The 564205-nt window shown below is 43.6% G+C and overlaps 55 protein-coding genes and 1 non-coding gene across 95 annotated transcripts; 29 read left to right on the forward strand and 27 right to left on the reverse strand.

The window, feature by feature from the left end:
* Positions 1-42231: 42231 nt before the first annotated feature.
* On the forward strand, positions 42232-158533 carry dpy (fibrillin-like protein dumpy). Its single transcript, XM_070277335.1, is given in 81 exon segments — positions 42232-42735; positions 59215-59273; positions 62560-62794; positions 62877-62978; positions 63065-63181; positions 69321-69830; positions 70063-70304; positions 70306-70332; positions 70334-70415; positions 70977-78257; positions 78822-79130; positions 79195-81003; positions 81062-81154; positions 84613-85410; positions 102808-102951; positions 103010-103087; positions 103205-103828; positions 104137-104358; positions 104476-104658; positions 104922-105407; positions 106611-109037; positions 109118-109741; positions 109805-110122; positions 110437-110760; positions 110942-111259; positions 111321-111653; positions 111720-112046; positions 112125-112442; positions 112837-113154; positions 113230-113553; positions 113692-114321; positions 114387-114725; positions 114788-115096; positions 115465-117462; positions 117528-120710; positions 122305-122631; positions 122692-123009; positions 123067-123408; positions 123469-123765; positions 123826-124836; positions 124892-125209; positions 125267-125602; positions 125666-126280; positions 126336-126980; positions 127038-127349; positions 127412-127744; positions 127810-128118; positions 128179-128444; positions 128446-128610; positions 128612-129131; positions 129193-129504; positions 129565-129909; positions 129972-130271; positions 130337-131287; positions 131396-132106; positions 132167-132481; positions 132544-132849; positions 132906-133550; positions 133611-133922; positions 133983-134321; positions 134386-135648; positions 135711-136025; positions 136089-137687; positions 137751-138065; positions 138126-138773; positions 138837-139799; positions 139887-141872; positions 141948-142253; positions 142323-144173; positions 144282-144655; positions 144814-145837; positions 145898-146554; positions 147154-147813; positions 147880-148809; positions 148934-150622; positions 150912-151112; positions 151179-151373; positions 151432-152427; positions 152490-155717; positions 155781-156206; positions 156270-158533. Coding segments are annotated over 80 exon segments (56004 nt in total). The 5' UTR covers positions 42232-42735; positions 59215-59219; the 3' UTR covers positions 156512-158533.
* A 519-nt stretch (positions 158534-159052) lies between these two features.
* On the forward strand, positions 159053-170044 carry ine (solute carrier family 6 member inebriated). 2 transcript variants are annotated; one of them, XM_070276694.1, is made up of 10 exons: positions 159053-159253; positions 162885-163772; positions 164296-164587; positions 166053-166231; positions 166997-167131; positions 168071-168200; positions 168257-168349; positions 168414-169365; positions 169435-169611; positions 169671-170044. In XM_070276694.1, the coding sequence occupies exons 2-10, from the start codon at positions 163145-163147 to the stop codon at positions 169926-169928; spliced, it is 2844 nt and encodes a 947-aa protein (XP_070132795.1). In that variant the 5' UTR covers positions 159053-159253; positions 162885-163144; the 3' UTR covers positions 169929-170044. The 2 variants fall into 2 exon arrangements, with proteins under 2 accessions (XP_070132795.1, XP_070132794.1); XM_070276693.1 differs by lacking the exons at positions 159053-159253; positions 162885-163772; positions 164296-164587 and adding an exon at positions 164987-165262.
* An 18-nt stretch (positions 170045-170062) lies between these two features.
* FIG4 (polyphosphoinositide phosphatase FIG4) lies at positions 170063-173041 on the reverse strand. The gene is made up of 3 exons (XM_017239464.3): positions 172772-173041; positions 171091-172714; positions 170063-171031 (listed from the first exon to the last, which is right to left on the reverse strand). Exons 1-3 carry the CDS (start codon positions 172850-172852, stop codon positions 170160-170162), a joined length of 2577 nt encoding a protein of 858 aa, XP_017094953.1. The 5' UTR covers positions 172853-173041; the 3' UTR covers positions 170063-170159.
* Positions 173042-173458: 417 nt separating this feature from the next.
* LOC108123958 (zinc finger protein Paris-like) lies at positions 173459-175312 on the reverse strand. Of its 2 annotated transcripts, none has more exons than XM_070276698.1 (3): positions 174540-175312; positions 174307-174423; positions 173459-174254 (listed from the first exon to the last, which is right to left on the reverse strand). In XM_070276698.1, exon 1 carries the CDS (start codon positions 175253-175255, stop codon positions 174599-174601), a length of 657 nt encoding a protein of 218 aa, XP_070132799.1. In that variant the 5' UTR covers positions 175256-175312; the 3' UTR covers positions 173459-174254; positions 174307-174423; positions 174540-174598. The 2 variants fall into 2 exon arrangements, with proteins under 2 accessions (XP_070132799.1, XP_017094887.2); XM_017239398.3 differs by having other exon boundaries at positions 174307-174438.
* A 189-nt stretch (positions 175313-175501) lies between these two features.
* Positions 175502-176961, reverse strand: LOC108124008 (zinc finger protein Paris-like). Its single transcript, XM_017239487.3, has 2 exons — positions 176858-176961; positions 175502-176791 (listed from the first exon to the last, which is right to left on the reverse strand). The coding sequence occupies exons 1-2, from the start codon at positions 176860-176862 to the stop codon at positions 175579-175581; spliced, it is 1218 nt and encodes a 405-aa protein (XP_017094976.2). The 5' UTR covers positions 176863-176961; the 3' UTR covers positions 175502-175578.
* Positions 176962-177332: 371 nt separating this feature from the next.
* Positions 177333-179199, reverse strand: LOC108124007 (uncharacterized). Its single transcript, XM_017239486.3, has 3 exons — positions 178610-179199; positions 178383-178551; positions 177333-178324 (listed from the first exon to the last, which is right to left on the reverse strand). Exons 1-3 carry the CDS (start codon positions 178981-178983, stop codon positions 177593-177595), a joined length of 1275 nt encoding a protein of 424 aa, XP_017094975.2. The 5' UTR covers positions 178984-179199; the 3' UTR covers positions 177333-177592.
* A 2156-nt stretch (positions 179200-181355) lies between these two features.
* LOC108124011 (uncharacterized) lies at positions 181356-182550 on the forward strand. Its single transcript, XM_017239490.3, has 2 exons — positions 181356-181716; positions 181778-182550. Exons 1-2 carry the CDS (start codon positions 181389-181391, stop codon positions 182524-182526), a joined length of 1077 nt encoding a protein of 358 aa, XP_017094979.2. The 5' UTR covers positions 181356-181388; the 3' UTR covers positions 182527-182550.
* Positions 182531-184748, reverse strand: LOC108124009 (uncharacterized). Its single transcript, XM_017239488.3, has 3 exons — positions 184533-184748; positions 184129-184315; positions 182531-184069 (listed from the first exon to the last, which is right to left on the reverse strand). The coding sequence occupies exons 2-3, from the start codon at positions 184282-184284 to the stop codon at positions 182759-182761; spliced, it is 1467 nt and encodes a 488-aa protein (XP_017094977.2). The 5' UTR covers positions 184285-184315; positions 184533-184748; the 3' UTR covers positions 182531-182758.
* A 104-nt stretch (positions 184749-184852) lies between these two features.
* mRpL27 (mitochondrial ribosomal protein L27) lies at positions 184853-185541 on the forward strand. Its single transcript, XM_017239491.3, has 3 exons — positions 184853-185013; positions 185064-185227; positions 185292-185541. Exons 1-3 carry the CDS (start codon positions 184950-184952, stop codon positions 185493-185495), a joined length of 432 nt encoding a protein of 143 aa, XP_017094980.1. The 5' UTR covers positions 184853-184949; the 3' UTR covers positions 185496-185541.
* Positions 185542-185786: 245 nt separating this feature from the next.
* On the forward strand, positions 185787-187006 carry RpL27A (ribosomal protein L27A). The gene is made up of 4 exons (XM_017239484.3): positions 185787-185926; positions 186199-186516; positions 186716-186850; positions 186916-187006. The coding sequence occupies exons 1-3, from the start codon at positions 185924-185926 to the stop codon at positions 186842-186844; spliced, it is 450 nt and encodes a 149-aa protein (XP_017094973.1). The 5' UTR covers positions 185787-185923; the 3' UTR covers positions 186845-186850; positions 186916-187006.
* Positions 187007-187218: 212 nt separating this feature from the next.
* On the forward strand, positions 187219-188812 carry Gs1l (pseudouridine 5'-phosphatase-like Gs1l). Of its 5 annotated transcripts, none has more exons than XM_017239480.3 (4): positions 187219-187329; positions 187516-187620; positions 187676-187894; positions 188279-188812. In XM_017239480.3, the coding sequence occupies exons 2-4, from the start codon at positions 187557-187559 to the stop codon at positions 188689-188691; spliced, it is 696 nt and encodes a 231-aa protein (XP_017094969.2). In that variant the 5' UTR covers positions 187219-187329; positions 187516-187556; the 3' UTR covers positions 188692-188812. The 5 variants fall into 5 exon arrangements, with proteins under 5 accessions (XP_017094969.2, XP_017094970.1, XP_017094971.2 ...); XM_017239481.3 differs by lacking the exon at positions 187676-187894 and adding an exon at positions 187932-188150; XM_017239482.3 differs by having other exon boundaries at positions 187219-187294.
* Positions 188811-189392, reverse strand: ND-B8 (NADH dehydrogenase (ubiquinone) B8 subunit). Its single transcript, XM_017239485.3, has 3 exons — positions 189199-189392; positions 189031-189137; positions 188811-188963 (listed from the first exon to the last, which is right to left on the reverse strand). The coding sequence occupies exons 1-3, from the start codon at positions 189294-189296 to the stop codon at positions 188881-188883; spliced, it is 288 nt and encodes a 95-aa protein (XP_017094974.2). The 5' UTR covers positions 189297-189392; the 3' UTR covers positions 188811-188880.
* Positions 189393-190162: 770 nt separating this feature from the next.
* Secp43 (tRNA Selenocysteine associated protein) lies at positions 190163-191479 on the forward strand. Its single transcript, XM_017239394.3, has 2 exons — positions 190163-190359; positions 190421-191479. The coding sequence occupies exons 1-2, from the start codon at positions 190324-190326 to the stop codon at positions 191402-191404; spliced, it is 1020 nt and encodes a 339-aa protein (XP_017094883.2). The 5' UTR covers positions 190163-190323; the 3' UTR covers positions 191405-191479.
* A 117-nt stretch (positions 191480-191596) lies between these two features.
* Positions 191597-195384, forward strand: LOC108124013 (PHD finger protein 14). The gene is made up of 2 exons (XM_017239492.3): positions 191597-193878; positions 194422-195384. The coding sequence occupies exons 1-2, from the start codon at positions 191688-191690 to the stop codon at positions 195207-195209; spliced, it is 2979 nt and encodes a 992-aa protein (XP_017094981.2). The 5' UTR covers positions 191597-191687; the 3' UTR covers positions 195210-195384.
* Positions 195385-195942: 558 nt separating this feature from the next.
* MFS18 (major facilitator superfamily transporter 18) lies at positions 195943-197872 on the forward strand. The gene is made up of 3 exons (XM_017239388.3): positions 195943-196236; positions 196299-196686; positions 196744-197872. Exons 1-3 carry the CDS (start codon positions 196169-196171, stop codon positions 197605-197607), a joined length of 1320 nt encoding a protein of 439 aa, XP_017094877.2. The 5' UTR covers positions 195943-196168; the 3' UTR covers positions 197608-197872.
* An 873-nt stretch (positions 197873-198745) lies between these two features.
* Elp3 (elongator complex protein 3) lies at positions 198746-202821 on the reverse strand. Its single transcript, XM_017239476.3, is given in 9 exon segments — positions 198746-199289; positions 199355-199435; positions 199491-200281; positions 200334-201406; positions 201463-201719; positions 201721-202257; positions 202259-202330; positions 202389-202630; positions 202694-202821. Coding segments are annotated over 6 exon segments (1650 nt in total). The 5' UTR covers positions 202716-202821; the 3' UTR covers positions 198746-199289; positions 199355-199435; positions 199491-200281; positions 200334-200886.
* Positions 202822-202838: 17 nt separating this feature from the next.
* On the forward strand, positions 202839-204993 carry morgue (modifier of rpr and grim, ubiquitously expressed). The gene is given in 6 exon segments (XM_017239478.3): positions 202839-203066; positions 203133-203309; positions 203312-203367; positions 203369-203647; positions 203649-203859; positions 203861-204993. Coding segments are annotated over 6 exon segments (1437 nt in total). The 5' UTR covers positions 202839-202922; the 3' UTR covers positions 204431-204993.
* Positions 204470-204965, reverse strand: LOC108124002 (protein FAM32A-like). Its single transcript, XM_017239479.3, has one exon. It carries the CDS (start codon positions 204963-204965, stop codon positions 204618-204620), a length of 348 nt encoding a protein of 115 aa, XP_017094968.1. The 3' UTR covers positions 204470-204617.
* Positions 204994-205604: 611 nt separating the features above from the next.
* On the forward strand, positions 205605-206078 carry LOC108123960 (uncharacterized). The gene is made up of 2 exons (XM_017239400.3): positions 205605-205864; positions 205931-206078. The coding sequence occupies exons 1-2, from the start codon at positions 205653-205655 to the stop codon at positions 206031-206033; spliced, it is 315 nt and encodes a 104-aa protein (XP_017094889.3). The 5' UTR covers positions 205605-205652; the 3' UTR covers positions 206034-206078.
* Positions 206079-206220: 142 nt separating this feature from the next.
* LOC108123989 (uncharacterized) lies at positions 206221-242809 on the forward strand. 2 transcript variants are annotated; one of them, XR_011441893.1, is made up of 6 exons: positions 206221-206483; positions 206549-206977; positions 207042-207355; positions 207420-208101; positions 209895-210227; positions 210429-210443. XR_011441893.1 is itself a non-coding variant. In XM_017239455.3 (4 exons), the coding sequence occupies exons 2-4, from the start codon at positions 239958-239960 to the stop codon at positions 242807-242809; spliced, it is 2739 nt and encodes a 912-aa protein (XP_017094944.3). In that variant the 5' UTR covers positions 210105-210227; positions 239941-239957. The 2 variants fall into 2 exon arrangements, 1 of the variants encoding a protein (XP_017094944.3); XM_017239455.3 differs by lacking the exons at positions 206221-206483; positions 206549-206977; positions 207042-207355; positions 207420-208101; positions 210429-210443 and adding exons at positions 239941-240831; positions 240891-241210; positions 241265-242809 and having other exon boundaries at positions 210105-210227.
* On the reverse strand, positions 214225-214816 carry LOC122321465 (uncharacterized). Its single transcript, XM_043211415.2, has 3 exons — positions 214677-214816; positions 214476-214608; positions 214225-214413 (listed from the first exon to the last, which is right to left on the reverse strand). Exons 1-3 carry the CDS (start codon positions 214774-214776, stop codon positions 214311-214313), a joined length of 336 nt encoding a protein of 111 aa, XP_043067350.2. The 5' UTR covers positions 214777-214816; the 3' UTR covers positions 214225-214310.
* On the reverse strand, positions 214819-215664 carry LOC108123941 (uncharacterized). Its single transcript, XM_070276939.1, has 3 exons — positions 215643-215664; positions 214994-215117; positions 214819-214937 (listed from the first exon to the last, which is right to left on the reverse strand). Exons 1-3 carry the CDS (start codon positions 215662-215664, stop codon positions 214835-214837), a joined length of 249 nt encoding a protein of 82 aa, XP_070133040.1. The 3' UTR covers positions 214819-214834.
* TRNAW-CCA (transfer RNA tryptophan (anticodon CCA)) lies at positions 231577-231648 on the forward strand. The gene has a single exon. It is a non-coding gene; the product is annotated as a tRNA-Trp (tRNA).
* A 36-nt stretch (positions 242810-242845) lies between the features above and the next one.
* Positions 242846-245950, forward strand: LOC138925695 (uncharacterized). Its single transcript, XM_070276699.1, has one exon. The coding sequence runs from the start codon at positions 242846-242848 to the stop codon at positions 243311-243313; it is 468 nt and encodes a 155-aa protein (XP_070132800.1). The 3' UTR covers positions 243314-245950.
* Positions 245721-246424, reverse strand: Dim1 (thioredoxin-like protein Dim1). Its single transcript, XM_017239458.3, has 2 exons — positions 246246-246424; positions 245721-246158 (listed from the first exon to the last, which is right to left on the reverse strand). The coding sequence occupies exons 1-2, from the start codon at positions 246321-246323 to the stop codon at positions 245808-245810; spliced, it is 429 nt and encodes a 142-aa protein (XP_017094947.1). The 5' UTR covers positions 246324-246424; the 3' UTR covers positions 245721-245807.
* Positions 246425-246572: 148 nt separating this feature from the next.
* On the reverse strand, positions 246573-248750 carry LOC108123956 (uncharacterized). Its single transcript, XM_043211414.2, has 3 exons — positions 248449-248750; positions 247983-248386; positions 246573-247863 (listed from the first exon to the last, which is right to left on the reverse strand). Exons 1-3 carry the CDS (start codon positions 248622-248624, stop codon positions 246590-246592), a joined length of 1854 nt encoding a protein of 617 aa, XP_043067349.2. The 5' UTR covers positions 248625-248750; the 3' UTR covers positions 246573-246589.
* Positions 248751-249810: 1060 nt separating this feature from the next.
* Positions 249811-255776, reverse strand: l(2)k05819 (transmembrane protein 94-like protein l(2)k05819). Of its 5 annotated transcripts, XM_017239471.3 has the most exons (10): positions 255499-255776; positions 254806-255442; positions 254037-254748; positions 253810-253972; positions 253067-253163; positions 252208-253003; positions 250907-252051; positions 250682-250847; positions 250375-250624; positions 249811-250314 (listed from the first exon to the last, which is right to left on the reverse strand). In XM_017239471.3, exons 1-10 carry the CDS (start codon positions 255630-255632, stop codon positions 250242-250244), a joined length of 4173 nt encoding a protein of 1390 aa, XP_017094960.2. In that variant the 5' UTR covers positions 255633-255776; the 3' UTR covers positions 249811-250241. The 5 variants fall into 5 exon arrangements, with proteins under 5 accessions (XP_017094960.2, XP_017094959.2, XP_017094957.2 ...); XM_017239470.3 differs by having other exon boundaries at positions 250907-253003; positions 253855-253972; positions 254806-255439; positions 255499-255775; XM_017239468.3 differs by having other exon boundaries at positions 250907-253003; positions 254806-255439; positions 255499-255775.
* Positions 255777-256017: 241 nt separating this feature from the next.
* LOC108123942 (GTP-binding nuclear protein Ran-like) lies at positions 256018-256920 on the forward strand. Its single transcript, XM_017239352.3, has one exon. The coding sequence runs from the start codon at positions 256137-256139 to the stop codon at positions 256785-256787; it is 651 nt and encodes a 216-aa protein (XP_017094841.2). The 5' UTR covers positions 256018-256136; the 3' UTR covers positions 256788-256920.
* An 87-nt stretch (positions 256921-257007) lies between these two features.
* Positions 257008-258572, reverse strand: LOC108123963 (E3 ubiquitin-protein ligase rnf8-B-like). Its single transcript, XM_017239404.3, has 2 exons — positions 258374-258572; positions 257008-258266 (listed from the first exon to the last, which is right to left on the reverse strand). Exon 2 carries the CDS (start codon positions 258230-258232, stop codon positions 257102-257104), a length of 1131 nt encoding a protein of 376 aa, XP_017094893.3. The 5' UTR covers positions 258233-258266; positions 258374-258572; the 3' UTR covers positions 257008-257101.
* Positions 258573-258675: 103 nt separating this feature from the next.
* LOC122321472 (uncharacterized) lies at positions 258676-266734 on the forward strand. 2 transcript variants are annotated; one of them, XR_011441892.1, is made up of 3 exons: positions 258676-265228; positions 265280-265392; positions 266724-266734. XR_011441892.1 is itself a non-coding variant. In XM_070276691.1 (2 exons), exon 2 carries the CDS (start codon positions 259407-259409, stop codon positions 265101-265103), a length of 5697 nt encoding a protein of 1898 aa, XP_070132792.1. In that variant the 5' UTR covers positions 258676-258829; positions 258881-259406; the 3' UTR covers positions 265104-265285. The 2 variants fall into 2 exon arrangements, 1 of the variants encoding a protein (XP_070132792.1); XM_070276691.1 differs by lacking the exon at positions 266724-266734 and having other exon boundaries at positions 258676-258829; positions 258881-265285.
* LOC108123987 (protein YIPF6) lies at positions 266730-267897 on the forward strand. Its single transcript, XM_017239449.3, has 5 exons — positions 266730-266882; positions 266939-267158; positions 267227-267398; positions 267469-267626; positions 267687-267897. Exons 1-5 carry the CDS (start codon positions 266865-266867, stop codon positions 267797-267799), a joined length of 681 nt encoding a protein of 226 aa, XP_017094938.2. The 5' UTR covers positions 266730-266864; the 3' UTR covers positions 267800-267897.
* On the reverse strand, positions 267867-272399 carry Tps1 (Trehalose-6-phosphate synthase 1). Its single transcript, XM_017239446.3, has 5 exons — positions 271864-272399; positions 269973-270513; positions 268984-269876; positions 268294-268915; positions 267867-268223 (listed from the first exon to the last, which is right to left on the reverse strand). Exons 1-5 carry the CDS (start codon positions 271995-271997, stop codon positions 267984-267986), a joined length of 2430 nt encoding a protein of 809 aa, XP_017094935.1. The 5' UTR covers positions 271998-272399; the 3' UTR covers positions 267867-267983.
* Positions 272400-273342: 943 nt separating this feature from the next.
* On the forward strand, positions 273343-274411 carry Psf2 (DNA replication complex GINS protein PSF2-like protein). The gene is made up of 3 exons (XM_017239448.3): positions 273343-273524; positions 273633-273921; positions 273983-274411. The coding sequence occupies exons 2-3, from the start codon at positions 273677-273679 to the stop codon at positions 274347-274349; spliced, it is 612 nt and encodes a 203-aa protein (XP_017094937.1). The 5' UTR covers positions 273343-273524; positions 273633-273676; the 3' UTR covers positions 274350-274411.
* Positions 274412-274526: 115 nt separating this feature from the next.
* Positions 274527-278751, forward strand: Vps53 (vacuolar protein sorting 53). Its single transcript, XM_017239473.3, is given in 5 exon segments — positions 274527-274715; positions 274781-275287; positions 275345-276522; positions 276582-277868; positions 277933-278751. Coding segments are annotated over 4 exon segments (2697 nt in total). The 5' UTR covers positions 274527-274607; the 3' UTR covers positions 277486-277868; positions 277933-278751.
* A 5200-nt stretch (positions 278752-283951) lies between these two features.
* On the reverse strand, positions 283952-292402 carry LOC108123995 (TNF receptor-associated factor 4). Its single transcript, XM_017239466.3, has 2 exons — positions 291858-292402; positions 283952-285757 (listed from the first exon to the last, which is right to left on the reverse strand). The coding sequence occupies exons 1-2, from the start codon at positions 292125-292127 to the stop codon at positions 284564-284566; spliced, it is 1464 nt and encodes a 487-aa protein (XP_017094955.2). The 5' UTR covers positions 292128-292402; the 3' UTR covers positions 283952-284563.
* Positions 292403-311377: 18975 nt separating this feature from the next.
* Positions 311378-312297, reverse strand: LOC108123964 (cytochrome b5 domain-containing protein 1). Its single transcript, XM_017239406.3, has 3 exons — positions 312050-312297; positions 311631-311996; positions 311378-311581 (listed from the first exon to the last, which is right to left on the reverse strand). Exons 1-3 carry the CDS (start codon positions 312194-312196, stop codon positions 311447-311449), a joined length of 648 nt encoding a protein of 215 aa, XP_017094895.2. The 5' UTR covers positions 312197-312297; the 3' UTR covers positions 311378-311446.
* A 12756-nt stretch (positions 312298-325053) lies between these two features.
* On the reverse strand, positions 325054-364635 carry IA-2 (tyrosine phosphatase IA-2). 2 transcript variants are annotated; one of them, XM_017239413.3, is made up of 11 exons: positions 364479-364635; positions 350070-350543; positions 336250-336303; positions 334725-334782; positions 333161-334645; positions 333003-333086; positions 328184-328793; positions 327903-328124; positions 327638-327835; positions 327414-327580; positions 325054-327346 (listed from the first exon to the last, which is right to left on the reverse strand). In XM_017239413.3, exons 2-11 carry the CDS (start codon positions 350527-350529, stop codon positions 326836-326838), a joined length of 3849 nt encoding a protein of 1282 aa, XP_017094902.2. In that variant the 5' UTR covers positions 350530-350543; positions 364479-364635; the 3' UTR covers positions 325054-326835. The 2 variants fall into 2 exon arrangements, with proteins under 2 accessions (XP_017094902.2, XP_017094899.2); XM_017239410.3 differs by lacking the exon at positions 364479-364635 and adding an exon at positions 360572-360931.
* gNacalpha (germinal nascent polypeptide-associated complex alpha subunit) lies at positions 354141-355343 on the forward strand. The gene is made up of 2 exons (XM_017239414.3): positions 354141-354540; positions 354600-355343. Exons 1-2 carry the CDS (start codon positions 354292-354294, stop codon positions 355215-355217), a joined length of 867 nt encoding a protein of 288 aa, XP_017094903.2. The 5' UTR covers positions 354141-354291; the 3' UTR covers positions 355218-355343.
* Positions 364636-368750: 4115 nt separating the features above from the next.
* S (EGF receptor activation regulator Star) lies at positions 368751-393053 on the reverse strand. 2 transcript variants are annotated; one of them, XM_017239415.3, is made up of 5 exons: positions 392406-393052; positions 376522-377475; positions 370048-370538; positions 369819-369983; positions 368751-369753 (listed from the first exon to the last, which is right to left on the reverse strand). In XM_017239415.3, exons 2-5 carry the CDS (start codon positions 377405-377407, stop codon positions 369526-369528), a joined length of 1770 nt encoding a protein of 589 aa, XP_017094904.2. In that variant the 5' UTR covers positions 377408-377475; positions 392406-393052; the 3' UTR covers positions 368751-369525. The 2 variants fall into 2 exon arrangements, with proteins under 2 accessions (XP_017094904.2, XP_070133847.1); XM_070277746.1 differs by lacking the exons at positions 368751-369753; positions 369819-369983 and having other exon boundaries at positions 370336-370536; positions 392406-393053.
* A 556-nt stretch (positions 393054-393609) lies between these two features.
* Dap160 (dynamin associated protein 160) lies at positions 393610-401932 on the forward strand. Of its 3 annotated transcripts, none has more exons than XM_017239450.3 (11): positions 393610-393743; positions 393998-394440; positions 394547-394951; positions 395010-395449; positions 395511-395784; positions 395846-395993; positions 396047-397204; positions 398089-398334; positions 398428-398701; positions 398765-398938; positions 401582-401930. In XM_017239450.3, exons 2-11 carry the CDS (start codon positions 394277-394279, stop codon positions 401875-401877), a joined length of 3579 nt encoding a protein of 1192 aa, XP_017094939.2. In that variant the 5' UTR covers positions 393610-393743; positions 393998-394276; the 3' UTR covers positions 401878-401930. The 3 variants fall into 3 exon arrangements, with proteins under 3 accessions (XP_017094939.2, XP_017094941.2, XP_017094943.2); XM_017239454.3 differs by lacking the exon at positions 401582-401930 and adding an exon at positions 399398-400675 and having other exon boundaries at positions 393611-393743; XM_017239452.3 differs by lacking the exon at positions 398089-398334 and having other exon boundaries at positions 401582-401932.
* Positions 401933-405427: 3495 nt separating this feature from the next.
* Positions 405428-430273, reverse strand: Nhe2 (Na[+]/H[+] hydrogen exchanger 2). 17 transcript variants are annotated; one of them, XM_017239424.3, is made up of 21 exons: positions 429823-430273; positions 423979-424497; positions 422426-422663; positions 420775-421038; positions 419146-419345; positions 418951-419071; positions 418757-418895; positions 418479-418696; positions 418123-418415; positions 417939-418064; positions 417458-417645; positions 416843-416981; positions 416328-416342; positions 415249-415305; positions 415050-415136; positions 414906-414987; positions 414057-414179; positions 411288-411500; positions 410375-410738; positions 409482-409748; positions 405428-407799 (listed from the first exon to the last, which is right to left on the reverse strand). In XM_017239424.3, exons 2-21 carry the CDS (start codon positions 424387-424389, stop codon positions 407313-407315), a joined length of 4032 nt encoding a protein of 1343 aa, XP_017094913.3. In that variant the 5' UTR covers positions 424390-424497; positions 429823-430273; the 3' UTR covers positions 405428-407312. The 17 variants fall into 17 exon arrangements, 16 of the variants coding, with proteins under 16 accessions (XP_017094913.3, XP_070133882.1, XP_070133881.1 ...); XM_070277781.1 differs by having other exon boundaries at positions 417488-417645; positions 429823-430272; XM_070277780.1 differs by having other exon boundaries at positions 414057-414149; positions 429823-430272.
* Positions 430274-432746: 2473 nt separating this feature from the next.
* On the reverse strand, positions 432747-433434 carry LOC122321488 (uncharacterized). Its single transcript, XM_043211499.2, has one exon. It carries the CDS (start codon positions 433386-433388, stop codon positions 433260-433262), a length of 129 nt encoding a protein of 42 aa, XP_043067434.1. The 5' UTR covers positions 433389-433434; the 3' UTR covers positions 432747-433259.
* Positions 433435-433840: 406 nt separating this feature from the next.
* LOC108123951 (malectin-A) lies at positions 433841-435467 on the reverse strand. The gene has a single exon (XM_017239390.3). The coding sequence runs from the start codon at positions 435294-435296 to the stop codon at positions 434244-434246; it is 1053 nt and encodes a 350-aa protein (XP_017094879.3). The 5' UTR covers positions 435297-435467; the 3' UTR covers positions 433841-434243.
* Positions 435468-435756: 289 nt separating this feature from the next.
* On the forward strand, positions 435757-442540 carry l(2)05287 (WD repeat-containing protein l(2)05287). The gene is made up of 7 exons (XM_017239436.3): positions 435757-436012; positions 436071-436460; positions 436524-437178; positions 437241-437419; positions 437473-438650; positions 438715-439082; positions 442069-442540. Exons 1-7 carry the CDS (start codon positions 435927-435929, stop codon positions 442453-442455), a joined length of 3243 nt encoding a protein of 1080 aa, XP_017094925.2. The 5' UTR covers positions 435757-435926; the 3' UTR covers positions 442456-442540.
* LOC108123980 (uncharacterized) lies at positions 439088-440894 on the reverse strand. The gene is made up of 2 exons (XM_017239442.3): positions 440542-440894; positions 439088-439460 (listed from the first exon to the last, which is right to left on the reverse strand). The coding sequence occupies exons 1-2, from the start codon at positions 440629-440631 to the stop codon at positions 439317-439319; spliced, it is 234 nt and encodes a 77-aa protein (XP_017094931.2). The 5' UTR covers positions 440632-440894; the 3' UTR covers positions 439088-439316.
* Positions 442541-442635: 95 nt separating the features above from the next.
* Positions 442636-443226, reverse strand: LOC108123979 (uncharacterized). Its single transcript, XM_043211412.2, has 2 exons — positions 442970-443226; positions 442636-442792 (listed from the first exon to the last, which is right to left on the reverse strand). Exons 1-2 carry the CDS (start codon positions 443147-443149, stop codon positions 442700-442702), a joined length of 273 nt encoding a protein of 90 aa, XP_043067347.1. The 5' UTR covers positions 443150-443226; the 3' UTR covers positions 442636-442699.
* Positions 443227-447005: 3779 nt separating this feature from the next.
* Positions 447006-448491, reverse strand: LOC108123978 (uncharacterized). Its single transcript, XM_017239438.3, has one exon. The coding sequence runs from the start codon at positions 448450-448452 to the stop codon at positions 447178-447180; it is 1275 nt and encodes a 424-aa protein (XP_017094927.3). The 5' UTR covers positions 448453-448491; the 3' UTR covers positions 447006-447177.
* Positions 448492-448932: 441 nt separating this feature from the next.
* On the forward strand, positions 448933-450971 carry ppk13 (pickpocket 13). The gene is made up of 7 exons (XM_043211453.2): positions 448933-449326; positions 449382-449508; positions 449565-449849; positions 449907-449994; positions 450135-450220; positions 450277-450755; positions 450820-450971. Exons 1-7 carry the CDS (start codon positions 449164-449166, stop codon positions 450969-450971), a joined length of 1380 nt encoding a protein of 459 aa, XP_043067388.1. The 5' UTR covers positions 448933-449163.
* A 4115-nt stretch (positions 450972-455086) lies between these two features.
* Positions 455087-457216, forward strand: LOC122321477 (uncharacterized). Its single transcript, XM_043211454.2, has 3 exons — positions 455087-455425; positions 456056-456188; positions 456240-457216. Exons 1-3 carry the CDS (start codon positions 455276-455278, stop codon positions 457127-457129), a joined length of 1173 nt encoding a protein of 390 aa, XP_043067389.1. The 5' UTR covers positions 455087-455275; the 3' UTR covers positions 457130-457216.
* Positions 457217-458705: 1489 nt separating this feature from the next.
* On the forward strand, positions 458706-460837 carry LOC108123977 (uncharacterized). The gene is made up of 3 exons (XM_017239437.3): positions 458706-459046; positions 459677-459809; positions 459861-460837. The coding sequence occupies exons 1-3, from the start codon at positions 458897-458899 to the stop codon at positions 460748-460750; spliced, it is 1173 nt and encodes a 390-aa protein (XP_017094926.3). The 5' UTR covers positions 458706-458896; the 3' UTR covers positions 460751-460837.
* A 246-nt stretch (positions 460838-461083) lies between these two features.
* LOC108123962 (uncharacterized) lies at positions 461084-462532 on the forward strand. Its single transcript, XM_017239403.3, has 3 exons — positions 461084-461478; positions 461533-461807; positions 461869-462532. Exons 1-3 carry the CDS (start codon positions 461127-461129, stop codon positions 462520-462522), a joined length of 1281 nt encoding a protein of 426 aa, XP_017094892.2. The 5' UTR covers positions 461084-461126; the 3' UTR covers positions 462523-462532.
* Positions 462533-462849: 317 nt separating this feature from the next.
* Positions 462850-464214, forward strand: LOC108124015 (uncharacterized). Its single transcript, XM_017239494.2, has 3 exons — positions 462850-463165; positions 463222-463490; positions 463549-464214. The coding sequence occupies exons 1-3, from the start codon at positions 462850-462852 to the stop codon at positions 464212-464214; spliced, it is 1251 nt and encodes a 416-aa protein (XP_017094983.2).
* Positions 464215-464228: 14 nt separating this feature from the next.
* On the reverse strand, positions 464229-470469 carry tadr (torn and diminished rhabdomeres). Its single transcript, XM_017239493.3, has 9 exons — positions 470097-470469; positions 467993-468138; positions 467701-467895; positions 467335-467426; positions 467122-467259; positions 466386-466540; positions 465350-466016; positions 465186-465284; positions 464229-465103 (listed from the first exon to the last, which is right to left on the reverse strand). The coding sequence occupies exons 1-9, from the start codon at positions 470108-470110 to the stop codon at positions 464534-464536; spliced, it is 2076 nt and encodes a 691-aa protein (XP_017094982.2). The 5' UTR covers positions 470111-470469; the 3' UTR covers positions 464229-464533.
* Positions 470470-475257: 4788 nt separating this feature from the next.
* LOC108123983 (estradiol 17-beta-dehydrogenase 11) lies at positions 475258-487297 on the forward strand. Its single transcript, XM_017239445.3, has 8 exons — positions 475258-475865; positions 482438-482591; positions 482664-482788; positions 485128-485238; positions 485302-485427; positions 485484-485605; positions 485669-485785; positions 486473-487297. Exons 1-8 carry the CDS (start codon positions 475653-475655, stop codon positions 486696-486698), a joined length of 1194 nt encoding a protein of 397 aa, XP_017094934.2. The 5' UTR covers positions 475258-475652; the 3' UTR covers positions 486699-487297.
* On the reverse strand, positions 486943-492019 carry Itgbn (Integrin betanu subunit). Of its 2 annotated transcripts, none has more exons than XM_070277753.1 (6): positions 491998-492019; positions 490751-490827; positions 490500-490692; positions 488807-489557; positions 488552-488747; positions 486943-488496 (listed from the first exon to the last, which is right to left on the reverse strand). In XM_070277753.1, exons 1-6 carry the CDS (start codon positions 492002-492004, stop codon positions 487396-487398), a joined length of 2325 nt encoding a protein of 774 aa, XP_070133854.1. In that variant the 5' UTR covers positions 492005-492019; the 3' UTR covers positions 486943-487395. The 2 variants fall into 2 exon arrangements, with proteins under 2 accessions (XP_070133854.1, XP_017094933.3); XM_017239444.3 differs by lacking the exon at positions 491998-492019 and adding an exon at positions 490899-491099.
* A 284-nt stretch (positions 492020-492303) lies between these two features.
* Positions 492304-559034, forward strand: LOC108123967 (uncharacterized). 7 transcript variants are annotated; one of them, XR_011442221.1, is made up of 3 exons: positions 492334-492437; positions 537341-537447; positions 555545-555674. XR_011442221.1 is itself a non-coding variant. In XM_070277754.1 (3 exons), exon 3 carries the CDS (start codon positions 557293-557295, stop codon positions 557995-557997), a length of 705 nt encoding a protein of 234 aa, XP_070133855.1. In that variant the 5' UTR covers positions 493266-493420; positions 537341-537447; positions 557232-557292; the 3' UTR covers positions 557998-559034. The 7 variants fall into 7 exon arrangements, 4 of the variants coding, with proteins under 4 accessions (XP_017094898.2, XP_043067412.1, XP_070133855.1 ...); XM_070277754.1 differs by lacking the exons at positions 492334-492437; positions 555545-555674 and adding exons at positions 493266-493420; positions 557232-559034; XR_011442219.1 differs by lacking the exons at positions 492334-492437; positions 555545-555674 and adding exons at positions 557232-558473; positions 558675-559034.
* Positions 559035-564205: the final 5171 nt, after the last annotated feature.

The raw sequence follows: 564205 nt of genomic DNA on the forward strand, positions 1-564205 counted from the left end.
GGGCCTTATGCTTACATATTGCCGTTGTCCGTTAGACGTTCTCGCCAAATCGGTCTAACTGCCGCCTACTCCCGGACTCAGGAGTTCAGGACTGGCTAGGCTTCGCCCATGGCTAGTCTTTTCAATTGCAAATTTAATTCAATCATTGACTATAATTTGGCGCACTCGAAGCAGTGGAAGGCAGGAATGGGTACTGCAGTCTGTAGTCTGCAGACTGCAGTCTGAAGTGCACATTTAACAGTTAAATGTTGCTGCGGCGTTTGCATTTAACACGCGCAAATTGCTGCTGCAACAACTTGCAGCAAGGTAAAGGTAAGGGAAAGACTCCGAGACACAGCCACCATTAGAAATTCTAATTTTCGCAACAACAACAGCAGCAACACTGCAATCAAGGCCACTGAAAAAAATATATAAGATTTTTGACAGGAAGGACTTTAAATAAAGAGTTTGTTCCCATATTTGTTTATGATACAAATTTTTTAAAAACTTGAAAGCAGATCTTTTTAAATCAAATATCCAATTTGTTCAATAAACGCCTTTTTTATTTGTGCAGCTTGGAGAGTCACCCGCAATCGAATAAGCGGATGCCAGGCCAGGATTGCAGCCAAAGAAGATGCAGATGAAGGTGGCAAATATGTAAGTCACGTTGCCCATTCCGAGTTGTTTTGGGTCGGGCTTTGTTTGGTGTTGCCATTGACAACAGCTTTGCAACAGCGGCAGAAGCAGCAGCAGAAACAGCAGAGGCTGCAGCGGCAATAGCAACAGCCGATGCAATGTTGTATGTTGCAGATGCCGCCGTAAACAATTGCGATAAAAAAGCGTGCGAATTTCTCACGAACATTTCGAGTATAGACCAAGGCGAATACCCAGCTTTCGAGCCTTATAACCCAGCCACCTATATTGCCATGGCCAATGCCAAAGACAGAGACTCGTCTCCAATTCGCCGGAGCGCATGTTCTGGGGACGGCGGTATTTGTGCTTTGATTGCCCAAATCCAACATCTACAAGCAACTAGCAACCAGCAACATCCAGGCTTTTGGCTTCAACAAGTTTGCCTTAAGTGGGCTGTGGGTCAAGCCATGGCCGGCATTTTTGTGTGGCACTAATGATTTTGGCATGGTACAATTGATTGATTGCTTGATTGAGTGCATTGAACCATGAACCTGGGACTCCGGTTAAAGGTCAATTGGTTTGTCAGCGGCTCTTGAGGCTCCACTAGTTCTGTGACAACTTTTCGATTATATGCTTTCATAACAAACATAACAAACACAAAATAGCAACATCAGCAGCCACGGAAAACAAAATCAGCAGCAGGGCCATCTGTAGAAGAAGGGAACTCACGTCTAGAAAATTGTCCAACAGTTGGGTTTATTATTTCGATTGCAGAATCCACACACACATCTGTTCAAAAACATACATATACAGGGAGAGATTCCTTGGCACGTAGCAGCACTTTGGTTCCGTCTGCAGCAACTTGCAACTTGCAACATGCAGCATCTTCCCAGTGCAGCACCACTTCTAATGATCCCAGCGAGGTCGTTCAGCCACAGATCTGCAACTTTTTGTTGTTGCTGATGCAGACAGAGACTGAGTCTCCTGACTGCCTGCAATTCTTCTCTGGTTTTCTTTTTGTTTCTTTCCTTTTCTCTGTGGGGCTTTTTTTTGTTGTTGTTTTGGTTTTTGTTTTTGTTTTTGCCCCCATGCCTACCTTGCCTTGTCCATGCTTATTTTCTATTACTGCTTTTTCCACTTAAGGCCATTGCACTTTTTACGTGCATGCCATGGAGGGCCATTGCCGTTGCTGTTGTTGCTATTGCTGTTGATGTTGCAGTTGCTGCTGCAGACGATGCTGCCGCTGCCTCAGCTGCTGGCTGTACGTGCAAAGGTTGTGAAAATGCTGAGACTGAAGCTGTGTGTGGAAAAGCTGGCAACAAATTTTGCGTCATGCTTGGAAAAAATGAAATGGAGCGAAAAAATGCTCAGCCGGACAAAGTCATAGCCAAAGTCGATGGCAAAGCCTCCATGTTGCAGCTACTGCTGCTGCTGCTGCTACTAAGCCAGGGAAATATGGGACTTTTTAGGTTCGTTGACTTTGAACATTGTATTGGCATTGTTCTTCTCACTTTATTATTTGCTTTGCTGCAACAATTCGCGTGCAGTAGCCGCCACACGGCAGCCAGAACAAACAGAGGAAGGCTCGCCGCGGCAAACAAAGCGCATATAATTCATAGCAGCCAGCAGAAGAGCCAAAAGCTGTAGAAAAAGGCAGCAGAAGGTAGCAAACTGCATTCAAAAGACTGACCCTTTCATTAGACGCAGACTCTGGGCAAACTTTATGCATCCTGCGCGTTGATTTCCATTTAAACGACAGCGTTAGAGAAACAGAAGCAGCATGGCAACGTGCCACCAGAGAAAACAAAAAGCAAGCCAAACTGGCTTCCCTGATGCTATCCACTCCGTGTCGGTCGAAACGAACGAAAAGCGAAAGAACCCATTAAAATAGCTTCAACTGTAGCAAATGCAACTCCCCGACTGGGTGCAACGCTGTAGGTTGTTGTCACATGAAATGGCCACTTTGATTTGCTGTGGCGACCCGGCGAACACGACCGTTGACAACTCTGACCACCAAGTCAGAAAAAAGGAGCGACCAGAAAGGGCCATGAGCATCTCATCTGTTATCTTTTATATCTATTACTTGTATCTACTTAGAAAGGCTTTATTATTTTCAAGGCCAAAGTGTATTAAAAACTTAAGTTTTATAAGATCCCTGTTCATAAGTACCTAAGTACATATTTTAAATAGTAATATCTTCGTGAAGTATGAGTAAGTTATGGTAAAAAATTATGCACAAAACCCAGAAGCCTTTCCCATAGCCAATCGATGCAGCCCGAGCCCCACAGACGAACCAGAACTAGGACGCAGTTCCGAACAGGGCACGTAATGTGGTCACTTGGTTCGTGCTGGGGCGCTGGAAAGAAAGCAGATTCGGTTATGAATAGCTGCCACTTGCATTACGGCGTCTGCGTGCAGCAATTAGTGGCAAATTGCATGGGAAAATTCTATCGGTGGGGTAAAAAATATGCAAACTTGTGCGCGGGCGAGCCGCAAGGCCTTCCAAATCAAAAGACTTAAGACACGAACTTGCTCGTTGGCCAACGCATTGGTTGAATTCTTAACAGTAAACTGTAGCTCCCTCCACTTGTTGGCCAGTTAGTCAGTGGAGAATTTCAATAACGAATCACTATGATTACCATTTAGGTGGGCCAACTTTTGACTTGAAAATTGCAAGAAGGAAGATGCTCAAATGGAAGTGATCAACTATGAAATTTCCTATAAAAATAATCAAAAGTTTAAAGAATATTCTGAAAATAAATAGTAGAGTTAAATTAAATTGCAGTTAAAAATATTGTAAAATTGTCTGTAAAGTTATTCTTATTTGTGGAAACATGGCTGGAACCCATATACCCATTAGTCCGCAAGAGGTACATAGTGGCCTTTTTCAACGGTGGGCGACTAGTTTACTTCCTTGTTTTTTCGACTTTGCGACCGAAAAACAAAAAAAAAATTGAAACCTTAACCTTAAACTTGCAATCAGGGTGCCTCCTCAGCACCGCGCCTGTTGAATTTGTAAATTTGTTGAAAATCACAAGAGCAGAGGGCGACGGGATGGTCAAACAAGAGTTGCATGCATGCAGCGCATTTGACGTAATGGCCTTAAACAAAAACAACAGCAGTAAGAGCAGGAACAACAACAAAATGAAAACAACAATTGAGCTAAAGTTCATTACTCCACTTAAGGAAGCTTTGGCCACAGCTGTACAAAGTTGAACATCTCCCTATTCCGACACGAATGCAGAGGTCGCTGAGCCATCATCATCACATCTTCCCTTCTTTTCTTCGCGTTTCTAAGGCCAGTTGCCTTGGCTTTTTGATTTTTTTCATTCCTAGGAAGTGGCTGGGATGGATGGATGGATGGATGTGGCTAGCTGGTTGACTGAAGTGGGCGGTCAAGGAAGTTGTCGGTTTTCGTAAATACTAAACATTTGCCAATATGCTAAACGGGTTTTTTTCTTTATTTTTTCGGGTTGCCCATGGGGCGAGTCCAAGTCTGAGTCCGATTCCGTGCTCTTCTATTTCTATAGTTGGCCTTAAGGTTAAGGGGAAATCATTTTGAAGGAAGATGTTCATCGGATGCTGATTCCAAGGCTGTGGTGTGGCTTGGTAGTGGCAACCTGTGCACATAAATTGCCATGCCAGCGGCCCCCGTAATTGGTCAGGGGGGCTTTTGGGCAATTGTTATGAACATGTCAAAGTTAACGACTTTGACTGTCAGCTGGTCAAAGTGTTAAGTGGCCGGGCACAACGAGGTGTTGCTCTCCCTCGTGGTGGAAAGTGGCTGCCATCTGTTGGGCCGCATCTTTGCGGCCAGTTTGTGGGGGCCTTTTGTAAATAACAATTTATCTTCTTAATAGCATTAAATTGCAACTTCAAAAGCATATGGGCACGACGTAGATGGGCATTAGAATAATGCAAGACTTTGATATGCCCTACGGGCTGTTCCACTTAATAGCTGCATGGGCAGAAGTCTGGATAATTGAAAGCTTTGATGTCCTGAATTTAGCTAGAAAGTTGATTGAATCGTTCCACACGCTTGAAGGTTATAGTACCCATTGGATTTAATATATGGATAATCAAGCTAAGATTTGGATCTAAGCCAATTTAAAATTTTAGCATACAATTTTATCTCGCGGATCTCCAAAGAGAACAAAGTCTAATAATCGTCATATTTCCTTTTCTGAGATCAAGTCCATGTTGAAAATGCATATACCCTTTTTGAGAAAAATCAATGCAGTTTTATGTTGTTAATGTGATCCATACATCTTAATAGACAAAAACGTGCAGCCATTTAATTAATGCAAATGCCGATCGGGCCAACTAACCTTAGACATGTACTTAAGGAGTAAAACCAGTCGATGCTGATATTTGGCGCCTGGCACTGGTATTTAAATGGCATTACAATACATAATTCATTGTTTGATTTGTGATTAGAACCCAAAGATGCTTATGACAATGGCGTCATCTCGCAAACGTGACGTTTTTTTTCCCCCGCCAGAGTGCTCAATTAAATAAAATACGTAAAGCCACGCAAACGGACAAAAAGTTGTCACAGTTTGGCTTGTGTCGGGCGCGTCTGCCCGCCCCTCAATTTCCATGTGTGTGGAACGAAACGGAACGGGGCGTGCTAGGGGGCGGACTGCTGCATCATGTTCTTGCCCCATGCCTCGTTCGAAAGCTCCATGCCGATTCTGAAGTGTGCAAAACTTTCAAACACCTCTTGCTATTAATAGCAGCAAATATTATTAATGACTGGCCAGCCGCCAACTGTTCACAATCCATCTGCACTGCACTGTGGAAGCTGAGCTCAAAATTATTCGAATTGGTGGAAGTAGTTTATTAAACATAAACATTCTGCTTATTTGGACTCGAGGAGTAAAGTAAGATATTGTATAAGACAAGCCACTAACTTCAAAAAAAAAGGTTTAGTTCTATGAATATATCCTGTTATCTTATATAAAAATAGCATTATCCTATTATCCTATCCTATACTTATATTTATAAAAAGTAATAATAATAATAAAATTTTGTTTACTATTTTCTACTCTTTTCCCACCGTACCTTGGATCAATTGAAATGCAAACTAGACACTAGGTCCAACTGGTAGCAGCAGGTGCAATTGCAATTGAAATTGCAGCAGTTGGGAGCAGGCCATGTGTGCACATTGCACCATGAGCTCATCAGTGGCACGCACTAGCTGGAGAAACGACCTTGACGAGGGAGTTGAGGTGCGGGAAGGGGTACTAAATGACACGCGTCCCCAGCATCAGATCGGCATATTAAATTGCAATTAACAGATAATTACATGTAAGTATTATTGGTCAGACACCGTATAGAATCGCTCACTAAAGCCTATGCTGCCGACGATGATGATGATGGCGTTGATGGAAGGCCATTGTGGCAAATTGAACCTCTGATTTTTTCACATTTTCCCCAAGCCCAAGTACCCCCAAATGCATTCGACTCAGTGCTCAAGGCATCGACTGGTGGGGCACATGTCGAATTGATTTGTTGCGGCTTTCCTCTGGCTGGCACTCAATGAGCTGTGACAGGGAAAACCTTTTCAACTCAACCGATCTGTGCAACATTCGTCTACATATGTAAGATTCAAATCAGCGATGCAAATCAAATTCTCAATTCACCAAATCTGTCTAAGGGTTCTCGCTAATATGTATTGCCAATATATGAGTTTCAGCCATAGGATTTTCAATAAATATAATCGGTGTGTCAAAACTATTTTTAGCTTCTTCAAATTATCTTTATTATTGTGACTATGCACATTTAATAGTCACGGCTTGGCAACTCAACTGCTCTAGTTACACTTGCATTAAAATGCCCTGAAAATGTTTTCGCTTTTTTTTTTAAAGTAATCATTATAAAACTACACCTCCACTAACATGCAACGTTAATTTAGAAATTGTCGCGTGCAGTTTAAATACCCAGTGACTAAAAAACAGTAGATTGAAAATTTGAACTAGTAATTTGAGGAAAATAAGTATTTAATCTAGCAAATAATTAGGCGTTTGCTATACTTTAGGCACTATTTTATTATTGAATTTTATTTAAAAGTACGAATTTCAAAAGAAAACTAGGTACCCAACAGTGCATTAAATTTCTTTTTAATTTTTTTCCTGAGTTTGTCAGAGCAAAAAGTTAAAAATTATCTCCGCTAAATTATCATTACCTGTCTATTGCTGTTGTTCTTGCTTTCGTTTGTCGGGTCCCATCTGATAGACTTGATTCTCCCAGATCTAGGCTTTTCCATTGTTTATGCCCCGACACTTTTCTCGTAACATCTCAGCACCTTCGTTAGTCTGCCCCAACGGTGCTTTCTGTTGCACTTCAGTGAGTTTAGATAAATATTTTTTTTATGACAGGAAATATATGCAGTGAGCCTAGCGCTCTTATGTCGGGAGAGGTCTCTAAAAGTCCCATGACTTATGCACTGGCGAAGATTTATTTCCAATAAAAGTATTTATAACGTTTTTATGGCTGCCTCACTGCAGGCATCAATCAAACAACAAAGGTAAATACGGCACAAATCACCAAGCATAATAAAAAGTGCAAACAATTAAAAAAAAAAAAGTACAGAGACATGGTCAAGAGCGAATTTCATGCACTGTTGGCCCAAGGCCTTGAAAAAATGTTTCGCAAATAATATGTTGTTTTTGGCAAATTAGCAAATGCAAATAATAGACAATAATAAAAATATGTCATTGATATCCGTCTAGAAGGTATAATGAGGTAAAACCCCTTTGGTGAATTTTATTAAAAATTTCTTAAATACATGCATGAATAGGATTTTCAAAGTTTACATAAATCAATATTTACATAGATGGTTAACGATAATTTTTCCAGCTTTAAGCCTTTGCCCATTCTAGCTGGTTTAATATTCCCCAAATTTGGTTAACTCCAAGGTTTTGTGATTATATTTGTCAATTTGCTTGGCGAACACATGTTGAAAAAGGTCTCCTCCGCCATTGATGGGGTTTTCAATATTTATGCAAAATAAATCGCATTCGCTGTGGTTTAAAAAGGCATTTAATTTTCATTTACCCATGTTAGCTTATACTTACGAGTGATGGCATTTTTAATTAGACACTCAGCGTTAGCATCGATGCATCTGGTGGGGTCTGATTGCGAGCTTAGCATAATCATCTAGCACTGGGACCTGGCTGGACGCCCAAGACCCCCTCACTGGGCAGAAGGCTAGCCGGTCGCCCGGGTGCTGTGTCTCTCTCCCCGCTTCATTAGCATCGACTTTTGCTTTATGAAATAGCACTCACATAAAATTGATTGCCGCCAACAAAAGTGACACAACTCTAGGCAATATACGATGGCAAAGTAAAGATACATATGGCCAGATATTTAATTAACGTATTAAATTATCGTATATATATTATTCTTTCCTGTCATAGGCCGGACTTATCGACAGCTGCACAGCAGGAATAGAAATCAGATGGTGATCTCATGGTATTTATCCTTAAAAAGTAAATAGAGGTTTTAAGAAGCCGACAGTTAATCAACGATTTAATCCACCTCCGGCCTAAAGTTCATTGTGCTCAATCGAAAAGAAAATTTTTGGCTATCCGAAAATCACGTGCTGATTGTCTGGGTTGCGTAATTGAAATGGCATAAACCTATATGTAGAGTCAACTGACTGATAGGTTGATTGACGGAACTGTGCTACACGATCCGATCAGCTAAGTCCACGCCCATGTCCGAGTGAAACAAAGCTGAGATCACTTGTAAAAGCTCATGTTGAAATAGCAGCTGAGCAAACTCGCTAAACGGTTGTATGTGAGCTGAATATTGAGTCCCCAAAAGTCGGTAGCGGACACTTTTACGATGATTTAATGATCCGGCACCGGGACATGGGCTTTGGAGTGGAATGGGGACCCGCCGATCCCGCCCGCCTGCCACTCCGACGCGTAACACGGGCAGGCGAGCCGTCTAGAAGTGGCACAGTTTCTCTTCCCCGGGGCACAAATCCAATCAAATCTAACTGGAGTGCTAAAGTGCCCTAGACAAACAAACAACATTATTTTGCTCTCCGATTTGGGCGATCAAATCCCCTCACGATAATCGAGAGACCAATTCAAAATGCCTCCATTGATGGCTTGTGGTTCTTCAAGTATTTCTTTCTCTTAACGGATGTGTACACTTTCATTGGGTATATTGGTTTTTAAACCTTTATACGGCTAACATAAAAAGGTTTGAAGTTCATGGACTTTATACTGCTCTTTTGAATATATAAAAGTATTTGTAATGATATTTTGTAAGGCAGTGTATTTAAATCTTCGACTTTTAGACCAAAGCTATATATCCCTTTTTTCCCATTTTGGCACTTGGCTTTTGGCTTATGAATAATGATTCATAACTGTGGCCTTTTCTCGGCACCGCTCCCTGTTGGTCGGCTGTTCGATTCTTGAATTCAATGTACATGTCGTTGCTATCTTGTTCTTACAAATCGCGTGCTGATCGGGCACTTGCTGGCCCCCTTCCCAGAGCACTCCCCACTCCTCGCCTAGCCATCAATCTGCCCCACCCGGCACCCCCTACGACTTTGTTCCTGCTTCTCCCTGTGTTTGACAAGAGCGCTACACACGATTTTAATGATTCCCTGCGGTCTGTGGCTGTAGCTCCAATAAGAATTATGACTTTTTCAATGTGATTTCATTAATTTTGTATGCTTGATTCCCCTCCCCAGTCCTGTCCTTCTGCGTAGACTGTAGAATCTCCGCTGTTGGTGTTGATGGCGACTTTTACTGGGGAGCCCCCTCTGGCCATCGGGTTTTGTTTTCTAATTTTGGCTTAGCCGAGATTGTAAGCGTGTGCCAGTTCCTTGAACTCACGCCAACAGCAGGGCAACTTAATTAACTTTCAATCACCGGTAGAGTTCTTAAAAATAGTACTTCAACGCTCTCTACTCAAGAGTATGTTGCATAATGAAAAGAGTTATTTTTTTGGTAGCAAACAAATACCTCCAGGCATAGGAGAGTGATAAAATATTTATTAATAAAAATAGATTTTTCGGTTAAGGAAGAAAACTATTAACCAAAATAAAGAAAATGTATTTGGATTTATTTTCTATTTTTGTTTTTTAGAAACTAATTGATCCTATTCATCGAATATATGCTTGATCCAGTTTGGATTTGTGCCAGATTTGGTACGTTAACTGCTGCTTCTGTTCACACAAATTCCAGTTTAATCCGCGAGGTCTTTCTGAGTGGCATTTGAATGCGGAGACAGTGACTGCCAAACTGTGCCGCCGATTATGCCGGTGATCTCATTGTTGGCCAAAAGAAGCAGGCGTGCAGAATTCCGCCGGTGATACAACTTCTTCTGCTTCTTTTCCGATGTCTGACTTCCCCTTAAAGGAAATACACAGATTTGTGATTCGCTTTGTTTGGCCTGCTGGCTTCGCTTTGTTCTAATTGCGCTTGACTGATTTTAATAGCCGACTGGTGTTCGACTCCGGGTATAGGTTATTAATCAAAAAGGTAACTTGAGAACCTTCCCCTTTATTGTATTATAATTGCCTGGAATCACGGCCATGTTTGGTATGATGTCACCCCGACCACTATCCAGCCGGGTAATTTGTCACTCATCTAGAAACAAGCAAATCAATGCCAATGACCACAATCCGTCTAAACACCTACTCTTTTGCGGCGTCTTCCTAAGCGGCCATCTTCAGGCCCATCTCCATTTCTATTGCGGGCCATAGGGACTCGCTCCGGTTGATGCCACGTCCATAAACTGTGCGCTTGTTTGTTGGTTTTTAATTGGCAGCGCCATAATCTATCATTAATTTTGCCATAAATTGTTTCCATCAATGCGAGGGCTGCCGATCCGGTTGCCCAGCCTTGCGCGATCGTTTTATTTATTTTTATTTTTCTATAAAGCGTTCTTTTTATCTGCGTTTGCAAGATTTATGCGCGCGGCTATAAAATAATATGCTGCCATGGCAACGCCGGTTGCAGACGATTCTCAGACAGGCTGAGAGGTGGCATAGTGCGAGGGCTGGGGGTCCAAAGGGTCCTACCAGCGAAGGGGAGGGTGTGGATAAGGCAAGGTGCTCCTCGGTCGCATCCTTTGGGCCAATGCCAACTATTTAGCCAGCTAAAAATAGCGCCCGGCACAGCACACACATACCGCAGCAATTGCAATCACTCAGTTTGTTGCTTAAGTCTTTTGTTTTATTTCTGTTTGCATTTTTCAGTGTCAGTCCTCAGCGGTGGCTGCCGTCTAGGAATAGGGCAATCGGCTGGGGATCGCCTCCTCGCTGAAAGTGAGTTATGCAGTCAGCAGTTCATAGAAAATATCTCCCAGGTCTGTGTTTCTTTTTAGAGATCAACCAGAAAGCCTAAATGCGCGACGAGCGTATATATATTTCATTGCAATGTTTGGTATTCAACTAAATGATATAAGATGAGGATTTCTTTGAGAGTGTATTGCTTAAAAAATGCACCAAAGAATTCTATATCATAGCCCTTAACAATGAAAGCTGTGATTGATGCCAGTTATTGGGATGCAGCTCCATACCTTAGCTTTCACTGGCACGCCTGGCCATCAAACGCGGAAGACCGGCAGTCTGCCAGGGATTTCAATAACACAACGCCAATGGGCTAAATGGGGTATTGGGTATTCATGACGAAGTTGGTCGGTTTGGAAGGCTCAGTACCGCCTGCACCACAGAGGCCGGATAGTGAACCACCAACGGTCGGACCATTCACATACACATTTTGTAATAAAATTAATGACACGTCATTACCTTAATATTGTTGTTACAATGTGAGCCTGAGCCGCAAGTACCCTGGCACTCACATCGTGCTCACATCGTGTAACTTGGACTTGGACTTGGCCAGCTTGGTAACTGGTAAGTGGCAACTGGCCAACTGGACTTGGCCCTCGTGGTGGTGGAGCTATAGAGTGAACCGTTACGACCATGACGACGAGACCCGATCCAGAGCTCGAGGGTGAAAAAATTTCTTCATTCTTTTGGGCCAGCACCCGTCATTAGTTCTAAAGCATTTAGCGTTTAAATTGATAAACAACATTTACATGCAAATTGCGGTAATTTAACGATAACATCTCTTCGAGTGGCCAAGAAGGGAGCACAAACTGCGCCAGAAACGGTTCTCAGGCCTGCTAATGAGCCTGCACTTATAGCCCCTGCCACTGCCATGGGGGTACATAATGGTAATTGAATATTAAACCAAAATCCGGAAGGGGAGAGCTCTTCACTTCAATCGCACCTCGATCTGAGCTTGACAAATTTGCGGGTCACTGAGCTTTCGGCGGGGGGAATCTTTTTGTAGGATTGTGGGATTTATGCGAGGATGGCACGCCATGTTGTCGCTCTGATGTGGCATCTTAAATGCCAATAGTCGCTCCTCATTGATGCCCCGGAATTCGTGTAATTGCCCTAGACCGAAGCCGAAGACGAAGCGGCTGGAATCCGCCTTTGTGACAGCCAGATAAACGTTAATTGATGGTGCGTGATGTGTGAGCAGAGCACCGACGCTGTGTACCTTTGCAGCCAAGATTTCAGATGCTTTCAGTCGGGCCGAAACGAGCTGGCCAAAAGCCCTTCGGCCCTCGCCCACTCATTCACTTCGCAGCAGGCTTTGGACTGGAGAAAGAATATCTCCCCGGGGCACTTCCTGGTTGCACTCTCCAAACAAAATTGCACAATTGCAATGCGCATTTACTTATGCAAATTGTGCATGAATATATCCCGGGACGATGAGCAAAATATTAAAATATTTTTATGACTTAATAAAACATTTTTTATTAAATTCGAGCAGCCAGCGAACGCCGTTCATTTCGAATGCAAATTGCATGCAGCCAGTCCGGCTCTGTGTGTGGAAAGCCATAGCCCGCGGAATCTGACTTGGGTTTAGAATTTGAAATATCTTTGAATTGCAACTGCCAATCGTGCATGAAGTCAGACTTTAAGCCGAAGATGCAGCTACACCTTTATTTGAAGCCACTGCCCCCTTTTGGCAGCCCACTGTCTGACCGGCAGGAGAAGCAAAAGTAAATGTTTAAAACATAGTGCCGTGCACTTTTCTCTCAAGGCAAGCGTATAATTTAAATTTAAAAATGAAATAATAAAAGTAAAGTGGTTAAAGATGAGGCATTTAAGTTAGGGGAATCTCCTTTATTTTGTGGGTCTTAAAATATTACTTACTATACCTGCTGATCAGCTCATATATCATATCAAAGACGGATGCACAGTGGTTGCTCCCATAGGCCAAAAATAAAAAAATTGATAACGACAAAAATAATCGAAAAGTAAACAAATCGCCTCTAAAATGACCAAGCTTCTTCATGACAAACCAGATTTGTCTAAAAATCTAACTGGATTTTCTAAAAAATGATTTGAAGATGCTCATTTGTAAAGCGCGGCTGCGCGCATCACGAATATTTCACAACTATGCCGCACTTTGAAGTGGTCAGATCATTATTTACGTGTTCAAATTCAAATTATTTGTAATGGATTTTGAAGTTGAAGGTATTTTCTATAAAATGAGATATAATTTGATATATTTATAATAATTATTGTTATTATTATATTACTATGAACTAATGCATGTCTTTTTCCTATATTTTGAACGTATTTTTCATGTTTAGCTGAAGTTTTAGTAGTGATCCCACAAAATTCTACAATTCGTTTATATACCAATGTGTTTGTTGGTCTCCAAGGGTAACAAATGTGCAAAAATTTTTTGCCAAAATTTGCCTATGTGTCTAATATCGTAAAAATACTAACACCATCTTAACATGAAAGTTGGGTAATTTCCGTTTTTTCAGATATATGGCAGCTATAGGATATAGTCGGCTGATCCTTATGAAATTTGGCATGTTGAATTATTTTCCCAAAAAGAGCATTCGTACCAAATCAGAATTCTCTAGCTTTAAAAACACCGAAGTTATATCATTTCCGATCAATCAGTTATATGTCAGCTATAAGATATAGTCGACTGATCCTTATGAAATTTGGTAGGTCGTGTTATTTTGTCAAATATAGCATTCTTACAAAAATTGAACTCTCTAACTGTAAAAACACCCAAGTTATAGCATTTTCGATCAATCAGTTATATGGCAGCTATATGATATAGTTGCCCGATCTGGCTGATTTTAATATATTATTTTAGAACAAAATTTTAGAAATATAAATATTTTGTGCCAAGTTTCCAGTCCCTACCTCAACTAGAAGTATTTTTGGCCGCTCTCTTCATACAAGCCGGACCACTGTGGGATGTAGCCCCAAGGCCGAGATTTTAATTTCCTCAAAGAACCCTTCCTGCAAAACCCACATGCCTTGAAAATTTAAAAATTCACGATGCCGGCTACATAAATTCAGAACGATTTGCTGCCTGCTGCTGCTTTCATTTCAACAGGAAGAGTGCTCCAGAATCGAATCCCCCAGATTTGGAGTCAATCTGCGGTGATCCTGCTGAGCGATTCGATGATGCTGGGTAGGCAGAACATAAATCTCGATCTGGAGGAGTCCAAATCAGACATGTGCGTGTGACGGAGCCACCAAGAAGAAATCGATGACCACTGGGTTGCGTTGCGTGTTAGTAGTTTGAAGCTAGAAGCTCCTATCCCAGCACCCCTGGTTTATAAGGCGTGGCATCCGCCAATGCAGACGCGAGAATTTCAGCGGGTTTCATGGCATTTCCGTCTAATTAGAAGAAATGCCAAAGATGCCCGATTGGCGCCTAAGTGTTTGTGACCAAATCGAGCAGGTTGATCTGATTATGGACCGACGATCAAATCGAATCGAATTGAAACGATTTGCTGTTTGCTGTTCTAATGCAATCTGCCCGAGTTGGGCATTGTAAACCAGATCCAACAATTTGTTTCCATTCGGCCATAAATGGACTGGCTGTAGCTGTAACGGTAACAGTTTATCTGACCAAGCCAACTGTGATTTTCATTTCAATTGAGTTATCTTCCCGACGACTAATTTGCGGTTGGCGTTAATGAACAAAGGCGACTTCAGCCGAGAATTCGCCATCTGGCCACCCACTCGCCCATAAACAAGTTGCCCTGACACTGGCAGCAAGGCTTTTTATTTTTGGCCATGACTGCAACATCTGGCTAATATATATGTAACGGCTAACTGTACACGAAGCGACAATATATCTATGTCTCGAAGAAGCTTCGAGATCAATTGAGGATGCGAATTTTAAGTACCTACTTTAAAACTCAATCTTAATGGACATTAAATACATGCTTCAGTTACAATCTAAGCTCATCAATATTGGCTTGATATCTCACCTATATCTTCGGGAAATCATCATTAGATTCCATGCAGAATTATACACATCAAAGCCATTTTCAAATTCTCCACACTGAGTCTCGGGTTTCAAGCCAAGCCAAAAGTTCATTATACCCATCAAGTCCTAAGGATATGGGGTGCCGAGACAGCCGCCGGCAGAAACTGTTGTTTATTTACTGGGTTCGGATCGGATCGAGAGGTTGGAGGAGGATCTGGAGTCCGGACCATGTGCAGGCAGATAAAATCATTGACGACTTGCAGCCGCCGCGTATCCGTATCACGATCGCCCAGCAATGCATTCCCAGTATGAATCTTACAGAGAAAATAAAATAGCATATTGAATAGAAGTCTGTGCGAAACCTACAAAACTTAATGGCTCATAAACCTTTCTATCTTTAAAATTAAACTTCTGGAAGCTATCACTATAAAAAGTGTTAAGATAGGTGTTTAGTGTTTTGATTAGTTTAAACAATTGTTTTCTCTGCAGTTCAGTGCACTTGTCTTTCTCTCCAGCTCAGCTGCGGGATGTGCTCTGAGATGTGGTGGTGGCCTGTCCACACATTGTACTAATTATGTGGCTGGGGAGGAATCTAGCGGTTCTGCTGTAATCTTTATAGTTGGCAAGCGTTTCCGTGGGCGCTGCTCTAGTCGGATAGAGTTTTATTTTGGCTGCCGCAAGAAACGCAGCTGCGTGATCCTCGAGGAGGAACATAAGGAGGCAAGAGATCATCGGGAGAAGCCGGGACTGGAACGGCCATAAATTAGAAGTATGTCATTTGGTTGCTACCGCAGGAGAAAGATCCAGAATCGGCATTCGGCTATAATTTCATGCCCAACTCGGGGGAAGCTGGCGACCCACTCCTTGGATATCCAATTTCGTAATAAAGCATAACGAATTATATGCACTCGACTTGCTTTATTTCAACTGACTTGCTGGCGCACTGGTTGCCGTTGTTGCCACTGCTGTGGATGCTGGTGGTGCTTCTCTTTTCGTTGCTGTTTGGCCAGTTAACGGTTTTGGCTGGTTGCCTCTTTGGGATTTCAGCCAAGCCGGCCAGAAATTGCATGCTGCAAACCATTTTTTTTTTCGTTTGCATTTTATCCATTTTTGAAGCGAGCAACAGCCCAAGAACTCTCATCGAATATGCGATTTATGCGGCAATTTGTAAACGAAAATGGCTCTTGCCAAGAATTATTATTGTCCATCATGAAAGGGGAGAGCTAAGGAGCTAAGCCGCTAAAAGGCAAAACAGGGCTGCGGGAAAATGTTCAAGTCAAGAGGCTCTTAGCGGCATTTAGCAAATATTACGAATTTATACCCATTGCATACCATAAAGAAAAAACAATTTTTCCATTTTACGCTGCATACTGAACCGCTTCCTCAATTTTGGTTTCTACAAAGCGGTTACCCCATCGATTTGTAAGATTTCCTTGGTCAAGACCAAAGTATTGCAATAGCTATAAATGGTTAAGAAAATATCCCAAGGAGAATTGATTAATAAATGGGCACAGGTTATGCCAAAACGGATCTCCCACAGAAAGTTTAAAGAATGTGAGTCTGCTTTTAGATGCACCATTTACCATTTAAAATGGATTTAAAAGTGAAATCTGTAACACGCTTTTTAAAAAGATATTTTTACGAGTCTGAGTTATTTGTAAAATAAATGAAATATTTCCACTTTACACAGCCTCAAACGTACCGAAACGAGTGAATAGGCTTTTTAATTCGCCATGAAATTTCTTTACCTAATTTCACGGCACCGGGCATCCTGCTGGCCGCCGTTTCTGGTCAAAACTACTTAGCCCGGCTGCCAAAGCAAACATAACTTAGATTTCACAACAGAAACGGCAGCAGCAACAGCCAAACAGATCCTCAGGGCCGAGAATAGTCGTGTGCCGCTGTCTTGAGGGCTCAAGCGGCAAAAAACGCATAAAATTCGCAAAATGGGAAGCCTTGAACTTGACCCGCCACCACAATAACAATAACGCAGCCGTACAGAGGCTGGTCTAAGGGGGGTCGACTGAAACAGAAACGAAATCGAAGCACTAGACTGACATTGACGCCCTGGACCGTGGTCTGGGGTTTGAGGTCTGTGAGCAGCCCAGTCGGCCGTGTAAGAGGTTCAAGTTGAAGACCAAAGAGCGCAGCTCGAAATGTTATTACATGCGGGAGGGGTCGTTCAGAGGGAAAAGATCACAATAAAAAGAAGCAACGAAAAATATGAAAAAAAAAAAAATATACAAGAAAAATTAAACCTTTTGACACAAGCGACGCTTGGACGAGCAGCGAAGACGATGCGGTTGATGATGACGGGATGGTGGGTTGTGGATGCTGCCAATTACTTGTTGTAAGCCATCAACATCAAGCGATTTGGCCAGGTAGAAGCCACCAGGTCCGCTCGCTGGTCGGCGGCGGTGGTGGTGTTGGTGTTGGTGTTGGTGGTGTTGATAGCCATCTTCTTCAGCTTAATTTAGCATGTCTGCGCGGCTCAACACTTTTCGCAGACAGTCAGCTCCAATCGCAGCCCATTGCCCATTGCCCATTACTATTCCTCAGCTAGACTTGGACCAACACCATGTGCAAGTTCCATTCCCGTCGACGGACGTGCCCATTTGGCAACTTGATAATCTCTTTCTTAAGCGCTGCGGCCAGCGCCAATCACTCAGGATCCAGGTTAAGGGAACCCTACTACTCCACACTATATTCCACACAATATTCCACTCTATTCCAGCCAGCCCATTCCTCATCATCAAACGTGAGCGCTGTGTTCCTCTTTTCTGTAATTGTCTTAAATCAATCACAGAAAAGTGTTATTATGACAGCGTTATTAATCGTGACAGCGCACTCTGCAAATTGCCCGGGACCATTGGAACCATTGGGACCTCGAACTTCGTTCCGGCGGTCCGATTGGTCCCATCAGTACAATCGGCCCGGCCGGTCAGTCACAAACAAAAGACACTCCATACAGTCGATTCCATACCATAGCGCCTAATGATTTGAACTTGGACCGACATTAGTGCATAATGCAGGGCCTGGAGTCCCTCCTCTCGATTCGCCTACTTGAAACCCACCTCCATGTGCCGCAGCCCACGCGGCGAATGCCATTAAATGCAAATTATTTTCATTTCTGTGCCAATTGCTGTGCTACTTTTCAGCTTTCATCCCAGCCATGTCTCGGCTTTCCACACGCCGTTCCCAGTTCTATTTTTTTGTTCTCCTCGCCGGGCTAGTACTACTTACTCCGAGCCGTTCCTGTTCGTGCGCATCATCAAAAGCAAATCATCAGCCAAAATAGAAATGCCATTCCACGTACACACCGCTACCTCCAGCCAAAAGAAATTTCATCGCAGTTTTATTGATTTTTCATGTTGTACAATTGCCCAGACAAAGGTACATTGGTTTGAAGTTTGTGAAAATTTTAGGAATTTATACAAGAGGTTAAGGCTTTTAGTGATATTTCGAAATAGACTATCTGAAGAGAATTTATTCGAAAACATCTTGCATTTATCGTAAAACCCATTTTATCCCCTTTCTTAAAATCAATTTCTCTAGCTCCACTGTACCTTTTGAACAGAGCGTCCATCATAATTGCGGTGCTGGTCGTTCTGTGCATCTGATTAGAATTACCAGAGCCAGCAGAGAGAACTGGCTAAGAAATGTGATTGCGGCTGGCAGGAAATTGAGGTCAGTGTTATGCCTTTGTTTCTCCGGCATATTTTTGCAATTTGTGTTAAATTGGTATAGCAACCGAACGAACCCCATTGGCTTTGTCGAGATGGGCTTAGGAGTTAAGGTTAGCCGGACACTCAACCCGAATCGGTGGTGTTCATTGACACTTACCACTTGACTGGCTGATCAAACAACAAACGGGGCTCATTAGAAATGGCCTTTGCCAGAGGAGTGCTTTTAACACATTTTTTTTCTTGTTGTTTTTCTTTGGCTGCCGAGCGTGCGAGCCTGAAAAATGTATGAGGGCGTGGCAGATGAGGCAAGACAGGCGCTTAAACCATGATTTGCACCACTCAGCAGCCACAAAATTGACAGCAAAAATATTTTCTTACTGCCAAGTGAATAGTGCCGAGAGTGTTTTTCAACTTCAAAGCCAAAGCCAGAACCAGGTCCAAGTCCAGACCAGAAGCCGGCGGTTCCTTCTACGCCCGTTGATTTATTATTTGCGTGTGTTATTTAGCTCACACACACGCACGCCCCTGCCGTAGATCATGCCACATCCAGGCCCCTGGCATCGCCCTCAAGGCGAGGCACAAACATTCCAGTTGACAGTTCATTTGCCTATGTGATTTGCTGGCTGGAGTCTGGGATCCTCGAGGAGGAAAAAGAAAGGCTCGCATAAGCAATTTATGACTGGCACTGGGGCCTGCCACTGGCAACTGCAACTGCCACTACATTGCTGTAACTTGCTTTTCTAATTAGCATTTACAAATGGCTGCTGTTTGGAGAGCCCTTCGGTGCCTTTTGGTGGCTCATTAGGGGCTCGAGTGCTGACAGCAGGCAAGTGAAGTTACTAATTTGTCACTGAATGGTATTTGGAGAGCCAGAGGCTAGGCCAAAAGTTTTAATGTCGTCCGATCGATGTATTTATGGTAACAGGGGTACTTCAAGACAGTTACAAGTATTGAATAAAATCGGAAAAATGTTGTTCTCAAAACAGATTTATATAATTTGAGGCAGATTTGTTTGGAATCGATCCACAAATCATTTAAGGTATTCCGCTTGAGAATCGGATGGATATTGACAAAGATATGCCCTTCGCAGTGGGCTATAGTGGGCCTCACATGCATATTTCGTATTTTCGAAGGATACCCCACAAAATTTGACAAAAAATCTAATAAATAATTTGTCTCCAGGTTGTGATGCAGATTTGTTCGAAATCGATCCACAAATCATTTAAGGTATTCCGCTTGAGAATCGGATGGATATTGACAAAGATATGCCCTTCGCAGTGGGCTATAGTGGGCCTCACACCCATTTTTCGCATTTTTGAAGGATACCCCACAAAATTTGACAAAAAATTTAAAAAAATAATTTGTTTCCAGTTTTTGATGCAGATTTGTTTAAAATCGATCCACAAATCATTTAAGGTATTCCGCTTGAGAATCGGATGGATATTGACAAAGATATGCCCTTCGCAGTGGGCTATAGTGGGCCTCACACCCATTTTTCGCATTTTTGAAGGATACCCCACAAAATTTGACAAAAAATCTAAAAAATAATTTGTTTCCAGGTTTTGATGCAGATTTGTTCAAAATCGATCCACAAATCATTTAAGGTATTCCGCTTGAGAATCGGATGGATATTGACAAAGATATGCCCTTCGCAGTGGGCTATAGTGGGCCTCACACCCATTTTTCGCAATTTTGAAGGATACCCCACAAAATTTGACAAAAAATCCAAAAAATAATTTGTTTCCAGGTTTGGATGCAGATTTGTTCAAAATCGATCCACAAATCATTTAAGGTATTCCGCTTGAGAATCGGATGGATATTGACAAAGATATGCCCTTCGCAGTGGGCTATAGTGGGCCTCACACCCATTTTTCGCAATTTTGAAGGATACCCCACAAAATTTGACAAAAAATCCAAAAAATAATTTGTTTCCAGGTTTGGATGCAGATATGTTCAAAATCGATCCACAAATCATTTAAGGTATTCCGCTTGAGAATCGGATGGATATTGACAAAGATATGCCCTTCGCAGTGGGCTATAGTGGGCCTCACACCCATTTTTCGCAATTTTGAAGGATACCCCACAAAATTTGACAAAAAATCTAAAAAATAATTTGTTTCCAGGTTTGGATGCAGATTTGTTCAAAATCGATCCACAAATCATTTAAGGTATCCCGCTTGAGAATCGGATGGATATTGACAAAGATATGCCCTTCGCAGCGAGCCATAGTGGGCCTCACATCCATTTTTCGCATTTTTGAAGGATACCCCACAAAATTTGACAAAAAATCTAAAAAATAATTTGTTTCCAGGTTTTGATGCAGATTTGTTCAAAATCGATCCACAAATCATTTAAGGTATTCCGCTTGAGAATCGGATGGATATTGACAAAGATATGCCTTTCGCAGTGGGCTATAGTGGGCCTCACACCCATTTTTCGCATTTTTGAAGGATACCCCACAAAATTTGACGAAAAATCTAAAAAAAAATTTGTTTCCAGGTTTTGATGCAGATTTGTTCAAAATCGATCCACAAATCATTTAAGGTATTCCGCTTGAGAATCGGATGGATATTGACAAAGATATGCCCTTCGCAGTGGGCTATAGTGGGCCTCACACCCATTTTTCGCAATTTTGAAGGATACCCCACAAAATTTGACAAAAAATTTAAAAAATAATTTGTTTCCAGGTTTTGATGCAGATTTCTTCAAAATCGATCCACAAATCATTTAAGGTATTCCGCTTGAGAATCGGATGAATATTATCAAAGATATGCCCAACAAAATTTGACGAAAAATAATTTTTTGCCAGATTTTGATACAGATTTGTTCAAGATACTTGGTTAAGATGGAGCCATCGCTTTTGGCCATATGTGTCCTTTCTATGGTTTCCCTGAGATTTTTAAGAAGTCTCAATAGAAAAATGCACAAAAAATCAAAAATTTTTATGGACAACAAGAACCAAAGCCCTTTATTGGTTACTAATCGAATAATCTTCGCGACAAAGTACTTAAATGGAAAACTTTGACTGCCTTAGGGCCAAAGCTGAGACATAAGCTGTAAATTAACCAATCACTTAACATTCAAATGTCAGTCCAGAGCACAGGTGTGCCCAGGACCTTTTACAAGGAGGGGTGTGGGATGTAGGATCCCACCGCTGTCATCCGTGGCGACTCAGAGTCGTCTGCCTAATCAGCATCTTGAAAACAGAGCTTTGAGCTAGGAGTGGCTCCACCCCCTTCCATCGCAATCTTGTGTGTGCTTACAATTTTTAATGGGTTTCGGATCGGTTCGCTGTGCTCCGGCTTGACTTGGCAAAGAATTCACTTGCCTCTTTGGCAATCGTCCAAAACTGAGACGACACTTAAATAGTCAAATGACCGATGAGCAGCCTCCGCCGGCGAAAAAGAAGCACAAGCTCTAACTGGTTTCTTAAGCTCCGCTTCTTGGCTGGATCAGCAAATCTATGGTTTTCATTCATTTAATATTCGGTCATGAATTTGCAGTTATGTGTGAACGAGCAGTTGCCCGGAGACGTACCCGCCGATTGGTAATTGGTTGGCTGCACTTGGATTGATCTGCCATCCCGAGACGAAAGTGTGTCAATGGCTTAATTGGCTGTCTCTGGTGGGTGTTCGATCAATCATTTTGCAGAGCTACCGTTAGTTTGGTCACAATTAACCTGACACAACGGATAAGAGAACCACAGCTGTACCATAGGTGATCCAAAAAAATGTCCGAAAATTACAAGCTAGAAAGATTTGAGACTTAAGGCCAAAAAAATTTAGTCGGGCTATGATGTAGTACTTTTATATTAAAAAGCGCAAAGAAAGTTGATCAGAAACTTACCTTTAACGAATACTTACAATTCTAGTTAAATTCAATGTTGATTGAACTACTAAAGAAATACACAACTTATTCTTTCAAGTGTAGTCAGGAATCAGAGCCATCATCAATCTGTCTGTCTCTTTGTTTAGACCAGAGTGCAATTCCGGCCGTAGGCCTTGTGGCAGCAGCTTAGCCAGTGCAAACCCTTCATTAAAGCTACTTAAACTGCGGCTACCTAGGAAGGGATTTTAAGACAAAAACGACGACGATGAGGACGACGATTCGTCTTTAATTGGCAGCCGACATGCAACAGTTTCATTTTTCAATGTTAACTGTAAAAACAAACACGTTATCCACTGGCCGTTGTAAAACAAATCAATTTGGCATTCGAAAGGACCACACTGGCAACTGGGATACTGAACTGCTTGGATAGTCGAACCTGGGATTTTACCTGGAATTCAATTAAGCCGCCCCAAATGGATCCTGGGTCGCAGTGGTGCGTGAATGGAACCTGCCTCCCAGTTCTGGCACTGCCACGAACCGATCTCAGTGTAACTGCAGACCCATAATTAAAAAATTTTAGCTCTGGTTGAAATTAATTTTGAATATAGTATATGCCTCTTCTGATGCTGGCACTTGACTTGGACATGAACGCTTTTGAAGACGAGCCGCCGCGCAAATTGCCTAGCCGAGGAGGCATCAACTTCCCTAGCCATGGGAACTGATGTGGATGTGGATGTAGAGAGGGGAGAACCTGGTACAGTGCCAGCATCACAGGTCCGCAGATGAGATGAGTTGGTCTGACGCGCGGATTAAGTTGAGCATTCAAATTGAAACTGACATCTTGGCCAAGGCCTCTTGCCACACTGCCGCATCCACTTCACACCGCCAGTCGCTTGTCAACGCACCTCGCACCGCTCTCGTCAACGGAGCGGCCAGGTCCTGCCACTTGGATGGTCGTAAAGAAGGAAAAGAATTCCCGTCCATAACCCTGGAAATTAGTTACATTGTCTGGGCTAATAAAAATAGTGCCAAAGTCATAAAAGCTCACGCAGCAGCGATCGCTTGCTTTTAGGGCCGAGATCTTTAATTCCATTCGTCGGGCTCGTCCTGTCTGCCCAACTGCAATGCCAAATCCATAATTAAATGCACATAAAAAAACCAGAGGAGCCCCGGTGGTTGGGAAATACACTCCTGCCCAAAATTATACGACACCTTTAAATTTTTTGTTTCGGCGCTCGTAGCAGAATGCGAAATCGAAAACGATCAAAACTAAGTATGAGGGATGATAGCACAATGTTTTGTGCACAAAATGAGATATTTTTGACTTTTTTTGCATATCCCGTTTTCGAGTAACGATAAAAAAAGGACACACGCTTCAATTTTAGCTACGTTGCACGTGTATCAAAATTATACGACACATTTAGATTTTTGCTGTTGACGCGAAAGATTTGGTGCCAATTTTTTTTTTTTAAAGTTCTGCTAAGTATTTAATTAGTTTTTAATAAAATGCCGCATGGTTGCTTATTAAGAGAAGAAGAAAAGGGGCGAACAAGAGCTTACAACGATGCCGGATTCAATATTACCAAAATATCGCGGATTATGGGTCAAACACGCTGTGTTATCACTTAATTTTTAAACGGCGCGGATGGACATGGTCTTAAACGTAGCTCCGACAGAAAACCCAAGCTTTCCGATCGTGTTAAACGAAGCATATTGAAAAAAGTAAGCAATTCTTTTCTATCATGCGCCTCAATTGCAGCGTCTTGCAGTCTTCCCGTACCTCGGATGACTATCTGGCGAACTTTGCAAGCCACGGAATTTGTTGTAAGGGGAGTTTTAAAAAAGGCTCCATTCCTAAAGCCCCAACACAAAGAAGCACGCCTTCAGTTTGCTGAAAAAAATTTGGAAACCAACTGGGCCTCGGTATGGAATTTCAACTCCATTTTGTTTATACGAATTTAATCAATATTTCTCACTTAGATAATTTTTTCTGATGAGAAAAAATATAATCTTGATGGCCCAGATGGGTTTCGTCATTATTGGCTAGATTTGCGTAAGGATCCCCTCATGTTTTCAAGACGCAATTTCGGAGGTGGATCCGCAATGGTTTGGGAAGCCTTTCATGCGTCTGGAACGCTTACTCTGTGCTTTACGAGCTCTCGCATGAATAGCACAGACTACAAAAAAGTAGTAGAGGATCGTCTTCTGCCATTTTGAACCAAAATGAGGAAAGAAAATATGTTTTTATGCAGGATAATGCATCAATCCATAAAAGCAAAGAAACCCAACGATTTTTAAACGAGCATTCCGTGAAGGTTTTGGATTGGCCAGCTTGCTCTCCGGACCTTAATGCTATAGAGAACCTATGGGGTATTCTAGCCAGACGAGTTTACGCCAACAACACTAAATTTGACACCGTCAATAGTCTTAAACAGGAAATTTTGGCACAATGGGCCCTCCTAGACCAAAATATGCTAAAAACATTAATAAAAACAATGACTAAAAGAATGTTTGAGGTTAGAAAAGCTCAAGGAGGTGTTATTAACTATTAATCTTTCATAAATAATCACAAATAAAATAAAATATTCATTGTATCTATAAATATTGAAATGTGTCGTATAATTTTGATACACGTGCAGCGTAGCTAAAATTGAAGCGTGTGTCCTTTTTTTATCGTTACTCGAAAACGGGAGATGCAAAAAAAGTCAAAAATATTTCATTTTGTGCATTAAACATTGTGCTATCATCCCTCATACTTAGTTTTGATCGTTTTCGATTTCGCATTCTGCTACGAGCGCCGAAACAAAAAATTTAAAGGTGTCGTATAATTTTGGGCAGGAGTGTATTAGCAAACGGCGCTAATTCAATTAGACAAAGGCACTCAGCAGGCGCAAATGAGAGTCAAGTGTTGTTTGTTGTTTTGTGGCTTCTGTTTGGTTCTGTGTTTGTGTTTGCATTTGACTTATTGCCACAAACGGCTGCATGGAGGTGTAGGAAGTGGTCCGTCGGTTATGCAACCAGGTCAACAGTGGCACGATTTACCAAGCTCTGCCTATGATGAGCACCTTGCCCAAACGCCCAAGCAATTCATCAACCCACTATGCATAAGAGCTTTGAAAATAATTGCTCACGTCTTGGGAAGTGAGTTAGTGCCTTGCCCTACATTAAAAAATGTGTTGCTTTGGACTTCAACCAGAATTTACTATTCCCATGAAACGTCCAAAACTGATGCAAAAATTACCTTTTTCCTACATTGAGCCGATTATCTTCTTTTTTGGCCGACAGGTTCGTTTTGTCTAAACCAAAATCTCATCATTCAATTTTTATTTAAGATGATTGCTGACCTCATAGTCTGATGGTAGACTATGCAGAGGAGTTTTTAATATATGAAACATATAAGAAAAACCCATTAAATGGTATATATGTACCATAATTCAATCTTGCTGTAACAAATTCACCAATCGATTACAATAGGTGTGTCAAGGAGCAAATTATTTTTGTATTTCTTTGCCTTTTTTATAGTTTCCCCACCTCGCATTAATCATGCAATGACAAATCAAAGATTCCAAATTATTTATATTTGGTGATCACCCGTTGTTAGTACTTGAAACTCATTAAAAGTTCTCCATAAAATAGAAATATATGATAAATATTCTGGCCTGAGTCATGCATTGCAACCAAAACCGCAACAAGATAACTAACTGCAGTTTCTTTCACTTGACTTTTTTTTGTGCAATGTCTAATGCAATCTAATGATCTGTCAGTCAAGTGTGATGTCATTGCATCGATTGAGAAAATACCGCGAATGAAATTGAATGCCACAGTCCAAAATTTGCCACAGCCACGGTCCGTAAGCAGATGCTTATTTATGTTGGATGCCTGTTAGTCGAGATGGCGGCAGTTCAGAGACGGTAGATGGACACCCACGTAGGCGTTGATTTTAAGCTGATTTCAAAGCCAGACAAATGTGCGGCTTAGCGTAAGAACAGATTTTTGCACGCCCAGCGACTTAAACCGAAATTCAATATCATATGTATTCTTTTTTCTTTTCCACCATGTTCAAACATTTTTTCGTTGATTTTTTCGTTTGCCGATTTTCTGTTGCGTCAGCGCGCACAAGTCAAGTTCGTTGCCTAAGTCTTTCGTTTCGGCTCAACCAAACTCACCTCAAGAGCGCGAGAGGTAAGGCCGCTCTCTGCTGGCCATCTCTCGCTTGCCAATTGGAATTGTCAAAACAATGACGTCACAGCCGTAAACAACACTCGAAAAACCAAAACAAACCGATGCCGGCCACGTGATTCCATCGAAGAAAACCCGTTTCTGGGGAGAGCCGCTTGGAAGCCACTGGAATCGTTTGTTTACATGGGAGAGTCTGAACCACTTCTGAACCACGTGCTTTGGAGGCCGCCTCTGCAATTTGTGCATTTGGTCAAGTTCAAGTGTGGTGGCAGCGCCGGTGGTGGTGAATTTCTTACGCCGGTTTAGGCCAAAATCTCCCGAGGTTTATAATCTCGGCTTTGATACGCGCGCGCCTCAGTCTGGCTGCTAACTTCAACGGGATCTGATCGTCTTAGTGCTCTGCTGTGGATCTGTAAGTGGGGGACCCATCGCCCATCGGCTGTCTCGCTCTGGCCCGCTTACGTTGTCGCCGTTCGTTGACCGTCGCTTACGTCATTACGTTATTGCCACTTTGGGGGTTTGTTGGGGCAGTGCCTGGCCAACTTGCCGCATTCCGAGTCGTGCTTAATAACCAGCCAAGTCGTCTGCGCGCATCGTCGCAAAAAAAATTAAAACGCGAAGATATTAAAAGGAAAATCTCGTCGAGCCAGAAATTGATTCCTCGAGTGCGCGTCTCACTTAAAGCTTTAATTACAATAATTAAATAGTGAAATAGCAATCAAGAGCACTTAAGGATTTTTAACAAATAAAATAATTAATAATCGGTGCAAAAGTGTTTTTGAACAAATGTAAAAGTTGTTGAAAGCTTTTACCCATAATTTGGACAAATAATTAGAAGTGACATGTTAATTAATCATCTAAAAATAAATTGAACCTAATAAAATTTATCGAGTGAACTAATGGTCTATTTATAATTTTGATATATAATTTTGAGAATATTTCAGATATTCTTATTCAAATTGAGACGTTTTTCTTTAATAACCAACAAAAGTTCCAGGAATAAATAAGAAACAATGAAGTGAAATTAAACGATTTTCTACAAATTTTATTCAAAAGTTAAAGCGTTTCATTAAAACTAAATATATTAAAAATAGTGTCTTTCAAAAAATTAAATTAAGGAACCCAGTTCACAATTAGTTTTACTTATTTCCTTTATTAAGTTTTAAGCTAACTCAAACTATTCGCAATTAAGTGAAATACCTTTAAAATGGCTAAATGCATAATAAACTTCGGAAAAATCATTTAAGTCTACATTTTGTCGCTACCTATATACAATTAGCCAAATTGGCAGCAATAAAACAAAAGTGCAACAACAAGAGAACATGCAAAACCTGCAATATCAAAAGACAACGCCAACGCAATCAAAAACCAACAACTCTATAAAAGAAACGAAAACAAAATAAAAACGCGAGCCAGATGGAGGCAGACATAGCACGAGCCTTTTGGCATGAGCCTCCGAGTCTCCTCTGAGTCAGCTTTTGTGCTACGATCTTGCAGGGGCTCGAGCTCTGACATGGGTTGTTCTTTCGGTTCCCTGCCACCTTGGAATAGGCAAAATTAACTAAATTACAACATCAACGGCAAAGGCAGCAGCAGCACCAGCAACAGCAACAGCAACAGCAGCCAAAACGAAGCTGCAGCAAATTTGTTGCGCATGCAAATTTATGTGTAAGTGAACAGCACAGAAAAAATACAGAATAAAGGGGCACTTTGCTCTTGGCCAGGCCCAACAAATAATTGTGTTTAAATAAAGCTGAACACTGTTTTTGTTGCTGTTGCTGCTGATGTTGCAGTTGCTGCTGCCTACAACAATATCGCGAAGTGGACAGTGGTCGGATCTTGGATATCGGTTCTCTCGGCATTAAGCCATATCCGGTTCGCTAGGCCTGTCTAAATTTAGCGCTTAATGATGCTGCTGTTGCGCTGATTTGCCTCAAGACGCCTATGCATTGCACTTCAATGCAAACAGATCAGCGCAATTCGGACGGAGTTCTGGCACTTGGCAATAACTCATCACAATTGGCAAATTAAACGCCAACACAACAAATGATCGGCAACGGGCGAGTGCAATTTGTATCTGCATTTGGGCCTTTTTCTGGGATGCCCTACTCTGGTCTACTCTGTTCGCATGATAAATGTTCGCCTCTCGTTTATTTATGGCCACTCCAATTGAGTGCAATTGATTTTTGCCTGCGTTGGCGTTCGGGTTGCTGTTGCCGTTGCATAACCATTTCCAACTCATCCTATTTGCAGATCTCTAAGAGACATAGAGCGAGAAGTAGAGAAAACTGCCTTAAAGCAATATTCATGATACTCGTACTTGGAATTTAAGTGTGTGTTTTTCCGTGAGTGCCTTGTGCACTCCGAGTACAAAGAATCAAGAATTCATAACCGTGAAGTGAAAAATAATAAAGCAAGTAATAGATAATCGAAAAAAATACAGAAAATCACCCATCTCAAGTGAGCCAACAACTTTTGTTTTGCGGAGAAATGAGTAACAACAAATTATTGGTAAGTAAAGTACAAATTAAAAACTAGCCTGCTCATTAGGCAAAAATTAACCACAAAACCCGTTTAAAATACCTTGAAATACCCCTACAATGATTGCCAATTTATTAATGAATTTTCAATTTATAAAATGTAGTTTTGATTGTGGTGTTGATCAGTTTTGTGGTTTCTAGTCAATAAATAAACCAAGTATTTTGACACAATTATAATGGCTTGTTGTTAGAATCACCTAATTTGTGGTCTGTATATTGAATCCCGAATTAAAAGAATATTCTTTCAGACTTAAATTATAAGTTAGCCAGCAACTCTTTTGGAATCTGATCTCATTGATTAGCAAACTCATTTATTTAATTACTGAAGCGCTTATTTTCAATCAAGATGTATTCAAGTTTGTTCATTATATTGGGTTGCTCATCAGCTGTGCTGGAGTCTATCAATTGTTAGTTAGTTTCACATGTTTCTTAGAGCTTTGCGTATTTGTTTGTTGTAGCTTTTTCTGTTCATTGATGTGAGACGGTAATGTCTGCCGCCCCTCGAAGGTCACACGGTAACTGCAAAATACTTGAGGGCGGCAAATGAGATATAAATTTGTAGTTACTTGTTGTTTTTTGTCTGCGCCATTATTAATTATTTATTTTCGTCGAGACAATTATTTTTGTTGAGTGGCGAAAAAACCTCCGCAGGTCAAGTCTATCAAAGTTCCGCGATTGGTTTGCGAACAGAAATAAATTTTAATTTATTTTGGTCATGACTGGCTTTTGTTTATTATTTAGTTTGATTTAACATAAGATATTCCAAGGCGTGTTAATATTTGCAAAAGCTGGTTTTTCGACAGCTTTATCTTTTGTTTAGACTTTTCTACTTATTTTTAAAAGTTATTTCACAGACATTTATCTTGGCCGGCAGCTATGCGGAACACGTTTCCATTTGGTTTTTGGGAGATTTTTTCAAAGGTTTATCGAAATTTTGCAACGTAGGGAATTGCAAACAAATGTTTGCCGTGATGCCTGAATGGCTATAGCCTTGAATATAAATCAGAAAATATGAAAACCAAATCTCGCACACAACTGCAACGTACTTATCGGGGCTGAGCACGAAGGTTCGGCCTAATATTAAGTAATTTTATTATAGGAGGCCTTAAAAATAAGTGTATTAAAATAAATTGCAGCGGCTGCCAACTAATTGAATTTAACTCAGCCTCCGCCTAGGTCACGAAGGAAGAGAGACATCATTTCCAACACCTCGGCTGGGCTGGGACCATTTCAGGGCCCCCGATATATACCCACATATCCTACATACACACTTATATATATATTGTAAAGTCCGCTGAACATAATCATTAAGCGCAATTTACCTACAAAGTCGCATGCCGCCAACATGGCCCGTGCAAAATGATTATTACCATACGCCCCGGCAGCAGCTACATCAGCACAACCTCGGGCAACCAAGGGGCATCTCGGTATCGCGGCAATGCATCGTATTGGTTCAGCATGGGGCACGGAATCAGAGTCGCAGTTGCAGTCGCAGTCGGAATCGGGATCGGGGCAACGGGCCACCAGGCAAGCGCAACGAAAGACTCCAGGCACGAACTTGACGTGCTCAAATCCAAAGTGTGGCAAATCAGCTGGCATAAACCAACAGACAGCGAGACAGTCGGAGGGACTGGCAGACTTGCATGCTCGCCAATAACTAAACAAATAAATGCTTAACTTCACCGTAAACTGGGGGAGAAAAAATACACAAAATAAAATACAAATCGTGCGACTTACATGGAGACAAGTCAAGTGAAAGCTGTTGGAATTTTTGGTCCGGCATGGGCTGGGCTCTTTACGAAACCGTCTATACGCCTGTTTTTTTGTTTACTTCTTCTCACCGTCAACAGTTTTCGGTTTTCTTGAGCACATAACAGGCAACTGTCAATAAATAATCAAAATAAACCCGAACCGCAACTTAAAATCATTTGCTAATTGACTATTTTTGGTAACTTGCCGCTTGTAAAAATATTTCGAAGGAAGTCCAGGCGTTTCCAAGCCAAACACAGCGCGTCTCTTAAGCATTTCACGCATTTGTGAAATGGCTTTGTTGAAAAAAATAAGCCAACAAGTGATGCAATCATTTGGCTAAGTGCCCAGCCCAAAATGCAATTGATATGAGAGCAACAGTTTTTCAAAAAATGAGGTTAAAATGGAAGTTTTATAGCTTACCTTACAAAACTACCGCAACAAATGGCTAGGGCTCCTTTTATCTTAATGATATTCATCCCCTCTGATTAGTAGCGCGAAAACAAATTAAAGTAATCCTCCAGAGAAATAAAACTACCTGTAATAAAAATTTAATGGTCTAAGGACATTCTGTATAATTCTGGACTAGCCCACCATTAAAACTTTGTCGTAGGCCGTATAAATTTTACAGCCCAATTGCCTTTTTCAAGAGCAAGGTTCTTTAGGTATTTGAGTTAACTGCCTTACGCAGATCGCCTTTCTCACAGGAATTTTTATGTCACCCTAAGTGTTTCGAGCTCGAGCGACATGAGATCATCAAATTTATTCAGTACGCATCGTCGCAATCGGATCTTAACTGCTCCAAGTGAGCCCATTCACGATTCCGAGACATATGTAAAATACCAAATCCTATTAAAAGCTTTCGATAAGTTGTCGAACACAAAGCAAATAAACGTGTCTATATACCTTGTGTGTTTTTTTGGTTAATGGAAAATGAATGACAGCTCACCCCAGCAACCTTCTTTCTAAGCTCTTTTTTTGCGTGTCTTTGAACTTTCGCATTTGGTCCGAACAGCGAAATTCGTGCAATTCATTATGGCCAGCCGAGAAACAGAAGAGAAATACTATTGACAGTAATTGCGTTTAATAACACAAACGATTTACAGTTATGTGTGAGAGAGCCCAGAATGCCGAAAGGGCAAATGGGTAATAAGCATTAATCATCGGCTGGCCAAAGCAAACTATTAAAGCGGCTTAAACGAGCCCCGACTAGACCAGAACAGAAGAGCCTGTATCGATACTGTCGTTGCCAGCTAACTTATGCAACAATTAAGTTTTATGCTTTCCATAAATATCCAAGCAGGTAGTCGCCCCACTATCCCGGGGATCCCTTGCACCCCCATTTGTATCTCATCGCATCGATTAAACTAATTAAATTGTCATAAAGTTTAATGCTGCCTCTGTGCCAAAGGAAAGTTCGTTGCCTAAGTCTTTGGTTTGTGGTTTAGCGTCGACTTTGAATTCTCGTGGCAGGGAGATCTGGGCGTAATTAAGGTCACAGCAAATGTGATTAATTCTTCAAACAGCTCCTCTTAACCTGTTCGCATTTATTTAATTGTCTTGGCAGATGCGTCAGTAACCTGGTCAGCTGTTTTGTTGTTTTTAGTTAGTTCACTTCTAACATCTGAGCGAACACTCTCGATTTAAGCTACCACTCAAGGCAAACAACTTTGGGGGTCTGTCCCCCACGTATGTATGTACATATGTGCATTGATTTCATTTATTTCTTATATGTAAATGTTTGTTTTTGGCCAAAACCAGTTTGGCATTTGGCCAGTTACTCTACGGCGCTGTGGTTCTGACATTTCCAAACGGAACAAAGCCTTCATTGGCACCGTTTTAATTACGATCATTTTTAACAGTATACAGTATATATAGAATTTATTATAGCCACCCACTCGAAAGCTGAATTGTAACTGTATCTTTTTTTGCATTGAATATGAAATAAAAATAACCATAAATAATAATAATTGGTGGGTATTTCGGTTTTTCACTTAGTAATTCCTTTAAAAGCTTTTAGTTTTCTATTTGGTTGAGTTTTTAGAAAGGGTTTGAAATGTGTAAAGATTATATGACCGATTTAATAAAATAAAAGATTCTAAAGATTTCTTGAATTTACCAATTTGCCTTTAACCATAAAGTTCCAGACCTTTTCCAAAAAGAAATCGATATTACTAGAGTTTTTATGGGAAAGTCTTGTTTGGCGCAATCTTGATTTTGAAAGTCATAAAAATATGGCCAGAACTTTATAGATTTTTCTAGCAGATGCCAATAAAATGCAGCGACCAAACTGAGATTGGCCCGGCTAACCAAAACCAAGACAATCCAAATATGACGCCCACGTCAACAGGCCGCAATGCGTTGGCTTAAAAGCAAAAATGTATAAAAATCCGGTACTGCGATTTTTATGGAGACATCAGCTGAGAAGCTGAGGAGCCGAGGACTCATGGAATCATGGGATGGGAACTTACCATAAGCACACCATTATCATGATGATTAAAACTTATTATTGGCCGTGTATTACTATTATTAGTAGACAGCCAGTCAGGGCGGGTACACGCACGCCGAGCTGAGCTGCGTTGAGCCTGTGGGATCGGAATCGGGATCGGTCTCCTTCTCATTCTCCTGGAAATCCTTTCATAATTCCCATCCTCCCCCAGAGACTCGCCGCCCTGTATGCATATTTTTAAAACAGGCAGCGCGCGATTGCGGCCCCAACATGTTATTAATACGTAGAAACAAATAAGCAAAAACAATAAGAGTGCCGAGTGGCGAGTGCCGGGTTCGGCAAATACTTGGCAAAAAACGCGTTACAATTCTGCGGGCAGTTTTAGCTACACCCTGCCTCTGCCCCTGCCAGTTACAGGGGCTGTAGTGCTGTGGGGGAATGGTCTCAGCCGCACATTCACCTGGAGCTGAGGCTGGGTCTGGGGCTGGAACTGGGCACGACGTTCAGCTTTGGCCATTGTTTGCTGCAGTTTTACCTTGATGGTCGTTCACTTCTCAGCCGACTTTACCGCCTCAAATGCAGGCGAAAAAAAGTGGTTATCTTTCCATATTTGGATTTTTTTTAAATTATGACACGCGTCCATTAAGAACTAGTTTGAGAATAAAAATTAATATAATAATAAAATAACAGAACTTTGCAAAACCCTCAATGAGTACTTTTAGGCCACCCATATCATATTGCAAAATAAACCCTATTTTGATACCCTTTCTAATTTTTTGTTTTGTGCGAATATTAAAATAATATTTTTTTGTTGTGGACGTGAGACGCAAACTGTGGCTTGCAACAACTTTTACTACTAACACATGTGTAGGGGAGATATCGCGTTGACTTTCAGCGCGCCATCAAAAAAAATATGAGCGCAGTGAGAGAAGCAATGCCGAAGCTGCGGCACTAAAAATCGCTCAATAATATGTACACTGGCCATAGCAATTGAGCCAACTAGTTGGCTGTTGGCCTGGGACCAACTCCGCCCGTCTCCGACCAGCTACGTCCTCGTCCCCCATTCCCACCCATCCACAGTACTCCCCCTCCTGTATCTGATAAATAGAGTGGTTCACAAAATGCTGCCGCTGTTGTGCCTGCCGTCCTGGGCCATTTGATTGTTGCTGCTGTTGTTGTTATTGTTTGTTGTACTGGCCGGGCCAAGCCTGTTTTTGTTGCTGTTTGCTGTTGTTGGCAATGTTTGCCAATAATTTTTTGCCCCGGCATTGCTTATCACGATTTGTGGCCATATTATTTCAGTACTTTTTTTTTCGTTACCTACCTTCTCGGTTTCGATCGACGTCGTCGTCATCGTGTTCGATTCAGGCGGCCCTGCATTTTTAACGCATACTTTGTAATTGTTGCCGCTGTTGTCTGGGCACGGGTTGACCTTTTTTGCGGATCCATTTGCATACGCACACTCACCCAACTGGGCAACAACACCGAGCCCCGGCTGACTGAGGAAGCCCGTAGACCAAATCAAGTTCGTTGGACACCGCAGTTCATTGGCCCATTGCAAAGGATTGCCGCTGGCTGCCTGTCTAATTACAAAATGAGCTTTTCTACGCCTTTTCTAGTTGCCTTTCTGCTGCCGCGACGGCTCTTCTTTCAGCGGATCCATTCAGTGCTCATAATTACCAGCAAATGAATGTTATAACCATAAAAATTAACTTTGCCCGACGCTCAAGTTATGCTTCAGTTAAATTCCTTTTTGTTTCTAAGCAAAGGCTAGAAAAAAAGAAAAGAACTTGGTCTGATGATAGAAGCCAAGATACCCAAGGTAGTCATTAAAATAGACATGGCAAAGAATGGGCATGGGGATCAAGGGACTTAAAAATATTTTATTGGTTCATACTATTGAAATGTAATATACAATTCATCTTTAAATATATGTACATATGTGAATAGAATATTTTATCTAAGATCTTTTATGGTTAAAAGTCCCCCATACCCTCTTCTCAATTGTTTTTTAAAAAAAGTTCCTACTCTCGTTTTGACCTTTTGTCTCTTGGCCAGCTCTGCTTGGCTGCCAGTTCCAAGTTCTAATTATTTACACGCTCTGCGCATGCATATCAGTTACCAGTTTTTCGTTGCCAGTTTCAGTTTTTCCCAAAAGCAACTAGCTGCTTGCCCTCGAGGCAAGTGTTTGAAATGTTGTACAGTTTAGTGGCGTCTAACGCTTCGCTGGAGATGCTTTGCTTACCGGCACAAAATCTAGCCCCGAGGAGGGCAATGCTACGGGGTGGAAGGGGGCAAGCAGGGCGTAGTTAGTGCATTAGTTACATAATTCGTTTACCGTTTCTTTAGCCGTTTGATTAATTGGTAAAGAGCCAAGAATGCTGCATGTTGTATTCGTCTCTATCGTTCTCTCTGGTAATTGTGCACTCGTCTGTAAATTTATTCAAGTTCGTTGCCTAAGTCATTTGTTCTCTAACTGTTCTGTAAGCGGTACAGCGCCTAGGATGGAGTGGCAACGTTATGTTAATACTTGGAAAATATGTTTATTGGGAAAAATATTAGTATTCGAAAATATACATTTCATACAAGTTCGTCGCTTAAGTCTTTCGATTGGTTTGGCAATAAGGAAGTGCAGCAAGTTCAGGTAGCAATTATAATACATGATCTACATAATCGCCAACGTGCATACCCGAGATACCAAAACAAAGTGGGCATTTATATTCTAATTATGCTGGCTCTTCCATCGAAAGTCACGCTACATATTTCTCACTCGAGGCTTGTTAGGGTCTCAGTAGCAGCCAGTAACAGCAGCAACAACCAGCTACAACAATAAAATGCTGATTAGGCATTTTTTTCAACTGGGAATAAAGAGCGGAAAGAATCACAAACAAATTCTAACCGAATTTCTATTGGCATGCAGCTAATGTCCAGGGGTAGAGAACTGAACTGAAACCGGCAGTGTCATGCCTTAAGTTGCTACCAGACAACAAACACGATCATCACCCTGCCCCGATCACACGATGATCATCATGATGAGGTTGATGATACCCCGAGGAGCAAGTGTTGTATCTATGCCAGCAAAACGGCCAATTTTCCATGGCCATCCTCTAGCCATCCAGTCAGCCAGCCAAGTGCCAAAAGCAACAACACTTTAGGAGGCCCTCTTTGTTTTGTTTGTTGGCCGCTGCCCGCTGCCTGTTGCCTGTTTGGTTCTGGTTCTTCCTCTTCTCACATCCTTTGTTTGCCGCGATTTGTGAGTGTGTGTGCGTTTTCTTCAAAAGGAATTTCCATAACCGCTAGCATTCCCAGAGAGTGTATCTGTGTGTATGGCTCTCTAATGGCCAAAACACAACATGTATCTCTCTAGACTCCTCTTCTTTCAATGCCTTTTGCTTTCCGTACGTAACGAAAATGAGCGCAAACAACAAATGCAAAGGGGGGGAAGAAAAGTGGTGGCAGTGGCAGGAAAATGGAAACAGGTTTTTCCTGGCTCTCACATAGTTAACCCGTAAGGAAGGTGCGTGCAGGAAAAATCGGTGGTCGTGTGGAAAATGCTGAAAGAGTTCTTCGGTGACATCGGGGATTAACTTACGCATTTTTCAATTATCTCATAGGCAGCAACACCCGGTTGCTGTTGCAGTTTCAGTTGCAGTTGCAGTGGCAGTGGCATACCTGGCCTAGCCATGTGCTATGTAGGTTGGTGTGGCAAGCAACGGTACTCCGCCTGGCGGCGATTTTTTCGGCCCCAGTCGAAACCCAGGCAATTTTTAAAAGCTGGCAAGATGGCAGCGCCAACAAGCTCAACAGGCTCATCACTTAGCCATCTAATGTCTAACTGCGCTGTCAGACCAACTTGTTTACGCTTGAAGCTGGCGGCAGTCCGCACTAACCACTAGAGGTAGTATCAACTAGGGTATATGCCACAAATACGAAAGATTTGTGGGAAATGTTTTGGTTAATATTGACCAGCCAAGTGGGACAAGGTGTGGTTCCAAAATTAAGGAGTCAAAAAGAGGGGAAAAATTGCTAAAATACCTTTTAAAATATATGCAAAAGTCTAGTGAGAGTATTCAATGTTCTACTCTCTAGAAAAACCCAAGTTTGAGTTGCATTTTTAGCTTTTTGCATTCTATTTAAGCCAAATGTCGCCGCGGCCGCGTTGGCGTCAAACTACCGTAGTGGCTTTTTGGTTTTTGGGTCAGCCGCTCTGAGCCGCCTTAGCACGCGCTTCGCATCGCATAACGTCATCACGGCTTATACTTATGCAACGCAGGGGCAACATAAATCATATTACAGGGGGCGAAGGGGGCGCGAATAGACGCATATATACGAGCGCCTTGGCCCGGGCAATTACAGTGGTACTTATGCAAGTTCGCCTGCCACCACCCCCTCAGATTTTTGCCAGTTGTTTCCACAAATGAAGTAAAGCCGCTTAAAAAGCCAACTGCAACAATAATTTTAGCGACGCGAAAACATAAAACAAGCCAACAAATAACATAAACATTAAACTGTGACTGTGACCGACTCTGCGACTGTTACTGCGTCTCCGTGATGCGTACGTGGCGTCTATGGGCGCAACGTGACTTTGAGCCTTTTGGCCAAAAAGCCCACAGCCAACAGCCAAAACTGAAAGACCTTTATATCTCACCAAAGTGATCTCGGCTAAAATATAAAACGTGAGCAGCCACTTAAATTGAGCGAAGCCAATTCGCTGCACATTTTGCATTTTCAAGTCAAATACCCTATAAACTTTTTAAATTATTATAAGCCAGAAAAAAATGGAAATTTCTTCTCAGAACCCCAATGTGCTGGAACCTGTTGGAAGAACAGTGAATTCATTAATTATCTCCCACTGGCAGATTCCACCAAGTGGCCTACTTCTTTGTCTTCTAGTCTTTCACTTATCCCCCACGAGAACATGAATCAATTAATAAAACCACTGCTCAAAACATGTTAGATCCGAGATCAGATGTTAATAACCATAAATTGCATCGACTGGGAATAAAATAGTGTTCAATTCAATTGGACAACTTGATTTCAATTTGCAACAATTTGTCAACTGTACAGAATAAACGTGTGACTCATGGCAGCAGCAAGAATATAAAAAAAAAACAAGTTGGCTATGGATTTTTATGCGAATATTTATATCTATATTTTTTACTATAAAAATCTGCCATGACGCATTTTGTGACCTCATTTTTTTGAATTTATATAAATAATTTTTTATTCAAATTATTTTTTCACAAGTACAGATCCGTTTAAGTTTTCAAAGACCGTCAGTGCTTGCCTAATCCCACGAAAACCGACTCCAAGCTGTTCCATTTTTCGGAGATATAATTAATTTATTTTCAATATCAACTCAATTTATCAGTCGACTTGACAAATACAATAACAATAACAAATTAGCCCCTCGGATTCTCCCATTTATACGCCGAGTATCTCTCCACTTCTCAACCTTTCTCAGCGGGTAGCACAGTTGGGAGACTCGCCACCGACTGTTATACGGCCAAAAAGATTTTCAAATGCCAGGTCGGCGGCAACAATTAAACGAAACTAGTTTTGCTTGGCGAAAAGGTTTGTCTTGCTTGTTAGACCGCTAGAGAGCGAGAGATAGAGAAGAGCATTCGGGCCGGATCAGCTCAGTCGGCTCAGCTGTTGGCCAACTAACTTGGCCAGGGCGAATGCAGTCAAGAGAGTCGATCTATCGAGAGTCTCCAAGTCAGTCTGCCGGCACACCGCGCTGTGTGCACCTCGCTCAATAGTTTTATCCGCCGATCGGTCGCGTTTAGTTTGTGGTTAAGGTGTGCAATCCCCTTTGTCCCCCTCGAGTTACATATTTGTGCAATGTTCCAACATTTGAACAGCTGAGTGTGGGGGCGGCGAAAACTGTGCCGGCAAAGTTCGAAAAAAAACCCATCTAGATGAATAAATAAACGTTAAAGTTTTCTGTGGAATTAGCAGCAATTGCTACTGCTATTTGCTTAATTCGTTGACGCCATGCAATTTTTTCATCGCGAAAACTGAAACAGAAATTAGAAGTTACGCAATGCTTGAACTATTTCCAGCGTTTGCGAATCTATTTTTTTTTTTCATTTTCCCTACAATTATATTTGTGCGAATTTTTTGTTTTTGGCACAAATGACTTTGAACTGAGCTAATAATTTGGTGTGTTTTGGGCTTTGACACAGTTTTGTGAGCTATCACGAGACAATCGGCCACGACTGAGTTGTTTTCTGGCTCGTCAGGTGCAAAGTGCAACAGAAAGACTTAGGCAACAAACTTTCGCCCACTTGAAATCAAAAATGTAAATAAAAACTAGTGCAATAAAAAGCTTTAAACAACCATAAACACTTACATCATACATAGCAGCAACCTGTTGCATGTCTCTTGCAATGGCACACTTTTTGAACAGCAACAACCACAATAGCGATCGCAGCAAAGTTGCATTTAATTAATCACAAAATGCGCTTCGCCTTTTGAGCTTTTCTTCTTAAAGTTTATGAATGAATGAATGAGTGAGCGAGTGAACGAGCTAGTGAGTGAGTGACTTATGAATAAGCCCACGTATCTGATCGCCAATGAATGTGGGCGCCCCTGGCTCTGGTTGCCCTTGGTCCACCTGCTGTTGGATGCGTGCAACTTTTGTCATCCTGCTTGCAGCTTCGGCAAACAACATAAATTATCAAGTTGCTGCTTCTGTTGCTTCTCGCCCGAACCATATAAAAATATGACTTATTAATAAAAACAGACAAGACCAGCGGCTGCGAAACCAAAAACAACAACATCAGCAAGTATAGGCAACTTAATAAAGCCACAACCATCGGACAGGGCCTGGCGCCTCCGAGCAGCAACAGCAACAACAAATGGGTAGTGGCGATCCCTAGATCAAGTCGCAGTCGAATCAGCCTGCCCCATCATAAATACTGATGTTTTGTTGATTTTTCATTAAATGTGTTAAATATGCCAAGTGTATAAACGACGCGTGTGGGTTCTTCGTCGTCTCTCTCTCCTTTGATCGGATATTTTTGTTGCCGCCGCCGCATAAAATTAGCTACCACTTGTTGCAGAGTTGCAGCTGTTGCAGTATTGCTTGTTTAAGCAATTGAGGAATGCCTATCGAATGCTCGGGTAACCCCACTCTAACTTCAAGTGTGTTTAGGAAAAACATAGAAAAAATGTTCCCCTTAAGAGCCGAACATGAACTTCAAACACCAGTGTTGGTAGTTAATTTCGGAATATTTTTAGGCCTCTTGTTTCTTGTTTTTGTTTGACAGGTCAAAGTTTTCTTTTGTTTTGTAGTTTCTAATAGATTTTCATTATCATTTGTCTGAGGCAGACAAGATGTTGATTAAATGAAAGCGATTAATCACTCAAATACGGAAAATAAAATTTATCTCTAGGCTTATTGGAAGTGAACTCCTTAAATCTGACACAAAACCCATTTACTCATTATTCTCCATTTTTTATGTTCCTCAACTTTTATTACCTTGTTATACTCTTTACGCTTTTTGTTTACCAAAAATTTAAGTTTTCCAATAACTTTTTTAGTACACTTTTCGGACTCCTTCTACTTGCCACATGTGGCAGAATCGTCAGGCTTCGAATTCTTTTCTGAAACCGATCCTCCTTTTCGCGTTTGCCATTCCCAACGCGTGCATTTTTAATTATGCTTGTTAATTTTCGTTGTTTTTATATTTTAGTGCCAGGTTTTTGCTTTTGGCCCACCTTTAGTATGTGGCACACGTTTTGCCTTTATGTTTCTTCATACTTCATTTGCTGCATGAAATAATTGCGGGGCGTAGAAATTAATGTGTAAGCAAGGCGTTCCCAAAAGGAAACCAACACAAAAAATGGTTACCGTAAGATGGGAGAACTTCTTTTCGTGTTCTCCCCATTACATGCGGAAATTACTTCATTGCAATAAAGATCTCTTAGTGGATAAAGAGCCCTGCCTCGTTTCAGATTTCCCATTGGAACGGGACTGGGACTCTATAACTGCAAGGTCAGCTGGGAACGCCGAAAAGTTTTCATGCGTTCGGGGCGAGTTCGTTGCCTAAGTCTTTCGTTTCGGTGGGGTTGTAAGCTCTTAAATACCAAAGTTTAAGCTGGTTAATTAGCATAAGCAAGCCAGCCAAGCAAATCGTGTGAGTCAAGCACTATATATGGTCGGTTCAGTACACCCACATACTCGATTCAGTTCCGTGCCGAGCGAAAGTTCACAAAACTCTTTGCCGAAACACAAAGTTGTATAAAATGTTTCACCAAAGAAAAGAAACGCCCACAGCGGGGGGTGTGCGGGGTGTGTGAGTGTGTGTGAGACTGTGGGTGTTGTGGGCGTGTAATGTGCGCCTGACACCAAAACAGTTAAATGTGGAAATACAAGAAATTCAAGTGAATATCAAGCGCAGAAATTACGTCAATCAAAAGTCAAAGCAAACCTGGCAACTTGGAAGCCAGCAAAATATCAAAGCTGGCCACAAATCGTATAAGTTATATATGTATATACTTATATATAGTTTGTTGCTTTTCTGCAAAGGCGTCTTGGTTATAACAAAAAAAATAAATAAAATAATAATAATAAAAGAAGAAAAAAAGAGAGGGAAAAATTATTGCTGGAGCGGTCCAAACCAAAAATGGACCAGCAGAGCAGAGCGCCGAGCAGAGCAGTTTTAGCGACTTTTGCCGAGCAAAGTGTGGGCAGCAAAGTTGCCTAACAGCCAACACACTCACTCACTGACACTCATACTGGCACACTGAAGCTCACCTGGAGCCAGGTTTGAAGTCTCCACACGGGGCTCGCGATCGTCGGATTTAGCTCCGCACATTCAGTTCGTTTTCAGCGCGCGTGCGGTGCGGTTCTCTCCCAGTGGATCTCATCAGTGGATGATTTAATATTGGACATTAACCTGGTCGATTCCAATTGGAAGCCAGCCACCGGTGACGGAGCGACTGATTTCAGATAAATCTTTGCGAAGATCATTGCCTTATTTGTTTATTTGTGGGGTCTCGCGTCTCCCGTCTCCTGACTCCTGTCTAATTGCAGTGAAAGTTTGCCAGGCCTTGGTTAATTTCATCTACAATTTTACCTTGTGAAAATTCCGAAAAACCAAACGCGCGCAAAGCCATCAAAAGTGTTCAAAAGAAAAGCGTTAAATATTGTTAAATACAACAATAAGAAAAAATATTCCAGTGTCTGTGTCTGTTGCCGCAGTTTCGCAGAGTGTGTGTGTGTGTGCCAGCGTCTATATCTCTGTGTTTTTTGACGGCAAATCGCTTTTGGCAGCTGCCTTGGCAGCAGCCATCTAAGAAACAAAGTCTTTTTTGCTGGCGTCGCTCTTCGTTGGCAGCTGTTGGCAGTATGAACTGATTTTGGCCGAAAGTGGATGAATAAAATGGTGAGCAGCAATTTTTTAGCTTCTACAAAGTGCAAATTTTAAGTGGTATATAAAACATTTTATTTTTGTGATAATTTAGAGGAGTTTTGGTCTAAAAAAGATTATTTGATATTATACCAATTAGAAGTGGCTAGCCAAAGTCTACAATCAAAGCTTAACCATAAATCAAGTCTATATCCGGTTTAATAAAATTATACTCAAGCACTTAGCTTAAAGAAAACATTTCAAATTTGTAGTACATAAAAAAATAATTATGCAACTTAATGACGAATTGGCTTTTTATAGCTTCTCTTTTCTCTGGCTTACTTAATTAGAAAACTAATTCCCATGAAATTTTCTTCATTTAATAAATGGGGGAACGATCACTGATCACTAAGCGTAAAAACCGTTGACTTACAAAATTTACATGACAAATTTCCCGTTTGTTTCTTTCCACCCAAATGCCGACAAAAGCCTAAAAAACAGCAACTGTTAATGCGGCAAAAAAATAATAATAACAAACAACGAAACAAAAAGAAACATTCACTTTCATTCGTGCAAAAATCCCAGGCCAAAGTCATTGTGGGTTTTGATGAGTTGAGAGATGAAGAAGATGAATACGCAGATGGAAACGGGTCCGAAGACGCCTTGTCACCGAGCTCTTCGGTCAGGGACTCTTCGCTAATGCTGTTTATTTTCTCTGCATCTCATTTTGAAACTAACGAAACCGAACGCAAATAGAAAATATGACAAATAATGCCCGCAAATGCTCGCTTGACACACTTTTTGGTGGGTGCCAGAGAAAGAGTTAATGTCAAGCCATCACAAGTGGTCTGCCACAACACATTTCTTGTATTATTGTAAGCTTTTTTTGGGGATTTGCCAGGTACAAGGTAATTTTTTGGCCAAATCCGTGTATCTACACCAGATTTTGGCTCATTGATGAAGCTATGCGATGTCTTGTTGTATCTTTTTTGTTGGTCAAATGCCATTAAAAAAAAGCCAAAACAAGTGAAGCTACCGGCGCCGTCTCATTTGTCAGCCAGTTTCGGTTTGAAATAGCTGCCAGTCGTTTGTATGCCATTGTCTTGGCCCCATCGTGGGTTGAGGTATTGTACTTCAGAAATGGGTTGTTTTTCCCCTCCAGTTCGTGGCTCATCTCATTTTATCCATTCCATCTCACTGACTGACTGACAGACTACTTTTGTTTTGTTTGGTTTTCTATGCTGATGCGTTTGCCGCATGTTTACCGCCTGCGAAGAAAAAGGTGCAAAACTTTCACTTTATATATGATTGTTTTGCGTGCGAGCTGCTGCGTCCACAGCTGCGTTTGTCTGCCAGGAGAAATTACAATAATGATGCCTATAAATTATGAACCAAAGCGCTTGACTCACTCTGCGTGGGCGAAAGAAATTGCCGCAACTAAGGGAGCCAAAGGACCCAAAATAAAGTGAATGGTTTGCATCAGATTCTTCAACAATGATTACTGTACTGTGATATGAAATGGCAAATCTTTCACTTTTCTAAATCCAAATATCCATATGAAAAAACTTAGAAAGGGATCCATAGATAGAAATCTTAGTTCTTTGCAACATTTTTTGTTCAAAAATCAAAAGACTTAGGAAACAAACTCTTCTTAACGGACACTGTGAGTTTCTTTAATAGTTTCCCAGTTCTTTGCGAAATTTGTATTCAAAAATCAAAAGACTCAAGAAACAAACTTTTCTTAAAATACAATAAGAGCTTTTCTGAAGCAAATCTAAAGACTCAAAAACTCAAAAACTTTAATTAATCCAGTCTTTAACATTTAGTGACCCAAACGAATGGCTTTTAGCTTTAAATTGCAGTGCGGAACAAAAGACTGCGGACACAAACTTGACATTAGCCAATGAAACATTTATTGAATGCAAATAAAACTTCAGCTTCATCCATTGCCTAATGGGCAGTGAAACTCGTGGGAATGAGATTTTGCTACTTTCGTGCAGTCAGTGAAATCAGCGAATTGATTCCGTCGATTTTTGTGTAATTCGTAAGTCATGCTGTGCGTCTTCAGTTCCATCCACCCTGCAGACAGATTTATTAGTATGTCCAAATTGCGGAGACTGGTCGCCATTTGAATGCTCTTTTAAAGCTCAGATCAGTGACTCAGTACCCACGGCGACTAGTTTCCAGCCCCCCACACAGTCTGTTGAACCACAAGCCAATCGCTCAAGGTCTTTTCCCAGCCACCAACGGCGCAAACGGTGCAAAAAGCAAAGATCCAAAGCCACAAAATTCTAATTAATTTTGCGCTCGCGAAACTTTTTGCATTGATCTCTTCTGACTCGGCCGTCGATCCAAAAACAGTCAAAATGTGTGGGCATGCAGATGAATATGAATGGCTAAACTGAGCCGAAGAAGACGAAACCGAAACTGAACTCTGTGCGTCAGTGCCAGCCCGTGCCCGTCGTCTAACATCATTAGTTGTGAATGCTGGTGGAGGCCTTTTTGAGCTTCGTGGGTGTATTCGGCCTACACATCATGACACAATCGCTCCACCAAGGCCCGACCATGTGGTCCACGGATCTTCAGACTGTGCACTTGCCATGCGTTTTCGATTTCGTTGTCGATTTCATGATGGGCAGTCCCACTTTCACCAGAACTTGGTTTCGTTTTCATTGCCTTATACGAGAGTACTTCTTTGGGATGACCCAAAAAATATCGAGGCATCTCGCTGAAAAAACCAAAAACCCGAAAAAACACAAACCGAAAGGAAATAAGAAATAAAGCGAAAGTAAAACAGCGACCAGTTTTTTTGGAGTTTTTAGTTTTTTTGTTGCTGCAGGGCTGCTGCAGCTCGGATTCGCAGTAACTCAAAATGATGTCATGCTGTGAGTTGCCAAAAAAAAACAGAAAGAAACCAAACCAGACTTTAGTTTTTTGCTGTAGTTTTTGGCAGACCCAAATTTTGGGCTGTATCTGTATCAATAAAATGGCTTCATGCCAAGCAGAGCACATGCAACAAATGCAAAAGTAACCGGACGACTTGGGCCCAGCCCAGTTGAGTTCACATTCAGTTCAACTTTCAGCAACAGCTTCCACGCCAACACTCCGCAAAAACGGTGGAAAAATCAGACAGTCCGCTGTGTAGTTGTCGTCGTGGTTTATTCCGTTCAAGACCCTGATCGCTGCATATAACTAGCCGTAATGCCGTTTATTTATTTCATTTTAAAATCCCTGTCAACGGGCCCAGCTTCAGTTGCAATGTGCCGTTGCCTTAGCCTCGAGTTAAGCCTTTAAATTTATGACTCATATTAGTTGCAGCCGCCGCCGCCGCCAACGACGGCGACGTAAAAGCCGGCAACAACATTGCCTCGAAAAAAACCAACACGGAAACTTTTTAAACTGCAATTTGCAACAATTTTTACCGCAACTGTAAGCGGGCTTAGCCAAAAAAAAAGGCACCAAGAAGGCAAAGCAGCTGGAGTGCAACGAAGTTTTATTACACTAACCGTATGCGCCAGGGAAATGGGATTCGGCTTTACTCTTTACTTGATTAACAGAAAACAAGCTAACAAACCACATAAAAGTTATGTAATGTGGGGCTATAAAGATAAATTACTGATAAAAAGAGCTTTATTTTAATTTTGTGGTACTCACTATATTAAAATCACCACCCACAGGTATTTTATACACTTTAATAGAAATTTATGAGGCCATCAAAATCCAGTGTTAGCTCATCACCTTGACCATACAGGGAAGCAAGTCAAACATACAAGCTGGCACTTTGGAAAGTCTTGAGCTCGAGGCACCTTGTTCAACCACTTATCTTGAATAAATGGCAAACAAGCTTCTAGAATTCCCGAAATAATCCAGCACTTATTAGACGAAAGCAAAAAAGAGTATCCAGAACTCAAGTTGCCACAAAAACCAGCAGCTTGATCTCAAGTTGTGCGGCCAATTAACGGAATGTCTGCTTCGATATCGCTACCGTAATTTAACTTTCAAATGCAGAAAACCCGTTGCAGAAAGGCCGTCGTTGCCGGTAACTATATATCCCATATCCCCATAACCCATGTACCCATATCAGGGCACTCTAAGCCGCCTGTTGTTGCAGCCTGGCTGGTAGTCTGGCTCTGTGGGTCTTTTGTTTGCGCCCTGTCACTTGGGCAATCGGCCTGGCTAATAACTTCATTTAAATTAATCTCCTGCCCCACTTGGAGGACGGCAAGGAGAGCACAATTTAAAATTCAATTAGCGCAGCGTTTGAAGCTGCGACCGCAGGCGAGCACATAACCATAAACATTTCCCTGTCTCCAAGAGCTTCACAGCTTCATAGCTCCACAGATCCAGAGCTGTGCCACTCGACTCTGGTGCATTGCTGCATCCTGTCATTGTCATAGTGCCAGCTCATATCCTGTGGATGCGAGTGCCGGCAGTAAATTGCAAAAACCGCACATGCTAATCAACATGGGCAACCGCAATTATTAAATTACATTTGCGTGGCCTAATCGAAGTGGCAAGGGGTCTGGTCAAGTGCTCTGGTCAGTAGCCAGCACCCAGTAGGCAGTGGCCAGTGGTCAGTGGTCCCTGGTAAATGATATAGCCAGTAGTAGCCAACAGTAGCTTCTGCTAATTTAGATTCACCGACAGTACGTTCTTGACAAAAAGAGGCGGAACTATCGGTATTTGATTTGTCGACGGAATGAGGAGGCTGAAATGGGGCTGGATGATGGTCGGTCCGTAAAGGAAACATTAACCAAGTGTGGACAATTTTCAGTCACCAAGGTAACCATCAGATTCAGGAAGAGAAAGGAGACAGTGGCATCACCCAACCCAAATTCGTAAATGCAAGACATCTGGCTCTTTCTGTCCCGGAACTTTCCGGTAATTTCCATCACAGCCTCTCCCCAATTTCACCATTAATTATCCATCGACTGGGTCGAGCGGCTCTACAAAAAGCTGTCTGTTATGGCCAAAAGCATTGGGCCATGACTCAACTTCTCGAAGGTCGACAACTGGCGCAATCTCGCGCTTTGGCGACACCTCGGATATGCTCACACCGACAGGGAACATATTTGGCTTTGATCGTGCGTGGGCTTTACATCTCAGTTGTTGGCTTGATTAAAATGTAGTGGGGCCAACGCCAATTGGCTTATTACCCATGAGCTGGGCTAAGACAGCCAGCCGGAGCCAAAGCTGTAGCCCGAGCCGCATAAAATGTGATTCTAACAAGCGAGTTGGCAACAAACATTGTGCTCTGATCGAGCAGAGGCGTTGCCGCTGACCGTGGGCGATGGGTGATGGGGACATGGGAGGCCTTCAGAGCCCGACTACTCAGTCCCACACACAAAGAGCTTTAGTAATTAAAAGCTGAGCTCTTTTCACACTCAAATGGTGCGTTGATTGATATTCAGAGCTAATTGCCAAAGGCTTGGCCCGGCTTCTAGTGGGCCTCCTCGAGGCACTTCCTTAATGGCCGCTTACACCAAATGTCAAGTTCAAGTGTGGCGGCCCTTGGCCAAAACAATGTACAACGTACAATGAGGCATTTGATTGATGTGTGCCCCTCATGATGGTCATAATCTGTCGGGGGGATGATGCGGATGATGATGGAGGTGCGTCAGCAAGAAATCCAGCCAGATGCCAAGTTAATGTCTAGAAGCCTCGGAGGTAGTTCTTTGACTTTTACGCTATTCCAGGCAATAGAAGAGGATTAGGACCGTGGAAAGTACGTGACAAAGGCGGCGGAATCGGCTGACGCGACTGGCATTCCTTCAAGCAAGTTCGTTGCCTGAGTCTTTCGTTTGGCCGACTGCAGCTAATTGGTGAGCAAAACAGCGAACAAGAGCAATAATGTACCGCAGACAACAAATAACAACGTGTAATGAACGCAGCTTACAGTTTTTTTTGCCTAGTGCTGGTCTTCTCTGTGATTTTTTCCTCTTCCTCCCCTGGTTTATTTTTCCCCATTCCGATCGTACATGAATGAAAACTAAAGTAAATTGGCCCCCAGTCGTCGTCGTTTCGGCGGGACATGAACATCAAGGTGGTCGTGGCCGCTGTCGACTTCAGACAAAATGCAACCGCAAAACAACAAAAAATAATAATAAAAGGAAAAAATATATATATAGTATAAATGCAGCTATATGTATACAGACAATAAATTGTTAAATAGCCCCAGATCCCAGTACCCAGATCCCAGATCCCAGAGACGCAGGGCACGGCTTAAAAATTTATGCCATTTTAAAGCGAGAAATGAAACACGCCCCAAGTGCATTACAATAAATTATAGAAATATGAGCGTGGCAACAAAAAATGCTGAAACATTACATACTCTTGCAACGAAAACGGAAACCGGGGATTGAGAGCTGGGAATTGAGTATCCCCTTTTGGGTTATGATTTCCACCATCTCTATTATAAAGCAATTAATGCCCCGTCCGGCGTCATTTTGCTTATTTTAATAATTCATAAAAGCAGAAAAATGAGCGCATAATTAGGACACCCGGGTGGCCCGGGACTTCTCCGGAATCCGGACGTCCCTCTAGTCGGCCCCTGGTCGCCGCATGGGCATGACTTTGGACAGGGCTCATTAAAATCAACCTGCTAAAAATAGCAGCAAACATTTGTGGCTGTGTCCTGCGCCATCCTCACATATTTTCATATTAATTATCCGAGAGGCCACTTGTACGGCTGTCTAGCAGTGTGCAACCTGCTCGAGTCCACTCCACTCGAATCCCTTTCCATTCCAGAGCCACTCGACGCCACTCCAGGACCGCTCTAAGTATTCTCCAGGGGCAGATGCAAAGCACTGCCGATATGGCTTGTCCCTCTGCAGATTTCGCCGATTGCCCGCCATTGACTTTTAGCGATAATTAACACCTAGGTACTAAACCAAATTGCAACCGCATCCAGATGCGACAAAAAATGGGCAAATAGCAAAAAGGGCAGCCCATGCCAGGCAATCCCTTCTGCTGGCAGATGCTTTTTTATGCTTGCCTCCTTACATTTATTTTATTGCTGGATGGCAAACTGGAAGTTTGCTTATTGATTTGCATTTTTACAAGACTCCTTGTTCGCGGCGCTGTTGTCGCTTTTTATGTCTAGATTTAGTTATTTTTGTATATTTAAATCGCTTGTAGTTGGGATGTTTCAAGGTTCGCCTTGTAACTAGCCACTGGATCAGAAGTACAGCAGGGCGATAATTTAAACAGGAATTCTGGGCTCAGGATTAGCTAGAAATATCGCTTTCGAGTAGAGTCATAAATAAAAGGGAGAAAATAAATCAAGATGAGGAGGGACAAGGTGTCAGAAGAAAAGGCAGTCAAGCTTTTTTCTTAGGAGGGAATATCAATATTTGTTGGGGAAAACCAAACTAAATATTTTAACGAGCTGCAATCTCTGACCATTACATTTAATATTGTTAAAATTATTTTTCTTGAGCCACTTTTGCACTTATCAACCGTTTTTAGCACAATAAACTCAATCGAAGCCACCACAAGAGTCTGCAAAAATTGCAGGAAAAAAAGAGCATAGTCACATGCCAAATTTGGCTAAATTGGCAACGCTGAATGGCAGCTACCGACCTGTCCGGCCATTTACAATTACCATCGACCATCCTCGGCCGTCGGCTCATCCATCGTAGCATTCCGATTTCGATTCCCATTCCAGTCACATAATCGCAGTGCGAACTGCCCACATCTCCGCCTGACTCATGCTGGGCCATTGTGGTGGGGACTTTGGCCCTTTTGGCCACAAATTCTTCTTTCTGCGTTCTGCGTTGAATTCAATCAATGCATCAAATCCCATTGCCATTGCCCATTGCCCATTGCCCATCGACCATCGCCCACGCGTCCCTTGACAAACCAAATAAAAGAGGCTTCAAGCCGAGTGGAAATTGCCAATGGACATGGGCTTTCGAGTTGCAGGAACTGGCGGGCGAATCATAAAATTATGCAGAGCACATACCGCACTCGCACACACATGGAGCTATTATACAATAGGCGAACACACCGCAGTCACAACCACACGTCGAGAGCCAAAGCCAAAGCGGCAATTGCATAAAACTCTTTTTACGATGCGTGGTTGTCGTCTTTGTCAGTTGTTGGTTGGCCCGAAGAAACCCAAAGAGACCATCCACCTTCGATGGCGACGCCGGGTCCGGGCACGTACGCAATGCCAGCGGCAACTAATGCCCAAGTATATACTGTGGTTATGGTTGTTGGAATGCACTGCGAGAAAATTAAGAAAGGTTTAAAACAATTAAACGGCTTATTCTATTCTTCAATTAAATAAGTCTCCCCAATTGAAATTAAATTTTTTCAAGTGTATTGTTTCTTTTGTTGTTTATTAAAGTGCGCGACTGCGCGTTATGTTTTCCCCTCTTTTGTTGTTGCTTTGGGGCGCATTCGCAATTTACAACACAAATAAACATGGCCAAGAAGTGGCAGAAGCAACAGAAGAAGTGGCAAGACACCAACACCGGCCAAGGTTTACTTCCGCCGGATAGCTACGTAAAAGTCATATAAATTAGAATTGTAAGAAACCCAACTGTGGAGTGGAGTTTGGAAAAACCAGCTTTACGCACCATCATTTTGGGGTTCTTGAATTTACAATCCCCAGCCCAGGGTATCTGTTTATTTCCGTTAGTCACAGCCAGGCCTTTTATGATTGATTGTATTTTATACAGTATATCCCAGACAGGGCCTAATCACCACTAGAAGGGAGTTGATAACCCTACATAGTCGCATGGAGCTGTTAGTCTAATCAGCGGAGCGAACGAAAGGTCACCAGAAACAGACACTTGTAATTAGTGTTGACTGGGCCGTCCCTCCTGCATTGAATTAAATCAACTGCAATTTACCTTTCTAATGGCCAGATCCATTTATGGCCGCACGCGGACTGGGGACTGTACTCCCCAGATCGTGTGTGTCCATTTATGTCAAACTCCTCCTCCTCCAGGTTTTGGCCAGACTCTTTCACCCGGCGTAGGCGAAAATTGTGCAGTTTGGAAAGCCGTCGAAGGCGCCACAGGCTCTGTCGATTGGAGGTCAGGTCTGCATGCCACACAAAAAACACAAAACCTCGACACATGTGGGCCGAGGTTTCCTCAGTACCTCAGTACACTCCAAGAAAGTGTGTCAGCACCTGGAATCAGTGCAGTGCAGTGTACATATTTGAAAAGTGTAATTGGAAATAGGAATAAATTACAGATTATCTGAATGGTTTTATGGTGTACCATTTTTGTAATACCTGCTTCGGCCATTAATGTAGTGCAATAAGTGTTTGATTGTTGCAATTTCAACTTCAGGTGATTGCATTATAAAATTTGGCAATAAAATTTGATTACGAAAGTAGGGAGCCTGGATTTGTTTTGAACCCAAACGTATTTGCAAAGGCATTAAATTTAATAGGACATAATAGCGTACCGTATTTGAAGAAATTGATTGCAAGAATGCACCACAAACGTCTCACGCTTGACCTTCGAAAACGATTTTTTTAAGGACCCTGTGTTCCACTCTTTTTTAGCCCACATTTCCCTCAGTGTGGGCAACAATTTATCGCAGGCTGGACATTTACGAGGCTCAGCTTAGACACATTGTGCTGCAAATTGAAGCCACAGTCCAGATCTCAGCCTCTGTGGCCTGCCTTTTCAATTAAAAACTTGAAATAAATTGCGACCACAGCGGCGTAAATAAATATTGACATTTATGTTTAGCGAGGGCCCCGGAGATTGCTTTGCCAATAATGTTGCACAGAAAGCCGAGGCCACAGCTTAAGTCATGACACACTATAAAAAGCCTAATTAACACCTCTCTGCCCCCGCTCCCGGCTGCGCCCAGGTAAGCCATTGAAAATGCATTAAAAGGGCCGGTCGGACGGTCGGCGGGACAGCCAGGGCTGGCAACACATATCGGTGGGTTAGTCAACTACTCGAACACTAGCTGCGGCTAATTTCTGGGTTAAATATGGGAAAACGAAAACAACAGCGTCATGGCCGGGGCAATGAAAGCGAAATTTCAGTGCCCCAACCAGAAACCTCCAACCGAAAGGGGAAAAATAAAAAACATGCGTCGCCTGGAGTCGACATTCTTTTTAACAAGTTGCCCGCAGAGGCCAGAAAAGGGCCTGGAAGCTATAGCTGAAGTTGGAGCCAGTCAAAGTCAAGTTAAATACGCCCGCCGTGTGTCTGCGACTTCGACTTGGAGTCGGACTTGGACTTGGTCTTCGTCTTGGTCTTGGGGTTGGACTGGACTAGACTGGGCTGGGATGGGCTGGGCTTTTTGGCATGTCCGCTGGGTAAGAGCCTGGCCAAGAGACCAACCAGCAGGGCCAAGAAATATCAGAAGATCAAAGGCATTTTAACAGCCAGCGCAGCCAGCAACGCAAACAATCAACACGGCCCAAAGAGACGCGATGGTCAGGAGATGGTTTACCTGGAGGAGGTGGAGGGAATGCAGCTGGTTCGTCGCCGGCTTAAGGCCCAAAACCTGTGCACTTAGTTGGAGGACACGTACAGGATAAATTAGCAAATATTTGTTTTTTTTTGTTGTTGCTTTCGATACGTTTCGTATTGCAGATGTACCCTGGCTGGTTTGCGGATTTTATTTCTTATTTAAGCAAAAATTGCATTTAAATTGTCTGGGCTTCGTGCTTGTTGGCAAAAGGTCGAAAATGTAACCTTGACATTTTCCAGCCGATCCGTGCCGGCCATTTCTCTGGCCCTCTTTGTATTCAGCAAATGAAGTCCGCCAATGAGGCCATCGATAATGTCTCAATTATGTCAAAGCGACACCACCAGCTTCCCCCTTTTTAAGTGCCATCTCTTAACAAATCGAAGCGTATCGACTCGATCTCATTGGGTGCATAAACAAAACAGGCACCCGGGCAACACACACCATAAACAAGGGTCTAAAAAGTTGAAAAAAAAAATTAAGTTAAATAAAAGACAATACATCAGGCCCGTGCGTAGTGGCCAGAGCTACTACAAATAAGTCGGCGTCTCCAGTTCAGTTCCCCCATTGTGTTGGCACTATCCAATAAAGAGATTTAGTAGCTCGTACCTGGTGGCGATTCAGCCTCCTGCTGCTGCCTCTGCCTCATGCAGGCTCTGCAGCCCCAGCAGCCTCCTTCTGTTACAATGAATTCCTCCTGGCCAAGTACATGTCCTTCTGAGCGGTCAATGCTTCCCTCTGGCCGCCTGATTTGCATGCTTAACCTTTAAGCTCGTGCGGCATATTAATCTTATCAGAAACTTGTCAACAGTCAGCTATAGTCAATCCGATCGAGTCGCTTCCCTGCTGACAAGAAATATACATTGTTCTCTGAAATATCTTGTAATGTCTCACTACCAATGTCGCATATAAATTAACACACAGTTCCATTCTGCGGTTGAAACTTTCAAGCTTAAAGGACATCTGTTGAATCCACAAAGGTATTTATGGATTATTTTTTTATGGATTCAATAGAAAGGCAAAAGGGGCACGATAATCTTCCTCAGACCTTTCAAAAATACCTTTAAAAAGAGACCTTGAAGCAAAAATCCACAAAAGCCAACACTTCCAAGAACGATACAATCCCAGATGAATTCCTTAGACCCCTCTAATGACTTCCTGCATCGGCTATTGTGGGTCTCTCACCCATAAACCCAAATATGCCGGCGCACCAAAAGCTGTCCCCTTTGCCAATGATTAATGTGCCGATCCTTGTCCAAGAATTATGTATTTGGGTTAATGTTACACCGCAACAGCCGAGCAATAGCAGCAACGCTTGCATTGCTTTAATTTTGTTTTAACACAAAAATTGCCAAGTACCAGTATTTATTTGATGTGCGCAATCCAAACGACCGAAGCCCCGAACATGGACTGCAATTTCCTTCCGTCGTTGAGCTGCGCATCTTGATCGCCGGGTTCTCAGGCCGTGGCCAGAAAACTGGTATGCCATAGTCAGAGTCAGAGTCAGAGCCAGAGCCGATGCCAATGCTGCTGGCTATTTCAAAATCTAACTGTTAACTGGAAAAGTTGAACGTACTAGCAGCATGCAACATGCAACGGCTGCACCCACGGCAGCACTAAAATCAGCAGCAATTCAACACAGAGAAAATAAACGAGGTTTTTTTAGATGAAAATCACAAAATATTCTAGAATGTTTTTTGAAATATTTTTATGAAAACTTCTAAGTTTAAAGACACCATCTTCAGAAAATGGTATTTAGTAACTTTAAGACCAAATTTCAATCGATTTTCTTGGCAGTGCAACAACTGCAATAGCGATCGGCCAGCGAAACGAGTTGAAAGCCGTTTTCCCTGTTTGCCAGCCAACTCTTGAAAGTGGTTTTGTTGTCTAACTGCGTTAGTTTCTGCTTTAAATTGTGCGCCCAAGCAGCTCCAGCTCCAGGTCCAGCTTAAACTCCAGTTCCAACTCCAGCTCCAGCGGGGCTTAATGGCTTTAACTGCAACTTCGGCTTTAGATCCAACTTCTTTTGCGGGTTCTCAGGCGGCGCGGGATAAATGTCATAGCGGCGGATGCGACGAGCGCATTTATCATTAATCAAAGACCCATCCAAGACCTCCGATATGCGGAAACTACTATCGTGTAGCTGTACACCAGATAGCTGTACGACCACCACCACCTGGTGGTCGATCATTTCCGCTGCCGAGTTCCTTTATTTTGACACTGGGCCAGCAACGGCAATTACTTCGGACTCCGATTGCTCTTGTCCCGGCAGCCCCTTCCCGGCTGCCCTGATTTATGAGTTTTTAATGAGCGGCAACTTTACACGAATTGTTAACAAGTGGAGACGCGTCGGCTGAAGCTGCTCAAGTGAAGTGATGCGACTATATAGGTATAGGAATACCAGTATATATATAAATACAACAAGTAGATCGAGCAATCGCACCTTGACATTCGCGTCGTGCGAATTGTCAGACCAGATGAAGATGCACCAATGATACGGTCAATGGGTCCCGGAATGTGGCAATACCCTAACTTCGACACAAATGTGCAATATCATTGAGGACGCACTTTGAAAAATAAACTCGAAAGTTTAAATACTTTTGAGATCCGTGGCTTAGCCTTTGAAATTAAGATAAAATATCTCTTTTCAAGAGCATTCCATTGTCTGCCTTTAAAAATACTTTATTTTCTGGTTTATGTTGTCGCTGGTGATTGATTATGCATTTTCATGCGAACTGGTTGCTGCAGTTTGGTGGCATGCGGGCAGGTGAATAGTGGTATGGTATCTGTGGAGTGCAGCCCAGGGTGACCCGCCCCTTTTCCTCCTGCCCGCAGCTTCTTGTTGGAGACAGGCCGGCGGCATTGTCTGCCAGGCGCGAAGTTATAAGCATATAACATACAACTCACTGGGAAAAAGAAAGAAAAACTCTAGAAAAAAAGATTAAAATATTCTTGTGTTGCAAAAGACACAACCTTTAATATTTTATCGCTGTGTAGTTAATGCTGTCAGTGACCTTCACATCGAGCCGCTGGAAAACCTGCAATTAGAAAAAACGTTAAGCCCCAAGATCAGAGCACAGATTCCTCACACAGGTTTCGTTTTGCAGGCGCCCCAAGATTTATGCCGCAAAATAAAAAAGGGTTAAGCAGCCTCCGAGAACGCACCTTCTTTCCAGCGACAGTTTGACATTGAAAAAGTATAATTAATTGATGGGGACCCACCAGCAGGTGGAGGCGTGGCCAGGGGCAGATTAAATCGATTATGTGAGATTTATGACACAAAATACTTGTGTATAAAAACTAAAAATGGGGCGCCGCCTGCAATTTAAGAATCAATCAAATACCAATTACCGTTCGCGACATTCAAAGCTAAATTACACTCGAAATACACAAGTAAATACGAAAAATTCCCAACTACTGTCGAGTGCATCGATGACGCGTCCGCATCCGGTCGCATACCTGTACTTTTTTTTGGGTGTGTTCTGTGGAGATTCCACCACCCCTCCCATTCCTCAGATCAGATGATGCACAAAATGTTTGTTTAGCGAGAAACACATCTTTCAAGCTATCAGCATTTATTTTTAATAAAGATGCCATCATTAATTTTACGTATATATTTGCCTTTGTGGAGAGTATTTTTCGGGCGATAGGGGCAAAAATGTGTCACTCGCTTCTTTGACTTTGATTTAGTGGCTAGACAGGTTAGGACCAGATGAGATCATCCCCAGAGACAGGGGGCAGCAACAACGACAGTGACGTTGATGGCGGCGATAGCGTTGACAGCATCACGGCAACAACATCAGCCGCTGTGATCGGGCCAAAAGGAAGAGCCAGTTTTTCGATTCAACGTCTTTTCGGCCTTAACCACCGACAAGCGGCTTAGACTGTGCTTGAAGTGGCCGGCGGCTGTTTTGGCCTTCATTCAAAAATTATTTGACATTGTACAAATATTTTGATAAGATCTGTGGGATTGAGTGCGTATATCTTATGGCCACTGTTCCGTTAGTTAAAAAATAAGCTTAAAGGTTAGAGAATTAAAAGAAATTTTAACAGAAATCTTTTTTTAATATTTTCAATGCTGCCACTCTGCAGTCATTAGTACATTTACCAACACTGTGAACTTCCGCCAATTAGCGATTTCCGCCATTTTGAATTATTACCCACCACTAGCTGTCAAATTAAAAAGAAAGTCATTAGAAACGTGGCAGATAATTCCTATTGAACTTTATTTCCTGATAGTTCGAGAATTCAAAATACGTGCAAAATATGAAGAATCCCAGTTTGGGTTCACCTCCGCAGAATTGCCTTGAAAGTTTCGGGCATTTCGTGATTTCCAATCGAAGAAAAATCAGCAACCGAGGGAAACAAGAAACCGCACTTGCCACATTTATCACGCACATATATCAGCTTGTCAGCCAAAGGGAGCCAAGGAAGTCCCAGAGAAAGAACCAACCAAATTACGCTCATTTTGTGGCCACATAAATTTATCAGCCAGGCATCGGGCATCACTGCATATTTCCTGTAGCCACAATACACAATAAAAAGCCTACGCCGAAGTCGAAGCTTTGGGAGCTGTGGAATCGAGGAAACCAGGGGCCAACTTTAATTAAGTGATCATGAACATGGGCAAACACAAATCGCCAACGGCCGCTGGCCAAGCTGCCTCGGATCTGGGAAAAGGCCAAAACAAGATTAGACGCTGGTCTGCAGCACTTCAAATGTCGTTAGAACGAAGCAAATCTATGGCCTCGGCCAATTCTTTTTATGGCCAGGTTAGCCAGCGCAAACAAGACTCTGTTCCAATCCTTGGTGCCTACTGCTGTAATCTCAGCCAGACTTCCTTCTTCTGCACAGCGCATGTAATTTGGCTCAGAGTGTGTATTTTATTTAAGCGTTTATTAGCTGATAAACCGAAATAGATAAATCGTGGTCCAAAAGGGAAACCAAACTCGCCAACCCAACTGACCATATACCTTGGCTTACCTTTAGCCCGTTGAGAGTTTTATGGCCAGCCGGCGGCGCTGTTTTTCCAGTTCACTCTCCTGGTTTACAGATAGATAATGGCAAATATTTTTTTACACACGTTAAAACATTCACGCCAGGTTAAGAAAGTTGTTTGTTCACGCCCCATCCGCCACTGCTACAGCTAGACCTCATTAGGATGACTTGAACGGGCAGTTTCTATACCTTAGCTTTATGAATTGTATTCGTAGGATCTTAGAATATATAATACTTATGTAGATTCAAGATGCTTATATTTTTGCTAGAAAATCACGCTTCTCAGAGACTTCCGTCTTAAACAATCTTATGTAATAGTTATGAGAAAGCGTACACCACCTTCCATATAAAGATGCTATCGCAGTTCGCACAAAATTATATCATTTTCCCAAAAACCCCGGGCGAGGCACAGTTTTCAGTCATTCTACCAATTAACACAATGTCCAGTGCCTGTTTTTTTTCATTTTTCTCGTTAGTCGGGCCAAAGTCTGATGAAAATGAGTCGCCGGCGTCTGAAAACTAAAAACTGAAAGTGGAAAATGAATGCGTGAGAAAATCGCCAACAGGTAGCTAACAATGAATATTGCGAGCATTAAAAATTTCTGCCTCGTCTAAAGGTGTTTGGGTATTATATTTTTATGCCGGTACCGTTGTTGGGACATTTATATTTATAATTTTTCAGGGAAAGGCAAAGGAAGCGATAAGCCTGGGACCTGGGGGGACTCATGTTTGCGCATAAATTTCAAGTGTCATTTACCCGACTTGGCGCATTTGTCTTTTGTTTCTGCTTTATTGTTATTTTTTGGCACCTGTTCGAGATGACCAGGCCAATTGTAGTTTTTTTCCTGTTTCGTTTGTTTGTGCGTGCCCAACATTTTAAAGTTAATTATTTTTATTTGTTTTGCGGTGAGAAGAGAGCGCCGAAAGCCTAAGCCGAAAAGAGTCTTTGCCATAAGTGGTTATTCCCTGGCGGCCTTAATGGTATTTATTTTTTTTTTCTTAGCTTAACGTGCTTTTAATTGATTTCCAACAGTTTTTAATGTAATATTTCTCTTTTTTTCTTTTCAGCAAAAATGAAAATATTTTTGCCACTAGTCACGTGGATAGTGCTACTACTCTCGAGTGCAGTAAGTATTTCCAAATCCCACTTACATATCATAAAGCTAATTAGTGTTAAGTTGAGGCGGTAAAGTTGAATATCGATGCGATTAGATCAGAGTCTGACATCAACGGTTAGCGCAGGGGTCATAATTAATTTATGGGTTCTCGAAAGGAGCAAACAAAGAGCCGAGGAAAAGAAATATATGATTATATTTACGATCTGCCACCTCATTATGAAACAAATTTCCGAACAAATACACGGGGATTCGAAGTGAAAGAACCCCAGTGAAGCAGCGGTGAACAAACAAAAGTCCATTTGAAAAAGAAACAATACGTAGAATCCGAATCCGACTCCGACTCTGTAGAGAGGGAACAAATTATAACGATGGAACCCTTGATGACCTAACGGGACCTGTTCGGAGAAAGACTCCACCTCTCATGCAAATGAGCCATAAAACGAAATTACTGCAAAATGACTTGGATATAGGCAAATCATATTTATTAAAACTAACAGCTAGCTGTGAAATCTTCCGGAGGGTTCTGCTGGATGCTAAGCAAATAATTTGGCCAAGTGGAGAGCCAACAATGAGAAGACGGATAGTAATGATAGGGCTAGCGGAAGAGCAGAATCACCACGGTCATCGACTGACCGACCGGCCGGGGAACCAAACCAAACCAAATCCGAACGAAGCCAATCGATGGAAGAAAGCCAGGAAAACGTAATGAATAAAAATAGCCGCATTAGCTGTAAAAACGCTTTGATAGTCATCGATTTATGCAGTTGGAGAGGCGGTGGTGCGAGGTACCCAGGGGTGTCTGGTGTGAATGAGGGAACTCCGGCTCCGGCTACCAGGGCGGCAGGTTTGAGAAATTGGCCAGAAGAATTCTCTAAGCCGAAAGTCGTCGAGTTCAATGACTTGTGCGACTTTAGCCCGCTTGTGGTTTTCTTTGCGACACTCTGTCAATGGACCTTACCTCTTGATGTTCTTTTATGGATTTGCTTTCTTTTGTGCTTTGGGACTTGATTTATGCGAGTCTCTCATAATTCATTTGATTAGCTAGATATGATTATAATTAATTGTGAACTCGGTGGTTATACCTGCCTGTTATTTTTTTTGCCAATCAAATGGATCTGACTAATGGATGGTTGGTTTTTTCAAAGCATGGTTAGTGGAAGAAGGTGAATGTAGATTCTTTTATTTCAAAGAATATTTGTTAGTGAGCTGGTTTTAGTTTCTTTTACTTTTGAATTAGAGACTGTAGAGGGCACAATAAAAGCTACTTTTATAGAAGTGTGGGGTTCATACACTCCCCATTTGGTAGCTTCTATTCTCCTGAGGACTGGAAACAGTACTGATATGCAATAACAGAAAATCTCTGCTCATCAGGAGGGAGTTAATGCCCATTGACAGTTATAACGGATATGCACTTGAGCACTCGAACACTTGAACGGTGACGTGCAACGTCGTCATCTGTCTTCCGTTGTCACTGAGCCTGTTAACAAGCTTGACTACGAAAAATTGCACTGTGCTGGTGCATTGTAGTCGCTGGCACAACGCTCAATGTCATGGGAGCTTTCAGCAGCCCAGTCGCATCATCATCATCATTATCATCCTCGTCATGATTCCGCAGTGGCATCCAGTATCAGCATCAGCATCCACATCCACATCGGTTGCGCACATCTTTGCTCGCACACCTTTAATTGTTGCATTTGCTGTTGTTCAAGTTGTTGGCTTTGTGCCTCAGTTGAGTGCATGTGCCGTCTCCCCTGCCTGACTGTCAATTGATAAAAGTCGCAGAGTCGGCGGAATCTATTGTTTAGCAAGGCCGTTAGCGTTGCATGGCGTGAAGTGATCGCAAACCACACACACACACATAAGCCACAAAAAAAAAGCAATTGAAAACCCAGGGAGCAGCCCAGAACTTGAGGGGCCACATGCGGGTGCTTCTCCGCCAGAAACTCCTCCACCAGCAGCAGCAGCAACCCGATAAGAATCTGCCTAAAACAATTCGCGGCTAAACTTGAACTTGACAGCCAGTGTCTCATGTTCACACCTTCGGCAGCAGGGTCGCAAAGCAATTTAAGTTGCTTTTTTATGGATGGCCTCCCCGGTGCTCATTAGGCCCAATGCTCCTCAAAACAAAAGAAGAGAAAATTGGTCTTAGTCTTGGAGGAAACTGGGAAAATTTAGCGAGATCTTTGTTGGAGGCGAGCTGTAATTGAAAAAGAACTGGCAGTAATTGAGTCAGTGAACTGAGCAAAAGAAAAACACGATTATATCAAGAAATATATAGACCCTTAACCAGAAACTATTAAGCACCTAAACTATTACATTATTTTCTTGATTAAAAAATGATTCAGCTTGTTTAACAAATATTTAAGCCTTTACCAAATCTGATCTAACCACTTAATAACTATATTTGAGCGTAGGAAGTGGAATTCAACAAGCTATACAAAAATAGAAGTACAATCGTACATGTACAACACCAGCAATGCGACAAATACATTTCAGTTTGGAGGAAACTAGTTTTAATTCATTTTTGTTAGAGCACGAAAAGGTCTTAAGTGACAAACTTGTTTCCCAGTCAGCCATCTAACAACAATCTGGAAAAAAAAACACCCGATCTGAGCTGCCAGCCAGACGGCAAAGTTTTGGCCAAGAAAATATGGCAAGCGGCAAACAACTTTTGTTTTGCTAAAAGTAAAGTCAGCCAAGTGTAACAATTAAGTGGCGGCTCAGCAACACAAACACACACTGTGTTAGTGTGTTTCCATATAAAAGAATATACATATCTGTACCTTTACGATCGGGTCGTGCCCATATGGACCACATTGGGTTGAGAAATCTGAAGAAGAGCTGCCGGTGCTACGCCTGCTAACTTTGCTGTATCTAATTTGAATTTAAATTAGTTTAGCGAAACCAGCTTGGGCCCCTAATATACTCATCGGAATGAGGTTGCAGCGAAGGTTGGCATTAGAGCAGGGCTTAGGCCTATTAATAGATGTGTTTAAAACTGGAGACATTCAAGGAAATGGGTCATTATTCTTCAGTTAAAACTTTAGTGTTTGTAGTATTGCTGGAAAAACAAATGACAATCTTTATGAAATAATGAGTAACCTTTTGGGAACCCTACAAATTTATGGCCTCTAAAACATGTTAGTTCCAACACAAAGTTGCATCTTATTAGCATTTAGTTAGGCATACAAAAAGGGGTCAAAGCTGGGGGGCAACTGCCACTTAGTACCCTGAACAACTTCCTCATTTTTGTGCGTGCAATTAACTAATCCAATTCTATTGTCTATCTCTGCAGGTACATTCACAATTTTCACAACTACGGCAACCATTCAAAAGGTCCGCTAACTTAAGAGGGAACAGTCGGTTTCGGGGTGAGGTCTTCTACCTGAACCTCGAGGATGGCTACTTTGGCTGCCAAGTCAACGAGTCCACCGACTATTTGCAGCTGTACGAACTATCGAAACTATGCGACGGCACCCAGGACTGTTATCTGGGTTCCGATGAGCTGAGCAAAGAGCTCAAATGCACAAGTAAGTCCCACCAGTCCGTCCTATCTATATGAGATCTCGTGAAAGCTTAATGGCTAATAATGTTCTTGAATTTCGCCAATAGATGACTGTGATAAGGATGGCACCCAGTGCACTCATGGCGCGTGTTTGAATGGCGTCTGCCATTGCAATGACGGCTACGGCGGCTGCAATTGCGTGGACAAAGGTGAGTATTTAATGGCGGTGTCTCGCCTTGCATAACTGTTAGTGCCCGTGGTGCTGAAACACCTCCATTTCATCTCCTCTCCGCAGACGAGAACGAATGCAAACAGCGGCCGTGCGATGTGTTTGCCCATTGCACAAACACACTGGGCAGCTTTACGTGTACCTGCTTTCCGGGCTATCGCGGCAATGGCTTCCACTGTGAAGGTAAGTCCGACACTGACAAAAAAACTCTATTAAAAAAACCATCATCCAAGCAGCAACCTTAGTCGCAGAATCAGCTTTGCTGGTTTCTTTTGTATTAGTTAACATAATGACTGGTCAGCCAGCCAGCCAAGCAACCAACCGGCTACATAGTACAAATGATTGTAGTTGCCGTTTTGTACTTCCGTCAACGTTACTTCTTGGCCCAGACTTGGGCCTTTTTGTAGCTTCGCCAGCTAACGGTTTGTGCCATTCCCAGCCAAGTCGTCTCAAGTGCCCAGCCTCCAAACGCTGAAAATGTAACAAAAGACGCGCCAGACAATAATATGAAAGCTTTCTCAGGTTCAGAATAGAGTTATACTTATCTGCGAGGTAATAATAATGACCGTGTAGCGATTACACTCGAGTGCTTTTTCTTGCCACGGCTGGAGCGGATTAGAGAGAGAGCCATAGGCGGTGAATCTAATTCCAGGTTCTGACCAAACGAATTCCGAAATATCTCAATCAGTTTCCGCCGATCTGCTACAGTTTCGATCCTGGGGTCGGTGCCATTTGCTCGTTAGCCTAAGTGCCGCACAGCAGGCGTCCAAAAAGAAAAAGCTAGAAGATGGAGTTCTGGGCTGTTAGTTGTTAGTTCTTGGTTCTGGATTATGGCGCACCTGTTCCACTCCACATACGAATCCGAGACGGAATACTAGGAGATGACAGTGAGAAACCGGCTGCCATAATTGGACGGCGGCTAATGTTACGTAATAAAAACACATTATGGCATCACAAAAACCAAAGAAGAACGAATCGAAAACAAGAACAACAGTGAGAGCCGCCAGAGTAATAACTAGGAAAGTGTACGCGAAGAGGTAGCCCCCTACTTTTCCCCAGACCTCAGACCCAACGCAAGTAGTGCGAGGTACTATTTTCTTTATAGATGATGATGATGATCATGGCGGTTGTTGGAGTGGAGGAATAGGAACAATAAAAAGCCACAGCATTTGTGGCAATGCTCTGGAGCCATGCAACACATCTCCGTGGCTGTCTGTTAGACGGAGAATCAGTGTCATGTAATCTGACCCCGAACATGGACACGCCAGAACTTTCAACACTCTGTCTGTAGTCCGTAGTCCGGAGGAATAGAGATTGAGACGCCCCACCTTTAACCAGATCTGATGCAATGCGATAACGAGCGCAAATTTCACAGACACTCTGACATTACCCCACTAAGTATGAAGACGTTGGCAAGATTCTAGATTACATGTGACGACCACTGATGTGGAGGAGAGTTTCCATTCCATCCAGTCCATGCCATCCTATCCCATCCAGCGGAAGGCATGCATAAATTCTGAGCAACGATGTGTAACGCCAGCATCGCATTTCACATTATTCGCATTATCTAATTCTTTTCTATAGAACGCCTTTTTTCGCATATTATTCACGTGGCATCGGGGACAGGGCCCTTCCAGAACCCCACAATTGTCTGTAATCATCTGAATTAGTTTTAAATGTGCTGGGAACTTTCGAGTCGTAGCTGTCTGCACATGTGCGTGGAATATTTGAATCTTCATCAGGGGCACGCACCTGATTTTCCCAGGTATGCCCAGTCAAGTGCCTTTAAACAGACAATTAAAATGTGATGTTTTAGGCGACCTACTGGTAGCACCTACTAGCATATCTGAATAAAGGTGAACTTATGGTGTAGTCATGATTTACCTAATAGACTTGTCTAGGAGTAGATTATTCTATTTCTGGTATATGAGATCTATGCCACCCATAATTAACTTTGAATATGAGTCTGGGATATTGATTTCCGCAGCTGTCGTGCATAAGATTTTCAAGTGTCCCCTTGGCGTTATGTAAATCCAGTTTCTGCATCAAGTTCACCCAATAAACTTTGCAACAAATCACACTCCAATCGCCTGCCTGCTCTTGGCCTGACAAACCTACTCTCCACCGGCGGCTTAGAGACACATTTTGCGTATTTATATCTGTGTTGGACGGCACAGGTACAAGTTCCAGTGTCTACCTGTTTTCCTGTTTGGCATTTGGCGATTTTCCCTCCTTGCTTGCACCATGTTGCAGGTCTAGCTAACGGTTTGTGGTTTGTGGCAACACCTGTTTTAGACTCTGTGGCGCATTATTTCATGTTCATAACTCAAACGCGTTCGATGGCTTCGTTAACGCATCGCAAAAGTCCAGTTATGCAATGACTATTGAAAAATGAAATACCCACACGCACATACTTTCCAATAACTATATATATAGGTATATATAGCTATAGATCCAATGCGATCCTTCTAATGCATTTGTCTTGCAGTCTGGGCAATAAATGGAGTGAGCGTCTCAACTTGAGTGCTGAAATTTATTTCCACAGCAACCACTATGTATGTTTGTTTGTCAGACTGGTCCGCTCCAGCTTTTGGCCAGGCACGTTCACCAGTTCACTGGCTGAACGGCAGCAGGCGGCGGCTGGTGCTCCCTTTCGTTTCGCTAACTGGGCCAGATCATTAAAACGGATAAAGCCGATTGTGCCCACGTAGCAGCAACGCCGTCACAGTCTCGCGTTCGGCCTGGCTTTCGGTTTGGGTTTCGAGGCGGTAGCGTTGTCGGCGCTTAATGCCGCCTGTCCTCAAAAGCCGCAAACGGCACTGCCTCCATCTCCCGTAACAGCTCCATTCCCATTCCTGCTCTCAAGCCACCTCGACAAAAAAATAAACCAAAAACCAAACCGACACCAACTTCAATCTGGTCGTCTTGGGCCGGACGACGCACCAGTTGGAGATCAACGTCACTTGATAAGGTGTTACCATGTTTTCGATTCGTTTTCGGGATACTCTACTATAGGGTATGTAAGCTTTTAAGCTCAGAGATCTGAGACTGAATGGAAAAGATACAATATACTTCCCAGACCGTAAAACTTTAAAGACATTAAGAATGAGATCAAATAAAATGAAGCTCCGCCTCTACCTTAGCTATAAGGCTCCTTTATTTTTACCCTCCTTGCTGAGCAATTTTTTTGCCAGGTACTTTGCACTTTTTGCATATCAAAATGGCAGCAATTAATTCTCGTGTCGAAGTCGCCGCTGATAAGGCAAGAAAATGGCTTAAAGCGTCGGCATTGACACGCCTAATTATACGCGCGTGTGTTGCCACATTTACGCACAAATGAGGGGCGGCTTCGCTGAGAAAAGCCACCCATGGCTTTAGATTTGACTTTGGATACGGCCAGGTCGTGGCCCGGATCCGGCTGACATCACTTGCCGGCCGCCCGGCCTTGATCTTAGAGCACACCGTATGCATGCTAGCCATGTTAGTTGCCGCCTAATTGCGTAACAAATTGTTAAATAATTTTGGTATCTTTATTACTAGTTTTCTTTTTTTTGGTTGATGTATATTTTTGCTCGAGTTCAAGTTCACCTGTTAGCCAGACTCAGTTGTTAGACATTCAAGTTTATTATTATTTATTTAAGCTCCTAATCATCGCCCAGCAGTGGAGCATGAAAGTCATGTCCGCTCGTAAATTGTATCTCTTCTATATGGGATGCAGGCGAAATCGTGGCACGAATGTCATAATTCAAACTGTTGTGGCAAACAAACGTAAATGCATCATATGAAGCCATTGCTAATTAGCTCAACAATTACACAATTTATTAGATAGACGCCAGCCAGACCAGACTAGTTGGTCGTCCGATCATATATTTAGATTAGTTTTGAGCCTTTCAAGTTCACTCGCTGATTTTACAATAGTCTGATTGATAATTATTTTTAATTGGAACAAAGCTGCACCGGAGCTGTTCCACAGTGCAGTGGTTTGTTTCGCAAATGTGTGAAGGAAGTTTATTATAATTTATGTTAAAGGTAATTTCCAAGCAGACAGGAAACGTGAAATCCATCAGGCAAAACAGAAATTAAGCTATTCTCTATAAACCTTTTCTAAGCATTTTCCTTTCTGCATTCGTGCTGGTGTGTGTGGTTTTTTTTTTTAATGACCAGATCACCGCCTTTTAAAATGCCACTTGGAACAAGTCTCGGTTGGACGTTAGCATTTCAGAGAGAAGAACAGGAAATCCCAGAAGTCGACCCTGCTTAAGGCAGCCAACTAGAATTATGTCAGCATCATTTCAGGCAATCATTCGGCTTAATCACATCGAGTCACGCATATTTGATTGCTTTTAAAGCGGTCAAATGCGATGGAGAACAGACTAAAGGGTGGCTACTGAAAAAAAGCCAGAGATTTGCCGAAATAGAAGTACGATTTGCAGATGGAAAGCTGACTTCTAGGCGGCTGACTCGGACTAACAGACTGAAAGAATATCATTCCTGGCAGGAGATGCAACGGGCGTGCTAAGTTCATTAGACAGTCTTTGGTCAATGGCCCGGGACGATCGTCCGGGCCTGGGCCGGGTCTGTCATCTTGCAGTCGGATTGCATAAAGTAATTAAACTGACATTGAAACTTAGAAGAACACAGAACGCTTCCTGCTTCTGAAAAGAGTCTCCTGGGCCTCCTCGGCCTGGCCCGGCTTTTGGCATGAGAGCGAGTCGTGGACGAGGATGATGACATTGAGTAATCAGAGTTTGCAATTTTCACAAACAACGTGGCGATGCCATGGCAAACATGGAATGCTGTCATATCAGTTGGCTGGCTAACAGAGCAAATACCAGTTTCGGCCCCTCGCCACTCCGGAGTGATGATCCTCTTAATTTATAAGCTAAAAACTAGTAATTATAACTGAACGTCCAACAGCCGACTCGTTCTGCTCGTAATTATAAGGCACTCACTCCTGCCGCCGCCTCTGTCCCTTGCCAGATCCTTGTCTTTGGCTTTTGCCAACTTTTGTACTTATGTCATATTAGCTATAAATGTACAACTCTTCCCTGGACATTGGCCCAATGATTAATGGGCCCCGATTGCGCCGGAGCGGCTGCCCATGCCTGCCCTCCGTTTTCTCAACCCAATCCATTTCAACCCAACCCAACCCATCCCATCCCATCCCGTCCAGCTGAGTTGCCGCTCCATTGGCTCTGACCGGCTGGCAATATTGAATTCTCAATGTGCTGCGCGCTATTGGAGCAGAAAGCCTTGTGATCGAGCTCCTCCTTCCGCCTGGGTTAAGCCGCGGATTTAGATCCAGAGACAACATATCATCTGGTCTAAGCAAAAAGGTTAGAACCTGTAAGAAAGGCCTCAAACATTATTCAAATCTCGAATCCAACCCAAACTAAACTACTTACAAAATTCCAAATGGAAATGGTTTCCCCATTAACATTGGCTGACCACATAGCCAATTGGTATGCAAAGCGTATGCAACTGGTGCATCCTGTGCTGTGACATTGCAACCAGTGGCTGCCACACCGCTGCAATGACACTGAAATGTCATGCGTAACATGCAAATCTCGGATGCATCCATTGCAACTGCGGCAGCACGATTGCAACTTCAACTTTTAAGTGCGATTGCAAAGCGAGCAAAGCGCATTCAAGCGGCAAAATGCGTAGAGCTCTAGAATGAGGTTGAGATGGGATCCTATCTGCGGATTGCCCCCCACAGAAATACACTGATAGAATGAAAATATTATTTTTCAAAAATCTGAATTTTCAATGCACTTTTTAGCGTTTATTTTAATTAATTCGAAGCCTATTCAAAAACGGAATATCTTTTGTAAATCAGCTTTCCATTCTCCTTCGATCTGTATCAAAATAATACATTTATCGAACAAATAAAAATTTAGCTATTTTTTGCCAAAAATCATGATGTACCCCTTGGAAAAATTTCGAAAAATGCTTCAAAAATTTGATGACCAGTTTTTGACTGAAAAAGATTCTACTCTGTGTTCTAAGATCGGGAAGGTATATCATATCAGGATCTGAGAAGTATTAGCCGAATAATACCTATTTAATCTTTCAGAAAATCGAAGGTATTGATACTGACACTAAGAAACTGAATTTAAGATATTGTCTTAAAAAGTTTTGAGTTTTAAACAGAATGTAAAATTTTATTAAGAAAATTCAAAAGCTTAGTAAACTTTATTTCTTCAAGTGCCGACTTCAAGGCGGAGATGAATATGCTGCGTTTGGATTTTAATTACTTGTCATTTGTTGCGTGGCACGTTCGATTAATCAAAACCCCCCTACCCGCTCTCCTTTTCCACAGACGTTGACGAATGCCAAGATCCCGCGATAGCAGCGCGATGCGTGGAGAACGCCGAGTGCTGTAACCTGCCGGCGCACTTCCTCTGCAAGTGCAAGGACGGCTACGAGGGCGACGGCGAGGTACTCTGCACGGATGTGGACGAGTGCCGGAATCCGCAGAACTGCGGCCCCAACGCCCTCTGCACCAACACGCCGGGCAATTACACGTGCTCCTGTCCAGATGGATTCGTTGGAAACAATCCTTATCGGGAGGGCTGTGTGGATGTGGACGAGTGCTCGTATCCGAATGTCTGCGGACCCGGTGCCATATGTACGAATCTCGAGGGCAGTTATCGCTGCGACTGCCCGCCGGGATACGACGGCGATGGACGATCGGAGTCCGGTTGCGTGGACCAGGACGAGTGCGCCCGGACGCCCTGCGGCCGGAACGCAGACTGTTTGAATATGGACGGAAGCTTCCGATGCCTGTGTCCGGATGGATACAGCGGTGATCCCATGGTGGGATGCGAGGGTGAGTCTTCTATTGCTTTTTCACTGAACATTTTTATAGAATTTTTGATTACATCATCGTTACATTTTGGTTGTTTTTTTTGCACTTGTTTTTACTGAATTTGAAATTGGCGGCACCAAAACCAAATACCAACCAACACCAAACACACACACATTCAAATTACTCGAACATTAATGCACCGCAACATGCAACATGCAACATTAATACAAAACTTAATGCCTAACGCCGGCAGATGTCGATGAATGCGCCACTAACAATCCATGCGGTTTGGGTGCTCAATGCGTGAACATGGGCGGTAGCTTCCAGTGTCGCTGTCCCCTCGGCTTTGTTTTGGAACACGATCCCCATGCGGATCAACTGCCCCAGGAGCAGCCGCTGGCAGGCTACGGGCCGGGGGCAACAGATATCGCGCCCATACAGAAGACGACGGGCGCCGGGCTGGCCTGCCTGGACATTGATGAGTGCAACCAGCCAGGACGGTGTGGCCAAGTGCGGCACCAACTGCCAAGTGCATCAACTTCCCCGGCTCGTACCGCTGCCTCTGTCCCAGCGGATTCCAAGCATAGGGCTATTTGCATTGCGAGAGTTAGTATTCCTGCCTGCTTTTTGCCAAGATTATGAGCTTTAAATTCAGAGGTTTTTCAATATATTTGTTTTTGATTTAAAGTAATCTGGATTTTGTAAAGCCTAAAACTGCCTGAATTTAAAGCTCTTAATCACGTATTTCCTGTAGGGCTGCTATCCTTTGGTTTCGATCAAAAGGACCTGCCAGCCTTGATGGAAGAACTGTCTTCTCTGCTTTCCAATACCCGCTATTCTCCAGCTGTTTTTTGCAAGCTTTGAGCTCGGTTTTTTTGCTTCTCTGGCAGTTGCATGCTTTTCAAACAGCTTCCTTTGATATCCTGTAGTCCCTTTTCCTATACTCTGCCTATATTCTGCCCTATATGTTTCCGTATCTTTATGCTCCACCTCGATCCCGCTCCCCCACTTCACGCTATGATCCCTCGCCTTCCATCCAATACGTATTTTGTCTTGCATACTAATTAATATAATTATAATATATATTTAACTCACCCCCCCCGATACCCGCGTATGCAAACGCGTTGCCCCTTCTCCACCGAAATCCCCGTCCCTGCACCACCGTAGACATCAACGAGTGTCAGGATAATCCGTGCGGGGAGAACGCTATCTGCACGGACACAATCGGCAGCTTCGTGTGCACCTGCAAGCCGGACTACACCGGAGATCCGTTCCGCGGATGTGTGGACATCGACGAGTGTACGGCGTTGGATAAGCCGTGTGGACAGCATGCGGTGTGCGAGAACGCTGTACCCGGCTACAACTGCAAGTGCCCGCAAGGATACGACGGGAAACCCGATCCCAAGGTGGCCTGCGAGCAGGTGGACGTGAATATCCTGTGCAGCAGCAACTTCGACTGCACCAACAACGCCGAGTGTATTGAGAACCAGTGCTTCTGTTTGGACGGCTTCGAGCCCATCGGAGCCAGTTGTGTGGACATCGATGAGTGTCGCACCAACCCCAACGTTTGTGGTCCCCATGCCCAGTGCCTGAACACTCCCGGATCCTATCGCTGTGACTGTGAGGCTGGATATGTGGGCAGTCCGCCGAGGATGCCCTGCAAGCAGCCTTGCGAGGATGTGCGGTGTGGAGCCCACGCCTATTGCAAACCGGATCAGAACGAGGCCTACTGTGTCTGCGAAGAGGGATGGACCTACAACCCAAGCGATGTCTCGGCGGGATGTGTGGACATCGACGAGTGCGATGTGATGCACGGACCCTTCGGCAGCTGTGGCCACAATGCCACCTGCACCAACAGCCCCGGCGGCTACACTTGTGCCTGTCCCCCTGGATACTCTGGAGACCCGCACTCCAAGTGCGTGGATGTGGACGAATGCAGAGCGGGATCCAGCAAGTGCGGACTGGGAGCCGAGTGCGTGAATGTGCAGGGTGGAGGATACACCTGCCGTTGCCCAGAGAACACTATCGCCGATCCAGATCCAAGTGTGCGATGTGTGCCCATCGTGAGTTGCTCGTCCAGCTCTGATTGTCCCGGCAATGCCATCTGCGATGAAACCAAGCGCTGCCTCTGCCCAGAACCGAACATTGGAAACGATTGCCGGCATCCTTGCGAGGCCCAGGATTGTGGAGCCCATGCTCAGTGCATGCTGGCCAACGGACAGGCTCAGTGCCTGTGTGCTCCTGGGTACACTGGAAACGCCGCTCTGCCCGGAGGATGCAACGACATCGACGAGTGCCGTGCTAATCCCTGTGCCGAAAAGGCTATTTGCTCGAATACCGCCGGTGGCTACCTGTGCCAGTGTCCCGGAGGCTCCAGTGGAGATCCCTATCGGGAAGGATGCATCACCTCCAAAACGGTTGGCTGCTCCGACGCGAACCCCTGTGCTGCCGGCGAGAGTTGTGTCCAGGATTCGTACACTGGCAATAGTGTATGCATCTGTCGTCAGGGCTACGAGCGGAATCCGCAGAACGGTCAGTGCCAGGATCTAGATGAGTGCTCCCTGCAAAGAGGAAAGCCTGCCTGCGGCCTGAATGCTCTCTGCAAGAATTTGCCGGGAAGCTACGAGTGCCGTTGCCCGCAGGGTCACACCGGAAATCCCTTCGTCATGTGTGAGATCTGCACCACGCCGGAGTGCCAGTGCCAGCCCCCGTACAAGCTCCTGGGCAACAGTTGCGTCCTGGCCGGATGCTCCGGCGGACAGGCATGCCCCAGTGGAGCCGAATGCATTTCGATTGCCGGCGGTGTGAGCTACTGCGCCTGCCCGAAGGGCTACCAAACCCAGCCGGATGGATCCTGTGCCGATGTAGACGAATGCGAGGAGCGCGGAGCGAATATATGTGCGTTCGGAGCTCAGTGCGTCAACCAGCCCGGTGGCTACACTTGCCACTGTCCGGAGGGCTACCAGGGAGATCCCTACAACGGGCTGTGTGCCCTCGACCAGAGGAAATGTGCCGCCGACAAGGAGTGCGGCAGCAATGAGAAGTGCATCCAACCCGGAGAGTGCGTGTGCCCGCCACCGTACTTCCTTGATCCCCAGGATAACAACAAATGTAAGAGCCCCTGTGAACGCTTCCCTTGCGGCATCAATGCCAAGTGCACGCCCTCAGATCCGCCTCAGTGCATGTGCGAGGCTGGATTCAAGGGCGATCCCCTGCTGGGCTGCACGGACGAGGATGAGTGCGCCCACCTGCCCTGCGCCTATGGAGCCTACTGCGTGAACAAGAAGGGCGGCTACCAGTGCGTCTGTCCCAAGGGCTTCACCGGCGATCCGTACAAGAGTGGCTGCATCTTGGAGTCCGGAACTCCGAAGAGCAAGTGCCTCAGCAACGATGACTGTGCCAGCAATCTGGCCTGTCTGGAAGGCAGCTGCGTCAGTCCCTGCATTAGCCTCCTTTGTGGATCCAATGCCTACTGTGAAACGGAGCAGCATGCTGGATGGTGTCGCTGCCGCGTTGGATTTGTCAAAAATGGAGACGGTGACTGTGTGTCCCAGTGCCAGGACGTGATCTGCGGCGAGGGAGCGCTCTGCATCCCCACCAGTGAAGGACCAACCTGCAAGTGTCCCCAGGGTCAGCTGGGCAACCCGTTCCCCGGTGGAAGCTGCAGCACGGATCAGTGCTCGGCCTCCAGGCCGTGCGGTGAACGGCAGATCTGCATCAACGGCAGGTGCAAGGAACGATGCGAAGGCGTGGTCTGTGGTATTGGAGCCACCTGCGATAGGAACAACGGAAAGTGCGTCTGCGAACCGAACTTTGTGGGTAACCCAGACTTGCTCTGCATGCCTCCCATTGAGCAGGCCAAGTGCTCACCCGGATGTGGAGAGAACGCCCATTGCGAATACGGACTTGGACAGAGCCGGTGTGCCTGCAACCCGGGAACTTTTGGCAATCCCTACGAAGGATGTGGCGCCACCAGCAAGAACGTCTGCCAACCAAACAGCTGCGGAACCAATGCCGAATGTAGGGCCATCGACAACCACATTGCCTGTCTGTGTCCTCAAGGATTCAGTGGCAATCCCTACATTGGATGCCAGGACGTGGACGAGTGCGCCAACAAGCCATGCGGTCTGAATGCCGCCTGCCTAAACACGGCCGGAGGATTCGAGTGTCTCTGTCTGTCCGGTCACGCCGGAAACCCGTACAGCAGCTGCCAACCCATCGAGAGCAAGTTTTGCCAGGATGCCAACAAGTGCCAATGCAACGAGCGAGTCGAGTGTCCGGATGGCTACAGCTGTCAGAAGGGCCAGTGCAAGAACCTCTGCTCCCAGGCAGCTTGTGGTCCCCGTGCCATTTGCGATGCCGGCAAGTGCATCTGCCCCATGGGCTACATTGGAGACCCCCACGATCTCATCCAGGGATGCAGCGTGCGCGGCCAGTGCAGCAACGACGCCGACTGCCAGCACACGGAGATCTGCTTCCAGCTGGGCAAGGGTCTGCGCAAGTGCGTCGATGCCTGCTCCAAGATTCAGTGTGGACCCAATGCTCTGTGCGTGGCCGATGGTCACCGATCCTCGTGCATCTGCTCCGATGGATTCTTTGGTAACCCGAGCAACCTACAAGTGGGCTGCCAGCCTGAGCGAAAGGTGCCTGAAGTGGACCACACATGCAAGTCCGACAAGGACTGCGAGCGAGGATTTGGTTGCCAAATGAATCCCCAGGGAACCCGGGAGTGCGTAAACCTCTGCAACAATGTAGTCTGCGGGCCTAACGAACTCTGCAAGATCAACAAGAAGGGTCTGGCCAACTGCAACTGTGCCGAGAGCTATGCCTGGAACCCATTGATCTCCGCCTGCGAGAAGCCTTCTCTGCCAGACTGTACCAGCGATGCTAACTGCCCGGATGCCTCCGCCTGTCGTCCTGATGTCCTGGGCGTGCTGAAGTGCGTCGCCATCTGCGATGCCTTCACCTGCCCGGCCAACTCAGTTTGCGTGGCCCGCCAACATCAAGGACGTTGTGATTGCCTCCATGGATTCGTGGGCAATCCCAATGATAGGAATGGATGCCAACCGGTTCAGAAACACCAGTGCCGCAGCAATGCCGAGTGCCAGGAGTCGGAAGCCTGCATCAAGGACGAGGCCAGCCAAACCCTGGGATGCCGACCGGCCTGCGATGCGGTCAAGTGCGGACCCCGTGCCGTGTGTATCACAAACAACCACCAGGCTCAGTGCCAGTGCCCGCCAGGACCATTTGCCGGAGATCCGTACGATCCTTTCAACGGCTGCCAGAGCGTCCCTTGCGTTTACAATCATGACTGTCCGCCCAGCCAGATGTGCAACCGAATGACCCACACCTGCTTCGATGTCTGCGACGAGGAGTCCTGCGGTGAGAACGCCATTTGCTTGGCCGACGACCACCGAGCCGTATGCCACTGCCCGCCCGGATTCCGTGGCGACCCGCTTCCCGAGGTGGCCTGCACCAAGCAAGGAGGCTGTGCGGCCGGAACCTGCCATCCATCAGCCATCTGCGAAGTTACTCCCGAGGGCCCAGTGTGCAAGTGCCCGCCCCTGTTTGTGGGAGATCCCAAACGTGGAGGATGTCGTCCGGATGGCCAATGCCCCAACGGAGATGCTGACTGCCCGGTGAACACCATATGCGCCGGAGGAAGATGCCAAAACCCTTGTGACAATGCCTGTGGACCAAATGCCGAGTGCAAGGTGGTCAACAGGAAACCCGTCTGCAGCTGCCCACTTCGCTTCCAGCCCATCTCGGACTCGGCCAAGGGAGGCTGTGCCCGCAGTCAGTCGAAGTGCCTCACGGACGTGGACTGCGGCGGAGAGCTGTGCTACAACGGACAGTGCCGCATCGCATGCCGGAACTCGCAGGATTGCTCCGATGGCGAGAGCTGCATGAGCAACGTCTGCGTGGTAGCCTGCCTGGATCACAGCCAGTGCTCCACTGGGCTGGCCTGCGTGGAAGGTCACTGCACCATCGGCTGCCGCAGCAACAAGGAGTGCAAGCCGGATCAGTCCTGCATCGAGAATAAGTGCCTGAATCCATGCCAATCTGGAAGCAGTTGCGGACCCAACGCCCTGTGCAGTATTTCCCAGCACCGTAGCCAGTGCACCTGTCCCGATGGCTTTGAAGGTAATCCCACCCCGGAACAGGGATGCGTCCGAGTGCCCGCCCCGTGCTTGGCCAGCAACCAGTGCCCCAACGGACACATGTGCATCGGAAACCAATGTAACCTTCCCTGCACCAAGACCTCGGCCTGCGCCGTTGGCGAGCGCTGCTACCAGCAAGTGTGCCGCAAGGTGTGCTACACCAGCAACAACTGCCTGGCAGGAGAGATCTGCAACTCGGACAGTACCTGCCAGCCGGGATGTGACTCGGATGCGGACTGTCCGCCCACGGAACTATGCTTGACCGGAAAGTGCAAGTGCGCCGTAGGATTCATTGGAACGCCCTTCGGATGCTCGGACATTGATGAGTGCACAGAGCGGCCGTGTCACGAGAGTGCCCGGTGCGAAAACACACCTGGATCCTACCGCTGTGTCTGCCCAGACGGCACAGTCGGCGATGGCTATACCCAACCAGGCTGCTCCACGCCTCGTCAATGCCACCAACCGGACGATTGCGCCAACAATCTTGCCTGCATCCATGGCAAGTGCACAGATCCTTGCCTGCACACCGTTTGCGGAGCCAACGCCCACTGCCAGTCTGAGGGACACGAGGCCTTGTGCAGCTGCCCAGCCGGCTTCCTTGGCGACCCCAATGACACTGGAGTCGGTTGCTTCAAGGTGGAGTGCATCGACCATGTGGACTGCGCCGGAGATCGTGCCTGCGACTCGGAGACCAATCGCTGCATTAAGCCCTGCGACCTCATAAGCTGCGGCAAAGGCAATTGCCAGGTGGAGGACCACAAGGCCGTGTGCGCCTGCTACGAAGGATACCAGCTGGTCAGTGGAGGAGTGTGCGAAGATATCAACGAGTGCCTAGCGAAACCCTGCCACAGCACAGCCTTCTGCAACAATCTGCCAGGAAGCTACAACTGCCAGTGCCCTGAGGGATTGATCGGCGACCCTATTCAAGCCGGCTGCCGAGACCCCAGCGAGTGCCTGAGTGATGCGGATTGTCCCAGCTCGGCCAGTTGCCAGAACTCCCGTTGCAGAAGTCCTTGCGAACGACAAAATGCCTGTGGCTTGAATGCCCAGTGCCAGGCCCAGGGCCACCAGGCCATCTGCACATGCCCAATGAACTCCCGCGGAGACCCAGCCATCGAGTGCGTCCATATCGAGTGCTCAGACAACGACGACTGCTCAGGAGACAAGGCTTGTCTGGATGCGAAGTGCATCGATCCCTGCTCCCTGCCCAATGCATGTGGAGCTCAGGCGCGCTGCTCTGTTCAGAACCACATCGGAGTCTGTTCCTGCGAGTCGGGAAGCACCGGCGACGCCAAGCTGGGCTGTGTCCCACTGCAATACTGCCAGCAGGATGGCCAGTGTGCCCAGGGAAGCATCTGCTCCCACGGCATCTGTAGTCCCCTGTGCAGCACCAAGCGCGACTGCATCTCGGAGCAGTTGTGTCTGCAGGGCGTATGCCAGGTGACCTGCAAGTCGAACTCGACCTGCCCCCAGTTCCAGTTCTGCTCGAACAACATCTGTACCAAGGAGTTGGAATGCCGATCGGATGCAGACTGTGGCGAGGACGAGACCTGCTTGAGTGACGCCTACGGTAGGGCGAAGTGCGAATCCGTGTGCCTGGGCCGGGCTGCCTGTGGAAGGAACGCAGAATGCGTGGCCCGTTCCCATGCCCCTGACTGCCTTTGCAAGGAAGGATTCTTTGGAGATGCCAAATCCGGATGTAGGAAGATCGAATGTACCACGGACGACGATTGCTCGAACGACAAGAGCTGCGATAACCATATGTGCAAGATTGCCTGTCTGATTGGACAGCCGTGTGGCGAGAATGCCTTGTGCACCACGGAGCACCACCAACAGGTGTGCCACTGCCAACCAGGATTCAGCGGAGATCCTCGAGTTCGCTGCGATGTGATCGACTTCTGTCGGGACGCTCCGTGCGGACCCGGAGCCCGTTGCCGAAACGCGCGCGGCTCGTACAAATGCACCTGTCCCCCAGGACTCGTTGGTGATCCGTACAACGAGGGCTGTCGCAGCTCCGTGGAGTGCGAGACCAACGAGGACTGTCCCCCGCATGCCGCATGCACCCAGACCAACGGTGTGGCCAAGTGCCGAGATGTCTGCGCCCAGCTGCAATGTGGCCCCAACGCGGAATGTGTTCCGAAGGGTCATGTGGCGCAGTGTGCATGCCGCAGCGGCTACGACGGCCAGCCCGCCGACCGGGTGGTCGGTTGTAAGCCTCTCCCCGTTCCCTGCCAGGTCACCGGCGACTGTCCGACCAACACATACTGCTCGGATAGCGTCTGCAAACGTAAGTACTAACCCACACCACCCAGCACCCGCCGAACCAGGTCCGAAACCGACTACTCTCCTCCGACAACGTAATTGGTTAATATACTTAGCAACTTAACTTCTTAGAACTACTTACTCAACTACTTATCAACTTACTCACAAAAACCTAGCATTGATATACTGAAGTTGTGGCACCAAGAGAGATCATTATTATGTTAAATATATCTTTTTGTTTTCTGACTCAGATTTCCATTTAATTTTCATCCTCAAATCGTTATTTGAAGACAGAGATTTCTCTATTTTAAATATTAAATATATTGCTCTTAGTTGCCACAACTTCTCGATAGAACTACTACCTTGGACTGGCTTAAAGCCTTTGCATTCAACAAAATGCCATAACATAACCTAGACTAAAAGCCAACTAAACAAAAATACAACAAACTACAAACAATACAAAATTCAACAATTTACACAAACGACAGCACGCCACGAACATTGCGAGACCGTAACGCCAAAAGGAGAATATATTACTTTACCCTCCTATACCAGATACTAAATGATCTCTTCTTCCACAAATAACTAGCTGCTTGTGTCCTGGACACCGAGTGTGGAGCTTCAGAGGTGTGCCAGGGAGGCCAATGCTTCAATCCCTGCCTGCAACCACAGGCTTGTGGCCAAAATGCCGAGTGCGTGATTCAGAACCACCTGAAACAGTGTCACTGCCCAGATGGTTTCACAGGCGACTCTGCAAAGGAATGTGTCAGGGTGCCGGTGGCCTGCGATGGCGACTGTGCTCCTGGCTACACCTGCCGCGACTCCATGTGCCTGCCCCAGTGCCAAAACGATCTGGAGTGTGCCTCCAACGAGAAATGCCTCAGGGGCAACTGCATGCGTAAGTGATGACTTTATTAAATATTTCCCTAGGGAAACCTCACCACTCTTAATTATTTCTTTAGTGACCTGTCGTGTGGACAACGATTGCTTCTTGGGACATGTTTGCCTGCACAACAAGTGCGTCTATGGCTGCCACGCCGACGAGGATTGCAGTGCCTCCGAGTCCTGCCGCAACGACAAGTGTGTGAATCCCTGTCTGGAGAGCCCCTGCGGCCCGAATGCCGCCTGCTCGGTGTCCAACCACAGGGCGAGCTGCAGCTGCCTGGAGAGCATGGTGCCCAACCCGACGCCCCAGGTGGGCTGTGTGAGAGCTCCGCCACTGGAGTGCCGCGAGAATCGTGACTGTGGCAATGGACTGGCCTGCTTTGAGTCGGTCTGCCGACCTCTGTGCGCCGACGATTCCGGCTGTCTGACCAACGAACGCTGCCAGCAGGGAGTGTGCAAGCCGCTCTGCCGGCACGACAACGAATGCGGCCATGGAGAGCTGTGCCTAGGCTTGAACTGCGTGCCCGGCTGTCGCAACGACCAGGGCTGTCCCCAGGACCTCGCCTGTGTGGCTCAGCAGTGCATCGATCCATGTGCCGATCCCACTGCCTGCGGCACCAACGCTCTCTGCCTGACCGTCGATCATCGCAAGCAATGCTCCTGTCCCGAGGGCCTCGACGGCAATGCCAATGTTGCCTGCAAGGTGCCAAGGACTGCCTGTGCCAGGAACGAAGACTGCCAGACTAACCAGCTCTGCTATGCGGGCAGCTGCCAAGGCAAGTGCCGGAATGACCAGAACTGCTTAGCCGATGAGAGGTGCATGCGCGGCACTTGCCGCACCGTCTGCAACACCGACGATGCCTGCTCCCAGGGACAGATCTGCGAGAATCGCATGTGCCAGACCGGCTGCCGCACGGATCTTAGCTGTGCCACCGACGAGGCCTGCGTGAATAAAAAGTGCCAGAACCCATGCAAGACACCCGGACAGTGTGGTCAGTGCGCTGACTGCCTGGTGGTCAATCACGGCGTCCAGTGCCAGTGCCCGGCTTCGTTTATCGGAGACGGATTAACCGGATGTCAGTTGCCTCCTGAACGATGCCATCCCGGCTGCGATTGCGATGAGAACGGAGCATACTGTGCCAACAAGTGCTCGAGGAGCGAGGATTGCGCCTGCGGACAGCAGTGCGCCCGAGGAAAGTGCCGCAACAAGTGCGGACCTAAGCGCCAATGCACAGTGGGTCAGCTGTGCGAACGGGGATCCTGCATCGCCGGTTGCAAGTCCAACGGAGACTGTGCCGCCGACCAGAGCTGCGTGCGCGGCAAGTGCACAGATCCATGCGCCGATGACAAGGCCTGTGGAAGAAACGCCCTATGTACGGTCTCGGAGCACCGCATGCTCTGCTACTGCCCAGATGGATACGAAGGTGAGCCCACCAAGGAGTGCGTGCAGTTCGAGTGCCGTGTGGACACCGATTGTGACACCAACAAGCGCTGCGACCAAGGAAAGTGCCGCAATCCATGCCTGGAATACGGAGCCTGTGGCACCAATGCCCAATGCCGCGTGGTTAACCGCATGGCGCAGTGTTCCTGCCCGCCTGATTTCTTCGGCAATCCTTCGAGCGAATGCCAGCCCCTGGAAGGAGGCTGCTCGAACAACCCGTGCGGCGTGAACTCCAAGTGCAACGAGGTACCCGGTGGATACGAGTGTGCCTGCATGGATGGTTGCATTGGAGATGCGCACAAGGGATGCCTCTGCGAGGGAACGCTAGTGAATGCCTGCCACGGACACCCTTGTGGCCGAAATGCCGAATGCCACGTACTGGATGGAAGTCAGCCACAGTGCTATTGCCCAGACGGCTTGCCCCACGGAGATCCTTATGTGGAAGGTAAGTGATTTGCTTTTGTATAACCCTTTAGGATTATTAACCATGTTTATCCGTTAAGGTTATCTGACTCCTCCGAAAGAGGACTGCCGCAACCAAGGCTGCGAGGTGGGCGACTGTGTTCGACAGGGCTCTGAATATGTGTGCCAGCAGGGTGAGTGCCAAGTTCATGTTTCCAGTCCATTTGTTTTAGACCAAATCGTACCGTTAATGCTAATCAAGTTAACCAGCGTTCCTTACAAGTTATCGTTATTGTAATCAGTAAGCGTTATCGTTGAACTGGAGGTCTGTCAGTAACCAAATTGAAATATTGTTATTATTTTCTTGGTTTAATCTTCTAGTTTTGAGTTGTTTAAACACAAAAAACTTAAACCAGCTAATTAGCTAAATAATTCCACTAATTCAAGGCCCTTGCGGCTACTTAGAGCATTTACCCAACAAACCGAATCTGATTTCAGTGTAGTGTGTGTGTGTTTTAAATGCCAAATCTAATTCGTAAACCGTAATATATATTTTGATTAATTTTTTCTTAACAACCTATACACATGTGCGAAGTTCCAGGTATTAGTCTAATATCGTTATTCCCCGCACGTACAAAAAACCAAACAAAAACACGCAACCAAACAAAAAAAAACCACCTACACAACAAACTTCCAAGATTGGCGTTATTATTTGCCAAACATACCAAAGAAAATATATTTCAGTGCACAATTTTTATTATGCAATTTTTTGTTAGCTTTCGTTTGATTTTTTTTCTTAGTTTTTAAGCACTTTACTTTACACTTTATAATACACACCATCAACGCATATGGAGATTCGTGGAATGTTGCTGTCGCTATCGCGGTTCCCCAATCTGTGCCTAAAATTCATTTCTGAAACACACATTATTATTCCGAAAAGACAAAACAAAACAGCAAAATTAAGTTTAGCAAATAAGCAAATTTAAACAACCTTACTAAAAATTATCATTCTCCACAAAAAAAACATCCTGAAAACAAAAAAAAAACAATATCAAAATGAGTTGGCTGTAGTTCCCATAAAGCTTGAATCTTGCCTTCTCATATCATTTGGCTTTTTCCAAAGCTCAGCTCAGCTTAACTCGACCTTTTCATTGAACTGTTTTTCTACGTTACCATACAATTGGCTTGAATAACCATCTGTATTGGCGCTCAACTATGCGGCATTCATTGGATATCGCGACTTGGAAACAGTTAACGCACAGATCTCAGTAGACAAATTGGTTCATCCCCCCCACCTAACACACTTAGTCTAACGACAAACGCCGCGATAGCGATACGTAGCCAGTTAATTTTTCTAGTGAATTATAATAAAACTGGTTAATCACAAGAGTGCCACGAGAGTGGCGCCGATAAAGAGTTAAATTAAACCTGAATAAAAATCAAATAATCAACACAATGCCACGCTAATCCTATAGACAACAATCCTCAACACATCCCTGATACTGAAAACAAAAATGATCGAAATCCCCAACCGAATAATCCCATCCCGCCTCCAATTCCGCTCTGCCCCTCTCTGTCGTATCCTTTCGCTAAATATACCCCCCCTATTTTTTACAATTCTTAAATGAACAAAGTCTCAGATTGGGAACTGTGGACGGGACAATTCTCACACATAGTTCACATATGCTTGAAACCGATTCGAAACCGATCGAGGAACATAGTAGTCAGTTAAGATCCATTACAACTGTGTACAGACCGATTACCGAAAACAATCAATTAAAGCAACATCAACAGCTAATACTACTTTTCAATGCATCCCCAAAGCAAGTCTACAGTATAACCGAAACAATAAACCAAACAATAAAAAAAACCATTTATTTTGTACAAAACTCCTTTGAAAGTACATATTAAGATCGTAACTCTGAAAGCTCTTCCCTATCTACCACTCTCTACATAGATCGTCTATTGGTTAAAATCTTTATAAACACTCCGAATTGATTAAATTGTAACTAAATTTAACTAACCCTTTCAAATATGTTTTGGTACAATTGAGTAGTGATTAGGGTGTATAGGTATATGCACAAGTGTGTACATAGTTGTACATATACTCGTAACCACCAAGGCTGCATCTGAAGTGGCCGATCGAACTAACCCACATTATTATTTTGAAATCTTTAAATATGAAATTTGAAGACTGTGAATTATTAATAACATGGATAAGTCGAACTAGTCACGTATATCTCTAACGTAATTTTCAAAATTGTATTTACCCATCGATTTTCCACTATGTACTACATACTTCTTCCAACCTGCTCCTACTAAGCCTTTCCCTTTAAAGCTAATCCTCTTCTAGCCAGACTTCTACCTCCTGACAAGATTTCTATTCTTCCCTGATCTCTCCTCTGAATCAATCACTCACCAAAACCAATCGCCAATAACGTGTCTCTCGTGAGGGCAGAGCGCATGTGTTGGATGTCGTGTAATTTTTACCATTACTCAAAACTCAAACTCAAAACTGAACAAACAATAAACCAAAATATATAATAGCTCGAATTCGCATTAATCCCGAGATAATTCATTGCTCAATCAAGACTGCCTATATAGTACAGCATCACAAAATTAATTGGGCAGACGGGGAAAGTGCCAGGCTCTCCTGCTCTAAGCTCGCTCGTAAATGGTAAATCATCAAGGATTGTAACTATTGCTCACTATTGTTATCACCGCCTACTCGCTCTCTTGAACTCCTATCAAAATCAACAAAAATTCACACCAACCGCCGACAAATCCCAGCCAGCCATATCCTCTGAATGGTTATGTGTCCGGCTTGCGTATAAAAACATACAAACCTAGTTATTGTGAGATGTTCCCTTCACAGTTCTACAATTTGAATTAGACCAACAAAAACAATTAATTAAATTGCTCCAACTAACTGCACCAACTGGCTGGGCTTGGCCAAGGCCGATGCCAATGCCAAGCTCATGCAAACCAAGCTTTTATTTTCTTAAGTTATGTTTTCGTTTTCGTTATTTATGATTTCTGTATGCACCGTTTTTGATCTCGTTGAACTCCCCAGCTAAAATTTTCTTTTTTAACTTAACACACCCTCATGCACAAAACCCCCCAAAAAAACCCCGAAATCGAGTCCCCAACAATCCCACTGACACTTATTTGAGCACAGAAACCGACCCACCGCCACCAAACATACAAACCCCACCCAAAAACACCGAAAAACACACCAAACACTCAGAAACAAAGTGGCCCGCATCGAAACCAACCAGATTACATTGGCGATATATTCTTTTGTTTTAGTCTCTCCCATTGTTTTTAGAAACATCTAGCTATAAGTTATACCCGAATTCCCGATCCAAAATTATGTGTTTACACCACTGCCCCACCCCCCAAAAAGCCCTGAAACCTTCACAAGGCTTTATTTCGTCTATCAGACTCTAGTTCTCGACAATATTTCAATGTCGCACTTTCTCGTATCCACGTGTTTCCCGATCCCCCTCCAAGAATGATATATCTATTTAGTAGCGTATCGTTTATGCCACCGAATAGTTGAATGCACCCACCAACGATTAACATTTAAACAACCAAACAACTCCTGTCTATCTCTCTCTCGTTCTTCCCTGCCCTGGATGTTATGTTGTAGACACCGAACAATGCTACTCAGACACGGATTGTCCCAGTGAAAAGTCGTGCCTCCAAGGACACTGCAGCGATCCTTGTACAATGCGTGGCGCTTGTGGCTTAAATGCGCTTTGCAAAACTGTTCTGCATCGGCCGCGCTGCTCTTGCCCCAGCTGCCACATCGGCCGGCCGGATGTGGAGTGCAAGCCGGACCCCAAATGCATCCCGGATGACACGGATGCCAAGACCAAGGAGCAAATACCGTGCACCAGCGACTCCGAGTGTCCGGAGACGTTGCAGTGCGGCCAGTATGGCCAGTGCACGGATCCGTGCAACAATCCCCTCTTCATCTGCGAGAGCAACAAGAAGTGCGAGACGCGGCGCCACCAGCCGGTTTGCATCTGCAAGTCGGGCTTTATTGTGAACGAATATGGCGAACTGACCTGCGCCCCGGACAAGCGGGAGTGCTACCGCGATGATGACTGCGCCTCGAACATGGCCTGCACGGACGGCAAGTGCCGGAACCCGTGCATCGTCCCCCTGGGACGGTCGCCGATCTGTGCGGAGAACAAGTCCTGCGAGGTGCAGAACCACAAGCCCGTGTGCATCTGCATGCGTGACTGCCAGCCCTCCATTTCGATCTGCCTGCGGGACGCCGGCTGTCCGGCCGGGCTCGCCTGCCGCAAGCTGCAGTGCGTCGATCCGTGCAAGTTTGCCACATGCGCCCCCAACTCGCCATGCATTGTCGAGGATCACAAGCCGATATGTAAATTCTGCCCAGCTGGATTTATAGCCGATGCCAAGAATGGATGTCAAAAAGGTAAAGCACCACATGTACTCTCTCTCACTCAGAACTCTGTCGAGTGAAAGTGCCTTATGTTTCTGTCTTGAATATCTCTGTTTCCTGCTCTCTATATCTCACACACGCTCTCACCTTTTGCTAGCTCTGTCTTATTGTCTGTCCCCTCACCAAGCAAAAAAAAATTAAATAAATAAATACAACCGATCGCCAACGGGGAAACACATTGGCCAAGACCCCTGTCCTGTTCGGCGCCTTGTCAATATTTTTCCCCCGCGATGTTTGTGTAAATGTACATAGGACTGAGAAATTAACCGCCTGTACGGGTACAGGGTTCCAAGCTTTCGCCTATCGAAGTGGCCAATAGCCAAACTAGCCAATTAAAAAACCACTTACCTCCCAAAAAGCCAAGTTACAAGCGGAAAGCGACCATTAACCCCACGGTCCAATGCTTTATGCCACCAGCACAGCGCCTAGGCTGAAGCACCTTAAGAATGAGTTGTCCAACCTTTGATCCGGCGGATCACGTTGCACTCCTGCGGGAGTGTCAACCGAAAAGATGAAATACATGAAGACACAACAACAAGAAAACTCTTCTGAACATTCACACACGCTCATGCTCACAGTGATATTAATCAATTAATTAATCAAAAGCCTCCTGAATACTCGTACTATGATTCTTAACCTATGACTCTAAACAAACGGTAACAAGATGTAACACTAATGGTAAACCTAAACCAAACCAATCCAACACCAATATATGTAGCTAACTAATAGTAAAGAAGTTCGTTTCTAATTTGAAATTGATTAACCGTAAAATAGTTGATAAAGCTTCCGAAATAGTATTACCTTTGCAGTTGTTCCCAAATTGCAACAGAGATTGAACGAAATTCCCGATCAGTATTCTTCTAGGTACGCCCCCTTCTGTATATATAGTGCACCTCCCTCCCTTTTGTAGCTTTACACCACTTCCTATCTTATATTTGGTAAAATTATTTGTAAATATTTTAACGTATTTTTATTTTTTAAATCTTACATTTTATTTTGAAATATGTACAAAATACTACATTCCAAAAAAAACCCAATAATATGTAAAAAAAAAACAAACCCCAAAATGAAAGATCGAAGCAGCTAAGCCAGGTGACAACTGTACCTCAAACGAAGATTGCAGTGAAGCACACCAATGTGGATCATCTGGTCAATGTATCGATCCCTGTCAATCGCTCTGTGCAGGCGCCGTAAAGTGCGTCACGTCAGCACACAGGGTCATCACGTGCATCTGTCCAGACACCTTGACGAACGCGACCGCCCCGAACTGCTTTCCCACCGAACCAACACCCCCGACCACCGCCCAACCACTTGATATGACAACCGAATCGATGACCATAAAGTACACTATTATGCAATTGGCAAACCAAACCGAAATGCGCACCCGTTTCACCGACATTGAGGCTGAAAACGAAACGACAGTTCCCTACGATAGCACAACCGAATCATATAAGACGACTAAGCAACTAACGATCGACGGCAGGCCTACTCCTCCAACGTCACTACCTGAAACCAGTGTTGTCCCTGAAGTGACCACTTCTTCACCCGTAAATCTGACAGATACATCCACAAAAAAACCAAGTGAGGAAACTACAGTAGGGTTTGATCCTAGAGCCGGCATTCCCACTTCTTCCACAACCATTAGTCCATCAGACTCCTCTGAAATTACCACGTCCCTACCAACTGATACTACTCCTGGTCAGCCTGTAGAAAAGGCCTTTGAGGAGACCACAGTACGATTCGATGGCAGATCCACCATTCCTACTGTTCCTTCCAAAACGGGACGACCCACAGTAACTCCAGAAACTAGCACTTCCCTACCCAGGGATACAACTCCTGGGCAACCTACAGAAAAGGCCTTTGAGGAGACCACAGTACGATTTGATGGTGTATCCACCATTCCTACTACTGCTTCCGAAACAGAAAGACCCACAGTAACCCCAGAAACTAGCACTTCCCTACCCAGAGATACAACTCCTGGGCAACCTATAGAAAAGGCCATTGAGGAGACCACAGTACGATTTGATGGTAGATCCACCATTCCTAATGTTCCTTCCGAAACGGGACGACCCACAGTAACCCCAGAAACTAGCACTTCTCTGCCCAGGGATACAACTCCTGGGCAACCTACAGAAAAGGCCATTGAGGAGACCACAGTACGATTTGATGATAGAGCCGCTATTCCCTCATCAACTTCAAAGTCTAGTATCCCATCCGTCTCCTTGGAAGCAACCACTTCCCTACCCAGGGATACAACTCCTAGGCAACCTACAGAAAAGACCATTGAGGAGACCACAGTACGATTTGATGGTATATCCACCATTCCTACTGTTCCTTCCGAGACGGGACGACCCACAGTAACCCCAGAAACTAGCACTTCCCTACCCAGGGATACAACTCTAAGACAACCTACAGAAAAGGCCTTTGAGGAGACAACAGTAAAATTTGATGGCAGATCCACCATTCCTACTGTTCCTTCCAAGACGGGACGACCCACAGTAGCCCCAGAAACTAGCACTTCCCTACCCAGGGATACAACTCCTGGGCAACCTACAGAAAAGGCCTTTGAGGAGACCACAGTACAATTTGATGGCAGATCCACCATTCCTACTGTTCCTTCCGAAACGGGACGACCCACAGTAACCCCAGAAACTAGCACTTCCCTACCCAGGGATACAACTCCTGGGCAACCTACAGAAAAGGCCATTGAGGAGACCACAGTATTATTTGATGGTGGATCCACCATTCCTACTGTTCCTTCCGAAACGGGACGACCCACAGTAACCCCAGAGACTAGCACTTCCCTACCCAGGGATACAACTCCTGGGCAACCTACAGAAAAGGCCTTTGAGGAGACCACAGTACGATTCGATGGCAGATCCACCATTACTACTGTTCCTTCCGAGACGGGACGACCCACAGTAGCCCCCGAAACTAGCACTTCTCTGCCCAGGGATACTACTCCTGGGCAACCTACAGAAAAGGCCATTGAGGAGACCACAGTACGATTTGATGGTGTATCAACCATTCCTACTACTGCTTCCGAAACAGAAAGACCCACAGTAACCCCAGAAACTAGCACTTCCCTACCCAGGGATACAACTCCTGGGCAACCTACAGAAAAGGCCTTTGAGGAGACTACAGTACGATTCGATGGCAGATCCACCATTCCTACTGTTCCTTCCGAAACGGGACGACCCACAGTAACCCCAGAAACTACCACTTCCCTACCCAGGGATACTACTCCTGGGCAACCTACAGAAAAGGCCATTGAGGAGACCACAGTACGATTTGATGATGGATCCACCATTCCTTCTATTCCTTCCGAAACGGAAAGACCCACAGTAACCCCAGAAACTACCACTTCCCTACCCAGGGATACAACTCCTGGGCAACCTACAGAAAAGGCCATTGAGGAGACCACAGTACGATTTGATGGTGGATCCACCATTCCTACTGTTCCTTCCGAAACGGGACGACCCACAGTAACCGCAGAAACTAGCACTTCCCTACCCAGGGATACTACTCCCGGCCAGACAACAGAAAAGACTATTGAGGAGACCACAGTACGATTTGATGGTGGATCCACCATTCCTACTGTTCCTTCCGAAACGGGACGACCCACAGTAACCGCAGAAACTAGCACTTCCCTACCCAGGGATACTACTCCCGGCCCGACAACAGAAAAGACTATTGAGGAGACCACAGTACGATTTGATGATAGAGCCGCTATTCCCTCATCAACTTCCAAGTCTAGTATCCCATCCGTCTCCTTAGAAACCACCACTTCCCTACCCAGGGATACAACTCCTGGGCAACCTACAGAAAAGGCCTTTGAGGAGACCACAGTACGATTCGATGGCAGATCCACCATTACTACTGTTCCTTCCGAGACGGGACGACCCACAGTAGCCCCCGAAACTAGCACTTCTCTGCCCAGGGATACTACTCCTGGACAACCTACAGAAAAGGCCATTGAGGAGACCACAGTACGATTTGATGGTGTATCCACCATTCCTACTACTGCTTCCGAAACAGAAAGACCCACAGTAACCCCAGAAACTAGCACTTCCCTACCCAGGGATACAACTCCTGGGCAACCTACAGAAAAGGCCCTTGACGAGACAACAGTACGATTCGATGGCAGATCCACCATTTCTACTGTTCCTTCCGAGACGGGACGACCCACAGTAACCTTCGAAACTAGCACTTCTCTGCCCAGGGATACTACTTCTGGGCAACCTACAGAAAAGGCCATTAAGGAGACCACAGTACGATTTGATGGTGTATCCACCATTCCTACTACTGCTTCCGAAACAGAAAGACCCACAGTAACCCAGAAACTAGCACTTCCCTACCCAGGGATACAACTCCTGGGCAACCTACAGAAAAGGCCCTTGACGAGACAACAGTACGATTCGATGGCAGATCCACCATTTCTACTGTTCCTTCCGAGACGGGACGACCCACAGTAACCTTCGAAACTAGCACTTCTCTGCCCAGGGCTACTACTTCTGGGCAACCTACAGAAAAGGCCATTAAGGAGACCACAGTACGATTTGATGGTGTATCCACCATTCCTACTACTGCTTCCGAAACAGAAAGACCCACAGTAACCCCAGAAACTAGCACTTCCCTACCCAGGGATACAACTCCTGGGCAACCTACAGAAAAGGCCCTTGACGAGACAACAGTACGATTCGATGGCAGATCCACCATTTCTACTGTTCCTTCCGAAACGGGACGACCCACAGTAACCCCGGAAACTAGCACTTCTCTGCCCAGGGATACAACTCCTGGGCAACCTACAGAAAAGGCCATTGAGGAGACCACAGTACGATTCGATAGTGGATCCACCATTCCTACTGTTCCTTCCGAAACGGGACGACCCACAGTGACCCCAGAAACTAGCACTTCCCTACCCAGGGATACTACTCCCGGCCAGACAACAGAAAAGACTATTAAGGAGACCACAGTACGATTTGATGATAGAGCCGCTATTCCCTCATCAACTTTCAAGTCTAGTATCCCATCCGTCTCCTTAGAAACCACCACTTCTCTGCCCAGGGATACAACTCCTGGGCAACCTACAGAAAAGGCCCTTGACGAGACAACAGTACGATTCGATGGCAGATCCACCATTTCTACTGTTCCTTCCGAAACGGGACGACCCACAGTAACCCCAGAAACTACCACTTCCCTACCCAGGGATACCACTCCTGGGCAACCTACAGAAAAGGCCATTGAGGAGACCACAGTACGATTTGATGATGGATCCACCATTCCTTCTATTCCTTCCGAAACGGAAAGACCCACAGTAACCCCAGAAACTAGCACTTCCCTACCCAGGGATACTACTCCCGGCCAGACAACAGAAAAGACTATTAAGGAGACCACAGTACGATTTGATGATAGAGCCGCTATTCCCTCATCAACTTCCAAGTCTAGTATCCCATCCGTCTCCTTAGAAACCACCACTTCTCTGCCCAAGGATACAACTCCTGGGCAACCTACAGAAAAGGCCATTGAGGAGACCACAGTACGATTCGATAGTGGATCCACCATTCCTACTGTTCCTTCCGGCACGGGACGACCCACAACAACACAAGAAACTACCACTTCCGTACCCAGGGATACTACTCCTGGGCAACCTACAGAAAAGGCCATTGAGGAGACCACAGTACGATTCGATAGTGGATCCACCATTCCTTCTGTTCCTTCCGAAACGGGACGACCCACAGTAACCCCGAAAACTAGCACTTCTCTGCCCAGGGATACAACTCCTGGGCAACCTACAGAAAAGGCCATTGAGGAGACCACAGTACGATTCGATAGTGGATCCACCATTCCTACTGTTCCTTCCGAAACGGGACGACCCACAGTGACCCCAGAAACTAGCACTTCCCTACCCAGGGATACTACTCCCGGCCAGACAACAGAAAAGACTATTAAGGAGACCACAGTACGATTTGATGATAGAGCCGCTATTCCCTCATCAACTTCCAAGTCTAGTATCCCATCCGTCTCCTTGGAAGCAACCACTTCCCTACCCAGGGATACAACTCCTAGGCAACCTACAGAAAAGGCCATTGAGGAGACCACAGTACGATTCGATAGTGGATCCACCATTCCTACTGTTCCTTCCGAAACGGGACGACCCACAGTAACCTCAGAAACTAGCACTTCCCTACCCAGGGATACAACTCCTGGGCAACCTACAGAAAAGGCCATTGAGGAGACCACAGTACGATTCGATAGTGGATCCACCATTCCTACTGTTCCTTCCGAAACGGGACGACCCACAGTAACCTCAGAAACTAGCACTTCCCTACCCAGGGATACAACTCCTGGGCAACCTACAGAAAAGGCCATTGAGGAGACCACAGTACGATTTGATGGTGGATCCACCATTCCTACTGTTCCTTCCGAAACGGGACGACCCACAGTAACCGCAGAAACTAGCACTTCTCTACCCAGGGATACAACTCCTGGGCAACCTACAGAAAAGGCCATTGAGGAGACCACAGTACGATTTGATGGTGGATCCACCATTCCTACTGTTCCTTCCGAAACGGGACGACCCACAGTAACCGCAGAAACTAGCACTTCCCTACCCAGGGATACAACTCCTGGGCAACCTACAGAAAAGGGCATTGAGGAGACCACAGTACGATTCCATAGTGGATCCACCATTCCTACTGTTCCTTCCGAAACGGGACGACCCACAGTATCCCCAGAAACTAGCACTTCCCTACCCAGGGATACTACTCCCAGCCAGACAACAGAAAAGACTATTAAGGAGACCACAGTACGATTTGATGATAGAGCCGCTATTCCCTCATCAACTGCGAAGCCTAGTAGCCCATCCCTCTCCTTAGAAACCACCACTTCTCTGCCCAGGGAGACAACTCCTGGGCAACCTACAGAAAAGGCCATTGAGGAGACCACAGTACGATTCGATAGTGGATCCACCATTCCTACTGTTCCTTCCGAAACGGGACGACCCACAGTAACCTCAGAAACTAGCACTTCTCTGCCCAGGGATACAACTCCTGGGCAACCTACAGAAAAGGCCATTGAGGAGACCACAGTACGATTCGATAGTGGATCCACCATTCCTACTGTTCCTTCCGAAACGGGACGACCCACAGTAACCCCAGAAACTAGCATTTCCCTACCCAGGGATACAACTCCTGGGCAACCTACAGAAAAGGACATTGAGGAGACCACAGTACGATTTGATGGTGGATCCACCATTCCTACTGTTCCTTCCGAAACGGGACGACCCGCAGTAACCCCAGAAACTAGCACTTCCCTACCCAGGGATACAACTCCTGGGCAACCTACAGAAAAGGCCATTGAGGAGACCACAGTACGATTTGATGGTGGATCCACCATTCCTACTGTTCCTTCCGAAACGGGACGACCCACAGTAACCGCAGAAACTAGCACTTTCCTACCCAGGGATACAACTCCTGGGCAACCTACAGAAAAGGCCATTGAGGAGACCACAGTACGATTTGATGGTGGATCCACCATTCCTACTGTTCCTTCCGAAACGGGACGACCCGCAGTAACCCCAGAAACTAGCACTTCCCTACCCAGGGATACAACTCCTGGGCAACCTACAGAAAAGGCCATTGAGGAGACCACAGTACGATTTGATGGTGGATCCACCATTCCTACTGTTCCTTCCGAAACGGGACGATCCACAGTAACCGCAGAAACTAGCACTTCCCTACCCAGGGATACTACTCCCGGCCAGACAACAGAAAAGACTATTGAGGAGACCACAGTACGATTTGATGATAGAGCCGCTATTCCCTCATCAACTTCCAAGTCTAGTATCCCATCCGTCTCCTTAGAAACCACCACTTCTCTGCCCAGGGATACAACTCCTGGGCAACCTACAGAAAAGGCCATTGAGGAGACCACAGTACGATTCCATAGTGGATCCACCATTCCTACTGTTCCTTCCGAAACGGGACGACCCGCAGTAACCCCAGAAACTAGCACTTCCCTACCCAGGGATACAACTCCTGGGCAACCTACAGAAAAGGGCATTGAGGAGACCACAGTACGATTCCATAGTGGATCCACCATTCCTACTGTTCCTTCCGAAACGCGACGACCCACAGTATCCCCAGAAACTAGCACTTCTCTGCCCAGGGATACAACTCCTGGGCAACCTACAGAAAAGGCCATTGAGGAGACCACAGTACGATTTGATGGTGTATCCACCATTCCTACTACTGCTTCCGAAACAGAAAGACCCACAGTAACCCCAGACCCTAGCACTTCCCTACCCAGGGATACAACTCCTGGGCAACCTACAGAAAAGGCCATTGAGGAGACCACAGTACGATTTGATGGTGGATCCACCATTCCTACTGTTCCTTCCGAAACGGGACGACCCACAGTAACCCCAGAAACTAGCACTTCCCTACCCAGGGATACAACTCTTAGACAACCTACAGAAAAGGCCTTTGAGGAGACCACAGTACGATTTGATGGTGTATCCACCATTCCTACTACTGCTTCCGAAACAGAAAGACCCACAGTAACCGCAGAAACTAGCACTTCCCTACCCAGGGATACAACTCCTAGGCAACCTACAGAAAAGGCCTTTGAGGAGACCACAGTACGATTCCATAGTGGATCCACCATTCCTACTGTTCCTTCCGAAACGCGACGACCCACAGTATCCCCAGAAACTAGCACTTCTCTGCCCAGGGATACAACTCCTGGGCAACCTACAGAAAAGGCCATTGAGGAGACCACAGTACGATTTGATGGTGTATCCACCATTCCTACTACTGCTTCCGAAACAGAAAGACCCACAGTAACCCCAGACCCTAGCACTTCCCTACCCAGGGATACAACTCCTGGGCAACCTACAGAAAAGGCCATTGAGGAGACCACAGTACGATTCCATAGTGGATCCACCATTCCTACTGTTCCTTCCGAAACGCGACGACCCACAGTATCCCCAGAAACTAGCACTTCCCTACCCAGGGATACTACTCCCGGCCAGACAACAGAAAAGACTATTGAGGAGACCACAGTACGATTTGATGATAGAGCCGCTATTCCCTCATCAACTTCCAAGTCTAGTATCCCATCCGTCTCCTTAGAAACCACCACTTCCCTACCCAGGGATACAACTCCTGGGCAACCTACAGAAATGGCCATTGAGGAGACCACAGTACGATTCGATAGTGGATCCACCATTCCTACTGTTCCTTCCGAAACGCGACGACCCACAGTATCCCCAGAAACTAGCACTTCTCTGCCCAGGGATACAACTCCTGGGCAACCTACAGAAAAGGCCATTGAGGAGACCACAGTACGATTTGATGGTGTATCCACCATTCCTACTACTGCTTCCGAAACAGAAAGACCCACAGTAACCCCAGACCCTAGCACTTCCCTACCCAGGGATACAACTCCTGGGCAACCTACAGAAATGGCCATTGAGGAGACCACAGTACGATTCGATAGTGGATCCACCATTCCTACTGTTCCTTCCGAAACGGGACGACCCACAGTAACCCCAGAAACTACCACTTCCCTACCCAGGGATACCACTCCTGGGCAACCTACAGAAAAGGCCATTGAGGAGACCACAGTACGATTTGATGATGGATCCACCATTCCTTCTATTCCTTCCGAAACGGAAAGACCCACAGTAACCCCAGAAACTACCACTTCCCTACCCAGGGATACAACTCCTGGGCAACCTACAGAAAAGGCCATTGAGGAGACCACAGTACGATTTGATGGTGGATCCACCATTCCTACTGTTCCTTCCGAAACGGGACGACCCACAGTAACCGCAGAAACTAGCACTTCCCTACCCAGGGATACTACTCCCGGCCAGACAACAGAAAAGACTATTGAGGAGACCACAGTACGATTTGATGATAGAGCCGCTATTCCCTCATCAACTTCCAAGTCTAGTATCCCATCCGTCTCCTTAGAAACCACCACTTCCCTACCCAGGGATACAACTCCTGGGCAACCTACAGAAAAGGCCTTTGAGGAGACCACAGTACGATTCTATGGCAGATCCACCATTACTACTGTTCCTTCCGAGACGGGACGACCCACAGTAGCCCCCGAAACTAGCACTTCTCTGCCCAGGGATACTACTCCTGGACAACCTACAGAAAAGGCCATTGAGGAGACCACAGTACGATTTGATGGTGTATCCACCATTCCTACTACTGCTTCCGAAACAGAAAGACCCACAGTAACCCCAGAAACTAGCACTTCCCTACCCAGGGATACAACTCCTGGGCAACCTACAGAAAACGCCCTTGACGAGACAACAGTACGATTCGATGGCAGATCCACCATTTCTACTGTTCCTTCCGAGACGGGACGACCCACAGTAACCCCAGAAACTACCACTTCCCTACCCAGGGATACCACTCCTGGGCAACCTACAGAAAAGGCCATTGAGGAGACCACAGTACGATTTGATGATGGATCCACCATTCCTTCTATTCCTTCCGAAACGGAAAGACCCACAGTAACCCCAGAAACTACCACTTCCCTACCCAGGGATACAACTCCTGGGCAACCTACAGAAAAGGCCATTGAGGAGACCACAGTACGATTTGATGGTGGATCCACCATTCCTACTGTTCCTTCCGAAACGGGACGACCCACAGTAACCGCAGAAACTAGCACTTCCCTACCCAGGGATACTACTCCCGGCCAGACAACAGAAAAGACTATTGAGGAGACCACAGTACGATTTGATGATAGAGCCGCTATTCCCTCATCAACTTCCAAGTCTAGTATCCCATCCGTCTCCTTAGAAACCACCACTTCCCTACCCAGGGATACAACTCCTGGGCAACCTACAGAAATGGCCATTGAGGAGACCACAGTACGATTCGATAGTGGATCCACCATTCCTACTGTTCCTTCCGAAACGGGACGACCCACAGTAACCCCAGAAACTACCACTTCCCTACCCAGGGATACCACTCCTGGGCAACCTACAGAAAAGGCCATTGAGGAGACCACAGTACGATTTGATGATGGATCCACCATTCCTTCTATTCCTTCCGAAACGGAAAGACCCACAGTAACCCCAGAAACTAGCACTTCCCTACCCAGGGATACAACTCCTGGGCAACCTACAGAAAAGGCCATTGAGGAGACCACAGTACGATTTGATGGTGGATCCACCATTCCTTCTATTCCTTCCGAAACGGAAAGACCCACAGTAACCCCAGAAACTACCACTTCCCTACCCAGGGATACAACTCCTGGGCAACCTACAGAAAAGGCCATTGAGGAGACCACAGTACGATTCGATAGTGGATCCACCATTCCTACTGTTCCTTCCGAAACGGGACGACCCACAGTAACCCCAGAAACTAGCATTTCCCTACCCAGGGATACAACTCCTGGGCAACCTACAGAAAAGGACATTGAGGAGACCACAGTACGATTAGATGGCGGCTCCCCCCTTCCTCCACTCCCTTCAGAACCGGCACGCCCCACAGTACCCCCAGAAACTCGCACTTCCCTACCCAGGGATACAACTCCTGGGCAACCTACAGAAAAGGCCATTGAGGAGACCACAGTACGATTTGATGGTGGATCCACCATTCCTACTGTTCCTTCCGAAACGGGACGACCCACAGTAACCGCAGAAACTAGCACTTTCCTACCCAGGGATACAACTCCTGGGCAACCTACAGAAAAGGCCATTGAGGAGACCACAGTACGATTTGATGGTGGATCCACCATTCCTACTGTTCCTTCCGAAACGGGACGACCCGCAGTAACCCCAGAAACTAGCACTTCCCTACCCAGGGATACAACTCCTGGGCAACCTACAGAAAAGGCCATTGAGGAGACCACAGTACGATTTGATGGTGGATCCACCATTCCTACTGTTCCTTCCGAAACGGGACGATCCACAGTAACCGCAGAAACTAGCACTTCCCTACCCAGGGATACTACTCCCGGCCAGACAACAGAAAAGACTATTGAGGAGACCACAGTACGATTTGATGATAGAGCCGCTATTCCCTCATCAACTTCCAAGTCTAGTATCCCATCCGTCTCCTTAGAAACCACCACTTCTCTGCCCAGGGATACAACTCCTGGGCAACCTACAGAAAAGGCCATTGAGGAGACCACAGTACGATTCCATAGTGGATCCACCATTCCTACTGTTCCTTCCGAAACGGGACGACCCGCAGTAACCCCAGAAACTAACACTTCCCTACCCAGGGATACAACTCCTGGGCAACCTACAGAAAAGGGCATTGAGGAGACCACAGTACGATTCCATAGTGGATCCACCATTCCTACTGTTCCTTCCGAAACGCGACGACCCACAGTATCCCCAGAAACTAGCACTTCTCTGCCCAGGGATACAACTCCTGGGCAACCTACAGAAAAGGCCATTGAGGAGACCACAGTACGATTTGATGGTGTATCCACCATTCCTACTACTGCTTCCGAAACAGAAAGACCCACAGTAACCCCAGACCCTAGCACTTCCCTACCCAGGGATACAACTCCTGGGCAACCTACAGAAAAGGCCATTGAGGAGACCACAGTACGATTTGATGGTGGATCCACCATTCCTACTGTTCCTTCCGAAACGTGAGGGCCCACAGTAACCCCAGAAACTAGCGCTTCCCTACCGAGGGATACAACTCTTAGACAACCTACAGAAAAGGCCTTTGAGGAGACCACAGTACGATTTGATGGTGTATCCACCATTCCTACTACTGCTTCCGAAACAGAAAGACCCACAGTAACCGCAGAAACTAGCACTTCCCTACCCAGGGATACAACTCCTAGGCAACCTACAGAAAAGGCCTTTGAGGAGACCACAGTACGATTCCATAGTGGATCCACCATTCCTACTGTTCCTTCCGAAACGCGACGACCCACAGTATCCCCAGAAACTAGCACTTCTCTGCCCAGGGATACAACTCCTGGGCAACCTACAGAAAAGGCCATTGAGGAGACCACAGTACGATTTTATGGTGTATCCACCATTCCTACTACTGCTTCCGAAACAGAAAGACCCACAGTAACCCCAGACCCTAGCACTTCCCTACCCAGGGATACAACTCCTGGGCAACCTACAGAAAAGGCCATTGAGGAGACCACAGTACGATTCCATAGTGGATCCACCATTCCTACTGTTCCTTCCGAAACGCGACGACCCACAGTATCCCCAGAAACTAGCACTTCCCTACCCAGGGATACTACTCCCGGCCAGACAACAGAAAAGACTATTGAGGAGACCACAGTACGATTTGATGATAGAGCCGCTATTCCCTCATCAACTTCCAAGTCTAGTATCCCATCCGTCTCCTTAGAAACCACCACTTCCCTACCCAGGGATACAACTCCTGGGCAACCTACAGAAATGGCCATTGAGGAGACCACAGTACGATTCGATAGTGGATCCACCATTCCTACTGTTCCTTCCGAAACGGGACGACCCACAGTAACCCCAGAAACTACCACTTCCCTACCCAGGGATACCACTCCTGGGCAACCTACAGAAAAGGCCATTGAGGAGACCACAGTACGATTTGATGATGGATCCACCATTCCTTCTATTCCTTCCGAAACGGAAAGACCCACAGTAACCCCAGAAACTACCACTTCCCTACCCAGGGATACAACTCCTGGGCAACCTACAGAAAAGGCCATTGAGGAGACCACAGTACGATTTGATGGTGGATCCACCATTCCTACTGTTCCTTCCGAAACGGGACGACCCACAGTAACCGCAGAAACTAGCACTTCCCTACCCAGGGATACTACTCCCGGCCAGACAACAGAAAAGACTATTGAGGAGACCACAGTACGATTTGATGATAGAGCCGCTATTCCCTCATCAACTTCCAAGTCTAGTATCCCATCCGTCTCCTTAGAAACCACCACTTCCCTACCCAGGGATACAACTCCTGGGCAACCTACAGAAAAGGCCTTTGAGGAGACCACAGTACGATTCTATGGCAGATCCACCATTACTACTGTTCCTTCCGAGACGGGACGACCCACAGTAGCCCCCGAAACTAGCACTTCTCTGCCCAGGGATACTACTCCTGGACAACCTACAGAAAAGGCCATTGAGGAGACCACAGTACGATTTGATGGTGTATCCACCATTCCTACTACTGCTTCCGAAACAGAAAGACCCACAGTAACCCCAGAAACTAGCACTTCCCTACCCAGGGATACAACTCCTGGGCAACCTACAGAAAACGCCCTTGACGAGACAACAGTACGATTCGATGGCAGATCCACCATTTCTACTGTTCCTTCCGAGACGGGACGACCCACAGTAACCCCAGAAACTACCACTTCCCTACCCAGGGATACCACTCCTGGGCAACCTACAGAAAAGGCCATTGAGGAGACCACAGTACGATTTGATGATGGATCCACCATTCCTTCTATTCCTTCCGAAACGGAAAGACCCACAGTAACCCCAGAAACTACCACTTCCCTACCCAGGGATACAACTCCTGGGCAACCTACAGAAAAGGCCATTGAGGAGACCACAGTACGATTTGATGGTGGATCCACCATTCCTACTGTTCCTTCCGAAACGGGACGACCCACAGTAACCGCAGAAACTAGCACTTCCCTACCCAGGGATACTACTCCCGGCCAGACAACAGAAAAGACTATTGAGGAGACCACAGTACGATTTGATGATAGAGCCGCTATTCCCTCATCAACTTCCAAGTCTAGTATCCCATCCGTCTCCTTAGAAACCACCACTTCCCTACCCAGGGATACAACTCCTGGGCAACCTACAGAAATGGCCATTGAGGAGACCACAGTACGATTCGATAGTGGATCCACCATTCCTACTGTTCCTTCCGAAACGGGACGACCCACAGTAACCCCAGAAACTACCACTTCCCTACCCAGGGATACCACTCCTGGGCAACCTACAGAAAAGGCCATTGAGGAGACCACAGTACGATTTGATGATGGATCCACCATTCCTTCTATTCCTTCCGAAACGGAAAGACCCACAGTAACCCCAGAAACTAGCACTTCCCTACCCAGGGATACAACTCCTGGGCAACCTACAGAAAAGGCCATTGAGGAGACCACAGTACGATTTGATGGTGGATCCACCATTCCTTCTATTCCTTCCGAAACGGAAAGACCCACAGTAACCCCAGAAACTACCACTTCCCTACCCAGGGATACAACTCCTGGGCAACCTACAGAAAAGTCCATTGAGGAGACCACAGTACGCTTTGATGGTGTATCCACCATTCCTACTACTGCTTCTGAAACGGAACGACCCACAGTAACCCCAGAAACTAGCACTTCCCTTCCCAGGGATACATCTCCTGGGCAACCTACAGAAAAGGCCATTGAGGAGACCACAGTACGATTTGATGGTGTATCCACCATTCCTAGTACAGCTTCCGAAACGGAACGACCCACAGTAACCCCAGAAACTACCACTTCCGTACCCAGGGATACTACTCCTGGGCAACCTACAGAAAAGGCCATTGAGGAGACCACAGTACGATTTGATGGTAGATCCACCATTCCTTCTGTTCCTTCCGAAACGGGACGACCCACAGTAACCCCAGAAACTAGCACTTCTCTGCCCAGGGATACCACTCCTGGGCATCCTACAGAAAAGGCCATTGAGGAGACCACAGTACGATTCGATAGTGGATCCACCATTCCTTCTGTTCCTTCCGGAACGGGACGACCCACAATAACACCAGAAACTAGCACTGCCTTCTCCACCGATACCACATTGTGGCAGTTAATTGATCGAACGACTCTGAAACCGATGGATGTAGGCCCACTTTCCACTGTTACGACTGAAGGGACAACATTTATTCCAGTGGTCACTGCTCCTGCAGCCAGTACAGTGTTGCCACTTTTGAATCATACTGGTTTGTCGGGTATGGGTTCTGTTTCGGGTGGTATGCCAAATGTGACTGACAGAAGCCTGACAACCAAGTCTTTAGACAATTGTGAGAGGGACCTGGACTGCTTCGACTACGAGACTTGCTTAGGAGGACTCTGCATATCGCCCTGTGAATACTTTAAGAATCCCTGCACTGATCAAAACTTGACCGTATGTCGTACATTGAACCACACCACAATGTGCTTCTGTGATAACGCCGACGATGTAAATAGACCGGGTTGCTCTATGAAAGCAGGTAACTAAAGTTGTGTATATAAGTTGTAAGTCTTGATATCCAGCCATATTGAATGAACTGCAAGGAACCACAGGGTTGCGGTAATCTTCTGGCATCGTGGCATCGCCGACTACTTTCAAAGCCAATCACACAGCTGGCAAATTGTAGCAGTCTACTTCGGTTAGATGTCATGATTTCTTTCTCTTCCTTGGACCTACCGCCATTACCTTTCTTTTTGTGGCATATATGCTATATGTATGACCAGCCATCCGAATCGTGCGGGCACCGTGCATGCAACCATTTTTTGTTTTCCCGGCAACTCCCGAGTGTTCTTTGTTCTCCACCGATCTCAAATCATTTGTCTTTACCCTCTTTTATTACTGCTTCCTTGGCTGTGTTTCGTTGAAAGCCTTGCACCTTCACCCATGGATCTCTTCTCCACCACGAGCAGCACTCCAGATAGTTCGAATTTTGTGTCCACAAAAGAAGCTTTGGATCGAACGCCACCATAGGCGTTTGCATGCCGATTTATGTTGCAATGTTGCTCGTTTATGTTAGTTGCCTGCTTGTGATGTCTGCCTGATAAAATGCCTGCCTCAAAACTCATCAAGCTCCCCTGCCATCGACCACATCATCTTGAATGTCTCTCGTTATTCGTTATTCGTTATGGTTCTCACCTGTTATGATCTCGACTCGCATGTCTTCTCCGCGCGACACCTTTCAATTGTGTGCTAATCTGTGTTGAACTTGTTGTATTTGGTACATAAATGTTGTTTTTAAAACTTAGACTTTATCATACCGTACCGTAAGTGTTTTAGTGTTTAGAAGTAGAAATATTGCATGTGGTATATGGTAATCATACTGGTAGTATATAAAGATGTAACGCACTAACCAATCTAATGCTTTTGCATGTGTATATGTTGTACGAAGCAACAATTAAAACCTGACTAATGCCAATGCCTGCTAGTATTTAGATGTGCTTGCTTAAACCTACATTAGATAGAGAAAACCTACGCGTAAGGCATCTATATTAAATGGAGATGTTGTACTAACTGCATTGAAAAATGAACTAAAGAGAAAACTACCTACCGAACAGGATTCTTGACTTCAATGAAAGGAATGACCTAATTTTAACGACCCATACGTCCAAGTATTTCCCCCACTAATCCACAATTCTTTCGAACAGAAATTGGTTGTGCCTCCAGTGCTGAGTGTCCATCCCAGCAGGCATGCATCAATGCTCTTTGCGTTGATCCCTGCACCTACAGCAATCCCTGCGGCCGTAACGAGGACTGTCGAGTTCTCGACCACCAGCCCTTGTGCTCCTCAGGTGGGTAGTCTCCAAGATAGACTGTGGAATATCAAAAATAACTAATTTTAATTTCCAGAAACTGGTCGTACACCTGGCTGTGAACACTGTCCACCAGGTGTCAATTGTGATCCCACAACGGGAGCTTGTATCAAGGGTAAGTGTTTCGAACCGTCCTAATATTAACCTTATACTAAGTGTAAATACAATGTGTAAATATTCTAATGTTAAAATTAACCGCCCGTTACCCGTGTAAATACATCTCTCTTCTTAGCTAATGTAACAATAACAACTATTACTACCAAGAACTCTACATCTACCAAGATTGGTAAACCAAGAACAACAGCTAACCCCAATATTGGCGTCAAAACGACACCAACCACGACAAGGGTCACAAACAAAACCACCAAAAAACCAACCACCACCACCACTACTACCACTTCCTCCACTATCACAGAATCGAGCACAAGCACAAGCGCTACTAACCAGACCAGTAAGAACCACAGACCCGACACAGAAAGCACCACCTCCCACACCGATGCTACGAGGCGGTACCGCGACGGTGAGAACAACATCACCGATACTCCGACCCCGACTCCCAGGCCCACGGTCCAGACGACCACGTTGCGGGGCGAGGATATATCGAGTGACAGCCAGAAGCGCACTACAACGCCCAGATCGAAGACCACGCGACTGGACACTTCCAAGGAAGTGCCAGATGCCACCACGTCGTGGCCCATTGAGCTGCCAACCACTGAGGGCACCACCACGGAGGTCTACGGCACCATGATTGCGCCACTGGCGAACACCACTGACATCTCATTAATTAACCCATGTACAGTAGATACTAATTGTGCTCCTAACGAGCACTGTAACCAGGGCCAATGCCGTAAAAAAGGTATTAATGAATCAACTACATGTTAGACAATGCTAGCCACTTTGGGATACTACTAAAAATTATTCAATTATTAAGTTTTATTTTCCCTTTTCTCATGATGTTGGTATCCCAAAGTGGATATCATTCAATTGTAAATAATTAACTATGTATAGGGCTTGTCTTCTGGCCTCACAAACTAATTTTTTTTGTACAAAGAAATTGTAAATACTTGGCCCCTGTACATACAAAGTCATATTTAAGATTTTTCAACCAAACATCGACACTAATGAATTAACTATTTAACTTACTAAATGCTCTCTAACAAGTAGAACCGCCGGGTTCACCGAAAACACCCGAACCATGCCAATCTAACAACGACTGCATTGAGAGCGAGGCCTGCTACATGGGTCTGTGCCAGGATCCGTGTGAGTTTGCCAAGATCTGCGCCTCGAGCGCCAAGTGCTCGGCGAAGAGTCATCGACCCATTTGCACCTGCCCGCAGGGCCACGAGGGCAATCCAATGGTCAAGTGTGTGCCCACGCAAACTTCAAGTAAGACACTAAAATCGATTAACCAACAATTTCATTCACTGCATGGCCTCTAAACTTGAACTATTCTATTTCCCAAGGGTGTTTGATATTTTACTAATTCTATTATATAAATTTTAGTGGAATGTGCTGATGATTCCGACTGTGGCATCACGGAGGCGTGCGTCAACCAGCGCTGCCAGCATCCTTGCGATGTCCATGATCCTTGCGCCACGAATGCCGTGTGCATTAACACCAATCACGCGGCCGATTGCAGCTGCGCCGATGGCTTCCAAGGCAACGGATTTGTTGGCTGCCAGCCAGGTTAGTATTAGATTTCCAGACTTACGAAATGGCACTTCTGTCGTTGTCCTCTGCTAATGATTCACCATGTCTCGTTTCCCAAACAAAAAATATCTCTTTCTTTCATACACTGTACAAATTCCCGTACACGTACCACGACACCTGTATAATACCGTACGCCCCGACACCGAAAAACGCAACTCCGAAACAAAATCAACCGAACTCTATAAATACACCCACCGATCCAACGAATCGCACCGTAACCCTAACACGTAAAAACATAGCACGCACCCATGTCTGCCAATACAACGAGGACTGCCCACCGACAAAGCTCTGCGATCGCCTCAACCGCCGCTGCATCAATCCCTGCCAGGAGGATTCGTGCGGCGAGAATGCCGAGTGCATTCCCGTCAACCACGGCACCGACTGTCGCTGCCTGCCCGGATTCCTGGGCAACGCCTATGTCCAGTGCCTGCCCAGCCAGGGCTGTCGCTCGGACTCGGAGTGTGACTCCAGCCAGGCCTGCATCAACAGCAAGTGCTCCTCGCCCTGCCAGTGCGGTGCCTTCGCCCTCTGCGATGTGGTCAACCACCGCGGAGTGTGCAAGTGCCCGCCGGGCTACAATGGAAATCCTCAGGTGGGCTGCAGCCCGCCCCAGAATCCCTGCGAACCAAATCCCTGCGGCCTCAATGCCCTGTGCGAACTGGACAATGGCAATCCCATCTGCTACTGCCCCAAGGGACTAACTGGAAATCCTTTCAAGAATTGCAGTGAGTATTGAAAACTTTTTTTTAAATTTAATTATACCCTTGCAGAGGGTATCCGACCCTAAAAAGTATATATATTCTTGATCAGGGTCACCTCCTGAGTGTATATAAGCATGTCCGTCTGCCTGTTCTTTTGTCTGTCTGTTTCTACGCAAATTACCCATCACTGTGGGCCATATAGGGAAAAACGCCATTTTCAAAGGGTCCCATCAGGAAAAATGGACAAAAAATCTAAAAAATATTTTGTCTCAGGATTTTGATGCAGAATGGTGGGGAATCAATCCAGAAATCGTTTAAGGTACTCCGCTTAAGAATCGGATGAGAATTGGGGAAGATATAGCTATTCCTGTGAGCCATATAGGGGAAAACCCCATTTTCAGGGGAGGTCATCAGGAAAAATGGTCAAAAAATCTAAAAAATATGTTGTCTCAGGATTTTGATGCAGATTTGTGCAGAATCGATCTAGAAATCGTTTAAGGCAATCCGCTTGAGAATCGGATGAGAATTGGGGAAGATATAGCTATCCCTGTGAGCCATATAGGGAAAACCCCATTTTCAAGGGATCTCATCAGGAAAAATGGACAAAAAATGTAAAAAATATTTTGTCTCAGGATTTTGATGCAGAATGGTGGGAAATCAATCCAGAAATCGTTTAAGGTACTCCGCTTGAGAATCGGATAAAAATTGGGGAAGATATAGCTATCCCTGTGAGCCATATAGGGGAAAACCCCATTTTCAAGGGATCTCATCAGGAAAAGTGGACAAAAAATCTAAAAAATATTTCGTCTCAGGATTTTGATACAGAATGGTGGGAAATCAATCCAGAAATCGTTAAAGGTACTTCGCTTAAGAATCGGATGAGAATTGGGGAAGATATAGCTATCCCTGTGAGCCATATAGGGGAAAACCCCATTTTCAAGGGATCTCATCAGGAAAAGTGGACAAAAAATCTAAAAAATATTTCGTCTCAGGATTTTGATGCAGAATGGTGGGAATTCAATCCAGAAATCGTTTAAGGTACTCCGCTTGAGAATCAGATAAGAATTGGGAGAGATATGGCCATCGCTGTGGGCCATTTAGGGGAAAACCCCATTTTATAGGGGAAATATCCAATCTTAACTGCAAGGGTATATCAACTTCGGCTCCGCCCGAAGTAAGCTTTCCTTTCATGTTTTTTGATTAATTTTGACATCTTTTTAAAACCAGTTCCGGAGGGTGATGAATGCACACCCAATCCTTGCGGACCGAACTCAGGCTGCCGTCGTGTCGACGGCAATCCCATCTGCTTCTGCCTGCCGGAGTACGAGGGCCAGCCACCGCAGATTCCTTGCGAGCTACCCTCGAATCCCTGCGAACCATCACCCTGCGGCCCGAACACCCAGTGCTCGGTGCTCAGCAACGGATTCTCGAAGTGCACCTGCCTGCCCGGATATGTGGAGAGCCCGAATACTATTCGCGGATGTGTGGAACCGATTAATCCCTGCGACCCCAACCCGTGTGGAACAGGAGCCATCTGCGACTCATCGCGCCAGCCTGTCTGCTACTGTCCGGACAACAAGATTGGAAATCCATTCCGGTTGTGCGAGAAGCCCGCTGTTTCGATCGAACTCTGTCAGCCCGGTCCCTGTGGACGCAATGCCGACTGCTACGTGGCCGGTAACCGCGAGGAATGCTACTGCCAATCAGGATATGTGGGAGACGCCTACCAAGGATGTCGCGAACCGAGTCGTACTGTCTGCGAACCGAACCCCTGCGGTCCAAATGCCAACTGTGTGGTCGATGGTAATGGCCAGACTGCCTGCGTCTGCCCCGACGGACTTTCCGGAGATCCTACTTCGCTCATCGGATGCCATGGCTATGAGTGCCAAGTGGATGCCGATTGCCCGCACAACAAGGCCTGCATGGGCTTCCGTTGCTACGACCCTTGCCCCGGAGCCTGTGGCAGTGGTGCCAGTTGCCGCGTGGAGGAACACCATCCGGTGTGCTCTTGCAATGCTGGCCTGACCGGCAATCCCGGAGTTCGCTGCTATGCCCTGGATCATCCCAAGAAGAATCCATGCGTGCCAAGTCCATGTGGAAGGAATAGCGAATGCAAGCTGCAAAACAACCGAGCTGTTTGCTCCTGCATTGCTGGATACCTGGGCGATCCCCAGTCTGGATGCCGGCCGGAGTGTGACATCAACTCGGACTGCGGTGACTCCCTGTCTTGCATTAACCACAAGTGTGTGGACCCCTGCGCCGGAGCCATTTGTGGCATCAATGCCATTTGCAATGTGCGACAGCACACGCCGGTCTGTCTCTGCTTAGATGGATTCGTTGGCGATGCCTTCCTGCAGTGCGTCCCCATTGGAATCTTGAAGAATGTTTCCCGCGATCCCTGTGCCTCCTCACCCTGTGGACCACACGACGTGTGCTCCGTCTACGGCGATGGTGTGGCCCTTTGCGACCCCTGCTTCGGACCCAATGCCCAACAGAATCCTCGCTGCCGACCGGAGTGTGTGGCGAACTCGGATTGTCCCTTCGATCGCGCCTGCTTGGGCCAGCGTTGCTTGGATCCCTGCCCGGGATCGTGTGGCCGCAACGCCATCTGTAACGTGTACGAGCACAACCCAGTGTGTGCTTGTCCGTCGGGACTCTTTGGAAACCCCTATGAGCAGTGTACCAGCCAATCTGTGATTATCCCACCACCGCAGCCCAGCTGTGCCAAGCTCCAGTGCGGTGCCAATGCCGAGTGCAAGCGCCAGCACAGTGGCCTCGCCTGCGTTTGCCGAAAGGGATACTTCGGAGATCCGCACATCGGCTGCCGGCCGGAGTGCGTTCTCAACAGCGACTGTCCCGCGGAGAAGGCCTGTCTGAACTCCAAGTGCGTGGAGGCCTGTTCCGGAGTGTGCGGCATCAATGCCATGTGTCGGGTGGTAAACCATGCCCCTGTTTGTATTTGCAACGAGGGATACAATGGAGACGCCTCCATTGCCTGCAATCCGTACTATCTGCCACCCCCGGCACATCCCTGTGAACCGTCGCCTTGTGGACCCAACTCCCGTTGCCGCGCCACTCCCGATGGCTTCGCTGCCTGCTCTTGCCTGCCAAACTTCAAGGGCGCTCCGCCCGTTTGCCAGCCAGAGTGCGTCGTGAGCTCGGAGTGTGCTCCCAACCAGGCTTGTCTCAACCAACGCTGCGCCGATCCCTGCCCCGGCATCTGTGGCAGTGGAGCCCGCTGCGAGGTGCTCAACCACAACCCGATTTGTTCGTGTGAACCGAAATTCGAGGGAGATCCCTTCGTGGCTTGCTCCCCCATTCCGGACCCGGGACGCGAAGTCGACGTGCCAAAGAACCCATGTGTGCCATCCCCCTGTGGACCGAACTCCATTTGCCAGATCAAACAAAACCGACCCGTGTGCTCCTGTGTTGCCAACTACATTGGCAGTCCGCCCTATTGCCGGCCAGAGTGTACGTTGAGCAGCGAGTGTCCGGCTGACAAGGCCTGCATCCAAGAGAAGTGTCAGAGTCCATGCGCCAATGTTTGTGGACACAATGCCCGTTGTACAGTGATTGCCCATTCTGCCCACTGCAGCTGCGATCAGGGCTTCGAAGGAGACGCCTTCATTGGATGCTCCAAGACGAATGTTGAGAGTAAGTGTGGATTCCAGGGAATTATTTATTTCAGGAATATTGTTTCTTAGTCCGAATATTCATTTACAATCCCTTTTCAGAACCTGGAGATGACTTTGGACCTTGCTATCCCAATCCTTGTGCCGAAAACGCAGTGTGCACCCCGCACAACAACGCCGCGCGCTGCAGTTGCATCGAGCCCTACTTCGGAGATCCGTACAGCACCGGTTGTCGTCCAGAATGTATCCACAACTCGGAGTGCCCCTCCTCACTGGCCTGCATCAAGCAGCACTGCCGCAACCCGTGCACAGCTGCCTGCGGAGCGAATGCCGAGTGCGCCGTGGTCAACCACCTGCCCACGTGCAGTTGCACGCGCGGCTTTGAGGGTGATCCCTTCGTGGGCTGCAAGCGGGTGCCGATTGTGGGACCCGTCAGCGTGTGCGAGCCAAATCCCTGCGGACCGAACAGCATTTGCCGCACGGTGGAGGGACATCCCACTTGCAGTTGCCAGGTTGGATACTTCGGAGCTCCGCCGCCATGCCGGCCGGAGTGTGTGGTCAGCTCAGAGTGCGCCCAGCACCTGACCTGCATCAACCAGAAGTGTGCCGATCCTTGTGCCGAAACCTGCGGATTCAATGCCAAGTGCCAAGTCAATAACCATAATCCCATTTGCTCTTGTCCACCCAACTACGTTGGTGATCCGTTCGAACAGTGTGTACCGAAGCGTAAGTATAGGCTTGAAATTATCCTCGAAGCCCCTCTAATAACTTTCTATAAAAAATCCTCAGCTGCGGAGCCGCCCCGTAATGTCGATCCCTGCCTGCCGAGCCCATGTGGCCCCAATGCCAATTGCCGCAATGTAAACAACCGAGCGGAGTGCTCTTGCGCCGCCGGAATGTTTGGAGCTCCGCCAAATTGTCGACCGGAGTGCGTAATCAATCAGGACTGTCCTTCGAATAGGGCCTGCATCCGCCAGCGATGCGAGGATCCTTGCATTGGCATTTGTGGTTTCAACGCCTTGTGCTCAACGCAGAACCACCAGCCCAAGTGCAGTTGCATTGAAGGCTTCGAGGGTGATCCGTACACCGCCTGCAGGATGCGTGAGAGTGAGTACATCTTTTTCGAATACTTGCTATCCTTTCCGAGAGCACGGATGTGTGCTCGAGAGGCGTTGCCCTTAATGTTAAATGTTCCTTTCAGTGGTGCTCTAGAAGTATTGGGCTTATGGTATACATCCTATGCATGTTCCTTGTATTGTGTACATATGGTAGCCTCCATCTCTATATATATTTATCCTTCTACTACGTATCTTATTATTATTAGATATTTATATTATTTATTAGTTTTAAATCTACGTTGTTTGTACATCGCTCTGTATGCATCCACCTTGCCTGCTTGCCTATTTTCATGACCATCATAGTTGTGGTGCCAGATATACCCTCCGATCCATGCTACCCATCGCCATGTGGTGCGAATGCCATTTGTCGCGTGCGCAACGGTGCCGGCTCCTGTAGCTGCATCCAGAACTATTTCGGTGATCCGTACATCAACTGCCGTCCGGAGTGCGTGCAGAATGGCGATTGTCCCAGCAGCAAAGCCTGCATCAATATGAAATGCCGCGATCCCTGCGCGGATGCCTGTGGATTCAATGCCATCTGTCGGGTGGCCCATCACCAGGCCGTTTGCAGTTGCGAGCCCGGTTTCACCGGCAATCCGCTGCGAGCCTGTGTGGAGAGACCTTCAAGTAGGAATCTGACCTCCGCAAGGGTGGTTCGATTTGGGGTTAAAGAATCAAACATCCAAATTTCCAGAAACGGCATTTTTTGGCCCCATTCTCTCATATTTTCATGGCAAACCCTTAAATCGACCCACCCTTCTGGAATCCCCAAACTCCAGATCTAAACCCTGTACTTCCCCACCCGTAGATATGTACCTGCCCCTGCCCAAAGACCCTTGTAGACCCTCGCCTTGTGGCCTGTTCAGCACTTGTCATGTAGCTGGGGAGCGACCCGTGTGTGCCTGCTTGCCAGACTACATGGGTGCGCCGCCCAACTGCAAGCCCGAGTGCAGGACCAGTGCTGAGTGCCCCTCGGATAGGGCCTGCATAAATCAGCGGTGCCGCGATCCCTGCCCCGGAACGTGTGGCTACAATGCCCGCTGCCGGTGCACCAATCACTCGCCCATCTGCAGCTGTTACGACGGCTACACCGGAGATCCTTTCCATCAGTGCGTTCCCGAGAGAAGTAGGTTTTCCCGAATAGTCTCCCGAATAGTTAGTTTAAAACATTGCAATCGCACTTGTAGAACCAGCACCTGTACCCGATCCCATTGTGCCACCGAATCCCTGCGTACCATCGCCATGTGGCCCGAACTCCCAGTGCCAGGTCTCGAGCAGCGGAGCCGTCTGCTCCTGCGTGACCAACTACATAGGACGTCCCCCGGCATGTCGACCGGAGTGCAGCATTAATTCCGAGTGCCCGGCCAAGATGGCCTGCGTGAACGCCCGTTGCGCTGATCCCTGCATTGGATCTTGTGGAAATAATGCCCTCTGCCACGTCAGCCTCCATGTGCCGGTTTGCATGTGCGAGCCTGGCTTTTCCGGGGATCCGTTCTCCGGTTGCTACAAGATTATTGAGAGTAGGTTCTTGTTAGGGACTTCCTTGCCAGCTGGATACTTAAATTCTTGCCATTACCCGTTACCAGCCCCCGTTGAGGTCATCCAACCCTGTCACCCTAGTCCGTGCGGCTTGAACGCCTTGTGCGAGGAACGGAATCAGGCCGCCGCCTGCCGGTGCATCCCCGAGCACTTTGGTGATCCGTATGTGGAGTGTCGCCCCGAGTGCGTCATCAACTCGGACTGTCCCAGGTCGCGAGCCTGTGTCAACCAGAAGTGCATCGATCCTTGTCCGGGAATGTGCGGCCACAACGCCCTGTGCGCCGTTTTCAATCACGCCCCCAACTGCGAGTGTCTGCCGGGTTACACGGGTAATCCCATAGTGGGTTGTCATCTAGTACCCGAAACTCCGCGTCGTAAGATATCGTTCCAATCGCGTTAGGTCCCCCTCTCCCCGCTGAGTAGATTATTAATTTGCCTCTTCCTGTACTTAGTGCCTGATCCCATAGTACCCGAAAATCCCTGTCAGCCCTCGCCCTGCGGCCTCTACAGCAACTGTCGTCCTGTGAATGGTCATGCAGTCTGCTCCTGTGTGCCCAACTACATTGGCTCGCCGCCGAACTGCCGGCCCGAGTGCATGAGCAGCGCGGAGTGCGCCCAGGACAAGTCGTGTCTCAATGAGCGCTGCAAGGACCCCTGCCCTGGTACTTGCGGCAATAACGCGCTCTGCCGCGTCGTCAATCACAATCCCATCTGCTCCTGCAGTCCAGGTTACAGCGGCGATCCCTTCGTGCGCTGCTTCCCGCAAGAGAGTAAGCATCGACTGGGAAATAATAAGCTATGGCTTCGGCCAGCCGGAGTCTTGAATGTCCCTGCAGATTCTCTGTCTTTTCTTAATGAGAGTTTCAAAAAGCGTTTTCCGATGGTTTCTTTATAGTTTCCTTAGATTATATCCAGACAATATCCTGTCTGCAGGGACATTTAAACCAAATCCTCACCGAATCACGCCATCCTTGCCGAGTCCTCCTCCAGGTCTCGGTTCATTCCATCCCATTGCTTCACAGATTCATTCACATCCTCTATATATATATCTTTACCTATGTTTATCTCTTTTTTATGTACTCTATTGTATGGCTTATTTTGGTGCATGCTATCATACTTGGTGTCCTGGTGTCAATTGTATAAATGTGAATGGTGAAATGGTAGAGCGGCCCATCGTCCGCGAGGATCCCTGTGTGCCCTCGCCCTGCGGGCCCAACTCTCAGTGTCGGGTGTCGGCCGCCAACGAGCAGGCCGTCTGCTCGTGCTTGCAACATTACGTGGGCAGGGCACCCAACTGCCGTCCGGAGTGCACCTCGGACTCCGAGTGCCCCGGCAATCTGGCCTGCATCAATCTGCGGTGTCGGGATCCGTGTGTGGGTACATGCGGCATCCAAACCACCTGCCTTGTAAATAATCACAGACCCATTTGCCGCTGCATCGATGGCTATGCGGGCGATCCATTCTCAGAGTGTAGTCCGAAGAGTAAGGGATCTGAGAAAGATCTGGACCCAAACCGCGCCTATCTAACCCCACGACCTCTCTCCCCCTTTTCCCCAGTTATTGTCCCGCCCGAGGTGGCCCAACCCTGCAATCCGAGCCCCTGTGGCGCCAATGCCGTGTGCAAGGAGCGCAATGGCGTGGGCTCCTGCTCTTGCTTGCCCGAGTACAACGGAGATCCGTACACCGAGTGTCGTCCGGAGTGTCTGCTGAATAGCGATTGCGCCAAGAATCGTGCCTGCCTGAACAACAAGTGCCGAGATCCCTGTCCGGGTGTGTGCGGCGTATCCGCCGAATGCCACGTAATCAACCACGCACCGAGCTGTAGTTGCCCCTCCGGATTCACGGGCAATCCTTCACAGTTCTGTCGGGAAATACCAAAATGTAGGGAAATGATCTTGAATGCCAGGATGGATCGATTTTTGTCCGCTTGTTCTAACCTTTCTAAGTTTTGCTTATAAATCGATCCATCCTTGGATAATCTTTCGGATAGGCTCATTACAAAAACCTCCAATCTTTTAGTGGCCCCGCCTGTTGAGCCCTGCCGTCCCTCACCATGCGGTCCTTACAGCCAGTGCCGCGAGGTGAACGGACATGCGGTCTGCTCCTGCGTCACCAATTACATTGGCACTCCGCCCGCCTGTCGTCCGGAGTGCTCGGTCAGTTCCGAGTGCGCCCAAGACAGAGCTTGCGTGAACCAGCGGTGCGTGGACCCATGTCCGGGCACCTGTGGCCACGAGGCCATCTGCAAGGTGACCAACCACAACCCGATTTGCTCGTGTGCTGCCGGCTACAGCGGCGATCCGTTCGTGCGCTGTTCCCCGTGGCAAGATGAGCCAGAGCGTCCGAAGGCTAACGAAAATCCGTGCGTACCCAGTCCTTGCGGTCGCAACTCCCAGTGCCGTGTCGTGGGTGAGACGGGCGTCTGCTCCTGCTTGCCCAATTTCGTTGGCCGTGCGCCCAACTGCCGACCAGAGTGTACGCTGAACACTGAGTGTCCAGCCACTCTGGCCTGCATTAATGAGCGCTGCCAGGATCCTTGTCCGGGATCCTGCGGCTTCAATGCCTACTGCAACGTGGTGAACCACTCGCCCGTCTGCTCTTGCGACAATGGCTTCACTGGTGATCCGTTCTCCGGATGCAATCCCCAACGTAAGCTTTTCTTTCGGTAACCTTTGAAAAACGACGTGCTAATGAGAGTCCCTTGTGACCCACAGCTCTGCCCGAACCCGACGAGCGCCTTACTCCCTGTCAGCCATCGCCCTGCGGCCCCAATGCTGAGTGCCGTGAACGCAACGGCGCCGGCTCCTGTACATGTCAGCCGGGCTACTTCGGTGATCCGTACAGCGGCTGTCGTCCGGAGTGCGTGGTGAACAGTGATTGCTCGCGCGACAAGTCCTGCGTCAACCAGAAATGCGTGGACCCCTGTCCTGGCGTTTGTGGCTTGAATGCCGAGTGTCGTGTGTCCAATCACCTGCCCAGCTGCACATGTCTGGCCGGCTACACCGGAAACCCGTCGAGTGCTTGTCGTGAAATTCCCCAGTTACCCCCACCACGTAGGTTCCACTACTAACCACCAGACTAAATGGACAAAACTGATAATTCCCACTTCCCCCAGCCGAGCGAGATGAACACCCTTGCCAGCCCTCGCCCTGCGGTCCCTACAGTCAGTGTCGGGAGATCAACGGCCATGCCGTCTGCTCCTGCCAGCAGGGCTTCATCGGATCGGCTCCCAACTGCCGGCCCGAGTGCATCATTAGCTCCGACTGCGCCCAAGATCTCAATTGCCAGAACCAGAAGTGCGTGGACCCGTGTCCGGGCACTTGTGGTATCGAAGCGCGCTGCCAGGTTATTAATCACTATCCCGCATGCTCCTGTGCCCCAGGTTTTACCGGAGATCCCTTCAACCGATGCACTAAGATTATATGTAAGCATGATTTCGGAGAGGAAAGGGATACAAGCCAACTGGGCGAGTTAGATTGGGGATGTATCTTAGATAGTATTCCTTCTGTAGCATTCCCTGGTAATTTTAAAATTTGCACGTTTCTCCCCGAAACCAACCCACTTGGCTTGTCTGTCCTCCAGGAACTACTTCTCCTACTCCCCCTGCATGTATATACACCTTTTAATGTTTTATTTTCTATTTTCTGTTTATGTTTATTTTGTTTTATGTACCTACACTCTGTAAACAAACTATCCAACTCTACTCTCTACTATGTAAATGTTTGTGTAATGTACTCTGTGTGCTATGTACTACTCCGACTATCTATGGCATGTGGCATGTACAACCCGTAGTGGAGCCCCCACCCGCCGAAAAGTCCGGCAATCCCTGCGTACCCTCACCATGTGGACCCAACTCGAAATGCATCGATGTCCGCGGGTCCCCTGCATGCTCCTGCCTGCCGGACTACCTCGGCCGTCCGCCCAACTGCCGGCCCGAGTGCCTCAGCAGTGCCGACTGTCCGGCCAACTTGGCCTGCGTGAACCAGCGCTGCACCAACCCGTGCATCGGTGCCTGTGGCCTGCACTCCGTGTGCACAGCCATCAAGCACCGGCCGACGTGCGAGTGTGTGCCTGGTTACACCGGAGATCCCTTCTCCGGCTGTGCGATTGTGCAGCAAAGTAATAATCCCCCCTTGGAGACCGACCCAAGTTTATTCCCTACTAACATATACATCCATTCATTTCTCCCCAACTTAGTTTCACCTACGGAGGAGCCTCGCAATCCCTGCAACCCCAGCCCATGTGGAGCTAATGCCATTTGCCGAGAGCGCAATGGAGCCGGCTCCTGTGCCTGTTTGCCGGAATACTTTGGAGATCCGTACAGCGGTTGCCGACCGGAATGTGTCCAGAACGATGACTGCGATCGCTCGCGGGCCTGCATCCGCAACAAGTGCCAGGACCCTTGTCCTGGAGCCTGTGGCATCAATGCTGAGTGCCGTGTTCTGAACCATGGTCCCAACTGCAACTGCTTCGAAGGCTACACCGGCGATCCACATCGCTCGTGCTCGCTCATCGAGGTAGTGACCCGTCGTCCGGAGAATCCCTGCCAGCCGTCCCCCTGCGGCCCGTACAGCCAGTGCCAAAACACCAACAGCCATGCGGTGTGCAGCTGCGTGGAGGGCTACATCGGTGCCCCGCCCAGCTGCAAGCCGGAGTGTGTGGTCAGCTCGGAGTGCCCCCAGAACCGTGCCTGCATTAACCAGAAGTGCGAGGATCCGTGCCGAGGTGCCTGTGGCAGCAATGCCAAGTGCCAGGTGGTGAACCACAACCCCATCTGCAGTTGCCAGCCTGGCATGACCGGAGATCCCATATCCGGATGTATACCCACCAAGGAGGAGAAGAGTTCCGACAACCCATGTGTGCCGTCGCCTTGTGGACCGAACTCCGTGTGCCGCGAGATCGGCAACCAGGCGGCCTGCTCCTGCCAGACCAACTTTATTGGAAGACCGCCGAACTGCCGACCGGAGTGCACCAACAACGACGAGTGCCAAAACCATCTGTCCTGCCAGCAGGAGCGATGTGTGGACCCTTGTCCAGGATCGTGCGGCAGCAACGCCATCTGCCAGGTGGTGCAGCACAACGCTGTCTGCTCCTGCGCCGACGGCTATGAGGGTGATCCGCTTTTCGGTTGCGAGCTGATTCGCGCAGTCGTCCCCACTGAACCCCCAACCTCTCCGTGCGAACCTTCTCCTTGCGGTCCGCATGCCGAGTGCCGTGAGAGAAACGGAGCCGGAGCCTGCTACTGCCATGACGGATTCGAGGGAAATCCCTACGATGCCCAGCGCGGATGTCGACGCGAATGCGAGGACAACGATGATTGTTCGCCTGCCCAGGCCTGCGTGCGATTCAAGTGCGTGGATCCCTGCGACAACATCTGCGGCGAGTATGCCATCTGCACGGTGGAGAAACATGTGCCCACTTGTGACTGCCCGCCGGGATACACTGGAGATCCGTTCTTCAGCTGCAAACCGGTGCCGGTGACGCCACGACCACCGCTTAACCCGTGCAACCCCTCGCCATGTGGCCCCAACAGCAACTGCCGCGCCATGAACAACCAGGCCGTGTGCTCCTGCCAATCCGGATTCGTCAACCAGCCACCGAACTGCCGACCCGAGTGCGTTGTGAGCGCCGAGTGTGCTCAGGAGCGGGCTTGCGTCAACAAGAAATGCGTGGATCCGTGCCTCCACACCTGCGGCATTCGGGCCATCTGTACCACCAAGAACCACAGCCCCATCTGCACGTGCCCGCGCGGTATGACCGGAGATCCGTTTGTCCAATGTACTAAAGTTGGTAAGTAACTAAACCCTACCTGAATCCTCTTCTGCCTGTAAACTAATCTTTTGAATCATTTGCAGCCATTGTAAATGACGCGACAACACCTTCACCGCCACCAGCTTCGTGTGTTCCATCGCCCTGTGGACCCAACGCCAAGTGCCAGATCGTGGGCAACAGCCCGGCCTGTTCCTGCCTGCCAAACTATATTGGAGCTCCGCCACGCTGTCGCCCGGAGTGTGTTCTCAACTCGGAGTGCGGTCCCACCGAGGCGTGCATCAACCAAAAGTGTGGTGATCCTTGCTCCGGATCCTGCGGCTTTGAGGCCAAGTGCCATGTTCTGAACCACCTGCCCATCTGCAACTGCATTGAGGGCTATGAGGGCGATCCTTTCGTGCGATGCACCAAGAAACCAGAACAGAAGACGCCTGTGGTAACGGATCCATGCAACCCCAACCCCTGCGGACCCAACGCCGATTGCTTCAACGGAGAGTGCCGTTGCCAGAACAACTACCAAGGAAATCCCTTCGAGGGCTGCCGACCAGAGTGCACCCTTTCGGCCGACTGTCCCCGCGACAAGGCCTGCGGTCGAAACCGCTGCGTGGACCCGTGCCCTGGCATTTGTGGCAATAACGCCGTGTGCGAAGTGCGCAACCACATCCCGGTCTGCTCCTGTCTCCAGGGATACGAACGAGAGCCGTTCACCATCTGCCGCGTGAAGCCCGTTGTGGAGGATCCCATTGTGGAGGCCTGCAACCCATCGCCCTGCGGCGCCAACAGCCAATGCCGAGACGTTAATGGACATGCCGTATGCTCCTGCCTGTCCGGATACATTGGAGCTCCGCCTCAATGTCGTCCCGAGTGTGTGGTGTCCAGCGAGTGTTCCGCTCTTCAAGCCTGTGTCAACAAGAAGTGCGTTGATCCTTGCGCCGCAGCTTGCGGCCTGGAGGCCCGCTGCGAGGTGATTAACCACAGCCCCATTTGCGGCTGTCCACCCGGACGAACAGGTGATCCGTTCAAGCAATGTGTGGAGATTCCCATAACGCCAGAGGTTAAGGAAACGCCTCAGGATCCCTGCTCACCCTCGCCCTGCGGACCCAACTCCATTTGCAAGCCAGACAAGAGCGGGCCCGTTTGCCAGTGCCAGCCGGAGTTCTTCGGCTCACCCCCCAACTGCCGTCCCGAGTGCATCATCAATCCGGATTGTCAGTCCACCCAGGCCTGCATCAACAACAAGTGTCGCGACCCCTGTCCAGGATCGTGCGGTACCAACGCCGATTGCAGGGTTATTGGACACACTGTTTCTTGCTCCTGCCCGCCAGGATTCGCCGGCAATGCCTTTGTGCAGTGTGTGCCTCAGGAGAAGGAGCCTGTGAAGCCATGCCAGCCATCGCCTTGCGGACCGAACGCCGACTGCATCGAGAGGAACGGAGCCGCAGCCTGCAAGTGCATCGATGAGTACCAGGGCAACCCCTACGAGGGCTGCCGACCGGAGTGTGTGCTCAGCTCGGACTGTCCGACGGACAAGGCCTGCATCCGCAACAAGTGCCAAGATCCTTGCCCTGGAATCTGCGGCCTGAACGCCCAATGCTTCGCCGTGAACCATGTGCCCAATTGCGTCTGTAACGATGGCTTCACTGGCGATCCGTTCGCCAGCTGCCGACGAGTGGAGGTAACCACTCCACCACCGGTATCCGATCCCTGCCAGCCATCGCCTTGCGGAGCCAACAGCAAATGCCGTGTGGCCAACGGTCTGGCCGTGTGCTCATGCCTGGACACCTTTGTGGGTGCTCCGCCAAACTGCAAACCGGAGTGCACGGTCAATGCCGAATGTCCTTCCAACAAGGCCTGCCACAAATTCCGTTGCGCCAATCCGTGCGTCAACACTTGTGGCCTGAATGCCAAGTGTGAGGTTCGCAACCACAACCCCATCTGCAGCTGTCCCTCTGATATGACGGGTGATCCGTTTGCCCGCTGCTATCCGGCCCCCGCTCCGACACCAGTGCCCAAGGACGTGCCCGTGGCCAAGAGACCCTGCCAGCCATCGCCATGCGGATTGTATTCCGAGTGCCGAGTGCGCGACGAACAGGCCTCCTGCTCTTGCCTGCCCAACTACATTGGAGCGCCACCGAACTGCCGACCCGAGTGCATTGTGAACACGGACTGTGCCTCTGACAGAGCCTGCATCGCCGAGAAGTGTCGCGATCCTTGCGACGGCTCCTGCGGTGTCAACTCCGAGTGCCGCATCCAGAACCATCTTGCCATCTGCACTTGCCGCGGAGGATTCACTGGCGATCCGTTCGTCCAGTGTGTGGAGATTATCGAAACGTCCACGAAATCACCGCCACTCAGTGCAGATCCATGCGACCTGCAGCCTTGCGGAGCCAATGCCCAATGCAGGAACGGAATCTGCAGTTGCCTGCAGGACTACCACGGTGACCCGTACACCGGCTGCCGCCCAGAATGTACTTTGAGCACCGACTGCCCGGCCACCAAGGCGTGCCTGAACAAGAAGTGCGTGGATCCTTGCCCAGGAGTTTGCGGACAGAACTCGCAGTGCGATGTCTCCAACCACATACCCATTTGCAGTTGCCTGCAAGGCTACACTGGCGATCCGTTCGTCCACTGTCGCCAAGAGACACCAGTGCCAAAGGACCCATGTCAGCCAAACCCATGCGGACCGAACAGCTTGTGTCACGTCTCGGCCCAAGGTCCAGTGTGTGCCTGCCAAGCGGGCATGCTGGGATCCCCGCCAGCCTGCAAGCCGGAGTGCATAGTTAGTTCCGAATGTTCGCTGCAGACGGCCTGTGTCAATAGGAAGTGCGTCGATCCCTGCCCGGGAGCCTGTGGACAGTTCGCCCGCTGCCAGGTGATCAACCACAATCCGTCCTGCTCTTGCAACACGGGCTACACCGGCGATCCGTTCACACGCTGCTACCAGGAGGAGCGAAAGCCACCACCAACTCCGGATAATCCCTGCCAACCATCGCCCTGCGGCCCCAACTCCGAGTGCAAGGTCCTCAATGGTAACGCGGCCTGCTCGTGTGCCGCCACCTTCATTGGAACGCCACCCAGCTGCCGACCAGAGTGCTCCATCAATCCGGAATGCCCGCCCACCAAGGCCTGTATTCGTCAGAAGTGCTCGAATCCGTGCGTCAATGCCTGCGGCTTCAATGCCCGCTGTAATGTGGCCAATCACCAACCCATCTGCACATGCGATGTGGGCTACACAGGAGATCCGTTCACCGGCTGTCAAAAGGAGCAAGGTAGGACCCCCATTTTATTGACGTAGAAGTTAGGCCAAGGCGTAAACCTGCTTATAATAATTGATTTTGGTTAAGGCTGCTTACTGGGCGCCCAGTACAACACCTGCTATTACAACATATCTTAAAAAACGTCGCACAGCCCAATAAAAACATTTGTTTACGCCTTCTTTTAATTCGAATGTGAAACGTTGCCAAAATGTCTATATCGATTGATCTCAGTCCCAAGTATTACGAAACCCTTGTTGAAACCCTATTATCCAACCAAAGACCAAATTATACCAAATTTTAATTAAAAGTTTCTCATTCCTTACAAGCGTATAAGAACAAAGGACATTTTTGAACTCAAAAGGCAATTGCAATCGCAGCAATTGCTTAAATTTTATCTTTTTTGCACTTTTTGCTGCACTCGTTCCTATTCACTTCACCCGCGAGACTTGTTCTAATGCGCTCTTAGGCAGTTTTTTATTACATTTTTATACACAAACATTAAAATTCATGATTAGCACACTCACAGGCACAATGCATTGCATAAAGAAGTGTTTTATTTGTTTTCTGTTCCACAAAATCACAAAATCACTTGAGCAAAATGCAAATTTCAAGGAGCACGCACTCTGTACGAGTTGTCTGAGTGGTCGTGTTCTTGAAAGTGTCTGTCTGTCTGCTAATCAGGGATTTTAATTAAATTTAGTCAATTATTATATTTGCTTATTACTGCCCCTAACACCTGAAATACAATATGCAAACTTGCCACGCCTTATTGCTTCCTTATTGCCACCTTTAATGTCTCACACCAATCTACCACCCGCCTTGATTTTTTGCCTCTAACCCCTGATGATGCCGTTGTTGCCCCATACCGTATTATCTTGCGCCTTGTATTCGATTTTTGGGGGATAATCCACGTGAAATGCTTTACCTAATTCGTTATTTGGCCCCGACTCTCCAATTGCTTACTACCCCAAAAAATTGATCCTAACCCAACTAGCCGAAATTGAGTACTGCGTTGTTATTTGTCCCCACAACCCAAAATTCTGCCTCCGAAAACCTCAAATACGAACTAAACTCTAGTCATCGAAACCAAAAATTAAGCGGTAGCAATTAATTAGAAATTAGAAAATTAATAAATTAAAACCTAAAAACTGTAGCAAACGAAAATTGTTTAACCATGAGCAATAAAAGATATAACCCCGCAAAGAACACTTGTTTTACTTACTACACAACAACTCAACTACATAAACATAAACATAAACTCAAAGCCAAGTTAGTTGGCGCACTGCACTTATGTAAGACCTAAAATATCTAAAAACACTGAAAAAGCACTCAACGCACTGCGTTTAACAAACACTAAACGAAGCGGCACTCGAAGCTCGAACCGCAGCACCAGAACCGCAAATCCGTTAATGAGAGCGATTAACGCCAACACTTAACTCGTAATCGTACCGCTAATCCGCTACAATAATACCACACGCGAACTTGGATTAATCCGCGCCAGCAGGTGTGTTGCAAACTACTAAATCCGATTAAATCCAACGTTAATAATGAAAGTTCTCCACGTCTCTATCCCAACTCGCTTGAAACCCTTTATCCCCATCTCTAGAACGCATAGTTAACGAGCAGGTGACCCCCTGCGAACCCAATCCCTGCGGCTCCAATGCTGTATGCCGTGAGAGGAATGGCATCGGCTCCTGCCAGTGCCTGCCCGACCATTTCGGCGATCCGTATCAGTCGTGTCGCCCGGAGTGTGTCCGCAACTCGGACTGCCCCTCGAACAAGGCCTGCCAGCAGCAGAAGTGTCGCGACCCCTGCCCCGGCACCTGTGGCACCAACGCAGACTGCAGTGTCACCAACCACCTGCCCACCTGTATATGCCGCCCTGGATACATTGGCGATCCGTACCGCTACTGCCACGTGGAACCAGCCCAGCGTAAGCCTACCCCGCCTTAAAAACCGATCTTTTTTGGTCCTCATGGAAGCCCTTTTCTAGCGATCCGTCAAGCCGAACCCACTCAACCGTGTCGTCCCTCGCCCTGTGGTCCCAATTCCCAATGTCGCGAACTCAACGGCCAAGCTGTGTGCTCCTGCCTGGAGCTCCATGTAGGTCTGCCTCCCAACTGCCGGCCCGAGTGCGTGCTGAGCACAGAGTGCCCCACCGACAAGGCTTGTATTAGTCAACGTTGTCAGGATCCTTGTCCTGGCACTTGCGGCATTAACGCCGAGTGCCGGGTTCGTAACCACAGCCCTCTTTGCCAGTGTCGTCCGGGTTTCACCGGCGACTCCTTCACCCGTTGTTATGCTCTACCACGTAAGAGTTACCCTTTGTTCTCCTCGAACCCTCCACTAACATTAATGACCCATCTAGCTCCGCCGCCCGAAATTAAGGAAGTTTCGCGAGATCCTTGTCTACCATCGCCGTGCGGACTAAACAGCCAGTGCCGCAATATACAGGGTGTGCCGTCCTGCTCCTGTCTACCGGAATTCCTTGGAGCCCCGCCCAACTGTCGACCCGAGTGTACCATTAGTGCCGAATGCGCCTCCAATCTGGCATGTATCCGCGAGAAATGCATCGATCCGTGCCCAGGCTCCTGTGGCTATGCTGCCGAGTGTAATGTGGTGAACCACACGCCCATTTGCGTGTGTCCGGCTGGCTTTACGGGTGATCCGTTTAGTAGTTGCCGCCTGGCACCACCCGAGCCCGTACTAAGTAAGAATTGTTTCTCCACTGCCTGTATCCCCATGCTCAACAACCTAACCCAACCAACAGATGAGTATGTCGATCCCTGCAATCCATCGCCTTGTGGTGCCAATGCCCAGTGCAATGGAGGTTCCTGTACTTGTCTCCCTGAATTCCACGGCGATCCCTACTCTGGCTGCCGGCCAGAGTGCGTCCTCAACTCGGACTGCTCCAGGGACAAGGCCTGCCTGCGCAGCAAGTGCCTGAACCCCTGTCCGGGCACTTGCGGTGAGAATGCCATCTGCGATGTCATCAACCACATACCCATGTGTAGATGCCCGGATGGTACTGCTGGCAGCGCCTTCATCCGCTGCTCTCCAGTGCACAGTACGTCGATGTCGTGTACCTCCGTTTCGAAACTTTCTTACCAATTTGTACCCCAAACAGTTTCACTTGTAACCAATCCTTGCCGACCGTCTCCCTGTGGTCCCAACTCCCAGTGCCGTGAGGTCAACCAGCAGGCCGTTTGCTCCTGCTTGCCAAGCTTTATAGGCGCCCCACCATCCTGCCGGCCGGAATGCACCTCCAATGCCGAGTGTGCCCCCACCCAGGCGTGTCTCAATCAACGGTGCGGAGATCCCTGCCCCGGAACCTGCGGAGTGGGTGCCAACTGTGCTGTGGTCAGTCACAGTCCCTTCTGCACATGTCCCGAGAGGTTTACGGGTAATCCGTTCATTCGTTGCCAACCCCAAAGTAAGAAAACAAACCTCACCAAAGGAACATCTTCTCACATAAGAGTTACTCCCACTGTAGTTGAACCCGTTCGCGATGTTGCACCCACTGATCCGTGCCGCCCTTCGCCGTGCGGACCTTACTCCCAGTGTCGTCCAGTTGGGGAAGCCCCCGCCTGTTCCTGTTTGGAGACCTACATAGGCCGTCCACCCAATTGCAGACCGGAATGTGTAACCAGCTCGGATTGTTCCAGCCAGTTGGCCTGCGTGAACCAGAAGTGCGTCGACCCGTGTCCAGGACGCTGTGGTCTGAATGCCGAGTGCCGTGTAGTTAGTCATGCCCTCCAGTGCATCTGCCAGCAAGGATTCACGGGAGATCCGTTCGTGCAATGCAACCCGGAAATCATCCGGGACATTGAAATCCGCACCCCCTGCAGCCCAAGTCCATGTGGAACAAATGCAGTTTGCCGCGATCGCAATGGAGTGGGATCCTGCCAATGTCTGCCGCAATACTTCGGAGACCCGTACGAAGGATGTCGCCCGGAGTGTATGCTGGACTCGGACTGTCCATCGAACAGAGCCTGCCAGCAGTTGAAGTGCCAAGATCCCTGCCCGGGAACCTGTGGACTGAACGCCAATTGCCAAGTGGTCAACCATCTGCCCACTTGCAGTTGCATAGTTGGCTATGTGGGAGATCCATATCGCCAGTGCAACCGGCTGCCGGAACGTAAGCACCTGCTTCACCTATTCACTTTCTCCCAATTAACCCCACAATTTTGTAGCCCCTCAAAACGAGTACGTTAACCCATGCCAGCCCAATCCCTGTGGCCCCAACTCTCAGTGTCGCGTTTCCAATGAGCAAGCAGTGTGCTCCTGTTTGCCACAGTTTGTGGGAACGCCGCCTTCCTGCCGACCTGAATGCACCATCTCCTCGGAGTGCTCGGCCGACAAGGCGTGTGTTAACCAGAAGTGCGTAGATCCCTGTGCGGCGGATATTTGTGGCAACAATGCCGTGTGCAGGGTGCGAAACCACAGTCCCATCTGCAGCTGCCTTAGCGGTTACACAGGCGACGCCTTCACTCGTTGTTTCCCCATTCCACGTAAGCTGCCCTATCGTAATGGTTGAATAAAGTATATTAAAGCATCCTGTGTCACAGCGCCTCCTGTTGAGATCAAAAACGAGCCCCTGCGAGATCCATGTGTGCCAACCCCTTGTGGACCCAACTCCGAGTGCCGTAATATCAACGGTGTGCCGGCCTGCTCCTGTCTGGCTAGCTTTATCGGCCAGGCGCCCAACTGTCGCCCGGAATGTACCATCAACTCGGAGTGTCCCAGCCAGTTGGCGTGCATTAACCAGAAGTGCCGCGATCCCTGCCCCGGAGCTTGCGGCTTGAATGCCGTCTGCAGTGTCATCAACCATACGCCGCTCTGTGCCTGCATCGAGGGTTATATCGGCAATCCATTCACCAACTGCAATCCCAAGCCCCCAGAACGTAGGTGTCCGTTGACTCTCGGTAGAGCTACTTTTTTACCCACCCTTCCTCCATCTCGTGTAGCCACAACGCCTCCAGTTGCCGACGATCCCTGCAATCCATCCCCTTGTGGAGCCAACGCCTTGTGCCGTAATGGACAGTGCTCGTGCATACCCGAGCATCAAGGAGATCCGTATGTCTCGTGCCGCCCGGAGTGCGTGTTAAACACGGACTGCCCCAGAGATCGCGCCTGTGTGCGCAACAAGTGCATCGATCCTTGCCCCGGAACTTGTGGCGTTAATGCCTTGTGCGAAGTTACCAACCACATTCCCATCTGCCGCTGTCCGGAGCAAATGTCCGGCAATGCCTTCTTCGAATGCCGGCCCGTGCCGCCAGCCAAAATCCAGGATCCCTGCCGACCATCGCCTTGTGGACCGAACAGTCAGTGTCGGGTGGTGCAGCAGACAGCGGTCTGCTCCTGCCTGGCCGACTATGTCGGCAGTCCGCCGCGATGTCGCCCGGAGTGTGTCACCAACTCTGACTGTCCTGCCGATCAGGCTTGCCAAAATATGAAGTGTCGCGATCCTTGCCCTGGCACCTGTGGCTTCAACGCCCTTTGCAACGTCGTCAATCACAGTCCCTTCTGCAGCTGCCCCACTGGCATGTCTGGCAATCCATTCGTGCGCTGTGAACAGCTAAGTAAGTGCCCTGGGTTTGTCCATTTTCCGCTCCAGCCTAACCATAATCCTTTCAGTAATACGAGACGAGAAACCTCAGAATCCTTGCGTGCCTTCCACATGTGGTCCCAATTCTGAATGTCGGGTATCGGGTGACTCTCCATCATGCTCCTGTCTGCCGGAATTCGTAGGTGCTCCACCAAACTGCCGCCCCGAGTGCATCTCCAACTCGGAGTGTCCCACCAATCAAGCGTGCATCAATCAAAAATGCTCGGATCCTTGCCCAGGACTTTGTGGTCAAAATGCCAACTGCCGGGTTTTCAGTCACACTGCCATGTGCTTGTGCGACGGCGGCTTCACTGGCGATCCGTTCAGTCAGTGCAGTCCCATTAGGGATACCCCGGTGGAGGTTCTGCAGCCGTGCAACCCCAGCCCTTGCGGCGTAAATGCCAAGTGCGATGAGCGTGGTGGTGCAGGGTCTTGTCAGTGTCTGCCTGATTATTTCGGAAACCCCTATGATGGCTGCCGTCCCGAGTGCGTTCTGAACTCTGACTGCCCGTCGAATCTGGCGTGTGTGAACCAGAAATGCCGCGACCCTTGTCCCGGTACCTGTGGTCAGAACGCCGAATGCCAAGTGGTCAACCACCTGGCCACTTGCAATTGCTTGACAGGCTTCAACGGAGACCCATACAGCGTCTGTCGCATCGTAGTCAACGAACCACGTAAGGCTTTGTCTTCGCTACGGAAAAGTGTATTTTTAATCATCGGCGACTTTTTAGCTGTTCCTGTTTACGTAAATCCTTGTCAGCCTTCTCCCTGCGGCCCCAACTCCCAATGTCGGGAGATCAACGAACAAGCCGTTTGCTCCTGTCTGGCCGAGTTCATTGGCAGCCCGCCTGCCTGCCGTCCGGAATGCACCAGTAGCTCCGAATGTCCTGCCGACAAGGCCTGTGTGAACCGCAAGTGCGTGGATCCCTGTCCGAATGTTTGCGGTCAGCAGGCCGAGTGCCGTGTCCGCAACCACAATCCCATTTGTACCTGTATTAGTGGATTTACTGGCGATCCGTTCACGCGTTGTTACCGTCAGCCGCGTAAGATAAAAAGAGTACATTTTCTCGAAGAGTCCACTCAACTATCCAAACCAATCTTCCAGCTCCTCCACCAGTGGTTAATGAACCCACCGACCCTTGTGTTCCCTCGCCATGCGGGGCTAATTCCCAGTGTCGTGAGATTCATGGTACACCTTCCTGCTCGTGTCTGCCCCAGTTTCTGGGTACACCACCCAACTGTCGTCCCGAATGTTCCATCAACGCTGAGTGCCCGAGCCATCAGGCGTGCATTAATCAAAAGTGCCGCGACCCTTGCCCCGGATCCTGTGGCCTCAACACCCAGTGCAATGTCATCAACCACACCCCCATCTGCAGCTGTCTGACGGGCTACATCGGTGATCCGTTCAGCGTTTGCAATCCTGAACCACCAGCTAAGAGTAAGAACGATTGGGAATCTTATAAAAAGAGTGTTCATAACAGTCCCAATTCTTTTTTGGAATAGTCCAAGATCCATTGCCGCCTGAGGACCCGTGTTACCCCTCGCCTTGTGGCTCTAACGCGCAATGCAACAACGGAATATGTTCGTGTCTGCCGGAATATCACGGTGATCCGTACACCGGCTGCCGTCCGGAGTGTGTCCTGCACACGGACTGCGATCGCAGCCGAGCTTGTGTTCGCCACAAGTGTGTCGATCCCTGTCCCGGAATTTGTGGCTCCAATGCGATTTGTGAGGTCCTTAACCACATCCCCAACTGCCGTTGTCCAGAGGGAATGCAAGGCAATGCCTTTGTTCAGTGTAGCCCAGTGCCACGTAAGGAATACGCAACTAGAATCCTTTCCATAGAAGCTACAAAGTCCCAACAATTTACAGAGCTCGACGTTGTGCAGAACCCTTGTCAACCTTCCCCATGCGGACCCAACTCCCAGTGCCGCGTCATCAACCAGCAGGCCATTTGCTCTTGTATCACGCCCTTCATCGGAAGTCCACCATTCTGTCGACCTGAATGCACCACCAACTCAGAGTGCCCGTTGAACTTGGCCTGTCTCAACCAGAAGTGCGGTGATCCCTGTCCAGGCGTTTGTGGCCGCAACGCCCAATGCCATGTGACGAACCACAGTCCATTCTGTCGCTGCTTAGGAGCGTCACACGGGAAATCCCTTCGTGAGCTGCCAGCTGATCATCGAACCGCCAGTGCCACCACCAAGGCAGACATGTCTGCCATCACCGTGCGGACCTTATTCCCAGTGCCGTGAGGTCAACGAGTCACCGTCCTGCACTTGCCTGCAGGACTACATTGGAGCTTCCTCCAAACTGCAGACCCGAATGTGTGACTAGCTCGGAGTGCCCAACTAGCCAGGCCTGCATACAGCAAAAGTGTCGCGATCCTTGCCCAGGACTTTGTGGCCAGTCGGCGATCTGTCGCGTCATCTCCCACACTCCCAGCTGCATTTGCCCCGAGGGCATGGAGGGTGATCCGTTCACTCTGTGCACCGAAAAGAGGATTCAGCAACTGGACCAGCTAGATCCCTGCAATCCCAGCCCTTGTGGAGTCAATGCCCGTTGTACGTCCCGGCAGGATGCAGGCTCTTGTCAGTGCTTGCCAGAATACTTTGGAAATCCCTATGAGGGATGCCGCCCTGAATGCATCCTCAACTCGGACTGCCCCTCCAACAAGGCCTGCCAGCAGCAAAAGTGCCAGGATCCTTGTCCGGGAACTTGTGGTCAGAATGCCTTGTGCAATGTTCTCAACCACGTTCCCACTTGTAGTTGCATAACTGGCTATTCCGGTGACCCGTATCGGTTGTGTATCCCAGAACGACAACGTAAGACCTTTGACTTTATATAGAGAAGCCCTTGAATACCGTCGATTGTCTCATTTTATAGCCATCAAGGAGTATGTTAATCCTTGCCAGCCATCTCCGTGCGGTCCCAACTCTCAGTGCCGTGAGAGTAACGAACAGGCCGTGTGCTCGTGTCTTCCCGAGTATGTGGGTGCCCCGCCTGCGTGTCGTCCCGAGTGCACCATCTCCTCGGAATGTTCTCTCGACAAGGCATGTGTTGGCCAGAAATGCATCGACCCCTGTCCAAATACCTGCGGAGATCAAGCCACCTGTCGGGTGGTTAATCACAGTCCCATTTGTACATGTCGCGCCGGCTATACGGGCGACGCCTTCTTGCGCTGTTTCCCCGTGCCTCGTAAGTGGCTCTATGTTGTATGGTTTCTCCAAATATTAACTGTTCCGTCGCCCAAAAAAGCTGTTCCACCTCCGGCCGTCCAAAAGACTCCAGTTGATCCCTGTGTTCCCTCTCCATGCGGCCCCTACTCCCAATGCCGGGCTCAAGGGGATGCTCCGGCTTGTTCCTGCTTAGTTGGCTATCTGGGAGCTCCTCCCAATTGCCGACCTGAATGCCGAATCAACGCTGAGTGCCCCAGCAGCCAGGCGTGCATCAATGAGAAGTGTAGGGATCCCTGCCCCGGCTCCTGTGGCTATGGCGCCATATGTAATGTGATTAACCACACGCCTAGCTGCATCTGTCCGGCAGGGTACACGGGTGATCCGTTCACCCAATGCCAGCCCCAGCCACCACCACCGCCGACACGTAAGCCTCAGCATCGTTTTGTCATGTGAAGATAGTCCTACAGCCCATGTTTCCCATGTTAGCCGTCAAGCTCGATGATCCGTGCAACCCCTCTCCCTGCGGCCCCAATGCCCAGTGCAACAACGGAGTATGCACATGCATTCCTGAGTACCATGGCGACCCGTACAGTGGCTGCCGACCCGAGTGCATCACCAGCCTGGACTGCGCCCGCAACTTGGCTTGTGCGCGCCACAAATGCTTCGATCCCTGCCCAGGAACCTGTGCCCCCAATGCCATCTGCTCGGTCATCAACCACGTGCCCATGTGCACATGCCCAGAGGGCTATGCCGGCAACGCCTTCATTCAGTGTCAACCCATACCACGTAAATATTCCAGATCCAGGCCCCATAAAATGCCCACAATTCCGAACCCCGAATTTCCCTTGCAGCCCCAGCCATTGTCCAGCCCTGCCAACCCTCTCCATGTGGACCCAATTCTCAGTGCAGGGAGGTCAACCAACAGGCCGTTTGCTCCTGTGTGTCGGGATACATTGGCACGCCGCCGCTTTGTCGTCCGGAGTGCACCTCCAACTCGGAGTGCCAGCCGCGCCTGGCCTGCGTGAACCAGAAGTGTGTGGATCCTTGCCCCGGATCTTGTGGTCGCAATGCCCAGTGCAGTGTGGTCAACCACAATCCGTTCTGTACCTGCCTCCCGCGCTACACTGGAAATCCCTTCGTAGGCTGCCAGCAGATCATCGAACCCCCGCAGCAGGACATCGTTCCTCAGGATCCCTGCCGTCCGTCACCTTGTGGTCCCAACTCAGAATGCCGAGCCGTTGGTGAGACTCCAACGTGCACCTGCCTGGCTGATTTTGTTGGCTCTCCGCCGTATTGCAAGCCGGAGTGCGTTGCCAACTCGGAGTGTCCATCCCACCTGGCGTGCATCAACCAAAAGTGTAAGGATCCCTGCCCAGGACTATGCGGCATCAGTGCCATCTGTCGTGTGGTCTCCCACACGGCAATGTGCATTTGCGATGCGGGTCTCACCGGAGATCCGTTCACCCAATGCCAGCCTATTGTGGCCGATGTGGAGATCATCAATCCGTGCCAGCCCTCACCTTGCGGCGCCAATGCAGAGTGCATCCAACGGAACGGAGCTGGAGCCTGTCAGTGCCTCACGGACTATTTCGGCAACCCATATGAAGGCTGTCGTCCGGAGTGCGTTTTGAACTCGGATTGCCCGTCGAACAGGGCCTGCCAGCAGCAAAAGTGCCGCGATCCCTGCCCCGGAAGCTGTGGACAGAACGCCGAATGCAATGTGGTGAACCATACGCCCATGTGCAACTGCTTCCCAGGATACATTGGCGATCCGTATCGCTACTGCAGCCAACCGCCAGAACGTAAGCTAGTCCCAATTATTCAAGTAGTTCTACTTAACATTGTCGTAGCTGTTGAAGTAGTTACTAATTCCAAGCGTTGTTTTGTATTGTATCCTAACCCGTAACTAGCTATTGTCCATGAGTACGTGAATCCCTGTCAACCCTCGCCCTGTGGCCCGAACTCCAACTGTCGCGAGATAAACGAGCAGGCCGTCTGCTCGTGCCAAGCTGAGTTCGAAGGAGCCCCACCCAACTGCCGACCCCAGTGCACCTCGAGTTCTGACTGCCCCGCCACCAGGGCCTGCATCAACTACAAGTGTGTTGATCCATGTCCCGGGGTGTGTGGCCAGCAGGCAATTTGCGAGGTGCGCAACCACAGTCCCATTTGCAGGTGTCCCACAGGCATGACGGGAGATCCCTTCGTGCGCTGTTTACCCCGACCGACAAGTAAGGAAAAGGAGAACCCGCCAGAGTTACCCAAACTTAACCCACTCTACCCCACGTCAGTTCCTCCGCCGCCCTTGAGAGATGTTGCTCCCTACCGTGATCCCTGCGTACCCTCCCCCTGTGGTCTCTACTCCTCCTGCAGGAATCATCAGGACCAGGCCGTTTGCTCTTGCCTGCCCAACTACTATGGCACTCCGCCGCGTTGTCGACCCGAGTGTACCATTAATGCGGAGTGTCCTAGCCACTTGGCTTGCATAAGCGAACGCTGCCGTGACCCTTGTCCTGGTGCCTGCGGTCAGCAGACCGAGTGCCGGGTGATCAGTCACGTTCCCAGTTGCGTCTGCTTGCGAGGCTATGTGGGCGATGCCTTCTTAGCCTGCCACCCAGCTCCACGTAAGCCCCAATCCATGTTTAACCCTTTTTCAGGAATAAGACAAAATATCCCATCCGCAGCCCCACCCGCCCGCGAAGAGCCCCATGATCCTTGCAACCCCAGTCCATGTGGTAACAATGCCATCTGCTCCAATCAGGGAGAGTGCACTTGCCTGGCCGAGCATCTGGGCGATCCGTACGTGGCCTGCAGGCCGGAGTGTGTACTGAGTTCGGAGTGCCCGCGAAACCTGGCTTGTGTGAATCAGAAGTGTACTGATCCTTGTCCCGGAACCTGTGGTATCAACGCCGTCTGCGATGTGTTCAACCACATCGCCATGTGCCATTGCCCTGAAAGAATGACCGGCAATGCCTTTGTCCAATGTGTTCCAGTTCAATGTAGGTTAAACAAAATTTCCAAAAAATAAGAAACGAATTGAATGTACCTTCTCCAAATGTAGTGGATGTCTACCGCAATCCCTGTAACCCCTCGCCCTGTGGCTCCTATGCCGAGTGTCGGGAGCAGAACGGCCAGGCCGTATGCACCTGCCTCCCCAACTACTTCGGTGTGCCACCATCCTGCCGGCCAGAGTGCAGCACAAACTATGATTGTGCTCCCAGCTTGGCCTGCCAGAACCAGAGATGCGTGGATCCCTGTCCGGGATCCTGTGGGGCATATGCCCAGTGCCGAACTGTTAGTCACAATCCATTCTGTACCTGCCGTCCTGGCTACACCGGCAATCCCTTGATACAATGCCACCAGATTAGTAAGTGTTTGATGTTCTATAGCCTGAGTATGTGTTTTGATTGTTGAACCCTCTAGTTGAGCCCCAGCGCGATGTTGCAGTCCAAGACCCGTGTCAGCCGTCCCCCTGCGGGCCGAACAGCGAATGCCGTCGCGTAGGAGACACGCCTTCCTGCTCCTGCTTGCCAAACTTCTTCGGTACTCCACCCAACTGCCGGCCCGAATGCGTTTCCAACTCGGAGTGTAGCCAGGCACTTGTGTGCGTGAACAATCGTTGCCAAGATCCATGTCCGGGTCTGTGCGGCTCGTTTGCAACGTGCCGAGTGATTAGCCACAGTGCCATGTGCTACTGCCAGCCAGGATACAGCGGCGATCCTTTCGTTAGCTGCTCACCAGTTCAAAGAGAACCGGTGGAGATTGCCCAGCCCTGCCATCCAAATCCCTGCGGCTTATTCGCCGAGTGCCGGCAACAGAATGGAGTCGGCTCCTGTCAGTGCCTCCCAGAATACTTCGGTAATCCCTACGAGGCCTGTCGCCCCGAGTGCGTGATCGACTATGATTGCCCTTCGCATCTCGCGTGTGTGAACCAGAAGTGCCGCGATCCCTGCCCGGGTAGCTGTGGCCAGAACGCCGAATGTTTTGTGCGCAACCACCTCCCCACCTGTAACTGCCTTAGCGGCTATGTGGGCGACCCGTACCGTTATTGCAACATCGAACCGAAACGTAAGCATATGGACTCCCATCGCCAGCACCAGATCGTACACATCTTTAATCATTTTTCAGCTGTTCGGGAGTACGTTAATCCGTGTCAACCCTCACCCTGCGGACCAAACTCTCAGTGTCGCGAACAGAATGGCGTGGCAACCTGCTCCTGCCTTCCGGAGTACGTTGGTAGCCCGCCCGGCTGTCGTCCTGAGTGCACGGTCTCCGCGGAATGTAGTTTCGACAAGGCTTGTGTCCGTCACAAGTGCATCGATCCCTGCCCTGGCGCATGCGGCAGTTTCGCAACTTGCCACGTGGGCAACCACGCTCCGCTCTGCTCTTGCCAGGCGGGATACACAGGAGATCCCTTCACGCGTTGCTATCCCGTACCCCGTAAGTCCCCCAATTACTGGATGTTTTTTTCCCATCTTACCATCTCCCTTGCCACCTTAGCCCCTCCAACACACATCCTTCACGATATCGTGCGAGATCCTTGCCAGCCATCGCCCTGCGGAGCCAACGCTCAGTGTCGAGAATCCCAGGGCCAGGCCATCTGCTCCTGCTTACCCAACTACTTTGGGGTGCCGCCTCATTGTCGTCCAGAGTGTACGCAGAGCTCGGAGTGCTTGCCCAGCCTGGCTTGCATCAACCAGCGATGCGCCGATCCCTGCCCTGGTTCATGTGCCTACAATGCCATTTGCAGCGTCCGCAACCATGTGCCTAGTTGCCAGTGTCCCGTGGGCTACGTCGGTGATCCGTTCATCGACTGCCGGCCCCAACCGCCGCCACCACGTAAGATTTAAGAAACGAAAGAAACGAATCTCCTTTGGTTTAACCTTTGTCCCATCTGCTTCAGCCGAGCCCATTGCTTTCGATGATCCTTGCAATCCTTCCCCTTGCGGAGCGAATGCTCAGTGCCAGAACGGTCAATGCACGTGCATTGCCGAGTACCAGGGTGATCCCTACTCGGGATGTCGCCCGGAGTGTGTTTTGAACGCGGACTGTGCCAGGAATCGTGCCTGTGTCCGCCACAAGTGTGTGGATCCCTGCCCCGGAACCTGTGCTCCCAACGCCATCTGCGATGTGATCAACCATATAGCCATGTGCCGATGCCCAGAGCGGATGACCGGAAACGCCTTCATTTTGTGCGAGGCTCCGCCTGTATCCCTGGCCCCTCCCAATCCTTGCTATCCATCGCCTTGCGGTCCAAACAGCCGGTGCAGAGTTCTTAACGACAACGCCGTATGTTCCTGCATTGAGGACTTCGTTGGCACTCCACCAAACTGCCGGCCAGAGTGTACTCACAACTCGGATTGTCTGCCCAGACTGGCATGCCAACGCCAACACTGTGTGGACCCATGTCCCGGAACGTGCGGCTTCAACGCCATCTGCCATGTGGTGAACCATGCACCGATCTGTAGCTGCCCGCCTCGTCACAACGGAAATCCCTTCCTGGGCTGTTTCCCAGAGCCGGTACGACGAGACGAGATCGCTCCGAAGCACCCTTGCCAGCCGTCTCCCTGCGGTCCCTATGCCAACTGTGTTGCCTTGGGAGATCAGGCCCAGTGCAGCTGCCTGCCCAACTATATCGGAACGCCACCCAACTGCCGACCAGAGTGCATAACCAACTCAGAGTGTCCGTTCGACAAAGCTTGCTTGAATCAACGGTGCGGTGATCCTTGTCCTGGCGCCTGTGGCTCCAATGCCAACTGCCATGTGATTAGTCACGCTGCCAACTGCTACTGTCTTCCTGGCTATACTGGTGATCCATTCACATCCTGTCGCCAAGTGCCTCAGATCCAGCATGAGGAAATCGTTCAGCCCTGCTCGCCAAATCCCTGCGGCGCCAATGCAGTTTGCCGCCATGTGGGCAACGTTGGTTCCTGCCAATGTCTGCCAGAATACTTCGGCAATCCGTACGAAGCTTGCCGTCCAGAATGTGTCACCAACAACGACTGCCCGGCGGATAAGTCTTGCCAGCAGATGAAGTGCCGTGATCCCTGCCCAGGAGTGTGTGCGTTGAATGCTGTCTGCCGGGTGATTAATCACCTGCCGACCTGTCATTGCCTCAGTAACTTTGTTGGTGATCCCTACCGGTACTGTCAAATACCTGAGAAACGTGAGTCTGCGATAGGCCTATACCCCCCTCATATGATAATCAATCCCTTTCCCCTCAAATAGCTGTCCTCAAAGAATACGTCAATCCCTGCCAGCCATCTCCCTGTGGTCCGAACTCTCAGTGCCGCGAAAACAATGAACAGGCCATCTGCTCCTGCCTGCCAGAGTATGTGGGTGTCCCGCCCAACTGCAGACCCGAGTGTGTAACCAATGGGGAGTGTCCCCATGACAAGGCTTGCATCAGGCAAAAGTGTAGTGACCCATGCCCAGGAGTGTGTGGTTCCAATGCCGACTGCCGTGTCATCCAGCACGCTCCAATCTGTAGTTGTCGACCTGGGTTCACGGGCGATGCCTTCAGTCGTTGCCTCCCACTGCCACGTAAGAAACTTCATCAAGAGTCTGCCCCGAACCTTCTCTTTATCCTTCCCCTTTGCCTTGTAGCTCCTCCGCCGCCCCAGCTGGATGTTTATCGTAATCCTTGTGTGCCCTCACCTTGCGGTCAGTTCGCGGAATGTCGCGACAATCATGGCACTGCCACCTGCACTTGCCTGCCGTCCTACTTTGGCACTCCCCCCAACTGCCGCCCCGAGTGTACGATCAACGCCGAATGTCCTGCCCATTTGTCCTGCCAGCAGCAGCGCTGCCGAGATCCCTGCCCCGGAGCCTGTGGATTCAATGCCCTGTGCACGGTGGTCAACCACAACCCCACGTGCCAGTGTGCTCCAGGGCTAATCGGTAACCCCTTCACATCCTGCCATGCACCGCCTCCTGTCGCCCGAGATCCCCCACAAATAAGTGACCCTTGTTCGCTGATCACCTGCGGGCCCAACGCAGTATGCAACCAAGGACAGTGCACCTGTCTGCCCGAGTTTGTGGGCAACCCCTTGGTCGGCTGCAGGCCAGAGTGCGTCCTGAGCACGGAATGCGACTGGAACAAGGCCTGTGTGAGGAACAAGTGTGTCGACCCCTGTCCCGGAACATGTGGATCCAATGCCATCTGCGAGGTGCACAGACACGTGGCCATGTGTCACTGTCCCCCGGGAATGACTGGAAATGCCTTCAGTCAGTGTCGACCCATTCCACCGGCCCCTGTGCGCGATGTTATTGATCCTTGCCAGCCCTCGCCATGTGGACCGAACGCCCAGTGCCGCAATGTCAATGGAAATGCTGTGTGCTCATGCCTTCCCGACTTTATTGGTGTTCCGCCGTCATGCAGACCAGAATGCGTCCGTAACGAGGAGTGTCCGCTCCACTTGGCCTGCCTTCAGCAACATTGCCGCGATCCATGCCCCGGAGTGTGTGGCCTGAATGCCTTATGCCGCGTGATAAACCACAGCCCGAACTGCCACTGCATCGAGTCCTTCACCGGAAATCCATTCGTGGCCTGTCACCGCCGAGTCCCGCCTCCGGTTCACTACGACCCAATCGATCCCTGCCAGCCGTCGCCTTGCGGAGCCAATGCCGAGTGCCGCGCCCGAGGCAACAATGCCCAATGCAGCTGCCTCCCTGAATTTGTCGGCACTCCGCCAAACTGCCGACCAGAATGTGTTTCCAACGCGGAATGCCCCACCAACCTGGCTTGCCTCAATCAGAAGTGCCGCGATCCCTGCCCAGGAGTATGTGGCCCCAATGCCGAGTGCTACGTAATCAACCATACTCCCATGTGCACTTGCGTTGGTGGGCATAGTGGAAATCCGTTCCTGGGCTGCCAGGTGGTACGAGATATTCCCGAACCGCAAAACCCTTGTGTGCCCAGTCCGTGCGGAGCCAATGCCTTGTGCACGGAAAGAAATGGAGCCGGAGCTTGCCAGTGTCTGCCGGAGTTCTTCGGCAACCCGTACGAGGGCTGTCGCCCAGAATGTGTTCTCAACTCGGACTGTCCCAGTCACCTGGCCTGCCAGAATCAACATTGTCGCGATCCCTGCCCGGGAACATGCGGCCTGAACGCTCAATGCCAAGTCCGCGATCACCTTCCGCAGTGCAGCTGTTTGGTGGGCTACCAAGGAAACCCCTATGCGTTCTGCAGTGTCCTGCGTGACCGTAAGCCGACCCCCGAAAGAAACCTTAACCATTTTGAATCTAACCCGATTTTCATCCTGCCAGCCGTACCTGACCCGATTCCCTCTCGTCCCTGCCAACCATCACCCTGCGGACCCAACGCTCAGTGCCGCGAGTCGAACGGACAGGCCATATGCACGTGCTTGGCCGACTTTATCGGATCCCCGCCTGCCTGCAGGCCCGAGTGCACAATCTCTAGTGAATGCGACCGTACCCTGGCTTGCGTCCAGCAACATTGCATCGATCCCTGTCCAGGCGTATGCGGCAGCAATGCTCAGTGCCGGGTTATTACCCACAGCCCGCATTGCAGCTGCTTGCCTGGATTTACGGGTGATGCCATTAGTGGATGCCGCCGCATACGTAAGACGAAGCTTTCTTCCAGTTCTCCTGGCAACCACCCTAACCCGCACCTCTCTTTAGCTCCCGCCATCAGCTATGATGCCCCTAAGGAGACCTACCGTGATCCCTGTGTCCCCTCTCCCTGTGGCGTCTTTGGTCAATGCCGAGCCCAAGGCAATCAGGCTGTTTGCTCTTGCCTGCGCGGCTACTTTGGCGCACCACCCAATTGCCAGCCGGAGTGTGTGATCAATCCCGACTGCCCCTCCCATCTGGCCTGTATCAACGAGAAGTGTCGCGATCCCTGCCCCGGTTCTTGCGGATTCCGTGCCACGTGCAGCGTAATCAACCATACACCCATCTGTAGCTGCCCACCGGGCTATGAGGGCGACCCCTTCGTCAGTTGCCAGCCCACTCCTCCGCCGCCAACTCCTCCACTGCGCGACGAGTGTAATCCCTCGCCGTGCGGCTCCAATGCCATCTGCAGTCCCGGAGGACAGTGCTCCTGTCTGGCCGGCTTCGATGGCAATCCCTTCGTGGGATGTCGCCCAGAGTGTGTCCTTAATACGGACTGTGCCAGAGACAAGGCCTGCCAGCGCAGCAAGTGCGTTGATCCTTGTCCAGGAGCTTGTGGCGTGGGAGCTGTTTGTGAGGTTCGCAACCACATACCCACCTGCAACTGTCCGCCCGGAACCTCGGGCAACGCATTCGTGCAGTGTACCGTCGTGCAATGTATGTTTCAGATTGAGAATAGTTTACCAAGAACCCTTCACGAATCTCTGTTTACCTGTTTAGCTGCTCCAGTGGAACCAGTGCATCCCTGTCATCCCTCTCCTTGTGGAAACAATGCCCAATGCCGCGAAGCCAACAATCAGGCCATCTGTTCCTGTTTGCCAGGATACTTCGGCGTTCCTCCAAGCTGCCGACCCGAGTGTACCATCAACTCTGATTGTGCCCCTCACCTGGCCTGTCTGAACCAACACTGCCGCGATCCCTGCCCAGGAGCTTGTGGCCAATACGCCGACTGCCAGGTCATCAGACATGTGCCGCACTGTAGTTGTCCATCCGGATTCTCCGGCAATGCCTTCTTCCTGTGCCAACGAATTCCACCTCCCCCGCCCGTACAAAGAGAACCTCTTAATCCTTGCGCACCATCACCATGTGGGGCCAATGCCGAGTGCACCGTCCAAAACGACCAGGCCATATGCAAGTGCCTGAAGGACTACATTGGAACCCCACCCAACTGCCGACCAGAGTGCATCACATCATCGGAGTGTCCCAATCAGCTGGCTTGCATCAATCAGAAATGCAGGGATCCTTGCCCAGGACTGTGCGGAACCGCAGCCAGCTGCCAAGTGGTCAGCCATGTGCCGTCGTGTATTTGCATTGCGGACTTCATTGGCGATCCCTACACTGGCTGCTATCCGCGTCCGCAAATCCAGCGAGAACAGATTAATTCCTGTGCTCAGAATCCTTGCGGAAGCAATGCCGTGTGCACGGAGCGAGGTGGAGCCGGAGCTTGCCAGTGCCTGCCGGAGTTCTATGGAAACCCCTACGAAGGATGCCGACCGGAATGCGTTCTCAGCTCCGACTGTTCAAGCCATCTAGCTTGCTTGACCCAACATTGCCGCGATCCCTGTCCCGGAAGCTGTGCCCCCAATGCCCAGTGTCAAGTAGTGAACCATGTGCCCCGTTGTAGTTGCTATCCCGGATACCAAGGCGATCCGTATCGCCATTGTCATGTCGTCCAGGCTGAACGTAAGAAGTCACCGCCAAACCAGTTGTTTAATCCTTGCACTAACCCACAATATTACGTAAAATCTGCACTTTTTTGTCCATCTCCAGCTGTCCCTGTCCAAGTTCACTTTGATCCCTGTCAGCCCTCGCCGTGTGGTCCCAACGCCCAGTGTACTGAGTCCCAGGATCAGGCGGTTTGTCGCTGCCTGCCCGATTACTTTGGGTCTCCGCCCGCTTGTCGGCCGGAGTGCACTAGTAATCCCGAGTGTCCCAATGACAAGGCTTGCGTGGCCAGGCGGTGCTCAGATCCCTGCGTGGGAGCCTGTGGCCTGAACGCCGTTTGTCGGGCGCACCAGCATCGAGCTCTGTGCTCGTGCTCGCCTGGCTTCACTGGTGACGCCTTCACAAGGTGTCTCCCTGTGCCGCCTCCGCCACCTGTTGTCCGGGACTCCCCTAAAGATCCCTGTGTGCCTTCCCCCTGCGGCCAATTCGCCCAGTGCCGTGAGCAGTACGGACAGGCCGTGTGCTCGTGCCTACCATCCTATTACGGCACTCCGCCCTACTGTCGACCCGAATGCACCCTGAACTCAGATTGTCCCAGTCATAGGGCGTGCATCAATCAGAGATGCGTGGACCCGTGCCCTGGAGCTTGTGGTTTGAACGCCCAATGTGATGTGCTTAACCATGTGCCCAGTTGCTCGTGTCCCAGAGGTTATGTAGGCGATCCCTTCTACCGATGCTACCCGGCCCCGACACCAGCACCGACCCCAACAGCAGTAGTGAAAGACGATCCCTGTGTACCCTCCCCTTGTGGTCCCAACGCGCAGTGCTCCCAGGGTGTTTGCAGTTGCCTTCTCTTGTACCAGGGTGATCCGTACGTGGGTTGCCGCCCAGAGTGCGTCTTGAGTACAGAGTGCCCCTGGAACAAGGCCTGTATCCGCAATCGTTGCCTGGACCCTTGTCCAGGTACTTGTGGATCGGGAGCCACCTGCCAGGTGCACAATCACCTGGCCATGTGCCAATGCCCAGATGGCTACCAGGGCAATCCGTTTGTACTCTGCCAGCCAAGACCGCTCCAGACACCTGTGGAGCTTCATCCCTGCCAGCCCTCGCCCTGCGGCCCCTACGGAGAGTGCCGGGAAGTTGGCTCGCAGGCTATATGCTCCTGTTTGCCCGGATATTATGGAAGTCCACCTGCCTGTCGACCGGAATGTGTCAGCGACCCAGAGTGTCCGCCCAGCCTGGCTTGTGTGAATCAGAAATGCCGAGATCCTTGTCCTGGAGCGTGTGGTTACCAGGCTGTATGCCACGTTATCAACCACAGCCCGCAGTGTGTGTGCCCACCTGGCTACACAGGAAGTCCCTACACCCAATGCCAATTGATCAGGCAAAGCCCCGTACCAGTCCAACGCGAACCAGTCGATCCCTGCCTGCCATCGCCCTGCGGCGCCCATGCTCAGTGCAGCAACGACAACGGAAATGCGGTTTGTCGCTGCCTGCCGGACTATTTGGGTGTTCCTCCGTATTGTCGACCCGAGTGCATTGCCAACAGCGAGTGCCCCACCGACAGAGCCTGTATAAATCGCAAGTGCCAGGATCCATGCCCCGGACTGTGCGGCTTCAATGCCATTTGCCGAACATACAACCACCAGCCGAACTGTGTGTGTGCTCCTGGCCTAGTGGGCAACCCGTTCAACTCCTGTTTGCCGCCAACGCGACCACAGATTCCACCAACGCCCCCCACCACCGCCATCCAAGTGCTCCAGTACAACGAGCCGATTCTTAATCCTTGTGAGCCGAATCCCTGTGGTGCAAATGCCCAGTGTAATCAGCGGCAAGGGGCTGCCTCGTGTGTCTGCTTGCCAAACTACTTTGGTAACCCGTACGAGGCCTGTCGACCGGAGTGCATCCTGAACTCCGACTGTCCGTCGAGCAGGGCTTGTGTGCAACAGCAGTGCCGCGACCCCTGTCCCGGCACCTGCGGCCTTAACGCCGAATGCTACGTGCTCGATCACCTGCCCCAGTGCAGGTGCTTCAGCGGCTACACCGGCAATCCCTTGGCCTACTGCGCCCCCGTACCCGTTATTCAACAATGTAAGCATAAATGTAGTTCTCTGACCAAAACATATGTAACTAACCTCTGGATATCTGTCCCAATAGCTCCGATAGCGCCCCTTACCCCTTGCGATCCCTCACCCTGCGGTCCCAATGCCAAGTGCTCCCCGTCCAACGATCAGGCGGTTTGCTCCTGTTTGCCGGAATTCTACGGCACCCCGCCCCACTGCCGCCCTGAATGCACTTTGAACTCAGAGTGCGCGTACGACAAGGCCTGCGTCCACCATAAGTGTGTCGATCCTTGTCCGGGAGTTTGCGGTATCAATGCCGAGTGTCGGGTGCACTACCACAGTCCCATTTGTTACTGCATCGGTTCCCACACAGGAGATCCGTTTACGCGTTGTTACGAGATTCCAAAACGTAAGAATACCATTGAAAGCGATGGAAACACAACAAATCCTAACCAATCCCATTTGGCACTTTCAATAGCTGTTCGGCCTACCATATACGACACTCCCTCGCCTCCCTATCCAGTTGCCATACCTGGCCTGATACACACTCAACCACTGGGAATAGTGAATGTTCCTTCAGCCCCCCAACCTGGATACCCGTCTCCGCAACCTCCGATCTATCAAAGCAACTATCCATCGCCGCCGCCCTCTCAGCAGCCGGGAGTTGTGAATATTCCATCTGTGGCCCAGCCGATTCCGCCGACAAGTCAACGACCTATCTTTATTCCGGCGGTTGTCAGTCCAACATCACCTGCCCCGCAGCCTGGAGTAATAAACATTCCGTCGGTGGCGCAACCTGCGTATCCAACACCACACCCTCCTGTTTACGACGTAAACTACCCGACAACGCCAACTCCTATTCCTCAACAACCTGGTGTGCTGAATATTCCTTCTGTTCCCCAACCAACATATCCATCACCTAAGCCGTCGGTTTACGATGTCAACTATCCAACACCAGCGCCACCAAGTCCAGCTCAGCCGGGTGTGATCAACATTCCATCTGTGCCACAGCCTTCACCACCGGCGCCACAGCCTCCAGTGCTAATACCAGCTCCTGTGAGCCCAATACCCGCTGCCAAGCCAGGAGTAATCAATGTTCCGTCGGTACCACAACCGGTGCATCCAACACCGCAGACGCCCGTTTATGACGTAAACTATCCCACAACTCCATCTCCGATACCTCAACAGCCAGGAGTGATAAACATTCCGTCAGTACCACAGCCAGTGTACCCAGCACCGAATCCTCCAGTGTTTTATCCAACAACGCCTTCTCCGGTTCCTCAACCTCAACCGGGAGTGGTTAATATTCCATCGTATCCGGAACCAGTGCCACCCACCCCACAGGCTCCTGTATTCCTGCCATCCCCCCAGAATCCGACACCAGCCCCCACGCCGGGAGTGATCAATATTCCCTCGGTGCCGCAGCCTTCTCATTCAACACCCGAGCCTCCAATCTATGTTGTGAACTATCCAACACCACATCCTGCTGTTCCGCAGAAACCTGAGATTATCAATATTCCGTCTGTACCACAGCCAGTTCCTCCGGTTTCCCAACGTCCCGTGTTTATTCCTTCTCCTGTGAATTACACACCGGCCCCTCCACCAGGAGTGGTCAATATTCCTTCAGCGCCACAGCCAGTGCATCCAGCACCTCCGGCTATTCCACGACCAGCTATATACGATGTCTATTATCCACCACCCCCAGCGAGACCAGGTGTTATTAATATACCATCGCCGCCACGCCCTGTATACCCAGTGCCCCAACAACCGATTTATATACCAGCGCCAGTTGTGCCTACATACGCACCATCACCAGGAGTCATTAATGTTCCATCGGTGCCGCAACCCACTTATCCTCAACCGAATCCACCGATAATCCACGATGTCAGCTATCCTGCACCACAGCCCACACCGCCAGCTCCTGGAATTGTAAACATTCCTTCTGTACCTCAACCAGTGCCTTCACCAACTCCTGGCGTTGTTAATATTCCTTCCCAACCGTCGCCGCCGATCAATGTGCCTACACCGGGAGTGGTGAACATACCATCGGTTCCTCAACCTACATATCCACCTCAGAACCCAACTGTTCACGATGTTAGCTACCCAACGCCACATCCGACACCCGCAGCACCAGGAATTATTAATATTCCATCGGTACCTCAACCAGTGCCTTCTCCAAGTCCCGGCGTGATAAATATTCCTTCCCAGCCATCGCACCCGATCGCTGTGCCTCAACCGGGAGTTGTAAACATACCATCGGTGCCACAACCCACCTATCCACACCAGAATCCTCCGATCCATGATGTCAGTTACCCTTCACCACAGCCGACTCCTGCAGCCCCTGGAATTATAAACATTCCTTCGGTACCTCAACCAGTGCCTTCTCCGATTCCTGGAGTGATTAATGTACCTTCTCAACCATCGCCGCCGATCGCTGTGCCTCAACCGGGAGTGGTGAACATACCATCGGTTCCTCAACCAACTTATCCACCTCAGAACCCACCCGTTCAGGCTGTCAGCTATCCTTCGCCACAGCCCACACCTCCCACACCAGGAATTATCAATGTGCCTTCTGTGCCACAACCAGTACCGCCTCCAACCCCGGGTGTGATCAATATCCCTTCGCAGCCGTCGCCACCAGTTACGGTTCAAACACCAGGAGTTATAAATGTTCCTTCAATACCTCAGCCTATACCAACAACACCTCAATACCCAATACAGGATGTTCAACAGGAGAGACCACAGCCAAATCCTGGAGTGATCAACATTCCATCGGTGCCGCAACCTACATATCCAACTCAACGGCCTGTTGTTCCTGATGTTAGTGATCCGACACCGCACCCCACTCCTCCAGCACCGGGAATAAGAAATATTCCATCCAGCCTGCACCTCAGCCCGGAATAATCAACGTCCCTTCGATTCCGCTTCCAATTCCTACCACAACTCAATATCCTGTGCAAGATACACAGCGACCTCAACCAAACTACGACGTGGCCAAGCCACAATTCGAGTTCAACCCGTGTCATCCATCGCCCTGCGGCCCGTATTCCCAGTGCCACAATCGCTTTGGAGCGGCGGCTTGTGTCTGCCTGCCCAACTACCAGGGAACTCCTCCGAACTGCCGGCCGGAGTGCGTCGTCCAGTCCGACTGCCCGTCATTCCTGGCTTGTATTAATGAAAAGTGCCGCGATCCCTGTCCTGGATCCTGTGCGTACAATGCCGAGTGTCGTGTCCACGATCACGTGCCCAACTGCTTCTGTCGCTCTGGCTACACCGGAGATCCGTTTGTATCCTGCCAGCCCATACCGATAGTACCAGTCCAGCGTGAACCTGTCGAGCAAAAGGATCCATGCTATCCGTCCCGATGCGGTCCGAACGCCGTGTGCAACAACGGCCAATGTAGCTGTATACCGGAATATCGAGGAGATCCGTATGTTGGCTGTCGACCAGAGTGTGTTCTGAACACGGACTGTGCCAGGGATAAGGCTTGCATCCGTCAGAAGTGCCAGGATCCTTGCCCGGGCACTTGTGGCCTGAACGCATTGTGCCATGTCTACAACCACGTGGCCACCTGTACGTGTCCGGAGCAAATGCAGGGAGATGCCTTCGTTCGTTGCGATCCGATTCCCAAACTCCAGCCGCCTGCTACAGCCCCACCGGCCACAACCCTGCCTGCGATTGTGCCACAGCGTACTCCAGTCAATCCCTGCCGTCCCTCGCCGTGTGGACCCAACGCCCAGTGTCGGGCTTACCACGAACAGGCCATTTGTAACTGCCTGCCAGGATACTTTGGCACCCCGCCCGCTTGCCGTCCTGAGTGCACCTCAAACTCGGACTGCCCCCTCGACAAGTATTGTCTGAATCTCAAGTGCCGCGATCCCTGTCCCGGAGCCTGTGGTCTCCGTGCGATCTGTCATGTGCAGAACCATGGTCCCCTGTGTGTTTGCCCACCCGGTTTGACGGGCAATCCCCTTCTAGCTTGCCAGCCCATAGGTAGGATCTACAAAAGCCCCAAAGCCACAATTGATCATAACTCTAATCCTGAATTTTTAGTCTTACCACCTGTACAGCGCGAAGAAGTCGATCCTTGCCAGCCATCGCCTTGTGGGCCAAACTCCCAGTGCCAAGCCACGCCGGGCGGAGCACCTCGCTGCTCCTGCCTGCCCCAGTTCTACGGTACTCCGCCTTTCTGTAGGCCAGAGTGCGTCAGTAGTGCAGACTGTCCGGCGGACAAGGCGTGTCGCAACTACAAATGCATTGATCCTTGCCCTGGCAGCTGTGGTCACCTGGCTCTCTGCCGCGTGGTGGCCCACAGTCCCATCTGCTACTGCCCCGAGGGCTATGAGGGCAATGCCTATAGTGTTTGCGTTCGCCCCGAGCCCAGACCACCTGTGGTTAAGATTTCCGTGCCCTGCAATCCCAGTCCCTGTGGAGGCAACGCCCTTTGCTTGCCCCACAATGACTTGAGTGTTTGCCAGTGCCTGCCGGGCTACTATGGTAATCCGTACGAAATCTGCCGACCCGAATGCACTGTTAACTCGGACTGCCCGGGCGACAGGGCTTGCCAGAATGAAAAGTGCCGCGATCCTTGTCCCGGAGTGTGTGGCATTAATGCCCGTTGCCAGGCCATAAATCATAGTCCGGTTTGCGAATGCCATCCGGGCTATGTTGGTAATCCCTACCTGAGCTGCCGCATTCTGCAGCAAGAACGTAAGAATGCGAATATATTAGTATACGGCTTTTGCGGGCTTTTGATCTTAACCCTAAATCCTTACCAAAAACGCTGATCTCTTTTTCAACATCCTTGAAGCCCTAAGCTCGCTGCCTTCATGAATAATGTTGTGTGACATCCCTCTTGCCCTAAAAACAGCCTCGTCTTGACTCCTTTTAAGGGGTCTAATGCGCCTTTAATAATAAGTACATTTAACTACTAAGATCTCAGCCCTAATTTTCTGTGATATTATAAGCGACCTCTTAGGATTTCTATCTTGCCAACAAACAACAACGCAGTACTCATTTTCCCTTAAAGATCTCCTCTTCTCTGCCAAATATTAAATCGGTGCCTTATATCTGATCTCAAGCTCAACGGCCTAGCTTTAATTTCGCTTAATATATTTTTAAAGATACCTTTTTCAGCAGCCTCATCTGTTTTATATTCCGCCAATCATCGATATTTAAGTGCTCTGTGACAATACGCTAGATTTAGAAAAACTTAACCCTGCTTTTGGTTTGCTTTGATTTTGAAAAACGCTTCGCTTCCCGCTTGCTGATGTGCAAAGTTTTAAAACCCCATTTATAACCCTCTCTAGCCACACCCCCGGAGTATGTTAACCCTTGCCAACCGTCGCCGTGCGGCCCCAACTCCCAGTGTCGGGAATCGCAGGGCCAGGCCATCTGCTCGTGCTTGCCGGAATTCGTGGGCACCCCGCCCTCGTGCCGGCCGGAGTGCGTGATCAGTGCCGAGTGCCCGGCGGACAAGGCGTGCATCAATCAGAAATGCCAGGACCCATGCCCCGGAGCCTGTGGTCTCAATGCCCAGTGTCATGTGCGAAACCATAGTCCGCTATGTTCTTGCCAGCCCGGATTCACCGGAGACGCTCTGACCCGCTGCCTGCCCATTCCACCGCCGAAGCCACCCAAATCGGAGGATGTCCGCGATCCCTGCGTGCCATCGCCTTGTGGCCCCTATTCACAGTGCCGTGTGGTGAACGGAGGAGCCAGCTGCAGCTGTCTGCCCAACTACGTGGGAGCGGCGCCCAACTGCCGACCAGAGTGCACCATTAATGCGGAGTGTCCCAGCAACCTGGCGTGCATCAACGAAAAGTGCCGAGATCCTTGTCCGGGAGCCTGTGGCTTCGCTGCCCGCTGCAGTGTCATCAACCACACACCCAGTTGCTCCTGCCCGGTCGGCTATACCGGAGATCCGTTTACTAGCTGCCGACTGCTGCCCCCAGTTGCTCCCCCCAAGAGTATGCCCATTGCCTACCCCTTGCCCCCTGAACTTTTCCCTAAGTCTGGTCCCATCTCTCTTTCAGTTGAATCCGATCCCTGCCAGCCGTCACCCTGCGGCGCCAATGCTGTCTGCAACAATGGGCAATGCTCCTGCTTGCCGGGATACCAGGGCGATCCGTACAGCGGTTGTCGGCCGGGGTGGGTGTTGCACGCGGACTGTCCCAGGAACAGGGCGTGTGTGAACCAGAAGTGCGTGGATCCTTGTCCAGGACACTGTGCCCCCAACGCTCTCTGCGATGCCGTCAACCATGTAGCCATGTGCCACTGTCCCGAGCGGATGACGGGCAATGCCTTGGTGTCTTGCTCTCCGGTTCGCGATGAACCTCCGAAAACGCCGCCCAATCCCTGCTACCCTTCGCCGTGTGGAGACAATGCCCAGTGTACGGAGAGGAATGGAAATGCCATCTGCACCTGCCTGACCGGATTCTTTGGCCAGCCGCCCAACTGCCGGCTGGAATGCTATTCCAGCTCCGATTGCTCCCAGATACACGCTTGCATCAACAATAAGTGCGTGGATCCCTGTCCGGGCAAGTGCGGCCTCAATGCCGTATGCCAGGCGATTCAGCACAGAGCCCACTGCGAGTGCAGTCCGGGCTACACCGGAAATGCCTATGCTCTGTGCCAGCCTATCCCTAGAACACCGGAAATAGTGCGTGATGTTTGCTCGCCGTCCCCATGCGGTCCGAACTCGCAATGTCGGGATGTGAACGGTCAAGCTGAGTGCCGCTGTCTGCCGGAGTTCCAGGGCACACCGCCCAACTGCCGGCCGGAGTGTGTCAGCCACGATGAGTGTGCCAATACGTTGGCGTGTATGAACCAGAAGTGCCGCGATCCCTGCCCGGGTAGCTGTGGTCAGAACGCCCTGTGCACTGTGACCCTGCACACGCCCAATTGCCAGTGCCCCGCTGGAATGACGGGTGATCCCTTCAGGCTCTGCCAACCAATTCCCCAAAGTAAGCCCCCTTCCTTGACCAAGACCCTTTCCAGAACAAGTTTGCATATTGTATCAGGCAGGGCATCTATTTATGATCTAGTCTTTACATAAATCTTAATATTTTACCTTTACGCAATTTCCAGATCTGCCCACTCCTCCGCCAACACCCAAGAATCCCTGCTACCCATCTCCTTGTGGCACCAATGCCGTGTGCCGCGTCCAGGGAGAGAACTATGTGTGCGAATGCAGCCAGCCGGAATACATCGGCAATCCCTACGAGGGCTGCCGTCCCGAATGCGTTGGCAACTCCGAATGTCCTGCCAACCAGGCCTGCATCCGCAACAAGTGCCAGAACCCATGCCCAGGAGTCTGTGGAATTGAGGCTATTTGCAGTACCAACAACCACATTCCCATCTGCTCCTGCCCAGCCGGATATACAGGCAATGCCTTTGTCCAGTGTCAACGTCTACTGACTCCACCACCGCCATCGGATCCTTGCTACCCATCGCCCTGCGGCCCCAACTCCGTCTGCCGAGAGCAGAACGAGAAGGCGGTGTGCGAATGCCTGCCAGGATTCTTTGGAAATCCCCTGGTCCAGGGCTGCCGACCGGAGTGTACTCTGAGCTCAGACTGTGCCAAGGACCGGGCCTGCATCAACTCCAAGTGCGTGGATGCCTGCGTGGGAGAGTGTGGATTCGGAGCCATTTGCCAGACCATCAACCACAGCCCGGTGTGCAGCTGCCCTGCCAACATGGTGGGCAATCCGTTCGTCCAGTGCGAGACACCTCGCCAGGCCGAGCCAGTGGATCCTTGCCAGCCATCGCCGTGTCGCAGCAACGGAATCTGTCGCGTTCGCAACGGAGCTGCCACCTGCAGCTATCCGGAGTGTGTGATCAACGAAGACTGCTCCAGGGACAGGACGTGCGTGAGCCAGAAGTGCCGAGATCCATGCCTGAATGCCTGCGGCATCAATGCCATCTGTCGTGCCATCAACCACAAGGCCGTGTGCAGCTGCCCGCCAGACTTCTACGGCTCTCCATACGCCCAGTGCCTGCGCCAGGTGCAGGAGATCCAGCCACCGAAGCCGGAGTGCATCAGCGACGGCGACTGCACCAATGACAAGGCCTGCATCAACCAGGTCTGTCGCAATCCATGCGAGCAATCGAATCTCTGCGCTGCCCAGGCCCGCTGCCACGTCCAACTGCACCGTCCGTTGTGCGTCTGCAACGAGGGATACACCGGAAATGCCCTGCAGCACTGCTACCTCCTGGGATGCCGATCCGACGGAGAGTGTGCTGCCACGGAAGCCTGTATCAATGAGAAGTGTGTCGATCCCTGCGGATTTACGCAGTGCGGAACCGGAGCCATCTGTCGGGCGGACTTTAATCACCGTGCTAGGTGCCACTGTCTGGAAGGATACCGCGGCAATCCTCTGGTGCGCTGCGATCGCCCCGAGTGCCGCTCGGATGACGAGTGCGCCTTCCATTTGGCCTGCCGTAATGAACGGTGTGAAGATCCTTGCAACTGCGGCATCGGCGCCCAGTGCCGTGTGGACAACCATCGTGCCCAGTGCCGCTGCCCCGCCGGATTCAGTGGCAACCCAGCCGTAAGATGTGACCTGGTGCCGGCTCAGCCGGAGGGTTGCACTATGGATGCCGAGTGTCCAAGCAAACTGGCCTGCTTCGGCGGCGAGTGCAAGAATCCGTGCTCTGTAACGCATCCGTGCGGTGCCAACGCCATCTGCGAGGTTGTGGATACCCTGCCCCTGCGCACCATGATCTGTCGCTGTGAGCCTGGTTATGTGGGTGATGCTGACATTGGATGTCGCAAAGGTAAGATTTGCTGGCACTGGCCGACTTAATAGATTATTTTACGCTTTATTTTGTTGAGTTTGCTTTTCTCATTGCAGCAGCAGTATATGTTTATAAAGTGCTTTATTAAATGATATATTTTGAGCAATTTTGAAACCATTTATAGCGTCGCACCTCCTAAGCAGTTGCACTCTATAATTGTACATACTTTGCCCTGCACCCTATAACTCTTAACTGTTGCACTTGATCACTTTTGATTTGTGACCGTATCTTGAAGACCGAATTCTAATCCTTTATATCATCACTACAGAACCCGCTCGAGACCAAGGCTGCACATCGCATGATCAGTGCCAGGACACGGAAGCCTGCCGCGGTGGCAACTGCGTCAATCCCTGTCTGGACGCCTCGCCGTGTGCCCGCTCTGCCCATTGCTTGGCCCAGCAGCACCGCGCCATTTGCAGCTGTCCAGAGGGAACCCAAGGAGATCCGTTCACCAACTGCTACCAGCCTCGTAAGTACAATGATAACCCATCACTGTTTCCAACATTAAAATTTAAATGAACTCTCGACTTTCCAGCTCAAATCACAGCCGGATGTACCCATGACTCTGAATGTCCACCCAACGCTGCTTGCATCAACCAGCGATGCCAAGATCCTTGCGCCGAGGCCAATCCTTGTGCCGGCAATGCCGAGTGTCGGGTGCAGAACTACCGACCGTTTTGCTTCTGTCCAGCTGGCTGGGGAGGTGATCCACAAGTCCAATGCTACAAACGTAAGTCTAATGAGATTAATATCATAATGGTATAATATTAAATATTACCTACCTTTAGCTGAGTGCAAGATCAATGCCGATTGTCCTTACGACAAGGCCTGTTTGCACGAGAACTGCGTCAACCCATGCACCCATGGACAGGTTCGTTGCGGCAGTGGAGCCCAGTGCTTGCCACAGAATCACCAAGCCGTGTGCAGTTGTCCGGCCGGAACCCAGGGCAACCCCTTCATCTCCTGCATCACCGGACACTGCCAGTACAACGAGGACTGCGCCGATCACGAGGCCTGCGACCGTCTGAACCGTGTCTGCCGTCCAGTTTGCGAACAGGAGACATGCGCCCTTAACGCCATCTGCGTGGGTCGTCGCCACCAGCCTCAGTGCGAGTGCCGACCTGGTTACCAAGGCAATCCGTTCGTCCAGTGCGACATCCCACAGATTGCTCCGCAGCCTCAGTGCACCCAGGACGCCGACTGTCCATCTAAGCTGGCCTGCATTAATGAGCGATGCGCCGATCCGTGCGCCACTCCTCATGTCTGCAGCCCGCAACAGACCTGCAATGTCCTGGATACCCTGCCTTTGCGAACCATGATCTGCAAGTGCCCCAGCGATACGGTAACGGACACTTCTGGCAACTGTGTGCCCATCAAGCGCCCAGTGGTCAGTACCGGATGCCAACACAACTCGGACTGTGCCAACCCTGAGGTTTGCTCGAATGGCAACTGCCTGGACGCCTGTCGATTGAAGAGGTGCGGTGTGAATGCCCAATGTACTGCCCGGGATCATTATGGCCAGTGCAACTGCCCCAAGGGCTTCCAGGGCAACCCTCGCATTGAGTGCTACTCCACTGAGGTGGGTCGTCCGAGAGTTCCAGAGCCAGTTTGTACGCGCGACGATGACTGCCCAAGGGATAAGACCTGCCGCAATGAGCTGTGTGTGAATCCTTGTGCCGCCGATGCCTGTGGAATCGGTGCCTACTGTCATGTGCAGCAGCGCAAGGCTATCTGCCGCTGCCCACCAGGCTACTCCGGTAATCCTCAGGAGAGGTGCCTGCCACGTAAGTTTCATAAGAGTTTGTTCATGAAGTTCATACCTAACATATCCAATTCCTATCTTTAGCCTCGGATGTTATCACCGTGGGATGCAAGTCCAATGCCGACTGCCCAGCTAGCGAGGCCTGTATCAACACCCAGTGCGCCAGTCCCTGCAACTGTGGACCTAATGCCGAGTGCTCGGTGAGGAACCACCACCCCGTATGCTACTGCAAGCCAGGCTTCTCCGGCAACGCCCAGTTCGGATGTTCCCCTATTGGTTGCCAGTCGGATGACGAGTGCAGCGGTGACAAGCAGTGTCTGAACCGGGAGTGCGTGAATCCCTGCCTGGTCACGGATCCATGTGCCCTGAATGCTGAGTGCTATGGCCGCAACCATCGTGCCAACTGCCGCTGCCCCGTCGGACTGGAAGGCGATCCCTTCGTGCGCTGCCTGCGCCTGGAATGCCACTCTGACTACGATTGCGCCTCTAACCTGGCCTGTGTGTCCAACCAGTGCGTGAATCCATGTGGCCAGCAGAATCCTTGTGCCCAGAACGCCATCTGCCAGGCGCTGCAGCATCGCGCTGTGTGCCGTTGCCCAGAGCAACTGCCTCTTGGAAATCCACATGCCTACTGCGAACCCCGACCTGTGGAGCCAGTGTGCCGAGACGACGGAGACTGTCCCAGCGGATTGGCGTGCATCGACGCCAAGTGCCAGAACCCATGCACAGTACTCTCGCCTTGCGCCCGCTCTGCCCAGTGCAGTGTCTTGGACAGCGTTCCAGTGCGAACCATGGTCTGTGAGTGTCCCGAGTCCCAGGTGCCCGATGCCAGCGGTGAATGCCGCAAACTGGTCCTGCAAAGCCCGCCGGGCTGTGAGAGCGACCACGACTGTCCGGACCAGGAGGCCTGTATCCATCGCCAATGCCGCAACCCTTGCAACTGCGGCACCAACGCCATCTGTCAAGTGACCCAACACCGCGCAGTGTGCAGCTGCCAAGACGGCTTCGAGGGCAACCCCTATGCCGCCTGCCGCTCCATTGGATGCCGTGTGGATGGAGAGTGCGATTCGGGCAAGGCCTGCATCAATGGCGACTGCATCAACCCGTGCCTGATCAACGACCCGTGCGGACCCAATGCCGAGTGCTACGTCCAGTCCAACAGGGCGCAGTGCCGCTGCCTGAGTGGCTACCGAGGCAATCCTTACGATCGATGCCGCGTCATTGGCTGCAGCAGCAACAACGACTGCCCCACAGACAAGACCTGCCAGAACGAACAGTGCGTCAACCCATGCGTCTACCACAACCCATGTGCTCCGCGAGCGGAATGCCGACCTCAAAACCACTTGGCTGTGTGCCGCTGTCCGGCCGACTTCCTGGGCAATCCCTACGTGGACTGCCGTCCTCCGCCGCAGCCCATCTGCCAACTGGACACGGATTGTCCCGCCCGACAGGCCTGCATTAACGAACAGTGTGTTGATCCCTGCCAAGTCCTGGAACCTTGCCAACGACCTGCGCAATGCCAGGTGACTCCCACGTCCCCTGTGCGCACCATGATCTGTATCTGTCCGGATGGTTACATCAGCAGTGGCAGCGGAAGCTGCAAACCCACCACAGGAATCACAAAGGTGGGTGGTTGCATCTCAGACTCAGACTGTCCCGCGGACAAGTCTTGCCTGAATGGCGTCTGCCGAAATCCCTGCAACTGTGGACTGAACGCCGAATGCCGCATCAAGGACCATAAGCCAGTGTGCACCTGTCGCCAGGGATACGAGGGTAACCCCGAGTTTGAGTGCGCCAAGATCGAGTGCACCATCAACTCTGATTGCCCTGGAACTCATGCCTGCCGTAACCAGCTCTGCGTCCCTGCCTGCCAGGGTGAGCAGTGCGGCACCAACGCCCAGTGCCTGGCCATCGAGCATCGCGCCGTTTGTGAGTGCATACCGGGTCATGGTGGAAACGCCAGGATTGCTTGCACTCCGCTGGGCTGTCGCTCCGACGACGAATGCCCCACGGACAAGGCCTGTGTGAATGGCAAGTGCAATGATCCTTGCGCCACCACCGCCATTTGTGGCCATGACGAACTCTGCAAGGTGTACCAGCACAGGCCGCAGTGTGCCTGCCCGCCAGGAACTGTGCCCGGAAAGAATGGCTGCGAATCGGAACGTCATGTACCGATCTGCATCAGCGATGCGGACTGTCCCAGCCAACGAGCCTGCCTGCGTGGAGAATGTGTCAATCCCTGCAACGCCACCCAGCCGTGCGGAGTGAATGCCGAGTGCCACGTTCGAGATACCCTACCCGTCAGGACCATGATCTGCGAGTGCCTAGAAGGATACACCGGCAATGCAGCCGTGCAGTGCGACAAGCGATCCCTGTGCGTCATCGAAAAGGGCTTCGTGCGCGACGTCGACGGTCAGTGTGTCTGCCCGCCGGGAACCGCCCTGGATGTCTACGAATACTGCACACCATGTCTGGTGGAACAGGGCTTCCGCATCGACGAGACCGGACACTGTGTTTGCGCCCTTGAGCGCGGCATGGTAATCGATGAACGCGGACGCTGCACTTGTCCAATCGAACTGGGGTACCGCCTGACACCACGCGGAGAATGCCAGCCAGACGAGCCACCAGAGTGCACCAGCAACGACCAGTGTGCCGACAACCGATACTGCAACCTCGACACCAAGACCTGCGAGGATCCTTGCCTCACCAAGGTTTGCGGCGTGAATGCTTTCTGTAATGCTGTGAACCATCGCGCCCAGTGCCAGTGCATTACTGGATACACTGGTAATCCGGAGCTGCACTGCAATCACACCAACTTCCGTACCGACTTCCCGCGCCCCGACATGGTGGTCAGTTGTCTGGCCGATGGTGTTCAAGTGGAGATTCACATCACTGAGCCTGGTTTCAATGGCGTGCTCTACGTGAAGGGCCACAGCAAGGACGAGGAGTGTCGTCGCGTCGTGAATCTCGCCGGAGAGACAGTGCCTCGCACTGAGATCTTCCGCGTTCACTTCGGAAGCTGCGGTATGCAGGCAGTCAAGGATGTAGCCAGCTTCGTGCTGGTCATCCAGAAGCATCCCAAGCTGGTGACCTACAAGGCTCAGGCCTACAACATCAAGTGTGTCTACCAGACCGGCGAGAAGAATGTCACATTGGGCTTCAATGTCTCTATGTTGACTACTGCTGGAACCATTGCCAATACCGGACCACCGCCCATCTGCCAGATGCGCATCATCACCAACGAGGGCGAGGAGATCAACTCTGCCGAAATCGGCGACAACCTCAAGCTGCAAGTGGATGTGGAGCCAGCCAGTAAGAACTTAAACTTGAACCTTCTTAATGAAATTTATAATAATACAACCTTTTTTTCTTTAGCCATTTATGGAGGCTTTGCCCGCTCCTGTATTGCCAAGACCATGGAGGATAATGTGCAAAACGAGTACCTGGTGACGGATGAAAATGGCTGTGCCACGGACACCAGTATCTTCGGAAACTGGGAGTACAATCCGGACACCAACAGCCTGCTGGCCAGCTTCAATGCCTTCAAATTCCCGTCCAGCGACAACATCCGCTTCCAGTGCAACATACGCGTCTGCTTCGGACGCTGCCAGCCTGTCAACTGCGGCGGCTATAACGCCTTCGGACGTCGTCGCCGCTCCATTGCCGATAACTCCACCGATTCGACCGCCATCGCCACCAACTCGGGTGTGGAGGGTCAGCTGCGCGAAGAGATCACCATTTCGTCGAACGCCATCCTGACGTTCGAGAAGCGCAGTGGACCGGGACTAAATGATGCCAACAGTAAGTTGAAATTAGGATCTTCTAACATAATAGAGTCTTATTTTATAAATCCTATTCTTGCAGTCAAACCGGCGGCTCAGCGTGTAGAGGACATTTGCGTTTCGATGGTGGGTCTGATCATTGCCCTGGTCATCACGGCTCTGCTGGCTCTTGTAGCTGTGGCCGTGGCTGTGTCCTGCTGGCTAATGGCCTACCGACGACGCCCCAAGACCATCGCTCCTTTGCCCCATCCGCCAGAGTTCCCCAACCCGCTGTTCGCCAATCCGGACGCTGTGCCAGAGCCCACGCCGGACTACCTATCCTAAACGTAACGTAACCATACACTGACATACAAAACACATCTAGCTATATCTTTAGATTTTAAGGCAAACCAATTGGTAATGAAATGCAAATGAAAACTATGTGAATATTTGAAAGGCACGTGCAAAAAGTTATGCAAAATGCAACAAAGAATACTTTAATCGCGAATTAATTTAAAGATTACCAGAAAGAAAAACAAAAGTTCAGTTGTGAGCTGAAAGCAAACGAAACTTTAAACTTTAAAGGATGGAAAGTGTAAAAAGAAAGAAAATGAAAAGCAAAGCGAAAATAATTTAGTAGCCTAAGAAAATAATTTTATTAATTGTATTAACGTTAATAGTATTCTCCTTCCACTAATATGAGAATTCCGCGTAGTGTTTGTACGTTTAGCTGCCGATATGACATAGAAAGAGACTAACTGCCAAACAGACGTGAGGAAATCTTCTAGAAGCTACAAACGAATTCTCGTCCTCTAACGACAACTTCTTCATTAGTCGGATTACCAATATTAATATTGTTATGTGTACAACTAAAGACTTCCTATATGAATATTTTTAGGGTGTGGGTTAGCAGCAACGACACTTTGTATTATAGCACAGACACAACCGCACACACTGCAAACTACTTCCTGCATAATTTTAATCGTGAACTCAACTCGCCTGTTTAGAATTGAAAACTGCCTTTGATTTCCAACAAAAACCAACCAGAACAATGCACCCCAGAATACTCTCTAGCAGTATGTAAGCGTTCAATGATGGCACATTCCCCGCAGCCCCGGCTATAACCACTGGACAATATATTTCAATATATCCCAGATGGATTATAAACAATCTCAAAACACACACACACTCTCTCTTGGAAGAACAGACCAGACTCGGGGCTCGGAGGATATAGACATCAAATTGAATCGTTAGAATCAGACAAAACTATAACTGCCACTGAGGCGTGAATCGCGCACAAAAGATAATAAGATCTAATGCATAGGAAACACTAGGTTTGTTTTAATTTTAATTGCAACGACGACGACTAATGGAGGATTTGATATTGACCACTGTCCCTCGACCACTTTTACAACACTCTACTACTATTATAATACTACTACGATTAACCATTATTTTTGTAGTTTTTTAGTCAATTAATATTAAATTGTTGTGATTGTTTTTAATGCAAAAGAGATACTTCCACTAACTTACTAATGTGTAGAGACAAAAGTATAGCGAGTACTTAAAAAGGCAACGAACCAGTGCCCGATATCCTGGATCCTGTACCTTTTCCATCCGGAAGAGGGCGCTGTTGTCAACGCGCCGGAAACTATGCAGCGAATTTTCGTTTCCGGCGCCCGTTTACGCAGCGCTTCTGTTTCTGATGCGAGCAAGCTGGGGGATCTTATTCGGAATCTGGCCTGGATAATTAAATTATTAAAAAAATGAAGTTTTAAATTAATATTATTAAACGTAAACAAAATGTATAGTCACTACTTTAAGCCGAAGCAGAAGCAGAAAAGAAACAGAAATTTCTTTTAGAAAAATACCATGAATAATAAACTCGCACTCAGACACGAACACAAAGAGACAGAATTTGTAAATAATACACGGGCAAAATAAAACTCTATGGTATTTTTAGTAGCGCATTATTGTGTATAGGTTTCCCACTTTTGATTCTCAAATCCGAACCCTACTTAGCCAGGCATAAAATTATTTTCTTAACTCCATAATCCAGAAAGGGTACCTCTGAAAAGGTACTCGATCAAGTGCACAAATCTTAAAAACGCATCATCGTTCACAATTACCAAACACTTTTATTTTTCTTTACAAACAACCGTAAAAAACAATAAATAGAATTAAATTTGATTCTAAACGAAACTTTTTGCACTGGCAGCAAATATAAAAAAAAAGAAAAGAACATGAATATTGTAAAAAGAAAACAATAGTTAAATTGTACTTATAAAAAATTGTATTTAAAAAAGAAACAAAAAAAAAAACGAGAAACGAAAATAATTGTAATCGCTTATTGTAAACTAATAAATAAATAAATAAATATAAAAATACAAATTATGCTTCCAATTATTTTAAATGGTTAGTGGCGATCAGAGAGGCCTAATTAAATTAAATATGCCTCCAGCGTTTCAATTTGCTTTGACTCAAATCTGGCCATTTAACTTATCAAGCTGATATGCCATACTTTGCCGAATTGGAACCGCTCTTCTTCCACTGGCTCTGTGTGGTCATAGAATCAGAATTAATATTCAAGCTGTGGGGGACGGAGAACAAGCTTAACCCGCTTACCCCAAAGACGTGGTTCATTATGCCCATTACGGGCACCGCCGATGTAGTTGTTGTTATATCTGGCCGCTATCAACAAAAGCCGACTCTCCGGGCGAGATATATACCCACATAGAGCATTATATACTGGTATATATATATAGAGAGCGAGGGAGAGCAACACCGATCCAGAGAAGGAGAGAAGATTGGGAGCCGAGCGCTATCCAAGTGTCGCGACCACAAGTGTAAGCGATATTTGCAAACGTGGTTCGGATCATTCCGACATTTGACATCGCGCGTGGTGGCACGTTTTGTCCCGGGTCTCTTGGATGGACCTATGTCCAATCCGTAATTTAACTCGGAATTGCCTTCGAAAGTGCGGCAGCTTGCCAAATCGCAACCGAAAGTTGAAGACCCCGAACTGCAATCGCTTTGGGTATCAAGTATACGCCGCGTTATCTTGATCCGACCGATTGACGTTGTCGGGTAATATAATTTGTGTTGATTATGTTATTACGCGTATTATGATTGAAATTAGGCATTGTTCGCTGGATCAAATGCCCAACAAAAAAAAAAACTAGAGGAAAAAGTGAATCAAATTCTAAACCAAGTGACAAAATGAATAAAATTTACATTATTAACTTCAATTACTGGCGTTCTTGATTATCGCCGTAATTAAAGTGTGTGATTATCTTAATATTTCGGATGTTGTCGTTTTTTGTTTGGTTCTCGAGTGCAGCAAAACAATTATTTAAACCAGCATTTAATATCTGTTTGTTTGGGCCAACAACTGACCAAACAAAAGTATTGTATAATGGAGCATTTTCCAATAACGATTAGCAGCCGAGATGGGCGCAGTTTTCATTAACAAGTCGAGGTGCTAATTTTTTTTATAGACCAACCCGCCACAATCGGATGGAATTATGCCAAGAATAGAACATCTGTTTTATGGTGCCGCAACCTGGCTTCTGCGGTTTACTACTTACAATAAAGTATTATATGGGTGTTGTTTGATGTCATTTTTGGTTATCCATTGTTTGACTTGACAATATTTCTCAGGACTTTGTCTTTTCAAGTGATTTATTAGTATTAGATACAAATTCAAAGTAGGTGTGGGAGTTAATGTGCCTTGTGCACACGTGGTTGAAATTCCATGCTTTATTTTGAGTCGATTAAAGTATTCCGATAGTATGAAAACTATCAAACATACGGCCATCGCGGTGGGTGATGTTGGGCTCCCATGCATTTTCAGCATTTTTGAAGGGGACCCATCAGAAAAATGGACAAAAAAGTGAAAAAATATTTTGTGTCCAGATTTTGATGCAGATTAATGGAGAATCGACCCACGAATCGATAAAGGTATTCCGCTCAAGGATCAGATGGAAATTGGCAAAGATATGGCTTTCGCTGTGGGTGATATTGGGCTCCCATGCATTTTCAGCATTTTTGAAGGGGACCCATCAGAAAAATTGACAAAAAAGTGAAAAAATAATTCGTGTTTAGATTTTGATGCAGATTAATGGAGAATCGACCCACGAATCGATTGAGGTACTCCGCTCAAAGATCAGATGGAAATTGGCAAAGATATGGCTTTCGCGGTGGGTGATATTGGGCTCCCATGCATTTTCAGCATTTTTGAAGGGGACCCATCGGAAAAATGGACAAAAAAGTGAAAAAATAATTTGTGTCCAGGTTTTGATGCAGATTAATAGAGAATCGATCCACGAATCGATAAAGGTATTCCGCTCAAGGATCAGATGGAAATTGGCAAAGATATGGCTTTCGCGGTGGGTGATATTGGGGTCCCATGCATTTTCAGCATTTTTGAAGGGGACCCATCAGAAAAATTGACAAAAAAGTGAAAAACTAATTTTTGTCCAGATTTTGATTCAGATTTGTGGAGAATCGATCCACAAATCAATTGAGGTACTCCGCTCAAGGATCAGATGGAAATTGGCAAAGATATGGCTTTCGCGGTGGGTGATATTGGGCTCCCATGCATTTTCAGCATTTTTGAAGGGGACCCACCAGAAAAATTGACAAAAAAGTGAAAAAATATTTTGTGTCCAGATTTTGATGCAAATTAATAGAGAATCGATCCACAAATCGATAAAGGTATTCCGCTCAAGGATCAGATGGAAATTGGCAAAGATATGGCTTTCGCGGTGGGTGATATTGGGCTCCCATGCATTTTCAGCATTTTTGAAGGGGACCCACCAGAAAAATTGACAAAAAAGTGAAAAAATAATTTGTGTCCAGATTTTGATGCAGATTAATGGAGAATCGATCCACAAATCGATTGAGGTATTCCGCTCAAGGATCAGATGGAAATTGGCAAAGATATGGCTTTCGCGGTGGGTGATATTGGGCTCCCATGCATTTTCAGCATTTTTGAAGGGGACCCACCAGAAAAATTGACAAAAAAGTGAAAAAATATTTTGTGTCCAGATTTTGATGCAAATTAATAGAGAATCGATCCACAAATCGATAAAGGTATTCCTCTTAAGGATCAGATGGAAATTGGCAAAGATATGGCTTTCGCGGTGGGTGATATTGGGCTCCCATGCATTTTCAGCATTTTTGAAGGGGACCCACCAGAAAAATTGACAAAAAAGTGAAAAAATATTTTGTGTCCAGATTTTGATGCAGATTAATGGAGAATCGATCCACAAATCGATTGAGGTATTCCGCTCAAGGATCAGATGGAAATTGGCAAATGGCTTTCGCGGTGGGTGATATTGGGCTCCCATGCATTTTCAGCATTTTTGAAAGGGACCCATCAGAAAAATTGACAAAAAAGTGAAAAAATAATTGGTGTTTAGATTTTGATGCAGATTTGTGGAGAATCGATCCACAAATCGATTGAGGTACTCCTCTCAAGGATCAGATGGAAATTGGCAAAGATATAGCCTTCGCGGTGAACCATTGGCCTTCCATGCTTTTTACATAATTCGTACATAAAGTTTAAGCTTTTGGACTATTGGGCAACAAATAAGGGTATTCTAACTTCGGCTTTGCCTTAGGCTCCGCTCCAATCTTTCAAAATAGTTAAATTGCTATTATTCGCGCCGCGTTCTCTGGCTAAAAATTTACATTTTTACAAGTTTTCTCTGCCTGATATCCATACTATATTACAATGAAGCTCCAACGTGCTCATATACATATACATTAGTGTATGTATAATATAGACAATGTAAGATGCGTAATTATTAATTGCGGCATCGTTAAGCCGTTCTCTTCATATTCAGTGACCCTTGGGCCTCGCGGTCGTGACCGAAGAGTCACTAGAGCAAATCAACAAATGTCATCGCGTGCTCATGACGCAGTCCATCCGCTTCGGTTAAATCCACAAAAACTTTCAAATTGAATTTACGAGTCGAAAAAGCCCGATATGGGTAAGCTGGCAACTAAAAAAGCGTCATTCAAAATCATCAAAACGAAAGCTGTCGTCGAAATGCTGTCAAAGAAGGTGGCCCAAGGGGGGACCGGTGGAACGGTGGAAGATGGAGGTGAAGGAGAAACCTTTCAGGTGGAGCCCACCGATAAGATACAAATTTGTATCTGTCAAGTCAAGTGCGAGTATCTGTGCGCTAATGTGGGGAGCTCGTGCTAGGGTTTATCTGTGTCGGTGATAAAATTAAATAAAATTAAATGGGACAAGACTTCAAGTTGTTTATTTATATGAACAAATACAAAATATTTTATATATATATATATATAAGAAGGTTTTGAAAAAATTCCCCACTCAAAGCAACAAACATGTTCATTTTAATGATGCAGCAATGATTTGTAAAAGTGCAAGTGTTTGTTTTTATGAATTCCCAAGAAAGCGAGTTGCGCCATTGCCAGTTTTTGTAAGATAACAACAAACCGTGTGTAAATAATAAACTCTATTTTAAGTTACCCAAACATTTCAAATGGAAAAGTTTAAGAGCTTGTTTTGATACATTTGTAGCCCTAATAGACATTTGAAATAATTTGAATCACTTTCAAGAAATAAATCAAATGTATTAAAGCTTATAAAGATAACTCGTGGTGGTGCGTTTCACATGATTCAGTTTATTTTTGAAAAGCTTAAACTGACACGGTAAATAATAACAAAATTGTGCAACTCAAGGTTTAAATGTGATTTAAAATTGTGACAACTAGAACTCGCAATCGCAGATTGCGAACATTAAAAATGATAGATATGAAAGTGGTCCCAGCATCACAGAACCAGTGCAAAAACCAACAACAGTTCGAGACCAAAATACTTTTATGATAAAGTGACTTAAAAAAAGCATAAATTAAATAGCAACTAGCAACTAGTAACCAGCAACTAATATCTACAACTAAAAAACACGAATTTGCCCAAGACCAAAGCAAGTGACCGTCAAAATGTCTGACAATAAAGATGATTCTGCCACGCCCAACGCACCTGAGCCGGTGACAAGCCGGGCACCGCCCAGCGGACTATCGCCTCTGCGGCACAGCCAACTGTCGGACAGTGGAGCGGAGAGCTGCTACGAGGGCGACGAGCAGGCTCGACTCATCCGGACACCTTCGGCGCGGGCCCACAAATTTATCATTATCCCGGCAACGCCTGGAACACCCAGCTCAGGCTCCACAGCGGGACCACTGCCCTTCCGTCAGACCAGCTCTACAACATCCCTGGCAGCCATGGCGGCGGCGCTCCAAAAACAGCCTCCGCTCCGTCAGATTTCTGTGAAGTCACGGCCCAACTCGGAGGTGTTGCAAGCCCAGCCGTCACATCTGCAGGTTCAGCCACCAACAGCGGCCGAGTCGACCTCAACGGTTACCTTCACCATCGACGACTCTGATGCCCAGCCCGTGGATCCCGTACCAGTGTCTGCGCCTGTGCCCGCCATCTCGCCATCGCCCGCCACCCTGACCTGCACCACCACAACAACCATGGCCGGAGATGCGATGGCTATTTCTCCGCTCAGCATGGGGCTCCGTGCTCGGATTGGCAGCCACCACAGCAGCATGCGCTCCGTGGCTTCAGGTTGGTGACCCACCCATTAACGTTCCAAGTACCTGCAGGTCTCTCAATTACTTGGCTTTGAAACCACTCCAAGACTTTTAATTCCATGCACTTGAAAAAGTATTTGAAAACCTTGTTTTACAAAGAAATTACATTTACGACTCTTGAGTGTGAATACTGATCAGTTATTTTGATAATAATAAACTATTAATAGAGTTTAAAAAATTTTAGAAATTGAAAAAAATATTAGAGAAGATAACTTGGCCCATAAACCTAGGTATGTTGAGCTAGGTTAGCCGCATAAAATATTAATTTTTATCCAACGAAAGGTAAATCTATTTGTAATATTTTTATAGACCATAAAAATACAAAGTTTCAAGTTAAAAAAAAAACAAAAGTAAAATTTTTACTATTAATTATAGTACGGCTGTAAGTTTTTAAATACTAATACCTTTTGAAAAGGGTACATTACAGTTTGTAAATAAATAGTTAAATAATATTATAAATAGTTTTTTTTAATATTTTTTATCAAAAATTCATCTAGGTTACCTGCCCAGTCTAAATAACAGCAGTGGTAACCTGGTCGGAGCCATTACCGCTGCCACATCCGGATTACAGGCCCCTAATCCGCTGTACATGCAACCGCAGGCCTCGCTGAGCGGCAGTTCCTATCAGTTTCACGACTTGGCCTCCAACCAGATCTATTCCGATGTGACCTCGGTTCGCTCACTGGCCTCCATCGGGATTGGATCCACGGACGGGCGAAAGCTGGTCATTCGTCGGGTGCCCACCACGGCCAACGAGCTGTTCGACATGGTTAATCCGCAGACACCACCGTAAGTTGGGCTCTAAGAATTTGTAGTCGAGTGTAATTTAAGGGCCATTAGTATAACAATACGGTGGCGATAAAACGATCTAATATTGGCAGCAAATTTGGCCAACATTTGGCACCTTAGCATAGAAAGCCAATGTGTGGAGCTTTTGGCAAACAGGCGTTTTTAACACCATTGTGGCATCTTTGGGCGCGGGCGCCAACGCCACATGATTCCAAACGGGCCCGGAACGTGTCGATCGCACACCTTCTATTTTTAAGCACTGTTCCTTAACTAGATCAATAGATCGCCACTGGTATGTGTGTTGACCTGAGCAATTACCACTCCATTGTGTGCATCTTAAACTGCGAGATTGCAGGCTGGAGGGCCGTAAAAAGTTCCAGATTAGTAGTTAGTAACGCGACAGCTCGAGAACCGTACAGTTCGTAGTCCCAAAATTGTTCCAGAGTCTCGACCTTCTGCCCCTCGCATTCCAGGACTCTAGTGATGGCGCATGGATAACGTGATTTAAGGACGTCGCCACATAGCATAGTATTGTAGTAACGAAAAGAAATATCAGACAATTTCCCGAAACTAGAGTTCCGAAAAGTTTGATATGCCAAATCGCCAGGATTACGACGCACAGTCGTCGAAGCACTCGGAGCAGTCCTTCTTCCGGTTCAACCGGGTGGCCAAAGTGTAAGACCCCGATCGAAAAGAATATCTCAAAATGTTGCATAACAGACTGGAATCAGGCCATGTCTGGCGGTTATTGGTCTCCGATATGTGATCGTGTGATTTGTTTGCCCAAAGCATTAGCAATTGATTGTTGATTAAACATGGACGATGATTTAATGGTTAAGTGGACTGTTTATACCAGACTTAGCACTACTCAACAATAGAGAGTAAATGTTGAATTTGCTAAACAGTTTATTTATATATGCTAGTATCTAAAGTATTATATAGGAAAGTTAAAAAACTCTTCAAGGGGTTGTAGAGTGTGGAGTATAAAGCTTTCTTTTTATGTGAATTCATAAAAGGAATTAGAGTTCTAGCTACCATAATCCCCAATTTATATTCCAAGTCAATCTAAGCCAGTTACCTTTTAATTCGGCATTAAAAAACGAAGATTTTGTCATGCGACGTAATGGTTAAATGAATATTCTCAATATTTTCCGGATTTAATGGAAACAAACAATGTAGGGGGAAACTGAAACACGAACGACTGTTTATTTCATTACAACACCACCACCCACATCGCACCCCATTGAGCTGCCATCCATGACATGACAGCCCCAGCTCAGATTCTCCGGCAACAATGCAACCGGCAGTTGGCACCTCCAATGGCCAGACCCCCATTGTTGGTCCGGGGCGCATGTGATTACGATTGCAATTAAGGCATTTAAACACATCATCTGATAGCTGAGATTTACCATATACTGTAGAGAGTTATTTTTAGGCCATTTATTTTCAATTCTTGCTTTTTTAGGCCGCTGGGCATCGATGACGATGACAGCTACCTGGACATATCCGACGAGGCGGCCCAGCTGAAGCCACGCCAGCAACACTGGGCCAATAAGATGCAGTTCGTTTTGGCCTGCATCGGTTACTCGGTGGGTCTGGGAAATGTCTGGCGTTTTCCCTACATGTGCTATAAAAGTGGAGGTGGTAAGTAAAGATTTACAATATAAAATGAGTAGTTTAATAAAGCTATTTTGATATTGAGTGTAAACCTTTCATCTTGCCGGAAATGTTCCCAGGGGTCAGCGGCAGTTAATTCATAAATTCACATTAAATTTGAGGCCTACACCAGGGAAGGCTTGGCGGAAGTTAGTCGTGAGAGTCCGGCAAGTGACTAAGAGTGCCGCTAAAAAAAAAAACTTTACATGCGATAAGACAGATATAGAGATAGTCGGTGAGATAGTTGCTTTGATTTTGTGCGACGACACCGGGGTAGCTTTTGTTTTCTGTTCTAAAAACATTTGACAATTTTTCGCTTTAAGCGGCATTTCCGCTCTAGCGTTTAAAAGCCATAAATTAAAATTTGTTTGAGCACAGCAACGACACACAAAATAGAGCGGTCACTGTCATCATCTGGACGGTGTCTCGATCACGCGAGCTCGGAGGCCTGCGTCCATCTTCATTTACACCGCTGAGACCAGTAGAGACTTGGAGCTGGGCCCCCACATTTACGTATTTCTCTGGGAAATTATAATGAGCTAGCTGATCCAACTGCCACGAAAAACTGGCACACGACCTCCTTATAATGACGAGGGGACGGACAGTGGCTGGGATAATCTCCATGACGGACTTATGCAATTGCCTTTTGTTGATCTCAAATATTTATAATTAATTTAAATTATTTGCATAGCTGCTGTCGGACATGGGTGCATATTGTATATAAATATTTTCCCATTTGGTGTTTTTTTTCAGGTGTTTTTCTCGTACCTTATTGCATAATACTGTTCATATGCAGCATTCCGTTGCTGTTTATGGAGCTTTCCGTGGGTCAATATACTGGCCGAGGACCCATCGGAGCGCTAGGTCAACTGTGCCCACTGTTCAAAGGTATGTAATCTATTATATTCCTCTATGTTCTATTTGTTGAGCCCACAGGTCGTACGAGTATTATTTTTTTTTAAGCATAATTGGCTTAAAATAACCATATTGGTGCCATTGCTTTTATGATTTTAATATTATGCCCAAAAAAATCCCCGTTGACAATCAAGTCCATGGCGTCACATGCTTAGATTCGTCACGATTTCCGGCGCCATCCCCAGAACTTCAAGCCTCCATAAAAACATAAAAGAATACAATGGGAAACAAGGTGTGCCCACCGACCATGACAAACAGAAAAAGGTTCAACTCTGTTTTAGCCAAGTCCATGGCCAAGGTCAGAATAATATTTAACCAGCTTTTTTCGAGCAATATTATTCATTCAGATTTACACTAGTTGAGTGCGTCCATAGACTAATGCTCCAGTTAGACATGTACGGATGGAAACTAATTAGAAGATCATTGTTGTGGATGTGGCGTGAAAATTTGAAGGTAAAGCGGGAAAAATAAACTCCATCCGCTTTTCCCTTCATCCCCTTTGTGGGGCTAAGGCTATCATTAGCGAGATGAATCTAGCAAAAAGGCTTACAATGGAAACGCTTAATTACTGTCAATATTTTGCCAAACAAACTGCATTGCTGACACGCCCACACGCCCCGCGACAAGGCAGAGGCCAGTTTATAAATATTAATGACGTGCAAAACTATTTAACCAAGATTCGCGAACCACATTGGACGGATTCCAATCCAATTGCCGTCACATGGACAATTATGCAGATGAGTGCCTCCAGTCTAGACATGCGATTCCCAACAAAACCGGTCCGATTTTTATACATATTCCAATTAAGGTTACGTTTTTTCTATGCACTTGGCATGCACATAGACTTTAATGTTTTAAATAAAGATTAAGACATGGCAGTTTATGATTCATACTTTTTTTTTTTTATTGCAGGAGCCGGCCTGGCCAGTGTCGTTGTCTCGTTTCTTATGTCCACCTACTATAGTGTCATCATTGGCTACTCCATCTATTACTTTTTCACATCCTTCAAAACCGAAATGCCCTGGGTGGACTGCAGCAACAGGTTACAAGACTTGGTATTCTTTTAAAGCTAAGAAAATATTATAATATTTATTATAGATGGAACACGCCGGATTGCTGGGTCCCGCAGCCAAAGGGATCGAACATAACTGCGCCGGACACCTCCCGCACACCCTCTGAGGAGTTCTTCGAGTAAGTCTAGGATAGGATCACTAAATGGAGGCTTAGATTGTGACCAAAAACCTTCTCTTTCCAGAAACAAAGTACTCCAGATTAGTCGCGGGTTGGAGGATCCGGGAATGATGCGCTGGGAGCTTTTTGCCTGCCTGATCTGTGCCTGGCTAATGGTCTACTTTGCCACATGGAAGTCCATTAAATCTTCGGCGAAAGTTCGCTACTTCACAGCCACCTTCCCGTTCGTCCTTATCATAATCCTGATGGGACGGGCCGTGACTCTGGATGGAGCAGCCGAGGGTCTGAGATTCTTCTTCCGGCCAAAGTGGTCCGAGCTGAAGAACGCCAATGTGTGGATCAATGCGGCGAGTCAAAACTTCAACTCCCTGGGTATCACCTTCGGCTCGATGATCTCCTTTGCCAGTTACAACAAGTACAACAACAATATCCTGCGGGACACGGTGGCAGTGAGTGCAGTGAATATGATAACCAGCCTACTGGTGGGAATATTCGCCTTCTCCACGCTTGGAAACCTGGCTCTGGAGCAGAACACCAATGTCCGCGATGTCATTGGGGACGGGCCGGGCATGATCTTCGTGGTGTACCCTCAGGCGATGGCCAAGATGCCGTACGCCCAGTTGTGGGCCGTCATGTTCTTCTTTATGCTCCTCTGCCTAGGATTAAACTCGCAGTTCGCCATTGTTGAAGTCGTGGTGACGTCTATCCAGGACGGCTTCCCGAGGTGGATCAAACGCCATCTGGGCTACCACGAGATAGTAGTTCTCTTCGTTTGCGTGATCTCCTGCCTTTTCGGAATGCCAAACATCATCCAGGGTGGCATCTATTACTTCCAGCTGATGGATCACTACGCCGCATCCGTGACGATCATGTTTCTGGCCTTCTGCCAGATGATAGCTATTGCCTGGTTCTACGGCACCGGTCGACTGTCAAAGAACGTCAAGCAGATGACCGGGAAAGCACCCTCTTTGTATCTAAAGTCCTGCTGGCTGGTCTTGGGACCTTGCCTGCTTTTTGTAAGTAAAGGGAGACATCTTCCTTGTCTGTAAATGGAGGCTATGAATGATAACCCTGAAACCTTTTAGGCCATCTGGGTGTTGAGCCTCATCAACTATCACGAACCCACCTACCACAATGGACGCTATACCTATCCGGACTGGGCCTACGGCATAGGATGGATGTTTGCCTCCTTTTCACTGATCTGTATTCCGGGCTATGCGCTGATCAACTTCCTGCGCTCCAGCGGTGACACCTTTTGGGAGGTAAGTTTTAAAATACTTATACGTATTAGTGATATAAGTCTACGACTAATCTTCCACAGCGAATTCGCAACACACTCCGACCGAACATCTATGAGTGCAAGATCTGCGGCGAACACCATTGTGAACACGATTTTCCGGAGCAGGAACAATTCATGCTGGCCCAGGAACTGGCCACCGTGTACAAGCCCACCAATAGCCATTTACTGCATCTCAGTCAGAAAGGCGGCTACAACCCAATGCAAGCTTCAACTGCGGAACATCCGTATCATTCCCAATACAAAGCGCATCCGGAAAAAGATGAGATGAGTGGCAAGTAGAAAGAAGTAAATAATGGATAGAGTCGCCTGTTCCAACGATAGAAATTTCCGAGTATTTGTAACGAATAATTTTTTTAATTTAACAGAAGAAAATAAAGTATTTAAATTACATTTAAGAGTGGGTCTCTTTATATTTAAAAAAAATGTTAAACATAATACATATTGTGATAACGATTAGGTTGATTAGGTCATAAATATTTTAAGTTTTACTTAAAATATTCATTTTCCAAGCTAGAGCTTTTGCACATATTGGTAGAGCACATCAAACTCCTCCAACTTGGGCACTGCGTTGAAGGTTCTATGAGTACGACAGTACTCCGCATAGATAATCAAGCTTTGGCGGGGAACTACTGGCGGACGCACGCTCAGGTATGAGTCCGTGCCGTAATCGCTAAGCGGGCGTAAGGTAATACCTCGCATGATCTTGGCCATTTCCTGGTCTCGCTGTGCAACAGCGGTCTGGGCGGGATGAGCTCCACCGCTGGATAATTTGCCCATCTGAACGTACTTCCTGTAGATGGCCATGCTTTGTTTCGATGGCTGACTGATGGTGCAGCCATAGACCTGCTCCATGGAGGGGAGCATGGAGGCAAGCGTAAACTTCGCGGGCTCTGTGGACTCTGTATTGTTGGCCTCTTTCTCTGCAAAGCTAGCGCTTAATTCCTCTTCACTAGAGCTGTCGTCTCCCTCGCTAGAGCTCGATGAGTTGCTGTTTAGAGATCCTGAGGAACTGCGGCCAGTCATAGAGGGATTTTGGCGAGCCTTCCTTGAGGTCTGGACTTGGCGCTGGAACGGACTGTAGTTCGTGCGGAATGTGGGCATGTAGCGCATGGCCAACTGGCTGATCTCGAAGCCGATGTGCTCGCTAAAGTCCGTCCACTTGAAAGACTGATGATAGTTTGAGTAGGCATCGATCATCTCGAGACCAGCGCTGTGCACCCGAAAAAGCTCCTTGACCAGCTTGTTAGAATCAGCGCAAGAATATGGCAAACATTCCCGCACTTTATGGCGAACCCAGTCGGTTAATGGCTTGCTATCTGTGCTGGGAGGGAAGGCATTATGCATGTCGTAGTCCGTTTGCAGCTCCCAAATGGGTTGTCCCTCTGAAAGTAAAATGAAGCCAGATTAGTTACCTGCGAGAGCGGGAATATCGCTTACTTACTTCTCATTAAGCTGGGTTTGTAGATGCCTAGAAAAAGGTTTATACTATGCTGCTTCTCAGTGTCGCTGAAAGTATTGCTGTAGTAACGGCTAAGAGTTTGCATCACGTCGTTGCCTTGGGATCCCCATGGCGCCGTCTTCCGGTAGGTTTTGATACGATGCACCAGCTGGGAGCCACCGTACTGTAGGGCCAGGGTATCTCCATGCTCTTCGTACAAATTCTCCAACATTGTCACGCAGTCCGAGTCGAATTCCAGCTTTGCGGACTTGACAAAGCCCAGTCGCTCCAACTGATGACCCAAAGCACACTTTCCAATGGCAAACTGAGCCGAATTGGTGCGATCCAGACAATCAACACAGTTTGTACGCACGATCCCAGTCTGGAGGCTGAGATCACTGCCCGGGGCTTTGAAAAACATTCCTGTCATCTGGACAATGTTCTCGGCGTGAATCGCCAGCTGTTCCATGACATTACCGCCACTTTGGCGACTCTGACGCGCCATATCGAAATGTATGTGCTTCATACGGTGCGCCGGTGGCAGAAACTGGTTAAGGTACCGAATGCTGGTCTTCAGCTCCTTGGATATAATAGATTCATGTTTTCGCCTTTCGTTCTTCTTTACAAGATTCAGCATAATCAGCGGTGCACCATAATGGAAGAGCAGACGTTCAAAGTGACGCGACGGAGTTTGGGCGTACGGATCGCAAATATCTAGCTGGATTTGCGGTTTTGGAACCATTTTGCTGATATCTTGTGACCAATGGGATGGTATGGAGCCCCGCATCTGTGTAAATGCGCATAGTCGCTGCCCATCACTGACGATCTGCTCCGTCTCCACCTCGTTAGCCACATCACCTTGGAAGTTGGCACCGCGCTTAAGAAATCGAGTTCCAGCAAATCGAGAGCTTCGTCTTGCTATCAGGCAAACGTTCACATTTCTACCGAAGATGCTAATGCAAGACTGGCTTACAAAGCCGTGAGTCACCTCCAATAGCCAGTCCTTTAACATAATGCCTTCCATCGGCTGCAGCAGGTACGCGTTCCACACAAACCGCTTTCGGGAATCACTGCGAAAAGCATAGTCCACACGCTCGTGAGCCTGGGCCACATTATTGGTAAGCTTATTCCAATCGGGAAGAGGCTCATCATGGTCCAGATCCACCTTGGCCCCGACAAATCGAGGAGCTGACTCATTATACTGAAGAGTTCGAGTGAGATCATATGAGTACGAGAAGTAGAAGTTACTCCGCAGATCTATGTTTTGGAACATACGCCTATAGCGGTCTTCATGAGGATGTGGCGTCCGCTGGGTTGTAACCTCATTTACACGAACCATTACAGTATCCTTTATGGTGTACACCAAGTGACGGCCAATGTGGGCACAACACTTTCGCTTAGTAACCAGCAAAAGGTAATAGCCTTCCAGAAAGCGTACAAATCCCAAGACTCCATAGGCAGATGTTACCTTTGGCGATCCAGACAGAGAGGCCACAAAGCGTCTGATCTCTAAGCTATTGAATTCATTGGCGTTTTCTTCGATGCTCAGTCGGTTGGGCGCTAATCGGTCGATGGATAGCAGCCGGAACCGCGTCTCTCGGTTGTTACTGCCCACCAAATACAGGCGCTGCAAGAAGGGGTCTTTTTGTGGAAAACTTCGAAACGAACCATTTAAGTTACTTACTGTTCGAGTCTCATAGAGCACCACTTTCTGGATGCAGCTTATTAGAGGGTTAAATACTATATTCGGGTTTTCATTATTCATCTTTATTCCTATATGTATGTATTATTCCGGAGTTCTTATGGAATGTTTACGGCCGCCTCCCAAAACAACAATAATCAACAGTACCAGCTGACCAAGTGGTGGAAGAAATTATAGAGATGGCAGCGTGAGATGCAAGGATTTAAAAATGAAAAATATATTTTAAAAATATAGTTTTAAAATGTAATTTATATATTCTATGAAATACTTTTTCGATCTCTTCGATTTACACTCTTACTTAATAGAAATTAACCTTCAAAGGTTTTCTTAAGGAACTAAAGGTAAACTTAAGCCAAACATTTATTTTATGAATAAATTAAATGGATTTCTTAACTTTTTTTTTCTTAACATCATAACTATAGGCAGTTATTCATTTTTTTTGACCATGTGAGTGCGAATGTGTCTCCTTAGATCGGTTCCTCTGGTGTATGTCTTTGGGCAATCAACACATCGAAATGGCTTGTCGGAGGCGTGTGTGCGGCAATGAAAGTCGCAGTGTGACTTCTGTCGAAAGGTTTTTGGACATTCGGAACACTTATAAGGACGCTCATCGGTATGGATGCGATTGTGGATTTGTAGATCGCCATTTCGGGCAAAGGCCTTTGAGCATTGATTACACTTAAACGGCCGTTCCCCGGTGTGGGTCCGGATGTGTCGTTCCAGATCTGAAGCAAGGATAAATTCCCTTGTGCAATGCGAACATTTATGTGGCCGGCCTCCCGTGTGCGAATACATGTGTCTCCGAAGTGTTGTTCTGCTGCCAAAGGTCTTTGAACAAAGGCAGCAAGTGTACTCTTTTTTTAAACTATTTTTTAATACACACTCCATCTTTACAATACACTTCTTTGGAGAAGTTTTTGGTGTATTTGATATCTTAGTTTCTTCTTCGGCATCTAGATCTGTTACACTGTTGTTTAATACACACTCCTTCTTTACAATACACTTCTTTGGAGAAGTTTTTGGAGTATTTGATATCTTACTTTCTTCTTCGGCTTCTAGAAAAAACTCATCGAGCGGCTCTGTTACTACTTCTATATCGTCAGCAATAGATAGGTTATCATCGTTGCTTTTCGCTCTGTCTTGCCTTGTTTCAGAGCTTGACGATTCTCCATCCTCTGAGCCTAATGAATTTTCTGTGTTATCCTTTTCATTGTCCTCCTTAATCCATTCACTATAAAACTTGTAGTTTCTCTTATATTTTCTTTGAAATCCAAAGGCTGTCCGTGCTTCCTTTAAGCAGGGTGGACAAATAAATTCGGGAAATAAATCTCCTTGTTTAGCTGCTAAGCCGGTGCAGTGAGTTATCATAGCTGCTATTGATATCCCTGATACTGGGGATCTATGAAATATATTGACCATATCTTTTGACTTTCCCAAACAAACGCGACAGACTTTTTTCGGTGACCTAAAATAGTTAAAGTCAGTAAAAAGAAACTTATTTAAATCATTTTTCTTACATGTTTACAACATTTGAACCTGAATCTAATTTTCAAAATGTTGTTTGTGGTTCAAATGATGCTTTTCCTTCAATCAGCTGTTTGTTTGTATACCCCGTCTTGTTTACATTGAACACCCTGTAAGCAATTGAGCTGTTAGGCGCAATATTTTGTTTTCAAAAACAAAACAAAAATGAAATATTATTAAACATATTCAACAGATTATTATTATTTTTATTTTAAGGAACAATTACCTAATCTAAATTTGGTGACAGCATTCATATAGTTGTCAATATTTTTGTTTCAAGCAAAATCAAGGTCGATGGGTGCGCTGGTGTCTTTGAAGATTGCTTTTTACCCCAAACGCCTTGGAACAATGGGGGCATTCAAAAGGACGTTCCCCGGTGTGGCGGCGCATGTGATCCTGCAAATGGATTCTTTTTGAAAAAGACCGCGAGCATTCACTGCATATGTGGGGTCGTATATTTTCATGAATACGTGTATGCCTCAATCGATCAGTGCTTTTCATGAAGGACTTTGGGCATTGGGGGCATTTAAATGGTCTTTCAGATTTCTTCTCCAAACTCTTCCTTTCATTTTTCTCGATCAGAGTATTTGGCAATAAATTCTTCGCCAAGGATTCTTTTCTGTCCTCAATTTCGTTTGCACTTTTTGAAATATTCCACTCTTCCTCAACAATCAAATCGCACAATGCATTTTCGACGCCTTCATCTTTTACTTGACAGAAGAACTGGTGGCTCCTCCCGATACATATAATAATATCATTTGCATCCGTGAGATCCTTTAAACAATGGGGGCATATTGTACGAGGCAATGAATCTTCTGTCGCTTCTGATCCTGTGCACATAGCGATCATATCTGCAATGGAAGTCTTGTCCTTGTGTCCTTTCTTAAATATGTTTACTAAATTGTCCGAGCGTGTCAGACAAACCCGACATATATTCTCCATTGTTTTAACAAATGGTGCTATATTTTAGGAAATTTTTCTATTTTAAAAATCTGATTTTTTAACACACGCCAGCTGCGTGTGGTCTAATTTTTGCCTGCCTTTTTTTTAATACGAAACACCTGTTGTGACTGCACTGTTAATCGAATTAATCCGTTATCTTTGTTATCGGTTTTTTAATTAAAACTTTATTGGACTCAAAAAAAAAACATATAATCGTTTAATGATTAATTCTTTTCACAATGTTTAACGTACTTAATTTACTAACATACATGCACATACATTTAGAATGAAATATTTAAAATCCATATTCAAATTAATGGACTCTACTCTTCATGTGTAAGAATATGTTTCTTGTAAAAATATTTATTTTTAAATGTTGTTTTGCAGTGGCGGCATAATAGTGAATTTTCCCTAGTAGGTTTCTCATGAGTTTTCTTGTGTTTGTGGAGTGTTTTTGAAATTGCAAAGGACATAGAGCAGATGGAACATTTGAAGGGTTTTTCACCCGTGTGTGTCCGAATATGGCCCTTGAGAGAGCTACTCTGGGCAAAGGCTTTTGGGCAGTGGGGACACTTGAAAGGCCGCTCCCCTGTATGGATGCGAAGGTGCTCATTATATGCAGGTTTTCTTCCAAACTTCTTTGAACAATGCGGACACTTAAATTCTTTATCGCTTTTGGGCCTCGGCATCGAGGCCGTCTCGGTATGAACTCGAAGGTGATCCCGCAGATGAGTTCTTCTTGCAAAGCACTTGGAACAGTGTTGACACTGATAAGGTCGAATGCCATCGTGGAGGCGCGCATGTCGACGAAGGTCTGTTCCTTTTGTAAAACATTTCTCGCACCTGGAGCATTTATATGGTCGTTCGCCTGTATGGGTACGAATGTGGGATGTAAGCGTGGTTTGTTGAGCGAAAGATTTTGAGCAATGGGTGCACTGAAAAGGCTTCTCGCCGGTGTGAATCCTAACATGGTTTTGGAGAACTTGGTCAGATCCAAAAGCATGTGAGCAAAATATACATTTGAAAACTCGTGGCCCGTTGTGAACGCGGTTGTGCACTTTTAGTGCCGATTTTGTTGTGAATGTTCTCGGACACATACTGCATTGATGAAGATTTTGTATCCCAAAATCAATATCATCTTTTTTTGTGAGGTTTCTTTTCAGCTTGATGACAGGCTCCTCTTTGATCTCAAAATCTTCACTTCCCGAATCGTTCCATTCAGTTTCATCGGCGGATACATCCCAATCCTCCTCCTCTAGCAGATCACATAGTGCCTCCTCGATTCCCTCATCTCTGACTTGACAGTAGAACTTGTGGCTTCTTTCAACGACATTTCTAGTCTCAAATGCATCCTGCACGTCCTGCCAACAAGTTGGGCATATAGTTTCTGGAAAGGAATCCCCTTTCTCGACTTTGGATCCGGTACATTGAGCGAGCATCTCCCCCACAGATGTCTCCGATTCTCGTTTCCATGTAAAAATGTTCACCAATCTTCCCTTGTTTCCCAGGCAGACCCGGCATATTTTCTCAGTATTCCTATACAATACAATTAAGTTATTCTTTCTAGAAGGTTTTCTTACAAATCGTACTATTTGTACTTACCCCATCGGAAACAAGTGTCAATAATAGTTTGTTTATGTCAGCTCAATGAGCCGGGTTCATTGGCGACGCTTTGAGAGTTAACAGCACAACAAATTGTTATCGGGTGATCGAAACTGTAGATGATGTGCTGTTAAGCGCATTTTAACAGAAGTTATAGTCGTTATTTTTAAAATGCAATTTAAATATTTGTACATATCTTTTATATAATCTTGGTATCAGAATTCCTATTAATATACCAGAATACATTAAGATTATTAAAAGTCTTTAAAAAAATCGATTTTTAAAAGTTTAGGTTTTATAAATATATACCTATTTTTCATACTTTTATCTCAGGAATATAAACATTTTTAAGTATTGCACATCGTTTATTTAAATAAACGAATATTTTGCCTTATCAGAATTTAATTGAGCATTGTATATTGAGCACCAATATCTTATCATAATCAAAATATACACAAACGTATAACAATTCTGCTATCTTGGTGGTATGAAATAAAACAGTTCACACCCATTTAATATTCTTTTCTGATATCAACTCTCTAATCTAATTATATGCCTTCCAAAACGAGTTTAATTAAACTTAGCCTTTTCATGGAAAGAGTCAACATGTCCACATGTATACATATATAAGTATGTACCAAATGGACTACCAAGTCGGGCAGCATTTTGGGAAGACGACCGGAATTTAATCACAAAGGTTAGCGAACTCTAACCCCAATAGGTGAAACTAGGTATCTAGTAGTCACCAAATACGCCGAGCGTATCCGCTCGCTTCAGGGCCCACTTTTGATAATCGTTGAGGAACTTTTGGGCGAAGATGGCATCCATTTTGCGCTGCTTAAAGGCCTCGTCCTGCATATTTTCTATACTATTGTCCTGGGCCAGCTCCTTGGGCATTGTGATCATTGGCAGGAAAGCAAACAACCCAAACAGTCCGTAGGTCTCGCGGCTGCGAAGCTCATATTGCAGGTCTTCATAGGTGGGAATGTCCTCAAAGCGGGCGTATTCCAAGGCGTCCTTGAAGGCAGCATAGTACACTTTTATGAGCTCTTCCCTTCGCTCCTGGACAAGCTCGAACTTAAGGCTAGTGTTCAGGAAGAAGTTCAAATCGCACGCTGGACTTCCGTAGAAACTCAGTTGGAAATCGACAAAGATGGCTCGTGTGGGAACTTCCGGCTTGGAAGCATTCTCATACGCGTACATGAAGTTGTTCGTCCACATATCACCATGGTTCAGAACAACGTACCGATCTCCGGGCTTTGGCTTAGCTGCATCCACGCACACTTGCCGGAAGTTATCCATAAGTCGCTGCAGGTTGGCGCTAATCTTCTCGAAGCCGGGCCAACTGGCAGAGCTCTTGATGAGACCCTTGAGGAAACCACCAAACATATGTTCGAAGGTGTCACTCTTCATCAGAATGTCTTCGCTCAGCATACCGCGGGTATATTGTTTCACGATGGCAGGGTCCTGTAAATAAGATATTATTGTAACAATTCCCATAATAATCGGGTAGTGCAGTTCTTACCTTCTTAGCCAATACCATTGAGGTGGCGTGGAACTTGCCCAGTTGTTGCAGAATGAGGGAGGCATGGTTCCAGTCCAGGCCAGATTCCCGAGAAGCCACTTTATAGCCCTCCACCTTTAGGTCACTAAACACAATAGTTTGTACCGGGGCCTTCACCGAATGGTAGTACCTGGTAGATATTTAGACGTTAGGTAATCATTTTCCGGAAAAAATTTCTTCATACATACTTTGCGCCGAACTTGTCGTTGCGGCTGAGAATGTCCAGACGTGGCAGGACATCAGTGTAGGTCTGTTTCTCCTTGATGAACACGCTAACATCCTCCAGGAACTGCGTGGCCTCTGTGATGGGAATGGTCTTAACTATCAGCGAGAGCTGCTCTTTCACTGGCGACTCCTTGCCATCTACCCATTTGGCAAATGAGACCTGGACTCGATAGATTGCCGAGCAGTAGTTGTCCCCAGGATTACTGCCCCACTCAAAGTTGATCTCTTTCAGGGTCACCTTAGTTTCACGAAGTCCCTCCTCCAAAGTATCCGTGAAAAACTTTTCGTTCAGATACTCCGGAACTGAGATCTTCTGTTCGTTCTTTATGACTACCATTTCGAAAATAGACGTATATATCACCACGTAATCACAAAAATAGTTACGCTCTTCAAAGCGATCCACTCGCGCTCGTCTTTTGGGCTAGACTGCTGGGGAGACCCGGATCGCAGCGCTTTATATTATTCGCCTACGATTTTGTTGTTTTGGGGGACAATTTTGAGCTCTCCAAATGAATGTGGTGTCATCGTGAAAATAAACTTATAACGCACTGTGGGACCGGGGTACCATTGTTTGTTTAAAATGTAGTTTAGGGCCATAAAAAAATTATCTCAAATGTAAACAAAATAAAGTTTCAAGTTCTCGTGACTTGAAATAATGCCATTGAACTCAAACATTAAGTTATCTAATTTTTATTAGAAAAAGGAAAGTTTCTTGGAAACCCTATTAGTATTAAAACTATTAGAATTTGGGAGAATTTTTAAAGCTCTCTAAGCTAATATTTTAAAAACTTTTTAACTTTAATCTTAGTTATATCCCTTTCAATAACAACTTTTGATAGCTTAGTCTTGAAATATGAAGAATTAAATTTTTTAATTTACTTTTGTCAGCTATGCGTGACCCACTGTACTATCTTAATAGATTACTGGACTGGAGCTCCCCAAGAGGAAACGTGTATAGTCTCTGGGTGTCTTTTTGCAAAGTCATACTACTCTTAATAAAAACAAAACGCTATTCAGCGAGATTTGGAAACACACGAGTTTTTAGGTTGATAGAGGTGTAATTAATTTTCTATGGTGGTTTTGCGTGTATGGCTTGTTTGTAGTCCGAGCTCATCACCTCGGCCAACTGGCCCACGTCATTGGAACTCTCTCGAGGGGCTTGATTGTTGATAGTCGGACAGGCGGTGCTCCAACGCTGGAACACCGCCTTTCCAGGGGGGCTAATATTTGCTTTTCGTGTTATCAACCTAGTGATATGTACTAAGTTAGGTGCCTTTGCTCGTGCGCCTAGTGTAGAATAATAATATAGTTTACATTAGTAGTTCTCATGCCCGTACTTTGATGGCGGAAGAAAAATTGTCAATTGTCAATTGAAAATCTTAATTAACTATTCTGTGTAGGAAGCAAGCAAATAAATTCTATTCCCAGAAGCTGATGACTTTTAAATTAAAGGCTTAATGATAAATTATATGTGTTTACAAGAAATTTTATTACTAGTAACTTCGAAATTGTACTTCTTATCCTTCAAAGCTTTAATGTAATCTTAATTATTTTACTTTTCTGTATTTTTTATGTTTAATTCTATATTATACAATATTGCTATTGCTGATGAAGAATGATGGGGAATCGGTCCAGAAATCGTTTAAGGTACTCCGCTTGAGAATCGGATGAGAATTGGGGAATATATAGCTATCCCTGTGAGCCATATAGGGGAAAACCCCATTTTCAAGGGATCTCATCAGGAAAAATGGACAACAAATGTAAAAAATATTTAGTCTCAGGATTTTGATGCAGAATGGTGCAGAATCGATCTAGAAATCGTTTAAGGTACTCCGCTTGAGAATCTGATGAGAATTGGGGAAGATAAAGCTATCCCTGTGAGCCATATAGGAGAAAACCCAATTTTCAAGGGATCTCATCAGGAAAAATGGACAAAAAATGTAAAAAATATTTTATATCAGGATTTTGATGCAGAATGGTAGGGAATCGATCCAGAAATCGTTTAAGGTACTCCGCTTGAGAATCGGATGAGAATTGGGGAATATATAGCTATCCCTGTGAGCCATATAGGGGAAAACCCCATTTTCAAGGGATCTCATCAGGAAAAATGGACAAAAAATCTGAAAAAAATTTCGTCTCAGGATTTTGATGCAGAATGGTGCAGAATCGATCTAGAAATCGTTTAAGATACTCCGCATGAGAATCGGATAAGTATTGGGGAAGATATAGCTATCCCTGTGAGCCATATAGGGAAACCCCATTTTCAAGGGATCTCATCAGGAAAAATGGACAAAAAATCTAAAAAATATTTCGTCTCAGGATTTTGATGCAGAATGGTGCAGAATCAATCTAGAAGTCGTTTAAGATACTTCGCTTGAGAATCGGATGAGAATTGGGGAAGATATAGCTATCCCTGTGAGCCATATAGGGAAAACCCCATTTTCAAGGGATCTCATCAGGAAAAATGGACAAAAAATGTAAAAAATATTTTGTCTCAGGATTTTGATGCAGAATGGTGCAGAATCGATCTAGAAATCGTTTAAGATACTCCGCTTGAGAATCGGATGAGAATTGGGGAAGATATAGCCATCTCTGTGGGCCATAAAGAAATCGTTTAAGAAACCCAACATAGTTTTTGGAACTGGTTTCACTACAGCTGTTGCGTTTGTTTACTGTTAACAGTACCCTAGGCACCCTGTAGAGTTCCCGATCTGTAAAAAGCAGCTGTTAATTTGGTAAGATATGTCTTCTCAACCAGTCCCTCCATCGGAGAATTCTCTTATTCGGGAGAAAGTTCGCGGATATGCCCAAGAACAGCGCAAAGAAGGTCGCACTGAGGCCAAAGATTCATTGCGTATTGGCCTGGGACAGATAAAGGAAGAGTTCGCCGCGCAGGATAATCTGAGTGAGAAGGATGTGCATGGATTGGCTACCAGGATCAAGCGTCGAAAGCACGCCACATCCGAGGATCTCTTTCGTCTAGCCTTGGCGTTCCTGCAGGGTGTTGAAAACATTAACGCCTTCGCTGCGATTCCTGGGGCACTTCAGGTTCTGGTCAAGGAACTAACTGGTAGCTATTACTTAGGTGGTTCCTATTTAATTGTTTCATTCATTAAGACCTGTCCTCACAGGGTCGGACACACAGAGACAGATTGATGCCGCCGAGTGCCTGTGTAACTTATCGTTGGGTGAGGCCCATGTTGCCGAGAAGATTTCTAGCTTGGTTGGCAGCTACATGGTCACATACCTCGACGGGAAGGATGGGCGACTGAAACGCAGCTGCTTGTGGACTCTGGCGAACATACTGGCCACCAGCGATAAAGCTGCCCAGCAACTTTTACAAATGCAGATAGTTCCCAAGCTATGGAAGCTATACACTGGCGAGGGAGCTTCAAATGGGTTTCAGGAAGACGCTGGCATATGTCTTTATTTAATATCCAAGAATGCTGCGCATCATGTTAATGCCGAGGACCGAGAGTACATAGCCCATCACATATTTTCAATTAGGCCTGAGGATCCGGGCAGCGAGTACCTTATGTACATAATCCACCAACTGGAAATTGTTGAGCTACACAGTGGCCTAGGGACTCATCAGGCCGAGTGTTTGGTCAACTTCTTCATCGCCAGCCTCGACTCACAAGCCGACAGCCTGGCTGTTTCCTACGGGGTGCGAGTAGTAGCCAATTTAATGGCCATTAATAACCCATCACTTATCGGAGTCCTGGCCGACGACAATATCTTTGTGTCTGCCTTAAACAAACTATTTGCCCTGCGAGACCCCCGCCTCAACATGGACCTCATGCGAATTCTGAGGAATTTTCTGAACCTAAATCTCCTAGACTCCAACCTGGTATTAGATCGTTTGCAGGTGTACGCTTAGGCTGTTTAATTAAAAGTCTTTTGTATCTCTTTATTTATCTGAATTACCTATGAAATATGAATTTAAGCCCATGGCTTAAAGAATGTGTGAGTATGTAGTTTTACATAAAAAAAATGGAACGAAATACGATATTTAAATAAATAAGTTATGCCTAAGAATACAATTGGTTAAAATAGATTTGCCATCGAGTTGCTAAGATAAGTCCACTAGTAAAATATAATATTTGGAACACTTATATATCGTCTTCAAATAGTGCGATTATGCGACGCCTCTGGGCGTCTTTGTCAGGATTAGAATCTTGGCTTCCGTTATCGTTGTGATGGGTTCCATTATGAACCTCCAGATCTGAGACCGAATCAAATACTAGATTGCACTGCCCGCATCGGGCGGAGAAAACTAGAGCCGAGGCAGCGCCCTTTATTGGGGTACCTTGAGCCCGCTGTAGCTTTTCCAGGAAGTTGGCACGCTCCTGATCCGTGCCAGTACCAATTCCAAGTCCCAAAGTAGAGCCACGTATAGGAATTGGTTTCTTCACAGTTGGGGTACTCTCCGAATTGCGGCTTTCAGATCGCGCAATGGCATACAGCACGTTGTTCTCGACGGTGATTGGCGTAGTAGTGCCACTAAGGAAGTCAAACAGTGGCTCCTCTGCTGGAAAGTCCTCTGCAGGAAGTACTGGTTCGACTGCCTTTTCACCGTTTGACGTCTTTACCTGGTTGAGCTTGTCAGCCAGATTGGAGTCAATCGAATGTTCCTGCAGCCAGGTGCAGGTCTTGTGCAGGGCAAAGATCATTCGTCGGATGAACTCGTGAGGTGAAACCATTTTCTGCCGCCTGATTTCCAGAAGCTTATTGGCCTCGGCCAGAAACGTAACGAACTGGTACTCGACACAATTGTCCAAATGCGACTGCTGTGACTCCTCGAACATGAACCGCTTGGAGCACGCCGGACACTTTCGCTCCTTCCACATGGGCTCCGGAATGTTGACCTTTATGTCACGCAACTGGTCCTGTTCCATGGGATCGTCCTCTTCAAAATTGGTCTCGCTGTAGTTGTAGCAGTTTTTGTGTTTCCGTTGCAGGGCTGCTTCCTCGTTTTCATTGTCCTCGCTGGAACTGGCCGCCACAAAATCCTCCTCATCATCCGGAATGTTTCTGGAATTTTGTTGCTGCTGCTTATTGAACAGTACGTTGAGATACTGGATCCGTTGCTCGCAGCTGCTGCCCAATTGTGGAGCCGTTTGATTCAAGAGCTGTTTGTCCACTTTGTCCCTGGAAGAGCCCAGCTTTCCGCTGCTGTTTTTCAAAAGTAAATTATGTACCGGTCGTTGATCCACGTAGAGCAGGTCAGCTGGGGTGAATAAGGCGTTCTCCTTGTCCGCCTTTTTGGCGTCCGAGATATTGGCAGTCTTTTCCAGGTGCAGCTGGGCTAGTTTCAGACTGAGAGCATTTCGGATGCACTGCTCTCTGAAAGTCACGGCATGCTTCAGATACGAGATGCAAGGAGCACAAATGTACCGTGGAAAGCCGTCGTCGGTCGAGTTCTGCGGTTAATGAAGTTTTAAAAATGCCCATATATTATCCGTTCAATGCCAAGACTCACCTTTAATCCCGTTGTCTCCTCAATTAAAATGTTAATCGGCTTTTGCCAATTAAGAAATTCGTTTGTGGAACCGTGCAGGTAGGTGGGGATTTTGGCAAATATCTCATAGTCCGCGGGGCTGCTGCAAATCCGGCAGATATTTCCCCACATCGCCATACTAAGTTTATTAGCCTTCCTATAGACCAATCTGTAATTTGCAGAATGAAATAAAACCAAAAAGTTACTAGGGACAGTCTACATATGTATCTAGAATCCAGAATCTAGATACAATGATACATCCGTAAGATACTTTTCTGAAAACCACAATGAGATGATTCAAATGCAATCATTTGTCGGTTTTAGAACAACTTTGCAAATACTTTTTAAGAATCTATATTCATTTTATTTAATTTTAATCAACTAACCGGTGTTTTTTTATGAGATATTTTTAGATCCGCGATTTTTCTGTGGGCTTTCTCTGGTGAAATTTCGAGGGTTTATTAAAAGAAATTATATATTACTAGACACCGTTCTTTAGTTAATTCTAAAATGAGTCAAAATTATATATCTTAAACACGCAACGGTCACAAATTTAAAGAATTCTTTGATAAGTCAGGAGAAGAAATAAACAAAAATCAGCTGAATCCACATCTAAATCAATATAATCCACACTGTCCACAGAGAAATGGCAATGCTCCGATTTAACGCTGGCAATGCCTGGTTTTGGTAAACAAAACTGAAAAAGTGTTGCTCTACAAACAAAAAGAAGATTAATCGAGTTTCGAGTTGGGCCACACTGAAAATTGCATAAACAAACCTCGTTATTAGAAGATTTCCTCAAAATGTCTTTCAACATAATGCAAAAGCTGACACTGCAGTGTCTAAAAGCCGATCAGCCTCTAATAAGTAAGAGTTTCTTTCATAAGCTATCAAAAACTGACCGAATTCCTTTGCAGCCACCATCCGCAATGCCAGTAAGAAAACCGGCGGTAGCACGCGCAACAAAAAGGGACATGCACGTCCAAAACATCGTGGCTGGCGGGTCCAGGACGGACACTATGTCTCCGAAGGCACTCTCCTGGCCACCCAGTTGACCACACGGTTCCACCCGGGTCTTAATGTGTGTAACATTACTATAAACCTATTTCATTTCCCACGATCGCTAAAAATCCTTTAAATTACAGGTGGGCTTTGGCCGTAATGGAACTCTGTTTGCCATGGAGCACGGTAAGGTCTATGTCACCTGCGAACCCATCGATCCCAACTGGGACCACAGTTGGGTTCAAAAGAACTATGCCGGTCGTCAGGACCAGACCATCTACAAGAAGTTTTTCAATGTGGTACCCGAAAAGCAGCACCAGCGCTTTCGGTTAGTGGAGGAAATCTAGTTTTTTGGAAATACATTTCTGTAAATTATAAACCCAATAAAATCGTTTTCTGTTAACTATACTTTGAAACAAAAATCTCAAATTTTAATTATTTTTTTTATTAAGAAATATATATTCGATTTGGCGATAGATAAAAAGTGAAAACATTGTCATGCTTAAAGCTATGAATAAAATACAAAAACCACACTTAAAAAAATCATTTTACTTAATATTGTCTCTGGACTTTTATTTTTTAATGTTATGTATTTAAATGTCTAAAATATTGACTAAAAAATTGTATTTTCAAATTTGAAATATCGATATACGATACGATATTGTAGCTAAAAGTAGTACGATATTTATTTGAGGAAAAATATCGATATACCGGTATTTTGACAGCTCGAAGCGAGCCCAACTTCACTCGTTTCCTTCTTTTGAAAACGCTGAAGATGGTGAGTAGACGTTGGAAATTGTGGTGCAGTTAAAAAGCGAATTTGGTGCAAGGCAATGACGCCTGGTGGAAGCCAAACTTAGTTAACTGAGCTGCAGTGTGCCTACATAATGGGTGCATTAATAAAGTGAGAAGAACGGCTAAGAAACTGCGGCTGCGGCACGTCAACATAACCTCCACGTTTGTAGGAGACTGCCGCCGCCGCCGCAGAGCTGCCGCACGTGTGCCAAGAGGAATGGGACTAAAAACACAAATTCCTTTCATTTTTTGCAGTCGAACATTAAGAGGAAGAAGACGAGGAAGCTTCGTGGTCATGTGAGCCACGGTCACGGTCGTATTGGCAAGCACCGCAAGCATCCTGGAGGTCGCGGTAACGCTGGTGGCATGCACCATCACCGCATCAACTTCGACAAATACCATCCCGGTTACTTCGGCAAAGTTGGTATGAGGAACTTCCACTTGCGCCGCCAGCACAAGTTCAGGCCCGAGATCAACCTGGACAAGCTCTGGTCTCTGGTCGGAGCCGAGAAGTTCGCTGAGCTCGAGAAGGAGAAGAGCACTAAGGCTCCCGTCATCGACTTGGTGAAATTCGTAAGTTTCATTCAGAACTATTAGAAAATGCTAAGGTGCAGCTGTTGCTTTGTATATGAAGATAATCCCAAAGGCGATGGGCGGACTGAATTCAATGTAGAGAAAGCCTTTCAGATCAAAGACAGCAACGCTCCATGGCTGATGTCTGACGGTGTTTCCACATTATAGCTTTTTCTAATTGCCATTTCTTCCTTTATAGGGCTACTACAAGCTGCTGGGTCGTGGTCACCTGCCCGCCCGCCCCGTCATTGTGAAGGCCAAGTACTTCTCCAAGAAGGCCGAGGACAAGATCAAGAAGGCCGGTGGTGTGTGCTTGCTGAGCGCCTAAGTTAAGGTGGGTTTTCATAACAAAAGAATCTCCTAACACGATATACTAATAAAGATTTACACTTTTTACAGATTCCTCTTCTGCAACAAAAAAAACAAACTGAGTACATTCGACCATCTAAAATGTATTTGTTTTTAAATAAATTAAAAAAAAAGAAACTAATATGTTGCTATTGTAATTAGTGGTTACTTCATGTTTTTTCTTAAGGAATAAATAATAAGATTTTTTAGTTTAGCTAAAAACTACAGGAAATTAACAGCAATTGGGGTTTTCAGATTTAACAAATAGAGAATACTTACAAAAAGAATAGATACTTTTTTTTGCAGTGTTAAATCGTCTTACATTATGTGTGACCAGACACGTCTTTGAGAGGTATTTTCTATCATTTCTAAGCGGTCACACTAGACGCCAAAAATATTAAAAGCTCACACACCGCAAAGCAGCGGAAAAGTACGTAGTATTACAACCAGGAAGCACAGATAACAGTAGGTCAAGGACATACAAACATACTTATCTTTGGGATGACTTTGGGCAAAGATACAACCTTGGGTCAAGGGCACCAGTCAATAAACGACTTAAAAAGGACGAACAGGATGCAACGGGTGGCCGGGATGGGGGGATGTAACGGATTTGGTTGGATGGTGAAATTAATTAAGGCTTCTATGTTTCAGCCGGGACTTTGGCACCTGTTACATAACTGAGAAGCAACACCATGGCTAACAAAGTATTGCGAAAAGTGACGCACTGCATCTTCGATATGGATGGCCTGCTGCTGGGTGAGTAACTGCCCTTTTGCTGTCATCTCGCTTTCATTAATCATATGTCGAACAGACACCGAGAGCCTTTACACGGTGGCTATGCAAACGATACTCGATCCATTTGGGAAGACCTTCACTTTCGATGTGAAAGAGCAACTGATGGGCCTGCAAACGGAGCCAGTGGCCAAATTCATGGTCAAGCAGTATGACCTGCCCATTCCATGGGAGGAGTGGGTCAAACAGCAGCACGACAACACTCGAAAACTCATGCGGAACGCCAAGTTGATGCCAGGTACTAATTCCCATTTCCGCCTTTTTGCACGTTTCAGACACGGAGCGGATATACGAGGAGGTTTATAGGCAGATAGCCGCATCCTTTGGCCGTCCATTCTCAGATGCCGTCCGTTTTCAAGTCATGGGCTGCACGGAGCAGCGCTCTGCGGAAATAACCATATCCCAGTGCCAGCTGCCCATCACACAAACGGACTTCCTCAAGCGATATACCAAGATGTGCCACGAGCGGCTCAACCATGTTCCTCTCCTGGAAGGTTAGCACTACGACCAGAGCACAGGCTTTATCCCTATATATACTTCCTGCACAGCACCCCCTATCCTATAAGTTGATGTCGGTCATTATCTATTTTTGATTTTTATTCTTTTTTTTTTGTTTTTTTAGGAGCTGAACGCCTGCTCCGCCATTTGCATGCAAATAAAGTGCCTTTCGCGCTGGCCACCAGCTCCGGTGCCGACATGGTGGAACTGAAAACCACTGACCACCAAGAACTATTCAGTCTTTTCAACCATAAAGTTTGTGGCTCTACCGACAAGGAAGTAGCCAACGGAAAACCGGCTCCTGATATCTTCCTGGTGGCTGCCGGTAGGTTTCCAATTCCACCAGATGCCAGCAACTGCCTGGTATTCGAGGATTCGCCAAATGGCGTGACGGCAGCCAATAGCGCGGGAATGCAGGTTGTCATGGTGCCGGACGAGCGACTGTCTCCGGAAAAGAGCTCCCACGCCACGCAGGTGCTGCGTTCTCTCGAGGACTTTAAGCCGGAGCAGTTCGGTCTTCCTCCTTTCCAAAACTGAGCTTAGTACCTTAAAACTATTGGAGCTTTTAAAAAAGAAACATTTGGAGCCAGGCGACGCTAATATTAAAATTTCATGTACCTATTGAAGGATAGTAGGAGTAAAGTTACCGGATGGTATAGTGTTTGTCTTTTATTTCGCTTGAATTTTGGTTGGTTTTATTAAATTATTTTCAATTCGGGGGAAAAGCTACTTGCCCACCGCTTCCACGTTCTTCTGTATGTCTGGAGCAGCTTGGTTTGTGAGTCCCAACGAAATCTCCTTTCCATTTTCTATGAGTAATCGGGAAGCAGGACTTAATCGGTATCCTTTTCATGGGTATTGTTATTTTTTACTCACCATAGCGAGCATACAACCTGGGTTGAATCCCGGTACATTCCCGCACCAGGATTGGAAGATTGGGATTGTGCTTCTTCAGATTTGGATAAAATTTCTGAACGAATTCCCTTGATGCAAAAAAATTTAAATAAAGTACATTATATAACCACAGAGGACTCCATTACTTACCTTGCGCCCTTAGAGGTATCTCCGGTGGGGTCAAGGACAATCCTCAACTCCTTCAGTTTTGAAGTTAAGTTTACCAAACGGGGTAATGAGACTCGCATTTTTGAAATTTTTCGAAAGGGAAAAATTTAAATAAAACCCAAACCGTCTGAAAGGTTTGATTTTTGTTTCAGAATAGAGTTGTCCATTCTAAAAGGTTCAGTATTGTAATAGGGTTTATTTAACCCAAAGTTATGGTTATATTTATAATTTAAATATTTATTTTAAATTTATATCCCTTTTCTTTAGTTTTTATACCCTTGCAGAGGGTATTATAATTTTGTCCAAAAGTGTGCAACGCAGTGAAGGAGACATCTCCGACCCTATAAAGTATATATATTCTTGATCAGGATCACCTCCTGAGTTGATATGAGCATGTCGGTCTGTCCGTCTGTCCGTCTGTCTGTCTGTCTGTTTCTACGCGAACTAGTCTCTCAGTTTTAAAGCTATCGTCTTGAAACTTTGCACACACCCTTCTTTCCTTTGCACGCAGTATATAAGTCGGAACGACCGGGATCGGCCGACTATATCCTATAGCTGCCATATAACTGAACGATCGGAAATGACCCAATTTTCGTGATTTTGAAGATAGAAAGCTGGAACTTGGTACAGGTTAAATTTTGATCCATCCTACCAAATTTCATAAGGATCGGCCAACTATATCCGATGTTTGCGATATATATCCGGTTTTAGCTGCAAGGGTATATAAACTTCGGCTCCGCCCGAAGTTAGCTTTCCTTTCTTGTTTAAAGTATATTCGAAATCTTTAGAAAATTACATTTATAAACCTACATAAGAATTGCAAAGAGTGTCATTTGTAAATAATTTAAAACAAAGCCAGTTTGTGTTATGCACTTTATCAATATATTAGACTAAAACATTCTAAAACAAAGTTTTTTAAAAAGATTTTTTAAAATTATATATAACGCTTTTTTAAATTTATAATTTTTTTTTTGAACAATTATCGTTTTATAACATTATCGATAACTTTTGACAGCTGGCATCTAACCTCCCATCTCTAGTTGATTTTAGTAAACACATTTGCTTGATTTTTATTTGAAGAACAATTTTATTAATTTTCAAAGAAATATGGCATCGGTTCATTGTCAACTATGGATGGGCAGTGTAAGTTATAATCCTGAACAAGTAGGAATAACAAATTTAAACTCTACGATGGCCGTTACAGCTGGAGTCGTACATGACGGAGAACTTCATAATTGCCGCTTTCCGAAAAATGGGCGAGGATCCGACCACGGTGCGGCTGATGCGAAATAAGTACACAGGGGAGCCGGCTGGCTACTGTTTTGTGAACTTCATTTCCGACGACCACGCATTAGATGCCATGCACAAGTTGAACGGGAAACCCATTCCCGGCACTAATCCTATCGTGCGCTTCCGTCTCAATTCCGCCAGCAATTCGTACAAACTGCCAGGAAACGAGCGGGAGTTTAGTGTCTGGGTGGGTGATCTCAGTTCCGACGTGGATGATTACCAGCTGTACAAGGTCTTCTCCAGCAAGTTCACCTCCATTAAGACGGCAAAGGTGATTCTGGATAGTCTTGGATTCTCAAAAGGCTATGGATTCGTGCGCTTTGGCATCGAAGATGAGCAGAAAACGGCAATGTACGATATGAATGGTTACATCGGGCTGGGCACTAGACCCATCAAAATCTGTAACGCTGTGCCTAAGCCCAAAGCCGAACTGACGGCTGCCCTCGGTAGTAGTGCCACTGGTTATGGATATGGTACGGGCACTAGCGGAACCACTACATCGACTAGCAGCGGAACGGATTACTCGCAGTACTATGACCCTACTAGCACCTACTGGCAGGGCTACAATGCTTGGCAGGGATACTATGACCAAAGTGGCGGTCCCTCGATTACGGATGCTGCAGCCTACTACCAGCAGGCGATGTCCCAGTCCCATTCCAATCCCCAGACCCTCGCCCAGCACGCAGAGGCCTGGAGTGCTCAGCGCAGTGCCCAATACGAGCAACAGCAGCAAAACGCATCCGCCAATGGAGCGGATGGTGAGTACGGGCTGGTTGAGCACAAGTTCACCCTGGATGTGGACAAGATGAACCGTGAGACCATTGATGCAGATCGGCTTTTATACGATGCTTTGGAGAGCTCCAAATGGTTGCCAATCGAGCAACTGGAGGTATTTTAAGGACTGTATTTCTAATTATAATTAAGTGTCTAAATAAGATTTTCTTGTTGGTAAATACATCATACTTTAACTTGACTTGAAATTTGAATTTTAAAGAGAAGTTTTACTTTTTTAAACTCATTAAATATATCGGTTCTTTGCCGATACCGATACATCGGTAAGCGTTACTGGTAGATACTGTCATCTCTATTTTTTGGCAACCGACTGGTCATATTTTTCCCTCGCTAGAATTGTAAAAAGAATCAAAAACTATTAATAAAAAGGAAGAGATCGTCCCTTAACCATGGCGCCCTTCAAGCGAGTGCGCCAGCCGAAGATCCCAACCCATGCGCTACTCGACTTTGACCTGGGTGAGAGCTCCTCCGACAGCGACTTTTTGCCGGACATAGACAACTGCTCCGAAAAGGACGAAAGCGACGGAGAAGGGGATAGCAGTGATGCCAGTAGCAGTAGCGAATCGGATTCTGGCGAGGACTCTGATGCAGAGAGCGAGGATTCAACGCTGCAGCTGCGCCAGCTTCTGGCCGACAGTGAGGCTGGAGGAGCAGGACCAGGAGCCGGGTCAGGAAGCAACGAGCTGCCGTTTGAAAACGGCACAGGAACCGGTAACGGTATCAATGGGAGAGCCCCTCCAATCCTATCGAGTGCTCCAGCTAAGCGGATGTGTTGTGTGTGCTTGGGAGAGCGCAGCGACGACGTAAACGAAATTGTGGAGTGTGATTCCTGCGGCGTATCCGTACACGAAGGCTGCTACGGTGTAAGCGATAATGTTAGCATATCCAGCACCAATTCCACCTGCTCCACAGAGCCTTGGTTCTGTGAGGCATGTCGGGCAGGCGTCTCGGAGCCGGACTGCGAGCTTTGTCCAAACAAGGGCGGCATCTACAAGGAGACAGACGTTGGCAAGTGGGTGCACCTGATATGCGCACTGTATGTGCCAGGCGTAGCTTTCGGCGAGGTGGAGCAGCTCTCTTCCGTAACTCTGTTCGAGATGCAGTACAGTAAGTGGGGCGCCAAGGTGTGCTCCCTCTGTGACAACTCTCTGTTTGCCCGAACGGGCGTCTGCATTGGCTGCGATGCGGGAATGTGCAAGACATACTTCCACGTTACTTGCGCCCAGGTTGCGGGCTTTCTCATTGAGGCCCATCATGAGGACGATGCCGCCGATCCGTTCTACGCCCACTGCAAAGTGCACTCCGAAAAGGAAATGATCAAGAAGAGGCGTCGTAACTACCACACGCTGCGCCTAAACATGCTGCAGCGAGCCAAGGAAAAGGAACTTGCAGCCAGCAACAATGAAAATGAGGAACAACATCCGAATCCTGCCCAGGCGCGTATCCAGCGAAAGCTACTGAAAATTCAGCAAAAGTATGCTCATCACAAGGAGCACAAGCCCACTCCTTGGGTGCCAACGCAGAAGATGTCGCGCTTACTCACGACCTCAGCGTCAGCTTGCCGACGACTACTGGCCAAGGCGGAGATTATGTCGGTGGACGTGCAACATCTGGAGCAACGCGAGGCGCACATCAACGCTCTGACTGATATCCGTAAGAAGTGGCACATCGCACCCGCGTTCAGTGTCGAGTTTGCAGCATACTACATGGACCGCATTGACCGGATGGAGGATTTTCGGAAACAACAGCGTCAGCTCATCGCCCATAACGCTATCTTGTCCAAGGACCAGGATGTTCTGAGGGCCCAATACGATACGGCCTTGGAGGAACGTAAATCGGTTAAAGCCACAAGGGACGCGTTATTAGCCAGTGTTAAGTCATTGCACACGGCATTGGCAGAAATTGTTCCCAACATAATTCTGCCCAGCGGAGAGATAATAGCTCATCCACCCAAACCGAGCACACCCACTCCTCCCCAACGACCCATTTCTGTACCGACGGCGGCGGCTTTAAAGATGGGTGTCGGCTTTCCGCTGGCCCACCTGGGACCGCCGGGCAGTAAACCGGATTCATCGCGCATGCTTAGCACCCAGGTGAAGCAGGGCAAGCAAGCCACCTCTGTGGAGGCTACACCGTCGACGGCCTGTGGCATCTGCAAGCGGAGCAATGACCAACACCTGCTGGTCAAGTGTGATACCTGTAAATTGCACTATCATTTGGGTTGTCTGAATCCACCGTTGACCCGACCTCCGAAAAAGTCCAAGCAGTATGGTTGGCAGTGCTCCGAGTGCTGCGACAAGTCCGACGGCTCAGACGCCCCCACAGAGATCTCCCCCGGACCGAGAAAGTCGCGTACCCGATTCAACAAGGAAGGCCACCTGGTCTATGTAGATCGATATTCCTTGGACGATTTGCCAATTGTCCAAACACCTTCAGCTGGAAGTGTTGCTCCAAAAGAATCTCAGACAAAACGAGCACTTAACAAATCCCTGCCAGCTAGCGTACCCGAGGCCATTGAGGACTTGACCAAATCACCCAAGAGGCCAAGGGTTCAATCGCCACGCAAAACACCCATTAACGGTGAGTTAATTGGTGAGATTCAAAGTTTAATCGGTTGCTTTGAGTTTTATTCATGTATTAATTGAAAATTTATTGTTTCCTTTGTATACTTGTGCCTCCCTGTATGCTTCATATCATTTTGTAAAAAAACACGAAAAAGCTTTATACATAGATTGGATGCCCTACCCCACTAGTTGCACAAAAAGAAACACACATCCCACATGCACGGCTTCGGAATTAAGGTCATTAAGGTCACCAATTGGTATTAGCTTTGAACTGCACGCTCATGTTTATGTAACCAGAAACATATTATCTCAAAAAATGGCTTGTGATTAGTATATAGCTTGTACATACCAAACTGTATAAAAAACAAACAATGTTATGTATATTTTTGAAAACAAAAACTATCAAAGATAGTACCTGATGAAAAGCTTCAAAAGAAATGTAGTAATTTATGTATTATAATTTATAATTTGGTTATTTGGTTAAAAAAAAAGGATGATTGTTTGGGTATTATTAGATTTTTTTGAAAAATAAACTAACGACCCATTTGTCTCTCGTCAGTTCCTGTCACTAATGGTACTCCAACGGCCGAAGCATTGCCCATACCCAGCACTTCAATGCTTTCTGGCTGCGACGACTCCATAGATGACTCCAGTGGTAAACTGTCTCGAAAGGGTAAGCGTAAGGATAAGCACAAGAGCAAGCATAATCTGTCATCAGACACCGAAAAACCATCGGGCAAAGAGCATAAGCGGAAACGGAAAAAGCGCTCCCACCTGGACGAGTCGTCTTCGCACTTGGACACCACGGCCAACGTGTCGGGCAGTACCATTAAGATTATTTTCAAGGCACTTCGTTTGCCCGGCGAGGATGCTCCGGAATCGCAATATTTTTATGTCCCGGCTAATGCAGTACGATCCGTTGACGAGGCTTCCCGACCCACGTCCGTGGAAACAGTTGAGGATAATACCCAGAGTGTAGAGCAGGCGCTGACGCCAGTGGTCTTTCAATCGCCCTCGCCAACCAAAGTCCGAGAGTTAAAGGAACCCAAGGAGAGCCCTGCCACCTCCTCCCCGAAGCGAAAAGTTAGCCCCCGAAAACAAAGCCCTCGAAAGTCACGTGTGGGACGTCCGCGGGTGTCAAACACCAAGCCGAATGTGGAAATAAACTGTTGTGTTTGTAGCGAGATAGGAAAATCCAATCAAGTGGTCACTTGTGACGAGTGCCATAGGCACTACCACTTCGCCTGCCTGGATCCCCCCCTCAAGAAGTCGCCGAAAATACGAGGATACTCCTGGCACTGCGCCGACTGTGATCCCACAGACGACGAGGCACGACCCAAGAAATAGGTCCACATAATTTATTTACCTTGTAAGAATTGTACACTTTTGACGATGCATTTGAACAATTTTCTTAAATTCACAATTCAGTTAAGTAACAATTATTAACTCCAAAAAATTATTATTAAATTAATAATTATTGGTTCTTAACCCACTTCCAATTTTTTTGGAATTACAGATTGTGGGAATTGATTTGAATATTTTGTATATTGTGAGACATTATATTATGTATTGTGCTTGGAAAATCAACTAATAAAAATAGTTTACTCATCTTTTACCCGAATAAACATTTTTTAATAAAAAAAAAAAACTTTATTCTTAATTCTTACTTAAAACTAACTACGTTTGCGAGAACTTTATAATAATTTAGCAATTATAATAATTGAAATATTTTGAATGGTATTTTAAAGCCTTATATATTTCATTTTAAGTGAATTAATAAAAAAAACCTTGCCTTTTATTAAAACTTTTGACTTAAATTGAAAATTGCGGGCTTTCTTATCAACAGCCACACTATTTTTAGAACAATCCAGGCAGTGTGGTCGTTTTGGCCGTTTTTTGAACTATCGCTATCAGTAATATGGGTTTGAAAGTTACAAGAATCTATGAGCTATAGTGTAATTTAACGAAAAACATTCACTCAGATTAAAATTCCTAAAATTATATATATTTCATATTTCAAAAAGTATTCGAATTTTTATGAGTTTGTTATTTTTACCAGTTTGTATAAGTTAGCAGTTTTTAATGTAGATAGCTGTGCCAACACTGACTCCAGCGCCTGCTCCAAAAATGGCCACGTAAAAACATAATTTGTTTCTAACGTTTCGACATCCGCAAATACGAGGCGATTTGGAGCCAATCCGAATGAAAGTAAACATACAAGAATAGAGTATGCCACAAAGGCAAGCCACGCAGAAGTTGGAGTTGAAATGTGCGACGTGAGACACTCGGAATAGAATCGCGTCAACATGGATGAGAAGTTGAAGTATTCGCTGCTGCGCGGTGAGCTGGTGGACACCCAAAGCATCTGGACCAGGTAGGCATCGGTGTCATAATTAATTCATTGCAGCTCGTATCAATGTCATTGTTTAATTCCAGGCACGAGAAACGAGTATGGTTCATCACCCTGATTACGGGCACCTGCATGCTATATTCCACCCGGACCACCATGCCGCTGTTGGTGCCCGCAGTGGCAGCAGCTCAGAAGTGGAGTAAGACCGACTCTGGAACCGTGCTGAGCTCCTTCTTTTGGGGCTATACTCTAACCCAGGTTGTGGGGGGCTACTTTAGTGACCGATTCGGCGGACAGAGAGTGATCCTCTGGGCGGCCATTGGCTGGTCGCTTATAACATTCCTGATGCCGACAATTATCTGGGCCGCAGGCTCTATTAAGAGCTATGCCATTCCATTCATAGTGGCCATTCGGATTCTAAACGGCGCGTTTCAGGGAGTTCACTTTCCGAGCATGATTAGTTTGACCAGTCAGGTGAGCTTGATTTCCGATTCAAACATCTTCAAAGTTTATAGTTATTATCCTTTTCAGAACCTCTGCCCTAATGAACGCAGCAGCTTTTTCGGCTTGTTAACTGCTGGCTCCGCGTTAGGTACATTGCTAACTGGTATCATGGGATCATTCTTGCTGGACTACTTCGGGTGGTCGTATGTGTTCCGGGTGATTGGACTGATGGGTATTGCCTGGGCATTAGTGCTGCGTTATTATGCTATGGCGGGCGAGAGAAACCGTATCATTCAAATCGGTACGCCCTCTCGTCTCTGTGCGAATAAGAGTTTGGCGGAAACGCCGGCTGTTCCCTGGCTGCGCTACTTCAGTCGATTGTCATTCTGGGCCTGCGTTCTAACGCACGCTTGCGAGATGAACTGTTTCTTTGTGCTGCTTTCATGGCTGCCCACATACTTCCATGATGGCTTTCCGCATGCCAAAGGCTGGGTGGTGAACATGATCCCCTGGCTGGCTCTTCCGCCGTGCACACTCTTTGCCAAGCACCTCACCACGCAACTGCTCGCTCGGGAGTGGCAGACGACGACGGTGCGCAAGTTGATCCAAAGCTTATGTTTCGCCGCCCAGAACCTGGCCTTGTTTGTGATGAGTCGCACCTCGGATTTTCACACAGCGCTCATTTGCATGACCATTATTATCGGCGGTACGGGCTTCCACAATAATGCCGTCACAGTGAATCCTCAAGACCTAGCCCCGCTTCACTCTGGGAGCGTTTTCGGGTTGATGAACACGGTAGGGGCCATACCTGGCTTCCTTGGAGTCTATCTCGCTGGTCACATCCTTGAACTGACCCAGAGCTGGCCAATGGTTTTTAGCGCGGCAGCCGGGATAAACCTAGTGGGTTGGATCATATTCATGGTGTTTGGATCAGCTGAAGCCATTGTTTGAAATTCTCTTGGACATTTTCCAAACCGGAAGAAAGCTATTTATTGATGTGTACATGTATATTAGGGTGGATCGGTGGGCATTGATGCAACGACGAAATACAATTTATTTCCCAACATCTATAGATCCTCCAAAAAGCCTCTGCATCAAACGCAATCCATCCACGCACATTATGTAATTGTATATATTTAAGAACATTAGTTCTAAGTAGCGAAATCCTATTGCTCCTAGCGTGATAAATAAATGTTTAACCATTAAAGATTTACAATTTTAAGATTTTATTTTATTCTTAGGATATACTATGATAATGTCAATAGCCAAAATCGTGTTATTAAAATACAACACAGTATTACCTGCTTCTAGCGGACTAGGACCTTGTATTCTTTTAAAGCTATATCCTTTTCATTAAAAGGGATAAAAATATAGCCAAATAATTGAGAAACCTTGCCTGTTGCCGCGGTTTCACAAGGTTTTTATTTGTATCTTACCAGGCACGTGACCATAGTTATCAGAAGCCTCATTTTACCAACGAGTGTGTCATAGTGAGTTATGGGCTTCTTTCTTTGATCGGCCATATAGGAGTAACACATAATCGGACTAATTTTGCCCTGAAGTAGGCGCCTTCGAGCCACTTATAGCTTCTCTTCTTGGAAATTAAAGTCACTTAAGAAAGATAGATAAGATATAATTATTGAATCCAGTTTTTTTTTGCTTACATTCCCTACGTCAGGATGGCTTTATCTTCTCCAATTCTTATCCGATTCTTAAGCGGAGTACCTAACCCCCATGGAGATGTCTCCTCCTATAATACCCTCTGCAAGGGTACTAAAATTATGAAATAATAAAAAATAATAAGAACGATCTTAGTTGTGGACTATAACTTTGTATATTAACTATATTTCCTTATTCTAGAATGGGATATGTGCAACCAATTGATTGATGAATCCTGGCTGTAACAAATCTTTGGTGTTTTTGTCATAACTAACTTTAGGTCTCTTGAAGATATAATTTTAAAGAAGTTGATTTTCTTTAAATAACTACATTCTTCTTTAAAATAATATATACAACCTATATACAACAAAATCAAGTCCATAATTTTTAAAGTCCATATTTTGCAAATCTTAATAAGAAACCTCAAACATAGATTATAATATGTTTATTTTTAAAAATAATATTTATTTAAATTGCATTTTTGATTTTAAATTTCTCTACATATACCATTCAAAGTGTCAAAATCATTTTTATTTAAATACAGTGCTCCTAGCGGACCAGGACTTCGTATTGTCTTATCGCTACTTCCTTTCCACCGAATGGGATATACAGGCAGCCATGTGATTGATCAATCTTCCCTATGACCAGACTGTTCTTGTACATTGCACGACCTATATACAAGATTTCTCCGTTCTTCTTTTTACCACCGATCACTGCCGTGGCAGGCACGTGACCATAGTTATCGGGGACCCAGCTATATCCTTCACCCACAAGAACGTCGAAGGTAGTCTTTTTGTGCTCCTTTCCGTAGTTGGCCACATGGGCAAGACCTCTGCTTGGACTTACTTTTGCCGGCAGTAGGCTGCCCTCGTGATATGCACGCCCCACGTAGTGAGGAGATCCGTCTGTATCGTATCCACCTTTCACTGCTATCGGTGGAAATCCTGACTGTGATGTGCAATGGATCCACACGTCTCCACCATTGATGAATAAAAAAAAAAGTTTATTTGGTGCTTTTTTTTAGTTTAAAAAAAGTTACCTGCAGCGTATGCCATTCCACTAAAACTGGCTACTAATATAAGCACATTGACCAACATTTCCAGACTTATTTTTCACAAATCTTTGACTTTTGTTAAGAAGGATATATACGCTCAAAAAATCAGAAATATACTAACCGTGCCGCTTGGAGCTTCTTTTTATAATAACGTACCACACAACCAACGAGCAAGTTTTTTGCAATGTTTTGACAAATTGAATTAAAAAGTACTTAAGATAGAATACATTTGTGTATGGATTAATCTTATTATCTTTTTTAATTGCCACCTACAATCTATTTAACTGGTATGCAATTTTTTATTTAAAAAAAAAGATAAGGGTGAAAGTTCTTTGAACTGGCTCCAGAAGTGGCAGGAAATGTTGAAAAATAATCTCCAATGACACAAGTGTTAAATTTTTTTTAAAACTTTTTTCCAAACATGTCAATCTTATTGATTGTTCAAAATCATTTTTATTTAAATACAGGGCTCCTAGCGGACCAGGACTTCGTATTGTCTTATCGCTACTTCCTTTCCTCCGAATGGGATATACAGGCAGCCATGTGATTGATGAATCTTGCCTATCACCAGGCTGTTCTTGTACATTGCACGACCTATATACAAGGTTTCTCCTTGCTTGTTTTTACCACCGATCACTGCCGTGGCAGGCACATGACCATAGTTATCAGGAATCCACCTATATCCTTCACCAACAAGAACGTCGTAGTTAGTTTTTCTGTGCTCCTTTCCGTAGTTGGCCACATAGGCGAGACCTCTGCTCGGACTTACTTTTGCCGGCAGTAGGCTGCCCTCGTGATAGGCACGCCCAACGTAGAGAGGAGATCCGTCTGTATCGTATCCACCTTTCACTGCTCCCAATGGCAAGGCTGACTGTGATGTGGAGTGGATCCACACGTCTCCACCATTGATGGCTAAAAAATTAAAAAATTAATTTGTGGTTTCTTTTAGTTTCCAAACAGTTACCTGCAGCGTATGTAATTCCACAAAAACTGGCTATTAATAAAAAGTGATTATACAAGAACATCCTGAATTATTTTTCACGAATTATTGATTATTTTATAAAATGATGTACACGCTCCACAATTAAAAATTTCAACCGTACTGCTAGGAGTTTCTTTTTATAATAATCTACTTCGATACCAAGTCCCTAGTTTTTAGGGAGCTAAATTTAGCACGTTAGCTAAATTAATTAAGCAAAACCCTAAAGATACAATTTTTATCTTTTTTAATTGCCAAGGCATTCAAATTCAATCTTTTATGGTAGTTCGCATTCTTTTATGTGTAATATAAGATAAGGTTGAATAATCTACCGCAAAGCACTAACTATAACTTTAAATTCACCCACTAGAAAATGATACCACTTGAGATGAATAAGTCCACTTAATATTATAATCTTTTTTTGAATTTCTGCCTATTTCTGCGAAAAATGTCACAGTTATTTTACTATTTATTTTAAAAACATTTATTGTATGTTTCTTTGTTTAAAAGGATATAAAGAGAAAACTAGGTTATCTCTTTAACTTATAGACTTTGACATATATGGCCCGTCCAGCTCGTAGCCCAGTTTTCGATAGTAATTTCTGGTACCCACTCCCGATATGACTGCCAATTTGTTGCTGCCGTGCTCTTCCCGGGCGATGCGTTCAGCCTCCTCCATCAGCAACATGCCAAAGCCCTGGTGCTGGAATTTGGTGGGATCGCGAGCATTAACTGGCACCACGGAGCCGTAAACATGAAGTTCTCGGACGATAGAACAGGCTCCTTTTAGCTCGGGGCGGAAAGTATCCGGTGAGCACTTGCGTAGCCGCAGCAGTCCAACGAGAATATCCTGCTCGGGGTCTTCATACGAAAGGAACGTCTCCCAACCACCGTTGGCTACATAATCGCGACGTATTAGCTCAATCTCGTACGGTCGTACCTTGTTGTGGATTTCCTGGATGCCTACTTCGCGGGTTCGTACATCGCGGCAGGTAGTGCCAAGGTCCTTCATGCGCGCCAATGCCAATTCACGAAGATTTCCATGCTCCACGCCAGAACTGAAAACCATTTTAGTTTTAACTATTATACATTTTCCATAAATCCTTCAACTCACCTCACTAATGGCATGGGAATGTCGCGCTGGACTCGGTATACTCTAGTCCAGGGAGGCACAAGAGCTAGAATTTTAGCCACTAGATCCACTAACATTGATGGGGGATAGGATTTGTAGCGTCCAGTTTTCCACAGTTCGTAGAGTCCAGTGCCGCGAATGACAAGCGTGGGATAGATCTTAAGGCCGTCAGAACGGAAAGCAGGATTCTCAAAGTACTCTATGAATTGTTCGATGTCCCGCTCAAAATCCACGTTAGGGCAAATCGGGCATCATGTGCGCCACGATCTTATACCCAGCATCCGGTCCCAGTTGACAGCTCTGACAAACGGCGGGCACGGTATGGCGCCTCTTGGTGTCCCTAGCTACGTCCTCGTACACCGACTGAACTCCGATCTCCAGCCGGGTACAACCATAGTTCAACATGTCTGAAATGTGGCGCTTGAGGCAATAGTCTGGCCGTGTTTCTATCGTTATTCCAATACATTTTGTACGAGATTTCTCTGAATAACGTACGGCCTCGGCCACATTAGCGCTGCTGTGACCAGAGAGGGCGTCGTGTAAATTACGGATAAAGTAGTCCCGATATTCTTCGGAAAGGCACATAAACGTACCGCCCATCACGATGAATTCCACCTTATCCACACTATGTCCCAATTGCTTGAGCTGTTCGACTCTGTGTCGTGTCTGCAGAAATGGATCATAGCGAGCTCGGATTGCTCGCATAGAAGTGGGCTCATAGCCTGTGTACGACTGCGTTGAATACTCAAAGTCGCTGTCTGGTCCGCCCGGACAATATAACGCAAATGTTTCCTGTCATGTTTATGTGAGCGCAGCGATGCGGCTTGCACATAACCGCCACCACGGCGATCTAAAGAAATAAACATGAACATTAAACTTGGTAATAAATCTCTGGATTAGAAACATACCCCACTGGCTGTGCGTATGGGCTTTGCCATGAGCTTCGGCAGGAGGATCTTCTTTGCTTCTTGCGGCACTGCTGCAATGATGTCCACCAGGCGCGGCGAGCTATCCAATCCATATTTGGAGGATATCAATGATTTCATTCGGTTAAGGTTCACATCCTTTTTGGCCTCATGAGCCCTCAGCAATTCCTGGATAATCTCGCCGACGACCAGAACTTGGCGTTCCTCCCGGCTCAGACCCACTCCTGCAGAAGACACAGTCTTTAGATACCTTCAAGGAATCCCATTCATAGGGCGCCTCATCTTACCCAACTTCTTTTTGGGCTTCATTTTATGTGCAACGTAATTAAATGATTTATTTACACGTGCAGCAACGTTGGTTCTTTTTTTTTTTTTGGTTTGTTTTGGTTATCGGAGCTGCCTATCGGAAAAAATACCAGACACAACGATTCCAATCCGTAGGATTGACAGGCTGTCACACTGGCTAGCACAAAGTTTGTGTTTTTTTTTGGCAACAGATTTAGGAGTTCTGGAAAAATGACTAGCTGCGTGCCAGCGCAGCAGCAAAAGGACCAGGAGCAGTTGCTAAGGGCACTGGACGACAGCAGCGACGATATGGACGACGCGGATGAGTCCGACAAGGAGAAACTTAAGCTGACAGAGCCCACGTTCTCATTTTCGGTGTGTATACAGCAGTTGGTTGATCGCTGGTTTCGAATGATAGCTTCCGTTGCTTCCGGTTCACAGAGTAGTCACACTTGTTGGGTGTGCAATGGCTACTATGGGCCAAACTTCGGCGAGCCCTTATGTGGAGCTTGCCACGCCTTCCTTTACAACGCACAGCGCGCAGAGGAACTGCTGACAGAGCTATCCGACGACGAGGACTCTGGAAATGATGAGCCGCCTTTCAAGGACAAGCAGGAAGGACGAGGAGACCTGAGAATGATGTAGACATCATGGGCTTCGAGGATTTGGAAGAGCCAGCCTGCACCGCATCACAATTTGAATCCCCAACCGCCGCTGGAACTGCAGGAACAGCAGCCGGCTCAGCCTGTGGAGCCGCCGCAGCAGGCTCCAGAAGCTGCGCCGGCCCGCAGGGAGACTCCGGAACGCGATGCCGAACATGAGCGAGCTGTAAATCCTTTCCTGTTGCCTGTGAAGCGTCCCCGGGCCACGGCTCCACTGGCCCTTCCACACTTTATGCACGAGCTGGCAGATGGTCGAGCACGGGCTCATGAATACAACGCTGCGGCAGGCGGCAGTCCGATCACTTGTAACCAAGTTTCCCGTCGAGGTGATGCTCAAGATATTTGCCTATTTGGACGACATGTCGCTGTGGATGGCTAGTGAGGTGTGCAAGCAGTGGCACGATATTGTGGCACAAAATACTGCCCAAAGCCTGTGGAAGACCTATATTAAGCAACGATGGCCGCTCTTTGAGAGCTTGGCCAATAATCCGGACTGGTACCGGCTAGTACGGGGCTCTCATGTCCTCCTGCTTTTGTCGCACATGCTTGATTGAAATGGGTGGCCGTGGACGGCCGACGGAGGAGCAAGGCCAACAACTTGGCGATGCAATGCGCAACAACTTCTTGCGCGGAGAGGCCAATCTCCTGAATAGCTATGAGTCGGAAGGCATATCGGCGATACCACTGGACCGGCAGAATAATTACTGGCAAGCCACGATCCTGGGACCGCCGGGAAGCCCCTACGAAGGTGGAAAGTTCTTTCTGTTTATCTACTTCCCCGAGCGCTACCCGATGGCTCCACCCACAGTTCGCTTCCTGACCAAGATTCTACATCCTAACGTCTCCCGGCATGGGGATGTGGGTATCGACATCTTCCAGCAGCACAACTGGTCCTTGGCATTGAATGTCGCCAAGGTTCTGCTCTCGGTTCAGAGCCTTCTAACAGATCCGTACACTGAGGTTTGCATGGAGCCGGAACTTGGGTACATCTATGAACACGAGCGCGAGCGTTTCGAGGAGCTGGTACGCTCCTGGCCGTGGCAGTATGCCACGTCTGAGCTAATAGCTCCGCACTAAGAGGGCGAACACTGGACTGAAAGTTGAAAACTAACCCCGTTTACGATGTAACATTTGTCTGTGTATTTAGCTTAGTTGTGCCATTCGGATTGTTTATTTTGGCATCCCCCTCACATCATCACCCCACATAGTCGAAATTACTTAACCTAATAATAAAGGTAATCTTTAAGTTACAACATTTGTCGTTTTACTTCGTCCAGGACACCTTGGGGATGTCAAAGTGCTCGGTCAGCGTGTCCAAGTGTTCATTGAACTTCTCCACACGCTCCTTATGAGTGGTCTGAGCCTTGTCCATAATTCGTTTGTTTCGCATCTTCTCCTGTTGCTTCTTAATGGCCAACTCTGCCTTAGTAAGTTTGCGCTCGTAAGTTCCGCTTGTTCCAGCGCCACTTGCCTCGGATATTTGCTCCAGGTACGCCCGTTCCATTTCCTTCTCCTTGTCCTTGCTCTTATGCTTCTTCTTCTTTTTCTTCATATCCGAATCATTTTTCAGTTTGAGCTTTCCCTTGGCAACACAGGCGTATTCATCAGACATGGTTTCTTTGTTTACTTTTTCGCAGAATCATATATTTATGAAAAAGTGAGCAATTGTTTACAACTCTCTAAAAGTGATGACTTGGGATGAACGATAGTAATTTATCGATACGGTTTTGTTATCGGTGCGGAACTAGTTCAAATATGTGTGAAATTTAAATATTTTAAATATTTTTGGATACTTTTAAATTTTTGAATATATGTGGACCATATGGACGACCTTACAATAATTTTAATCCATTATTACATTATAACTAAATGTAGAATTATTTCCCAATACCAGATGGTTTTTATTATTTTAATAGATGGTGGTTTATTTACTAAACTGCTGATAACGTTAATCTGAAAGCCCTATTGACTTTTTAGAATATATTTCGTCAGCGAAGAAATAATTGGTTTGTCAAATGCACTGGAAAAATCAAAGAATCTTTCTTTATTTAATTCTACCCCCGGAACGTTATAAAATTATTAGTTTCTTAATCGAGAAAATGAATTTTTTACTTTTGTTTTTAAGATTTGTACTAATAAGTATAAATTGAAATAAGTACTGGCAAGGGTTTTTTTTAGTGTATAAATTGTTTTTCTGGAATCAAAGACTCAGATTACTAGACTCAAACCTGTTTGTAGACAATAAAAAAATTGAATAAATTCAATTGATTCAGTACTTGGAAGATTTCATCGCTCTAAGATGCGTCTAGCTGTCGGAATATTGTTGGCCTTCGCCGTATTTCTGCTGATTGGCAGTGAAGCAGCCGTTTATCGAGGAATCTACAAGGATCCAGCCCAGCCCGGGAAGTGTGTTGTCGAGGGGCTGGTGCTAAGCTCAGGTCAGACTGCTCCCCACCCCACAAGATGCGAGCGAATAAATTGCGGCAACGACGGCGATGTAGAATTTCACACGTAAGTGTTTATAATGAAAATATTAAATATATCAGATTTTTGAAATACTATTTTAAATGTGATTAGATGCGGTTCTTATGGTGTACCCCCTGGCAAAAAGTTCGGCAACTACAAGAATCCCAAAGCCGATTATCCAGCCTGTTGTGATCGAGAGATTATAAATGCATAGAAAATGTTTAATATGAAGAAATAAAAATTTGGTTGATCTAGATTAGATCTAGAAGTTTTGTGCTTTTATGGCTTACAATTGGACATTCGGTTTTAATAAAAATAAGAGTGGAAAAGATTTTTTTTTAGTGTATAAATTATTTTTCTGAAATTCTTAAATTCCAAACAATGGAAAAAATTAAAAATAAATTCAATTGATTCAGTACGCGAATAGATATCAACTCTCTAAGATGCGTTTTGATGTCGGAATATGTTTGGCCTTTGCCGTATTTCTGGGGATTGGCAGTGAAGCATCCACATTTTCGGGGATCTACAAGCATCCATGGGACACCAGGAAGTGTTTTTACAAAGGACGGGCCATACATATGGGTCATACTTATCGTCCCTTTTCTATGGGAAAAAATTGTTGGATAGCAACATGTTACAAAAACAGTGTCATAAAAGGTGTCTCGTAAGTATTAATAAAAAAAATATTAAATAATGCGATTTTTGAAAGATTATTTTAAATGTGGTTAGATGCAGTCCTATTGAAGTACCCCCTGGAAAAAAACTCGGCCGCTACTTAGACCCCGATACTATATATCCCTACTGTTGTGAGCGAGAGATTATAAATGGATAGGCAAAAAGGCCATATTTTTTGTTTTAACTATCTTAGAAAAGATTAAAATAAAAACATTTTGAATATTTCTCACGAAAACGAAAAAACCTTGAACTACTTAGCACTGGCAAGCTTTTTGTTTAGTGTATAAATTTTTTTCCTTGAATCTAAGACTCAGATTACTAGATTCAAACCTATTTGTAGACAATTGAAAAAATTTAAAATTAAATAAATTCAATTGATAAAGTACTTAAAGATTTTATATTTATGCTGATTGGCAGTGAAGCAGGCGTTTATCGAGGGATCTACAAGGATCCAGCCCACCCCTGAGGTTTAGAATTCCACACGTAAGTGCTTATAATGAAAATATTAAATAATCCGATTTTGAAATACTATATTAAATGTGATTAGATGCGGTGCTTATGGTCTTCTGGAATGCGGTGCCTATTCCAGGGGCATAGGAAATAAATGTTTTTTCTTAAATTCCAACAAATGGAAAAAAATTAAAAATTGATTCAGTACGCGAATAGATTGCAACGCTCTAAGATGCGTTTAGATGTCGGAAAATGTTTAAAATTTGCCGTATTTCTGGGAATGGGAAGTGAAGTATTGGGAGTGAGGTTTTGTTTCTACGATAAATGGTCTATAGCAGAAGGTTATACTTTTGACCTTTATTCAGTTTGTATGCGTTTAAGCTGCTATGGGGGTAGAATGAGTGTTTCCAAGTAAGTGTTTATGAAAAAATAGTAAATAATCCGATTTTTAAAAGATTATTTTAAATGTGATTAGATGCCCGAATCGTCGTCCTCCCCCTGGGATGGTGTTCGGTAAATACAAATACCCACATGATGACTTTCCCAAGTGTTGTGAGCGAGAGCTTAAAGAAAGAAATCCTTATTTAAAAGGAGGAAGGTTTTATACACCCGAATATTATTGTTGTACCACCGGATTTGATTAATTTTTTAATTGAATAGTTAAAAAATTCAATTCTTTTAATAAATGGTTCTTGTATTAATACATATAAGGGGTTCATATTATAATGAAACGCACCTTTCGGTGAAAGTGCTTGGCTCTCAAAATCTGCCCGGCTCTCTCTTCGGCACACCATCCCACCCACCCACGGCGATGTCCGTGAGGAAAGCTCACTATGCTCCGCCACATCGCTGGACTTGTGGCTTGTTGGCATTCGGCAATCAGTTCGAATCCAACGGACGACAGAACAACAGGCCGTTTGTTGTGCACGCTCGTGGCGCGTCTGTAAATATTTAAAAAAATACATTCATAAATGCCATTAGGCTCCATAAAAAGGATTCAAATAGGATTCGAGTAAATCCATCAACTAAGTGTTTCGAATGTGTGGTTTCAAAGTGACCAGTGCCGGCCAATATTGAGTTAGCGGCCATACAAAAAAAAATTCAAAAATTGAAAAGTGTTTAAAAAATGGAATTCGAAAAAAATTGAAAGTGCGAAGGTGAAAATTCTGCTCACTCTCTGTAGCCAGCCTCAGAATCGGGTTCCCTCTCACTCTCTCTCTGTCTCTCTCTCTTTCGGAAACTAACCGTTATTACGGTTTAGACATCAAGTGCCAAAAAAGCTCGCTCACCTCGCACATGCGTGAGTGTGTGTGATTGCTTGCGTGTATGTGCCTGGTCGGTGTGTGTGTGTGTGTGCTAGCATCCTGTAGCAAGTTCTTCACTCAAGGATAACAGTCGTAAAAGCACAACAATGTAATGAAAAATATCAGAAAATATCATCATCATCATCATGGTCCTCATGGCGGAGCGAAAATATTACAATTTTATGTTCGTGTTTGTGTGTAATTCCCCTTTATCCTTGTGTGCGTGTCTCTCTCACTTTCTTCGACTCCAGCTCACCGACTTTAATGTCCTTCTTTGTCACTTAGTTTTTATGCGACAGTCGCCGTCAAATCTGACAATACGTGGGCATTTGCATACAATTTACGATTCCGTTGCCCCAGAGACGGCCAATCCTGCGGCTCTAAATCCTTACAGACTCTGCGGCTTTTCCACCTCTCACCAATACACAGTTAGGTAGCCAAGGGCATGTAACAGGTAACACAACACAATTGACACCTGTCTCGCTCAGTATTACTGTTGCTCTCCTCGTCTTGGGCCTCTTTTGTGTTAGGTCCTGTAAACGGCAGCGGAATACACGTCCTGCCAATAACAACAGTTGCCACAACGAGCTATTTCAATGCCATAAAATGATGTTAAGTTCACATCAAATAAAGCAAATACCAAGAAGGTTTTTAGATGAATTATTGGCTAACTGAGAGGGCAGTATTTGTCAAGATTTAAATAAAAAGTTCTTAAATTATATTAACATTATGGAAAGAACATAAGAAAAAGGCATTTGTGGCTATAGGGCTCATGTTTAATATTATATTGAAAAATTTTTTTACTTTTAGGAAAGAATATGTCCATTCCAAACATTTCAGATTTGGCAATAAAAACATTCTCTGGCATTTGTTAGTCCGAGGACCAAGTTAGTCGGTTTGTTTAAATCCATTTTTTCATTTCCAAAGTTAAATAGCGAAAGAGATGGCCGAGGGGCGGAATAAAGTCGACAACTTTTTCATTACTGTTGCACATCAAGTTGAAGTTTGTCGTATGCTGGGATGACCTTTTATGCAAATAGGTCCGGCCAGTACCCAGCACCCGTCACCCCTCACCCAGCACTGTGCACTCTGACCCTCGGCCAGCCATCGCCTTGGTCGTGCATTATTAAGCGCCGACTTTTCTATTATTCAGCGCACACACACACATGATGTCTGTGTTTTTTGGGTGCTGTGTAATAAATAAAATGCATTATTCATGCCAAAGGCTTCGCTGCGGTCAGCCAGTTTTCCTGCGGCCACTGCCTGATGTTGCGGTCCTTATTGAAATGCCATTAGTGAGATATGCTTGCGATTCTGTTACTGACAACTGCGCCGACGCGGCGTATACGCAATCTGGCATTGGGGTAATATTTATTTGCCAGGTGTGCCCATTATTATTATTACACGAGCGAGGACGAGGGCAGAGATTTCCATTAATTTGAAGCGGAACAATGCTGGCCATAATCATTATGTATGCAGATAAGTGGAAATAATAATGCATTCCACTCCCCGACCACCCAATACCCATCCAAGCGAGCTTAGGGGCTAATTAAAGGAGAGAGAGATAGGAAATAAGTAAGAACCGAATGAATGAATGGCCAAAGAATGGCCCAAATGGCATTGTGGTGATGCGTGAATATTTGCAGCAACAGTGTACCAACATTGGCAACAACATTACAAAGTCCTTACCAGCGAGCTGATTCCGTTTTTTGTTTGTGTTTGCTTAACTCAAGCACGCGTGCGAGCGATTCTGCGTTACCTTGGACAAGAATAAACCATCCAAACATCCTGCAGCATCCAAGCATCCAACCATCCCAGCATCCATCTACTTGGCCATTGTGGTTGTTTTTGGTTCGGTTATCCTCCCGCCTCATCCTCGGTGGCTGGAATTTTTTTTTCTTCGCTACGCGGCCTCACGTTTCTTCTCATCTTTTGTGAATCCTTGGCGCAGCATTTCTAGTTGGTGGCCTACTCTGAAGGTGAGTGCAAACACAGTCTGTCCCGCTCCTTAGACCCATTCAGGGCATCCATTTGCTCAATCGATTATTTCCCAACCGAATTCTTTTCCAGTTCCTTCAGTGGCTTTAAATAAGTCCTGAAAAATAACGTTCATAATTAAAATTTAAATTGAAATCGAACGCATCGTGGTATTATTCAAAAAAGTATTTTTTATTCCCCAGGGCTTCATTTGTTTTGCGCCGTATATAGAGTTTATATTATAAACTAGCTAAATCTATTTGTCAGTCATCGCATCGATTTTTTTCCATTCGCTGGATAGTTTATACAATGAGGCGAGAAATGATAATAATCAAAATTATTTTATTTATAAAGAGTGGTGAACTCAATCAACTGTTATTGGTCGAATTTGGAATTCTATTTTTCTGGATGATTGGCGTTTGTTTTTTGCAATTCAATGCTTTCGATTAATCAACTATATGTATTTGTCGAAAGGTCTTTAATAAACAGCAATAATAATAATATTTAAACGGTAAAAATCTTTATTGGGTTTTATATTTCCATTCATTGGTCTGAATAAAAACGCTCAATTCCATAATGTGTGTCTTAATTTAGATTGAATTGTTATACCAGATACCTCCTCATTTTTCCAGCTTTCTTCTCATATTTGCAAAGCAAATATTTTCATTTGACTGGCACGGCAAACCATCTCAAAAAGTCAATAAACCTTCCTATTCCATATACATATATATAGCTCGTATTGCTTGATAAGCGGAGGACAAGGGCTGAGATTGTCATTAGCTGTCATGCACATCCATGGGGCGTGGCATAATGGGCGTGTAATGGAAACAGTTTGCTATAATTAGGCAGCAGTGGCCAGCTATTACGGTAAACTAGTTACTGTCTAATGGCCGACGCTGTTGCCTACTTTTGTGCGCTCTGTGGGCCGGACAACGGGGCGGATGTGTGATGGGGCTTGTCCGACGAAGGACAATGTGTTTTAATTGCTTTTCAATGCTCCCTGGTTGTTGACAATCCAGGTATGCTTTTTTTTCTTGTTGCTTTGGGGGAAATGACAGTAGCGACAAGTTTTCAGAAGACTTCACTAGCTGGTAGGGACAGACTGGAACGGGGGTCGGTCCACACTTGCAAACTGAGTACAATTACATGACAACTTCCTCGACTTCCGATAGCAGTTTGTGGCTAGCAAAACGTAGGGATAGGGTATCGTAAAGATCCTCTTTGACTGGACAAGGCATATCTCAATGATTAGCAGGAGCATTTTACAAAAACTGATTCTTTTGTTTCCCAAAAAATAAAACTAAAACTAGATTCATACTTCCGTTCCGGTTGAGGTAGAGAGGTTGACTAGACAAGTGAGGTCTGTGTACCATTATTAATTCATAAAGTACCCTCTCTGTAACCATAAATAAAGATATTTTCTATGAAAAATGCAAACTGGTTCTCAAGCATGAAATTTATGCATCTTTCGCTGCTTACAACAAAGCATTGGGAATAAATTATTTTTTCCTATTGACGGCAGGGCTTAGCATAAAGACCCGAACGAGCAGATGGGTCAGAAGATGTCTCCTTCATAATTCATGGAGAACATTACGCTCCGACTACTACAAATCATTGCGAATAAAATTTCGCCCGGACTCGGACGCCCCAGTCCTCCGAAAAAAAGCATTTTTATAGCGACCATCTTTGCCAACAGCTCGTAAAACAAGAGCAACAGTCCGCAGTGCTTTGCTCTCATAATTTATTTTACATACACACTTGAACTCACCCAAGCAACAATGAAAATAACAAAAAAGCACTCCACGCAAAGACACAAACAAACAAAGTACAAAAAAAAACGAGCATCGGAGGGGAAAAATTCAATTTCAAAAGATATTTGTGGGGACTGCAAACAACTTCATGTGGAGCCAGAAAAGAGCACACAAAAAAATGGAAATAGTTTTTGGAAACTTCTTGGAATACTTTTTCTCAATTCCTATACCAATACTTAATGCTTTCAAAGGGAATATTTAGTTTAAAATGGTTTAATCCTTACTATATATTTTAATTTTTATATATTCCATATTGTTTGTTAAGATTTCTTAAGCTTTATTTTGGCTTGTGTCTGAGCGCGAAAAGTAATGAATAAATAAAGTTTGGCTGTAGTTCGAGCAGTTACAGATTCTTTCTTGCAACAAAAAAAAAAAATAAAAAATAAACAAACCGAGGCAGATATGCCTACAAAGGTGGGTGTGCGTTTGCATATTTTAAGCGGCTCCTTTGCACCTTTTACATTTTATATGGGAGTGCGGCGGGGCGAGTTTGAGTTTCTCGACTTTTATTTCAGTTTCCGTTTATGTACACATTTGTAGCCTGGCCAACATCACCTTCACCTTTCGTCCACCAAAAAACACACACACACACTCTGCCAGCCCCTTAGTCTACCAGTACGGGCCAAAAAGTACCGACTGGCACGAGAGGTCACAGGGCAGGAGGGATGGGGGCCAGGCAGGGTCGGGTCTGCGCCTCCATTCCATTCCATTCCTCCTGCCAATTTATAAATGTTGTATGTACATGTGTTTTCGCAAACACAAACTCAAAATGGCTACACGGATCCGGGCTTTAACTTTGAGGAGCGTGCTGGCACACACAAAAAATTGTAATATTCACTTTTTATGCTGACTTTGGCAGTTTGCTTTCGCATGCGACCAAAAACTTACTGCGGTCACTGTACAGTGAACACTCTCTTCGAAACTTTGTGGTTCCATGGTCAAGTTTCGGTCGAGCAAACAAAGAAGTCGTCTCCTTTGCCAGTTCTTCATTTTCGAGCCAAAAAAATAGAGCAAGTGCCAAGCCAGAGATGAAGCTTCCTGCCCCTGTGGCGTTCTACACTTCCTCCATTTCTGGCCAAGCCAATCCACTTTTATTTGGGTTAATGGCCACACACACACCCATATCCATATATTGTTCATGCAGATTTTCGTAAAATTCTTCTGCCATTTGGGGATTTTCCCGGCATTCGATAAGCCACAGAAAATTTCGTTATCCTTGCTACAAAAAGCCACTTGCCTCCAATGTCTGTGTGTGTAATGCGAGTTTGAATTAAATCCGAATCTAATACATACATTGGCTATGACAACTTTAATTAGTTTCAGGTAAATGCATTTAACACGGCCACCAAATCAATTTCTGTTTTGCGGATTAACTTGAATTGCTGTTATCGTATGCGGTATCGAATGGAATTAGAGATGCCAACTAGTATATGTATATATATATTATATTATAAAATGGAAGTGAGTAGGGACATTCTTATGCATGCTCCGTAAAGTAATTGCAAATTAGAAAACATAAATCACCTTTTTATTACCCAAAAACCTGAGCATCTCTGCTACAAAATGTTGATTCGTAAATCGAATTGAATAATTAAACAGCCTGGCTGTGAACAAGTGCACTTTGGCAATCAATCACATAATTGAGATGCGACTTTGATTACATGGTGCACCATGGAAAATCGGATATTGCCTGGAAATATGCCTGCCCCTGGATGCGACCCTAGTGCAAACTAGGGCCTAAGGTCAGAAGGCAGTTGGCCTCAAACCGAGATGCCTGTGAATTGGGAGCAACTGTCGAGGTCGTCGCATTTGACCCGCACTGGAGTCGGGCCTAATCTGACCCTCTGCACCGGCCCCGCCGCCGCATTCAAATGTCAATTAGCGTTGGTGCTGTGGTTTCATTTTCTGTACACCGCCCTCTATCTTTCCGGCTCACCGTGTAGTTGATTTTGGACAATTTTTTTGTTGCCCATTCCCCGGGGTATGCCCATCGAGCATTTGAAGGCCACGGAAGCTCTGGACCTTGGCCGGTGGTCAATAAATCTGGGCCAGTATGCTTCACTGGCTGGGAAGTTGGGGGAAACCCCATAAACAGTTTGGCAGAGAAGGCAGAAAATTATGACCCCAAGGCTCCTTGAGGCTCGTAAATGAATTTGTGCAGCTCCATTTTAAATCTTAATCTCTAGAATTTGCATAATTCCATAATATGCGTTTTATTATGTTCGTTTTCCTGCATTTTGTGAAACAAAAAAATACCAAAAATCACTAATAATTTCAATAACATACAACTTTCCGCTTGCAGCAATCAGGATAGTGAGCATCCCACTTCAAATAATGGCTAAAATAACAGTCCTTTGGTGGGGCGGCTTCTTCACAACTGAATATGAAAGAATTATTTTTTTTTTAAGATGGAGATGTCCTTTTATTTTTTTTACTCACGTGAAGAGCGAGCCCCAGCCATTGCCGATGCAAAAGATTGTGACACAGGGCAGGTTTATGAGCCGGAATGCCTCGCCAGCCTTCAGCAGGATAACTGATTTGCCATCATCGATCACACAACGATCCGGATAGGCTAAACTAGGCCGGGAGCTTTGTTTAATAAAATATATAATATTTAAGATGTTATCACACCAATCGCACCTGGGTCTGAATAGTTATTTAATGACATATCCGCCCTGGCCTGCAGCAATCCCAGGCTCCAGAGGAGTCCGAATAAATATAAAGTTTTCGAGTTCATCATTTTGTAATGAGTTTTTCAAAAAAAGAGCACTGGAATGACAATTCTCGGATTGGCCTGCCTAGTCGCAAAGTAGGGTGCGAGTGCAGCAATCCGGGTAAGGCAGCTCCGGATTCATGTAGGCCCCATAGCGGCAGGGTGGTCGCGGGATGCTGACTCCGAAACTGGGCACGGGCTCTATTAGTTACACTACGAGGAGTCTCTGAGACTAACCACTCACCTGTGGAACACGGCCCTGCCGTTGATTCCGCACACAATTTGACGGCAGTCGTGCGTGGGATCCTTGATGCTTACCCCCGGGTCGAGGATGAGTTTCGGGTTGATGGTGCACTTACCGGGATGTTCTGTGTATGGAAATCGGAGAGTGACATGTGCTGCTGCAGCTACTGCCGTCTGCACTCACCAGGATGATTGTAGAGTCCTTGTCATTCGGCTGCTTTAACCGCGATTAAGAGGCCTGACAGGAGCGTGATGGACAGCCACCAGAGAGATGTGGCCATATTTAAGCTAAAAATTGTCTTTCTCTAGAGATTTTTTTAAAAAGTACTACAAATTTTTGAATTTTTTTTTGCATTTATTGAATTGGAAAGGTTACATTTGCTTTTTGGCAAATAATTTTTATTGGCTGGAGTTTTTTTTTTAAGGATGGTCATGATGTTTCAAACTATTTAAATTTCAAAAATATTTTTAGGATTTTTTTTAAATTTCATTGCAAACAAGAGGAGCCCGGCAGCAAGCGGGATAATAAAGTCCAGTGTCTACGGATTTATATTCGCAGCCGCTTGGCACTATCTTATCCTCTGAGCACCTAATTTGAACATAGATCTCTTATTTATAGAATCGAGAAAAAATTAGTAAGTATAACTTACGTATAGACCAATGCCCAGCCATCTCTCCCGCATTCGATTCGACCGCACTTTGCGGGATGAGGAATAACATCGCCATCTTTGATTATTTTCTGGTCATGTTCTGTGTTGATTACGCACTTTCCAGGATAGTCTGAAGAATAATAAACCAAGTACCCCATCCACTGATTACTGCTTTAAATAAAATAATTAATCACCACTTACTGGAATCTGAAAATATTTCGTAATTAATGGTTCCTAAAACGTTGTGAGTCAGTATAATTAGTATGAGGACAACATAAAGAGTGGATTGAGGCATCCTTTCGTAATATGTCGCTGCTGGTGTGTTTCAGGAAATTTCACTAAAAGATTCGATTTCTGAGCTGTCTGCCTGTGTCTGTGTCTGTCTGACAAGCGCCTGGCCTGCCTCGTTTACCGATTTCATATGCGCATTTTAATTGAAAAGACAGCAGACATGCACAGGATATACAGAGTGCTGGCTCTGGCCAGGATGGGAGCTTGGTGGTGATGAGGTTATCGAATATGTTAATCCAGTTATATGCAGCTGCTTTGCCGATGTGACATCTGTTGGTGTTGTTGCATAATTCGATTAAGTGACGCTGCATCACTGTGTCTGTTGTGTTCCCCAGTTGAGCTTCTCTCCAATGTAAATGTTGGTTTGTTGATGGAAATCTGCAATTATTCAGCCAACCGAAATCTAGACGAATTTGTGAGCCACATAATTGATGCATCTGTCTGCTATCCACACACATATATATAGTATACATAGATTTGATCTGTCGGTCTCTGTGGGGTTAGGTTAGGACCAACATAGATTCTGGGTGGTGTTTCGCTTTGATTACATTCGACCTGGCCGGCCAATTAGCAGTGGTGCGGCCTCCATTGTTCGCCAGTTGAAATTAATTGAATCGAGTGGCCTCAGCTGGGCTGGGAGCTTGCACTTCCATGAACTCATCTCGACCCGTTTGCCGGACTAATTAACCAATACACTCGAAGTTCAAGCAAACAGGTGAAAGCACCCACAACAAATAAGTGCCACAGGATAAAGTGAGAAAAAAAGGAGCATTGAAACTTGATGCTGTTCAAACTTTGTAAAGGTTTTCTTTGCAAAGGAAACTCATAAACAGTACTTAATCAGTGTAATATTACAAGATATTTGAAAAGAATTCCCTCTATATATTTTACAAAAGTTGTGTAATTATATATTAGCTCTTTTTTCATACAATTTCCATTCTCCGCACCTGGGCCAACAAATTCCTATTTCCGCTTTGGCATAAATAAAGGCCAAAAATATTTGGATTGATAGAGCCATAGAGCTATGTAAACACGCATACGGATAAGGTATTTGCATATATAAAGAATCAACACGTATTCGCGGCATAAATAACAAATTGGCCAGGTGTAGATATTGCTCGTATTTGTTGGGCTCAACAGAGGTGTCCAAATAAGGGTCAAATAAGGGTCCCTTCTATTTCGGACAGAGAGAAGTTAAAGTTTTTCCACCCACCCCAAGAGATGTAAGTCCTGTCTGAGGGTTTTCCTGCCTGCCACTCACATTTTGGTCTGTTTTATGGTCGCACATAAAAACACACATCATTATAATTTCAATGATATTAAAGTCCATATCAAAGTGAATGAGATACAAGCGATATGCTTTATTTTTATTGCCATTTGGGCGGCTCTCGTGTTTCGGTTTTTGGCCTTTGCATTATACTTTCAGCGCTTTTAATTTTTCGGTGACCCCACTTTCTCACCTGTTCACCTCTGTCCGTCTTATATACATACACATACATCCAAATTGTTTCCTGTCCCAGTCTCCCGGGGAGAGACTCGAATGTGTCTGCGTTAAAAGGCCAACGGCCATGTGTTTTATTCGGCATTTATTTACGTTTCGGGGCTACAAAAAGAATATAAATAAATAAAATAAAAGAAAAATCGGAAAAAAGGGCGAGAAATATATACACGATGCAAGGAATGCTTTTAAGCAAAATAATATATGTACATATCGCTTTATATACTCGTAACTCTAGCCTTGTCCATAGTTTAGAATCTGGAAGGGGCAACAGATATGACACAGAATAGGAATATGTCAAGGTCAATTCTTGTAGTGTACTACTACTATATTACTTCAATTAAATTATAATTTTCTTTACCATCTGATCTGGCAATTCATTGGCATTCGGGCTATTTCATTCACATTAAGTATACGCAGCGTTTTCTAAAAATTCACTCGAGCGAATATAATGTATTGTTTGGAACACGATTTGCTGGACTGGCACACCCTCATTATATATATACTATAAGTGCATTAAAATTATGAAATATTCTATAGAGACTCGCTTCACTGAATAATTCATGGACAAAAATAAACAAATGAAAAATACAATGAGTGGATCAAGTGCAGTCAACAAAATAGCGTTGTAGTTTATTAAAAAAAAATCAGATAAATATGTGTATAAGGATAGATGGTTGAAAATTGAATAAAAATGTATAAAAGCTTTTCAAGTGATTAGCTAATCTGTGGCATGTATGTAAATTCTTGCCAACTGCAGGCATCTTTTGTGGCAAGCAACCTTGAATTTTTGTTGCTGGTGGTTGCTTGTTTGTTTGTGCTCATTGTTGTTGCAGTTTCTGTTGTTTACGACAGCACCACACTGAGTTATTAAAATTTACTTGTACAATTGCATTCTGTTGCACTTCGAACAGAACAATACTCTCGAAAATAGATCTCTGTTTTGTGTCGGAAAACCGCAAATATATTATAAACATTTAAGTAACGAATTGTAAAGGTGAAAAGTGTGGTAACTAAAAATACTTTCAAGAGGGGGAAAATATTAAAATTATATTATTAGAATAGCTTTGATCTATTTGAATGAATTCTGATACATTTTCCTTCATTTTTTCAGGTGAGTAAAATTGGCTATCAAGAATGCGAAATTGAATTTCTAATAATGTAAGTCGATTCATTCAGTTTTCCAATTAATTAATAAAAGCGAATCAAGCCCGACACGTTTTCATTTTACTCCCTGATAGCTCTGGAATTAGTTTAATGTATTCTAAAAGTTGTACTCCCTCCTTACCCTTTGTAATTGTTTTAGGGAATTATTATCTGGGATCAAAGCGATATCAAAACGCTGTAAGCCGAAGGATAATGGACTTGTGGATACAGGTCTCTCAGCCGGCTGGCTGTTCGTCTGTCTGTGTGCGACTGTGAGTGTTAACCCAGACCCAGGAATTTATCCTTGGCATTTAACAATGCTTGACTTGCCCTGCCACTCTCTTGTTTTTACAGCCAACGGTAGTTGCTGGTCCTGGGCTGTGTTGTTGTGGCAACCGCGAAACTGCGCTTGTTGAATTATTTAAGACACACAAGTGCGCACCACCCACTGGGGAGTACAGCGCCGCAGCCGCCCAGCTACGTCCTGCCCGCCCCGACGCTGTGGCATCAAGTACAAGGATAATGCCAAGCAGATAAAAGTGGCCGCAATGTAGCATACATTAAGGCGTCGGCGGCGCCAGTGAAGTCCTCCTCTTTGGCAGCGGCAGCTTGATTATGTCTCGCGATTCGCGGCTCAAGTCACTCCACAGAGCCTGGCCGCACAAAAAAGAAATTAATTAATTTTTAAGCGTAATTAAATGCAAAGCAGCACTCTGCCGCTCCCGAACCACTCCTGCCTCAGCCCCGAAAGCCTCTTGGCCAAAACAACATGCCTGTCTACACTGAAAGTAATCATTTGTCTCTCGTTCTTATTACTAGAGGATTTCCTGTCTTATCTATGGCTTAGATATAAGAAGATTCCTATAAGGAGACTGTCGCTTTAATATTTAAGATTATAATAATTAGCTGTTTAATGTTGCAAAAAAAATTTCTCAAGGTGTAGGTCGAGTTTGCTTTGTTTTTTTTCGGCCCTGAAGAGGCAAGGCTAACACCCATCCGGGCAAGGACGCAAAGGATGCGCGCTTCTGTAATATTTTTCGAGACCCGAACATTTCTTGAAGGAAGTGATTTCTTTGAAATGAATTTCTGGCCTTTCCTTGCCAAACATTTTTTCTTTTTTTTTTCTTCACGCAATTAAAAATTCCACTCGAAGCCGAAAGCCGAAAGCCCCTACCCATCAAAAAAAGAAGGTTATCCACTCGAGCGCAGTTAATGGGCTTCGAGTTCGGTTTCAGTGGGCTTTCTTTTTATTTTATTTTTCATCCAGTTTTTTTTTTGTATTATTTTATATATTGTTTGTTCTGGTTCTGCGAGTGATTGGCAAAGGGCAGAGCGCCCCAAGGTGGCAGAAACTTTGTCTGCCATTGACTTTTGCATGTGGGCTGGTCCAATCAACGCCCAAGAGAACCGAAAGCAGTCAGGAGCAGAGTTTCAGAGTCCAAAGGACCAAAAGTTCAATACGAGACCCCTGAGAAACCGGAGAGCCGACCACTGCCAACAACAATGGGAACCTGAAGTCTGGAACCTGGAGCCCACAGTCTCACCAGATTCACATTCAGTTTTGATGGCTCGTTTCGTTTCGTTTGGCTTTGCTGCTTTTGGTCAATTTCACTTTTATGTGTGTAGTCATCAGCTAAATGCCCTCCCAATACTATGTATATCCTGTGTGCGTGTGTGGGCCATGTACATCTGAAATGTACATATATATTTATGTAGACAACGTGCTCGTGTCGATTTGTTGGTTATTTTTAGGCGTTTGTACACAAAACAAAGGCAAAACCCAATTCAAACAAATCGAAACGAAACAATTACGCGCCATAGGCTCTCAGGAACTGTCAGAAGATGCCTAATGGACTCAAAAACCAATCGATACATTAAAATATGAAATACTTGAAATAAATTGAAACAAAATTAAATATCTAAATGTTAAATACTTTTAACCAATTCACTGCTTGATTCACGGCTATTTAAATTCAACAAACCGATGGTAAACCATTTTAATTTTCAATTTCCATTATTAATTAATGTATTTTTATATGATTCGTGTCTCCATGTGGCCATCTCTTATTCTTTATTCGTTCGTGGCCCAGTTCATTAATGGACGGGCATCGACTGCATCGACACCTTCCACCTTCCACCCTCCAAGCTTCAACCTCCAACCACCCACCGGGCTGCACAATTCAATTAAATTTATGCCATTGCCAATGCCAGTGCCCGTGTGTTTGTCGGACTGCATCTGGCCTTACCCCATCTCCGCGCCCAGCTGGACGTCTGTAAATACATTCGCCACACGAATGTCAATAGCTGTTTTAAGTTAATTAATCAAAGCTGAGCCAATTTTTACCTAACGTTTACCCCATTGCGGTCTCTGAATATTTGCGGTCGCTTTCGGTGATTTGATTAGTGCTTAGTCAGCTATGTATTTTTTTAGAGTTTTTAGGTCAAAGTTTGCCAGTGACATCAAACAACAGAGTAGAGATATATATATTTAAATATTTTCAAAACATATTTAGTAACCTTCTCGATTTCCTCCGCGGACTTATTTGGCTCATCTTCCGCTTGAGTTGTTTTGGGATTTGTTTTGTGTTCTGGGGCCTTTTTGGCATTTTCCTTCTGCCTTTAGACATAAATCGGACTTTTTGTAATTTAAACGCCATTACTTTTCGAATTTCGTAAACAAATCGGGCGGCAGAAGGCTGATTTTCATTGGTACTTCAAGGTGAGCATTTGGTCAGTGTTTTGCATTGGCATTTTCGAGTTAATTTCAGGTTTGGGGCTGAGGCACGTGGCACGGACCCACTAATTGCCACTTGAATGTGGGAAATAAGAAGACTCACAAGCAATGAAAAAAAAATGGAAAATTCTGGGACCAGGTCAAAGCCAGGCCGAGTCCTTTGTCAGGCCTTGGCTTCCAAAAACGAAGGAAGAAAAAGAATCAAATTCACACATTCGCACGACAAAAATGTGGCACAAGCTGGCAGGGCTCGGCGACACAATTGTCCTTGCAAGGACACACAGCTGCCACGTCAACGTCTTAGCCAAGGGCTGAGCTGGTGCTGGTGCTGGTGCTGTTGCCGCCACGGCTGCTGGAAAATATTGATCCATTTAAAAAGAAAAAAAATGAAAAATAAGAAAATGTTTATAGCCAGGTGAGCTGGCGAGGCGAGGCGTGGCATTTATGAATTTCGACCGTGTGCGGGCCTCCACGTTGCGTATACGCGATGTTTATTGATTGTGTCTGATGTCTGATGCCAAACGATAGACATAATTCTTTCACGGGGCTTTGCCCTCAAAGGTGAATTCTCTAAAGAAAGACACAGATCACAGCGTTACCCTTCTATTCCATAGTCTTTACAAATATCCCATAGCAGTTAAATGGATAAAGTTGCCAGCTTACTTTCAGGTCTCGGCTCTCCGCTGCAACAGTTTCCTGCGCACAATTATGTCCAATTTCCCGTCCTTCCAGCCCCTCTTTTCCCAACGCCCATGGCCACCCTAAAGGCGAAAGTTCAATTTCGTATTCAATTTGCCATTTCCACAGTGATAGCAAAAATTGCCAATGCCAGAGCTCCAAACAATTTGAATGTTCTCATATTCGCATGGCCACTGCGGATGGGCTCTGGGATGTGTCTGGCTGTGTGTGCGTGTGTGTGCTTTTATCGCCATCGACTTTGTTGCCTGTTGGCAACGGGTCTACCTGTGTATACTCCATGTACCCCACAGGTAAGCGATAACACTAACACACCCAAAGCTTTGCTGACTGACAGGTGAGCCGCCACCGCCGACGTCGCCGCCAAAATCGTCGACACCGCCGTCGCCCTGGGCTTCGGTTGCAGCGACAAAAGCGCGTGGCAACGGCAACGTGTCGAGCATAAGTAATGTTTATTTTTTATGTATTTTCCATACATATTTCCGATCGCTTTTTTCGGGGCTCTACATGCATGTAAAACATGGCTCACAGGAGGCACGCCAACGACAGTTTCCACACAGGAAAAATTGCCCAAAAACGAAATAAAAAGTGCGAGGAATGTCGATTAGAATTTGAAGAAAATTTGTATCAATTTTAGTATTTTCACAAACAAAAAAATTTCAAATTAAAGAGGCCCTTTAAAGCTCGATATTCTGCTCTCAAGGAAACTCCTTATCGTTTTGTTTTTCCTTTCTTGCTTTTCTGACATTTTCCATTTCTCGGCAATATCCCAGATTTCCGAGACGTAATTAATCGACATCTTATGCCCTCCATTTTCTTTCCTTGAAATCCCCATTTGTGGGTCAGCATCTGGCCAAGGTTACTCGGAGCCCATTCGCCAAATTATCTCTCCGTGTAATCGAAACGACAAGGAGTCCATAGTCCGTGTCAGTGTCCGTGTCGGACGGAGCACGTTCGGTGACCGGATGTATGCCAGCATGCATCGGGACAGTGCACAATAGAGTATGGGGATCATATGGAAATACAATTTAAATAATTTATATCCAACGAATGGGGGAGAAACACATTTGAATGGGTCTTAAAAAGCATCTGCTGTTACTTATGCATGCTTAATAGCCGAGAAAAATTTGCAAAATGCCAGCAGCGTCTGTCGGTAAGAGCTCCAAACGCTCCAGGTGATGGACGCCCACATCCAAACTGTGGCCCAAACTCACATCACTCATACGCCACGTGCAGCTCCGTTCGCCCGCCTGTCTGTCAGTCAGTCAGCGAGTCAGCCAGTATCTCCTGTCTGCTCCATTCTGCATGACGTTTTTAATTAAAAAATGTTAATGTGGAAGCTGCTGCAAACTTTGGGTGGCAAGCTTAAGTGGCGCAGCACAGCGTATAAACATTTTTATTTCGCAGAATTAACTCACGACCCATTGTGCGAAATAATAAATACAAAAGAATAAAATTGCAATTCATGGATGCCCTAAGGGAGCAGCACCCGAGCAGTCTTCTCTCGAAATTATTTTGTAAACAGGAAGCTAAAAATAGTTGCCTCGGGGTGCACCCTCTCCGCTTAAATGCTTTATCTTCATTAATTTGTCGTTGATTTGTCTGCCTGCAGGCCATTTATCAATTGTAAGGCACTCTATGCCACATAAGCAGACACAGCGAAGCGCAACATGCAACTCCCCAAAGTATGCTATGAAAAATTGCACCGAAAACAGTGGCAGAGAGACATTGTGGCATTCAAAAGATATTGGCCAATCGAGCGTGGCAACCACAGACTGGGGCCGATAGAGGGAAACCCCGGAGGGGGCAGGCGGCACACAGATACTCGAAAATGCTATTGTTTGGATGCAAGTGCAGGGGCATCTGTGTGTGAGCAGAAAATCAAATTAAGTTATCAGATAACCGTGTAAACTCTGCCAAGCGTTTGCAGATTGAAAATGAAAAGGATGAGGAATGGAAAGGAGGTCCTTTTACCTTGATATTTGGGCACAAATACGGGGACAAACATATCAATGGAAGGCCGAGTGAAAAGAAATGTCTGCAAAAAGTAGAGCGAGCCGCAAAAAAAAAGGAAAAAGGAAGCTGGAAAAACTAGTTTGAAATCGGCAAAGCAATCAGCCTTGGCAGTGCGTTTATGTGTGTGTGCGTTTAGAAGGATGTATAAGCTTCACTGTGTGAGTGCTGCATAACTGTCATGGCAAATCGATGGCGTTAAGCCTATGCCACTAAATGTGGCATAAACTATGTAGGTTTACTAGAAAAACTAAAGTGAATATTCAAGCTTAAAGAATGTGCTCTTGGAAAAATATGAAAGAAATACATCTGTAATTGTTTTGAACGCCATTTGAAAGCCCTTCTTCATGACTGACTGAAATATGCCTGAGTAAATAATCTGCAAAGCCTGGAAAAACTTGACTTAAATATATAGGTCACAAAACTTTTTGAAATATGTTGACTTGCTTGTTTCCAAGTTTCTTCTGCAGATGCAGTTCCTGTCAAAAAGCAGTGCATAAGCTTGGCTTAATGCATTTAAGCAAACCTAAGCCTGTTGGGGAGTCCTTCTCTATTTTCTATTTTATTATTATTATGCGACACGTTCACATGCCAACACGTTCGGCTGCACCCACTGACCTCGAGTGCCTTGATTGCGAAAGTGTCAAAGGTTGCGAATGATATGGTTTTTTTTTCTTTCTATATGTTTCTATCGAAGGCCGCGGGAAATGCGTTTATCCGAAACGGGAAATGTCACAAAATGGCTGCCGTAAAGGGAAAATTGAGAAAATTGCAAAAAGCCTGTCAAGGCTGGGTGGGTGGTGGAGAAAAGCGCCTTAAAGTGCTCAACAATTGCGGCGAAAAGGATGTGGAGCGAACAGAAACAATGGCGGAGGGCAACTTAATGTCAACAGCAGCGCCAGAATTCCCTGCTCAAGTTAATGATACTCATCATTATCAGCGAGGTAACGCCCGAGCGGCATCTTATCGCACACACACTCACATTCATTAGGACACGCGCACGCATACGCCCCGTTGCCCAGACCCGCCTCCAGGCTCCGCCCCCCGAGTAAGCCAGATTGCGTATACGCCCTGTTTGCCGTCAAGTGTTTGTGTCGCGGACTTTTAAGGTCTCCTCCGGTTTAGGTCCCTCAGCAGAGTGACAAAAATATCGAAGTGAACATTTTCCGAGGGCGTGGGGTGCGAGGAGTGGGCGTGCACTTAAATGTGTTTTTGTTTTAAGTATGCACGGAGCACGTTTTAGCAACGGCTTCGGTTCATTTTAAGTGACGCTTACACGGCACGACATCAGGGCCTTCTGCCCCCCAAACACCCACCCCATCCATCCCCGACCTCCTCCTAACCACCCCTGGCATTGCATAACTTGTTGCTTTAGTTTGTGCTTAACTTTGCTCTCAATGAATTTTATAGTTTAGCCTGCCAACCAGCCAACATCCTGAGAGCTGGCTCGTCCTTGCTTATATAAAATCGGCACTCGTCCTCGGCCTCTATCTATATCCGCTGGTCGTCGGCAGTTGCCTGTTGCTGGCTCTTCTCTTGGTCCGTTGTGTGCATTTGGCTTTTAAATATTTAACAAGCACAATTATTGAGTTCACTATGGCGAGCCGGGTATTGAATTAATTCCTAATATTATGCTGAAACTCTCATTTGTGCTGAGTTTTGTTAGCTACTTCTCGTGGTGAACAGCAATTTGGGATCTGCTTTCTAAACTTTATCTGGGCATTTCAACCGATATGCTACATTTTAAGATAGGTAGGTAAGGTAATAATTTTTACCCATTATTTAAAGCAGATTAGTAGTGAATTGATCCACAAATCGATTAAGGTATTCCGCTCAAGGATCAGATGGAAATAGGCAAAGATATGGCCTTCGCGGTGGGTGATATTCGGCTCCCATGAGTTTTCAGCATTTTTGAAGGGGACCCATCAGAAAAATGGACAAAAAAATGAAAAAATATTTTGTGTCCAGATTTTGATGCAGATTAATAGAGAATCGATCCACAAATCGATTAAGGTATTCCGCTAAAGGATCAGATGGAAATTGGCAAAGATATGGCTTTCACGGTGGGTGCTATTGGGCTCCCTTGCATTTTCAGCATTTTTGAAGGGGACCCATCAGAAAAATGGACAAAAAAATGAAAAAATATTTTGCGTCCAGATTTTGATGCAGATTAATAGAGAATCGATCCACAAATCGATTAAGGTATTCCGCTCAAGGATCAGATGGAAATAGGCAAAGATATGGCCTTCGCGGTGGGTGATATTCGGCTCCCATGAGTTTTCAGCATTTTTGAAGGGGACCCATCAGAAAAATGGACAAAAAAATGAAAAAATATTTTGTGTCCAGATTTTGATGCAGATTAATAGAGAATCGATCCACAAATCGATTAAGGTATTCCGCTAAAGGATCAGATGGAAATTGGCAAAGATATGGCTTTCGCGGTGGGTGCTATTGGGCTCCCTTGCATTTTCAGCATTTTTGAAGGGGACCCATCAGAAAAATGGACAAAAAAATGAAAAAATATTTTGTGTCCAGATTTTGATGCAGATTAATAGAGAATCGATCCACAAATCGATTAAGGTATTCCGCTAAAGGATCAGATGGAAATTGGCAAAGATATGGCTTTCGCGGTGGGTGCTATTGGGCTCCCTTGCATTTTCAGCATTTTTGAAGGGGACCCATCAGAAAAATGGACAAAAAAATGAAAAAATATTTTGTGTCCAGATTTTGATGCAGATTAATAGAGAATCGATCCACAAATCGATTAAGGTATTCCGCTAAAGGATCAGATGGAAATTGGCAAAGATATGGCTTTCGCGGTGGGTGCTATTGGGCTCCCTTGCATTTTCAGCATTTTTGAAGGGGACCCATCAGAAAAATGGACAAAAAAATGAAAAAATATTTTGTGTCCAGATTTTGATGCAGATTAATAGAGAATCGATCGACAAATCGATTAAGGTATTCCGCTCAAGGATCAGATGGAAATTGACAAAGATATAGCCTTCGCGGTGGGTGATATTGGGCTCCCATGCATTTTCAGCATTTTTGAAGGGATCAGAAAAATTGACAAAAAAGTGAAAAAATATTTTGTGTCCAGATTTTGATGCAGATTAATGGAGAATCGATCCACAAATCGATTAAGGTATTCCGCTCAAGGATGAGATGGAAATTGGCAAAGATATGGCTTTCGCGATGGGCTCTCATGCATTTTTCAACATTTTGGAATGGTTTAACTTTATTAAAATGTCATGAACTGTCAGAAAAAAGGATATCAATTAATTTTAGTTAAGAACGCTTTTGGGTCTTCACACATACTTGAACGTTTGCTATTTTAATAGTCGTGAAATGGCATTAAGGTTACTTATTTAAGCCTCGCACTTGTTGGCCAATTTAGCAGCTGTCTAAAAGGCCAATCAGTCCTCCGCATAAATGTGAATGTGTGAATTTTTATCAAATTGGCACGACCAAAGACTGACCCCTGACCACTTAACGGCAAAAAGGCCTCCACTGACCTCCGACATCAATTTTTACACGTGCTGTCAATCAGTTACGCCACCTCCGTTTAGTTAGCGTTCCCGTCCCGTGTAACCTCAACCGAACACACCAAGCCAATCGACCTCTGACCCCACAATGTGTTCTCCTTTCTATCCACCTCGATACTCCCCCTTTCACCAAAACCTTTCGACATACCTGCTGACAGCGTGTTTGCCGAGAGGGTTGGCATGAAATTGCTATGAGATTTCTGGGCCAGGTTAAAATGGTTGAAAAATAAAAGGTTACACAGGTGCTGCATGGGATAGGATTTGAAAAATTGGAATATTTTGAAGCTTTTTTAAAACTGAAACACAAGCTTCTCCAAAAATGGTCTAAAATATTTACATTCACAGTTAAAGTAGAATAAAAACTCTATCCAAAGTAATCCACAGGCGAGTCCTACACAATAATTTGCTATTCATTGTGTGGGGGTTTCTGTGGTTGCCACGCACCGGTCCCCCAGCAATGTGCCGATTAATCACATTAATTTGTTGCCATTCGCTTGCAAATTTTTGGTATCGATTTTTGGCAGTCGCTGCTCTTGGCCACCCACAATGGGCCACGAAATTTATGCAAATTTATGCTGGCTAGAATTCGGCGAGTCCTTGCATCGTTGGGACTGAATAAAGGACCCAGGCTCAACAACGCCCGCAGTCGACTGAGCAAACATAATTGTAACTATTTTATGGCCAGCTTGCCAAAAATTATGTTAAGCAGCGAGCGGGCCAGTAAAAACTGGCAACAAAACAACAACAGAAACTGGATTGTAACAACATCATCATTAACAACAACCAGGACAACCAACAAGAACAACAAACATAATAAAAGCATTTTAAAAATCTAATTAGCTGCTTCAATGGGGAAATTAATTAAATAAGTTTTTGCAACTGCCGTCGATGGTGCAAAGTTAATTAAAAAAGAAATGTTGACACATCCACACGTGCACACGTGGCGGGCGTTTATATGTTGGGGCCAGGATGTCTGTGCCCAGGACCAGGAACTGAAGGATAAAAGTGTGAACAACACCTTGGGGAAATATTCCTTACAGTTAGTGAGTTAAGCGAGTTATTGCAAACTTTTCCACTCTCCAACGGTTAAAGTTATCAATGCTTGACTAGAGTTGTAAATAGATTTGAGAGTTTTCAAAATGATAGTTTAGTTATCCCTTTCTGTTTGCCAATAAAATATTATCTCAAATCAATATCAGCTATCTATCTTATCTATATTTTATGTTTGAGTGAGTTATAGTCGCAGCACTAATCAAATTTTACTGTGGTACTTAATCAAAAAGTTAATACAAACGACCAGCTGTATGAAAAACCATATAGGTTGTTTTTCCATAAAAAGCCTCTTATCAAGAAAACCATCAATGCCATCAATATGGCATAAAAAATTGCTTATGAAAAATCTGGCATAAGGAAGTTGTTTGATTAAAAGCGATAAAGGCTCTGAAGTTTTATGGCTTTAATAAATCTTGGCTATAATGTGTGTTTATATTGTATATTTTGAAATCGCTTCCTTTGGAATTTATAGACAAGAAGACATCTTAAACCTTGAGCTACCGATTATAACCTCTGCAGCAAAATCTTTCCTTACTATTATTATGTCACTTACTTGCCTAGAACTTGGCAGAAAGATAACTAACTCGTAACTTCATTTAGGCCACTATGCTAAGAGTAGCTTATGCTACTTTTTCAAATTTTTCAAGGCTCGTTGCTCGTCCGCATTTCCACAATTCACATTTCCACATTTTTCCCATTTGTCGTCACGCTCTGGCTGCCTGAGAATATCTAGCCCGACTAGCCTGATGACTTGGATTGTGGGTCCTGGGTTCAGGATTGCGACTGGGTCTCGGGTTTCCGGTAAAGCCACTTGCGTGGCCCTTAAACGAATTAAGTAGAGCTTATGCTGGGGTCCCAGTAGCAACTACTTAACTGAGCAACAAAAAAACTCGGTCGGCCATTAACTTTGAGATTTTATGTGAGTTTTTTATCAGCCTTTGTGGGGGGTTTTTGCATGAATCCGGCTGGATCCTGCTCCCCGAGTTGTGTCTCTCTTTGTACTGCTGCTTACTTATTAATGAGAGCTCACTCACTCACCAAGGCAGTCCTCCGCCCACCCACTGTCCCCACAAACAAACACAGATTTCACTCGCTCGCACATAGCTTTTAGCCATCTTTTCTGCCCCCCATCCCAACCAGTGGGATATCAGGCTATGTACTCGCAACATTTGCACTCCACGTGGAGCTCCAGCAATGCCTACGCAGTTATCTGAGCGCCTGGCCGCCAATTCCGAGTGCCCCTCACATACAAACATCTGAAACACACAACCTCCCACGCACACAGTACATGTACAGGACATGCAGAACCCCACAAATGGAATATTGTGCACAGATACAGGCTGTGAAAGGACGAGCGGGAAAAGTTTTTGTGGCTGAAATGAGAAAAATTTGAATGAAACAAATTTTTTCAAAGGAGTCGAATTACCAAGAACACTTTAAGAAAATTAAACATTTATTTTTTAATTAAAAAAATTAGCTAATCAATAAATTGCTTTTCTATATAGATCTGTAACGTTTTTAAGAAAAAGTTCAACTAATTAAAGCTTTTCCAATATTTTTCCATCGATAGAGTATACTAACATTAATAATAAAAAAAACTATATTATTACATAGCGAATATCCTTAATTTTTTTCCGGTTCTAGTCAAGTCCTTTTTTGCTTCTAAAAATTTTTCAAATGTGCAACTGTTGAGTATTTATTAGTGAGCCACATAAGCATGAATAGCGATACGGGTGAGTGGTTGGTTGGGTGTTTCTGTATGTGTTTTTTTTTGGCCAGGAGCAGGGGTCAGAGAAGGTCGGTGTTTGAGGTTGAGGTCGTGGCCGACTCGTGGGCTCCCCAGGGGTTTGGCGTTTGAATACCATTACGGCAGAACGTATTCAAGTGCGCAGTGGAAAGTTCGGGCAAACTAATCAAGAACCTATAAATAGTTTCCCCAGTTCCCGTATAGTCAGGTGTTTTCTGGTATTTCATGACCAGCTGGAGATCTCAATCAAAAATTTTTGTTTATGCTTTTTTGGCCAGTTGGCGAGTAGACTAAATATTTAAAAGCCAAATATGTATAGCACTGAACTGTAAAATCTTTAAAGCTAGTGCCATAAATAATTTATTGTTTATAAATTTGGATTTTTCCTTTGTGTTTAAGACTACACATGCTCAAATTTCATAAGATGACTTGAAAAATAAGGAAAATTAGCTATCGGCGGAGTGTAATTACATTAAGGAATTCATTATATGATTCATGAATATCTTAAAAGCAATTTCATTGGGAAATAAATGAGAATTAGGTCTATTTTCGTGGGAGCAGTTTTAATATTAAGCTAAGAAAATTACTTAGAGGCTTTTCTTTAGGGTTTTTAAGAGCTTATACCTTTTAAAATAAAGTATAGCTGTCATCAGAACTATATTAAATGTACGATACACTGCAAAAAAAAGCTAAAAATTTTTAAGAAAAACATTTTTTTAGTTGTATGACAAATTAAACTGTAAAGAATACTGGTTTCTATTTGGAAAGCAAGTTGTCTAACTGCAATTACCATTTTAGCAAACCCGTTTGGTGGGCTTTAACGATTGCTGCATAAACGGTGACTAATCCAATCCAAGAAAAATGATTTTTTTTTTCAAAAATGTTTCTCTATTTATTTCTAATACCTATCATTTAAGTATTTCCCGCTAGCACAAGCGGCACACACATCGACTAATTGAACGAGATAAACTAATCTAAGGGCGGGGTGAGGCTTTCGGGGGCGTGGAGGCAAACAGAACACATAACGCCGAAGTGACGTGGACGCTAAAGTCCGGAGGGGGGGGGCACATTATGCCCCACTAGGGGGCATTATTTTTGGCACGCGAGTAGGGCACGCGAGTAGGAGCAACAACAAAGAACAAGTGCCAACAAATGCGGTAAAAAGCATTGGAGGGGTGTCTGATATTTGTGTTGCGGCCGGCGATTGGCATGTGGACTCCGTGGCGCAACGGTAGCGCGTCCGACTCCAGATCGGAAGGTTGCGTGTTCAAATCACGTCGGGGTCAAGTTGACTAATTATTTTTTTGTTTTAATTTTTTTTTTTACTTTTTCTAAGCGAAGGTTTGTTGTCGCACAGAAACATAATTATACAAAATATTGCTATATTATTGAAGCGATAAGAATGTTTGTTGAATGTTTTAGAAGCCATGGCATTTCATTATCTACACCTAAACCAGTACAGAGTTCGTATTTTAATCACCCAAAGATAAGAACATAGTGTATAGTATTTACTGAATACACTCCATTAAACTCTAACCTTCAGTGCACTTACTAAATGAGTTAACATTCGTTACCATTTATTTACTTAATGCATTTGCCCTTGCTGCTTCTGAAGGAATACCTTCATTTATTTCCCTTCAAAGGAAAATAAATCAGACTATTTTCTGATTTCCGAGAATATATTTCATTCATTTCCACTACTTATTGCATTCGTTACTCGAATAAATCAATTGAATGTCACCAATTACTCATCTATTTACAGTTCAGTGGGCTGACTCGTCCTGCCTGGCACATCCTTCCTGCATCCCCGTTAGATTCGCAAATAAATCCTTTCATCTCGTTTAAGTGACGACTTTCAAATAGTTTGAGGCTTAGTCGTTTTTTGTCAATTAACTAGCAAAAAGTCAAAGCAAAAATCACTTAAAGTATTCAATTACAAAATGTAAAACAACACAGTCCCACCAAATGAAAGCGATGGAAATGCTGTGGAAAGTGGGCGTTGGTGGGTGTAGGTTTGGGGGGCAAAAAAGAAGAAGAAACCAACAAAGCAAATGAAAAAGCTGAAATGAAATAAAAGTGCGGGACAAAATGAAAGCCAGTGCCAGCTGACGGCAAATGGCAGACAGAAAGTGATGGGGGGGAGGGGACGAAAATAGCATAGAACAAGTGCAGCTACAACAACAGCCCCTACAACAACAACAGGTGGGTCCTGCTCCACCGTCATCTCCTTCTCCTTCTGCTTCCCCAGCTCCTGGCATATGTTTCTGTCGCTGTCAGCGTCCGTTAGGTGGAGCCTGCTGCCATTTTCCTTCTTCAATTTATGGTACCTCCCCCCCTAGGTCCTTTTTATGTGGCCTTAGAATAAATATATACAGCGTGCCACCCCCGCAAACACCCCTCTTCTGGCCACCTCCCGCTCGCTGCGTTTATACAAATAATTGTTTTTTCGGCCACCCAGTCAGCCAGCCAGCCAGCCAGCGAGCTTGCTGCACTTTTTTGCAAATAAAGCCAAAGTTGTTGCCGCAGTTTAATCTTTTTTCATCGTCGTGATTTCAGCTGCCACCAGAGGCAGCTGCTCCAAAAACGGGCCAAAGCAAACAGGTCAGGTGTATGCTAACCGTGGCAAAATCAAGGGGTTATATTTTGGTTTAATTTCTAACCTTAAGGATATAAATTAAGAATTTTGATGATAACTAACGATGTAAAATTAATTTTCAAGCAATTATTATAGGTTCAATTTAATTTTATAGTTTAAGAGAACTCGCTTCTTTTATCATTTTAAAAGATTAATGGCATTCCCCATATATTTCCATAATAATCGCCAATAAGAACTCATCACTTTTATTTTTGGCCCAATGTGCAGAGGGGAAACCGGCAGTTGTTAACTCTGATTTAATGGCAATGTTGCAACTACCTGGTCCTGCGTTTGTGCTCGTCCGTACTTAACTGCCCCCGCCCCTGCAATCCTGCAACCAGCAACCTCAACCCTATCGTATCTGTCGGCTTGGCCGTGCTCAACAAAAGTGGCTACGTGCTGTTGCTGCGGCGCTGGAGATCCGGATGCTTGCAGCAAGCTGCAGGATGCTTGCCTGCACGGATGCTACGTGATGCGGTCCTTGTTGTTGGCTTTTAATGGGTTAATGGTGCCAGCTGCTGCTACGCCCCCAAACCCACGCCCAAGGCCAAGCTCTAGCCCCAACCCAAGCTCAAGCCCACACCGCAGTTTGGCAGTCTGGGAGTAGCGAGAGCCACTAGCATTATGATAAATACACATTTGGGCAGCCTGCTCCACTCCGAAAGCGAATGGACTATTAAATTACTTGCTGCCAGTGGGGCACAGTGAATGAAAGTTTTAGATGGCCCGGCCTGGCCTGGCCTTTGGCTATTGAATCAAAGCACATTTCCGGACAGCAATTTGCTCAATTGTGGCCAAAATTTGGCCGTCGTTTGCATAAAATGCTCGTAAGTTTGCCACGACGAAAAGTTGCAAGACCACAGCAGAAAATGTAAGTGTGCAGTGTCGGGTGCAGACAATGTGCAATCTGTGCGAGGCACATGTCACCAGGACACCAAGACCCCAGGACACTCCAGGACACACTAGGACACCCACACAAACAGACACACGCACACATGACAACGGCAGCTGCCGCACACATTCTACAAAAACAAGGCGCAACAATGAGGCAAGCCAAGGAAAAAAGGAAATGCCGGAGCAGGAGCCTGAGCAGGAGATGAAGAAAAACTATAATGGCAGCCTTCGCTAGACAAAAAAGCTTCGAGGGCAATGGGCGGAGGTGGGTGGCTGGCAGGCTGGAGGGCTGAGCAGTGTGGTGGGCTTGGTGGGCGGGGCAGCACACAACTTTAATGGTGTCAGTAATTGTTAACTCAAGCGACGTTTATTTCCTGTGCATGTGCTGGTGTGTGCGTTGCATACTTTGTGGCGCTTTCATTATATCCTCTTTTCTTGGCACTTTAACGCCGCTGTAAAGGATACAGTCGGTACATATGCGAACAAAACAAACAGAGGAACACAAGTCAAGTGTCGCCTGGCAGCAAGAGAGACAGCCGAAGGGCAAGGGACAGAGATAGGAGCACACACTTAATGTCATTTGTTGTGGCTTCGAAGTAAATTACGTATACGCCATGTGCAACGGCCATACTTTTCATGGCTTCGCAATGAACTCGGGTGCTTGAGGAAAATTAACTGTGCGCTCGCATAGCGTTTAATTGAGACTCGACTGGCCCTGACACAGATGCCATAACTTTATCCGGCTAGAAAAATAACCCAGAGTGGCCAGTGTGGCAGTTACTGACCCCACAAGCCGACCGGCATTTGTCAAATTTGGTGACAAAATTAAATGTCCGAAACGGAATGCCCAGAATGCTGTGACTTTTGATGTGGGTGATGGTGATGGTGATGCCACAAACCGGATAACAACAGTCGTTATAAATTTGTCTAGACGTCTTTGTCTACTCACATGACATGCCGCAAGACACGCCGCCACGAAAACCGCCCGGACTCCTGTCACCAAACTCTGCTTCTGGGACAGCCAGTGACACAGCTCATTGTCCAAAAAAAAGCAGTGGAGTGGGAGCTCCACGTGGTGGTGGTGGACTGGGTGAGCCATTTGTCCAGCTGCCACATAAAAATTGTTTTAAATTAGTTGTTAATTTAACTACTTTGCCAGCTTTCGGCCAAGACCAGCTGGCAAAGCGGTTGCCATAGAAGACGCTTAATGGCTCTTTTTTATGGTGTCACGAGGGAGGTTAGCTGCGAACTAGGATAATCATTATCCTGGCAAGCACTAAATGCGAAAGTATTTTATGGCTACTTTAACGTAATACAAGGAAAACTTGAATTTAGTTGGTGTTTATAAACTGGAAGAATAAGGTTTGTGCATATATATTTTTATTTTGAACTTTGAACTTTCCTAGAAAGAAATATTCCTAGAATGTCAAAAACTAGGAGTCTTATTTGATACTGTTTTATGCCGAATTGGAATCATTACAAATGTGTATCTTTGATGTTTGCAGAAACCTAGAATATTTGCCAAAGAAGCCATTCTATAATCCCATTGTATCATCAAGCCGCACAGGTTTTGTGTGTGGGCTTATGGGGATTCTATTACCTTTGACTTTTGACTACAAATTGACTCCATTTGCCGAAATGAATGTCTCGCATTTGATTTATAGACAAGCCACAGACGCACCCAAGCACTCGTCGTCAAATATTATCTGTGGTCTTCCGAGTGATTAAGCAATAAATATACAAGTTGACAGTAAATTATTAACGGGGAGGATGGCAATGGAGAAGGAAGGGGAACGGAGGCGCCCGGGAGTCCCTCGCCATGAAATTAACTTTGAGTCGTCTTCGGTCGGTTATCCTTGCCCGGACGTTCTTGCCGAGGCCAGGCACGTAGTCCTGGTAAATATTTGAGCAAATATTAAAAGTAGAACAAATTCAAAACGTGACACATTTAAGGACAGACCTTTCTCTAGCTAGCATGCTTTTTCCCTTTAAATACATAATTTTAGGTCGAATGAGTGGCAATAACCTGAAATGCAATTCAAAAGTCATTTGGGTTTCGAAAGAAACGTTTGTGAGCGACACTTAAAGGACGTGGGCCGTGGGCTGTGGGGTCCCGGAGTCAGGGTCCGGGACCTGTCTGTGTCTGGGCCTGAGTTGGGATAATAAACGTAAAACGCTTAGCACTAAAGACAAAAAGAACTGGCATACATCCTCTCATCCAGCCAAAGATGAGGCGGAAAAGGGCGGGGTCTGGGGCCTGGGACAGGGCAACAATGCCGCCAAATGAAACAGCAAACAGAAAAAATGAGCAGGCCGAGCGAGGAGTGGGAGGAAAACATGGCCATAACAATAAAAGCACAACAATAAGCAGTAACAACGAGGACAACATTGCCGGGCTCTATGGCAGGAGGTGACACACACATCCACACTCTGAAACGGTTGCCAGTGCTGGCACAAAAATTGGGCACCCAAAAAAGGCCAAATCTTTGATATTTTAATGCTTTTATGGCACAAACTACAAAATTAAGTCATGAAAAGGCTTTGATTGGGAATAAAATAGGTCCATATTTAAGAAAAACTTTAATTTAGAAAACTTTCTTTTATAAATAAAAGTAAAAAAACATCCTTTCTTGAAACATGGCCAAAAAGACAGAACCAGAAGAGGCCCAAGTATAGAGACAGACTCTACAGCGGATGTGGGTGGCGGCCATGGCGCTGCCAAGTGTAGCAGATTAACGGAATGTTTGTTAAATGGCGCACGGCTGTGTGGCCTGATGGCGGGATAGGTGGTGAGGTGATGGGCAGGACTTTTGAAGGCGTGGCTGGGGAATGCCGTAATTCTTATAATTTGGCCTGACTATGTGGCATTGTGGGCTGATTCCCCGCCCGTAGACAAAGCGGCCACTAATAAGGCTGGCAGACTCACCGAAAACCACAGGACCTCCTCACTTTCCCCAGCTTTAGGGCCTCACTTCTCGTTGTGCTTTTAAAATTTTAAATTCTACAGCTTAGTCGACATTTTAGCTAATTAAAAAAAAAAAAGAAGTAAAACGAAGGCCAAGCCAAAGGACAGCAAATCGAATTGAAAAAGGCTGCTGAATATTTTCATTTGCTTAATGCTCCTATAAGCCGCTTAGGTGGTTATATGTATCTTGGCGAATGCGTACCCTCAGGAAATGTATGTATAAATGTGTGTATGTGACAGTGATGGCCATTTGGGTAAGAATTTAAGGACAGATAAGAAAAATCAATTTATTTAAATCAATTTTTTAAGCTGGCAATTTTCTGTTTATTTAAAAGATAAGCCAATCGATGTTTAAGTTCGATTCGCCCACTTGACTTTAACACTGTTTCTATTTGAATTGAAACTTTGGTATTTATGGGAGAACGGCTGAATTCACTTGAATGAGTCCATTGTTGGGGCCTTTCCCGAGGCGTCGTCACAGCTTCAGGCAAAATTGAATCTGATGTGGTCCAAAATATATGTAGAGCGCAAGTGGAAATGGACAAAGGCATTTTTGGGCCTGTTGCAGGCATATTCGTACACAATTTCAATTGATTTGCCGTCAATTTCATTTGCTGAGCTTGAAGGCAGAAACATGACAGCCCCAAAATACGCCAGATATCTTTATGTGTTTGTATATATGTATATGGAAGTACATAAAACAGACTTGCCCCAAGCATGATGAATTATTATTTCCTCTTTCGTGGCCCACTGGCCCACACCTTTTACGCATTACGCATACGCACCGTGTACTCAGAGCGAGGTTGCCTGTCCGTCCGTCCCTCCGTCCGTCTGTCTGTGTGTCCGTTTGTCCGTCGGCCTAACCACAATCATTCATCATGCTGCAGCACGGCCACACATTGTTCTTGCTGTTCCGATTGTTGTGTGTTGGCTTGCTCGGCCAACCATTTTCCGCTCATTTTCCCAACCGCCTGTTTCCCAGCTTTGACATCGATACGGCGTTGATACACACGTTCATTGGGCGGACATTGTTAATGTATTCTATGTATATAGTTTTGACCTTTTTTTTTGGCTTTAAGCAAACCCAGCCAGGAGCAATTATCCGTGCCTAGCCGGAAACCCAATCCCCAAATGTGCTAATCCATCAATACGACTTCACTGAAAGCTTCAACGCTCTGGCTCAATTTTTGGGTGGCATGAGCTGCAAATGGGTAGCATTTGTACGGGTGTCTGGAACGGAAGCTGCAACTTATAGCATGTATTCAATAACTTTGTTCCCCCAGGGAGCTCCCAGGAGGAAGGGCTTTCTTCTTGTTACTTTTCAGTGAAGTCGATGTTGTAGATAGTGAGATGTATCTTTAAAGAACCAGTCTATCAAACAAATTAAATAATAATTACCTTCTTTAAAAAGAACGTCACTTAGAAACTTTGTCTTGACGTCTTCGTAGACGAGACAAATTTGCAGCCATTAGAGAAACTCAAATATAATTGCCAAGAAAAAGTATCCTCCGACAACTGTGAGGCCATTAAAAATCACTCCAAACTGCTTAGACGGCAAATTTTATTTCACATTTTTTGTGAGCATCTCCCTCTCATTATTTGCACGGAAGTTGGACTCGAATTATGGCCAATGTATAATAGCCATTAAAACTTGTTTGTTTGCCAGACAAGCTGGAGAGTGGAAACGAAACGGAAAAGTGAACAGGAAAATTGCAAAATGGGAAATGGAAAAGAAAAGCATGGAAAACCGAAATAAGCCAAGGTAGAGGAGATTGAGGTGGAATACGAGTGTTAGACCAAAACTTTTGCAATAATCATTTCGCTGCCTCAGTCGCTCAGTCAGTGACTGTCGTTGTCCTTGGCAGGACAATGCAGAACTACCCACATCTACACACTGAAATCGCATTACTATGTTAAACAAAAACTACAAAAAAAAAAAATGAATGAGGGACAAAGCCAAGAGAACTGAGATAGAAAATTCAGCAGAGCGGAGCTCCGCAATTGCGAGACTGTCAATACAAAATGTAACAATTATGTCGTGAGGGGATGTGGGGAGCTGGCCAACTAGCTGCCAATGACAATGGACACCGAACACCGAACACACAACGGCAACAGGCGACTGTCCACGTAGCTACAATGTCCTTCTGAATTATTGAGCATGCAACTTGTTGAAAATCCAAGGATATCGCTAAAGGAGATACTGAACGAGCTCGCCCCGTATCTTTTTGGTATATAATAAGTACCAGCTAGATGGAAGCTTAATTTACTCATTTCAACGAAATGTTAAAAATTTACCAAGTTATTTGCCAAGGGTGGGGCGATGGCGAAAAAATATCCTAACTGAAAAGCTGAAAACAATTAAAAACTTTGAGGCGCTGGCGAAGAATTCGCCGAGAAATGCGCCCGACTTTATGGCGTTTTAATTGTTCAGGGCGTGAAGGGTCCGAGAGGATGGTTAAACGAAATTCCAAGTTTGGGGCTCTGGGAAAACAAATCTAGAAACTCGAAGCGTTGAAGCATGGCTGGCAAGTGGAGTGGGATACCTGGGGAAATCAATATTTCGTGGGAAAAGCTTTGATTGTTTTTTCTTTTTATTTTCATGCAGCTCTCTCTATTTGAGATTTTTATTTTCGGCAATCAGTGGTATTTTCTTTTGCAATCTTTTATATTGAAATTCTAAAGTTGAAAGCTTCAAGCTTATTTTATTCCCACTAAACCATTGTCCTGGAGTGTATATTCGTTAATTTTATTGAACCATTCTTGACAACGGCTGGCAGCTGGCTTCAATGGCAGTCACGTCGATATTGTATGGCCAATTTGTTCGTGACTAACACTTTCATGGGCAGTTAGCCAGGAGCAGTGGACCAGCATAAATCAGCCAGAGTGGCCTCACTCAATCCATCAACGGTTTTGGCACTGAAATCAGTCATAAGGAATAAGCCACTGACGGATTCAGCAATCTGAACAATTGAAATCGGATTTTTTGTGATTTTGGGGGTATATTTGAAAATGGATGTGGGCTTGGAAGCTTATAAAGATATACTTTCAAAGAGAAGTTTTAAAATATCTATTTTACAATTTCAGAAAATGTTTCAATAGAGATGGCCAAACTTTCACGACGTGCCTCGTCGTCTGCAGCAACGCCGTCAACAGCCTCCACAGCACACACTGCAACTACATCAGCAGGAACTTCAGCCAGGCCGAGTCATGCCACAGGCGACACGCATCAGCAGTCCAATCCTCCAGAACAGCAAAAGGAACTTCAAACCGATCAAGAGCAAACGGTGCCACATCTGCAACGCATTGCCCGTCGTGCCACCAGCAGCGGCACTACCAGCAACAAAAACAATCAGAACAACAACAAAAGACTCCAATCAGCTTCTCTTATTGATACCAGCGCCGATGTCCCGCACGATAATCCAACGCCATCACCGACACCGACGACGCTATCGAGCCAAAGCAGCAACACCAGCCACACTGCCGCACGCCACAACGAGAGCAGCGCCAAGCCCGCTGGCCCCACTCCCGCCCCCAATCTCGGCCATGTCACGGCAAAGCCCTACATGCCGCTCCTGCCGCCCGGCGAACGTAATCTGACGGAGGCCGAGAACCTAGCGGAGCGGGCCAGGATCCGGGCGGAGTTCTTTGCCACCTACGACGTAATGACGGGGGTGAGGATCGCCGCCACCTTGGGCGGATTCTTTGGGCTGATGGTCTTTCTCATCGTTTGGAAGAGTCGAAGCAGCAGCAACGAAACGATGAAGGTGCTCAAGGATCCCAAGATGGCGGCGGTAGCGGCTGTGTGTATGCAGGAGGAGGAGGAGCGGGAGATTCACGAGGCCATTGTGGCCACGGGGATGTCCATATACCCGGACGAATACGATGCCCTGGTGTACCGTCGACAGCGGATGTTATCCCTGGGAAACGTGAGTGCTCCTCCACTGCTCAATCGTGGATATCGTTGTGGTTCAGTTGGTGAGTTAAGCATTTAGGGTTAGTCATTTAAAACATTATTAAATAATGCTGTTTTCCAGGAGGAGTGGGCGCTGGTCACCCAGTGGGCTATAGCTACTTGCTGGAGCCTCCTCGCCGCTTTTCCTACTCGGCCATGTCACCGGGAGGAGGTGGGCCCGGTCACGTGGGGCGGCGCAAGAGCGGATCGGAGTCGTCTCGGATTTTTAGCAACTATCCCATGGGCGGCAGTTTTGGCACGGACGACTATTTCGTGGAGACGGATGACGAATTGGAGGCGGAGGAGTACATGCAGCGAGATACTCGGGAAGAAACGGATAATCAACACCAGCGCACGGACTCCACGAGAAGCAAACAGGGATTTCTGTCCGTCCCAATAGCGGTGAGTTGGATAGGGTACCCTATAAAAGTTTCCACATTAAATACTCTGTTCCAGGGCCACGATTCCCGGCGGAGCAGTGCCATGACCTGTTGCAGCACAGACAGCTCCTACCTGGAGCGGCGCACCTCCGCCTACATGGGCGGCTGTATGGGAAACCTGCCTCCGGCATTGGACCGTAAAATGTCTACAGCTTCGCGAACGTCGAGCATTGAGAACTGGGACTACTACTATCCGGACATCCAAGTGATCCAGCCCACGCCAAAGGCTTCGCCCTGTCCCTCGGAACGGAGTATTCACGAATCGACAGGCACAGTAGCCGGAGCAGGATCTCGAGGCTCGAATCTGTGTGCGCCAAACATAAAGCGGAAGCATAGCATCGTGTCTTACGATCCGGACAGTGCACAGGCTGGCCGGAAGCAGCAGATCCACTCGATCAGTGCCGATACCGTGGACGTTTATCCCTACAACCAGGAGAGCACCGTGGACCTGGCGCTGCCGTTGCCCAAGCCGGTGCAGTCAGCACCGCCCACTAGTGTCCACCAGGCGTTTCACTTCTGTGACTCGCCCTCCGAGGAGCTGCGACTGGGTGTGCGCCGGAAGCTGACTCTGGTGGAGCTGCAGCGGAATGAGAGCAATAACAATAGCTTTCCATACACAGCGACGGCAGCGATTCCGACAGCTGTACCCGCAGTTCCGGGCACCGCTCCTAATTCGAGCAGCCTCAGTGTGGACAGCCCGCCGGTAAGTCTGGAGCGTCTTAACGGTGGCAACGGAAGCGGAGGTAGCGGCAGCCTGAGCACCGTATCCGCGTCCAATAAGCTGCCAGCGGGGATCGTCGGAAACAACAATCCCGAGAAGCGAGCGCCACTGGCCTCACTAAGTTCCTTTAAGATCTCTTCGCTGGAGTGCCCCGACTCGGAGATGCGCTCCCTTGACGAGGACTCGGTTTTTGGGGTGGAGAGCCCTGCGGACACGGACGACGACATGCAGCAGCTGAGCAGCGACAGCGAGGAGCAAGAGGCGGCCGCCCAGGCTCAGGCACAAGCCCAGGCGGCGGCTCAATCGCAATTACAGAGCTCTTCAATCCGGATTAGTGGCGATAGTAAGCCCAGTCCCATCCCCTTGGCCATGCCACTGAAACGCCTCAGTCTAAGTTCAGTGCCATCGACAGGTATGACTGGTTCGGGTGGTGGTGCCCGACCCCGGAGGCCTCTGCTCCAAAGACACCGCACCATTAGCGCCACCTCCAGCGATCGTGTGGCTCTCATCGCCCAGCCTTTGCCGCTGCAACAGTTCCACATGGGCCTGCCCATCCAGTCGGAGGTGCCGCCGCTAGAAACGCATTTTGGTGCCGTCATCAGTCAGAGTCCGCCGAGGAGGGGACCGCTCCTGCAACAGTACAGTGATCCACAAACGACGACGACAACCACAACAACTACCACGACGGAGGACGACACCTGCTCCACGCTCAACACAGAGCTGGGATTGGCGGACGGGTCAGGAGTAGGTGGAGTAGGAGGCCCCGGCGGGGGAGGCGGAGAGTCTGCCACGCACACACAGTACAGCAGCCTGAGTACGGGCATAAGCCTGGGCGGATGAACGCCCCGTCCCGTTCCTCTAACCATCGCCACCCGGATGGACAATAACGCCACCACATCGCAAACCAGTCAGCAGCCAGCTCAACTGCCAACGAACGCCTTCCGCCTGGTGCACGATCCCTGTCCCTCGTCCGTCTCCGACTCGGTGATAGCCACCCGGCATCAGAGCATCTGCATGCCCGCCTCCCTCAAGGACCTGATCCTGCGAAAGGCCCCTCCCACTACTTCCCAGCCCAGCAGTGGGATTAGCCGAAGTGCCACCAATCTGAGCTGTGAGGGCGGAGGCGCCAGTGCCCCAACTACAACGACTGCCACGCCAGCCGTCATGCTAGAGCTTCCTCTGATCCGGCTGCCCAACGATGACGAGGAAGATGAAAGGGATAAGGTGGTGGCGCGAGATAGGCAACGGGAACGTGATCGGGAGAGTGCAGATGCCAGTGGAGAGAAGCGCGATCCCAGCCTGCCCGGCACCTCCAGGAAATGGTCCAAGGAGACACTATTCTAGCCCAGTTGGTTTCCACTGCTGCAACGAGGGCAGTTCCCTGGGTCGGGCCACTATTTAAGAGCTTAGAAATTGACTTTGTACGCATGGTAATGGGAACTACAGTGAAAACTCCGTAGTCTAGCCTTCTTACTAACTCAGCCTTAACTAAATCTAAAAGATACATCTTCAGGGTACTCATGACATCTATCTTCCAGTTCCAATCTAGGTCATAGAAAGTAGCATCTCTCTATAATCTTTTCTTTAGGCTTCCGTGAAAGCTTTTCTCTAAAGGATTCTTCAAATAATCCAACTTTTCAGCTTCCAGTTTTCAAGTAATAAAAAAAATTAATATAAACCTCTACTTCTTTAGGGAGTTTTCACTGTATTTTGGCCGCATGCTCTGGCAACGAACTTCCTGGGTTTGCTCGAGACCTGTTACTATGGAACGCAAGTATTAATGGGTATTTAGGCATAGCATAGGTGGATTATATTAAGCGCATTTAGTCAAAACCTAAGTATAGTTGGCAGTGGATTAAGTTTAGAGAGTTAAAGTAGAACAACGCCTACTAAAATATATGTATAGAAGAATCGAATGAACAAGAAAAGAACAACAACGTATTCGTACTTAGAGACTGTTGTCTATTATTGTTAATAGAACTCTAAAAGTTAAGTAGTGATACTCGGATTTATTTTTCACAAGAACTCTTTGGAAGTTGCAAGACACCAGCAAGTTCTAGTACTGGAGCTGGAGCAGGACTCTGCTGCAGTTCGATCAGGATTACCATCTCCCAAGGCATCTCCGAGTCCAACTTGAACCTCATCCTTGCTCTCCCTACTATAAAATGGAAACTCTTCTAGTGTCTTAAACAGCAGCCAAATACTTAAAGTATTGTAATTTAGAGATTTTATAGAATGCACAACAACAAGATCAACTTTGAAGTGATCGTATCGAGGTATCCTTACAACTGAAGTACTCTGACAGAAGACCTTAAGGATCCTCCGCGCCGAGGTCCATCCGAAGATGCCTAAAAGTCTTTACGCATAGCTAGACAAAAGTCGCAGATTTTCTAGGGCAACTCTCACACTTCCCGCTCCTGCCTATTCGAACAAGAATTGTTGAAAACAAAATACATAGAGTTGTTGTCAGAACATAGAGTTACAAAACAATTATTAAATTAAACAAAAGAAAGCCAGAAAAACGAGAAGAGTATGTATGTAAACTATTTCCTAACTCATCCCACCTACGCAACTCTATTTTTCTATGAAAAGCTAAGCCATGAAAAGGATTACATACGGAATGGAAAAGAATAAATCAAATAGAAGTATTCGAATCAAAATACACCATTAGATGACTAAAGCAAAGATAATACATAATATTAGAGCTGCATTTTAAGGTACCCCGGCCCCCAGAGACTTTCTCACCTGCCTGAGCCTCAGCCTGAGCCTGATTTGTACCTATCCTATGCATAAATACATATATATTTATATGCCTCATCCCCGAAACACATGTATAAATCGAGACCCATTTGAATATTTTTTAATACTAGTAAGTATTTTGTACGACAAATGGCGCCAATCGAAACTGGTAATGGGATATCAAAAATGCAAAGCAAGGGGTGGACAAGACCCCAAAATACAAAAACATTTCATTGTTGATTATATGCTGAAGAACATAGGGGTAACAGAGTAACATAAAATTCGAAAAAAATATTGTAATTCTAGCGTTGATTTGTTTCCAAACAAAAGCAAAAATATACATATAAAACTAATAACGTAGCTAAATATACATGCATATATATATTTAAAGAAACCGAATGAGCAAAACTAACTTGTATAAGTCTAAAGAGTAGCGGAACCAATTGTTAAACCTAAGCATAATAAATCTGTAATAAAAACGAGCTGTTGTACTGAATGAACAATAACAATGTTGAAGATTTGGACATCGTAGCGTACTCAGATTATGAACTTTGAATGGTAGAGTTTTTACTATCCCATGTATCCCTTTGAACCGAACTCCTTTCGTTGAGACCTCTTCTTTTATACTTTTGTACTCTAGCAGCGACTTCCTAGACTTTTTAGTCGATTTCCGAAAAAAATGCATCAAAACGATGTCCTTTTTTTACCTTTAGCTAAACATAAATTGGACACGAAACCGAAAGCAATTCAAAAATGTTACAAGCCAGATACTGTTGCTCCCAAAAAAAAACAGATTGGGAGCGAGAGATCAATGGCAGAATTATTAAAACGCAAGATTACTTTAAAGAATGGATTAAAAATTTTTAAAAAATATGAGCTATTAAAGAACAAACTTAGTTAAATGTTATATATATATATAAAAAGAAAAACAAAGAAATTGATGTACATGTTAGCGATATTAATGAGAAATGTGAAAAGTGAAAAATAAACCAGAGGAAAATACATAAAAACGTTGGTCAGACACAGTCGTTTTTATTTTGTAATTCTAATGGGATTGGAAATATTACACTAAAATCATGGACCTTGTTGAGATGACGGCTTAGTATCTGTACTTGGTGGAGTAGTCTTTGGGGGAAACAACCAGACCCCTGCCTTTGCGGGCGCCTCGATACACTGTCTCCACAATATCGATCATCTCCTGCTTGTCTTCCAGTGGCCAGTTGATCTTGTTATTGTTGCCAGTGCCCAAATCGATCATGATGTGCTTGTTGCGGAAGAAGAACATAACCGTGCAGGGATCGTATAACTCGTACATCTTGTTGAAGTCGGGCACCTCTGTGATGTCCACCAGGTAGATGACCGCGAAATTCTTTACTTTCTCGGCTATGCTGTACATCACCTCGTCCATTTTCATGCAGGCGGGGTCCCAATCATGACCAAATCGGATAACCTGGAGAAGAATGAGTAGTACGGTAGGAGTAGTAGGCTTTGTAGACCAAGGGTGCTCCGCTAGGAAAGCGCTTGTACCGGAACTTACCACGACACGGTCCTCCTCGGATAGAATGGCCTGGTCCACTTGCCAGCCATTGTGTAAATGTGGGAGCATATACGACATCTTGGTGAGTTATTTTATTTAAAATTTAATAGAAAGGAACTATTTTATTGGCGAGAAATTCGCTTATTTGAGAATAAACAAACGCAGCTGAATGTTAAAAATACACATTCCACACAATCCACACTGAATGTGAAGTGGCAACGCTCTTTAAAAAAAGTGTGACCAGCCGAATTCTCTTTTTAACCAGGCGCGAAATTTAAAACACATTTATAATTAATTTAATATTATATTTTGGTTTTTTATTTGAGTTTTAGTAGCATCCCTCATCAGTTCAAGTATTTCTGCTTAAAGCTATCGATGTGCTCCAGCACCCTCACCGTCATGTCATTAATGTACTCATCCCTGCCCTGATCCGTAGTAAACGGATCCGGAGCATCTCGCCGCGTGACGTAGTGATTGGGAAGGTTCACCTTGTGTCGGCCAATGGACTTGATGATAAGCCACAGGATGTAGAAACTGAACCACACGGTGAAGTACAGTGGGATGTACCAGAGCTTTCTACCGATGTAGAAATAACTGTACTTCTTCACACGCGGCTCTGGCGGCGGAGGTGGCGGTGGAGGTGGTTCAGTTGGTGGAGGCGGTGGTGGAGGTGGTGGTGGAGGAGGGGGTGGAGGAGGCGGAGGGTGGTGCACATGGTGATGATGGTGTGGGTGGTCATCATAGTACACATCAGGATAGGTGTCATCCGGATAGGACGGCTGGTAGTCAAAGTGACCCGGATAATGATCGTGGTGGTGATCATGGACATGGTCATGGTCTGGAATGTGGTCATGATCATGATCGTGACCGTGATCGTGATCTTCTGGCTTGGGAGCCGCTGACTCTGGATGGGATTCTAGCCAACCGGGTGGTGGTGTGGCATATTCCATATTGGGATCGTATTTGTGATCGTCTTCCCCGTGAGAGCCATCGTTATGTAACGCTGGAAGGGATGAATCGTCTCCTCCCCCATCCATATCGCCACCGCCAGCTGGTGCACCCATATCGCCCATATCATCTGCGGGGGCGCCACCTCCACCAGCATCCTTGCCATCCTGATCCTTCGATGGCAAATTGTCCATTGCACTGGCTGGCAAGACTCCAATGGTGTCATCATTTCCAGGATCATCATCGGGTGTCGGGGATTGACTCTGCGAGCTAGCAGCCGCATCCTTGTCTCCATTTGATGCAGAGATGGGTCCTGGATACCTGTAACCCCCAGGTGAGGTCATGGAAGGACCTGGATAAACGTAGCCAGTGCTCTTCAATCCACCAGATGGGGGGGCTACATAGCTAGTCACTGTGTCCGAGGGCAAGGCTGCCTTTGGATCCTGCGAAGGCGAAGGATATCTGGTATTGAGGGGCGGAAACGAATAGGCATCCGAGGGCGCGACATAGGTGTTTACAGCACTCGATCCAGAGGCCACCTTGCTATCCTGGCCGTGGGAATGATCGTGCGAGTGATCATGGGAGTGATCGTGGGAATGGTCGTGGGAGTGTTGGTTTTTGAACACATTGGCGGCTGTTGCTTCTCCGGGAGTGAAGCGGTCACTGAATCCTGTAAAAGGACAATATTAATTTGCATTAATTTAGAAAGAAAATTAATTTTAATTTAAATATAAATTATGAAAATGGAAAAACTAAAGCTGTAGTTTTGATACAATGACTTAATGATACCTTTATTATAGCTGGGCCTTTGAGCCGTTTTGCGAGATGGATTTCGTGATGATGAGGACGAGTAGTAGGATGGTCTACCTTGTGGATAAATACGTGTTTGTGAGGGTCGTTTGTTGTACGGCTGAGGACTTCCTCCACGTAGTAATGGTGTTATCAACTGTCCGAAAGGATAGGCTGTGCGGTAATCCACGGCACGTCCAGTGGAGGCACCCTCAACGATTGGCTCAGGCGCAGGATCACTTGGCTTTTCGGTCTCAGCCAGAGGAGTCACAAAAAAAGGTGAATCTGTGGTGCTAATAGCTGCCTCAGGTTGATGGTTGTAGGGAATGGGTGGGAGAGAGGTCGTCGACACCGTCGTTGTAGGGATTTCAGTGGTGGATACCACATTTTCGCTGGAGTTAAAACTGTATGGGAAAGGACATTAGGTCAGGAATTCCAATCCACGATAGTTCCCTCTGTAACTTACGTCCTGGGGAATATCAGATCCGTATTTAAAGCTTTAAATATCCGGGGTCCCTGATCCGTGTTAGGATCAGTGCTACCGCTGACCAGCACTTGGGAGTATGCATTGATTTGGACGGTGCCAAGAAGGAGTTCGAGAAACACTACGAGCGCCCAGTAAGGGCCCTTTAACCGCATCATTTAAAACTTTTCCTAAATCTGTATAGTGTCCTTTATTTTTGCACTATCACTAAGTATCCTTTTTGGGGCTACACTCTCGTCATATTCACTGGAGCCCGGGGAAAACGCTTCCGTACCGCGTCGCGCGAAATTTTCGAATACAACGGAGAACTGAACGGCGTTTGGTTTTATTCGACCCGTTCAGTCAGTTCGTGATTTCGTTTTTTCATGACCCAGATTCCAGGCAGAAGGTGCTACTAGAAGTGATCTATATACGGATGATCCGTACGGGCACAACAGCACTTTCATTTCGTCGACCCAGCAGGTGCTAATCAATTGTTACTCCACATTTCTGATAGCATCTTCCGTTATAAGCTCCCGCCAGCTTTGCATGTATTTACCTAGAGATTGGAGTGCAGCTCCAACGCTAATCCGTGGATATGAATATATGGACTGCCTCTGCGGTTTATATAGTGGCGTGTGCCTTCACTTTTACAAAAAATTAGTATTCTCTTTAGTCTTATAGGGTCCCTGAAACTTAATCAATTACTTCTTTAATTACAGGCTTAAACTTATTTCGTTTTTTTTTTAAATTAATAAGCATTTTTATCTTTAAAATCATCTTTAAAAAACCATTTTGCTTGAAAATTTTTGAAAAATATATACAAAGCCAAAAGCTTATCCCCATAATTTCCCCAAGTTTCGAACGATCTTCCCATCGATTCAGGACTATTATACTTACAGGCTATTATTATTACTATTATAAAGCCCCATTCGACTTATTTTATATATTTCATAAAATTTTCTTTATTTATTCTTTTAATCAAATGAATGAAGATAAACTCTAAGAATTTCAACCCGCGCAAACAGTTCCTCTTTGGCGCTCAAAGGTGATAATTAAAGGCTATCTCAACCGGCACATGTTGAGATAGATCTACGATCCGCTTTTGAATATATTCCATGTGTAACCCAAATGGAATGATTTCTAGTCCGAACTAAAGACAATAATATTTGTCAACTTCCTTGCCATGATCGAGTGATAAGCGTTGGATGTGGGTCAGTAACTGAGGCACTTGATGCTGCAGCGTGCCCCTCCGGATTAGCACCTATTCCGGCGTGCTATGTACTAGGTTGATCCCGCTTGTTAACATCTCAATCCAGTTCTGAGCACTGCCACTTTCCCAAACGGACCATTCAAAATTCCAGCAACTTTTACTTGTTTAAATAGGGATTTTCATCTTTACCATACAGATATTTCATACAATGATTGCAAGTCTTATAAATGTTAGTACACAAAGTTATATCTTATTGAAACAAGGAACACGAACCAACCAACCTTTAGAAACACAATAACAAATATATGGGTTTATGTTTTCTAAATAAAAGGGGTGTTGCAATTTAAAATAAACAAGTACACGTGGAAGTACAAATGGCTAAAAGTACGGGCCGAACCTAAAAACAAGTCAAAATGTTTACAGGCAGTCAGAAAAGCAGCCTCAGTAAAAGACCTTAGTGGTTAGTCAAAAATCGTAAAAGTAATATGTAAGAAGCGTGTAAGGTGAGTTGTGGTGTTATATACAGCCTTGGCACTAAGTACGTGTGAAACGCTGGCGTCTTTTTATGTTTGGTAAATCATTCTTAGAAGGGCGAGTTCATTCCCAATTTGGTGCCAAAATCGAGACGCGCCCGCCGCTGATAGCGCGCATTGACCCTAGAAAATAGAACAGATCGGAGGTAAGAAGGTAAGTCTTAAAATTATGAAAATACCCACTTATTCTCCTGGAACTTGGCCAGTTCACTGGCAATCATACTCAGAAGACTGCCGCCAAATAGAACTAACATGGCCACCCACAGCTTGGGCAGCTGTTCCTGTAGAAAGTCATCCAAAACCACTTGCAAAGTGCAGATGACCCCATGGAAAGCGAGCAACACCAAGCAGGTGATGGCCCAGATACGATTTGTAAACGGATTGCGCTGCCAGAGCGCGTAATCGCGATGCACGAATGTCACAGAAATAACAACTAAAAAAATATTAGGAAGTTATTAATTATAAATTATTACAAAAACAAACCACTTACCAAAGTGCAGTAGGATGGCCAGCAATGCAAAGCATCGGGATAGGTAAAGGAATTGATAAAAATGGGCATCGTCCTTGGTATCAAATTCAGGTTCTTCGGAATCTAGAATGGGGCTAGGTTCAGGGTCAAGATCAGACTGGGATAAAATAATCCAATAGGAAACAATCTGAAATTATGGCATATTTAAATATTACTTTTTTTGAGATAAAAGTCCATCCCACTTACGACTGAAGCCACTAAAACGATGAACTTGCAGCCATAGCACCACATGACGAAAGCAAAGGCTCGCGAATCATAGTCTGTTTGCTTTTTGCTGGTAGCTCGGTTCATGATCTTCGGATCTACATCGATGTGGGCAAGGGAGATGGCGATAAGTGGCACTGGCACACACATCAGGTAGATAACTAGCAGCGGGGGCAGGAGTGGCGGCAGCGAGAGGCACGCGCACAAAACGTTCAGAATGGAGATGGAGCCGGCACAGCAGGCCCAATACTGGATGCAGTTCCACAGGCCCAGCGAGAAGCGGCGTGACAGCTCGATTATGGCCACCAGCGAAAGTGGGTCGTCGCGGCAGACAGCAATGGAGCAGGGCAGAGAATTGAGCAGACGACTGAGATAGAGTGGCGATATGGTATGGGCCGGTGTCTGCATTGCGCATCCCTGTAGGCCCCCTTCCAGCAGCTCTTCGTCATCGGCGGCGGCCTTTCCCGACTTTCCTGCCTGACGTTGGCGCTGCCACATCAACTTATTGTGCTGAATATTGGCCTCCGTATAGGCGTCCACATCCTGGCACACCTGCGGATACAAAGGCTCTACGGCGATACTACAGTCTGCCTGCAGAAAGATGTCTGCATTCGCGTTGCTCGCCGAGCTTCCCAAGCAAACAACTATCTCGCCGTAGGACTGCATAATGTCCAACATTTGGCGTGTGGCCTCCGCCGAGCAGTCCGTAAAAAGAGACACCTGCAACGGCACGTTGTCCACTTGTTCCAGATGCGGTCTTATGTTCTCAATGCCACGAGGAAGCTTTGCTCGGTTAGACATGTCAAAGTTAATTGGAGCACTTTGATCCGTGCTTTCCGTCAAGGTGCTTAAGGAACGGCAGTTCTCATCCATGGCAGAGTCCAATGAATGGCGCTGCTTGTGCTTACTGGGGTCCAGCTCTCCATCCAATTCAGTAACTCCAGGCAGCTCGTCCTGTGCGGAGTCATTGCTATTTGGTGATGGGATTTCCTCATCGGCCAGAGCTGCATTCAGGGGATTGCACTCATCCGGGTTGGATATGGCTCCTGGAGCCGAGGAGCTTAGAGTTTTCGAGGACTCCAGATTGGTGGGCAGTCCCAGAAGATAACTTGTCTCTGGGCCGTCACCTACAATTTCAGGGTTTTTAGTTGCGGATGTATCTACGAAATCGGATGCGGATTCTGATGCGGGTGCAGGGGACGATATGTACATGGCGCTGGTGGGGTGATGGCTTTTCTCATGGGTATCATTTGTGGTGATGGTGACTTGGTGGCTTGGTTTACCGATTTGTTCCGGCAACTCCTTCGACTTGGCAGTGCTTCTATCCTTTTCCTTCTCGCCCGGCTCAGGATCTGGCTCGCTGAGCAGCGAAATATGACAGTTCCAGCCAGACTCGAGACCCATCTTCTCAGAAAAGACGCGGGATCGAAGCTCGTTTTCCTTACTAAAGTGTACGAACCGGATGCAGGCTCGTTCTAGACGTTCCACCAGCCTGACTATGTCGTTCTGTGCCTGGTACTGCATGGTCACCATGCCGATAAACACCTGGTGGCACTGCATCTCAAAGCAGCCCTCAACGTCGTTGCAGTCCTCGTCTTTGCTCTCAGAGAACAACAGTGAGTCCGTGCTGATGCTGTGGCTGAGTTTTACGTGGTGGCCCCCCTGGAAGTCGCAGTGCGTCTTGTCCACATGCTGCATGCGCAGCTTCGACTCTGGAGGAAGCTCCAGATACAGGCAGTCACCTCCGGTTTGCTGGGGTCCACTCAAAGCTCCATGAATTCCATGCCTAAGCGGGCGATAGGCAAAGGCCGTGCAGTAAGAGGTTAAAGCGCTGCGCTGATAAAAGTCCAGAGCCCGTTTGCGATCCTGAGGAGAAAGTGGACGCAAGTCCTTGCCGTCCCAGAAGTCGTCGCAGCAGTCCAGAATAATGTCTGCCGTTCCTTGAGTAAAAAGGGACAGGTATCCGCCGGGGTTCTCCTTCATCACTACCGACAAGGAATGCGGAAATGGTACCTTTACCTTGGAGGACAGCTGCAACTGCCGGGCGAAGCGAATGTCTCTTCGAACAACATCCGGTTGCTGTGGAGAATCATGGCATTCATTTTCAAAGAAATATTTATGGTAAAGCTTTATTCAACTTACCAAGTGGCGGTAACTGGCTAGTTGGCCCTCCAGTGCGAACCGATCGGTGGCATGGTCGGTGAAACCAATCTGCTTGGCCAGCTCGCAGAGGCAGCGTCTGTGTTCCAAACATGTAATACCGATTAGAACTGGTTCCAACTAGCGCTGGATGCGACGACGGTGCGTAAGCATGCAAGCAAGCGTGGTGGTGGGTCAAGGGTGAGCGGATGGGTTGGGGACGGGAGTCGGGTGGCTATATTTAAGCGTTCTTGATCGTTTGCTACTGAAAATAGCATGCCAATGGGGGCCAAATGGAGCGGGACGGAGGGGCAACAACGGGAATAGATTTTCAAGTACGAATAAAAATTATATAGTGACAATAATAATAAATACAAAATTACATGTTAATTTATAGTACTGGAGATGGTGTATGGAAAATTATTGAGGCTGAACGATTAGAAAAAATGGCAAATTACTGGAAAACAATAATACGTTTTTCTTACGCTCAGAATTTTCAAAACTTTACCAATCGCTTGTGTCTGTTTTGTATTGTGTGGGGAATCAAACTGTCCAATTGGATACAAAAATCAAAAAATACCCAAAGCTAGGACTAATTTGTTTCGGGCTGGCTTTGGATGGTATTCAATACCGATTGTTGGAGAAAATAATTAGACTATATAAGATATACTGGACCGAATTAAACGGCCTATTATCTGATTGGGTTAGACAGAAACTAACGATGAGTATGGCAATGAACTACGTACCCATGCAAAAAGCTTTTACTCGACTCAATGATTGCATACGCATACCGATTTGTTACGGGCACCAGGTCTTTGTCGAGCATAGCCACGGCAGTAACATGGCCACAGAACTGGGCATAATGCTCATGGGTAAGAGGCGAACAGGTGTTCAAGAGGATGGCCAGTCCTGAAATGAAACAATTATTTGATTTTCGAATCGTGTCTCAATTTAATGCGTATGCGATAGTCACCCAATGGCTTCAGGGACTTGATGTGGGCCTTCCATTCGTGGTCGTCGAACTCCAGCCTAAATGGGCAGTGCTGGTCGTGCGTCAAGTCCAGAACCTCGGCCACTATGCCCCGCTCCTGGTGATCCTCGTCTACGACTGGGCCATCGTCACTCTCGCTCTGCGTCGATGAATCACTGCCCGCTCCGTCCTCTTGGGGCTCCTCGTCCGTGTTGTGCAGGAAGAAAACCTTTTCGGCTGTGGGATTTGGCCACGACAGGATGCCCTTCTTGTCGACGCAGCACAGAGCCGAAATGGAGCCCAACACTTGGACCAGGTTGGCCGAACGGGGCAGCAATTCGCTGTCTCCTTTCCACATTTGTAGCCAAATCCGGAATACATTGGATCGCAACATTGATATGTTGTGGTAGTCATACGAAGGCGTGTCCAGGTCTTCTTCGAATGATTTGCTCGTACTCTTCTCGACGGCTGCCTGCGGCGTCTTTAGAAAGCACTGCAGCCGGGCAATGCCCCATAGGTTCATTGATATCCACATGAGAGGAAAAATCAGAGGTAGTAATGGTATAATCGCCGACGCCGGGGATTCGATGAGTAAATATCGCCAATTGTGCTTTTCGTCAGACAGTCCATAACCATGTAGGCGCAGTAGACCCGATACTAATGTAATGGTCAGGGCACTAATGAAGCCCCACTGCTGTATGTATTTGGTCACCAGCTGAAACCATGATCGAAGATAAGAAGGAATTCACATTTACCCAGAATATCGTCTTACCAGATAGCGTTGCTGATTATAGATGGTAGGCGGGCGCTTTAGGGAGTTCTTCAGGCAAACGATGAGGTTGTCCAGGTAGGGAGTGCTCTCTAAACAGCAAACCAGATCAGGTAACGGCGGTCGAGCTACTGGCTTCACTGGAGGATCGCCCTGTGGAGCGGCTCCGTAAATTTCGTTAGTCTGAAAGAACCGATTTGTCTCCAGTTCGTGGCAGGGTCCGGGCGAGATGTGGCCTGGCCGCAGAACGATGAAATCCCCTCTCACAAGTAGAGCCCACGGAAGATTGACGACAACTCCATCCCGGTAAGTCCACTGCAGAGATACACACGGCGACATGGGATTGCTTAAATGCGGATAGTTAGCTGGTTTCCAGTCGTCGCTGAAATGTTGCTCCGCCAACCGGATTTCTGCCAGGGCATGTCGAGTCTTTCGAAAAATCTCTGTGCGTCGTAAATTATGCTCCCGGACCACCACAAAAAGATCAAGAATCAGGATAGCCAGGAGGCACAGTGCGGACCACAACATGCCCGTGCTCAGAAGCGCTCCACTGGCCAGGAGGCTGGTTCCGACAGACAACCAGCCCAGCGGACTGTCATAGCGCTTCACAAAAGCCGCGCGAAACTTGCGATAGGAGCTGCTTAGAGAAAGACTATTCTGTTATCAATAGATACGACTAGATAGCAGGAATCCTACCTCTCCGCTCCACCCAGTCGCTCGTGCTCCAGCAGCACCCGTTCAATCTCCTCGTGCAGACGCCGCAACGCCACTTTGGTGGTGAGGCCGTGCTGCGGCTTGTCCTGCCCCTCTGCCGATTGCCTCGCTGCCATTTTACGTCCACTTTTCCTCGACGTGCTGCTGCGGCTGCAGTTTAAGTAATCGCGGCCACCTACAGCATACTTCCTCGGACTTTACTTTGTTTCGATTTTGGATTCGCCGATCAACTGTTCCATACAATGTCACAGGCAGTACGGTCACACTGGCACGGTGCTGGCATACCTAGATACAGATATATCCCGCTAGATACGCGGTATCTTTGAAACCGTGACTTTCTATTAATGCAATTCCTTCCATAATAGATTGTTTTTCTTATTCTATGCTTTATTCATATTTTTTCAGAATAGTATGCGGAGAAAGGTACATACATTAGAGCTTTGATCATTTCTAAAACAAGTTTCAAATATTATCCAACAACAGAGACGACATCATATATTTTCTAGCTCAGTAAAAATTCAGGAACAGGAAAGTAGACTACAAATAAGAGCCATAAGATATCCTCCTAATAATCTATATTTTCGAAATTAATTTTAAAAATCCTTGGTTAACTTAACAGAATGACTTCCAGCGGTGATGATATTCCAACTTTTAAGTGTGTGATCATTGGAGACGGCGCAACTGGCAAAACGACCTTTGTAAAGCGACATGTTTCTGGAGGATATGGAAGGCAGTACGTCGCCACTTTGGGCGTCGAAGTTCATCCCCTCCGATTTAACACTTCGCGCGGCCAGATCCAATTCAACGTCTGGGACACTGCCGGACAAGAGATGTTGGGTGGACTTCGGGATGGATACTACGTACAGGCACAATGTGCTATAATAATGTTCGATTTGACATCCCGTATCACCTATAAGAACATGACAAACTGGTACAGGGATTTGGTGCGTGTGTGCGGTAGAATACCAATTGTCCTATGCGGGAATAAAGTAGATATTAGGGATCGAAAAGTAAAGCCGCAAGATATAAAATTCCATCAGAAAAATAATCTGCAGTATTACGAAATTTCCGCCAAGTCGAACTATAACTTTGAGAAGCCTTTTCTCTGGCTGGCTCGTGAGCTATTTGGGGATCCCCAGTTGAAGTTGGTAGAGATGCCAGCACTTCTACCTCCCGAAGTCCACATGGATGCGGATTGGCAGGCTCAAGTAGAGCTGGAATTGGAAGAAGCCATGACTACTAAAATTCCCGACGATGATGAGGGCTTGTGAGCTCCCTAGCCTGGATGTTTAAATATTTTTGTTTTAAATTTCTGTTAAAAATTCACTATCTCTCAATTCCGGTTATTGTCAGGAAAACCTGATCTTGGAAATAAATTTTATGCCTTGGAAATGAAGACTAATTATTAATCCGTAAACCAAAAAGCTCATTAAAAAAATAACTTCTATTAAATTGCATTTCTTTCTTCGGACCTAGATGGATGGGAAAAAATTAATTTATTCTCTACAGAGTCAATACAGATTTATTTTTTGTCATTGTTGCAAAAAATTGTTTATAATTTTCCATTTAAGATTATTTACGCAATCTAGGTTTGCGTAGGAAATACATTGGCACTGAAGATGTATCGAAGATCGTGCTGAGAAGCTGGACGTCGACAAATCGGACACTCGGAGGCTCGCATCAAGGCTGCCCTAATGCAAGAATCTCCGTATAGATGACCACAGGCTAGAGAAACGACGCGATGGTCACCACTCTCCTCCCAGGTCGACAGGCATATGGAGCAAGTGATACTTTCCTGGTTTTGTGCTTCCCGACTCTGCAACCTTTCCACCTCTTGGAGGTGCGCTCGCTCACGGTTGTTAAGCATTTCTTCCCGTTGGGACGTTTGGCTCTGGGATTCGTTGGCAATCAACTGCAACGAGCTGATTTGTTCCTCGAGCATATTCACGGTGATGTTGTGGTTCTCCTCCTGCTCCTCCATTTGTGAGGTCAACTGATCGATGCGCTGCTCGATTATCATCTGCAGGGAAAGGATTTGGTTCACAAGTTGATTCACCTTACTCAAGTGGTGGGTTTTCTGCTCCTCCAGTTGCAGTATCATTCCATCCCTCTCAATTGTCAGTTCTTGATTGATCTTTTCGTGCATTTCCAAATTACATAGCAATTGCTGGCCTACTTCCTCCTTGTCTGTTAACTGCTGCTCCAAGTTGCTTATTATTACTTGCATAGAAAGTAATTGGTCATTAAGTCTTTGAATGATTGCCTTTTGCTGGGCTTCCTGCTTATCAGACTGCGTTATCTGGATGTTCTGAGCCAATTTAAGTGACTCGATTTCACTAACCAACTTTTCGCGCATTTCCTCCCTCTGCAGTCTTTGATGTGCTATAATCACCTGCATTGAACGGATCTTCGCCTGGAGTACTTTCGTATCAGTTGTAGGTGAGTTTCCGGTTCCATCCAATCTAGAATCGTAGGTCAGTATTTCCACGGCGTCCAGAAGCTCGCAAACGCCATGATTCATCATCCCCTCGCCAAGCTTTTGACCTTGCGGCTGCCCATGCTGACTGATCGATTCTTCTGGGTTATCTCGCCAAAAAGTTGAATTCCATTGCTCTAACCATTCCCTTTGATCCTCTGCGTACTTATCTTCAGAACACATCAAGTCCATGGCGGGTGCGTTTGTTCCAGCTACAAATTCAGATCCGTGCACTTCCATCGCCGCAGATATACTGAAGTATTCGAATCCTCAGCTAAAATAAAAATGCTTTGAAAATTGAATTGGCTACGGCTGATAGCTTTATCAGGTTACTTATCACGCAAAACTGAGTTTTTGCAAAAAAGCTCTGAAAAATAGTACCTTAGTCATAGGATTCCCCGTATTTTTATTCCTCCAGAGTTGCAACGCTAATGGGAAGAAGTGTTTATATTTTTTTAAAGAGTTTAACACGGCTTTCATGTAGATTCGATATCAAAACTTAAAGCACTAGTACACCCTATGGATGAGTTTTGTTTATTTTTCAATGGCGTCTTATCTTTCATAAACATTTGGGCAAAGCAGTAAGGCACTGCTCATACAAAGGAAATTTTAAGATTCTGAGCATCCACACAAATATACATATCAATAAATATATATAAATATAAATATCAATGTATATGTCGACGGTCAAAACATTGTTATCGATAGTTAAGTCAGTATTATTAGGAAATGTAGTATTTTAAGTTATCGGAACTACGGGCCTACTAATAGCGGTAGTGTGAATGCCGCCAAAAAGTGCCATTCATTGTTTTGTTGATCGTAGGAGGGCACACTGCGGTAAGAAGAGGAGATATATTTGAATTGTTAACTAAATTAATGAATTTACAGAATAAAACGTTCCATACGCCATAGCAACAGGCCTTTGAAGTTCACCTTTCTTTGGACCTACGCGTGGGGGAGCCGTTTAAGGCAACTCCTCACATCACAAAACAACAGTTTTTATTCGCAGTCCTAGGGAGACTGCAAGGGCAACTTGCGCTGGAGGACGGCTCGACGACCAGCTAGAGAGTTGCAAGGAGCGCACGGAGCGCAGTTCCCGTACCAGCAGAGGAGTCGCAGCCAGCGACATAGACGGCGCAGCCAGCGCCAAACCACTGAGTACGGACGGAGTCGCAGCCAGCGACACGGAGACGCAGCCAGCGTCAGTTCTGGGGACGCAGCCGGCGTCAGTTTAGGAGACGCAGCCAGCGTCAGGATAGGAAGCGCAAGGAGCGCCAAGCACCAGCGGGCAGGAGGCGCAAGGAGCGCCAAGCATCAGCGGCAGCAGCCAGACGGCACAGGTCCGCCATCTTTGGAGCGCTAGGGCAGCGCCATTTTGGAGCGCTAGGGCAGCGCCATATTTGAACACTTGGAGATGCAGCACTCCCCCAGGAGGAGTTCCCGGCTGAACGGAGGGGAAGCCACCCCTACAACGCGAGCGGATCAGCAGCCAGCGAGTAGTGCAGCAGAAAATCGGCCGCGGGTGAACATAACCACGGCGGCGGCCATTTCTCGCCCAGCCACTACGGCGACTACAGTAGCGTCCCAACTAAGGAGTACTGCTGTCACAGCTGCGAGTTCAGAGCCGGAGGTGAGCCAGCCACTCACGGCGTACCTATTGGAGAGGATTACGGCGTTGGAGAACGAGCTGAAGCAGGTTAGAGCTATGAACGCAACGAGCACCGCCAATTGCGCGCCAATCCCAGTTGGGCCAAGCGCAAATGGCGCCAACAGTGGAACGTCGGAGCGGCCGCCATCGTGGAGCGGACCGCCATTAGCCGCCACATTGAACGGTGAGGCCCAAACTAACGGGGTCGGGCCGGACCCATATAGCAGTTTCGGTGCGACCAGTGGGGCCTACACGCTGCCGCCATCTTGGAGTGGACCACCGTTGCTAACGACTAGCAACCCACTGTGCGCTACAAGTGCTGCGCAGACAGCGCATGGATTCGCGCTACCGGGCGGGAGCATCCACAACGTGGCAACTGCATCGCCATTCGTGGGATCCTACGCCTCGATGACACCGATTGGAACCCAAGGAGCGAATGGGCCAAGGAGGCTCCCGGACTTGCCTATATTTGGAGGGCAGCCCGAGGATTGGCCCATCTTTAATTGTTCGTTTGTGGAGACGACCCAAGCGTACAACTGCACGGACCTGGAGAACAACCAGAGGCTGTTGAAGGCGCTGAAGGATGAAGCACGCGAGACAGTGAAGTCGCTGCTGATTCACCCTGCGAACGTCAGAGCCGTGATGGAGCAGCTGCGCTTCAGGTTTGGCCGACCGGAGCAGCTAATACGCAGCCAGCTGAACAGCGTGCGAGAGGTGCAGCCGATTTCGGAGCAGCAACTGGCGAGGATCGTCCCCTTCGCAACTAGAGTGAGTAACCTCACGGCCTTCTTGCAGTCGGCGAAGGCGGAGCAACATCTGGGAAACCCCACACTCATGGAGGAGCTTGTGGCAAAGCTTCCCACCAGCAAACGAGTGGATTGGGCCAGGCACGCTGCATCGATCCAGCCCTTTCCCACTGTAGCACACTTCAGCGCGTGGCTACAGGAGTACGCGAACATCGTGTGTACGATTTTGGACGTCGATGGAAAGGAGCCGAGGCGTCGAGTTCTGCACGCGAGCGTCGACCAGGACCGACACGAGCAGCGGGATGACCGGCATAGAGGTTGTCCAATTTGTGGAGGGCAACAACATGCTACGACGAACTGCAGGGAGTTCATCGGAGCTTCGCCACCGGGCAGGTGGAGCATGGTGAAGAGGCATCGGCTCTGCTTCACATGCTTACGAAGTGGGCATACGACCAGATCCTGCGATGTGCATCGCGAGTGCCAGATCGACGGATGCCGCAGATTACATCACCGTCTGCTACATGGAGAGGACGAAGAGCGAAGAAGGCCGGAGCAGCGAGGTGGCTTCAGGCGCCACAACGGAGGAAACCAGACGTCAGCTGTTTCCAGACGCAGCCCGGAAAGGAGGTCTTCGCCACGAGGTGGTTACAGGGACCACGAGAGGAGCCAGCAGTCGGCTGTCCTCAGGAACAGCCTGGAGAGAAGGGCCCCGCAGCCAGCAGAGGCGCCCGTGCAGACGAATTTAAGTATTGACGTCGAAGGAGGCCGACTTTTGTTTCGCATACTACCAGTAACGCTGTACGGAGCTGGTCGCCAGGTGGACACATACGCGCTGTTAGATGAGGGATCCTCCGTCACGATGATCGACAACGAGCTACGGAGGGATCTGGGATTGGAAGGCGAACATCGACAGCTTAACGTCCAATGGTTTGGAGGAAGATCCAGCAGGGAGCCTACCAACGTGGTGAGTCTGGAGATAAGTGGAGCTGGGAAGCCCACTCGCCACCCGTTGAGGAATGTGTACGCCGTTTCAAATTTGAGTCTGCCGATGCAAACGTTAAGTCGACGAGATGTCCAGGGCGTGCAAAGGGATTCGCGACTGCCGATGAAGCCCTACAGCAACGTGGTGCCGAAGTTGCTAATCGGGCTGGACCATGGTCATCTGGGATTGCCACTTAGGACGAGGCGGTTTGCCAGAGAGGGACCGTATGCGGCCGCAACCGAGCTTGGATGGGTTGTATTCGGGCCAGTAAGTGGACAGTCGACTACGCCGTCACCGAGGTCCTGCCTTCTAGCCGTGTCAATGGACGATGCGATGGAAAAGATGGTGGAGGACTACTTCGAGATGGAAAGCTTTGGTGTGAAGCTCGCGCCACCGGTCGCAGCCAGCGACGACGCGCGGGCCCAAAGGATCCTCGAGGACACCACGGTGAAAGTGGGGCGTCGCTACCAGACGGGATTGCTCTGGAAGGACGACCACACTGTGCTGCCACGGAGCTATGAGATGGCGCACAGACGGCTGATCAACGTCGAGAAGAAGTTGAAGCGCAACGGGCAGTTGGCTCTGGAATACGACCGTATCATCAAAGACTACGTTGCCAAAGGATATGCAAGGAAGCTGCAGCCGGATGAGGTCGCAGTGAAGAGCGACAAGCTCTGGTATTTGCCACATTTTGGTGTGGAAAACCCAAACAAGCCCGGAAAGGTCCGGCTTGTGTTCGATGCTGCAGCCAAGGTTGGAGGAACCTCACTCAATTCGGCGCTGGACAAAGGGCCACAGCACTACAAGCCCTTGCCAGCTGTGCTTTTCCACTTCAGAGAAGGAGCAGTCGGAGTCTGCGGGGACATCAAGGAGATGTTCCACCAAGTGCTGATCCGACCCGAGGATCGATGTTCCCAAAGGTTCCTCTGGAGAGATGGCAACGACGATCGAGAGCCGGATACATACGAGATGAACGTGATGACTTTTGGAGCAGCCTGCTCGCCGAGCACTGCGCACTACGTCAAGACGGTGAATGCCCTGAAGTTTCGGGATTCAGATCCGAGGGCAGTCAAGGCCATCATCGACCACCATTACGTCGATGACTACGTGGATAGTTTCGATACGGAGAGCGAAGCTATCGAGGTATCTACCCGAGTGAAGGAGATACACGCGGAGGCTGGATTCGAACTATGCCAGTTCTCATCCTGCTCACCCATCGTGGAAGCGGCGTTGGGACCACCTGGACAAGTCAAGAGCGTCGGATGGGGTGAGTCTGAGCAGAAAATCCTTGGAATGCGTTGGCAAGTAGCAACGGATGACTTCAGATTCAACGTGGAGTATCATCGAGTGCCAAAAAGCGTCCTAAGTGGAGAGCGAGTCCCAACAAAGAGAGAGTTTTTGAGCCTGCTGATGTCAACGTTCGACCCATTGGGGTTCCTGTGCTGCCTGATGATTACAGCGAAGCTGTTGCTGCGGGAGATCTGGAGGCAGAAGATCCAGTGGGACGAACCGCTGCCGGAGGAGATAGGCAGAGCCTTTGCTGCCTGGCGAAGAGAGTTGGACGCCGTGGGACAGTTCCGATGTCCTCGCCACTATTTTGGGCGTGGAGCAGTTCGGACCATCGAGTTGCACGTTTTCGTGGATGCAAGTCAATCTGCATTCGCGGCGGTGGCCTATTGGAGGGTCACGTACAACGACGGAAACGTGCTGGTTAGCTTCGTGTGCGCAAAGACGAAGTGTGCGCCGATGAGGACGATGTCCATCCCACGGCTGGAGCTGCAAGCAGCGGTCCTTGGAACCAGAGTGATGAATACTGTCAAGGAAGAACACGGTGTGGACATCAGCGAGACGGTTTTATGGACGGACTCAAAAACGGTGCTGAAATGGATCGGCAGCACCCACCGCCGGTATAAGCAGTTTGTTGGCAACCGAGTGGCGGAGATTTTGGAGTCGTCGAAGGTTTCCCAGTGGAGATGGGTACCTACAGCTGACAACGCAGCGGATGATGCGACGCGGTCGCAGAGCAAGGCGGACCTTAGCCCGGAATCCCGGTGGCTAAGCGGTCCCGCATTTTTAAGGCAGCCAGAAAGCGGCTGGCCAACGCCTGAGAAGGGAACCGAGCATGTTCCAGATGCACCTGACGAGGAGGAGATGCCCGGTGAGTTCGCTTTGGTAGCATCGAATGAATTTGTCATCCTGTTCCAGAGATTCTCGAGCTTCAGTCGCCTGGTGAGGACCACCGCCTGGGTCCTGAGGTTTGCGCGACGGTGCCGCAAACAGAGAAGCGAGCTCGAGGAATATGGACTCACTGCGACGGAGTGTGAGGCCGCGGAGAACCTGTTAATCAGGCAGGCCCAATTGGAGTCGTTTCCCGACGAGATGGGGTCGGCGGAACGCGGAAAGGAAGTCGCCAACTCGAGCGAGATTCGTAGTCTGGCGCCGTACATGGATAAATATGGAGTTCTGCGAGTTTATGGCAGAGTCGATGCCGCGCTGTCCATGCCGTACAGTGCGAGGAGGCCCGTGATACTGTCACACAGGCACAGTCTCACGGAGATGGTAGTAAGACACTACCACGCCCAGATGAAGCATCAAAACGTGGATGCGACGATTGCCCAGATCCGGACGAGATTCTGGGTCACGAAGATAAGACGAGTGCTGAAGGAGGTAATCTCGTCGTGCAACGAATGCAAGCTACAACGGACGCGGCCGATGCCGCCGATAATGGGACCCCTTCCAGAGGATCGCTTGGAAGCTGGAGGATGGCCATTCAAGTACACAGGACTAGACTACTTTGGGCCACTGCTGGTGACTGTTGCCCGTCACAGAGAGAAGCGTTGGGTCGCCTTGTTCACATGCTTGACGACAAGGGCGATTCATCTGGAGCTGGCGCATGATCTGTCAACGGATTCCTGTATTATAGCGATCAGGAACTTCGTCTGCCGTAGAGGACCAGTATGTAAACTGCGGAGTGACAACGGAAAAAACTTCGTGGGAGCTGACAGAGAGGCCAGACGATTTGGGGACGTGTTCGAGACGGAAAGGATACAGAGTGAGTTATCCAGCAGGAGCATTGAGTGGGTTTTTAATTGCCCATCCAACCCGTCTGAGGGCGGAGTATGGGAGCGGATGGTGCAGTGCGTCAAGCGAGTGCTGCGCCATACCCTGAAGGAAGTCGCGCCGAGGGACCATGTGTTGGAGAGTCTACTCATAGAGGCGGAGAACGTAGTCAACTCGCGTCCGCTCACCCACTTGCCAGTAGATGCGGACCAAGAGGCGCCGTTGACGCCAAATGACCTGCTCAAGGGAGTAGCTAACCTGCCAGATACGCCTGGATTGGATGCCGAGCTGCCCAAGGAGGGTTCTACGCGAAAGCAGTGGAGGATTGCCCGCATGCTGCGAGACCGTTTCTGGAGGAGGTGGGTCAGGGAGTACCTGCCTACGCTTGTGCGCCGCGAGAAGTGGTGCCGGAGAACGGAGCCCATCCGCCAGGGCGATATGGTCTTCGTCTGCGATCCTGCCTTGCCCAGACGAGAGTGGCGCAAGGGCATCGTGGAGGAGGTCTACAGCGGAGCTGATGGAGTCGTCAGACGCGCCACTGTGCGCGTAAATGATAATGGATTATCTTGGACAATGTTGCGGCCCGTCTCTAAACTTGCAGTTTTGGATTTGAGTGAAGCTGGTCTTCACGGGGTCGGGGATGTCGACGGTCAAAACATTGTTATCGATAGTTAAGTCAGTATTATTAGGAAATGTAGTATTTTAAGTTATCGGAACTACGGGCCTACTAATAGCGGTAGTGTGAATGCCGCCAAAAAGTGCCATTCATTGTTTTGTTGATCGTAGGAGGGCACACTGCGGTAAGAAGAGGAGATATATTTGAATTGTTAACTAAATTAATGAATTTACAGAATAAAACGTTCCATACGCCATAGCAACAGGCCTTTGAAGTTCACCTTTCTTTGGACCTACGCGTGGGGGAGCCGTTTAAGGCAACTCCTCACATCACAAAACAACAGTATATGTATGTACATACATATGTATTTTGATAACTTAAAAAATAATCCAATGACTAAAATTATAACCAATTTTGCCAGTTTTAACTACTTTATTTATTTAATTTTTTCAAATATTTTTACATTTTTTTTACAATGTACTATTCATTCTTACTTCTTAATTATTTATTGGACTTAAATGAAGCTTTGTGAGTGAGTGTGTATGTAAATATATACGTACTTTTCAAAAAAAAAAAACAAGAGTGCTTATTCTGCACTTTTTCCATTCAAACAAATTTTCCATGAAATAAACTTAAAAAAAAGATTGGCGGTTGCTATTACTTTAACTTAAAAGCATAGGTCCTTCTGGGATAATTCTTATTATATTTTTCATAAATATGTATATGACTTTATTGGTTGGGCAGTATGTGACGGCCGTATATATAACGAAGATGAGTATGATCGCACGGTTTCCGGCATGTTGGGCATTCCCTAGATCGGTTCAAATAGGATCTAATGCAGGAGTCGCCAAAAAGATGTCCACAAGACAAGGAGACGAGTCGGTGGCTGCCACTAACGTCCCAAGCCACCAAACAGATGGAGCAAGTGATGTCATCTTGGTTTTTGTTCTCAAGATTCAGCTTCAACTGATCCATTTCTTTTAGATGAATTTGCTCCTGATTTTCGAGGTTTTTGAGTAGATTCTGACGCATATTTTCTTTCTTGGCTATCTGGTCTTCCAAATCTGTTAAAATAATCTGCATGGAATGTACCTGTTCCTCAAGTTTCTCCACTACACCACGATGTATTGATTCTTCCTCCTTCAGTTTCAATGCAATAGTTTCCTTTTCAAGTGCAAGTTGATCCTTTTGCGAGCAGACAAACTGAAGCTCGTAGAACAGCCCATCAATTTGTTGCCTTAGTCCCTGGTTTTCTGTCTCGTGATCTTTTACTTGAATCTGTAACTTAAGAATTTCCTCGATGTGTTTCTTCCTTAACGAATCCATGTTGTCGGTCTCTGTGCACTCCAGCTTCCACCAATTTTTTAGCCATTCGTACTGCTCGGCAGTGTACGGGTCTTCCAAGTTGTCGTAGTCAAAATCCATGGGTATAAGAAACGTGGAAACTTACGTTAGCTTGATGTCGCAGATTTAAATTGAAATATAAATTCGGGGAAATTCTAAAAGCCAGTGCTGCCAATCGAAGAGAATATCAAAATTGTAGCTTAAAACATTTTCAAAAATATAAGTAAAAAATCCATGGAAGTTGATGGATCAGTAAATTCTCCCAAAGACTAAATATTTAGGAATCATTAAGAAATATGTTTCTAAAATAATTATTCGAAATTTATTTTGAAAAGCCGCCAAGAGTACCGTGCTTCATCGACGCAACCCTGGTGCGGCTTTTTGGCGCACGGTCACACTTTCAAAACTATTAGCTGGCTTATTTTCAACTTTTTTCGATGTTATAAACGTAAAACCAGCAAGTAAACAATTTAAGAATGGACTCCAAGCTGGATGTGAGTACTAACAGAACAAATCATCATCATGAGTATTTCTGACTTGTGATCCGCAGATGTTTGAGGACGTTAACACGTCGCCAGCTCCTTCTCTGGAGGGCGAGATGTCCATTCCGGGCCAACGGATAACAACAACAACGTCTCCGGGCGGTGTTCCTGATTACAATACCCTGGATGAGCCCATCCGGGAAACAGTACTAAGAGACATCCGCGCCGTGGGAGTCAAGTTTTATCATGTGCTATATCCCAAGGAGAAATCCAGCCTGCTGCGGGATTGTACGTCATCACCTTCTTGTATTCACTGCTCGCGTAAGCAGATTTTAATGGTTTCTTAACACTTTTAGGGGACTTGTGGGGACCCCTGGTTCTGTGCACGTTCATGGCTACTATTCTGCAGGGCTCCTCTTCCGCAGACAGCATGGCTGACAACGGCCCCGAGTTTGCCCAGGTATTCGTCATCGTCTGGATAGGAGCGGCCATCGTCACACTTAACTCCAAACTTCTTGGAGGCAATATGTACGTTGATTTCACCCTTTTTAATTTAATATATGTATAATGTTTTTATTATAAACCCCATCCTTTGCAGCTCATTCTTCCAATCAGTTTGCGTCTTAGGCTACTGCCTTACACCAGTGGCCATTGCTCTGATCGTGTGTCGGGTGATCCTGTTGGCGAAACACACGCCACTACTCTTCTTTCTACGTTTCGTAACAACTACTTTGGGTTTCGCCTGGGCTACATATGGTAAATCCGTAGGTCCGATTCGTATTACCTAAAAAATAATCATTCTCATTTTCTTTGCAGCTTCTTTTGTGTTTTTGGGCCAGAGCCAGCCGCCCCATCGAAAGCCACTTGCCGTTTACCCAATCTTCCTGTTTTTCTTCATCATCTCTTGGCTGGTGTTGTCCCATAATTAGCCGGATTTTCTTAAATCCTAGTGATTAAGTCGTATAAAAAGTGCACGTTCCATAGCGTAACCAAAAATCCGAAATCAATTGTAAATTTATTTAAGCTACGATCCTGTTTTGTTTATTCTTAAAATCTTACAAAATATGTGAGTTACGAGACTTGCACATGCATACGGGCTATGTATATTTGGGCTCACACCTCCAGGTTGTTCGCCGAGGAGGCCACCTCCAGGGACATCTGCATCTGAACGCCGTCACCCTTTGTAGGCCGGTAGGTCAACGAATTGGCACGCGCCTTGCGGCCCATGAAGTGCCGCTCCACCCATTTCAACAGCGTGTATACGGAGTCTGTTGACGGCAGTCGATGGTCCGCCGCCGTTTTAACTATATCCGATGATGTGACTCGGAAAGTTCGGGCCATGCCCTTGAGAGCCTAAAGACGATGTTTAAATAACATGAATCGTCGCAGCCAAAAGAACAAGAACAGGTTTCATAATACTTACCACCATAGCATCTTCGTCGGTAAGATCGTCGCCTACGTAAATGATTTTGATGCGCTCGTTCCAGTCGACGCCAAAGGAAGTACGTAAAATGTAGATAGACGCGCGACCCTTGTTCCACTGCACCGGAGGACGGGCCTCCAGGGCACAGTGTGCCTCCGTAGCCCGGAAACCGTACTTTTCGATTAATGAGCGCGCTCTGTCTACCATGGCACCCCTCAGGTGGTTCGGAGTCTCGCGGTAGTGGAACGTCAACAGCGCTCCCTTGTTCTCTACCCAAGCTCCATCTCGACAAACCGAGTCCTGCAGCGCTTTCAATAGATCACTGACCTTTTTCTCGTATTCAATGGGCATTGGATGCACAAACTTGCTGCCATCCGGATGGAGGATTTCGAGACCGTGGTTGCCTGCATATGTGATGCCTTCGATGCCTACCATTTTCTTAACGTTATCCACGTTGCGACCCGAGATAACAGCCACGTAGACGTCGGAGTGGTTGGAGAGCTTGTACAGCACGTTCTTGATTTCCGGGGAGAGGGTGGCTAGATCTGGGTGAGGGGCAATCGGCGCCAGGGTGCCGTCGTAGTCCAAGAGCAAGGCCAGCTTGTGGTTATAGCCGATGTATCTGAAGGGAACAACAAATATGATTAGAGTTTGGGCGAACAATAGCCTATAGTGGTAGAATTTGCTCACTTGAGTAAGTAGTCATCGAAATCGTCCACAGAGACGGGCTGCATGATGGTGGTACCAACGTCGTCCATTTCAAGAGCACCCACGGCCTTTAGGAAGCAGCGCATCCAGTGGCTTACATCGCACTCAGCTTCCCTCCTACGGAGTCGGGCCATTCGGAGCACACGTTCATCCTCCGGCATTGTAAGCGCCCTGTGGATCACCTCGGCGGCCTCATTCACTTCGTACGGATTGCAGAGCAGCGCCTCGTGCATCATTTCACCGGCTCCGGCAAATGGCGAGATAACCAAGACGCCGGGCACCTCGTTAATTTGGCAGGCCACGAACTCCTTCGCCACCAGATTCATCCCGTCACGGAGGGGAGTGACCAGACACACGGCCGCATCCCTGTACAATGCTGCCAATTCGTCCTGGCTAACGTAGTCGTAAATGTATCGGATGGGCGCCCAGTTGGCGGTGGTGAATCGCCCGTTGATACGGCCCACCAACTGATCCACCTCCTCCTTCAGTTCGCGGTACTCCTTCACATCAGTACGAGAGGGAACCGAAATCTGGAGCAGGCTGACCTTTTCCTTGTGCTGTGGATACTTCAACAGCAGTGCCTCGAAGGCCATCAGGCGGTGGACAAGGCCCTTGGTGTAGTCCAGACGATCGACGCCCAGAATGATCTGCATTTTGGAAGTCTTTAAAACCTTTGGAGCCGTCTGAGCCAGGTTCACGAATCGTTCGTAGGGGATTCCAATGGGCAGTGGACGGATACGGACTGTACGCCCACCGTGCTCCACCAGAAGATTGTTGCGGTCCACACGGCAACCAAGATTCCTCTGGCAACAATCCACAAAATTAAGACAGTAATCTTGAATGTGGAAGCCGACCAGGTCACAGCCCAGCATACCCTAACGGAAAGAAGACAAATCGTTATAAAGATTACCAAGATTGTGGGAAAATAACTTCGGAATAAGAATCTAAGAAATTGGATTGAAAAATCTTACCTGCAGGATCTCATCGGACCAGGGCAGCAGTCGGAAGATATCCCATGGCGGGAAGGGAATGTGTAGGAAAAAGGCCAGCCGGCAGGGCAGGTTCTTCTCCTCGGCATGCTCCCGCACCCAGTTGGCTGCCAACATAAGATGATAGTCATGAATCCATACGATCGGGGGACTCTTGTCGGTGCCTTCGCTTTTGGCCAGGCACTTCTCCAAAGCCTCGATGGTTCGCACAGCAAAATGCTTATTGACAGTCACATAGTCGTGCCAGTGCTCGCCTCCGAAGTTCGCCCGGCCAGGCATGGAGTGAAAGAGCGGCCAGAACATCTTGTTGCAGCATCCATTGTAGTAGCTATCAAAGACTTTCGAGTTGATGTTCACGGACACCACCTGCTCTGACTTCAGGCCAGCGGTGGGGGTTTGATCGTTGGGGTTGGACTCGGGAATGGCTTCGTTGGGGTCCTCCAAATGGATTCCAGACCAACCCACCCAGAGACCGCTACCCTTAATCACTACCGGACACACGGCAGTTACCAGGCCACCAGCACTAGAAGGAGATAAAGTTGATAAACATATAATACATATCCTAAGCATATCATAAATTTAAGTCTAGAGACACCTAGGATGACTATTTTAAAGGTTCCTTCATTATTGAAGAAAGGGTGATGATTCCTGAAAATTATTTTATTTTTTAAATATTTTTTGTCAATTTTATTCCTTAGAAAAAACATGAACCTATTTTACATTCGAAAATGGACCACTAAACGAGACGTCATGAGGTGTACTCTGGGCTGGTTTGCTGGACGGGATGTTCGAGTATACGTTGGCAAAGACCCATCCCATTTTGTGCAGAGGGCACGACACCCGGGACTGATAAGAAAATCCCATTAAAGCTGCGATTGTAAACAAGCTGGTGGACCGAGGTTCGGTTCGGTCCATCCCACCCGGAGACAATCCGGGAGAGTGTCGGATGAAAAGCCAACTCCTGGCATAGGTCGGGAAACTTCGGAGCGAAGCAATCTCGGTCACGTGACGGCGTTTTTCAGTGTCAGGTTCAGGTTCCACTGGGCGACGTCAGCCTTGTTCTAACGCCTCAGTATTGCCCCCTTTACCAAATGCCTGGAAAGGGTCAAAACCGCGTAACGGACCTCGCTGATAAGACCTGCCATTAGTATTGAATCTGTTTTCTAATCCCATGCCCAGACATCGCCTCGATGCCAAGTATATTGTCCAGCTCATCTCAACCCCCCATCCCCATCCCCATTCCCATTCCCATTCCCATCCCGGTCTGTGTATTTTGCGCTGATAATCGAAACATAGGTATATAACATATTCAGGCACAAGATCGGGGGTTGGGTGTTGGGGCGCAGGCTGTGCTTATCTTTAATGCAAATTGCTAGAGGGCTTACGGATCGAACTGGGTTACTTGGAAATGATTGTTGGATTTTTGGGTTTGCAAAGAATATTTAAGTTTTTCCTGATTGAGCTTTGCCTGTCGAATCTTCGACTAATGATAAGCGATCCGATGGTGGAATGGAATTAGTTCGAATATTTTAAATTATTTGCTCCCTTTGTTTGAGATAACTTTATTTAACTATTTACTTGACCCTCTTAACGGACTTTAACAATCTTCCATGATAGATTACCAAGCTAAAGATTCGTTATATACTATCAACATTTTACTTCGATCTCATTTTTTAAAAAATATTGTTATGTAACGTGCTACTTAGTTTTTTAGAAATCGAAACGGAATTAATGGGATAATTTAAACACTTTAAAAATTTTGAAAGATATTACGTAACGATGTTCTTATTTTCGATTAAAAATACCTGAAACTTTTTCAATCACACACATTCTACATCAAAAAACACTTTATCTTAAAATATTTCTCACTCACCTGGCTCTGCGTTCCAGCTCCTGGGTTTTTGCGTTCCGGATTAGCACAAACGGCAACCGATTCGAGACCACGATGAGACTCGCCTTGGTGGACGGCTCACCCGCATTGGTCACAACGATCTCCGTTTCGGGCATTTTGATCTTTTTTTAAATTAAATGTGGAAGTAAAGTAGCTACTGTAATGGCTGGATAAAAAGCTGCTCTAGGAGGAAGCCGCTAACGGGACTAGCACATAATTTTCAGGCAACTGCGATGTATGTAGAGGTCTGACACCTGTCTTCGCCGATGGGAGAGGGCGACTGCTGCCGAAATTCCAATACGAATGCTGATAGAAGGTTGAAGATTCCAGAGCAACTGCCCGCCCGAGCAGTGTTCTTATCTCTCAGATGCAATTCGCGGGCCAAAATTTATTAGCTTTGTGAGCTGCTAGTGGGGAAAACCGTTTTCCTGGCTGCGTTTGGGAATGGGCTGGTGGTTGCTTCGTTGGTCGCGAGAGCCAGTAGCTCCGTACCCTGCCGAAAATAGACAAGCACTAAGCCAACTAGCCGCTCAAGTCGCACTTTTCTGCTAAAAATTAATGCGCCTCGATCGCTCGAGAGCTCCTCCTCCTCCGTCTCCGCCTCCGTCCGATCTTGGGTTCCACAGTCCACTGTCTCTCCGGCTTATCAGAAAATCGTCCAGCTTCATTAATAGCACTGATTACGTTACGGGTGTTTATGAAACGTGCCGTATACAGTTCGATTCGCGATGGCTCTATTCTCCTGTTTTGGCCAGTTTTCAGGGCAACTTTCGAGGTGTTGGCATCCTTGGAGGTACTGCCAATACCGGGTTGGAGGTGACTGACGGTTATGTGACCTTTTGAAACCATGGATTTAAAGCCGGGGTTTTAGTTTTCTAGAATTAACCGGCCGAGCCTGGTATTATCAGCTCGTGAACATTTCACGGCAACATTGCTGTTGCCTCTCCTCCCCTCCGACTGACCACCCTCGGTGTCGTCTCTCAAAGTGATAAGTCAACAAATCGATGCTGTTGTTTACGCTTCGACTGTCTTATAAAATAAAGAACATCCCAATTGTACACAGAAGATTTCTATTTTCGGATCTCTTTCAAAGTCTCTTGCCTGCAAGCCGCTCTCAAGTCTTGCATTTCTTGGCTTTTCCGGAGCTCTAACCTTGTCATGACCGTCACTTTCTGGCTTAATTATATGGATAGTACAACCGTTTTATTTTTATTTTTAACTATTTGCAAGGAAAGATACAAAACTGATAAGATGCACCCCGGTTATCTGGTGCATTTTAGTTTAGGATTTATGGCGGAGTGGTGCAAGGGATTACGGCCGGTTGGCTGAATATATTATGTATGGAAAACTTGGCTGAACTTGAACGCTTGATCATGTTTGGCAGTCATGCGCTTATCACGACGCCTGGCTGGCGGTTTACGTGATTGCCGTTTTATAGTTGCCGGAATCTGCACTAACAGTTTCGCATCGGAGCGCAAATTAGTCAGCTCGGTTGGGCTTTTAATGCAGCGATGGGATCGGGACGATCAGGATCCAGATAACCCATTCGAGGTCGCTCTATTGCGTTGGTTATTTATAGTTGTCACCGACGTCTATAGTTCTGACGCGACTATTCTGACGCACAAAACCCATCCAAATAGTTTGTATGCAATCAATTTTAAATTCAAAATTCAAAAAATAACTGCCGATATAACAAAATTCCTTATCGGTGTTTTTATAATTTATTTTCGCGTTTTGCAACACTAATTTAGAATCAAAATCATCTGGCTGCGTTCTCCTTTGGAAGATCTTCGACATGGATCCTGCAATAATTGAGTTTATTGGCGAAAAAGTCATGATCAGCATTATTCCAAACTTTTCAAATGAGCCGCTGCATATGATCTACGGTTCCGTTGGCCCATTCCGGGCGGGCTTTCCTGTCTTCGTGCCCCTGTGGATGGCGACGCATCTGCGCAAGCAACAGAAATGCCGGATTGTGCCGCCGGAGTGGATGGACATGGACATACTAGAGGAGATCAAGGAGGAGGAAAAACGATCTAAGTATGTAACAATTTGGAATGGTCTATGTTATATTATAACAACTATTTTCGGTTTATTGTAGATTTTTCACCAAGATGCCCTGCGAACATTACATGGTAGTGGCTCAATTGGTCATGTCAACAGCTCCTGATGACGTTCCCAGATGCGAGGAGCTACGCACCGTCATCAAGGACATTTTTGACATTCGCGAATCCAAACTGCGCACCTCAATAGACGCTTTCATCAAGGGCGAGGGCACCTACGCCAAGCTGGACAACTTAACGCTCCTAGAAATCCATAGCGTGCGACCGATCCTTCCCTACTCTCTGGACCATATAGCGCGATACCAACGCATGGCCACTGCGTCCCAGAGGGACACCTCTATGCTCAGTAACTCCATGATGGGCTCCAATTCAGTCCCCAATAGTAACTCGCTGTTTTCTCAGTGATTAGTATTATTAAAAATATATATGTACAATCTAATAGTTATAAGAATATAATTTTGCCTAGAATCATTAAAAACAGCAAGCTCATATTAAAAAACTTTGCTTAAAACTTTCATTTAACTTAGCGGGAAATATTGCGCATGTCAGCACTGCCACTGTTAATAACAGCCTACACAACAGAAGACTTCTCTCCATCCCTGGAAGTCTGACCCAAAACCATTTTTCAGGAAAATCGCTAACGATACAAAAAGAAGACTTAAAATGAGCGAAGCCCCGGTTTCTGTGGAGATGGAGCCAGCCTCCACGGAGCATATGGTGGCCAACAATAAGATTCGTTTCTCGAAGGAAGTGAAGCAGGTCATTGACAAGGTAAGACGTCACACTGGGTCTGGTAAACATACGGATTTTTTCACTTGCCGACATTTCCCATTTAGGTACTTAAAACTGATGACCCCATGGATGCACCAGACTTCAATACCGTTGACTACATTAACCAGTTGTTTCCCAACGAACAAAGCCTAGCGGGCATAGATGAAACCATTCATAAAATGCAGTGTGAGGTGTCGCTGATTGATGACAACATTCGATCCGTGGTACGGGGCCAGACGAATACCGGCCAGGATGGACAGCTGGCACTAAGTGAAGCCCAGAAGGTTATCGGGTCGCTTTTTAGCCACATCATCGATGTTAAGACGCGGGCAGAACGCACGGAGGAGATGGTCAAGGAGATCACCCGGGACATTAAGCAGCTGGACTGCGCCAAGCGCAACCTGACTGCTGCGATAACCACGCTGAATCACCTACACATGCTAGTCGGTGGCATCGAAAGCCTTAACAAACTAATAGAGCGCCGATCCTACGGAGAGATTCTTAACCCGCTTCAGGCTATCACCGAAGTTAACCAACATTTTTAGCAGTTCTCCGACATCGAGGAGATCAAGGTGGGTAATCTTTTGTGCCTGTGATTAAGTTCTATAATTCCATTATTACTATTTCAGAACTTGTCACAGAGCGTGGACAAAATCCAAGTCACTCTCGCCCAACAAATCACCGAGGATTTCAAGGAGGCGTTCTCGGCAAAGTCCTCCGGCCAAAATCAGCACCGATTGGGACTCAACCAGTTGGCTGATGCCTGCAAGGTGATGTCCGTTTTGGATCCGAAGGTTAAAAAAGAGCTTCTAAAGTGGTTTATTGCTCAGCAATTAGAGGAGTACATGCATCTGTTTCATGAGAATCAGGATATTGCCTGGCTTGACAAGATCGACAAACGGTACGCTTGGCTGAAGCGGCATCTTCTTGATTTTGAGGACAAGTATGGCCCCGTTTTTCCGCTGGATTGGGAGGTATCGGAGCGCATTACTGTTGAGTTCTGCCGTCAGACGCGGGAGCAGTTGGCACAGATCATGGCCAAACGTACAAACGAAATTGACGTCCGGCTACTGCTTTTAGCCATCAACAATACATAGGCCTTCGAGCAGCTGCTCGCCAAGCGCTTTACGGGAGTGACTTTGGGAGCTTCTCAGTCAGAGCCGCCAGTGCGAGTGCTTGCAGAGCCTTCTGTGGCTGACACTCCTACTGGCATTACCGTATTCCATAATCAAATCGGACAGTGCTTTAAGTCGCATCTCGACATCTAAATTCGTAGCATTGACAGGAATCTTGCGGAGCTAATGGAAAAGTTCGTAGAGATGTCCCGCGAGCCATATAAGTTCGCCGAAGCAAAGACCACCGTGTATCCTAGTTCAGGGGACCTGTTTGTCTTCTACAAGAAATGCATGGTGCAGTGCAACCAGCTCAGCAACGAGCAGCCCATGTACGATCTTGCACTAGTTTTCAAGAAGTACCTCCGTGAATATGCATCAAAGGTTCTGGAGGGCAGCACACCGAAGCTTGTGCCCGCTACAACGGGAAGTTCCCTCGGAAAAAGTGTGTCTCTGCTGACTCGCGATATGCAAAACCTTTCTACGGCCGCGGGTCAGGTTTTCCACAACTTCCTGAAAGAGGGAGACACCCAGCGTTTCTCGCGAGACGACCTCGTTCGGATATGCTGCGTTTTGACTACCGGCGAGTATTGCCTCGAGACCGTCCAGCAGCTTGAGGACAAACTGAAGGAAAAAGTGACTGCTGTCTACGTAAGCAAAATTGATATGAGCGAGGAGAAGGATGTGTTTCATCGGTAAGATTATTTTCATTATTTATAACTGGTTTTTTTTATTAAAGTATTTTCTATAACAGCATTATATCGAACTGCATCCAATTGCTGGTACAAGATTTGGAGGCTGGATGCGAGGCGTCTTTGCAAGCAATGGCTAAAGTACAGTGGCAGCATATCAACAACGTTGGAGACCAGAGCGCCTTCATTAGCAGCATGTGTGGAAACTTTAAGCAGACGGTTCCAACCATTCGGGATACATTGGCCAGTTCACGGAAGTATTTTACACAATTCTGCCATCGATTTGTGGCCGCCTTTGTGCCAAAGTTTATAAACGTCCTGTACCGTTGCAAACTTACGTTGTCCGATGGCTCCAACAATGTGCTGGGCTGTGAGCAGCTTCTACTGGACACCCACTCGCTCAAAACGGCTCTCTTGGAGCTTCCTTCGGTGGGATCGAGTGTGAATCGTAAAGCACCCACCAGCTACACGAAAGTAGTGGTCAAGGATATGACCCGGGCGGAGATGATCATTAAGGTGGTGATGACACCCGTTCAACCTCCAGCTCATTTTACGCAGCAAGTACTTAAACTGTTACCCGATATCACCATCGCCGAGTACCAGAAGATTCTTGATATGAAAGCGGTCAAGCGTGTGGATCAACTGCAATTGATTGATCTCTTCAAGCACACGGCCTCGGCAGCTGCGGTTAGTGGTCTGATAGAGCCAACGGCTGGTGAGGAAGAGTCAGGTGGCGTAGACTCCTCAGCCGGAGCTTTGGGAACCTCTGACGACGCCGATCCATCAACTGCAGCAATCGAATCAACGGCAAATACATCCAATGCTACAACGTCTTCCTCCACACCCAAAAGAGCCTTTATTTTCAGCGTTGGAAGTTTCACGGGAAGCGCAGACAAGAATGCCGATGGGAGCTCCCAAACTGGCATTCGAAAATTAGAAAATCTTCTGAAGAAACGATTTCCTTAATCTGTCTTCTTATTGGAAACTCGACTTTGACATTCCCCGGAGCTTTCTAGGATGTAGTTTACCAATATTCTGTAATTTATTTTACAAATCCGGATTAGGTTATGGATGTATTTTAAAATAATAATAGCACAAAAAAATTGTTTTTTAACTTTAAAAAATTCCATTTTTGAAAACATTTAAAAAATCTTCCGTTCTGTTATCGATGTTTAGTTTTGCGCCTAACAGCACCAATGTTAGCACTTTTAAGGCTAACAGCTGACTATTACAGCTGATCTGACGTCTGATGAAAAATAAACACTATGAAAAAGTAAATAGAAACATAATTCTTAAACGAATGCGAATATAATAAAGCAACAAACATTAACGCCCATTAATATGAAAAAGTAAGTAGAAATAGTTTTATAAAACTGAGTTTATGTTTTCTCACAGGAGGATTTCTTGTCCCAGCTCAAAAACAACTATTTCACGACCCAAGCGAACTCGTATTTCGAAAAGTAGACGGATTTCAGACTCATTTCGGGCAGATGAACTTCTTCCGGTTCTACAAGGTCGATTGAAACACAGCGGCTGCTCGACAAGTAAAAAACACAGTAATAATGCCGATAAATGTGAAGTAAAAAACGAACCTATTGAAGATGAATCTTTTGGCGAAGAATCAGAAGATTCTATAGACACCGATCCTATCAGTCCTAGTCCTAGAATGAAAAACGAACAAAATGTAACTTTTTCTGCAGAAGTAAAAACAGGAAAGGAGCAATCAAGTTCGGAGGAATCCAAAGACCCAATAGGTTCCCTACAAAAAGAGGGCAATGATAATTCAAAGGTGCAAACCGATAAGATGAAGTACAAATGCTCCATTTGTACAAAACAATATTCATACCTCGCCAATTATAACGTACACTTACGGATGCATACTGGTGATCGTCCTTTTAAATGTCCTCATTGCCCAAAAACTTTTCCATACGAAATAAACCTAACTCAACATATTCCAACGCATTTCGGAGAACGCCCATACAAATGTCCTTATTGTTCAAAATCCTATGCGCGAAATGGAGCGTATGTTTCGCATATCCGTAAACATGAAAAGGGTCCTAAGTAAAATAATTAAAATAAAACCTTTGCATTAAATAATAGTGAACATCTACAAAATTCTTTATATAAAGCGCGACAAATTTCCGCCATCTGACCAACCATTTTTTTTGGTTGAATTGTATTATCATTTTGTTTCATTTAAAATAATAAATATGTATAATATACATAATTCAATTTCTTAAATTCTTTTGAATATTTATCTGTTAGTGGGACCAGTCTAGTCCGCTGAATAGGGTATACTGTGCACGCCACAAGTAGTTCTTAAAATATAAACAAACCCAACAGCTGATACAAACCCTGTCTTGAAAATTAATAATTAAGTATATTAATAAAAAGCTTTGAGTTGTTACTCATTTTAATTATTCAAGGGCTGAGTTACGGTCAACGAAGAGACAGGCTAGGAGGAGATCCTGGTGGAGCAAGTTTTCCAAATAACTGATTACGGGATTAAGGAGGAACAAGCCAGTGAAATGATACCACATGAAACATCGTTATTTAAACCAAGAACAAGAAGTAGCGTTGAAATGCCCAGCTGAACTAGAGACCCCGTTTTATAAGTGCTCTTATTGGAAAAATAAGTACGCCTGCAGTCTGTGCTCAAAATCTTTTAAACATTCTAAGAATCTTCTATTGCACAACGAAGGCCACCAGAACTCAAAGTGCCAAACATTTGTGCCTTAAGCAGGGCCAAAATGGTTTTTCGTTTTACCATAATACTGTAACAGATAAGTGATAATTTACAAATTATATATATACTTTCTGTTTATTTGACTAGGTGGTTGCCAGCTTTATAAATCCTTGGGAAACGAACCAGACACAGTTTTAGATTTTGATTTCAGTTCTTGTATAATTTAACATTAATAAAAACCTAATGGATATATTACACGTATAAACATAATAAAATTGTCTAACATAATAAATTTAAAAATAATTAAAGTTAAATCATAAAACCAAGGTTTCATGTTTTATTGCTGGGAGCCTCGTTATGGGTTCGTACGTGTATTACGTAGTTGGAATTGTATTTAAAAGTCTTTGAGCAAAAGGAGCAACTAAACGGTCGCTCTCCCGTATGGGTCCGCATGTGGTTATCCAGAACAGATTTGACAGTGAAAGCCTTTGGACACTCCGTACACTTGTACAGTCTCTCACCAGTATGGCTCCGGATGTGAGCAGTTAAATATGATCTTTGCTTATAGGCTGAAGGACATTGCGGACACTTGAACGGTCGCTCGCCAGTGTGGGTTCGCATGTGCACTTGTAAATATTTACGTTCTGCAAAATCTCTATTGCACTCGGAGCACTTATATGGCTTTTCACCGGTGTGAGTGCGAATGTGCGATTTAAGACTAGCTCCATTTGTGAAGGACTTGGGACAAAACGAGCACTGGAACGGTCGCTCTCCTGTGTGGGTGTGGATGTGCTTTCTCAGGCCATGGCTTTGCGTGTAGGCTTTCGGACAGTGGGGACAGCAGAAAGGTTTCTCTCCTGTGTGCGTTCGCATGTGTTCCGCCAGGATATGAATTGTGCTAAAAGCCTTTTCACATTCGGAGCAAGTAAATGGCTTTGACTCGGCGTGAACACGCATATGCGTCTTGAGACCTGCGCTGCACTTAAAGGACTCGGGACAGTAGGCACAGTTTACAGACTGGATGTGTTGCGCAAAGACTCTTGGATTGTATGCATTTGGACAGTGGGGGCACTTAATTGGCAGGCAAGTTTTTTGTATGTGGGGAAGACTGCGGCAGCTTGTAATTTTGAGGGGCATTTGGGTGCTTTGAATGGACTCATCTTGTGTCACTTCGCTAGACGCATCGATTTCATTCGAAAAACTTTCGTTTAAAGTTTCTTCTTCCGCCTCCTCTTTTATGGTGATAATAAACTCCTCAGGACATTCTTCAACATTGTCGGTGGAAACTTCACTTTCCGATGTCTGGAAATCTTTTTCCTCACACATGTCATCATCAATGGGTTCGTTTTTGATTTCAACTGCTGAGTTTGGCCCACCCGTGAAGGCAATCAGATGTTTATCCTCTTCATTGATAGGGGTTTCATTCTCTAATTCTAGTATTTCATAGAAATCATCTTGTATCGCCTTTTCATAGTCATTTTCATTCACTTCCAACTCAAATTGGAATGTTATTTCGCTATTGGGCTCATCATTTAATTCAGTAACTTCTGCCGACTCTATTTTTATATTTCCATGATTTTGGAGACTATTCCCTATCGAATCCATTGCAGTTCCCACGTCCCTTGTTGCTTGCTCTTCTTTGTGGGATTCTGTTGAATAAATATAGTTGAAACTCAAGTAAACATTTAAAAATTGTTCTTACATTTCTCTCCTTTCCGAAAATTTATATATTTTGATTTTAATACAAAGGCTATGTGATTGTTTTCCCAGTCGATATTGCACTAATCGCCCTGTTCTTAGAACAGTGGGTGCTGTTAAGCGCATGTTAATATGAACTTTTAGTCCGTAAAAATTTAGCAATGGCTACATCTTTCACAAATATTATCCGATTCATTTGCGGAATACCTTAAACGATTCGTGGATCGATTCTCCATAAATCTGGATCAAAATCTGAGAACATAATTTTTTTCAGATTTTTTGTCAAATTTTCTGGAGGGTCCCCTTCGAAAATCCCAAAAAATGAATGGAGCCACTATATGGCATCTTGCAATTGCTATATCTTTCACAAAAATTAGCCGATTCATTTGCGGAATACCTTAAACGATTCGTGGATCGATTCTCCATAAATCTGGATCAAAATCTGAGAACATAATTTTTTTCAGATTTTTTGTCAAATTTTCTGGAGAGTCCCCTTCGAAAATCCCAAAAAATGCATGGAGCCACTATATGGCATCTTGCGATGGCTATATCTTTCACAAAAATTATCCGATTCATTTGCGGAATACCTTAAACGATTCGTGGATCGATTCTCCATAAATCTGGATCAAAATCTGAGAACATAATTTTTTTCAGATTTTTTGTCAAATTTTCTGGAGGGTCCCCTTCGAAAATCCCAAAAAATTAATGGAGCCACTATATGGCATCTTGCGATTGCTATATCTTTCACAAAAATTATCCGATTCATTTGCGGAATACCTTAAACGATTCGTGGATCGATTCTCCATAAATCTGGATCAAAATCTGAGAACATAATTTTTTTCAGATTTTTTGTCAAATTTTCTGGAGAGTCCCCTTCGAAAATCCCAAAAAATGCATGGAGCCACTATATGGCATCTTGCGATGGCTATATCTTTCACAAAAATTATCCGATTCATTTGCGGAATACCTTAAACGATTGGTGGATCGATTCTCCATAAATCTGGATCAAAATCGGAGAACATAATTTTTTTCAGATTTTTTGTCAAATTTTCTGGAGGGTCCCCTTCGAAAATCCCAAAAAATGCATGGAGCCACTATATGGCATCTTGCGATGGCTATATCTTTCACAAAAATTATCCGATTCATTTGCGGAATACCTTAAACGATTCGTGGATCGATTCTCCATAAATCTGGATCAAAATCTGAGAACATAATTTTTTTCAGATTTTTTGTCAAATTTTCTGGAGGGTCCCCTTCGAAAATCCCAAAAAATGAATGGAGCCACTATATGACATCTTGCGATGGCTATATCTTTCACAAAAATTAGCCGATTCATTTGCGGAATACCTTAAACGATTCGTGGATCGATTCTCCATAAATCTGGATCAAAATCTGAGAACATAATTTTTTTCAGATTTTTTGTCAAATTTTCTGGAGGGTCCCCTTCGAAAATCCCAAAAAATGCATGGAGCCACTATATGGCCTCTTGCGATGGCTATATCTTTCACAAAAATTATCCGATTCATTTGCGGAATACCTTAAACGATTCGTGGATCGATTCTCCATAAATCTGGATAAATCTCCATAAATCTGGATCAAAATCTGAGAACATAATTTTTTTCAGATTTTTTGTCAAATTTTCTGGAGGGTCCCCTTCGAAAATCCCAAAAAATGCATGGAGCCACTATATGGCATCTTGCGATGGCTATATCTTTCACAAAAATTATCCGATTCATTTGCGGAATACCTTAAACGATTCGTGGATCAATTTTCCATAAATCTGGATCAAAATCGGAGAACATAATTTTTTTCAGATTTTATGTCAAATTTTCTGGAGGGTCCCCTTCGAAAATCCCAAAAAATGCATGGAGCCACTATATGGCATCTTGCGATGGCTATATCTTTCACAAAAATTATCCGATTCATTTGCGGAATACCTTAAACGATTCGTGGATCGATTCTCCATAAATCTGGATCAAAATCTGAGAACATAATTTTTTTCAGATTTTTTGTCAAATTTTCTGGAGGGTCCCCTTCGAAAATCCCAAAAAATGAATGGAGCCACTATATGACATCTTGCGATTGCTATATCTTTCACAAAAATCATCCGATTCATTTGCGGAGTACCTTAAACGATTCGTGGATCGATTCTCCATAAATCTGGATCAAAATCTGAGAACATAATTTTTTTCAGATTTTTTGTCAAATTTTCTGGAGGGTCCCCTTCGAAAATCACAAAAAATGAATGGAGCCACTATATGGCATCTTGCGATGGCTATATCTTTCACAAAAATCATTCGATTCATTTGCGGAATACCTTAAACGGTTCGTAGATCGATTCTCCATAAATCTGGATCAAAATCTGAGAACATAATTTTTTTCAGATTTTTTGTCAAATTTTCTGGATGGTCCCCTTCGAAAATCCCAAAAAATATATATGGCATCTTGCGATGGCTATATCTTGCACAATCTAAATTAAATTCATACGTCTGGTAACTCCAAAATATATTGCTTAATATAAACTGTAACTCCAAAAAGTATGCTACATGTTGCACTTGTCTGCAAATGCTCCCATATTGGGGCCGCATGCATAACAAGACAATCCCCTATCCCTTTATTTCAGGAAAATTTCCATATATTTGTTAAAAAATATGTGATCGACGAATGTTATACCTTCCGAATCTTAAATCTTCATGTAGAACACTTCCAAATTAAAACTTGACCATCTAAAATCTGACCCGATTTTAGCCAATTTGTAAAGGGTAGCATTATGTGGGCCAAAAATCGGCCCAAAATTTTACTTTTCAATTAATAAGGAACTTTAATGCTGGTTGGAGGCAATAGGAACCCTCATTCGAGAAAGGAGTTTATATTAAAGTTACGATACGAAATGCTTTAATATGGATTAAAATGTGTCCCTAAAGTTACTATTTTGACCATCCAATGATCTTACTTCGTCAAGAGGCTGTCTCCATCCTTTATTCCAGGAAATGTTCCGTATTTGTGGAAATAATACCATACCATACTCCAACCAATAAGCCAAGAAGATTTGCTTATAATTGTAATATTTATTTTTTATTGTATGTTTGACTTTATAGATTTTAAATGTAAACTTAGATGACTATGCTCAAAGATGAATTCTCATGCTTATGTATATGGTACATATGACTACTGCGTTGTCTTAGGCTGCTATCTAGATGATACAATTATAACTAGAACAGTTGTGGTTGCTGCGGCTGTGGCTGCCGCCTCGATTTTAACGTTATATACATGCAACTTATGGTCTAACTGATTTCGGGCGTACGGTCTAGTTTGAAGATCTTTTGAAAGTGTTAGCATTGCGCGCAAAAATACAAATCTCTAAACAAAAGACTTAAGACACGAACTTAGGCGTACAATTATGGATGAATTGGATGCTAATTATGCTTTGGTTTATTTCCAGCACTGCATAACCTAAACGATATGAAACGAGTATGACTATGACGCAGTGATCCAGCGATTGCAGCGTTCCATGGCCAGTTAGTTCAGAGCGGAAAACATTGCCAGAAGCTGCCGCTGGGATTTGGGATTAGCTTAGGCTATAATTTACTCATAAATTTAAATACACAGTATTTACACAGTCGAGTAAATGCTTAACACTCTACGGGATTATAGGGCCGCCTAAACGGACACAATCTTGCTGGGATCCACCTTGACGCGGAGGAACACGGTGTCGCCCTTGATGAATGGCCGGCTATGGAGCAGCTCGTGGGAGATGAAGCGCGGGAAGCCGAAACCCAGCTGGTCGGGCTCATTCGAGGGTCGTTGGAAATTCTCCCAGGTGGGATCCGGTACAAAAGACTCCGCCACGCCGCCCTGCCCGCTCTGGGCACCCTGCTCGAACAGTGTGAAGGTGATCGAGTGCGAGAAGGGCCACTTCAGCAAGGCATCATATTCTCCCGGCAGAACTTTGATGTACACGGAGACGTGGGTGTTTTCGCCGGGTCCGTTGCCGTTGAGAAACATGGAGGCCTGTAGCTTGTAACCATATTGGGAGGTGTAGAAGGGCGGCGAGACCAGCTCCAAGCCATCCTTGCCTCTCGCCTCGGCCATCTTGGCAGACCAGTCGGTGATCTTCCATAGTAGAGTTCCGGTGTAGTTGATGGAAAGCTTGGACACTGCCGACTTGAGCATTTGGATCTGTTGACCCTGGCGTGAGCTGAGCGCCACCATCAGGGAAAGGTGGGCGGCAGCGTTGCTCTCGAGGTGGGCCTCCAGCATCTGTCGTGGTCCCTTGAATCGGCAGCCCGCTTCCTTAAAGCTGCAGGAAACCGCCAGGGACTGGCACTCATCCCTCAGATGGGCCTCCAATTCGCCTCGGGCAATGGGACCGGCGTCGCATCTCTGGGGACAGGCCAGAGGAGCCCTCGGGCACTGGGCTGCATGAAGGGGCAGTGTATCTGCGGAGAATTCTCGCTGGCAGTGGGCGCAGCGACGGAGTCGCTTGGCACAGTCCTTGGACTTGTGCATGGTCATCCTTCCTCGGAGCACCCGTTGGCCGCATTTGGCCTCGCAGTAGACCGGCTCTTGGCCGCAGCTGCCATTGTGCTCCTCGAGACCGGCGCCAGAGAATTCGCTCTGGCAGAACTCGCACCGAGTACGGCGCATCGTGCAGGTGTACTGCAGGTGATCGGTCATCATGATCCTGGGTATCTGGGCTCCACATTTGTTGGGACACTGTGTGGCATCGTGTTTACAAGTGTTCAGATGAGCCTTTAGCTTCCGAAGCTCATCGGACCACTTGCAGCCTTGTTTGTGGTGAATACAGAAAACCAGGGAGCCCATAATGTGTTTTGGATCGGGTCCGGGATAGATCTGCAAATGAATGGAAAAAATCCCAAATTAGAAAGTAAATTCAAAAGTTGAGAAGATAACTACATTATCTTAGGATGTAGGATGTAGGAATATTGTTTGCCAAAAACACATATAGGTTATTAGACTTTTCAAGTGCGGAAGTTAAATAGAAACTGATGGGCTTTGTGAGAAATCTATCCTTTTAAGGGATCTTTAGGTTTACTTTCCCAAGCTGATAAACAGGGGATATCAAAACAAATGCTTATCTCGCTATCCCAGCGACCTGTTGTTTATCCCAGACCATCACTGATATTGATTTTCCAGCTACCTGCCCAGGTGCCTGGCCCTTACCTCTCGTACCGATTTCTGCATTTTCCTCTTGAGTTTCCTCAGGCAAGCCGTCAAATGTTTTACACTCGACTGCTCATGTTCCTAGACACACCCTGACGGGCACTTCCTGTCCTACCTTCTAACGTTCTTTTTGGGCACTCTCCAGCCGCTTGACTGCCTTTTGCCCATCATTCCTCCGATCTTAAGAAGTGCTCCCGCTTCTGGTCGAGCTCCCCAGTTCTTCCTGCTGCACTTCTGGCTTCTGCTTTTAATTGCCGCAAACTAAGCATGGGAGAGGAGTGCGACTGCACATCCGGCCGATTAAAATAATAAATTGCGCTGTTGTGCGAAAATATTTATGACTTGCTCTCGACTTACTCTGACTTCTAATCAAATTAAAATGCCCCCATTGCGAGCCCTCATTTGGATATGACAATTTTCCGATATACTCATGAGGTTTGAAAAGCCATTAAAGTGACTCGGAGACAAACCAATTTTCGGGGGATAAAAGATAGATGTTGGCTGGGATCTGTAGAGCTGCTAACCGAGTGTCGCGACATTTCCGGTTGACTCGTTTAATTGACCTTATCTGCAGTTGCCGGGGCGCAGGGCTGGGCTCCAGAGCGTGGCTTGACTTTTGATAAATGAACATGTCGCTGCATCTGGCAATGGTCCCAGAGACAACTCGTAGAGGCGACATTAAAACGAAGATATAATAAGCAATTAACACATGAACAGGGAGGGGGATCAGCCCAGTTCACTTCGGTTCGGCGTGGATCCCATGATGGCATATGCCTCCGACACGCGGAATGGGCATAGTGGAGCATACATACATATATAAAATATTATTTCTATGGAATTGCCTTTTGCTGGTAATTTCATTTAACGTGAAACGAGTTTGGTGCTCTGTTTCTCTCCTCTGACATCTTTCGAGCGGCATTAAGTGGTGAACTGTGCCATCGCACATGAACTTTTGATGGGGCCATGGACTTCCAAGCTAGCCACCCACCCACAGGCCGAAAACTCGAGGAAGTAACTGCCACTCAATCGGAGATGCCGTAAACAAATTGCCGATGTTTACACAAATACCATATCATATAGTGGATGGTTTAATGAAGAACATGCAGCAGCATCCGACGAGATCAGAGATCAAAAGCTGTTTGTCAACCGGGCCCCAAATGTTTACGGGGAAACCAAACAATTAGGGGCAAGATGGGAAAGAGTTGGGGGGAAAACCCGGAGGAAGATTTTTTTTAGTGGCAATTACTTGCCGGTCTGTTAGGGTTAATTTACTTTGACTTCCACATCTCCAGCCTCAGATTCAGCTTTAGCCATGGACCACACAAAGTTGAATTGGAGGTCGTTTGCCGGATTTCGTTGGATGATTATATAATTATGCGATCTTTTTACATTTTTTTTTTGTAGTTTAGGTGGGCAACTTTTGCTTTTTTCTTAACGACAAAGCATAGGGAAATAAAGAATATTATCCAACTGCTCGGAGAGTCATTGAGTTTGATTGGTTCTTATGTAAAGCCGCAGACAAAACCAATTGAAATTCCGATTCGAACACGAAAGCGTGGCCAAATTTCAGGCCGAGGTAATTAAAAAATAACATCTAAAAGCGGAAAGAAAGACCCAGACGGACAACAACTCCAAACAAAATCAATGCCCAGGCCAATGAAAGTGGAAACACAGAAAATATAAGGAGTGAACAACGCATTATTTATGAGTAACAGCAGTTGGCTCATTTTGTTTTATTTTTATGGGACGCAACGTCTCCCGGAGTGGCAATACCCCGTCCGGCTCCCGTCCATTCCTAGTGTGCCACTTGGGTGCACTTCGATGTTGCAGCAGCGGCCAAAGGCAGATCATAAAAATTAAGTTAGAAATAAGCAGGAAAACAATTTTATAATTTTAGACATCGAATCCATTCGATTCCGTGTAAGACATGTGCCTCCTACTTGGAAGCCCCCAACTTCTTTTCCAACAACAAGTTCCCCCAAAGTTCAAGGCGCTCATAGACCCAGAAGAATCAGTTCGATGTTTGAGCATGTTTTGGAAGATTTGTTACTCTTGGGGCTTTATTAATAGATAAATTGATTGTAAGGCACTTTAATTTGAAGGCTTGCAGTCCGTTGGGAGGGCTAATTTGTTGATTGTATGTCTGATTCCGAATGAGCTTGAAATATTTTCCCATGTTCACAGGAAAATTCAAATCAAGTTACAATAGTTAAAGGCTTCCAATTCTTGATTTTCCATATTTGTGATCAAAAGAAAACGAAGACAATCATAATGTTTTGTGCCACAAGAATGTTCCATTATTCTTCTGGAGCACGATCTCTCGGGTCGCTAACTGAATGATCAGCGAGTGGGCAGGGAACTTAGCACCTTCCATGTTCCATTATTGGTAGCGCTCTCCACTCGCCCCGGCTGGATACCCCGCGGGGCCAACTTCCGTTTGTTCAGTTAACACAGAATATTCCCAACCAAAATATGTTGACGCTCATTTGTTTAGTGCTTGGCATGGGTCTATTGTATGGAAAGTCCACCCCTCCCAAAGACACCCCTGGCATGCTTTTTATTTGGTACGTGAGCATCGGAATTAGCTTTTCATATTTCGAGTTTCGGGCTGTGTTTGTCCAAGAAATTCTCAGCATTCATATGGATACGCAATATCAACATTATAAGCTCTATGAAAACTGTGCTAAATGCTTCTGATATTTACCCGCAGCTGTAGCACTAATTAGATCGTTTCGTATATTAATTCTGGCTATTTGCCTAGGCCCAAAACTTCCCACAATCGTGGTGTACTGCAGGTTGCCAAAGTTTCGGATGTTGCTGCTGTTAGTACTTATTTCTACTGGTGTTGCTGCTGTGACCTAATAAGGTGCATCGATGCCGGATTCAATGAGAAGTGCATCGTTGGCGAATTTCTAACCAAAAAGAGGCATCGCGAAAGGAAACCAATGAAACAGCTGATGCGCAGTTTTCCGAGTTCCACAAAATACTCGGATAGTATGTAATTTCAGCAATAGCAGCAGCAACAGCAACATACAATCGCTGAATGCGAGCCAGACAGCTGCAAAATACAAGAAAAAAAACGAAAACAAAACATGGCCAAAGCCAGAAACTGGTTTTTTTTTCACCTGAGAAAGAGGGGACAAAGCAGCACAGAGCAGAGCAGCTGATTTCTAAACAGGTAACGACAGCAACAACACACCTGTACGCACACAAAGGCAACATCAACATCAACAGCAATAGCCATGTTAAATGCTATTTTCGAGGCGGTTAATCATGGTGATGAATTTGCATGCGTTTGCAACAAGAAATAGTTAAATTATGACTCTGATCCCGGGACTGATCGGAGTGTTCTAGTTTCTTGCTTCGAATGCGGCACAAACGGCAGCATTGTTGCCGAACTTCCATTCAGGTGCCAGCAGGTGAACTTTGGGGCAGCTGCTGCTGCTGTTGTTTCTTTTTTTCATGCGGGTCTGACCTTTTTTTGTATTTAGTCAGCAGCTGTTTGTCTGGTAAAAACGACAGGAAATGCAGCAGTTAGTAGTAGTAGCAGTGGGTTCGTCAGACTCTGGCCAACATTTTTGCAGTCATTAGCGAAAATACTTGGGCACCGGCAAGGTCCCCTCGCCAAAATAAAGGGCAGACTGCAGACTGGTAGAAATCAGTTGACTCAGCAATGATAATGTGTCATTAACAACAATATGTTAATTGACTGCTAATCGAAAGCGAAATGCTTATAGAATCAAGCTAAAGCACGTTCCCCATGCTCGTCGCAGAAAAGTATTGTATTCCATTTCACTTTAGATAAAAGCTGGCAAATCGATATTCTTTATAGTCTTGAAATTATCATGATCATCCCGTTGTGAGAAACTTAAGAAATCCCGATCACACCAGATCACACCATTTCCAGATCGGTGGGAATCGCTTCCCCAGACGGAAGTTCCCATCCCGCGACTTAACGGGTTGTAATTGTTGAATTCCCGGAATGCCAATCCCGGGAGGAGGCAGACGCCCCCGTTGGCTGTTGGTCGTGGCATGTTGCAAGTTGCAACTGGAACTGGTTAACTGGTTTACCTTTGGCCAAGGATGTTTTGTACTTTGCACCGCAGCAGCTGAAAAGTCGTTGGGCAACTTTTCCGACTGGCGAGCTAGTCTAAGACCAAAAACCAAAACAAGAAACTTGTTTTTGTTTTCGTTACTGATTTTTCGCAAATGGCAAAAATTCGATGCTGACTCTGCTGACTTACATAAGCCGTGAGCAGCGAGCCCCGAGTACCGTCACTTCGGTACTCATTTATTTATTTTATTACTCTTTTTTTTTTGTTTTTTAGCTTTTTTTAATTTCGACTAACGGTTGGGCCAAACATTTTAAGTGCTTTTCAACTTTGGCATTTGCAGCGGATGCGTTGCTGGCGCCTCCTCGCTTCTGGTCACGATTTTCCTTCGATGAAAACTGTGTCTCTTTTGTGTTTTTCTTTTTTTTTTCTTTACAACTTGTTGTAATTTATAAACCAGCGCCACTTGGTCGTGTCGTGTGGGTGTGGCTCGGCCTCCAATAAGTCCGCAAATGAATGCAGTCTTGTCTGCGGAATCCACTGACCAGGGAGAATGTCAAAAGCGAATTGCCAAAGAATGCCAGCGAGTTTGAACCACGGGAATTCTGATTTTAAATCCGCATTGAAAAGGATTTAATGACAGCGAAGAGTTTCGTTTTATGGAAATAGTTTTCCGTGGAAAAATCTTTCAATTTCCCAAATGAGCTGTTTGTTTATGCCTATCAATATTTTGCTCCCAAAAACCTTTTTTCCCAGCCGATTGTCGGCACTTCTATGCCTACATATGTGTGTACTTTTTCAGCCACGTTGTGCCCATGTGTTGTCGCCCAAGATTGTTGTCTGTCTTCATTTGTATCCCTAAAGATTGCCCCTGTCCCATCCCGACCTCAGCAGTTCAAGCGTGTCTACATCCTGTTTGCTCTCTGGATTTTTATTTCATTTTCTTTCAGGTTTTTTGTTTAATTTTTGTTTTTTTCACATTATTTCTATTTTCCAACCATGTGTTCGAGACTGCGCCAGCAATCTGTCGCACAGCTTTGGCAAATTGCTCTCAACTTGGCCATCAAAGCAGCAAGGGGGCCTAAATGCACTCGAACTACATTTTTTAGATTCGATGGCATATATGTATGTAGTATAGTTATTAGCCCGCTTATCGGGTGTGGAAATCCGGCTATCAGCCTCGGTCTCCCCACGCTCTACATATGGCTATTTGCTTTGGCGAACTGATTGATTGATAATGATAAGTGGCCGGCTAAGCCCTAATATCAGTATCTGCTCTCTGGGCCCGGTCTAGGGCCCAGTCAATTGGGTCAATGAGCTTTATCTGTGAATGGAATGCACTCAGATAGGGAACTTGGCGAGGCATTTATGATTGGGGAAATTACAATATAAAATGTATTTATTCCGCGGGTTTTGTTGTTAAATGTTTGCCCAGCTGGCCTGTCAAAACAGGAAGTCCCCCCATAACTACGAGGGGGACGGATACGCTTTATGATCTCCGCCTATTATCTATAAGAATATTCTTGATTTACGATTTGGAGAACCGTTTTTTCAAGTTTATTCATTTCAATAAAAAGTTTATCTATAGAACCTCTATATATTTTATTGAAAAGCTAACAAGAAAGGTTATATAAAAGAGAAAAAGCTAATAATAATGCAACACATTTATCAATGAAAAATCTCTTCCCCAAAAATCCAAAAATGTTTGATAAACTTACAATCTGTTCCAGCTCCGTGATGGGCATGTTGTTGTTGTTATTGCTACCCGGAGTGGGTGAGCTGTGGGAGGACGAGTGCGATGAGGACACCGTCGAGGAGGAGGAGCGCGATGTGGCACAGTTTCCGCCGCCACCGGACGTCTTGTTGCGGGGCGGAGTGGGTGGTGGCACCGGACTGGCCAAAGTGGAGCAGTCCTTGGAGTTGCGATTTGGCGAGAGACGCGAGGGGAAGCTCAGCGTCTTCGTCCACTGGGCCAGACTGCGAACCATATTGTTTATTTTTTTTGTTGTTGCTTCTATTGAAACTAATCCAAGAGTGTTTCAATGGGCAAGTCGAGGTCTTTATTGTTTATTTGTCTTTTTATTTTGCACTGTTCATGTGTTCATAGGCACAGCATCACAATGATCTTTAACGATTTCAAGACTTTGCGAAATTCGCACGGCGCACGCGCATCGTCTGTTCAAATATATTTTTCAATTTCAAACTTAAGCGCGCTGGCTGGGAACGAACCGTTCGCTTTGAAAACTCGAGAGCGATTGAAACTACGTAGCGACGGCAGCAACTTCGAAGCCGCTCGTCAACTCCCGAACTCACGCACACCAGCGGATATTGTATCTCACGGATGCGGCGCAGGGGTTGTGCAAGCGGGACAACACAGGCCGATCCGCTCTGCCAATGCAGTTTGCACTGAGAGAATTATAAAGCAGTTCTCGGGTTTTAAATGGAGTAGATTTTTAAGTAAATGTGAAGTTTATGAAGTTTTTCTCTAAGTGCAAGACTATAGGTACTGCAATACAAGCTGTTCATTCGAAGAGAGGTTTTTTAAAGACTGGAAACCCAGAGAGAGTAAAGATACAGATACAATATCTACCAGAGAGAGTTTTGTTGTTCAATTCTCAGCTTCAACCTGGTGGTTGAACCTACAAGATGCGGTTGAAAAGAGCCAGCCAAAGGTGGATTGGGTAAAATAATGAAATTCACATACAATGTAAATATAAAGAATTACTCTCTAGTATAAAAAATCCATAAAATAACAATTAAAAGTAACTCAGAATGAGACAAATTGTTATCCGCAATTTACACTACTTTCCCATTAATTCAACCACTTTCAATGCAATATATTTCTGCAAATAATTTCCACGGACATTAAGCATTTGACTTTCCCCGCCAGCATTTCCGCTCAATTTGGCAACAGGACATTGTTGTAATTGCTATATTTATCCCAAACCCTGCTCTAATGATGCCAACAAGCCGCCATGGCCAAGTGCAATTAACCAAAGGGCCTTAACATCTGTTGTCCAGGAGGTGCCATGGCCAGAGGGTCTTTAGGGGGATGTTGATTATGACCCATTCCCAACGCACTTCCGTTGGCCGCATACCAAAGAAAGCCCACGCAAACACACACAGCCCCAGGAGCCCACTCACCGATACCCATTCACTCACACACACTCAGGCATCTTAAAAAACCGGCAACAACGGCCTTGCCAAGGTTGACTGAGCATGTTGCCGAAAAAAAAAGAGCCATAAAACCAAGAGGCAGCAAGAAAAGTGGCTGCCGCTTCTTTTTCTGGCCAAGCGACGAGAGCAAAGCTGGAGAAAAAGAGACTCCCGGCTCAGATGCTCTCCCTGGCAGCTCCGTTAATGGCCAGAAAGCCAGAAAGCGGCTTAGAAGCTCAGCCAGCATGAGCAATGGGAAATGAGTTCATTCAGCTTTGGCTTCAATTCCAGCTTGGCGAACGGAAGAGTTTCTCCAGGGTGCCCTGATAGCAATAAGATTAAAACTATTTTTATAATTTTAAAAAAACAGGATGTTTTAGTTTAAGACCCTTAATTAGTGCCGCCATCCCCTACCCTTCTATTATGACCATGTTTTCCTATGTTAATTCCAGTTTACCGCCAAAAATTCATCGGCATTTTGCCAACACATGTCGGCCATGACAGTTGCAGATGCTTTGGTTCGGAGTCCTGATTTTCTCTGCCTGGCCAATAAGTTCGCCTCTGGCTGCCACATGTCCTTGCCAGATCCTGTTCTGGGCCTTTGTTCTCCGGCCGAGGAAATGATTCGCAGTTCGATGGCAAAAGACAGCAGCTGCATTCGGCAGGGATCGAACAATAGCCTGCTTATTGACAGTTTTTCAAAGGTGTCGCACAAAAAGGATCCCAATCGTGGCTAAAGGATCCTCTATCCTTGATGTTTAACAATTTGCCAGTTTTTGTGTGCCGATTTCCGGACAAATGTGTCATGGTGCCAAAGGAATTTGGGTTCTTTTGTATCAAATTTTTTTATTTTATTGAAATTCTCATAAGCATATGATTTTTTAGGTCTTCTATTTCGGATTAGCAGAATATAACTTTAAAGATCTGTAAAAAAATACCTTATTGTTTCAGATTTGGCATTAAGTTACTGTAAAGTAATACATTTAATTTAAGAATAAAATGGAACTGAAATATTGTATAATTTCTTTGATCTTGAGCCACCGCTTGTAAAGCCCCACATATCATAAAACTCATAATGATATAATCTTAAAAAACGAAAGGTTTCCCATCCCAAGATATTCCCAAGGTAAAGTTATATCTCTTTACATCCGCTGCTTAGCCAGCCCACAAATCCAACCGAAATTAGCCTAATTAATAGTTCAAGATCAGAGAAAATTCGACGATGATGTAACTTGTATGTGAAATTAACTTTCGACAGGGAGAGGTTTTTTTTATAAATTTTTTTAAGAGGAAGGAAGGCGTGCGCCTGACCATTAATCTTGCATCAACATTTCAAGTTTGTACAAGAAATCATAACAAGCAGATCAAATATTTGGGGTCGTTTGCTGATAACTCGAGTTTCCTTATCAAGGTTTGAAAGGAAAACGGAGGCAGGGCTTCAAACTGAGTACCCACAATCAGTCTGTCAATCACTGGGACCCACATGGGAGAATCTGAGACAAAGATCTCAATTCTAGGCTGTTTCTTTTAAATAATAGACCATTGATTTGCATTTGGATGGGCTGTTTGGGGACTATTATTGTTTCCATTGGGTCTGACCAATATTCGTGGGTCCCAGCTCTTTTTATCTGGCCCTGATTTCGGATGAAAAAAACGTTTTCGCTTCTTATCTAAATTCCTGAAAATTCAGTTGTTATTTCTACTGATGCTGCCACCGATGCTGCCATCGTGCACATAAACGGGGCCTTTTGTTTTGTAAGCAAACAGTTTTTTGTTTTACAAATCAACACCTCGGGTATCAATTACCCAGAGGGAGATAGACGTATATATGTAGCTGGGAAGCGAGAGCATTGGATGGGCATGAATCACGCCGTGGACTCGGGGTCTTGGCCCAAAACAGAGATCCGCTTAGCCTCGCTTTATCTCCGGCAATTAAAGTGTGACCGACCCTCGTCCACTGGCCGTCCAGTGTCCGTTTAGTGCCAAATGTAAATCCTCTGTGCTCTGCTATTTATTTATGATCTTTTATGATTTCCCAACAATAAGCTGCCTGGCCAACCGCACACGCCGAGCCCGCAGTCGTCTCAGTCGTATACCTTTTCCCATTTCTATTTTTTTCCTTTAGCTGCATTAGTTGCGGATGGTTAGCTGTGCAAAAAAATTAACAATATCTTTCTCTTTCTCTGATGTACTTGATGTATACACTTCCAGGAATAGAGACCAAGACGGTTCTTCTGATAAAGTAGCAAGATTTATGGACCAAGCAATTGTAATTATATAGGCCGAAGTTCCTTTGAAGTATTTATCTTTTGTTCTAAATTTTATATAGCTATAGTTGAATTAATTTCTTACTATATCATATATATTAAATATATCCTTTAGATATACTCATTTAAAGCCATAAATATACCGCGTGTCAAGCCATTTTCTACTTCCTTTTTTCTCATTAGTAGCCAAGTTATTGGCCTCTGTATACTGATCCCTCATTAGAGTGTAAACTGGGCCCATTCTCCTGGCTCTATCCGATCTCAAATGACCCATAAGAGACCGCAGCAGACACCTGCCACAATCCCGCACAACTTCATTAGAATTAGCGCCTTGCGTTCCTTTCTTCGTGTGTTTTTGGTGGAAGGAAACAAAAATGTAAATATTTTGGTAACCCAAGGAAAAACTAATATGAAAAGCATTTATGTAGGTTTTGGGTGCCTGATCGAGGAAATTATGCAACGGAAACAGGTGCCGCTGCGATCGATACCAAGTGCCACTCATTAAATGTACACACGCGTAGTTTTTTGCTGCCGGCGCGGGAAAATGCCTGAGGTTTGAGGGAAAAATGGATAGCATAGCTCCTACGGTGGCAGTGACTCAAAGGCCGTTCACTTGCCCGAAATTCTCTGAGGCGTTCTGACTAATCGCCCATGACTCAGAGTCTGGCTTCCATTGCCATGCAACCTGTCAGCCATTACAGAATGTTACACATTTATTACCCGAACCCGGGCGACAACTCCAAATAGTCGAGAGATAGAGGTTGCAGTGGTTGCAGTGAAAACTAGCTCGGCCTAATCAAAGTTTAGACACGTCCACCGTCAGAGTGTGGGAAAATTCCAGCTCAACCGGAGGCGTCTGCTTTGGGTGGCTTTTCCAAAGCCATTTTCCTTGAAATTGCGAAAAAAAAACAATTTTCACCCCAGAGCAATTTCGCTATTTTGCTTCGCTTGCTTGCCAGCAACTTCTTCATTCAGTTTGCAACACTTTCACCTGCTGATTTGGCACGTAAATAGGCTGATAAAAGCATCTCACAAAAAGATACAATGCTTAATCTTTGTTTTCTTTTTTGTTATTGTTTTGAATACTAAATAATCACCCAGAGATATATTAAGACAGCTTCGGTTGGGTTCTGCCCACAGTTGACAACTTGGACCGTGTTCGTTGACCTCAATCGAGGTCTCTGTTTTCCAAACAGATTTTGGTTTTTTGCCAGCCGAATTCACTTTCAGTTCAGGTCTCTCCGAGCTTGGCTCACTTTTGATTAAGTTGTGTCATGCAACGTTGATTTAATTATCATCAGTAGTTGCCGAGACAACTGCCAACATCCATTGTGCCTCAAACAAAAAACTAATGAGGAAATGCTGTGAATTTTGTTGTCTCTTTTGGCCAAAAGCCGAGGAAAGCCGCTGTAGAAAGTTGTTTTTTTTATATCTGGGGGAGAAGGTGGAAGTACTCAAGTTTATGCCAGATCTATTTGCGATAAACTTGTCTATAATCGAATTATTCTTAAACCTGAATCGGGGTCATTTTTGGAGAAATGTGAAGGTGCCATTTACTCACTTTTATACAGTCTTTTTCTCATAAGTATGACAAACCAATCAGCCTTAATAGACTTATCCATAGGTCATAAAATACCATGAGTAGGGTTTGCCAGTTTTGGCATTACAACTTCTGTTCCAGCACCCTTCATTTGAATGCCCTTTGAGACGACCTGCCGGCACACATGCCACACAGGATTTGCCCAGAAGAAAATGTGTGCAAAACATGCATCCAGGATGCCAGGACTTTCCGTGCTGGGCCAAGATAAAGTCAAGTGCGTCCTCCCCGGAGACAATCTAATTCCAGCTAAAAAGCTGTTAATGGCCCTAAGAGAAGAAGGTGGAGGTTATGGAGGAAAACCCGGATTCGAGACGATAGCGGGAAGTGGACGGAGGGAGACATATCTCAGTTCATTCACCATGTTGCTTGCTAACAAGAATTCAGGTAGATTTCTTTGCCTCATCTATAGAGGTATGCCTCTTCTTTATTTCCGCTGTATATGATAATACGGCGGGTATCTCCGAGATGAGCTCAACTTCACGCCAAACATTTTGTGAATGAATGTATCTGGGTATCTGAATAGTATCTGCTCTGTTCGCATGTGTCGGAGCTCATTTCGAATGCAATTTTCGCATATAAATTCAACAATAAAATTTATACAAATAATCCAGCTTGCGGTGGCCGTGTGGGCTGGCATCGAAAAATTATTTAAATGCCGTACATTTCCCTTCAAAAAAACAAAAAAAAAGCGTGGGATCTGCCAAGCGGCCTTTTTATTTTGTTAATTGTTTGAAACTGAGAGATACGGATTTTGGAGTCTCGGTTAAATGTCTCAAAGTGCTGCGAGTGCGTGCTGTCAGCCAGGCCAGCCCAGTCCAGACCAGGCCAGCAATTTTATTGACAATTGTGCGTTGTCCTACTCACTCCAAGCTCCAAAAAAAAAAAAGACATACGAAGAGCTGGAAATTATAAGCTTCTCGTGCCCGGCATGCTAATGAGAACAGGGCAGTGGAGTGGAGGCCTATAAAACATAAAAACGCATAAAGCAAAGTCAAACAAAACGAATTCACAGACCCAGCTGCTCCTCCTCAGCCCAGACCCCCCAACTCCACCGAAATATAGCCCAGAAGCCCGAACCCCAAAAACCCCAACCCATTTCCCATCCCGGAGCCCATGTCACGTTGTTTGTGTTGTGAATTTGCGGGTCTGTTGCGAGAAATGGTATATGGAATATGGAGGGACGAGCACACAAAGCTGCTTATTATTGTCAAAATATCTTCGGCTAGAGGAGCTCACGTTTTAATTTTTTTATAATGTCACTAATTTATTGTACGTGCTGCTTTACAAAGCACACAAACACACGACGACCCATTTAGGTGTCTTTAATAATAACCCGGCCAGATCAACAGATCGGGGCGGATCCCCCCCAACTGGCATTTCAATAAGGTCGTGGGGCTCCTCGATATAGAAGCACATGACCCATGAGTCCATGAGGCAATTGCATGTTTGTCTGGAATTATCTCTTCAATTGAAAGAAACTTATTTTGAAGGTGACATTTATTCGGTGTAGCCAAGTGGGAAAGCCTGGAAAACGTGTGAGATTAGTATGTCGCGGAACTTCAAAGAACCCTAAATAATTTACATTTTACACACAAAGTTTTGGGTCATAACTACTTAAGAATATTTCAGATACAGATAAGCAATTGGTAAAGGTAAATATTATGATATTACTGAGCAAATACAAGAGCATTTTCCAAATAAAACAATTTTAAAATTGATTGATAAAGAACCTACATATTTCTGGCAACCCAAAATTTAAAACTCCGACAGAAGTATACTTTCCAATTCTCAGCCATAAATCAAAGAATTAAGCACCGAAATTAGAAACATTTCAAGCAGGTTCATCACCCCTTTCGAGCACTTGAAGCATAATGCAAAGTAGTGTAATTTATGGCTCCCATTCGGGGACAAACAGAGCCACTGATTAGAGGCTACCAAAAAGCCTTCTGGATGGCTTCGGTCCCACACAGCAGTTGAATGCACCGAGTCTTGTCAAATATTTGAGGGCGGCCACCACCAATCAATCCACTACTCCGACCCGATCCAGATCCAGACGATGAACCGCATCGGAGGCAAGGGCCATAAAACCCTCGAGGCGTACAAAAATATTTGATTTCCGATTAGGTTGCTGCAATAAAAGGCAAACAAAAAAAAAAGAGCCAGACCCCATATACTATATATTTTATAGAGAAATGTTTTCCTTCAGTGCACTCACTTGCACTTTCCACGACAGTCGACAGATTAGTCGGAGAAATCGAGATCGAAGGGCCGAACAGATCGGGGGAAGCTTGGACTTGTGGGCTAGGGTTCAGTAACTTCCATCTATCACTTGCAGCAGCTAATTGCAACTTGAAACCGACTGTCAATGCTGCTGCAGATGATGATGATGATGCCATTGCCCATTAGGGATCGGCTGAAAGCAAAAACAAAACGTCGTCTGCCTGCCACACGCTCAACGCCTGTATCTTTATCTCCATCAGCATTAGTATCTGCATCTCAAGATCCGATTCCATCTGCGGTTTTTCTTTCAGCTTCAAATGAAATCGAATCAAAGCTGCAGCTTTGAAAACGTCATATGAAATGCAGTGGAGCGCGGTAATTTGCAATTTTATGCGTTTTACACGCGTTTTCTGTTGGCTGTATCTCTGGCTTGCGTATGCATCTGGCAGATACATTTCCAGCAAGCAGAACAGTCAAGAGTTTGCGGTTGATATTGAATATCTATAGCCTAACACTTTGATTGGGTAATATGGAGTTTACTATTAATAAAGTATTGAAACTAGAAAAGATCTTTAAGATAAGGTATTTTAACTAGACCTAGAGTACTAGACCTCAGGCAGGTGGCTTTTAAGGACAATCTTATGAGCTCCTTTTTTGGAATACCATCCTGAGGCAGTTCACCTTCAACTGGTATGTAGAGGCGCTATTAAGATTTACCCTCAACCGGATGTTGTCAACCAAAAAATACCCCAACAATTGTATCCCGGCAAGATGCCAATGACTAAACTGGCTTATCACCTTGCCGCCATCATCGAACCAAAAGAAAATTACTTTCAATTACTGGACCGGGCGGCTATCGAAAGGACCCGCTTCACCGGGCCTGGCAGATGTTTCTGCTGAAAATCGAATTTAACCGAAAACCTGTATGGAATGCAGCTCCAACAGGCATCGTCCTGATCTTCGACAGGCTAACCAACCGAGAGCGCGCCAAATCGAGGACGACTGCTGCTGTAACAACACGAAAAAGGACACCCAAGACAGACTCATAAATATACATAGCATAGCATAGGATAGGATATGTGTAGGTATCTCTGCCAAGACGATCCCTTTTTCTGAAGAGGACGCGGGCGACAGATGTTTTTGTTTGGCATTCCGAAGCAGGTCAATGCCTGATGCTGCTTTTAAGGATGCGGTGCGTTGGTCCTGGATCACAGCAGCTTCTTAGCAATAGGAAAAGGTATCTTGAAGATACAGAAATGAAAGTATATGTCGATCGACAGCTGGCACACTTGGGAGCGGCCTGTTTACAAATCGAACGCGTCGTTGCGGCTGCTCCTTGGGTGCCACGGCCTCGTCCTGATGAAAGTGGCTCGGATTACATACCGCGCACTCAAAGATACAGATACACAGTAGGCAGTCATCGTCTCGCTCCTCTAAATTGTTTATCAATTATATTTTCTTTTGATGGGCTCGCTAAAAGATTTTATTATGAACTGGAAGCGTTTGGAAATTCGAGAGGGTTGGCCGAAACTTGGCAGGAATCCCCATTCCCCCGATTTCTCCATTTTCATCTTGGCATTTTGTTTGATTAATTAGTCGAGGATGGTGATGAGGAAAAGCCCTCTGGCAGGTAAGAATGATAAATTTTCCTTCCATTGGGGTTGATTTGAATTTTACTTTGTCTTGAATTTGTTTGCCGCTCTATCTCAAGATCTTTCAAACACATTCCTGGACTACATTTACAATTATAATTGCTATTTCGTAATGGCTTATCTAAGGATCATCTGGTCGGTATTCATATGGATATTCAGCTTACCTCCTCGTAGGTATTTTCCCGGGCACTGGAATGGGTGCTGCTGGCAATCGAACGACGAAACATTTCGCTGTAAAGAGAACATAATTAAGAATTCTTTGAATAATTTCGGATAACAAATGAAATGTAAATGATCAAATTTCAATATAAGGATATTCAATGGTTTGTTATACATCGGATCACCTCCAAGTATAGCAAATATTTACCAAATTAAACCATTCGTTCTACCATAATTAACACTGACAAATTCCATCTATTAGCAGAAACACATGATGGTACCAAGCACACAGCTATCGAAGGAATATTCCCAGGGCATGGGGCATGCCCCCACGCAGTAGCATAATTTATTAACACCGGCTACAATCAGGCAGAACAGTTTAGGCCCGATAAACTCGTTCCAATATCAGTCGAAAAGCTGTAAAAAAAATGTCATACCTTAATCGCTGGCAGGTGGTGGGCGTGTTGACAGTGAGATTGGTCCTTGAGTCGCTCAGATGGGCGAGGGAGTTGCATAATGTGCTCTGGCTGGTGTTTGATTTGCCATTGTTGTGGCTGCTGCTGGTGCTTAGCTTGGTCGTGTGACCAACTCCAGGCTTCACTGTGGCCGGGGGGGCGGGCATCTTGACGTCGATCCGGCCAAATATGGAGGCACTCATTAACCAACAAAGCGGGGCTTCAGCAAAGCCGATTGTTAGTGTTATTTAAACTCGTCATTTATTTACTTTTTGTTTGATGTTCAGATCGTCTCTCGGATGATCGGCCCACACGGATCGCGAGCCACACGAGCCGACTTGCCCAATTTGGAGTCTCGCAATATTCGAATTTCAAATCTATACCCGGGGCCGGTGCTCGTATCGTATCTGTTTTATTTATTTATGTGCATTAACTAAATGTTGCTAATTTTTGGTTTATTTTCTAGCGCGACTGCTGCGCCTTTTTTGGCCAAAGAATGGCTGTCCAAGTGCCTCAACATAAATCAGCAATCAGTATTCGGTTTCCCCGGAGCACACGATCCGAACTCTAATTAACTCGTTGCCAGCTTGTTCCCGTCAACGAAATCAACGCAAAACAAACAAAGATGCCCAAAAGCGACTGTCTGCCATCGTCACTGGGGATGGGGACGCCATTTAAGGTGGTGTCGCACTGTGATCATTTTCAATTATGACGCAACACACGCGAAAATTTCAAGATCACCGACCAGCGACCTGAGTTGGCACACGAATTATTGTATTCTGGTAGTCTGGCGGTGGCAGGTGTCGCAAGTCTGGAACTTTTGTGGCACCAAGAGTTCCACTTCCACGAGTTGGACTTCTTGCTGCGCCGATTACTGAAACAAAACTGATTTATGCCTGTCACAAGGCGAACGGTGCAGCCAGCCAATTGCAGCCAGAGTTGCTCTCAAGTCGGAGGCTCAGTTCCAGTATTACCAACCCAAGCGCCCCTCCCCACTCCTTGGATACCCGGCCTGGTACCCTTCTCTGCAGAAAGCCCCTCACCGACACGTCGAAGTCAACTCCGGAGAGTGGACGACAATTAGTTCTACATGTCGTCACACGTCGTAAGCTGCAGGAAGCCATAGGTACAGGGAAAATAGTTTCCACTATGTTTTAACCCAAAAAAAATATAGTTAAAAGCTCAAAAATCTATTACCATCATAACCAGAACTTAATAAAATTAACATTTTACTTTAAAATCTAATTAAAATTACCCACAATTTATTTCTAAATATTATGATATTTTTTAAGAAATTATTCGCTGTGTAAAAACAACATCAAAAGTAGTCGAAACAACAACTTTCAACTTGGGGACCCAGCCAGTGCTTTGTCTGCACTTTCATCTTTGGCTCCTCTTTGCACTACACGCCTCCCCAGCCCCAGCCCCAGCCCCACTCTTGCTTCTGCTCCTCCACTGCCATCTTCAGAGCTCCTTGAGCCACCTCCCTCCCGGATACGTTGCGGTTGTGTAATGCCACGACAAAAAGCGATCAGATGTCCTTCTACGGATGTGCGTTCTAGCCATCCCGCTCTGGTCGGGCGACTTAATGATCTCTGGGCAGGCTACACTGTACTCTACAAAATATAAACAAATTTAAGAAAAGATCTAAACTTTATCCAAAATAAGGGAGCTCTGTGATGGAGTTTGAAAGTCAAACTAACCATATTTCTTATATAAAACTTTTAAAATAAGTCCGCCCCTATATATTCCATTGCGTATCTCTAAAACCGATCCACCCTTACAGGGAAAAAGGGACTCTTCCAACCAGTTGGGCTCGAGCCTCCAGCCTAGTCTCGACTTCTCATCCTTGTCATAACATGCCCGTATCGTACTGGTCCGAACCCAGTGGCTGCCCGATGATAAACCACATTAATGCCCCTTAAGTATGCCCATGTATGTTACCTCCCAATACGTGACGAGTGCAACTTAGCCTTTTCCCCTGATCTGTCCTGCCCGCCTGGACACTTATCGAGTATAACAACTGGCAGCTGGCCATGTAATTGCAGTCTATGGAGTCTTTGGCCCGCACTGCCATTTACCATTCATAGTTGGCTTTTTGCAGCTAAATGATCGCCATGGCAGCAGACAAAAACTGGCATTGCAACTGGTTTCGTTTCTTTTTTTTCCAGAATCTGACCAGTTGAGTCTGTGGTATTACTTTGGTTTCGGCGGCGAGTAGACCTAAAGGTCATTACTAATGGAGGGCAGACACTACCTGTCCGATCGGCGACACTTCCGTTTCCACTTTGCGGTGTCCCAGCCTCAGATCGAAACCCGAGAGCTCCCCATCCTCAGATCCCCTCAGATCACAGACAGGATGAGTTGTCCAACGGAAGTCAAAAACATTTTGCCCATTTTTTTTGTTGAAGCGAGGTCCTGGCTGGAGTTTTATGGGATATCATGATCATAATTCACAACTAGCCAGATTTCCAAAATCTTAAACCCTATACTCGTGTGCCATTCGGAGTTCAGAGCTGCTCAGTCACCCGGCAACAATCGCGCTGGAACTTTCGGAACATGGAAACCTGACCACCACCACTGCCACTTGACGGGGCATTCTCGGCTTTTTAATATCTTCTCAACTGGGACGGGGTGCGGCCCGACGTCGATTGCCGATGATTGCCAAATATAGTTGGGCTTAGATTTCAGGTTATTGTCGGTATGAAGTTGCCTTGAAAGTTGATGTGCGGATAAAGCCTAAGCAGTCATTTGCTTTGACATTACCACAGATGATGATTAGCAAAACATAAAGAGAATGGCTAGAAAAAGGTTATTAAATTGGTCAAATAAATACAGAGACATCAACTAACCCTCTGCTAGTCTTCTAATGCAGTATCCCCTTTGCCAATGACTCTTGTTTTTCCAAACAAATCAAATTAGTATCTCATTAGAATCCCCCTTTGATCTGCTTGAAGCGAAACGGTTGGTTGCATTTAGAAGAAGTAGATTGCCTCTAAGTACCGAGTATGTATCTCCAATCCGAGTTAGCCAAGTGCATCCGCCAGATAGAGATATGGAAATCAGCTCCCGTCTGGCCATCGACTTTGACACGTGTTGTCCGGCGATGGGGGTTCAACCGAGTTCACTTCTCCACCGTTCCATCAATCGATAGGCCTGGTGTGTACGGCGAGTACTTGGTTAGTTGCTATAACTAGTGCCCTGGACCGAGCCCTATTCTTTAACTAGTTAAATGCAACTTTATTTTTTTGCAGCAACAACAGCCACGGCGGTGGCGGCGGCGTCTGCGCACGAACAACGCATTTTTGTGCTTGTCATGCCGGTAATGACTGCAACAAAAACAACAACAACAAAACCAACAAAAACTGCAAATACTATATACTACTCTTTATACCAGAACAAACAGCAACAACAACAAAAACGAGACATGCTACCGCTTTGGTTTGGAGTTGTGGAGCTGCGAGCCCGCCCCAACTGATCCATGAAAGTCAACCGAGCGCGTCGACATCCATCCACAGACATAGGCACCTCCCAACCATATCCACACAGACCAAAAAGTATAAGGTTCTTAATTAAAAAATCTATAGGATTTTTATTTAATTAAAATCTCATATTTATTTTTAACAAGAAATTATATATTTTAAAGATACTTCCTATTATTCTCTAGTACTCCTCATAGTTTAAGAGTTTAAATCAAAAAACTATATTTTTAGAAAGTTTTGAGAATAATTTTTATTGGATCCATAAATTAAACTTTTCATATGTTGATCCTTAATCCTTAATTTAAAATTCTATAAATTAAACTAATATCTGAATTAAAGTTGGAACAACTTTTAGAAAACCGAGAAGGCCAATTTTCCTAAACCTCACGCCGTAAAGTGGAAAAGATTAAGTATCTTAAACTATGCCTTTTAAGAAAGCCTAATTTAACGTTTTTAAATATTAAGAATCCCAAAAATTTCTCTCTGTGCATTGAGTTCTACTTGGTCGACCAGTGCGACGTCAGCAGCCAAGTATTCCTTTGTTGTTGTTATGCTTTTCAAATTCCTTTGTGGCATTAAATGTAATGAAAAGAGCTCTGGAAAATGCCCCAAAAGAAAGAGACAGAGCTGCAGACTCGTCGCCATAATTATAATGGCTAGATGACATGAAAGCAAGAGTGTGGATCAAATCTATAGTGGTTGGAACTGGCAGGGGACTATGACTGCCCCATGATGTGGCAGCATGGTGATCAGATTCGCTAAATGTTTCGGAGGGTTGAGCTTCCAGGGCGCTTTGGTTCGCCCTCAAAGATTTCTATCCTATTAATCCATTGCCAGGCCATAAAGCGTGCCCTCATGTCTGACAGAATAATTACTAATTAAAAAGTAATTCCATTTAATTGTCTATATGAAAATTATATAATTACCACTTTAATGTTTCATTATAATTTATTTGTGATTTATGATCATTTTCATATGAAATTTAAATTTTATAGCATGCGGGACATGGAAGCTTTTTGTAATTAAAAGAAAGTATTCTTGGCAAGATTATAGTGTCAAGAACCATTTGCATTTTTAATTGACTTGATAAAGGGATTCTTTGCGCCCTTAATTGATTTGCAAAAGTTTTTCCACGAAATCAGCTTAGATTTTACAACCAGCTCATTCTATTTAATAAGACTATGTATGTGAGAACTGGATGGTTAAAAAGGGAGTTACATAAGCCCTAGTCATTTCCCACGCTGCTTCCAGAAAATATATATCACTCATTCTAGCCGCCCTTCTTTTGGGGGCCCTCACCGATCTATTCATAATTGTATTAAGCGCTTCTGAAATCGGCTACTGGTATTTTCATGTGTAAACAAATGTTTTACCTAAGCCTTTTTTCGCCTCTTCGAAGGGTTGGCTCGAAGAAAAGACAATTCATCTTGGGCCAGGCCTTTGGGCCCCTGGGCCTCTAACAAAATGAGCTTCTGTTATTGTTATTGTTATTGCCATTGCTATTGTACTGACTGAATCTCAGCTACTGTCTTTTTCTGCCGTTTCATCGTAATTATCATCTTGAAAAAGCGCTCATTACTCCACAGTGTGGTACATGACGAAAAAATCAACTTCGAGAAGAAACTGAAAAGAGAAGGTTGCCAACTAATCATTGTTAGAAAGTGAAGCTACCTGTTTCCGATAAACAAGTTACACGGGTCTCTCTTCAGGTGAGTTGATTGAAGAGTTCTGGGTAATTTTCAGCTGATAGCTTTGACCGAGGTCAGCGGAGAAGATTTCAAAACCCTCATAATCCTTCGCACCCTCAGTTCCCATAGTTCAAAAATCGTAAATTTCAACAAGATGCTCTGTTAAGCCACTCAGGCACTTGTCTCGCATAAATCAAATCCAATTTAATGGGCGGATGCACCAGCCCTAAGCCCAAGAGTAAACAATTCAATTTGGCAAACCCACAACCACCCTAACCACCACAAAATAGGGTATATAGATCACCCTTTGATAATCCGCATTTCCACTTTAAAAATCAATTGAGGCCCGCAGATCATAAATCAATAAACTTTCAGCCTTTGAAGTTACATTCCCAAAACCAAGCCGCTCCCACGCATTGTCGCTTTTTAGATTAAAGACTTTTCCAGAGGAAGCACAAGGCCAACGGTCGTTTGGTAACTCCCCGGGGGACAGGAAGTTCCTGGTCAACTATAAAAAACCCACACAACTGGCATGACAAGCAGGCGGCAAAAGGATACACAAAATATGGGTAGTTGAGCGTCACGTGCGCTTTTAATTGATTTTTCTATTTTGGCCTGACGATTTGCATGGGAACCCTTGGGTTTGGTTGGAAATGGTTTTCTTCGTTTCCCAGTAAAGGGTACGGCCGCTAATTACCAGGGAGCGACAACAAATATTGTGTTAATAACTATAAATTGAGTCAGATAGCCGAGCCCCGCTCGAACCTTAACCCCTTTCGATTTGCATAGAATGCTCTCGCTGTGAACTGGTCGGGTCTCCACATACCTGAAGGGCACTGGAGTGGAACCGGAGAACCTCAATGTAAATACGAATTTTATTTATTTTTACTTAGCTGCACGCGTTAATTTATGCTGCCTCCGAACAACGTCTTACCCCCAAACAGCAACCACATCCGAAAATTATACAATAAAATGTAAAATCAACTCGTTGCCTCGGTATCGTTATTGGCAATGGATATTTATACAAGCAGCTGGGCAGCCAACTCGAAACCACAAGAAAGTCCAACTTCCCCTCCCTGCTGACCCACTCGAAACCTGCAGACGAATCGAACCTTGTCAATCTGCCAAGGAGTGGATACCTTGGGTGGAATGAAGAACCCAACGACGGATTGGGGAGACAAAGAGACAGCCGGGCATTCCCGTCCAAAACGGAAGCAGTTAAGCTTTGAATAATTTATGAAAAGCCAGCCCAGACCCGAGAGCGGTGCCAAAGTGGCATATCAATTTGGCAAGATGTGTGCTTTTTAATTGATGGAAGTTGAAATTCCGGAAATAATAAAAATACAATTTCCACACTTCTTTTTAGAAGGGGACGAGATTATAATAAAGCAAGGAGTAAAGTATGAATATAAAATATTATTATTAAGTTTTGGTGAAAGTACTTTGTATACTTTTTCTACTTTTGAATATTGAAAAAAAAGGCAGGATAATTTTTCCAAAAATTTACTTTTTCCAAATCTTCAAAGAAGATTTAGTCTTTCAGTCTTTTTTTCGTTGATCCGAGATACGAGATAGCACTTTTGACTCAACGATGCAATGCCATTCAATCTTCAATAAAATATCATGGAAAGAGAAAAATTTAATTTGTGTTCAATTTTTGGCCAAAATCATGATGTTAACCCTTTGAAAATTTACGAAAATTTGTTCAGATTTTAGCTGGTCAGGTTTTGATGGGGAATGGTTCTACTTGAAGATCTAAGCTTGGGAAGGTATACCATTCATCAATCGGATAATTATTACCAAATCTATGGAATTTTCCTTGAAATAAATCCGGATAAGCTTGACTCTCTTAACCTCAAAGCATTCCACTGCAATGTTAGCTTCCTTACTTTAACTAAAACCCCGAACAGAAGGCACAAAATCAATCAGACACCATCAAATTAATATGCCAATGACAATTTATTATCCGCAGCCAATCGATTGTTATTGCTGTGCCGGTACAGTGGACACCCGAATATGGAGATGGGGACGTTGTGGTGTGGCCACTTCCTAATTTGGTTCCGCTATTTGTTGTCGCATACGCTTTTTTCCTCTTCGTGTATTTATTATTTAATTTGACGTTGGCCGGGCGAGTGGAATGCCAAGTGCCAAATGCAGCGGTCAATGCTTTGTATGCCAAATGCAAATGAGCTTAGATGGGCGGGGCGGGATCTATAGAACATCTATAGAATTCCCCGGCCAAGAGAATACAACCCACTGAGCTGAAAATGAAATTTAAGCTATAACGGATGTTTGATTTTAACCATATAATATTTGGAGTTAACTTCCTTTTAGGTGGGGTGTGACCAGCCATGTGACCTTCATGCCAAAATAATTTCTGGCTTTCTATTTCGAAGCTCATCTGCATACCTGCTCCTCCTACCACTCCTCCGCGTTGCCACCTCTGGGAGCAATGAACAGGCCCCAGGAACCGCCGAGAAAAACAACAAACGGCAAACAGTTTATGTCGAGCTAAGCACTAAATTAGCTCGCTTAGCTTGGGAATCACTCACTGTCGGTGGAAGAATGCTCGCATACCATAGCCTCTACTTCCGCCTCGCTTTGGGAAATGGGAAAGAATGCGAGCGACCGGCATGGAATTCAGATTCAGATTTTGCCCAGGTGCCTCCACTCAGGCTGTGGGAATGGGTCATGTTGGATGCCAGAAGTGCCACCAGCGAAGTGGGTTACATTTTCCACAGCCTGTTCACTGCCATAGTCTGTGGGTGCTGCCAATTGTCCGTGATGGATCCGCCAAACGGTGTTCCTGAGGAATTCAGACTGTGCTCCGTTAGCCTCCATTAGCTGAATTGCTAGATCCAAGTGTCTTACAGATTATTTTTATCTGGCCAAGTTAACAAGGGCCTACATGACTTGGGTGGCTTCATGGAACAGACAATAGCTTAGATTAAATAAAACGTTGCTTCCAAAGGTACACCTATAGATATTACCATTTAAATCAAACCTCTTAAATGTGAAGTGCTAAAAATTCCACTGGTTTGCGAGTCCGCCTCCATTAATTAGCAACTTAGGACCAACTCGTGGATGACTGGACTATTACTTACCGCCGTCCACAAAAGTGGCCCAATACACAAATGCACTTTGTTTACCTATACAGGCAATGAACTCTGTGGCGCTTTGAACAAAAGACTTAGGCACCGAACTTGGGGCGGGTGAGACGAACGGAATGCCAAAACTGGTTTTGGCCAAACCATAAACGCAATTCCATAGACCCAGCCAGTGCAATGGGCTTTGAAGACTTCTACGCATTGGGAAAACCTCGTCCCCCGCCATCGCCATCGCCAACCCCAATACCGTTTAGAAGTGATCCCAGTGCGGAGCAGGTTTCCGAATGGGTTCGTTCGACATGGGTATTGCCTGCGATGGAGTGGCGGTTGCTCCTTTTTCCCAGGCCCTGACAGGCTTAAACGTGTTCACAGACCCAGGTGAGTCATCTGCCGAGATTACGGTGCCAAACAGGTAAGAGAATTTCACAAGATTCTGCATGTTTCGGCTCAGACGTTCTTAGGTATTGATGCGATTCGATTGTTATTGTTTTGGTTCATTTTTCAGACAGCTTCTTGTGGTTTTGCGATTAGGGATTCATTTTCTGAGCCTGTCTAATTTTGGCATAAATTAATTTTCCTTAATGCGCCTTTTATGAATAACTCTTTGGGGTTAATTGGCCTTTTTGTGTTTTCTCAGATCCAAGATACACACACACTTATTGGCGACCTTCTGCTGCCCAACCCCTCTTGGCTTGTTAAAAAATAAAATAATAATAACAAGAAACCCACATACTCTGTGACTAAAATATTTCACAACATTGTTCAAGTGCCAGATTCTTAGCCGCTTTTGTCGCAATGTAAATTAAGAACACAGCCGCAGACCATTTATGGTCCGGCCTGGCCCCAACCTCAACCCAAAGCCATAGTCGAAGCCGGAGCCAAACAAAAACCCATGCCCGTAACGTACCCAACTCAAACAGGTTTGCAATTAAACAACTAAAAAATTATTAAGCAAAATGAGTCTGAAATTAATTATTTATGCGCTGCTCAAGATAACACAAGACCAGCAACGCAGCCCCCGGTGGAGATTCAAGCCAAGTGGGCGTCTCCACTTCCTAGGCGCACTTCCAAGAACCCACAACCATAACTCGGCCCAAACGAAAGGCTCGAAAAGGCTGGAGCAGAAAACCGTTTACAGTTCAGTGATCACTCCCCCTGGAAAAGAACGCGTGCCAACTGGGCAGCTGCAGGCGCTGCATCAGTCAAAAAAATGGTAGAAAAACATTAAAAAACCGACACCCCGATCGTCATACACGAGTTCACAGCTCCAGCAACCCGCATAAATTAGACCCGCGATCAGGAGCAACTTCTATATAGGTATACTTCTATATATGCATTTATCGGGTAGATACAAAGCATTAAGTGCGACCCTGAAAGTATTACCGGCTGCTTTCGACCATGACACTTTATTTAAATTTCGCTAAAAATGCCGAAAGAAAAGGCCACCTTCAGTCTAGCTTGAAATTAACTTTACTCGCCCCCGAACTACAAACAATTTCCAATAATAAACCATAACCAGAATCAAGCAATTGTTATGTCATCTGTGTAATAAAGCCAAATGGAGGGCGGCGGGAGCTCCACAGTGCTGTCTTCCTCGTCAATGAGGCCATTCTCATCCAGGGTGCCATTCAGGTCTAGAACACTGCAGGTCTTGCCCTAAAAGAGCTTACATTATTCCAGAAGTAGTCCCTTGATCATAACATACCCCATTGGAGAACTTCCGCCACTCGTAGCTACCTGCATGATGGTTGTAGCGCTGCTTGTACTTCTGTTGGATATCGTAAATACTATCTTCATTGCAAACGGTCATGAACTGAGTGCGGCCAGTCAGGGTGTTTATAATTCGAATTACCCTTGGTCGGGTAGTGACCCTGCCTATATGATAGAAGGGGTCCTGGCTCCACATGGCTCCCTTCGTCTTGGAGAATTCCGAGATGGCCACCTCCAGAATGGGTGGAAAGAGGACGCGGGGCCTGCCTGTGCTGGGAGAGATCTCCGTGCGAGGCTCTCCATTCTCGTGAAAGAAATGTGTCAGGTCCTTGCCAGCATGCGCCATCAAATAGTCCAAGTTCTGAAAAGGATAAGTTCTTAGACACAGACAGAGAAGGTTGTCGAAGAACCTACGCGATTCCAATGATCCGTGCGATCCTTTAGCATTTCCGTCAGATCAAAGACGTTCATGTGTATGATCACCCAGAAGTCGTCCTTCTTGTTGTGGCCGACAACCTCATCCTTGAGATAGTATCGCATTCTCTTAATCGGCAGCTCCATTTCAGAGATTTCAATCGAAACAGGCCAGAATGAAGTGTAATTTAATTTAACCGACAAAACTGTCGCCCTGTCTTGACTCGGCCCATTAATTCTGACTTTTCCGGCGGTGCCAACTGCTCATCATCATTTTCTAAAGCGATCCCGACGAGCAGGTCTTATCGCCGGACTAGCATCTCTATATCTGGCAGACCAATTAATTCCAGCTGCCAGAGTACGATCCAAGATCCCAAGTTCTCATTCCTGGTCTGGTTTTCGGGATGCCATTGCATAATTAGCCGCCAATTGTCAAGTCGTCGCCGCTCTGGGCCTTGGCCCATCAATCGTTTGCCATAAATAGAAAAAATTAGATTAATGACTGGTGGCATTTTTCGTCTAACCTCGGAGGTTAAAGGCACTCCAAAGACATTCTTATTGATGGGAGCACTGTCAGCGGTTATTTAGAGAGCACTGCACTTTGAAATATTTGCCTCCTGGGTTTGCAGTTGAGATCATTCAGCTTTTTCAAGTCAATGAAATACATTTTTCATTGTTTGTTTAAGGTTTTAAAAATAAAGACCGTTAAGAGGTAAAGTTAAGACCTTTTTAAGAGTTTCCTTTTTAAGTTTCCTTTTTAAGAATAATAATAGTTTCCTTTACAAAAGTGTAATTTGTCCCAGCTGCCTCCCAAAAAAAGGGTTTAATTCCAAACTGAAAATGTTGAAGCCCTTTTCCTGTCCAAGAATAGTTTCAGTTTTAATTTCTAGAGTCTAGACTCTAGACTGAACTTTGAACTCTCTACCGAAAGGTAACTAATGGACACACGTGATAAAATCAACTTCCGCAGGATTACAATGTCGGCAACCTGGGGGTCGGTCACCTCAAGGCTGACCCTGCCACAGCTGCCGCATTTCGTTGCGCATGCGCAGACACAGCAGTCGAGGGATTTGCCATGGAAACTCCTTTGAGTCCATAAACAAACTGAGGGGCACATAAAAGGGTAGCTGCCTAGAAAAGGATATTTTGTGGCTGGCATCTCGTATTGCAATTATAGGGCATATATACCAATGGTGCTAAAAGGATTTTCTGATACTCAGTGTTTACTTTAATTGCTCGCCACGCGTCGCTCTAAGTGGCTTTTAATATTGGCTTTATGGCAGACTGTGTGATTGCCGCGGCAGCTGTTTGTGGATTCGAGGATTGCGGGATTGGTGGAAAGCCGCAAACGCCATCCGTCTGCAATTATTTTAGGCGTGGCCTTGTCCCAAATAAATTGCAACCTTTTCGCCACAGCCGCAAAAGGTAACAGCAGGACCAACAATAATGGCCACAAACATGACAGTTAATCACGCAATGGGAAAGTTAAAAATCAACAGGAGAATACAAATAGAGGAATAATATTTTTTTAATATTCTAAAAAGGATATTTGTTATTTTCACAGGACTATAATTTATGCATTTTAAAACCCCCAAATAGGAAACCACTCTCTGCCACAGGAAAAAGAAAATTATTTGTCAATTATTTTCCTCAAAAAAGGATACTAAAATTCAAAATAGCCAGCTGCAACTAGGAAGTTATCCCCAGGGAAACAGGGCTTGGTAGTGGGTTCAAACATGATCCAGGACTCATTTGCATGGGTGAAAAGTGGCAGTCCAGTTGAGGGTGCGAGTCCTGCTAATTGACTCCAAGTCAACTGTGAAGCTGCACATATGTCGAAAGGAACAAGGACTATGAGCCGAGGATGAGTTTTCCTTTCGACATTTTCGGTTTTCAATTTGTTTGCTCGTCGGCTCGTTTTGATTTAATGGGATTGGTAACAGCTGGTTGGCCATTTGACACGCCACTACTGGTGGCAACGATCTCTGGCCAAGGAGTTCTGCCGTTGCAGCTGCCTTTGTGTCTTGGGTCAAGAATGCGTGTGGCAGGCACAAGCGAGGGGCACAATGCTGGCGGGGTAAATAAACCGGAGGAGGACTAAAACGGGAACTGGAATTGTAAAGGCTGCGGGCAGAAAACAACCCCAACCGAGGTCCCAACCCCTACGCACCACCAATAACTCAAAATGAACCAAGTGTGTCACGCGCAGTCGCAACCGATGGAACACTGAAAATTTTATTCGCAGCCACAAAAGAATACTATATTCTCATTTTTTATAAACATGCCCCTAAGACCTTATATTAAATTCACTTTTTGAAGTCGAGACTTTTCTCAGTGTCCTGGCAGGGACCCCGTTTGCAACTCAATCACCGGATCCAGACTCCAACCCCGATTTACAGTCCCGAGGCCCCGTTCCCGTTACAAATCGAACAATGGTCCGGGCTTTTGAAAACCCATTAAGTGCGTTCTGAAATATAAATAAAAACTAGCAGAAAAATACTTTGTTGATGTAAATGACAGGAAGTGTGCACTTGAGAGCCAGCATCGTCCCCCAGAGGCTGCAATTAAATACAAAAAAATAATAAGTCCACAATGGCAAGTTTAGCGGAAAAGTGTGACAAAAACAACTGCAGCTGCAGATATGCATTTATTTTCTGATTTTTTTTTTGTTTACTCTCACTCTTAATCATTCCAATTGCAATTGCAATTTCAGTTGTCCATTGGCAATTGGCAATTGTAATCTGGATTTAGCCGTATGCGTAGGCAAACGAGTTGTCTTTGCGATTGCCTTGACACGTCGACAGAGTGCGGCGCCAATTTATTTAAATTCCACGATTAAATCGGAATATTCAAGTTATTTTTGTCATACAACAAGCTCACTGAATATTAAGTATAGGACCATAAAGAATACAAGTACACAACTTCAAAACTGAACTGTCTACAAATTTATGCCATAATCCAATTATAAAAAATTGTCACAGTAATCTATCCCTATTGTTATCCTGGAATAATACCCTTTCATTATGCTCAGTATGCCCTAGACACACTTTATTCTGTACCTGAGGTTCAAACAATTAAACACCACCACAGGGTGGTCACATTATAGTCAACACCCTGCCTAGACCAGACTCTTCAAAATTCAACAGCTGACGACGACCCTTGTGTATCTGAGGGTGTATCTATGAGTTCCCGAGAATCGTCAAAATTATTGTATAAACATGCAACTAATTGAAAAGTGTGCCGTAATTCATTAGAAGAGCGATACAATCAGGGAGATATCCAGCCATATATAAGATATATGCTGCATGTGTATCCGACCAACTGTTAGTGTCCTTTTTGGGGGAGGAAACGATCTGTACTAGTTGCTTTAGGAGGCGTTGTATCTGTCAGGATGCTGTTCGAGGGGTTGCAGATCGCTTTCGACACAACTGTTCCTATTTCTTGGCTGACTTATCCGGCTGATCCTGTTCAATGCGCCGGCGCAAAATCTATTTATTCAAATAATACTCGTAAAATTGCCAACATATGCAGCACATCGTTAGGTTTTGCGCTATTCAGGACCATCTGGACTAGGCATGAATAAACAGCATCTGCCAACGGAACTAAGATTCACACGATTCTAGGTTTTAGCTTTTAAATTTAATGAAAAATCATTTACAAACATGTTCTTGAAGTAAACCTAAAAACCTCATAAATATGTAAAAGTAATGATACAAAATATTCTCTTTATTCATCCATTTCGGCCGCAAGTGCCCTTACACAGCTTACAATTAATTCGCTCTTAACTGAATCCATTGTTCTGCCGATCAGCCCGAAACGACCTGGCTTATACAAGTACTACCAATTAGTGCTCAACACCTTGGCAACAACAATAACTGCAAAAATATAAAATGCAAATGCCAGTACGACCGGCTCGAAAAAAATAGAGCCAAATTGCATTATGATTAGCCATTATTTAATGTCGGCGGTAGTTTGTCATAGAGTGGCATGCAACATGCAGTTAGATTTAACTCTAACATTGCATGTCGGAATACAGAAGGCAGAATACAGATTTGAGTTGGGGGCGGCCAAGCCCAGACCTGGGTTTAGGCCCAGTTAACAGTTAGCTGCCAGTTACCAACAGCCTCAGACAAATGGCGGCAAAGTTAACAGACAGCAAGCGACTCGTCTCGTCATCGTTGCGACATTGCAAGGTCGCTGCTGCTGATGTTGCAGTTGCAATAGCAGCTCCCCAAACGACAAGCTTCCTGCCATTGAAGCTGGCTAATTGAGGGTCTTGTTCCCGCTGCTACACAGAAAGAAATAAGGGGATTAGTTTACTAAATAAAAGTTGTTAGATTCAAAAGTTAAAGTATCTGAATGCATTTCACTCTTTGAATGAAAAGTTCATTCTTCTTTTGTAACTTTAATATTTTTCAAAATATTTTTTTTATCTGAAATATTTTTAACTCTGTAGTTATTGGGACTACCTCTGCTGTTGCACTTTTTTTTCATTAAGCTAAATTCCTTTTTGGCGTTTCACATTGTCGTCGTTCATTTCTTATATTTTATAATCGTCTCGGCGGCACATCCGGAACCAGTTTTATCCCCACATAGTCCCCTTGTGGCCCTGTTTGGTCGCCTTTTTGGGCAATTCAATTAAACTTTTCACTCACTTAGTTAATATGATTACCGTTATTGCTCTCCAGAGTTGAAGCCTGAATTCTGAGGCCAGAATTTTGCTTCAGCGGCTCGAAGGCTTTTGATGATGCTTATTTGCTGTTTCAATTTGCTCCTCAGCCCGGTTCTGTAAATATTTTTATTGATATTTATTGAATTTCTCTGCTGCGGCAGTTAATGGGGTTCTTAAAACAAGTGGGGAGTTTATTTCAGGAATATTTCTCGAAACAGTTCTGTGGGAGACAAGTTTCATTTCATTTAAGTATACATATTAATTCTTCTAGACGCCTTGATGTCTGTTGTATTTGAAGAATTATCTCACACCAAATGGCGCGTTATCCAAAAACAAATTACTATTGCAACATTTGCTTAAAAAATACAAAAAAAAAGGAGAAATAATCAACACACTTTGCAGCAAAGCCAAATAAAACCAAATGCTTTTTGTTTATTCGAAAAAGTGTTTGAGCACGCGCCAAATGGTTCAATGAGCTCAATCATGATGATATTCCCCCTTCAAGAAAATATATAGAAGGTCTGGTATTCGGAACTTACTTTATGGACCAGCTGCCGATGCTGGCACTAACTCACTTTAAATGCCACAACGAGTGCCAATGGAAGAAATAAAATTGCAGTTTATATTTTTAAGTTTATTCGAAGTTGAAATACTCTCCAGTAGACTGAACTTTAAAGGATCTAAATCAGTTATATGTAAAGTTTATTTATCTTATCATTGGATCTCAAGATGTTTAGTTTCGTAAGAAAATGTATAGCCAGAAAACAACTGCAAAAACACTATTTTTTATTTTAAATAAATGAATATATTTTTTCATAAAGCTCTGTATTTCATATTATTTAATCAACAACATCTTGATACCCTAAAATACTATTTATTTCCGTTGTATACGATTTGCAAAGTAGGGGAATCCCTAGACCCCCCGGGACCTGTTTAAATATGCCCACTCACCATTGACTCCCCCTGACCTTCTCCACTGTCTCCTCCCCGGGATCGCTCCATCCCGCCCAGACAACTATTTCCAATCGAATCTGAATCCATCATTACAAACCCTGATAATCAATTTTTTTTTGATTCGCCAAGTTTAAAGTTTTGTTTATTGTGTGGTGCCATGTTTTCTTTTCATCAAATTTTATGTTTATGCGCGTGTTTATGTCAGGCCTTTTTTGTTAGCCACATTAATGAGATTTTTTATGGTCCACCAAAAATGGTAGCGACTTGGCCCGAAGGTTTTTTGCCAGCTCGTAAAATGCCGCCTATTGCTTTATGGGGCGAGGGGCCATCCATTACATTTCAATTGTCGGTGAAGGCGCCCGATGCCCGGCGTGCCTTGTGCTCGGTGTCATGAAAAACGAATGTCGCGGTGTCACCGCGGAAAAGCGGAAAAGCTGCCCGGCAAGTTGGCATGAAGACGGCCAAGGAAAAAGCTCACACAGATCGACGTCAGCCGGCAGCTTCCCGGTGATAAATTTTCTCTGTGTGTGTTTGCCATTCAGCCACATATGAAAAGCGAATTTTCTCCCCGAGCGCAAACCAAAAAAAGAAAATATATAGTAAACGAAAAAACATCGGAAAATTCGACATCGGGGTCGGGAGTGTGCCTGAGTGTGTGTATGAGTGTTTGGCTTGGTTGAGTTTTTCTTGGTCAAAGTTTTCCTGCAACTGAGTGCTGTTCGCCTGCTACAAATATCGGAAAATTCCTTTGAGGATTTGCCACAAAGGCGGAAAAGCCGCTGCGGCAAACCTTTGATGATTCTCCACACACGGCATCCCTCTTCATCACGCTCCTCTCTTCGGTATCCCCATCTCTGTCGGTGTCCCGGCATTTTCCCGATACTGTGACATCCCATTTGCAACCCCCGCAAGAAACCACCCCTCGCCATTTTCTCGTGGCGATGAAAAATGTTTCATGGCCTGACTCTCCCTTCTCTTCGAATTTCCCGCTTTTCTCGCTATATCTCGAGTGTGCCGGCTGCTGCTTTTCCTCGGTCTTCCTCTTCTTCTTTCCTGTACTTAATACTTTTTGACTTTTTGGAGGAAAGCATTTCCCGGGGCACGTGTGTGTCTGCTCTTGTATGTCGGCTGTGTGTGTAAAAGAGAATGTTCCTAAGCGATTTTCCCAGCTGCCTTCTTAAAATTTTGTTAGTTCTGTTCGCCTGTTACATAATTCGCGTAATTTATTCAATTTTGAGAATTAATTTTTTAGCACCCGCGGTTTTTTTTGGTCTTGGGCGAAGGAAAATGCATTTCGGGTACTTGTTGAAAATTTGAAGTGTATTTATGCAGCATACTTTGATATACCATGTTGATACCATTGAATTTGTTGGCCAATATACTCTTTAGGCCAGATCACTTCACGTTACACTGAAAGGATTTACTCAATTATTAATATAATTATTATCTTATCAGAAAAATAATCATATTTATTAAAAAAAAATTAAAAATATTTTTTTTTGTTTTAAAAATTTTTTTTAGTTTTATATACATAGTTTTTAAAATTTGTAAGTTTAAGTCAAAAAGCTAAAAAATTACCGCCATTTAGAAAACAGTCCCATCTCTAACGTAACTCAGTAACAGATGGCGCCAGTAACTAAATGAAAAATGACCACTTCGAAAAGAGGCGCCACTAGCAACTCGATGATGGGCAGCACTGTTCGAAGTTTAAACTTTGAAATCTTCGTTATCAAGATATTTTTTTTTGTGTTATGATCAAACGAAAAAGATTTTGGTTTGATATATTTACTTTTATATTTAAAACCTATAATAGTATTGTATACTATAGTAGTAAAATATTTTTTTGCAATCTATTGGTTTGGGTTTAATTTACAGATTTTCATTTTCCCTTTTTATTACCTGTATATTTTTAATAAATTTAAGCTTTTGAGCCATAAATTTAGAGCTTTGAAGATATCACATCAAGGTCTATTTAGAGTCTTTATATCTTTGGTATCTTTATATTATGGTATATATTTCTTATCATGGTTTAAACTGCTTCGGTTCTTCTTTTAATTTATAATGTATATTTTTTTTAAATGATTATTTTTTAAGAAAATAACTTTTCTTTTTTAAAGTCTTGGAAGTTTTTCAAATTTATAACGAAAATCCTAAATTTGAAAACTCAAATTTCCAGAGTTCAAATGCATTTTCCTTATTTTGGTCATCTTCATCTTTAATATAGCCATCACTGATGTTACCAATTTTTGTGGTCACCGCGCCGAGTGGGTTAAAGCCACACAAGCTGCCCTCGGGCCAAGTATTGGGCGGTCCACGTAATGGCTCTTAGATTGTTGTTTTCATTAAAAACCAACGGCGGCAAGCCAAACAGACAGCGACTCCTGCGCCTGGGCCTCTGGGTCCGTTTGATGTAGCTCTTCGGTGAGTCCAACTCCTGGCCCTGCAACACCACCACCACCACCGCCACCGGCTCCAACCAGCCATTTCTACCAAATGAAGTGAAGTGCCTGGCTCCTGCTCCTGTTACTGTTAGGCAACGCCCTATTGCACCGAGAGAGAGAGCCAACAACAAAGGAAACGCCGCCTGTGGCCGGGGGAGCAGGATCGGGATTGGGATTCGGAACTGGAACAGGAGACCAACTGGCACAGGAGGGACAGAGAGAGGGGCAAAACAAAAAAATGAGTCTATAATCTTGTTCGCTTAAGCGTCACGCATGCCACTCCCCTAAATTGATATGCCCGCCATGGCCAAACACCGGCAAACATCCATCGGCAGGGCGAAGGAAATGGAAGTGGCAGCATGGACTGTGCGGCAGAGCGGCATGCGGAAAATCATCAAAGCGTTTGCACGGCGGCTTTTTGCCTTTCATTGCGGCATTTCAAAGAAATGTTCCGACATCTCTACCAGGCGAACAGAAACGTCCACAGCCATCAGCCGGATGATGATGTTCTGTGTGCCAAAAACTGAATGAAATCGAAAACTCGAAAAATGGGGGAAAAAAAAACGTAAATATATAAAACGCACCACCACCGCCGCCGCCGAATAACCAACCCATACCCATTCGACCCACCTTTCCGAGGCGTCGCACCGCGTCGCTGCTTCTGGTAACTGCCGGCTGGCTGGCTGGCTGGATGGCTGTCTTGATGGCTTGCTGGCTGGCGTGCTGGCGTATAAAATTGGCTGTGACCCGATTATTCTATTTATTTGCTGGCCCATTGTTTGGTCGGCGGTCGACCACGGTCGGTCGGGTTGGATATAGAATCGCTGACGCGGTATACCTCAAAAATCGCTGAAAGAGGGAAAAATCGCAAAAGGGGTGGATTTCAAGAAAATACTATTAAAAAAAAAAAAAGAATTATCGTGCTTCTAAATGTGGTCTACTTTGGGGTGGTGTTAGTCTTATATGGTTCGGCCTCAAATCCTTGGGGTAGGTTATAATACATCGCCTCTATTGGTTTTTGTCACCTCACCTCTCGTGCTCGCAAATAAAACTTTCATGATTATGAGTTTTATAATTTTTTTTACATTTTTTAATGCTTGCTTTACACACATAGATTAAACATTTGGTTATGTTATAATATTTCACATAATAGGTGTGATTAAAAATGTGTTTATTTCATTAATATTGTGGTGGCCTTAAATGGCAAGTCTCCTAGATGAGACGAAAAATATTTTATTTCCCCCAGTGTATTATCTGGCAAAGCGCCAATGAAAATGTTCTTGAAAAAAAGCCGAATGAATTTTCGCGTATATTATTCCATTTATCAATCATTTTTGTATTCAATCTTTTAAAGTTAAAAATTAATTTTTACGGTGCATAATATCTCACTAAAAAACTTTGTATGCACTTGAAAAATAAACAAAATATGTTTAATGAGTCTCTAGGGAGACTGAAAAAGCTTCTCTACTATTGTGTTAATATTGTAAACTGTGATTATTAAAATGGTTATTAATATTGTTGGTTAAATACTGGTATAGGCCTTTAGGCCAAGTCTCTTTTCGAGACGAAAGAATCTCCTGCCAATGCATTTCTGGCATTTTCGCCGACGGTAGCGCGAAAAAGCTAATGTTTCAAAATTTAAATAGACAACCATATATGTGGCAAATATTATTACGACGTGTTTTTTATATTTAATATCCTGGTTGACTCTTGGTTGTTTTGTGTGTTGCAAAGGTCAAAGGACATGGCCGAAATTTTATTTTTGTTAGCGGGTAGGGCTTTGGTGTTAGGGCATGCGACTATTATATTAAAGTTAAGAAATAAATTATTTAAAATGGAAACTAGTTGAAAAAAAGCTGATTACTCGAATAAGTGGAAGAAATGTGTATCAATTCAAGGACATGCAAATTTTGGTGAAGATTAGTGGCGGAAGCGTGCAGGTGTGCTTGTGAACATTACTATGGAACTATTATAGATTATATATGATTCGATTGATAAGCAACTCTACAAGTCATTCTGATAGGATCAGATATCATACCTTGAACGAGCTCTTTTCTGGTGTTATAGTTACAGTGATGTCTCTAGCCAACACCCTGGGTTGGCATCGAATGACAGTTATGCTATTTTGTTTGCGCCGAAGCTTTCTTGGCTACTCTTATCTAGGACACAGACAGTGGACACTTGATAAAGGTGAAACAGAAAGGAACATGAATTGCTACGCTCGGCTGCGGCATTGTGTGTGTCACATACTTTTGTGTGGATTCTTGTTGGTTAAATATTTTGCTTTCTGATTTTTTTTTTTGGTTTTTAAGGGTCTCTTTATTAAATTTTTTGTTTTTTTTTTTGTGTTTATTATAATAGTAATTGATATATTATTACCAACTCTACATCGTCGTTACGTTTCTGCTGTTTATCATTGAAAATTGTTTGCATTTTTTTCAGTTTGCTTGATTTAATTTACATTTATATAATTTACACATGCAGCACAATATATAATATATAGTTTGTTTTTCAACTTGTATTTGTAGCGCATATTACACAATGGCGCGATACATTTAGATATAGGTATGCATATCCGTTTTCGCTCCTCTTCGGTCGATAAATTCAAATTGATTAATAACATTAATATATATTTATGGTATATATATTTGTGTATATATATTCGTATAATTTAATTAGCTTTGCACAAAAAACCTTTAATAGGTATGCTCCATGTTGATTTTGGTTTGCGTGTCGGTGTTTAGTGTCTTTGGTTTTATTATTATTCAGTTTTAAGTACATTTAGATATTAGTGGCCTCAGCCAGCATAATTTTTTGCTGGGTTTTACCATTTTTTTGGGGTTTTCTAATCCTTTTTTTTCGCTTCTTTGTTTTTCTTTTTTTTGATCGCTTAGTAACACAAATTTTTGTTGCCAAGTGGCTAATGGATATATATGTGTAATATTCGTTTAATTTGTAAATATGTTGCATATTGTATACACATCGATATTGTTAAACTTAGGTTCTATATATGCCTCACGTCGATACATTTGTTTTGGGTCGATAAATCCAAAAATGCATGAAAGCTGTCGCGTTTGCTTATCTATTTATTAATTGAATTAGACAGCAATATTTGGAAAGTTTTATATGCATGCTGATCATGTGTTTTTGTATTTATTTGTATTTGTATATTATCATTCGCGGTACCAAACCCAATCATTTGGGAAAGAAAATACTAAGCAAGGGATTTAAGTTTGGTTGCCTGTATGATAAGTGACTTGATTACTTTAAACCAGTCCTGTGTCGTTAAAGTCGCGCACACCCGGCTCGAATACACCTGGCATTAGGCCTTTTTGAGACAGATCCGACTGTTAAAGCCCCACACTTGGATCCCTCCTGGTAATCTCATTTTGTAAGCCTAAGACTAAGTTCTGTCCGATCTGTCAGTTTTCGGTTGAAGGTCAAGGGTCATGTTCTGGGTCAGTACAGGTTTAGCTGCTCGTCCGGTTAAGAATGTGCGTATTTACAGCTTGTCCTGGTCTATTCGATTCCGTCCGTTTGTCTTGAGTCTTGAGGTCAAGGTTGCGTTTGTTTAGGAACTCAAACCATTCTGTCAGCGTCATCTCGGGTTCGTCTGTCTATGGTATGTGCTAGTTGGATGTCATCTTCTTCTATATCCTTCTGTCTTCTTCGATCCCTGTGCTTTTGGCCAACAACCAGATCTGCTAATAAAAGGCTTAAATTGAGGTTTCGGCCTGGGTATTCTGTCCAAAAGTGTCTGTTTTAGTCCTGTCCGTCGCATATATATGTCCGCTACGATCTGAGATCCTCTGCATTAAACCTTTTTAAATATTTGTATTATTTTAGGGGTTCCTCGGTGTGGTTTCTTTTAACTCCTACTTCATCGTCTTATAGCTAATAATTAAGTTTTGCTTTAGTTCATTTGAATTTTTGTATATCTATGTTACACCATCAATGAAAATATTTTTTTTTGAGAAATTATGAAATGCTTTTTTTTGTGTAGCTACCCCTTGCAATAGGGTTTTTTTACACTCGAATAGGTACGATTTTTGTCATTAGATTTAAGTGTATTATATAGATAATTATAATGGAAAAGTCCGTTAGACATTTATAATTTAATATTATGATTAGTTGTTATTTGTTATGTGTAAGTTCCGTTCAATTTTCTACGCATGGTTGTTGTTTCTTCATCAAATCTTTTAAACATTTTGTATAATGTTTCATGGTTATGTTATAATATACATCAATATAATTGCCTTTATATGCTTTGATTGACTACAATAAGATACATTACGTTGCTTTAGTACACTTATTTAATTTGTTTTGTCAAAGAACATTTGAATTTGAATTGAAATTGTCGTAGTTGTATTTGTATTTCGTATGCATTTTAATTAACTTTGAAAAAACGTTGCATCAATTACTCGTAAATCAATCGAAAAACTCACTACTAAATATTTTTCTCTAAAACAGTAATGTTTAATAATTCTCATATACTTTTTTTTTTTACTTTCTACCACGTTTATAATTTTGCTTTAAGTTCTTTGCAAGTCCAGTTGGTTGTTGGTTTGGACTTGCCACAGTTATTGTAATATTGTTTTCTCATTTTGCTTTTATTCTTTGCAGTGTAGTGTCAGTTTTATGTTTTTAAACAAAATAAATGTTTAGAAAGAATAGGTTTGCGTCGAGATAATAATTTTCATCTTAAAGTTATCTGAAATGTATCTTATCTTTGTCGTCTTGGAATATTTCGAACTACGATAACATTTGTTTCATTACGTTTAAGTTCAACGGCTACGAAAACTGTTAATTATGGTATTTATTTGATAATTTTTTTGAATATTTTTCTCTGCTAATTTGCAGCACTTGCGCTTACGTCGTCTCCTCCTTAACAATCTTCACTTATTATTTCTCTATTTTTTTAAATTTTATTTTTATAGTTTAAACTACATCGAGATACAGTATCTGTTGGATCGCTTGTCACGTGTATCATTGTTGTCGTCCCTGGGGTGTATCGTGTAGCGTGTCATACAGGCTGTATAGTCCTTGTGATTTTTTTTTTTTAGATTTTTTTTCATAATTTTTGGTTCATTGATTTGTTCGTTTCCTGTTTGTCCGTGTGATTCGATCAGAGGTCATGCCTGAGTGGTTAGTTTTTGTGATGATAATAGAAGTGTCTTGAGTTGTTATTCTGCACTTAGGGATAGCAATATGCATAGTTTTACTATCCCACGTTTTTTTTTTAGATTTTTTGAATAGTTTTTTTTTTGAAGTGGTTTCAGTAGCTTGTTTTGTGGCACATACTCCTAATCGCACTCGAAGCCCCGCCGGCTCCCCCAAATCCCAGTCCGTCCGTCAGGCTCCTAGCTGCCTCAGGTTGCTGGGTGGATCGAGGTGATCGCGAATGATGTGTATCGAGCTTGATCGAGCGGACCCGGAAAGGCAGTCACCGGAGCCCGAGTACAATTCTTTCTGACAATTTCATACTTAACTGGGTATTATAATAATAATCATATATGTATACTTTGAAATACTCTTCGTTAGGTGTATTCAACTGTGAGGGGTAAAAAGTGTGGCTTAAGTTTAGGAGCGACTGATAACTGAACAAATTCTTCTTGATTTTTGCACACATACATATGGTCTGGTAAAACAATACCCGATCCGCATAGTTGCGAAATCGAGCAGCACACACATAAGTTAGCTAAATAGATAATAATGACATTCACCGTATTGTATATATGAATAATTAATATATATTGTATACAAATATATTCTGTAATTGCGGTTATATCCTTGTATAATTAATTGTCATACACATCAATAGGTTTTGCTTCCTCGCTAAACAATCCTTGTTGTAAATAGAATTTTTTTGTTGTAAGGTACAAATTTCGCAATCTTTTTTTTTTTGGTTTTTTGATCTTGATTTTTGGTTTCTAGTGTTTCTGCATATGTATGTCGGTCTCTTGTATATGTATCCTTTTGGAGTGGTCGTGTGTATAAAGTGTCCTTTTCAAATGATGTCTCGTGTTCTGTCTGACTTGGCATATGTATACCAATAATTAGCTCTCTCTTTTGTTGGTTAGCATTTTGTGCACATTGCAGTTTTCATTTTGCATTCGCTGGTTCTTCAAGCACATCGATTAGGGTTAAGAGATATTTATGCCAACATCGATATCGGTTAATGTACGCATAAGTCAAAATGTTTCGTAATTGAATTCAATGCTTAACACCTAGACATGTATATAAGTATAAGTATGCATGTAAATATTCTTGTATATCCTTTAACACTCAAATATCCTCTATATATGTATATCGTGCGTTTCTATAGTTAAGTGCACCGCACATGCCTGCCCCAGCCAGGAGTCTCCCCGCCCGGACGCACTCCGGAACCACGGGCTGGTGCATACCCGGAGCAGCGTTACGGTCCCAGGGAGCCCCAAGACTGACCGGGGCCGCATGTGCTTCATGTTGGCGCGGTGTCGATAACTTAGGAATAAAACGAATAAAGTGCGTTGTCCGTAGAACAACTGGGAAAGAATTCCTACTACTGACAACCATTTGAAGCCTGTTTCGAACCTTCCAAGTGCTCACGCCAACTCAAAGTCGAACTGAAGCTATATATTCTTTAACTACAACAACGAAAATAAAGACCCCCGAAACGCTGCAACAATCATTAACCTGAGGCTTAACCTTCAACCGGAGTCCAACGGAGTCCGGTTGGTCTACTTCTTCGCCTGCTTAGCTGGCTTGGCCGGCGTCTTTTGCTCCTTGGGCTGCTCCTTGGGCGGCTCCTTGGACTTCTGCTGTTGTTCCTTCTCATTATCCTTCTCCTTGGCAGCCGCCTTGGAGCTGCTGGTAGGCGCCTCCTCCTCCGCCGCCTCCTTGGCCTTGTCCTCCTTCAACGGCTCCTTGGTGGTGCTGGTAATCGCGGGATCCTTGTCCAGTTCCCGTTTCTCGCCGGAGGTGTTCGCCGGCAGAGCCTTCAGTATGGCATGCACCTCCTCGGCCACGGCCATCAGAACGAACTCGAACTGTTGCCTTGTGGCCACGACACCGGCTCGCTGATCCCGCAGGTGCTCCAAGGTGGCGGCAATGTCTATCTCACGCGCACCCTTGTTCATTCGCTCCAGTACCAGGTCTAGCAGGATGTAGGCTCCGGTTCGACCGGCTCCGGCACTGCCATGCACCACAATGGGGCAAGATCGTCGGCCCCGATAGGATTTGTTCACCTTGCTGTGAAGGGAGAATACCATATATTTGATTAAAACTTGGCCTGGACCTATAACTTTATGTGACGCACCGTCTGAAGTCCAGGAGAGCCTTTGCCTGGGCAGGAACTCCCATTTGCGGCCAGGACAAGAAGTGGAACTGAGTGACCGTGCGGGTCTCACTGGTTCGCAGATTCTTCAGGTAGAAAGAACGTACGAGGTAATCGTCACACCAAATGTGTTCACTAACGAGATGAACCTGCATAATAACACAAGATTTTAAAAAGATTTCATTAAATATTTCACAGGATATTACCTCATAGATGTGATAAACCTCTGCACCTTCTTCCGGCCAGTAACGGGCACAGGCCACCTCTCCGTTCTCCTGCAACCGGCAGAGGGCCACGATGACAACGGCTCCCTGCTCCCAGATCATTTGCCAGAAGTGGGCCAATGTCGAGGGTAGCGGTCCCTGGGCGGCCACATAGGCGGGCGCTCGTGGATCATGATCGGTCTTTGAAAATGAATAAGTATGGTTATAGGGATTATAAGGATCTTTGACTGAAGATCTATCTACTTACAATCGTTGAAGCATTCACATAGTCAAGTCCTTCGGCATTGGCCAGATGGTTAAGGACAACGCGCGAGTGATCGTACGGTAATGGAGCTCCTGGTCTATTCAATCCGGAGCACTGGGGCTGGGAGGCAGCCTCTCGAGCACTGGGCTCGGCCTCATACCGGCAGAGTGCTTCCCATTCCCTCTGAAGGCGTCCCTTGTTGCGCAAGTGATCCTCCATATAAGACTGGTAACATATTCATGAACTTAAAGTTTCTAAAAGGCATCAACCAAATTGAAACTCACCAAAACCATATGTCCTGTTGAGATATCCATGTTCGTCAATGCCGGCTCCTCGCTCCAGGAAGAGGTGCTGGATCGTGAGGACGGTGGTCGGCCTTCGTTCTCCTTACTCAGCGATGTGATCCGTCCGCTGTGTGCCGGTTCGTTGGATCCACCAGCAGCACCTCCTGCTCCATTACCGCCGCTTCCACCCTTGCCGGCCATCCGGGCTCGGCAGAGTTCCTGGTAGTCCTTGCTGCAGGTCTCCGCCCCCGCAATGCCCGACTGTAGTCCGCCCAGTTTGTCCCGTTTGCGGTCATGGCGCTTGATCAGAATCAAGGTGACAAAGATCACTATTACCGCAGCAGCTCCTGCCCCGGCAAACATGTAGGCCATGATGTGGGTGACATCCGGTCCCTCCTCGGCCAGCTCGATCCGTGCCGATGACACGCTCGGATCCTGCAGGTCCTTGATCACGTCGCCGACACCGGCGTGCAGCACATAGAACCCGACACGTCGCTGGATGTTGTTCTTGACGCCGCGGTTCTCGTTGATCGTTCGTGCCACATCGCCGGCGGTCTTGCGCTCGGGGTTGTTTGAGTTCACCCGGAAGCTGACTTCGTGTTGTTGAACGCTGTGAAAAAATTAAAAGGAAAAGGCATTTAAATGAAAGTTAATATTAATACATTTTTTAAGGTATTTAGCTTAAGAGACGCAAGCAAAATTGGACAAGATATGGACACCGTTTGGAGAAAGTCTTCGGTGCGGGCCATCTAAAGGAGGTCCATCAGAAAAATTTATGAAAAACTGAACAAAAAAAGTTTATGCCCAGATTAATGGAGAATTGACCCACAAATCGATTAAGGTACTCCGCTCAAGGATCAGATGGAAATTGGCAAAGATATGCCTTTCGCGGTGGGTGATATTGGGCTCCCATGCATTTTCAGCATTTTTGAAGGGGACCCATCAGAAAAATTGACAAAAAAGTGAAAAAATAATTTGTATCCAGATTTTGATGCAGATTTGTGGAGAATCGATCCACAAATCGATTGAGGTACTCCGCTCAAGGATCAGATGGAAATTGGCAAAGAAATGGCTTTCGCGGTGGGTGATATTGGGCTCCCATGCATTTTCAGCATTTTTGAAGGGGACCCATCAGAAAAATTGACCAAAAAGTGAAAAAATAATTTGTATCCAGATTTTGATGCAGATTTGTGGAGAATCGATCCACAAATCGATTGAGGTACTCCGCTCAAGGATCAGATGGAAATTGGCAAAGATATGGCTTTCGCGGTGAGTGATATTGGGCTCCCATGCATTTTCAGCATTTTTGAAGGGGACCCATCAGAAAAATTGACAAAAAAGTGAAAAAATAATTTGTATCCAGATTTTGATGCAGATTTGTGGAGAATCGATACACAAATCGATTGAGGTACTCCGCTCAAGGATCAGATGGAAATTGGCAAAGAAATGGCTTTCGCGGTGGGTGATATTGGGCTCCCATGCATTTTCAGCATTTTTGAAGGGGACCCATCAGAAAAATTGACAAAAAAGTGAAAAAATAATTTGTATCCAGATTTTGATGCAGATTTGTGGAGAATCGATCCACAAATCGATTGAGGTACTCCGCTCAAGGATTAGATGGAAATTGGCAAAGATATGGCTTTCGCGGTGGGTGATATTGGGCTCCCATGCATTTTCAGCATTTTTGAAGGGGACCCATCAGAAAAATTGACAAAAAAGTGAAAAAATAATTTGTATCCAGATTTTGATGCAGATTTGTGGAGAATCGATCCACAAATCGATTGAGTTACTCCGCTCAAGGATCAGATGGAAATTGGCAAAGATATGGCTTTCGCGGTGGGTGATATTGGGCCCCCATGCATTTTCAGTACTTTTGAAGGGGACCCATCAGAAAAATTGACAAGAAAAGTGAAAAAATAATTTGTATCCAGATTTTGATGCAGATTTGCGGAGAATCGATCCACAAATCGATTGAGGTACTCCGCTCAAGGATCAGATGGAAATTGGCAAAGATATGGCTTTCGCGGTGGGTGATATTGGGCTCCCATGCATTTTCAGCATTTTTGAAGGGGACCCATCAGAAAAATTGACAAAAAAGTGAAAAAATAATTTGTATCCAGATTTTGATGCAGATTTGTGGAGAATCGATACACAAATCGATTGAGGTACTCCGCTCAAGGATCAGATGGAAATTGGCAAAGAAATGGCTTTCGCGGTGGGTGATATTGGGCTCCCATGCATTTTCAGCATTTTTGAAGGGGACCCATCAGAAAAATTGACAAAAAAGTGAAAAAATAATTTGTATCCAGATTTTGATGCAGATTTGTGGAGAATCGATCCACAAATCGATTGAGGTACTCCGCTCAAGGATTAGATGGAAATTGGCAAAGATATGGCTTTCGCGGTGGGTGATATTGGGCTCCCATGCATTTTCAGCATTTTTGAAGGGGACCCATCAGAAAAATTGACCAAAAAGTGAAAAAATAATTTGTATCCAGATTTTGATGCAGATTTGTGGAGAATCGATCCACAAATCGATTGAGGTACTCCGCTCAAGGATCAGATGGAAATTGGCAAGGATATGGCTTTCGCGGTGGGTGATATTGGGCTCCCATGCATTTTCAGCATTTTTGAAGGGGACCCATCAGAAAAATTGACAAAAAAGTGAAAAAATAATTTGTATCCAGATTTTGATGCAGATTTGTGGAGAATCGATCCACAAATCGATTGAGGTACTCCGCTCAAGGATCAGATGGAAATTGGCAAAGATATGGCTTTCGCGGTGAGTGATATTGGGCTCCCATGCATTTTCAGCATTTTTGAAGGGGACCCATCAGAAAAATTGACAAAAAAGTGAAAAAATAATTTGTATCCAGATTTTGATGCAGATTTGTGGAGAATCGATCCACAAATCGATTGAGGTACTCCGCTCAAGGATTAGATGGAAATTGGCAAAGATATGGCTTTCGCGGTGGGTGATATTGGGCTCCCATGCATTTTCAGCATTTTTGAAGGGGACCCATCAGAAAAATTGACAAAAAAGTGAAAAAATAATTTGTATCCAGATTTTGATGCAGATTTGTGGAGAATCGATCCACAAATCGATTGAGTTACTCCGCTCAAGGATCAGATGGAAATTGGCAAAGATATGGCTTTCGCGGTGGGTGATATTGGGCTCCCATGCATTTTCAGCACTTTTGAAGGGGACCCATCAGAAAAATTGACAAAAAAGTGAAAAAATAATTTGTATCCAGATTTTGATGCAGATTTGCGGAGAATCGATCCACAAATCGATTGAGGTACTCCGCTCAAGGATCAGATGGAAATTGGCAAAGATATGGCTTTCGCGGTGGGTGATATTGGGCTCCCATGCATTTTCAGCATTTTTGAAGGGGACCCATCAGAAAAATTGACAAAAAAGTGAAAAAATAATTTGTATCCAGATTTTGATGCAGATTTGTGGAGAATCGATACACAAATCGATTGAGGTACTCCGCTCAAGGATCAGATGGAAATTGGCAAAGAAATGGCTTTCGCGGAGGGTGATATTGGGCTCCCATGCATTTTCAGCATTTTTGAAGGGGACCCATCAGAAAAATTGACAAAAAAAAGAAAAAATAATTTGTATCCAGATTTTGATGCAGATTTGTGGAGAATCGATCCACAAATCGATTGAGTTACTCCGCTCAAGGATCAGATGGAAATTGGCAAAGATATGGCTTTCGCGGTGGGTGATATTGGGCTCCCATGCATTTTCAGCACTTTTGAAGGGGACCCATCAAAAAAATTGACAAGAAAAGTGAAAAAATAATTTGTATCCAGATTTTGATGCAGATTTGCGGAGAATCGATCCACAAATCGATTGAGGTACTCCGCTCAAGGATCAGATGGAAATTGGCAAAGATATGGCTTTCGCGGTGGGTGATATTGGGCTCCCATGCATTTTCAGCATTTTTGAAGGGGACCCATCAGAAAAATTGATAAAAAAGTGAAAAAATAATTTGTGTCCAGATTTTTATGCACATTTGTGGAGAATCGATCCACAAATCGATTGAGTTACTCCGCTCAAGGATCAGATGGAAATTGGCAAAGATATGGCTTTCGCGGTGGGTGATATTAGGCTCCCATGCATTTTCAGCATTTTTGAAGGGGACCCATCAGAAAAATTGACAAGAAAAGTGAAAAAATAATTTGTATCCAGATTTTGATGCAGATTTGCGGAGAATCGATCCACAAATCGATTGAGGTACTCCGCTCAAGGATCAGATGGAAATTGGTAAAGATATGGCTTTCGCGGTGAGTGATATTGGGCTCCCATGCATTTTCAGCATTTTTTAAGGGGACCCATCAGAAAAATTGACCAAAAAGTGAAAAAATAATTTGTATCCAGATTTTGATGCAGATTTGTGGAGAATCGATCCACAAATCGATTGAGTTACTCCGCTCAAGGATCAGATGGAAATTGGCAAAGATATGGCTTTCGCGGTGGGTGATATTGGGCTCCCATGCATTTTCAGCATTTTTGAAGGGGACCCATCAGAAAAATTGATAAAAAAGTGAAAAAATAATTTGTGTCCAGATTTTTATGCACATTTGTGGAGAATCGACCCACAAATCGATTAAGGTACTCCGCTCAAGGATCAGATGGAAATTGGCAGAGATATATGCTTCTCTGTGGCTCATGTTGCACCTGGATGCAATTTAAACATTTTCAAAGGGGTTCCCACAGAAAAATGGTCAGGGGCTACAAATCGTTGAATAAATTCTTTTGTAACGTTTAAACCATTCAAGAACATTTAATTTTAAATGTTTTACTTACGTTAAATAAGAAAAGTATCCCTGCATGTGTAGTATTTGCTCCAGCTCCTTCATGATGCGCTGCCCATCGTTCCAACTGTCAATACTGAAATAGAATTATTTAAAAAAAAAAAATTTAAATTTTTTCTTTCAAAAAGAATACAAAATAAGTGCACTCACGGGTTCTTGACGAACACATGTACATATTCAGTGTCAACGGTGTGCGGCGCATGATCCTCGTCCGAGTGTTGTTGCTGCATGACCTTCTTCTTTTTGTGTGCCTCGTCCTCGATGCTGCCCTTGATGTGGGCGGGCAGCACCTCCTTGTTACCTCCGTCCGGCTTGCGAGTCTTCTCTTTCTCCACTTGGTTGTTCACTTCCGACGAAACAGGAGCGGGAGGACCCATCAGCGGGCCCGGCTTCTTCACGTCCAGCCGCTCATGCCGGGCGAAACCCAGCATACTGGCCAGAAGGGATTGCTTGACATTCTCGGGCTCATCACCCTGCATCCCATCGAAGCTTTCATCCTGTGGCATCAGGAGCATGCCCCCCTCGGTGTAAACCCGCTGCCTCTTCGGCTGCCTGGGGTAGCTATTGGAGGCCAGCATGGCTTCCTCCTCCAAGGGAGTGAGAGAGTTTCGCAAGAGACTCGACTCGAAAGCCATTTCCTGCTGCTGGGCATCGAGATCGTTGGATTCCAGAGGATTGAGGCCTGCCGGTCGCCGCTTGGTCAGCTCGGGAGTGGTCTCTAGTTCGGGTGCCACGTGCTGGAAGTTCAACAGAGGCTCCTGGACCAATCCCTGTTCGCCGGCCAGTTCCCGGAAGAACGAGCGTTTGGGCGGCTGGTCTTCTTGCTGCTCTTCCTGCTCGGCCAGCTTGCTCCTGGAGCTGCCTCGTGCCCGCTTGAAGGGCGTAAAGTTATCCGGAAAATAGAGCTCACTCGATTCGTTAACCTCCTCGGGTGGCACATAAACCGGAGCCTTGGCTCGCTGCTCCTGCTCCAGACGCTCTTGTTCCTGCTGCTGCTTCAGTTCCCGCTGCTGCTGTTGCTCCACAATGGCCTCCAGCTGGTCCATGGCATTGGCCGGCTTCCTTTGGTACGGCTGCGGATCGGGCTCCGAGGCGGCTAGTATTTGGTAGAGCTCTAGGTTCTGTTGCTCCGCCGCCTCGCGTTGCTGCTCTTCGCGCTCCATCCGTTGCCGTTCATTGTCCAGGAAAGTGTCCATTATGCTGGGCATGTCCACTTCGCTCTGTGCACCCTTCGCATGCCCATCCATCTTGCCAAAGTGCTCCAGTTCCAGAGGATCGTGACGCAACCGCCGCCGGTCCTGCAACATCCGATTCAGATAAATGTCTTGGTCATCCACGGATTGCTTTTTCCTCAGGGACGGATAGCCCGGCTGTTCATAGTACTCGATTTCCGCCTCCGGTTCCGGTGGCGTGAAGCGCACATAGGCCAAAGCACTCGCGGGGTCCCCGAAGTCCGGCGGAACAGGCGCCAAATTGGCGCACAAATTCGGCGGAAGCTGCTGCTGACGTTGCAGCGAGAAGAGTGCACCCTGGATGCGACACTGCACGTACGGATGGTCCCAGCCTAGGCCGGCGCCCTGGAGTTCCTCCAGCATGGTGGCCAACAGACGAGACTGCTCCTCGGTGAGGGGAGTCCTTTGAGGCAATAAATAAATAAGGATTCGTTTATAGAAGCCGCAGATTTCATTTGAATAAATTAGCTAAGGATACTCACTTCTCAATGTCCTCAACATCGACACCGGTTGTGGGTATACACTTTCCAAAGATGTTGTCTGAAAGGGTATTTGGAATAGTTAGATACTTGATAAGCTTGGATATCAGCTATATACTCTTTACTTTCAAGGCCCTTAGTACTGTCAAAAATACAAATACATATATCAAGCCATTGTAAGCCCCTTTTTACATTGTATCTTCCGATATTAATAGGGCATGTAACTGCATTAATGTCGCTCGTCTTACAATGGTAGCAACCTCCTTATTCCCCATATCTCCTATATATAGTACCCCTGATTCCGCCGCCTTTCCACCATCAGCACCTTTTGTTTTCATTGTGATTTACGAGCATTTAAATGCATATCCTTGCGGCTTGTCTCGGGCGTAATTTGCATAATGTAAATGCTTCTTCTCATGCGGAGAAACCCCTGACTGCAGTCCGCATATGTGTAGGCCACGCCCCTCACCTCAGCACACCCCAACCCGTCCCCCTCTTTTGAGGTCAACCATTGCGCTGCAATTTTCGCCATTTTTCGCAGTTGCAGTTCCAGCTGCTTTTCCAATTGTTCCTGAGTCCTCCCCCTCGTCGAGCTTACATAAGTAATTGAGTGTGTTCTCGATAATGCACTGGCAAGGACTCTCACTTCCACTCCCGCCCACATCCTGTCCCCCATCTCGATCCCCATCCGTCCTGCTAGTTCACACTTTGTTTTGGTGTCGTTTTGTGTGAACTCTCGCCTGGCATTGAAGAGCTCTGCAAATAGGAATAATATGCCCCAGGCCAGAGCTCAGCACAGTGTGGTTTTTTCTCAGCTATTTTTTTTTATTGTTTGGATTTCCCTTTCCCTAAATTTGGCTCCTTTAACGTTGACCCACAAAATGGTTTTTGTCTCGGGATGCATTTCCACAAAATACATACATATATTTAGATGGAGGTGGGAACTGTTTGCTGAAGGCAACGGAAATCGACAGCGAAAGCTTTTATTTTATTTTGCAATTTGGATTTACTTAAAGACATTAAAGTGGTTCTTGACGCCAGAGTGAAAAGAGATCTACAAATTTAAAATCCTCATTAAAGCTCACCTGAACTTCAAACTATAGTAAATCCAAATACCAAAAATATTAAAAGTTTCCTCATTTAAAAAGTATTTAAATGCTAATTGCTGAATTATAATTAATGCTGTGCATTAGGATTTAAATAGACTGAAACTTTTTTGTATAAATGATTAAAACACATTTTTTCCCCTAATCTGCATAATAGAAAAAGCATTAAGCTTTTCCCCCATTTAGCTGACTCCCAGCCGTAGTATTAAGAGGATGTTTCCTAAAAACTATGCTTTGCTTATAATCCCTGCTCTAAGTTGGTTGGTAAATTGAATTTTCGTTTTGTTCAGGGCTCTGGATGGCTCTGGCTGGCCTGACTGCCTGCCTCCTTCCAAACTACGTATACGTCTAACCGCAATCTGGGTCTTAAGTCCATCTTAACGGGGTGTCAGGATATCGGGGTGTCCTTATCGCTTACTTACCATCGTAGCAGACCTCGGAGTGCGGTATGCATAGCGTCCTAACAAACTGGCAGCCTGTTACGAGAAAGGACGAGAGAAAAAAGGAGAAAATCTTTGGTTAGTAGATGAAAGAGTTGTTTAACTAAGTTTAGGGCTGAGTGGGTAGGCCTTCCCTTCGGTAGAGACATAATGATGTGGTAAGAGCCAAATCAGCATTACTCTCTCCAATCTATAAACATCCTTCTCCACTCTCCTCCCAAAGGATCCCCAACCACTTCACTCCTGTTTTGGCCGTTTTGCTGGTGTCATGTGTCGCTTGCCTGACTCTTGGCTAAATAAACGCTTTTTATGAGCTTGTCGCACATGGCTAACACACAGGCACGAACGTTTTGCCGCCGACAGGCGAAGACAACTACAAATTCCTGGCCCATAGCATGGCCCCCGAAAAACACAAGTGCCATGGTGGAGGCAAAAAGTCCTTAGTCAAATGTCTGTTAGCATGTCCCCGTGTGTGACGTCAACAAGAACAACGCCCGCATCGCATCGGGAATTCGCAACTGAAAAATTCTCCCCCTGCCTACATCCCAGCACCATGTGTAACGCACATCCTCTTCATGGTTCACATTCACGTCCTCCTCCGAAAGCCTCCTCCCAAATGGCGTCACTTTGGAACTTTGTTGTCAACAGTTTTCGTGGTCTTTGCCTGGCTTTAACTTTGGCCTGTGACAGCCAAAAACAGGAGCAGAAAAAAAATGGTAAGGCGACAACGCTTCGACATTCGCTGGCCATTAATTAAGCCAAAGTAATTTCATTTTGCTAGCAACTCCTCCACATTCCGCTCCTAATGTTTGGCTGTTTTGTTTTTAATTGTTGAATAATTGCAAGCCGGTTAAAAAGGGCGCACAAAATTAATCTCGACAAGGGGACTGAGGTCCGGGTCCCTCTGATAAGCGCCTTACCCAGGCAGCTCCATAAATTAAGCAACTCTCAGCCACAAGAACTGCTATGGAAAATAAAATGTCCTCTAATGAATTCATCTGACAGATGGAAAATGGAAAAAGTGGGTCCTGTCAACACAAGAGGACAAAATGTCAATTTCTTAGCCAATTCCAGTTGAGCGTCAGTTGACAAGCATGCCAAGTCCGTGGGTTTTGTCCACAGAAAGAAAGAACGTAAAATAACTAATGTTTCCCTTTAAAATCCCTTTAAAATAACTACAGTTTTTCTTAAAGTTCATTTTTTATAAAGGCAAGCTATAAAAAGGATCAATTTAAGTGATTTCTCATTTTAGCACTTTCAATCCAAGCAGACTATTAAATTCTTAATGACCGAGTTGTAAAGCCATTAAATTGACTTTTATTCGCTGTGTAGTTAGCGAGTCGAGTGGCTACATTGTTTGGCCATATGACACAGTGCCAGGAAGTGAGCTCTCTATTCAGTTTGCCTTTCAGCATTGTCGACTCGACAGATTCAAGTGCTCTTCCCACAGCTCTATAAACGCTCGGTTTGTCTCCTTTTCAGTGTGAAGACCTTCTCCTCTAGCCTCGACTGGGAAAACAGTCAATAAATACGAGGACTGAAGCCGTCTGGCAATTTATCAATAGGCCAACAGAGACGTGACCGGCATGGAAAGGCGCACTGCCAGCAGCCGCATTGCAAAAATAGAAACTAATTAAATGAGATGCTCTGCAATTTTGTGGCAACTGAACGGTCTAATTGTAATGGGGCCAAGGATGAGAGCAAATGGCCTTTAAGAGCGTCAGGTAAAATCAAGCTGTGAGATCTGTTCACCTGGCATTGTTTCTGTTTCAGTTTTTTCCCCAGCTTCCTTTTATTTTTTCCGGCCCGGCGATAAGGCCACGCGGCGTATGCGCAATGTTACGTGCTGCAGTTATAGGCCATTTTAACGCCATCGCTGAGCCATGCAAATGCGCACCGTGGCAATAAAAATAAAAGAGCACATCGGAGGGCAGGCAACCTGCAAATCGGGACTAAAAGCTTTCATGGCAACAAAAACCCAACCCAATGGACCAAACGCAGAGATATCTCTGCCTTCCCTACTGTCAGTCTGCCAGTCTAGCATTCGGCCATCCTGCGTTCTCGGTGCAACAACTATTATTTATGGTGGTTTCGATTTTCTACGCAGGGTATTGAACACACTGAACGACGAAGACCGACCCCAATCTAGGATTCTGACCGCAAGGAGGAAATTGCAAAACTGGACATGCATTCATCGGCACTGGCAATCAACAAATCAAAATCAGTGATGTCAGAGGGGCGCACAGCAATCGTCCTTTTGTGATGTGATGTTGACCACAAGTGATTGATTGGGCTGGTCTGCCCCTTCCACTGGGAAATCTTCTTTCCATTCGCTGGCCTAAATTATGCCAAGAGGCCATGGTTAAGCCCGAGGAGGGCGAGTGCTGGCGAGCAATTTAATAAATTTATCGCCTCAAGGCGAAATTGAAAATTCCGAACGCATATCCTCCCCATCCGCCCACGTTGCGGTGACCGTGGCAACATCAACAGGAGCCTCGCATTTTGATTGATGTCCACCAGGACAACGTCGTACATGGTTGTAAGAAGGCGCTCCTTTGGAATTTTCCGCCCGACGAGGCCAGCTTCCCTTGGTTGTTTACTTATGTGAGGTTTTCAGGTCCTGCTGCCCTACTGTTTGCTTTTGGGTCAAGGCATTTAAAAATAAAAAAAAAAAAATGCAAGAAGAAAAAAAACAATTTTCATTTCATAACAGAATTTTTTTTTCTCTCCTGTCCGTCCGGCTATACAAACACGGCACGTGTGTCCTGGACAACGTGTGGTATGTGCAATATTCCGAGTGCTGGTGCTGAGAGCTCGCCGACATCTTTAATAACAATAACAAATGTTCAGCCCTCTGATTACGTGTCGCATTTACCACAGAAGGTGGAACACACAGTATATTTATGTATATTGGTTTAAAAAAATAAATTTATATGGAAGTTTTTATAAAACCAACATATGGGTTATTGAAATTGAATATTCATTAACTTACTTTCCAGCTTAGGCCGGAAAAAAAGGATAAAATATTTACAAACCCAGATAAAGTGAAATTTTTAATTTATAGAATTTTTTTGTGAAACGCCAATGGAATATTAATCAAATCAGATTGAGGAAAAGACAGTTCCTAATTTTTACACGCTTTGTTTAAGGACAGAATTTAAATTTTTCCCTTCAAAAGGGAAATGGGACAATGTACCCATAAAAGAATTACATTTTTTCCATGTAACAAAAATATAAAAAGAACCAAAACGGGCTTAAAATTTAAAGGAGAGACTCAACGAGAAAAGTTGCTATGAAAAAACAGGCGGTTAAAACACAATTACAAGACAAAGCCGGATCCTCTGAAATATAAAAAACATGAAAACAAGGAAAATTCTGGGTTTTTTGGGCTGCGGGGAATGAAAAGATGCGTTAAAGTCGCATTCAATGGTAACCGTTGACAGGACGTGTCAATTCCGGGGCGAACAAGGCGAACACAACTGTCAGGGAGGCGGCACAAAGGAAATAAATAATAACAAAGGACATTAATCATGACAACGACATGGCAAAAAAAAAAAAAAATAAGAAATAAAATACGAGGAGGCAGGAGCTGGTGAGAGAAGCCTGGCAGGGCCAATGGCAAAGCAAACATGATGCAAGCTCGTTAAAGGGCAGCATAACAAGTACTCACACACAGGACACCCAGAAGCCAGGACACTTTCCGTCGGCATTACAGCCTGGATGGTCGGATTTTTAGGGGGAACAGGGACTGTCGGAGGATACCGCCGGATAGGCAGACAGGCCTTGGTGCCTGTTTATGCATTAAAGCCTCTCTCTCTCTTGACTGCTTGACTTGCTAAGCGTTTGATGCTTTGGCACACACGCGCTACGCCAGGCAAACAAACAAATAAAAAGGCTCGAGGATGCAGTGCCTCCACGTCGTGGTCCTTCCAGTTCCAGTGTTTTCCCTTTAGCTTTGTTGCAGCTGCAAAAGTTGTCGCTGCTTTGCAGCTTTATTAAGTGTAAATAAGCGTTGGCATTTCACAGCAGCTTCAGTTCCTGCAGCCACATTCCTTTGAGTGGGTTATTTCTCATGCCAGGATATTGCATACACAACAGTGCAGGACGAAAATATATGGCATCGGTTTAATATTCTATTTTTGTCAAGTCAGCATAATTTCTTCACAAAATCAAACCTCCTTTGTATTTTTCATTATTAAATATTTTTAACAAGGGAAATTATAAAAAAAGTATCCTTTTTATTTCTCTGGAACTTCCTCCTACGTGTTGCTGGCACCGAACAGTTTTTCATTTTCTCTCCCTCAGAAACCGCCTCTGGCTCCTTGATTTATGCGAACTCATTTTATTCATAAATTTTAAACACGTTTGACGTCGTTGGCCTGGGGCAATATAAATTCGGTCGGCACCAGGGACTAGGAGGGGCTTTGAGGTCTGCTGTATTCCAACTGTCTCCGGCTGGGTGCGGGTTCGTTGATTTATCTAGCCACATTTCTAAACAAATATTTCTGGCCCCCAACCAGTGACCCCCACAAATTTGGCACGCAATTAGGCAGCTCCCCGGTTTGCTTCAGTATTCGCTCTCTACCCATTTTTTTTTTTTTTTGTTGTTTGTCCACTCGGAACGAAACGTCCAGCATAAATATAAACTTTTTATGGCAGCCACTTCTAGGCTTCCAACGCCAACGTCTGCTATGTCTAATAAATTGAGTGCCACTTCTGACCAGCAGGCTCAGTAAGCCAGCCTGGAAGCGAGAAAGATAAACCATGTCTAGGCTAGTAGGAGAAAGTCCTTTGACAGGACATGGAGGCAAAGGAAAATGTTTATTTGTGTACGGAAACAGCTCGATGTCATCACTGTTCAAATATATGTCGAGTACCTGTCGAGAAATTGTTTGTTTATCAGATGACTAAAAAATTGGAGTGTTTCCACATGAAATATGAACTGGAAAAATGATATAAAAGGTAAATTTTTGATGATACTTGAAAGTGTGTCATAAAAACTACTCGAGTGGCAACTGTGTGTCAGTTGAAATGTAAATTTTAAGATACTATGTAACGGCAAAGGTATTTACTAAAGTAAACAATTTTATCTTAAATTTTAAGCAGCTTTGCATCAAAAATTTAAAGAACTTATTATTGTGAGAACTTTCTCACATTCATTCTTTCACATTTCTTTCATTTATTATCTGGTCTCCGTGCGGATGACAAATTTTCCATGTCCATGTCAAATGACATTTCTAACGAACTTGCTTGTCTCATTACCAGGACACTCCTTGGGGCAGCTGCAATGCCACTATCCACCTCACGTCGGCAGAGAACATTTATTTTCAGAACTTTAAAGGAAATATTTTGATTTTTAGAGACTCTTCTCTTTAACATCTATACTAGATTCTTTTTTAATTATGCTCTGCCTTTTGTGAACAAAGTGATTCATCATTTTTGCATCTCATTCATGAAGTTGTATGAATGCGGCATGGTTGCTTCTTTTATTCTCCGCATGACCTTTTACCCTCCAGTTTTGACTGCACTTTGTGTGCGATTTATTAGAAATTCCCTTTTCAGAGTGACCTGAAATGGACCTGCCACTGCCACCATGCCATGGCAACATGCAACCTGAAACCTGCAGCCTGCAACCGGCAACCACTGGCAACAGTATTCTGCAAGGACTGCAGGCAGGATTGGTTTCGCAACACAATCGATTACGCATTTGGATCCGGAGCCTGTACTCCGGACCGAAATCAAAATTTCAAATATGATGCCTGATTGCAGGCCCCGGGGTGGTCCTTCTCCTATACCGTTGCCATGGCATGGCATCCTTCTCCTGGCAATTCCTTTTCCCCTGCGGTTTATTGACTGCATTTTGCCAGTCAGCAAAGGTGGCCCTTCCCCGCCGTAATGTCCTCCCTGGGTCTCATTTCATATGGATTTATGCCAGGTACGCAGAAGCTGAAACCAATCCAATCCCATGCAAATCCCATGCAATTGGCTTTATCGGAATTCCAGACCGAAATTGCCGAAAACGCCCACGCACAAGCCTCTCGAATGGTGGGCGTTCTCAAATAACGATGCGATCAAATTGATTTAATTAAATGCAAATAACTCGGTGTCTGGTCGGCCATCATCGACACTTTCCGCCTCAATGAGTTTAATGTGCAATTACTTTTCCAATTTGCCATAAAAGAATACACACAAATCTTGATTGCTTATTACTTGGGGCACATTTTTCACCATTTCCATTTCCAGCCCCCTTGGCTTGTCCGGGCACTTGTTCTTCTACGGTTCTTTGGTTTTCATTAATGTTTAGGCAGCTTTTAATTTTCGCTCATTAATGTGAAGAGCCAGGACGATAGGTGGGGCAGTAGGACACACCCCGAAAATTCAGGATTCGTTCATGAATTTTCATTAATTTGCGCAAAGTTGTTGCTCCTGCCCTTTTGTTCCTGCTGCTGTTATTGCTGTTGTTGTTGTTGCTCTTGTTGTGCATGAAAAATTCATTAGATTTTTGCATAAATTATGGCCGGTAGACCCACAAGAAAAACAGAACAGGACCAAAAGTTGTACCACAAACTTTCCGACAACCGCTATATTTTTTGGCGCGTCTGACAAAATCACACAGTTTTATCATTCGCCAACTGACTGACTGACTGCAAGCCAAAAACTTGGCCCAAATATTTGATGTGTCTTCCCAAAAAGTTGTTCCTTCCACCTCAAATTCAACGACGACGAACATTTGTCGTTGTCCCGATGAAATATGACCCACTTTCGGGCGGCATATTCATTTAAATTAAGCAAAATTGGCCAATGTATGGACTGGTATTTACGGTCGTCCATTAAGCGGTTCTAATTATTTTATTTTGACCTTAATTTGTTTAGGGTCCTGCCGCCATCTGAATCAATTACAGCGACGCCGCAAAGTATGCAACGCAGGTTGCTCGCCGCTAGATAAATCAAATCATTAGCTTTCGGCTCATTCAAATACAGATGCTGTGTTAGTGTGTGGGTGTGCAATATCCCTGTCTGTGTGTAAATGTATTTGTCTTTGTTAATGCCAAATTAGAGACGCCCAATGGAGCGTGATTACACCAGGCTACAGGCCAGGCTACACACACACAAATACACATTCCGGGCTCGGTTGGAAAACGCTTATTTGCGTATGCGTGGCACATAAAAATCCAGTTCTTATTAAATTTCCGCACGCCTACACATGTCCTGCGCCGAAGGATAACCCCTCCTCATCCTGTCAAGCCACGACGGCAGTTGGGAGCAGCTGTTGGGCTGGTTCCTTGGCATTTGCTCAATGAATTTTGCATGTTTTTTCTGCTCGGCCTCTCAGCGTATGTTCTTTGCCCTTTGCCCTAGGCCAGACCCCCACACACTAGCTCAGAACAGAACCCAACCCCCTGTCACCCACACATATGGAAAAGCACTTTGGTTTCCTATTTGTTTGCCAAAGGAGAAAGAGCCTCTTTGCTGGCTTTGTTACACCTTCAAGACGAGGACCGAAGTAAACAATATTAACATTAAATTAACATTTATTTGCTTTTGCCAAAGGTTGCCCCTTGCCCCACCTCTGGCTGCCAGCCCCTCTCTGTGGCAAATAAATACATTTACATACATTACGCAACATATGTACAAGTCTAGTAGTTTTTAGTCATTAAAATGGCCTAATGGTCCGCTGCCAAGGGCGGGCAAATAAAAAGCCCCACAAAATACAAAATACAAAAATGTTGAAATAAAATGGGGAAACCCAAAAATAGGAACTTCAAAAGGCAAGCCAAAACAAAGTGCCAACAAAGTAATTGCAGGGATTTGCCTTGCGGCCACCTAGCTCTCCAGGGGGGGTGGAGGGTGAGAGGACCACGCCTATTTTCCATGTGGTGAAATAATACTCAAACGAATACCCAAAACAGGAGATGGTGGTGGGGATGGAGGATGTGGGGTACAAGGGGTCTGAAGGTCTTGCAACCAGTTGCCGCGCCATTTTCCCGTTTTTGGGGATTTTTTTTTTATTTTATATAATGTGCCAAAATGTATAACTGTAACTGCTGTGCAAGGATATACACACCAACACACGCCTAAATATACATATATATATAAGGATTGTCGTTTGAACAATTTTACGCATATTTGCACTCAAATATAACATCCAGAATACGTATATATATGGTTATGCCGCCAGATATTTACGATGCCACGTTAATTTTTATGACATTTTCTGGTTGCCCCTTGAAATGGCTGCCGCCAGACACCGATTCCGATTCCCATTACGCCCAGGATATGATCGGACTGTCACAATATATCCCTAAAGGAAAGGCCAAAAGTACAGAGGCTAATAAACCTATTAAATTCTGGTGATAAATTTTAAAGACTGAGCTTGAAAAGTTGTTTAAAATGGGGGACATGCACTTGAAAAACAGTAACAGAAAATTTCAAAAATACTCTTAGTAAAAATATTTGATTATTTTCTCAGTGTATCTATAAGAAGCTTATTTCTTACCACTTTCTAAGAGTCTTACAAACAGAGGGGTTAACAAAAGCTATTTATTCTCCAAGACAACCTATTGAAAATGGAACAAAAAGCTCTCGATATTCAAATATTTCGCTTTTTTTCCAATTTTAAAATTCAAACTTCATATTTCACAGAGAACTGGCCAAGTCGAGCTCATCGATTATGGCCCTTATTTTATTGTTATTACATATTCTGTTATTGTTATGCTTTTGTGTGCCTGCATCTTGACGATGATTACGGTTATTATTCATTAGCCAGGCTTTTGTCAGCCAGGCCAGCTGCTCTTATTTCCACCATCCTTGATTGTCGGCCATTTATTGTGTCAGTCAGAGACGTTATTTTGGGCCAAAGGCGGACCAGTGTCTGGCCACGGTTCAGTGGCCATTCAATATCTTTTCTTCTGCTCGATTGCTTATCCTTTCATGGGCCAGGACCTGGTGCTCTGACCTCTGGCCTCTTTGTTTCTGAGCTCCTTAAGCTTCCAGCGTGTGTGTGTACAGGTGGGCGTGTGTATATACTGATGATGTGTGTGTTCATTGTTTCAGTTTTATCTCTTAATTACATCTTCATCTGTCCATTGAAAGCCTTCAGCTCGGAAACTTTAATTAACTTGCCCCATCACTTCTGGCCAATCTGAAGTATCAATGAGCTGCCGATGTAGTCCTGGCCAGACCAGGACCCAACTTTCTGTAGCCAACATAATTAAATTACCACTAAAACCTTCTAAATATGACAGAAACAAGTGGAGTTGCCCATGGCTTTGGACACAAAATTCATTAATTTCCAGAACGGATTAGATGGAAAAAACAATTTGTTATGACAGCATACAGGAAAAATAATAGTTTCATACTCTTTGTGCTTTTTCTTTTCTTTTAATTGAGTTTGGTTATTAAATGATGGAATTTTATTTGTTATTTTATTCGTTTTCTAGGATTATCTTGCGTAAATTTTTCATTTGAATTCGTTACAAATTTCTGAGAAGTCCTTAAGATGCTGAATAAATTCCGAGTATTTCTGTTCATTTGTAAAAGCTTATGTTATTTGATGAGCTCTGATTAAATAAACGTATGTACATATGTTACTGAAATAACATCCATTATTTGCCTTAAAGCTGAACTAAATTCGGCAACCAATTTGTAGAACACTATCTCTAATCTCCTTTTGGCCCAATGCAGTTAACTGTTTTCCACTTAGCACGACTTAATCCCCTAAACGAAAACTCAAACTGAAAACTGGGATAAATCTTTCTCTCTATTTTGTGGGCAAAATGGCGGGACACAATGGCTACCCCCAAATGAGGGGGTATGTATGTAGCATGCAACATGCAACAGTAACTGCCACACTTGCACATACTGCACATAGAGAATGTGAAAAGTGCGTTGGGAGTGCGCCTGTTGGCAGTAATTGCGGCGCTTAAAACGTTTTCACAATGCCACACAACTTTAGGGCTTAAGCTTTAGCTTTTCTTCTCTCTCTCTATGGTGTTTTTCCCGACCATTTTCCCTTAAATGGAGCTTGCTTTTGGGTTGACAAGCCAAAAAGTACGAAAAATTCTAGTAAAAAGTTTGGATGCACTGGAGCGAAAGGATATCGAGACTCGGCTCTTTCTTTGCCAGAAGAAAGGAATTTCCTTTCTGCTTTCGATTATGTCGGCAATATGTTTACGTTAACAACAAGACATCACCACCCGACTCCCGACATTCCGCATACGCCCCGTTTGCCGGCAAGGATGTACACGAAGCTGGCAAACAGACTGCAATTTGTTCCAAATGACTTGAGCGTGGCGCAAATTAAGTGCATTTTCATTAGTAGCAAGTTGTTTGCTATTACTTGGTGCCAGGACCATTTGAGAAATTAAATTGCAGTCAGAGCCAGAGTTGAGGATGGGGTCAGTGATATCCAAAGGGGTGGCGCAAAAGTTGGAGAACGCTTCAGCCAGGCAGCAATTATTTTTCTGGCCCGCACTCACAACTCTGCTCCTGACATCCAAAGGGAAGGGCTGCAGCTGGATAGAGGATATATTCCACTATCCACTGGACAGCTCGACAGCCATCATCGACACTACTCAACGCATTCATCCGTCCAGTATGAACTTCAGTCATGCAAAAAGTTATTTCCAGGGAAAGCTGCAAAAAATATACGAAAGTGTTGCAGCTGCCAGGAGAAATCCTGGCATGATATTGAGTTTTCAACAGGTTACTATGAACTGCCACAGGTATGACGGGAATTTTTCGGCTCAAGTCCGGGCAAAGAAAAAAAATGCATTAGAACTAGCAACGTGTCCAAAAATACATGAAAAAAGGTTTCGGGCAGGCATGTTTCATAGTTTAACTCTTGAAAAATTTCCAGCAGCTACTTTGTTTCATATTTTGCATTTAAAATACCTCTTTTTTCTTCATCTTTGGTAAACAATAGACTTTTCATGACCCAATAATATGTTTTTCCTTCAAACTTTTCAGCAAAAGTTGCTGCTGGCAAAGTTTTTCAAAAACATAAAGGTGACGAAACAACAAGCACTTTTGGACAACCAAACCAAACATTAAAGTTGAATATTTTAAAATTTAAATGCAAACTACAATTGCCAATTTGGTAACCAATAATTTCTCTTGCATAGAAAATGAAAGGCAATTTGTGGAGCTTTTGCAAATTCCACTGCTAATGCAATTACCTATAGATTTTATAGGAAAAATCGAACCTTTTTGTCAGGATTAGGAGGCGACCATGGCACCCCACCGATGTGGAATATATACATTTTCCTATATATACATAAAAGCTGAACAATTGTGGTTTGTGCAGCAACTCAACCACAGAGAATGATGTAAAGCGGCAGAGGTCAGAGGTTGGCCGAAAAATAAAAAGAGTACGGTGGCGTATACGCAATATTTAACAAGTTTTTCAGGCTACTACATGGAAATAGCATTAGCTCTGGCATCGTGGCTGCACCACATCCATTTTAACAGTTTTGATAGCAACGGACAGCCGCCTAATTAATAATGCATTCGCATCTGATTTGAAAATGTGCAAAATGCGCGCAAAAATGTAAAATCCGATTCGATTTCGATGCAAAAATCCAAGGGAATGCCGGGGCCCACGCAGTGAAATTTGCATTTGGATTTGGCTTTTGGAAAGATTGAACTGAATTTCATTAAATGCGGCAGGCGGCAGTCAGAGAGTACTGCGCAAAATATGAAAACTATCTGACACTGCAGCTGAAAAGCCTTTTAAAATGAGTGCAAATATTTGTTTTTCAAATGAAATGAATGAATAAATGCACTGCCGACTGGCAAAGTTTTGCTGCCAGCATGGGTGTGGCCCTTGGATGTGGTCCCTTTCGTTCGCAGTGCCCTTCCATATTTTAATGAAGTTGTTTTTGCCACTTTACCACGCTTCGGTGGCTGACAAAGGTCAATGCGATAGACTCTGTTGCATGCAACAGGGAGTTCTCGAGAGGCGGCTGCCATGTGCGAATCCCAGAGCAGAGCAGTAGCTCGGTTTTCCAGTCACCAGTCTTACAGGCTCCAGGCTCCAGGCTCCAGGCGGCTGTTAATTAAATTTTATTGTTCAGCCATCAAAAGTTGCGACGCCACAGCCACAGCCAGGAACATGGAGTGACACTGCCCCCCATGAAATATGTGCGGCAACTAGGAGGAGCAACTGGAGCATCAGATGCTGCTAATGATGATGTTGCTTGTTGCCAGTCCGGGCTGCTAATTTATACAAGCAGACACATGACACGGCCGAGAACAATGCGCACCCGTTTGCGAGGAGCAGTCAACGGCCAAAGCCAGGACATTTATCTGTTTATGTATCTCTGTTTCTGGGCGAGGGCATGTGCACCTGCAGCAGGACATGTGGACGTGTACGTGGCTTGCTGTGTGGAGGATGGGCCGGCAGTTGAGAGTGTGGCATCACCAATCAATAAATCCCAGGACCCAGCTCCTGTTGATTCTTGCGCAAGCCTGTGCATAAATGTATGTGCCGAGCTCCGGTTGTTAACTTTGCATGTGGGCTGATTGCTGACGTGGATGCAGCAGCAGCAGGAGGAGCAGCAGAAACAGCAACGAAAGCTGCAAATTTGCATGCCCCACACAGTGGCACAGTGGCAACAAAAGCAACTAGTTGTTGTCATGACAGCAGCAGCCGCTGCAGCACCAGCAGCAGCAGGGAAGCTCCCCTGGCCAGGGCATAAGCCGTGAATCCTTTTTCATCCCAGCTACTCCGCCCACTCAGCCTCGTTGCCACGGCTGTTGGCTGTTGGATGTTGGTATGGCCATGAATACGTAAGGAACTTACAGAGATAAATAGGATAAGCTGGAAAATGGTTACCCGAAGCACGACTTCAATAGAACCAAAGGAGCAGGCAGCTTGCGGTACGAAATTCATTCTCTAATAAAATAATTATGGAAATTATATCCACTTGAGTGTATCCCAAATTAGCAAAATTTCAAACTCTGGCAATCCAATTAGGTTTTGGAAATTTGAGAAAAAACATTCTAAAATATGATTTATTCTTTGGGTTTTCAGAAATTCATTTTATTTAACAATTTTAAATATTTATAGACGGAAAAAGGTCTAAACGAGTTGTTTTATTGAATGTGCGAATATTTAATGAATATTTGAATAGTTTAAATATTGTAAACTAGAAAAGGCATTAAAGTGTGAAGCAAATAGTTGCTCTAGTTTGGAATTTAAATATTTATTTCATTTGAATTCAAATATTTATATCTTTTTTTTACAGTTTAGAGCTGCCGCCCAGACTTCATCAAACTGAAATCCCTCCCAAAAACATATTCGAACTAAAAATAGATGTTTTTCACGTATTGGGGCCTGTTGCACATGTTAATTTCGTTTGGCTTCTGCACCTGGCCAAGTTCCGCCCGTAGAGGCCATTTCCTGGCCACCGCAACAAAGCACTCTGCTGTATCACGTACCACCCCGGCCAATTGGATTATGCAAGGTCCGGGCTAAACAAGTTAAAAACATATTTAGACAGCCGCCAGGACCGGACCAGACCAGACCGGACCGGACACGGACCGGCAATCCTGTCGTCCAGGGAGTAGAATTAAAATCCATGTTGCGACTGCGTATGTTGTTTGCTGCGTCAAAGTTTTAATTAAACTTGTAAATGTTTTCGCCACAAAACACACAAAAAGTTAACACACACACAGAGTGTGGCAAGCGGCGAGTGGCAAGTGGCAAGTGCCACAGGGATTTCATGCCAATTTTTTATAGAAAAATAAAGTAAAAATAAAATAAAAATTAATAATTGGATCAACTTTAATTGGTAACTCACCAACATTGCCCTCCGCTTGCACAAGATCTCCATGCGTGGCTAGGAGTAGGATCGCCAGAAGGAACCCTACTTGCAGCAGCTTGGCCGGACGATTCACCAGGTCCAGCGTGCAGCATAACAGTCCGCCACCTCCCGCTCCGCAGCCACGCACCTCACGCCGCCGGGCACCCTCGCTGATCAGAAGGCGACCCCGGGCCGGCAGCGAAGGCGGCAACCTGCGCTGGTGGTGCAGTAGCTCGTGCTGCCTCGGTTTTCGCTGGTGCAGCACCTGCTCCGCTGGTAATGGGTGCGGGTGGGGCAACTGCTCCTCTTGATTGTTCGTAGACTGCTGCTCAGGCCAGGCCGGGTGGCATGCTCCCACAGCTTCCTCGCCCTTGACTGCTGCTCGTGCTCTCTGATGCTTCGTCTCTTCACTTGTGGTGCATGGATGTTGCTGTTGCTGTTGTACATTGCTTGCCATGATAATCGGCACACCTGTAAGGTACATACATGAGTAACAATATGCTAATTTTAAAAGCCAAAGTTTAACTATTTTTAGACTAAAAACAATAAATTTCCATTTTCAATTAGCTTCTTGGTGGAAGCAAGCTCAAAACCCGCATTTCCCTGAGCCATATCTATACGAAAATCTTTATACAAATTTATGCAAGCTTTTGCACTAATAACCCGGCTCTTCCACCCACTCAAAATTCTTGGATGGAAGTACCTCCTCCGCAAGAAATATTTCGGTGGCTCCTTATTGTTGTTACCGGAAATTAGCAATGTATATTCGGGATCTCCCCGCCCTGTTGCCGGTTGGCTCTTGAGGGAAATTGCATTTTATTGTGCCAGGGACAACTTTTCGCTTTCCGGCATTTCCATATTTCATATTTTCACACAATGCGCACAATGCCATGGAGCACCTCAAAATGGATGCCGGATGATGTAGCCAGTTTGGGGGCACAGAGCACGGCGGACGTGAGGCAGCGGGGCACGGACCAAGTTTTTTCTCTCGGTGCACATTTGTCGCGCTGCAGTTTCCTGTTTTTTAGTTGTTCGCCTTTTGTGCCAAGAGTTCGCTTAGCCTCCGGTGACTCCGCCTGCTCCGACTGGTTGCCGAGCATTTCTTGCTCTTTATATGGTAATAAATGTCAGTCTTCGGTTAGCCCAGAGCTCTTCACTCGACAGGGGAAATTGATTTTCTTTGACGCTCCAATGGTTCGGGGGTTCAGTGGTTCTGGGGCTTCCATGCCGGCCAGGTGGTTGGGGCCTCCTGGCTCCCGTCTGGGTCATTTGGCGATAAGCGCGTCAGCCTCGCTCAAGGTTGACATATTTCGGATGGCGGCAGCGATGGTTGTGGCGAGGTCTGTGGGTGGGAGCCAAAGGCCCTTTGTATCCCGCCGCCCACAAAATGGGATTCCAGCTCATCAACAGCACCGCAAAGATGTGGCACTTTAAGCTCCAAAAGAGAAAACGTCAAATTATCGAGCAGGGCGGGCAAAGAATAAACAAGACACCAAATGAAATAACCTGTCAGCTGAATAAAAATAGGAACAGCAAACATATGTTTCAATCCTCTGAGGTCTTGTCAGTGGAACTTAATTTGTTCAACTTAAGTTCCTGGGAGAATAAATCAATAAAGTTACTAAACAAGCTTAGCAGGAATTAAACTTAATTTGTATATCAAATGTCAAATGGCTTTCTTGTTTGCTGACTTGCAAGTAATTCACAAGGACCCCAAGTAATAAAAGCTTAAGCCTGACCATATCTCCTAGAAATCCTTTATTTGAACTACATAGTTGACAAACAAGGTTAGCTGACTCATTTGCAAAACATCAATAAATAAATTTATGAAAGGACCCAGTCTGGGCCAACATCTCAATTACAGAAACATCTTTAGTTATAACATGGCTGAGACATGGTAATATGATTTCAATCATTTCTCGAAACTTGCATGATTAATGCGTTCCAGATTCTGTCCTCCCATTCCCAAGCCCATCCAACAGCTTTTAATGGACCTTATTGCCTTGAAGAGTCCCAGGACTTAGACTTGTCTCCTTGGACGTCTCAGTCCTGTGTTCATTTTTCATGCACAGACCGTAGCAAAAACTAAACTACAAGGCTGAAACTAAGCCCCAATAAGTTGAACCGGCCTGAACCAGATGACACCACAGCATATGGGGCGGGATAATTAATCATGGGACGAACGTGCCGGGCCAGCCAAAAAGTTTCTACCCTAAGCTCCAGCTCCGGCTCAGGGAAAACTCAACTCAAGCGTAACACATTGGATCGAATCGACCGAAAAGTCAAAAGCCAAGTCCTTTACCAAACCGATGCGAATTCGTGGCTGGATGCAAAAGGGAATATCTGATTAGTCGGCCACTCGAATTCAATTAAGGTGACCCAGGGCAGGAGCACTCCTGACGGTGGCCATGGCCCTGCCGTCCCTGATGCAACATCCTTGGCCTCCTGCCCGCCTTCGTGGCCATTGCATAATTCATGCAACTCAATTAGGCGATGACCTGGCCCATAAAGTTTAATAATTGCAGACAGGGAGTGGTGCTTCTTTTTTTTTCTCGCACATTAATTAAAAGAACCGAGCAATTAAAAACGCATCAACAGGCGGCGAAAATGAAATGTGAAAAATAAAATATGAGGGATTTAATCGACTGGATCGAATTTATGGTGTATTCTTCTTTTTTTTGAGGAACTGATAACCAGAATGAAATTATAGCCTGGCATTTGGTGGGATTGCTTTTACCAAAAAGTAGCTTTTAGTTCCTTAATTACAAATGGGTCAGAATCGAAAAGCAATTAAGTGCACCCTTTCCATTTTGGACACTAGTATTTAAAAGTCATCGTTTTCCTCCGCGAATATCTGCAACTGAAGATAAAAAGAAAATCCAATATAAATGCAATTACAATGAATGAAAATGGGTGCGCTAATGGGGCGTGGCACTTCCGTTTAATAAAGTTAACAGCAAACAGACGAGCTTACACGAAACATGCATATATGAATGAATATATAGGAGGGTGCATATACATAATGTATACAAGGGAGGCGGCTCTCGTCCCGGCATAACCCACGGCGCGAACCGCAGGACCTGCTCCACCCAAATCGTGTTTCTGTGGTTCCTCTGGTTTTCCTCCACCACAACCACAACCACAGACACAGCTGCAATTAAAATGAAGGCAAAGCCAGCCAGCTGCTTCCAAAGGACCATTTGTTGCACTTGACTTTGGTGCATTGTTCCGGCTCTTCTGCTTCCGTTGCTTTTCCACTTTTCCCGCGGCGACACGCGACCCGTTTGCTTCTTCAAATATTTCCCAAAGGGAAAGCCACCGCTGGCAATTTTCCTCCTCCGGGCAGCGATCTGCGACAAATTTCAATTGGCCAAAATATTCGCCTCTGTCATGGCTTTCCAATCATCAATTTCAATTGGCTTTGGGGGAAACTTTCAGGAGCATTTCCTTTCACAGACTGATGCAATTTTCACTTTCTCAAATTCAAACGAAAAAGCCTTTTTAACTGAAAACTTTTTAACAAGTTCGGTTTTGGCCGCAAAATGTATCGATATCGATAATTTGTGATGCAGCCATTAAAAAAAAAGACCCCTCTGCACGGTAAAAGTTGCCTCAAACGCAATTTATTTCAGCCCTCGACTTTGCGTAGCGACTCATTGCATTATTAACTTTTTAAAAGCAGACCTTATGTTTTTTATTAGATTATAAGGTCGTTAAAAGCAGCTGGGTGAAAGTTAAGCCTTGTGAAAAACATTTGTGGGAGTAAACACAATATTGTTTTAAATTATTTCTCCCCTTAAAAGGTTTATTTTAAAGAATACATATTTTTTAAATCAATTTCTCATAAATAACTTACAATTGCATGAGAAGACAACTGTTATAGACACTTTCCGTATAATAAATTCACATTTTAAAGTGGAAATCACACACTTCCTACGCTTGATAGATGCTAACGCAATCTTTATTTTTTCCCCGCTAAATCCGTAGTGCAAACGTGTTAAATTGCCTTTTGACTGACACTGACAGACCGTGCAGAGCATCTCAAAGCTCCCGTCCTCACTTCTCAACACTGACAACGTGGAAAACGTGCCCCACGAGTTTCCGTTTCATCAAGTTAGCTGTTGCCCGACTTCCGTCAAAGTTGCCTCGAAATTATTCAGAAAACCTGTGTGTTGTGAGAAAAATCTCACGTTCATTTTCTTAAACTACCAACTACTGAATGGGCAAGAAGCAAAAAATGAAGAAAACCGGTAAGATGGCAGCAAACGGTCAGGCTGAAGTTCCAGCTGGATTGCAAAAGCAGAATGAGAATACGACTGAGGTTGAGGCCGAAAAGGAAAAAGGCGCACCAATTGAAGTTACCCGTTTGGAGGACCTATCTCTGGACCCAGCCTATTGTCTTAAGCTCCGAAAGCTGGTGGATTTGGCCAATAAGTTGCCAAATAATGTTTTGACTTTGAAAAACATGGTAAGAAAAAAAATGTGTGCTCTAGAACTTTCGGTGATCTTGTACTCTCTGAATCGCAGGACAAACATGTGAGCTCGGATTCTGGCACCGGAGCTTCCGGTGATTCAGACGACGATCTTTCGGACAGCGATGACGATATTCCGGATCTGGTCGATGCCGAGGGGAAGCCGAATCTGTCCCTCGGTCTGAACTTGATGAGCGAAGCCCCCAGGCAGTCGCGCGGCGAGAAGAAGGCACGCCGTTTGCTCAGCAAGTTGGATCTGAAGCCGATGGAGAATGTGGCACGTGTCACCATGCGCAAGAACAAGAACATTCTGTTGTACATCGACAAGCCGGACGTTTATAAGGTGCCCCATGGCGATACCATTATTTGCTTTGGCGAGGTCCGTGTGGAGGACATCTCGAGTACAGCCGCTGCCCAGGCCGCTGAGCGCTATCGCATGCCGGCTGCAGGTGAAACCGAGGAGTCCAAAGAGGGACAAAAAGGAACTGCCGCCGTGGCCCGTCCAGATGATGATGACGAGGAGGTGGATGAGGAGGCCGCCAAGGGTCTGGACGACAAGGATATCGAACTGGTCGAGATGCAGGCCTCCTGCTCGCGCAAGCAGGCCATTAAGGCTCTACTCAAGAACGACAACGATGTGGTCAACGCCATCATGGCCTTAACCGTTGGTTAGGCGCATTAAATCTTTAAAAACTCAAAAACTAAATTCAGAACATGTATCAGTTTCAAAATCTTAAACATCAACAACGTTTGCTTTTGTTTCTCATCAATAAAGTTCTATCCGAATTCGTTCACGAAATTCCAGACAAACTTTCTAAATAAAGGCTTAATCAACCTTTTTGTGGCGAAAGGGTTTCTTTTCTTTGGGTTCTCGTATCAATAAGGAACCGGTAAGCTGGCGTTTCCCTTACATTTCCATTCAATTCAGCTTTTATTGCCCCACAGTTAGCAACGATATGTTATTGCCTTGCTTGTATAGCCTTTTCTTCCCTTCATCCATCACTGGAACCTATGAGTAGAGTAGTTTCTTTCTAGAAAGAAAATGGGGGCTTTGGCAGCCAAAGCAGATGACTTCCGCCGGGCGGACATGTCGTATGCAAAATTCAATTTCCATAACCAAGGCATTTCTGTTTGCTTGTTAAAATGTTAAAAGTTTGTGGAAGGAAAGCATATCTCCGGTAATTCTTCATTGAAACTTCACTGGCACGCTTCCTGTTTGTTTATCTTAACTTTATTTTTCAGAATCTGTCAGATACAATCTCAGGCCATGGACCTAGTTATAAACCTATTGAAGATGTAATTTAAATTTAATTAACTTTTGATGTATCACGAGAGGGAAGCTATTTCCATTTTGCTTTGAGAATCTATGCTGGGTACCACCTTACATTTTTTGCCATTTTTTCCTTCGGGCTTCTGTCATTCTTGGCCATTTCCCTGTCGTTTTTTTTTTTTGTACGTAAACTTAATCGCTTCTTCTATCCCGCTGACGCTGCACTTTTGTTTACTCTTCACTTAGTTTTCAGCTGTTTGGCAAAGTCTCCCCACTCCATTTTCTGCACTTTCTCCTATTTTTTTTTCTTGCCAATTTTTTGACGTTACCATGATTGCATTTTTACCTTCCAGTTGGCCCAGATGTCGCCGCTGGTGACGTGGATTCATAAGCCCTGTTCACTCAATTAAAATGGCATGACACTCGGTCTCCCAGTTCTCTACATGGGTGGGAAAAAAGCGGAAATCAAGGCAGCGGGGCAGCTCCAGCTCCATCCTTATTTCCAGACAATACGCAAAGCCACTTAATAAATAGCGCTGGGCGCTCCTCTAACTTGGGCTTAATTTTATTTAATTTGCAGCTGTCGTCAGCAGCCGTAAAAAAGGCTTTAGTTTTGCATTGTGGCCGCTCAGCAGTCCGTGTGGCCGAGCACGTGCCCGCTTTACGCTTTTCCATTTCCTTCCCGCTTTCACCGACTTTCTCCAGGAGCCACGCGAAGCGGCGAATGGAAACTTTGTATGCCTTCGCCTTTTATAGTGCGACTTGAAAATGTTGGCGCGTGTTGGCTTCGAGTGGAAAGTTTTTAGGGTTGGCTGGAGGCGCCTCCAATGAATGTGGAAAATGGTGCTGGGCGCTCCTATCCCTAGGAACTTTCACCGGAAATTGATTAAGTTGCCTTTGCCTTTAATCAGTGGAATTGAAGACGTTGCTGAAATACAAATCAGTTGACAGTCGGCATCTGGGCCATACAATATATACCAATATATTCTGGGCTTTTCATTCGTAGTAGTACTTTAAAGTACTTTCCAGCTGGCCGGATGGTACAGCCATTTACCTCAGGTCCTCTTCTACTGCTGACCAAAGTCCTTGTTATGGCCAAAGTCCGGAAAATGTGGCATACAATTCCAAAGTTGTAAAATGCTTAATACCCTCGCTTAAGTCTAGGATTCATCAACTGACAAGATAGACTTTCCTGCAAATACACTTGTAACTCTCGAAGTAGAGAAAGGAATTTTTCAAAGTACTTAGTACTAAGGAGGAAAGTGTAAAATGTAATTAAATAGTTTTAATACATTCTTGTACAGTTTTTCCTTAATTTAACACATTGTATACTTATTTTGTTAAATGGTGAATTGTTTTCAAACTAAATTTGAGAAAAAGTTTTGCTCTGTGTTTCATAAGAGACTTCCTTCTTTCATCTGAATGCCACCTTCTGTTTCCTGTTTTAGAGGAATTTTTGTTGGGCTTTTGGTCTCCTCGGCTTTCCTCAACGCTTATAAAGTTTTCCTCGTTCCTTGGTTTTGCGGCCAACTGCCCACTGCCAAGGGAAAGTTGTATTTTTTTGTGGCTTTTTATTCACTTTCAAGTTGATTTGGGTTTCACATTTCGTTGCGCATTTCTTGGCCAAAATCTGCAAGATTTGTCTTTAGCCTGGTCCTTCCGCTTGCCAGCACCCGTCGGCTTGTGTCTGTTTTCGGTGTGTCAGGAGTTGAGATCCTGTTCGAGCTTACGGATCCCAGCATCCGAGTACCACGCTTCAGTTGGCCCCACTGGCACAGTTCATCACATTAGTAGGGGGACACTGGCACTCCTGCTCCCTGGACTGTATATATGCTGAGCTAATCATGACGCCGATGATGTGGCAGAGTGTATCTACTCCTGCTACTGCCCCCACTTCGCTGACTGACTTTTCCATATCCATTTCCATCTGTCGGGTTAAATGTCGAATGCCGCGTTTGTGCTCCTTGCCTCAGGGCCTTCCTGCTATTCGGGCATGAAGTGTTGCCATGCTTTTTGCCATTTGATTTGGCGCTTGTGTTGGCAGGAGGACCTATCAGGTGTTTGCCTGCACTTTAGAGCTCTTTGGGAGCTCCTTGGGGTTCTATTATTGTGAATATCGAGCACCTGGGCATCGGGTAAACACAACCAAATACAGGTTCACAAAAAGCGCGTGCTGGAAAGTGAAAGGAGCGAGTTGACTTCCTGGCAGGTGATTTAAGGCTCGACGGGTTCGAATTTCCCGGTCTTTGTGTAATTGATGCGAGGCAAGGGCTAAAGGATAACAAATCGCTTTCATCCTGACTCCGTTTCCGCCCAAACACAATGTGTACAAATACTATACACAATTCATAATTCCTTTCTTGGCCAGCCCAGCATGAAAAGGGATTTCCGTCGATGTAGCCTCCTCGAAAAAAGTGCCTCTCTTAAAAAATCCACTTTCGGCCCACACTCCCTTCAAAAAGGCAAAAGCAATTAGATAAACTTGCCAGCTGGATTTGGCAATTGAAAGTGGGCGGCGAAAAGTTTGTGAGCCAGGACCCGAGTGTTACAAAGGACGTGTTCCAGCTGGGAGTGGCAGGACAATTATGAAAGCGAAGGGCCTGGTTAATTCAACAATTTGGTCGGGTTAGGGGAATCAGTGTGGAATTATTGTCCTAAGTGCCTTTGAATTATGGCTTAATTCCAAAGCGAGACGGACAAAGGAAAATATTTGAAAATGTATAAAATTCTGTTTGGAGATATTAAGAATTTCTTCAAGGCCTTTGAGTAAAACTACAAAATAACAATCTTTTGTAAGCTTGTTTATGAAATTTATACTGTTGCCTGCAGTATTAGGATTCTAGTGGGTTTATCAAACACACACTTTTCTCAGATTTATTTTCCAAAAGCAGCTTAGAAGAGTTTATAGCACAAACGGATTTCTTTAATTGCTGGCAACATCGGGACTATTGTTCTTTTGCTTGTCAGGTGCAAAGGATCAGATATGTGTTTTGTTTTTCTTCCTCCAGCTTAGGGATGTTGGGGAAATTGCTTTTCCCTTCTGGGAAAGTCCTACTTTTTTTTTCTGCAAAGTAATTTAAAGTCTGAAAAGTTGTGGCATTTTACAGTCACCCATGGTCCTTTAGTTACCCTTTTTGATACTTGTAACTGCATCCTAGCAATTATAAGCTGACTGGGGAATATTTACGGAATTTGGCAAAGTAGAGTACCAGAGTCATGGCTTCCAGAAGGGTGCTCCCCGGGAGCACCAAAGCTGCTTAAGTTTTCCTTTTGCCATTTTTCCCCACATCCCCCTCCCGTACCTTGCCCCCAATGGCTCCTCATCTCATAAGCATTTCAGTTTGCTGGCATTTATGTGAAAGTATACTTTATTCAGATTCCGCTTAATAAATGCATCTGCTGAAAGCCCAGAGCAGAGTGCAAAGGCCACGGATAATGAACCAACACTGGGGCAGAGAGCACAGATTTTCCAGCGTACTGATAACGTTGTTAAAATGCATGTATATGAGCCGAGGGGCTGGCTAGGGAAAAGCGGGCTGGGAAATCAATTTCGGGAAAAACAAATTGCGCAGTTTGTACTCGAGGTACGATGAAATCCAGCTGCCATTCGCCACACCACTGCATTTTCCTCTTTTGTGAAATATGAAATATTTGTGTGCTTATCTCTGCCCTGTTTACATGGAAACTATCTTTAACGAAGAGCTGATATCACTATTTTTTTGGTTTCCAACTCGATAATTAATGCTTTCCCAATTAGGAGACTTTTTTATCAGCACACTTTTTGTCACCTGACATTTTTATAATTCGAATATTTTTCCATCTGGTTGAGTAATTTCATAATCGTATTTAAAATACGTTCGATTTCTCGGCAGTTGTCAAGAGAATAATTAAACTATCCACGAGGAGATTAATTTGCATTTTAAAATTGAAATTATTTATGCAATATGTATGTGTCCTGGTTGGAATGTGTCACTTCAAATCAAAGTATAATTTTCACAATATTAAAAGATTTAATTCGATGATTTTTCCTTTGGTTTCTAATGACTATTATTATTGAAAATATAAGTTATGAACAGTTTCTAACGATATGGCCTATGTACTTTGAAACATATTTTATGGTATTAAATTGAATACTAAAATAAATACGGAACTTGGAGATATTTTTCTGATGGATTTTAAGAGCTTTTTTTAGTGATCATAAGAGCACTTTAACTTAGAATTTTAGATATACTAACTTTGGATTCTAGTCAACTTTTGAACAAATTGGCCTATTATGAAACATATTTGAACATTTTAGAAACCTTATAATTTTTAAAGTAGACTTTTCTTGAAGTTTTTTATGTCTAGTCCTCTTTTTCAAAAAATATTAAATGATATTGTATGGTATGAAAACTATGAATATGTTACTGTTCATATTTTTCAGAAAAATTACTCATATTTGTAAAAATGTAGTATTTATTCTTGAGTATAATTTTAATGAGGTTTTAAGGTTAAAAGACTAACATTTAGTTCTAAATAGACTAATCAATAAATTACATATTGTTATGTTTGAAAAACTTCCCCTAAGAAAATATTTAAAAATAAGTTTTGTAAAAGGATTTCTTAAATATTATTTCCTCCTCATTGGGAATGCAAATTTTAAAAATTGTATTAAATAATACTTTGCATAATACGATTGCAGTTTACTTGGCAAGCAAAAGTTTTGCATTTCGTTTGGCCCTTGGAGCCATCCCCCATTTTTCAACCCCGCGACTCACCACAAGAAGTGACGACGGCTGGCATCGACGTTGGGTGCCATATGTTAGGCTTACACGCTTATCAGGGCCAGAACAGCAGCCGAGGGATCGGCAATGGGACGGAAGCCAAGCTGGAGAAGGAGGTAGGTAGCAGGACGGAGACAACCTTAGGAGCAAGCGGACTTGAGACTTCGGTCTATGGACGTGGCACACTCTGGTTAGCCGCTGGGGCACTCGGTCCTCGGGAAATGTAGTAGCTGGCGCAGAACACTGGCTGGGACTTTCCACCTACTTGTTGTAGGCTGGCACTTTTCTTATTTAACCGCTCAACACTTGGCCAGCGTTCGCTGTGCTCCGCTCCCCAGGTTGAACTGAACTCGCTCCTCGCAACACTCGGAACACTGGCATCGAGCATCAGGTAGCGCACAGCAACCAAATCCGAATGAAAATTCGGCTCCTAACCGAACCTGCACGAGGCTTACATTTTCCAGGCTGGAAAATTCACGAAGCTGCCCTGGGGAAATGGTGAACGAAAGCTTTGAAAACTTTCGCTGTTGCTTCGCCAGCTGCTGCTGCTCCTCCGATTTTCCAATTGTGCTGCTCCTGTTGCGTTGGCAGCGACGCCCACGCAAAGCTTCGTGGCGCACGCGATGAGCTTTCCTCAAAAGGCGGCGCCTACGTGTGGCAACGGGCTTAGCCGGATACGGGTCCGGTGACAGAGGCGGATCAGGAGACGGAGACGAAGATGGAGCCTTCGCGAAGCGGCCCTCTCTTTTCAACATTCGGCGTAGTATTTGGCTGCCAAAAATAGCAACAGCACGAAAGTTCCTACTTTCCCCTAATACCACCCCCGGAACAGTACAGTCTTAATTGGCTAAGAAGACTTGTGATTAGCTTGGTTTAAGATGGGGGGAACTTTAGGGAATATTAGACCATAAATTGAAACCTCTTAGGTTCTATAGATACTATAATACTTTGTATACAAATATAATTCATATAAGTATTATTTAAGATCTTCAGAATTATATGACCACTCAACAGCAATGACCACTGTACTTGCCGAAAATGTCCTTTCATTTTCATTTGGCAATGCTGCAGATTTAATGCTTCTCTCCGTCTGTGAATCAAAAGTGCCAAGTCAGTTTCTGGAGCTCAGCTCCCGACCAACCGCAACTGCCCCACAGGAATCACCCAGATATGTCTTTTATATATATGTATATATATATCCCCTTGTGATTGTGCCGAAAATTTTATAACTTGATATCTGTGCTCGCATTTAGTTGCGTCTATTTTTAGCAGTCAGGGTTGCCAGCCCCACCATTGATTTTCCTTTCTGTTTTCGTACTCGCCTTACTTCCAACCTCTCGAGGGGTGGTGTATACCCAGTCGCTTTTCCGCCCGCAGTTTTTCCAGCTTTTTCGCCTTTTATGAATGAACTTGGCTCACATAAGCATTTCGATGAACTCCCCCCTTCGTTTCGGTGGTTTTTGTGTAAAGAGGGGCGTTGCACCCCTCGTGGAAGGCTGAGGAGAACCCTAATAAACGCGTTTTCAATGTCACCAAAATGCTTGCAATCTCATTAAGTAAATGGATGGCCGTATTCTAGGTCTTGTAATACAGACATTTGTCCATATGACGCCATTGTATCCTTAGCGCCCCCTCCACTGATGTCATAGATGTGTGCGCTCGTTTGTTGGCATAAACCCTAACTGGGACGACGTGCTCCGTCCTCCGTGCTGGATTATGGAATTATGATTAATATTTCTACAGTTTTAAAATAAATTGAGTACAGAGCCGAGCATCGGGCCAATAAGCCGCCCACTTTTTCTTCTCGCCCCACCTGTGTGTGTGTGGGCCCTTCATTCATTATAATTCGCACTGTGGCGAATGGGTGAAGTCAGGGGCCTAGCCAGGAGCGGGTTGGCATTGAGTTGCCGTGAATGATTACGCAGGGCAAGGTCAGGTCGGATAATTAAACGATGTTACCGGGATACATATTTATTCATTGAAAGGAACAGGAACCAAGCTAATCTGCGTTTCCTTTGATGGGCTTGGTCTTCATTTGCAATTAGAGGGCGTATTAATAGATTCAAGTGTCTAGAGTTGGTCCTAATATTTCCATTTACCATTAACCAAATGAGAGCTGCTTTGAGGAGGAAAAATAGCAATAACTTTTCTTTTCTCAATCATTAAATTTTTGTTATATTGGACCTTAGAGGTTGAACCTAATATTTCCACTTACCCGTGAGAGCTACTTTGATGAGGATGAGAAAAAATAACTCTATCTGCCTACGACTACAATATTGTCTGAATTGTTTTGAAACTTTGTGGAAAAGTTTAAACCCCCTTTTAATTTTTAATGCCGACCCACACGAACTGCCTGTCAAAGTAAATGGCTAAATTTAATATTCTGGACCAAGTTAAAGCAAATTTAATTGAATTCCAGGCACCATCAATCTTTGTTATGCCAACAGAACGTCCTCCTTCCGTTCGGAGACACAATATTTGTGCAATTGCCAGACTTTGTTTTTATTGGCTATCAAAATATAATGGTTTATTCATATATGTTTAACTGCTACTACAATCTTATACATATCTCTGGGTTGATTTAGTGTAAAAACTAAATAGCCATCGTAAGTACGGCTTTAAGAATGGCGGCCATTTGTGTATCTGCGATTTTATGCGTTTCGTTATGAATTTGGCGTTTTTATACGCCAACTTGTTTATGTTTACGCGAAAATATTTTCGTTTCATTTTATGATCCAGCCATCCCATCCCTAGCTGGGAAGCCTACCGCTTCCGGTTGTTTACGTAACTCTTAGCCAAACAGCGGGGCTTTTGTGCGACATTTATAGCCAGAGTCCGGACCGGGCTATATTTAACGCACTTGTGGCAGTCCCCATCCTCTTCGCTGCATATGGTTGCCACGATTGTCAGCCATGTCAACAGCATTCAATCAATCGGAGTCCTGCGGCCGACACACCCAGCCCACGCCCAGCAGGTCCAGGTTGATGAATGAGCACCGTGGTCCGGAGGGTCCTGTTCGGAAAATGATTACTATGGCACTGGCAGCTGATATCCGTGCTCGGAATACAATTCAGTCACATGTCCTGCCGCCTGAGGAGCAAAACAACAAGTGGGCACTGCTGCTGCCCTGCCACACCACGGGTATCGAGAAAAACAAAATCATAAAGGGATGGCACGGCCATAAAGTCCGATAAAGCTGGCTTAATATTTCGAAGCTGCTAATCCCGGTTTTGTATATTTTTTCTGTTTTCTTAATACGCTTGTAAATGTCAAAACAATTGTTAACAGATATAGGAATGGTAGATCATATGGGTATGATTTATAAAGGGAATACTTTGGGTTTGAACACAGGGCGTATGCGTGATATGCGTATACTTGATATGCGTACTACGTATACTTAATATTTGTATTCTTTGAGTGCTTTTTAGTTTAAAATATGGTACTCTCAGGAAAGATTATAATTACTTTTCTAGTTTAGATGATTAGATTATAAACTATTTTAATTAAAATCCGCTTTTTTTAGATTACTTTAAAAATAGATTGGAAAACCTTTATTAAATTGTCTCCTTCCTGTCCCCCATTGACTTGGAACCGTTTAATTAAATATTTAGAATGACTTGCTGGCAGGAATTCGCAATGAAGAAACACGCGCCATTAATTGCTTCCCATTGCATTGCCTACTTCCCAGGGCGACACACCATTAATGGGAATGGGTTTGGGTTGGTTCCCACCAAGGTGGTACTCTCAGCTCTGATGAGGTAAAGTCGGTGCGGTGCACGCACCTGTTGCCAAAAGGTCAAATCACTTAGTCAGGACAGGTGGTAACTGGGTGTTGCTGATATATAGTACACTTCAAGGCGGAAACTAAAAATAAACCTAATGCAAATTGGCTGTGACTTACCTCAGTTTGACATTTATGGCGTGGCTCATGTATTTGTTTATTTCATATTCAGCGCAAACGAACGAAGACATGCAAATTTTTGTGGGGATGTTTAAAGGCAATTATTTATTGTTCTTTTTATATTTTTTCAGTGGCTCTTCCCTCCGCCCGAACTGTGGTTGCTCCTTCTCGTGCCGAACTGGGAGTACAATAAAGCGTATAAATTTTGATTAATTTACTGTATGTAGAGTATTGTATATATTTTCTTTGGGAAGCGCTTCTTTTTGACGCAAACAACGTCAGCGACTGACGACAGCAGCCTGAAGCCGAAAGCAAAGACCCAAGACGTTCCCAGAGAGTACTGAAGCTAGTGAGGGATAGGGATACAAAGAGAGACTGTGTGTGTGTGTCTGTGTGTGTGAAAGCTTGCGAGAGCACCGGCAATATTTGACTGTGTGAGTGGGTGGGTGGCCGTTATCGATGAATGTGTGGGTGGCTGGTGTATCTGTGTGTTTGCAGGTGTTCGCAGGCGCACGGATGACGTGCGATTATTTGTGGGCACTGGCGTCTAATTGCCGCCTCGCTGTTGATATTGCCCACATGTTGGCCGAAACAGAAAAAACAAAAAAAAAGGGACTCAAATACGGCCCAAAAATATGTGGGCGAACCAGAGAGAAAAATAGCGCGAGAAAAAGAGCCACAAACTAGCCAGTTAACGACGCAATAACCCGCACAACCCACACACCACTCTTCTGCTACCAGTTTTATTTTTCTAAATTTTAAGATATTTTAAAGAGTGTGCCTTAAACACGAAAAACATAAATAGCCTTCTTAATAATAGGATGCAACAATGGCCAAGAGAAGGCCAAGAGTTGCAGGCCAAATAAGCAGCATATGGCTGACATTTTGTATAGCATACTTCTGGGCTGTCACATCAAATGCTTTTTGCTTCTTCAGCTTTGTTTCACTCACACAGACACACACACACTTAAAAAGCACTCACACACAGACACGCATTAGGACATAATGAAGTTCAGTGTCAAATTTTCGTTTCGCTTTCAGACAAAAAATTTAAAAACACACACTAGAGCTTTCGTTTTCGTCGCCACATTTCTTGGTTCTTTCTCCTCTTTCAGTTAATCATTTCTGGTATTTAATATTTTTGTCCACAAACTGAAACAGCTTACTTTTGATTTTTGATGATTTTATATTTTGTATTTGTTTTATTTTCTGCTCCGCTACAGGGTTTTTTTTTTTTTGAGCCAAAATCCTTGCTGCTGGCCTTTGCTGTTTTTCTGGCTTTTCGCTCGCGTTGACCGTCAGCCGAAGGACTGCGTCCTACTGAGGCGCCAGTCCGCGATTTCGAGGCGAAACGCTTCGTAGTCCCGTTCGGAGGTCTTCGGAGTTTCGTTTAACGGCACATATATGACACTCACACACACATAAACGAGTCAATTCACACAACAAAAACCGAATTCCTACGCAATTTTCTGGAGTGTAGGTGTGTGTTGTAGGTTAGGCACACCACGCATTTTCCACACAGAGCTTGGAAAGCTTTTGGCCCACAGAAGTAGTAGGTAGGAACTAAGGGACTCCAAAGCAATGAAGTTTGGTAATAGGTAGCGGGATATTATATTGAATTGGTTCTATCTATAAGACCAGATACATTAGCTTTAAAATAATATATTTATATCTATAGGTTGTACTTTAGATCTTTTATTTTAGACTTTGAAAAGATCCTTTAATAGTTCCCCGACATATAATTTAAATATGATGTTTAAACTTATATAACATCTTTTTTTAATGATATATTATATAGATTTTTTAAAACCCTCTCCTATAATATATTTAACCAACAATATATACCCTGTTCCCCTAAGGGTAGTACCTATTAAAAGCTGCCCTAGAGCAACAACAATGTCTCCGGGCATTGGGGATCGCCCACCTCCACTATAACCATTTGACGTAGGTTGACAGCTGTTTGCGTTGGACAAACTTTATGGCTATTGATTTTGTTCCGAATTCCGAACCTGGACGCAACAGTTTGAAAGGCGCAGCTTTCACTTTCGTGGCCGAGGACCGCGGCGCCAACCATGGACCAACGAGTACCATCAGGCCGTGACTCCCCAGTATGAGTTACCCAACTGCGCCTGTCCGGGTTTGCCATCTGTGTTAGTGTGTCAGAGCGGCGCCTGCGCCGGAATTTGGTTGTGCGGGAAAGCTTCCTCGCAACAGCCTGTTGCCGACGTAGGCGGCACCCGGAGGAAGCAACCCCCGGCCTGCTCCACTTACCACCGACTGCTGTTTTCCAGCCGAGGCGCCATCGATGCACTGGAAGTGGCCCTCCCTAGTCCTCCACTCTGGTGTAGAAGGACCTAGACAATGACCGTGCCACATGCCAGGGCGTCGCAGTTGCCACAGCAAATGGATTTGATCACCCGTCTAAAAAACGAGCTGCATGCTAATGCTGTTTTAATGAGTTCGGTCTTACGCGGCACCCAGAAGCGGATTACGGCCACAAAGGAGTTGGCCCCAGCACTCGTTGGATAATAAACGCTGAGCCTTGCACTTTGACTTTGCCACAGAAGGTGCGGGGGCAGGGCAGGGCTAACTTGCAACAGGTTGTCAACGACATCCGGCCGGATTACAAAGTGCGCTGGGCAGCCATTATTTCTGAGAGGAAGCCATTTTGAATGGACATGAATGTAGGCAATAAAAAGTGAGGGAATAAATGGTTGCATACTTTTGGGCTGAGGGTTATGAAATGTGAGTTTGGAAAGGAGTTTAGTTCTGTTTTATAGATTTGAGAATTAAAAATAACATTTTAAAATTTATAAAAACCCTTATATCCCATCATTAAAAATAACCCTTTATCTACATTTCATGTAAATCTTTATTTATTTCATTAATTTTGTGTAAATCTTGTTGGTATGGTAGTTAATATTTATTATTTTCTCATTAGTTTGCAGGCTTTATTTCATTTCAATTCGTTTGCGAGTATCTAACTATAATAATTTGCGGCAAAGTTGCATTCAAAATTTTCATAAGTATACATATTTTAGTTTGATTTTCTTTATTTTTTTTTGTTGGGTAAAGTTTAGAATATGCACTCGTGTCACTGTTTTCAAGTCAGTTTTCATAAGATTTTGAATAGATTTTAGTTCTGAAAGTCAATGTGGAGATAAAACAAAAGGCCATAGATTTTGTATAATTTTTCGTTCTTTATTTTTTATATTAACTATAAATTTTGTTTCCTTATTTTTATGCTCGTTGTAAATACAATTTCTAATTCGATCTCGAGCTTAGCATGAGTTAGCCTTTTGCTTGTATGTGTTGTATGGTGTATGGGGCATGGGGCATGGAGTATGGGGGTGTGATGCAATGCAGGATGTGTGTGTATAGAAATCATCATAATAGCCTACTTAAAATTTGGTTAAACGCTAATTTACACAAGATACAACTAAGTAATTAGAATTAGGCTTAAAAAAAACATACATTAGCACTGTACTTAGAACTAAGGTGATGTGTGGTGTTTCTGTGATTTTCTGTCGAGTTTCTGTAGTTTTAGTGAGACGGATTTGATTTGTGGTGCGGTAACTGAGTGAAGACATCGGGCATCCACGTCGCTATATCATCATGATCATCATCATTATCGTTATGGTGATTGGTAAGGCAAGTTTAACAGACGGCAAGTGGTAACAACAAATGTTTTGGTTAGTGACGGTTGCTGCTCTATGCTTTCTCTCTCTCACTATCTCTCTATTTACAAAAAAATTCAAAAGTCGTATGAGTAATGCTTAGATTCTGGTCTGAATTCAAGTCTAAGTCAAAGGCACTGATTCTCTACTCGGTTCTCAAAGTAATATTCTCTGCTTCTAATATCTTGTCAAGTCTTGGAGTCTTAAGGGGGAGGAGTATGGAGTGGGTGCGGCACTTGCAACAACTGTCACCGTCACCGATTTCTATATATTCTGAGCTTTGAGTGTCTGGTTGTGCACATAAAAAATAATAATACATCATAATTACTAAAATGTAATTGAAATACGATTGGTTTTACATTTAATTTCGTTAATCGTTGCTCTACTTTTATATTTATTTTTTAATTTTATTTAATTTATTCCCTAGTACATATTTTAGATGTGCATGAGTGTATGTTTTAAGAGTGTTTCGGGTATCCTTTTTTATTTTTTGAATGCTGCCTCGTTTAGTATGTAGTCTGATTTCGATTCGATTCGCTTATTCGATATTCGATAACTATGAGTATGAGATGAGTTTGAAAGCAGATTTTGCAAATGAGTTTTTCTATATATTTATTCGCTTGCGCTAATGTTGTGTGTTGGTGTGTGTAGGTGTGGGTGTGTACAATGTATGGATGTGCTTGGTTTGGTTCAATAATTTAATATAATTTAAATATTTTGTTTGCATTTCAGTTTAAACAATAATTTACTTTTAAATTTTTAGTTTTTTTGTGTTTTTGTTTTTACTTATAGATAACTATATAAAGCATTCGATATAACATAAACTCGCATAGATAGATAGTTGGATAGTTGAAGGATATAGCCGACCTAACACTAATCGAAGAGCAGTTACAATATTTTCTCGTTCATGGCCCCCCCGGCACGCCGCTCCATCTGCAATTTAATTTATACATCGAAAGGGGGTTCGGCGGCGGCGGCGGCCTGGCCAGTGGCCTCTTACAATATAACATTCCTTTATAGAATAGCTTATAGCAAATCATCATAATACGTTATATGCATAATTGTGTGTAGTTTAGTGTAGTGTGTGTGTGTCTGTACACACAAAAATATATATACTTTTTTTTTGACAAAAAATAAATGAAATAATAACATAAAAAGGAGAATTATGTTGGGTTGGGAAGTTTTACAAAAACTAAGATACTACTCGTACAATATATCATAATCGGTATACAGTTTATATAGTATATCCATATAAACAATGTTAGTAGGTAATGGTAATAATTATCATTATAACATAGAGTTCAGTGTTTATTTAATTCTTTATCTCTGATCGTTTCGATTTTCTCGATGGTCGATGATGGATGGCCATCCTAGGGCGTCTTCAGGAGCAGGATGTCTTTCTTGCGCGTGCGACTGGCGCTGGCGTTATTCCTCTGATAGAAGTAGTTCCTGCCGATCCTGCGCTGCAGCTTGTACGACTTGCCCGCCAGGAACTTGCTGATGTCCAGCACATAGTTATGGACGTCCTCGTGATCCTCGAGCAAATGTATCGATATAACATCGATTTTAACTTTGTCGAAGGGCAGCGTTTGCAGAATCTAATCAAGAATTAAAAATAAAATATTAATTATAATTTGATTAATTAATTAAATGTTAGTATTACCTCTAACTCATGCCCCTGCACTCCCAGACTGAGCAGATCGTACTCGGTGCGCTCACATGCCAGCATGATAGTGTAGAGCGGAAAGCACTTGACACGCGACTTGAACCACGAGGTCTCCTCGTCCTGGAGACTGTTGATGCGGACATCCTCGTTCTGAATGGTAATCTGTCATTGGAATATAGAGGATTAGTATGATTCGGATGGGAATTGGTCTTCCTAGTAGCCTTACCTCTTTGGGGTATGTGTTGGGAGAGACGCAGGCATGCACCACCTGCATTTTGGCCCGCTGGGCATTCTGCTTCCGGAGTGTAAAGTACCAACGGGGCTCCGGCTCCACCAGCACACCCATCCAGTTGAGCTGCTCGCTCAACCAGGGCGCTGTAATCAAATGAGCCAGCGGGCCGCTCAGCGACTGGATAACAGCACCGTTCATCTTCCCGCCCACCAGATCGGCCACCAGATGGGCCAGTTGATCGGCACCACTGCCGCTGCTGTTGCTGCTGCTCAGCGGGGTGATGGCAGCGGATCTGGGCGGTGATGGGGGTGGTGGTGGGCCACCGCCCGCCGCTGACGCCGTCACGACCTTGGGCGAGACCTTGCCCAGGTACTTGCCCATGTGGATCTCTCGGAGGAATGCAATGAGTGCGGGGTCATCTTGGGCCACACCATTCAGCTCGTAGTCGCGCGACATGTTGAGCCGAAACTGTTGGTGTCGGATCTCTGCAAGAAATGAGATACCAATATTTAGTTATAGACTTGGATATGGTTTGGAGGAGGATCGGTAATTGGTTTCAATTAAAAGTTGTTGCACCACTGGCGGCATAGCGTGTGTGGCTCCCACTCCGCCACGCTCGGCTGCCAATTGGAGCGCACTGACCACATTTGCATTAGCCCATTTTGGATGCACTTACTCTGGACAGGGGATTTCAGAATCAGAGAGGCTCTGGGTGGCAGGTGAAAGTGATGGAAGAGGAGGCCTCCGCGAAGGTCAGCGAAGGAAGGAAACAGCCACTTGGCAGCAACGACGACGACGACGACCTCGGTTGGGCCATAAAATATAATGAGCGCACGGCCTTTGATATTTAGCACATGACCCCATCATGGCCATTGGCCACTCCCCCCGCTAGGGCTCCAGCAGGCCTTTATGAGTCAAGAGACCCGGCCCAACCTGTCTGTCCATAAAAAAGCGAACTAGTAGAGGTAGTTTTGCTTTAGTTTGCTTTTCACACTTTCCTCGTGCCAATTTCTAGTTGGTTTTTTTTTTTGTTAAGAGAGTCTCAGTTTTGGCCAAAATGGAGGAATTTGTCTAGCTATCCCCTCAAGCTTGCCTTAATAAGAATACCAAGAGGTGTAGGCCCATCGATCTTTTATTTCGGCTACCGATACGTCATTGTTTCTTCTTCTAGCTGCCTTACCCAACAAAACCTTTTATATCTTTCTGCTGCCATGCAAATTTTGAGGCCACAAAATGGCCATAAAGTTTATTAGATTCAGGCAGAGCAGGGCCATTAGACAACCACTATAGTTTCTCTGTAATTTCCCATACTTTTCCAGTGAAAACCTGCACTAATTAACGCCCAAGACCGAGACCGAGACCGAGACCGAACCGATCATCGTCATGTTTAGGGAAAGTGGCCAGGGCCAGTTAGGCGACCATTTGTTGTGGAAATCTGATCTCTGGCCGACCCTCGATTAGGAGGTAAACGAATTATCGAATCATTTGTCTACCAGCATGCCAGTTACCCAGCCCTTGATCGTAAGCCTCCGACAGCTGGTAATCCAATAAAGAAAACCCTCTCCTGGTTAATGGAGAGGAGCTGGGCCCTCTTTCCAATTTCGGTGTCAAAAGCTGACATTTCTAATTTCCGCAAAAAGGGTGGCAGGACTCTGCAAGACCCCGAAAATTATATGACGGCTGAGGGGCATTAACATTAAGGGGAGTCCACATTTAATTGCGGTTAAGCGGCGGCAGACTTGAAGTTCGCGACTTGAAGTCCCGAGGCGGATTATATGCCAACCAGGGGTAGCAAGTTGTATAAATGACTTACCCTGCCACCAGAACACCAGAACACGCCCTTTTCAATAATTCAACAAAGGAAGAGAGTCAGTAGCAAGGGGCGGTGGCAACCAAAACTTTTTATGAATTTTTTAAACAAAAAAGTTAAGTATTTGTATTTGTTCTTCTGGAATATTGAATTTTTAGAACTAGAAGCCCAACCTTATAGAGCTATGATTTCTTAGCCTTTATTTGAGGGCAACGTTACCCTTGTTGTGTAATATCCCTCCTACTCCTCCTCCTGGTCCTGCTAGAGTTGCGTGTCCTCGACAATGGGGTTGCCCATCGCTTTCTATAACAATTGCCTAGTTCGGTTTATTGATTTGTGCAGCAAACTGGTAACTGGTGGCTGGTAGTTGGTAATTGCCTGTTTGGCGCTATTCGGAATGGCCCGTTTCCATGAAGATAACGAGCCATGTTTCAACATATCTGCATATTGGTAGAAACGAACTTGCCAACAACGACACTGCTGATTTATATTGTTGGTTTGGATGGGTGGGTGGGTGGTTGAACCTAATCTAAGTGGGTCGGATCTTAATCACCCAGGCAGAGTAGAACAAAAGGCCAATGCAGTATAGGCCCTAGACTTGGGGCATTGCAGTCTAAAGTTGGGTCTAAGTTCTCTTTAGTTATATACCTATCTCTATATCTCTAGAATATTTATTATATTTATTATGACCCCCCTTTATAAGGTGGTTGAAAGCAAAACCCCCTAAGGCCTTCCCCTTCTTAATGTGTTAAACGTTTCTTGGCCATTTATCAACCCTGATTGGAATATCTTTCAAAGAAATCCCGATAAGGCAGGTCCCCCCTTATCGCAGGGGTCTAGCCCTGGCTCTGCAACCCACCTCCAAAGACCGCCACACACGAAGAAGAACGTCGCAATTGCAAGAGGGTTGCTGCCTTAAACCTGAGACCCTTATGCGGGTGGTGGCACTTTTGCAAAATACTAAATCATACTATATATATATATATAGTCATCTAGCTCGTGGCTGTGGGGCAGCATGCTGTGATAATGCCAGTTGAGCTTTGCTTTTCGAATTGAGCACTCGGTGGGCTTTTGGAGGGGGCCTGATCTCCGCCAGAACCATGACACGGCAGCCAAGTCGCTGCGGGGGTGGTTTTTCTCTTCGGGGGCCATGCAACAACTGCACACGAATCGAAAATTATGAATCACAAGCCGAGCTATGGGGGGGGTGGAGACCTAAATGACATCCGGTGGCGGGCAGAGGAGGTGGTGGTTGCAACTACACAGAGAGAAACACAGGGGGCTATCTACTCTCTGCGTGCCCTTTGAACTCTCTGCGTGCTTAACGGGAATTAAGTCATTAGTGTTAGTGTTTCAATTAAAGTTGCAATTTGCAAATTGTCGCCACAGACAGACAGCCAGTGGCAGCCACAACGTGTAATCACCGCAAGTGTGAAGCTTAAACCTTCTTAACATAATTAAGGCCTTGCCCCAGGCGGCGAGGGCGTGGCCTAAACAGACTACAACTAACACTAAGGCTAAGGGTAACGACACTGCAACTGCAACAGCCAGACCCTACCCCTAATCGATGACTAAAACTAATCACAGGGCGTGGATAAGTAGGCTATGTGGCATGATACCTGATGGTTGCTATTTTCAGAGAACCAGTTTTAGAGTCCAATTTTGGCCAACAATAGTAGGCCATAAAACTAAAATAGTTAACTGGTTAGAGTTCAATAACCTTATATTATATTATTATTAATCATTTAGTCAGAGATTAACTATCTTAACTAAAAAATACCTGTAATTATTATAATCCCCTCAGAAGAGTGCCGCCCCAAATAGCATTTCCGATTCCGAAGTCTCTTCCCCCCCTCCGAGACCCTGAAAAGTGCTTCGGTCATTGCAACAATCAAGTCCGGAACGTGACTCTTACAACAAATCTAGGGATTGGATTGGATTGTAGGGGGGAACCATCATCATCAGATATAGAATGAAAGAATTATAATAAAGAAACCCGAAAAGGGGCCGAGGGCAGTAGAACGCCACAGAAGTTGTAACAAAAAGAGCCTAGGCCAGCAGAAAAGTGTGAGACTCGGTATTTGGATTCTGAAATGTCATGGTCGGTGGAGGTTTATCGGATCGAGATCCGATCGAGGTTGGGATAGTAGGGGGGGCATTCCACACAAAAATTTGTCACTTTAATAAGTGCATGATTTTGAGGAAAAATCTCTGACAACTCTGAGAGAGCTTCTCCCCAGAGACCCAAAGAAATACCTAATTTATGATTATTTTTGTTTATGAATTCCATTCGCTCGTATAATCCTAATAGGGCCATCAATGAGCCATAAAACTGAAGCTGACACCACCACGCCCCAGTATCGAGACTCCAAGCCCAACCCAACCCAGTCTAGCCGACGTGGCGACCAAGTAGAGAACCCCTTTGGGCACCAAAATGAGAACTTTATGGCCAGAAATCAGCAGCCATCATCATTTCGATTTCAAGTCATTTTTATGGCAATAAACCACAAAATATAGTAAGCTGCGGAGCATGATTATAATAGCCAAGTGCATTGAAGTTTTGACCAAAAAAACTCCTTCAGTTTATGGCCAGAAGGGAGAGAAGACACCTTCCGCTCAATAAAATGCAAATCAAAGTCTGGTCTTTGGCCAATCAGCTGACGAACTTCAGAGGCAAAAATTTGCATAAAAATTCTCAAGAAAGGAAGAACAAGTTGGCGCTACGGAAGGAAGAACCCAGAGACTCGTGTGGAATTTTAAAATATTTCTCTTCTCTAGTCAGAGTATCTGACAATGAACTGACATTGATTTTTTGGGTCTTCCACTGGGTGTTTACTTTTAGTACATCTTCTCCAAGCCCTTAGTCACTCAGTGACTCACTTCCCCAGTGGCGCCAGTTGCGAGATCATATGCAAAATAATATATACTTTCCGCTTTCATTGAGAAGACAAGCCCCAGGCTGGCCCAACGAAAAATTAAGCAAATTTATTTTCCATTCCAGTACTAGTCAGTACCCCATTTTCCAGTACTAGCTTTAGAGACAACAAAATATTTTAGCGAATTAAAAGAAATTGTCTCATCCGACAGCCGCCTGCGAGATGTGGATATAATTCGGATAGATGGTCAAGCTGGGGCTATAGTCTCATACTATATATAGTAGTATAGTGTCTGATCTACTGGGTTATGTGTGCCTGAGATCTAGTCTAGACAAGGTCTTTATGGACGGACTTATTCAAGGGAAGGCTTTGTGGGAAGGCTTTCAAAAAGTATATCTAAGATTGTGGCGATCTATAAGGAAGACTCGTAGTTGACAGTGTTGGAAAGCGTAAAGCGTAAATATATTTAACCTTTATTGGGTCTACAAAAAATGTCTCAACTTTGAATTATCTTGCAATTTCACAATGTATGCAGTTTTTGAATAAAAGTTGATATATTTGATATTCTAGTATATACTACCTTGTAGTGATCAAGTTGCATTATCTATAAGGAAAATATCGTAAATATATTTAACCTTTACTGTGTATAAAAAAAAATGTATCAACTTTATATTATCTTTATATTATTATTTAAGATGTATTTGATATACTACAGACTATAATACAAATACCTTCTTCTAAACCTAATCTACCAAAAACCCTTTAATACTTTTTGTAAAATGCCATTGGTACCTTATACTGCCTATTTACATATGTAAAAATTTAATTTATTTAAGATTTAACATTTTCTCTTTAAAAAAAGAACCATAAACCTTTTCTAATCAAACATAAAAAAAAAAATGTCTTTATAGTAACAAATGGAGAACTATTATAGACATTATTTTGCGTTTTTGTTCTACAAGGCAAAGTTAAGCCCCCGTCACCGTTTAAGGGTTAACACCTGAATGCACTGTTAGTGTTAATCAACACTGTTTCACTCACAATCTGTCGAGGAGACTAACTAGATTGGAGATGAAGATTCTACTATAATCGTGACTATCAAGTCATATAATAGAGCTATCTTATCGAAGCATTCTTAAACCTCATCTAGATATCCAATCTTTAATATTCTCTCTCTATTTTCAGAGCAATATTTCTACTTTTCAAGCTAAATACTCCCACAATAGCCCCTCCAGACCTTAAAGAGGCTTTCTTCAAACATTAATTAGATATTCCTTGGACGTTAAAGCGGTTGTCTTTGAAGACCTGAGGGAGACCTCGGTGGCAGCACGTGTCGTTGGTAACTAGGCATGGCAACGTTTTGGGGGCAGTGACAACAACGACAGCTGCTTTAGGTTGGTTGCCTGTTGCCAAGTGAGTTGTTGCCATTCTTTGTGGCTCTTTTTTTTTGTAGACAGGAAGCGCCACTGCACACACGCCCACGCTTGAAATATTGGCAGCAAAAAAGCAGCGATCTATGACACAAGATGATGCCTCAGAGACAGCCGCTACTGCTCCTGCTCCTGCTCCTGCCGACCAGCAGCTTAGATGGGAAACTAATCTCAAAAGTGTGCCCATTGCCAGGAAGTGGATCTGCAAGGCAAACACAGCCTACATCCGGTGGCCCGACCCGAAAAAAATAAAACAGACAGCAGATGAGACATATGCCAAAGATATCAAATTTAGGAAAGTAAACAGAACGGAGGAGGACTCCAGTCCAGTGGAGGGACAACCATAGCTCACCTGTCGTGTCCATGTAAACAATTAAGGTGGCGAACACCGTTGCGAACGAGAGCAGGCACAGGGCGATGGGCAAGAGCTGGCGGTACGGCGAGGGATTCAGTCGCGGATCCAGCTTCTTGGTCTTGCAGGATCCAGATCCACCAGATCCTATGCCACCACCACCCCTCGCACAACCCCCCGCCGCCGAGAGGTGGTGATGGTGATGGTGGTGATGGTGCTGCTGCTGCTGCTGGTGATGATGATGCCGGTGCGGATGCGTCTGCTGGGGGGATGTTGTTGTGGTTCTCGCCCGGGACTCGCCACCGCCGTTTAGCTTCTGGCAGCAGTGGAGCTGCTGTTGGAGCACCTGGGGCAGCCTTGTGGGCGTGGAGAGGGGCGAGGAGAGCGTACTGACCGACGGGGAGCTGACCACGCTGCTCATGTCGCTCTGGTCGCCACCGCCTCCACCGCCATCCTGGTGATGGTGCTGCCTCGTCGCCGTGTGGCCTTTGTGGCGCTGCTGCACATGATCCGTTTCGTCGATGCCGCAGTCTTTGGTTGCTTGCCGGGTCTCTGTCTCCTTCTCCGCTGCCTCCTTGTCCTTGTCCTGTTGGCCAAAGTTCACCTCGTCCACATCGTCGCCATCAATGTCATCATCGTCATCCACCGACGCATAATTGGGTCTCACGGGCAGAACTTTGACGGAATGGGAGGTACTGGTACTGGTACTGGTACTGGTCTGCTGATGGACGCCACTCAGAGATCCTCCAGATCCTCCACAACTCCTACTGAGTGTAAACTTCTTGGGTGTGGCTTTGGGATGCCGCCGGTGATGATGATGATCGGCAGCCTGCTGCAGCTGCTCCACCGCCAGCGCTGGATGGGCCGAGAACACTTGCTGGGACATGGCTGGAGCGGTCTGTTGGGTGTTTAGTATTGGTTCCTGGTTAAGTTAGCCTCCTCTAAAGCCGCATCCTGGAAGAACGAAAAGAAGAAGAGAAATCCAATTAGTTTCCAAAAAAAAAAACGAAAAAACTAATTTTGAAAAGTGCATTGAACTGAGACTTCCATACAGCATCCCATCCCTGCCTGCCTGGCTGCCTCTCCATATGTCTGGTAGTGTCTTTTGTCTGGAATCCTTGCTCCCTGATCTCCTGATTCTCCTCCCTGTCTGAACTCATTTTAATTTTTATGAATAGAAGACCAGACTCGATCCTCGAAGACCCTAAAGTCGAGAGACTCAGTCCCAGTCCCATTCTGTAGGAAATTGAATACAAAACTCCACCACCTGTCAAAAATCGAGCGACTGCCAGACAAAGCCCGAAAGGCACGAAAGAGACAGAAGCCAGACGAAAGAGCGAGATGGAGAGACAGAGCGATGATTGCCAAAGAATTTCAACAACAACGCGAGGTATTTTTTGAAGAAAATTAAAAAAAAGACCCAAGACTGAGGCCCAGAGGGGTGGGAAGTGACTGGCAGCGAGGCATTCCAAGAGTCTCAAGAAGAAGACCATTAATAAGATCTCCAGAAACAGAAGAACACTCTCCAAAAAACAGAAGAATTATTAAAAATTGTTGTTATTATTGTTTATTATTTTTAAAAATAATTATTATTAATTATTATTTAAAAAAAACAAACCTCAAAAATATATATCTCAAATTAGGTTCTACTTTTGTGTACATGGCTGTACTACTACTACCACTACCACTACTGTGCGCCTGCGCAACAGCCGCTGAAACGAAAGAAGCCATGCTGGTGGCTGTGCAAGCGAGACAGCAGGCTAGCAGATGTTTCTTCCATAATTTCGGCGGCTGTTACTCGAAGTACCCCCTAACTCTGCCATCTCAAGAAAGGCCTCTAAGGTCTAAGGAGGTTCTAAGGAGAGTACTTCTCCAGAAGGGTGCTAGAGGTACTAGTTCCCACTCTCTCTCTCTCTCTCTCTCTCTCTCTCTCTTTTTTTGCTTTGAGAATCTACAAGATTCTTTGCTTTCTGCAGAAGAACTTCCAAGCTGAAGGGGTCTTGGAATGAGAACCAGATCGGTGGCTGCCGCAAGGCATTCGCGCATTCATTATCCATTAGGACTTGCGTTCCAGCTTCCAGATATTGGACCCAGTCTTGGATTCTCCAGTCTCGGGTTCTTCATTCTCCAGATCCAGATCTTGCCCCTCCACTACCCCCCTCTTGAAGAATTTATTAAAACATGGCCAAACCTGTGATTAAAGAGCATCTTGTACTTCTCTTTTCTTTCCAGGAATGTGCTTTAAAGACTCACTGTATCTTTAGATACTTTTTGAATCTTTTCCACAACTATCTCAACATTTAATCCCATTCTTTACACTTTCGGATAAACGATTTTCACGGCCTCCAACAATTAAGATACATTTCCACAGCCTGCCAGTCTATAAAGGCCTTTAATGTACTTTTGATTCAGTAATTAGCTCGCAGGGCACTCTCTCTCTACAGAAAGCTCCATGAAATCGAATTGAAATAGTATCTGTATCTGTATATGTATCTGTATCTGTTGGATACTGCTGTTGGAGTCTGGCATGTGATTTACGACTTGTCGCAGCGCTTGAAATCGATCGAGCTTGGCGGCAAAAAAATCAGAGGATGCCGACACTTGCCGGATGTATCTATGCATCTTTGTGGCTATATCTGTATCTGCAGAGATGTATCTGTATCTATAGTTGGCCCTTTTTTTGTTGTGTCTAGTGGCTGTCTGGGAAGCTGTGGCAAAAGCATCTTGGCGCCATAGGAGGAAGAGGAGGAGGTAGGGTAGGGGTTCTGGCCATTTTAGCCATTTTGGGGCATTTTGGCCATTTGGAAGTGCAACATATTTTTCAGGCCAAGTTCCAAGAAACGCCTTCCAGCTAAGCTGAACAAACATCTTAAGGAAAGGTGAGCCAGGACACTGAGAGAAAGTATCTAAGCTGAAGAGTTCTAACTATCTATAACCTCAACAGACCAGAGCTTCCTTCTTAAAAGTATCTCCCTCTTTTCTCACCGTGTATCTTTTAAAGCAAGAACCAACCAGCGAACATGCCACAATAATGTTTTGCGGTTAATGATCGTCCGATGTGGTGATGGTGGTGATGATGGTGGTGGTGGTGGTGGTGGAGTTCGCAGTAGAACGGCACAAGACATTTTTGATGCAAACATTTACAAACGCACTCGACCAGAACTCCAACCTGATGATCAGCCCAACAGTTAGGAGGAGGAGGAGGAAGCCAACACACAACCACCATAGCCATCCAAGAGCCAGAACCACCAGCTACAGGTAGAGGTAGAGGTAGAGATACAGATACAGATACAGGTAAGAGGCGATGACTTTGGGCAGCCAAGTAAGAAAAAAGGCTGGCAACTGCCTGCCACAAAGAAAGAATTATTCTGCTACGCTTTTAAACCATATGGTTTATTTATACAACAACAACAACAACAGCAACAACTATAATAAAAAAAAAAATAACAAAAACAACAACAAGGCAGACCAACTCGCCAACAACATTGGTAACAACAAAGTGCCAGACAATAAAAAATGCAATTCTAAAAAAAAAAAAAACAACAACAACAGAGGCCTATATGAGGCACATTGGAATTCGTGGAGGGAGAGAGGGAGTGGGGGAAGGGCAAGGGGATCGAGCCAAACGATCGAGTTGATTACGAAAGTTTTGTTGGAATGGCTGGTGGGGATAGTGGGGCCTAGGGGGCTAGTGGCTGGGGGCTGGGGGCTGGTGGCTACTACGGCTGGATTCCATTCAGAAACGTGAGTGGAGGAACTTAAATGGTTTGGATTTTTAAAAATAAAATGGGGAGTTTTAAAAATAACTACAGTAGGTACTGGTACTACTACTACTACTGCTACTACTACTACTAATACTACTACTACTGTACTTAAAAGTAGCATCCAAATACTATAATACTATACTACTCTTCCTTATATGCCCTACTATAGCTACTACTACCATAATACCATACTGGTGTGTGTCAAGTACTATTATTACTACTATACTACAACTACTATGCTACTACTTATACTACTATTAGTACTACTACTGAAAATACTACTTTTATAGATACTACTATACTACTATACTTACTACTATACTTCTACCATACTGCTGCTACTGTATCTATGATACTACGATACTGTATAGCTATTGCTACTACTACTATAGTTACTACTAGATCTACTACTAGTAGTACTACTATAACTATTACTACTATAACTAATAGATGTTCTTGTATGTCAAATAGTACTATAACTAGTGGCCCTACTATACCTATTACTCCAATAAAACTTTAGCTACTATTTGTATACAATAAAAACAACTATCCTTATTAAACTACTATAACTACAACTAATACACCATATAACTGCTAATACTATTATTAATATAGCTACTACACAAGAACTACTTCTATATATGTACATATCTACTAGTTCTATACTACTATACTACTATTTGTAGTTCTTCTATAACTACTATACGTCTATACCTACTACTGGTACTACTACTTTACTACACTTTTATAAATAGTATAATTCTACTACCGTAACCGCTACTATTGCAAATAACTGCCACTACTACTTGATACCTACTACTATAATAACTCCTAATACTATAACTGCTAATTGTAGTTCTACTGTAACTATTACTACTCTTCTATCATACCTACTACTACTACACTACTATAACTAAACCACCATAGCTACTACTATATCTACTACTTCTTCTACTACCAAGTAAATAAAAATTCCCCAAAAAACGATCTACTTTCTTTAAAAAAGAACTCCCTTTTTAAGCCAAAATGCAAAAGACCCTAAAAAGTAGTTGAAAATGTTCTCGAAATGCAATTGTTTTAAGACCTCCCCCTCCTCCCCCCTCATGAAACCGGCCAGGCAGAAAGCGCTAATGAAAAAATTGCTGTTTCTGTTGCTGTTGCCGGGCAGTGGCCAGTGGCAGGTAAGGTATTTGGCCAAAAAAAAAAGGTATTTCGGATATTTATTGGTGGCGGCAGCACAAGGTGAGGAGGAAGACAGGGCTGAGTGAACAAATGTGTGGCATATGGTGTTGGGAGTGGGGACTTGGTGAGGAGTCCAGACCTGGCAGACCTGTGTGGTCGTCTTGGCGGCTTGGTGACTTATCTTGGCTTGTTTATCGGCCAGCGACGACGTCGTCGTTTTAATTGTTTTGTGCCCCAAAGGCGTTGTTTTGTAGGAGTTTCCATCCAGACCATCTTAGCCATCCATCCAGACCATCCCGAACCGACAGTTATTTCAGCAAGTCGTTCTACCAAATTAGCACATAAAAATGCCTCCTGGAAAGTTGCCAAGAAGCATAATGGCTGGAATCTAGGGTAAGTAGAAAAATGCAGCCGTTTCTTGCCGCGTTGCATGTTGCATGTGGAATTTATTACCAAAAAAAACGTGGCAGCAGGGAGTCGTTCAGGACAGATGGCGTGTGCCAGCCAGGACTACAGGACCTCTGGATAGGGAGACCGAGAAAGGCACTTTGATTTGAGAAACCATTCATGGTGAATGGATGCCCCCCCTTACCGCTTATCTTAATGAGAGGATGACGTGTCTGCCTGCCACAGGCAGGTTGTGGCATCAACAGTAGTTGCCCAATAAAATTGTGGGAGTTACTTGGCCAATTACACCATCAACTTGGCCCATTGATTGTTTATTTTGCCACCCCGGGAGCTCATCTGTCTGGCCATAAATTGCATCCATTCCTATATAGTATATATACTATAACATACCCGATAATGACATTTGTTTGGATAGCTTTTCTATAAAGATTTCAGTTTATTGTAGGCTGGGATGATGGAGCTCTTAATTGTGTTTCCTCAATTAGCCAAGTTAACTGCCAGTTGGCCTGGCCAGAAAGCACTGCCTCTTATTATGCAATGTTCTTCGGAGAGTAATTCTGCAATTAAGTTTCCAGCAGGTCCATCATCTATTTCCCATTCCCGGCAATCGCTTTTCCAAAGAATCAGAACGTTATATTCATTTAAGACCGCTCTGGGGCTAGTGAGATGGCTAACGTGACTCCAGCCAACCAGGTGAGATCAATGAGGCTACAGTGGGTACTGACGGAGGGAGGTCTTCTAGAAGAGGTTATGAGAGAGTGCTACAAGGGGGGTCCTACAAAGAGGAGTTCTATTAGAGGCCCTTCTTTAGGAGGTAGTTGTTTCTTAAAAAAGGGGGTTCTACAAGAGGTTCTATAAGAGATTCTATAAGATTCCTTAAAATAGTTCTTACAAGAAGGAATTCTTCAGGAGGCAGGTTCTTACAAGAAGGAATTCTTCCACTGGGAGTTCTTCCACTAAGAGGCACTAGTTTTCCACAAGGGAGAAATCTACAATCTATAAGAGGGAGAGGTAGCTAGTTCTTCTAGCTAGTTCTAGAGAGGTAGTTCTATAAGTACTACCAGAAATAGTTCTTACTAGAAGAAGTTCTAGAAAAGGCAGTTCTACAATAGGTTGAGAGCGAGTTCTTCAAGAGGAGGTAGGAGATAGTCTTCTGGAGGTAGTTCTATAAGAAGAGTGTGATTCCAGAACCAGTAGCACCAGTAGAAGAAGGTAGTTCTACAAATAAAACTTATGCAAGAGGGAGTTCTTCAGGAGATACTCTTCCAGAGGTAGTTCTTCTAAAGAAGATTCCTTAAAAAACAGTTCTAGAAGAGAGACTACCACCAAAAGAAGTTCTATAAGAATGAGTTCTAGAAGAGATAGTTCTACAAGAGAGAGTACTACCAGACGGAGATACCCATTAGGTAGTACTCTAAGAAAGAATTCTACAAGAAGCTGTTCTTCAGGAGATACTACTACCAGAGAGAGTTCTACGAGAGATAGCTCTAAAGGAGTTGGTTCCATTAGAGGGAAATCTTTAAGTAATCATTCTACAAGAGAGTGTAGGGAAGTCTTACAAGGAGTTCTTCAAGAATCTGTTATTCAGGAGGTATTTCTTTCTACAAGACGTTATTTTACAAGAGGTGGTCATACAACAGATGGTCTTCTGGAGATCTCCAGGAGAGTAGCTGTTCTTCTCGAGATAGTACTATATACCAGAGAGAGTTATACAGGAGGTAGGTTCTACCAAAAGCAGTTCTATATGAAGGTGTTCTACAGGAGAGGTAGTTCCATAAAAGAGGCTTCTTTAAGATAACATCCAAATAATACCAAAATAGTCCTGATATGAAAATAAAGTCAAAAACTCACTAAAATATCTCAAACAAAGCCCTAAAGCCTCTAACTTTTTAAGAAAAAAACTCACTTGTTCATTTTCCAAGGCTTCACTGTACTTGCAAAGCCAAAGAGGCATCAGCAGCGACCGAAGGCAGTCAGCGCATAATGAGAAACACGCACAAAATCCATAGAAATGGAAATGGATCAAGAGCAACAGATACAGATACAGATACAGATACAGATACATTTACAGAAGCAGATGCAGATACAAAATCTGTGAGATGCGTAAAAGAGGAAGAGGCAAGAAGCAAGAGGCAAGAGGCAGTGAAACTACAACAACAACCACCCTGCACTGGCACTGGCAGGTCAAGCAGGTACAACAAATGCAACAAGCATTCCATTGCAACTCGGCTGATTAGAAAGAGTGTGCAACATGCGTGTCGAGACTGAATGTGCCACACAGCCCTAACCATAACCATGCCACTGCCACATGCCCCATGCAAGTGCGAGTGAGCTGGCACTATTTAGTTGGAAACATAAACAATATTTGATGAGTGTGTGGCAGTTGCAGTTGCAGTTGCACTTCCCCGATGATCGGCCTGATGGCTGCTTCTTGTGTGTCTACACCATCCATGACGAGCCGCCGACTTAATCAGGCTTGAGAGGATTTATCACGAAAGGGCCAAGAGAGTGGCCCGGCCGGTAAAATGGCCCAAAAACCGGCCTGGAAGATAAGAGACAAATTGCTGGGCGATAAGCTGGCCTGGAATGTGGAATGCGGGCCTGTGTCCGTTTAGGTGGAAAATGGCAGGTGAAAAATGAAAATTGAGATTATGCTTAGTACTCTCCCCACCTCCTCGACCTCCTCTTCATCCTCCTCCTTCCATCAAACACATGTCTTTATTTTCCTTTATTTTCTTTCCTCTATTTTGGAACCAAAAAAAAAACGGAAGAAGCCTCTGCGGTATGCATGAATGGGAAAACTCGGAAAACTGTGGAAACTCAAGTGGAAAATTTTCACTATGATGGATGGAGATTTGAGATCTGAACCTCCATAGACTGCATTTTGGGTTTTGTTTGCAACACGTACCCTGCTGCATGCCACATTGCCTGACGAGGCATTCAAATGGCATGCAGATCTTCCAGGAAATGGAGTCTCTGGAAGAAGCTCCTCTGTAGAAAGAGTTATATAATATCCCCACCCTTGACTGAGCAGACGCTTCCAGGACATAAATCGCAAAAGCGCCAGGAACCCAAGAAGCCACAACACAAATGGCCATTAACGTCGAGAGTCAGAGGGCCAAGAAGTCAAAAAGTCGATAAGTCGACCCGGTCGTGTCAATAAATCGAACTGTAAACTCAATTTACGAAATTGAAATTGAAGAGGGACCTGTGCAAGGGCAGAGAAAAGGGTTTCAACCTGAAAAAGGGTAACCAGAACCAACGCACCTGCTCGAGATCTCCTGCCTTTTGGATTTTATTCCCGAAAATCAAAACAACTTTCAGGGGGAAACAGAATGGAAATGAAACAGGGATACAGTGGTTACTTAGACTTTATAATAAACTATATTTACATATGATAAAAGAAAGGAAAGGAAAGCTATACCCTATACCCTTCCATGTAAGATCGGATATAAATCATATCATAAATATCGGATATAGTTGGCCGATTCTTATGAGAATATTATAATATAACCAATTTATTACAATAAATGATCTAAAACAAAAATGTAACAAGCTTCTATCTTCAAAATACCAAAAATACACAATTTTCGATCCTTCAGTTATAAGGTACCTATAGAATATAGACGACAGATTTTAATTAAACTTGGTAGTTCGAATCCATTGATAAAAATTTAAATCTGTACCATGTTTCAGCTTTCTATCTTCAAAAACACCAAAGTTACAGCATTTCCTATCTCTCAGTTATATGGCAGCTATAGGTTATAGTCAAACGATCCTTATGAAACTTGGTATGCCGTATTACTTTGCCTAAAATATCATTCCTACGAATATTCAAACTCCCTAACTCTAAAAACACCAGAGATATACTATTTTCGATCTTGCAGTTCTATGACAGCTATAGGATATAGTCGAGTGATTCTAATGAAATTTAATATGTCTGATCTATTGGTAAGTAATAGAATCTGCATAAAGTTTAAACCTTCTATCTTGAAAAGCACGAAAGTTGCGTCATTTCCGACCTTTCAGTCATAAGGAAGCTATAGGATACAGTCGACCGATTCTAATGAAATTTGGTATATCGTATTTTTTGGCCAAAAATATAAACCATAGGAAACCAGAACTCTATAACTCTAAAAACATCAAAGTTATACCATTTCCGAATCGTCAGTTATATGATATCTATAAAATAGAGTCCACCGATTCTGATGAAACTTTGTATGTCGTATTATTTGGCTAGATAGAATAGAATCCATAGGATCCGAGCTCTCTAACTCTAAAAAGACCAAAGTTATGGCTATATTTCCGATCAATCAGATATAGTCTACCAATTCTGATGAAATTTTGTAAGTCGTATTATTTGGCTATATACAATAGAACCCATAGGAATCCAGAACTCTCTAACTCGAACTCTAACACCAATGTTATGGTATTTTCAATCAATTCCGATTATATGGCGGGTATCTTATATCGTAGAAAAAGACAGACAGACATGTTTATATCAACTTATGAGGAGCACATTTTGTACAATATTTAATTATTAATAATATTCCAATATTATAATATTTTTAATAACAAAAACCATCAATAACAACCACTGTAATCCCAAATATATTGAGGTTTGTGACCTTTTTCTGAGCTTGTAACTCGTACACCTCGCAACTCTGTTTCTTTTCCATCATTTTAGTTTGCAGTTTTGTTATTTTTCTTCTTCTTTCTTTGATTTTTTTTTGTTTTTCTTTGAGGTTGACGTGTGCGAAGCATTAACTAAGCGGCAGCGACTATAACTCTGAAATTCGCATTAAAGTCTGGGAAAAGTAAAAACGGTTAACGTGCGGATTACAAAAGACTGGTAACTGGAATGGGAAGCAAGAGCCAAGGCAGAAAGTCAGGCTATATATCCATAAGGTAGCTACATATATAGAGAGGAGGCACGTGCGTGTCAGGGCAACTCTGGTCAAGCGGTGGGTGGGCGGTAATTAGGATCCTCCTTGGAGAAGCTATAGCTCCAGGCTGTGTCTGCCACCGAGTGGCACCCTAATTTCCCAAAAAAGAAAAGGATGGATATTTTTTTTATCAATTTTTTTGTGGCTCGTGTGGCAGGCGGCGGCGGTGGCGCATTGAACCCAAACGATGGCAGTGGTTAGCCAAGCGGTGCATTGTGCAGCGGCTTGTTGCAAGGCGACGGTGGCAAGGCAGGAAGCCAACAAATTACGGCCAGGCCAGCTCAGCCAGCCACTCATCATCAGGTGGGGCGACATAACACGGCCAATAATAAACAGAGAGAAAATATTAAAAAAATTCAATAAAGATTTTAAACTTTAAATTTATTTTTTTTTTAATTTTTCTTTAATAATTAAAGTCTTTATTTATTTTTAAAATATTTTTTATCTTGAAATTTACTCTTAATTTTTTACAGTGTATAACCAAACTAAGTAATTTAGTTCAACTGCCAGCCATGACACATTTTTACGGGCCTTTCTGGAGCGAAACCAACTGCCTCCCCTACTCCCCTTTTCCCCTCCAACTAAATGCAGATACTACATATTTTTTTTTATATATATTCCCCTCCCCTTCTAGCCCCTTCTAGTAATTGAAATTAAAGACAAAATGGCCGTCTGGGGCTTTTAATTGAACTTAAACTGTACTAACGGCACTGTTTGCTTCCCAGCCAAAACATACCAGCTTTTCCGACCAAACATTTAAATGTGTTTTGTGCTTCGTCACTGTCTATCTCTCTCTCTCTGGAAGACTGGAACTTGATTTCAGAGCAAATTCCCCCTGCCCTCTCTCTTAAGAAGTTGTTAAAGTTTTAGCTCTCTCTCTTTCTCTCTCTCGCTGAAGACTTCTTCCGACTTTATTTCGTTTGGGTATCCGTATCATTTCCTACACACACCTTCTTTTTTTTTTTTTTCTTATTCTTTTTGTTTTTGTTTTTGTTTTGGCTTTTTTTTTGGGAAGAAAAAAAATCAGAGACTCTGTGGTCTAGAAAGAAGAAGAAAAAACTTGTAAACCACAAAAGTTTGTATTTCAAAGCAACCACATACTGATTCTTTTGTTGTTGTTGTCTTTTGGGGACACAGAGACACTTGGATATCTCTTCTTTTTTTTTTTTTTATTTTTTTATTTTTTTTTGGTTTGGATTTCTGTATCTGTGCGGTTCATTGTTATAATTATGGGAATTATTATTGTGGTTTTCACTCGACTTGCTTTCGGCTTTTCTGAAGAACTGGTTTCTGAAAAACCAACTCCATTTCTTGATGTTATCGATAAGAAAAGTGTCTAAGAGAGCAAGAGTATATATACTAAAAGATCTTCACTAAATTGCGAATTAATTGAAAACTTTTATTTTTGTTTATTTAAACCAGCAGAGATCTCAACCAGACATATAGACATATAGACAGACATTTGTTTACACCACACCGGTCCCGGTCCAAGATGTGGGAAGCCAAAATAGATGGTGTTATAGGTATGCTGATTGATCTGGAAAATGCTAACTAAACACAAATCAATGATAGATAATATTCTTTATGAACAAGTTCCCACACACTCCACTCCACTCCACACTCCATATTCCAAAACTCTCTAGGATCGCTAAGTGAATCATTAAACAAATTACAAATTAGTACGCCAGTTATAAATAGCAGAAAAAAAAATAATACATGAATAAATAAGCCAGATCGGCTATATACACACAGCAAGGGGATCTCAGAGGGGGGGGTGGTGGTGGTGGAGCACACAATGTATTTACCTCTACAAAGTAGGTAAACATACTGTACATGTCCATCAATGTTGTGTAAATATTGGCGCAGTCAGGCACTGGTATTGGTGGCTCAGCTGCACCACCCACGGGCTGGTGGTGTCTATATAGCCTACTATATAGTAGAGACCCGGTTAGTCAGCTGTTTTCGGCCGACGATATGATGAGTGGGATCCATTCTGGTGAATGGAAATCGAAATGGAATGACTATTCCATATTGCTCATGGGTGGTTTCTTTCGAAAATGTTCTGCAGAATATTGGGAAAGTGGGAAAGGTTTACTCACTGAATCATATAGGAAGTGTATCCCAAAAAGTTCTTGTTTCTAGCTAGGGGTTTGTTAGTTATGATAGGGTATCTTACATAACTCATAGTTGAAGACCTGAAGAAGGGGTCTAAGGATTTAGTATTTCTTAGACTTGCTCAATGAGTTATATAGGAGCTGTATCCCAAAAAGTTCGGTATTACTGAAGGTGATTTATTAGTTATGATAGGGTATTTTAAATACCTCATTGTTATAGGCCTTTAAAACGCTTTTTAGCCTATAAATATTAATACAGCTTGTTTACTGAATCATAAAGAGTCTGTATACCAAAAAGTTCTTGTTTTTAGCTAAGGGTTTGTTAGTTATGATAGGGTATCTTTTATATCTCATAGTTATAGACTTACAGAAGGGTTCTATACATTCAGTATTGATTAGGCTTGCTATTTGAATCATTGACTAGCTGTATCCTAAAAAGTTCTTGTTTCTGGTCACTGCATCATTAGTTATGATGGGTTAGCTACACATTTCTTACTTATAGACCCCTTCTAGCCATTAAATATGAGTTAGGCATGTCTATTAAAACCTATAGAGACTGTATCCCAAAAAGTTCCATATTCCTCTCTATGATCTCTTGGTTATGAATGGGTTCCTACATATCTCATAGTTATAGATGCTTCTAATCATTAAATATTGATATATTTGCCCATAAGAACCCTCCTCCAACCACATACTCCTCCAACCTTGACGTCACTGGGTAAAAGTTCAAAACCCCCACCCCATACCATCCCATTCCATTAATGTTTTTCATTCATGAATGTGGTTTTCAAATCTCCGAAGAAAATAAAAACAAATATAAGGTAGATCGATGCGAGATATTCGATGGGCCGATGTTTAATTCCTCCATTAGCAAGGTAATTTATTTTAATTTATTACATTATGGAAATTGTTTAGCGAAAAGTGAATTTCCAATGAAATCGGCAACGACAACCTAACGAATGTGGAGCGGATCCACGCAGACTCTGGGGGGCTATCTATGTGTGTCGCTAAAAATGCTACCCAAAGAACAGATGATCTTGGCAATGATATATGGGTTATACGGCATTATAGCTTATACATTGTATCCATACATACATATATCTGCAGACAATATTAATTGAGAAAATGTGTAGACTGTCTGGTTGTAAAGTACATATGAACTTAAGTATCTCAAGTAATTTCGCAAAAAAAAGTTGAATAAAAGATATACCAATGATGACTCAACAACTATATAGTCTTGGGAGGTATATATGCATATATGAGATATATGTATGTATATCTGTGTGTTTTGGGCCAATTGACAAAAGTAAAACATGGCCAAATATGTACGAAGCCGGCAAGTGACGTAAGCTCATAAGTAGGGTATTTAAGAGATGGAAACTAGTAATACTCTAGGGGAGAGAATAATTATACTGGTATTAATATAATATTTATTATTAAAGAGTAATCCTTAAGAGCATGATCTGCCAAATCTTTCAAAACCAAATACGGAAATAAAGGAGTGGCTCTATAACGGATATGGTCTGTAACCCGCCATGTTTAGTCATCATACAGCTTTCGGCATGAATCGATCAAGAGATACTCTCCCATAGTACCTCTCCCCCCACACACGCACACTCTCAAGAGAACCAACTTGTCAATCATTTCATACTCCTTTTTCGCAGACTCCTCTTGCTTCCCCACTCTCTTTAACGTTCTCTCTTTATTAATAGTTTATAGAGCTCCCCCCCCACCTCTTTTTCTGCAATGACTGCACGTGTTGGGGCTGCAGTAAGCAACAAAAACAACAACAACAACAACAACAACAAAGTCAACGCCGACAGAGAGGATTTTATTTTTGGGTTTTCTGTATGCTTCTTCTTCTTTATTTGATTTCTTTATGTCTTTCCGATTTTGGAGCTAGGCAGCTATAAAGAGCGTTGCCAGAGGCATGTGAAAGGAAATAATTACTTTATTTGTTGTTTGTGGGTATATGAGTACAGTAGAGGTCATAAAAATAGGGTTTAAAAATATGAAAATAATAAAAAAAATATATATATTTATTTTATTATATTAGAAAATTATTATTAATTCTTATATTTTTTATTAAATTATATTTTATTTTTTTTAATTCCTAAAATCTTAACCTCACTTGCTGGCCTGCATTTCAAACATATTTGGAAATCTTTTTTTTTTTTTTTGAAAGTGTTTGCAAGCTTTTATTAGCCAATCAGCCCCCCACCACCTACCACCCACCACCCCCTTCTATAAACAATAATTAACCGTTAATAGAAATAGGCAGGAAATGCAAGAGGCCGGTTGTAGGTCAAGAAGCCTCCACCTCCACCTTCGGAAAGGTGTAGAGCCATTTACACCTCCGGTCTTGGTCTGGGAGGGGGTTATGTTGCAAGATATAGCGGTGCCTAGCCATGCCCCATAATGGGGCATAATTGTCCAGACAAATCACACACATGGAGAGCTCTGCCAATTGAGAAAGTGAGATCAGTGACAATTATGGCCGCAGAGCTTTAAGCGACCATATCCGATCCGTACTAGTAGTGGACTAGTAGAGACTAGTATATTAGACTAAAATTTGCACATTTAATTAAAGACAATTACTAAATTGGCCAATTAAGACGAAGAGACTCTATTAACTAGAGTACATAGAACTACATGTACATAGACAGGTGCCGCTGCACTTCCTCCTCCACCTCCTGGGTTGGAAAATTCCTCAGAATTTCCCGGCAAGTGTCATTTGAGACAAGCGGCAGCTGCAAGGAGGGGATTTTAAGGATTAGGGGGTATAGCAGGGGTATATTGTTACACTACCAACTAGTCTTCTTCCTTGAGAGAAGGGTATTAGATAGTCGGTAGCTATTCTAGGATGAACTTTTGTGCTCGTTTCTCCAGTTGCCAAAAAAAAAAAAAAAAACAGCCGGATATTGTTGGCAACTGTCGGTGGTTGGTGGTCGCCAGATCGTCGCCAGACTCCCCTCTGGCTATCCAACCTGATTCTGATTCAGAATCAGATTCGTAGAAAATTACATAATAACCAGAGCACCATCACTGCCAAATTGCAACTGCAGATGAGGATAATAATGCAGATGATTTATTTCTCCCCGTATGGGTTTTTCTTAAACAGCGGGTGGTTAATTTTGCTTCAATTTTCGCTGTTTTTCCCCCTCTGTTAGTGTGTGTATGTGTCTAATTTTCTTCGGGAAAACAACATTTCAATTTTGGATTCATTTTCTTGGCCCACCAACAGCGGCAATGTTTCCCGAGGTAGGTCTTGGGTCTTTGGTAGGTCCGCCTACCTGCGAAAATACCTGAAACCCTGAAGGAGGGATGGCGTGGGAATCATTTTTCTTTATTTTTTTGGGAAAATTTTGCAATTACAGGAACGTGTGAAACGGAAGGAAACGTGAGTGGAAGAGGACCCCCGGATAGATTTCCCGGAACGACCACTGGCCAATGGGAACCTCATAACTCACCTCATACGGAAATATGCAGAAACTCGAATCCTTTTATCCAAAATCCTTATCCTTATCCTTATCCTTGCTATTTGCGATCCACACACACACTCACTTATATTTTCCAAGTCGAAGGTGTATATTTTTTTAAATTTTTAGATTTTGAAACATTTCTTTCTTTTTTAATTTTTTGGAATTTTCACATATTATTATTATTTCGGCTTTATATTATTTTGATTTCATATTCATACTTCTCGGCCATGATTTATTTTCTACCTGTGCTTTTTAGTTAAATAAACACACACACAATCAACACACGCACGCACACACACACGACGCGTACGACGAAACGAGACGCAAGACGCAAAGGTAAAGGTGGTAGAGTGTGTGCAAGAAGACAAAAAAAAAAAACGCCAAACGGAACGGAACCAACGGAACCCGTATATATGCACGCGCTCAACGCCCGAATCGCGTCGATTTAAATACTGCACACCACCTTGCCGATATATCTTTCGATTCTATATCTTTTCAAGTGTTCAGCCGCACCTGTGGTCGCCTCGTTTAATTTCGAAAGGTGCTGCTAATTGCTGCCGAATTTTCCTCAAGTCTTCGGACAGTCGCGATGTTACGTTTTATCGTTTGGAGAGAAAATTTTGGTGTGACCAAGAATCCGGGTGGTAGCTGTAGTGTGACCGAGGCCGTGTTGCGTCCAGAGTTGCCTCCACACTTTCTGGTATTTTTTCTTCTGTTGGTATTTTTCTTCATTTTTTATTAACCGGTTTAAATTTAACCCGGTTCGTACATAAAACGTTTTCTAGTCAATCTGTTTTTATTATGGATACAGTATTGTATTCCAACTTTATTTTTCTACAAAATTCTAGAATTTTCTTAAAACATTTTCCAGCTTCGAAAAATGCTTATCTGAAACCGGGTAAATTTTTGAAAATCTCAGAAATATAGTAAATATCTAGATAAATGAAGCACTTAAATTAAATCTAGTTTTAGTAGCAAAAAATACAATTAATAGATATGGGGTTAAACAGAAAAAATTATATTAAGCCGGCGCCAAGTTTTCAAATCATTTTTTTATTTCTAAGAAGTAGGTCAGTCTTCCATTAAATTTAATTTCTTTTTGTTAAATTACTCAAGTTTTTCTAACTTAAATTTAAAGGTTTTAAGTAATATATCCAAAAAGAACAATTGCAATCCACAACCAACCGCAAGGACCTCTAGAAGATCTGGCAACATAGCTCCAAAGACCCCCAAAGACCTCCAAAGTCTGGCAACCACCATTGACTCCGACTATTGATTGAAACAAAAATTTACGCAAATACAACAATTTTTTTGTTCCAATGCAAAGTAAGCCTGAAACCAGCAAATATATTAGATAAAATGTGCAAGGATCTGACGAGTGGCAGGACCCTTCGAAAATCACCGTCTATCCGTAGTTTGGACCAGTCGGTATTTTTCAGTGAAAAGCGGAAGAGTGCCAGTGAAAACGAAAACGCCTACCAATAAGAAAATAAAACTTGTACTTGTCGGAAGACAATAGATGATCTTCTATTTTTTAAAAGCTATCTAACTAGATTAAAATATTTGGAATTGCATTGCAGGTAAACCATAAAAATCCATTGTGAAAATTTGAGGGGTGGTGGGAGCCAAAACGGATACTCAATAGGCCTGTCGTAGTAAAGAGAGCGGACCAAAGAGAGAGAGTACGAGCCAGCGCACTAACGGCACCCACACAGCCACACACCTCCCTCTTTTGCGGGGGAGTCTCAATACACACGCAAGGCAAGGATAAGAGCAGAAAGGCAGAGCCAGAGGAGGAGCAGGAGGCAGGTGGCAGGAAGCAGGCAAGGAGCTTTCGAAACTAGGAAACTAGGATAAAAATGAATCCGGCGGTGGATGCATGGGCGGTGACCCAACGGGAGCGGTTGAAGTACCAGGAGCAGTTCAAGGCACTCCAACCGCAGGCTGGATTCGTAACCGGTGCCCAGGCCAAGGGATTCTTTCTGCAGTCCCAGTTACCGCCACTCATCCTGGGCCAGATATGGTGAGTAGTTACTACAGCCCTACTGACTCCATGAATCACTTCCGGTGTGCTTCGATAAGGGCTTATCATTCGCCAGTCTATTTATCCGGCTTTGCATTCTTTCCAGGGCCCTGGCGGACACCGATTCCGACGGCAAGATGAACATCAACGAGTTCAGTATAGCCTGCAAGCTGATCAATCTCAAGTTGCGCGGCATGGAGGTGCCCAAGGTGTTGCCGCCTAGCTTGCTAGCCTCCCTAACCGCCGAGGGCGGCCAGAAAACGCCATCGATGACGCCACGTGGCTCCACCAGCTCCATGAGCCCCCTAGATCCGCTCAAGAGCATTGTACCACCGTCCGCCGTTCCAGTGGTTCAACCAGCTCCCGTAGTACCCGTTCCAGCGGCTGTCATCTCACCGCCAGGCGGCGTTGTGGACATTACCAAAATTCCGGCCGGACCCACGCCACCATCCAGCAATCCACCAAGTCGCCACATGTCCATTTCGGAGCGGGCGCCATCCATCGATTCACTGTAAGATCCTACTCTTGTTTATCCTTCTTCCGTTCCATATTCTGATCCTCCTTCGCAGGCAAGGCGAGTGGGCCGTTCAAGCCGCCCAGAAGCGCAAATATACTCAGGTGTTCAACGCCAACGATCGGACCCGGTCGGGCTTCCTGACCGGCGCCCAGGCACGCAGCGTTCTGGTCCAGAGCAAGCTGCCGCAAGTAACGTTGGCCCAGATATGGACGCTCTCCGACATCGACGGCGATGGCCGGCTCAGCTGCGACGAGTTCATCCTGGCCATGTTCCTCTGCGAAAAGGCCATGGGCGGGGAGAAGATCCCTGTCACTCTGCCACCGGACTGGGTGCCGCCCAACTTGCGAAAAATCAAGTCGCGGCCGGGCTCAGTCTCCGGAGCTGGTGTAGTGTCACGTCCCGGTTCGCAGCCAGCCTCACGGCACGCATCCGTATCCTCGCAGAGCGGAGTAGGAGCCGTAGATGCTGATCCGTTAGCCGGTTTGCCACAAAGTAAGTTCCAAACTCAGACACCTTAGTAACCAACTTCTAACAATGTTTCCGGGGTGTTCAGCTTCCTTTGAGGACAAGAGAAAGGAGAACTATGTAAAGGGTCAGGCGGAGCTGGATCGCAGGCGCAAGATCATGGAGGACCAACAGCGCAAGGAGCGGGAGGAGCGTGAGCGCAAGGAACGCGAGGAGGCGGAAAAGCGCGAGAAGGCTCGCCTGGAGGCCGAGCGCAAGCAGCAGGAGGAACTGGAGCGTCAGTTGCAGAGGCAGCGGGAAATCGAAATGGAGAAGGAGGAGCAGCGCAAGCGAGAATTGGAAGCCAAGGAGGCGGCCAGAAAGTAGGTTAATCCTAATAGCCACTCCACCCATAAGCTAACAGGTTTTTCTGTGTTTTTAAAGGGAATTGGAAAAGCAGCGCCAGCAGGAGTGGGAGCAGGCCAGGATTGCTGAAATGAATGCCCAGAAGGAGAGGGAACAGGAGCGTGTTCTCAAGCAGAAGGCCCACAACACCCAACTGAATGTGGAGCTGAGCACCCTAAACGAAAAGGTAAGACTATCAGTAGCAAGTCCACACCATCTAATGAGTATCCTCCTCGACAGATCAAGGACTTGTCACAAAAAATATGCGAAACCCGGGCTGGTGTCACCAACGTAAAGACCGTGATCGATGGAATGCGCACCCAGCGTGATACTTCCATGAGTGAAATGGCACAGCTGAAGGCGCGCATCAAGGAGCAGAATGCCAAGCTGCTGCAGCTCACCCAGGAACGAGCCAAGTGGGAGGCCAAGAGCAAGGCCAGTGGTGCCGCACTGAGCGGAGAGAATGCCCAGGAGGAGCAACTGAATGCAGCCTTTGCCCACAAACAGCTTTTGATCAAGCAAATCCAAGACAAGGTGGAAAACATTAAGAAGGAGATCGAATCCAAGCAGGAGGACATCACCTCCAACGACGCTCAAATGGCGGAAGTGAAAAACGAGCTCTCCACCCTGCTGGCCAAGTGCGAGGAACTATACAAGGAGTACGATGTGGAGCGCACTTCAGTGCTGGAATTGAAGTACAACCGCAAGAACGAGACGGCGGCGACCATGAGCTCGGCCTGGGACACGGGCAGCTCCAGTGCTTGGGGAGACACTGGCACCACAGCCGCCCCTGCCGATCCCTATGCCGGGTTAACCAATGACATTGCCGCCGAAGTCGCACCCGCCGTGGATCTCAGTGGACCGGCGCCCGAAGGATTCGCCAAATACCGAGCTGTATACGAGTTCTATGCCCGTAACGCCGAGGAGATCACTTTCGTGCCGGGCGACATTATTTTAGTGCCATTGGAGCAGAATGCCGAGCCCGGATGGTTGGCCGGTGAGATCAATGGCCACACTGGCTGGTTCCCTGAGTCCTACGTTGAGAAAATTGAAGATGGCGAAGCTCCTCCTGCCGCATCCACTGAACCAGAAGCCGTAGCCGAAGTTGCTGCTGTGGCGGACACCTTTAATGACAATATTAGCGCCGCTCCAACTGACTTGAGCGCCGCCGGTGACGTTGAATACTATATAGCCGCATATCCTTATGAGTCCGCCGAGGAGGGCGACCTGAGCTTCAGTGCCGGCGAGATGGTCATGGTCATTAAGAAGGAGGGCGAGTGGTGGACGGGCACCATTGGCACCCGCACCGGCATGTTCCCCTCCAACTATGTCCAGAAGGCAGATGTGGGCACTTCCAACTCGACGGCTCCGGCGGCCACGACTGATGCTTTGGAGCAGGTAAGTGGTTACTTTTTTTTTTTAACTTGTTCTTAGTAGTAATTTGTTTTTTATAATTTTAATATTTAAATTTTTTATTTTATTTAAAAAATCCATGGAGATTTAGAAAGAGCTTTGATATTTTTGTACTTACTATTTAGGATCCAAAATGAAGCGAGTGATTTTTTTGCAGATTGAGAATTGAAGAATCTATCAGTTATGTCTTGGGGTATTCTTCTTAAAGATCGGTTGTATATTGGCCAAGATATGACCATTATTGTGGGCCATAGTGTGCCTCCCAGTATTTTAGAGGATTTTTTAAAGGGACACCCCAGAAAATTTAGGAAAAAATCTGAAAAATAATATGTTTGTAGATTTTACTCAAGATTGATGGAGAATCGATCTACAATTAAGGTATTCTTTTTAAGAATCGGATGAATATTGGCCAAGATATGACAATCGGTGTGGACATGGATATGGCATAGTGTGCCTCCATGCATTTTTGAAGGGGAAACCTCAGAAAATTTGGCAAAAAATCTAAATAAAAATATATTGGTTGTAGATTTTGATGTAGAATGGTGGGGATTCGATGTACAGATCCATTAATGTGTTTAGCTCAAGAATCGAATAGAAATTGGTAAAGATATAGATTCGGAGTTCAAAAGTCGATAAATTTCGTTTGTTGCATTGTTAATAGAAACTTTTATCTTTTATTAGATAAGTTTTTGTTATTTATTTTAATTTTGTTTCAAATATCAAAGCCTATTTTCGTAGCCATACTAGTTACACGTTACCCCCGAGTTTAAAACCGTGTCTAACCGCTGCGCTCATGTCCATATACTAATCCAATGCTTTTCATGTGCTGTGCTTTTGCCATCGTTGTCGTTACACTTGCACTTAACCAGGAGGCGACGCTGAATGGCAATGCTGCCTACGCGGCTGCTCCCGCAGCGGAGGAGCCGCAGTTCCCGGAGCTGCAGCAAGAGCAGCAGCCCGTCCAGCAGCAGCTGAGCGAACAGACACCGGCGGAGGAGCCGCACGAAGACCTCGACACTGAAGTCTCCCAGATTAATACACAGTCCAAGACACAAAGCAGCGAGCCGGCCGAGAGCTACAGCCGACCCATGTCACGCACCTCTTCCATGACACCCGTAAATAGTTGACACACAGTTGTCCTGTTGTCCCGTCCTCCATATCTAGTTGGTTCTTACTAATCCTATGCTTGTATTCCCAACACTTTCCAGGGTATGCGGGCTAAGCGATCGGAGATCGCCCAAGTTATTGCTCCCTACGAGGCCACCAGTACCGAGCAGCTGTCCCTGACGCGCGGCCAGCTAATCATGATCCGCAAGAAGACGGATTCTGGCTGGTGGGAGGGTGAGCTGCAGGCCAAGGGCCGACGACGTCAGATCGGCTGGTTCCCGGCCACCTATGTGAAGGTTCTCCAGGGCGGACGGAATAGCGGACGTAATACTCCAGTTTCGGGAAGCCGCATCGAGATGACTGAGCAGATCCTGGGTGAGTTTGGCTCTTGACATATTGAGAAGGTAACTGGATAAATGTATTCTATATCCTTTACAGACAAGGTCATTGCTCTGTATCCGTACAAAGCACAAAACGACGATGAGCTCTCATTCGAAAAGGACGACATCATCAGCGTACTGGGCCGGGATGAGCCAGAGTGGTGGCGCGGTGAGCTGAACGGCCTATCCGGCCTGTTCCCCAGCAACTATGTGGGTCCCTTTGTGACGTCCGGTAAGCCAGCCACCACCAATGGCACCACAAAGCAGTGAATCTCGCGCCAGGAGTTCCAGCTCACTGCTCCTCTAAGCTCTCTCTCTTATCCAACACATTCCATTTATATATAAACATATATATATATATATTTTTTATAATTACTATTATTGCTATTATTTTGATTTCGAATAAGCCATGCCACTCTGTTCTCGCCCTATATTGCTATCGAAAATGAAATCCTCTTATGTTTAGTCCTAATTTGTTGCAATATTTCAAACCAAGATGTGTCTATTTGTTAATTGTGATTATTTAGTATTTAGAACTGATTTAATTTTAAGTTAATTGTTGGCTTTGTCTCCAATGCTTAGTGTTCATTTAAATTGTGTATTTATTTAGAGTGCTTTTTTGTATTTTGTATATAAAGGAAAACCCATTAAATGCGATTTCGATTTCAATTTCAATTTACGTTTCGAACAGGCAACGTATAACGAGCCATCGGCTTTGGCCTCTAAGCGGCACCAGGCACTCCACTCGCTTACACACAAATCCACACGATCCCATCGGGATCTGAGTTATCTTAAGATCAGCAACAGCAACAGAAGCAGCAGCAGCATCATCATCATAATCAGGTCATCCATCTAGTTGGACCATTCTACGAGAGTCTGCCATATGAAAGTTTTTCACGAGAGGGAAGTTTTCTTGAAATTTGGGGTCGCGTAGATAGATCCATAGAATCAAACATTGTTCTCATGTTCGTAACCAATCAAACGAAAGATACAACCGAAATCTAGTAAGACACACATTTTAAAGGATTTATATAGTAATCTGCATATGAAAATCACAGCATAAATAAGTATATCAAATTGCTATTTCGTTGTATTAGATGTGTTTATCGATCGAAAGAAAAAACAAAAACAAAAAATATTCAACAGGTTATTTCCCCCAAAAAATGCTACTACACATACGCATATAAATAGTATATCTATACCGATGGTTTTCTGTGTTTTCCAATAATATCCGAAATATAATTGTACATATATATTTGTCGTAATACGAGAGCATGGCGATGGAGGGACGAAAGGAAGGAATTATTGTTAACTAAATATTAAGCATGATGACCATTCTCAAATATCTAAAAGAAAAACAGAAACCTTTGAAATCATTAAAGATATAGATAATGGGTAACCGGACTACACATATACGGGCAACAGTATTGATAATATATACATATTATACATATAATATATGTATATGTCTTTTTTTCGGGTTAATTGTTTGGTGTACTAATCTAATTTAAGTGCTTATCTCAACTGCCATAATTGTATTTATTTAATGTCTATTGTCTTGTATTGATGAGTGTTGAAATTGTTTGCGATAGTTTATATCTGTATCTGTATCTGAATCTGAATCTGAATCTGAAGCATAGATCTGGATAGAAGGATGTGTAAATTGAGTATGTACAAAAGCCCACTTAGAGAAGAGCCATTCAACTCGATCGGAATGCGACACACACACAAATATATAGGGATACGTTATGCTGTTTATATCTGTTTGAAGCCTAGTTACAATTAGTCTATGTATTACTAACTCACCCATTATATCTACGCTATCTCGTACATATGAAAAGAAACACTCTCGAATGCCTTTCAAAATGATAACCAAGAAAAGTCACCTTACATGGATTTAACTTTAATCGTAACTTGTTATTGCATACCACAACTATATATGCGCCTATAGCTCTATTTAAAATTTAAAAAAAAAAACCAATTAAAAAAAAAAAAATAATAAAACGTTATAGAACCTGCAAGCGTCGATCGGTTGATGGTTTAATTCCAACTGAACGGCGGCTGTGCAGAGCAATTCTAAAAGCATTAAACATAATTATGTAGCTAATGTTGGGTTGATTATTAATTCTACATAAATGTACTAAAATATATATTTAAAATGAACCACGAAACCAAGCATATACATACATACTATATAGCGAAAGTACTAAGATTTCTTTAGACAAAAAATAAAAATAAAATCCAAAGTGTTTATTGAGCTATTCGAGCATTTCGAGTCAGACCCCCCCCATCATACATATTAAACCCTTGCATACATATAATGCTCATATAAGCGTATTTGTTTAATCGTTACAAAAGTTAATTAATGTAAACAAAGCTTAAGAATAACTCAAGAGGAGACAAGACCCTTTAAAAAATAACAAAAAATAACAAATTCTATATGCATTAGCACACACTCACCTACACAGAGACTCACTTTAAACGCGAAATGGTGACCATCGATATATATATATTTACCTACATATATACAAACCGAGAACCTAAAACCGAGAACCTAAAAACCGAGAATAATACCTATAGAGAAGTGAAACTCATCTTCAGCAGATACTTAATGCATACGAGTATATGAAAGTAAATTCTTAAAACAAGATACCATTAAACATATTGAAATATATCAGTTTCAAACATAATTAGAAAAAAGATTAAAACAAAAAAAAAGAAAACCAAAAATATTAAATTAAATTATGAAAATAACAAATTACACGTATTGGTGCAATAAATGTATAAACGGAACTTCAAAAACAAAACAAAAATGCTTTTATTTTTATTATTTTTTTATGGAATTACTATAGTTGGCCTCCTCTACCTCCCACAGAGTCAGGAAAGCTCAGCAGACTTCAGAGACTTTGGCAGCAGATCCGCCGGACTGAGTCGGAGGCGTCCGGGGACAAGGCGGATGATAACAAAAAACTCCATGGCACTATCCATGCTGTGCACATTGCCAAGCGCAGCGATGGCCAACTCATGGGATGCGCCTATGTCCGGTTCGAGTGCGACGATCAAATGGCCCAGTCCATCCTCCGGGACAGGGGCCACCAGTTGTTGGGCAGAACCGTTGTGGTTGATTGGCGGATGCCCAAGAAACGTGGGTCCTCCTGGCGGTGTTGGTAGTCTTCGGCCCAGGCCCATTCGCTTCCCAAAAAATATTAGTCTTTGTTTAAATTTGATTTGATTTTCTGTCATTAGATTTATTTTTAGTAAAATTTTTTCTTACACAATATTTAAAATCAGTTTAACAATTTAAGTAATTCCGTTTAAGAATCGCCAAAGGGCCAATCCACTGTTTTCTCCATTTTCGAAGGGAGTTAATCAGAAAATTTGATTGCAGATCTGAAAAAAATTGAGTCTGAATATTTTGATGCAGATTAATGGAGAATCGATCCACAAATCGATTGAGGTACTCCGCTCAAGGATCAGATGGAAATGGGCAAAGATATGGGTTTCGCGGTGGGTGATATTGGGCTCCCATGCATTTTCAGCATTTTTGAAGGGGACCCATCAGAAAAATTGACAAAAAAGTGAAAAAATAATTTTTGTCCAGCTTTTGATGCAGATTAATGGAGAATCGAGCCACAAATCGATTAAGGTACTCCGCTCAAGGATCAGATGGAAATTGGCAAAGATATGGCTTTCGCGGTGGGTGATATTGGGCTCCCATGCATTTTCAGCTTTTTTGAAGGAGACCCATCAGAAAAATTGACAAAAAAGTGAAAAAATAATTTGTATCCAGATTTTGATGCAGATTAATGGCGAATCGAGCCACAAATCGATTAAGGTACTCCACTCAAAGATCAGATGGAAATTGGCAAAGATATGGCTTTCGCGGTGGGTGATATTGGGCTCCCATGCATTTTCAGCAGTTTTGAAGGGGACCCATCAGAAAAATTGACAAAAAAGTGAAAAAATAATTTGTGTCCAGATTTTGATGCAGATTAATGGAGAATCGATCCACAAATCGATGAAGGTATTCCGTTTAAGGATCGGATAGAAATTGGCCAAGATATGGCTTTCGCGGTGGGTGATATTGGGCTCCCATGCATTTTTAGCATTTTTGAAGGGGACCTATCAGAAAAATTGACAAAAAAGTGAAAAAATAATTTGTATCCAGATTTTGATGCAGATTAAAGGAGAATCACTCCACAAATCGATTAAGGTATTTCGTTTAAGGATCGGATAGAAATTGGCCAAGATATGGCTTTTGCGGTGGGTGATATTGGGCTCCCATGCATTTTCAGCATTTTTGAAGGGGACCCATGAGAGAAATTGACAAAAAAGCGAAAAAATAATTTGTGTCCAGATTTTGATGCAGATTAATGGAGAATCGATCCACAAATCGATTAAGGTATTCCGTTTAAGGATCGGATAGAAATTGGCCAAGATATGGCTTTCGCGGTGGGTGATATTGGGCTCCTATGCATTTTCAGCATTTTTGAAGGGGACCCATCAGAAAAATTGACAAAAAAGTGAAAAAATAATTTGTGTCCAGATTTTGATGCAGATTAATGGAGAATCAATCCTCAAATCGATGAAGGTATTCCGTTTAAGGATCGGATAGAAATTGGCCAAGATATGGCTTTCGCGGTGGGTGATATTGGGCTCCCATGCATTTTCAGCATTTTTGAAGGGGACCCATCAGAAAAATTGACAAAAAAGTGAAAAAATAATTTGTGTCCAGATTTTGATGCAGATTAATGGAGAATCACTCCACAAATCGATTAAGGTACTCCGCTCAAGGATCAGATGGAAATTGGCCAAGATATGGCTTTCGCGGTGGGTGATATTGGGCTCCCATGCATTTTCAGCATTTTTGAAGGGGACCCATCAGAAAAATTGACGAAAAAATGTAAAAATAATTTGTGTCCAGATTTTGATGCAGATTAATGGAGAATCGATCCTCAAATCGATGAAGGTATTCCGTTTAAGGATCGGATAGAAATTGGCCAAGATATGGCTTTCGCGGTGGGTGATATTGGGCTCCTATGCATTTTCAGCATTTTTGAAGGGGACCCATCAGAAAAATTGACAAAAAAGTGAAAAAATAATTTGTGTCCAGATTTTGATGCAGATTAATGGAGAATCGATCCTCAAATCGATGAAGGTATTCCGTTTAAGGATCGGATAGAAATTGGCCAAGATATGGCTTTCGCGGTGGGTGATATTGGGCTCCCATGCATTTTCAGCATTTTTGAAGGGGACCCATCAGAAAAATTGACAAAAAAGTGAAAAAATAATTTGTGTCCAGATTTTGATGCAGATTAATGGAGAATCAATCCTCAAATCGATGAAGGTATTCCGTTTAAGGATCGGATAGAAATTGGCCAAGATATGGCTTTCGCGGTGGGTGATATTGGGCTCCCATGCATTTTCAGCATTTTTGAAGGGGACCCATCAGAAAAATTGACAAAAAAGTGAAAAAATAATTTGTGTCCAGATTTTGATGCAGATTAATGGAGAATCGATCCACAAATCGATTAAGGTATTCCGTTTAAGGATCGGATAGAAATTGGCCAAGATATGGCTTTCGCGGTGGGTGATATTGGGCTCCTATGCATTTTCAGCATTTTTGAAGGGGACCCATCAGAAAAATTGACAAAAAAGTGAAAAAATAATTTGTGTCCAGATTTTGATGCAGATTAATGGAGAATCAATCCTCAAATCGATGAAGGTATTCCGTTTAAGGATCGGATAGAAATTGGCCAAGATATGGCTTTCGCGGTGGGTGATATTGGGCTCCCATGCATTTTCAGCATTTTTGAAGGGGACCCATCAGAAAAATTGACAAAAAAGTGAAAAAATAATTTGTGTCCAGATTTTGATGCAGATTAATGGAGAATCGATCCACAAATCGATTAAGGTATTCCGTTTAAGGATCGGATAGAAATTGGCCAAGATATGGCTTTCGCGGTGGGTGATATTGGGCTCCTATGCATTTTCAGCATTTTTGAAGGGGACCCATCAGAAAAATTGACAAAAAAGTGAAAAAATAATTTGTGTCCAGATTTTGATGCAGATTAATGGAGAATCGATCCTCAAATCGATGAAGGTATTCCGTTTAAGGATCGGATAGAAATTAGCCAAGATATGGCTTTCGCGGTGGGTGATATTGGGCTCCCATGCATTTTCAGCATTTTTGAAGGGGACCCATCAGAAAAATTGACAAAAAAGCGAAAAAATAATTTGTGTCCAGATTTTGATGCAGATTAATGGAGAATCGATCCACAAATCGATTAAGGTATTCCGTTTAAGGATCGGATAGAAATTGGCCAAGATATGGCTTTTGCGGTGGGTGATATTGGGCTCCCATGCATTTTCAGCATTTTTGAAGGGGACCCATCAGAAAAATTTACAAAAAAGTGAAAAAATAATTTGTGTCCAGATTTTGATGCAGATTAATGGAGAATCGATCCACAAATCGATAAAGGTATTCCGTTTAAGGATCGGATAGAAATTGGCCAAGATATGGCTTTCGCGGTGGGTGATATTGGGCTCCCATGCATTTTCAGCATTTTTGAAGGGTGATGGAAATTTGATGGATATTTTGATGGAAATTAATGGAGAATCGTTGATTGGCAGATGCCCAAGAAACGCGTCTTCTCCTGGCGCGGTTGATAGTCTTCGGACCAGACCCATTCGCTTCCCAAAAAATTAGTCTTTGTTTAAATTTGATTTGATTTTCTGTCATTAGATTTATTTTTAGTAAAATTTCTTCTTACACAATATTTAAAATCAGTTTAACAATTTACAATTCTTTCTTTCGATTTTCGCATCGTGTTGCTTGAATTTGGAAATTTTATTTTTTTTCTTGTTTATTTTGCGCTATCAGTATTTATTTATTTAATCGTATTTGAAATATGCACAACTTAAGGCCTACGGTATGAAAATTGCAAACACCTTAGTCATCAATTGAATTCCAATTTTATTTTTCCTAAGCAAGTAATTTATGAGCCAGTGTCCAATATATAAACCAAGGTTATATAGAAAACAACCTGCTCACAATGTAACACAGCTCTGATTTTGGTTTTTTTTTATTAATTTATGTTTTTTTTTTTGTTTTTATGAAAAAAAAATTATTTATTGAAATGACAATTTTCAAGACATCGTGTATCTTGTAGCTGTTTATTGTCTTTTCGATACAAATAATAAGAATGCATTTTTATTTGATCTGGTGTGCATATTCAGAAGGCAATTTCTTGGATAGAACATAATACTTAAATAGTAGGTAGATGGTCAAATAAAAAGTTGGTACACTAAGCCAGTTGCTCATGAGTTAGAAAAAATATATATTTATATAGTTTACATTGATCGTAGTAGGTAGGTATGTGTTATATTCCACGACTCGCCCATTGGTGGTCCTGCGAATAATTTTAGGTAGGTAGGTTCCAGAGTAAATTTAACTTCTGGATATTGGCTATAGTGTTTCGGTATCCTTCTAATTCATTCTCAGATCTAGATCAGCATAGTGTATTTAGTTACCTAGGGTGTAATTTACACGTTTCTTTGAGCATATTATTATTTTAGCTTCATACTCGATCCGGGTTAGCTCATTCCTGGTGGTCATACACACAAAAAAGTTCACAAAACTCTCGTTCTAGTTATTACCATTATCGTTCATAAATTTTTATAAAAATAATTTATAAATTACATAACTCTTTCCATTTACCTTTCGTCTATTAGTTACTTGATTTGTGTATACTATATATTTTATTTTAGTTTAGGTCAGCGAAAGCCTTTCTCAGAAATGCCAAATGAAATTGCTTCTGAAATCGTTCAGTTACAGTTTGGAAAAAATTTTCTGTTTAAAGGTTTTTAGCTTTGACTCTGTGGCTATGAGGAAACTAAGGACCTAACTCTTAACTAAGGCTACAATTTAACTAAACTCTGATTTTTTTTGCTACTTTATCGAACTAAGTACTGCGCTTAAGTACCTATTGCAACACACTGCAGTAATGTGATCTCAAATTAGTACATATTGCCTAAACTAAAAACAACAAAAGTTAGTTAGTTAAAGGCTTAATCTGAACTTTGGCTATGCGCTGTTAATTTTTAAACAATTTTCTTTCTTCTATTTTGGAACACATCATCTGTAATCACTAATTGGTTTTAAATATATGTTTGTATATATAATATAAGTATATGGTACATAAGGATAACAATTGCTCGGGACCCTAGCACTCTAAACACAAACTGGAAGTTAAAAAGCGACCTAAACGATCAAGAAGAAATCATTTAGTTCATAATTCATAATTGGTTTCTTTTTTTTATATACAATTTTCTCTTTTTTGTCAACTATATTTTATCTACACTTTTGTCCGAATTGGTTTTCCATTTTTTAATAATTATAAAGCTTTTTGTTTTAAACCGTTTCGGGGAAAAACTATTTAGCAGCTCCTGGCCAACTTTTGGCTTACAAACTAGTCATACAAATGGGGTTAGTAGAACATCTCGTACTGGAACAGCCTCCGGCGCAATCGCTTCGGTTGGCGAGATGGTACTGGGAGGGAATCGTCCTCCAGATCCTCCTCCACATCGCCATCCGTGCTCGAAACTCAAATGATGCTCTCGTCGTTGTTGCGGGTCAGTCGGATGCTCGTCGTGGTGGTGGTGGCATCCGATCCGGAACCAGGACTGGATCCGGGTCTCCTTACGCCCGGAGCTGCTGGCGTGGTAAAGGTGGTGACCACAATGTTCTCGTCATCGTACAGATCGAAATCCTCGTCCTCGTCGTCATCATCCTCGTCGGAGTCCGTTTCGGAGTCCTCGTAGTCGAGGAGGGCTTTGGTCACCTGATTCTTCCGCCCGCCCAGGCTACCAACTGCCCCGCCCACGGCACCGGCGTTCATGCGTCGTATCTGGGCGCGGGGCGTGTTGGAGGGGCGTGGCAGGAGCGGTTCCCGCCCGCTCCGCATCATTCTCTCGCTGTTGGCCCCGCTGGCGGCGGACAGAGGTGCTCCGTCCCAGTCATCCGAATCCGCCGGCTCGCAGAGGGACTTGGAGTGGCCATGCTGGTACGACGACTCCTCGGGTATAGTGTCACTGTGGTGGTAGTGGTGGTGTTTGTGTTTGGTGTGTGTGTGTGTGCGGTGGTGTTTTGGAGGTCGAAGGTGGAAGATGACGTGAGAAAAAGGCGTAGAAAGTTAATGTCAAAGTTGTGATAAATTTTGGTCTAATGGATTATTGGGTTTCGGTTTTAGGTAAATGTTAGCATGACTCTAAGATTAATTTAAGTAATTTTAAGAAGGTATTTCTATAAAAAAAAAAAAAACTTAGTTCTAATAAAAAGTAATAGTAGTCGGATAAGCACATTTATTTCGAGAACTACAAAAAGCAAATTATAATGAACCGGATAAAGATATAAAGATACAGGATAAGCGTATAAGAAGGACGTGTTTAAGGCACAGTATAACACTTCTAATATACATTTAAAATACGTATTAACTACCATAACTACAATACAATTTCTTTAAGATTAACGAGTCTGTCCGCTGTAGTTTCAAGAATTATTCAAGATTCGGGATTAGCACAGGATGTGGTTAGGTTTAGGGTTAGTAGTTATATAACTGTTATACGTACAGCACTTTTAAGAGATACTTTATCTGATATACTTACACATAGTTTGTGTGTTTAAAGCCGTTTTAGGAAACACTTTTCGTTTAGATATACTAGTTTGTGCTTAGCGGAAGTTACTTAAGCACAGGTGCTTAACTGTATAACAGTTTTGGTGTCTGTGTGTGCATTTGTGCATGAGTGTGCAATTATGGGTGTATTTGTGCATTTAGCGGATAGTTTTAGCTTAGTGGTTTCTGGCCCTGGGCTCGTTACGCTTTTTGCTAATCAGACTCAATTGAGATGCCGCTAAAAATATAATTTTCATAGAATCGTTTACCAATTTGTATCATTAATCAGTTATTAGTTGTTACTTGTTAAAGTTATCCTTTTGGAATTTATTTTTAATATTTTGTTTGGAAGATCATCACAGAAACAAAGAAACACAGCACAGCAGACATCGTAGTTTGTTAGGAAATTGCATTGTATTTGTTAGTTGTGGATTAATATTTTAGTAGGGTTATAGTGGAAGCTACGAAAAGTGTGGAAATATAGGCACAAATAACACTAATAATGTAGAAGTGCAAACATAAAGATCAATGTTGAAAAAATTGAAGTAAAACTAAATAAAAAAAATGTTTTCTAACGTTCTGATATCAAAGTTTGGATATAATACTGCTCATAAAACTTTTAAACCATTTAAATGCGTGCTAAAAAAAAAATAAATTATATAAGAACAGCCCAGCTTAATTATAATTCAGTTAGTGATTCGACTGGCCAATTAATATTTGAATTTCTAGAATATTTACAGTGAAGATTCTAAGTTGGTAGATACAAGTGTAAAGCTTGAATCGAATTGTATTCAGAGGAATCGATTTAAGGAAAAGAACAACCAATTCCAAGATGAAGAGAGATCGTTTGCAAAGTTGAACCTACAAGTACTGACTGTAACTCTACAATAATGATATGTTCTGGATCTGATCTGTGACTGCATTGTACAGTAAATACATGTCCTATATATAATATATAGTATAGGGTGGTGGTGGTTCGTGTTGTTAGTATCTAGAGTAAATATATGTAATTGTTTTACAAAGTTTTCGAAATTCGTTAATGGCCGGTTTGGGTTTCTCAATAGACATTTTGATATCGGTTCGGTTTGATTTCATTATTACTTTGGATAGTATGTGTCGCTATCCTCCGATCTCGGGGAGGCTGGCGTCGAGTAAGTCACACTGCCTGATGTTGTATCTGTTGAATTGTTGGTGTGGTTCTTGGTGGTAGATGGACTTGTTGATGTTTTCGTTGTTCTTGTTGAAGTAGTAGTAGTAGTAGGAGGAGGTGGAGGAGTAGGACTTGTGATCTTGGCTGACTCTAGTAAATTAGTTGCTCCTGGACTAAATTGCAAAATTCTACTGGGCCTGCGTCCAGTTGCAATGAGTCTGTAAAATACACACATCACAAGGTAAAGCCACAGACGGGACTCAAGTACAAAACACCCACAGAGACAAACAAATTATTTTTGTTTTTAGTGAGTGTGCGCAAAAAATTGGCAAAACTAAGTTTAAGCAAAATTTATTTTGCAAAATTGCGAAGGGAGGTGCTACAAAAGTAAGGCTTCAGGTGATTTTTAGCAACATTTCAAAGGCTACTGGAAGGGGGAAGTTTTTCAGGAGCTAAGTTCTTAAACTTTTCTAATTTTTGAGACAAAAATCCAATGGTATTTCAGATGGTTTTGGGCAAGGACTGCGTAGGCAACAAAAAGTATGTTTATTGCAACATAATTTCTTAATATAATTATTTATAAAATTTATAAGCAAAAAGCAAAATTGTATTTTTTTCTCTAAGTTTTAAAAGCTAGCTACAAAATAAAGTAAATATTTTAAGCGAAAACCCCAATGATAAATCGTATTAGTAAGCTTTATTATGAGATTCAAATGGGTCTTGTTAATAAATAAAAAATGCAAAAACCCATTTAAATAATAAATGCAATAAAAAAAAAAACAAAAAACAATATCAATGAACACAGACAATAATACAACTGACAAAAATTTACATTGAAACTTACCCACTGAGCTCCAGCATGGAGCCTCTGCGCACATTCCGTCGATGACTAGCCGTAACCGGAAATGGACCGGAATGGCCATCCGGACCGAGTTGATGGGCTCCGGCGCCCAGCGAACCGGAGGATATCGACTGCGAACGCTTGTCCAGACGGGGATTGTGCATCGATGTCGATGGACCCGGTAGACCACCCACCGCCGGCGGTTGGATGGCTTGGGAGGAAGGCACAACCATGGGATCCGCGCTGCTGGCGGCGGCATCCACGGTACCCGTGCTGCCGATTCCGATGCTGCCGGCCTTGGAGCTGGAACTCTCACGCCGGAAGAGACCTATGACGGACTTGGGCTGTTTAGGCTTGTTTATACCACCTGATTGTTTATTATTTTGTATTTTTCACAGTTTTTTTTTTTACAGGGCGGTGGTGATGGGGTGGTGTGGTTCGTGTTTGGTGTGGTTTTTGGGTGGTACGTGGGCGTGGGCAACAGTTACCGAAGAAGAAAAACAATGCGGGAAAAAGAGAGAAAGAAAAAAAGGAAGAGTTAAGGAAAATCACAACAAAATCAACAACAAATCAGTGTAAACACACAGAAAACTGAGGTGCAATTTTGACCATCGAATCGCGGTTCTGTCACTGGTGCTCTTAATAGAAACAATTAAACTATATATACACTTTTACAATATAATTGTCAGATTGTTATATTTTACATAAGAGTCCTCACAGGACATTCCAGTTAAGACATCCGAAATTGCCAATTTTTTAAATAGTAATCAACTCATAGTAATATTCAATGTAAGAAGTATAATTCACAGGAGTGAGCCCTTTCATAACCCTTTGAAAACTGTTGTGTGTTTTGTGAGGAAGCTCTTTCCTCGACCTTCTATAGACTTTCCCAACCCTTTCCAAGCTTATACATTACCTAGGAATGTTGCACTGGGAGAGTTGTAGGCCAAGTATTCCTTGTTCGAGGCCCAGGCAGGAAACTCGTTCTGCTGCACTGCATCCGTACATTCATCGCCTTGGCGTTTCCACGGCAGCTGGGATTCCGTAGCTGTGGGAGTGGCCACTCGCCTTTCTCCATCAGATTCGCGAGAAAGGTTGCGATCCTCTTCGGGTATCGGATGCTCAGCCACTAAATTGCAAAAATAAAATTATGAAAATATTAAAATTAAAGAACCTATTTTTTTTATTAAGAAATCATTCTATTGGCTTGGCTTTTTGCATGCAGCACACAGTTTAAAACTGCTATTTTCGCATTTAGCTGTTGATTGCCATGTGGGGGCCAAATCGGGGATATGGTCAACAGATTTGAAACATAAGCGCAGTTCTTGGTAGAGGAACACAGTCAAACGATAGAAGACAAACAAAGTGCGCCCAACTAAGGGGGAAATCAGGAAAAGTATAAAGAAAATAAAGAAGAAAAACCTAACATTTTCCTAAGAGTTTGAATGGGATATGTATTTTTAAGAAAGCTTTGAATCTTTAAATATAGACATGAAAATTAGTTTATCAGTTTTTCTATCAATGCTTAGTTTTTTATAACCAGATAAAATTTTTTTAAAAAAATAGTTTGAATATTTAATATCGCCAGAAAAGGCAAAGAGCCATATAGTAGCCGAATAGTACAATATATATTTTTAAGATCTAAAAAAGCAAAATCACTTTATTATTCGACCTCAAAACTCTTCTTTAAAAAGACTTACAGACCTATTGGATTTCTTATTTATATCCTTTAACTTTTAAAACTTTTTAAGGGACTGAAAACTTAAAAGAAAATAATTTTATAAAAATTTTGTCATGCACAAAAATGCCATGCTTTGCTTGGATGTTTCATCATATTTGTTGGTTGTTTTTTTAATCATTTTCAATTAATTGTTTTGACGTGACTTTTCAAATTGGTTTTAGGTAAGTTAATGTGAGCTAAATGCAAGTAATTTCGGGCGTTGGCATTACTAACTTTCAACTGCATACGTGGACTAGAATTATCTACGGATCAACGTTAAAAATTGCCTTCTACAAGTGATTTTACTTCAACGACGCACGAACACAATGTAATATGATAACTAATTATAAGATGGGTAGCTACATCTATTGCAACACTTAGCATGTCTAATATTTTTTATTGTTTAGGGTTTTTTTTAACGGAGTTAACAAAATAATAGTAGTATTTATAAATTCAACTTAAAAATACTGATCAAATCGCGAAAGTGCTGAGCACAAAATACGATTAATAGAATTAAGCTCAAGGCGCTCTGTAAACGATTTAATGACTGTCATTAATTTAGTTCAAAGCACACGCAATTGATGGGGATGGTTAGGTGTAGATATGATTAAGGTTATTCACAAAGATTATAGTTTTTTTCTGATACAATCTTCTAATACAATTTAGTCATATGAATATGGTTTATTGCTTTTTCTTGATGTTTAAATTCTAAATAACTTTAGATATCCTTGTATCTGTAATCCTAAGATTCCTATCTTTCATTTTGACAATAAAAATGATATATAAAGAATTATGAATTGAGGCCTTTTATGAATGATGAGTGCATGAGATATACTGAGAGCTAATTAGCATTCAATATCGATTGCTTTTAGATGTCTGGGCTGCTATTCTATATTATTGACTGTGAGTGGTATGATGGTGATCTGGATGGTTGGATATCTCTTTACCAATGCTCTGGTATGAACGGTCCCGCCGCCAAGGCAATATCAACTCGGCCGCCGTAGGCCCAACGGGCGGATCCGGGGAGTCTAACTCTGGCTCCGGACTATCGTCCACCTTGGGCGCATAGTGCTGGACAACGATGCGGGCCTTGGAGGCATCAAAACCGGGAAGGTTTTGGATGTGGGCTATCAGGGAATTGTTATTGGCGCGATCCGAGTCAGCTAATTGTAATTTTTTTTATATATATATTTTATATGTGTATTTTCATATTTATTTTGTAATTATAGTTTTTTTTTTTGGGCCCAGAAACATTTTATAGGTTTTGTGTTTTTTTTTTTTTGGTTGTGATAGTTTTTTTTTTTGTGGAAATAATTGGGAAGGCATAAAACAAGAAAAAAATATATAGAAAGTTCGTTGTTATAGCGTTTATTGAAATCTCCTTAAGAGGTAGGATAAAAATAAAGAGAAAATAACATAAAAGTAATAGAGTGGTTAGGAAACCGAAAAGGACTAGCAAGAAAGCTTTCTCCAAATGAAAAGTAAAATAAAATATAGTTTTAAGACATTGGCATTATTTATAAATATGTATAGTTACCTACTAAAAAAACCTTGTTCAGTCATTCAACTGGGCTACTTAACTAATCGACTTATGTACAGAGTTACTTGTAAAACCTTTTGAAGATACCTTTCATTATCGGCAACAAAAAAAAATAGAGTTTAATTAAGTGATGGCATTTTTGTGGCATTTTGAAACAAAACAAACAAGTCGAACAAGATTTTGGTGGGTGGAGGGTGGTGGCAGCAACCAGGATATGCAAAATATCAGATATCGCCATATGACTGCTGATTTCAAAACTGGCCCACAGGACCAACGAGAGAAAGGAAGAAAAGTGTCGATATGTGGAGAAGTGACCGGATAACCATCTAAGGGTTGCCCTCTTAGCTCAAATGTTAGTAACCAAATAATAAGTTTTGTTAACAAATACACAGATAGTCGATGGGCAGAGAGTAAAGAACACTTACGTGATGATTTGGCGGTGAAGGTCAGGCCGTCATCCCAATCGTCGCTGGGGCCAACAACATTGATCTCGTTGGGGTTCTGTTGGCACTCCTCGGCTGTTTCGTTAAGCACATTGTTAATATAGTCTTTAAATGGTTTATTAATGAAGTTTTTTGTTAACAAATGATGTGGCACAGGCACGGGGCATGGAGCAGAGTGAGTGTTTGGATTAGTGCACAAGTTTTGAATCATTTTTTGGCCAAATTGTTAAGGATTTGTGTGAGTTTTTGTGAGTGGCATCAGTTTGGGGGAAGAGCGATGCGGGAAAGAAAGAGAAGGATTTTTTAGAAAACAAATTAGTTACCAATTGGGTAAAAATACTATTTAAAATATTTGCAGGTGATTCAGAAAAGAGTTTAAAACTCCTTCTTCAAGCACATAAATTTTGAAAATAAAATAAAATTTGTATTTTAGTAGGGTGCTTTTTTTATGGAAACTGAAGATCAAAAGGTTTTGTATGTGGGGTTAGTTTGACGCATGGGACTAGTTTTTTTAACTTAAAATATACTACACGCTTCACTACAAACTAAGAATTTAAAAAATAAACATTTTTATAATGTTTCAAACATTTCAAACGAACTCGTTCACTTTCTGATCTTTGTACAAAAGGAAAAACTTAAAAACATTAAATTATATGAGAGAAAACTCTACAATTTTTCTTCTCGTCTGAAACAAAAAGCTGATTGATTAAAATTTTTGCTGATTTTAGCGTCATTTACCTATTTCTAATCTACGATATTTTTTAAGTGAATTGTGAGTATGTCTTTTTCTGTAAGATTTTTTTCTTGAATGGTTTGAACTCGAATTCGTACCATTGGTGAGCTGCTTGGTGGTGCCGTTCTGTTGAAAATCATGGAAAGAGACATGATTTTGTTTGACATTCTCCTTGGGCTCCTAAAGAGATTATTTAGATAGAATTAGAATTACAAAATAAATTATTATTGACAAAAAATTACCTTATTGCTGGCACCACGTTTGCTGCGCTTGTGATGTTTCCGATCATTAAACATTCGCCGGAAATTCATTTGCATCTTATAATTGACCTGAAAGAGAGATATATTTTTAGTTTTTATGGCTCTCTCTTTTTAAGATTAAAAAAATCAAGTTGGTGACTTTTTTTGGTTTTCTAGAGATTTGCCTCTGGAATGTACTCACCTGGGTGGACAAATCTCTGTCATCTACTGCGTGTCGGCTATAACTAAGACGACGGTGCTGTAAAACATTGATGAAGGCAAATTAAATTTTAAAATCATAAGGAACCAGCACAGTGATGTAAGTAGATAAATGTAGCTTAGAAGATACTTTAATTGCATTAAAGGACTGTTACAAATAAGTAGTAGATTATATTATATATAAAAAGTAGGATTAATTTGCTGTTAACTAGCAAAAACATGAACGGATTAAGTGTCAACGGCTTTCCATAAACATTTGTACATCTTATAGATAGAGATATAGATTAGCATTAATATAGTGCTGATCCTGAGTAAAAATTCTATCCCCTTTCTGAATATCATATCGACAAGTATGGGAACACAACAGATATTGTCAAATAAACAATTGTTTTCGTGTTCTATTTGTTAAAAGTATTAGACAAAAAATCAAAGTGCTTCATTCAAATTAAAAGTGTAATGTCTAAATAAAAATATATGTCTAAATATATGTATTTTTTTTTAATTTGTGTCATTTGTAAGTGTAAACATTTATGGTTACGATACACATTTACATTATGCAAAGTCATAAAATAAGATTTAAGATGCTTTGTTTAATATATTTAAAAGTTAATTCTACATTTTATAAAACAGCCCTGCCCAGATTTAAAAAAATATTTATAAATGTTTTATAAAGTTCTTTAAAGGTAATTTTTTAGATTTTGAGAATATTATAACTGCAAGGCAACAGGAAGTTGGTACATTTATTGATTAATATTTCTTGCATTTACTTTCGAAAGAGTTAAACATTATATTTAAGCTTTAGTTTTTAATAAAAGTTCATTCGCAATAAATAATAATTTTAGTTTAGCATTGAGATTAGGTTTGTTTGGAAATTATTGAAACACCAATTAGAGAAACATTTAGGAAATGTAACTAAAAGATTTTGCAGTCAAAGAGTACAGACACAACGTGTAACATTTAACAAAGTTTCCATTAGTTAATTCGAAAGGAGTTTATCAAAATTAACCAAGAAACAGATGAGAATAAATTAAACAGAAAACGAGTATACCAATTTATTCGTACCATTTGTATTGAAGCCTTTTTAACGCGATTATTGTTTTTATAAATTGAATTTTTGTTTATTTTTGAATGGTTAAATACACAAAAATTTGAAGCGATTTTTTTTTTGTTTGATTTAATAAGACACGTTGTCGCGAAGTCGATGTTGAGTTTTGAAACAACGGGAAAGAAATTAAATAAACGATTAATCACAAATATAGCTATATGGAAATTATCATCTATTAGGTATGTATAGTCAGCGGATATGCCATCATAAAAATATATAGAAGCTGATAGAGTGTGAGAAACGTAAATGCCCAAATTACAAAAAACGGAACAGAATGTGAAGATAGTACAGTAGAACTCGGCATAAAGACTCTTGAGTGACTTTAGAGCAAAGAAGTGGTGATATTTAAAGAAATTGTCAAAAGTTTTGGGCTGTGAAATAGTCTTGAGGGGTACGCTATAGAATATCCAACCATAAGTTGATTATTACAAAGAAAGTGAATTGTAAAAATAAATATATCTAATTTACATACCCTTCTATAAGGCTTCAGTTCTTCGGCCAAGAGATGGTGGATCTTGGCATCAGTCAGATCCTTTTTGGATGGATTATAATCAAGCTCAGCCATATCCAGATTGCGGGAACAGGTATTGTCAAGATTTGTCAGGCTGGGACTAAAGATTAAAAGAATATTAGTATCAGTTTTGTTTATTTTTAATTAAAGATTAACTCTATATAAAAGTTAAAATCAAAGAAGTGGTTAAACGAATTTTAGATATAGAAGATAAAGCAAAGATCTATATACCAGAGTTGTCACAATAATCATTAACAGGGCTATTGTAGATTTAATTTAAAAATATGTATGTATTTTTCACAAAGTGATAATAATTTACCAAATATTTAAAAACAACCTCGAGATTTTTGTGACACCACTGTCTTGGTTCGTTTAGTTATTGGCCAATTGGGTTATTTAACTAAAGATTGTGCAGTTCATGCTACATTTCCGGTTAAGAAACTACATCAAAATTTGGAATACAGTCGTACTCGTACTCATGCAATATACGATATTATTTTAAAATTTTTTTTTGGGTGAGTACACAGGCAAGATACATCGTTAATCGTGATTCGGATCAATCCAAAATTCGTTTACCAGGTGGTGTATATGGTTGGCGGTGCCCACCTGCCGCCAATATAGTTATTGGTATAATTCCGGAACAGGGCGCTCATCGACTCGGTGCCCGTCATCTGGCCAATGGTGGAGGGATTTCGTCTCATCACCTCCATGGCATCGCGCATTGTCAGTTTGGAATAGGTCTCGATGATCTTCGGCTCAGCGCCCTAATTACGGATTAAATGCAATGAAAAGTAAAATATATTTTTGATTTAAGTTAACAATGGCTTTGGGTTTCATCGGAAAGATTTTTGGAGGACTTCCGTTTGCTTGAAAAATTGTGAAAATGCATTCGGTGCTTTTGGTTCAATTCTCGTTCATAGTTTTGCATGGGTATGTGGTCCAATAAGTGAAGTTCGTTCACTTCCTGAGTGGCAGGCGAGGTTTGTTGTTAAGTGAATATATAGTATTTCTCCCCCCTTTCTAACCCCCTTAATTTAAGCTGTATTACGAAATATACCTTTAGATCTCTGATCAGCAGAGGGCGAATGAAGCGATTGTCGAAACGCTTGAATTTATCACGCACATTGTAGTTGCCTGTCTTGCCCACAATATCCTCAATGCCAGCCATCAAGTGATCCATGAACTAAATAAATTTATAAATTTAATAAATGCAGTTGTAAGAAATGAAATGTATAACTCACTCTTTCATGAATACGCTCGTTCATGGTTGGCTTGCGTTTATTGGCTCGCTTCACATTCAGGATCTTCACCAGCGGCTTGATGGTGATGCCTTGCAGGAAGACAGTAAAGTAGATCACAGCTATTGTGGTGGTAACAAACATGTTCTTCTGCTTGACCACATTCTCATCCACCAACAGGACCAAGGCAAAGGCAACAGCACCACGCAATCCACCATAGGACATCACAAACTGATCCACTCGCGATAATTTATGCAAGCGGAACCGATTGGCAAGGGCCGATAGCAGAATTACTCCTAAAAATTACAAGAAAAATATATTTAAAATGTATTTTACTAATATCATTTGATAAAGGTTACCTATCACACGAAACACTGAACAGAAGGCGATGGTCAGCACCACAAACCACGTATTCCATACGTGCATATTGTTCACCGTGGCCACGCCTAGGAACATAAAGATAATGGTCTCCGCCGAGCTGGACAGCATTTTCAAGGCATATTTAACAGTCGTGTGGGACTTTTGGGATATATTCGATTCCACATAGTTTTTCATTGTGATGCCACAGAATGTGATGCTATTGGAGGAGGCTTTATAAGTGAGAAATCCTAAATTTTCGTTTAAAATAAAAACTTACGCTAAGATACCGCTCATGTGGAAGATTTCCGCATTGAGGTAGGCCAGATAGGCCATCACGAAAATGAAAATGGGTTCTATGACTCGAACATGATCCGTAAAACGTGTGACTAGGCCAGTAAGGAAACCCCAGATGATGCCTGAAAAATAGTTTAAATTATATTCGTTTCAATAAGAATACAATTGTTAACCCACCTATGGCAGTGCCTCCTAGGGCAACCACAAAGAAGGACCCCACTCCACTGGCTATGTCCTGGGCAATTATCTTGTCTAAGCCAATCTCGTTGTAGGACTCCATCATGTGGTACATGACAACCTGTAGTGAAAGATGAGCCGAGTTAATTTGTGGACTTAATTTCGCCAATATCCGTGACCCAACCCTTAACTTACCGTAACGGCATCGTTTAGCAAGGACTCGCCAAAAACAACAATGTACAGGATCTCGTTGACATGTATCTCCTCGAACACGGCCAGCACAGCCACCGGATCTACGGCGGATATGAGGGAGGCGAACAAAAAGACGTCCATCAGTCCCGGAGTCTCACTTTCCCCGTAAATGCCAAAGAGGCCACAGGCGTAGAGGGAACCACCTTATTTTTTGAGAGAAAAATGGAAAAATAAGAAAGAAAATCCGTGGATGCAGCTGGCTGGTAAATCGTTAGTCGAGTGCATGTAATTTATTTTCCAACCCATCAATTTCCCGGAGTACTTGCAAGACTTAATTAGATACAAGCTACATGGCCATTCAATTGCAGGCATTCTATGGCATTGACATTGCAGTTGTTTTATTTTTGTTTATTGTTTTTCAAAAAAGTATCTTCAAGTCACTTAAGTCAATTGATAAGCGTGCTCTTCCAAGAATAATTGAATTTGTTACGACGCAAATCGAGTGTTTGCAAAAATACATGTTTTCTCTTCAGTAACTAAGGGGTTTGTCAGGCAGGGACAGGAAATCGGGAATACTTGGGATAATTACATAAAGAATTCATAAGTGAAAATTAAATAAAAATCTTGTCTCTGAAAATAAACCAAAATTCTATCTAAGTAATTCCAAGCCCTGTCTTACATAAAATATGACTAGAGGAAAAGGAATTTTCGCTTTTTTTTTAATGAATCGCCAGAGATAAGTTAACAGCTTTGTCCGCTAGTCGTGATATGTAATACAATTTGTTCAGCATAAGTAATTGCCAAGTTCTTAATGGCTAAGAGGGGGAGGGGGAGACTGTGGCAACTCGAGCGTGTATCCCCTTCGCGGTCATTCATCTAACTGGCGTTTGTCGGCCACCCCCCTTTTCGCCGCCTCTTTATCCGACTTTTATCCCCTTTTGTTTGCCATTGGAGCACATCATCAACATCAGCGGCAGCAGAGTCCACATCAATCGCATGCTTTGTTACATTTTGTGTAAATCCCATCTAATCGGTCATCTAGTTGGGGCGGCCAGACCACGCCTCTTCGCGTGCCCCTAAAATTATATAGATTTGTGGCTTTGTTTTGGGATGATTCAGCTTCTGTTTACTCATCTACATCAGGTGTCTAATTGCCAACACTTATTGCCACCTTTTGTTACCTGGGCTGTCTGTTGACAAAGTCTATTTGTCGAGTTAGAGCCACTACAAAATATAATACATATTTGACAAGCTACTTGGCTTTTAAAGAAGCTGTCGAACACGTTTCAATATTTACTTGTGAAGTGGGACTAGTTCTTAACCTTTTTAATCAAGGAAACTGTAATGTAATTGACCCATTCCTTTGATAGAGAAAAAAATATTGACCCCCGACCATAGGAAACTCCAAAGGACAATTTCCAATGACCATTTTGTTTGTTTCTTTGTATTGGACGGACATGGATGGATGGGATTACATAAAATGTGAATGGCCCAGGGCCAACTAACCCCGAACTCGGCCACCTTTGTTTATTAAGCCATCAACTAAACGACAAGTCTAAACGAACAGGACAGCACATTTCGCCCAAAGGCTAGGCAGGAATGGAAAATCCATCTCGGATTTCCTCAACTTACCGATGGTGGCAATATTGAAGATGGTTCCGACCACCGCCATCAGCAGAATGGTGCCCAGGTTGTCGAAGAACAATCGATTGGGCATAAAGTAACCGGCGTCCAGGATAATCGGCGGCAGCATATAGAAGAAGAAGGTGTTGGGGGTCAGCGGGGATACGGCGACATCGGTGCAGAAATATAAAACCACACCAATCACCACACCCACGACAATCAGCAGGCACGACTCCGGAAATATTAGATGCAACTTGGGCGTCATATGGAATCCTGAAATAAACAGTTTACATATTTAGATAGAAGTGGCATGTTTTTAAAGAATTATTACAAGATAAACAGCAAATTCTGAAACGCAATTGATGATACATAGTATGTGAGAATGTCTAGTGGTGGGTGGGTGGTCTGGTGTTTCGAAATATTTTCATTAATTACCAAACGCCAAGTTTTCTCTACGCGAACAGCGCCATAAAAGCGAAAATATTTCCATTTGCTGGAAATGATGGCAAATTTGCATGCAATTTCCAAAGGGGGCTACTAACCGGTAGGTTCTGGTACCCTTTTGCCCTTTATCCTATCACTACCCTGGTTGTTTGTGCTACTTTTTCCCCTTTGCTACCAATATCTAGCCTTTTTTTTGGGTTCAAGGACGCACAACCCCAAGGATAATTATGCTTCGTAAACAAAGGCAAAATATTCAACAAATATTTAGGTCTTCATTTGCATTTTTTCTATATGGAATTTAATAAGCCCTTAAGGGGTTCAGGTATCAGGAATTCAATTAAAATATGACTATGATATGACCATTTTATTAGATAATTTTATGTCCTTCCTAGCCTACTCTTTATGAGCTAAGTGACTCTTATCAGTTAGTAAACACTCTAGTCTACTTTTCAGTTTTACGAGCTCGGTCTCGACCTTTTGAATTTTGCAATTATTTAAGCTATTTTTAGGCCCTCTGACTGCCTTGGCCAGTTATTCAATTGCAGGCCCATTTTCGTGTGGCCGCCCACTTGAAAACTGAAATTGAAATGAAAACAGAGGTGGCCCTCCAAATATTCTGGATGTCCTTGATGGGCCGAAATGGATTTTCTCTCGCCTTCAGCCAAGGTTACGGGCAGGGCCGGTGATACCCCAGAGTCTGGCAGTTGTAAATTTCCGACACTGAAGACCCCAAACTAAGCCCCAACCGAAAATATAAAAAAAAAGTCAACATAAATCCATGGGAAAATCGAGAATCAAAGTAAATGATTCATGCACTAGGACTGCCAGCTCAATTGTTGCTCAGGGGCAGGGTCAAGGCCCATGTCCTGCGGCTTGTTGCTCACATTTTGGCGTGGGATTATGCAATGTCCTTCAGCCAGGACTCACACCCACACTAAGGCACACACGTCGCCGACTTGACGTAAATCTGCACGATGGCGTCGCAGTCGTAGGAATTACATAAACCATATTGATTTTGCCTGGCAACAGCAGACACCCACTGCCAGGATACGAAAAGGATGGAAGAAAAACCAGAACCCCTGAAAGGAACCTCAATTCCATATCCCACAGTTTGATTGTCTGCTGATTAAGCAAAAGCTTACTATAATTTGAATAAATCCCCTAATTAGGCTGCAATTCAACTAAAGTTTCTGCGTACTTTGGGCTTGAAACTTACCAATTTTGGCTATACTAGCCGACAGGATCCAGATTCCTATGATGAACGGCGTCTTCACACGAACAAAATCCACGCTGGAGAGCGGATACCTCTCCATTTTGTGGCCACCCTCCTCCTCCTCCGGATTCGGATCATTGGACTTGAGCGGTTCGGCACGTGGCAGTCTGTGAGATGGGGGCTCGGATGGCGTGGGCTGTGCATCATCCTTGGCAACGGCTGTCGGCGGTGGCTGGGCCAGCTGTATGGGCAGGAAGGAAGAGCAATATAATTCAGGGCATTAGCGGTTTATAATTGGCAAACATCACGGCAAAGAATTGATAAATGCGCCGAGCCAGTACATTTCCAATACCCGCCAATGCAAATATCAAATATTGACAGAAGCGTATAAACTGAGGAAAACACAAACCAGACCTGGTCTGGTGGGCTGGGCTATCAGGGTTAAGTTCCTCATTTGGAAACACGCCATCCCAAATTACAATCATTTTAATGACGCATTCTAACACGAAGAAACACAAAATGTTTGGATTTTTATATCTATGTGGATTTTTTTTGTGTTATATGTCTGTAAATGGGTCCAATGTCTATACATAAATTGTGGCTCCAGTCACAATTGAAAAGTTGATCTAGGTCAGTGAGTTAGCAGAGTGGTGACTAGGCGGCTAAAATGTTTCGTACATGTCGGCATGAATGAATGAATAAATATTAAATTGCGTATTGGGGTTAATCAGTATCAGACGTAGGCCAGGGAAAGTTGTTTGCCGGTCGAGAAGTCCGGTTTATTAAATTGAAAAGTGACGTCAAAGCTTTTCTAATTAATAGGGGCTTCCCTTCACTCAGTGCCGGGTCTATTTTTGGTTTCCTCGACAAACCCAAGATGTAAGAATAAATCAATCAAGATTGGCTATTAATGTGGAACTTTTTGTCACGGTTTCTAAGCCACTCATTTCATCAAAAAGTTGTCAATTCTGATACCGCATTTTACCGTCAATAAATTATGGAAAAAAACATGTGAACGTCATATAACAAAAGTCCATAAAAATTGTATTTTCCAAAAAGATGTTTTAGTGATATTTTTATATTTTTTGACAAGACTATAAATTAAAAAAAAAAAATCACATGCTAAGACCCAGAAATAGTTTTTTATTGTAAAGCGATAAGTTATCTCTAAATTGTCAAATGTCAATGTTGTTACTAAAGATAGTGGACAATACTTTACGATTTTATTCATAATATTTACATTTTAGAATTCAATTCAAGACCTATGCATGTACATAGAAGCGTGTGATATTGTTTGGTTTTTTTCCCAGCTCTATTGACACTTTTAAGAACTTCCCAAATAAATATGTCGATATTAAAAACATTTTTCTCAGGGCCTAGCAATTAAGAGGGTTGTATGGAATTGAAAAAGTCTGCTCTAGCCATGTTCACCTGTACTGTACTCTAACTCAATTGCAATCACCTAAAGAGCTTTGCGTTGCACACCGGATGTTCGCGTAATGCCCGACTTAATGGCAGTTAAATGGGATTTCGGACTTTGAGGAAGAGGTACTCACATTTAGCTGGGTGACCGCACCCGCATCCACAATACTGTCCTGGCCAGGAGTCACACCGGTGGCACTCATGTTCGGTCTCCCCTGGGAAAGGCCAAGGAGGAGGCACAGAGCCAGGAGCAGGATGGCTCGTTTACCGAAAATCCCACTCGGGCTGGCATTGCAGGTTGCTTTCGTTATTCTGGCTTTAGTTTCTGGTTCTATTTTTGTTTTGCTTTCATCACTCGGTGGTTTTTCTGCCTCGTTTGGATCCGGCATTGCAGGATTAACTATCGTCAAGGCAGGACTTGCTTTCGTGGGGAGGTCCTTGCTGCCGAAAGAGTGACTCTTCCAGCAGGCTCGCCTGGCCAGATTCATTTGCTGTTCCAGTGCCGGCGTGGCACTGTCGTAGTCCTGTTCCGTGAGGTTGCTCATTGCTGTGGCATACTAGGTCCTCCTTTGATCCTTTTTCTCAGGCAGATTCCTTCTCCTGTCTGTCTGTTATTCTTTTTTGTTTTTTTTGGGTTAGTATCTGTTTGGTATCTGCAAGGAAAGAGTTAACAAATATTGGTTATTGGTCTTGACTTAATTTTTGTTATCACTCCCTTACTCGACCGACCTGCCGCAATAACCAATTGAAACTGGTTAAATCCCACCAATTTCACTAACCATGAAGCCTTCTGTGGTCTTAAAATCGTAAAAGTCCAGCCATTCACAAAAAATCACACTTTAATATTTGTTCTTTTAATAGCAAGCGGTTTTTGATTGTGATACCTTATGGACTTGTCGGCTCCTCCACTCTCTTTTTGGCCAATTGCAAATAAAAATGTGCTAAAATCGAACCAACTGGCTGAGGCACGTGATTTTCGACCAGATCCAGATTTGTATACCAGGGAATTATTGTATTCCAGATCATTCACTTTATGGAAAAATTGTATTTTATTTATGGTTATCCAGTTTATTAGCCAAACTTATATAACTACACTAATCTTTCTGTATAAATAAACCTCATAAATGACTTCCATTACAGCCTCAAACTTAACTCAAAGTAATTTGAATAAAATTCGAAAATATCCCGTTTATTTCCTATGTTAATTCATCATGTATTCGCAGACTTACTCAAGCCATTGTTAGCCCAGTTGGTTAAACCATTTGTTTAAGAATTTAATATAAAATTATCTGGCAGTCGGAGGGACAATATTTGCTTTTCGAACTGGATAGATCCAGTGCACTTAGCGCCATGCGAAATTAGCAAGTTGATACCAATCGTAAATATGGCAATAAACCAGAGTAAACACACTCAACTTGGCGAACAGAAACCGCCAGGCACCCTGAGGCCCATGGAACATCTCCAACGTCAGTTGGCTTTCAACGCCCGAGATAAGAACCGTGATTCTGTTCACGGGTATTTGCGAAATTATATTAGCCCAAGTAGCTCCGGTAGTCGTAAAGCTTATCTACCGCCCGGGTGTTTAAATACTGGCCAGATAATGTCCCTCTCCCAATTAAACAATTGGGCTGTGCAAATGCCGCAATTGCCGCATTCGAGGCCTGATAATTGGCGGAGGGCAATGCACGACTCGGTGTCTCTGTAATTGTTTTCATCCAGTCACAGCCAATTGAGTTTGATGATACTTTTTGATATTTTTTTGCAAGTGTTGTCCCCCTATCTGATTATATAAAACTGATACTTGAGAGTGCCCCATGCTCTGCCTTGATCTTGGCACTAGACTTGAAGCTTCCTAGCCAACTTTGTGGGAATCGGTGATTAGATTACCACTTGCCAAGTTTCAAGTTTGGTGATTTAATTACAGGAGCACAATGTTTGGCCAAGTAATCCCACTAATCGCCAATAAGTGGCTCAAATCATAGCGTTATCCGAGTTTCCCGCACAATCTGGATGAATCGAATTCAAGTGGGAGAAGTGCAAAATCGTTAACTTTAATTGATGGCCCAGGAAGATGGCCCTTGTTACAGTGGTAACACGTCTATGTTCTGGACAGGATGCATTGCTTCTTTCAACAAAGTTGATGTCACCGAGAGAATAGTAAAGTTTTGCGGGAAAAACTTTATCTTGACTGAAACTTCCTTGAAGGAAAACAATGTAAACACCTCTAAACAATATTCTAGTTTCATAGTTCAGAGTTTCAAAGCTTTACACCCACTGTTGGAAACCCCATTTCAAATATTCTTCCAACTCTGTGACCCAACAGTCGTTGTCAGAAGTCCTTGAACATGAACGAATCGGCCCACGTTTTAATTGATTTCTTCGCACTTCGTCGGCCACCAAACACCCCCGAAATGTGTTAATATTTAATTTGAGTTTATTTTATGCTCCACTGTGGACCCAAATGGGTATAGACGTGAATCGGATTGATGCCCTCCACCACTAGCCATAAGCTTCTGTTTACTTTGGCCTGTGGAGGCGACTAATTCCCTATATAAATGTAAATATTTGAGGCGGAGATTTCAAGAGTTCAAGTTTAGCCAGCGGAAATTATTTATATATCAAAGGTCAACCCGACACTATATTATATGGGCAAAAATAACCAATTGGGAATACATATATGTTTATGGCAATGATGTATAATTTGGCCGGCCACCAAGAAAATGTTTGTCTGTGCACGCCAATATAAAGAAATGTTTTTTTTTGCGCCAAAAAATATTGAAAAATGGCAATTAATAAATATATATTTGGGGACTGTACCTGGAATGATTTTTATTTGCGGGGACTGTACTTCAGTTAACCCAAAACTATTCTAAAATTATTTGTCAACTTTGTTAGAAATCGGCGAGTTTAAAGCCCTCTTCAAAGGTAAATCAATAAAATGCGCATCGGAGGAAAATTCAAAACACAATTCACTTGGTGGGCTAGAATATTTATAGGGAAATCAATCTCAATTGGCTTATGAAAAATGCAGCAGTATTTGGAACTAAAATCTGAAAAAAACACAAACCGGCAGAAAGCCACTCGAACCAGTTCAAAGCGATTAGCCAGGGAATATGTGGACTGTGGATAACTTGGCCAAAAACTGAACAAATGCATCTAGCAGCCCACACAATTTAAGCCTTGAAATATCGTCAAAACAATACTACCTCACAGAGTCCCAGTTGGCCATATGTACTACATACTACTACAAAGTGTATGGAAATTCCGGCGATGCCAACTTGAATAATGACTGTTTACGAGGCGAATAGTCTATTGTCTGGCTGGGCATTGGATGGGCTTCCTGGAGTCGTAAAAATCTTTTTACAACCCGAGGCATGTTCCGGCAAAAATTTTTTTCAATTGGTTTTCCATTCGTTTCGATTTTATTTGAAAATTATCTATGAATACTAAAACGAATGCCAGCAGATGCTTAACAAGCCACAGATAATATTTTTTAAAAGTATATTTTAAAGTAAAGTATGCAGTTCAACATCCAACTAAATAATATTTATTTTTTTGCACGACTTGTGCTTTATGTGGCGTAAAAAATTAATATTTAATAGAAAAGTATTCGAACAGCATTGCTTCAAGGTGATTACACATGGGAGATGACTTTAATATTATGCCATAAATTACTTTTGTTCGAACCTAAACCTAAAACCCTTAAATTTAATTTCTTCCTTAATCTAATTCAAGTTGACAGGTTTAATTACAAAAGTCAATTTTGTTTATCCTCAGGAACATTACACACGGAATTCGGAAATCCCCAATACCTTCAGCCATCTCAGTCAGTCTTCATATTCTGGGGAGTATTCTGTCATGTTCAGACCTTTTTGGCCGCCCAGCCAAAATAATAAATGTTCAACCCAGCCAAAAAAAAATATACACAGAGAGTTGAAAAAGTAAATTTGCATACATGCAAATATATGAAAAGCATAAAATAAACGAGTAAAAGCCACCAAAAACCAAAAGAACAAGAACTCGAGGCAAAAAATAATTTTGCGGTTGCGACAAATTTCTGACTGAATCTCGGACGTGGTTTACTCACTGCCTGGCTGACTGACTGACTGACAAGAGGGTTCATGAGTGTGTGAGCCATTGAATCCCCAAAAGGAACTTGTCCCACAAATGGCATTGAAATTGTCAGTCGAGGGGGTTTGCTCTTTTTATACAGAAAATGGCCTGACGAATACAAAAACAAGAATGTATACGTTAATATTGATATGGGGGGAACAGCAAGGCGCCACTGAGATTGATGATAACCAAGGGGTATCCAACAGGAAATATTGATTGCGAAGAATACTGAAAGTTCTATAGATTTCATATTATGATGAAATCATAGAAAAACTACCATTTATAAATTGTTGAAACTTTAAAGTAATGAATCATTGTTGTTAAATAGTCTGACTTTAATCTTATAACCAACAATCTTAACTTCGGGAACCCCATTTAAAGCAAGTCTTAGTAGGTCTTAAAATTGTTTGACAATTAATTTAAGCTCACTGCTTAAGTGACCTTTGTTTTTATCAACCATAAAAATATATTCCTAGTGTGATATTACTTTTGATAAAATATTTTAAACATTGGGTCAGTTCCAAACTGGACGTAATTAAGAGCTTTAAAATCGATTAAGGATGTGTAGTGTTTAGTTTTTTAAATGAATTCTTTGGAAAGAGCCTTCCTCGTCAATCCTTGAGATATTTTTCTGCTGATTACAAATATGAATAATTATCGATATTATTACATCGATTTTGGTCAAGGTCTAACGGTGTCGAACCATCACAAATCATTATTTTTTTGCCCTACAAGAACATGTCAAACATTATCAGATGGAAATAACGAATGTCCATTGGACATGTGACTTATTGGTTTTATTTGTAAATTATATGCACTGAAAAAAACCTGTATCTTTTATCACAGTGCTTCTGAATAGCACAATATAACATATGTTTTTGTAAACCCATTATGGTATCTTTCTGTATTCTCATATCTAAATTTATTGGCTGATAATTGATAATGAAATCAACTTGATTGACGATTTAATTCCAATAACAAATTTTTCCTAGCATGCCTATAGATAAGTTTTTATACAAATGTATGTACATATGTGCTTGCATGTTTATTTATATAAGCGGTACCAATCATATATATCCACACACGTACATACTATTAATATTTGTTTATGCATGTTTGTTTGACTATGAACCGAGTCTAGACTCTAGACGGAAACGTGTTTTGTGACTAATCAAGTGAAGGTTTATAGTTTTCTTTAAAAAAAAAATTTTAAAAATTTTGAAATTTTTAAAACTGTTAACTGTTGATAACTAGTGTTATCGATAACAATTGTTGCATAAAAAATGTGGAGATACAACTTCCTCTATCTATCTTGAAAATTCGTTAATTATGAGCAAAATACACATTGTTGCAAAATTGTATCTGTGAAATACGTTACGAGATGAAAAGATGCTGGCAAATTTGGATGAGTCAGCAGGTTTCCGGAACTCAGGAATCCATACATATACATATGTTGCTATGCTGCCCTACGTTATCAGCTATGTATGTATATATTTCTAAATATATAGACCATATAGCACAGCAACAATTACATGTGTACACTTGTGTGTATATGTTTTTTTTCGATTTTTGTATTTTGGAATGCGAAACGGGAACAACTAGAGAATAAGTAGAGCATAGCGAATCGAGAAGACGAAAACACAGTAAAAGGCAGTACAAGACCAAAATAAACTCAAGTGCACTTTTGGTAACAGAACAAAGTCAGCTAATATAGAAGCTGTTGTGGAGACGTAAAAAAATATTTAAAATTCAGGCTAAAAATACCCGCAAAATACATAAAATCCGTTCACTCAAAAAAAAAAATTTCCATTTTGTTTCAAAAAGGTATAAGTATCTTAACGAATGTATATTGTATCTTAACGCACGTTTTACTTGTTGTTTCTTTCTTCCTTTCCACAACAAATCAGCCGGCAGCTGTTCCTCTTTGTCACGATTTTTAGCACTCTCTTTTTGCGCCCACTCTCTCCTTTCACTCTCCTGGCTTCCGATTTTGTTTTGATCCGCACAGCAAACGTGTGTAATAAATAAATGATTTCTTAATTCATTCGCTACCAATGGCACAACGTACATTAATATTTATTTGCGAATAAAAACGGCGCACTTAATTTTGCTTCACACACATTTGAAAATATTCGATATCACAAAGTACTGTAGAAACACGGCTTGCTTTCACTTCGATACATTTTCGAAAATTGTTTTTTCAAAAAATCATTTCCTCGTTTCGGCGGGCCAAAGGTGGAAAATGAAAAATCAAATTTTCCGCAACCGAGGCAAAAATAAAATGCTGTTTGTTCTACAGCTGCGAATTGAATGGGAGATTCCGAGGAAAATACATTTCAAAAGAGCGGAGAACTGAGAAATCGATGCGATAAAGGCCCGATAGCAGCGGTTCCAGCTGTTAGCGGCACTTAACAGAGCGTGGGTCTGTTAACCGGCTGATGGCGAGACACCCACACAGTTATAACAGCTGCCTAATAAAAGATGGCAACCTGGGAAATGGCAGGAATTTACCGTTAAAAAAAGTAGGTGGTAAAAATGGTGTATCTTAGAGGTTTTTGGAAGTTTTTAAAGAATATTTTTAAAAATTTAATTAATTTTAAAATTTTTGGAAAGATTTTTAAAAATTTGAATTAGTTTCTAAGCTTTAACTAAGACGATTTTATTCCGCATTTAATTGACTCTGAAATACATAGAAAAATATCAATTACGGTGCATGTTTAAACTCAAACGAACATCGTTGGCAATTTCCTTGCATTTTTCCTTGCTTTTGTATCATTAATTGAAATGAATAATTGAGGCAGCCGGGCCATAAAAGCAACCGCAATAGCCCTCACAAACGAGCTTCCTGCAATGGAAATTGATTTTATTTCGTGGCATAACAAGGCTTTGCGACTGGGTCCTCTGGCAAGGATAACAACACGTTTGTAGTTCCTTGATAATTGCAAAGGGCACAGAGCAAGTGCAAACATTTCAATATCAGCTCTGTGGCTCGTGGCATTTCCATAATATCGATCGGTAGTTGGCAGCCGCCTGGTTCTGTCTGTGTGGGTGGCTGGCAAACAGCTCTTTTATCCATCACACCACAAAGATAATATAATAGTGTATACATTATCCTTGTACTTGAACGGCTGCAGCTAAGTGCACGTAATTGAATCCTAAGGACAGTTCGCTGGGGGTTCTTTTCTGCGAAACTGCGTCGTCTGCCTTGATTGGATGCTCGTAACGACGGTTTTATGAATGGAGAGGAGAGTGGATATACAATGATATACAATAAAAACCAAGCAAGCTGGGATACAATTTGGCTAATGATTTGAGAAATTAATGATGAACGAATACATTCGAAGAGGCTTTTGTGGTTCCTTTTAAGGCCATTACTTTTTAAGAGTTGTTTTTTTTTCGCATATATTTTTATTGTCCTCATTAAAAAATCCAGTTGTCTTGGCTTTGAGATGGCATAAAGGCAATCCCCAAAGCCTTCTTTGGAAAAACAAAAACACACAAAACGGGAAACTGTCAAAACTTTGGCTCAAACTTTGCTGAAGAGCCGAGGCAATGGACGTAATGCTACTTCAGGTTCATTAGACTTGAATGTTAAGAGCGTGTGTGCGGCTTCAACTTTCAGTTCTGCAAAAACATTGTAGTAATAATAATAATGCCCCAGCCATTCTATAGCCTCCCCCGAAGCGTTCGCGTCTATTATGTAAGCTTCAGTCTATTCTCAAGGACACGCCGCAGGACATGCCCCTGCAAAACCGAAAATAGCAAACGAACAAATCAGACAGCTCCACCATCTACATACATCTCCACAGTCAGATAGAGAAACATGGGCATTGGAATACAACAATTTTATTTCATATTACACTTTTGCAATGACCATGGACGAAGGACACAGGACAAAGGCGGCCGTACAGTAAATCAGGGAAAAACAAACTCGGCCGAAGTCCTTTTTTTGGGGCGTGACGTTCAGACAATAGTAATGGCTTTGCCGCAGTGCCTGGGGAGCCAGAACTTCTCAAACTAATGGTATTACACTAAAAACTACATATATAGAAAGAAAATAATATATTTTAAAACTTTTAGTACATAAAGAAAAGAAAAAAAATTTAAAATCATAAACAAGCTTATGAACTTAATAAGGCTTTGAGACTAGTAGGGTAGCTACTAAGCATTTTGGTAGTTTAGAATTATTTTATTTTTTATTATTTTATTTTTAGTAATTCTGTTAAAGCTACATTTAAAAACAAAAAACGTTTTCTTTTTATCAGAAACCGAATACAGCTGTTCAAGGACCCTAATTTTGAATTGTGGATTTTTTTCTTATATGTAGATGTCATTGTCCACTTGACCGAACAGCATCATTTACATTCGAAGCAACAATAATAACCAAATCCAAACATCCATATTGCGGTTCTTTTTTTGCATTATATAAAATATCCATCGCCCACACTTTCCCACCCACACACACACACATACATACATCCACCTGACACTCATGGATACAAAACTGTAGCCTGCTTTTGAGAGTTGCATACTGTTGTTATTGTTTTCGTTATGAACTGCAGTAGCGGTTGTGACGTAAAAACGGCGTCGGCATCGACAATTTGTTTTTGTTTAGCGTAGGCACACCGATACTCCTTCAGGCACATCACATGCGCAAAACGAACGTCAAAAACATCTGTTTGGCGTGGGAGAACGTTACCGTTACCACTCAAAATGGCCGAGAGAAAGCTATCGGGAGAGCCACCCTTCTCTCTGATACACTGCACTCCTGATGACCGAACAAGAAGGCATTATTTTTTCGGGTGTACGATTTATGGCTTTGGCCAAAGTCAAATTTTTGATGAAAGGACGACAGACGGCAAGTCGGTAAACATTATACAGAACTTGTGGATCCGATATTATGCAATATTATCAGTTAAACCATCCCCGGCGTATACTTAATTAACTATTATGTAAGGGCTGGCAATAACCCACCTTTAGTTTTTTTTGTTTTTCGGAGGCCTCCTGGCAGACACGCCTAATTAAGCTTTAAATATTTCTAGATCTAAGCCGCTAATATATATTTGGAATTTTTCACCAATTTCAGTCGCATAATGGCATGGTTTTGTCTCGCAAATTCTTTCACTCTTGAATTTTAAGCGTTAAAGGATTTACTTTTCAATTTTAATAGCACTATGTAAAATACACTAACACACACAGCCCGGATTCATATTTTTTTCTTGAATTTTGTAATTTAATTTACGCTTGCTGAGGGGGGGGGAGCGGGAGGATTTGGATGAGGAGGAAGAGGCCACAGCAGCGCTTATAGCGAACGCTTGAGCACGTTGAAGTTTTGCATCAGATTTGCCGTTTTCATATAAACAGCAAACAACTTGATGTGGTTCTTATGGAAATTGGTGTACTTTGTGAAGTAGAACCGCCGCTGGCACATTTTCACTGTCGACTCGATGGACACGCGCTGATGACTGAATTTTCTTTGCGTCGAAAGTTTTCCCAGCGGCCGCCAGGACGTCTCTTGCCAACAATGTATCGACAGGACTCTCGGGCGTTATCCAGCACTGGTTCGCTCTACAGCCGGTGTTGCTATTTTTTATCGATTTAAGGGATAATATATTTTTGAATTATTTTTTTGTAAGCAGTTTTTTAACAAAATGGGTATATATTTGAAACTGGATTTAGTTTGTGCCTATTTTTTTTTAAAATAAATAAAAATACCCGGTACTTTGTTGCTACAATATAATGTAAAATAATTATTTAATTTGTGAACTATTTTTAGGTTATTACTAGAACGAATTTTAGTAGTCCCCTCTATTATATCAATTTAAGATTATTTTAAACTGTAGCACACCATAGTATTTTATAAAAAAATATATAAAAACTCCCTTTTATTGATAACAAACAAGGTTTATTTTATTTCGTCACTCAAAATTAACAGTTTCTAAGCCAAACTGCCCTAAAAGGCGCCTAAACTTGTGCGCTTCCGCCAAAAGAACAGTCAAGCGAGCTGGTAAAATTCCAAGATTCCATTAACTGATTATGTTTTAAGATTAAGTACCCGACCCGGGAACGGCAGTGGAAAAAAAACTAAAGGAACTCGAAAAGCGTATTCATATTGCGGAAAGGAAAGAGGGAAGGAACATCTGCGCTCTGGGGAAGTCAGGGAAATTGTTCTCTAGGGATGCCTAACATAAGAACTAAACGATAAGTATACAATTAAGTCTTTTATCAAAATCACAAAACGTAAGAATTCAACGCTGGCCGAGATCACTGGATGGACATTAGAGGATCACAGCTTGCACAGGCAGAATAGAAGCGGTATAAAGGCCCCGATGGCAATGAAAACAGGCAACAATATGGATGAGTCGTCCATTGAGTAGGGATTGGGTTGCTTCGGACCGCTGTAGGAGCGTTTTGGGTCTGAACTCTGCTGCGTCTGGACATCCTGCCTCGGTTCAGCGGCCTTCTCCTCGGGCAGCTCCTCCTCGAACTCCTCATCGTCCAGATCCTCGTCATCCTCGTCTATGTCGTTCCTCTGAGAGCGTACAATGCGCTCACTTTGTTGGGCCTGGGTCGGTTTGCTGCTTCCGCCCTCGGGTTTGATTCTTTCACTAGCCTCGGTGCCATGCAGACGTGGTAGCTGGGAGACATCACCCTTCAGCAAGGCGAAGGCATTTATCTTGGGATTGTCCAGAGCCCCCTTGATGAAGTCTAATCGAAGACGTCCGTTCCTCACGTCGGAGACCTCGCCGTCGTAGTGCAATCTTCCGTTGTTGATTTTAAAGTAAACGATTTCGTCGTGTGCCGATCCCCTGCCCACCTGGTCATATATGTCCAGCTGCTTGACAATCGTGTGTTTGCGATTCAGGAGTACATCGAAGACCTTTTTCTGGGGGGCGTCAAAGTAAACTTCACAGAATTTCATAATCAGCGCGTAATCTCCATCCCCATCGCTGGGCAAGTCGTAACCAAATGTGGTGGTGTGATAGCGTTCCGTTCTATATAGAACCTCGTCTTGCTCCTGCACCCGTCCGATCATCAGTAGGTGCTTCCCATAGTCCGAGGCGATTCCAACTCCTTTCAAAGGATCTGCATCGTACTGGATGCCATTGCGGTCCGTGTGCTCCTCACCTCCGGCGTTCACAGCATAAATAACCTTGAGCGGATCAGCGGCTTGGGATAGGCTTACAAGGCCTACGAAAATAAGTACTATCAAGGTCCATGTCCTGGAACTACTTGCCAGCAAGTAGTCCGTGAAGTTCCCCGATTTCCATGCTATGTTGCACATGCTAGTTGTTGTTTTTGTTGTTGTCTCTGTTGGCCTCTTGAGCTTGTTCTGCATTATCCTGAGTTCCTGAAGGCAATATTTGATGTGTCGCTATTTGAATGAATAAAGTCGTATGCCTGGCCAGCTAAGACGGCTATATTGGTTGGTTTTCGAGCCCGAATTGATCCATTAACGAAATGTTTTTTTCTTTTGAGACGTTTACAGCTGAAGAGAACCAAAGAACCATGGAACCAGTGAACTGTTATCGATTATGTATTCGGTATTTTTTTCTATATAGGTCTTAAAATTACGCTTAATTTTCAAATAAAAGAGTTTTTAAAAATTTTATGAATTAAATCCTTTTCCTAAATAGCTGGGCTATTACAAAATGTAGTTTTTGTAGCCTTATTTTAATTATGAATATAGTTATTTTTGTTAAACTACAGACTAGGTTTAACAGTTCACAACGAACCGCGGAACCACGATTGTGTTTTGGTATATTTTTTGGTATTTTCCTTCATCAGCTCTGCTTCTTGGTCATCTGGCATCACTGTTTATATGCTACACGTGCATTGATGTGATTTTAATTTACTCTGAAAGTGACTGCGAAAAACGGCTTAAATAGCTGAAATTGGGCTATATTCCCACCCATAGACAGTGCCAAAGCACTGACGGTTTTTAGAGTCCACGTCCCCCCGAAATACCATGATCTTTGACGATCGCCTGGAGCTGCAGTTCCTGGCTGGCGGCAACATCGTGGAACATGCGCCCGTCTTCTCCCCCGATGGAAGGTTAGCTATATACCCTATGATTTCTAATAAATCTATATAATATATATTTTCTTTATAGGTTCATGTTCGTCCGCTGCCTGTCGAAGGTGCAGGTGTATGCCACTATCACTGGAGAGCTCACCAGAGTGCTGGACGATGCCAAGGCGCCTCTGATAAGTTTGGAGCTGGATTTAAAGCAGCCGGAACTCCTGATAGGTTGTACGAGTACTGGGGATCTGCTGCGCTGGAACTGGGCGGCTGGTGTACTGAAGCATTCTGCTTCTCTGAAGTTGTGTTCCGAGGGAAACACCACAGTGTTGACATGCGACCTCTTGAACCTTTACAAGGGCGGCGAGACCGCCTGCGCCTTCGTGACATCCAAGAAGAAGAGCGGGTCTTCTGTGGACTATTCTGTGGTCAACACCACCACTGGGGAAACAGTGCCCATAAACTGCGGCCTGAAGTTGAAGTGGGTACTCCTCTCCCGAAAACAACAACCTGTTGCCTCATACTAAATGTTTACTTTTTGCAGAATACGCACACCTCTTGTGGATGTGGGCAAGGGCCAGTTCAAATACATCATCCTGGCTCAGGGAATGTACGTCTATTTCGTAAACTATGTGTCCTGGAACTTCATCCGATTCAAGAGCGCGAACCAGAACTTGATCACTTGTGTGAGGATGAGTTCCTCCGAGAAGGTGGCCGCCACTGGCGACGCTTCCGGCCAAATCTTTGTGTGGCGTGATTTTGATAACCACAAGACCATGACCAACAGGCTGTACCACTGGCACCACAACGAGGTGACCAGCCTGGCGTTCTCGCGCTCCGGCGTAAGCCTCTACAGCGGCGGGCAAGAGTGTGTGCTGGTCAAGTGGACATTGGCTACGCCCGAGAAACGTAAGTATGTGCCCCGGATGGCCAGTGCGATACGGCATATTGTGGTCAGCAATGACGGTGAGAATGTCCTGGTTTGCACGGAGGATAATGCCATTCAGCTGCTGAGCGGCAGCAGTCATACGATCAACTCCACTGTTCAGCACTTTACGTACGAGACGCAGGATAAGACGGGAAGGAGCAAGTTTCCCTTGGGCTTGTGCCTCAATCCCAGGACGAATTCCCTGGTGCTGAATGGTAGGACGGGTCACTTGCAGTTCTATTCGGCTTACACAAAGAGTATGCTGTACAATGTTAGTATTTCTTTATAAACAATTAATTTTTGGAAAATAATAGACTAATTCCTTGCCTTCAGCTTCGTGTGGTGGACAGTAACATTCTGAATCAGGAGACTAGTCGTATTATCTACAATTCCAGGATAACTAAGGCCGCATTTAATATCGATTGGATGGCCACTGGTGAGGAATACAATGACCTGGAGAACTTCCCGGAAGTACGCCTCAAGTTCTGGCAGTTCAACGAGAAGTTACAAAGGTGAGAGTGAAATAAAATCTTTCAAAAACTTTAAATAATAACTTTCCTTATAGCTATATCCTAAACACAGAAGTAGACCTACCTCACGAGCATGGCTTCCAGTCCATCATCTTCTCCAATCAGTTCCAAGTAAACAACTTGCGCTGCGCCACCGCCGGCAAGGATAATGTCGTTAAAGTCTGGGGCTTGACAGAATCGGAGAACATTTACAAGCGCGGCAATATGTGGAGCTGCCTGGCACAGACGAGTTACAGAAACCTGCCCGTTGGTTCGCTCTCTTTCTCGCAGGATGGTTCCCTACTGGCCGTGGGCTATGGAAACATTTTGGCTCTGTACGACGCCAGGAATCCCCATCTTCCCCTGAAGACCCTCAGTTGTCCGCCCGGCTTAGATGGTGTGGTATCCAAAGCCCAGCTACGATTGGCCCAGAATCCATTGAACGGAGCGAGGAAAGAATTCGCCCAGAGGAGGCAACAGTTGTCGGCGCTGCTGAACAGCATCCTGAATAGCAACGATGAGAAACTGGTGCAGCAGGCCAAGGAACTAATAGCTGGTCTCCCGGCGAAAGGCAAGCTTCTCAATCAACCGGACGATGCCCAAAAGGAGTCTGTGTTCAACTACATCATGAAAATGTCCGAACTCGGCCTGCATCAGAAGTTGCAGCTTCTGCGTCGCTTTGGGATACAATGCTCGGTGCCCGCGGTTCACCAGCAGCGGCTAATGGAGCACCTTCAACAGAGAGCGGTGTCTTCGCAGGCAGCTAAGACGAAAATCCGTCAGCTGGACGACCGACTACATCGCCTCCACACGCGGCATCGTTTCAAAGCCAAGCAGCGGCTGGACGAGCTGGCCAAGAGGCGGCAGAGCTTCGAGAACCTGGTGCCCCAGGAGGTGATGGCCCTGTTTAGCGTCTTGAAGCTGGACGAAAGCAGCCAACCCAAACAGAAGAACCCCAGCAAAAAGGTCAAGTTGGATGAGAAGAGCCAATCCCAGACGAATGTAAAGAAGATACCCGCGAGGTCAGCTCCTCTTCAGAAATCAGCTCAGATATCGAGTGTGCAATTCGGGGCAGGAAATCAGGCACATCTGGTGGCAGTCTGCACCGAGTCCCGGGTGCTCATCTGGAACCTGTTAACACTGCGACTCCAGGCGGGTCTGAAACTGTCCGTGCGACAGCTGGCCTTTGATCCGCTGACCAATCTAATGGCTGTCATCACGAGAAATGATGAATGTGAGTAACCTGGAAGCTAACTAAAGGTTATGTTTAGTTAATAATTATAATTCCCAATTCCTAGTGCATGTTTTCCAACCGAATGTACCACTGCCTCTGTACCAGCGCAGCAATCTGCCCAAGACCTATGGCCTGGCCTGGTTGCCCAGGAGACAGCCCAAGCAGACCTCCATCAACGTGGACTGGCAGGCGCAGTCGACGCTGCTGATGCTCACCCACTCCCAGGAGATAGCCTACCTGGCGCCGCATGGACACAGTCCCTCGGATGATGCCCCAGCCCCGATCAGCTTCGCCAAGCCTGCCGACACCGAGAATCTGCTGAGGCATGCGACATTCGGGATACACGTGACCAAACGACAGCAAGAAGACTCTCCGGAGAAGAGGAGTGGTCCTCTGATCATTGGCCGTGGAGAACACAGTGCAGTTAATGCGGTGAGTTTAGGTTTTTGGAAATTTAATTTTATTAAAATCTTAAACATCTATGAAGTACAATTGGTTAGGCTTATAATAGTTAGAAATGCTAAGGATGTACATATATATGATTTGGTTTAGCTTTGGTCTGATTTAGAAATCCTTTAAAAACTGTAGTTTTAATTGATTTTGTTGCTCAGTCATGTTGAGTATTTTTGATTTTGATTCGGATTTGGATTGTCTATCGGCCGGATACTACTTCTTCTTCCGCTTGATGACGTCCCCCAGCCGTGGCGCCGTTGGGACTCGCAAGTGACGACAGCGTCGCATCATCAGGACATCGTGCTTGAAGTAGCGAAGGCAGTGCCACTGAGGGACCTTGGGCATCAGTTGTTGGTGCTAATAATATAAGGAAATTATAAAGTTAGATATAGTTAAGATTATATCAGAGATTATATCCCAAAAATAGATACAATAAGGAACTATGTTTGTGGCCTACTGAAGGGGTTCAAAGTTCTGGCTAAATGGCATATATATTCTAGTTGATTTTCCACGATTCTGACGTTGGTTTAGTCTTTTGTCCCTTTAGTTAGTGGTGCTCTTTTGTGTTCTGGCTCTGCGCCCAACTTGTGTTCAACTCAATTTGAATAATTTCCATTTCCATTGAGATTTATAACGCTGTTTGCTCAACTGGGCTTTATTTTTGGACCCGCAAGTCATGTGAGTTATATCAGCCTGGCAACTGCGATTCACTTTTCGGATAGTTTTGGGATAGGTCTATCATCTGATCCCTTAATCTCCGAATAATAATATTATATAATATTCAAATTATCGCCTGAACTTGACTTTAATATTTCGGGGGTATTCCTGCGATCCAAAGATCATTCACGGTAATCAGTTGTTGGATTATTTTTATAATTAATTAATCACTTTGTTTATTCTGTGAAGGGTCAAGTCTGCACAGCCATTGATAAGGGATATGGATTACTGAATATTTAAAAAAAATTATATAAATTATAATACCAAGTCATACTTGATATTGGGAGGAAATCTTTTGCCTCGCGGCTATATTTAGTTACACTGATTAACAGTACCACACGCCCCAAACGTGTTCAACAAACAACACTTTGTTTTTCTCAGTTTCCTATTTTAGAATCTTGCATAAGATGTTTTTCCTGATAGATTAGAGGGGTATGGGAATTCTATCCATTACTGATACTTTCTTAAAAGTCTTGATCTTAGCTAATTAGTTAAAGCCCTAATATCTTAATTCAAAAGCAATCTTTTAATTAAGACTGCACAGCAATTCACGCCGCCCACTTTTAATTAGTCAGCTTGCACTTCCTGCTTGCAACTGGCAGCCATTTTAGCTTGAAATTTGAGTAAAGTCATTGCCCCAAATACGTGCCCCCTGCTGTGCTTTTTGGATGCAACTCCGGTTAACCTCCCCCGTAGCTTCTAACCCCACTCCACCACTCACCTCATTCACAATTGGCACAGGTCCAGCACTGGCCCAAGCAAAGAATGCAAGGCACAGCAGGGAAATGATGCCTACAAAGTTGGGCCACATTTTCCGGATATTTTCGTGGAAGTTATTTTTTTTTTTACTCTGCACTCTGCACTTGCTTTGGTGTTTGTGTTTATTGGCTCGTAAATCGTTTAATCAGGATTTGGCACTTTGTCAGTTGCAGTTTAAGACGAGAGAGAGGTTGAACTTTTGTCCGCTTTTTATTTCCGTAAACTTTAGCGGCACGCGCTTCCGTTGTTTGTGCTCGTCGGTGGCTCTCCGAGTTCCGCTCCCAGCTGTTGGTGTGGAATGCAACGGTAAATGTGGAGCCATCGTCGAGGCTTTCGGCCATTTATACTCGCCGCTCTCTCATAATTCTAACCGAACGAAGCTCGTAAAGTGCGGCTTGTTATGGTTTGGGGGGCTCTCTCTGCCACTCTCTCTTTGTTTGTGCTCTCTGGTGGGGCTATTGTGAATGGGGGACGCCGGACTTGGCACAGTGGGATGGGTTTTAATAATAGTTAGATTAACACTGAAACTAAGACTATTTTGAAATTAAGATTATTTTTAACAATAGAAATAAAATGCATAAAACTTGATAATTATTATTTATTATTTTTAATATCCACTGTATATTAAATTAAACCTTATTACCCTTGCCCTTGCACTTACCACCACCCCTATAAATATTTTCCATTGCGTGCCTGTGACACTTTCCTTTTCGGCCAATAGTCGATTATGTTGGGCTAATAATTGGTATCGCTTTGTGTGTCCTCTGAGGATTTTTTTGCGGCTCTGTTGCCACGTGAAAAGCCAGTCAGCGTAATTGCTTTCGTCAATTACCGTATTTTCCAAGAGTTTATTCTGGTTTTGGTCGGTTTTGGGGTTGATTTACTGACTGACCGAGTCACTGACTTACAACATTATCAACGTATGCTTCCTGGAATTTTCCAAAGAAAAAAAATAAACAAAATATTTTTTTGCCAATAAAAAAAAAAAGTCAGCAAAATGCCTGCACTTTTGATTGTTTTTGCTGATTTTGATTAGTTTGCCAAAATGGAGCAATAATATCAACAGGCCGCGGACGCATGCGCGAAGGTTAATAGTGCTGGGAGTACTTGAGGGCTTGTGCGGCGCATTTATAAGACGCTCGACAATGACAAACCAGAAAACCGAATAATAATCATGTGATTAACATTGTCCAGCGCCGAACTTGAACCTCAATCTCGACACCCTCGACACCCGAAAATAATTCAAATAATAACCCAAAAGCAGCCGACATTGCTAGACAGTTGTGGCACTTTAGCTATGATTTAGCTAAAATTATTAAAGTGTGGCTAGTTGTATATATAGTAGTATTAACCAATAGTATAGTATATTTTCGACTATTTTTTCTAGATTTTTTTCTTAAAACTCCTTTACTCATCACTGTCATCCACTAACACACTTTTTGAACTTCACCAAGGTCAATGTCAATTAATATTCATTTCTCTATTACAGTTTGTCAATCTGTCCGCCCACACGATGCCATCCATGAGCCTGATTTGCGGCGAATTCGTCAAATCTCTGCTCACCCCGGCGGACACAACCTCGAGACACTCTTCGCAGCCCGGAGGCAATCTCGGAGTCACTAACGGGGATTCCAATGGCATCAATGGCAATGGTTTGTCGCACACCGATAGCGATGATGAGGAGGAGGAGGTCGTAGACGAGGAAGAACTAGAGGAGGGTGAGGTGAGGAGGCCCAAAGTGGGAGCCACCCGAAAATCCTTGCTGGAACAGAACGAGAAGCTGGAAGATCAGCTATCCGGCTTGGATGTAGACCAACAGGCATTGGACAATCGATTGAAGATCATTGGGGCTCTGAGAACCAAACTAAAGTTATGAATATAATCAAAGTTAGTAGTTGTTTTTCTGTAGAAAAGAAAAGTTTAAAATTCTTCTATTTTTTATAAGAAATTGATAATAAAAGTGCTTGTAAAAAATGGGCTCTTGTTTATTTCCTTCTTTGTGTGTTTATTGATGAAAACGCTTTTCTAATTAGGTTCCTAAACTAATGACTTTGATTTTTATTTTCACATGGTTTACAGTGTACAGATTAAGGTGATGATTCAAAAGTGATTTTTTTAAATTAAAGAAAACGCCGGCGAGGTATTAGGCCGGCATGGGAGAGGACATTGTAGATTTCCATGCGGGGGATTTTTTCAGCTTGGCGATCATAGACCTGAAATGAAAATATAAACAATAATTGAGTTTTATTTTAAAAATTAGAATTAAAAAAATTCTATAGGAAATAAATTACGTATACGACATGTGGACAAAAAATTACGCATACGACTCGTTGCCCCAAAAAACTAAGCTTTCATTTTTTATTTTTTTTTAAAGTAAAAAGTAAACTTACCACTTCTTCACCTGGTCCGAACCAACTAGATCTGGCCAGGGCATCCCTCACCCGCGGTGTTTTGTAGAAGGGATTCTGGAACTGTTGGGGTAGTGTCTGTTCCCAGGCTGCATTCTCCACCACTGCTATATGTTGCAGATTCCTCTGTGGCCGGGCTTCAATTAGAGTGCTAATGGCCATTATAGCCACAAAGAGACTGGACCAGATGAGACGACCGGGCAGGTGGCACCTTGAACAAAAGTGAAGAAAAAAAAAGAAGATCACGCCTCGTTGGATTGGGCTGACTGACTGACAGATTCCACTTGCTCGACTTAAATTATTATGAAGATCATTGCATAATTGTGGCGTGCATATAATATTACAAGTTTCCGCCTGTCACGAATACACACGCATCCCCACCGCCATCCACGCATCCAGTCCACGCCTAAATGACCGCTTTTCACTTACTTGGCCGGTGCCCGGTGGCCGGGACAACTTTGTGGTCAAGTCAGCTGACTGGGCAACAACTTGTGGTAGTGCTACCAATATGGCTTTTTATCAAAAAAACTTTTAAAGGGTTACAGGGTTTAAGAAGTTGAATTGAGGAACAAATCTTTAAAATATATTATTTTAAATCATAATATTATCTCTTAAAATTTCAAGCATCACTATCTGTGGCAGTGGCAGTTTCTGTTTGTCTGCAACAGCAAAAGTCGGTTGTCATGTGTCTGCCATTTCCTAGATGTCGCGTGCTGCGTAGCGAAAAACTTCACTTACACTGCAGATACATTCGTTTTGTATGTTTTTTTTTTTTAAACCAACTTGCAGTTTGCGGCCCACTTTGGCTGCAAAAAGATCCCTGATCTTTGCTTTTAATTGGATAACCGGCAGTGAATATATGCGACGAGCTACCTACCACCACAGAGACTCTTGTTTCTGGCCGGTGATGTAAGTTTTGGACTTGATATTGCCACTTGCGGCACTTGCGCTTTCGATATGAGTGGTTTTTGTTTTAAAAAGTGTCTGCTTGGTGTGTATGCCGCCCTTCAGTTAACTTGCTAACTCATGGCTTGCCGATGGTTCATGGCATTTTTTGAGGCAGAAAGATGGACAAAGCCGGGCCTGATAATGAGATTTTTATACAGTTGACGTTGAGGTAAGTACGGGTATGATGCAACATCCAGGGCCAAAAGGGCTTGAATTGAGAAACTGGCCATTTGAAAGCAAAAGGATATTTTTGGGAAAAATAGTAGAAGAATTACACATACTGGGAGAATTACTAATATTGGATACTCTGTTGATTGGGATTAAAATTCCCTTTCAAAAATCAACAATATATAACATTGTTGTATAACTCTAACAAGGACCTTACTTTTTTTTTGGCAACCCAAAGAAAATAAAAAGGATTTTAAGAATGATAGAACCAAACTACTATTTTTTTAACTCCCATTCTAGGTATATTTCCAAACCATTTTCTATAAAAAATTCAGTTCACTGACCCATCCAATTTCGGACACCACTCGTGGTCACACCCAACTGATGTCCCATGACTTGATGTCGGTGGTGCATTTCGCCTGCGGTTGCTATCCAAGCGGTTGTAGCCGGTGGTGGCCGGGTCTGGATTATGCAATTCTGCCGTTTTGCGCATGCGCAAAAGACGCCAGCCTTCCCAGTTCCTGCCCCTGTCCTCCTGCCCCCTCTGCCCCTGCCGAAAATGTGCTGGCATTTTCAGGTTTTCTTTACTTATTTTGTATACCAACTACCTTTGTTGTTGTTGTTGGGACAGGGGATTTCGCTGGGACAGCTACTTACTTACAAGATACAAAAGCAACTACAACTATTTACGTTGCTGTTGTTGGGTCTGATTAGGTCAATGGAATCCAATTGGCGTCAACGCCGCACCACAACGCGTCGCTGCAGTTTTTCGCTTTTTTACATTCATACAGACATACGTGAGGATATATATCAGTATATAGCTCCATGCCATTCCATTCCAGCATTCCAAATTTGGGTCATGTGGTTAATTGACAAAGATTGACGTATTGTGTATTATTGTTATTCTACAACGTCCACAAATTTGTTTATATTTTGCATACAATGAGGAAATATGCTTCACGCATCTGTTACAATTTTCTTTTCTCGCTTCTCGGTTTGTGGGAGCAAAAAACTGGGGCTATAAATTGGGTCGGTTGGATCGTAACCGTTATTAGGTGAAAGGTCGCAGGAGAACCTTGGCTACAGAGCAGAAATCTCAATCTCTCCCAAAAAATTAAAAGTAGTATATGCCTTGCCCTGCACTTAATGCTCATTACATGTTTCTTTTACTATGCTTTTTTTTATGCCCTCCAATGGGGCAATGATCGTTAATTTTTTCGAAAGTGTGAACTTTTTAAACCGTTTCAAGGTTGCCTTCGTTGAGGATGTTTTTTCCATCATCATCCGTTTTATGCACATTTCATTTCCCCATGAAGTTTTTAATTAAACCTCTTTTATTACACATTATAATTGAAAATCTTTTTCTTAATAGGAGGGGATGTGGTTATTAATAATTTTCATAAAACGAAAATTGGTTATACTTGTTTTTAAATATTAGAGGTATTTTTAATAAAAGAATACTTTTAAAAAGATTAAAATTTGGTACATTTATTTAAGCTCAGGACCATCAATCTTATACTTCTTCCCAATATTTCTAGAACCATTTGATAATTTTCACGGCATTAAGAGCATATCTCTTAATTTTTTTTGTGATAAATATTTAATTTTTGTTTTTAATTTACGGTTTAAACCAACCCACTTTAAATTAATTACCAAATATCACTTTCCAATAAATTACTATTCAATAATGCCCAATTACCGAATTGACCAATTTTCACTTTCGTTCGAAACCAGGTAGGTGAAAAAAAGTGTGTCAGCCTTTAAGACCACGTAGCGCGAGCCGTTAACTCCCTCTGCCCACCCCCTGCCACGCCCTCCCATCTACCACGATTGTGGTCAATATTGATTTGCGGTCATTGCGGATCATATTTATTAGCCAAATGGCGTAAGTGGTGGCCAACAGCTAAAGACTCGTTTGTTTTGTGTCTTCACACGGGTTAATTGAAAATGCTGTATAGCACAACAATCGTAACAATTTTTCGGATATTGCATTCATATAATTTTTCGTAAAGTTTATTGTTAAAAATAGTCTTTTTTTATTATGAATTTGATTTGGTTTTCGTAGAGTCTTTTTTATATTTTTTTTTGGGCATTTTTTCGCATTTGTTAAAAAAACGTGACCGTTAAACTAAATTATGTGTTGAGTACACCCGTCGAGAGATTTTTTTCGATTTTATGCTTGTCAGTCAATGTTGTGACGGTATTGTTGTAGTAACGGCTGCTCTTGTGATAGGTCAAGTTGTTTATGGGCTTTTTTCATTGTGGTTGGTATAGTGTTTTTTGTCACAGATTTTCATTGATCTTTGGGTGGCGGCAACCGCAGCAAATTTTTAAATTGCTCTGGGATCATACCCATTTTTTATAGCTTTTTATTTTTTAAAATTATGCAATTTTTGTGTCGTCTTTAAGGAGTCTTTTGGCACACATTAAATTAGTTTTAGTTATTTAGTCTTAAACTATAGTATATTCACTCCACAACATTCAACAACTCACATTTTTAATTTGTTGAGTAATTTTTTTTTTTAATATTTAATTTCAGGATATAATGTTTTTTACTTAATCGCGTAATGACCGTTTAGTTTTCAAGACCCGTCAGCAGTTGTGGATTTGATCGCGGCCAATTGGCAACTGAATTTAAGTTCGCCTCCAGTCTGTTAACCAACAGACAGAGACGGTCCGAAGCCGGAGATCGGATCCGATTGCAGGTTTTGGACACAACTTGAAAGTTTTCAAAACTTAACAAAAAAAGAAACGACAAGCTATACGAAAATGAAAACGAAAACTCAACGAAGCATACGACAAAAGCTGAGTAATCATATTTTTTTAGGGAAAATTTAAGCTGGGGTTAAGGGATTTTCTTCTGCTTTTTATGGGCCTATGATTATAACAATTAATCAAAAAATTTACATTTTAATTGCAGGTTTCATATATTTCATAAACTTGCTTCTTATTTTACAAATCATAGCTCATATTCTGTTTATTTTTTATTTTATTTACATTAACTATTTTTATACACAATAAAGGTGCCCTAAGTTTTAACAAATAATCAACAAATAATATTATTTATGCCCCATTTACAGATCCCCTTTTAAAACAAAGTTATCCACAAAGTCCTGAATCATATCCACCATACGATTTCGGTAGAGCTCATCAGAGTTAAAGGCCTCCAGACAGATCTCGATCCGTCGATTACTGAAGAAGTCATTGAAGCCATCGGCGGAGCTGGTCAACTTTTGGGTGCAGGAGGGCGGGAGCATGACCAGGTGGCAGAAGAGGCAGCTCTCGATCAGTCCAATACTGCGGAACTCCTGCACCGAATCGAAGAAACTCTTCTCTGGTATGAACCGAGCTATATCCAAGTCGGCTCTCTTGAGAAACTCTCTCATGAAACTATAGTACTGAGCCAGTAACTCGTTGAGATGTTGATCCCGGAACTGCTTGGAAGTGGGTATGGTGAGGACGGTGATAACATCCAGGGCTGGAGGAGCATACCTAGCCAGTTGGAAGTCAACTATTCGGCACTGAAACGGAGTCTCTCCATATTTGCCATACTGGAACATAATGTTGTTGGCCCACAGATCACCATGAAGCAGAGTGTTCTGGTACTTCTTTGAAGTCTTGACAGCCTCGAAGATAAACGACATCTTCTGGGTAAAGTTCTCCAGAATATATTCAAGCTTGGACTCATATTTGGGTATCAGTTTTACGAACTCCTTTAGCACTTTGCAAGCGTTATTGAAGTTCACCATCCTAAGATGATTTGGCTTTACTCCGAGAGGATAGGCATTTTCGACAACCGCCTTTGGGTGGGATTCTGGTAGCTTCTTTCCAGTTCTTTGCTCCTGGATAATGGATCCGGCATGCATGGCAGCCAGGGTTTTCAGGCAACATTGCAGCTGTCGGTAGTCGAGCAGTCCATCACGGCCGGCGCCCATGCGGTAATCCTGATCCGCCAGATTCTCAAATACCAGCAGGTTTTTATCCGCGTAATAGCAATTGGGTGCTACTGGGGCGCAGGCCTTCTGAAGCTCGGGTAGTACATCCTTGTAGACGGCAATCTCCTTCTGGAACACCCCAAAATCCTCCAGATACTCCATTCGTGGTCCATTGCCCTCGGGAGCTGCCTTCGAGAAGAATGTCAGCTGCTTCCGTTCCTCGGGATCGTGAAGTTGTACGGTGACCTGCAGGTAGAAGTGACTGCCCAGATATCCAGCCGGGGCATCTGACGTGGACTTGAGTTCATAGCTAATTATATCGAAGCCCGGGTCCGAACTGGGCACATCCTGATGTAAATATCGCTGGCATAATCCGCGAATTTCGCTGGAGCTAAGTACCAGTTCGGTAGCCATCTCAACGGTAGAAAAGTCAACTGTTAAGATTTTCCGTGTGTTCTCGGCGCTTTATATTCCCTAATGTTTGACTTTCACTCTACAGCCGAGACTATTGTAAATTTTTTGGAGATAAAGAAGAATCCGTGTTTGCATTCCCCCAAGCGGGGTAATACCCTTTTAAACAATAGCAACGAAAATCTTTTTTGTCTTATTTGCTTTCAGCCTAGACAGGGAATAAATTAAGGGTCGGGTGTTTTTTATTTTTAATAGTAGCGAGACTGATATTTCATCTTTACCGACAGTTTTAACCACAATTTTTCCTACAGTGTTAGAAAAATTATATTGTCTAAATATTTATCAAAATCTTCCTAGTTTATTTACTTTATAAACACGCCTTATAAACACGCCACTCACACTTCCCAGTTGGCAACAAATTGCTAGGATTTCGTGGGGATAAATTATAGGGCTTTACAAGTGTGCTTATCAAACAAACGTTGACTTATATTAGTTAGTATCACAATTAAGAAAAGTTTACTTCACCAAATGTTAATCCAAAGCTAAATGTTTATTTAATTCCCCGTGCGTGTTAGCTGGCTGGGAAAATAAGCATATGACGAAATAGAACGAGATGAATAACCTAGATATTTGACCGAAACCTGGTCATAATTCAGTTACATATTTTAGAAACATAGCAGTTGCATAAGAGACCTCAAAGGGAACACTACCAGTATGAATTTTAGTAGAATCTTGGAGGAATACCTGAAGAATTCCACTTTGCATGGAGCCAGATTCATTGTGGACAAGGATGCCAGCTGGATAGAAAGGATTTTCTGGGTTCTTTGTTTGGTTGTGTCTTGGTATGCTTCATGGCTGCTTATTAAAGCTTCTTTAAGTGAGTGATTATGAGTATGAGCTTTAAGGATTATCTATAAAATATTATAATTCAGGTGCCTTTGAGAATAATGCCATTAGTTTCGTGGTAGAGAGTTCCTATCGCGATTGGAGCACCAATTTCCCAGCCATTATAGTTTGCGAGTCAAAAAATATGGATAGGATTCAAGAAGTGGCAGAGCAGTGAGCTTACAAAATATCAATTTTTAACTAATATATTTATATATTGTATTCTAAAGATTATGGGGCTCTGATCATGACTTCACCTTGGAGGAAGTTCTCAGTGAGATTGCCTTCTTTCGTGGGGAGTCCTACCACACAGTTCACGAATGCAGTGGCCCGGATTCGACCACCTCCTGTTTCTATTCAAACTTCTCCTATTATGCTGAGTTGGTCAGAAGCAGCTGTGTGGACTCCATCAGCAATTGCGAATGGAACAGCAAGCCCTTTGAGTGTTGCAAGTACTTTCATCGCATGGAAACCGAGCTGGGTATTTGTTATGCCATTAATTCACTCCAAGCTGGGTAGGTATTTATTTTTTTAATTTTTATTAAATCTTTTCTAAGTATATATATCTTTAGGAAAAACAAGGGCCCAAAGCTTAACATGTACTCGAATCGCTACACCGGTCCGGGTACTTTAAAAATGGAATTGCATACGGAAGCCACGGTAAGTTTAATACAAAAATTGGTAAGAAGACGAAACTTAACGAAGGTAACATCCTAAAAGCATGCTATTCACATTTGAAAAGCTTCAGCCATGGCTATTTTAATTGTTTTTTGTAAAAATAATTGTTTTTAATATTAAAGGTCTTCATTTTGGGCACAGAGGAGGTACCCACATTGGTTACACCCAAAACTGACTTCCTAGTGGTTGGTCCTTACATATCCTTTGTGTAAGAAAATATTAATAATACTATCAATTTATATAATTATATATATAAATTTTCAGTCGATATATCTCAAAACGTGACATCGAGAACGACGAGGAGATTCGCCAGACTAGTGTCCATCAAAGAAATTGTCGCTTCGCTGACGAGAATATCCTGGGAGTACACAACTATTACAGCTACAGTGCCTGTACAGTGCAATGTCGCAAAGATCGACAGATGGAGCTGTGTAACTGCTCCAGCCACCTATCCCCTAACTCCCCCGACTGGCAACTGTGCAACATGGACGGTCTGGAGTGCCTCAACCGGAACTATGAGGATCTCTCGGTCATCATTGCCAAATGGTCGAAGCGTCGTGGTCGCAAAGGTCTGGTCTGTGACTGTCTGCCTTCCTGCACGGAGGTGGACATAACCACGGTATATGACAGCAAGGATACTATGACAGGAACACAGGCCATTTCCAGGATTGAAGTGGGATTGATTGAACTTCCTACGGAGCGATATAAAAGGAACTTGGTTCGTGGCAAGCTGGATTTAGTGGGTGAGTTTATTTCTAAAATCTATCAATATTTATTCTAAAATATTTCTTTTTCTATTCTACAAAGTATCTATTGGTGGCACTACGGGTCTCTTCGTGGGTGCAAGTCTTCTTAGCTTTGTGGAAATTATTTATTACATCACTATTCGGCCGTATTCCACTTACATGTACGAAAAGTATCGACTTAGGCGACTAATGTTGCCCAAACGATTTCACTAGAATATAATTATCAAATAAAACTTAAAGTGATTATGCATTACTTAAGATATTTGTATGATTTTGTATTTATGATGACAAATTAATGGAAACATGAACATTCTTCTAAGAGCTCCACCTCAAAAATATGGAAAATGCATGGGAGCCCAATATCACCCACCGCGAAGGCCATATCTTTGCTAATTTCTATCTGATCCTTGAGCGGAGTACCTTAATCGATTTGTGGAGTGATTCTCCATTAATCTGCATCAAAATCTGGATACAAATTATTTTTGCACTTTTTTGTCAATTTTTCTGATGGGTCCCCTTCAAAAATGCTGAAAATGCATGGGAGCCCAATATCACCCACCGCGAAAGCCATATCTTTGCCAATTCCCATTTGATCCTTGAGCGGAGTACCTTAATCGATTTGTGGCTCGATTCTCCACCAATCTGCATCAAAATCTGGATACAAATTATTTTTTCACTTTTTTGTCAATTTTTCTGATGGGTCATCTTCAAAAATGCTGAAAATGCATGGGAGCCCAATATCACCCACCGCGAAGGCCATATCTTTGCCAATTTCCATCTGATCCTTGAGCGGAGTACCTTAATCGATTTGTGGCTCGATTCTCCATTAATCTAAATCAAAACCTGGAAACAAATTATTTTTTCACTTTTTTGTCAATTTTTCTGATGGGTCCCCTTCAAAAATGCTGAAAATGCATGGGAGCCCAATATCACCCACCGCGAAAGCCATATCTTGGCCAATTTCTATCCGATCCTTAAACGGAATGCCTTTATCGATTTGTGGATCGATTTTCCATTAATCTGCATCAAAATCTGGATACTATTTATTTTTTCACTTTTTTGTCAATTTTTCTGATGGGTCCCCTTCAAAAATGCTGAAAATGCATGGGAGCCCAATATCACCCACCGCGAAAGCCATATCTTTGCCAGTTTCCATCTGATCCTTGAGCGGAGTACCTTAATCGATTTGTGGAGTGATTCTCCATTAATCTGCATCAAAATCTGGACACAAATTATTTTTTCACTTTTTTGTCAATTTTTCTGATGGGTCCCCTTCAAAAATGCTGAAAATGCATGGGAGCCCAATATCACCCACCGCGAAAGCCATATCTTTGCCAATTTCCATCTGATCTTTAAGCGGAGTACCTTAATCGATTCGTGGAGTGATTCTCCATTAATCTGCATCAAAAGCTGGACACAAATTATTTTTTCACTTTTTTGTCAATTTTTCTGATGGGTCCCGTTCAAAAATGCTGAAAATGCATGAGAGCCCAATATCACCCACCGCGACAGCCATATCTTTGCCAATTTCCATCTGATCCTTGAGCGGAGTACCTTAATCGATTTGTGGCTCGATTCTCCATTAATCTGCATCAAAATCTGGATACAAATTATTTTTTCACTTTTTTGTCAATTTTTCTGATGGGTCCCCTTCAAAAATGCTGAAAATGCATGGGAGCCCAATATCACCCACCGCGAAAGCCATATCTTTGCCAATTTCCATCTGATCCTTGAGCGGAGTACCTTAATCGATTCGTGGAGTGATTCTCCATTAATCTGCATCAAAAGCTGGACACAAATTATTTTTTCACTTTTTTGTCAATTTTTCTGATGGGTCCCGTTCAAAAATGCTGAAAATGCATGAGAGCCCAATATCACCCACCGCGACAGCCATATCTTTGCCAATTTCCATCTGATCCTTGAGCGGAGTACCTTAATCGATTTGTGGAGTGATTCTCCATTTATCTGCATCAAAATCTGGATACAAATTATTTTTTAACTTTTTTGTCAATTTTTCTGATGGGTCCCCTTCAAAAATGCTGAAAATGCATGGGAGCCCAATATCACCCACCGCGAAAGCCATATCTTTGCCAGTTTCCATCTGATCCTTGAGCGGAGTACCTTAATCGATTTGTGGAGTGATTCTCCATTTATCTGCATCAAAATCTGGATACAAATTATTTTTTCACTTTTTTGTCAATTTTTCTGATGGGTCCCGTTCAAAAATGCTGAAAATGCATGGGAGCCCAATATCACCCACCGCGACAGCCATATCTTTGCCAATTCCCATCAGATCTTTAAGCGGAGTACCTTAATCGATTCGTGGAGTGATTCTCCATTAATCTGCATCAAAAGCTGGACACAAATTATTTTTTCACTTTTTTGTCAATTTTTCTGATGGGTCCCGTTCAAAAATGCTGAAAATGCATGAGAGCCCAATATCACCCACCGCGACAGCCATATCTTTGCCAATTTCCATCTGATCCTTGAGCGGAGTACCTTAATCGATTTGTGGCTCGATTCTCCATTAATCTGCATCAAAATCTGGATACAAATTATTTTTTAACTTTTTTGTCAATTTTTCTGATGGGTCCCCTTCAAAAATACTGAAAATGCGTGGGAGCCCAATATCACTTACCGCAAAAGCCAAATCTTTTCCAATTTCCATCTGATCCTTGAGCGGAGTACCTTAATCAATTTGTGGAGTGATTCTTTATTAATCTGCATCAAAAGCTGGACACAAATTATTTTTTCACTTTTTTGTCAATTTTTCTGATGGGTCCCGTTCAAAAATGCTGAAAATGCATGGGAGCCCAATATCACCCACCGCGAAAGCCATATCTTTGCCAATTTCCATCTGATCTTTAAGCGGAGTACCTTAATCGATTCGTGGAGTGATTCTCCATTAATCTGCATCAAAAGCTGGACACAAATTATTTTTTCACTTTTTTGTCAATTTTTCTGATGGGTCCCGTTCAAAAATGCTGAAAATGCATGAGAGCCCAATATCACCCACCGCGACAGCCATATCTTTGCCAATTTCCATCTGATCCTTGAGCGGAGTACCTTAATCGATTTGTGGCTCGATTCTCCATTAATCTGCATCAAAATCTGGATACAAATTATTTTTTCACTTTTTTGTCAATTTTTCTGATGGGTCCCCTTCAAAAATACTGAAAATGCGTGGGAGCCCAATATCACTTACCGCAAAAGCCAAATCTTTTCCAATTTCCATCTGATCCTTGAGCGGAGTACCTTAATCAATTTGTGGAGTGATTCTTTATTAATCTGCATCAAAAGCTGGACACAAATTATTTTTTCACTTTTTTGTCAATTTTTCTGATGGGTCCCGTTCAAAAATGCTGAAAATGCATGGGAGCCCAATATCACCCACCGCGAAAGCCATATCTTTGCCAATTTCCATCTGATCCTTGAGCGGAGTACCTTAATCGATTTGTGGCTCGATTCTCCATTAATCTGCATCAAAATCTGGATACAAATTATTTTTTCACTTTTTTGTCAATTTTTCTGATGGGTCCCCTTCAAAAATACTGAAAATGCGTGGGAGCCCAATATCACTTACCGCAAAAGCCAAATCTTTTCCAATTTCCATCTGATCCTTGAGCGGAGTACCTTAATCAATTTGTGGAGTGATTCTTTATTAATCTGCATCAAAAGCTGGACACAAATTATTTTTTCACTTTTTTGTCAATTTTTCTGATGGGTCCCGTTCAAAAATGCTGAAAATGCATGGGAGCCCAATATCACCCACCGCGAAAGCCATATCTTTGCCAATTTCCATCTGATCTTTAAGCGGAGTACCTTAATCGATTTGTGGCTCGATTCTCCATTAATCTGCATCAAAAGCTGGACACAAATTATTTTTTCACTTTTTTGTCAATTTTTCTGATGGGTCCCCTTCAAAAATGCTGAAAATGCATGGGAGCCCAATATCACCCACCGCGAAAGCCATATCTTTGCCAATTTCCATCTGATCCTTAAGCGGAGTACCTTAATCGATTTGTGGAGTGTTTCTCCATTAATCTGCATCAAAAGCTGGAGACTCTTTAAGATTTTTTGGATTATTCCCTATTAATCTGTATGGAAATCTGGATGCATCGGATTAGGTCGCATGCAAATGATAATGAAAAGCATCGTACAGAAAGTAAAACAAAAGGAGCTATTCATTTTCTTACATAAGTCACAAATAGTTTCGATTTCAATCAAAAGGTACGCCCTTAGTTAGGTCTTATCACTAAGATAAGTGTGTAAGTCCCTTACAGCTGTTTGCTGGGATGGAAACAAAATAAAAAGTGAGAAAAATGTATAATCTCGCTCAGTTGCGATCGGCCAACACACGTAGCTATAGTTGGCTGAGTGGAAAGTGTCGGAAAATCTGTGACAGTCCCGTCTGCGGTCTAGAAAGAGAGAAGAACGAAGAGTGGAGGGCCGGAAGAACGAGAGCGCGAGAAAGATCGAACGTATACGTAATACGGCTAACGCTGCGTATACGCAATATGGAACTAGATCACTCCGAGGCTGTCAAAATATTAAAAAATGTCAAGAGAGGCGAAAATGTTGAAATTTTGGACTACCAAATGGATAAAAATCTGAATGCGGTTGGTTATCTTGGCGATTACTACAATTTGTCTATAAAGTATTGTAGTGTAAGTACTATAATTTCTTTATTGCAAGGAATTTTTAGAAAAGATTGGATACAAAGTAGGATGCTGTAAAATAAGAGTGGTGGCGTGAAAGTCATAAAGTGTGATAAAGGATAAGTACTATCAAAGTTTGTATAATTGAAGCTTCTATATTAAAGAAAGGCTAAGCTCCATTATATTCATGGTGTCTAAAGTAAAATATATAATAATAGATTGATATTTGAAAGAGCTTAATAACTTTTGTCTTGTCAGCTTGAAAAAATTTCCAATCTAATTGGTTTCTAATCAATTTTGTAATTTTAATCTATAGATTTCCCTTTTACCTACAATAAGCTAATTAATTTCTAAGCAAAAATTAATCAATCATCTGTCTTTATGAGTGTTTTCTAAATTAAGAGAGATAAGATGGAAATATGTTCCGTTTTTATTGACAGCTGATTTATTATAATGAAGATTTATTTAAACATTTGATCTATTTGGCAGAATATTATGTAAAACACATTACTGAATAACTAATATTTATTTATATTTTCACTAAAACTTAATAACTATTTAAAAAAGTAAGAAAAACTTTACATTTTACATTGTAAATATTCAAAGAAAACTTTGATATATGGTTTTGCCTACTTTCAGGATGGAGCTGTTCAAGAAGTGCAGCTATTTATTAAAGCTCTTCCATTACTGAGTGCAGAATTGCAAAAGGAGGCTATTTTCCAGAAGGAAGCCTGGCTCTATGAAACCCTTCTGGCTGATATGAGAAAATATTGTAAGTAGCCCTTGAGGTTTTAAAAAGTATTATAAAAAAAATCCCCCACAGCCAGTGTCAAATGGTGCCCGGAGTGCTATTACACTCGTTCTGATGTCATGGTCTTGGAGAATATCACATTAAAAGGCTACAAACAGTCTGGATCTACCGAATTGAATGATATTCATATAAATCAGTTATTAAAGTCCATGGCAGCTTTTCATGCTGCCAGTTTTGTTTACGAACATCGAACTGGGACCAATATTGGCCAGGCCTACGGCGATCATTTGCTGGAGATTACTGTAGCCTCGGAAATAGCCTGGTTCACCACAGGGCTCTCAGCGGTTCTGGCAACTATACGAAGCCTGCCCCAATACCAAGGAGCCAAAGACCTCGAGTTTATAGACACCAAACTAAAGTGTATATTGGAAGAAATTTACGAGCAGGCGGCTCCTTCGAAAAAGTACAAGAATGTCCTGTCTCATCGGGATCTTTGGTCGGGAAATATCTTCTTCCCAATTGATGAAACCGAGCCAGCTCTACTGATTGACTTTCAAACTTGTCGATATACTCCCCCAGCAGCGGATTTAAATTTCTGTCTTTATCTAAACCTAATTCCAAAGGATCGAAGACTGAAGGAAAAACAATTTATTGATTTGTATTACAGATATTTGCAAGATAATCTTGTAGACATAGGCCTACAGAATCTACTCATCAGCAAGGCAGAGCTTCTAGAATCCTATGAAGATTTCAGATTATTCGGCACCGTCTATCGAGCTGTGGCAGCCACAATTGTCAAGGTTCCAGTCGAGTTCGTTACTAATGATTTCAAGTACGTGGATCGATCTGAAGTTATCCTGAATTACATGAGGACCAATCAGGAGTTTAGGATCTACATGGAGGAGTGCTGTGTGGATGTCATGAAAATAGCCTTGACGAGGGATGCCAGGGCAGCCAAGTGAATGAATCTTATTGTGGCTGGGACAGCTGATAAGCGAGAGTAGCCTTCTAGAGTCGATAAGAACAGATTGTAAATATATAAACAAATAAAAAAAGACTATCAACGATATGTTAATACTCTATTTTTAAAGGGTATAAGTTAAAAAAAATAAATTAAGGGTTTCAATTTTAAGGGATTAAACTTTCGACGAAAACTGACCTTTTTTTGTAATTTATAGAAATTAATACATTTATACTACAACGTTTGAACTTATATACCTTTAAAACTAAAGAGTACTTTTGTTTGGTATATCATTTTAAACACCTTGAGCGGAGTACCTTAATCGATTTGTGGCTCGATTCTCCATTAATCTGCATCAAAATCTGGATACAAATTATTTTTTCACTTTTTTGTCAATTTTTCTGATGGGTCCCCTTCAAAAATACTGAAAATGCGTGGGAGCCCAATATCACTTACCGCAAAAGCCAAATCTTTTCCAATTTCCATCTGATCCTTGAGCGGAGTACCTTAATCAATTTGTGGAGTGATTCTTTATTAATCTGCATCAAAAGCTGGACACAAATTATTTTTTCACTTTTTTGTCAATTTTTCTGATGGGTCCCGTTCAAAAATGCTGAAAATGCATGGGAGCCCAATATCACCCACCGCGAAAGCCATATCTTTGCCAATTTCCATCTGATCCTTGAGCGGAGTACCTTAATCGATTTGTGGCTCGATTCTCCATTAATCTGCATCAAAATCTGGATACAAATTATTTTTTCACTTTTTTGTCAATTTTTCTGATGGGTCCCCTTCAAAAATACTGAAAATGCGTGGGAGCCCAATATCACTTACCGCAAAAGCCAAATCTTTTCCAATTTCCATCTGATCCTTGAGCGGAGTACCTTAATCAATTTGTGGAGTGATTCTTTATTAATCTGCATCAAAAGCTGGACACAAATTATTTTTTCACTTTTTTGTCAATTTTTCTGATGGGTCCCGTTCAAAAATGCTGAAAATGCATGGGAGCCCAATATCACCCACCGCGAAAGCCATATCTTTGCCAATTTCCATCTGATCTTTAAGCGGAGTACCTTAATCGATTTGTGGCTCGATTCTCCATTAATCTGCATCAAAAGCTGGACACAAATTATTTTTTCACTTTTTTGTCAATTTTTCTGATGGGTCCCCTTCAAAAATGCTGAAAATGCATGGGAGCCCAATATCACCCACCGCGAAAGCCATATCTTTGCCAATTTCCATCTGATCCTTAAGCGGAGTACCTTAATCGATTTGTGGAGTGTTTCTCCATTAATCTGCATCAAAAGCTGGAGACTCTTTAAGATTTTTTGGATTATTCCCTATTAATCTGTATGGAAATCTGGATGCATCGGATTAGGTCGCATGCAAATGATAATGAAAAGCATCGTACAGAAAGTAAAACAAAAGGAGCTATTCATTTTCTTACATAAGTCACAAATAGTTTCGATTTCAATCAAAAGGTACGCCCTTAGTTAGGTCTTATCACTAAGATAAGTGTGTAAGTCCCTTACAGCTGTTTGCTGGGATGGAAACAAAATAAAAAGTGAGAAAAATGTATAATCTCGCTCAGTTGCGATCGGCCAACACACGTAGCTATAGTTGGCTGAGTGGAAAGTGTCGGAAAATCTGTGACAGTCCCGTCTGCGGTCTAGAAAGAGAGAAGAACGAAGAGTGGAGGGCCGGAAGAACGAGAGCGCGAGAAAGATCGAACGTATACGTAATACGGCTAACGCTGCGTATACGCAATATGGAACTAGATCACTCCGAGGCTGTCAAAATATTAAAAAATGTCAAGAGAGGCGAAAATGTTGAAATTTTGGACTACCAAATGGATAAAAATCTGAATGCGGTTGGTTATCTTGGCGATTACTACAATTTGTCTATAAAGTATTGTAGTGTAAGTACTATAATTTCTTTATTGCAAGGAATTTTTAGAAAAGATTGGATACAAAGTAGGATGCTGTAAAATAAGAGTGGTGGCGTGAAAGTCATAAAGTGTGATAAAGGATAAGTACTATCAAAGTTTGTATAATTGAAGCTTCTATATTAAAGAAAGGCTAAGCTCCATTATATTCATGGTGTCTAAAGTAAAATATATAATAATAGATTGATATTTGAAAGAGCTTAATAACTTTTGTCTTGTCAGCTTGAAAAAATTTCCAATCTAATTGGTTTCTAATCAATTTTGTAATTTTAATCTATAGATTTCCCTTTTACCTACAATAAGCTAATTAATTTCTAAGCAAAAATTAATCAATCATCTGTCTTTATGAGTGTTTTCTAAATTAAGAGAGATAAGATGGAAATATGTTCCGTTTTTATTGACAGCTGATTTATTATAATGAAGATTTATTTAAACATTTGATCTATTTGGCAGAATATTATGTAAAACACATTACTGAATAACTAATATTTATTTATATTTTCACTAAAACTTAATAACTATTTAAAAAAGTAAGAAAAACTTTACATTTTACATTGTAAATATTCAAAGAAAACTTTGATATATGGTTTTGCCTACTTTCAGGATGGAGCTGTTCAAGAAGTGCAGCTATTTATTAAAGCTCTTCCATTACTGAGTGCAGAATTGCAAAAGGAGGCTATTTTCCAGAAGGAAGCCTGGCTCTATGAAACCCTTCTGGCTGATATGAGAAAATATTGTAAGTAGCCCTTGAGGTTTTAAAAAGTATTATAAAAAAAATCCCCCACAGCCAGTGTCAAATGGTGCCCGGAGTGCTATTACACTCGTTCTGATGTCATGGTCTTGGAGAATATCACATTAAAAGGCTACAAACAGTCTGGATCTACCGAATTGAATGATATTCATATAAATCAGTTATTAAAGTCCATGGCAGCTTTTCATGCTGCCAGTTTTGTTTACGAACATCGAACTGGGACCAATATTGGCCAGGCCTACGGCGATCATTTGCTGGAGATTACTGTAGCCTCGGAAATAGCCTGGTTCACCACAGGGCTCTCAGCGGTTCTGGCAACTATACGAAGCCTGCCCCAATACCAAGGAGCCAAAGACCTCGAGTTTATAGACACCAAACTAAAGTGTATATTGGAAGAAATTTACGAGCAGGCGGCTCCTTCGAAAAAGTACAAGAATGTCCTGTCTCATCGGGATCTTTGGTCGGGAAATATCTTCTTCCCAATTGATGAAACCGAGCCAGCTCTACTGATTGACTTTCAAACTTGTCGATATACTCCCCCAGCAGCGGATTTAAATTTCTGTCTTTATCTAAACCTAATTCCAAAGGATCGAAGACTGAAGGAAAAACAATTTATTGATTTGTATTACAGATATTTGCAAGATAATCTTGTAGACATAGGCCTACAGAATCTACTCATCAGCAAGGCAGAGCTTCTAGAATCCTATGAAGATTTCAGATTATTCGGCACCGTCTATCGAGCTGTGGCAGCCACAATTGTCAAGGTTCCAGTCGAGTTCGTTACTAATGATTTCAAGTACGTGGATCGATCTGAAGTTATCCTGAATTACATGAGGACCAATCAGGAGTTTAGGATCTACATGGAGGAGTGCTGTGTGGATGTCATGAAAATAGCCTTGACGAGGGATGCCAGGGCAGCCAAGTGAATGAATCTTATTGTGGCTGGGACAGCTGATAAGCGAGAGTAGCCTTCTAGAGTCGATAAGAACAGATTGTAAATATATAAACAAATAAAAAAAGACTATCAACGATATGTTAATACTCTATTTTTAAAGGGTATAAGTTAAAAAAAATAAATTAAGGGTTTCAATTTTAAGGGATTAAACTTTCGACGAAAACTGACCTTTTTTTGTAATTTATAGAAATTAATACATTTATACTACAACGTTTGAACTTATATACCTTTAAAACTAAAGAGTACTTTTGTTTGGTATATCATTTTAAACACCTCGCCAACTTAAACAGTTGTGATTCAAATCCCGAGCGGTTAAGACCTGATAATAAATTCGTAATCGCAAAAAAATGAGTACCGCGGAATACAATCCCATACTGACGCGTAAAAATCGCTTGGAACTGTTTACCTTAGATGAGTGTAAAGAGATTTTGGCTAATTTATTGGCCGATAAGAAACAAAGTGGGGTCTTGACAAACTTTGAAATAGTACCGGCTTTGGAGCATGTGGGTTTCTTGGGGGAATACTTCCACCTACATCTCAGGTATCAGTTGGAGGGTCAAAAAGATGAGCAAATCACACGATTGTTTGTCAAATCGGTGATATTTCAAAATGCCAACATGGAGTTCTATATGGAAAAAATGGGCATTATCAAAAAGGAGATGAAGCTATATGAATTGCTGAATAAGTTGAAGAAGTTTTGTAAGTTTTATGATGGATTTTACTTTAAAAACTATATTTGTGATGAAATTCCAGCCCCTCATGTCTGGTGCGCCAAGTGCTACTTCACCCGCGATGATCTCTTCGTAATGCAGAATGTAGAAGATATGGGCTATGTGGCCTTGCCACCGGGGACTACTTTCCTCAACAAAGACCAATTGCAACCAATATTGAAATCCCTTGCCACTTTACATGCCAGCAGTATTGCTTTTGAAAAACAGGAGGGGAAAACCATCGGAGTTGAACTGAGGGAATGGTTAAAAGAGATGTCTGTGGATCCAGACATTGAGTGGTACATCACGGGATTGAATGTAAGTTTGGTTAATAATTTACATTAAACTTGACAAGTTATAACACTTATTTACATGACAGGCTGTGTTAGCCGTGGCTGCCACACATCCCAAGGTGCGGGATAATCCCCAAGCTCTGGAATACATAGCAAAGGAGCTACCACGTTGTCTGGACAGGGTGTATTATATGGTTAATCCCTCCCCAGTTCATAGAAATGTCTTTGTGCACCGCGATGCCTGGGGCGCCAACGTCTTCTATCACAAGGACCAGCCTAAGGATAAACGATCCATTCTTGTGGATTTCCAACTGTGCCGATACTCCCCACCTGCCATGGACTTTCATCTAGTCAGTTATCTCAACTTGGAGCCCTCAACTCGGAAGATAATGTTAAGTGATTTAATTGATATTTATTATGAAACCTTATCGGAGGAACTCGAACAGATGGGAATCGATCCGAAGAAAGAGAACTTGAGCAAAGGAGAATTCATACAATCCCTTGAGGATTTCTCACTTTTCGGTGTAACTTACAATTGCATTGCAGCCACTATACTACGACTTCCAGACAACTACCTAAAACACCTCAAGGACAAGAGTCCTGCGGATTTTCATCGCTTTTGCAATGTGAATCGCACAGAAGATGTACTCCGTTTGATGAAAGATTATCCGGAATTTGCTGATTATATGTACGAGTGTGTGGGGGATTTGCTGGAACTGACATATAATAAACAAAACTGATTAAAAAAAATTTGGTAAAGCCTTACTATCTCTCTGGTCGCCTGGTAACACGCTGGCTAGTTATTCGACCTCTTGGGGGATTATCTTATCGGACATCGTATAGTATGTTAGATTTGTTGGGGATTTAAAAAATATGAAAGTAACAGACTTTTTATTGTACAAGAATTTTAATGTTTTCACAAACATTTTTTATTATTTTATAATCTTATAAAATGATAATCAAACTGAAAAAAAAGATATAAGTTATCTTTTAACCATTTAGTGGCGAGATGCTTCATTTCCATCTTAGAAGTCAAGTGGATAACATCTTTTAGAATATTTTTACGAATGGATCTTCTTACTTCAGAGGAATGTTTGCTTATAGCTCACAAAACCTTTCCGGACAAGGATAAATCCAATTTGATTCTTTTGAATGTTCAACTGCAAGCCGGCTCCAAAGACCTGATGGGTTATATGGGAGAGTATTATAAACTTAATTTGGAAATTGAAGATGTTGTGGAAAATGAAAAACATAATCTGGAATATTTCATTAAGTGTTTGCCAAGAAACAACCAGCCTCAAAGAGAAGAATGTGAACGAAAGGGTGTCTTTCGGAAAGAGTCCGCAATTTACAGCCAATTGTTGCCACAAATACAGAAATATGGTGAGTTCTTTATTATCTCATATTATATATATATTGATTTTAAAATTAATTTATAGCCACCAAGAAGCTTTTCCCCAAATGCTATTATAGCCGCAATGATATTCTAGTTCTGGAAGATCTTACCATAAAGTATAGACACCTCAAGCCTTCGGATAATTATACCAAGGAGCATTACAAAGTGGTTTTGGAACACTTGGCTGACATGCATGCCAGTAGTATAGCCTGGGAAGAAAAGGATAAGATTAATATAAATGAACGCTACAGGGATGTGCTGGTGGAGTTGCTTTTGAGTACCGGAAATAGTTGGTATATGACAGGAGTAAAGGTAAGTGTTTAAGACAAGAAGTTAAGCCTATGTTTCTAGAAAAAATATTCTTTTTTAGGCCATAGTTTTCTTGGCAAGTCGTCACCCTCAATTACAATCCAAAGAAGCACAATATTTCATCAACAATAAACTCTACAACCTCTTAACCAAAGCTGAAGAGTTAGTAAAGCCCTCAAAGACCATCAGAAATGTTTTCTGCCATAGGGATACTTGGGATCGTAATATTTTATACCAATTTCCAAGCGAATCTTCAACGCAACCCAGTGCCTGTTGTATTGTGGACTTTCAGTTGGCAAAGTACTGCTCACCGACTTTAGATGTTTTATTTTTGCTTTATATTGTGGCCTCTGCAAAAGTCCGAGAAGAGATATATGACGAGTGCCTGGAACACTATTATAACTCCCTAAAATCGCATCTAATTCGTTTAGGTTTCGGAGAGAAATTACCCATCACCCGAGAGAACTTTCTGGCGGAGTGCCAAAGGACTCGACTGGCAGCTTTAATAATTTGGGCTCTAACCGAACCACAGACTAAAATGTCGGCCGCGGTTTCCAATCGATTGAGATCTGAAGAACCTGAAAAGTTTGATTTCTACCTCAACACCGATCGAAGTGAATTATTAATAAGGGTTATGAAGCTGCAGCCTGGATACGAGGAGACTATCATGTTGCCCATCAAAGAACTGGTAGATTATCTCATGGCGAATGAGAAGCTATATCATTAACTAGAAAATCAAAATCCATTTTAGAATTTTAATTTTTATTTGGAACCTATTTGTAAAGAGAGTCATCTAACTAGAGTTGCATAAAATACATAAATTTTGACAAACAATTTCTAGCTAGCTATAGTTTTTTAGGCATTCGTGTGGCTCGAAGCTAGATCATCCCAGAGATCCTGGCTAAACGGATCTCGAAACTCCAATGGTGGCAAAAGGCAAGAAGCTAATCAGTCCAGCAATCCTCGTCGTCCTCCTCATCAAAGTCTCTAACATTGAAGTCCTCGTGGAAGAGATCCTCGCCCTCCTCTTCCGAGGACTCTGACTGTCATCTGTGGCCGTTGATACGCTGCGGCAGGCTCACCACGCCCACTCCCTTGGGCGGTCTGGGTATCCGAATGCTGGTCGAGGGTCCTGTCGACAAATTCGACGATGATCCTGCCATTGCTGAGGCGCATCCAGTTCCAGAGTTTGTTTTTCCGGAGACACTCGGTATCAGATGGGCATTCATCATGCTTGTGGGCTCAAAGCAATTGCAGCAATACTTATCGCACCTGACCACAAGGATCAGACCAGCCAACAGCCAGATGACCAATCCTGGCCACGAGTGTACGGCAATTTCCGTAAACATGATGACACCCATCAGCAAGGACATGCCACAGATGACGGGACTGACGTTGATCACACTGCCCGTGTACTTGGGTATGAAGCCCATCATAATAGTAACAATTAGGACTCCAATTCCTCCTGTTAGTGCAGCTGGAGCCCAGTGCATCATTAGTCCTGCCACGCAGAGGGCAATGCCCAAGGCAATCACCACCAATGCAAAGATGGTCACGTGCCAGGAACTTCCGGTCGGCACTCGCACACTTCGCTCCAGGGGTCCTGCGGTTGTGACCTGGTTTGGAAAGTGTAATTAAATAAATAAATAAAGAGTAATGGTTTTCTTTTATTTTAAATTGCTATAAATGGATTCTCACCTTAATCTTTTCGCGGTATTCATCTACAATGGCATCAATATCCGTAGAGGTGTCCGAATCGCTTTTATCAAACTTGTCAGGATACTCAAAGTCTGATGGCTAAAAATTAAACAAAATAAGTGATAAGGCTTTAAGCTCTCATGGTTGGATTTATTTCCACTCACCGGTGGCTCTCCGTCCGACAGAATGGTGGACTCCACATCCCTGCCCTCTCGCTGCGGACACGGCGAGGTGGGCTCACCCAGGAGCAGCCACTCCTTCTCCAGTTCCTGTTTGTTCTTCGGCTTGGTTTTGGGTTTCTTTAAGCCACTGTGCTTTGGAAGACCAATATTCCAGAGGCTACGTTTCAGCCGGCTGGAACTGGAAGTGGCGGCACTACTGCAACTTGTGCTCTTGGCTATCGGCGCCGTGGACAGGCGACTGTACGACAGTGAAGACTCGCTGCTGGGGGCCATGAATTTGGGCCTATATGGAGTGTACAGCAAGTAGAAGGCCCTCAGAAAAACTCCACCCATATGGCTGGCCGCCAACGTATAACTCAGATGTTGCAGCGGACATGCAAAGGCCAGCATGGCACACATGCTGCCGGCAATGAAAACGGCCAAAACGGGATTGCCGCTCTCCGAGCTCTCGTAACTGATTTGCTTGGACAGAATCCGCCATTCCGAGGTGGCCAGGCGGACTACAATGCCATATAGTTCGGGAAAGAGCTCCAAAAAGGCCGCAGAGCTGCTGAGAAGGAGCATGCAGGCCGAGGCAGGAACCAATTTATGGAAGCCACTTTCATCCAGGATGTTGAACAAAGGCACGGCCACATACTCCTCATGGGCTCTGGAAAATATATGTTATTTTAGTTCAGTTATTGCTTTGATTTATTGATAGAGATTGGTAGAGAAAATATCTTTAAAAAAAGTAACTAAATTGACAAAGACATGACCATTTTTATGAGCCTTGAAGGTCGTAATGTCTTTAAAGAGTCACTCTTAAAACTAAAACTCCCAAAAATATAATATTATGACCATTGTTTTGTTTATATGTCAGACGGACAACCGAAAATGGCTTTAAGGACACGGGTCCATAACGAAAACAGAACTCCCACACAATGTTGAAAGCTCTATTTAAAATTCCATTTAAAATTTGAGGGGGATTATCCCTGATTTATCTCTTCCATGTTTGTCACACATTTTCATTTACACTCACTTGTAGTGCACAATTGTGGAGAGACAAATGGCTGTCAGGAGCAAGGATACGCTGACTAATCCTGTGATTAGGGTGCCCATGAAGCGGCCACTTCGATGCTGTTGCGGCCAATCGCTGGGGAACGAATACGTGAGCAGGGCGGTGGCCAAGAAGACCTGTGGAAGGATAATGGTAACAGTTATTAACTGGATTATGATTGCTAATACTAGTTAATACCCGGTAATAGAAGCTAATAACAGGTGGCTTAAAATAGAACGTTTAATTGGAAATGAAAAGGATTTTCCCAAAAGTGGCTAATGTCATGAAAAAATAGGCTTTTTATCTTTGGAAGATATTAATTTGTAAGTTTTTGAATAGCTTCCATAAAAGCTATATTTTATAACAAATTCTTATTAATAAAAACTCGTACAAGGTATTACCAACTTCGGTCTAAGGGAAACCCAGACATTTTTACCTTTTTGCTGTCTGACTGGTGGCTTTCCACTATGGAATGTCATAAAAAAGGGGGGCAACCAAAAAACCAAGCGGGCCAGTACGTGTCATAATCAAAAGCCCGTATCCTGTGGCTTCAGCTGCGGTCACGCAATGGTTCCCAGTCACGGCACCAAAAATCGATTGGATTCAGAACAAATAAAAAACAAAGAATAGGGAAACCTACTCCAGTCTGGCATAGTGCACTGACCCAATAATGTCGTACGGGGGCTAGAGAGGTCAGAGGACAGCGGGAGAGACTTACACTGCTAATGCCATCAGGCTGGAAGTAGTTATCCGCAGACCAGGCCAACAAATTGCCCCGCCACCAGCCCACGGCACTGAGAATGGCGTTCAGGCCGAGCATGCCGAGTGTCAGGATGAGGCTGAAGGCCCTCGAGTGCTGTGAATACATTAATGCAATGAGTATGAGTATGAGTTCAAGTCTGAGTCTTAGTTGAGTGTCAGTCGCACACACCTCCAGTCCCAGCATGAACATCCCGGTGACCAAGAAGACAACCGAAACACCAAGAACATCGGGCCATGGCTCGTTGGTGGGTGCATTGCGTCCTGAAAGTAGGCAACATTAAATTTTCACTCAGCACAGTGGGTGCCAGAATATTGGGAACGTGCTGTGGGCGTATTAACATAAAAAACAAACGTGCTAGCTTAGACATGAATAAATAAAACTAAATTAAATTAGGTTTTCTACAACCTTAGTTTGCCTATGCTAGAATTAATATAAAATTAGTTTTTCTTTAAAATGTTTAAGTCAAATCCTTGAGATTTTTATCCTAGATCCTACTATCTCTTTTTTCTTAAATTTTATTTTCTTAATACTTACCCAGTATAAGAATCCTGGCCAGACCACCCGTCATGGCATCAAGACAAGCACTCAGGGTCCTGGCAAAGGCGGCACAAGCACACATGGCAGCCAAAGCATCCAGCCAGATGGCCAAAAACAAGCAGCCAAAATCAAATTTATTAGTGGCCCTCACATATGGCATCTGCAGGCTGCGCAGACTCGTCTTGCAGCGTGCTAATTCACAAAAAAAGAAACAGGAATATATGGTTTCCATTAAATATACATAATCCTTTATTCAAATCGAGAACACCTGGCCAAGCCTGACCCTCACCTGACATGATGCCGTAGATGGTGGCCAAAAGGACAGCGAACAGGAGGCTCGGGGCGGATGCCTCATTGTAGACAATCAGATAGGCGATTACCGAGGTCCCGAGGGCCAGGCGGGCGCCACTGCCACTACAAAGCACGTCCAGCACACTGAAAAGGGATATTCTATATACACTGTTAAAAGGACAAAAAGGACAGTAAATCCGCTTAATTAAATAAAATTGCTTTACAGCAGCCTCCCCTAATGAATACAAAATTGCGTAAATTAAAAGAGAGCGCGTTTCCTGGTCTTTTTGCGACTTAAGTTCATTAGTTGAAATAAACTCGCGCGGTCAAAGTGCGGAGTGTGTTTGCAATTTCAACGGAAATGGTTCTTAATGAGGTTTTTATTTAAAACTTAGCTATGATTAAAAATGATTTGCTTTCAATTTAATGGCTCGTTAAGCTCAAAATTGTTCTGAAGGGCTAAAACGTGTCGTGATAAAGGGGTTTTATTACAACTGAATTCTTTAAATTGTTGTATTAAAATTAAATACAGTTTATAGTTACAAACATGGTTTTACTCTCATATTTTTCAATTAAAAAATTAACAATTTATTTGCACTTCTGCAGAATCAAAAATATGTAAAGATTTTACAACCGAATGCAATGATTATGCAGGTGAAATGACGTGACGACTCTGTCACCTTTCCAGGGACATGACTTCTGTGGTTGGACTGACATGAAAACCAACACAACGACAAAAAAAAACACCTATACAACCGCAGCTGTAACCACAGCCACGTGTACAAGCACACACCCCCACACCCACACAAAGGAAATGCAAATTCTGTGCCAGGAAAGTAATTTTTGGCGCCAAGCTGACAGTGCCAGAGAATGCACTTTGGACAATAATTAAGATACATGATATGGTTTTAGTTCCTTTTACTCTATCAAGTGTCTATCTATAATTTTTATTAAAATTTAAGAGCTCATTTTATAAAAGTGTTATAATCATTTCTCATACAATTTTTTCCCAGTGTTTTAAGAAGAAAGAGGAAAGCCAAAGGAGACTGCGAGCTGTTTGCTTTCTGCGGCTTGGCTTGCTCTCGAATGACTCATGGACAGACTGTGTCCCGGGGATATCCTGTTACGCCATTAAAACCCGAGCTCCTTCTGTTCCCCCTCTTACCCATAAACTGTTGATTGTAATTATGTATGTGTGTTGGTTTTTTGCATATTTTAAGCAGCCCGATTATCCTAATTACATGACAAGCTGCTCCTGCTGCTTGAGCGCCCGGGCTTTTAATGCAGTCGGTAGGTCAAATGTTGGCTATCACTTTCGGTAATCAGGGTAATAGAATATTTTAACCTATATTTTTCTAAGCCTATATTTTATTATTCTCTAAGTGTATATATATTTTTGCCAAAAGCAAACATATGAAAAGGCAAATAAGTAACTCCGAGAGAGAGCACCAACTTTTTGGCCTGGAACAAGTTTCTTGAGTAGATTAATTTATGGGGGACCCCAATGTGGATAATTATTTGATAGACATGCCTGACATGTGGTCATAATACAGAATATATAATAAACTTGCACAATTCTCCGAAATTTATAAGCTTCATAAGAGGCAAAAAAAGTACACTGAATATAAAAAGAATGTAATTATTTCCGGGGGTTAAAGTTTCTGGTAATTGGGTATTTTTTAAAACTTAAGTATGTTGAAAAATTTAAGTTATAATAATAATCTAAAAGCTAAAACATGTATTTGAACTATAAACCTAACTTTACTATTTCAGAACTATTTTATAATTCGTACAACCCATTATGTATACGCACTGTGTGCCACTAATTGTATGGGCCAAGGCGAAATGGCAGGAAACCCGTTGCCAGTCAGTGTGACGCCGCTAGAATAAGCCAAAACAAAAACAAAAAAAAGAAAGCAAACAGAAAGCAGACAGAAGACAACAAATAAAGGCAGACAATGAGGAGAAAACCCACACACATGGCAATCAAAAATCAATTTATTGATTACACGACTAATATCAGTCATAACAACTATCTAGATATGGTCAGAGCTATATGCGAAATGAATATGACTGGCATTCACGATGTCTACGAGTCCTACCTGCCACTCGACATTGCTCTTGTTGGTGGTTTTGTTGTCGTAGCTTTTGTGGTTGTGGCAGCTAACGCTTTTGATGGTTTCCACTTTCCTGGCAATTGGCCAGAATCAAAATGCGATTTGTGGCTCGTTTTGTTGCAGAACTTTGCCGATAGTGGCTGACATTTTTAGCATCAAGCTAAAAGCTATATCAGTGATCTTTACTTTCTATTAGATATCTCTTATATCTGTTAGACACTCCACACACACACACATTAACTGATTAGGCTTTGGGCTGCTTATTGGCCCAGCGTTTGAGTGGCTTGGGCCAATGATTTTTGGCCCTTGACACGTAACCCGGGACACGTTCGAAGGGACCGCGTAACCGCTCACCAAAATAGCCCGAAATCCACTGACTGCTCACTTGAAGCTTTTCCCATCGCCGACTGCAAGAAGCTTTCCACCCGATTCCGACGGACAGCTGTTCCGGATTTTGGTTTCGATTCGGTTACGGAATGAGAACTGGGTCCTGCGCATTGGGGATTGTTTACGTTTACAGTTGGTTGGACTGACGTTTGCTCTTTGGTGGCGAAAACGAAAGGGATTCCGGAAGGGTGAAATGGCGGGAAAACTCAGAAGGGTCATTGCTGTTTATGTTCCTCGAGTGCTGGCGCTGGCCAAGTGCAGTCCTTTGCATGGCTAATGAATGGCTCTTGCCATTAACTGCAATTCTCCATAGCCTAATTTAAGCCTCACTTAAAGCGTAAAAAATCGAATAACTAATTTATTAAATATAAAGGCAGTTGAATTCTAAATTTATCTACCTTTCATAAATGTATACGAATAAGGTGCCTTGTGATATTATTAGAATTGGCCATAAATTCTGCTGCACAAAAGCTAGAAAATCTGGTTTGTGAATTTCACAATGTGAAATTATACAAAAATTGTCTAGACAACTAGTTTGTCTTCACAAACGTAGTCACGTAGATATAAAATACATAAATTAAGAACAGGAATGGCTAAAAAAAACATTAAGTAATAAGTCATTAATAAAATTAGCAAACATTTTATTATTAAATTAAGAAAACAATTTGTAAGTAGTATATAAGTACCTCAAGAACCATCTTTAAAAACAAAACCTCCATTTTGTTTACTCTAATCAATGACGCTCTAAGAATTTGAAATGCATAGATGCTAAATCTGGCATTTATTTGATAAAACGACCTTGACTTGGTCAAATAACTCCCCCGAGTTGTGCTAAAAATTCAAGCAAACAAACGAGCGCCAAAAAATAAACAGAAAGATGGCAATCAAGCCTGACATTAGAGACCTTGCGATGATCAATGCGATAAACAGCCACATAAAACATAGAATCGCCTTTAATCGAGAGTGTTCTATTTTCGGGGAAAGGGTAAACTTGTCTAGCTTTTGTTTCGTTTAGAAACGGGTTTTTCGTGGGTAATCACACGGATATAACGACCAACCATAAAAACCAAACTATCTAAACTTATAACAAGCCATTTAATTCGAACGTGTACACTTCAGCCAGACACTTGACTGACTGCCGGCATTGTATCTGTATCTTTCAGCACTCTGGAGTCTGGCTTGAGCTGCTGGTTTAGAGGCTGTCCCACTCATCAAATCAACGACTCCACCGACGTCCGACCTTCTGACCAACTTTAGCCACTTTTGACCATCCGGTGTGGGCCAAATGTGTCAGTTGTTTGGCCTTTTTACTTATTATTTGCTTACTAATTCAATTAAAAATACATTTTCTACTTGAATTGCAAGACGAGGGTGTCTATTATGTCTAAGGCTATCGTGGTTTGGTTTAAAAATATATTTTTGGTAAAATTATTACCTATTTTTGGCTGCCCTGGTTTTTAGTTTTTCGATTCAGCCAACACCTATCACTTATTTAATCAAGAAATATTCAAACCTCTGATAATTATCAAATAGTTTTCTTACAAAATATTTTACATGGCAGGAGGGGCTTGACAAATATTGGTATCTTGGGCTTTAGAGCATTTATGTTAATTGATATCAAAGACAGAAACAATATAATCAAAATTCAATGCCAGATGGGCTTCACAAAAAAGATTTAGTGTTGCTTTATAACATTTATGCCACTAAGCTTTGGGATTTGAAATCCAAGAAGTCGGAAGCAGGCTTATGGCTGACAGGTGTTAACTTTTTCGACTTTTTTGATGAGTCAAGTCTCTTTAAAGTTTGTTCAGTTTATAAGGATTTCTGACTGAGAATCTTAATTTTCAGACTCCAAAAGATGACTCATCAGTATAGCTGTCTGATCTGATCATTAGAGAATTTCGCTAAAAGCCAAAATCATAACAAACCACCAGCAAGCAGGCGTGAATTTTTTCCACAAATAATAGAACCAGATATATTATTGACCAAAGAAACCGAATTTATTCTTTTCGAACTCCACAACGCAATTCCCAGAGTAGCAGTAGTAGCAGAAGCGTTTCAAATCCGCAAAAAATACAATTCAACTTCCAATTAACACATTGCAAATGAGACTCCCCAGACTCTTTAGAAAAAAGTCTTGACCTTGAAGATATTTATTTCTATTTTTTTGGGCAATAATTATCGTACTCCTTAGTGTTGTCAAATAAATCATAATTAATAGCTTGCGGTGCTTAGGCAGTTCTAATCAAATGGGCCATAATCGCGATGCGGCACAAAGCCAACAGATATTTGTTAGGAAATCGAAAGACCACATAATGTCCAAGTCATCGGTAAACACATGGCATGAAACACGTTCGTTTTCAACCGGAAGTTCGGATGGTAAAACAAGAATTCTGATGTGAGGAAGTGAAATAGGTTAACGTTCAAATTGGCGCTTAGCGTCCAACAATTATGCTGGTTCTAACGGGTTTTAAGTTTAGCGAAGGCTATCAGTTGATTCATTTGCGATTGTCTAAGTCTCTGGGTATTTTGTTATTGGCCTTTTTTTAGCCAGTCTTGGCCAGTCTCCGTGTTTTTTTTAGATTTTGGGTATGGATATGGTCAAAGTTCAGCACATTTTTGGCGAGCTCGGTCAACAGGGCACGAGGTTAAATTCTCGAAAAAGGAAATAGCCACTTTTAGCATGCGCCACCAACCTGCTCGATTTTGGTTGCGTAGAACATATGGAATATATTGGATTTTGGCTAATAATTATTGCGGAAATTGGCAAGATGGCAAATATGTTGATGTTGTTGAGGGAAATGAATCATTTGGGATATTTTCAAGATTTTCAAGAAATAATAGCGATTGGTTCTTTGAAAGCTAATTACTTATTCTGACATTAACATCTTTATAGGTTTTTTAATAAACTACTTTAATAAAAGTAGTATTTAATGGTATAGCTTATTTTATATAAAATGATTTTTTATATTATTGTGAAACTCATAAACTTTTTATTAAAAAAATCAAAGTATTATTAATTTACTCTATAATTTTTATAAAAACAAAGCTCTATATTGTGTTTTATTTTTTTCTTCTTCTAAAACCTATGCCTAAATATTCTTTTATTTATATATTAAGCTCATATTTTTCGAATTATTAAATTTAAATTTTTTGTAAATATATGGCCACTCTGCAAGACAGCTGTTGGGAATTTAAGGATCCAGCTGAGCTCTCAGGAACACCCCCTTTTTTTGATGGGGGCTTTCTCATTTTCGTACTACGCCGGCGCCAAAAACGTCAAAAGCCACGCAAAGGGAAACGAAAATGAGCCAAAAAGCAGGCGAAAAATATAAATAACGAAATAAAACCAGGCAGACACAAAAAGAATGCTTGAAAATCCAGTAAAGCCATTTGCATATTTTCGCCATTAAGTTTATACATCAATTAAGAAATGCCGGCTTCAAAATCTACATAAACTTCAGAAATGTTGTAATTTTTGTGCAAAAAAAAAAACAAACGGTAACTCATCAACTACTGTTACAAATAAGTAATAAAAAGTACTTTTTTTTAAAGTAAAATAAATATTAAAAAACAATAGTACTTTTGTTGCTAATTTCTCAAAATTTTGTGTTCACAAATGGCCTTAAACATTTTTAGCAGTTTTTTGACCCGAAGTCTTGGTCACAACTTCTTGTTAAAAATGCAAATCGAAATCTAAAAAACGCACGTATACAAAACAAACGATATCGAATCAAATAAATAAAATTTGCTTATTATGCAATACGAAGATGTGACGAAATCGTTAAGAATTGCCAGAAAAATATCATTTTAATGCATTAACATAACCTGTTTTTGAATTTCTTTCTTCTTTTTTTTTGAAAGAAATTCGACGTCAAAATAAAAGCTTTGTAGTGTGTGTGTGAGAGAGTGTAAAAGAAAGACGAAGGAAAAGGGAGGAAGAAAGGACAACAAAGTGCTTTGTGATGTCGACAATAAGAAGAGAGGATAAAAATTGTCCAAAAATTGAATTAAAGCTTATTTATATGCCAGAGACTCGCTTGAGATTCGAAAATAAAATATATCAGCATCAGATTTTAAGGGAAAGTGAAACTAAATACATTGATTTAAACATTAACACTTGGGATTTTTAATAAGCTTATCAATTTAATGTTTTATAATTTATTAACAGCTAAAGAAAATAATGAATAAATTTAAATATTTTTGTATATTTATAAAAAACAGTCGTTAAGAAACTAATCATCCAAAAGCATTAAACTAAAAATATCTTCTAAATAAAGCTCCTAATAAAGAAATGCATCATTCAAGTACAAAAATGCAATAAAGAAATGCATCATTCAAAAACAAAGTTGTAATAAAGTTGTAATAACATTTTTTATGTTTCGCAAAGCCCACTTAAATTCAATTAGTCATGTCTCAGGTGGTCCTTCACGAAAAAAATAAAAACTTCACCAACTGCAGGCAACATAAATCTCAATTAATTTTAAAAAATTAGAGGGAAACATAAGCGCAACAATAAATGGCTTAAAATAAAAATAAAACAAAGCGAATATAAGAACGAGAAACGAACAAAAAAAAAACAAAAACAAAGCCAACAACATTAAACCGAAGCCGAAGCTGCGACTGAAGCTCGATGACGTCACAAATTCAAGCTTCGGCGGTCGGCAGCGACGTTGACGATGCCGCCAGCGTCAACGTCAACGCTGGCGTCGGCTATATCCAATAGCGCGCCAAAATAAGAAGTCGAAATTCATTCCTTTCGAGCCCACAACGTTCAAAATCGTTTGCTTCGCTCACGAGAGCGGACGTGCAGTGCGGAAAAATCAGTCGAGTCCCCAACCTAAAAAATAAAGCCCAAATAACACAATAACAAATTATAAAAACAAAAAAAAAAAAAAACTCCAAAAACGCACATTCAAAATTAAGCCAAACAATATAAGCTCTGGCTTGCGGTTGGTTGTGTTTCGTTTGCATTTTAAATAAACTGAAATAATTACGAAAATTACCAAAACAAATAGCATTTAAAATTTTTCATTCGTTTCGCTAGCAAAATTATAAAAAAAAGTGTCTTGGAAAAGTGTGATCTACATAACTATAAAAATCGAAGCGGAAATAATCTGATACAAAAGTCAAGTGTCAGGCCAGTGTGAGAAAATGGAGAAGAACAACAACAACCTGCACGCCGACGATCAGCAAATGTTGGCCAACGGACATGGCCTGGCCAATGGCAATGGGTCGGTGCATTCTGCCCAGGTGAAGAGTGCTCCTCCCCAGGCCACTGGGTGGCTTGAGAGCCTTCTGAATAGCTGGGATGCCTTTGCGGATGTGGCCTGGTTCATCATTTGCTGCATTGGATATATCCTTCAGGTTAGTTTTTTTAGGATTAAGGGTTATCCTTTAATTGAGGTTTAAGGTTATCTTTTATTTGACCCTTTAAGGTTACACTTTATTTTATCTTCTAAAATCAAACAATCATCAAGCAAATAAAAATACATCCATAAAAAGTTTCTAATTTTTAAAGCGAATAGTATATCAATGACTTTTGTGTATCTTTTAATTGCCCCTCGGGCCGAAAGACCTTCTCACTTTTGTTTACAACAGATTAATAAAATTTGTTAAATGGATGTTGGCTTCCTTTGGCCGAAAGAATAATTCACCTTCGCTTTGACTTTGGTTGATTAGCAACATTGTGTGACTTAGTTAACGCCATTTACCTTCGACTCGCGACGAAAAAATGTGTCAATGTTGATCGGTGAGAATCGCGGCGAGAATTTCAAGTTTCGGTTTGGTAATCGCGTGGCGTGCAAAAATAACGAACGACTGCGATTAACTTATTTAATTAGCTGCCAAAAGGATGTCCGCACTTGGGCCAGGAGATATATGGCCAAAAGTAATGGGCATTGCCAATGGCAGCACGTGTGGCGTTTAATTGGGGCCATGAAAGAGATTTAAGGCATTAAGATTTCGCGAAGACAACTCGTTCAGATGGTATCTCGGTGGGCTTGAGGGAGGAACCGGGTTACTTTAGGGGCTGACTGACTGCCCCACGATGATGTAAACCAGCCTGTGAACGATGTGAACTCACTCGGCGAGATAATTTATTTTGATTTACGAATTTACCTTTTTGAGATGCAATCTGGCAGAGGCAGGGGATCATTGGAGACTGCAAATGAAGTTGTTGTACTGGATATTTTCACTTAATTAATATTTATATCAGGGTCATAAAATGCATTATTGATTTCATCTTCTATTCAGATCCTGTTGGCTAGAAACTAGAAACCTCTATAACAATATCGACTGGTCATAAATTCTCAATGAACTTGCCTTTAATTATAAACTTTAAAATCAAATGGCAAAAAACTAACAAAAGCTAATAAAAATAACCGCCTAGCACAGCTTGACATCAGTCAATTAGTCAACTCGATTAATTGCAATTATACGCTTGAATGACAAAGCAAAAATCAAACAACTAAGAATTTAAATAAATTATAAAGTCATTGGGAGCTTACAGGCCAATAAAGTCACTCAGTTATTGGCCAGTAGGCTCCCACTCAAAAAGGTTGCGCCTATTTGGGGGAATTTTAAAAATTAGACCCATATCGAGTTCAAACTGACACGCTAAGTGGTTTTTAAATAACCAAAAATAAAAGACAATAAAAAATTTCAATTTCATTGCATAAGTCTCGGTTTGTGGTAATTATATTTTCACTTTACCGCAAAAACCTTTTTTGTAGTCGCTGCGAGGCAGATAGGGCTAGTGAGATATGATCGTGAAATGTGTGGCATGATTGTGGCATTTACATATAGACTCGGTATACATCTCTATTCGCGCCGGCTGCGGTTGTGTGGCATCATTATGCACGAATAGTGCACGGGGAGAGGGCCATTTTGCCATAAAAATAAAGACGGCAAAACGGCGGGCGAAAAACTGTTGACATTTGCATGCCAAATGCACAACAAGCGACTCAGAAAGCCAACGGAATTTGCATGTAAATGTGCAACAAAATCGCAAGCCTCCATGATTCTAAGGCCTCGCAAGCTCACTGACTCTTTGTCGATCGGGCCTGACTAAATTGATGGTTTTGATTGAATCAACAAGCGGGTAATTCGGATGAATCGGACCAATAAGGTATGATTAGACGGATTTATGTCAATGCGTTCACAGCAGCTATCAGCAACAAAAGACTTAGGCAACAAACTTGCGTTGAAAGTTCCACCTACATGTTGAAAATTATGGGCGGAGAACCAACTAGGCGTTAAGGCACTTAAAAAAATATTATTTATTTATTTATGTTTTAAAATATATTAAATTTTTATTTTAAGTGATGTTTTAAAGACATAAAGAATTTTTAAAAGTTCTAAAATTATTTCTTAATTAATATATATTTTTCCAAGTGTCCGGGGGAGGCATGTAATGAGCCAAGTCAACCAGAGTTATTGCCTGCTGGTGTCGTGCCTGCTGCTGCCACCGCAGCTGCTGCTCTGTCAACTGCGCTGCTGCGTTTGGCTTGTTGACCTAGTTCAACTTTTGCATTTTGCCGGCTTTGTGGCGGTGCTGGCCACTTGGAGAGCCTGTTTTTATTAGCCCTGCTTGCGCTAGCCGCAAGACCCACACTCACAACAACCAACCGCAATTTCGCGGGCATTCATTTATGTTAGTGTGTGTGCGTTGCAAACCCCAAACGCAATTGAAATTGAAAGTGTTTGAGACCCCCCGAAAGGCAAATAGCTAAATACAATATCTCACTACTGGATGGGTTACCATAGCATATCTCAGGCCCGCCTCCTCCGCGTAAATTGTAAATTGTTAGCTTAAAGTTGGCTAGAGCCAGAGTCGGAGCCGGTTGCAGGTTCATAACCCGCATGCGGCCTTGTGCTTTCGACTGATTTACGGCTGCCCGAATGGTTTTGTGTGTGAGCCAGTGAAAAATGGGTTACGGGGCGGGTGTGTCCCGTCAATGGCCATATAATATCTAACAAAAAAGTACAATAACTGTCCGGTCGGTCTGGCACAATGTAGACATCCAAGTACAAAGCACTGAAATGAAGGATTCATTTAATAGATTTATAATTGCCAAGATATTCAAGCAGTACTCTTTTGACACAGAACTATTAATAAAGTCTTTTGATTTCTCAAGAACCAATCCTATATACTCCATGCTAATCACTAGCCATATCCGCTGCCGTGGAATCTGAGCACCTTTGCAAATATCCGCTCCGGCTGACAAATTACCACTCGAGTCACTCTAGATTGTTGCTGCCGTTCGCGATTGGATAGAACTCGATTGTTCGATTTATGAGCGCGTGTCACCATTCATGTGAAAAGCAAATACACCGCTAGAAATCTATATTGTGATGTTAATTTTTCGCAAAAAGGCAATATATATGAAAATTGCCATTGAAGGCCGTATACCGGCAGTCGATGACAGCGACCACCCGCTTGCAATAAAAATGCCCGAGACAAGCAAACACAAAACTTAAAGTGCAAAATCATTGGCCAATTGGCCAGGTAGCTGAAAACTTTCAAGTGTATGCCGGAGGGGTACTTCCCTCCTCCTTATTTCAAATGCAATGCACCACGCTGCACTCGAGTGGTTGCTGCATTTGTTGTCTGTGGGGTTCAATTTCAGGTTTATTATTAATATTTACACTATCAAGGGGTGCTATTCTTTGTCTATAGGGCTTACTAATTTGTAACTCCAAAGCAACAGCTTTATTCAATCAAGCCTTAAACCCTCTTATAAACATTGTATATTAACAACCTTTTGAAAATATAAATAATATTATATTTGTATTAACTTACAAGTGTGTTTGAAAAGCAACAAAATAATTGTGAGGCTTTGGTTTTTTGCAACTATCGGTGTCTGTGTCTAGTTTCAAAGCGATCCAGCAAAGAAGGTCACTCGGCGAGGAACAGGGGGCATGAGAGGCGGCACGGACGTCTGCCAAGTGTTTGTGCATTGGAAGCATTGCAACAGCGGCGTTTACAATGTTTTGTGGCAAGTTCGTGCCTTAAGTCTTTTGTTTTGTGCGCTCACTCAAGAGCCTCCACTCAGAGTGCAAGTGTGTGCGCCTCTCTGTTTTCCACTCCACTCATAAAGTGGCCCAAATTGGAGCCAATTTGGCAGCTAAGCAGTCGGGCAGCCGGCCAGGTGCCAGTGTATGCGATAGCTAGCTTGGATTTGGGGTTGGGCAAGAGCCTGAGCCTGAGTGGCTGGTATTCGGTTTCACTTTCGGCTAGCTTTAGAACCACGTTAACTATGTTAACCAGGCGACGGCAGCGGCGGCGGCTACTTCAGGTTGTTGATATTTTCGCAATTCTCTTGGAACTGGAAGCATCGAGATCGGGAGAGCAAGAAACGAGTTTGTCCATTTGCTTTTGTCTTCTCGATGGCTAAACATGAAAAAAAAGAAGCCGAGTGCAAACATTTGATTACTACTGCCAATAATGATGATGATGATGGTAGTGGGAATGGGAATGGAAATAACCCAGCCGGCTTCACGCCTTAGAAGTCTGAGAGCGCGGAGTATGTTATCCCCGTGATCAGCCATTTGGCATTTGGCTTGCATAAATTATGCAAGATTTTTGCAATCCCAACGACGCGAGAGAATTCCATCTAACTGTTGGGGTCGACTGAAGATCCATGCTAATTAACGTTTAAACAACTCTAATGAGCTAAACAGGTAGTACTTTTTTGTGTTACCACTAATAATGTTAGCTGGGAAATATTGCACTTTATTTCAAACAAAATGTGTGAGAAAAGAATGGAAAATTTCAAAATCAAAAGTATGAAAACGCTGAACTCTTAATTAACATGTAAATTTCAAATGCCATTGATGTAATTTTCCACTCTTGTAAATTTGTAATTTTGTAAATTTTGAATTTCATGCATAACAAATTCTCCATCATGGTCGAATATCTTATTCAAAATACCATTTCCTATTAATCATTCTCAAATGGCAAAGACCTCCGTAACGTTTCCACGCCTCGACCACAAGTCAATCAAATCAAAATCAGTGCATCCCAAGATCAATCCGATTTAATGATTTTCCGTATCTTACAAAGGTCAATGCGTCGGACCTTGACAATCACCAAAAAGGCTAGAAAACCGATAAAAAAAAAAGCCCCATAAACAAACGACAAACGCCGGGGGACCAGAAAGCCCAGCTGAATGAACTTGATGCTGACTAGGCAGGTTTCTTTGCCGACATACCAGATTTGTGTCTGTCTGGAGGCTGGAGGGAAACAAAAATAGAGTCAGACACACAAATTCTTGGATGAGATGGCTAAAATCGAAACGTGTCTGCAAAATTTACATTTGAGCAAACAATAGTCTCGAAAAGTTTCCGTGATCTGATCTGTCAAAATCATTCAATCTTACTTTCAATTCAACATTAATTTGCATATCTTTTTCTTGCTTTTTGATGTCACATTTAAACTGGAAAAGAAATCACTGCTCTCATTATGTTTATTATCATATTATGCATGAATTATAATTGCATGCTTCCTGTCCTTGCTGCTTGTGATGAGCTGAGAAAAATGCGCATTGCATGTTAAATTATGTGACAAAATGTCTGTCAACGAGCCGGCAGCCGTAACATGAAAATAAAGGGCCAGCTGAGGCAACCCGAAAGCCACTCATCATCATTGTTGCCAGCCACAACGAGCTCCCCAACATACCTGTCACAAGTTTCCTTTGATTAATTTTTTTATAATTTATTATACACTTTTTTTCAAAGGGAAAGGGCAGAAGAAAAGTCTTTGCGAAAAGGGAGGATAGGAATTTCACACCGAATCTGGTATACTTTGAGATACTTTGCTTCGAAAATATACAAGAGATTTTAAGGATCTGTCTTCAAAGACCTATGAAAGCTTTCATTAATGTCTATTATTTTGAATAATTAAATGAATTGCTTCCTAATAACAATGTAGTTGAGTCCACACCCTGGCAGTGTATGAAACAGCACAAAGTTGCGACACATTCATTGTTAATGTCAAAATAATTGGACACGCTTGCCGGACTCAGCTCCCAGAGACCCAAACCCAGCACCCAGACCCGGTGTCCACTCTCAGGTGCAAATAACCCTGCCCCTGCCACTGCCACTGCCACTACCACTGGCCAGGTGCCCTAAGCGGATGGGGCATATTTGCTGGCAGCAAGTTCGCGTGCGGCATGAAAATTTATGGGATGCCCCCGCGTGCAACAGAAAGTGCTACTGTGCAACATGTTAAATATTAAGTTCGCCGCCAGAGTCTTTTGTTTTCTCACTTTTCTCTTTTTTTCCCTTCTTTTCTTTGGCAATGGGAGCGCGCATTTTTAATGGCCTCCAGGGAGGCGTGATAGTCATAAATTTTGACAGCTTATTGACATTAAACTGGCACAAAAAATGAAACATGGAAAAATAAATGCAAATTTAAAAAATATCCAAGTATCAATTAATTGAAGTGCACTACCCAGATAGTCGTCTACTAACGCCCTCAATGGGTTTTCAAGGCGGCAAATTGCGGTCTATTAACACGCAGCTGCCAAGTGGCTAAAGCGAACAAATGTTGTTTACAATTTTACACTTTGTTTGGGTTTCCTTTTGTGTCTTGGGTAAACTTTAGATGTGTCTCTATTTTCGGAAGCGTGACTTGGTTCGGTTTTAGTTTGCATATAGGAAACGATCGTAGCGAAAACAAAAGACTATGACAACGAATTTTTTTGCATAAAATTAAGAGAAAGAAATGGATTTACATAAAATCGTTTAAAGAACTTATGGGAATAATTTATTAAAAATTCGGGGATTTTTTGAAGGGCCTAGCCATCTATCTTTGTAGTGGAAAGTACCAAAATACTACCCTGAACTATTTCCAAATTGATATTTAATTAACTCTTTCCTAGAATAATTACAAACTTTACGTAATTACTCACCATAATTAATTCTCTCACTTCCAGGATCTGTACTACATTGCCTTTGGCTATCCCGAAAAGGAGCTCAACTCAGACATTGCTCTGATCACAGGTGGAGGCAATGGACTGGGTCGCCAGTTGGCCGAAAGGCTGGGAAAGATGGGCACCAAGGTCATTATCTGGGACATCAACAAAAAGGGTAAGTTCCCAGATCACGTGACAATCAAGAGAAATGTTGTTTATATTTTGTTTAAAAAAAAAACCCTTTCAGGCATTGCGGAAACAGTTGAAATTGTTAAGGAAGCAGGCGGCTACTGCAAAGGTTATGTGGTTGATATTTCCAAAAAGGAGGAGGTCTACAAGGCAGCCGATGTCATCAGGGAAGAAGTCGGAGATGTAAGTACAGGGACTTTGTGGAATTATATTATCAACGTGTGATTGCTATTATGGCAATGATGGAGAAATACGGAAAAACATGGCCTACTTGAATTAGGTAACAAAAATAAATTACACATTTCGTTTTTCCTATGCCGGCAATATGGAAAGGGAAAAACGCGGGGAGTGCGTGCGGCAATTGAAGCATAAAAGTCAAGTAATTGCTGTTTACAGTCGACCGCCTAATGTGGCATCAGACTAGTCGTCATATAATTGTTTGTTGAGGGGCGTTTAATGGCTTTTATGCTGGCCAGAACAGAACCCTTCTTTGCCAGAGCGACGGACAACATGTAAGCCGGCACCATCCAACTTTGGTTGCCGTGGCTGTTGCTGTTGCTGCCACACCCCGTAGTAACACATTTATGCATATTCATGTCATAAATTTAAAGCGAAGCCGGGTTGGAGAAAAGAAAGAAAAAAAATTTGTATGCATGAGCGCATCGTCATCGTTGCGGCAACCTTGAGAAATTGTTGCACATTACACAAAAACATCAAAAAAAAAAAGGAGGAAAAAATCTGGTAGGCGAAGAAGCCATGTCGAATCCGGTCTTCTGCAAACTGGTTGCCACTTCGCATTCGATCTGGTCATTTATCAAAATCCAGGGCAATTTCGAGCCCCTGCAACTGACACTGTTGCAACAATGCACCAGCAACTGCCACACATTAACTTCCCATTCAAATTAATTTCAGCTCAGCTGCTAATTATCTTTCATGCCAGAAATTTTCTGACACTTGGTTAAGCTTTTATTTTTTTTTTCAATAAAATAGCATTGTTTTGTTAGCTAATTATTAGGCTTCCCTTGTGATACTTTTGTTCTTTCAATTAGAACTATAGAATGGGGCTCTGTTAATGAGCGAAACAGTCTCTAAAACTTTCAATTTTATTTAAATGAAATTTAGGTAATTGGCCTCAAAATGGTTGCCACAAGCATCTAATGTCCTCATTAGAGATTTGTTTACGCTTGGCCAGGTCAGCTATCAAATAAAAAAGTTGAATAAAAACCCACAATTACTTGCTTTAACTATAATTTCGATTAAAAAGCGACGAAAAAATAGTACAAATTATGTCAGAAGTTCAAGCATAAAAAAGCAACAAGAACTAACTAAACACAAGAGGCAGCATTTTGAAAGAGTTATATAATGACAGCAGCCACATCGTTGAACCTGAAAGTCTCTAAAAAAAAATGGGGAGAAAAAATGAAGACAAAAAAACAGTAGCAGAAAAACTAAGAAAAAAAAGAAACATTTAACTGCTTAATAAGTCATGCGTTATGCAGATGACGCGTTGCTTTTTTTTAGCCCTTTTTTAGTTTTGAACCTTGTTGTTGTTTTTTCTTGGCTTTACTATTGCCCGGGCCCTCTGAAATATTACATTTAATATTTTTAATGGCTTGGCAATGTTGTTGTTTTGCTTTAATGGTCTGTTGCCGGCTGCTGTTGTGTTTTTTATTTTTTTTTTTTTTTAGTTTAGTTTTTGTTTTTGCTGATGCTGACACTCTTGTCTTGTTGTCTTAATGCACGCCTCGTTAAATGTTTTTGCCCGGTTACAGCAGGCAAATTCGAAATCGCTCATACGCAATGTATGACCTGCCCCTGCCCCACACACCAATTGCACTTGAACTCGCCCCCCAAATAGGATCATTGCTGTGCACTTGTTGTTAACTTATTTAACCAGCCGGCGAGCAACTTGGCTATATTCGCATTTAGACCTTGACATGCTCGACTTGGGTTGGTTGCCATTTGAAGGATTTCACTTATTTGGAAACTGGCTTCACCAAGCAAGAGAAATCTTTCAGAAGCTAAGCTTATAGAGAAACTAGAGACCTTGTTTTGATTCGAGGTCTTGAATAAAGAAATGATTCTTAAGGGCCAAAGATGTTTGATTACTTCTTGTAATTTATTCAAAATTATTACCTTAAAGGCTTGACCAAATCTTGAGCTATCTCGGTCGGGTCATAAATCAAGCAAGTTATGAGCTAACCAAAGTCTGGGAATGTCTTGGACCAGCCAACGCCTTCAAAATCGTTTTACCAGAAAAACAAACAAGTCAAGAATATTGGCAGTTTTTTTGGTGCTAGTGGCACACCAACAACTTACGCAATATGTTAATTTTTTAGGCAACATTTTTCGGCAACGGCAACGACTGGCCATTACAAATAATCTGAGTATTTTATTGCCACGACTTTAAAATATCTTGTATCTTAGAGACCATAATTAAGAAAAGTTTATGAAACATTTATGAAGAATACCTCTTAAATTATTAACCTCTTACTTAATATTCCCTTTTTAATACCCCTTAGGTTACTTTGTTGATCAACAATGCGGGCGTTGTCTCTGGTCTGCATCTTTTGGATACACCTGACCACTTAATCGAACGCTCTTTCAATGTTAACGTTATGGCACACTTTTGGGTAAGAAAGAGAACAACTTTGTCAAGAATGTGGAAGCTAAATACCACTATTTAAATATTGCAGACGACAAAAGCGTTCCTGCCAAAAATGATTGAGAATGATCGAGGACACATTGCCACGATCGCCTCGCTGGCCGGCCATGTGGGCATTAGCAAATTGGTCGATTACTGTGCCAGCAAGTTCGCAGCGGTAAGCGGAGTGCCTCAATTCGCCCCGTTCCCCTACTGAGTTATCGATAATTACAGGTTGGCTTTGATGAGGCTTTGAGGCTGGAGCTGGAAGTCCTTGGCCATACGAACATCCGTACCACCTGCATCTGCCCGTTCTTCATCCAGGCCACTGGCATGTTCGACGATGTGAATGCCAGGTAAGTGCCCAGTGCAACCAGGGCTCTTTCTCACTGACATTTTGACTTGGTAAATGATTGCAGATGGGTCCCCACGCTGAATCCCAACGATGTGGCCGATCGTGTCATTGTGGCCATTAAGAAGAACGAGAAACTGGCCGTCATTCCCGGCTTCCTGAAGGTCCTTCTCTCCTTCAAGTGGTAAGCAAACAAATGGCCTTTCGCTTCAACTTAATAATGATAATTTGCGGCACTTAATTAGGCGCCATAATGGTTGTAAGGGGCTTGTAGGTACTTCCCTAATGGACAGCCATCAGTGGGAAATTCTCGACTTGAATGTATATATTTTAATTTGAACTTGTTTTTAATTTTTTTGATAGCCTGGCTATAAATAAGGGAAATAGTTAAAAATATATGCTTTCTCAGAGACTTTAATGTTGGCCACATTCGGCCTTGTATTTATGAGTGAAAATCATCCTTTTGAAAATCATGACCGCAAAATTATCTACTACCTCAAAAATAAAATAACAGTCTACCCTAAAAAAAAACTGCTCACTCATGTACTCACTTACACTTTAAATAAAAGGTAATAGAAGTTGTCTATAAAAGCTTTAAATATATTTCAGTGAGAATAGCTTAAAACCTTTATATGTATAACCATATATGTCTAAAATAGATTAATATTTTATTAGATAGATTCGACTATATTTTCCCTCAAAAACCACTAGCTCCCAGTGTATAAAATTCCCCTTGAAATCATAGCACTCCCCAGGACCGCATTACCATGCCTAATGGTCTTGCTTTAATGTGTTTCTCTTTAATAATGCAAAATATTTACCTTTACCTGGGCTCACCTTCTATATCGCTCTCTCTCTCTCTCGTTTACAGGACCTTCCCCTGGGGCTGTGTGGGCGGTCTGCTGAAGCGCCTGGTGCCCGACGCCTCCCCCCAAGGCCTGCCCAGCTCGATAGTCAGCCCCTTGCCATCGAACGCGAAGGCGACGTCCGCCGACATTGCCGCCTTGGATGCTGAGCTGAGCAGCGTGACATTGCCGGCGAAGCCACCCTCGATGCTGATCCAGCGGACGCCGTCGCTGGGGGAGCGTGTCCTTTGAAGGGTCGCGCCCCCGCTACTCCACCACTCCACCACGCCCAGTTCTGTTATTATACATATATCCACATCTAATTTTTTTGTTGTTTTGTGAAACGTTGTGTGCATTTTATGAGCGTGGAGTTACGAGCATGTGTAATTGAATTTCGTGTTTTTGGCATTTTTTCGCTGCGAGAAACCATTTACTAAATCTAAGCTACAAATCTAGTGATATTACGTTTAGTTAAAATAGAATGAAGGGGAAAACGTTTAGCCTTAATTAATTGAATTGTATTTTTGTAATGCCTCCTTACACGTACATAAGTCCTTATTTTAAGATCAATTTTGCATTTCCGTTTTGCCAGTAGTCATCGATTAACTCTTAAATCAATAATTTTCTACTAATATACAAATGAAATCAAAACTAACTTTTTGCTCAAAAGAATTGTTAAACATATTACTTAAATGAAAAAAAACCTTGTAAAACTATACTCTCTTCTTTAGCTATAACAAATTCTTAGGTTATATATAGCTTAGACTATAAATACAAATTAATGAACGATTCATCCAATTTTATGTATAAAATCAAAATTATGTTCAAATATATTATACAAAATAATGAAACTTGTCAGATTTTGTTCTTCATTAGTCCTTTCTTTGGTACAGATCTTGTTTAAATAACATCTTATAAACCTATAGAAACTTTTTTAATAGATCTATAATCAACTTGCAAACGGATTCTTATCAAAATTATCGCTGAGAGACTCTGGAACCTTATATCTTCCCACTGGATCTCGATAGATGGGATTTTCTTGTCGCACAACCGTCTTCTGCTCTTCCAGAAATCTACCATACTCCCTGGCATCCTTGGCCCGAATACACCACCAGACCAAGAAGATCAGGAGGAGCCCTATTAGTAGAGTGAAGCCCGAAATAAACCCAAACAAGGCTACATAATCCAAAGGTTCGCAATCTACGGCTTGGATGGTCAGGAAATTGGCATGGTCGATGACTTGATATTCGAAAAAGCTATCGCACTGGATTCCGTGCTTATTCACCAACCTGACCAGGCAGTGGGTGTGCTCGGGATCCAATTCGGACACGAATGAGTAGGTGAACCTCTCCTGGCTATCAAAGCTGGTGCAGAGTTCGCTGAGGTTCTCACAGGCACCCATGCCCTGCTTTTGTTCAATCAAACAGGTGACACACGGCTCGTAGAACTGACACAGCTTATTGTCCTTTTCGGGATCGATTTCGCAGAACTTTCCCAGATAGGGATCCTCACAGATGCACTCCCCGCAGTCGCAGATTCCTCGCTGGGAGCACACCTCCCCAGTGGGCCCCAAGCAAGCGTCGGTGTCCTCTTTGCAGTTGCATCTGGTCCCGGACCATCCCCACTTGCAGACACACTGGCCACAGTAGCAGTCGGCGCGCTCCAGATCGCAATCGATGCACTCCCGGCACTCGCAGAAGTCACCAGTGTATCCCAAGTCACAGAGGCAGCTTCCACAATCGCAGTCTCCGTGGTTGGAGCAGACCAGAGGAGATCGCGAGTTATCCGACTTGGGCTGCCGGCACTGGTTCAGCAGGCCTTCATTGGTGGTGAAGTTGGTGGCATCTGTGGGGCAGGTGCAATAGGTGCCTGTCCATCCCTCGTCGCAGTTGCACATTCCGCAGTAGAGGTATCCCTGATTCTGGCATCTGAAACGTCCTTCCTCGTTCTCCGGATCCGGTTCTTCGCGGCAGGGACATGGTCGCTGAAGATCAACATCCAAATCCATATACTCACTGAGTGAGGCCTCGCCAATGCGAATTTTATGGGTCTATAGGGTTTAAGATTATATAGAATACTTTAGGACTTTCATTGGGTTAACTCACATAAACTTGATTGGCTGGATACTCCTTGAGAGTCACATCCACATAAAAGTCTATTTCCTTCCCCAGACTGACATTGGTGCAGTAATTCCTTTTACGTAAGCTGGGAAACTGTCCACCACAGTCGGTATAGTACTCCATTTTTATGAAATCCGGACTATTGTCGGCAAACTGAGTTCGTTTAATCAGGTTCTCATAACTATAAGAAATATTAGAAGGATTAGGAAGGTAAAATATTTAACAGAAGTCAGATCGTACCTCTTCTTAAGCAATTCCAAAATATTCGAAGAATCAGCACTCAGGGTATCCACATAACTTATCTCCTGCATCAAGGCACTCAACTCCCTGTAGGTACCCAGCACTTCCTCCGTAACAGCGAATATCACGTTGGTCTTGCGACGGAGTAGCTCTCTGTACATCTCCTCCAGCGACGGATAGTCGTACTCCAAGGATCCTGTATACTCACCTGCACTATTCAGATGACACTTTTTGTCGTTACGCCGAACTATACCCGCCAAGAGCCCATCGCCGGCCATGTGCATGAAGCCATCGGTGACCAGGATCACCACCTTTCTGGCCTGCTCCTTCCAACCGATTTCCTGCTGGCAGACAATCACCTGCATCAGGGCATCCAGACCCCCTTCGAGATTATCCAGATTCCCCGTGATCTTGCTTTCGGCCACTGCCATGGTAAACTCCTCAATGTCCTCGGTTAGGGATATCTGGTGGCGGTATCCGTAGGTGGGTTCGCAGTTGGCTCTCTCACTGATGCAGGGATTCTCCTTGTGCTGCGGCAGAATCATGGGCAGGGTTGGCTTGTCCGCAAACGACCCAAATCCCAGCCTGTAGTTGGCGGTCAAGTTCTTGAGGGTCTTGGTGAGTTCCGCGCCCAACTGTTCCAAAGTCGCCTTGTCGTCCCGCATCGTCCAGGTGAGATCCATCAGCACGTACAAATCGAGTGGATGATTGCGTGCCGGTCGGTAGCTCAGCTTGATGCGTTGCGTGTTTCCTTTAAGGGCGATGGGGGGGAAAAAAAAGGATAAAAGTTATAGATCGGTTTACTATCCGCACTGGACAAAATCGACCTTGTTTACGAGCTGTTTTATGGGCTGACACATCTGCATAAACGAGGAAACGAGTCTGCTCTAGATTTCGCTCCCTTTTGTGTAATGCAGTGAGAAAAAAAGCTTTAAAAACTGGGTAAATAATCTATGGATACGGAAGTCCTTTAAAGGAGCAATATCTCTAAGATTTATTAATAAGAATATGTAAGGAATTTCCTAAATTTAACTGGCTTATTTGTTAATTTCTTAAGAACTTTTTTCAGTGCCTTGTAATTCGGTGTTTAGCAACCTTTCATTTACCACTTGAGGTAGTTCACACCCAGGCTAAGTGTTCTTTTTCCTTGTAATCCTTTGGAATGCAATTTAACCAGCTTTTTACCCCAGTGTTCGACCCTAATTACTGGCTGTTCAGTAGTTCTTAAGCTGGTTACGATCTGTTTTTAAATGGCCATCAAATTGGCTAATAAGCTGCCTTAACCAAAGAATTATTGCCAGCCATTGGCTGGATTGCCGGCTTCATTCAAATGTAATTGAGATGTACTTAAGACAGGTCCTATTTCCAAGGTATCATACGTAGTATTATGATTAAAACTATTATTATTTTAATCCTAGGAATTTTCTTATCAAAGAGGTTCAGTGAACTCTTTGGAAAAAAGAGTGGGTGATTTAGGGGTATTCCCACGCCGAAAACAATAACAATGATATGAAGATGTGACAACCACAACACCCTGATAGACGAAGCAGGAACACAAAACAAAATGTTGGTAAATGATGTGGAACAAATCAGCAAAGCAAACACACGAATGAAGGTAGACCGTGAGTGACACACTTTTGATAAGATAACAAAAAAAAAATAATAAAAATTATAAATAAATAGGGACGCACACCTTTGACTAGCTTAAGGTAAGCGCGTTGTGGTGTCACCTGTACCGCCTGATCGTCGTTAGCTTCGTAATCCTTTAGGGGCTTATCTTGCAGAACATCCACTACCGGCTGATTTTCATATATTTCCGTTTCGCTACAATTGGAATTTAGCAATTGAGAGCGTGTCAGACATCGGTAGCGCCCCACCTCGTACATCTGGTATTAAAAAATATAATTAATTTCAGAACTTCCAGAAACTTTCCAGCTACTCCACCTTATCAGTGCACCAGGCGCAGTCGAGGTGCGCCTCCAGGCATCTCTCACAGCTCTCCGCGTGCATGCATTGCTCATCTTCCGGAAAGAGAGAAAGTTATCGAGTTATATAACGGTAGAACCTGTCACTAAGTCTGTCACAAACTAACCGATGGAAGCTGCTTCCGGTTCGGGAAGCCAAAATGTTAAAAGGGCAATGACAGTTACTAAACAAAGCACATGGCCTCTAAGTGACGTCATCGTTGTATTATTTTTTAACTTAAATTGTTGCAATTTTTTCCGATCGCTTATTGTTTTTTTAACTTTTGGGAGGGGGAGCCAACAACCGTTCGGCTTTGAAAGCCCTGCGCAACTAATATTTTTTCCATAAAAAAAGCGTTGATTTGCTCAACTATTTCACTCTTTTTTTCCCCTATGTGCGTTATCTTATCGGGTGAGCGGGGAATATAGTAATAAAGAAATATTTTGATTACAAATGGCACATCAAACCCAAGAGAGTGCATGGATTTCCACCGAGTTAGATGATAACAAATGAAAGTGAAACTAATGTAACATTTTGGTACTTTTTTTTTTTTTAGAAAAAATAATGCATTTCGATAGGTATTTTTAAAGATATATTAAAATATATGTATAATTATGAATAAGTATAAATATCATGAATCAAAAACCATTCAAGGAATTCCCCCTTCTCAAAAAATAAGTTACTTGGTCAAGTAAACAACATTTTTGTGTTTTAAAAGCAATTTTGTTGCATACTTTAAAGATTTTCAACATAATATTAATTTAAAAAAACTGTTTGTTTATTAAACAGCTATAATTATATATTTTAAATATTTTTTTACATTCCTTACTTGAAAAAAACATGTTTTGAATAGGCGCCCCAGATTAATTGAATTTTGCACAAGAATATCTTGTTTAAAGAGGTCCTAGTTAAATTTAGGGAGTCATATTTTTGTTTCATATTTTGAACTAAACTTTTGTGGGAAAATACTTTAAAATTTGCTGGAAAGGTAAATAAAATATTTGTTTAATAAAGCTTAAATTATTAAAAAAAATAGCTACAGTTTTCAACTGCAAGATTTTTGTATACAGATTTTTATTAAAATTTTTGTAATTCATATTTTTATACCACAATCTTATGATTTTTAGTTAATTATCTTCAAATTTCATTAAGAAATTATAGTAAAAGCGTGCTATTATCAAAAGACAGTGTGAAAATGTTATTTTTCCGCCGTCTTTAAGTATTACCTTTCATCAACAGCGAAAAATACGGTATTTTTTGCTGCGGTCACACTGATTTCCTCTCTTTGGTCTCTTTTCGCTCTTTTGACGCTATGTTTAGCAGTATTTCTCGCTCAATTAGTGTGGGAAAATACCATATTATAGTATTTTTCTCATTCTGTTAACTCTCTCTCAGTGTTGTTGTCTTAACTCTCTTCCTTTTGTTCACTCTCTTTTCGAAATTTGGAGCCGTCGTACGGAAAACGCGGACGTCTGCGAGTCGGAAATCGAATAGAGTCGGGAAGTTATACAAAATATTTTGTGTTTTTAGCGTCGTTTTTGTGTTTTTTGGGGAAAATAATCGGGAAAAATCGGAAAACAAATGCGCGCCGTAAACAGTGCGACCAATTGACGAGATCGCGTCTTTGTGTGTTTGTGAGCCTTCCAAAATCGGAGCTTCTCGAACGGTGAGTGCGGGCGGGAGGTATTTGAAAATTAAAGTGCAAAACGGCGGCGGCGGCGGCGGCCAAGAAGGCAGCAAGGTGCAAAAGTCATTAATAAAAAAAATAAAAGAAAAATAGAATCGTGGAAATATACATGAGCGGAAAAGCAAGGAGAGCGTTTACAACAAAAAATACACATACCGTATACAAATACACGTAAAAATAAGGAGACGCCGCCGCACCAGTGAAAAAAAAAGGAATTTTTTTTGTGTACTACAGCGGCGCTGGTCTGGTTCCTCTTGTTGTTGTAGTTGCTATTGCTATTGTTGTTGTTGGGGGTTATACTTGATGGAGGCGGCATCGGCATCGGCATCGGCTACGGGCATCGTGCAGTTGCCTTTGTTTATGCTAGTTTGAGTGAATGTGTTGTTGTTGTTGTTGTTACTAGCCGTTCTGTGATTGTGATTGGAAAACAGAGAAGAAAAAATAGAAGAAAATAAAGAAAGCAGGAAAACAGAATAGGTAAAAAAAAAGAAAAAGAAAATTGCCCATTTTCGTTTTCCATTGCAAAAAGTGAAAAGTTTAATTTACTAAACAAGCGGTACCAATACCCCCACCCACCCAGTCACCCAGCCACCCATCTACCTTACCACCCACACAATCACACGAATAGGACAGGACAACGGCTGTCGGCGTGCGTGTTTCAGTGTGTGTGTGTGTGTCTCTATTTTTTGCAATTTCTACTGCACACGCTCATTCGTGTTGGATTATTGGATTATACCGCCATAACGGCACACGCATCCAACAACAACAACAACATTAACGAAAAACAAAAACGATGGCGGCGTTAAAACAACAAAAAGCAGGACGATAAAGGAGAGCAGACGACGTTGGATTTAATCATTAATGTCCTTGGAGATAAGGAAAGTGAATCACAAGAGACAGAGAGAGGAAGAGATAGAGAGCAGCATCGTCAGCAGTCTGATAAGAAGAAGAAAACGTTAAAGGTGAGTTTTTTGAAAATTTTCAAGAGTTTTTGGAAATAAGGACTTTTATATCTAGTCTCTAGTCTATTTTCCAATCTCATAATTATAATTACCCCACTTTAAGCTAAATTCCTCGACTTTTCCAAACTGCCATTTTCCAATGGAAAATTTATTCTAATGACGCTTTCTGCGATCCTAATCTGCAGCACATAAATTTCTGTGGCAACTTTGGGTGATTTATTGCCTGTCGATTGTCGTAGTGGCTGCCTTTTTGGCCAGTCAGTCCCCCAGACCAGAGACCAGAGTCCAAGACACTGGACACAGGACCAGGCACTGGACAGACTGGTGCCAGCTAATGTACGCGTCTCTCAGATGCCGCGGATTAGATAAAAAATTCTCAATTTATGCGTTGCGCCAGTTGCCAATTGCAGACCAACCATCCTCCAACCTCCCATCCCTCCCTCAAGTCGGAGGAAAGAAAAGTTGTCGCGCCTACTAAAATTTTCCTAGAGGCATCCTCGTACCGCTCTGCAGAGTCTATCATTTGAAATCATGTCTCGGCGATAAGACATTATAGTGGCTCTGGTCATAATTTACGTGATTTGACTGTCTAATGTCCTGGTAGAAGGACACAAGGACATAGTTAGGCCATAAAACTAGAGAAAGAATTTATATTTGGAGGCTATATTAAATGAGGAATTATCCATATAATATATCTATATGGCTTAAATAAATACCATAAACATGGCTTTAATAAAGTTGGTATACTTTTAGCTTTGAGGATAATATTCTTCTAGGTTCTAGATCCTAGTCCTTATTTTTTTAAATTTTATTTCCTGTTATTTGTTTAACAAACACAGAGTCGTAGAGTGGATTATTTATCAACCCCATATCCATATAAGCTAGAGTATGGCCCATAATTCTTCCCCTTTTAGGCCCTGGCCAGTTTTCCCTAAAGGTTTCCCAGGTATACTAGAAAATCCGTTCCGTTTTGACATTTATTGTTTTTAATAGTCTCGAGAGCTCTTTCTCTAAAGAAATTTTATGACACATCCTCGAGCGATAAAAATCTTTACTGCTCCGGGGGTACTACATGCCTACATATATGGTTTATATGTACTACCCCCCTCCCCTGATGTTCAATAAAAAAAGTAGAAAAAAAGAGGCCTTTGGAATTAGCCGAGGCCACCTCATAAAATGAAAAGTGTCATAAAAATTAGTCAAGAAATCACGCTGCCCACTCCAGTTCCAGACCAGTATTTGAATTTCTTTTCGGTTCCTTTCGGTTATTTGTTCTGACACATTTGTATGCTAATGAAGGAGGTTGGGTTTAGGAGCTTCCGGTGGCCAGTCTGGACGACTGGAATCTATCAGACTTTTGACGAGGGTCTTGGTCGGGAGGAGGATATATGTATAATGCAATGCTCAGGTCAGGTCTTGCATATCGAAGTGGTCGGCTGATAAAGGATTTTATTTTGGAAGTAGTTTTAAGGGCCATAAATTGAATTATAATTCAGGCATATGGCATTTCTTTCGGTCCGACGTTGAGAGCTTATGTCTAATGTTCTGCGGATTAGGGGGCTTAAGGTTGAATTGTTTTTTTTTTTTACTTTCCTAGGGAGTACCCCTAAGATTCTCTACACTATCTTGTAAACAAAAGTGTGTAGTTTTTTTTATATAAGCACTTCAACCCCTTTTGATTGCTTTTCTGTCTATGATTTCGTCTATTTCCCCCCTATCGAATTGTTTTGGTTATCCATAAATAGCATTTTGCTTGCCTTTCTTATCAACTTCCGCCGCTTAATGTCTCCCCTCCCCCAAAAGTGCATTTGGTTACACCCGTCTCTTTCCATTTCCCTCGCCCATTTCTCTCTCTTCCAGCAAATTGCCTTTCTTATCCATAGGAGTGCGTGTGAGGTTGTGTGTGTTTAAGAAAGATATCAACGTAGAAAGAGTGGGAGGACAACCTTGAACCTTGAACCTAAAGACAGGCACGACTCATTTCCGTTGCGGGTCAAAGAAAGGCAAACAGGTCAGGCCACAAATCTAAAATCCACAAAAATGCCACAAAAAGTCAATAAATGTGTGCGCCTTGGCTGAAAATTATCGCCGTAGCTCGTTAGAAGGATACCCAGGACATGTAGAAAGGAAGGACAATCGAAGGAGAGAGGACTAGAGAACTAAACCAAACAAAAGACGCACAAAGTGAAAGAGAATTAAGGAAGAAAAACAAAGCCAGAGGCCTAGGCCAGAAAGAAAGTATAAATGAGAAAGAAGAAAGTTCCGCAATTTCATTCAGCAATCACCTCCCGCTGCCTGTTTCCCTACTTCCCTGCTTGCTAAGCATGCTTTTTTCTTGCTTTTTTTTCGTTTTTTTTCCCAGAAATTATACTCTGGTCAAACAAAAGTCATTAAATTGCAGAAATCGGGTCACCAAACCAGCCAACAGCAAACCCAAAACCAAAAGAGAGAAAGAAAAAACGAACTAAATTGTGAATTTATTTACATTTAATTGCAACTAAATTACAAAAACAAAAGCGCTTTTCAGAGCATTGTCTCTGGAAATTATATTTTAATGTTTGTCCTCTGATGATGTCCTCTCTTTCCTCCACTTTAGATCCATTTCTTTCAGAGCCCAGCCCCTCAAGACCCAGAGTGTTGAGATAATGATGATGATATGACTCATTAACCTCGACGCATGACCCAAGCAAATTAGAACCAAAAGAAACCTCATTCCACTTCTTAAAAAAAAACAAGAGAATATCTTTACACTGATGAGCAAGTAAGGAGTATTAGAGGGGTCTTTAAAATCTTTAGTTAGAAACTTAAGAAAATTAAAAAAAATAATATAAAGTCTTGAGAACTAAAGATGGGAAGTACATACTTCCATAGAGGTTAGTTTCTTGCTGGCTAGTGTTATCTTTTTAAGAAACGCATATGACTCTTACATAGATACATATTTCAGAGCAGTACCCGCCGCTTTGAGCTAAAAGTGTCTTTGGAGGCCGTGTTTTATTGCCCGCCAAGAGTTGGCTTTGGCTTCTTTGTTGACTTTGGCTGAGTCATCATCGCGGTTCGTCGGTTTGATGTTAGAACTTAAATAGAAAAAAAACGCAGTACTTAACTGACATATTTTCCTTTGTAAAACTTAATGGTCTAGATAAAAGTTTGGTCGGTTTGTCGCTTCAAGTTTTCTAAACCGAGCATCGCATGCTTAGCATTTAAATGAGCTGAAAAATGAACTTTGAAGCCCACAAGACTGACTGACTGACTGATGATGATTCAATTGGCCCTGCTTTACCTGTGGTTGGTGCTTCATGCATTTTTTTTCATTGCAATTTGAAGACCACACCTTGGAAATGCTTCCATTCGTCATGCCAGGCCATATCTGCAAATATCTGCAATTGACAATCTGAGGCGTCTCCATTTCCCACGTTCTGCTTTTTTTTTTTTGTAAGCTTGTGCAATTAGTTTGGAATTTCGAGTGAGGTCAAGGGATTTAATTGCATCTTAAACGGTTCTCTTGACTTGAATCTCAACACCGCAGCTGCAACTGCAAATGCAAAATGCACTTCCCGTCCGCTTGGTCTTTTCTATTTATGTTTTTTACCCCCACATGGAGGAGGATGTGTGTTTATTGTTGATTTGTTTATTTGTTTACATGGCAAACATAAGCCAAACAAGCGCCGCCACTGCTGGTGGCAAAAAAAAAAAACTTATAAGCCTGAATATGTGTTTACAAATGATGGCCAAGAAGCCGAAGAACCCCGCCAAGAGCCAACAGGCCAAGAGCCGTGGGTTAATTTTAATAAATCTTTAAAGAGACTTAGTACCTTTTGCTAAGAAATTAAGTTACAGATTAATATCAATATTTGTCAAATAGACTAAAGAGACTAAATATTTTCTCAACTATTTTATTTCGAAAAACAAACAAATTGGAAATGCTTTCGATTCCACAAATATGTTTACTCTTGAGTGCAATGGAAACCTCCAGCTTGGTTGGAGGTTGATTTTCTTGGAGTTTCTTGGTAAAAACAGCTCCATTGTTTACTCGTATTTCTCTCAACTGGCCTTAGCCTGGATTCATTTGTGTTTACGTGCCACATTCGGTTGGCTTTGTTTACTTGAACTCTAGTACTAGAATTCCTGGGAGTGAGGTTCTTCTATCTTTAAGGCCTTCTGGCCTGTGGTGTCCAAGCCTGTATTTTCTACCAAATTATAATCTGCATTTATCGCTGCTGTTAGTGTTAATGCCACAGCTGCAGTAATTTTCTTTATTTTTCTCGCAATTTTTGTATATTTTTTGTATTTTTTTTTTGTCCATCCTGGCATATATAATGCGCTTTAATTACTGCGGCTTCACATGGTGGGCTGAGAAAGGACCTGCGGGAAGGACCTCCACTGAGCGCATTAACTGAAAATACTGTGCAAAGTAAATCGTGTTAAAAAGAACTTATCATTTGCATTATGGGCCTGCCTCCATCCATTCGGTTATTATTATTTAATTGCTGGCATTTTAATTATTGAACAGACACGTACCGAACAGTAATTTAACATTTCCCCCCCAAAAAATAGTTAAAAAATCCGAGTGCCAACCGCCGGCAAGAAATGCAATTTCCGAATGAACCTTTTTCCAAATTACATGCCAAAAACACAAGACAAACGTTTCCACTGAAACTAAAACTAAAAGTTGCTGCCAGACAACAGAAAAAAATTGAAAATTAAACGCCTTTGACATAGAAAATGCAATTTTCATCTGCATGAAGGGGGGCTAGGGATAGGGAGGGCTCTCGACTAAAAGTGAAATCCATGTGGGGGCCATAAAAAAAAAGAGAAAGAGACCCAGAGTATTGGAGAAGAATAAAAAATGGTATTAGGAGCAGTTTTATTTTAGTTTATCGCACGAATTGAGTTTGAAAATGCGTAGCCTGGCAAAGTGCCACACAGAAACAGGAAGGGAGGGAGTGGCAAGTGGCAAGTGGAAAAAGGGAAATGCCCTAAGATAGATGCATCAATTGGAAAGGCAGAAGAAATGGCACAGAAATCGACGACTACGACGAGGACGACGACGATGTCGAGGACGTTGACAAGCGTAAAAGACACCCAGGCGAAAAAGGACATGCGGAAGAAGAAGATGCGTGTGTGTATGTGTATGTGTGTGTGTGAAATCCTTTAAAAAGGCAATTTTGGTGGCACTTAAATGCAGACTCCCATAGAAGGAAAATCAGTGAAGGGAAGTAGAAGCCGAAGCAGAAGAAGAGTAGTAATGCCAGGACACGCGACTGCCAGGCACATCTTTCTTAGAGTGGGTGGGTGGGTACTAGAGATGGAAAGTCTTAAATATAAATATTTAAATAAAAAATATAAAATAAAATATATTTAACTAAAAAATATATATATTATATTATCCAAAAATAATCCTTAAATATTAGTATTCCATCTGGTCACCACTGGTTACCATCTACGGGTGCCTGCCTGCCACACACCCACAGACACATCCGCCGCATAACTAGTTGCCGTTGAGAGTGGCAGGAATAGAACGGAACGTGGCGCCGCTCAGGCATGTGGCATGTGGCGTGGTGGGGCCTGGGCTGTGACATGTGTGCCATAACTCCGCCAACACCACCCCCCTCCAGCAGCCCTATTTGTGTTGGTTTGTGCAGTGATGACACAGGAAGCCAGGAGAGGTTCTACACTGCAAATGGCGCAATCTTGAAATTAAATGGGTTTTCTATTCTAATTTTTGGGGGAAATCTTAAGGAGAAAGTCTACAAAAAGACCTGAAAGAAGAGGTTCTATGAAGGTTAGTGGAGAAAGGTTAGAAATTTAATCAAAACCAAGCTTTAATCAGTTCAGTGTAGCCTTGTAACAGTGGCATAACCTCATAAGGAAAAGCATCTGCCGATGGATTCGATTTGCTAGCCACTTTAATTAGTAACAGATCTGCTCCTGCTTTTGCAACAGGATATCGAATCAAAGATTTATATAACTGGGTAACACTGTAACACTTCTCCTGCCCACACCCACTCTTCCTCCATCCCTGCCACACACATCCTGCCAAGCGCAACGCATAAAATTGTGTCACAATAATTTTGCCACGCCTGTTGGAGGAGGAGCAGGAGGAGGCATCAATGCAACTGCCAGGATGTGCAATTCGCAAGGATGCTGGCTGGCGAAGGCAGTCATTGCATAATTGCAATTAACACAGTGCTCGGTTGAAACTAAAACAGTTACTTAGTGCCAAAGACAACTTCCTCTGTCGATTCCCTGGCATGTCCTTGTATGGGTGAGTGAGTATCTGCTGGTCGGCAAGTATCTGAGTATCTGTGTGTGTGTACGGCGTGCGAAAAGGTTTCCCCATTGTGCACTCAAGTGTGCGCAACACTCAAACACAAAGGCCGCATACGAAAATTTCACACGAATTACATTCTCCTCCAGATATACATATGTATATGTGTGTGTGTGTATGGGACCAACTCCGGCCCAGGATAATCGATGTGGCAACAATGAAGTAGCAGAAAAAGGAGGCATGTAAAACAGAAACTGAGCAACAAAATCAACGCCATGTCCTGACAATACAAAGGACATTTGCTGCAATGTAAAAAAGAATCCGAAATTGCGACGCACCCTACTGCTGCAGTCTGACTGTACAGTCTGTACAGTGAGGATTCGCTTGAAGGGAGAATAAAGTGGCAGAACAAAAGAAAAAAAGAAACTGATGTATTAAAAAGAGATCAATTGCCAGGGAAATTAGCTGTAGGGAAGACCATAGTTTCTGGGGTGAAACACTACCAGGTTTTCTCTATATAAGCTAAAATTAGTTATAGACATGCCATACCATTTAATAGACTTTCAAATATGTAAACTTTTTCCAAAATGAATTCCCAAGCTTAACTATAATTTAGTTTAATGGCTCTTTGATGCCTCCGTTTGGCCAGAAACCCTCAATCAAATCTAAAATCGAACAGTTGTGATTGTTCTGGTTTTATTTCCGATTTTATTTCAATAGTTGGGAAGTTCTTTAACAATCAGTTTGAAGTTTTCCAGGCCATAAATCGATTGAATTTTAAATATGTTATATGGGCTGGTGTTCCCCTACCATCATCCATCCACCCTTGATGGCCATTGTCATCGCCGTTTTTCGCCTGGATTTTTAAAGGAATTTCACCCTATAGTAGGGGTACTATACTACCCCTCCTATCCTCCTACCCTCCTACTTGGCAATAGCGAAATTTCACTGTAGCTGGTTCTTAACGTTGTACAATTTGCCCAATAACATGACACGGGCATGAAAATCAGCCAAGCCAAGCCGAGGCAAGCCAACTAAGGGTGCCATAACCCCCATAACCCCAAACCCCCTCATGGCCTTTTCTAGCCACCCCTGCGCGTGCGTGTAGCTGCTTCTTCTTCTTCAAAAGTTCCTTTACGCTCTTGGCAGAAACAAAAAAAAATTGTAGAAAAAAAAGAAAATATTACACCAAAAAGCGGCTAAAACTGCAACAACAATAGAACAAGTTGGCAAGGTAGAAAAATACAATATTACGCGGTACCTCCATACATACAAACATATATGTATATATATATATGTATATCCTTTAAGGATGTGTTCGAGGAAGAATATTATTTTTCGGTATAATGGCACATGAACACGAAATGAGCAGCAAGCAGCAGCGTACTGAACAAAAACCCTCAAAAAAAAAAAAAAGAAAGCCGGGTATTGGTAAGAGTAATGGGGAAACGGTAACGGTAAACGGGAACGGGAACAGTGTGTGATATATTTTATTTTTATTGATTATTCCGCGACTCCTGATTCGCTTAGAAAGTCCTCCCACTACAAGTCCTTAATACGTTCTAACACGTTTCAAAAGGCACTGAACAAAAAAAAACTGGAAATTTTTAAGAAATGTAATTATATTTATATGAATTTTAATATTTAATTTTTATTTATTTTTTGTATAAATATAATATATTTAATTAAGGGATTAAACTCGGTTAGACTCTTAATTTCAACTCAATTTGATATAAATTTTTGGAGCTATGCCAAAAATTTTTGGTGCCCATGTCAGCGAGTTCTACAAAGAATATTATAACTTCAAGTCCAGTTTTTTTTTTAAAACCATGTTTATAAAATCGGTGATATCCATATCTCGAAAATGGATAAAATGGAAAATGGATATTCTTAACATTGTTAGGAATTTATTTTTAAAAGATTATTACTATTTTTTCAACATTTTTATTAAACAATTAGAGAAACAAAAACGAAGTTAAGCTTTTAATGTTAAAATTACCTTGTTAATGACCTTTATTTATCTATTCTTTCAAAAGATCAAGGACGTTTTTTACGATTTCTAGAGAGAAATTTCTATTTTCTATTCTATTTCTATTCTTAAAAGTACAAGGCTTCTACTAAAATTGTCACCAAAAAAGATTAACTTATGGTAAATATTATTGTAAATAATTACATATCATAATTAAATAATAATTCTTTTTTTTTTGGTTCGTGCAACTGCATATAACCCCTTAATTATCCTCAGTGTGGCAATATAAATTTTTTGAGCTTCACTTGGGAATTGTTTATGGCTGGCTGACATTTGCAGCTTTTGTTGTTGCCTTTTGTTGCATTTATTTGAACGTTTTTAGGTATTTTGGTAGTATGCTAGTATAGTATGGCCAACATGCCATGAACACTTTAATCAAGCACATACTTTATGCCCAAGTCTGGGTGGGTGTGTGTCTGTGTTCGTGGGCGTTTATTCCTCCAGCAGTTGTCCTGCATTCGCTTTCATAATGACAGCAGCAGTAGCGACTGCAATTTGCATAATAAAGCAAAAAATAAAGAAAAAACAAGTCAACAACAACAACGAGAACAACAAGCGTAATAAGAATAATGCAAACAAAAACAAACACCTTGACCCAAATGCACGCCACCAACCAACGCAGAAAATAAATTCTTCTCAATCCTTAGCACACACAATGTTACTTTTTACTATTTTTAATTTGTCTAAACACTTTTTAGATTCCAAAAAATAGGATGCAGTGAGGGGGGTGCAAGACCACCTCCAACCATATGGCCCAGACAAAAAAGGCTTTGTTTGCATTTTTGCAGCTCCTCCTCGGTTGCTCGGCGTAGTTCTCTTTGCTTTAGCTTTAGCATAAACAAGCAGACAATCGCTTTCCATCTCATCCATGCTGAACCACCCAACCACCCACATACGCAAATTTATACACTCACCGAAGGATAGATAGAGGTTGGGAGGGCGGCAGGCATGTCCTGGTATAAGGATGTGCAGAATATACATGAAACATGTATGGAAATTTTTTGGTAAAAAGCAAAAATATATATTTTATGCACTGTCGTTTGTGGCTTGAAGTTTTCGTTCTGGTTTCTGGACTGCACCTCCTCACTCTTTTTTGGCCTATTTTCAATGTAAAGAAAAAGAAATATTGGAATAATAATAAACTTTACTGGGAAATGCATGTGGTGGAATTTGGTTTTTGATTGTGATACCCTTTTTTTTTTGGCTCACAGTTGGACGTTGGATATACATACATACATCCCCATGATCAAAAGACCCAAGCCAGGCCTTAACATTTAATTTCGTTATGAGTTTGGTTCTTTTATTAAAATACCAAATCCTATTTAAAAATTCAATCTAAAACCGGACATAGGCTGGCTGTGAATTCAATATATATTTTTCCACTCTCCTGGCAAAGGTTTATGGTAATATTCCCATTTTCATTTAGGCCAATTTTCATAAGGAAACTATTTTTCTTATCGGCAGTTTTTTTTTGGTTCTTTCTTGTTTTACCTTTGAAGGTTTTTCTTTTTTTTTGGAAAGTGCTGATGAATTTCAGAAGATTTGCTTAGCCGGCAATTTATGGCCATTTTTTGGAGCATCTTTAGCTTTAGCTCTGGTTTGGTATATTTTATGGACAGTTCACGAGCGGTGCTAGTTTTTAATTAAAGCGAAAGTGTCGACTTGGCCAACGGAGGAGAGTATCAGGACTAGCATTTTTTGCAAATTGTTGCAGTTTATTTTATTTGGTTTTCCGGACGAGTGGCTGATCGATAAACTTGCCAATTTTCCTGGTTAGCCTGCTAACTGGAAAACTTTCGTGGCCAACTGAAGTAAAGGCTAGGAAAGTTTGATAACCAACCAAGGCAGTTGGTATTAATCAAGTTATCTCTATATAGTTTCTAGGCTTACTCTTAGCCCATTCCATCACTTTAACAATTTGCTTAAATTTGCAATTTTTAAGGCGTTTCTCCTGCCCTGCAGACCAAAAATTAAATCCAGCAATTTGTCAAACAAGCTGCCCACGCAGACAAACAAACAAAAAGAATTTGTAAATCTCCCAAATTAGAAACTTGTCATTCCAATTAGCTTAAAAAAAATATATAAATGCCAGCGGTATTCCCAGACCCAAGATCCAAGACCCGAGAACAGGTTTAATCTGGACCGAAAGGGCGGGCAAGCCAAGGGATTGCCTTTAAGGGTTTAAAGGGTTGGAGGGCCACGACGACGGCGACATTGTGGCCAAAAGGATCTGGCCAAAAAGGAAAGAAAATGGTTGGCACATAAAACAAAATGAAACAAAAGCCAAAACGACATTAAATACAATAAAAAAAAGACACAAGACTGTGCAAAAAAAAATATTAAGAATCCAGAATGGAGAGAAAGAAAAAGCAATTAATAATAATTAATGTTTTTATCTTTTTGTTTCGGCCTTTATAGAGAGAATTTATATATATATATTATTGTGACTCGCCCGGTCCCTGAATAATATTTCTCTCGCAGAGAAACAAACAGGAAACCATACAAACCAACCGACCAGAGTCCAGTATCCCAGAATCCCAGAATCCAGTTCCCAACTTTAACCGATTTTCTGTCTTTTGCTGGGATGCTGGATGTTGGATACTGGATGCCCTGTGTGTGTGTTTTTTATTACTTTCCAGCAACCAACCAGCAGACCGGCGAGTTGACTTAATTGATAATTGGAATTTCTTCCCTGCAATGTATTTAAATTTTTCAACATAATTTCATTTCATTTGTTTCATTTCATTGCTGTTTCTGTTGCTGTTACTGACTTTAACCCAAAAAGGCCGCAAAACTTTCCTCGCAGCCGCATTGAGCTGAAATAATTGTTCAAAAGAATCTGCAAGCCGGACAGTAAAAAAAAAAGATACAAACAACAATAAAAAAAACCGCAGAAACTGCAAAAAAAAAAAAAGGCCAACCAGTAAGAGAAATAAATACACTTTTTGGGTCTCTGCTGCGAAAGTGTTGGGAAGAGGCGTTCTAGCGTTTAAAAAATTTTGCGGCCGTCGCCAAATCGACAGGCAGCCAAAAGCCGAAATGTATCTTAAAGTTTGCCACTGCCTATAGTGATGGTGTTGATGTTGATGGTTTGGCTGGGTCGGGTCGGGCCTGGCCTGGTCTGGCTTTGGCTGGCGGCAGTTTTTGTTTTCTTTCTGCCGAATACCATTCGGGTAGCTTCTGAGCTAATGTATCTGTATCTGTGCAGCTGTGTTTGTGTATCTTACGGGTGTGTAGCCCGCCGCAGCTTCTCAGCTACAGATTCAGTCTCAGCATTTTTTTGTTTTCGGCATTCGGTGGCCTCTGGCAGGTTCAGTTCGTTTGTTATTGCTTTTGTACAACATTTAAATGTTTAGCTGCCGTTTGAGCTGCACACTTGAGTGGGTATAGTAGAGTTGATTCAGGAGGGGGAGGTATAATGGACACAGGCATAGTTTATTATGTGATTAATTAAGTAAATACTAAGCGAGGGAGCTTATTAGATTAGTCATCTTTAAGAATTCTACTTCAAATACTTTCATAATCTTTGTTAAATGTAGAAATATCTATAGAAATCTTCCCTTCAATGGGTATTTCAAAATCGTATCCCCTTCCTATACCGTTTTTATATCCACATCCACTCACGCTTTCTTGTCCGATGTGAGGCCTCTTCCTTGGGTCTTGTAGGCGTGAGTTTTATTTCAGCTCACTTAATGCGAATTAAGCTAATTTAAAAGCGATTCCAAATTAACTTTAATGTGTATGCAAACCAACACGAACCGAGTACCCAAACCCAAACCCGAAACTCAACTCAAGCTCTCATTTCTAACACTTTTGCTCCCTTCATTATGGTTTCTGGGCTTGGGGATTGGGATTGGGATTGGTCTTTGGATACGAGTTTAGATTTTTCGTGCGGCTTCGATGTGTGGGCGTCTTGAAGTGGCTTCTGTTGCCCGCTTTCCCACTAGATCGAGCCCCCATGTTGTATCTATTGAAATTGCGGTGCTTGTTGTTGTTGCAAGTTGTTGTTGTTGTTGCTACTTTGACCCAATTGACGTAGTCAACGTCGTCGTCATCGCTTCGCTTGTTAGAGAAGCTCTTAAAATAAAATTGAAAAGAACCAAAAACTAGAGAAAGAAGTGCAGGTCTATAGTAAAATGCACATTGGATGAAGATGGTAGGTTCCACCACATGTCTATATACATACATATACACACAGTTACTCATAGTGTATGGGTGTGTGTGTGTGTCTAAATTGTAGGTAGCAAGCATGTATCTTAATGAAGGCAATTTGCTTGTCGAGTTTAGGCAAGTTAGTTTACCGAAAATTGGCATATGGCCAGTAGCAACAAAAGCACTGCACTCACCCAGCCACCCAAAACAGGCCCTCCTTTATATAGAGCCTTGCCTACATATATGTATCCCAATATTGGCTACAGTTTAAACTGCCTAACAACAACTTTGAAATATTTTAATTTCTTTAAAAAATATTAAAATTAAATTTTTAACTTGATTTTTTAATAATGAAAATTGCTTAAAAATTTTAAGGAATATTTAATCAAAACTAGGAATAGCTTTGCTTCAAGAATTTCGACTGTGGCGGAGGTCGCACATGTCGATAAACCAACTTACACACATCGATGGCGATAGAGGATAAAAGGGCCAACAGGATGGGGGCCACAAGGACGAGCAAGACGAGCAGCGACTAGCAGGAGGCATGCACTCTGGGGGGCAATGCGAATTTCGGGCCTGGCTGGGCTCATCCAGGCAACTGGACCACACTCCCTACTGCCTGTGCCCCCCATACACGTAGCAAAAGAAGAGTTATGCAAGCTGCATTTCGACACACACACACTGAAGTATAGTATCTGTGGGTATGGAATGCTGATGTAGAGCCCAAACAAAGCCCAAGAAGCGATGGATTAGAAATGATTTAGGGGCCAGTTGGAAATCAAAGCTAGGGGTTTGTGAATTCCTCATGAATTAATATTCTCATGAAGAATATATCTAGAAAACCTATTAAATTTTATCATTACTTTCTTTCGGGACTTTCTCCCTTCATCTCTTAAGTTTAATAAGTAAATTCTCAAACAATTTAATTAACTTCTCTCCCCAAACTTTCCCTTCCGAAAAACTTTGGCACATTTATCATCCCCACTAGGTATTACCAAAAATGCTTGGCCCCGGCCATCAATCAACAAAGTGGATGCCATTTTTTTCGGTGTACTGCCTTTTGGCCGCATGCCCGAAAATGGCCGAAAACGAATTTTGCCTAAATTGCGAAAATTTAATAATCTAATAAGGCAAATTTTAACAAACTATTTAATGGCCAAACTGTAGTCAGAGTCTTGGCTTCCAACGAGGAGGTTAAGGAGGGTCTAGCAATGGCCTTAGGCGGAGCGTTTAGTTTAAGTTAAGCGGAGACAGCAGCAGCCGCGTTTAATGTCTGTGAAATTGAAAAATTTACTCTTTAATATGCGAACGGGTTGGTTGGTGTAGGAACCTCTCGACTTGTGTGCCTGCCTGCCGGAAAGACTCAGATACGGATGCCCAATGCCCGATGGCCGATGGTCAAGTCAAATGGTGTGGAAGCTGCTGTTGCTGCTGCTGCCTGGCTGCCATTTCTGCTGCCATTCTAGCTTGAAGTGCAGTTAGAGCAATTTCACAACTCACTAACAATCATTAATGCGTCGCCGACATAGCTGGTTGGCCCACCCCTTCATTCCACATCGAAGGAAGTCGACGAACAGACGGCAGCCTCTAATAAGCAGCCTCTCTCGGCGAACTTAACTCATAAACAGGCTTGGCTTGGCTGGCTGGCCTGGCTTGGCTTGGCTTGGCTTGGCTGCTTTATGAAATGGAAAATGTTCAGCAAATGAAAGAAAATTCAGCCACTGCCACTGCCACAGAAAATAAAATTATTCCAAGAGAGGCACAATCGGATGGAATGAATGCCTTGGCTGGCCGTCTCGTTTGGGTTGTGATTTCGAGAGCTTGAGGCCTGCGGCTCATTTTGAAGTTCATGTCGAAGCGTTTGCTAAATCGACACGCATCCGATAGATATGAGGGGAAAGCCGTAAAAAGAGCCCGGCTTTCGCAAACAGCGAGGTGTGCTTGAAAGATTCCCAACTCTACAAGTATATAGTATCTACAAGTATCTATTTTACTGACAGCCCACGTACATAATCATGTTGGCGCAGCTCTAATGACGGCCTGTTGCTGTTTTTAGCTTCGGGAGTTGTGTGCCTCTATGGCCGAAAAGATCGTAAATGTGTGCCAAATTATAAGTCATATGAAACAATGACTGCTACTTAGTTATGACCATAAAAATGGGGGCTAGCCCCATCCGCGACTGCTGTCGTCGTCATTTTGCCGCATAATTTTTACAACCATACCCATCCCCACCGCCCTGTTTCAACATTTTGCAACCCTCCAGATGTCAATGTTAACTTTTATAGTCTCTCGCTGGGTCGTTGCTAAAATATTCTAATTGTTTTCAACAATTTTTGAATGCGTCGCCGTGTACGCGCGGCAATGTCATAAATCTTTTTTTTTTTTGGCCATACTGCATACTCATGGCTCAAAGGATGAGCCAGCCAGCCAGACAGCCAGCAACAGAAATGGCCAAGACAAATTTGCTTTAAAGCTCGCCAATAAAAGTTAACAGCGTCGTCTGCGTATCCGCTATCCTCTAAACTCTCCATCGTTATATGGTCATGTGCTTTTTGTATCTTTTGCATAATCTAGCCAAAAAGAACGCATTTGAGACTGGTTTTTATGGTTAGCCGGTTAGCTGGTCTAGGAGCGGGAAAGATTGAGTGGAATGCACGGGGATTGTAATTAAAATTGGTTGCTTCACAAGAAGCTCATTTGGATTCCTGAGCATGTTTTCTTTTTATGATATTTATACTATATATCTATTTTCGTTAGATAGTTAGTTAGAGCCATAAAGACTCTCTAATTCCAGAGTCATTTGGGTGGATATTTTATTGCAAAAGGATTTTAGCAGATATCGTAAATTGTATGTATAATGTGTGGGTATGTTGTGGTCATTAGGAGCAGTCTCTAACTAAAATAAAGATATTTCACAACCACCTTTAATATTTCATAAGTTTCTCACGCATCTGAAAAGAAAACAAGCTAGTCAGATTACTTGAATATTTCATAAATTTCTGGCTCGCATCCGCAGATACATTTTCACATGCTTAGCCCAGTTAAGCGTAGCATTCGTTAGATACACCCGAAAATAGCCGCACAGCCACTTTGAGATACTTTCGCCCATAACTTAGGGCCACTTGGCTGGTAGTTGGTAGTCTGTAGTCCGGAGTTCATTGCCAATTCGCATGCAACTTGCAGATACTTCGCATTCATGTCTCAGCTACTTTATATCATTTTAATAATGTATCTAGCTAGCTGGCTGTCTGCCTGGCAAGCACTAGGTAGTAGTGTCTGTATCTGCGGGCAGCCAGACAACAACGTGGGGAAAACGGCGAAAAACGAAAAGTTCAAAGTAGTTTGCACTCAATTTCAATATTTTACAGGCCAACAAACAAAACGAGCGGAAAAGAGACTCCAGCTGGCAAGACAGCGAACATCGAACACAATATATCTCATAGATACATATGTTTTATATATTGCTTATTATGTATTGCTGTTGTTGTTGTTGCCTGGTCTGGGCTTGTAGCTCCCCCGAGGAGCTAAAGTAGGTGCTTCCATCTCGCTCTGCGGCATGGTAACTAATATGAATAACTAATAAATCACATACGGACGGTGATTTATGTGACAGGTGCGTATTGCGATTTGAAATTGGCAACAGTTTCCATTTCGTATCCACAAATTGGCCAAAAAAAAAAAAAAAACCAAAGTATAGCAGCTTAGCACGTGAGCTTGCCACATTGTCATGCAAAATAATATCGAATATGGGAATCCAAATCCCGAAAGAACACAAGAATACAATCCCCAATGTTGGCGTTAATTTTCGTCCTAAGAGTTGTCAAATTAGTTCAAGGGAAAAAGGTTAAAGGTTCCTTCTGGGCCTTGAGCCTAGTGGCTGGGCCCTCGACCCTCAATTACGCATTTCTTTGGAAAACTTTGTTAATTTGTGTGTCCGACAGACTACAACAATGAACAAGGGTTAATGGATATGGATCGTGGATCGGGATGGGGGATGGTGGTGCATTATTAGTCCTCGAGTTGTGGAGACACACACACGCATCGAACTGAAAGGTAAAAAGCCGGACTTTATCGGCTGCCATCTCAGCTAGCCGACCTGGGCTCCTCATTATGTAACCTCTCATAATTCTTTCATTAATGAAATTCCCACACGACGTTTCCACCACCATCATCATTATCATCATCATCATCTGCATTATGTAAATCTTCCATCAACAACACAGCTCTCAGCACGGAGTCGGTTTCATTTAGAAAGAAAGAGAGAAGTCCTCCTGCTCCTTTCATCCTTGTCAACTAATTTCAGGGTTGTATGGCTATGGCTATGGGCTGCCTGCCTGTCATGTTTTTTAAGACTGTTTTAATTTTCATCCTTTGGCTCAGAACCCACCAGAGAAACTGGTAACAGAGCTCAGTGGCAGTTGGCTTTTACTTTCCTTTCGGCTCGGCCTTTAAAAATGTTGGCCAAAAACACCAAATAAGAGGAAACTACCTGTTCACAAAACCCACACACACCGCAGAGGTAGCAATAACAAAAGTCACTAAAAAAAAGGAGAAATACAACAAAGAATGAGGCAGCTTCAGCGGCAAACATATCCCCAAACGAACAACGAACGTCAAGCGAACTGTCGAGCAAGGAAACAACGCCCCATAGGCACAGTGGTATAAGGCATGGGGTTTTTTGATATTAAAAATAATTAGAAATAATTGAAATTAATGAAAGTTGACTAGAAATTTTTTTTAAAACATTAAAACTTTTTTTTTCCGAATGTAATGGGGTTTCTAGGGTTTAGTTTGTTTGAAAAAATGCTAAATTGTTTGTTCTGTAAGTTAAAAGTCTAAAAATTAAAAGATATTCTGAAGATTTAGGAAGAAAAATGTGAAATAAAAGCCTCTAGGAAGTTAGCTAGATAATGTTTGTTCTTTAACTTAAAAATCGAAAAAGTTTTTTTGAAGAATTAAGAATATTAAATAATAAACATTTCCTTAAAAAATTTATATTAATTCTATTCTATTGAGTTTGAAAAATTTTAAATTTGAGTTATATTAGAATTTATACCCTCCACAAGTTTGTGATAATTTTTATTGAGTTCTGCTAATCAGGTCCTCCTACTTTAAATTTATTAGATGAAATTTCTTTATTAAATATAATTGTTTCTTGTTGTTGACTTTCTATAATTATGTTATCTTCATTATAATTTTTAAAGCAGCTTATACTTTATATTTATATTTTTTTAGCCAATACTGAATTCATTTATAAATACATATTTATAAATATTACTTAATATTTTAAAAACTAATTAATTTTAATTCAAGATACTCCCTTAGTATCTGGAACCACTGTTCAGTAACATTTGTCTTTCTGACTCCCATTCCCCGTCCTATTTTTTATTTTTTTGTTCTTTGCCTGCCTGGCTGGTATCCCCTGTCTTGGGTTTTGGGTCTGGCCGGCTTGGCTTGGCTGGTGACTGCTTTTAAATACCCTTTACCTTGGCCATATTAATGCGGCTCCCACTGTTACTTGTACATTGTTGTTGTTGCTGTTGTTGTTCCTGTTGGTGTTGCTGTTGTACTTCACATGTAGTTTGGTTGTCATTTGGCAGCGCCCGCTGTTTAGTGTCCAACATGAGGGCCGTTGGGTGTCAGCGACGCTGCTGCTGCTGAACCGGCGATTGGGGAATGCGAGAAAGGGAGAGGTGAAAGGAGGAGTACTACAAGGAGAAGGAGTTGGAGTCAGAGCAGGAGTTGGAGAATGTAGAGCTCCAGTGGTGAGGAGAAGGAGTCTCTGGTATTCCGGACTGGTAGCCTCAGAGACAGTTGTTGAAATTAAATGCTCACATGTGGGTTTTGTTTTTATACCCTTGCAGAGGGTATTATAATTTTGGTCAAAAGTGTGCAACGCAGTGAAGGAGACATCTCCGACCCTATAAAGTATATATATTCTTGATCAGGATCACCTCCTGAGTTGATATAAGCATGTCCGTCTGTCCGTCTGTCTGTCCGTCTGTCTGTTTCTACGCAAACTAGTCTCTCAGTTTTAAAGCTATCGACTTGAAACTTTGCACACACCCTTCTTTCCTTTGCACGCAGTATATAAGTCGGAACGGCCCGGATCGGCCGACTATATCATATAGCTGCCATATAACTGATTGATCGGAAATGGTATAACTTTGGTGTTTTTAGAGTTAGAGAGTTCAAATTTGACATGAGAGCTATTTTTGAGAGCAAAATAATACGACATGCCAAATTTCGTAAGGATCGGCCGACTATATCCTATAGCTGCCATATAACTGAACGATCGGAAATGACCCAACTTTCGTGTTTTTGAAGATAGAAAGCTGGAACTTGGTACAGATTATATATTTGGTCAGTTGATCCGACCTACCAAATTTCATTAGGATCGGTCGACTATATCCTATAGCTGCCATATAACTGAACGATCGGAAATGGTATTTGATAGAAATATCAACTTTCGTATTTTTGAAGATAGAAGTTTGGGACTTTTTTTAGATTTTGTATTGTAATAAATTGGATTATATATTCCTATTCCCATAAGGATCGGCCAACTATATCCGATGTTTGCGATATATATCCGGTTTTAACTGCAAGGGTATATAAACTTCGGCTCCGCCCGAAGTTAGCATTCCTTTCTTGTTTTGTCTGCTTTTGTTGGCTGCCCTGGCGCTGAGCTTAAAAAGGCCCCAAGTCAACAGAAACAAACAAAAAGGTAAAAAACAGACCGAATACAGTCGATATTGTATAAATGCCACAATATTTTGTCACATTCTAATAAGACTTGCAGGTTATAGCCAAGATAGAAGGGGTTGCTCTAAAGTTTAGTTTAGGCAAGACCCTCTGTACTTGGAGGTAAGCTAGCTCAGGAGGCTAAAAGGATTGGCCAGGCCCAAATAAAATTCGACAATAAATATCAGCAACTAGGGCGAGTGCCAAAACATATATAAACATAACAATATGTATTGTTTATAGTTATAAACAGATATATAAAATAACGAAAAGAAGACCTGTTCCTGTTGCAAACTCCAATAAAGCTTAAAGTTTTAATCCTCAATGATGGATTAATACATATATATAAAGCATATTAATAATAGTACTAGTCTTTAAACTTTTACAGCAACTATCTCTCTATGGCTATACCTTATTCTGAAACCAAATCAAAGACAGCAATTATGCTGTATAGTTGCTGGAGCACTCTTTTTACAATTCTGGGCCAGGCAGGCAGGCACTTCATTTGCTCCGCTCCGGCTACGGCTCCGCTATAGAGTTCTCCAGAGATACAGATACCCAGATACAGATACTTTGGTCTCGTTCGGTTGTCTTCTGGCTGCATTTATGGTTGCATTTACTTTTTAATTTCATTTCATGCTCTCTTGTTGTTGTTGCACTCCTTTTTCGAATTCAAGTGGAGTCAATTTCTTATGTCATGACAAGACACATACTTCAATACAACCAGACAACAGAAACAGCAACTGCTATGTGGATGTGGATGTGGATACGGATGTGGAGTACATCTGAAGCTCAAGTCAATGGTCCAGAGTCAAAACAGAAATTACAAAAAAAAAAAAAAAATGAGAAAAAATACCAGACAGCAGCAGGAGCATTTTGTGTTGTCTTGGGATCCCTTTTGGAAGATGTTGTCGCCAGTCGAGGAGGCAGACTCTACCTTTCGGTAGAGAATTTTCGGTTTGCTGCGCATGTATAAGGGCTTAAATATCTTTACTTATTTTTGGACATACTTGATTGAAGTATTTATGAGATTTCAGGCATTCGTGTAATTTTCTTTTGAGCTTTAAGTTACGGCTCGCTATGGTTCGACATCATCAAATGTACAACATTTTCAGCTTCCGAACAAAAACAAAAAAAGAGTTAAAATAAATGAAGGAACTCTCCAGATACATATACAGATACAGATATATATATATTTACATATGCATGGAGACCCCGGGTCCAGGTCCATGTTTGTCAGATGAAAAGATATGTCTTTACATGTTTTAATTTTCTTGGAAATTGTTGTTCAACTCAAGCCCACAAAAAAAAAAGAACCGAAGAAACCGAAAACTGAGAACTGAGAACCGAGCCAAACACTTTACGGATTCAGAGACACAAATATCCCCAGCTTGGCCTTCCAACCAACATTTCACTGGCACACTCGTCTCGTTGTTGGTTTATTTTTTGTTTTTAAGTGAAATGTTAAACCTTTTGACAGCGGTAGTTTTCTTATTTAATTTATTTTATTTGCGGTATTTACTCTCGTCTCGTCTGGTCTCGTCTTGTTTGGTTCGAGCTGCAAGCTGCAAGCTCCAAGCTCCACCATCCTTCTTCTTCAACTGGCAACTGGCACTCTCGGAATTCAATTTTGGCTTTTTGTTTAGAGCCAGCCCGGTCCCCTGTCTTTCTCTGCGCATTTTAATGTCAAACAATTGACATGGTTAGGCTTAAAGTTCTCTCCTTCGAGCGTCTGAGTTTGGGTTTTTGTGGCCAATAATTAAAGTTGACAACTTGGAAACGGATATGGAAGCCAGAGGGGTAGACTCACTACTCCGGTTTTTGTGGTTTTCAGAAGCTTGAAAGTTAATTTATCCTATTATCCCGCCGGAAAAGCCCGCCTTAAAACTTAATTGACTTGCTAAATATTTTGAAGCTTTAAGGACAAATTCTATGATAAATTGTGAGAAGCAAAAAAAAAGTTTCATCTCCCAGAGCAATTAATCCCGATTATAAGCTAGAGATACTTATGGAACTGTAATCCAAACTGTAGACCAACTCTTGGCATTTCTCGCTCGATTCATTTATCTTCAAGTTCAGCGCAAGTTTCTCCAGTTTAGTTTTTTTGTTTAAAGTTTTGATTAGAACCATTCCTCAAGTTACTGTAACTCAAAACGCTTTGGGGACACCGCAGGAAAATAGAACACAATAATCACAAGAAAGAACTATCCCAGCTCCCGAGCAGCGAGAAAATTAGAAATACTTTTGTCATTACACACGAGAGAACCTAGAAGTAGAATACCAATCGATGTGGGGAGTTGGGGAGGAGCAACTTTCTTCTCGGTGTCATTTCTCAAAAGCTCAGAAAAAAAAATGACGAAACGCGCCACTTGGATTATTAATTACAATGCCCTTCAGAGTTGAGATTGTTTTGTATCTTACAGTGTGTATCATCGAAATCGAATACGAGAGATACAAACCCCCCGACTGTGCGACAATTTTGACTTTTATAAATATTTTGACTTGCCTTTGGTTTTTTTTTGTATCTGACAGATACCGCTGCCACCTTCTCTCCTGCTGGCTGATCTGCTTTTTTGTTCAGGTTCTGTTTTCGATGGATGGATGGATGCTGCTGGATTCTGCCGGCGGCGTATCTGTGACAAAACATCATTCAACGTGTGCAATGATTGATGATGCAACTCAAAGCAACTTGTACTCAATTTTCACTGCCCTGCTGAGCGAGGAACGTGGGGCTTACACTCGCTCCCAGACATAACTTGCCGGGCATGACAAAATGTCACAAATATTCTACAAGCAATTTGTTTAAATATCGCATAAAAAAAAGCAAGTCTAAGACTCTGGCTAATAGTAGAACTTTAGATACTCTAACTCTAATCAATAAATAATAGAAAGAGGTAGAAGTTGAAAGACTTTCAAGGAGAAACCTCACTCTCTAAGGAGAGTATCTTAGAAATGAAACGAAAGGCAATTGCGTGTTGCAGCCACAAGACCAAGTACTCGATGGGATACTGACTGACAGGCAGCCGGGCGGGCAGAGAGGGTATGCTGGTGGAAACTTAAGTCTAAACCTGCACAGAAACCTGGAAGCCGCCCGGTCGAGCCAAGGGGAGCCGCAGAAAGGCGCGCAGCCGTGCGGCAATTAATATGTGAGCAAGATGCAACCATTGCCATTACCATGTGCCTTCAACTTGAACACAAAATAGTTAACTAAAAGGCACCCAACCAGTGGGCAGGGGTGAGGTGAGGGGATCTAAAGTCCAGGTCGAAAGCTGGCAACGGCAACAGCTACATGATGTGCAATTACAAGGCGGGCTAGCAGCAGCAACTGCAACACTGCAACATTGCAGCAACAAAGCAAGCATAAGTGCAGTGTCTGCCCAGCCTTGCCCCGCCTACTTTTTGTGGCAAGAAGAGGAAGAAGAGTAGCAGCAGGAACAACAACGAGTGCAACAGCAACAACAGCAGCAGCAGGCGAAGCAAAAAATATTGCATCTTCTCAAGCATTTAATCTTCTTTGCGCCTTTTTTAACCTTTTATTATTATGCCTTCAACGTGCAAACGTTTTGCTACGCTTTATATATACCCACCTCATCCCCCCCTCTCTTAGCCATGGAGTTTGGTGTCCCAACTCGCCTTCCGTTTTGGGGCGCAGTTACTCACACGCCAACCCAGGAGTCTAAGAGTCTCCATTCCCAAGTCCCAGTACCAGTACAAGTCCCAGTCCCAAGTCTCAGCCAAGTGGAATTCCAGCTCCTGCTTTTGTTGTTAATAATTTTCTTTTCTCTGCTCACACAAGCTGGCTTTTGCTTTTCCTTTTGCAATTAGAATGCGTGTTAAGTGCACAAAGATACAAAAGATACAACAGATACATTTCAAGGGAAGCAGCAGTACTCTTAGGGGATGGATGTTGTTGGGAAATACACTGAAAGAGGACAGCTAAACTCGCTTTAAATTCTTACCATTTTTGCATACAATCCACAAAGCAATGGCCATAAATTACAAGACAATCAAATTTAATTAATTTCCATGTGGGTCCAAAATCAAACCCCTAACCCTTTTTTGTAGGACAACCCCTCGATAAATTGTGGCTGGCTAGCTGGATAGCTGGATAGCTAGTCCCTGTTAGGACAGTCTCTTCTTAAGCCGCTGATTGGAATGTTTTTGTGTATTCAGCTAGAGGTCCAAAGCTGATTTAACGCTCTCATGCAATCCCACTTTCGAGTGGTGGTTGGAAAAACTGTTGTCGATAGAGGGTTTTACAAATAGCCATTTTCCGCGGCAGGACTAGGAGGTTTTTCAATTAGATAGGTCTTCTTTCGTTTCGCTTGTTATTCCGATGATGGGATTGCCATTGTCAGGGCTGGATAGCTGGCAGGGTGAGGGTCAGAATCGCGGTTTATTTCGGCAATTTGTCTAAGTGAAATTTGCATTAATCCCAGAGGCAGATCTATCTCTGATATTTTTTTTCCTTATTGGCCATCTCCCCTTCACTGTCTGCGATAACAAACAAAAACTTTAAGCTGCTCAAAACTCGCTTAGGGGTTGGAAATTAATTAATAAACAAGGGTGATGAGATAAAGTGGGGATTTATTGTGGGATTTATGATGGGTTTTTGCAACATGGATGCTCCGCAGATGTTTTTCTTTTTTTTTGAAACTAACTGGTTGAAAAGCTTATACTTCAAAAAGAGAGAGAGAAAGATTTCATTCCCACAGACAGCTACAGCTTCATTAGCATACTGGAACTTTTCACACCTACTCACTAGACTCGCCTCATTTATGAATCACTTCTTTAAGATCACCCCGAGACCAAGCTGTAAGCCCTCCACATACGCAATAAATATGCCATGCTGGCTAAAAAATGCCTTGACAAAAAAGCAAAAACTGTATCTTATAAATACGATTACCGCGGTCTGCAGATGGAGCCAAAGTGGCCACTCATCCCAGAGGCAGAGGGGCAAATGCCAGGTTATAATTTCACGAAATATTTTCATGGAAAGAGCATCTACTGAAAAATGCATTAAGTGCAGGAGGAGAGCCACTGCAACTGGAGGGAGGGAAGCCATAGACAAGCCAACGAGTCGGAGATGGAGCTCATAAAGGGGGTTAAGAGGGGATATAAGACTTCGTACTAGACTCGTACTAGTACTAGTACTTGAATCAGACTTTAGAGACAATCAGTGCTGACATATATTTACTTAAAAAACTAAACTAAAGTTTAGGAATATTTTAAGCAAGTCTATAGCTAATAAGCTCAAATAATAACCAACTTTTATAGAGAAAACCTAAAAGGTAATTCAGCAACTCTGTCTGCCTGCCACTGGCATTGCGACTGCGCCTTAATTCTGTTGCTCTTCCTCCTCCTCCAGAGCCAAGTAAATCTCAGATATATCCCAAAATGCAAGCCAGATTTGTGCAGCAAAGGAACAAAAAAAAAAAAGAAATAGGAGAAAAAAAATACATTCTGCATCTGGTAGATACATGCGCTCGAATGAGCTCGGTTCTGTGCAAATATTAGAGCTATGTTTGTGCTAGCTTGTTCCTGCGGCTAAAGATTTAATGATTTGCACTTTTATGGAAATAATTTTTGCTTCTACGGTCCAGTCCAGTCGCCGATGTGGACGATGCACAACATCCAAGCATTCTGTGCATGGCAGCAATTAAAAATATTTAATTATCGTGCAAAAAGTTGTCCGAACATGCGCAACATTTCTCACATGTCCAGGCAGATACAGTGGCGACCCATAGAGATTAGGATTAGAGGATGGGCATTGGTGTTGTGGCATTCTGCAATAGAATCTACCGAAAAGCGCTGTTTGAAAATTCGGAGGCTGCCAACAATTTCCTGTTGTCCAAAACCAGCTCAGCACCTCGGCTCGGCATTGGTGAGATACGCTTCTTGGGAAACAATTTGGCAGCCACGTTTCTGAGGCGACGAACCCAACACATTTCGATTTAAACGCTTTGAAGATGAACCGACCAGTGGTTAGGGTTTTCGGTTCATTTAATTCGATATAGGCTCTGCATATTAAGTCTAATAATAAAGCCGGGAATTTATTGAATATTTCGGTGGAGAACCATTCAAGTTTATAAACTTGAAACTATCAAGCCTTGAATTTATGAATGAATCGTTAAAGTTATGAACCATTAGGCGATAATATCTTGTGGCTTTGGTCTCAAGCTCTTCGGATTCAAGTGGGTGATAAAATTTCACATCAGATAGTCGTGAGTTAATGGAAATATTATATGAAAAACAATAAAGGAAAGCTATGTAGTGATATACAGTGAAGGGTAGTGATATACCCTTGCGGTTAAGATTGGAAATTTATCGCAAATATCGTATATATCCCCTCGTATATACCGTATATATATCCCCTTAAATGGGGTACCTCTATAGGGTCCACAGTGATGGCCATATCTTCCCCAATTCTTATCCGATTCTCTAGCGGGGTACCTTAAACGATTTCTGGATGGATTCTCCACCATTCTGCATCAAAATCCTGAGACAAAATATTTTTTCGATTTTTTGTCCATTTTTCCTGAAGGGATCCCTTGAAAATGCGAGTTTTCCCTATGGGGTCCACAGTGATGGCTATATCTTCCCCAATTGTTATCCGATTCTCTAGCGGAGTACCTTAAACGATTTCTAGATCGATTCTCCACCATTCTGCATCAAAATCCTGAGACGAAATATTTTTTCGATTTTCTGTCATTTTTTCCTGATGGGATCCCTTGAAAATGGTATTTTTCCCTATATGGCCCACTGTGATGGCCATATCTTTCCCGATCCTGATACGATTCTCAAGCGGAGTACCTTAAACGATTTCTAGATCGATTCTCTACAATTCTGCATCAATATACTGAGACAAAATATTTTTTCGATTTTTTGTCCATTTTTCCTGATGGGATCCCTTGAAAATGGGGATTTTCTCTATATGATCCTTATGAAAAGTAGATTATAATACCCTCTGCAATGGTGTAATAAAGATAAATATTGAGAATAAAAAAAGACTACTCTAACTAGAGTTCCAAGCCTGTGGAATGCAGTCTTAGCGCCCTCCAGCCACCATGGCCATTTGTAATTGTGTCATAGGAAGGGAATGAATGCCCGATGCCTGGGTGGCTGGATGGCTGGTTGCAGAGCATTGCTCTGTATCTATTTAATTAGCCATTAAAATGTCTGCAATTGCCGGGGAGAGTGGAGAGTGTGTGTGCAACGTCACATGCCAAAGATCTACGTGACGGCTTGCATCCTTTTTCGTTCTTAGGGGAGTTCGATTCACACTTGACAGTCGCACCAAGTATCTTGAGTATCTTTGTACATATATTTGTGTGTCCAGGTACTCTTTTTCCACCTGACTTTAGGATTAACTTTAGTGTTTGTTTTTATGTGAATTTAACTAATTAAGTTTTCAATTCTCTCTTTTCTATTTGCAGATGTAAGTGCTTGAAGATACATATACCAACCAACCAACCATTTAGTCTGCTTGGAGCTCAAGGTTTTGTTTGTTTAAACTGATGTAGGCTATTTTCCTTAATTAATTTATTGTGCCCGAGGTTGAAGGGTTAGCCATAAAATAATTCAATAATATTTAATTACCACAAGCTGACTTTTTCAGTGTTATTCTATCGATGATGGCTATTAGCCAGTAATTACTTTTTGTTTTCTCATCTCTAAAATCAATTTAATTAGTTTTACAAATTTTAATTCAATTATTTTTGTGTTAGAGGCATAAATACTATCCTGGTTGAGGAATCTCCTCAGATTCCAAGATGCAATTAAATTTCTCTAGACCACTAGACTCTACCAAGAGTAATAACTCAAAGATATTTTAACCCATTTACCATGAATGGCAGGCATTTAATTGACTGATTGCAGTTGGAAATTGAATGAATGAGTGTCGCCTTGCAAAAAAATCGTAAAAAATATCATTTGATGTCGGCGCCGTGCTCTAAATCACAAACACATAAACCAAATTTAATTAAAATCTACTCAAAGCGGCATCCGGATTATGTGTCGCCTCTGCTCTATTATTTCGATTGATTTATTTGCTGCACAACAGAGCCGGTTGGGGATTTTTATTTTAACATTTTCATCAAGTTTTTTTTTTTTTGCTGAAACTTACTGGGTGTTCCCACTCGAATAAACATAATTCTCATGATTTATGGATTTGGCACAATGAATAAACACTGGCCAAGTGCAGAGACTTTGTGCAAACTATGAACAGAGCCAGCACAGACACAGGAGGAGCATTTAGTTAGGTCTCCAGCTCGACTGAGCATGAGCCTGAGCCGATGTTGATATATTAGCAGGCAAAACGACTATGTATATACATGTTTATTATTAGCTGGGGAGGGGGTGGGGCAGGTATGAGAGGCCGGCCTGCAATCATAATAAATGTTCATTGAAACCTTTTAAAAATCGCGCTGCAACAGACACAGCCTCTGCAGCCGGCTCGCCTCAATGAAGCACTACAACAATAAATTTTTAGCCACGAACCACCAACCTGAAGGCCCGGATCGGATCAGTCGTTTCAGCTCGCCAGCACAGGGCAACCACTACCAGCACATAAACATTAATAAACTTGTTGCAATCCAAAAGATAATTAGCCGTGGCTAGAGCTCCAGCAACACCAACTACACCAGCCACACCGCCACACACACTCATCACATAAAAATAAACCTAAAAGACAAGAGAGCAGCAACAATTTGCTATTTAGTATAAAGTTTCATTAAAAACCCACTACGACTGCACTATGTATCTTGAAGATACACACAGTCGCAGTCGCAGTCGCAGTCGGAGTCACAGTGAGAACCCTCCATCGCCTGCCTGCTGTCGATCATAATTTAACATAAAAATGATTTGATTACTATAATTTCTTTTGTGTTTTGGTATCACCTGGTAAGCTCATTTACTACAACGGCAACGCCGCCTATTACTCACACCGGTCCGGGTCCGGGTCCGGTCCGGTCCGAGCCGAGCCGGTCTTCATCTTGGGCCCAGAGTATCCCCAGCATGGACCTCACCGCATGCAGCGTGTGTCGTTTTGTATATATTTGTGGCTCGAACCGAGAGCCCCAAGAACAAAATTAAGCTAAAAGATGGACACGGCAAGAAAAGGGCTGAAATGAAACTGCGGGAAGGCACCAGAAGAGAACCCCAGAGAGTATCATCCTAGCACTGATGAAAATTTTAGGAAATTAAAACGAAATATTAGATATTTTTAAATAAAGGTTTCTTTAAATATAAGAAGATTTTAAGATTTTAGAAGAAAAGTAATAATATGTATATGATTTTAAATCAGAAAATCGTCCTTATAATAATATCTTATACTTTTATTATAAAACCTTCTAAGTAGTTCATAATTGGAGATTAGAATTCTTATATTTTATAGCTGAAATTATTTAAATTTCTCTACTTTTTTCATATAATCTCTTAAATATCTCCCAAATCCACACCATTTGCCTCAGTGCATCACGAAACCTGGCTGGCAAACCCAGAAAGAAGACTGACAAACCCGTTCCGGTGCCCTGCAACAGCAACCAGCCTCAGTCTCAGTCTCAGTCTCAGTCTTCAGTTTAAAAACTTTAGTTTCAAAAGAACTCCAATACCAAGACCAAAACCAAGTCCAAGACCGAAGCCAAAGTCAAAGACTTGAAGGCAATAATAGCATCGACTTAAGAGCCACGAAGTAGTATACTTCATCGGGTAGTGGTACAAATATCTTGTTTCATGTGTGCGCTGGACGTTAATAGCAGGCCGTACCATTGTCCAAAAGCCAGTCGCCTCTGCTTGATGCCCCATTCCCTCTCCCTCCCCCTCTGATATCTGTATATATATGTTCTTGTTACCTGTCCTACCTCCCCCCTTACTTACCTGAACTTGCATCTTCGCTGAGCGCCGCTTCTTGTGGCAGTCGTCCCTGCTGCATTTCATCATTCATGCGCATTATTTTAGATTTTGGAGAGCTTTGTTTAGGAGATACTCTATAGATACTCTATATCTATAGAGATACTTTTAGATACTTTTATAGAAAGATAAAAGTCTCAATAGATACTTTTTGGAAAACTATATAAAGAAATAGAAAGAAATCTTAGTAAAATGTTAGGATAACCTACATATATTAATCAAAGCTCAATCTGTTATACATTTCTTGACTCTAACTCCCAGGTTATCTTATTTTCAAAGTCCTTAGAGCATCTACTATTCGTTTTGAAACTTATAAAGCTACTTCCTTCATTTTTTCTGTTGCACTTCAGCGTTTTGTGGGCCTCGTCCATGGTGTATCCTCTTCTGGCTGCGTATCGCACTGGTCGAGGTCTTAGAAGCGGAGATTGAGTTACATTGCTGGGGATTATTATCAACTGTATTATCTTTTCTTCTCCTTTTTTTGTTGTTGTTCCCCTCAGTTCATGGCGGCAACTGCTTTTGGCCAGAATGGGGAAAAAAAGCCAAATAAAAATTCGTTACGCCGCTGCAGCATTTACTCAAGTGGGGATTGGGGATTGAGGAGTTTCGTGGGTTTTGGTTTCGAGGTTTTTTTTTTTTTTAGGGTTTTGCGCTTTTTTAATGATACCCTCTCAAGTATTTTCTCTTTCCCCTTTCGAGTTCTTAACCATTTTTTTGTGGGTTTCTGTTTGTGAGCTGTGCTGGTTCAAGTGCCGTCGTAATTTGTTGTTGTCTGGACTCCGGACATGCATGTTTCATAAGTTTTGGGGGCAACAATTGTGTAAAATTATGAGCTGTCCATATTTGCCATTTGGCATGGTTCCAGGGCATCATCAAGCCATGCCAGCATGTATGTATATCCATACATCCGTGTCGGGTCTTTTGTTTCATTTTTGTGGTCATAAAATAAACTGGAGTAGGTGTTGTCGTTAAGTTTTGATGTGCCACATTATACTAGACACCCATTGTGCAGTTTATGATTGCAGATGAATGGAAGCTACTAAAAGCGAGGAAGCCCACTGCGCTCTCTAATGGGAAATCAGATTTGGCCTATTGGCATAAAACTCCCCTTGCTAGTCAGTCGTACTCGTTTTTATTGATTTTTTGTTTTCGCATAAAACTGAGAGACGACGACACTTTCACACAGAGGAAACATTAAAACACTCTCCTGGATACTGGATATTGGATTGGAATTGAATAAAAGTGAATGTCGTTCGTCGAGGGAGTTGAACTTTGAGGAAATTAAATTAGTTCGAGATTCGTGCGGAGGAAGTTTATAAACATAAATGTCCAACTGATTTAAAATTGAAATCAAATCAAATGTTTAATCGATTGACTAAGAGAGCTTTAAAATGGTTAATTAATCTCTAATAAAAGTGAATAGCTTTTCTTTAGATTTTATTGTTTTCTTCCACAATGGCCGAGACTCTCCGAGACCCACACTCTTCGCTTCAAAACTATGTAGGTCACATTACAGTGCTTGGCAAATGTCTGCGGTAAAGTTTTAAATCATATTTAAAGAATACGGCAATAGAAACCGCCAAGGCATTTTATATGGCACACGGAAACCTATCCATTGCACCACAATAATAGTGGTGGTGGTTCGGTGGTACTGTGGTTCGAGATGGAAGCCAAAGCCAAAGCCAAAGCAGCAAATGTTCCAGGAAACTATAAAAGACAATAGCGGCAATATGCCAGCTCTGGTTTTTGTGGTTTTTTATGCTCGGACTCTAGACTCTATACTCGAGGAGGAAAAGAAGCCTTTCTGGCTCTTGGCGTGGGCCTAAGTCAACAAAAAAAAGCCAGAAAAGAATTGAAGCCTCAATGCCGGGACGGTGGACGGCGCCTTTTGTTATATCATATACTACCACTACCCGTATAGAGAACCCCTCTTCATAAAGGGGGAGGTTGTGTGTGCTCACGCATTAATATAGTAGTTCCAAGCCAAGAGTACACAGAGGAAAGGCTACTCAAGAGGCACCTAGGGCTTCCCTTTGTTGCGAAATATATTTCTGCCAGTGTTTGTTTTTTTTTTCATCTGCACAAATATAGATATAGATGTGTGTGAAAATAGTTTATGACAGGGATCGGGATGGTGGTGCGGGGTGGCAAATAATGTTGTTTATGGGCAGAACCGAACCGTAAATATATGGACGCACCTTGTGGTCAAGTGGTCAGAGAGTATCCAACCTGCTCCCATTCCCATTTCACAGTGCCATTGTGGTGTCGTCTCCAGAAAGACTGGCCTGGGTCTGGGTCGGGGTCTCAGTCTCTGTTTCTCTGGTCAAGTGTTGCAGTTGCTTCCTGCCTTTCGGACTGACACTCACCTGGTTGGGCTTTCTAGCCAGCTTCTGCTTCTGGCATTGAATGGCCAATTCTCCACGCAGCCTCATCCTCATCCTTGTTCTAGCTCTTGTATTATATTTTCTTGGCAATGGCTTGACTTGGCCTGGCTTGGTCTGGGCCCCTTCCCATGACACCGGTTAAGATGCATTCTCAGTCTCAGTCACAGTCACAGTCTCAGCTTCAACTTTAGCTGCTTTGTGCTTATTTGGTTACTTTATGCCATTTACCTGAAAACCACTACCTTCTCCCACTTCCTTCGATAATAAAGATGACAAAATATCTAGAAAAAATCATAAACCTTGTGTGTATGTTTGGAAAAATAATATCTTGCAGATATAAAGTACCATTTATGTCGTGCTTATATCTTATTTCGCCAAAGTCGTGCCATCGCAAAAGTTGCTAGTCGCGATTCTCGAGTCTCGGGAATACCATTCTCGCCGGTCTAAGAAGAAAAAGTCCAGAAACCCCAAGTCCAGAGTCCCAATCGCGTAGCTGGATGCGGCGTTTTGGTTTTGGTTTTGGAGGACTGCTGCTGCGTTGGGAGATTGCTTCGATGGTGGAGGCTGCGTGGGCTACAGTGGTTTGTAAGATAGAATTTAGTTTCTCAAATAAGTAGTACTACTTATCATAGAACAATTGTAATATTTTCAAGCACTATATAGTGTGTCTCAGCCCACTGTCTCTGCAGCACTTCTTCACATGACGGCGACAGGCAATTGGCCCAATGCAGCGCCAGTCTTGGCCACGTTGTCATCTTGGTCAAGAAGAAGAAGTTGGTTGGGGGCTAGAGGCATCTTCCATTGGTAAGACTCTGGCTCCTCAGTGGTATATGTGCTTTCATTACGGGCTTAGTTCACGTCACAATCAGTTGTTGGCATCGTTTATGCCGCATTGCCACACAGATACACACACATACTTGCTAGTTGGCTGCTGTGGCAGCTTCTTCAGCAAATGTCTTTCAACTTATCGCACACACACACTGAGTAACACACACTGAGTCCTATGATGAGGAGGCTCTTTCGCAATTTGCATGCAACCCAGAACTCCCCTCCTCTCTGCCATACTGCCACACTGGCGGAACGTGCATGTAATTTATGCGTTTAGATAACACTTTGCTAATTTTGAATGGCATAAATTTTTTTTTCTTCCTCCTGCATTAGAAGGAGAAGATGGAGTGGCCCAGTCCTCCTCCAGTCCTCCAGTCCTGGCTGCGGATCGTGCCTGTAATTGTGTGTGCGTGTCGGTTGCTTATTTTTTTTTATTTTCTGATATTTTTTGTTGTATTTTTTTTTGCATGCCGCACTTATGATGATGTATTGATTGTTCGAGGTGTCAGATTTTGTTGTTCTTGCTGCAAACACTCTTTCGGGCCAAGGCCTCTCAGCCAAGCCAAGGCATAATTAAAGGAAATATTTGAGATATGCCAAGATAATAGTGCTGGAATGCTGTTGGATTAATTAATTGAAAATGAGTTGTGAAGGAAAAGGAGACAACAGCAAGGCCTCCAAAGGGGCCACCTTTCTGGAAGATCTGGTCTGGTTGGCTTATTTGGTGAACTGTTGCTGGGTTCCCAGTTCCCAGTTGCCAGTTCCAAGTTGCTTTTGTTGGCCATGTCGCCCGTTTGCTTATCAGTGGCAGCATTGACTTTTTATGGCCATGAGACGAGAGGAGACGACGGACTGTGGACTCCCGACTCCAAGCTCCCGACTCTCTGTGATTAATAAGGATTTTCAAGTCGTTAGCCGGCAATCGTTGTCGTTGTCTCCAAGTCCCCCCTTTTTCCATTCATTGGGGTTTTCGTTTTTTTTTTTTTATGGACACGTTCCCGGCGGAGCAGGGCATCGAGAAACGAGGCAGGCAAATTACCGATTTCAACAATGTCGCTCAAGTGGCTTAACTTAACTTTGGCTTTGACAAAGGCTCTGAAAAAATAAAAAAAAGAAATTCAAGAAAGCTGGGCAAAAAATCCAGCAGTTGATGCTTGAATAATGATGTGATAACCGTAGGCATAAAATGGCCCAGGGAGCCAAGATGATCCAGGACAGTGTCCACAACTTTTGGCCAAATACAATTACTGGCCAACAGAGAAGAGAAGTTGGCTTTATTTCTTAAGAAAATATTAGACAAAAAAAGCTAGTAACTATCCCTAATTCTAGCTTTAATTTCTTAGAATTTTCTTGGTCCTTCGAGGACATCACTGATTCTTCAGGCCCGCAGCCATCGCGTCACAGCTGCATTTTCTGCGAAAAAGTTGCCGCTTAAAGTTTTCAAATTATTCTAAGTAGGGCAGAGCAGAGGATTATGTCTGGGAAATGCCTCGTTCCTGAAGCTCTGGCTCCTTGGATTAGGCTCGAATTAAATTGGAATTAAATTTGCCGCTTAAAGCGCGTCAGAGTAAACTGAAATGAATGAAACAGCCGACAGTAGACTAGAAATGGTCTAGGAATTGAATCAGAACCAAATTGCTTAGCAGAGAGTAAAATATCAGGCATTTGCTTGGATTTATTTTGCCAAAGAATATATTAATTGCTTCATAAATTACAATAATGGCCGAAATTCAAATTCAATTCATAAATAAAGAAGCGTATTTAAGGCAGCGAGCCAAACAATATTTGCATAATTAATTTTAATGTGTTTTTCTATCGAAACGCCGCAAATATAATTTATGTAAATAACGTAAACAATTTTTAACCACAAAAAAACTAAAAAGTTTGGTCAGCCGATACTGAAATATTAAACATATTTCCACTACATGTTTGTGGAAAATTATTTACCAAAAAATTGTGTGTAAACTTTCCCAAATTAAAGCAAGTCATACATGAAGCATAAAATGGCCCACAAATCAACATAAAATTAATCAACTTATGGAGCTTTAAAAATGTCTCTTAAATTTAATTTTCATATTATATATTGCTTGTTTACCTTAGCCATAAAAAATGGTCTCCGAAATGTATTTTTGGGGCTTATGCTAATGAATGAGCAGCACACACATGGCTCTGGGAAGAACTTTTGGCCACGAATTTTGACAGGCTAATGGAATGTGTGGACTTTCAGATGTCACTTTCGGGGGGGCGGCTGGTGGGGGAAAAACCCACCACCTCTATTGCTAATTAAAAAAGTCAATAGTAGAAGCCAGAAGTCAGAAATCCGAGCAAGAAAGAAAGTTAAGCAAACAAACATAAATTTAATCAAAACTGCACGCCAGAGTTGGTTGTAGTATGTATGGTTCTGGGTAGTCAGTCTCCCACAGAGTTCCCACAGGTTTTCGTTAAAAGAGATGCTGGTGTGCATGCCGCACACTCTAATCATATGCAAGTGTTGTGGCATTAGAAGCCATAAAATTCAATCAAATTTCATAGCATTACTATACTATACAACGAAAAGCCAAACTCCCAGAACTTGCCGCCAAAGAGATGGACTTTTTTTTTTTAATTACATATCAAATATATCGCCTTGCTGATTGATCTCAAGCTGCTTCGGCAAGTGTTCCCCCCTTGGAGTCAAGCCATAAAATCAACATAAATCTGAGTTATAAAAAGTCATGTTCGGCTGCACTTAATTAGCGGCCGACCTCTACCCAAATGAGTGTCATGCCCATATGTCCTCTCTATTACGATCTCCATAAATACGCTTGAAGAGATGGCTCTGAAATTCCCGAAAAAGGAGCCACCATTGGACTATAATTTGCTGATGCGTGTGCCACAGGGGTGTTGAGCCCAAAATGTCAACAATATAGCACTCCAACTCCCGATTCTATATAAAGAGATGGAGGAGCATATTCCCACTGTCGTCTCGTGGAAGACAAAATTAAATGGTGTGAACGAAATTTTATGCCGAATCATGCGTGGAAAATGATGAAGATGCCTCAGCAGCAGCACCAGCATCAGGAAAATCTCAGCCTTCTCGGTTCCTGCTCGGTTAAAATATATTTGCTTGGCCCATTTCATTTGTTTATGGCTTTTTGAAGACTGACAGTGCAGTGTAAGAAATTACCAACCACTTGATAGAGTTTTATTTGAAAGTAGAACCCCTTAACTTTCTTTATTTTTTTTCGGAGTGTATGGCTGCGTGAGGCCTTGTTAGAGGAATGACTTCGCCACTGATGAAGATGCACACACTTGGCCATGATAACTGGGCCCGAAATTAAGTTGAAAACAATTTAAATTTGTTAGAAGCCGCCGGCAAACGAGACGAGCCCGAAACGACGGTCCAGAGAGATGTTGACGTCCACGAGACTCTTGGAAACTTCACTTATATTTCTATTTTGGCCTCACTTTTACGAGTAATTTCATGTTGTGCGAGCCTTTGGAGATGGAGTTACTCTGTCCTCTCCCATGGGAATGAGGTTCCTGCTATTTTTTTAGTAAGTTGATGGTGTTTTTTTGGGGGAAATTTTATGGACTAGTAGAGCTCTTCAGCGAATATTTAGTGTCTGAGAGGTGTTGATGGAGAGGAAGGAGTACCAAAGTAGGTTTTATTTTACGATTTTGTTTACGTTTTACAAATGCCTACAAAGTACCAACAAGGATACTACTTTCAGTTATATTTCAGGCGTCTGTCAATCAACTTTCAGAGACAGATCTAAGACCTCTTCGGATCATTGCAACTTCATTTCAAGCGAAGCATCTTAAAGTTCTCAGATTTCGTTGCTTCCACCACCCTCTTGGACGACAATTAAGTGATTCATTAAAAGTGACAGAGCATGAATTGAATGTGAGAGTTGGAAGTTCTAGTTTGAAGTTGAAGTCTGAAAAGAAGACGCCTTCTGGACAAACACACACACATATCGCTTCATTCGTTGAGAGATAATAGAATAAAAGAAAGTTGTTGATGTTGCCGACAATATGACAATGACTACCGTTCAAAATTCAGCCGAGTGGATGACTAGATGGTGGCCGTACGTGCACAAGTATTCGAAAAACTCATTTAAATCTTCTCGGGGGATGAGAATTGAGAGCTGAGAACTGAGAATTGGAGAAATAGTGAAAATCAAATGCAAACGACAAACGACGAAGGCTGATGCTGACATTTGATGCCAAATTTTCGAGTGGAGGCCCATGGACCGGCGACCGGCAACCGGCGACCAGCAGCAGTGGCAGCCAAAACACTTGAGAAATTGCCGCCGCTGTCGTTTAAAAGATGATGGCATGAGATACACGACGAGTGCGAATGTGAAGTTCCCTCGAAAGGCACTGAAAGAAATTCCATTCATAAAAGGATATCCATACAGTAGGATTCTTTCTTGGGGAAGCTTTATTTTGTTCAGTTCACTGGTTGACTCTTTTTTTTCTCAGCCTCCAGTCCAGTCGTAAATATGAAACACAAACAAAACAGCAGGTCCAGACAACAAAAACGAGATACTGATGGAGTGGGGGAGCTTCAGTCGCATTAGTATACGGAAGCCGAATACGAAAAAAAAAAAATTAGAATCTCAACAGTTTGGCAGACGGACGATGACAGGAGAGATGCAGTGGCGTCGCCAACCATGGGAGGCTGGTGGTGGTGGTGGTGGTGGCAATGGGGCAGATAGCCATAGACCAAGCAGGCCATAAACTGGCGACTATGAAGATATATTAGGCAAATAGATGGATGGATGGATGACTACAGGCCGCCATCTCCATCTCGTCTGTCTGTCTTTTTTTTTGGCAAATGCAAATGGAGTTTGACAGGATGCCGCCAACGTCCTCCAAGAGATTCCAATGCTAGAAAGATCTATAAATATTCCTTTTAAAAGGTTTTCAAAAAGGTTCCATTCTTTAAGAAAATACTCCAATATTTCCACAAGAAGAGGGTAATACTGAAAGGTTATCAGCCATATCCACGACTTATGATGAGAATGATGAACATTAGAAGAGAAGTTTTTCTTTCAGCTACCTGACATATAGACACACACACTCTAAGAGACTCTTGGCCGGGTCTCAGATTACACGGCCATGAATAGACAAACGTTGGGGAAACAAAAAATTTATTACAAAAGATAGACAAAAGATGCGAAATATTTGCCCCTGACTGCTACAGACTACTACTATGATGGCTGGCTTCTGAAGTTTTTCGATGACGATGACGATGAGTATGGGAATGTTGGCATCTGCTTCTCTACACACTGCTGCAGAAAAGTTAACGCACGAATAAAGTCTGCCTGTCCAGCCAGCTAGCCGCATAAATACTCTCCGGGGAGTTGTTAGTTTCGTGGGGGATTTCTCGTGTGGATTGAGGGTAACTGCCTTGCCTCAAAATATGCGAAGGCAAGCTATAGAATCTATACACTTTTAACAATAAGTTTTATTATTTTCTTTTTAATTTAGAATTTATTAGAATTATTTAAATCTTAAGAAGGGGGTAGAGACAAGTGCCACCCATGTTGCCTGGAGCACGTGTTCCCTCTCTGTACTACACGTATTTATGTATGATTGTTAAATGGAAAGCATAAACAAGTACAAGTACGGGGCATGAAAGCCCTGTAGCTGCAACAAAGGGCATCCCACTGAAATATGCTGGAAAACTGCGAATTGCAAACTGGAAACTGCAAAACGAAACCAAACCAAACGAAACGCACTGTGAGCAACAATTTATGACCAACATTCAGCAACAACGCAACTGAAAAAAAATTTAAAAAAAAATAAAAAAAAAGGCAAGAAAAACCAACAACAAGCTGAATTGTTTGCGGCAGCATAAAAAGTAGCCAAACAGAAGGGGCGGATGGGAGTGGGGCGGGTGTGGCAGCAACTTGGTTGCTGATGCGGTCGCTAGCTGCATTTCTTTGCATAAATTGCAACATTTTGTGGCACTGAGACTTGAAGTTGCCGGAGCTAGTGCTAGTGCTAGTGTAGCTGGTGCTGGTGCTGCTGTGCGCTTAGGCAATTTGTCATTGGTACTAGCTGTTTGGTATAAAGATATCCAGATACAAATGTATCTCAGCGTGTGATGGAAAGGCTATGAACAGGTTGAGAAGCTAGTCTTAAAGCCTCAAAATCTTTGAAGGCTTTTTATAGTATATATAATTTAAATATTTATTTTTAAATCTTTAACATACAAAATATATAGTTTTTTTTCTTGTGGATATCACTAAAGAGCCCCCCCTTTAGAAAGTAGAAAACAATTTCCACACGCCTCGGCAATTGAAGAGAAGAAGTAAGACATAAATATGACCCTGCCACACTGAGATTACCCCATAGCCCCCGAAATGCATTTACGGCAACTCAACTGATGCAAATCTAATACTCACATAGATACTCACACTAACACTCACAGAGAGACAGACGGAGACAGGCACAAGTGTGAGTGGCGGTGGGGCGCAGTGCAAAAAATATAAACCTCTCAAGTGCAAAAACCATTCAAAAACTAAGCTAAATTTATTTAAGGAACACCAAACAGCGACGCCGTCGACGAGTGTGCCAGAACGAGTGCGAGTGCAGTCTGAACATTTTTTTTTCCACTACAACTCGCCGTTCTCCTGCACATTTCACTTAGCAGAAATAAAAACTGAGAAGAAAAGCCAACGCAAATGCGAGCAAAGCCCGAACCGAGACCCAGCTGAACTCTAGTGGCATCAAAGAAAGAAAATAGTAAAGCTCTAAACTTATATTTTTGGCTGATAGTGACAGATTGATTTACCTTTCTACCTATAAGGTGTAGAAATAAGTATCCTAAAATAATAATATAAGGGTTCTTCATATCATAATTATACTTGGTTGCCTATCTTATGGGGGTGGTATTGATCTAGTAACTAAAAACATGTTAATTTGCACCTATTCGAAATTGAAATAATAGTCCTAAAATAATGATATGTAGGATCTTAAAATTTGAATTATACACTATGGCATATAGTTGACTTATTTTTATGATAGTGTTCTAGTGATCCTGTGACCTTAAGTGATCATCTTTCTCTGAGGAGACTAAATAATCGTCCTAAAACAATGATATATGAGTTCTTAAAGTCCTGATAATAAGTTGATGGCTTTCTCAAGGCCTTTGCTAAGGATCTACCTATGAGGAGTTAAAAAAACTATCCCAAAAGAATGATATATCGGTTCCTAAAGTATGAATAATATTTAATTGTCTATCTTAAGAGTTAGTGTATATATAGTATATAGTATAGTATGTAGTACATAGGTATAAATATGCGTGATATACCTATGAAGGGTTAAAATATCTATCTAAAAACAATGATATATGGTTTCCTAAAGTCCTACTATTATTTTATATCCTATCAAAGACTTGTTTTAATGATCCTATAGACCCTAAAGAACCCTTTCCTACAGAGTATCAAACTAAAAGTGGAGAAAAAAGCACATAGAGGCAGTGGAGCGGAGTGGGCTAGCCGGCAAATGTCGTCAGCAAAGAGCAAGGAGTGGATGGGAAATCCAGAGGAAAAGCGACTATAGAGGTATAGATGGTGATGGTGGTGCAGATGGTGGTCCCACCAAGGGTAGCGATGGTGTAGGTGTAGGTATAGCTGTAGCTGAATGTGAATTGCAGGAATGAATTTCAGGTGGCGGCTGAAAAACACTCGGGAAAATACGTTGACTGGCTTTTCGTCTCTCAGGCTCTCTTTCGGCCAGGTCCTGTGCCGCACAGTGGCATGGTGGCATGGTGGCATGGATGTGGCGGGGTGGCCATACAGTTCTCGAACCGACGTGTGCATGCAAGGTGCTCGTATAATGCGTTGTGCGTGTTAAAAGATAGTTTCGCCGGGCTCAACGTAGAGCCAAAATCCGGCACTAGAAAAATGGTTGGAAAAACCAACCAACCGCACAAGCCCAGCGACAGGTAGTTTAACACATTGAAAAATCCCAAACACCGTGACACGACTCGTTGTCGCTTTTTTGGGGTTAAGGTTTGGGGTTACAACTGGGGAACAGCTACCGTGCTCCTGTTTGCCGACTACTGGATGGGAGTGTTGGATGGTAGACTCCCTAATGTAATGGGTCTGGGGATCAAGGCAAGCGCGAGACAAAGGCCCGCACTCCTTTGTCTGCTATTGCATCGTTTTGTGGCAGCATTGGCATTGGAACATCAATAGACGGGGCATGGTTTAGGTTTGAGTTTGAAGGTATTGGCCTAAAAGTTTAAGAAAATATATTAAAATATTAAATTAGTGCTTAGAGTTTCAGAAATGTTAGTGTATATTTGTCTCGATCCTCTGTCAGTGCTATGGGTCTCTCCTTGCAATTATTATTTTTATTTTTCCCTTCAAGTTGTTGCCTCACAACAAACGTGGGCAACCCGAGAACTCCTATCATCAGAAATATACATATATATGTATTTTTTTTGTCCATGTCCAGGTCTCTTCTATGTTGCGCGTGCTTCTTGCCCCATGTTGCCAGGCTCTTAAGCCTCGACAGAGTGCCCCTTCCATGGGCAGCATCGTCATGTGTTTGCTGGCAGACAGAGGCAGAGTGGCAGTAGAGGTCGCTGCCTCCATCCCTTTAGCGACCTTCGATGTTCAATGTTCGGGTTCTCGGGTCTCTGGTTCTGGTTCCTAGACAAATATTATTGTTTCCAACACGCCGTTATTGCATATTTGCCTTAAATATACGTATATAGACATACATATATATTTTTCAAAGTGTGAATGAAATTAATGCGTTGCACGGTCCCGTGTCTCGGCAAATGGGGAAGGAATTTTTCCCTTTTTTTTTTTGTTTTCTTTCATTTTTTCCCATACAATTTTGAAATGTTTTGTTTTGTTGTTTGTTCTCTGTCCGATAGCCCCTTCTCTCCCCCGAATACTTTCCATTTTTCTATTTTCACAGAGACTATGGACTATAGGACTATACGGACTAGGGACTATATGGACTCTGGACTAAACGTTATTAAATGCAGGGGAATGCCTCGTCGGTCGGTCCAATGGCATTTGTAGTGTTGTCTTAGTCGCTGTCGTTTCTATTTTTTTTTCTTGTATTTTGTGTTCAGTAGTCCCATAAAGGCCAGAATACCCCCGACGATATATACATGAAATATTTTCCCACTCTTCATTCATTTTGGTTGTATTTTTTTTTTGCGGCAGCTTTGAGTGTTTATTTTTTTGTGTTGCCTACATTTTTGGGTGGGTGGCTGCCCAGCAAATAGTTGCTAAAATAAATGGTGGCACAATGGAACAGGTAGTCCTATACTTTCAAATAATAAATACCAATCCTAACAAGTTCCTTTAACTTGCCCAACAATCCCCTCATGATTGCCAATACTTGTATTCTCTGTTAGCCACTTGCTTAGCCAAAAGCTTTCATTAATTGGCTCAATTTATATAAAGTTGCAACTTTCTGGCTCTAAACTTTAAGTATTTTCTACAAAAACACACTCCCGGAAACTTTTCCAGCCAAAAAGAAGGGGAGAAACGTGTGTGTGTCTCTGTGGCACACACAACTTTTCTGTTTCCACAATTAGCCTTAACTGATTTATGTTCTTGAGGAGGGACTTTGGTTGGATCTCCCTTCAATAGGTAGCCATATATCGGTATATATCTATGGCAACCTGCGGCAAGATTGGGTAATCCCATTGAATAGGCCAAACACCTGTTTGTACCATGCATCATTTGGCTTTCAGTTCTTTCCCAACTTACCAAATACCGTATAGCTAAAGTGCTGAGTAATGTCATTGGCCAGTTTTCAACACCTGGTACCAACTGGCAGTGCCCACTGTACCTGGCTTTTTGTGTGCCTCTGCCTCTGCCCCACTCTAATGCTAATGCTAAGTAGCTTTAAGGCTGCCGCATCGCTAGCTCGTTAAGCGGCTGTGGGGGCGTTTTTGTGGAGGGCGTGGCAACACACACAAAGGCACAAAAAAAAACGAAAAAAAATGAAAACAAGAAAGGAAAGCTAACTTCGGGCGGAGCCGAAGTTTATATACCCTTGCAGTTAAAACCGGATATATATCGCAAACATCGGATATAGTTGGCCGATCCTTATGGGAATAGGAATATATACTCCAATTTATTACAATACAAAATCTAAAAAAAGTCGCAAACTTCTATCTTCAAAAATACGAAAGTTGATATTTCTACCAAATACCATTTCCGATCGTTCAGTTATATGGCAGCTATAGGATATAGTCGGCCGATCCTAATGAAATTTGGTAGGTTGGATCAACTGACCAAAAATAGAGTCTGTACTAAATTCCAGCTTTCTATCTTCAAAAACACGAAAGTTGGGTCATTTCCGATCGTTCAGTTATATGACAGCTATAGGATATAGTCGGCCGATCCTTATGAAATTTGGCATGTCGTAATGTTTTGCCAAAAATAGCTCTCACCTAAAATTTGAACTCTCTAACTTTAAAAATACCAAAGTTATACCATTTCCGGTCAATCAGTTATATGGCAGCTATAGGATATAGTCGGCCGATCCGGGCCGTTCCGACTTATATACTGCGTGCAAAGGAAAGAAGGGTGTGTGCAAAGTTTCAAGACGATAGCTTTAAAACTGAGAGACTAGTTTGCGTAGAAACAGACAGACGGACAGACAGACAGACGGACAGACGGACAGACGGACAGACGGACATGCTCATATCAACTCAGGAGGTGATCCTGATCAAGAATATATATACTTTATAGGGTCGGAGATGTCTCCTTCACTGCGTTGCACACTTTTGGACAAAATTATAATACCCTCTGCAAGGGTATAAAAAGGCCGCCCTAAATGCTACTAATTAATGAGGATTTAGTGAAAACTGTTTTCAGTTTTGTTGGAAATAAAAAATTCCATTGCACCACCGCCCTCGCATTTCGTTTGTATTTGTATTTGTATTTTGTTGTATGTGGTAGTGGTAGTGCTGCATTTTCCCTTCATTCTCTCTCTGTGTGTGTTTGTGCTCTATATTAGCATATAAATAGCGTTTTAAATATTTTTAGGCCCCACATAATTCTAGGTATTTTCCCTGGGAAATGCGCCAACCCACCTCAAAGATAAATTACAGCGTTTTATTTGTTAAGTATTTCTCGTGGCCTGCCAATGCCAATGAATTTCGGGGCCTGGGGGTTGAGGTTCGCGTGTGCCAGGACCCTAGGTCTTGGGTCTCTGTGTAAACAGGAAGCGATCCTAGACACACACTCACCCTATACTTGGTTAAGGCCCATTTAACGCGCAACTGGCAAACGGCAAACACAAATGTAATCAATGAAATTTTATGTGCAACAGAAACGCACTCGAGAAGTCTGATTTTCTTCAACAATATTATATGGTATGGTATGGTGTGGTATGGTATGGTAGCGTGTTTAGAGCCCTAGAGCCTTTTATAACTTCATTTGGGCAGACCAAACATTTTAGATTCCGATTCAGATACAAATTACAATTGCGGCGCGTAAGGAAATTAAAAAAGGATTTCCATGGGCTCACAGACAGCCCAGCCCCAGCCCCCAGTCCTTGTTATATTATTTATTTATTTATTTATTCTACCCGGCTAATGCAAATATTTTACCTTGCTCTCTTTTTTTTCACAGACACTGCTGGTACGAATCCTTTCTTGGCTCGTTCGTGCGTCCTTTCCTGCTAATTGCTTTGTGTGTGCGGTCCTTTCTCCATTACGACGTCGTCCTCAAGGCTCAAGGTTGGTATTATGCTCGGGCTTATACACATTGTATTCTTATACACAGGGGTTAGCAATTGGTTTTATTTTTGGGGGGTTTAATTGCAAGCTTTGGACAGATTTTAATTACTGACAGCAGCAGCAGCAGCGGACACAAGTTGTACGAAAGGTCATTGAGAATGTTATCCAAACAGTGGAATATTCAAATTGAAATTAAGCCAAAAAAAAAAGGTTAAATAAGTATTTGTTAATGGAAGTCCAGAAAGGAACGGGGGTCAGGCAGGTCAGGTCAGGCTCTTCACATTTAATGAAAATGTGAGAATTTATTTGAAAGTCAACGGAAAAGTTTCGGGTTAGATTTAAAGCTTTATTAAGGTTAACTAAAAGGTCATAAATCTGTAAATAATTTATACTTCCTGAAAGGCCTATTTGGCTAAATAATGGCTCAAACTTTATAGATACGAAACAGGCTTAAATAACCGTTTAACTTTATTGGAAAGGAATAGAAGCCATTTCAATTTCAGCTCAACAACTTTATCCACAAAAAACTTCTAACAATTGCATTCAATAAAATCGGAGTCCAACAAATCAAACTCTACGAAAACAGTGCATTGGAGAGAAACATAGGAACAACATTAGCATTTTGTTAATCAAAGTGTAATTCCGCAATCGAGCTACCCAGATTCGTTTAACTCGCAAGTCCCGGGAACTTCTTCCAAACTGCCAACTGAACAACCATAAAAACCTCCATCCAAACTGAGATACAGTAAGACCCACCATCTGACAGATAGATAGAGAGAATGGGAAACTTTCTCAAGCCACTCAAGACACCACAAATCACTTTAAAGTCTAAGGACAAACTGGTAGTATCCAGGACGATGGTGGGCCGATGGCAGTTTTCTTTCCAATTCAGCCGATTCAGCTCACCTGGCACTGGCACTGGCACTGGCAACCGAGCTATTAAATCTCGCCACTTGTTTTTGCGACGACAACCAGAAATCGTATATCTGTAAGATATACAATCACTTAAATCGTTGAGCGGCTAATCCAGCCGCAGACTGCCAGTCGAGACTGGAGCCTGGAGTCTGGAGTTTATCATACATCACTAGGGAGGAGGACTTGAATCGTTCGCATTTCAAATGCCAAATATCAGTTTACAGGCTGAAGGGAACAAATCAATAATCACAAAAACCTCAAGCCAGTACCCAGAAGGCATATCAATTTTTTTTCCTTTTTTCCTTTTCTTGATTGACTAGCGAGGGTGGAACTTGAATATATATTCATGTATATGTATGTGTCTTGGTTGGGAGTCCTTTTGAGGAGTCCTTTCTTTCATTCTTTCACTGATTTCTGCTTTTACTTTCGATTTGGCTTTTGTATTTTGGGTATTTGCGCTGATTAGCACAAAGGTTGAGGTTGTTTGGGGGTGGTGGCGGGGTAGAGTCCTGTGTAAACGGAAAAGAAATCAAATGTTGTCATCATCATTGCCGGCGTCGGCGTCGGTCTAATCTCTGGAGCATGTTAATAACCCAAAGGCCCTTGGCCAGGACTCTCTCTCCATGTCTCCATGTAATTTCATGCAAATATCATATTATACGACTGGCAATGGAGAACTGTACGTGTTGTGGGTATAGAAATGGTCTCTGACAATGTCGCACACAATATAATCATAACAACTCTAGGGGGGGGCGACTCTGTAGAAGGAAGGACGAGTGGGCGGTGCCAGTAATATTTGTCAATAGCCAGCTGACAATTGACATGAAATAGGAAAGAGGACACTGGACACTGGGCTGGGGACTGAACTGAACCTCAAACTGGAGCGGACAGCGTAAAAGCAGGCCATAAATAAGCAAATAAAATGTAATAACTAAGTGAAAATGTGACGGCCCTAATGTGAGCCTGGAGTGCTGGACTAAATGAAAAAAATGTCTAAAGGATAATGAGAGCTTGTCAAAGTGGTTCAGATAGGCATTAAAAGATTTAAATGTGGTTTTTTTGGTTGAAAAAAACCATTTACTTCAAGCATTATTAGTTAGTTGAGTTAAAGCCACATAACTATGGTTAGTAGATGGCCATTCCATCAGTTGAAGCTGTACTTAGTTGGGCATTTAGTACTTTGAACTCCCAACTGAGATGTTTTATTCATGGCATCCGAAATCTATTTGGAGCTTGAGCCGCTTAAGTGAGTCTGACTGGCTGGTTCATTTGCCAGCTAGTTAGCTATGCATTTTGCCACGCCCACCTATCTACTTAGAAGCAGCTGGCAGTATCAGAAGCTTAGAAGCAGCACACATTGCCGGCAATCTAGCTCACATTTTGCACACATTTCCTCCTCTATTCGGAGCATTCCGCCCTGATAAGTTGCAATGCATTTCTTGGGGTATCTGCAAAGCGCCACACTGCCAACTAAACAATGAAGAACTAATCCACAGAGTATACAAAAGAAATGGCTATAAAACTGGTCGTGTGTAGGTGGATTGCTATGGGGGGATTGGGGGAGGGGATTGTGTTTGTATAAGGCCACTTTATGGCTGCCCTTCTGCTGCAACAATTGTGCAGCGCTGCATTCAATCAACAAACTTTTAAAGCGCAGTTACAAAACTCAAACAAAATGAAGAAGCAAGTCCCTGAAAAGAACACAAAGGGGGGAAGGTGGGGTGGTAAGGGTGTCAGTGGGCGGTGGGCGGTGGGTGGTCAAGATACGTGATGGTCAGCAACATGAGCAACAGCAGCAGCGTTTAATTATGACAATCAATACACACACACACACACACACACAGGGACTTGTCCATACTGGGATATCAACAGTAAATACTCGATAATATAAACTCTACAATACAGAAGATTACTATACTGTTTAAACGAGTCTTCACTGTACTATACACACACATACATGACAGATTTTATTGCTGATGTGCTCTCATTGCTCATCTGCTCTATCGAGGGACCTCGGACTAGTGCAAATAAAACTTGATTAAATTCCATTGGCGGTTCCAATTTCGCACGGGTTGGGTTCTGGGGTCGGTTATATGTACATACTGACCGACCCAGAGATTCTCTAGAGATACTGCTAGCTGGCAGAATAGAAGGCCAGTGGCAGGGTAATATATTACAACAATCAAACATAACCTAATTAGAAGGTATTGTATCTTGTATCTTAACGTGTTTGTTTTGAAATATTTTACTTCAAAGATAAATAATAGTAACCTCTTTAATAACCAAAACCAGTAACATCAAAGTTGTTAATTAAATATTAATTACAAGTTTTAGGTTAGGTCCATTCTGTCCATCTCTCTCTATGTGATAATATCTGTCTCTTTCTCTGGTATGGATTTTTAAAGTCCATCTCTGTCTTTGGGTTCTCTGTTTGCAATGCCTTCAATTAACGTTTGTTGTACGCACTTTCTTTGACCAACAACCGCACACACCACTCATACACCCACCCACCCACTCAAACACACACACACTTTCATAATGTCTGCGTATTTGCACTGCAATAATATGTGTATGTGTGTGCGGAAGAGAGTCTCATGTGAAGTGGCGACAATCAAACACACACTCAAAGATTAATCCTGACACTCACTTGCAAACTAATTACATGGCTCTTAGGCAACGCCCTCACCACCCACTAGGTCTATCCCAACCCCTCCCCCACGTTTTTAGCCCAAAGGCTGAAAATCAAATAAGCAGGCCAATACCAGTGGGTGGCTCATAATAAGGCTGCCTCGGCTGCATGTAAACATCAATTGAATGCAACATTTGATTGGCAATAATTGAAAATAGTTGTTGGACTTTAAGAGGCGGCTGGGCGGTGGTTGATTGGAATGATGCTCCGATGGAGTCGAGTGGCATTGGCATGGGAGATGGGATGCGGCCTTTTTGCACTCACTGTTGTTGCCATGGCGGCCTTTGTCGGTATATGTATTGAAGCTTTATTAAATTCACACCCATTCGAAGCCCAAGCAACGTCTGTTGTCATCATTATCATCATCATCCTCCTTCTTCTTGGTGGGGCATCTTGTGCCGCTTGACCATCACAAAGGCACACTGCGTAATGATAGTCAGTCACTGTCAGCATGCCCCAGCATCCACCCACCCATCCACCACCACCTTTCAAGACCCCTGCTGGCACTATCTCCCAGGCTTCCACTCTTTATATTTCTTTTTATTTTTACATGCCATTTCATTTAACTGCTGCGAACAAACAAAATGAAAAGAAGCTCGAGATCAGCTTCAGTTCTCAACAGAAAGTAAAATACTTAAGTCTTCACTTGGAGAAATGTTTTCCCCAAAAAGATAAATAATGGGGAAAATTAATTGGGGAAATACATGAAACAAAGGGGCTATAGTTTGAGAAAGAAGCTATTGCAGTATCGGGTATCATATAGGCACTCCATAAATGGACGAAGAGGTAATGGGCTTTGAGAGAAACTACAGAAGTACCGGGTATTAAATAGTTATACAGATACTTCCTAGAGGGACAAAGAAGATACTTTACAAAAGTACCTGAAGCTGTACCGGGTATTACATAGTCATTTACAAGAAGGTTTAGGCTCAGTACCCTAAGAGGTTATAGTTTATAAAAAAAACTACAGCAGTACCGGGTATTACTAGTCACTCTCAAAAAGGATAAATAGGTTACATTTCATGAGAGAAAATGCCCCAGTACCGGGTATCATATAGTCGCATTATGGAAGGACAAAAAGACGATATAGTTTGTGAGAGAAACTACAGCAGTATCGGCTATAATAAAGTCACTAACAAAAAGGACTAACACTTTAATAGAGAACCTGCAGCAGTATCGGGTATCACACAGTCACTCAAGTACAATATTTCCTTATAATATTTTCTCGCAGTGCCTACCACGTCCCTTGGCTCAGCTCATCTGGCCGGGCATTGGTCATTTGTTTATTTCATCTGCTGTAAACTGTCATTACTTTGTCATGGGCAATCCGAGCCGAAACGGCCGAGCCGAGCGAAGAGCAATCAGCAGTAGCCCCCAAGTAGCACACCCCGGTGGCACAATTGGACTTGAGCAAACGTTGAACGCCTTTCACACGCCTGTTTACAGTTTTTTCATCCTCCCGTAGCACTGCTGGAGCATTTTTCATAGCTTACGCCCTGGAGGTGGGGGCGTGGAGAGTGAGTGGAATGTCCACTGATGGCAGAAAATGCAGAAAAAATGATAAATTGACAGTTCTTATCTAGTATTATACCTTCTGTTAAGGTGCTTATCTTTCGGTTGAAGCTTCGAAAAGGTTGTTTACATTTAGTTAGTTGGAAACCGCCAAATGGGACGCAATTTCGAGGGAAAAAAAGTGACAAGAAAGGATGTCCAATGCGGTTGTCACGCCAACGGGAGTTGTGGAAATTGAAAATTTAACCTGAAACCTGGGCGTTGCGGGGCATAATCCCCGCAAATCATCGAACCCATTCATTAGAAGTAAGCCCCTAAGCCTCGAGCACACACATACGGCAGATTCAAGAGTCGAGCGGATAATTAAAAGCTTTTCAAAGGCCACGCGAAAACACACATGCAAACTCAACATCAAAAGCCGCAAAGCAGCAAGAAAAAAAAAGCTGAAGTATCTATGGATCTGGTAGATACCCGAGTTGGAGTAGAAATGTCTGGCATTCAGATACACCATCTCTCGGTGCATATTGTTCGGTATTAATCGCATTACTTATTAAATCAATTAAAAACTTTTTCAAGCGCATAAATAACAACATTTGTTGCAAACGCAAGCAGTGGAAATCATTCTGGGGATGGTCTGGAGGTGTCGCTAGGAGGAGGTCTGGATAAAAACAGACAATCACAGAGCATAATCTTTTATTGTGTTTGTAATGCATTTGTCTGACTTTCCGTCTATCCGCCTGCTCTCGAACAGTACTCTGTTGCTGTTTCTCTTGTTGATTTTGATGTAATTATTCACACAGCAATTATACGAATCATGGCAAAAGTTTGCGCGGCTTGTGCTTTATATTATTGCCGGGCTGGCTGCCGAGCTGCCTCCCTCCCAGCCTAGCTACTGCTTCTGTTCATAATCTGCAATAAAAACACTAAAGCGAGAGATGCACATTATTATGTGATTTCAAAAGGATTGTTGCAACACACACAGTCAGCCAGTCAGTGGTTCATCTCACATTGCATAATGTCGGAACTGTGTTTGGTAATTTTATACTTTTTGCAGCAACCAACCCAACGAGACAGACAGCCAACCATTCGTCTATGCCAGCACTCATCCATCCATCCATAACCCAGAATATACACAACACTATAGTATGAGTAACTCTGGCATCTCTGGCAACTCTGTAGAATACAAGAGAGCATAAACCCCAAATTGATTGAAAATATTCCTGAAAACTCCCGATGACTCTTGCCAATGATAGTAGTAACAGTGAAAATAAGGTATAAGGTATATAGCATTGGATTTTCCATTCCATCAGATGGCAGCGTCTGTCAACTTCATTTCGAGGAAATCATCTCAAAAGGGGGAAACGTTTAATTAAAAACATTTTGTATACACATTTTCTTCCTTTTTGTGCCACATCGAGATGCTGTTGCCGTCTGCCGTCTGTGTGTTATTGCGATTCCGTTTGCAATTGGTATTGCCTCAGTTTCCTTTTTTGCTTAAAGCACCCTACTCCAGGAACCAGGCCCCAGAATCCAGTACCAGAACCAGATCCAGGCTAAAATCCGTATCCTGCTCTTGTTAATGATATCACCAAATGGTTGTGTTGCTGTTTCTGCTGTCAGATGTCTGTTGTCTGTTGTCTGTGCTGTGCTGTGCTTGTTCGTTGCTGTGTTAATGATATTTAATGATGATGCCATGCTGCTCCTCCTTCTGATGATGCCACTGGCACTGGCACGCCCCCATGGCCACCCTGCCATGGAATATTTTGGCATATCCTCCAATTTCGTATCCAAATGGTGGGGATACTGTACTCCTCTATCCCTTCATTGCACATGCACATTCAAAATTTGTTTGTCTATGTGGGGAGACGTCATCTGATTTTGTCTGGTTGATGCTGCCTGGCTTTTAATATCCCCCAACCCCCTCCCGGACAATCCTGAGCCCCTTCCAAACTAATTTTGGTTACGCAGGCGCCAGTTATTGCCCAGGCAGGCTCTTTTTTCTCCTCCCCCACTATAATGCACTTGCAGAAAGAGGGATTATAATAGATATCCATAATATGTTAACATTTAAAGAGCCTATGCTTTAAAAATTGTATCTGAAAGATTAAATTTTTAATCAAAAAAATGATTCAAAAATTCAGATTACTTCTTTCAGTGTATCTATACTTTTGGGTTTTGTGGGCATTGCAACGATGGCCCCCGCAGGCCACAATCATTATCAGTTTTCCGCTCGCTTTTTCGGTCGGATGTCTGCATCCAAGGGATTCTTCATTTTGTGGCCAGGCCCAAATACCAAATACAAATTCACATTTCAGCTTTGAGTTTTTCCTTTCCATTGCAATACCATTTGAGTTAAATTTTTTTCCGTTTTCCGGAGGTTTTCCAACCAAAAATTTAAGAGGATATCCTGCAGCCTTGCCTCACTTGTTGCATGAATTTGGAACGGTTGTGGAACAAATTGCAGTTTGCACCAAAGTTAGTAATTGCTATTTGCCAGTCCATAGATTGGGCTAATAAAACGTTCATCACGGGCCAAATTGATGCAGTTTCTGTTAGCAGAACAAAGGCCAAGAATAGCGATTGGATAGATTACCAAACAAGGATATTTATTGAGAGGCACTTCATTCCGAGCAAGCAATTGCCGATGAATTGTTAAATGTTTCCCAAGAAGACAGTGTTCGATGGGAAAACTACAATAGACAGCTCATTAACCATTCAAGTCCAACTAAATACCCTTACGAGTTATTTAATTAATTATTTATCCAACTTCTATTTCCATCTAATTGACTTTCCATTAGCATTACCCATAACCTTGTGTATATAATCGCTAATTTTAGCCAACAGTTAAAGCCTTTTTTAGCCTCAGTGGCTAACCAAACCCATCCATTAAGCCACCGGAATATCATCTAATTCTGCCCTCAAGGCCCTTTCTCGGAAATGGAAATGAACCCAACTCCCTCTTAATTACCGGGAATCGAGCTTGTCAATCTTTTTCGTTTTTTTGGCTAAAAAAAGTGTCAGTGACTGTAAACGAACGAACTAATTTATGCATGCAAGAGCACGAGTACGAGTACTTGTATCTGTATCTATGAGATACTCGCTGGCTGTGATACTACTGTACCAGTCGCTGGTACTGATACTCTGGTACTGGTACTGGTTGCTTTCCAAGTTTATTTAATATGCGTGCGGCGTCAAAGTTTGTGATGATTATTTTGGCAGTAGAGGCCACGGCGATGGAGGAGGGGGCGTGGCCAAAGCGAACAGACGGAAGGACGACACGCCTCCAGTTCATGCATACAAAAATAACCAATATTGATTTGTCATGGTGCTGGATTTTAGACGTGGGCTTCAGGTTGGCTTTGGCTTCCAATAAGGACATGCTGACGCAGTCGGGGATGTGGCATGGAGGAGGGTGTGTGGATTCTCCTTTGTGATCCGCCTTCTTTATTTTCACTTTTTATTTATTTTGCGACTGCTTTTAATGATTTTGCCTGCAGCTTTCAATGGATACACAAATCCGTCAAATCTCTATATTTTTTTTTTTAATGTCTGCTGTTGCATTTAGTTATCTTGAGGGGTTAGGGGTGTTCCAACAAACTCATAAATGACTGAAAGGAGGATTTAAAATAAAGGGGACTTTTCTTAAAACTATAGTAGTAGAAGGACTCAGATATCTAAATAAAGTTTTACTGGAGAAAGTTCAAAAAGGCTAATGAAGTACCGGGTATTATTTAGTTGAGAAACCCTACCATAGTCGATATTTCTTGTCAGAGGGCGTTCCAATAACTTCCTGAATGTTTGAAAGGAGATTTCAAAATAAAGGAAATATCTCCTCAGAGTGGAGGAAGGACTGCTGGCTATCTTATAGACAAGCAACCTTACTTTAAGAACCAAAAAACCTTAAACCATATCCTGTCTATGATTAAAGCAAGAAAAAATCAAACATTTTCCCCATCCAGGACATTTCTCCAAAAATGTAATTTCGTTTATTAAATTGTTTTGTTTGCCAACTCTTGTTGAGATTTTATTTTTGACGTTGGCCAAAAGCCTTTTGTCAGACAGACATCCATCCCAGCCATCCCAGACTGCCTCCCAAAAATCCCCAGCACTTGTTGTTCAGCAGCATTGAGTGTGTACTCTGTGTGTGCATTATGATGTTGATTATGCAGATTATTATTATCAGCCAGAGCATATAGGCCGGGCCGGGGGGGAACTGCGACTGCGACTGAGTCTGGGTCTGAGCCGAAGCCAAAGCAAGAGCATCGTTGCATGATTCATAGTTCATAGTCGTGTGTGCATGCCTGAATGGTTTGAGCCGCTTAGACACGCTTGATGGGCTGCCAGCCAATGGATTGGGCCGAAAACCTTGCCTCTGTAATAGAGCGTCAGCCGAATGCATTCAGTGAACAATTGAAATTTATAATTAGTAGCAGCAGTACACGCACATAGCCAGAGCCAAAGCCTCATCCTGGCAACCGGAGAATATGATTAATACTTCCCGAAGTTATTTGTTATTAGATTACCTCTGCTTTATACACTAAACAAAAAAATATAAAGATTATAAAGAAATATTAAAGCCTGGCTTCTAGGAATAAGTGATCTATAGCCTTACTTCCTACTTCCTTATGATATAAATTTTAATAAAAATACACCCTCATTCCTGGCAGTGTATGGCATGATGTCTGGTTTTGGGATCGTTTCGGGAGTGCATTGTAGTCGATGCTGCTCCATTGTCTGTTGGCTGGCATTGTCTGGCCGGCTTTGTTTTCATCGCCTAGGTTGGCTCCTGATAAGAGTCTCCATCTCTACGTTTTATTTGGTGGGTGGTGGAGTGGCGGAGTCGAAACTTCAAATTGAAAACTTTAATTAGAATTATTGTTATTGTTGTTGGTGGTGGTGGGTACTTCCACTGGCATTGTCAATGCTCCCAGCTGGCGGTTCACTTTGGGCTCTTAAGTGCCCAGACCAACTGAACTGAAACTCACCTTGGGTTTTAGCTTTACTTTGGATGGCTGGCTGGCTGACTGGCTGCTCGTCGTCTTGCAAAAGTTGACGCAAAAGTTTGCCACAGGAACTTGACGCGTGTTCAACATACTTGAGCGCCTTTTCTTTTGGGATATATATATATATATAGTATAGGACCTGGGCACAGACTCCTGGCAGATTTCCTGGCAAGTGCAGTTTTAATATGTTGAAAGTTTTGTTCGGAAATCAGTTAGCCGCTTAGTTTTCCACTTTGCCACCACCTTACTCCAGGGAGGGCATACTTCTCGCCACTTTTATCAATCATGCAATTTAGAAATACCATATATAGTATAGTATACCATTTCCCAACTATGTACTTCCTGTTTAATTGTCAATTAGTGGGCACATATTTCTGTGTGAACGTTTTTCAAACTCAATCAGCCGCAACGAATGGCTGTGAGCCTCCAATCAATTTATTTATTTCGCATTTATTGTGTTTGTAGTTTGTGGATAAAAAGGAACTTCAAGTAGGGGAGCTGGCATTTTGTTTGGGCAACAAACCATTAATTAGTTAGGCCGCAAATTAGTGGAACATTTTGCTCAACAGAGCTCCGGGTCATTTTTAGCTAAAACTTTAGCCCCAGACCTGTAATTATTAAAAATGAATTTCAATCTAATTTATAATGAGATGGTTTCTGGCATATCCATTGTTGTTGGCATTTGCGGCTATTGGTTGTCGGTTCTTTACAATATATATCGCCTTGTATAGCCTACAAACTGAATTGTGGTTGCGGCAATATTATTGGATTTGCTAACAAATTGCTTTATAGGCAAATCAAATTCACTTAGCGTGTGATTTCTGCGGTGAAAAATGTTTGCCAGCCATTGTGTCAGATGGTGTTTGCTTCCAAATTATTAAACAGTATTGATCCTGAACAGTCTCGACTTTTGATTCTCCGAATCAGTTCCAGATAATAAAAATATCTCCTTCCTCGCCAATCAATCACTGTCATGTCGGGCCATTGATTGTCCAAGCACTTGGTTAAGCGAACAATGAACTCGGCCAAATGTCAAATAATTACGACACTTCAGAACAATTTAAAATAAAAACAAGAAAGGAAAGCTAACTTCGGGCGGAGCCGAAGTTTATATACCCTTGCAGTTAAAACCGGATATATATCGCAAACATCGGATATAGTTGGCCGATCCTTATGGGAATAGGAATATATAATCCAATTTATTACAATACAAAATCTAAAAAAAGTCCCAAACTTCTATCTTCAAAAATACGAAAGTTGATATTTCTACCAAATACCATTTCCGATCGTTCAGTTATATGGCAGCTATGGGATATAGTCGGCCGATCCTAATGAAATTTGGTAGGTTGGATCAACTGACCAAGAATTAAATCTGTACTAAGTTCCAGCTTTCTATCTTCAAAAACACGAAAGTTGGGTCATTTCCGATCGTTCAGTTATATGGCAGCTATAGGATATAGTCGGCCGATCCTTATGAAATTTGGCATGTCATATTATTTTGCCAAAAATAGCTCTCATATCAAATTTGAACTCTCTAACTCTAAAAACACCGAAGTTATACCATTTCCGATCAATCAGTTATATGGCAGCTATAGGATATAGTCGGCCGATCCGGGCCGTTCCGACTTATATACTGCGTGCAAAGGAAAGAAGGGTGTGTGCAAAGTTTCAAGTCGATAGCTTTAAAACTGAGAGACTAGTTCGCGTAGAAACAGACAGACAGACAGACGGACAGACGGACAGACGGACAGACGGACAGACGGACATGCTCATATCAACTCAGGAGGTGATCCTGATCAAGAATATATATACTTTATAGGGTCGGAGATGTCTCCTTCACTGCGTTGCACACTTTTGGACAAAATTATAATACCCTCTGCAAGGGTATAAAAAGTTCTCTTTCTATATCTCATTTGCTGGCGATCGAGTGCCGATCATTTATCAATATTCGAGGGCCAAGTAATCTGACCTCATGCCACACATTTCTTGTAGCAAGAAATTGAAAAAAGAAAAAACCTCCAAATTGTACGCATTTCGCCATACTGTTCTAATTGCAGCCATTTGTTAGGCTGATGGCCCAGACAAAAAATATAAAAAAATGCTCAAATAAAGTGAAATGCGTGTCGTTATTTTGAAATCAGCTGTGGCCCAGTCATTTGGTGCGGGCTCCCTAATTGATATTAAATAACTCAACGGCACACACGCCACAACCTGTTACGCAACCCAAGCAGGGGGGAGAGGGCCTTCTATATATATATTTTAATAAATGCAAAGCCATAAATAAACTGCCGCCCAGGTTGGTTATGTTGGCTGAGTGCGAACCCCCCGACACTTTCCAACAAATTAACAAAAAATATCACAATATTAATAAAGAACCCGAAACACCAAACAACAATTTCTCAAATTTCAAAACTAAACGTTTATCTTCCAACAAAAAAAGAAAAAGAACTTGCCATATTTTATACATTATTTACGCATTTTAATGCCGCCGATGGAACCGTGACTAATTAAGCAATTTCTGAGCCAAATCCGAGGCCGATTCTCAGTTCTCAGCTCTCAGTCTTGCCATCAAGTCTTCACTAATTATTTATGGCTTTAATGATAAGTTTTTGTTCGGTTTTTGAAGAATTTTTATTATACTCTTTCTTGAAAGGTATTTTGAAAACTTTGGCATTTATGGTTTAAGATTTCTTTATTTTATTGCAACAAGAAAATATTTCTAAATTAACTCTTAATCTCTCTCTAAAGTATATCTTTATTTTAATCTTGTTGTTAGTCAAAGGGTACACTGGCTTCGACTGTTAAATGTAAGTCTACCCATCTCTACTTTGGGTTTTATTTTATATTTTAGTGCCTCCATTAAAGCATTTTTACAATCCCCGACTGGGACTGGGACTTGACTTTTGTTTTAGCCTGGCCTTCTTTCTTCTGGGCTATCTTTTATTTTTTTTTTAGTTTCCAATTTGGTTGGTTCGTTCTCCATTGGTTCTGATTCGGTTTCGTTATTGCCATCTATAAGTGCGTAATTTACTTAAGCTGCTTTCGGCTTAATATGCGCATTTTAATAGATTTGTTCCACTATCGTCAAGGCAATAAATTAATAAAACGCTCAGCCTCAGCCGCAGAAGCAGCGACCTACCTTTTCTCCTTTCATTTCTTTGGTTTTCCTATCCTATCCTGCACTTGACTTGGGGCTTGTAGTGTGCACTGTAAAAAATAGGTATTCAAATATTAATTCCAAAAAAGACACTCCTTTTAAAGACACTCCTTTTTAATATTAAACCACAAAAGCCACCTCTATCTTCCTGGCAACCTTTTCTTCTCTTTTTGTTGAGTTTTTTAATCCCATCCCCCTATTTTTTTCCTCAGTGCCACCTGTTAGTTGGGGACCAGGTCTGAAAGCTTTTCAGCTGCGGCTGAGTGCCTCTAAGATGCAACTAATGATAACGGCGGCACAGACACCGACTGGCTGCAGCAATGCTGGATGGGCTTGGGCCTTGGCTTTATGTAGGTATGGGCTTTGGGTTTTTGGGCTTGGAAGCCAGTTTTAGGGGCTGTGCCGGAGATGCAGCTAGTAGATGCAGCTCGATTAAGCTGCTTACCATTGCAGGGGCGTTGCATTTTGGGTGTAGCTGCCGCATCAGCGAGGTCGCCACAGCTGACAGCTCAATGGCCTCATGTGTGTACGTATGTGGGTTGAGTTTGTTTTGTGTCAGTTTACAGTTGGCTCCATTCATAATTATCAGCCTGGCTGGCTGGGCTGCCTCACCTTTTCCATTCCTGGAGCTATCCGAGCAGGGGGTGGACGGCATTGCTGCGCTTTTTCACGCTTTTGGGGCGGCTCATTAAAAGAACGGCAACTGACATTGCTTTTTGTACTGAAAGTTGGAGAGACACTGGCAAGCCTTTATGTTTGGCAGAGAAAGGTAGGAAAAATATGCAGAAAATATTAAATAGGCGAGGTATTCTCTAAAGAATATCTACTTTTCCTTCAGTGTAGCTACGAAAGTGGGCGTTATTTTGGTGGTTCCCTATGCAGAGGAGATGCTCTATGAGCTGCAGCTACCAGCCCCTTTGGTTATAAATTATGTTTGCCTCTCGCACAAGATTGATAGTTCTCCTCTCCAGCGCCGTCATGGAGATGTTCTTTCGGGCCCCGGCCGAAACGCCTATAAGCCCCAAAACTATGACTATGCCTATGTCGATGGCAATATGCCATTATGCATTTTCGACGATGTCATTCCCGTGACCCAGTTAGCCGAATTCGGCGAGTGTCCCCTTTAATTAGCATATGCCGTGGCAGGTGGGCCCAGTGCGGGCAGCGCGAAAAGCGATAATTTGTGGACGGGCTTGTACCCACCCAGGCCCAGCCATCCTAGCCAGCCGTTAACTGGCCAATATTTCGTGGCTATAGATAAATCCAAAGAGAATGGCAAATTGAGCTGCTTATTATAAAACTATGGCCTAATGGATTAGGCCATCAGGTGAATGGGGAAAGGCAGAGAAGAATAATTAAGTGGCTTCAATTCCCAGTGATTTAGGCTTTAAAAGAATTTGCATCCTTGCCCCAAGATCCCCCAACAAGTATGTGCTGCAATTTAAATTTGGCTTCACTGCATAACACAAATCCCTTCTGGCATTCCTCTCGGCACCGTTCTAATCCCTTTTTCCATGCATCCACCTCTGCAGACTTGCTCGAAAAAAATAACAAAAAAAAAAAAAGAAGAGAAAGAGGTTAAATCCAATTCGCTTCAGACCCAGACCATTTCTCGTCAAACAACAACAATGGATTTGAAGAATAAAGCTTCGGGTCACTCTGAAAATACACACATACCATATAGAGAAGCCCTCCAGAGGGAACCTCGTGGCAAAGGTGCACCACCAAACCACTTCAATTTCAATGTAATCTCTTTAAACGTGAAACTACAACAATCCAACCTTCAAGCTGGCCAACAAATGAGTTGAGACTCAAATGAGTTTCAATTTCATGGAAAGTACTGAATTGGGTTGGGGTTGGGTTGGGTTCTCCCTCTAGTCCCATTACATCGCTTTTTCCTCTCGATTTTTTTTTATTACTTTTCATTTATATATGCATGTAGGGACAATCAAACATTGATGTCAGAATTTAATATGCTGTATAAATCGGTTTGAGCCATTGACACATTCATGCGTTCGTAACCGAGATTCGAGATTCGTTTTGGTATTCGGTAGTATGTAGTTTCTACCTACCCACCTATCCAGAGTTGTCTCCAACTCCGCCCCCATCACTCCTTCAACTTCCAACTCTTATATTTGTATTTACACGCGACTCACTCCCACTTTTCATTTATATAGGATTTTTTTCCATAACATTTTTCCCCATTTTTTGTATTTCTTTGTTTTGTAAATAACGTAAAAAACAAGCAGAGACGAGAACCAGAGAATTTTTCACTCTTATTGCTTTTCGAAGCTTTTCCATGGTTCACATTTCATTTATTTTCACTTCAGTGTGTATGGATGTGTGTGCACTTCACAACTTAATACACTTTATTATTGAAAATATTTTTTATTACAAGTGGGTTGGAGGTTGGGGTATGGGGGTATAGGGGTTTGAGGCTCTTCACTGCGAGGGATTCCTGGAATTATTTGTTGTTGGGGTTGCATACAAGTTGTATATATATTTTTTGAACATTTTTTTTGGGACTCTCTCTTCAGCTATGGGCTGTGTGTGTTGGCCCTGACACGCAGCTTTCATAGTTACTGCTTTTGTTGTTGGGCATTGATTTGCTGCACTCGTTTTCCCCCAACAATACACCAACTTCTGGTCCAGTCCACCGCCCTTTAGTATTTTTTATATTTATTTTTATTCCCTTTCTGATTTTGATATTCATGTTGCATGTTGCTGACTTTTGAAGTTTTTGGCAATTGGAACTTTTTTTCTCTCTTCTCCGAAGTGGGGGTGTGAGTGGGTGGCCCAGATACAAATAATATAAAAAAAAGAAAACAATTTGAATAGCTCTTTGCATTGTTTACTTTAATTTACATTTATTTTTCGCTTTTGTGCGTTTCTTTTTTAGAGGTTTTCGGGGGAGAGTGCCACCACATCTTTTTTTCAGTCGTATGCAAATTTTTGTTTGGCTCTGAACTTCTTTAATGAACTAATTTTGTGGCAGAGCTGCTGTGTGATGCGATCTCTTTCGATTATTTATGTATTTCTCGCTTACTCTCGCACTGTTGAATTCAATTAGGCGTATGCCACACCCCCCTACCATCAGCTCAGCCCCTCGAAAAAAAGGGGCACCATCCCATGTTTATTTATGTGGCGTTTGCCGCCGACTGCTGCTGCCTCATTTGCAAAAGTTTTCAGAGAAGAGATTCGCTTCAGACTCTGCCCCACTCACTCGGCTCACTCATTCTGTATGTGTCAGTTTGATAAATGATATCAATTTCTTATAGACTCTCGCACTCACACTCGGCATCAGAAGTTTGTTTCGGAAGGCATCCTCTGCCGTACATATTTGTTTTCCAGCCGACTTCTTTCCCCCATCAGGTCCACATCCACATCCAAGTCCACTTTTGCCAATTTGACACTTTTAGCGATGCGCGTGTGCCAGCCGAGCTGGGCCTGGGCCGGGGCACTTGAATTTCAAATGTATCTCAAGGCCTGACAGTCGAGCTTATGAATTTTTAATATGGAATGAGGCAATCTCTTAGGGAAACAACCGTTCGTTCTCTCTTCTCAATATGCTAATCGGAGGCGAGTTGCGTAAAGTCGAAGAGTCGAATGAGCTGGAAAACTTTTTGCCAAGATTTGCTTAAGTAAATTATCCAAATAAGGCTCTTTCTCAAACATTGCCAAGCCAATTAAAAGCAACAGGTTATCGTGGGATTTTCTATACAAATCTATAGGTAATCTCTGGAGGGAAATGAAAACCATAAATTATGAATTTGAATGGTATTTGGACTCTCTTCTGCAATAATTTAAAATGCCAACCAAGATTCATAACGAGCATACAATTAACACAAATTCCCATTGGCTGCCCGGCAGCTATTAGCCCAGAAAAAACACACATTAGCAGAGACATACTCCACTCTCCAAGATACAGATACATAGACCCACCAAGTAGCCAGATACAGATACAAGATACAAGCAAGAGACGGCGACAGACGGACGACAAAAAGGGCCGCGGGGCAGGGACAGTTCCCAGATCATGTAAATGACATGGAGGGGAGACTAGAAAAACTTTCGGCCACTAATCTATAATGCTGTCAGCCATTAAACAACTGAAAAAACCAAATTTGTAACTCATTAAACAAAAAGGCATTAAAAACCAAACCGATCCGAACCGAAAATGAAACCTGGCCGGAGAGTGAATGACTGATAAATGCCACTCCGACTGGCCTGTCTCATTTCGGCTGCCAAATAATATTTAATTATAAACAAATAACCAAGCTAGAGGGATAGAGCCCGGGGTCATACACCGCGTGTTGTCTCGTAAAAGGTGCCGAGTGATTAATTATTATGTCAGGGAATTAAATCAAATATTTGAGTTGACACACAACGTTCTTCGTTTTTGGCTCTTAGCTCAGGATGCAACGCGTTATCTGTCTGTTCGAAATCACGAAATGCAAATAAAAATGACTTTAAGAAAAACCTGGAGAGAGAGTGGAGGGGGATGGACTACAAAAAATGCCATAATAATTTCTTCTGGTGGCTGTCGCGCCATGAAAAATTGAAAAGCCAACAGGCCGCGCGGCCAAAGATAACATAATCCATGGCCTCCGGGCCGTGAGGAACCTTTTCTTTTCCTTCATTTTCTTTCACTCGATTCAGTTCAGTACGTTTTTTTTTTTTTGTTGTTTTTATTTTTCTGACTAAGACAAAGAAAGGCTGTGAGCCATTCAGGCAGGCAGTCGGGGCAAAACATTAGCATATATCAATGCCAAATGCAAATAAATCATCAATAACATTTCTCTGCCACTTATGCACCACTTACAGATACTTACCCCGACGACGGATACGGATTCGGATTGGGATTGGACGAGATACCAGGAAAACCAGACATACATAAGAGCTCAGAGGCCAGGTAACTGCAGCTGTGCAGCCTGCATTTTCTTCACATCGGATTAAATTTTTTTTAATTTTTTTTTAAAAAGAAAAGAATTCAAATATCTATATATGCCCTGGAGGAGGATGAAAACCTGAAGGAAAATAAGAATAAAACGCCAACGCGTCTGTCATGTGCGAGTCTGTATGTGGAACCACCTAACTAAGGCGCCTTGCATAAATTTACGCCAGAGGATAAGCCCAAGGAGCTGGAGAGCTGGAGAGGAAGGAGTCCCTTTGGAAATGGAAATGGAAGGGCAAACATAAAGCAATTTTATGCGTTTTTAAAATGCGGCAATTGACTGAAACAACAAAAGCAAAAGAACAGAGACCAGAGAGACCTGAGAACTAAGAACTGAAAATCCAAAAAACTGGCAACTGGCAACTGGAAAATTCAACAAAACCGCATGTGAGCACGTTTTCCGAAGGGTAAATCAAATACGAGGAGAGCCACCGCAACCCATACCCATAACCATTTATATCGTACGGCGTATCGAAAGGACCGAGGGCTCTCATCCTCAAGCCAGAGTCCTATATCTTAGCTGATAAGCAAAGCAATGGCAAACGCTTGATGGTTTGTTGACGACCAACAAAAAGTTCTTGAGCGTGTGTGTAAACATTGGCTGGCAATAGCGGCAAACTGAGGGAAAACCGGGAAAAAGGGAAAACATCCTTGTTGTTGGATAGCAAGGACAGCCAGGCACCCAAGGAGCCATCCAGCCAGCCATCTAGCCAGCGTTTATAAATGCGCTACAGTTACAAATTGTAGCCACAGCTGTGCGTGTGTGTGTATGAGGAGCACATGTGTGCTCTAAACCATTTATAAATGTAACAAAAGCACTGGCTACGACAGCAGCAGGAACAACACCAACAAAAATATATATAACAATAACCCTTGGCAGCAAGTGCAATGCATAAATATAAACAAAGAGATAGCAACTGAAAGTCGCCGAAAAAATAAAAGCCGGCAAGGTGTAAATCTTATAAATTAAAAAACGTAAAAATCCGGCTCATAAATCGATAATTTAAGGCAATGAAATAACGATAAACCAAGAGATACTGTAAGGCCTGTTTCGGTTAAGTGCTAAAAGTGCAATTTCAGCAATTGTATCTGCAAGATACATTAGCGTTTGCCCGCCCCCCCCCGACTCAGGGGTGTGTCTGGCGTATAATGACATTGTGACACTGGCAAAATACATGAAATTGAGCAATTTATATGCCAAATGTGTAATTTGATGTTCGGCCGAGATATCTGCCAAGCAGATGTCGGTTAAACAGGAGACCCAAGAACTTTAATTGCAGCCATCCAGACAACATTGAGATACATTTTTGCGTGTGCATGTGTGTGTGTGTTTGTGTGCTGCGTGATGCAACAATAAACTTTCCATAAACATTAATTGCAACTGCTACTGCCAGATGGCCATTTGTAGCTACTAGAATGATTTTTCTACACGATTTTATAATTTAGTAACTGTGTGGGGAAGATGACTAGGGACAAGTATAGCCGCTGCCGTAATTGCATTTTAGCCAAAAAGCCAATTCATTGCTAATATTAGTTTCTCCCTTCTTTTATTATCAGAGCATCGTCCACAATTAGCGCCATCGGGGCCAAGGAGCCAAGGAGCACCGACCAATGGAACATGTTGATGCCGGTGCGGGAGTACAACAAGCACATAGCCAAAATACCGAATTGCAAGATGAGGAGGCAATGGCCAGCGCTTAGAGGTGCATCGATGGTCCTAACCCTGTCCCTGCCACTGTTGCTGCTGCCTGTTGTCCTGGCCCTGGAACCGGCGGCGGGTGGTGCCAGCAGTGCAGCTGGCAGCGGTGGTGCTTCGCCAGCTGGAGGCGGCAGTGGAGGAGCCACTGGAGGCGGTGTGGGTGGCGGTCCAGCCACCACACTTATAGCCAATCTTACGGAGCAGGGCAGTCCTGGTGTGTATAATTCGACAATGGCCCAAATACTAATTACATGTATATGGCGTTTATGTGGCCCTCTTAGCCAAGTTAACCCGAAAACCCACTTCCCATCCCCCATTCCCTATTCCATTATTTCCCTTTTAACCTCTGACGACATTGCCATTTTGGCATTTGGCATGGTGTGTGAATGTTTGTGTGTACTTCCTTGTGCGCATTTCCGGTTTCCGGTTAGGCGGTGGGGTGGGTTGGGGTGGCACAAAACTATTAGCCACTTGGCGCTAAATAACCACGCCCCCTTGCCCCACCAACAGACCCACTTAACCCAGCCGCGGAGGCAAAACACTAAGCATCAATTAACCCAATTTTCAGAATCCATTTTCACCTGCAGTTACCAGGCTTTGGCTTCTGCCAGAGTATTTTGCTAGCTGCGTGTTCACAGCTCGCTATGGAGTTTTTTGTAGAGCTTTGCTTCTGCTGGTTCTTACTGCCAGTGGCAAATGGCAAGTGCCCGAGTGGCAATGTCGAAACCAACTCCCAAATGCCAAATCCCCCTCCATTCACCTAATCCTTTACGTATATATATAATGCTGGACCCTCTTGGCCAGACTTTGTGTTTCTTTCCTGCAATTTCTTTCACAGGCGATGGCGCTTTTGTTGTAGTTTGGTTTGGTTTGGTTTCTGGAGTGGACCTGGACCCTGGAGTGGATGCTGAAATATAATTAATCCATTGATTTTCAATTTTTTCCCACAGCCTTAATAATTTACAATAATCATTTCAGTCATAAATACACATTCTTTTGCAGCATTTAACAATGAATATTGATATTGATTCAAAATGCAGCTTTTTTCCAGCCGTTTTTTATTTGATTCTATGGAATACTCATTACAAATTGATGACCAGGTAATGAAAGTAATAAAAAAATGATGCAATGATTTTAATTTGGAAATAGCTTTGTTGCAAGCACGATACGTGCATACGATATAAGTATCAATTATTCATATCAACACATTCAATTTTTAGTACTCGACTTTTTGTTTCAGCTGTCGTTATTAATCAAATTATATACAAGTATTACATGCATTTTTAAATTGTTGTTCCCAGCCATCTGGAAATGTCATAAAACTGCAGAATGCGGGTGGCCATTACAACTCGGCCATGATGATTGAAGAAACACCTGGAGCGACGCCAGATGTCAAGGTTATTAAACAAATGAAGGAAGGTGTCAACTTTGCTAGCTGGAAGCTCTTTCAAATCCATCAAAGAAATTAATTTAATTATCAAATAAAAATTATAAATAATTGATGTTAGAAAACTTAAATTCATAGATGTTTGTGCAATAAATTGTATAATATTTTTGTTTACACACTTTTCAATCAACTGACTTTGTTAACTTATGTACTTCCTCTATAATCTAGAATCTAGATCTCGAATTAAATAAACAACTAATTTATATAAAAAATACCATGAAATGTTTTGCTGGTGTGTCATCCTTTTTGGTTTCATTTTCATGTCGAACTGTCGATCAAGCAACTCCTCGCCATGGGGGCCCGGAGACGCAGGAAGTTGTCTTAACCTGTCCATAAAGATGGCACTCCTCGGCCTACACGATTGCCGTTAAAAACTCGTTTTAATCTGAGAGCCTCTTACCTACGTTCTGGTTATTGTCGTTGCTGTGGCTCTGACTCTGGCTCTACCTCTTGCTGTGGCTATGGCTGTGAGATACGTCTTTTATGCATTTTCTGACTGCATCTTGATACGGGCCAGGAGACGGGCCAGGCCAAAAAGATTGACTCCGGCAGAGTGTTGATAAGACCCCAGCAGAAACGGCCGATAAAGTCAATCAATCAGCTGGGAGACAGCCGCGGCTCAAAGCGGACTTAATTATCTGTTTAGATAACCTAACCAAGGCCAAAAATAGCATCGGTTAGTGATGTTATGTTAAATATCCTACAAAAGCGGTAATTTAATATGCCAATTGTGTGTGCGAACAATGGCCCGGGTCGGGTTTATGGCCATATGACCATATTAAGGTGGCTTTTAGAGCTGCTCGAACAAGGCTTTGAATGGCTTTTATTAATATATTAAACAAGCCATTTGGTTCGTCGAACAATTTGTTTAAAGCCACTTGGGTGGTGGAGAAGATCTATTGAAAACGCCCAAACTCATTCACTAACTGATATGGAAGATCTATTGAAAGTTTCCAAATTCATTCAGAAATGTTTTGGAAATTAATTAAAGCTTATTTTAGCTAAAAATTATTCAAATAGAGTGATTGATTTTATGAATAAATGTTTGAAATTGTTGTTTAATAATAAACTATAAAATGTTTTTTCATTCCAAAGCTTAGGAATGTGTATAATTAGAACCAATCAACTATTTGCAAATAATTTATATTAGTTTTGTCTATTTTATAATGCTACAACTTAAAACAAACAAAAATATCCCCATAAAATATTTAATTTTTAAACCTAAATGGCAAAATCACATTCAACACATTCTTTGAAAAAGAATTTCCCTTAAATTTGATTTCGTTAAATTGCCTCTAAAATTATGTGCCGAACAATTTGCCAATCCAATTCCTCCCTAACCTAGAGCAACCCAAGAGGAAAACTTGTCGATTGCCAGGCCCTCCTTCCTGGCCAAGGAGGAGAAATAAAACTTTCACATAATGGCTTCGAAAGTTGCGCACTCCTGCTGCAGAATTGAACTCACCTTTTTGCTTTGGTTTTCGCCCAAAAACTTGTTCTTTTCGTCTGCCAAACAAATAGTTGGCCATAAGAAGTTGTTCAAATATTTATTTACTTTTTCAAGTTGCTAGCATATTTCTTTTTATTTCCTACCTCACACACAGTACCTAGTGTGTGTATAGTTTGTAGTGTATTCTATATAGTGTGTGTGTTGGCTGTGGAGCTTTGCTTGGTTTGGTCCAATGTTTATGTATAATTCCCTGGGCAAAGTTACCGGCAGCTGGTGTGTGGCTGCCACTTTTTGCACCAGCCCCAGTGCTGGACCAAAACTAATAACAAATCTTTTCATTAGTTGCGTTAGACAAGTTAGTTAAAAAGTGCACTTTAGGCAAACAAATGCGTGTCTATAAAAAGTAAAATTCCACTAAGCCACCTGAGTGGGCGGACCAAACAAAACAGAAATTCAATAGAACAGGAGGGGAATTAGGTAAGCCAATCATCACCTTGAGGTGGATCTGCTGGAGGAGATCTAAAAGTAGAGGTGTAGGAAAGTTGCTGGAAAGTTTTCATGGAGCTACTGAGCATAATGAAAGCATAACATTTAGTTAGCACTTGTATTTGTTATATAAACTGAAGTCAGGACGACTGCCCTGCCCTGTCCTGCCTGGCCTGCATGTTCACCGGAACTTTTCATTAATAACTCAAAAATGTTTTGTCTTCAAAAGTTCGCACCAGCCGCACATACAAGGAAGGGATTTTCCGTTTTTTCTCTGCTTGTAGTAGGTGGTAGGAGGTAGAAGTCTTTGGGCTGGATGGCTCATACAAAACTTTTATACTGTTGTGCTGAAAACAAATCAAAGGAGTTTCCGACAAAGTTATTTTTTCCTCTTATTTGATGGGGTCTGCTGAGTGGGTCTGCTTTCTGTGACAAACAATGAGCAAGCCAAGCCCATCCCAGGCATGACAATGGCAATTAAAGCAACAGCGACAACAAAACTGATGCTGAAATCGGTCTAAAGTTTGTCCATAAAAGCCATGGAAACAACTATGGCAAATGGGTAAAAACTCTGGTAATAAAGGAAAATTATGATGATTTTCTATTTGGCATCGCGCTGAACAGAATCGTTTTCAAAGCATTTGGCGCGAAAACAAAGAACCATAAAACCGGGCTGGATCCAGCCAGCCCCACTAAGCACTTGCCGACTCAGCATCAAAGGGAAATGCAGAATGGACCAAGTGGAAAAGAAATTAAATGACAGGAAAATATAAGTATTAAGCGATAACATTGTTTTCCTATCCAGAAAGCGTTAAGTGAAATCATTCACAGTTGGACGAACTGTCGAAAGGATTAAAGTGTGGAAAGGACTAACTGAATAAAAGCTGAAAGGATGTCCAACTATCAAGGATAACAGAACGAGTTTGGCAAGAAAAATAGTCCAGCAATTATTATGGTGTCTAATCCTATTAAAGCTATTTTAAGAACAAGTCGAAATTGAATATTTTTTATAGAAATTAATTAAAGTATATAGTATCCTTTTCTATCCTTTAACTCTTCTTAAAAATTAATGGGTGAATGATTTTCCAGTTTGCTGTCAAAGCGCCCACAATTTCAATTTCCCTTCGGCCAGGTCCCCAGTGCTAGTACTCCTTGTCGTTCATTATCTGCTTTGTAATGTCTGTTTATTAACAATAAAGTGTATAGTACAAAAAAAATCATAGAACGGGCCAAGAAAGATTGCCAACAAAAAGTACAAAAAAAAAGGAGGAAATGAAAGGAAGGAAAAAGAAAGGCAAAATGGCAAAGGGAAAGCGCAAATAATGTTTAAACAATTTGTTGTCGTTTCGTTTCATTAAATGTCTATTCGCCCCCGCCATTGACCAAACCCCCGGCCGGCACTCGGCACTAACAGACTTGCCACTATGTAGTAGTATTCCGCGTCTCTGAGCTGGGGGCTGTCATTATAATTTGCAAAAACTCGCTGCTAGAGCGCAAAAAAAAAAAAATAGCAATAAAATGAAAAGCAAAGTGAAATGGCCGCAGGAGTTGAATCTCTGAGAGAGTCGGCGGTGGCCACTTGTTGCCTTGTTGCCAGTGATTTCCTGCGCTGGTGGCCCAACCATGGATGGTCTGGCAGGGGGTAGCTGGTAAGCTGGGGTGGAGGCGGCAAACGGCAGCGGCGGCGGGTCTAGTGGCGACTGACGCTTCCTGGAGCTTGGCGCTTCCACTTGGCAGTGTCCGTACGCGAAATTATTATTGCTCTGCCTTCCTTTTCTGGGCAATCTATTAATACCCTTAGTAAAGGTGCTTTAACTTGTATGTTAACTTAATTTTTTAAATATTTTTTAATCCTTAACTTAATGCTATCAGAGTCCTTATAAGAGTGGCTTAAAGGTAGTGGGTTTTGTAAGGAGACTCTTTAAGAAAGATTGCAATTTAATATCATAGAAAGATACAATCTTATAAACCAAATCTAACTAAAAAGACTTATAGTCTTAGCTCTTAACTAATTAAAAAATATGTAAAGTTTTATATATAAATATTAAATCTTCTTAGAAACTTAATTTTCCACCTCAAAGCGTATACAAACTTCTACAATGTTCAACAAACTTGCAACACCATCATTTTTTCGTTGTTCTTTTTGTTTGTTGCTCTGTAAAAATTATTATTTTTATGCTGCCTGGCTGGCTAGTCAAGTCGAGCAATTGAGGCTCGGAGGACCATCAGGCAGGGGGCATAGGAGTCGAGTCTGTTGCCTTCTTCATGCCACTTGAATGACTCATTAAAAGTGATTTCATTTTAAAACATTTTCTCGCTGCGGTCGCCACAGCTCCTTCAGCTGCAGATATTCCAGCTCCTGGCTGCTTCTTTCCTCACCATCATTGTCCTCGTTGTCGGCCTTTTCTCCAGGGCTTAGCGTCTTATCATCCACAGCCTGGGCCTGATCCTGGGCCCCAGCTCTCATTTCCTTTGGCCCCCACAACTTGGCTGTCATTTAATTTACTTTGGAGTTTACTTTTTTAATTCGCTTAGCTACTTTGACTGTCCGCCGCTGCCGTAAATCCTTGGCAAGGCTGCAAGAAAAGGGATGGGAAATAGAACGGGGACATCGGGACACTTGGCAGGGCGATGGTCGCTCGGAATTCAGGGCAAGTTACTTTGCGTAATAGGATACGAAATTGCAATGTTGCAGCAGAAGCAGCACTAGCATCAGGAGCAACTGCAGCAATATCGCAACCCACTTGGACGTTAGATTGCCTTTGCCGGGCTTTTGTCAGCCTTTTTACCTAATTCCCCAGATTAGCTGCATTATGCGCCACACCGGACGCATAATAACAACATGGCCTGGCCTCCCTGCACCATGTTGGCCAGGTTGTACATTGTCGTCCGCCGGCAGACGAGCTGCAGCTGCATCAGCATGTGTGAGTGGGCGGCTCTTGAGCAGTGGCCCGACGCACGCTCTGTTGCCCTCAGGGTGTTGCATGGAGTTGCATCAAATCCAGCTGTGTGGCACTCAGGATCAAGTACTTCGTATGTAGTATATTCAAATCAAGTAGGATTGGATTCTATCCAAAAATTGCTAAAATCAGAAAAGTGGTTCTGATGTAGGCAATACACTGAGAACAATAATCCACTCTCGTTTAAATTGATTTTAAGATTAAAACTTTGTCCCTAATTAATTGTCCTCTTCTTGATTATTTCCCAATTAAATGTTATATCGAGGGAACCAATCGATCATTGGGAACCTAAAACCATTCTAGGGTTATTGGGGGGTTACGCTACCATTCCACTGTGCAACCCCTTGCGATTCGCTTTCATTAGAGTTGCAGCGGGGCAAGTGGATGAATGTGTGTTCTATGCTCTATGTTTCGCTGGGGGTCCTGAATTGTTGGCAGCTGTGTGGGCGTTGCTGGTGGGCAATAAATTTCCATTTAGCCATGAACAAC

The sequence above is a fragment of the Drosophila bipectinata genome, chromosome 2L (genome assembly GCF_030179905.1).
Source record: "Drosophila bipectinata strain 14024-0381.07 chromosome 2L, DbipHiC1v2, whole genome shotgun sequence".
Classification (NCBI taxonomy): domain Eukaryota; kingdom Metazoa; phylum Arthropoda; class Insecta; order Diptera; family Drosophilidae; genus Drosophila; species Drosophila bipectinata.

Bases quoted from the DNA above. Each gene is read 5' to 3' on its own strand.
- LOC108123956 (XM_043211414.2), bottom strand. From the start codon at position 248,624: ATGATGCGGTTAAAGGGCCCTTACTGGGCGCTCGTAGTGTTTCTCGAA. The intron at 248,387-248,448 runs GTAAGTTACAGA...TTTCCCATACAG, and splicing joins GATCTGATATTCCCCAGGAC to TTTTAACTCCAGCGAAAATG. The intron at 247,864-247,982 runs GTATCATTAAGT...GTCCTTTTACAG, and splicing joins AAGGCCCAGCTATAATAAAG to GATTCAGTGACCGCTTCACT.
- LOC122321488 (XM_043211499.2), bottom strand. From the start codon at position 433,388: ATGTGCCAGCGGCGGTTCTACTTCACAAAGTACACCAATTTCCATAAG.
- LOC122321477 (XM_043211454.2), top strand. From the start codon at position 455,276: ATGGAACTAGATCACTCCGAGGCTGTCAAAATATTAAAAAATGTCAAG. The intron at 455,426-456,055 runs GTAAGTACTATA...GCCTACTTTCAG, and splicing joins TGTCTATAAAGTATTGTAGT to GATGGAGCTGTTCAAGAAGT. The intron at 456,189-456,239 runs GTAAGTAGCCCT...AATCCCCCACAG, and splicing joins GGCTGATATGAGAAAATATT to CCAGTGTCAAATGGTGCCCG.
- LOC108123977 (XM_017239437.3), top strand. From the start codon at position 458,897: ATGGAACTAGATCACTCCGAGGCTGTCAAAATATTAAAAAATGTCAAG. The intron at 459,047-459,676 runs GTAAGTACTATA...GCCTACTTTCAG, and splicing joins TGTCTATAAAGTATTGTAGT to GATGGAGCTGTTCAAGAAGT. The intron at 459,810-459,860 runs GTAAGTAGCCCT...AATCCCCCACAG, and splicing joins GGCTGATATGAGAAAATATT to CCAGTGTCAAATGGTGCCCG.
- ND-B8 (XM_017239485.3), bottom strand. From the start codon at position 189,296: ATGCGAGTCTCATTACCCCGTTTGGTAAACTTAACTTCAAAACTGAAG. The intron at 189,138-189,198 runs GTAAGTAATGGA...TTTTGCATCAAG, and splicing joins GATACCTCTAAGGGCGCAAG to GGAATTCGTTCAGAAATTTT. The intron at 188,964-189,030 runs GTGAGTAAAAAA...GATTACTCATAG, and splicing joins CAGGTTGTATGCTCGCTATG to AAAATGGAAAGGAGATTTCG.
- LOC108124015 (XM_017239494.2), top strand. From the start codon at position 462,850: ATGGATCTTCTTACTTCAGAGGAATGTTTGCTTATAGCTCACAAAACC. The intron at 463,166-463,221 runs GTGAGTTCTTTA...ATTAATTTATAG, and splicing joins GCCACAAATACAGAAATATG to CCACCAAGAAGCTTTTCCCC. The intron at 463,491-463,548 runs GTAAGTGTTTAA...ATTCTTTTTTAG, and splicing joins GGTATATGACAGGAGTAAAG to GCCATAGTTTTCTTGGCAAG.
- LOC108123995 (XM_017239466.3), bottom strand. From the start codon at position 292,127: ATGGTTCGCAGTCTGGCCCAGTGGACGAAGACGCTGAGCTTCCCCTCG. The intron at 285,758-291,857 runs GTAAGTTTATCA...ATTCATTTGCAG, and splicing joins TCACGGAGCTGGAACAGATT to ATCTATCCCGGACCCGATCC.
- RpL27A (XM_017239484.3), top strand. The intron at 186,517-186,715 runs GTAAGTTTCATT...CTTCCTTTATAG, and splicing joins TCATCGACTTGGTGAAATTC to GGCTACTACAAGCTGCTGGG.
- LOC108124002 (XM_017239479.3), bottom strand. From the start codon at position 204,965: ATGTCTGATGAATACGCCTGTGTTGCCAAGGGAAAGCTCAAACTGAAA.
- Secp43 (XM_017239394.3), top strand. From the start codon at position 190,324: ATGGCATCGGTTCATTGTCAACTATGGATGGGCAGT. The intron at 190,360-190,420 runs GTAAGTTATAAT...TGGCCGTTACAG, and splicing joins GTCAACTATGGATGGGCAGT to CTGGAGTCGTACATGACGGA.
- Tps1 (XM_017239446.3), bottom strand. From the start codon at position 271,997: ATGCCCGAAACGGAGATCGTTGTGACCAATGCGGGTGAGCCGTCCACC. The intron at 270,514-271,863 runs GTGAGTGAGAAA...ATCTCCTTCTAG, and splicing joins GAGCTGGAACGCAGAGCCAG to TGCTGGTGGCCTGGTAACTG. The intron at 268,916-268,983 runs GTGAGCAAATTC...TGTTCCCTTCAG, and splicing joins TTCGATGACTACTTACTCAA to ATACATCGGCTATAACCACA.
- LOC108124009 (XM_017239488.3), bottom strand. From the start codon at position 184,284: ATGGCGATGTGGGGAAATATCTGCCGGATTTGCAGCAGCCCCGCGGAC. The intron at 184,070-184,128 runs GTGAGTCTTGGC...CATTAACCGCAG, and splicing joins AGGAGACAACGGGATTAAAG to AACTCGACCGACGACGGCTT.
- Dap160 (XM_017239450.3), top strand. From the start codon at position 394,277: ATGAATCCGGCGGTGGATGCATGGGCGGTGACCCAACGGGAGCGGTTG. The intron at 395,994-396,046 runs GTAAGACTATCA...CCTCCTCGACAG, and splicing joins TGAGCACCCTAAACGAAAAG to ATCAAGGACTTGTCACAAAA. The intron at 398,335-398,427 runs GTAAATAGTTGA...AACACTTTCCAG, and splicing joins GCACCTCTTCCATGACACCC to GGTATGCGGGCTAAGCGATC.
- mRpL27 (XM_017239491.3), top strand. From the start codon at position 184,950: ATGTCTTTCAACATAATGCAAAAGCTGACACTGCAGTGTCTAAAAGCC. The intron at 185,014-185,063 runs GTAAGAGTTTCT...ATTCCTTTGCAG, and splicing joins AGCCGATCAGCCTCTAATAA to CCACCATCCGCAATGCCAGT. The intron at 185,228-185,291 runs GTGTGTAACATT...TTTAAATTACAG, and splicing joins GGTTCCACCCGGGTCTTAAT to GTGGGCTTTGGCCGTAATGG.
- LOC108123987 (XM_017239449.3), top strand. The intron at 267,399-267,468 runs GTACGTTGATTT...CATCCTTTGCAG, and splicing joins AAACTTCTTGGAGGCAATAT to CTCATTCTTCCAATCAGTTT. The intron at 267,627-267,686 runs GTAAATCCGTAG...TTTTCTTTGCAG, and splicing joins TTTCGCCTGGGCTACATATG to CTTCTTTTGTGTTTTTGGGC.
- LOC138925695 (XM_070276699.1), top strand. From the start codon at position 242,846: ATGGACAATAACGCCACCACATCGCAAACCAGTCAGCAGCCAGCTCAA.
- LOC122321465 (XM_043211415.2), bottom strand. From the start codon at position 214,776: ATGATGAACTCGAAAACTTTATATTTATTCGGACTCCTCTGGAGCCTG. The intron at 214,609-214,676 runs GTGCGATTGGTG...GGCCTAGTTTAG, and splicing joins AAATAACTATTCAGACCCAG to CCTATCCGGATCGTTGTGTG. The intron at 214,414-214,475 runs GTGAGTAAAAAA...TTTCATATTCAG, and splicing joins GGCTGGGGCTCGCTCTTCAC to TTGTGAAGAAGCCGCCCCAC.
- ine (XM_070276694.1), top strand. From the start codon at position 163,145: ATGTCTGACAATAAAGATGATTCTGCCACGCCCAACGCACCTGAGCCG. The intron at 168,201-168,256 runs GTTACAAGACTT...TATTTATTATAG, and splicing joins TGGGTGGACTGCAGCAACAG to ATGGAACACGCCGGATTGCT. The intron at 168,350-168,413 runs GTAAGTCTAGGA...TTCTCTTTCCAG, and splicing joins CCCTCTGAGGAGTTCTTCGA to AAACAAAGTACTCCAGATTA.
- Dim1 (XM_017239458.3), bottom strand. From the start codon at position 246,323: ATGTCGTATATGCTCCCACATTTACACAATGGCTGGCAAGTGGACCAG. The intron at 246,159-246,245 runs GTAAGTTCCGGT...ATTCTTCTCCAG, and splicing joins CCGAGGAGGACCGTGTCGTG to GTTATCCGATTTGGTCATGA.
- LOC108123983 (XM_017239445.3), top strand. From the start codon at position 475,653: ATGGAGAAGAACAACAACAACCTGCACGCCGACGATCAGCAAATGTTG. The intron at 475,866-482,437 runs GTTAGTTTTTTT...TCTCACTTCCAG, and splicing joins GCATTGGATATATCCTTCAG to GATCTGTACTACATTGCCTT. The intron at 485,239-485,301 runs GTAAGAAAGAGA...TAAATATTGCAG, and splicing joins ACGTTATGGCACACTTTTGG to ACGACAAAAGCGTTCCTGCC.
- IA-2 (XM_017239410.3), bottom strand. From the start codon at position 360,596: ATGCCAGCCGTCGTCACTTCTTGTG. The intron at 328,794-333,002 runs GTAAGTAAAACA...ATTTTTTCACAG, and splicing joins GGATACTTTTCTTATTTAAC to CGTTCAACAACACGAAGTCA. The intron at 327,581-327,637 runs GTAATATCCTGT...GTTATTATGCAG, and splicing joins AGGTTTATCACATCTATGAG to GTTCATCTCGTTAGTGAACA.
- LOC108123962 (XM_017239403.3), top strand. From the start codon at position 461,127: ATGAGTACCGCGGAATACAATCCCATACTGACGCGTAAAAATCGCTTG. The intron at 461,479-461,532 runs GTAAGTTTTATG...ATGAAATTCCAG, and splicing joins GAATAAGTTGAAGAAGTTTT to CCCCTCATGTCTGGTGCGCC. The intron at 461,808-461,868 runs GTAAGTTTGGTT...TTTACATGACAG, and splicing joins GGTACATCACGGGATTGAAT to GCTGTGTTAGCCGTGGCTGC.
- gNacalpha (XM_017239414.3), top strand. From the start codon at position 354,292: ATGGGCAAGAAGCAAAAAATGAAGAAAACCGGTAAGATGGCAGCAAAC. The intron at 354,541-354,599 runs GTAAGAAAAAAA...TCTGAATCGCAG, and splicing joins TTTTGACTTTGAAAAACATG to GACAAACATGTGAGCTCGGA.
- LOC108123978 (XM_017239438.3), bottom strand. From the start codon at position 448,452: ATGGCTACCGAACTGGTACTTAGCTCCAGCGAAATTCGCGGATTATGC.
- LOC122321472 (XM_070276691.1), top strand. From the start codon at position 259,407: ATGCAGCACTCCCCCAGGAGGAGTTCCCGGCTGAACGGAGGGGAAGCC.
- LOC108123980 (XM_017239442.3), bottom strand. From the start codon at position 440,631: ATGTGGCCCAACTTTGTAGGCATCATTTCCCTGCTGTGCCTTGCATTC. The intron at 439,461-440,541 runs GTGAGTGGTGGA...TTATATTATTAG, and splicing joins CTGTGCCAATTGTGAATGAG to CACCAACAACTGATGCCCAA.
- ppk13 (XM_043211453.2), top strand. From the start codon at position 449,164: ATGAATTTTAGTAGAATCTTGGAGGAATACCTGAAGAATTCCACTTTG. The intron at 449,995-450,134 runs GTAAGTTTAATA...TTAATATTAAAG, and splicing joins AATTGCATACGGAAGCCACG to GTCTTCATTTTGGGCACAGA. The intron at 450,756-450,819 runs GTGAGTTTATTT...TATTCTACAAAG, and splicing joins TGGCAAGCTGGATTTAGTGG to TATCTATTGGTGGCACTACG.
- FIG4 (XM_017239464.3), bottom strand. From the start codon at position 172,852: ATGAATAATGAAAACCCGAATATAGTATTTAACCCTCTAATAAGCTGC. The intron at 172,715-172,771 runs GTAAGTAACTTA...CCCTTCTTGCAG, and splicing joins TGCTCTATGAGACTCGAACA to CGCCTGTATTTGGTGGGCAG. The intron at 171,032-171,090 runs GTAAGTAAGCGA...TTTTACTTTCAG, and splicing joins CAAACCCAGCTTAATGAGAA to AGGGACAACCCATTTGGGAG.
- LOC108123960 (XM_017239400.3), top strand. From the start codon at position 205,653: ATGCGTCTAGCTGTCGGAATATTGTTGGCCTTCGCCGTATTTCTGCTG. The intron at 205,865-205,930 runs GTAAGTGTTTAT...AAATGTGATTAG, and splicing joins GGCGATGTAGAATTTCACAC to ATGCGGTTCTTATGGTGTAC.
- LOC108124011 (XM_017239490.3), top strand. From the start codon at position 181,389: ATGTCTTCTCAACCAGTCCCTCCATCGGAGAATTCTCTTATTCGGGAG. The intron at 181,717-181,777 runs GTAGCTATTACT...CTGTCCTCACAG, and splicing joins TCTGGTCAAGGAACTAACTG to GGTCGGACACACAGAGACAG.
- LOC108123941 (XM_070276939.1), bottom strand. From the start codon at position 215,664: ATGGCTGGGCATTGGTCTATAC. The intron at 215,118-215,642 runs GTAAGTTATACT...TTCCATACACAG, and splicing joins GGCTGGGCATTGGTCTATAC to AACATCCCGGTAAGTGCACC. The intron at 214,938-214,993 runs GTGAGTGGTTAG...GCCCGTGCCCAG, and splicing joins GGCAGGGCCGTGTTCCACAG to TTTCGGAGTCAGCATCCCGC.
- LOC108123942 (XM_017239352.3), top strand. From the start codon at position 256,137: ATGACTTCCAGCGGTGATGATATTCCAACTTTTAAGTGTGTGATCATT.
- MFS18 (XM_017239388.3), top strand. From the start codon at position 196,169: ATGGATGAGAAGTTGAAGTATTCGCTGCTGCGCGGTGAGCTGGTGGAC. The intron at 196,237-196,298 runs GTAGGCATCGGT...GTTTAATTCCAG, and splicing joins ACCCAAAGCATCTGGACCAG to GCACGAGAAACGAGTATGGT. The intron at 196,687-196,743 runs GTGAGCTTGATT...TATCCTTTTCAG, and splicing joins TGATTAGTTTGACCAGTCAG to AACCTCTGCCCTAATGAACG.
- LOC108123964 (XM_017239406.3), bottom strand. From the start codon at position 312,196: ATGGAGCTGCCGATTAAGAGAATGCGATACTATCTCAAGGATGAGGTT. The intron at 311,997-312,049 runs GTAGGTTCTTCG...TATCCTTTTCAG, and splicing joins GCACGGATCATTGGAATCGC to AACTTGGACTATTTGATGGC. The intron at 311,582-311,630 runs GTATGTTATGAT...AAGCTCTTTTAG, and splicing joins GGCGGAAGTTCTCCAATGGG to GGCAAGACCTGCAGTGTTCT.
- LOC108124013 (XM_017239492.3), top strand. From the start codon at position 191,688: ATGGCGCCCTTCAAGCGAGTGCGCCAGCCGAAGATCCCAACCCATGCG. The intron at 193,879-194,421 runs GTGAGTTAATTG...GTCTCTCGTCAG, and splicing joins ACGCAAAACACCCATTAACG to TTCCTGTCACTAATGGTACT.
- Psf2 (XM_017239448.3), top strand. From the start codon at position 273,677: ATGGATCCTGCAATAATTGAGTTTATTGGCGAAAAAGTCATGATCAGC. The intron at 273,922-273,982 runs GTATGTAACAAT...GGTTTATTGTAG, and splicing joins GAGGAGGAAAAACGATCTAA to ATTTTTCACCAAGATGCCCT.
- LOC108123958 (XM_070276698.1), bottom strand. From the start codon at position 175,255: ATGGAGAATATATGTCGGGTTTGTCTGACACGCTCGGACAATTTAGTA.
- LOC108123967 (XM_017239409.3), top strand. From the start codon at position 557,293: ATGTTGATGCCGGTGCGGGAGTACAACAAGCACATAGCCAAAATACCG.
- Itgbn (XM_017239444.3), bottom strand. From the start codon at position 490,989: ATGACGTCACTTAGAGGCCATGTGCTTTGTTTAGTAACTGTCATTGCC. The intron at 490,693-490,750 runs GTGGAGTAGCTG...TTTTAATACCAG, and splicing joins GCGCCTGGTGCACTGATAAG to ATGTACGAGGTGGGGCGCTA. The intron at 488,748-488,806 runs GTACGATCTGAC...TATTTCTTATAG, and splicing joins TTGGAATTGCTTAAGAAGAG to TTATGAGAACCTGATTAAAC.
- S (XM_017239415.3), bottom strand. From the start codon at position 377,407: ATGTCCCAGCAAGTGTTCTCGGCCCATCCAGCGCTGGCGGTGGAGCAG. The intron at 370,539-376,521 runs GTGAGCTATGGT...CATTTCTTGCAG, and splicing joins TGTTTACATGGACACGACAG to AGATCCGACACCAACAGTTT. The intron at 369,754-369,818 runs GTAATACTAACA...ATTCTTGATTAG, and splicing joins TGCAGGGGCATGAGTTAGAG to ATTCTGCAAACGCTGCCCTT.
- LOC108123989 (XM_017239455.3), top strand. From the start codon at position 239,958: ATGGCCAAACTTTCACGACGTGCCTCGTCGTCTGCAGCAACGCCGTCA. The intron at 240,832-240,890 runs GTGAGTTAAGCA...GCTGTTTTCCAG, and splicing joins ATATCGTTGTGGTTCAGTTG to GAGGAGTGGGCGCTGGTCAC. The intron at 241,211-241,264 runs GTGAGTTGGATA...ACTCTGTTCCAG, and splicing joins TTCTGTCCGTCCCAATAGCG to GGCCACGATTCCCGGCGGAG.
- LOC108123951 (XM_017239390.3), bottom strand. From the start codon at position 435,296: ATGCAGAACAAGCTCAAGAGGCCAACAGAGACAACAACAAAAACAACA.
- Nhe2 (XM_017239423.3), bottom strand. From the start codon at position 424,389: ATGAGCAACCTCACGGAACAGGACTACGACAGTGCCACGCCGGCACTG. The intron at 416,982-417,457 runs GTAAACGAATTT...TTTAATCTTTAG, and splicing joins CCAACCATATACACCACCTG to TCCCAGCCTGACAAATCTTG. The intron at 407,800-409,481 runs GTAATAATGAAA...CTACCACCACAG, and splicing joins AGCGACACATACTATCCAAA to TGACACTATACCCGAGGAGT.
- LOC108124007 (XM_017239486.3), bottom strand. From the start codon at position 178,983: ATGGTAGTCATAAAGAACGAACAGAAGATCTCAGTTCCGGAGTATCTG. The intron at 178,552-178,609 runs GTATGTATGAAG...AATATCTACCAG, and splicing joins AACGACAAGTTCGGCGCAAA to GTACTACCATTCGGTGAAGG. The intron at 178,325-178,382 runs GTAAGAACTGCA...TCTTATTTACAG, and splicing joins CAATGGTATTGGCTAAGAAG to GACCCTGCCATCGTGAAACA.
- Gs1l (XM_017239480.3), top strand. From the start codon at position 187,557: ATGGCTAACAAAGTATTGCGAAAAGTGACGCACTGCATCTTCGATATG. The intron at 187,621-187,675 runs GTGAGTAACTGC...TATGTCGAACAG, and splicing joins TATGGATGGCCTGCTGCTGG to ACACCGAGAGCCTTTACACG. The intron at 187,895-188,278 runs GTACTAATTCCC...TTGTTTTTTTAG, and splicing joins GAACGCCAAGTTGATGCCAG to GAGCTGAACGCCTGCTCCGC.
- tadr (XM_017239493.3), bottom strand. The intron at 467,427-467,700 runs GTAAGTATTAAG...GCCTACTTTCAG, and splicing joins GGCCAGGATTCTTATACTGG to GACGCAATGCACCCACCAAC. The intron at 465,104-465,185 runs GTGAGAATCCAT...TTTCCAAACCAG, and splicing joins AATACCGCGAAAAGATTAAG to GTCACAACCGCAGGACCCCT.
- LOC108123979 (XM_043211412.2), bottom strand. From the start codon at position 443,149: ATGGCCATTAGCACTCTAATTGAAGCCCGGCCACAGAGGAATCTGCAA. The intron at 442,793-442,969 runs GTAAGTTTACTT...TTTTCATTTCAG, and splicing joins TCGGACCAGGTGAAGAAGTG to GTCTATGATCGCCAAGCTGA.
- LOC108123963 (XM_017239404.3), bottom strand. From the start codon at position 258,232: ATGGAAGTGCACGGATCTGAATTTGTAGCTGGAACAAACGCACCCGCC.